Here is a 530,895-nt window from a genome sequence, read left to right as displayed (position 1 = left end):
GTTTGCCTTTTCATGTCTTTCACTTTAAAAATGCTTGGGATTCCTAGTTGAGGTGCTGAATACGCAGATTCCGAGGCAAAATTTGCTCCATATATCTATATCTATTTATCTATACATTTGTTCGAGTCTCAGATTGGAGTGTTTTGACTCCGGGGGTAATACGGTAATAGAACTAAAAAAAATATATACGAAGTTCTAATGTAAGTTATTAGTACGACTAAGTAAGATGGGAGTAACGATTATGCGTTTAAACTATAGTTGAGCAAAGAGTAATATAGGCTACATGAAGACAGGATTATCGGAGTCCGTGCGGAAGAAACGTGAAAGAATGACACGTTACACGTACAACGCGATAGGTAGACGCAGAGGGTGATGGACAGTCAACAAGGCATATGCATCACTTAACCATTAGGTTTATCAGCGGCGCAACTACAGATGGAAAAAGAAATTGCTTCCAGCTGGGACGATGTTATACTGTAGCACATTGTATACACGTGAGCTGGATGTTAAGCCCCTCCACAGCCCTGTCTTGTTCTCTTTCGGAAGACCATTGTAAGGAAAATCCATCCGATTGCGATACCAGTAAGCACTGCAACACTGAAAATTGTTCGTGCAATTTGTACACAAGAAGTCAATAGAAACCCACTGTCAGCATCAGCAAAGAATTGGACATCCCGCAGCCGATTATGTGGAAGATTCTTCACAAGCTTTTTGATTTTAACCCTATTGCAATTGGAATTGTTTAAGTCTTTAAACGGGCAGACAAAGTAAAGTGATTTTACTTCGGCGAGACCATATGAACTCTAATAGATACCGATAGTTTTATGGAATTAACGGAGTTTAGTGATGAAGTCACTATTTACCTTTCGAATAGAGTGAATCGTGGGTTAGAATCTGAGGAAAGGAAATTCCACTTACACGAGGAGCATATGCGCGACTCCCCAAGGTGAATGTATTTTGCGCTGTAACTTGTAAGAAAGTTTGTTGCAGCCTTTTCTCTTTCGATGAGAAATTAATCATGGAAATTACGTGCCTGCGCATATTGTAGATATGACTTCTTCCGCACCTATAACAAGGTATGACAGGTCTCATCTTTCTATTGGAATGAGAATCTTTCTTTCACAAAGAGGTCTTAAATGAAACCAATAAACGGTTACCATGCAGAACGGCCATTTCCATGCTGATCATATCAATAGTGACCTCCTTCCTTGATCTTTACATTCCTTGGGAATTACGCTCTATGACTTTTTCCTGGCAGTGTACTGAAGAATCCACTTTCCTTAGTCTGTATCAAGATGTACGACTGTGAGTGCGCATCACACGAGCCATTGCATCACTCAATTGTGATAAGAGTTGCTTACGAGACAATTATTTCAGTTAGCTTTACTTATTAAGTCTTGTTCCAGATTTATCAGCCTTGTCTTGGATCACCCTAGTTGAAAAACCAGCCATTGTGTACTTTGCCTTTACCTACGCAGAAACTATCTACCAAAGCTGAAATTAATTACAAACATGCGACAACTAGGAACTACATCGATAGGATTGACGTGAAGTGAAGTTCCCAACCCAGGCTAATCATGTGACTTGGAAGCCCGTTTGTTGCCATGAGTACCGCCTTCAAGATGCCATCGGCTGTCATCGTATCACCTAGTTCGAAGCTCGAGATTGTATAAGCATGATGAGGAGCAAGTTGTATCTGTTGATTTAGAAGTCATTCCAGAACCTATGAAGATACCTTGGTCTAATGGAAATGCCACCACGTATGGAAGAAACATACGATTTTATGTCACTACCCTAATTATTACAAACTCTTCACCTTTTGTTTGGATGAGCTGTAGAGAAGTGTCGGATAGTATCAGAGGAGCTATGATTGGTGAAGAGTAGTCGTTCTCTCTTTGTATTGCAATGTTAGTGCATTAAGAACCTAGGAAAATAGTGTTTAGATGCTTGGAGTTAAACACTACTGGCAACTTAGACTTTGGTGAGATAGACTCTTAATGATAGTTGCAAGTGTTCAACTGTACCTCATTCTTTTATTTTACCTTCTTTCTGTTACTATTTCTTTATATTGTTTTTATAAGGTTGTTTCGTTTAATATGAATTTCATCCCCATATATCGCTCTACCTGTATATCTGAGCATATCTTTTTCCACACGGATAACGGAAAGCCTTCAAATTCAGAATTTTTACATTGATGCATTCGTTTCACAGCAAAGTATTGTTCCACGATCTCAAAAGTAATTTTCCATTCGATCACTCCCTTATGATTGTCAGAACTCTCTTGGGCCTTATTATCGTTAGTTGTCTGAGATTGTGGCCATGAATCCTCCTTAGTAAAAGCAAACAACAAGAGCAACTGTTAGTCAACCACAATCTCCGTGTATCTTTGGTCTTTCTTTGGAACTTACTTGGAGCTCGGAGAATGGAATGAATTGGAACGGTGTGTAGAAGACGAACAGAGGATACTATTCTATGAATTATTATAAGGTCTGTGTGTCAGATTTACTCTGATTTACCTCAGTGTCTGATTTACTTACGCCATTGTTTGATTCATTTCATAGCTCATGATTTTATTCTGCGAAATCCTATGAAAAATAATTGTGTGCCTAAGACAGCAGGTAGGAGGCATCATAGTCTAGCGTTGGATTCATGTCCGCGTGGTCCCGTGTTCGATTTCCGGTCGGTGCTTCAACGAATTTTCGGCCTCAAGGCAAACTGAGAAGTCACATGAACAAAAGACGTGACGGCCACTAGGGGATACGCCGATTACTGGAAGAGCAACGCGTTTCGTTGCTAGGCTGGACATAGTTCCACCAATCGCTAACAGATGGCGTGGAGCAGCTCAGGCCTACAAATCGGGCCGTTGTGCCAAGTGGTTTGATTTAAGACAGCAGGTAAAATAAAAATTAAGCTAACAAAACATGTTAGTCAAATTCTAAAATTGAAACAAATCGTAGCATTGAAGTTCGTTAATTCTGTACACTATCATGTCATACTCACATGAAGATGAAGAATATTAATTTAGAAAACGTATTTCCATTATTATTAACTCTTCAAAACAGGTAATGACCATATCTTATATCTAGTGTAAGATTTACCTATGAAAAATGTAAGATTTCTTAAAAGCAAGACTTGCAAGCAAAACCGAGACAGAAGGTAAGACCAAATGTGCAGGAACAAGAGCAAGACCCACTCGGATCTTGGTATTGATCTTGCATTTGCTTATCACTAAAAGAAACAAGTTTCCAAATCTACCTTGCACATGCGTACTTTATGTATGTGTTGGGGATAATTCGAGAAATGTACCTTCTGAAACGGCCCCAGCTAAGACTACTACACGAACATAATATTTAGATAATGTGTGTACCAAATTTGATTGCGGTAGCCCCAATAAGTATAATACATAAAAACAGCACTCTTATTCTTCTGGTATTACCAAGCAAAGCATTCAAAACAACCCACTCAATTACCTTTCATTTATATTTACAACATGGTTCAACATCAACTTCTTGAAAACATATTCCGTCACCGAAAAGCAACTCAAGTTTGAAGCAAAACTAAACGCAGAATAAAAGCTCTCCGGATATAAGAAAAAGAGGAGGAGAAGAAGAAGAAAGCTGTACGGTTGATTTTATAATATTTGTGTATTAAGTGTACAGCTCAAATACCGACCCTTCTCCCTTCTGTCGCCAAGCAAAATAATAAAATATTGCTCTCCTCCTTACACACACTGACTATGTTTCAAGGCTCAATTTCAAGTGACGTAAGCAACCCCTGTTCTTTGCTAACCACTTGCAGCAATGCATTTTCTCTTGTTAACTGATATGCCCAACTCGAATTATTCATGTATTCTACTTCCGATGTGATATAACTTCCTAACCACGATATATTTAATCTAGTTGTTTGGAGTTCGTAATCTTGCTGAACCGATCTTATTATGATATGGGCTTACACCTTAATGTGGAATCGGAACCACCTACCAGGAATCGAACCTTGGGGGTAAAGTAAAATTTTAAACTGAACTGACGTTATCCTCACAGAGTTTAAATTCAAGATGAAAAGTTTACATGCGAGTAATGCTAAGTTGTCGGCCATACCCAGAAGGACTTTAGCTACAGGCACAAACGTTCCAGGATATTCAACATATTTTCCTCGAAAGTCAATACACTTGGCACATCGTTGATTGAACTTCTATAATACCTCCAAAAATATTATCCTGGTTTTCGAAAAGCTTTTTAGCAGCTCTATTGCTAAATTTATGTCTTTTTTAGTATAGGGAAGAGATAATAATCAGAAGACTTGATGTCTTGTGAATAAGGTGGGTGGTCAATGCACTGAAATCCTACGTCCTTCACAAAATCCATTGTTTCTCCAGCTTTCTGAACGGGAGATTGTTCTACAGAAACAACATACCTATTCTTAACTTTCCATGGCACTTTACTTCAATAACGTCCCTTAACTTAGTCAAAGATTGTAGTAATACTCTGATGTTACCGCTTGTACCTTTGCAAGATAGTTTGATAACAAAACACCATTTTTATCCCAGAATATTACCTGCGGATCTCTGTGGTTTGAATTTCTTTGACCATAGAAATCTTGAGAGACGCCACTCTTATAACTGTTGTTTAGCCTCAGGATCAAATTAGTGGAACCAATTTTTATTCTGAGTAACAAGCCGATTCAAGAAATCGTCCTTACGTTTCTTATGGCATTCAAACATTTGGTCACTTATATCGCTGAAAGCTTTTGCATGCCTAATCGATCATAGATATTGATCAGACACGTTCTTTGGGTTTCAGCTATCACTTGAAGTGAAATTCGTCCGTTACTTAAAATCAGGTCATGAGCCTGATCAACCTTTTCTAGAGTTGACATCGACACTGATCTCCCACACTTTTCGCATATTCTGTTGAAAAACCACCACCTTAAAGTTTGAGCACCATTTCTTAACAGTAGAGTATGAAAGGTAATTTACACCCAATGTCTAGTATGCAACCATGGATCTCCTTTGACGACTTCTATTGCAGGAAGAAGAACTTCATGATACCTCGCAAGTCCTTCTTGATGAATTGTACATAGTGCAATCAATGGCCTTCAAAACTATGATCGTCCCAGCTGACATATAAACTTACAAAAGACTAATGGTTTAAATGCAATGAATGATTTGAGGATGATATGTGTGGAAGAGGGTTGGGCCGAGAACTTATCAACCTTCCCTTGTGCACTAGTAAAAGTGCATGTAAGACAACCCAACAAGAATTAATGGATCTGATCCTAAGTTGGTCTTGATGTATGAAAATGTAGTGGCAGAGAACATTCATCATTTGTTAGAGTTACTTTAGCAGATTAGCAATTGTCCGTGAAATTTCAAGTTCTCTGGGTCTTCGCGGGTCACCGGGTCAGACCAAGATATCGGATCTGGAGGGTCACGACTTCCAGGACGAGTCATGACCAGTTCCATCACTGCCCGACATGTGAAACCACTTCCCGTCCAAAAATCAAGTGTTGTCCATATTGCCCGGATTTTTCTAAAGAAGTATCTCCAACCATCAATCATATTTTACTTTTTTACTTGGTCACACTATCTTAGTCGTGAACCATGGACCAGTGCTTTACTCAACAACCTTAATTCTTATCGAACTTGGCACAGTGCCTCTTGGGTAGTTGCTCCTTCACATTCTCGGTTGTTTCCTCTGATGATTTCGGTCAAACATCCTGCATGCTTGTCTAACAAATTCGCCTATTACTTCAACGTCCAAATCATTGATTCAACGGCAGATGGATGTCTCCAAAATTTTCCAAGAATAGCTGTTGGTATTATTTTGTCAATTCTGCTTTCGAAAACACCTTGACAGTTTTGATAACAGTTCAGAAAGTTGTGACTGAGCAATGGTAGAGAGATGAAATGAGAGCCCTGTCTATAATAATTGTGTCCAGATGTAATGTATCTTCGGAAAATAAATATACGATTTGTAGAGAACGCTAAAGAACACCGGATGAAAAGTTTAAGAAGTGATTCCTTACATCAAATGGAAGGGAAAAGTTCTAATAAACATTGGTCGGAAAACACCTTTCAGAGTTATAAACCGCCAAAAATTAGAAACATCCGTTTCAAACGTTCTGGGTTGAAAATTGTGCAACCTATCGTATGCAGTTCAAGGAGTTACACAAGAACATGCATGCATTATATCTAAATATCCATGTTTCACAATCCTCTGATATATACGCGACGAGTACTAACTTAATATTTATAGTGTGTTGGGATATGAAAAAGAATTTCGTGAATCATATCAAACGATTTGAAAGATGGATTTGCTCTTACCAACCGTGATGATGGAATCTGAGTAAACACATTGAATTGAATCATTGAGTTTGAAAACCAGTCATCTCCATCGAAACTAATTTTATAGGAGAGACAGAAAACTAAATTATTCAATATGCATCTGACATATAGGGATGTTTTCATTTTTGACATAAGATTATGGCTGTTTACATAATATTCCATTACTTTAATGTGATAATAACCTGTTTTGATTCATTAAAAAAAAAAAAAAAAAAATTGGAGATGATTTGTTTTCGTACAAAACAGGAAAATATATCATAATGTAAGATATATATCATAATGTACTGGAACATAATGTAAGATATGTTAAAGAAATAAAAATATTAGTCATTTTTCATTTACAGCTTGAAATAAATGTATTATATATGCTACAGATTACATGGATATGATTATCAGTGTTGAATTCAGACTTTTGTACAAGGGGGACAATAAAAATTTAAGAGAGGTTCTGTTCTATATTGCAATAGAGCTGCAGGAATCTATCGCAACAAAACTCGCGACTTATTGCCTGGTCGGTTGCAATAACCAACATGTTGCCATTTTTCCCTAACCCTAAGTAACGTTGTAAAGCGTTTGTGTGTGTGGCTGTATCTAATTTCTAAGTTTTTACTTAACTTCGACTTTATACAAGAACGCGGTTTGTTAATTAGTAAAATTAGGTTAGGCAAAAGAAGAAACTAATGTTCTTTTAGAAAACAAAAATCCTTGCTTTTATGACCTTTATTACCGAAAGCAATTAAACAGAAAAGAAGCAAATACTTCAATGCACGTGTATTGATATTCTAGGGTGGAGATTGCATAAATATTCTAGGGGGCTCAGCTCCCTTGAACATGCCTGGATTCAACACTGATGATTATGTCTCTCACTGTAGTAGTGTCGTTCAGTTAACAGAAAGCTAAACTAAGTCTATAAGGTCAGACATCCTTTTCGATCATGGTAAGAGTGTAGATTTAGAAATCATCTTCTGGATCAAGACAATCTGTTGTGGGCCACAAACATATTTCATCGATCCCAGCCAAGGCCATGCGGACTTTCTGGTAGACAGACACCGTGCTCGTGGGTTTTCTCGGGGCTCTCCCGTTTTCTCCAACTTTCTTCATTCTACCATTTCATTCATTTCTCATCATCACCGTCTCCTTTAGCCTAACCGGCATAAACATGGGACCTAAAACTTAAAGATTTCGTTTCATTTTTTCCGGCCACCAGCTTTTAAAATCGAGTATAAACATTTGTTCTCACCTCCTTTACAGTGAACTTTTGTGATGTGGTTGATGATTCTATCAATGTGGGATATTTTTGAGGAATGTATATACGATCTTCCCTCTGGATTTTTCTCTGCACAACTCCAAAATCACGGTCACGAGGGTTGAATGAATACCTATGTAGTGGAAGAATGACATCAAAACGACCAGTCAGAGACATTAAAAGTCTCATGACTATATGATTTCGATTCTGTCGAATTTGGTGCTATCTTGTGGAATATTTCCAAGTTTTGTTCGAGAACAAGTCATCTGTAGGATATGGCATGTTTTCAAACTAAATGAAGATTTCAATGTAGAATATTTTCTATAACCAGTGGGGGATATGCCTTGCTTTCAGCCTACATGCATATCTACATCAGTGGATTTAAAAAGTGTAATAATCTCAATTTGGTAAAAATATGGAGATGACTGATTTTCGAACTCATTGATTCAATTAAAAAATGTATTTAAATGCTAAATTAAGTAAAAGAGGAAGTCAAGCAGGGATGTTCTGGTCAAATTGTTTATGAGGCCTCGTGCTGAACTAGCTTTAAGGAAAGCACATGACCTTTTCATTACTAGTACCAACATTAAACCGAGATGTGCATTTTTCATCATCTTGCTGAAAACCATTTCGATTAATAATATATCCAATAACCCTGTCCATATTTTATGTGAACGAATCTGGCTACAAGTTATCAACATTGTGAATAATGTGATTACAGCAAAAGGAGCAAGAGTAGTAGAGAAAAAAAGGGTTAACTTTAATAGTGGTTGCTTGATCTTTAAAAGATTGGTAAAAGGCAGAATATGAAGGCGGCTGGTCAGCGGGTTCTAAAGTGGCAATGAATATGGACTCAGATATATCCTACTTACGTTTTGATTATGAAATCATTTTATTTTCCAGGGGAATTTTTTTTAATCTTAGGTGGACATTTCACATACCTATGATTTTGATATGATCGAGTTTCGAAGTGATAACGACATTATCCTCTTGTGCTTAACCTGATATTCAATCAAATGCCTCCAACGACGCGACAGAGCATTCTTGAAGCTATTGAAGGACTACTACAATGAAGAGTGTAATTCTAGGTTTATGATGAATAGAGGATGAAACATAACACGTTTTCAGTTTGAGACTGTCTTTGGAGAAGCATGGGAAAAGACCACACCGCATCAAATGATACATCATGATTGCAGGCCACAGGTATTTATCCCTGGAACAAGGGCATGATTCCAGATCATGCATCTGACTCTAGCATGAGTTTCTCCTTTAGTTTATCATGAATAGACACTAGCCAAGGTTCAGATTCATCTGTAGATCTTCAGTAGGGAAAAGCTTTCAATGAATGTCCGCGAAACATAGAGGGTTACCAACAGAAATCTATTTCGTTTAATTCCATTGTTCTCATAATGTGTGTACTGGATATAGACGATGATGCTACACCTTCTACAAAAGAAACACCTGGTAAGTTATTTATGAGTTTAGTTTCACCTCCAGCAATTTTAAATATCAAAATCTAAAACAGTTAATGCTAAAAAAAAAAAAAGTTATTACAAGGTTCTTAGTATCACAAGGTATGCGTCAACTATGGTAAACACAAAATAGGTGATTATATAATTGCGATTAATAAAGAACAACAAGATATAAAGGAAAAAGTGTTGCCGTAACAGGTAGGGGAACCAAACTATAATAATAATAATAATAATAATAATAATAATAATAATAATAATAATAATAATAATAATAATAATAATAATAATAATAATAATAATGTCCATAAGAACAGTAACAACTATTCTGCTAATGATATTATATCGAGTAGTAGCGAACCTACTAAACAACAAAAGAAAAAGGGTTGGATTAAGTGTATGGTGTATGTGAAGTGGTTACATGAAATGTGCACAATGTGTGCAGTCACTGTATTAACTGTGACCACAAAACTGCTAGTTTACAAAGAAAATGCCCAAATGATAATACCGTGAAACATTCAATATTATTATTATTATTATTATTATTATTATTATTATTATTATTATTATTATTATTATTATTATTTAGAAACTGTGTTAAAAACATACGTGTTGAACATTCGTTATTACATTCTTACTATTCATGTTATTAAATAGATAGCGAGTAGAATTTTAAGTTACTCTCTCTCTCTCTCTCTCTCTCTCTCTATATATATATATATATATATATATATATATATATATATATATATATATGTCCGAAACTGGGGCATTGTTGCTCAACATATATGCCAAAGACGCTCTTCTTGAAGGTTTTGTATAGATGGATTATTTCAAGTTCTTAAAATTGTTGAAATGAAATGTTTTGAGATATTACAAACAAGACATCAGTCTTCTAACTGAACCTAAATTTAACAGCCACACTGTATTTTCAGGGGTGGAAAGTGGGCAACAATGAACTCATGGAGCATACTTTAATATTCTACATACTCTACATTATGCAACATGTGACAGTAATGTCTTTGGGGGAGAGAAGTTACTGATTCCCTTAATTAATCTTAAAAAAAGAAAAAAAATTGCGATCCAATTTTCATCAATAACTTCCCTCCAAATACACCAGTGCGACATGCTGCATATTATTGTAAAGCTCATTGCATTACCATTGAATTGTGCTATGTGTCACATCTGTAGAATAACTACAAAATGAGCAATAAATACTTTTATTCTATATATGGTCAAAAATGATTAACAAGCTGTAGCTTCCAAACCGTTGAGAATAGGACACATGCGCATAGGATTGTGTGTGTGTGTGTGTGTGTGTGTGTGTGTGTGTGTGCCTAAAATGATCTCTTCTATCATTTCCGAAAGGAACGCGATTTCCTCTCGAAATACCCTAGTCTTAAATTTTAATTAAAGGAACTCTACCGGTATGGTTAATCAGTCTAAACCTTTCAATCCCAAAATCTGCTGGTTACGGCTTCAAATCCCGATCAGGGCATATAAGTGCTATGTACTGTCCTTTTAACATTAACTCCATTTCCATTTTTAATTTCTCATTGTGCTCTTTAACCTCACAGGCACAGCCGTCGAACGCACAACACACACACACACACACACAAATAAATATGTTTAAATAAAGGACAAGTAGAGAAATGAATCAAATAAGAAAGCGAAGAGTGTATGAAAAACTAATGATTTTCCTTTTGAACAGCATTAAAGGATTCTTCAGCGTATTATGAGTCCGTTTTGCAAGTGTTGAAGTATGAGAATTCCTCTCCTTTCCTCCTCTTCCCTAGACTTTTGACTCGGCACAAGACGACAGCAGGCAATTTGCTATTGCCAACGGAGTGTTAAAAAAAATGAAGAAAAGAAAGAAAGAAACTTCATGAGAATTAAAGAAACGTACATTCACATATTAAACCACTTTGTATACATGCTTCCAGCACAACAGGAAGACCCCGTAAAAGAATGAATAGTCTTGGGGGAGGACCATTCGATAACTTACGCCTCTCCCCCGTACGTGTTCACTATATAAGACACGCATGAAAGATGCCATAATAGTAATAACAATAGTAATAATAAAAAAGGAGAATTGTCTTTTTCTACCTAAAGAGTACTTGAAGTTTTCTTGAATTTCCCCCCACCACCACTAATATTTCCATCACTTGTTCTCCTCCCCGTAACATCTCCCACGTTGTAGACACAAACTGTTTTGTCATCCGTTGTTTTTCCTCCTTCTGACAGGAAGGGTGATTCAAAGGGGTCACGGTCAAACTGACAAACAAACGGCCAAACTGACAAAGAAGCACCGGAAAACCGCTGCCAAGCTCTTCCTTCGTAGCAATCATAAGCAGCGCAACGGACCGTAGCACCTTCCAGAGACTAGACACAAGCGTTTTGTTTACGAGAAGTCCACACACACACAGATTTCTGAGCATAGTTTCTTTCCGTACCTAGTACCTTTGCTATATGATGATCAGATGTGATATACTTGTACATCGAGCGTTACGTTGCGTTTATACGTATATAACTCTTTATTACTCCCTGTTGCAGTACCGTAGTACATATGGGAGTAGGGTAAAACATCACTGGGAACATGTTTTCCATACACGAAATCTGGGAAAAAACCTCGTTCCTCCCTCTTTTACAGAAAACTAACAATCTGTGAATAAAAGAAAGAATGTTTTGAATGTTCGCTGCTATTCAGGTGCACTGTCCGTTTAATTTATGTATGTTATTTATGTTATTATTTTTTTTCTTTTTAAACGTTACTTTTCTTCAGAGATCTTCCTTGCCCCTACACATATGTCCATTTTATATACACCATTTAGTGCCAAAAGAAGGAAATGAAAAAAAAAATATCGTGGGAAATTGTTTTCTTGTCATAGTAAGTTCATAAGAAAGAGACTCATTTGTCAACTGGTTGAATGATTTCGTGGTTGCTACAAGAAGTGAAGTTACCAATTAAAATGTGATGCAGAATATATATATATATATATATATATATATATATATATATATATATATATATATATATATATATATATATATATAGAGAGAGAGAGAGAGAGAGAGAGAGAGAGAGAGAGATGTAGATATAGATAGATATAGATATACGAGGTGCGGCAATTAAATAATGAGACTGGTGTCGTAAATGTGATGTATTGCAAAGAAAGTTACAATTGACTGTTATCCCCTTCAATATATTTCCCTCCCCTATCTATACACTGCTGCATACGTGCCTTCCATTGTTCAAAGCAAGGCTATAGATCATCAGATGTCACCCTGTTCAACAACTCTGCCGTTTTTCGTTTCAACTCTTCCACAGACTGAAAATGTGTTCCCTTCAATGTACTTTTCACTTTTAGGAATAGATAAAAGTCACAGGGAGCCAGGTCCGGGGAATACGGAGGATGGTCGAGCACAGGAATGCGCTTGGCTGCTAAATATTGCTTCATAGAAAGGGCATTAAGGGCAGGCGCATTGTCTTGGTGGAGAATCCATGCATCGTTCTTCCACAAATCCGGTCTCTTCTTCTTTATTCTTTCTTTCAGCTTGATTAGGACTTCTGTGTACTAGGTCTGATTCACCGTTTGACCCTGAGGCACCCATTTAGTCATGATGATACCCATGATATCGAAAAAAACTATGAGCATTGCCTTCGCTTTCCGTTTCCGTAAGACCGTTCCTCCCCGTTTTTTTGGGGTGGGGGTTAAAATATTTATGAAGTTGAAAAATTTCTGTGGAGTATCTGGAGAGCAGAGTTGTCAATATTGGGAGATGGACAGATTTGAGGCTTATTCTGGGGGAGGGGAAGATGAGACTCATATTACACTAGATGAATCTAATTTCTCAGGTTAATCTGTTGTATATTATATATCAGGCAATGTAGACGAAGTGGCAGTCTGACACACAAATCATAACATTTCTCCCCCAAAAACTCATTTCAAATCGGGTTATTGGGGGGCGGGGCAGTCCCTCTCAATTCGAAGATTGAGGGGGACATGTTCACCTCATCCCCTCAGGATTTGCGCAAGTGGAGACGAGACGAAACATATCACGTCTCGTGGGCAATAATAGCGTCGATTCATTCAACTGAATCTGCTGCTGAAATTTCAATAGTGATATTATAATACATAACGCTCATGCTCTGAGTGGGATTCGAAACCGTAACAGACGGGTCTTACTTTTAATAATCTAACATCTTACAATATTCGACAATGCAGTCTGACGTCAGCCCGACGACAAGTCAGCATAAAACGTAATATATCCTTTTTAATCTCTTTCTTGAGATTTTGTCCTTCATATAAGAAAATAATAATTGTAAATTAATATTTGTATGGCTACTGTAGTGAAGCTAGATTTTCTTAAACATCTATTTCCCACGAGTGTTAATAGGAAAAATTAAGCCATATGTTGCTTCTGTAAGCCTTGTGACAGACACTATAGCATATGCCAGCTGGGCTAAGCAGCAAAAGGGGTTTTAGGTCAATCAATCCGTTGACCATCTTCAACTTTCTAGATTGGACTCAGGGACATAAGATCAAGAGAGGATGACGTCATAGTTTTGAATCCCTGGGAAGATAGTCGTAATGTCCTTTAAACTACATGACTAACAGAATGAAAGATGATAGCCTCAAGGAAATGGCTTAGAAAGGAAACAAATCTGTTTTAAAGATTGTTTAACAGTGTATGTAAAGTTTGTAACAATGTAACATAACAGAGACATTTCAGTTACTAATAAAACCATATGCTAAGCTAGGATTGTTGGCTTACAATAATAATAATAATAATAATAATAATAATAATAATAATAATAATAATAATAATAATAATAATAATAATAATAATAATAATAATAATAATAAAGCACTTAAAAGGATAAAATAATTAATTCAATAATCTGAAAAAAATTAGAAGACTGTTGCAAGTCAAGTAAATTAATAACTGATATAAAAATATTTTTCTATGATAATTTTATGAAGCATCAATGTTAGACTTAGCACAGACTTCGTTTTTTTTCTTTTTTTTTGTAGATTTTAGCGCTTTTTTGAAGTAGGATATATATATATATATATATATATATATATATATATATATATATATATATATATATATATATATATATATATTATTCTGTATCACAAGATTACTAAAACTTACGCATGAGCAAGGGAATCTCGAATACGGATGGGCACGAGTCACAGCCTTCTATATATGTACCATATGGAACATATAGAAGGCTGTGGCACGAGTCGAACCAAAACTCGACTCGACTCGAAACTCGAAGCGAATTCGAGTCGAGTTTCAAATCGAATCAAAGGTAATTTTCTCGAGTAGAGTTCCGAGCCGAGTCACTGTTTTGAGGTCGAGTTTCGAGTCGAGTCGAGTTTGATAAATTGGTCGCTCATTCAGTTCGTTTCAGCTCATTTAGAAATCATTACCTGATTAGACTTGAAAGCAAAGCCATGAGATTTGTAAGCAGTAATGTGGAATATTTTTTAGTGTTGCTCACGAGATGGGACACTGCTCGTATCTCGTCTCGATTAACGAGACGACAATGGATTTTTATAACTAGATAGCCTCAAATGTCGTGGGCACCGATATGAGTACATACTGTAATTCTTACCATCAAGGCTGAGACTTGCACGGTCGAAGTTTCGAGCCCAAGCAGAAGCCCAACCCGGGTAGTGATGTCAACCGGCTCAGCTCGGTTCAACTGAGTGAACAGCTCGATCCGGCTCGGTTGGGATGAGTCACCGACTCAGCTCAGGTGAGCCATCAGCTCGATCCGGCTCGGTTGGGTGAGCTGTTGGCTCGGCTCGATAGTGAATGAGCTGTGAGCCGAACCACTCGAGCCATTGGCAACCCTAAAGCCGGGCCGAACAGTTTTGAACATGTTTGGCTTTCTTCCTATAGCTTTTAACAACTTTGGCTCGAGCCCGAATACTTGCTCCTCCGGAACTCAAACTCAGAACATCATGAACGATGTCCTTGCCTCCTAGACTTCACGACTACCGAGGTCAGCAGTCAACTAGTTTTTAGTATTGAGAATCAACGCCTATTTTTCATGTTTATACACGGTATTGTTGTTATTGTTGTTGTTGTTGTTGTTGTTGTTGTTAATAATAATAATAATAATAATAATAATAATAATAATAATAATAATAATAATAATAATAATAATAATAATAATAATAATAATAAGTAGTAGTAGTAGTAGTAGTAGTAAGTATCATTGATAATAATTATATTGTCTATGTAGGATCCTTGAAAAATGTACTTGAAACTACACACACCATTTGACTCGCTTTGGCTCGACTCGACTCGAAACTCGAGTCAAATTCGAGTCGAGTTAGAGGAAATTTTTCGAGCCGAGTTCTTGAGTCGAGTTCAAAGATGTCTATTTCGAGTCGAGTCAAGTTTCAATGGAAACTTGCTCGAACTCGCTCGTGTCCATCCCCAATCTCGAACCAAGCCCCTACCAGTCCCAAGTGCAAGTTTACATAACTAGAACTCCTTTAGTCCGCAAACTCTCTCTTTGTCTTCTAAAAACATAATTACGAAAATATTGGGAGAAGAGTAGCAGAAATATTAGACGTCCATTCACTCACTTCGGGGCTGGATACCTTACGGTTACATTCTGCTGGTTCTATGACTTTCTTCAATGTGCCGAGGTCTTAAAAGTATTTGCGCTTATGAGAAGACATACTGTATGACACAATTTACATTCACGAAAGGTAAAATGCAAGACTCAGTTCTTCTAAATAAAAGGAAAGTAAAAATGTACAATAACACTATTAGCATTCAACCCCCCAAAAAATGTTTAAAGATGATACATATATTAATAGATAGACCTCATTGGGCTGAATAAAATGATATGGGTAAGTGTAAATCCTCATGTGTCGTTTTCGAAAAAATGAAGAAAAGCAATTTTGAAAACCTCAAAAATGAATGCAATACGATGACTATGCAGCCTATTAAGATGAAACTAATAGTGAAGTTTACCCTCATTAAGCTCTTTATTATGCCACTTACAAGACGGCAGTACAAATTATGGTTAATGTGGCATAGCCCAAAATTATGGTTAACTCTTAAACTTTAATTATATACAGCCCAAAATTATGGTTAACTCTTTAATTAGATATAGCCCAAAATTATGGTCAACTCTTAAGCTTCATTAGATATAGCCCAAAATTATGGTTAACTCTCAAACTTTAATTATATATATCCCAAAATTATGGTCAACTCTCAAACTTTAATTAGATATATCCCAAATTATGGTTAACTCTCAAACTTCAATTATATATATCCCAAAATTATGGTCAACTCTCAAACTTTAATTAGATATATCACAAAATTATGATTAACTCTTAAACCTTATTAGATATAGCCCAAAATTATGGTTAACTCTTGAATTTTAATTAGATATAGCCCAAAGCTATGGTTAACTCTTAAACATTAATTTTTGTTTAACTATAGTATTGCCCAATATCGATCAATAGATGATATCAAACTAAACATAACGGCATATTTGAGGATAAATTCTCATGTGTAGAAGATGAAGGAAAGCGAATTCCTATTGCACTAGAAAATATATAGTTTATTGTTAATAATAACTGACAAGTTTTTGTTTTGCTATAAGAAATTATTACGTAGCTATATGTAAAAATAATAGTGTTAACCTGCGCTGTAGCTATATGTAAAAACAATTAAGACCGTGCTAACAAGCACGCTAGCTATATGTAAAAAATTAATACAGTGTTAGCCAGCACTGTAGCCATATGTAAAAGCTTAATACAGTGTTAACCAGCACTGTAGTTATATGTAAAATATACATGTTAACCAACACTGTAGCTATATGCAAAAATTAATATAATGTTAACCAGCACTGTAGCTATATGTAAAAAATAGTGATTACCAGCACTGTAGCTATATGTAAAAGAAAATTAATAGAGTGTTAACCACCACTGTTGCTATATGTAAAAGAAATGAATATAGTATTAACCAGCACTGTAGGTATATGCAAAAGAATCAATACAGTGTTAACCAGCGTTGTAGGCTATATATAAAAAATAATACAGTGTTAATTAGAACTGTAGCTATATATAAAAAGTAATACAGTGTTTACAAACACTGTAGCTATATGTAAAACATTAATACAGTGTTAACAACACTGTAGCTACATATAACACAATAATACAGTGTTAGCCAGCATATTGTATCTATTGTTGTTTGTCTCGTCACTAGCAGTGACACACATATCCTGGCAGTAACAGTGATACACATATTTCTAACGGTGACACAGACGCTCCTAATAGTGACACACAGAATTAAATTTCATAATTTTCGCACTGAAGTTGCCATGTTTTAAACTGATAATGGAACGTTGCCAAGTGATAATGGTTTTAGTACTTTTGCAATATAGTTGTTGAGAGCACTTAATTCTTTACAGTAAGAAGGAAAAGAATTGCTTAAAATAGTACGGTGCTGTCAGACAGTAGTGGACAAAGTGAAGAAGCTACAACTTGAATATAACGAAGTGGAGACAACAACGCGCAACAAAGCAATATGCCTTTGTTTTCATCTCTCCATGCTTCTTATTTCGTTGGTTGTCTATCGAGCAAAGAATCAAAAGGCTTCACGCAGAGACAGAAGAACAGAGAATCAGTCATGGTTTGATCCTTTACAAAAGACTCAGCTTCATTTTAACCTCTTTTTTTCTTTTCTTTCTTTTATACCCTCATTTTTCTTATTTAGTCTTGAAGTTTTTTTTGTTGTTTCTTTTAAATATAAATCTTATTTCTTTTTTTTTTTTATCACTTAGATATCGTTGAATGGAACGTAATGGAACACAAATTCTTTAGCATCAACTCTATATACATATATTGCATTTTCTAGCTACTGAAACACAGAAGGGGGTGAAGGATGCTTGAGGGAAAGGGATCAAAATAGCATAACCACAGTGATGCAAACTTGTGGTCTGAAAAATAATACTCAATTTTTTCGAATTAATATAAGAAGTTTACAGTCTCTGTTGGATTATCCCGTTCGTAACTCATTAGCACAAGGTACTATTTTGCCGATAGGCAGACATACGCAATAACCTTCGTATAAGCACAAGAGGACTAGGGATGCGGACGAGACGAGTCGAGACAGGATTTTCCTGACAAAATTCGAGTCGAGACAGGATTTTTTTTTTTTTACAAAATTCGAGTTGAGACACGCCTCTTCCAATAGAAAAATATACATTTTTCGAGTCGAGACATCACTTTTAGAGCACACTTTCGAGACGAGACAGCCACAAATCTTGTCTCGTGCGCATCCCTAAAGAGGACCGTGCGAAGGACTGAAAATATATGAAGTGAATTTTTTCTGTTTATGCCCTTTAGGCTAAGGAAGAAAAGATGATTAAACCAAGTAAATGATGATGGAAGAAGTGGTAGAATGAGAATGTGGGAGGAAACGGAAGTACCTCGAGAAAGCCCACGGACACTATGTTGTCCAGCAGAAATTTACTTGGCCGGGGATAGAACTAATTACCCGATGCACAGGAGGTAAGTGCTCCACCACTGAACCACCGCGCCCCTCACTATGTAGAAGACTAAAATAAAACCGAAAATATCAAGAAGTCATACATACGAAATGAAATTGTTTCGGATACACAATCAGTATCAGGAAAAGAAGCAAGAATGTTGTTTATGTAGGGCAAGGTTAGAAACTGTATTTAATTATCTGAAAACATCCGCCAACATTTGTAACATATTGTTCACTTGTGTCAATGGAAAAGATTTAGCAACTAACTTTCAGTCAATAGGAGGCGACCGGCTACAAACTAAGATATCGTTGTGTGATTCGTAATAATATTCAACAGAACCGTAAAAATTACAAGAAAACAAATGGAAAACAACTGTGATATTAATGTTTCTTTCATAAACACCAAGACAGACCGCATGCTCTGTTGAACTTTGGTGTAACATGGCCGCATATGTGAATGGGCAAGAATTCGCAAAGCAACTCGAGAAATGTGTATCGTTTGAGATGGTGGAGTGGTATAAACCTTCAAAGGCAGTGCGCCACTACTATAGCACATGCGCAGCAATAAGAAGTAATCAATCCCCAAAATTGGTTATTTAGATGGTTATTTCTTTATCAGGATTAATTATGAAGTTAAAGTCTTTGAGTTTTACGTCCCATGCTTATGCCGGCTAGGCTAAAGGAGTCGGTGATAATGAGAAATGAATGAAATGGTGGAATGAAGATAATGGGAGGAAACGGGAGATACCCGAGGAACCCCACGCACACGGTGTTTGTCTACCACAAAGTTCACTTGGTGGGACCTGGGATTGAACCGGGATCCCATGCACCAGAGGTGAACGGTCTAGCACGGAGCCACCGCGGTTCCAATTATGACGTTGAATCAGCCAACAAATAAAAAAAAAAAAGGAGAATATTCCAAAATAAACGGAAAAAGTTGAAATAGGAAGTTTCTGTATAATTAAATACCTAATCTCATTTCGTTCTCGGTATTTTGGAAAAGAAAGATCTTAACATACACTAGAAATATCCAATACACGATTCCCTTGTATCAGCTACGGTAAATCCGATATACTAAGAGCATTTACTGAAAGTATTTGAGAACAAGATCCTGAGACCAGTATTCGGACCCATGAGGAACGGGAATGGAGAATGGCGGAAACTTCACAACGAGGAACTACGTAATTTATACGATTTACCAAACTTTGTTAGGTCATCAAGTCTAGGAAGCTCACGTGGGCAGGTCATGTAGCAAGAATGGAGAAAATAGGAATGCTTTCAAAGTTTTAACTAGAAGTCCAATCGGAAAACTACCAGTAGGAAGACCTAGGTGCAGATGGGAGGACAATATTAAGATGGATCTCGTAGAAATAGGAATACAAAGTAGAAACTGGATCCAGTTGGCTACGGATATAAGTCAATGGAGAGCTTTTGTGAATGTGGCATTGAACTTCTGGGTTCCATAGACTATAGAGTTAATTTTTGTTAGTATTTATTTTTCTTTCTTTCATGTTCTTTTTCCACTCCCTGATTCACTTAGAAATCGGCTACGACCTGATGAATATATGAATCCAGCACAAGCTTCTCGTAATATAGTAACATAAAAAAAGAAACAAAATTACTGTCACTATTTACCTTTGGATCTGAAGATGGCCGAAGATAATTTACCCACGATATTTCCCCTGGATTTAAGTAGAAACAAACTCAAGAAAAGAGGTGTAAGCAATACATTTGTTGGACTGGAATTTAGCGTCTCTTCAGCAGCTATATGAGTCGTGGACCGACAGGTTAACGTAGGATACAAACCACATGAGCTCCCGTAGGGAATCAAACCGATATCTCCCGTGCCAAAGCCCCATATGCTTACCATATAGCCACGAAGGAGCTCTTTGTAACTGAAGTGACGTTCTTGGTTGCAAATGGATTATCACAGAAAGTAATACTATGAAATCTATTGACGGTTTGCGATACTCCTGTTTTCTGCTTTATCATGAATACGAGGATTAGCTAATAAGTTCTCGTCCCGACCGACAAAAACTTAAAGTACAAGCACTACAGTTTCAGATAATTTAACGTATTCTCCTTGAAAGTTAATACACTTAGTACATCGCTGCTTGAACTTCTTTAAACCTTAAAAAAAATCTGATTTGCGAGAAACAGTTTGCAGGTGGTGTAACCTCGTTATTACTGCTAAATTTCTGTCCTTTCAGGACTTTCATTTTTAGTTTAGAGAAAAGATAATCATCATAGGGTGCAAGGTCTGGTGAGCAAGATGGACCCTAACAGCACAAAATGTGCTAAGTTTGTGCCATTTAGGTGTTCCAGCTACTTTTTCGGTACCCAACGCTTGGCACATACGATATTCATGTGCTAAGTATGTACTTCAGCTACCTACAGTTTTAGGTACTTGTTACACCTAATTGATATTTGCAACTATGTACCACAAATATAGCATTTATATACCTGGTTCAGTTTCGCACTCTAATACTGTTTCAGATACCCTAACAGCACAAGATGTGCTAGGCATGCGCCATTTAGGTGTTCTAAATTCATCTCCCACATTTGATGCATTTGTTGCTTCTTTTTCTATGCGACTGTGTACTAGAAGCAACAAACGCATCAACTTTATTAGATGGCAACTGTCGCCGATCATTTGAATGTGAATATGGAAGAACCATGAAATAAAGTAAATAGACACTCGTCATTTTGTTATAAAATTTCATGGCGAACAGATTTTATCTGATCCCAAACGGTTATCGTCGAATATACGTGGTTAAAGGAACACTCTGATTAGCCAAATTCAAAAGACCTCAGCAATTTATCCCTCTACAAGCGACGTCCTCTTCATCGCCTCCGTGGCCAAGTCGGAAGAGCACGCGGCTAGTAATCCAAAGGTTGGTGGTTGGCACCCACCCTGGGGTACATTTTCTTTACTTGATTAAAGTGTTGTTTAGACTCGCCTTAATGTAAACACATTACGCATATAGGCGATTTAACATATTTTGGGGGAGTAATTTTGTGGTTCACTGCCACTTACGGCATGGGGAACATACCTAGAACATACTAGGCGCTTTCCCCAGGTACTTGTCATGCATGTGCCTAGGGGCGGACATAGACTATGACTATCACTTGTCATCCATGTGATTTCTCTCTCAGAGGTACATAAGGCACATACTGGACACATTCCCATGCACCTGAGGGAACATGATAGGTATATGACTGATATCTAATTGTACTGTTAGGGGATGGTCAATTCACTGAGACACTAGATCTTTCACAAAATTCAATATTTTTCTAGCCTTTGAACGGGGGCATTGTCCTGCAGAACAATATACTCTTCTCAACCTTTTCCGGTGCGTTTCTTTAATAGCGTCTTTTGACTTAGCCACACGACTGCAGTAATACTTTGATATCATGGATTGTCCCTTTAGAAGGTAATTTGATAATATAATACTATTCTTATCCCAGAATATTGAGGGACCTATGTGCAGAGATGGCATATGTCAATGAAAACTTGTTACAAGACCCACTGACCCACCAGCAACCGTGGCTCATGACCCACTCTGATCCACTACTTACCGAAACCCATCGTCATAGACTCTGACCCATGATCCACGATCTCTTCTCCATTAACTAAGAGTTTACACTTGTAATAAAACAAGGCTGTGAAATTATCACTAATCGGAGTTTGAATTTCTGCGGTCAAACACCGCTCTGTTACAATAACGGTGGATCTGACCTTCACGATATATAATGACAAAGTGTTTGTCATGGGCAGATCATAAGACAGAATGTCAGTAATTTATATGCCAAGCATTAACATCAAAAGTGATAAGACTTGCGAAGACACTATATTTTGTCGTATATGAGAGATTTTACTGTAATTTCGACGTCGTCTCTTATGACCTTCTTTCATAACTACTCTTTTCATAAAGCGGCGTCTTTCAGGATGGCATCTCTTCAACATCCTGGCACATGGTTTTTCAATTCCATTTTCCTTTACAGTGCTTGCTGAGGGGATGCCATCCCATTAGCTGCGCAGACCTAGATAAAGATAGAATCGCTAATCACGCTAAAGTTTCAAATCCGTAGAAGGTAACAATATTTATGAAGTGTGATATTATAGGCACTGAATAAAATCGTTCTGTCGACTTTGTAAATCATCTACCAATGGAGAACTTTTGTATTTGTTAATCAGGGAGGAAAGAAAGAATGTAAAAGGAAGCTAGTGGGAATATTATCTAAGAAGAAATTGTATTCGGAATTACAAAATACAAAGTATGTTAGAAGGAAAAGAGGATGGGAAACAAGGACTTCATTAGGGGATGGCAAGAGCAATTACTCACCCCTGAGTTGCAAAAATACATATTTCTTAATCAATTGTATACACATACCAAATGTGAAATTCAATTCATATGTCAGTGGGAGATCTTGCTCACATCTCCCTCCAAGCAAAAATTGAAATGACTCTGGCGGTGAGATAAGCAGGATTACAAATGTTCGACGATGTTACCAGAAGGTCATTCATATGTTAAGACGATAAGAAACACAACGCATGAAAGCCTTTCAATATGTAGCAAATTATAGCAGAATACGTGTGATATTGATGTACACTCATGTCCAAAATGATTGTCGCATATCTATAACTGTCTTTTTGTAAGAATATAATTTGATAATGATTTTGCAGGGTACTTTCAATACTGATACTATGTGTATAATCGGGAAATGTATATTTGTGGTAAATTTCATAGGGAAAGAATTATAAATACGAAAATTAGAATGAGTAAAACAAAATCTTGCTAAATGGACAAGAAAGTTTTATTTTAGTTTTATTGTTCTTATTTCCTGCTCCTTTGACATGAAATTTGCCACATACATGTCTTTGCCGATTATATACATACTAACATTATAAGAAATATAGGGCGAATTCGTTATCAAATTATATTCCTACAACAACATATTTATAGACATGCGACAATAATTTTGGACATGAGTGTACTAACAAGAAATTATTTGCTGATTTTGTTCCCGTTTGAAATTTCCCTTGTTTTTGATCCAACATATCTGATCATTGAAATATATACGAAAATTCCCCAAGAAAGGTGATATTTATTTAGAGTTGACAGCACTCGAATTGAATAAAGTTACGGGTATCTTATAATGTGGGAAAAATTAGAGACAAGGAAGAAGAGAGAGAGAAAGAAGAATGAGGATTTAGAAAAGACAAGAAAAAACAAAAACAAAAGAGCAACACGAAGCGAGAGAACCAGCGGGGAGTCCCCCAGGCGGTTGTCTTTGATGCCTCGATGAAGAAATCCAAACTCCTTTCAGGAGGCAAAAGTGTGAAATTAAATGTACGGAGCATGACGTAATAGGGTCGCTGTGGTGGAGGGATTTTTTGGGGAAGTATTTCCCACTGGCTACTGTGGATAAATCGCATTAGTGAAGCTTCTGAGTCTGTCTTGCTTTCTAGTGGGTGGGTGGAGCCTTCGGGCCATTGTTGTTTTGTTGCTAGATGCGATACGTAAGCCACATTTATTATGTCGTCGTGACAGTCGTAACAATTGATTGGTTAGAACCGGCCCTTTAGGAAAATTCCTCTTCACAACATGATTGATCGAGTTGGATATACAGGTGGAGGAGACATTCCTGATTTTCCCCTATTATTATTATTATTATTATTATTATTATTATTATTATTATTATTATTATTATTATTATTATTATTATTATTATATTTTCAATACTTTCTGTATATATAATTTTTAATGTTAATTTCTGGATTATTTACAACCAATACTCTCTGCCAATGATTTTCTTGAGGAATGTTGTTTCACCAATGACTCCTATGCTAAGGCAGTAATATTGAGCCTGGGATGACTTCTTAGGGGATATATAAACTTTAAAATTACATAGACTGGTTCTATTCTGTAACACAGCTCTATTTAGTTTATAGCGTGATTCTCTTGTTTATTAGTAAAAATAGGTTATTTAATTATATTAGTAAAAATTCTATAATTCTGTGGCAGTGGCGGATTCAAGGGGCGATCGGGGCGATCACCCCCTCAGAAGAGGAAACTTTCTTATTTTATATATAAATAAAACCTATCCTAGAGTTTGGAGCTCTTAAGAGTAGCTCTAAGTAGCAGTATTACAACCTACCGCTCCCTCAGAAATCCGACCTGGATCCGCCCCTGTTCTGTGGCACCGTGCATGAAACGCATAACCCACGCAAAGCTCAGAGAAAATCAAATCTAAATAAAGTAGTAACATAAGTTATCTTGTACAACTTTGTTTATTGATGCCATACATTGTCAATATTAATGTGCGTACGTGCTGAATAATAATAATAATAATAATAATAATAATAATAATAATAATAATAATAATAATAATAATAATAATAATAATAATAAGAAGAAGAAGAAGAAGAAGAAGAAGAAGAAGAAGAAGAAGAAAATTAATAATGCTCACATGTTGAAAACAAAGTATTCAGTGCATGTAACCTTAACCCCAAATTTGTACTTACACATCGTACAACTTTAGTTATTGGTGTCATACGCTAGAGATACTAATGTGATAATAATCTGCAGTAAATGAAAACTTAAATGATCAATATACAGGGTGTTTTAAAACAACACCGACAACGTTTGGGAGGTGATTCCTGACACCAAGATAAGACAAAAAGTATAGACCAACCTGGGTACACAAATGCTTTCTTTCAGAGTTATAGGCCACCGAAAAAAATGAAAAAAAAAATAAACTTTAAAGGTCCAAGCTCCAAAACCATGGGACCTACCGTAGTCGGGTCAAGACTTCACTTAGGAAATAATACGTGCCCTATCCAAATATTCATGTTTCAGAATCTTGTGGTACTTCCGCAATAATTTTTATAGAGATAGTTAGTGAGTACTTCAAATTATATGAACGTAACCGAACTCCCTCTATAAACTTTGTTGCCTGAATACCTTAGATACTCAGATTCCAGAATATGTTGACATCTCTGTTTCCCTTACATTACTGCACATATAACATTAACGATTTGAGGGGTGATGTGTTAAAAATCTAACAATGTAAGGGTACTGTTATCTCCATTTTCAAAATTTTGTGGATTATAGGTTTCATGCACAGTGCCATAGAATTCAGTTTTGGTATAGCTACCTATAGTTTGAAATAAAAATAGTTTAAATTATGGGATACACACGTGAATGGGAAAGTATCGTTAAGAGAACGAGAAAGGTTGAATACAACTAAAGTAAAGGAAGTAATCACTTAGAACGTGTATTTAAAGTACAGTCTCTTCATTCACTTGATGTAATTCATTCACCTCAAACAAGCATGATATCGGAATTGCGAACATGTATGTATACCGTTTCAGGTCAGCCTCACGATATTGTTTTAAGACACAGCAGCATGAACAGTATATATAGGATAAACTATAACATGTTAACTGAGAAGGGGTTCTCTATTTAAGACTTTACAGGGATTTAGGATTTAGATTTCTGGGTTTTCGACATCTAAGGCCATTTAGCGCTTCACGTTTTGAGGGATGACGTCCCTCGGCGAGCACACTATCCGGGGAAAGGGAAGGAAGAAAGGATTGGGGAAGGAAGGAAGCGGCCTGGGACCTATAAGTTAGATACCACTCTTGTCTGGTGTGAATGAGGAAAACCCAGGAAAACCTCATTCAGGGTGGCTAGCCTGAAAAAGCGTTTTACACTTTTTCGACCGAGTTGCCCCACCGGGAATCGAACCCTGGACCGCTCTTGAGACTTTACAGAAGAGAATACTTTAAGTCTCATCACTTCTTTGGATTTTAGTGAAAATTCAAAATTTAGTAAAAAAAAAAAAAAAAAAAAAAACGCAAACAATTTAGAAAGTAAAAATGAAATTTTTGCGTTTAACGTTCACAATTATGCCTCTTAGGCTAAGGGATACGATGATTAAAGCAAGTGAATAGTGATGGAAGAATTGGTGGAATGAGAAATTGGGAATAAACGGGAGTACACCGAGAACCCCCCCCCCCGAACACGATGTTTCCACCACAAACTTACTTGGCCGGGAATGGAGCCAGAAACTTCAAGCATCAAAGGTAAGCGCTCTGCCACTGAGCCACCGTACCCTCATTATAGAAAATAAACAGAACAGTATTTTAACAATGCTATTAAATAGAATGATTACTGCTTACATTTTTTGGGGTCATAAATGGAGAACTGCACTTTATTGCGTTATTACTTTCGAGGACTTACATTTCTTCAGCCTTTCCTGTTAGTCTTAGCGATTACCACGCACGCTTTTGGTGCGTGTAATCCCGATTTCGATTTCCGGTAGAACATTGAATCCATTACAGTAATAGAGATTGTGTCTTATTACCTGTCAATTAATCTCACTGCAGAAAATTGATGCTAAACTGCAACAAACAACAAGTTTTTATTTTATTTATTTTTTTTAAATATCTGCTATTTGAAAGGTTTAAAAGCAAATATCAAGTTGAGTAAAAAACATTAAACCTTTTTAGTCAGAATTGATGAAGAATTTTATTGTTATTTGAAAATAATTACCTTTGTAGTTTTTCCAGCATTTCCATAATCTCATCACTACGTAACCTCTGTGGTTTCTTTTCAAAAAATGGTGATATGTGGTTTTTACAGGTCTCTTTTGAAATTAACTTAATACAATTTAAGGAATTTTACAGACACTCAAACAAATTATAATCTCACGATGTCAGATCTGGGCAGTGTCGGGCTGGCCAAGTTGAGGGCCGTTGGCGTGGGTCCTAAAGACCCCCGTATATATATATATATATATATATATATATATATATATATACGGTGTATATATATGTTTGTGTGTGTGTGTGTGTGTATGTGTGTAGAGAGAGAGAGAGAGATAAACTTAACATGTCAGTTGCAAAACGTGGTAAGTGACAAAATAATAGTTTCTATATTGAATAAATATATAGCACAAAACACATCGCAAAAATAATTACAATAATACTGAGACAAACGTAATTGTGTTGCTTTGATAGTTGGTTTTTATTTTTACGCTGGTTCACGGGGTCGTACTGATATGAGCAAGGGGGGGGAGGAAGATTTCCTTCGGAAGACGAACTTAGGCTTCCGCAAACTTTTTAGTAGAAGGACTCAAGAAAGCAGTTGCGATTGCCAAAATTGGACCAAGGTCTACAGGTCCTGCGCCTCGTGAACCTTGCGGTGCCCCTCGGACCTCAGGCCCTTGGCAATTGCCAAGTAGCCAACATGGCCAGTGCGGCACTGGATCTGGGTTATACGCAGAATGTATTAAAATTTTGCAAAAGAGTTCTTTCAATTTCTGAGAGATAGTTAAAGATGTATGCGGTCTGGCGTTGTCAGTGCGATATACGACACACTACCTGTTGACCAGTTCCGCCCATTTCTTTTGAATCGTTAGGTGCACTCGCGTTAGTTGTCGATAGTAAAGGTCCGAAACTATCGTTCTGCACGGCACCAGCAGCTCGCGGTACACAATGCCGTTACAATCCCACCAAATGCACAGCATAAACGTCCTGGGCTTCTTCACGTGCTTTACCACAAACTGTGAAACCTCTCGCTTCAACCACGATCTTTTTGTCACATTGTTGTAGTAGGTAGTCCGCTTTTCATCACTTCAAAAATAGCTCGAATTCGTTACCTTCCATTCGCAGATAAAAATTCGATCGAGCAAATTTTTTTGATCATGTGGCATTCAAACGTAGAGCTTTTATTGTATTCTCCAAATGGTTTAATACTGTTTGGTTATGTATGCTTAGGGCCTTGACGATGTCATGCCTCCTTGTAAATTCCCTACAGGAAGGTCATTTATACTCCTCTTATGTTACTTTGTTTTCATGTAATGTTACTTCCCTTTATTTTGTATCCTGTGTAGTAGTCAACAGGATTTTTAAGATGTAGTGTACAATGCAACCGTACGTACTATTTTTAATGCAATTTCAGATAATTTTCTGAATTATTTGTTTTTATATTAATTTAGCTGAAATTTTTACCAACCAGAGTTGTTAATGTATATATAAGTAAGGATTTTAGTATAACTTAGTGAATTTTAGTCATTTAGGTTAGTTCATTCATATTTTAATGTTTTGTATAAGGAGAATGTCTTGAGTTTATTTGCCATTAGGTATTTATTTTATTTTCCATTGTCGTAGCAATTTAGAACAAACTTCAATTATATTTATTTTTGATTGGTCAAGTTATATCACCCCATATGTTAGTTATTGCTATGTACAATTTCCTATTCAATCAAAGGTACTTTTTCGATCACGCAAGCATTTTTTTTTCTCTCCATGCCACCCTCTCAAGATTAATTTTGCAGAACATCCTTGAGTCAAATTTCCTTGGTGCTTGGTGGTGGGTATATTGTCTGCGATGTTAGCTACTCACTTGAGATGCTGGGTGCAGTATATGTTTGTGCTATGATCGAAGGACGATTCGTTCAGTGCAAAAGCACAGAATTAATTTGCAAAATGGAGTTAGGAAATATTACCAAAGATTTTCTAGATCTTCTTCCTGGACTCTATTTGTACTATCTGCACCATTGAAAATGTTGACACGTCCGAAGACAATGGCAGAGAGGATTTTCTTGTAGTGATGATTGATCTACAATCCTCTACAGCTACTAGGCAAAATTAAAACTGTCATAACAGTAGACTGTTTGAGAATCGAACCAGCAGACTCCAGACTCGAGGAACTTCATTGGTCTCAATTCTAAAGCATTAGATTCAAGATTTATTGACAAACCACTAGTTTTGTGTTAAATGTATTAGAATCAAGGGAGAAGATGGAAATTTATTTTCCCTTTGTTAGCTATCAGGTTGTGGTTCACACAGAACTAAATTTTCGACTTGTCTTCACACTTTTTTTGATCGCCTTACTATGCAACAAGCGGTGCTGTGGTGGGGAATTTTACGAATTGTAACATGTGAAGGCAGGCGACGATGATAGTGTTTGAAACACGACAACAAAATCTATTGAAAAGATGTTTTGTCTTTTTGTTTCATCTTTCATGTTCATTATTTGATATCTGTATCGTTAATATTTTAATCTCCACTCTACACAGCAAAAAATGAGGTGTTGAAATAACACAAAATGACTACCACTTTAGCGTGTTACTTGTGTGTCAATTCAACACCAGCCACATCGCCTTCAGAGCATATCAGAAATACCTCGTTACTGGCTGTAAGTATTTGCATTGTTTTTTATTGTTTGGTATGAACAAAGTTTTGCGAAACAGTTTTCGCATTTATGGCAAGTAACTAATAACATTCTATGTTTTCTGTAATCGGTCATAATAATATTGTTGTAAACCTGTGAATTATCTGACAACAGTTACAAAGGTAGCTGTGCTTCCATCTGGTTTCTTTATCTGTTATTCTTGTGTCTTAGCATATATGAACATAAGATGGCAGAACTGTTGCCTATGTAACTGTTGTCAGACGATTCACAGGTTTACAACAATATTATTGTGACCAATTACAGAAAACATAGAACATTATTCGTTACTTGGCATAAATGACAAATATATTTCGCAGAGCTTTGCTCATATTAAATGATAAATACCAATGCAAATTCTCTCAGGTAGTAACTAGTTATTTCTGATATGCTCGGAAGGCGATGTCTTGGTGCTGAACTCATACTTTACCCCACAATCTCCTCCAGCCTCTACCAGAACATAATCTTAATACAATCTACTTTAAATCCCTAACCATAACAGTAGCTACTATCTATGTTCGTCCAGGCCATCCAATTCCCTATGACTTCTTTCATTACATCAACAATCACTTTCGCCATTATATCATTATGTCAGATATCAACTTCCATAGCCGGTCGAATCGAGAACGTACACACTTCATAACCTATGTCCACAATCACCTGACAGCTGAAATCAAAGATCTTCCTTCTGCCTCAAGACCAATCAGCGATACAACCCCTGATGTCATCATAACCTCTACTACGCTCAATATCGCAAACATCCGTGTTCTCCCGCCTTTTGGCAGGGATCACGCTCCAATTTTGATCGATATCACCTCACCTATACAACCCACACGACAGCCTGAACCTATCAAATACTATGACTATCAGCATGCTGACTGGAACGCTTACCAATCAGATATTACCAGAGTACTGCATTCCGTACCTGCTCCTACTTCTGAACAGGATCTTTACCATCTTACCGACAAAATTCAAGAGACAATCTTACAAGCAGCTCAAGATCATATACCTGTTAAGATGCGTTTCCCTCATAAACCGCCTGTACCACCTCAATATCGTCAAATCATCACTGCATCACGACAAGCCTTTAGGGACTATCAACGAAATCCTGACGCACTTCGCCTCCATCGCCAATGGAACAGAATGGTCTCTAATTATCTCTCTGCCTATAAGCGCCGACAGTGGACGCGAGCCTGTAATTCTCTTTCCATTAAATCCAATCCTACTCAATATTGGCAAAAATTCAAATTACTTACTGGAAAATTCCAACGACCTACTTACCCCATAATGCTCAATACCCATCCTCTTCACACCGATCTCGAGAAGGCAAATGCTTTCGCAACTTATTTTCAGCAAATATTCACTCCACCACCTCAACTGGTTAATAGACCAATTTATCGTCGCATAGCACGATTTTGTGACCCACAAAACCGATTTCTCCAACCTGACTGTACACATATTTTGGAACCTGATAATAACCTAACCTCTGAAATTCTTCCGGCAGATATCCAAGCTATCATCCATCGAAAACGCTCAACAGCTCCGGGCTTTGACTCTATCACGTATAAGCTAATCAAGGCGGCTCCCCCAGTACTTCTACAGCTCCTAGCATCTATCTACACCTTCATATTACGCACAGGCTACTATCCACCTGATTGGAAAGTCTCCAAGGTCCTTCTCTTCATTAAGCCCGACAAACCAATTCATGATGTTTCCTCATATAGGCCTATCCAACTGACTTCTTGCCTTAGTAAAATTTTTGAAAAAATTCTTGTTACACGTCTTCATGCTCATCTCACAGATCGTAATATCATTCCTACTCACCAAGCAGGCTTTCGCCCTGGCATTAGTCTGAATGACCAATTACTTCGCCTCAGTAACACCATCACCAATCATTATAATTCTTCTCACCCATCTTGTCTTCTACTGTTCGACCTAGAAAAAGCGTTTGATCGAGTATGGCATCAAGGGTTGCTATATAAACTTCACAAATTTCACTTACCCACTAGCTATGTCCGCCTTATACATTCCTTCCTTGCCAATAGACTCGCATATATCCTCATAAATTCTACCATATCTCATCCTATATTCCTACACACTGGAGTACCTCAAGGCTCTGTTCTCTCCCCGTTACTGTATATACTTTACGTAACAGACATGCCACCCCTACCGGCGAATATTCACTTATTTCAATATGCGGACGATACCGCTTTTTTGACTCTTGGAAAATCTATTCAACATATTAATCGCACTCTACAACCAGCCATAGATGCTTTTATCAACTGGTGTGACATATGGAAACTCTCCGTCAATGCCTCAAAAACCCAAACCCTCATTATTCAAAAACGTCCCTCCAAAATCCGTCGAAATCCTAACTTGCTACGTCTTTCAGTTCAAGGCACTCCCCTATTACCAACTTCCAATGTTAAATATCTCGGAGTGATCTTCGATAGTAAATTGACTTGGAAACCCCATTTGCAGAAGATCCAAACTCAAGCCACTAAACGATTAGCTTTACTGAAAAGCTTAGTAGGTACCTCATGGGGCCTCCATGCACAAACTGTTCTTACAACATACAAATCGTTTCTCCGACCGGCACTCATTCATGGCCATACTGCATGGATATCTGCCCCACCACAACTGCATCAGCGACTAGAAATCATTGAACGCCACGCTTTTCGACTCGCTTTTCGCATTCGCCTTCCGTCCCCTACCGCACTACTCTACGAGAGAATTACTTTTCCTACCATTCTTCAACATCTCGAACAAACCCGCTCCAAGTACATCACCAAAGGCATTCAGTCAGGTAATCCCCTTATTCTTGACGCCATTCATATAGACATCCTGCTAGACACACCTTCTCAATATTTTGATACCCCTCTTCAACATCTTCTCACAATGTACTCCAATACCCTTGATGACAACGATCCTACTAAACAAGATTTTGCCATCTACCACCCTGACCATTTATCACGGCACATCTATCCATCTTTGCACTAGTACTCATCATTGTGGTTCCAGAGGCTCATCTGTGCTCATTAGTTCTGAGTTGCCACAGAACAGAAGCTAACCCTGCATTTGTCTCTACTAACCATCTTCCCTGTGTTTTGTCTTGTCTAATTGCACTGCATTCATCTATCATCTCATTATCCCGTGGATGAACTCCTAGCTTCAATTTCTCGCCGCTTATAGATACCTCAATGATGCCTTCCATATTTGAAGAGTACGATATATAAAATGGATGTCCTGAATAAATAAAGAAATAAAGAATATAGAAACCCAACTACATTAATCAATGCAAACCCCAAAATAAAATAAAATGCACTGAAAATGAATGAATAAAAAAATAAATAAATAAAATAAAATAAAATCACTTAGCCCTCACCTTCTCTCACCTATCCTTTAGCTTTCCCTTCACGCCCATCCCGAAGAAAGGGTGTACCCCTTGACCGGTTTAACCTTGTAAAAAAAAAAAAAAAAAAAATTGGTGCTGAAATTAACACACAAGTAACACGCTAAAGTGGTAGTAATTTTGTGTTGTTTCAACACCTCATTTTTTACAGTGAACATTGTATATCTTTGTATCATTATGTGTATTTAAAGCTCAGATTTCTGATTCTGTTCGGTACGCTCGTATTTTATACTCAATTTCATATTTATTTTTGTTTTGATAGTCAATTAACTAACCAAGTTCAGAAAAACGCATATATTTTATAAGTTCAAAAAGTAACACAGAAACATTCAAAAGCCAACCGTATGTATAAAGGAATTCTGTTCGTATATCTATTAGTATGAAGCTTGTGCTCAGAATTACAAGATATCATCATTATACAAAGTGGCCCAAAAGTAGGTATACAGTACCGTACTGATCAGTTCATTTCATTTTTTTTTTTATCATTTCTTATTGTTATTCATCAGGTAGACTTAGTTTCTCTATTATTTGTTCTTAATGCCTTTTATTTTAAGCTCCGAAGCAGATAAACTCATAAACTAGAATGTTGTACTAGATCAATATAATGGTGTATACCTACTTTTGAGCCACCCTGTACAGTAGTTTATGATTCACGACTTCAAAGAGGAGTAGTATATTCGCTTACCTAATTCTTTTGATGGTCTAATCATATCATTTATCAGTGTGTAAAGTAGTTTAATGTAAGATGCGTTGACAGTCTCTTCGTCCATGGAAGTAGTTGTGTGTGTATGTGTGAATTGATTTTACCCATAATTGACACAGTGCGACGTACAATATCTACTTGATGTTGCGGGATGATCGTGAGCCGATATAATTTAGGCTGGACAAGTGTTTTATTCCAATTCCAATATTGCATGTGTCTGGAAAAGTTTTTAGAACCAACCTTCCTTTAGTTCCTAATATTTGGATTCATATATTTGTTTTGAATACACACATTCAGAGTTTATATCCGATACTTGTATAAAGATAGAGCAGTAAACCAGATTAAATTAGTTAGCTCTGGATTACACGCCGTAGAAATTAGTTGATTTCAAAGACAATACTTTGGTGGTGTAAGGGCCAATTTTGTGCCTAATGAGCAAGATACATTATATTATAAGTTAACTTCAGTATTCAAAGAATTATTCAGAGCATATTTTCGGTAAAATTCTAAATATTCTTGACTAATTGGTGGTTAAAAGTATTGTGACATTCCTGTAATATACGTACGCAAATAATTACTTTTTATTTTATTTTTATATATTTATTTATCTTTTTTAAAATTTTACTCTGTCTTAGGTAGATTTGGGTATTTTTCAATGATAGATTTGGCAATGAGATTTTAAGTTCATATTAATATCTGGTTTTAATAATTCTACGAATATTCAAGAAATTTAGTTCTAAAACCAAAAAAAGGAAAAGAGAAAATAAATAATACAGTCTTACAACGTAGGCTCCACCCTCTGGTAGAAATCAGAACAAATCCCAGAGTTGTGGTGTTAACAGATTTTCTCATGGCCAAATGATTCAGCGAAATTAAAGAGCCAATGATAATGCTTTATCATTCTAAGGTTTTCTCACGCCTGTTTAAGGATAAATAAACTGAAAGAAAAGGAAAGAAAGATTTCTTTTAGAGGCTAAGAGATGGTACTGTCCGTATTGTTCACTACTGATGTTTTATATATATCTCCTTTTTTTAACGAGTTATATGCTCATACTCATAGGTAGAATATGTTAATGTATAAACTTGAAAGAAAGGAAGATTCGAAATGAACTAATTTACGAATACTTGTCTATCAATAATGTCAAATTCTCACTACTTTTGAAGTGGTGGCTTCGATATTTCTTACCAAAAATGGAGTAGAAACGAAGTCAAATACGTGGGTCAATCAGAAAGTTAGTTGCACTCCTTCGCAATTATTTTCAGTCCAAGACTATTTAGACGAAATTGTGTGGCAAGGCACTCGACAGCTACAAGTGGCATCCAAATTGGAAATGAGAGCAGTGATTCGTTTTTTGTGAGTTTAGAGGTATAATTGCACTGAAATTTACCGGCAGTTGCATGAAGTTTATGGTAATAATTAAGTGTCACGTCAAGCTATCGCGAAGTGGTGTAACATGTTTGAGAACGGACGTACAGATATTGGCGATACTGAGCGCGAGGGAAGACCATCAACTGCGACAAATCCGGAAATCGCTGCTCCTCGCGTGAATGAATACATCGTTGCAAACAGACGCATAACAATAGACGAAATTACAAAGCGACGCGGACGATGCCACTCGGATGACGAGGTGAAAGGTGCATCCCAAGAATGGTTATCGAGCATTGGACGGGATTTCTTTGCAGAAGGCTTAGAAAAATCTGTACCATGCCTCGACAAATGCTTATAACGGAGGTAATTACAAACAAAAAAAAAAAAAAAAAAACGAAATCTTTGAGTTATACGTCTCAAGTTTATGCCGGTTAGGCTAAAGGAGACGTTGATGATGAGTAATGAATGAAATAGTGGAATGAAGAAAGTGGCAGGAAACGGGAGAACTCCGAAGAAACCCACGCACACAGCATTTGTCCACCACAAAGTTCACTTGGCAGGGGCTGGGATAGAACCCGGGACCCCACGCACCAGAGGTGAACGCTCTACTTCAGAGCCACCGCGCGGCCCCGGAGGTAATTAAGTTGAAAAGTAGATTGTGAGGGGAACTTTACGATACAAATAAACTTAATGTAAAATTGGTCGTGTTTTATTTTCTTAAGCAGTGAAACTAACTTTTTGAGTGACCCTCGTAATTACGTATTGACGATACTCATCAAAAACTGAGACCATAAATGTTACGTGTGTTTCTTGTTCGAAACTTCTTTTCGGCATATGTTTTAGCTGCAAAAAGGGGTGCACCCACTCGGTGGGTCCACCGGATCTGGAATCTCACCCCCACCCTAAAGAAAAACTTCCTAACTAAACAGACGTTTGTACACTCTCTTAAATAAAACTATAATTGTTTAACAGAGAAACGATTGATATAGCATGAAAATTTGATCTTACACTTCATATATATTCTTTCTCTTATAAAAACAATCTAGTACTATCATTTTTTCCCCTTAAAAATATAGATGAAAGTACTTTACAATTACTTATCGTCTTTTCGGGTGTAAAATAATACCCGTTCAATACTACATAGACGTATTGAACCTCCTCTACAAACCATGGATTCTTCGCAACAAAAAAATTCTGGGTACGCATCTGGCCGCAAAGAAGGATAGAGAAGTGGTTCTCTTAGATCAGTGGTGACCGATCTGACGAGGGTCATTAATACAGATTCCGAAATAATTTTATATCAGTAGCGCCACTTGGTTCATATTTTGCTTGGGACGGGAGGGAGAGAGGGAACAAATAAGCCAATATAAATACTTTAAAAAAACATTGGTATATTATTATTAACTATGGATTAATATACGAGATTTACAACGATTTTTTTTTTCTGGAGATAATGTAGACGGTATGCAGTATGAGTTTGTTAATTACACCAACTATTCTCACTACGTTTCCTCCAATATACCTTTGTCATTGCTAGATTGTTTCTTTCTTCGGATATCGACTGGAGAATGACGACATGACGACAACCTAGAATCCAATATTTGTTATAGGGTTAAGCAGTGTGAAAGGTGGTTCTACTCTCTTGAAGTACGAGGGGAGTGGGGGCACGGTGGATCAGTGGTAGAGTGCTTACCTCTAGTGCGTGGGGTTCCTGGTTCAACCGCCATCCAAGTAAGTTTGTGGTGAACAATATCGTGTCCTTAGACTGTCTTGTGGTACTCCAGTTTCCTCGCACATCATCATTCCACCAATGCTTCGATCATCATTCAGATGCTTTAATCATCCGTCTCTTTTAGCTTAATGGGCATAACCGTGGAACCTTAAACTGAAAGATTTCATTTTAATTTTTCTCTTGAAAAACAGCAGTGTAGAGGTTGGCCGTATAAATAGAGATTATGTATATGAATTTACTACTAGGATCACGTGAAAGAACTTCTTTTCACATTCCCTAGTTTGTTTGTTGAAGACACTAAAGGAAACCTCTTCCATTTAAGAGGAATTTGCATGTTAACTTTCTATTTTCGACTTCAAAAAGACCAAATATCAACCCAGTAGCGTCGTACACGAGACAAAGCGAGACAAGATATAACGTTTTTCTTCTCGTCTCGTAATTTAATTTGGTCTAATTGTCGTCTAGTCTCGATTCGCGAAGAATTCTATCTCGTCTCGTCTCAATTATCGGAAAGGTTTTCTCGTCTCGTTTTGAAAATGTATGTCCTAATATTATTCTTAATTTTATCTACAAGTTCCAGAATCTTTCTCCGTCATGGCTGGTCCAGAAGGGTGTGATATAATAACATTTAAACCATATGTATTACTCAAGTGCATTTTACAATGACTTGCGTATTTTTGAAAACGTTGATAAATACTCTTCATTGTGTTTGACACAATCTCTTTATCTATTTATAGTTGTTTTTTTAAAAAATGTTATGAATCACGTAACATAAAAACATAGTTTGAGCACGGAACTCGAGAAATTTCTCGTCTTGTCTCGTCCGGAATTTGAAAATTGAATTCCCGTATCGTTTTCAAGATGAGAATCGACACGAGTTGAGAAATTTATCATCTCATGGACAACACCATAATTCCGTGTCTTCTAGCCAATACATACTTCGAATCTTAAGATTTTAGCATTTGGAGGTAAATGAGTAGCGTGTTTTTAAAGTAAATGATTTAAATCATCTTTGTAAGTTGTGTGACAAGTTTTTTTTTTTTTTTTTTTGTTAATACAATGAAAATTGCACAACCACTTGACTAAATCCTGAATCCACCCCTAAATTTATATAATTCTAGAATTTGGAATCTTGAAAAAAATCAATTCTAAGCTAATAACTATAGAATGTATAAATGAATTATTTTGCTATCTTTATTGAGAATTTGTTTTATACAGTATTCATAAAACATCTTCATCTACTTGCATGATGTTATAACAAGAAATAACATATTTACTTTTGTAGGTGGTACCATGTAGCGGAAAGCTACAAGTTCGTAGAATAAAATAGGAAAGAGTGAAATATGTATGGTAGAATACAGCATGTCGATTTCTGAGTGTACTGTTCGAAGACATGTTCAAAGTTACTTACCCTACTGTAACAAGACAGGCCCACTAAGTCAGTTAGACAGGTTAGTTTCTTTCTCTCAAGGTTGAAAAAAATCTATTACAGAAATTAAGAATTGAAACAGAGGAGTAGCTTGAAATTATAATTAGAGATACCACGCATACAAGGACTATGTCATTATGGCTTCATTACATGTTATGGTATAGTGTGGTCACTCAATAGGAGTGCAGTTCGGCAAATGTCTTTGGAGTTTCCATGCTGAATTTTACAACAGTATTCCTTCCTCCCTCCATTCCTTTTTTGGCCCGCATTTGCGAGGTTGTAATCTCTTAATACCGACTATGTTAAACAGCAATCTTCTAATCATTAACTGAAAGAACAGCGTTTGGAACTGTAGCAACTAAAACTCCACGTGAAGTTGACAAGCGGCTGTCAATTGTTTTAAATGAGAGATCTGGTTGGCCATTTAGTTATAGGAGGTGTTTTCCACAAGTTTCCGCGGATGACTTCTTCTTTATGGCACGAGCCGCTATACGCAGAAGACGGTATTCTTCATATGGGAAACTGCATTTCGGTTGAAGAAACTAACTATACCCATCATTTCATATTCCTCCAATATAAAACGTTCTGATTTCTACTGTGTTCAGGAACCAGAACCTTTATAGAGCTAAAAATGAAATGAAATGAAATCTCTATTTTAACTCCCACAATTATGCTCTTTAGGCTAAAGGAGGTAAATGATAATTGAAAGTACATTATTTTGAAAAAAACTGTGGATTTGGAGTATGGGAGGAAATAGGACAACCTCGAGAAAAAAAAAAAAAACGGACACGGTATTGTCCACCGTCTCAAACTCACATGATCTTGGATTAAAATGGGAACCCGTAGCACCAGAGGTGAACACTCTATCATTGAGCCACCGTGGTCCACACATTGAGTACAGAAGAATAATGCTAATTAAGATTTCTTCTTATGAATATCACGCACTGAAGTTCTAAAAGTGATTCAATCAAGTAGAAATCCAAATAACTTTAGTAAACTTTAGTTATTTACACAAACTATCCACAAGACATTCCCTTAATAATAATAATAATACATTATTACTTCCATATAGTGGCAACATTGTCAAAGCAACAGTACTAACCGAATGCAACGTCAACAGGACAACAAAAAAGAAAAATAATCATGAAGAATCTGAACACTGTATTAATAACGCGGGTAGACATTTTGTCAGCCAATTCATCGACAGCGGTCCCCTGCAGAGTGTTCGCACCTTCTCAAAAGACTCCCCCGGCGTCATAATTCACCAGTAGATCTCAGCAGGAAGGCTATAAACCCTGTGGTCTTCAATTCAATGCGGGCTCTCCAATAGACGTTCAAAATGACTGTTATGACCAAATAGGGAGGATTTTCTACGGCTTCTGTCCACAAAGCATGTTCATTTTCACAATGGACTTTTTTGACACAAGTGGATTTTTCAAGCCAGAAAAGGAACAAATAAAAATAATAACAGTGATGTTACTTTGTTTAAATTCCAAGCAAATAAATCAAAGTTAAAGGGTTTGGAGTTAGTGAGGATGCATCAGTAAATTTTTTTTTTTGCTTTTGTATGGAAGTTAAGTTAGAAATATGAAACATTTCTCCGTGCTTCTTTCAGGTTTATTTGATACATAGAGCTGGAAATGGCAGAAGCAAGTAAATTTCTACTGAAGATCAAATACACAATTGCTGCATTTACGGGAAAAAAAATGATAATTTAGCCAAGTTATCCAAAGAATTTACTCATTTTCGGAAAACTTAGGCAAAATCTTTAAAAAAAAAAAAAAAAAATTGAACATACAGAGTGTTTCAAAAAAACACCGACAACGTTTGGTAGGTGATTCCTGATATCAAGATAAGACGAAAAGTATAGACCAATCTGGGTGCACAAATGCTTCATTTCGAAGTTATAAGCTGCCGAAAACAAAACAAAAAAAAAAAAAAAAACTTCAAAGGTACATAGCTCCAAAACTATGGGACCTACCGTAGTCAGTTCAAGACTTCACTTAGGAACTAATATGTGCCCTATCCAAAAATGCATGTTTCAGAATCCTGCGGTACCCACGCGACATTTTTTTATAAAGGCAGTTTGCCTAGGGGCATATAATTTGAAGTACTCGTCAACTACCTATATAAAAATTGTTGTGGAAGCACCACAGGATTCTGAGACATGGATAGAACATATACCAGTTCCTTAATAAAGACTTTACCCGACTACGGTAGGTCCCATAGTATTGGAGCTAAAGACCTCTGAATTTCATGTTTTTTTATTTATTTATTTATTTTATTTATTTATTTATTTATTTATTTATTTATTGCAGCCTATAACTCCGAAAGGAAGCATTTGTGCACCCAGATTGGTCTATACTTTTCGTCTTATCTTGGTGCAAGGAATCACCTTCCAAACACTGTCGATTTGTTTTGAAACCCCCTGTATAGCCTAATAATATTAAATTTTGTCAACTACCTTCTTATCATGGCGTTTTGTTTTCTTTCTCTATTTCTGGATTATTCATTGTACTTTGCATGTTCATATTTTAGATTTCTGAAGACTTAGTGTTTAGACTTCCAAAATATGCTATGCATAAGTGTCGGAAGTCTTATACAACGGCTTTGTCCATCTATCTGTCCATCTATCGACACATATCAGAGCAAAAACTGTAAGAGGTACGGTATCGAGATGCGGTTTTGTTGTATCTTTGAAACTATTAATTCTGTTCTTGATGTTAGTGTTTGTGAGTTTCCTTTTTTTTTTTTTTTTTTTTGTTTTGTTTTGTCAATGCTCGTTCTGCTCTTACCGTCCGTTCATAGGGTTTACGTGAGTATTAAAGAAGCAAAATACAATGATATAGGGCATTTGTTTTGTAGAGCATTGGGTGGCATTACCGAGCGAGGTGGCTCAAGTGGTAGAGCAATGGCTTCGCATTCGGGAGGTCGCGGGTTCGATTCCCGCTGCCGACCATCCTGACTGGGGTTTTCCAATGTTATCCTCAGACCTACCAGGCAAATGCCGGGATGGTACCTACTAAACAGGTCCTGGCCGATACTTTTCCAATTCGTTTACATTATTATTGTTGTTAGACATCCAGTATAAAATGGCCTCTGAGCTGTATCTGGTGACTGTTAAATAAGTAAGTAAATAGAGGCTGTTCTATAGCACTGTCTCAAATATGAAACAATCCCGTATGTACAGAATTATGGTAACTCCATTTGGGTTCCATTTTAATAGGAGGTTCTCGAACATTAAGAACATCACGCAAACAACAGAAAACCTTTCCATACACCTTTCTTTGTTCAATGTTCAGTAGGAACAGTTTGCACATAGGGAGAATATATAACAGTTGGCAAGAACATGAAATCCAAAGCGGAGACATTTATGACTCATGTAATAAAGCATATCTCTATTCATTTCTCCATCAACTCTTTAGAATAGGCTCTCAAGTAAATTCGCGAGAATTCTCTTTCTGAACGGAAGTAGACTCTTTCAAATGTATTGTTGTGTCCTTCGGATCAAAAATAAGCTACTATTTAAGACTGTAGCGATTAGGAGTAATACAGTATCTAGAGCAGAGTGATTTTGATGTTTCTTCGTCTGTCTGACATATAGGGACAAAGACACTCACAAATAATGTTTCTGTGTTCACCCCTTTTGATACTATGCTGGACAAGTGGATGACTGGTGCACTCCAACCAATCAGAACTACCACCCCTTTCCTCAAGCACCCTTCCTAAGTTTGGGAGAAGCGGAGGCAACTGTTACCAACTCTTCAGAGAATACTCAAAATCAACCGCTGTTTTCCTCTCCCACCTGCAAAATGAAAATTAAAAAAAGGTCTATTCTTATGTGGATATGCTAGAAATCTTCTCCCCTTAACCATTCAACTATACTTCCATGTTCTTACGTACATTTCATCGTCCCTTCACAGTCAATTGACCTAACTCATTGTATCATATGACAATCATACACATTTCTACTCCAATTCATACAGATCTATTACATAAGTTACATTATTGAGCTATAACTTAAAAAAAAAAAAAAACACTCAAATCTCATTTTTCCTTATGGAACAAAAAGAGCTTTAAATATCATTTTGTGAGTGATAAATGCACCAGTCTTGCAATGTTGTGTGTGCAGTATACATATATAGTCCGCCACATATGGCAATTGACGACTGCAATTTGTACTTATGTCGGCAATTAAAAACAGAAAAGTAAAAAGACTGAAAAAAGAAAGAATATTGCTGCACCTGTCCAACAACAATTCGGACCAGGAGTCCTTTTTTTTTTTTTTTTTTAATGCAGTGAAGTTGTCTTTCAAACATTATATTTGAGGTCAAGAACCCTCATACGTGTATCACCCTACAACATACACATTCACATGCATATACGCATATACAATACGTATAAAAGAAAATACCACCTGCTTCTTTTTGAAATTGTATCCAATAGAATTGCAACCAAATAAGATATAATAGCATTATATAGCGTATTTGATTCCAAGTAACTGTTGTCGTGATAGGCATGTAATTGTTACAAGAATAAAGATGAACATAACATATATACCAATGCATTTTGCATTGCTTTTTATGTTATCTACAGAGGCATAAATCCTAACTGGATTGGAATGACATAAGAGAGAATTTAATGTTGGACAACTGTTATTTTAGTCTTCAAGTTTCTTAAGGTAATGTTTCCCAACCTTTTTTGACTGACGACAGATTTTACAGAACGCCCGTGACGTCACGACACATGATAGGTTATGTTGTAATTTGCGCATTGGCGTTGCTGTAGCAAGCGTTTATTGGTACAGTCAGTCTCAAAACTGATTGTAACTATTTGTTAAAGGCTTCATGGTCAAAAAAAAAAAAAAAAAAAAAAAAAGCGTCATATAAAGTTGACTTGTAGGCCTTCAGGATAATATAAAATTGGTTTTTCAATTCTAAAGTGTGTATCGCGACTGACCGCTTAAGAACAACGATTTCGAAACTTGTAATCCCGGTTCTTCGACTCAATCGGACTCAAGCCCGTGTGGACAAGATTCCTATAATTGAGTAGCAAGTGAGGGCCTGAGTTCGAGTCCGTGAGCTCCCATTGAGGCTAGTAAGCTCGAGCCATATTGAAGATGGCGAACCAGAGCTTAAGTGAATGTGAGTCTCAGCCAAGGTTTTTTTTTTTTTTTTTTTTTTTCAGAGAAAGGTAAAGTCAGGTCATTTCAATTTCGGCTATCCTTTATGTACTACTAGCAGAATGTCCATTCTTCACACGAGGAGAATACGTTTCATTTTCGACATAAAAGGTACCAAAACTATCACCAATCAGCTTAGGTACCCCAAAAACTATGAATTCGACACTAATATCGGTCATTTTCAATCATTTATATACATTACATATATATACAGCGCCGTAACTTAGATTTTTTCTGGGGGCAAGCATCTTTTGGCCCCCTAGAATAAGTTGTTTAGGCCTAAGCAAAATTCGAAAATAGGCTGCTTCTTTCCATCTTTCTCTTTGTGGCTCCCCCGGAGCCTGTGGGCCCATCCGCACGGCAAGGTGTGCAGGGTCGTTAGTTACGCCCCTGGGCCCGTTCAATGACAATATTGACAAATCTCAAAGCCTACTAATAAATAATATTTCTAGGGCCCCTAATAGTAGACATTTTTTTACTGAAATGGGCCCACGACTTATTTTTGTTTTGTTTACCTTTTGTGTACTGTTTTGTTTATGTAAAGTAGTGAACCTGTTGGACGCTTCATTTATAATTTCATGTTCGTGTTGTATATTCAGAAAGAAAACTTTGTCTTAAAGTGGGCCCCCCTCAAACGGCGGGGAACTTTCCTGAGGGGGAAATTGCCCCTGCTCCCCACAAATTACGGCCCTATATATATATAGTGTTAATGAACTATAATGACAAATTGTAAGAGGTGATTCCTCACATCAACATAAGTAAAAAAAAAAAAAAAAAGTTCCTATGGAACTGTTACGAAAAGTGCATAGTTTCAGAGCTAGAGCTGTCCAAAATCGCAAAAAAGCTAAATTTCAACAGATTCTATTTTGAATTCCAGAAACTGTGGATGGTGGTCCTTACCAGCGTAAAGGAAGTCACGCAAACACAATCCAAAAATGGACATTACATGATTTTAAATGGGGGTGCAGGGTATTCTTTACACGGTATAATTATCAAATACGTTCTCAATAGAGTTTTCAGATAGACTTTTGGAAATTTTGGATAGACGAGGGTCAGAGGGTCCAAAGCAGGCAGGAGGTAAGCCTTGACAACAATCGATATCCATTCCTTTGGAGGGAAGTCGAAGTATTAGGATCCGGTAGCTCCATGTTTTTTTGTGTTCGGAATAACGTGTGATGCGATGTATTTCTTCACGATATATTTCACGTTTTCTTCACATACAACTGTGAAGAGAAACATTGCAGCACGCTTTTACCCGAGTCCGAGAGACCGTGCTGTTGACTACCCTTAATACTTCCGACATCGCGCCATATTATTTCGTGTTCAGTGCTGGCCAGGTTTAACATTTGCCTATGTCAAAATTCGGTTGATAGCAGGTCTGGGAATTTCACCCTGCAGGGAATACTCTGAACACCCATTGAACCTTAACGAAATATTCATTTTTGGATTGCAAATGCGTGACTTCCTATACGCTGATATGGACGACCACTCCACGATTTCTCGAATTCAAAATAGGGCCTCTTGAAGTTTGACTTTTTCGTGATTTTGGATGAAACTATGCACTTTTCCCCACAGGTCCACAGGAACCTTTTTTATTTGTTTTGATGGGTGGAATCACCTCTTACAGTTTATCGATATAGTTCATTATATATATATATATATATATATATATATATATATATATATATATATATATATATATATATATATATATATATATATATATATATATATATATATACAGGGTGGTCGTGCATGAATGTCGGAAAATTCGTGAGATGAATCTACAGGTAAAAACAAGCAAAAAATGTCATATGAACTTTGGGTGAATGCGGCTTCGTTTGGACGCTAGAGGCGTCTGAAAATGTATCTTCCGAGGCGGCAATTTGCAATATCTCAAGAACGGAGAGAAATACGAATGTCGGGTCAAAACATATCAAAGGAAACCCCATCGGAAGAATCCAATTATGCATAAGTGGTGGCGAAACAGTGGCGGCGCTAGAGGGGGACACAAAGAAAGTGAATGAAACATGGAGAAAAGTGAACAATTTACATTGAAAAATTGTAGGAGGGGATGTTACTTGGAATATGCAACAACAAATGTTAATGAACAAAGGCAACAACGGCTAGTCTGTAGGGACTTTGTGGGAGGCGGATTGTAGGAATACAGTATCTTTGTAATGGTGAGAAATAGGAATGTCGGGTCAAAAGATATCAAAGGAAATGCCATCCGAAGAATCCAATTATGTATAAGTGATGGCGAAACAGTGGCGGCGCCAGGGGAAGCACAAAGAAAGTGAATGAAACATGGAGAAAAGTTGAAATTGGTGAAAACACAACTATTTGAAAGCAATCAGGAAAAGGAATACAACTCTAGGTGTACTGTATGATACATGTCCGATGACAGAGGGCGCATAGCTACAGTAGGTGGAACAAGGGGGCTTGCAGAGCGTCGCGTAGTAGAGTTAGTTATAGGAGTAGTGAAAGCGTGGGTAACGAGAGTGTTCGCATCGAAGGTGCAGAGGACAGCGCACAGTTCATTCGTACTGAATGGGGCAATGACAGTAACAGCACAAGCGTTTTAGTGCTACACTCTACAGGCTTGGCAGTAATCCATGTGTATGTGAATGTGGTTTACTTTGTGTCGTGTGAAACAGTGTTGATGTTGACAAGCGCTATGTGTAATGCACCACAATGAATAGGGTAGTATACACTAACGCCGAAATGGCAGATATGCATTTGATGTACGGCTTAGCGGAAGGTAATGCAGAAGAAGCACGTAGGTTATATGCGGAACGCTACCCAGATCGACAAATTCCAGCACCGGGGATGTTTATTCGTATTCATCAGCGATTGCGGGACACTGGGTCATTCCTTCCCAACACAGACATTCCGAGACGACGACGCGTTCGAACACCCCCCCTGGAAGAGAGGGTCCTCCGACATGTGACCCGGAACCCGAGTATTAGTACCCGACGAATAGCAAGGCAGGAACACGTTTCGCATCAAGTCGTGGTAAGCATCTTGCATAGTAATAATCTCAGACCATACCACGTACAACGAACGCATGCGTTATACGATGGTGACTATGAAACCCGACGACGTTTTTGTCGTTGGTTATACCGCGTGTATCACCAGCCTTTCTAACACAGGTATTGTTCTCGGATGAGGCATTATTCACACGGGATGGCATCACAAATTTCCACAATGACCATCGATGGGCACTCAACAACCCGCATACCATTGTAGAGACGAAGCATCAACAGCGTTTTCAATTGCATGTGTGGGCTGGTATTATTGGCGACAACGTTGTGGGACCACATTTCTTACCACAGCGATTGAACGCAATATCGTATCTCCAGTTTCTGACTCAGAACCTACCTATTCTGCTTGAAGATGTGCCACTGAGGACACGACAGTGTATGTGGTTTATGCATGATGGCGCCCCTGCCCACTCATGTCACACCATTCGTGCATATCTGAACAAAACATTTCCACGCAGGTGGATAGGTCGTGGCGGAAGACAAGCATGGCCCCCACGTTCACCCGACCTGAATCCCCTAGATTTTTCCTGTGGGGTTACGTGAAGAGTCTCGTGTATACACGGCTCCTGCATGATGTTGAAGATCTTCGCCAGAGTGTATGTGCTGCATTTGCCACATTACGGCAAACGCCAGCGATATTGGCACTAGTCAGACAATCCTTACGCCATCGTGTAACTGTCTGTCTCGAAGAACAAGGAGGACATATTGAACAGCTGCTATAGAATGGCATTATGTTGACCATGGTAAATACAATACCTCTTGTTTTTACAGTACACTGGGTCTCATCTTCCATACGTGTTTTTTACGATCTGCACGTTTCATCACTAAGAGTGTTTAACAGTTTCTTTGCAGCTCCCATGCGCCGCCACTGTTCCGCAGTACGTGTGCATAATTGGATTCTTCGGATGGGATTTCCTTTGATATCTTTTCACCCGACATTTCTATTTCTCTCCGTTAAAATGATACTGTATTTCAACATTCCACCTCTCATAGTGTCCCTACAGCGTAGCCATTGTTGCATTTCTTCATCAACATTTGTTGCTGCATGTTCCATATAACATCCGCTCCTACAGTTTGTCAGTGTAAATTGTTCACCTTTATCCGCATTTCATTCACTTTCTTTATGCTTCCCCTGGCGCCGCCACTGTTTCGCCATCACTTATACATAATTGGATTCTTCGGATGGCATTTCCTTTGATATCTTTTGACTCGGCATTCCTATTTCTCACCATTACAAAGATACTGTATTCCTACAATCCGCCTCTCATAAAGTCCCTACAGACTAGCCGTTGTTGCCTTTGTTCATTAACATTTGTTGTTGCATATTCCAAGTAACATCCCCTCCTACAATTTTTCAGTGTAAATTGTTCACTTTTCTCCATGTTTCATTCACTTTCTTTGTGTCCCCCTCTAGCGCCGCCACTGTTTCGCCACCACTTATGCATAATTGGATTCTTCCGATGGGGTTTCCTTTGATATGTTTTGACCCGACATTCGTATTTCTCTCCGTTCTTGAGATATTGCAAATTGCCGCCTCGGAAGGTGACATTTCAGACGCCTCTAGCGTCCAAACGAAGCCGCATTCACCCAATGTTCATATGACATTTTTTGCTTGTTTTTACCTGTAGATTCATCTCACGAATTTTCCGACATTCATGCACGACCACCCTGTATATATATATATATATCCCTCCCCTTGCCCTAAGTTGCTGGGCTGAATTTGGATTTAAGGGCTAAGTCAAGTAATTTCAAACTTGATTATTATTGTATATACGATATGTAGACTATGTAGTAAGTGTATGGGCAAGTACAATCAGACTTATTTCTTACAAATTAATTTTTGTAATATTAAATAAGCATAATATACTAAATTCTTAATGGTGTTATACAACCTAAATAGGTATATTATCATGAAAGTATAAATATATTACACATAGTTGATTGGAACCAAGATTTTACATGACAGGGTGCTGAATGATCATTCTCCACGTCGTAGCAAGAAAGATTGAAGAATGCACTGCAATCAGAACTTAGAAGAATGATTCAGTAAATCAATGTGCTTTGTCTTGATAATTTATAATACGTTTGTTATTCCTCAGCTTGTACTATGTTTGATCATAATATTTATTCTTACAGTATGAAACGTCATGACAGAAAATCCGATCTTATTGTATAGAGTAAGGCAGCTTTACAATAATGGAAATAGAGAATCTAAGTAGGGAATGAATACTGAACGTCTTATTTGTTCCACCAATTCTCCAAAATACTTGTCTGACATTTTTTTTCTAAACAAGGGGTTCAATGTTTAGTTTACTCAAAATATTTCAAATAGTTTTCATTAAATTATTGAAGACCTGATGAGATCGTTAGCTGTAATGGGAATTGGCATTTCACCTAAAATGGCGGATGTTATTATTATCTGTGACTGACAGCTGATAAAGTGTTAGGCAAAGTAGGAAGAAAACTCCCTTGGAATATAGACACCAACTACATCACGTAGTCTTGGACAGAAAAAAAAAGTAACAATTTGGACACCCTGAAGAATGTTTGCCACTGGCTTCAATTCGAAACAATATTTCACTATAATCTGTAATGATGCAAAGAAACTCAAAGCTTGAAGCTATGTAAACTAACAAGTATGTACGCTGGCGTGTTACGTTGTTAACACTGAAAGCTTCTTTGGAAAGCTTCAATAATAGGAACAAAGTTCAGCTAATAATCGCACTAACATACACTTTGCAGGTCACCTCGTTCTACAAAGTAAGATCATGTTTAACACCAACTTACTTCGAAGTGGCTTTCTAAAATTAGAAATAAAAAATAAAAATAAAAAATGAATACAAGAATCCAGGGAGGGGCATTAGCTCCCCCTTGCTCCCTCTCCCGACGCCAATAGAATATCATGAGCCTCTTTGAAATTACTGAATAGGGGCTCCATTGAGGATAGTGAGTCGCCTGAGCCCTCACGAATCCAATTGAAGGGGGTGAGCGCAACAATAGTCTGACCCACATTTTTTAAAAAATGGAGAAAAATCAAGTTAAAGTTAAAGTTAAACACATGTGTTTTTTGTACAATATACCAATAGCAACCACAAGTGGTTGAATGTGTCATACATTGTACACTCATGTCCAAAATTATTGTCGCATGTCTATAAATATGTTGTTGTATGAATATAATTTGATAATGAATTCGCCCGGTATTTCTTACAATGTTAGTATGTGTATAATCAGCACAGAGATGTATGTGGCAAATTTCAAGTCAAAATAGCAGTAAATAAGAACAATAAAACGAAAATAAAACTTTCTTTGTCCATTTAGCAACATTTTGTTTTACTCATTCTAATTTTCGTATTCATAATTCTTTTCCTATGAAATTTACCACAAATATACATTTCCTGATTATATACATAGTATTAGTATTAAAAGTACCCTACAAAATCATTATCAAATTATGTTCTTACAAGAAAACAGTTATAGATATGCGACAGTCATTTTGGACATAAGTGTACATATATATATATATATATATATATTTTTAAATCCCACATGTGTTTAACTTGATTTTTCTCCATTTTTAAAAATATGGGTTAGACCACTGTTGCTCTCACCCCCTCAACTGACAACGTATTATGAAATGTCCATCTCTGGTTTGGGAAACCTGTCTTAAGGCATAGAGTATGTTGATTTTTAGATGCAGCAAAGGAACTAAAATTACTTATCAGTTTACAAGTAGTATTTGCTTCACTGTTAGAGTTATGTGCGTCTTTGTTAGATAGGGTTGCCAGAGCTTTCAGCGATATAAAAGACTATTATTTTACACTTTTAGGAAGAAAACATGTTAATATTCAGAATTTACATATAACAAACAGTGGACATAGTAGTTTTAGTGGTTAGATACGTCCGTGTGGCTCCGGGTTCGATTCCCATTGAGGACGCTAGGTCGAAAAGCTTTTTCAGGTCAGCCATCCTGAATGAGGTTTTCCTGGATTCACTCAGATCACTCAGATCAGGAAAATGCCGCTATAGTACCTAATACACAGGTCCCAGGCCTCTTCTTTCCTTCCCCAATCCTCTTGTTTCTTCCCTTTCCTCGGATAGACCCTAGTATGAGCGCCGGGAGACGTCATCCTTCATATGCGACTGGCTAACATGGCCGTGGATGCCGAAAGCCCAGAAATCTAATTCCTAGTCCTAATATATTAAGTACGTATTATAGTATTTGAGAACAAATTAGTTTCTTTTGACATGTATACTCATGTCCAAAATGATTGTCGCATATCTATAACTGTCTTCTTGTAAGAATATAATTTGATAATGATTTAGCAGGGTACTTTTAATACTGATACTATGAGTATAATCGGGAAATGTATATTTGTGGTAAATTTCATAGGAAGAGAATTATAAATACGAAAATTAGAATGAGTAAAACAAAATGTTGCTAAGATTACTAATAAAACTCCAACTGACCAAAGCAGTATATAGAAAATATATTTTAAGATTTATATATTTGTGTTACAATTTCGGCTATGTAACATAAGTTGGAGTTGGTCAGTTGGAGTTTTGTTAGTAATCTTGAATTTTCCAAACCTACAATGACTAATTTACAATGTTGCTAAATGGACAAGAGAGTTTTATTTTCGTTTTATTGTTGTTATTTATTGCTCTTTGGACATGCAATTTGCTACATTACATGTCTTTGCCTATTATACACATACTAATATTATAAGAAATGCCAGGCAAATTCGTTATCAAATTATATTCCTACAACAAGATATTTATAGACATACGACAATAATTTTGGACATGAGCGTACTTCCCAAGAATTGAAAGCCCTTCGAAGGTCCTAGCGGGGGGATTCTCCCTTACTCCCCGCTGTGGACGGCCATATCCTCAATTTTGTACAACTAGATGTGATCTATTCATTAATTCTTTGTCTTATCCTTTCACAATATGGAAGTAAAACAAACATTAAAATTATTGTCAAAATGGTAATTTTAGGGATCTTACTGGTAATGTCGTACTGAAAATCTCTTTAATTAGTGTATACTTCAACATCAGTTCTTTCTTAATGAATAAGGTGGTTATCGTATAGCAACAATTTTTTAGGTTCACGAAAAAATCCGGGATTTTCTCAAAAAACTACACATGAGAATTTACGCTCACCCATATTGTTTGTTTAGCTTAATGCGACCTATCGATTGGTATACTGCAGGGGCGGATCCAGGATGGACTTCTGGGGCGGGCGGTGGGCTGTAATACTGCTGCTTAGAGCTGCTTTTAATAGCTCCAAACTCTGGAATGAGTTCTATTTATATATAAAATAAGAAAGTTTCCTTTTCTCGGGAATAGGGGAGGCGATTGCCCCAATAGCCCCCCCCTGGATCCACCTCTGGTATACTTTATGTCTCATGTTTGGACATTACACCAGCTTCCCCCATTAGGTATAATAGAATTTACGAAAATTCAGGAAATAAAAGTGACGAAAAAGAATGAGTTTTTATTAAAAAATGTTTATCTCCAAAAAAAAAAAAAAAAATACAGCATATTTAAGACTAGTTTTATATCAAATTCTAAATTTTTCATGGATATGTGTTTTTTCTTTCTTTCTTTTTAAATTGTTGATGTCCAGAAAGGGATACCATAATAAAAATCTACATGCCATTCTTGTACTTTGGAAAACATTTTAAAAGTACTATTTCTTTTAAAATCTAACCATCATACGGATGTTTACGAATAAAAAAAAGAAAAAAAAGGGGATTCATCGGCTGTCCAACGCCGTATACAACACCAATAGAGACGGAATTTTTCTTTTTTGTTAAATTTTGAATCATTTGAATTTTTCATTTTTACTTTTTATTACATGTCTTTTATGTTGGTGTTTGCGTACGAACAAATAGTATGCATGTGTCTGACTATACACACATATATGTATATATGAATATGTGTTCCTGCTTTTACATATACATATGTGTGTGTATAAAAATGCGTCTTTCTTTCTTTTTTTTTTTAAACTCCCATCTAGTTCGTGGTGAATCCTAATATTTGATTGGCTGTTCTGTTGTGATGTTAAAATCAATAACTGCGCCCTCACCAATCAAGATGTCAGACGTCTCACACACACATATATATACACACACAGAGAGATCTGCACTCTCTCTTTTTGCACACTTCAACAAGAGAAGCAAAAATAAATGACAGTCGATGCGTTACATGTACGTACGTGGAGGCCTCTTTTCGGAACACACACAAAAGCCAACACCACTCATACATACATAACAACACACACCAGTTAGAAGCTATCTCATTTTGAGTTGAAATATTCTATTTAAAGGAAGACATATACTGACAAAAAAAAATGACGTTAGAGTGTGGCAGCAAAAACACTCTGAATTATAAAAGAAAATGGTGACATGATGAAAAAAAAAAGATTTATTTTAATAATAATAAAAAAATCTAATTCAATTCTAAATGGATGGGTTTATCAATTTATTTATTTATTAAAATTGTAGCTCTAAAAAGACACCGTCTATCCACTTCCCACTATGTGTGTGTGTGTGTGTTATGTCGTTTCACATTCATAACTGAATTGATATACGAATAAAGAAACATGACAATAAAATCTATCCTTGCCAAAGCTCTTTTACAATACATACTATAAGACAGCGATTCTCATTTTTTTTTTTTTTTTTTTTTTTTTGAAGTGGAGACCACTTCTATTAGTCAGATATTCTATAGATCATCCTACTTTTTTTTCTCATTCTGAAGCGAATATGTCGTTTTTTGAAACGTTTTGAGCATATATTATTGCCATATTCACCACTCTATTTTAAGAATAATATTAATAAAAAAAAATCCCGTAATTTTATACTGGTATTAACTCTCGCACTACCTAGGTATTTTTTGTAACGCGGAGTACCAAAGGGGGGGTGTCATTTTGTGCCCATCTGTTAAGATTAAATATATCTCACAAAAGAAACAAATTAGAAATTCTTACAAAAATCTACAAAGACTGAAGTGAAAAGCAGACAGGTTATTACACAGGTAAACAGATATTTATTATACTACCATCTAGGAGTGGCACTTCTAAAAGTAAGTCACATCTATCAAAAGGGGGAGAGAGTATTTTCTGTCCATGAACTGAAAAATAGCACAGTTATGAAACACATTAACGTGAAACTCGAACGGTACATGAGATATAACTAACCGCCAAATTCAGAAAAGGCAGGATACAGCTATTTATTATACTCAAGCCCGTATTTATATATTATGAGCCCCTGTGCTGTAAATAATCCCACCCAAAGTATAAACTTATGTCTCAAACAAGGAAATAAGCCGTGATTTTGCAAACACATCAGCTCATGCTGAGTAGCAGTTTAGGTATTACAAGTTACAACGTAATTTTAAACAAAAATACAACGTAATTTTTTCAGTGATGCATCAGGCCGCGGTGGCTCAGTGGTAGAGCGTTCACCTCTGGTGCTTGGGGTCCCGGGTTCAATCCCAGCCTCCGCCAAGTGAACTTTGTGGTGGATAAACACCCTGTGCGTGGGTTTTCTCGGGTTCTCCCGTTTCCTCCCACTTTCTTCATTCCACCATTTCTTTCATCACTCATCACCACCGTCTCCTTTAGCCTAACCGGCATAACCGTGGGACGTAAAACTCAAAGATTTCATTTCATTTTTTTTTCAATGATGATTGATGTGTACTGTCCAAAGGTAGACGTTTGACTTAAAGGTCCCTGGGGAAGGTGAACCCATGGTAGATCGCCTTTGCCTTCTATGGGATTATGATAACGTACTAAGGATGGGATCTACAGTTTAATTTGGGATCCGATACCACTTGTATCCCCACCGGGAATCGAACTTGGGACCCCTTGATTACAAGGCAACGAGCTTAACCACTTATCCATTGGAGACGCATTCTCTCAATATGGCATGTAATTTATTCATGTATAGGTTTTAATTTACTGTCCGAAGAAAATGCATTCTATTAATTCTTAATCAACCATTATTCCATTTTTATATTTCATAATTTCACTTGAGTTATGTTTGAATTTCGTAAATATTTACTCTTACCATTGTAATAGTAAAATGTGGAATTTAAAGAAATTCGAAATTTTACCGCCCCTAAATTCTGCCGCCCTCTGCTCGAGCACAGAATAGCACTTACCTAAATGCAGGCCTGATTATACTGCCGTCTAGGAGTGACACTACTATAAAATAACTGTCAGTCACATCTATTACCAACGAAGGAGGAGGGGGGTTACTTTGTGCCCGCCAACTTAAAATAGCAAATTATATGAGACACACATACGTTCAATTTGAATGACCATAAGGTATTTGCTTTAGCTAAACATGTCGAGAAATAATATATTTTCTTATAATTATAAAGAAACGATTAAAAGAGTAATTGCAAAATATATATATTGAGGTGAGCACAAAGTACCCCCTCTCTCGTTGGTAGTCTGAGGCTTAATTGAAAAGAACATCTTTTAGTTTCTTTTTTCAACAATGGAAGAATATCAAAGAATATCTTACATAAATACATCTACATATTAGCTACACAAAGAAAAATCCGTTCTCCGGACAGCGGTATATTGTACAAATATACGGTATCCTCTTGCATACTATAGAAATCAGTACGAAGCATACGTTATCCGTATGCTACATAGGCACTGCCCTTAGATGTTACATCATGCCGTTGCAGGATGTCTGACATCTAACAGTTTTCCGTATATCACATGCATATACTTACCGTATGTTACCTTCGTCAGTTATATGTTATATACGCCCATTTGTATGTGAGATCCTGACCGCCTACATTCTTTCATACACAAAGTACGTACAGATGAAACACTTATACAGAAAGTATTATAAAACATGCGTTTTCAGTTATACGTCTGCTGTACGTTAAGTCCAAAAACTACAGGAATTACGAATGCAACCTATCTTTTTAAGTACGCCACCTACATTTTTTCTCGGTGTACTAGCTGAAATATCCGTGTTTCAGACAGGGAGATTAGGTTTATGGGTATATGATCCCTTCTCATAGAATACGCGTTTTAATGGAAGCCTAATGATTTTTAAAAATCCATTAGATACTCTGTTCTCGCAGAAATTTTAAACACCTTCCTTCCTCCCTGCTCTTAGTATCCGTGTATATTTCAAAGTGATATGACAAAAATCCTTGCTTGAGCTAGATGCTAACTATGTTCCTAAATTAATTTCAAACCAATCAACGGTTTTCCCATGATGCAAACACAAACAACAGAGAAAGTCGATTTTAGTGTGAAAAAAGAAATTATAGAAAGAAATTCTTCTTCATTTCCCCACTTACAATGCAATATTTTCAAAAATGGTGAAACACATGTTCCCTTATTATTTTTTTTTTTAAATGAGAAGTTTGTATATCGAGTTTTATCTTCCTAGTTGGACAGGCTCGTGACATGTTTTTTTTTACTTAAATTTTGAACCCCTTCTACCCCCTCCCTTTGGATGCGGCCTTTAATCGACGTAACATGAGAAAAACCCAACTCAAGGTAGATATTAACTGGGCTCTAAAATTCATTTCGAAGTGCTCAATTGTTTTCCCGTGATCCTATCACAAACAACAGGTAATGTAACTTTCAATATGAAGAAAGAAATGATAGAAAATTCCTTCATCCCCCTCCATTAAAACAAAAATTCTCAAAAATGCTGGGACACGGCTATGCTTATTTTGTTAATGAGGAGCTTATATAGCAAGTTTCATTTTCCTTTACTTGAGACGATTATGAAACATTCATTCTTTTTGGCACAAAATTTGATCTACGTCTCCTTAACGCGATTAAAAAAAGTACACATTTCGATATAAGTGATTACTATATCCAAAAATTCATTTCAAACACCTCAGCCGCTTACTTGTGATCTATTAATAATACAGATAAATTAGAATTTTACATATAGTCTTATAAAACTGCACGTATAAACATATCATACTTAGGGATGCGCACGAGACAAGATTTATGGCTGTCTCGACTCGAAAATGTGCTGTAAAAGTGATGTCTCGACTCGAATATTTTTCTGTTGGAAGAGCCGTGTCTCGACCTGAATTTTGCCAGGAAAATCCTGTCTCGACTCGTCTCGTGCGCATCCCTAATCATACTCTACAAAATGATATGCTTAAAGGTAAACTATTTTATATATAATTTTCAACAAAATCGTAAAAACAATATTTTTGTATGACACTTACGTAAGAAGTATGTCATTTCCTGCTGACATTAATTGGAATTTTTTATTCTGCTGGAACGTATTGGTTGTTGTTAATTTATGTATTGTCCTTATAGGCCGTATGTAAAATACAATATATTGTCAATTAGCTGATTATATTTATTCATGGATTGTCTTCTAACGATAAGATATACGTATATATATTCCAAAAGTCATTACTTACAGTTACACACATATACAAACTACTTGTAAACTTAATGAAATTTTAAATATCTGTAGTGTTTATAGGTTTACTTAAGAAAATTTCCCTCGACTGACACAAAATTTTCCCCTTGTCTTATCAAATTTTATCTAGCTTGTTTAGTTTGAAATTCCTATGAGGGAAGTTATATGATAAGATTAATTTAGCTATATATTAAAGGATAAATGTCAACCAAATTTGTTTTATTCATTTGAGTTAATTTTTCCTTCACTTTTTTTTTTCTTTTTTTTTTACAGAAATAAAGAACATAGAAATACACCCAACCAACAATAGATGGAAATTATATTTTGAACAGACACGCATATATAGAAAGTATTGCTATTATATTAGTTTATTTCTGAAAAACAGAAAAATTTAAATACTTTTGCCCCTTTTTGCTAAACTTACCCACGAAATTTCCCTAGATTCTGGAAATTTCCCTCAAACTACAAACACACGGAATATCTGAAAGTACGTGGTTCCAGTACGAACATGACTTTTTTTTTTCTTTTTAGTGTTGATCCAACAGAGCAATTTGAATTGAGAAATAACGAACTCCAGTGAACCAATCCAGAAATAGTTTACGGTACGCGATTCTATGTCGCGGACAGAACTATAAGCTGGCTGGTCTGGTCTGCTATAGCCCGTTCTCAAACTGTAAAACGATAAAGTTAAGTTTTTTAGAATACCAAAGTTCCTAAATTAATGTGAGTAAATAGGTAGAAAAAAATGAATAAATAATATTAAGGACTCAATTACTATTATCATATTTACTCTGTCCTTGCTGACTGACCACTTGCTGAGAATTCAATAGTTTCCTCGCACTACGATCGTACGCTTATCTCTTCATTTCCTTACCTCGCTTATCTCTTCGTACCTTTTAAATGACGTTGGAACCCTTTTGCTCGCTGCGAAATGCGGTTTGGATGATAAACAAACAAACAAACAAAAAGTTTAAGAGTTTTCAAGCATCAAGTCACAGTGGCTCAGTGGTAGAACGCTTACCTCTGGTGCGTGGGGTCCCTTATTCGACATCCGACCAAGTAAGTTTGTGGTGGATAACATCATGTCCGTGGGATTTCTCGGAGTATTCAAGTTTCCTCCCACTTTTGCATTCTACGAATTCATCACCATCATTCACTTGCCTTAATCATCCGTCTACCTTAGCCTAAAGGTCATAAACGCGGGACGTTAAACTGGAAGATTTCATTTCATTTCATTTTCAAGCAGAAAATTAGCTGTTTTTTATACAAAAAAAAAGGTGTCTAGGGATCAGGACGGTAGCCAGCCCAAACATGTAGGGGAAGGGGCCGGTAGAAATTAGGGGGGGGCGATCCAACCATATTATAGTTCATTTGCAAGAATATCGTGAAAAATTTAGGCGAAGTGAAAATTTAGGGGGGGGGGGCACCTAGACCCTCTGTGGACACGGGCCTGCTAGGGATTAATAATATCTAACAATTGCAACCCTCTTCGTATTTCTAGAACATAGTAATTAAAACGATTTCACTTCAATAACTCAAAGTTGATGACAGACAAGGAAAAAATGTTTCTTATTCAATTGACAAAATGAAATTTGCCAACAAACAATTTAAGTTAAATTTGCAAAATATTGTATTACGAACATTCCAGCAAATTACTGAAACCTCCTCCCATACTTTGAAGGACGTATACTCCTGACTTTTCTGTTTCTTTGTTGATACATGACTTTCTTTCTTTTTTCCTTTCTTTTATACTGTTATATTATAGAAAAATGCATGTCATGATACGGAATCATTTGGTTGGAAACAATTTTGGTGAATTTTTACGAGCTGTCCGTAAAAAGATGATATACACAAAATATTCCCAAATGTCGTGCGTATAAGGACATTGAAGCACTTGAACAATTCTATTTATATTGTCTTCTCCCACTTAAATAGAAACAACACATGACACGGGCGATTTATTGCAGATTTTTGTTCGTGGTTTGAAAGGGCAAAAAAAATATGAAAAATTATTTCGAAGTGGTCATTGTAAAAGTTACACAAACGACAAACAACGTAATAAGTCGTTTGTATAATAGTAATGGGCCTTAAAACCGGTTCTTCGGTTTTTAGAAAAACTAAAACCTGTCATTATTATTATTATTATTATTATTATTATTATTATTATTATTATTATTATTATTATTATTATTATTATTTTAAGGTTTGATTTTCCATCAATTTGGTTTCTGTTTTAAAACAGCTTATTTTTATTTAAAAAAACGATTCATCGATAACTTGTTTGGAAAATGAGTACTTAAAAAATAAGAACATGCATAGAGTTCGTCTAAAATTACAACTGGCATCAGTAAAAATAAAAAAAAAAAAAAAACTTTTTTGGAGTAAAGGGAAAACGGTTTCGCAAAGAAACTGAAAACCGGATTTTAGAGGAAACGGAAAATAATATCAGAGGAAAACTGAATAGATCTTTTGAAATTCGGATTTTCTAGAAACCAGTTTCCAGTTTATATACCCCCCAGATATATATATATATACAGTGGCGGATCCAGGATATGATCAAGGGAGGGGCTAAACCATAATTTGCCGTTTTATCCAGTGTAAAGCAGAATTGAGCCCATTTTATCCAGTGTAAACTTGAGCGTCAAGGGGGGGCTATAGCCCCTTTGCGCCCCCTTGGATCCGCCCTTGTATATATATATATATATATATATATATATATATATATATATATATATATATATATATATATATATATATATGTGATATTTGCTCATCCGTAGCTGTTTGTGTTACTAAACATACACTATATATAAATGTTTCTTATAAGAGCAGTATGTTTCAGTTGGATCGAAAGGAAAACACATAGCGTCCCTGAAAAAAAAAAAAATAAATAAAACTCTATAGTCTACAAGTGCCACTCCTTTAAACTTGGTGTAGGAATTCGTCCATTAGATTTGAGAGATGTATCGAATTAAGTGAATCTACTAAACTATCATTACGCAGTCCTTCTCTTCCTATGTTGGAACAAGGTTAGTGCACATATCAAACAAATAATATAGTGTGCAGGCCTTTTGTTCTCTCGTTTTAACGGCCATGATAATGAACGAAGTGGTAGAATGAAAAAAGCGTGTCGAAACGGGACAACCCCGAGAAAACCCAAATAGACGGTTTTTGTCAACCACAATGACCACTTGGTACGAGATTGGATAGAACCAGGGACCACACGTACCAAGGGGTGGACGCTCTATCACTGAGCCATTATGACTCTGGTGCAGCCCTTTCGTTCCCAACTTATAGACTATCATAATTTGAGGATTTAATCAAATTTCCGCCAAAAAAAAAAAAAAAAAAATCCTTACGCGATTAATGAAATTCATCCGATATTGACCAAACTTGACAATGCTGACAGATCTTAAAGTACGCATATGAATTATTATGCTGTACAGCAGGGACGCCTGCAGGGTTTCTTCAAGAGGGGAGCAAAAGACCAACATTTACACCCAGTTGCGTGTGCACATACACTTTGACGCAAATGTGAATATACTACATCTAAAACGACAATTATTTACGCATGTATCCTTGTTAACTACAGTTGGTATTATAGTAATTACTACATAGATCTGTATATCTGTCTATATATATTAAATGTAAGTAAGCAAATTAGTAGTCTTGGCATATATTTCCAAGAACTAAACATCTTTCGAAAATCCATTGGGGGTGAACAGTCCCTCGCTGTGAGCGACCATGCTGTACAGCGCTATAGTTCCTGAGTTATGGTCATCAAAGTTAGACTTTGAAGTTAGTAAATTAAAAAAAAAAAGGATAAAGCTGTTTAAAGTAAATGATATGACGGTTTATTAACTGCTGTAAATGCAGTGTTAAGTTATAATAAAAATATGCTTAAAGAAACAATGGAGAACTATTTTTATTTCTGAGATAGGCAAACTTATTATAATCCAATTAGTATCACATCTATATTGTTTTCTTGTTATCAAGATTAATGACCCTGCGTAACGTGGATGCTAACAGCGAGCGGTCCAATGTGCCTTTGGTGCGAGAGGTCCCGGGTTCGATGCCCGGTGGGAACAATGAATCTGAAAAGTGTAAAAACTTTATCTGGTCAGTCATCCTGAATGAGATTTTCCTCACTCATGTCAGACAAATACCGGGATGGTACCTAACATCACAGTCGCAGGCCGCTTCCTCATTCCTTTCTTTTCCCCCAATTCCCCTGATAATATGATCGCCGAGAGACGTCATCGCTCATTATGTGACGGGGTAACATGGCCATAGACGCCAAAAGCGCAGAAATCTAATTCCTAATCTTAATTCTTGTTAAGTACCATTACTGAAAGAATAAAGAAGAAAGATAAATAAATTGCACCTAAACATATCTAGCCAGCTTAAATAAATAAATTAAATATTTAAACACGTTTATTAGCATGTGTTGTTTCTAGTAAATCAATGTTTCAATAAATAATAATAATAAAAAAATCCCCTTTTGTATCCCGACAGCAGATTATATGTCAGCATGAACTCAACAGAACACAAATTGCATTTTGAGTCCAAATTACTTTTGATTACACTTAATGATGTCAGAGTCTCCACAAGCAGGCTATAATAGAGTTCACATGTTTTTCACTAGAGGGTGACACTATTGAATTCGTCTTTGAGCGGCCTTTTACTTTTTTTTTAGTGGAGTTACTTCGTATTCCGACCATGTTCTACGCCCGTACGTACTGTTCGTTGAACGTTAGCGAAGCCATGGTTGGAACTTTAGTAGACAGCTCGTGGTGTTGATTGGCGAGCCATCTATCGGTGTAAATTTGAACTATTCTCCTTTTTATCTTTCGCGAACGCGAGGAAAATGGGCGCTTGGGGAAACAGGACAGCGAGCGATTAATAGAATTCTTCATCTTTTGACGTTCATAATTGGTAATATAATTTGTTCATTCAACATTTGCCATTCCTTTTATTGTTTTCTTTCTCCGTTCTTAACCGTTCTTTGATCTATATTGTCATTTTACACTCTTTATTCCGATAAATGTGTGATTATTTCAATGCCAGACAGTAGACAGTGACGGACTTCGCTTCCATTCAAACGCTTAATTCTGTTTAGATTACAGTGATAGTTTAGATTACGTAGCATATAATTATAATTTAAATCTTACAATTGATTTAAAAATACTTTTAAAAAAAATAACCATCCTTTGATAAACAACCAACGAGATTTTCATGCATTTGAATTACCATATTTACATTTTTTTTTAAACGGATGTTTTGAATAATTTTTATCATTTAGTTTCCACATATTTTTCGCTATATCTAACTCTCTTCAGATCTCTCTTAGATAAATATATTTGTACCAATTTTACAGTGATCCGGTCTTATATTTACAATGATCCGGTCATATTTATATATATTCAAATTTCCGGTCTTATATTTATTAAACTTACTCATATCTTTCAACGTGCAGGCATTTTTTTGGTAGTAGCTAAAACAAAACTTTTCGAGCAATATTTATCCATATCGAAAATTTTCAGTTATTATAGAGTTTAAAATGAGTACCTTCTTTACTATTCTTGAGTTGTAACATTGCTGCCAGAAATTCACCGTTAGGTTTCTGCATTAAAACGAGAAATACACGCCTAGTAATCAGGGCCGTATTTAGGCATGGGCTCACAGAAAGGGTTTTCTGTTAGCTCCCCGACGTACCAAGTTTTAACACGATAGATTTTTATTTTTTTAAAAAAATATATTATTCATTATTTTAATATGACCAAAAAATATTTTATGAAAACACTTGTGTATAAATTTTATTGAATTTTAGCATAGCGACGGGGTGGTGTGAGGCACTATGCGCAAAAGCACTGCGCGGGGACCACAACAGCGTTACATCACCCTTTCCTATGCAACTGTCAACTGCAAGTGTAATGTTAAAATTCCAGTCTACCTCAACCATCAATGATTGAAACCAATAGACTCATTAAAAAGGAATTGTAACTTAAAGGGTGTTTTTCTAACATGTTTATTATTATTATTATTATTATTATTATTATTATTATTATTATTATTATTATTATTATACGTATTATTCAACTTTTGCTATTTTTTTCTTACGAGAGTTAAGTTTTCGTCCTGGCATTCAAACAGCGAATTCTGGTAGTTTCAGTTTCTTCGGAGATGTGATAACACATTGTACAAGCGCATGTGATAACTGAAATTCTTGCGTCTCTAGCATAGGGTTATTTTTGACCGACCCGATTTCCCCCTATCTACTATACTATATGACATCTAATTTTGTAAGCCGAAATATCGAAGACATATCTAAAATTGAACTCTACTGCTAGGAATTATTCCCAGTAAATTCTTTTGTACACTCATGTTCGAAATGATTGTCGCATATCTTTAACTGTCTTCTTGTAAGAATATAATTTGATTATGATTTTGCAGCTTATTTTTAATACTGATACTATATGTATAATCTGGAAATGTATATTTGTGGTAAATTTCATAGGAAAAGAATTATAAATACGAAAATTAGAATGAGTAAAACAAAATGTTGCTAAATGGACAAGAAAGCTTTTCGTTTTATTGTTCTTACTTACTGCTCTTTTGACATGAAATTTGCCATATACATGTCTTTGCCGATTATACACATACCAACATTGTATGAAAGACCGGGCGAATTCTTTATCAAATTATATTTCTACAACAACATATTTATAGACATGCGACAATAATTTTGGACATGAGTGTACCTAATGATAGGTTTGTAATGTCACAAGAACAACGATCTCAGAAATAATAATAATAAAAATATATATTCGTAAACTTTATTTGTCTTTTTAATTAAGAAAACGTTCTTTAGGTCAATTTCAACAACCATAAGTACAATAGGTCTCATAAATACATCTAAAACACATTACAAGCTGAACAACCACATGATAATTTCCTACTTATTTCATTTCTCCTACTTATTAATGAAATTCCACTTTTTATTGAAAACTCTGAGATTCTCCTATTCGCTGATGATCTCAAATTATATTCTAGAATTAATTCAACTGAAGACTGCATACAACTACAACAAGACCTACAGCGAGTTCAAACATGGTGCGATGACAACAAATTAGTAATAAATGTATCCAAGTGTAAATCTCTGTCTTTTACGAGAAAAAGAAACCCCATCACTTTTGACTATACACTGAAAAACACTAAATTGTCTAATCCAAGTACTGTCAAAGATTTAGGCGTTATTTTTGATCCTGAACTAAATTTCAATCAACACATAGATATGATAACAAACAGCGCATATAGAAACTTAGGTTTAATTTACAGAATAGGGCAAGATTTCTCCAGTGAGACAACGTTTACAACACTTTATTTTACATATGTTAGATCAAAATTAGAATATTGTTCTACAATATGGACCCCCAATAATAAAAAATACTCTCAAGAAATAGAAAACATCCAAACAAAATTCTTGAAAATGCTTACATACAAAAAAACTAATTATTATCCCAAATATTATTCCTACAATGATCTAGTAAACAACTTTAATTTTCAAACTCTAGAAAAAAGAAGATGGATGTTGGACTTGTTATTCTTATACAAGTTATTAAACAATAAGATTGACTGTATGGAGTTGGTCTCGAAAATATCATTACGGATTCCCACTTGCAAAACAAGAGTAGAAAATACAGGGACATTTTACTGTGCAAAAGCCAGGAGCAATATATTATATAAATCCCCTATGTGGAGGCTGTGTAAATTATACAATGATATTGTAAATAAGCTTGATAAAGTGGATGTATTTAGTCTTTCAGAAAACAGATTCAGATCATATGTGAAACAAGAAATTTTCTGTAGTAATAATTAAGAAACTTATATATGTAACGTTTGCTGTATGTACACAACACTGTAATTGGGTATTAAGCCTGTTGTGTTGTATACTAAATAAATAAATAAATAAATAAATAATATCACAAGGAGGAACACTGTATAGAAAACAGACTTCGGTATCTACACAGCAAGAAAAAAAAGATATCTTTATCATTACATAAAAGCCTACCAGTCTGTGGGTAACGCTAACTAGTATTGCTCATTAACGTAAAAAGACTTCTCTCGTACAACGATACTCCAAGCAAGATCTGTCCAGCTAATGTAGGTATGACAAAATTCAACTCACACACTTAACAGAATACCAACGGATACATACCACTCCACTGAAGAAAGTAACACAAAGCCAGTAAAAAGAACTTAAAAGGTACGTACTAAGAAGTAGGAAGATTAAATCACTTGTGCTGTTCTCCGATCCTACGGTAGCGAGCAAAGATTTGGTCAGTCACCACCTCTAAAAGTACTTTCCACCTCTGAAGGTAGACTTGTCAAATCACAAATATATGTAGGTCTAATTATCGTATTTGCTGGTATATAGAACGCATCGGTGTATAAAACGCATTATATTTTTTTCATATTATATTTTGAGGGGAACAAGCAGTTTTACGCAATCTTAATAAAGATTTTTTTAGATATACGAAGCGACATTTTAGCCATAAACGTACGCAGAGTTGTACGTCTGCGAATGTCTAGGTATATAGAATATGGGCGTCTAGAGGAACTATAAAACGGTCAATAAAGTGATTATATCCAAATTACATCTTCCGAATCGCTGAACTGTGAATAGCTGGAATGGTGTAACACACCGGAGGAAACAAAATACACATAAAAAAATACAGAATCCAGAATAATAGTTGAATTTTAAATAATCATCTTTCTATAGGCATATAAGACATATTCCATTTTTGAACTTAAATTTCAAAGGAAAAAGACTTTCTTATATGCTGGTAAATGAGGCATATTCAACTATTAAGTATACTCGTTTAGTAAAGAAAATAACGTTTTTTTTTTTGTTTTTTTTAGAGGCGGAGAAATTTAAACTGGCAACACTGTTTTCTGTGACAGCTGATATTACAGTTCTGGGTTGTTTTGAAGTTAGTTTGGTTTGGCAATTCATCATGAATAGACTCACGCCGGAGGAGCAACGTTTGCAAATTGTGCAAGTTTATTTTGAAAGCCATGGTTCAAATTCGACAAACTCATCAGGCGTTACGTGCATTTTACGGTGCTCATAATTGTCCATCAGAGCGATTAATTCGAGAAACTATGGATCGTTTTCGCAATACGTTTACTCGAAACGATAATACGCATCCCGTAAGACGTCGTCACCAGGTCAGAACTTTACAGTCAACGGTGAGCGGTACAAAAACATGATTACTAACATTTTCGTGCCTCAATTGCAAGACATTAATGTTACAGACATGTGATTTCAGCAGGACGACGCCACATGCCACACAGTGTGCGCCACAATTAATTTACTGAAAGAAGCATTTGCGAAATGGACTTGTTAACTGGCCACCTCGTTCGTGCGATTTGGCGTGATTAGGTTATTTTCTCTGGGAATGTGTAAAGTCGCATGTCTACGCCAAGAAACCAGAAACAATTGAGCATTTGGGAGCCAACATTTGACGCGTTATTGCCGAAATACAGTCAGATTTACTGCGAAGAGTGTGTAAAAAATTGACCTCCGGATTACGGCATGTATGCGCCAGACGCAGTGGCCATATGCCCGAAATCATATGCAAACATTAATGCAATAAAATGGTCTGTCAAATAAAGCCATTTTCATGGATATTAAAAACATTTTTCTATGTTTTATTTCAGCATAAATTCTCCACCTCTTAAAAAAAACACTCAATATTAATTTATTTCACAAGTTATTAAACGAAACCAACATTAGTAATTTTGTATTTTATTAATATCTATATCATGATATCAAAATTTCAAAAGTCGCAAGCACACTATATACTATTTTATGTTGAACTCCCCCCACCACAAAGTCCACACGGCGCGAGCTGGGATCGAACCAGGGACCCCAAGCACCGGAGGTGAACGCTTTACCACCGCGCCCCCCAAAACGCAATTAGAGTAGCCTATACTTGAATGAATATCCCAACACATTTTCTCATAACGTCTGCATCTAAGGTTTCAGGATCCTTCGCATTACAAATATCCTCCAGAAATTCGGAAACTAAATCCAGGTGTACTTCTTCTAGCTGTTTGAAGTTATTTCTGATGGTGACATCGAATAAGTGACACTCCTCCCCTTCTCCATCCACTGTCGATGGGGATGAACTTGAACTTAAATAACGGGAGTGTCACTGTTCATTTCAGCAACCCCAAAACTATGGATTGCACATTAAAATTAGTCATTTTGCATTATTTTTACATGTCATTCCTTCCAACTCCTCCCTCTTTCCCTTTGGATGTCTCATTCTCAGTATTTTTTTTCTAGATTGAATATCATTTGTCTACTATGTTTGGTTAAAATTACTCTAGACATTTCGGAGTTAACTGAAATATACATTCATACACACATATATCCAAGTATATAAAAATATGCCAGCAATACCTTTGGCGTACCCCTGTTACAGCTGGCATGCTCGTTTGTGCCTAAACGTGGGACTAAATGTCGTCGTGATTATAGCCTAATAGCTTGACGAACTCAACCTATGGATTCGACACTAATCTGTCATTTGAGACATTTTATTTTTTACCCCTTCTCACTCCCATGCCAATGAGACTGAGCTTTGACTTCAACGCTATCAGGAGTGTACATGTTAATCTCAGCGACAACAAAAACTATAGATTCGACATTAATATCGGTCGATTTCGGTTATTTTTACGTTAATACCTTTCCATCACCCTAGAGGAGGTGGCAATAGGAGTTAAACTTACGTACTTAAATGCTATAACAATTGTGACCAATTAGCTTAATGACCCCAAAAACTATGGATTAGGTATTAATATCGCTCGCCTTTGACTACTTTTTTTCATGTCACCATCCCCCCCCCCCAGGGCTACTAACAAGGGCTGAACTTAGATTTAAAAGGCATCGGGTAGTCGCTATTCATCTCAGCGACACCTAAAACTAAGGACTCTATACTAATATCGGTTGTTTTCTACCATTTTATGTTACCCTCTTCCACTCTCCCTAGGTGTGCTAGGGGATCTTACCTTTACTGGAAGCTAAACTTGAACTAAAATGTCATCGGCAGGGATGGGCACGAGTCGAGCTACGTAAAACTCGACTCGACTCGAATTCGACTGGAGTTTCTAGTCGAGCCAAACGTAATTTTCTCGAGTCGAGTCACTGTTTGAGGTCGAGTTTCGAGTCGAGACGAGTTTGATAAATGCTCGTTTTAACTCGTTTTGAAATCGTGGCTTGATTAAACTGAAAAGCAAAAACCATGAGAAATGTAAGCAGTAATGTAGAATACTTTTAGTGTTGCTCAAGAGATGGGGCACTACTCGGATCTCATCTAGTCTCGATAACGAGACGACAACAAATTTTTATAACGAGGCAGCCTCAAATACGGTGAGCATTAATATAAGTGTATCCTGTAGTTTTTACTATCAAGGCTGAGACCTGCTCGTCGAATTTTTGAGCCCTGGCAGAAGCCCATTCCGGGCATGATGTAAACCGGTTCAGCTCGGTTCAACTGAGCGAAAGTTCGAACCGGCCTAGTTGAGATAAGCTATCGGCTTGACTGAATTGTTCCGATGGCTTGAGCAGATTCAATTTAGGATGAGCCATCGACTCGGCTCAAGTGAGCCATCAGCTCGAGCCGGCTCCGTTGAAATGAGTCCATCAACTCGGTTCGACTAGGCTCAACTGATCCGATGGCTCGGACCGGCTTGGTTGGTGTGAGCTATCGGCTCGAACCGGCACGGTTGGGTGAGGTCTTTACATCTCGGTTCGGCTAGATAGTGAATAAGCTCTGAGCCGTTAACAACCCTAAACCTGGGCCGAGCACTTTTGAACATGTTTAGCCGGCATCTTGTAACTTTTAACAATTTTTGACTCGAGCCCGAATACTTGCTCCTCCGGAACTCAAACCCAGAATCTCGTGAACGATATCCGAGTCTCCTGAAGACTTCTCGACGACACCGAGGTAGGCATCAGCTAGTTTTTAATATTCAAATAAAATACAAACAGCTTATCTTTCATGATTATACAAGACGTTATAATAATAATAATAATAATAATAATAATAATAATAATAATAATAATAATAATAATAATAATAATAATAATAATAATAATAATAATAATAATAGACTAATAATAATAATAATAAATTGTAATAGTACTATAATTGATAATTATAATACCATTGGTATATCATTGATAATTATATTGTCTATTGTCTATGAATGATACTTAAAGAGAGTGCTCGAAACTACACACAGGATTTAGTTCGGTTTGGCTTGTTTTGGCTTGACTCCCCTCGAAACTCGACCCGAATTCGAGTCGAGTTGGAGGAAATTTTTCGACTTGAGTTCTCGGGTCGAGCTCAAAGATGTGTGTTTCGAGTCGAGTCGAGTTTCAAAGGAAACTCGCTCGTGCCCATCCTTAGTCAGCGCAGCTGCTACCAATCAACTTAGGGACCCTGAAAACTATGGATTCGACACTAATATCGGTCGTTCTTTTTACTGTTAATACTATTCTCCCTAGGAGTAATAAGGGGTCTTGCCCCACTCGGGGTTAAACTTGGACTTAAATGACATTAGGACTGCCACCAATTAATTAGCGATGCTGAAAACTAACGATTTGACACTAATATCGGTCGTTTTCGATATTTTTAGGTCACCATTTCAAATCCTCCGTGTGGTAATGGGAATTGGACATGCACTTATATGGCATTGAAAGCATCACTATTTATCTAAGCGACCCCGAAAACTATGGACTTTATACTAATATTGGTCTTTATCGATCATTTTTGCATGTCTTCCCCACCTCTCCCCATAGGAATGCTAGTTTTTTTTTTTTTAACCTCAACTGGGAGCTAACTTTGGACATAATGGGCACCCAAACTGTCACCAATTAACTTAGTGACCCCGAAAACAATGGAGCCTTGGTCTTTTCAATTATTTTTATATCTCAGGATTACTAATGGTGACTGGATTTGGATTTAAATGGCATCAGAAGTGTCACTGTTCATCTCAGTGACTCCAAAAATTACGGATTCAACACTAATATCGACCGTTTTCGAACATTCTTATGTTTACCCTCCCCCAGCCCCTAGGATGATTTGATTTTTAGTTTAGCGTCTCATTCAACAGTTTAACGTATGAGCCAAATCACATGTCCAGTCGGAAATCGAACCCAGTTCTCACACGCCAAACTCTCGTGCGCTAACTGCTTAGCCACGATGGAGTTCCTCTCCAGTGTACAAGGGGGTCTTACCCTTACTGGGGGCTGAACTTGGACTTGAAGGACAACGAAACTGTCATCAGTTAGCTTAGGAATCCCGAAAACCATGGATGATTTGATCACTGGCTTGCACCGTTTTAGTATGAATTCACTAAGCTTTACAGTGTCTCTACTTGAATGCAATGTTGCCAGATGTCATTTATTGTTCAATTAATTGATTTCTTGTCGTAGATGTCCTTGTATAAACCATAGCCTTGAATCATGCCATAAATTTTCAAAGGGTTTAAGTCCGGCGAATTACCAGGCCAAGGAAGTGATGTAACAAGCCGTAATGACAGAATATAATTTATAATTCTGGCACGGTGGCAAAGGGAAGAATCGTCGTGAAAAATAAAAAGTTCACCGTTGAATAAATCTCATCCCGAAGATATAATTTTAGTATGAAGAATCATACTACACAAAAGAGAGCCCTGCAACCGTCTACGCCAAAGGGAGTAGAATTCCTTCAGCCAATAACAGCGCTTGGAACAGATGACTAGGTGTCAAATCAATGTGGTATACCATGTTATGCACTTTCATAATCCATGCAATTTCAGCGTTAGTTTTGCCTCACTCAATGTTCGAATTTTACTGGCTTTTGTCCGTACCTAACCTTTTCTTTATTCTATGTCCAATGCAAATAAATTGCATGACTTCTTCTAAAATGTACTTAGTACAAGCATTTGTGAAGGAAAAACTTTTTTTTTTTGGGGGGGGGTATACATTTGAATTTCAGTACTGACAACTTTCACTACGCGTTTGACAACTTGAACACTCCATCTGAATAATTCTAAACATTTTGCACAACGAGAATGGACAGAAGAATGATACTGCACTATTGAGGGGCTTATTAAATAATCGAGCGCGGACCTCACAGTAAGATAGACCGGATCAACCATGATATGAACATTCAGAAAATTTAATTTGTGTTTTATTTACGTAACATTTTGTAAAGTACCACCCATTGTTGCAGATATAGGTAATTTCTGTAACTTAACTTGCATTCTGCATAAAATTTCCTTTAAATTGATGTAGCTACATTGCATTAGGCGTAAATTTCTGCTTACTTATGTAGAAACTTCTTCTTACTAAACTTTGTAAACGCATAAAATTACATGGAGCTGCTATTAATTATTCGATTACTATACATAAGAAGTTATTTCAAAAGATGTTACTAAAACAAATAAACGCTACAGCATGCTGTTGACAAGACATTACAAATGATGTTCCGTTAGTTGTGGATTTTAAGATTCGAATTCCAGTACTCAAAATTTTGAAGGATATACAAATGTTGGGAAGATTGCTTCATAATGGTTTATTGGCTGCGCAGAAATGAGGTTGAAACAATTCTTCGAATCGTTACGTTTTCAGTTGTTGCGCTACGCATTGTTCCAGTTATCATGCTACTAAAGTAATACGAACTGGTTATATATTACTTGACTATAAACAGGTTTTATATTTCGAAATACTCTCTTCATCAAATTAATCCTGATTTTTGTATAGAATTAAAAATTTCGAATGATAATGCTACAAGATGTATGAAGATTTTCATAAAAATGTCGAGTATATTTTTTTAAAACTGCTGATTTCTTCTTCCTCTTTATTAGGTTTTATTTTTTTCTTTAATACATATTTACCCAAATCTTTCTTTTCATTTCGTGTGGTGGTGTAAAAAATTTGTTTTCTAAATGACTAGACGTTTGCTTCATCTAGCGCAAACATAGCAAGTAACAAAAACCAATTAATTATTATAGATTAAAACTATAACCTATAATGTATATTGTGTTTAGCGGAGTATTACAATATCCAATAAGCGTATCCCGCTGTAGGCTTACCAGAAGATGGTAACCCTAGGATACACTTCTTCGGTGCGTCGGTTTGAGCTAATATGTTGTAGATTTATTGTAGGGATCCATACACAAATTCATGGAATACATGCTTTCTTCACTCAATAGACTGTTTGTATCTTAAACAATTATTTTTGGGTTGTACATGTGCATCCCGTTCGTTAGGAGAGCTTGTGGAGAAAAAAAAACAACAACAACTTGTGCTAAGTGGCTATTAAAAAGCAGGAATGCTATCTAACCGAGTCAGAGCAGCAGCACAACGGGCGCGTCAGCGATGGTGGGTATACACATAAAGATAGCGCAAAACACTGTGTGTATATGGCATAAAAACTAGAGATGCAAAAAAGCCGGCTTTTTTGAATCGATAGTTTTTTTCACATAAAAAGCCGGCTTTTTTGGAAAAAAACCGAGAATTTTGGAAATTTTGGCTTTTTTCATTTTCATGATTTTTCTATCCAAATAGCTTTCTTATAGTATATTCTATAGTTAGATAAGATTTCCATGACCTGAATGCCATATTTAGCTCTGTAATTCACCATCAAGATGGATGGAGCACATATTTTACGAATTAAAGCTAACATGAAGAATGTAGTATTTGAGGGCAATTTTACAGGTTATTTAACATTATTTTAACTTTTGAGTTATAGACATTTTTTTCCTTCTCTAGATCATTTTAGTTTGTCATCCGTGTTTCATTTCTAAGAGCTTAGTACTCCAGCTTCTAGCACGAAAGTTAAACTTACGTTTTTCTATATATCCGTCAAAGCATACGTTTTTCAATATGTCCGTCAAACCGTATTTCCACATTTCTGTTATACTGTAGTTGTGCAATGATTTAGCAATAATTTTCCAGATACAACCTTGAATACCAATTTATACAAATGATCAATAGCGGATTTAGAAAAGTACTTTGGGAGGGGTTTCTCTGATTGTTTCGTATTCTAAAAAGTCCTAATTTTATTTGGGAGCAGCTTGAAGTTTATGAGTACAGGCATAACTAATATTTCGTTTCGTTTATATGTTTAGCAATAATCTTCCGGATACAACCTTGAAGATCATTTTATACTGAGAATCAGTGGCGAATTTAAAAAAGTGTTTTGGGAGGGGTTTTCTTACTATTAATGTTTAGTTTTTCTAAACATTCGTAATTTTTATTTGACGGGAGCTTAAAGTTTATGAGTAAAGGCATAACTAATAGATATTTCGTTCGTTTTAGACATTCCACAACTTTGGAGAACAGGCTTCAATCCGAAAGACCGATCCTCTAACCTTCGCAAAACCGTCACTGCTGGTAATTAGTAATAATAACGATTTAAAAACAATAAGAAAGGAAGTCGGCCAACTCCTACACTCCTAGTCGGCCAGTACACGCACTATTTCTACATTCTCAGATGGAATGAAGGAAGGCTTTATCAGAATGGTCGAATGCTGGGTTGAATCCCGGACTTCCCGATAGAAGCGCAAAAGCCAACCACTCAGTCACGTTTGTTGTGCAGTTGTATTTAGCTTAACTTAAATATATTCCGTAGTTTTTTTTTTTTTTTTCGTAATGATATGTTGAATCCCTCTTGTTAAAAATTCAGAAAACTTGAGGACTGGGTAAACCGTGATGGTGGTCAAGGGCGCCCATGTTGTGGTTACCTAGGAGGGGCAAGTATAAGCGACGTTTCAAAAATAGTTTCAAATTTTGCTGTAACTAATGTAAAAATCCTATTGGATTTTCAATATTCTGAAGTACATTTTCCCCTAGGGGAGGCAAGCGCCCCCTTAACCCCACTGATGGGCGCCCTTGATGGTGGTTATAAAAAACTTGACTGTAGAATTTCAAGAATATACAGAACCATGAGCAGCCTTTAATTGTATCATACAAATCTAAGTATTTCTCTTATGTTTTATTTTAATTTTATTTTGTTTCAAAAAGAGGGTATGGAATATTATGAAGTAAAAATACTACATACAATTTTGCTAGTTATTTGTGTATTTTTTGAAAGAAGTTTTTACTCTTAGGGTTGGCTCGTTTACACCAGCTGTTTTTTTTTTAAAAAAATAACTGGTTTAAACTAAAAAAAATTAAAAGAACAAAAATGCGAATCGTGTGAACTTCATGGTGACGTTTCACATGTCAAACCATCTGCATTAGTCTTATTTACTTTTCACCTTTTAATCAAGGTGTCCCATGTTCAATTCTCGGTCGAACCACAACCCTTCTTTCATGTGTAAACCAAGTACTCTTTCGGATGTCACTTTAAGCGAAAGTCTTCTCCTTGATAACCTCGGTATTACGTAAGGATGTTAAGCCTAAACATACAAAACGAAACCAAATTATATATTTCTGCATGCCTGTTGTTTTATAAAGAAGCGAAGGTTGCTTAAATATATTGATTAAAATTGGTAAAATTTATCGATTGCCTACTTAGCTTCCAACATTAGCTTGGATTGGACTTTCAATGATACCTACATACTAAATTTGTAATTTAATACCTCAGTTTTAGAAAAATAAACACACTGCTGAACAAGACTGCACTTATTTAATATAAAAACACATTTACACGTGACGTTTCGATCTTCTATCTAAGATCCTCATCAGACGTGCACTCACGTCTGATGAGGATCTTGGATAGAAGATCGAAACGTCACGTGTAAATGTGTTTTTATATTAAATAAGTGCAGTCTTGTTCAGCAGTGTGTTTATTTTTCTGATTTTATTCGTAAGACGTTGACTATGATTGTGTGTCACTCAGTTTTAGCGTACTGATTATAATGCGTTGACCTTTAAATTTTACATGCAAATTAAATTTTACAGGATTTTCCTGTTATTGTTTTACATTTAAAAGAATGACGGGATTTTCCCGATGGCTAGGGCGGGAGTTTCTCAATTTAAGAAATTTACTGACCGGACTTCTTTAAGCTTATGGGACCTCTTCCAGCATAACCCCGTTGTTGAATAATAACACCAAGGCGAAACAAACTTATTTCTGTGAATATGTAATATAAATACATAAAGCAAAATATCTAAATCAAAAAACCTGGTTTAAACCCCAAAAAAGCCTGGTTTAAACTGACCCCCCAAAACGGGTTTTTGGCATTTTCAGAAACAACCATGGTTCTTGCCAGCTCTGCTTACTTTTGTATATAGGAGGTTAAAATGTGTTTATTATATACATTGGTTAATCCTTTGGAATTCATAATGTAAAAATGTTGAAGTAAAATTGTTTAAAATATCTTTTCGAAATTCATGGTTTACTTTCGGGGTTTTATATTATTATCGGCATCAACCACTAATTAAATGACTTTCTGTGTTATAGAGAAACGAAACAAAGTCTGCTTTATCGATTTAAAGCAGAATTTTGAAAAAAGCCCAAAATTTCCCACGCAAAAAAGCAAAGCAGAAAAAACCGAGTTTTTTTCCAAAAAAGCCGGTTTTTTTCCGAGCCCTTGCATCTCTAATAAAAACACTTACCTTTGTGTTCGATTATGTATTCCATAACGTTAATAGTAATAGGCTGTTATGTTTTCATTGCTTGCACATTTGGGTTCCAAAAGAACGTAATGCATTATTTACATAAATTTTACAAATGTCTGAATCCTTTAACTCTTGGACTCTTCTATGATTGGTCCTCATGAGTTAGCACATTGACTTCAGATACTTCACTTCACTTTGTATACTGTGCTTAATAGCTATCTTATGGGGGGAATCCGTTCTTAACAGGTTAGACTTCCATTACTGTATTTCTACGTGGATATTCATCTCATGGGTAGAAACACAAGATACTACAATTATATGCATCCTGGTCTACTAAAATATTATCACAAATTTGTTCTGTAAATTTTACAAATATGTGAATCCGCACAGTAAATCGGGACCGCTTATATTGTTCTCATCATACGTTAAGCTGAGATCGACGCGTCATTTAGCCTTGGTACTGACAAAGCATGGTAAGTTTCAAACTACCAAATCAGATACCACTTGTACCACACTTTTTCGAGAAAACACAGAGTCGAGCTTTGTCTCCTACGCAACCGTACATAAGGGGACGCGAATTGGCCTGATCATTTGAGTCTTCGTTTCAGCATAGGCTGTACAGAACGTCAAAATATTCTTCTTTAGATAACTTTAATTTAAGAATTTACATTTAAAGATATTTTCAATTTTTTTATTATTATTGTTATAATTATTATTGTGATACCGCGCAGTGTATTCGCTACCGCGCTTGCCTTTTGTGTGAGCAGCTCCAGCTTCGATTCCTGGTGAGAACACTCGGTCGGAAAGGTGTAAAAAAAACCTTTTCATTCCAGACATCCTGAGTGAGGGTTTTCCTGGTGTTTTTTCTTATTCATACCAGGCAAATGTCGGGATAATACCTGACAGAAAAGTCTCAGGTCGCTTTCTTCCCTACCCACTTCCTCAAATAATTTAAAAGCCGAGGAACTTCATCCCTCAAAGGTGACAGCCCATAAAAACTAAAAACCCAGAAATATACTTCGTAATTTATTATTATTATTATTATTATTATTATTATTATTATTATTATTATTATTATTATTATTATTATTATTATTATTATTATTATTATTATTTTATAGATTCCTGGATAAAAGAAATTGCCTAAAAGTTTATTTTCTGGGTAAAGAACAATCCAATGCATTTAGCTCCTGCTTCGTTGAGATGTGTATTATTCCGATGTGTTCAAGATCCAAGCGTTTTTTTTTTTTGTACTTTTTTTTTTTTAATGTGCAAATATTCTAAATTCAGTTTTAGAAAGATTAGGTATTTCTGTGTAGAAAAGATGAAATAACATATAACGTTTCATTTTCGATTCCAACAAATGTTTAAAAAGTGAGGTTTTTTTCGGATTGTCTTGAATCTTCTATATTATTATTATTATTATTATTATTATTATTATTATTATTATTATTATTATTATTATTATTATTATTATTATTATTATTATTATTATTATTATTATTATTATTATTCGGTGGATCGAAATAGCTATTACTTATCTGCCTAATCATCTTTATTTATTCATAAATTAGGTCTATATGTGATTTTGTTGTTTATTATGTTGCTATGGAAACACCTATTGCAGCACGATTCAAGAATTATACTTTAAAATATTTATGGTCCTTCTTCTACGCTTCTTCCTATTCCTTTTTTTTTTTTTTTTTTTTTTGCTATTCACGTTACGCAATTCATATCGACACAATATTCTTGATGCAGCAAGAATCGTTTTTACTACAGTTGAAACAATTAAAAACCAAATAATAGTATATAATTAAGGATACTCAATATGCATAAGTATACTAATTTCGTATCAAAAGCTTATATTTCAGGACTTAAAAAATATGTTTAATAGCTTGTGGTTAAGTTGAGATAAAAATTTGTTTGGTAATGATTGTACAGGATTCGATAAAAAGAATATTTGCGCCATAAATGGATAAAATATGTTATATAGTTATGTAACCGAAAGTGCATATTTAATGTCAAAATATAGATTTCATCTTTTAATTCTAGTTGACAAATCAAGGAAACCTTTTTCTCTTTTTTTTCTGTTTCGTTGTCAGTAAAAGTACAACGAATCACTGTCAAATTCTGTAAAAGAGGCCGTTGTTCACGTTTTAAAATTTGTCCAAACCTTTGGGTAGTAATCGATACATATCATAAGACGGAACGAACCGATGTGGTGTGTGTGTGAATCATCATGCCCATTTTACGAGAAAAAAAAAAGACATTTTTTTTTGTAAACCTAAAAATTCATACAGCATAATGTAACCACGCCGTCTGAAACTGATATTGACAAGTTTTTCATTATAAAACACTTAGCGATATGACTACACAATATAGTTGATGAGATATAATCCAATCATTATGGATAACTTTATTTATTTATTTATTTATTTATTTATATATAGCTATAATATTGTTCAAATATGAGACACGTACCAACAGAAAGAACATATCGACCCGAACAAAATGATGCCATTTCTGATGTTTATGCTTTACTTCCCAAATCTGTATTTCCTGATAGCAGAGCTTTATTTCAGATTGCATTGACGCTATCGGTGTCATCATACGCATGCGAACGATCCTTAGTGTTCAAAAAAGACTTAACTCATATCTCGCAATGGATTAGGACAAAAGAGAACGCCTGCTTTGGCCGTTTTGCAAATCGAATTAGAAATAGTCGCTCCTTTGTATGCGCATCTTGCAACGAAAGCAATAAGACGATAATTTTATTTATTTATTTTTGACAAACAAGCCATCTGAAGAAGTTGGTTAGTAATGGTATATGTTGAGTTACCGCTTGTGCTACGGGCAATAATCAATAAACGATATGTAGTATGTGTACTTCTACGTAAAGTAATGGAAATCAGTATTTTGTAAAACTGAAACCCGTATTGAAATTAGAAATATTCCTAATCTGTCAAAACTGGCTTTATATATATATATATATATATATATATATATATATATATATATATATATATATATATATATATATATATATATATATATATTGAATATTGTGTCTTTTAGGCTTCTGAAGGATTCTCGAGAACTTAATTAGTAACACTATCTGTAGCTCCTACTATAAATGTTTAAGACACTAGCAAGCTTGTTTTATTACTGTATAAAACTGGCGCAAATCCCGGGGGGATGATGGACATGTCCCCTCCAATCTTGGAACTAGAGGACTGTCCCCCCAATAATTCGATTTGAATTTTTTTGGAGGGGGGGGGGTAGAAATGTGATTTGTGTCCGATTGCCACAAAAGAAAGTGAGATGAAATTGATGTCCTCTCCCAGAATAAGCTTTAAATCTGCCCGCCTCTAAATGTTGAAGACAACTTTGCTCCTTGATCCTCCATTGTTTTTCAAATTCATAAATATTTTAAATATCGGCAAAAAAAGGTAAAAAAACATATTATGGGAACGGTCTTACACCTCCCTCCATTGTTGAAGACAGATTTGGGCCGCTGCTGTATAACTATCTACTTTGATTAATAATCACGACTGAACGCAGGTGGACCAAATGACCTATATATATATGTTGTGTTACATTTCTAATGTTAGATTGTACTGTTGATATATCGGTGAAGGAAAATTCGTGAAGTTTAATAACAAGATCACATATATTTTCCATTGTCAATTTATTTCTTTAGAATGGAAAGTAGTTTTTATAGTAGTGAATAGTTATTTTATTCATAAATTATAAGAAACACTTTATTCTACTTTTATATAAATGCAATAAGACGTTTCATTGTGTAATAGGATTTGTCAGTTCTCATGTATACAGTATTTTTACAGGGTATTTTTTAGGAGAACATTTTTAAACTGACTTAAAGCCAGGTATTCCTGCAATTTTTGCAATACCAAAATCAATTTTATTTACCAAATACAATTCAATTTATACAGTATATCGCATTTTACTCATTTCTTTATAAAATTACTTTCGAATCTAAGTATATTATATTATTGCATCATGACGAAACTCCAAAGTAGGCTATGGGTTCTGATGTATACTTCTAAAGATTAGTTGTCTTGACATCCACAATGTTAATTTCGAAGATATTGTAGAGCCTCATTTATCTTAGGAGAAGGTAAGTTAAGTGCAGGCGATGAATAAAATGTAGATTTTTTTATTGTGTATTTATATCGTCTAAAGCTGTGATAATAAAGGGTGTCCTATAAAGAGGACAACTTTTGAAATGCCCGCCATCTTTGTTCTAGTAAGTTGGCAGCACTGAATGTTACACGATTTTCATTTACTGTCTCTGTGGTTATCTGTCGGGAAGCGCTCCATTCCTACCCGTACAGAAAACAAATGACGATCACACGCTATTCGCACTCCGTGACTACTAACCACAGAGACAACAGATGAAAATCGTGTAACGTTCAGTGCTGCCAACTTACTAGAACGGAAATGACGAGCAGTTGAAAAGTTGAGTTCTTTATGATACATTCTTTATAATGATCAAATTTATAATAAGAAGAAATAATTCAATTTTAATCTATATATATAAAAGAGAACGCACAAATCCTTTGTGAACTCATCACGCTAATACGGCTGAACCAATTTCTTTCATTTTTGGGGGGTTATTAGGATTTGGACCCTAGATGGTTTTTATCATATCACTTTAATTTTTAATTACCAGTGTCTTGAGATAATTGACCATTCAAGTGTCCATACGTACAAATCCTTTGTTATTAGTTCATCATAGGTAAAAATAAACGTATTTATATGCAACCCGCATGACCATGTGACTCGGCGGGTTAACATAAATGACAGGCGCTATAATTTTAACATTTACTGCAATTTGAAAGCGAAAAAGTAAAAATTATCTAAGTAACAAAGTTTATTGCGTTCCGGGGTGACCGCAGCGAAGCGGGGTGAACGCTGCTAGTGATTAATAAGAAATAAAATATCTCGCAACGCAACTTGTATTAATTAGGGAGGTCTATAATGAAAGAAAAGAAAAGAAAATTACTGTTTATCCTACGTTCAGTTATTGGCTGAAAAACGACTGGCAGGGTCCGATTTAGCGGGGTGCAAAGGTGCACGTACCACGTACACCCCCCCCATTCGATGTAACTATACACTACCTTAAATGGAAACTAGGAGTGAAAATAGCAACACTTTCCGAAAATTTCTCCTGTCATGTTTCCGTTTGGGCTTAACAGAAAGCAAAGTTTTGTAAAAATCAATAGTTTAAGTCAATATTGTGAAGGTTGAAGGAAAAGGATTCATCGTGAGCAGAAACTTAGCATTTTCAGTGCAATTCCTCATTCATACCACAGATACCTAAAGGCATTTTAAAAATTAAAATTTAATTCAAATATACTGGTGCACCCCCCGTCAGAAAATCCTGGATCCTGCCCTGACTACTGGGATTGGGAAACCAGAGGCTTAACTAGAGTCTTGTGGGCTTCTGAAAAGCTTTTATGATTGCATTTTTTTGGTTTCTCTAACGGAGAATTGAGACCTTTACATATGCTATAATAATTTAATTATTTTTCTACTCATCATATTAAAAATACTTAACTCTAAATGTAATTCATAGGTAAAATACATATAATTTATTTCTAGGTCAGTATTTTTATAGATTTATATATAAGTAGTATTCTATAACATTTTTAATACCTTAATATTTCTAACAACTTGCTTTGGCTTTGACAAAGTTTATTATTTCTTAGAAATCCAGCTTTATAGTCAAGGACTGTTAGATATAAGGAAGTTCTAACCTTTTCTGTGTTTTTTGGCTCATCGTGTTCCTCAGATAGTTTTTAAGTTTGAAAAATGAACGCTTGCACCACGGGCGTCTCTGGCGGCGGAGACGAGAGGGACGCGTCCCTCCCCAATATTTTGAAATACAAAATATTCAATATTTTATTCTATTTTAGTTTATTTACTAACGACAGAACAACTATAAATAATAATATTTATATTTATTTGGAATATAATGTTCAAACTGTAAAACGATTATAACAGAATTCTTGATATACCTCAGGGGTCCGTGAAGGTAAGCAGAGAAGTAAGAAATGGAATCGAAGATAATAAATGGCCAGAACACCAGTGGCTTGCACTAACGGTTGTAAATACACGATCGACTCACAATACTCAGCAAACACAGAAAATTCTATGAAGTCTGTTGAAAATCGAACCTAGGAAAACGCATAGTTAAAATAGGCGTGATAGTGATTGTGCTTACATAAATCACAAATCAACAACGAAATTTTAATATGTCAACTATACTATGAAAAAACAACAGAATGAATGTCATCATAAATAATTATACTTGATGGATGTTCTAAGAAGTGAAGAATGACATGGTATAGGCGTTCTTGAGGGATACATACAATTGTGTAACAAGTACGACAATAAATAAATAAATAAATAAAGGGATATAAGTGAAAAATGACGCTTAAAGTATGTGTATGCGTAGAAACTGTCGGGGAAGACACATAGTTGCAATGAGAGGGTGTGAGAAGCGACGATAAGGGAAAAGGAGAAAAAGAACAGATTGGCAGACAGACACATACAGCGAAAGAGAGAAGAGAGAGACAGAGAGAGAGAGGGAAAAATAATCGGTAATTTGGGTGACTTCACAGTTCGAACATAACTTTTTCCCCCCTCTTTCTTTAAAGCCACCCCCATCCTTTCTTGAAACGAGAATGTAAAAAAAATACACTCACTTTTTTTTTACAGTGGGGGATGGATAGATATGTAATGTGTGTGTGTGTGTGTGCGTCTGATGAACCTCTTCGCAGCCGACAAATTACTGCCCTTGTGCCGACATCAATGACAGGGCAAGAGGTCCCTAGTACAAGGTTTCGTGTACACACACACACACAGACATACACACATTCACACTCACACACGTAGACAGGAATGGAGACAAGTTTTTTACAAGAAGCAGGGACGTAAAAGTAATAATAATAATAATATTTTCTAAAAAAAAAAAAGTGCTAGCAAAGACTTGTCTGATGGGTATCCATCCAACGTTGACAATTTTGCCACTATAATTACAGTTTTACTCTTAACTTTGTATGTGGTCATGAATTTTAAAAGAATCTCTGCGTGTATGAGAGTACGAGGACACATGAAGAGGGAAAGAAAACTTAGATGATGAAGGAAGAAATGACAAGAAAAGTTTCAATGTACAGTCATGTACCAAATCAATACATCGCAATGGTTACAGGGTGTTCCAAAAACTCTGCAAACCTTTTACGAAACATTCAGTTTCTGAAAGATGAAATTACTATACATTTTATATTTCAATATCTTAATATTTAATATTTTTGAAAATTTGTTTTCTTTTATTCATGTTTCAACATTCGATATTTCAATATATATTTTTTGATACCTTAATATTCGATATTTTTCAATATTTTCGAAATTTTGTTTCTTACCCATGTATTTTAATTTCATTATTTCAATATTTAATATTTTCGATTTTTTTCAGTCATGTTTCTGTATTCGATTTTTCAATATATTCTTTAAATATTTTGATATATTTCAATACTCTGATACTCAATATTTTAATATCATTTGATATTTCAAGATTTTTCAATATTCTGGTCTTCAATATTTTTGATATTTGAAATGTTGTTCAAGATATCAATAATCGATATTTCAATATATTTTGATATTTCGATCAGCTTTCGATATCTTATTGATGTCGATTTTCGATGCTTAAATCCGAATATACCTAGTTTGAACTGGCACTCAACCGATCTCTATATAGTTAAATCTTTGACCCGGAGTTACACTCAGATTGATAAATGAAATTTCATTGGTATTAACAAAAAAGAGTTCAAATGAACTCTAGTTTATATGACTCCGAGATCTAATTGCAAGATCAGGTGAATTCAATGAAAAATGAATATTTCTGAACTGAACCTGTTATCATGAACCGAATGCTAATCAGCATGTGGAATGTCAAGAGCATAGAATGAATTAAAAGTGTTACAAATAATGAGGCCATTCTAAACATTTCCTATAAAACTTTCTACAATTACAATTTTTGAGACACCTTGCATTGAAAGTACAGTGTTAGGAAGTAGTAGTATCAGTGTACACCACGCGAAGAAGTTTGGTTTATATGTCGTGATATTTTCTCAATTAAGTTTGAAACCGAAACTGACTACCACTTCTGGTTTTAGTAGAGAGATTAGAATGGAGATGGGATGCTTTGGGACGCTTAATTGATTTCCGAAAAATTGCTTCTCGTTTTTTATTAACGTTTTGACTCTATAGTGATTAACATTAAACTCGCAGATGATTGATTTCTGCCACTGCCAGTTTGAATAGAGAATTAGAAGAGAAAATGTTAGCTATTCTTCAAACAATAAATCGATTCCAATAGAACAGCTTCTTGCTATCTCTTTTCGTCTATGTTCTATGCAAATCAATATTGCTAACGGAAGTTTGATTTATATCACTTCCGGTTTCAGCAGAGAGTTAAGGTCGAAGATTAAGTGTATTCTAGGGACGCTTAATCGATTACAGAAGAAAACAACTTCTCGCTATCTGCTATTTTGTTTGCTATATTATTTGAAAATTTTAATTTCACTATTAAACAATAAACATTTCAAACATTATAAACATTATTAAACCCCTCAAAAAATTACAATTTTGGATTTTTTACTACTTCGGGTGGATGGATCACCTCCATCAAGAAACTCTATTTTAAACTTTTGACCCTGTACACCCTGTACACCCTTGATGATGATCCACCAAGTAGTTTTTGAGATTTTGTCTCTCAATAATACAAAAATTGAGTTTTTGGTAAACCAAATTTAAAAAAAAAAAGTTTAATGTAATCTTCATAATCTGAAGCTTAAAATATATAGTAAGACTATCCATGGCTTTGGATTGAATATTTTAACAAAAGAAACACTGACCAAAGCTTAAAACACACTTTCTTTTAAATTATAATAACGGTTTCGGATATCTAACATATCCTTCTTCAGGGGACCGCGGTGGCTCAGTGGTAGAGCGTTCACCTCTGGTGTATAGGGTCCCTGGTTCAAACCTTGCTCCTGCCAAGTGAACTTTGTGGTGGACAAACACCGTGTGCGTGGTTTCTCCCGTTTCCTCCCACTTTCTTCATTCCACCATTTCATTCATTACTCATAATCACCTAACCGGCATATCCGTGGGACGTAAAACTCAAAGATTTCATTTCATATTCTTCTTCAGACAATATCGAAAATAAATGAAAATACAGACATGTATACTGTATAGTCATTGTTATGACAAAGTTTAAATTCTTTAACAGTCATATATATAGTCACTGTTATCAACTATTATAATTGAAAATAAAGTGTGTTTTAAGCTTTGGTCAATGTTTCTTTTGTTAAAATATATAAAGAGATAATCATGTCTGTTCTGATGTATGGTCACGGAACATGGTCGCTCATAACGAGGAACTACATAATTTACATCGTTTACCAAAACATTGTTAGGGTCAACTAGTCTAAGAGGCTCAGGTGGGCAGGTCATGTAGCCAGAATGGAAGGGAAAAGGAAAGCTTTCAGAGTTTTAAGTGGAAATACAATCTGGAAAACGACCATTAGGAAGACCTAGGTGCAGATGGGATGGATGTCGCAGTAATAGGAATACAAAATAGTAACTGAATCCAGTTGGTTAAGGATAGAAGTTAAGAGTCTTCATCCCGGCGAAATTAAAATACCGCTAATTTTACAGTAATTATGTGATATCTTCAAATAGATAAAAGATAATTGAAATATGGAACAAGAGCGCCCTAGACAATATTATTTTGCTTGAGGTACCGTTATCACAAGTCACCTTTCCGTTTTCAGCTGTTTAGAAACGCGAAAATAAATGCCGATTTTCAAAATGGCTCGAAATCGAAAGCAGATAAGTGAGTCGTGATAAAGGTTTTTCATGTAAAACAATATTGTCTAGGGCGCTCTTCTTCCACATTTCGATTATCTTTTATCTATTTGAAGATAAAACATAATATCACATAATTACTGTAAAATTAGCGGTATTTTAATTTCGCCGGGATGAAGACTCTTAAGGGATAGCTTTTGTGAACGCTGCATTGATCCCTCGGGTTTCATAGTCCATAGCTATAGTAAGTTAGTTAATCTTCATATATTAAACAGAATCTCCATCAAGTATTTCTTCATACTTTTCTAGCTGTGAAACTACGGTTAATTTCCAATCTATAAGAAACCAATATTCTAACCAGAGCAGGGGCGGATCCAGGACGGACTTCTGGGGGGGCGGTGGGTTGTAATACTGCTACTTAGAGTTACTTTTAAGAGCATCAAAAAATAAACTATATATTTTATTTATATATAAAATAAAAAAGTTTGCCCTGGATCCGCCCCTGAACCAGAGTTTTCAGATTTACTACTTCCGATTTTAATAAGCAGGAAATTGGAGATGTGGAAACTATTCTTGGATGATATTATTATTATTATTAATTAAATAATTAATTATTGAAGTCTCGCTATCTCTATAAAAATCCAGTGTTAAAACCGGAAACTACAGATTTCTATAACTTCCGGTTTGAATAGAGGGATTAAAGCAAGGGTTAAACTTGCCTGAGGACACTAAACTCATATCACAAAGAAAAAGTTTATCGTTAGCTATGTCAGGTTTTGTTTCATTCGTATCATTATTGAAAGCAAAATTGGTGGTAACTTCCACAATTTCCGATCTTAATAGAGATACGAGTATTATAACCAAGACCGACGTATTCTTCGGACTCTACAATTATATCAAACAAGCCCGTTCCTCGTTTCGTGTTTCAGTTTTTACTCAATGGGAAATAATATTGAAACAGGAAATCATACTAAATTTCCACCCTGCTGGTTTCAGTAGAGGGTTACGGGAGGGGGGAGACGGCAATTGTTCTTGGAATACTGAATCCACATAAAAGTAGTTTCTCGTTACCATTCTTCCTTTATATTTATCCATATTGGAACCGAAAATGGTAATTTTCTGCCACTTGCGGTTTAAATATATGGATTAGAAAGGAAAAGTGAACTTATTAGAACTATATTAAGTTGAAAAAACTGTTTCTCGCTATTTATAACCGCTTGTCCTGTATGAGGATCAATGTTGATACAGGAGATCGTAGTGGAATTCAATTCTTCCAGTTTTACGGGTAGTAGAGGAATAAAAGCAATGTAGTTGTCTCTTCTTCGGACTCTGTGAATCCACATCAAAATAAGTACCAATGTCAAGCGTATACCACGGGAAAGAGTTTGGTTTGTTTAGTGTGATATTTTTCCTCAATATTGATACCTGAACCGGTAGTAGGTTTCTACCACTTCTATTTTCAGAGATTAGAGTCGAGATGATATTTGTAGGGATGCTTCATTGTTTGGTGTAAACTGCTTCACGATATTTACGACTGTTTTTACTAAACTGAAAGTGATTGAAAATGAAATGAAATATTTGAGTTTTACGTCCCACGCTAATGCCGGTGAGGCTAAAGGAGACAGTGATGATGAATAATGAATGAAATGGTGGAATGAAGAAAATGGGAGGAAACGGAAGAACCGAGAGGAAACCTACGCACACGGTGTTTGTCCTCCACGAAGTTCACTTGGTGGGGGCTGGGATCGAACCCGGGACCGCAAGCACCAGAGGTGAACGCTCTACCACTGAGCCACAGCGGCCCCTGAAAGTGATTGAGTTCTGTCCCTTCAGATTTGAACAGCGGATTAAGAGAGAAATTGTATTCTTAGAAGAAAAAAAAAGAAAGAAAGCTCTTCGGCAGACTTTGGTGTTTTTGCTGTATGTAAACAGTGGTGTTATTCTGATTTTTTAAACAACCGACTATATTTAAAGAAAAAGAGAGAGAGAGTATTTATAGATGGATAGGTAGATATATAGATATAATCGTCTTAGAAAAAAAACTATAGAAAATAGACGATAGAAAATAGTTAATATATATATATTTTTTACTGGATACCACAAGTGACAAGAAGTGACCTACACAGATCCTAAGGTGATGTGACGAAATTAGGTAGTATTGTGAATATCTTGAAAATGAATTATCCAAGGTTAGATAGTTGTCAAAAAGTATTAGAAAGACCTTAATCCACCAATGGATCAACAAAATGTTTATAGTGGTGTGTACGTGTTTCAAATATAAATAACCCTCACCACTATACTGATGTGATCCCAGTTTTTAGTCTTGATATCTGAGCATTTGAAATTAAGAAAGGAACGCTTATACCTTGTTCTGAGAGATCATATGTTTAACCCTTTAGCGGTAAAAAGTCTAGAAACAAAGATGCTAAAATTTATCGTACCTGGGTATAACTGGGTAAAATTTACTGTTATGTCTGGGTATAACAAAAGGTTCTGAGAACTGAAATATTTTAACAGCTGGTTCTAGTGAACCGGCTGAATACCACCACTGTACGTAGATCGATATTAAAACCGGAAGTTGTAGTGAATTTATATCATTTCCGGTTGTAGTAGACAGTTAGAGATCGAGGTGAAACTTCTTGAGGTGGATATAATCGATAGCAGTAATTGCTTCTCGCTAACGATAGCAATAATCTTTAAAAGCCAGAAATGGTTGATGAATCACCGGTGGATGACTCACGGATGACTCACGGTGGATGAATCACTTCGGGTGGATGAATCACCTCTGTCAATGAACTCGACTCCTAACTATTCATCCTCTATATCATGGCCAAAATTGCTGGTGATTCATTGGGCAGTTCTCGAGAATTTTGTCTCCCGCACGAACAGACAACGTGGATATAGGCATATAAAGGACTAGCAGAATACCCATTCTTCGCACGGGGAGAATATGTTTCATTTTGGACATAAAAGGGTGATATCAATTTAAACGGCATCGGAATTGTCATTGTTCATCTCAGCGACCTCCAATATTATGGATTCCACACTAATATCGGTCATTTTCGTTCATTTTTATACAGGGTGACCCAAAAGTAGGAATGCATACCAGTATCGATCAAGTAGTATGACATTTTAATTTATTAAGATAATGCATTTATTTGTTTCGGTCTGTTCCAAGCCTCAAGTATAAGTGAAAATAAATTAAGAACAAATAATGAAGAAACTAAGTCAATACCTGTAGGATTACAATAAGTAAATGATATAAAATGTCATGACCGATCACTACTGGACTATATACCTACTTTTGGGCCACTCTGTATATATCACTCTCCCCTCCCCGAGTTGCGGGGCTGAATCTGTATTTAAACTGCATCGAAAGTGTTGCTGTCCATTTCAGCGACCCCCGAAAACTATGGATTCGACACTAATATCGATCATTTTTAAATACTTCCCCCCTCCCCTAAGTTGTGCCGTCAAAGTGAAATGATAGAAACCAAACCAGGCCCGAACCTTATCTATGTTGAAAGTTTGATCGAGATCGGTCTCGCGGTTCACGATGTATGAAGTCAAAAGCATAGTCACTTTCATTTTTATATAGCCAATATAGATTTTTGGTTAGTAGACGAAATTGCTTTTAAAAAAAGTCTTACGTCATCTTTACTGTTTTTGTTTTATTGTGTTTACAAATAATATTGAAACCGGAAAATATGGATTTCTACAACTTCCGGTTGGAATGGAGGGGAAAGAACAGATATGAAACCAGTGGCGGATCTGGAAGGTAAAAACGCGGGAGGGGGGGCAACCAGAAATCAGACTATAATAGGTATGTCATGAGTTTACTATAAAATTTCAAAAATAAATAAATAATTGTTTAAATTACTTTTGTCACTCAGAAAACTGGGGGCCTAGCACCCCCCCCCCGGCCCTGGCCTTGATCCGCCACTGTATGGAACCAATTCTTGGGACGCTGAGCGCATATGAGAAGACTTTATTGCCATCTTTTACCCATTATAACTATGATACCTCTCAAGAGAAAGATGAACGGATGGAAATAAAACTGTTGGATAAAACTTCCATATTAATACATAGGCTACACAGTGTACTTTGGAAGTCTAAAATACTCTTTAATGTCTTATTTTTTATATAAATTTATCGTTAAAAATCGTTTTTTAAAACGCCTACATAATGCGTTCCAGAACTATGAAACTCGTTTTCTGCCCCAACGCAATGTGGTTACAGTAACGTTTTATTTTATTTTATTTTATTTTTTTTAAAATTTTTTAATTTTTTTTTATCATCTCCAATTTCCCAACATCTCCAAACCAACCCTATTACGTTACGTTGACTGAAATTTGAACTTGAACGTGGAATCATATTACATAAACATCAGGTTTCATGTGTGAATCTTTGGACACTAGTTTTTCAATCTATATACACGTATTTCCGATGAAATTCTATTCGTTGCTACTTTTATAATGAAACTGTTATTAATATTATATTTTTTTAAAAAAATTATCGGAATACATTCTGCTTACATTGTATTCTTTGAATATTTAGATGAACACTATGATGCTTTTTTCTTTACACTATTACATGCAATTATAATAGATTCCTAAGACAAATATATCAAACTTTTCTACGAATGTGTGTTCTTTTTAGCTTCTATACACAAGATCTACAATATAAAAAATTTCGTAGGTAAATTTACTAAAAAATGGTGGCAATCTGTTTGTCACTCCTCTATGTAAATCAATTTACACTTAAAAAGTAAAATTACTAATATGAAATGGTGTAAAATTACATTTTTATCAATAAAAATATCATACTTTCTTATAAATTTACTGTTAATTTGTAAAATAACCCAGCAAATTTTGTAATTTAATCTAAGAAAATGTGTATCAACTTACAAAATAAAGGGTAAATTATTTTACATTGATATTTGGCAATTTAATTACAAAAAATTTTTCAGTGTAGATAATGGATTTTAAAGAAAATATTAGTGATACTTAAAAGGAAAACGACACAAATTTTTACAAATACTATTAATGTTTAATGAAAATAAAAAGTCTAAAGATGAAAAATATACTACTCAATACTTCTCATTGTGCTGAATAAACTGATATAGCCAAGTGTAAATTTTCATACGTCATTTACGAAAGAATAGAAAAAAAACTTATTTTATGCCTCTTAAAACTATGTCATTCGTTGTCATAAAAAGTGACAGCTTATTATTATTATTATTATTCTGCTAGAACGGATTGTTACTTTATTTTCTTATACACAGGGTGTCCCAGGAGGAAGAGGCAATAAATCTGAAAATGGAAGTATGGGTGATTCTAAGCAAAAAAAAAAAAGTTAATATGAACATGGGTCCTAATCTCAACAGTTTGAGATCTACAGGTTGTGAACCATTGTTAACTTTACATTGCATATTGCTCATTCTGTAGTGATTCTACAGAGGTGGGATATAGCGGATTTGAAAGGTGACGGAATGATCTTTCCAACGGTATGCAACATGTGGCACTGGTGTCTTTGGAAGAGATGTTATTGAGGGATATTTGGAAATCAGTGTTGCCATCTAATTTCTTTAAATAGCCTTAACTTTCCCAAATTTCCCTCAATAGCTTCCCTTCCCAGATACCACCGCCACGTGCTGCATACCGTTGGAAAGGCCATTCGATCGCCTTTCAAATCCGCTATATTTCACCTCTATAGAGTAACTACAGGGTGAGCAATACGCAACATAATATCAAAAATGGTTCACAACCTGTTCCTCTCAAACAACTGAGATTAGAACCAATGTTCATACGAACCTTTTTGCTTAGAATCATCTATACCATCATTTCCCAAAATATTGCCCCTTCCTACTAGGACACCCTATCTGTAAAAACCCGTAGTCAAAAAATTGAGCATATACAAAGCAAATTCATACGTTTTCTCACATAGAAAAGGACAGAATTTGATCCAAAATATGAATCATATGATACTTTACTTGGAAACTTCAGACACTTGAACAAATACGGACGTTGAACGACCTCATTTTCTTGCACAGACTTTTGCACAACAAAATAGACTGTACAGACATAATTACAAAGATAATGATACAGGTTCCAACCCTCAAAGCTCGCAAGGGAAGTAGTGGCCTGCTCTACTGCAGGAAGGCACGTACAAATGCACTGCATATGTCACCTAAATGGAGAATTTGTGCTACATACAATAAAATCAGTAAGGATTATGAAGATATAGATATATTCAATAGTTGTGAAAAGTTGTTCAAAAGAGTAACTGCGTATTTTGTAAAATAAAAAAAAATCAAGTAAACTGTATTATTTTAACTCAAGATTTTGTACTAAATTATGTAATTATGTATTAAGCAATTTTAATTGTATCAACTTTAAAATTATGTATTATATGTAGACACTGTAATTGGGCAGTAATGCCTGTTGTGTCGATAAATAAATAAATAAAATAAGAAAATAAAAAATAAAATGTAACAACATACACTAAGTAACAGATTGTTTCTATTGTCTCTCTTCTCATAAGGCTTATATGAATACTCCTACCAATGACACAATCATAACAGTGATGCTCATACTCCTAACAGTGTCGTAAATATTGTTTGTAATGTCCTCAGAAATCAATCGTTAAATTCAGTATAGAAGGTTTTTTTTTTTTTTTTGTAGAATTACAACGAACTGTGACAATTTATTTGTCACAATATCTTTGTTGAATTAATCAATCTTAACAAATACCGTTGATAATACAATTATAATTAACCATATGATAGGATCAAACAATGTGGGTACTCTGAAATATTTCTCTTTCCCTTTTTCATGAAGTATTATACACCCCCCCCCTAATTGTCATTTAATTAGGAGTGTTCCGTTACGAATGCAGCTATCTTTCTTCTTTTAATACTGAACGTTTCTGAACAAAAGACTTCTAAACAGATACATGATGAGTAAATTGTAATTTAAGGGTTCTGACAAATACTTCTTCTTTTGAGGTTTTGTGTAATTTTGCAAATTTTGTCGTATTTTCAATCCACTGGTCTTATATTTCCCAAATATTTTTATTAAGAGGACTGTTCAATTGATTTTGGGGTCTTGGAACCGAATGTAAATTGTGGACCCAATCATGTAAGTGAAAATTCTATATCCAGCACAAATAAATTATTTAGCCTAAACTTTGGCTTCTTCACACTCTAACGACAGTGATATTTTATTATGATCTTACTTTGTAACATTAAAATTATACAATCGTATAAATATAAATATGTTGTGAAGTGATGATTCATCCTCTCTAAACATTTTGGATATCAAGAATGGATTAAAAACAAAAATTGTTAGAAATAATAAATTGTAATTAGAAATAATTAGTTGCAACAGACATAGTAAAATTTTCGTGAAGGGTTGAATTCCTTCGTTCTACCGGAGAGGGATCCCAGTGCCACCAAACACAGAAAGTTACTGATGTAAACTTGTGAAACTACTGCACAGGGTGGTTCAAAAGTATGTAAAAACCCTAACAAGTTATAATAAACGCTGCAAATTATAATCAAAATAGCAATAGGTGCGGAATATGTATAGGGTAAAATGTTTGAGAACACATCACAATGGCGTCTGCCATGTTGAACTTTAAGCAATTGTGATAGGTCAATTTAATAGAAAATTTTCGTAGAAATTGAATGGTATTGTTAGTTTTGCTCTAGCACTAACCATTACGCAGTTACGACTGCATATTTTTGTGTTCCCAACCAAAGAGGTTGTTCATATGGCAAGGACCACGCACTGTTATAGGAGTTATTCAATCTGTTCCCAACTCCACTTGATTGTCAGATGCATTCTGAGTTACCTGACTTACAAAATCTTGCGCAAAGTGTAGGCTATAATGTTGGAACATGCATCCACACATTTTCCTTGAGATGCTGAATTTCCAGCACAATTTCCTAATTTTCACCGCATATATAATACACTTCATATGGCCCATAGACGGTAAGTAGTCCCGTGACATCAGAACAGGGGGACGAGGGAGCCGTTTCACAGCACCTCGCCAACCAATCCACACATTAGGAAATTGCTGACCGAGGTACTCATCTTATTCGAATCGCAGCGTTATTAAACGATATCAACTTCTTTTCTCAAAGTCTGTGACGTTAAACTACTGTATTTCCTTGCAAAACTCTAACTACATTTCCAACAGCTACTATAATATTCATCTGTGGTGCCTAAAAGGAATATTTAGTGAAGAAAGAAAAAAAACTTTTGTTAGCCTTAATTTGTATATGGCCATGGCTAGAAGTTGCTACCAGTAAAAAAAAAAAAGAAAAAGAAAAAAAAAGAAAAAAAAAGAAAAAGAAAAAAACACGCGAATATATATAGAGTCCGACGATTAGAAAAGGAGACGTTTTTATTATTTGCTACAAAGTTAGTTCTGGCACAGAAGTTTTTCATAGGTGAATTAGGCGACCTTGGGAAATTTCCAACTCGGCCAGTGGCCAGTGTGACGCTTTATAAATAGACCGGTGTTGTGATACGTTGTGGCATCGTTTCAACAATGGAACAAACAGTATTCCTTAAGTTCTGTGCGCGTGTAGGGAAAACTCCAACGAACATGTTTGAGATGTTAGGAAAGGGTTATGGAGACAAGTTGCCTTTGTCGTGGCCATGCTTTTAATGGCATAAGAGGTTCAGTGCTATGCAGAGAGTATGGAAAATGATGAACGTCAAGGTTCAAACAAGTCTGTCAGAACAACTGAGGTAGTTGGCAAAGTTCGGGATATCATTTTAAATGACTGAAATGCAAGTTTTAGGGTAATATCAAATCTCGTGAGTTGGATAAGGGGACTCTTGTCCAAACAACAACGGAGAATTGAATAAAACGCAACCTGTGTGTGCGTTACGTTCCCCATTCCTAAACATATTTGGATTAGGATCAGGAATAAGATATCTGAGCTTTTAGCATCTGTGGTCATGTTAGCCCATTACGGATATCCAAGGAATGGAAAAAGAAGAAGGGAGTGGGAAAGGAAGGAAGTGACCTGAAACCATTATGCTAAGTACCACCCTGGCATTTGCCTGGTATGTATGAGTAAAATCCAGGAAAGCATTATCCTACTCAAAATGGCTGCTCTGAAAAAGTTTTTCCCGTTTATTTCAACGAGTGTCCTAATCGGGAATTGAACCAGGGAACATTTGCACCAAAGGTGAGAGTGTTAACGACTATGCTACGCTGGACCACCATTCCTTAACGGAGGAGCAAAAACTAAGGGAAAATATATTGTGATTATTTGTGAATTTTGGGACACAAAGCATACTTCCCAAATGTGTCTTCCTGTGATTACTTTCTTTCTCCAAAACTAAAAGCACCGCTGAAGGATTGCTCTTTTGATGAGTTTCACGATCTAGAAAGCAATATCGTGAACTTTGAACACCATTACAATCCAAGACCTCCAGAAGTCAATAGAACGTAACTTGAATCTCTGTGTGGACAAAGGATGATTCTACTTAAAATAAAAAAGGGTGTTTCAATCATGTGTTATTAATAAGTAAATTGATCTTAATAGAGAAATTAAAAGAAGAAAAGGCCATTTTTAGAGGAAAAAACAACTGGGAAATGTTTCATCACTGGTTTCAGGTCTTCTGGATGAAAGGACAAAGAGCAAAATCATCTTAGCTCAATAACTTGATAATGAATATTTAACATACCATTATAAAGCGAGAACGCTTATATTCTATACTCTACTTAAAAGAAAGATTTATCCGCTGTCTAGTAGCTGGTGTTCACCCTTGGTATATGAGATCCTGGGTTCGATTCCAGATGGAAAAACATTAAAATTTAAATGCATTACAGTAGTTTGGGTTTCACCTTAAACTGTAGATCCGCACACCATATAGACTCAATTGTGAAAGGAGACCCTCAACTCGAAATAACCAATGCATTTTTTTTTTTTACAGAAAAATGTTTTTTAAAAAATATGGTGCTTGTAGGAAGGGAGTACAGCTGTACCAATGATTCACACAACACTTGCATTTTGTCAACAAGATACAAATGCGACCTTCGTAAAGGAGGGGTATGAAGTACAAAAATCCAGCAAATAAAGATATATTGCTATCATGATAGAATGATATTTACTCAATACAATATAATTGTAATAACAGTACCTGACATTTAAAGTAATATATATATATATATAAATACTACTGTCATGTTACTGATATCGTCAAACATTCATTCACATTTCTTTAGTCTGCAATATACTCCAGATACAAATGATACCATATCATTATATGCATTTTTCTTGCATGTATATTATTGACTGATTGTGTCTGTATATAAGCACTAGAAAAAAAAATGAAGTTATATTTGGACTCACATATGTGTTGTACATGTGTGGGGGGTCCATATCTAACTACTTACAGATACAATACTTCATATGCAGAACAGTTTCCATATGTATATGTACGTACATACAACAATCATAATAAGATCTTTATCTATTATAGCTTGAGCGTGACCCAAATAGAATTCTGCGATAAGTTTTCTTAACAATTGCAGACAAAATGTTTCGAGCCTATATGTAGACATATATTGACCTGTAATTACATACTACGATCACTTATGACATGCGAAATATTTTTCTCCTGCTCGTTTGCTTGAATATGTTATACACATACACACATGTATATTAAGTATGTATATATAGCCTGATATAAAATTATCAGGATATAAGTGAAGGTAAAATTATTGTGATTACGGGTAAATAGTGGGCTATTACCAAAGGTCAACATGCGTTAAAGCTGTTCATTAAAATTATATTTACCAGAATTGATTTTTCCTCGATATGTACAGAATATAATAAAAGCAGTTCCTTTATGTGTGAAAGTTGAAAATATGAAGACATATGGAATTGAATATTGTCTGTAATCTGATATACAACCTTCATATATCTATATCTATCTATTTATTTATGTATTTATCTATCTATCTATACACACATACATACATACATATGTGTGTGATAATGTGTGTGATAATGTGTGTGTGTGTGTGTGTGTGTGTGTAAACTTGAATTAGAAAGAAACAGTCAGTTTAGTTTGTATATTAAATAAAAAATGCTATCTCCATAAATAAATAAAAATGATAGTGATACGAGAAAATGTTTCAAAAGTTTAAAATGAATTTTTGAATATAATTATTACCTAGCTCGAACTGGGTTATCACTTTGACTAAAAATCATATCCTATGTAGGAAGAAGTTTTTCAAAATTTATGCCAAAAATACGATATCTAATGAGCTCATTAAGTTAAGAAAATGAAACTCGATATATTAACTTCTCATTAAAAACAAGCAGACAGAAATCCCAATGTTTTCTAAACTTCCGTTTATAAAAGGGGGAGGGGAGTGGAGCAACTTTGATAGTTCTGTTAATTCATTCAAATCAACTTTGTCATCATCACGGGAAAACTACTGAACTGTTTAAAAATACTAATTTTCTAACATAATTGAAACTTGGGCCGATCGGGGTTATTGTCATGTTACTTTTATTAAAATGCATATCCTAGATGAGGAGAAGGGGGTTTCATATACGAGAAAAGTATACGAAAAATACAGTATTTCATGAGTTCCTCGCATAATGAAGAGGAAACTTGGTATCTAAATACCTTATTAAAATAATTAGATATGTTCCCCGGTCTTTTATAAAATTCCTTTCTACTAGGGGAGATAGAGAACAATTTGTATAGTATTTTTCTCAGTATATATATACACTGCACTTCTGCATTTTTCAAAAGCTCTTCTTCCCATGTGAAGAACGGTATTTCAGTTACTGTTCTATAAGTTTAAAGAAATGGATGTTTAGACCCTAATATAAGCGAATGATGAAAGAATTAGTGGAAACTTAGAATATAGGAGGAAACGGGAACGGCGCTCCTAGAAAATACCCACTAACACGATATTATGATCTTGCTCCCATATGAGGGGGCTGCGGTGGCTCAGTGCTAGAGCGTTCATCTCTGGTGCGTGTGGTCCCTGGTTCGATCCTAGCTCGCACCAAATGAACTTTGTGGTGGACAAACACGTGTTCGTGGGTTTTGCCGCGGTTGTCCCGTTTCCTCTCACTTTCTTCACTCCACCATTCCATTCATTAATCATTATCACCGTCTCCTTAAGCCTAGCCTGTATAACCGTGGGACGTAAAACTTAAAGATTTCATTTTTCTAACTCTCATATGAGCTCTGGTAGAAGAAAGAACTAAGTAGGGTTCCTCACGAGACGAGACAGAGCTCTTCGAATAGAAGCAGATACACTTTCCGAAACGAGACATCACTTTCATTCATGACACTTTTCGAGACGAGACAGTCCTTACTTTTGTTTCGTTCACAACCCTAGCAGTGATCGTTTTCACCCGAAGTGAACACTCTACTAGTTGCTCAACTTGCACCGTTAAATCCGCTACAATATAAGAATAATAAATTATTCACAATTTATTGTTTTTATTCATTTGCATGTTTCAGCTAATGCCAGGAGCTTACATTATCTGGAAAGGTTAATATTAATAATGAAACAGTAACTGTGGAAAAAGGCGAAATGATTTAATAAAATGCACAAAAAATAGACATTTTTGTGGCGTGAACTGAAGAAATAGGATTACAAGTATAAAACCACTTTGTGAGTCTAGGTGCTTTGCTATAATCTATTTGAATGAATTGTGCTCAATATTTTACAGTCTATTCCAATTTACATATTTTCTAATTTTAATGCATTTTATAAATATGTATTATATTTTTAAGCTTTCTTAAAATACAGCTATTATTATTATTATTATTATTATTATTATTATTATTATTATTATTATTATTATTATTATTATTATTATTATTATTATTATAGTTATAAGATGTTACTACGTTCAGTTAGTTCTCGTAGTCTACTGTAATTAATTGCACAGTTCAAAACGTTGCACACGATTAACTTCTGGTTGTTATACTGTACATGCCATCTGTAGAGTATGTTTGATTGCATAACAGTAAAGGATACCCAATTTGTAGAAATTAATGAATAGCAATTAAATTTACAGTAAGCTAGAGTGAAAGTCATGTAAAAACATTTGTATTATAAAGGGGTAGGCATCTGTAAAAGATAAACTTTCTGAGTTCGAAGTTAGTACAGAAAATCATGAAATTAAGGTTGCAAAATTTAAATTTAACAAATATACAAGCAGACAAAAGTATAATTAAATATATTAATTTTGTTTGCTTGTATATTTATTAGATTTAAATTTAATAAATAACATATTTAATTGTACAGTGAAACGATAAGCTAGAGTCAAAAGTATGTGAAAACGTTACGTTGTGAACAGATTTATGTAGTCTATATCTACAAAGTATTTCAGAGCTCTATTTAGTATGTAACTGCGTGAAATTAGAGTGGCCTTGCTAACGCTCTCGTCTTCGGTACGAGCAGCTCTGAGCTCGATTTCCGGTGGGGACACTAGGTCGAAAACGTGTAAAAGCTTTTCAGGCCAGACATCTTGAGTCAGGGTTTCTTGTGTTTTTCGCTCATTCACGCCAGGCAAATGCCGGAATGGTACCTATCATACATGTCCTAGGTCGCTTCCTTCCTCCCCTGCCCTCGGATTACGTGGTTGCTGAGGAACGTCATCTCTCATATGTACTGGGCTTTACATGGCTGTTGGTGCCGAAAGCTCAGAAATCTAATTCCTAATCCTAATCCTGAGTGAAGTTAGTGTATGAAAATTTTAATTCTTACATAAAAATGAAGTTGATAGTGACGTAATAAAAAGTATTTAAAAAAAAGAGAGAGAGAGAATATTGGGTGAGAATCGACAAAAGCTTATAAATAATATATTTATAAGCTACTATCAATATTTTTTGCCTGTAAAAATCTGCGACATTAGTACACGAGTAGGCTAAAAGTTCATCTATGCAAACACAATATTTATTAGAACCACTGAGTGGAACTTATAAAATGTTAGGATGTTTGCATGTCCGTTACGCCTCAAAATAACTCTTGAACGAAAGCGAAATTTTAAATTCTGCGTTTTTTTTTTCAATAGATACTTAAAGTGGTTATTTCGGCCGAATTCGGTAATCGATGTTCACGTTTAACGACGAGTTTAACTGCGATTTTAGGACACCGTATAAATTAAAAATCCATTCCTTTCCCTACCTTTTATGCAACCTGTACAGTAACAAAGCGTTGTTGGTTGCCTATGCCAAAAGGATATGTAGCTTTTCTTGCTGCAAAATATTCATTAGCCTCTAGTTTTTCGTGACCCTTTTTTTTACTGTTCTGACATATGGATGCTGGCTGTAACGCTAGAGGCTAATTATCACAGGGTTGTCATTGGTGATATGCTCTGCTTGCCTACAACTACTCCAAAAGTAAAATGAGCTACAATTTTAAAAAAAAGAGAGAAAATATATTTAAGGACAACAGTATAGTAGTAGTTTTATGGGTTACTTACATATCCATGAAAATGGAGAAGTTTTGTTGGGGTTAGTGCGCGGGTAGCGGGAATTGAATGTAACTTACATTCAACCCCAAGACTTTTCTTCGTCTGCTCCCAGGGCGGAGACACTTGTCACATACTTTAAATTGTCAATAATGTAACACAGCTGCGTGGACGCGTATTGTCGATTTTGCTCAAACCTCTTGGTGTTTCTGCAAGAGCTTTTAGAATTAAGTTCTGCTCTAGTTTATTAGCAGTAAAGGAGCAAAATGTTTAAATATGATACATATCAAGTGATATATCTCATTGAGATAAAACCATTGGTATGAGTCCATGATAATCCTCATGCGTAGTTTATGAGCAAGTGAAAAAACATGTTTCTTGAAAACCTAAAAATTAATGCTGTAAGATAACCAAGTAGCAAAGTGTATCTACTTTTTTCTTTTCTTAAGGTCACACACCCTACTCCTAACAATGACACGACACACTCATCCTCCTAACAGTAACGCATATACTTCCAAATATTTTTCATGTCCATACTTATCAGGAATTGATGTAAACAATAGTTCTCAGATTGTTTAAATACAGTATCTGATTAAATGATACTGCTAAATAAAGTAGCTAATTAAATGATAGTGCTAAATAAAGTAGATGATTAAATGATAGTGCTAAATAAAGTAGCTGATTAAACGATAGTGCTAAATAAAGTAGATGATTAAATGATAGTGCTAAATAAAGTAGCTGATTAAACGATAGTGCTAAATAAAGTAGCTGATTAAATGATAGTGCTAAATAAAGTAGCTGATTAAACGATAGTGCTAAATAAAGTAGATGATTAAATGATAGTGCTAAATAAAGTAGCTGATTAAACGATAGTGCTAAATAAAGTAGCTGATTAAATGATAGTGCTAAATAAAGTAGCTGATTAAATGATAGTGCTAAATAAAGTAGATGATTAAATGATAGTGCTAAATAAAGTAGCTGATTAAACTATAGTGCTAAATAAAGTAGATGATTAAATGATAGTGCTAAATAAAGTAGCTGATTAAACGATAGTGCTAAATAAAGTAGATGATTAAATGATAGTGCTAAATAAAGTAGCTGATTAAATGATAGTGCTAAATAAAGTAGCTGATTAAACGATAGTGCTAAATAAAGTAGATGATTAAATGATAGTGCTAAATAAAGTAGATGATTAAATGATAGTGCTAAATAAAGTAGCTGTGTAACTGATAGTGCTAAATAAAGTAGCTGATTAAATGATAATGCTAAATAAAGTAGCTGATTGAATGATAGTGCTAAATAAAGTAGATGATTAAATGATAGTGCTAAATAAAGTAGCTGTGTAAATGATAGTGCTAAATAAAGTAGCTGTGTAACTGATAGTGCTAAATAAAGTAGCTGATTAAATGATAATGCTAAATAAAGTAGCTGATTAAATGATAATGCTAAATAAAATAGCTGATTAAATGATAGTGCTAAATAAAGTAGCTGATTAAACGATAGTGCTAAATAAAGTAGATGATTAAATGATAGTGCTAAATAAAGTAGCTGATTAAACGATAGTGCTAAATAAAGTAGATGATTAAATGATAGTGCTAAATAAAGTAGCTGTGTAAATGATAGTGCTAAATAAAGTATCTGTGTAACTGATAGTGCTAAATAAAGTAGCTGATTAAATGATAATGCTAAATAAAGTAGCTGATTGAATGATAGTGCTAAATAAAGTAGCTGTGTAACTGATAGTGCTAAATAAAGTAGCTGATTAAATGATAATGCTAAATAAAGTAGCTGATTGAATGATAGTGCTAAATAAAGTAGATGATTAAATGATAGTGCTAAATAAAGTAGCTGATGGTGAGTAAATGATAGTGCTAAATAAAGTAGCTGAGTAAATGGTAGTGCTAAATAAAGTAGAGCTGATTAAATGATAATTTTGAGTGCTTGTGAGCTAGTCTGCATATGGTCAACTGTACCATTACAAGCTAACTAGAGTATATATCATACATCACTTATCCTTTGTTTCTATTGAAGTATGAGTATTTTATATTTTACTCTTGGGTAATTCACACGATGGTAAAAGTTAAGAAATAACAATACATTAGATTTTTTATTAATTGTTACTTAGACGTCAAACGCTAATCATAAAATGTCGGAAGTGTTATTGTATGGCTTTGTCCGACTTTCTGTTGACAAAAAAGGTAAGAGATATCGAGATGCGGATTTCTTCAATTGATTCAGCTTTCCAAGTATAGGTTCCATCTCACTCATTAACTCTCTATTTGAACCGGAAGTGGTTGAAATGAGCCATTTCTGGTTTCAACATATATCGCCAGAACGGAAACAGCAACAAATAAGGAAGAGCAGTTTCCTGCAAACGATGCAGCGTCTCAAAACAACGTATCACGACTATCTAGAACACTTTTCCAAAATTAAACGTGTTCAAACGTACTGTTACTTCTGGCTTCAATACTGATTTCTGTAGACCAAAAACAATAAATGCTATCAGGAATAGGTTCCATTTGCTCTGTTAATCCTCTATTTAAACCAAAAGTGGTTAAAATTAGCCATTTTTAGTTTTAATGTTTATCACCGTAGAAAGAAAACTTTAACAGGTAGCAAAAAGCTGTTTTCGTAAACGATTCAGCGTCTCATAACAACATATTATGACTATATACAACTCTCTACCGGAACGTAAAGTGGTTCAAATTTCAATTGTTATTTCCTTAGAGCAAAAAGAGTAAATGCTATTAAGATTTCTTTTTTTTTTCAATCGATTTAGTGTCCCCTAAATAGGTTTCATCTCTTTCCTTAGCGTGTTATTCAAACCGGAAGTGGTTGAAATAAACTTTTTAAATGTCAACTTTTATCGTCAAAGAACAGAAACGGTAATACATAGCGAGTAATGGGGTTTTGATATGGATTCAGCGTCCGAGGAATAGATTCTATCTTCTATCTTATTACTCTAAGCCAACCAATACTTACAGATGCAGTACTTCAATTTTGAGTATTGAATTCTCGTAGTTTGGAAGTCTTAGTTTCACGCTGTGAAACGATACTCACTTGTTCAAATACGTATCGACCTTTCATTATCAAGTAAAGCTTTGTAATTATAAAGAACACTAATATTTTGGATTGCTTCTGCTCAGCTATTATACGTACTTAGGGAAAATTTTAATACTGTAGAGCAGACTGTATACCTACAACGAGGAGATTCGTGGTCAGTTCATCATCTGCTAAGTGTTGGATAATGGAATTGATATTTAGGCGAAATGCGTGTATCGTTGTTGCTATAAATCGAATCTAGTCCAAACTCACTCGTTGCTATATGGTTAGTTAGATTACGCGCCTTAGGGACGGGAGATCCGAGTTTGATTCCCGATGGGAACTCATGTGGTTCGGACATAACATTAAGCTGTAGGGTCCATGTCTCATGTAGCCTTGCTGCTGAACTCGAGGATAACCTCCAAATTAACCAATCATAATGGCAAAATGGAAACTATTTTTTTTATTAAAACAAGAAATTTCAAGTATGGTTATTATTCTCTTCTCTGATGTTGACTATTGATAGTTGAATCTTGTTAATCTCGTTCAAGTACATACAGAAGTGTCATGTTTGTGTATGTATATATGTATACATACATGCTACAGAAGTAATGTTTCATATCTCCAACCACTGGCGCCGACTTTCCAAAATTTATGTGCGTGCTTTTAATGGCGGGAGGTGTTATATGTTTTGGGAGAGTCTCGATATTTTTTGATTGATTTCCTTTTAGTTAAAATCTTCTACGAACAGTGTCGTTAAGGGCTTTGCTATGATAAAATATACCGATACTATAAGGATTAGTTGGGGCTGCCCTAGCTCAGACAATAACACAACTGACTTAAACGCAAGAGAAATGGGTTAAAACCTGGTCCAAAGTTAAGGATAAGTTTCTGTAATGAATATTCTTAACATATGTAATCGTAACATTAAGTGTATACTTTAAACAACTTACATGATGCACAACGATTACAAGAGGCAATGATATTACAACATGTTATTAAAAGGAAATACCACATTCATACAAATTAAAATGAAAAATTTTTCATAGAAGGAAATAATGTTAATGCTATTGCAGGAAAAACTGTGCAAGGTTTTTGTTGTGGACATGAACTGTAAAGTAACCAACTTAATGTGTGTTGCTTGGTTGTCTTTGCACAAACACATTTGAAACAATTATGTTTTAGAGGTTAAAAATTTTAACTTCCATCTCAATGTTTTAATTGCTTATTATTTTTTTTTGATAATGGCAAGTGAGAAATATTTATTTTATTTTGTTCTTATCGAACTTAAAATCTTGTGGGTGCGCCTCACCCACAAGATTATTTCCGAAGCACCCACATAGTCGGCTCGCATGTCTCCAACATTGAATAAACTGGATGGATTAATGTTTTTTAGGTGTTTATTATGAAGAGTAAATCATTTAAGTTAAGCCTTTGTGGTTGTTACATTAAAAATATTGTACTATATATATATATATATATATATATATATATATATATATATATATATATATATATATATATATATATATATATATATATATATATGTGTGTGTGTGTGTGTGTGTGTGTATACATATACCTCTAGTACTCTAGTACCACTATATACAATATTTAATTCAAGTTTCTCTTTGTTAATGTATATGTTTACGTCTTGTTTTGTTTTGTTTTTCGTCTTCTCTAATTATAACTTCTCCTTTACTTAGGTACTATATATATAGTTTTATTTATTTATTTATTTATTTATTTATTTAACAAACAACAGATACAGCTCAGAGGCATTTTATACTGGATATCTAACAACAATAACAATGGAAAGGATTTGGGGAGGTATCGTCCAGGGCTTGTTTAGTAGGTACCCTCCTGGCATTTGCCTAGTAGAACTGAGAAAAACCTTGGAAAACCCCAGTCAAGATGGTTGGCAGCGGAAATTGAAGCTACGATCTCCAGAGCAAAGCCTAAGCTTTACCACTTATTATTAAAATCCTTTTTTGTAATTATTATTTATATTTTTGTGTATTTACAATATTATTTTTAAAGAAAACAATGTATGACGTCGTTAAGTATTCGGAGAAGATGCAGAGTCTTAACATTGCCACGTAAAAGAAGTAATAAATAAATAAATAAAACCATAATTGTAATACTCCCTTCGAACGTGGTAATATCGAACTAAGAGCCAAAACCATATCAATTAAGAGTCAAAACCATATCAACTAAGAGCCACAAGCATATCAAATAAGAGCCAAAGCATGTCAATTAAGAGTCAAAATCATATCAACTAAGAGCCAAAAGCATATCAACCAAGAGTCGAAAGCATATCAACTGAGAGTCAAAAGCAAATCAACTAAGAGTCGAAAGCATATCAACTGAGAGCCAAAAGCATATCAATTAAGAGTCAAAAGTATATCAACCAAGAGTCGAAAGCATATCAACTGAGAGCCAAAAGCATATCAATTAAGAGTCAAATGTATATCAACTAAGAGCCAAAATGATATCAAGTAAGAGTCAAAAGCATATCAACCAAGAGTCGAAAGCATATCAACTGAGAGCCAAAAGCATATCAATTAAGAGTCAAAAGTATATCAACTAAGAGCCAAAAGCATATCAACTAAGAGTCAAAAGTATATCAACTAAGAGCCAAAAGCATATCAATTAAGAGTCAAAAGTATATCAACTAAGAGCCAAAAGCATATCAACTAAGAGTCGAAAGCATATCAACTGAGAGCCAAAAGCATATCAATTAAGAGTCAAATGTATATCAACTAAGAGCCAAAATGATATCAATTAAGAGTCAAAAGTATATCAACTAAGAGCCAAAAGCATATCAACCAAGAGTCGAAAGCATATCAACTGAGAGCCAAAAGCATATCAATTAAGAGTCAAAAGTATATCAACTAAGAGCCAAAAGCATATCAACTAAGAGTCAAAAGTATATCAACTAAGAGCCAAAAGCATATCAATTAAGAGTCAAAAGTATATCAACTAAGAGCCAAAGGCATATCAACTAAGAGTCAAAAGTATATCAACTAAGAGCCAAAAGCATATCAACTAAGAGTCAAAAGTATATCAACTAAGAGTCAAAAGCATATAAACCAAGAGTCGAAAGCATATCAACTGAGAGCCAAAAGCATATCAATTAAGAGTCAAAAGTATATCAACTAAGAGCCAAAATGATATCAAGTAAGAGTCAAAAGCATATCAACTAAGAGTCTAAAACATATCTATCAACTAAGAGCCGCACACTAAACTACACAAAGTGATTGATTAATTAATTAATTCTAGTATTTTATTGTAAATTGATTCGGTTTTTTAAAGTTAACATTCTGTTTTTTTAAAAAAAGAACTAATTATAATGTTCGTAAAAGCGAAGGTGGAGACTCTTTGTTTTAATTTGTCACACTTGTCTCATGACAATCAACATCTCATACATTTGTTAGGCTACACAATAACAAATCGTTTTGTTTTTAGGTATCTTTCTCTTTCTTTTTACCATTCGCCATTATTAAAATATATATACATTTACTACGGTAGGTGATAAGTGGGAAAGAGTGGGGGGACGGAAGGAAAACCCAAGCAAGACTACCATTTAAGTATAATTATGTGTGTAAAAAGAACTCTCATCCTAAGAAAAGTCACAAGAATATACATATGATATTATATGTACACACATATATAAACATTTTCAGATAGTCTATAAACATATTATGTCAAGCGACTACTGTTTTAGTCATGTGAAAAAATAAAACAAAAGTTCCACTAACACTGAAAAAGTACAGTATATTCCACAACACATTATATAGACTGTAATGAATGGAATGGTTTATTTTGTACAAGATTCTTTCATTAATGAGCAAAACGAAACAAAACGAAAGCATTTATGTGTGTGCATTTAGAGATAGAGAGAGACGGAAGGAATATGTAATGTTACGATATAATTACTGCTCTATAACATAACGACAAAAGAGAACAATAAAAACCAGTGGCAGGTAACAAATGGGAAAATGGTGTCTTTTATATATTGTTACGTATTTTGTTCTTCTTTTGTCACTTGATAATATATACTTATATATTATTCATATGGAAGCATGGGAAGCGATTCAGAATCATAAGGATCATAAGATAATTACATACATTTTGATTTGGATCTTCTTGTAATTTTTTCTTTAATTTGCATCTCTTTAGGATAGAAAAAGAGAGAAAGCGCATACGTGAACATTATTAAGCATCTGTATTAAAAGGGTAATGAATTTTAATTAACTTGTGTGCAAGCAATTAAACATTGATTGAAAGAACTGATAACTCCAGGCAAAATGGAACGATTTCTTATCTGGATTGCAAGTTTTAGATGGCATTTCATTCTGGTGATATTGTCTATGCATCTTTAAAAAGCTTCTGGGAACTGGTAGCGTTTTACTGTAAATCCAGCTTTCTTGGCAGTGACGGATTTAACCCGGGGCCGGGGGTGGTGCTAGGATCCCCAGTTTTTTGAAAGAGAAAAATAATTTAAGGTATTATTTATATATTTTTGAAAGTTTATAGTAAACTCATGATATAACAAACTCATGAAATATCTATCGTATGGTTCTGGTTTCTCCCTCCCCCCCCAAGTTTTTACATTCTACATCCGCCACTGTGTCTTGGAGGCTAGATAGTGTGGTGGGAACGGCATTTACTCTGAGGGTTGAGCTTGAATGATAAATTGCTCACCCGCTAACTGCACCGAATTTAACCCCCAGTCGCGTTTCAGAATTAACGTTAAATGTAGATTCCATCCTTAATAACCTCGATATTGTAGAAGGGAGCAAAACAAAAAATAAAAAATAAAGAAAATAAATAAATAAAACATTGAATATTTATCCAATTTACTGAAAAGTGAGTAAAGTAAGAATATTGTCAGAACTTAGTAAATTAATTCCAGTAATTCGTTAATGTAATTAATGATGAGATACTGGTTAACAGAATCTAAACTTATATAGTTTAACAATTGAGGCCTATTCCGGAAGAAGGGCACATAGACCGTTTCCGTGAATGGCGAAAATGAGCCTTAAAGATATGCTCTGATAAAATCTTTAAGGCTCATTTTCGCCATTCACGGAAACGGCCTATGTGCCCTTCTTCCGGAATAGGCCTCAATTATTGATATCCAAAAATTGGAATTTTTTGTCTCAGAACATTCCAGTGCTAAAAGATATATATATAGGGTGTTTCAGATAAAACGTCCATTGCTTATAAATCCGAAACGGCTGAGAATAAAAAGATGAAACAAAAACTGAGATAGGAAAATGTCATAGGGCGCATCACATGGTGTTGTTGTGGTGACCTCCAGGCCCTCTTTCAAAGGGGCCCAGGGGCCAACTTCAAATTTTCAAATAGGAACATGTATTGCATCATACCTCATTCAATAGTACTTGAAAAACGAAACAACTTTTGTAGGAAACAATTTTCGATTTGGGCCACCGTTTTCAAAATGGCCGCAAAAAGTGGGTCCTGTATCAGATAAAACGTCCAGTGCTTATAGGCCTAAATCAGAAACGGCTGAGAATAGAGAGATGAAACAAAAACTCAGATAGAAACGATGATAAAGCATATCAAGTGGTGTTGTTGTGGTGACCCTCAGGAAACTCCGTGAAGGGGACCCAGGTGCCAACTTCAAACTGATACAGGATTTTTTGCGGACATTTTGAAAACGGTGCCCCAAATCGAAAATTGTTTTCTACAAAAGTTGTTTCATATTTCAAGGACTATTGAATGAGGTATGATTCAATACGTGTTCCTATTTAAAAATTTGAAGTTGGCCCCTGGGCCCCCTTGAAAGAGGGCCCTGGGGGTCTCCACGACAACACCATGTGATGCGCCCTATGACATTTTCCTATCTCAGTTTTTGTTTCATCTTTTTATTCTCAGCCATTTCGGATTTATAAGCACTGGACTTTTTATCTGATATAGGACCCACTTTTTGCGGCCATTTAAAAACGGTGGCCCAAATCGAAAATTGTTTTCTACAAAAGTTGTTTCATATTTCAAGGACTATTGAATGAGGTATGATTCAATACATGTTTCTATTTGAAAATTTGAAGTTGGTTCCTGGGCCCCCCTGAAGGAGGGTCCTGGGGGTCACTACAACAACACCATGTGATGCGCCCTATAACATTTTCCTATCTCAGTTTTTGTTTCATCTTTTTATTCTCAGCCGTTTCGGATTTATAAGCACTGGACGTTTTATCTGAAACACCCTCTATATATATATATAAATATATATATATATATATATATATATATATATATATATATATATATATATATATATATATATATATATATATATATATATATATATATATATATATATATATATATATATATATATATATATATATATATATATATATATATATATATATATATATATATATATATATATATATATATATATATATATGAGAGGCGCCTAGTATCAAAATCCACCACATCCATTTATCTTAGTTTTGAGTAATCTCGCAAAACATGCAGTATAAGCTCCATATATACGCGTAAAAAGTCCCATATTTGAACTAGCCTTTTAGTATGAAATATTAAGCTTTTAAACAAAATTCTGTTTCCATGAAATTCCTTTAGATCTAACATATAGCAAGCGATATATAACTCATTTCGGTTAAAAAAAAAATGGGTTTGGTGGTTTTTAATACTAGACGCCTCATATATTGTACAGCCTTCTCTTTCCCAACAACTTCGACTGTTACGCTGTTACGAATTTACACTCTGCAGCGGACGTGCATTTTTAATGAAAAATTTCCGTTATTTGAGATAAAAATAGATCCACATTACCCCTAACAGCCAGTGTTTTATTGTATATTTACACTGTATACTTTATATTTTCAACGGTAAAATTATTTTATCTTTGCTTATATTGATATATAAATGTATCTCAAAAATTTATTTTAAAAAGTATTCATTTTTCCAAATATAGACTGATTCAGTTTAATAACGTTACAATTCTGTAACGAATTGCAATTCAGGACCGAACTAAATAATAATAATATGACAGGCTGTATGCAGTCATTTCTTTCTTTGTGTCGACTATAATTTGCAGATGTTATTGAATTGGTCTTCACCAAATTTTGGTCACTAATAACGGTCGCTGTGGGAGGAGATTTTGTCATTGAAAACTGAAGTAGGGCTACTTACGGAAAAATTATTATTATTATTAGGAAGCCTAATCATTCTATATAACGATATAAAGCTACTAATCTGGGATGGGACAACGTGATTTAACTAGGATTCTTGGATTTAATTTACATTTATAAGTAAACACACAAGAGATGTTATTGTTACACAAATTGTTACAAAGATAAGTGACAATATTTTGGGAACAGAGTTCTCACATCAAAATAAGAAAAAAAAGTCCACATGGACCTGTGCTCAAAAGTGGATAGTTTCGCAGGTATAGTGTACCGAAAACGTGAAGCAAGTGAACTTAAAAGTGCATAGTTCCACTACTATGAGACCTATCGTAGTCTGGTCAAGACATCACTGAGGAACAGGTATGTGAACTATCCAAATATCCATGCTTACGAATGCTCCAGCACTTGCACACCAATTTTTAAGAGAGGTAGGTGGAGAATGACCAAGTACTCCCAAATAACCTCTAAAAATGATTGTGTAAATACCAAAGATTCTGAAAGATGGATGTTTGAAATGTACACATAATAGTTCCTCAGTGACGTCTTGATCTGGCTGCTATAGTAGTGGAATTATGGACTTTTAAAGTTCTTTTTCTTTTCACATTTTCGGCACACTATAACTTCGAAACTATGCACTTCCACTTCCACGAAATATACGAACTTTTCTTCTTATTTTGATGTGAGGAATCTATTCCCAAAATATTGCGACAAATTTTTATAACACCATGAGTAAAGTATTTACTGATCTAGAAAAAAAATCATGAATAAAGTCTAATTTATAACACCATGAATAAAGTATTTACTGATCTAGAAAAAAATCATGAATAAAGTATAATTTATAACACCATGAATAAAGTATTTACTGATCTAGAAAAAAAATCATGAATAAAGTATAATTTATAACACCATGAATAAAGTATTTACTGATCTAGAAAAAAAATCATGAATAAAGTATAATTTATAATACCATGAATAAAGTATTTACTGATCTAGAAAAAAATCATGAATAAAGTATAATTTATAACACCATGAATAAAGTATTTACTGATCTAGAAAAAAATTTTGATCGAGTGTATTGGATGGAAGTTTAGATGGGAATGCTAAAGAAGGTTGGGTTGGAATAGGAAGATGGGAGACTCGTTAGATATGAATAAACAAGAAACAATGAGAATAGGGTAACAAATGACAGTGCAGGAAATTATAATTGGAAGGGAATTCGTAGTGAAGAAGAAATCGTTAAGAAGGATCTGTAAAGAGAATACGATATAGGTATTCTAGTGGGTTCAAGATGATATATACAGTTCTTGTTACGGAAGTCACACAAAACTTGAGGAAAAGCCACGAAGAAAAATATGGGATGAAATAAATGTTAAGAAGTTAAAAGCAACTACACATATGATTGGAATGAAACAATTTCTACCAAGTACAGAAGTAGAAGGGGAGAAACTTTAACAGTTAGCTATATATATGAGTGTGTGTGTGTATTTGAATACAGTTAAGAGATATATTAATCAAACGTTGCGTGCAGTACGTATATTGCTGTATGATGTAGAAACATAGATAGTACTTAGAAGAGATTTAAAAAAAAAAAAGACTAGAAGTTTTCAAAGAGGGTTAAGAAGAGGGATGAAGAAATACAACTAACTCTATGGCTTAGAGCGGGAGGTTCAATGCCGTGTTCACAAAAGCTCTCCATTGACTTCTGTCCTTATCCAACTGAATCCAGTTTCTACTTTGTATTCCTATTTCTGCGACATCCATCTTAATATTGTTCTCCCATCTGCGCCTAGGTCTTCCTAATAGTCGTTTTCCGATTGGACTTCCAGTTAACACTTTGAAAGCGTTCCTACTTTCTTCCATTCAGGCTACATGACCTGCCTACCTGAGTCTCCTAGATTTGTTGACCATAACAATGTTTGGTAAACCGTATAAATTATGTAGCTCCTTGTTATGAAGTTTCAGCCATTCCTCATTCCCGTTCCTCTTAGGGGTTTGGGTACAAAACCTCGCGGCGACAACCTCGCGGACCAAAACCTCGCCTGTCCAAAACCTCGCCACCCAAAATCTCGCCTGGTCAAAACCTCGCCGCCCAAAACCTCGCGTCAAATATATATACAGAGCCGTAGCTAGAGATTCGGCGCCCCTACTCTCACCACCCCAAGCTCTTCCTTCCTTTTTTTTCTTTTTACTTATAAGAAAAGCAGCAGATATTGTTATACTACACTGAATTTTTATTAAGCTGCAGGCGAGATTTCGGCCCACGAGGTTTTGGCGGCGAGGTTTTGGCCACGCGATGTTTTGGGTGGCGAGGTTTTGGCGTGGCGAGGTTTTGGCCCGGCGAGATTTTGTCCCGCGAGGTTTTGGGCGGCGAGGTTTTGGCCACGCGAGATTTTGGGTGGCGAGGTTTTGGTCACGCGAGGTTTTGGCCGACGAGATTTTGGGCGGCGATGTTTCGGCCGCGAGATTTTGTCCGTATCCCCCTCTTAGGATCGAATATTCGTCTTAGGATCTTGCTCCCAAATACTTTCAGTCTACGTTCTTCCCTCAGAAATATAAATAATTATTAAACAAATTGAGGGATCACTTGAGGGATAGTGAAGGTGAAAACAACAATATTGGATATAATTATAAACGGAAAAAGCTAGTAATAATATATTTTTTTTAATGTATTGTGTAGGATGTGGTGGAAGAGGTAGTGGAAAGAAAATGTAGAGGAGAAAAGACTTTAGTTATTGGACTTGATTTAAACAGGTAACAGCTGCTTTGCGATGAATAGATTAGCTAAGTTTTAAATTTATAGAAGCCTCTCAGTTTGCTGCAAGTGCTGTGATAATGTGATAACAGAATATACTCAATTAATAGTGATGATAATGATCACGCAACTTTGAGAGAAGTAATTCAGGGGACAATTTAATGTATAGAGTTTTATACAGTTAAACGTATTTAACAAACTTGGTTGAATTAGGGATCATATTAAGGAATGCCAGAATATCGGCAACATTTTATCTGGATTTTAATTCGTTACATAAATTTTATCTTTTGCTTTTAAAATATTATGAAAGATATACTGAAATATATGAAAAAATAATTAGACAAAAGTAGTAACAGGGCATTATGTTGAGCTTGGCTGTTCATAATTTTCATTACATCTGATCCTTCTTGACAATACTTCTTTGAGTATGAGGGTTGCACTGAAAGTTTCGGGAAAATGATAGGACGCAAGAACATCAAAGTACAACATTTTTTTTTTTAAATATTGCTTTTCAAAGTACTCTTTCTGTGCAGTTATGCATTGTTTCATGCGATAGAACCACATCTTGAAACAGTTATGACACTCCGAAGTTGGTGCCTGTGAAACATACAATTTGTTTGTCCCGATGGCTTCTTCTGGAGTGCAAAAGCGCTTCCCACACAAATGTTCTTGACTGTTGGGAATAAAAATAAATCACTGGGGGTTAAATCATGGAAATAAGAAGGATGTGTCATGACCTTCAACTTTTCCCAGGTCCAGAAAATCACTTGTGGCAGCTGCTGTGTGCGAGCTGGCATTGTCGTGATGAAGAATGATTCAACGGGTTGGACTGTCTGCTCGCATTCAGTACTTCTGGTAGACATATTGATTGCGTACCATTCTGCATTGACTGTTCTACGATTCTCCAGTAAGACACTTGCAATATGACCTGATTTACCAAAGTATGATGTAATTATTTGTTTGGAGACACTGCGTGCACAATCAACTTTGGTTGGTTTAGGTTCATCGCGGAACACCCACACAGCAGATTGTCGCTTTGTTTCCGGTTCGTATACATAAATGCACGTTTTATTACCTGTTAACGATGTTAAACATCGAATTAGATGATCCGGACTTGAAATGTTTTGATCGTAAGAACTCGTACAAACATTTAATGTGAATGGATACATGTGAAATGTCTCAAAGAATTAACAATACACCTGAGTTTTAGAAAATGCTGAGAAATCAGGAAATTTCCAGACAAAAGTATGAGGACGGAAATGTTTACTTTCAAAATGTGGGCATGTTCTCATAAATGCTGACATAATTAACCCTAGTCTGAATCTCAGTTTTAATTCTTAGTTTTTCTTTTCCTTTCTTTCTTTTAAAAGATTGTCTTCTTTTGCTAAATCTAGTGTGAAACTGCATTTGTAACTACCAACTCTTGCCTTACGTTAAAAAGAAATTGCTTTCTTCTTTGTACTCTTAACGAACAGTTTCTTGTTATGTGAAGCGTATTCGATATTTTTTTTTCTATAACAGATTACAAATAATGATTATCTTAACTATAAAAGGATATGTATCACTAATTTCAGCATGCAATCAAATGCAAATATGAAATATAAATCAAATATGTGCTCTAAACATAATTACATATATGTAGATAAGGAGACCAAGATTAAGAAGGGAGTATTAATGTTACGGAATAGATATCATGTGAACCGAAAGATTATCTTTGCATTTTATATATGAAAGTATGGACATTTATTTTATATGCGTGGTTTATGATTAAATTTATGGCTTGAGTGTGTTAAATGGCTCGTATGAGCAAATGCTATATGTTACAAGTTTATTAAATCAAATTTAGGATATGCACAGCGGTCGACCATGATCATTTCTCGTTGGTGGTAGATTATATCAACATATTTGTGATTTGGCGAGGAAGAAAAATAAAAGAACACGTGCAGGTTTATATATACATATAGTTGTATATATTCTGGAATCCTGTGTAGAATGTTCAAATTATGCTTAGCTACTCTCACAATCTCTGCTTGTTTATTACTATTATTATTATTATTATTATTATTATTATTATTATTATTATTATTATTATTATTATTATTATTATTATTATTATTATTATTATTGCAATTTATTGTACAGACCCATACATGAATTCATTACGCATACACTTCTTTTTCAGTAAATCGATTTTTCGTATCTTAAACAATCATTTCTGGGGTGTGGACTTGCATTCCTCTGTACAGATTTACTTTAGGATGACTTCAGAGTACGTACACGATTAGAACTTTGTGCAAAAGACACTAACCAACTTGTGCTACGTGGGTACTAAAACGTACGAATGCTATCTAACTGGGTCAGCAGGAGCACAGTAGGGGAACCCGAGAGGGAGCTACAGTATGAATCCAATACGGAGCAGGCGCGTCAGCGCAGATGGGTCGTATACACATATACAAGGATAGTGAAAAACACTGTATAAGGCATAAAATTACTCACCTTACGTGTTCAATTATGTATTTGTATGTTACTAAGGACGTTACAGATAATATTCCGATATGTTTTCTTGGATACTTGTGATCCAAAGTAGCAGTATATTACTAACGTTATGTGGATTCCTTAACTTTCATACATTTCTTTAGTTGAATGCCACGAGTTACCACATTGACTTCAGATACTTCACATCACTTTGTATATTATGGTTACTAGCTACCTAAGGCGCGAATTCATGCATAACAGTTAGAATTTCATTACTGTATTTTTACGTAGATATGGTCCTCACAGTTAAGAACACAACGTATTTAAATCATTTATACACTAGTCTATTAAAACATTATAACAAATTTGTTCAGTAAATTGTACAAATCTGTGGATTCGTACAGTAAATCTGCACCTTATTGTTATTATTTTCCATCAAACTTTTAAACGAATCTATTTTTCGTTTTCTTATGTTTTAACTTTTCAGTACCCTACTGCTTAGGTCTATATTCTGTTTCTTACATGCAAATCAGGCTTTAAGCCGATTAGACCGATTATTCCTATTGGTTGCCACGCCTAAGGGGTCAAATAGACACAATAACACATTGCTACATGTACGTTACAAGATACTTAATGTTTTATGGAGAGCAGCAGTGATTATTGTAATAAAGCAAAACTGTGCAAGTTGTATTGTTAGTAGGACCTAGACATGACTAGTTCTTAAGTTATTTCCTAAAGTAAACAATTCCTTAAACTAATAAGATTTGTTAATACTATAACGTTTAGTACTAAAACTGTAGGCAAATATAAACTTTAATTTAACCTGTTGCGGCTACTAGTTATGGAAACAACTGCTTTAAATTAACATGCAAACATTTAGTCTTTTTTACCTTGCTTGATAATAAACCCACGAACCTTACTAGCCGACAAAAATAATCCAAAGAGGGCGCTAGTGTAACCTAGAATGTGTGACAAGTATTATTTTTTAAAAATCAGATTGGAGTTTCCCTTATACCAAGCATAAACACAGAGGTTAACGATCTTTCTATTAGCAGGTTAATTTTGTATCACTGACTCATAAATTAGTTAAGTTTAGTGATCTTAAATCTTGAATCTCAAACATGAAGTCACCAATGTTAGGGAGATTAGTGTAAAGAGGATTGAAGGTAATGAGTACAGAACGTTCACAATATAGAAGACAACATCTAAAATGATCATGTATCGTTCGTTACCTGTGATTAATTAATTTTCTCAAACATTCGTTCAGTTACTGGAAGTATTTCATAAGAATAAACAATAGGCAGATATGATATATTTTCTGCTTTATTCAATCTTATTTGCAGAGAGTACAAGTATTATTATTTTTAGGTACTTTTAGTTGACGTAGTAACTTTGTTCTTATAATGCACATTATAGTTACACTATTCCCAACTGGGACAGCGGCTACTAAGGCCAGTCCTCCATTAAATGCTACATTTTCCAACTAAATATTCACTTTAGCTACAGCCAGATTGTATATGAAATGCCAGCCCCAGCTAGTACCTTTAGTTTTTTTTTTTTAACGATTTTCAAAAGTTTTACTATTATTTGATACTTCTATTCGTGTGTTGAAGATTCCTAGCTTGTACCTAGATATATATTCCCTAATTCTGGTAAAACCAAGGTTTATCTCTTATTATTGAACATTGAGTTTGTCTATTCAGTAAAAAAAAAAATCCAGCTAATAAATTGTGTAGAATTAGTCTAAACTCAAAATCTGGCAAAAAATAAATAAATAAAATAAAAATAAAAATCGAACTCTCATAATTATGGGCATTTTAGGGAAGTACCCCCACCTCTTTTTCTTCTATTCTAAGTTAAACATCTAAATACGCTGAAAGATAGCTATGTTCAATTATTTTAGACGAAAAGGCCAAACGTTAAATTTCATGACTCTAACCTTAAGATTCCGAGATATGGACATCTTATTCAGGGGCGCCCGAAAAAAATTTTCTAGGGAGGATCCCATCTCTATGGTTGCTATATTACGTCTGGTATTTAATATGCGTGGCTTGCTGCATTACGTATGCGTTTTCATGGGCCAAAGGGGGGCCCGGGCCCTACCCTGCCCTCCCCTTCGGACGCTCATGATCTTATTATAACTTTCCCACCGTTTTCTTCCCACCTTCTTTCCCCCCCCCCTTTTTTTCAAGATCGAATGATTAATCCAAATATTGAATTTTGTGTGTCTAAACTTAATACATTTCGAGATATGGGCAATTAATAATAATTCTAATCCCCCCCTTTTTTTGATCATTCTGTCATTTATTTCATTTTAAAGCTATACATCAAAAAACGCTGAAACACATGTCATGGGCTATTATTCTAAATGAGAAATCCATATACTGGTACCAAATTTCATATCTATAATCTTTAGAGATTCGGAGAAATGGAATGTTTAATAATAATTGTCTTTCCTATTCTCCTTCCTCGTGGAGCTTCCAAAAATCCTTCCTTTGTGGTACCCAGGGGAGTACCCACGGAGGCACCGGGTCCAGAGCCCCTAAAACTTCATAACTCAACATACATTTGTACACTTTCTCAATTAAAACCATACTTATTTAACAGGAAAGTGATTAATCGAGCACGAAAATTTGATTTTACACGTTATCTGTACTTTTTCTCTTATAAAAACAATCTAGTTCTATATTTTTTTTAAACCTGAAAATATAGGTGGAAAGAGGGTAAAGAATATTTATCGGGTACAGAATAATACCCGTTGAATACTATATAGACGTAGTGGGTTGTAGTATTGGACCCTCATCCCCAAAGCTTTAACCTCCCAACAAAAATTTCTGGGTGCCGCCTGGCGGTACCTCACCACAAATCATTTGCCCTGTCCAAATTTAAAGTTGCTAGCTTAAGAGCCTGCCTTACTAAAAATAATACAAAATTTACCATTTTTCTTTTGCTTGTTTATTCATCAGTGGCAAGAGATAATGAAATGCAAGTCAGCACAATCATAGATAATGCTATTCTACAACAGAAAATATGAACTTGAAGAATGTCCAGTGTTGCCATCCATAAAAACACAGTGTTGCCATCCATAAAAATTACAGTGTTGCCAGAAAAACAATTTCCCTAAAATCTAAGTTAAGGCAGCGAGTAGAGGAACAAACTCAACTGCATTTGGTTACGTATCATATTGTTTTGGTTTCCTGTGAACTACTTTTTAAATAATAGTTGTATTTCGTTTGTAATAAACAAAATAGTTTTAACATACAGTTATTAAAACTAAATAATAATGTTAATTAAAAAGTAGTTCACAAGAAACCAAAACAACATGATACATAATCAAATGCAGTTCAGTTCATTCCTCTACTCGCTGTCTTAACTTAGATTTTAGGAAAATTGTTTTTCTGGCAACACTGTAATTTCTATGGATTGCAACACTGAACATTCTTCAGTTTCATATTTTCTGTTGTAGAATAGCATTATCTATGATTGTGGTAACTTGAATTTCATTATCTCGTTTCACTGATGAATAATCAAGCAAAAGAAAATGGTAACTTTCGTATTATTTTTAGTAAGACAGGCTCTTAAGTGATTTGGTCTGGGCGTTGATCAGTCAGTCAGTTAATCAAACTTCTTCTTTCATATACAGGGTGTTTCAAAACAAGACCGACGTTTGTTAGATGTTTCCTGACACCAAGGTAAGACAAAAAGTATAGACCAAGCTGGGTGCACAAATGCTTTCTTTCATAGTTACACGCTGCCGAAAACATGAAAAAAAAAAAAAAAAACTTTAAAGATCCATAGCTCCAAACCTGAGACCTTCCGTTGTCGGCTCAAAACTTCACTTAGGAACTAATATATGCGCTATCCAAAAATACATGTTTTAGAAATCTGCGGTACTCACGCAACAATTTTTATAGAAAGAGTTTGGCTACGGGCATTTAATTTCAAGTACTTACCAACTACCTCTATAAAAAACTGTTGCTAAAGCACCGTAGGATTCTGAAGCTTGAATATTTGAATAGGGCACATACTAGTTCCTAAGTAAAGTCTTGGCCCGACTAGGCTAGGTCCTATACTTTTGGAGTTACGAGCCTTTAAAGTTCATAGATTCATGTTTTCGGCAGCCTATAACTCCGAAAGGAAGGTCTATAGACTACTTTTTGTCTTATCTTGGTGACAGGAATCACATCTCAAACGCTGTCGGTGTTGTTTTGAAACATTTTGTGTTAAGAAGCTTATTATCAAAGTTTCAGATAGTCAAATAATTAATTGAGATAAGAGTAATATGAAATTCATTGAATTGTTTCCTATCATTTTGTTCTAATGAGTCTGAATTCTACTTACATTTTACATTGAAAATTATAATAATGAATGGTAGAAAGACATTTTTGGAAGAAGTTTGGGAAGTTTGAAAGTGGTCTAGAAGTGTATTTAAAGTTATTACCCTAGCTGGTCTCTTAAAAAATAACGCTGTATCTTTATTTTTTAAATTTTCTTAAATATATATGTACTGTGTACTTGTTAATTCACTGCTACAATGGCAGTGTTATGCGTTTTCTTACTGCAGCGTCATCTTGTGTAGGTAGTTAGCGTTTTTGCCTTAGATACGAGAGATCTGAGTTTGATTCCGAAGTGAGCACACGGCGTTTGATTTCCATGTACAACTGCAAATTTTACGTCTGGTATACCTTTGGTGCTGACAATGAATTTTAACTTCCGTGCATAGTAACAGGAAAAAGCATTTTTCCACTCTCGCTGTCTGATAATATAGTATATACAGGGCCGGATTTAGGGGGGTGCAAAGGTGCACGTGCACCCCCACTCGTTGTAAATATACACTATCTAAAATGAGAAGCTAGAAGTGAAAATAGCAACACATTCGAAACTTTCCGCAATCATGTTTCCGTTTGGGGCTTAAAAGAAAGCAGATCTTTGCAGAAACAATAGTTTAAATTGATTTTCTGAAGATTGAAGGAAAAGGATTCGCCAAGCAAAATATTACATTTGTCAAGTAGGAAAGAAACAGAAGGAGGAGAGAAGGTCATTTTTGTCCTGCCTTCGGATAATTCTGAATCCGGCACTGAGTATATATATATTTCATCTTAATTATAAGAGTAGTGAATTGATGGGTATGTTGATTAGTGCCTTCAATATTGACCATATAGTTAATAAATCAACATCCGTAACGACGTGAATACGAAAAAAGAATGGAAGTTACCCTATCAATCTGAAATACATACGCCTTTCACACTCGAAACACTGCTAATGAGCGTCAAAGCACGCCTGCAAAGACTAAGGATTATTAGCTTATAATCAGGAGTAGTTGTTCTTTGAGTTACAAGATCAATGAGTTTCTGAATTTTCAACCTACATTATTCTCTTTGATTAGGCTTTATTACCTGATATTTTAAATAAATTACTACAGAAGACCCATTTTCTTTCACAATTTAAGGTACATTGATTCTCCCTTCTCAAATTTTGGGAAGAGTGTGTTGGTCCACCTCTTGAATTTAGGAATTATCAAAAAAAAAAAAAAAAAGTAAATGTTCTCGGGGGCGTGGATACCTATCTCTAAATTTTTGTGTCAGGTTTCAAGTCCTAAATTGTTCTACCAATGACCTTAGACAATTATAATCCCAAGGTTCTCAGAGATCAACATTTTTTCTCAAACTAAAGAAATTTACAATTAATTTTCAAAAATGATTGAAAAAGTTTAAACAGAAATTTGAAAGTGATCAGTCAGTCGATAGCACCAAGAATAAATTTGTACCATTGACCTTAGACTATAAGTTGGGAGGTGTTGTGCAACAGCCAGTCAGCCCAGAAAATTAAAGAAAAAAGAGTTAACCCTGCTGGAGGGTTCGAACATATATAAGTAACATACTAAAAAAAATCCTGGTAAAGTGTTTGCGATTTTTCTGCCATCTATGAAGGAAAAAGTCAACCCGCATGCGGTAATATCTCATGGGGTCGAGAAACCTATAACTGCGATTTCCCCAAAACTGACTCGTTGTGCATTGAATGGTTGTTGCATAATACCGCCTGGTTGTGACTGAAGTTCAAAGTATGAAATGGTTGTTGTGGCATATCAACTGACGAGTGCAAAATTTTAAACAAACAAAAAATTGAAACTAGTGATTTTAATCATAAATTTTCAGAAACTTTTCAATAAATCAAAAAAAAAAAAATAAATAAATAAATAAATAAATAAATAAAATAAACTGGAAAATTTGTAAGCAAAAATTTTCAAACTTTTTTTTTTTTTTAGTTCTAAAACTTGAAAATTTTTAAACAAAGATTTGAAAGAGATCAGTCAATCTTATTGCATCAAGGATAACTTATCTCCAGTGGCCTTGGATTATGAGTATGGACTAAAGTTCAAGGTATGAAACTGTTGATGAACAGTATTTATTAATTGTTTCAGGTTTCAAGTCGTAAAAATTTCTGCCAATTGTTTTAGACTGTGAACACAATTTATACAGTCCTAAGGCTCAAAGTGTGAAATTGTTAATGCACAGTATATCAATAGAATTTAATAGTTACTTATGGGATTCAAGCTCAAAATTTGGAGTTAATCAAAGTGTGACATTATTAATCATAGGCGGGTACCAACCCATCAGATTGCACCAGTAACCTTAGAGTAAGAATTATTCCTAAAGTTCAAAGTATTAGGATGAAAAATTTGAGCAAAATCTCCCTAATTTAAATTTTGGTCATTTTTTTTTATAAACATGTAAGGACACAGATTGTACACAATCATTTTACTAAAAGTATATACTCGATTCCTAGGAAACAACTACCAACTTTATATTTTCAGAATTCTCCAATTTAAGGGTGTGCGAATTTATCCATTCCAAAATCTAAGATTAGTGCACCAAGGAAGAACTGTCCTATGAAATGAGCCCTGTATTAAACCACATAATTATATATTGTAATAAAACCCAGTTTAGAGGATAAAATAGTTGACAAACGTCCACAACTTGAATTTTTAGCAATTTTTTCCCGACGGAAAGTAACAACATGTACCAGCCAAATTTAGTCCTTCTCTTCATCATCATAGGTATTCTGCCATTATTGGCAGGTTACTTGCAGCAGCTAAGAAGCTTCCATCCTCCGCAGTCTTCCCCTAATCTCTTTGTTTTCAAGTACCATTTCTCTGTTTTGATATCATCCATTAATTGTATTCTCCATCGCCCTCTCCCTCTCTTTCCTGCCACCATACCCTCTCCCACATCTCTTACGATACAGATCCTTATTATTGAATGCCCCAACCAATTTCTTTTCCTCTTCTTAATAATATTTGAAATTGTTCTTTTCTCCCCCACCATTTCTAAGATCCACTCATTTGTTTTCTGCTCGATTCAGCTCATTCCCTCCATTCTTTTCCACACCCACGTTTCGAAAGCATCCAGTCGTTTTTCATCACTTTTGCGTAATGTCCATGTTTCTGACCCATACAGTACAATACTCCACACGAAGCATTTTATTAGTCTTTTTCTCAATTCTTTATTTAAGGTCTCACAAAATAGTATTTTCTTCCTCTTGAAGGCTTCTTTTGTCATTTCTATTCTTGCTTTTATTTCACGTTCACATTTTTATATCATATCGAAAACTATACATATACCACATTGATTTGATCGCTAGTCTTCCTTTTCAAGCGCTGCTATCGGCTCAAGGAACTCCACTCGCTTTCTCTCGCTTAGCAACAACTGAATCCTTATTGGCTCAACTCGAGGGTGTGTGAGGGTGTGAGCTTTAGTTCGCATTTTTGCCACGGCTCAAGACATTTTGGCAGCACAATAGTCACTTGTTCTATTTTCTCCCCTTCTACTTCTATATTTGACACCGACCCCTTCGTTCCAGTTACCATTGCTTTTGACCTTTAATTTAGTCCTAGAGAACATTTAACGTAAGAATTGTTAATTTTGAGAGTTTCCAAAACCTAAAGAGAGTGCCAAATAAACACCTCCGTAAGGGTTGTATCATATCACCCATGCTCTATTCAAGAGAAGAAATCAATGAAGTCATCCAATGATCATATGTTGCAATAAAGCTTCATTTTAGTGGACCTTGGAGCACAACATTCAAAATTCCTGCTTCATTACAGGAAGCTAATTCAAATTTCCCCCTCAAAATTCAAACTTCCTCCCGAAATATATGCAATTTTTTACCCATGAAAGGATACAATGGACCTTTACAGAAAACACTTACCAATTTCTACTTCTTGACAATTCCCAAATTTAAAATGGCCCAATACACACCCTTCCCAAAATTTCAGAGGGCTGCACTATGATACGTCTTATGACAGAAGATACTCTCAATATTGGCCGAGCTCGCTAATCACAACGAACCTCACAGTATCCCAGGCTCACTACCTTAAATATTTGATTCTCACGCTCATTAATCTCAGTGAGGCTCACACGATCTTAGGCTCATTTCCCTCAAAGATGCTAGCTCTCACAACTGTAAATAACGCTCACATTACCTCAGACTCACAACTGTAAATAACGCTCGTGATCTCACTAAGGTGTCACTAATCTGGTTACCTCTGGCTCAGACTAGGTCGAGCTCGAATCCTTACCCTCAATGAAGCTTGTGGCTACGTATCTCTTTGGCCTATACCTAGCTCACTAAGGCTCAGGCTCGATACACCGAGCGGAGCTCGAAGTCAGGCTCTGGCTTGCTATCTACTTAAAGTGATCGTGTTCACAATTGCTCGTGTTCAATTGTTGAGCTAAAAGTCGATTGAGCCGAGCTCACGAGTTCAGACGTTCCACCCACTAAAAGTAGTTGAAACATTAAATATGCCTGAGAACCATACTTTATTTGTTACAAATTAGAAACAACGTTTTATGATACTCAATCCTCTAGTTGCAAATGTGAATAAGAAGAACATGTCAGTACATAAATCTTAGTCTGTACATGTATACAGAAATAAAAAGACCATGAATATGAAGTTATGTCGAGCATTAACATAAGGGACCGTAATCGTGTGACCGGAAATGACCTGTGCAAAGCTCCGACATAATGATAGATAGTACTGTTTTTCCAACCCATATATAAACCTTATATTTACATCCTCTCAGCAAAGACAGAGAAGAAAAAAACAGACGTATAAGAAACAAAGAAAAGAAAGGAGAAAATCATAATAATAATAAAAAAGAGAAACTTGTGTGCATAGATGCGCTTGATGTCTCTTCATGATCTAAGCTAATTTATTTTGCTGCTGCACGCATTTCACAAGGAAGTCTCTTGTAACGGTGGCAGCCAAACAGTTCGAAGACGTTAAGTGCCCAGCCGCATGCCAGATGGTTTTTCCCTTATGAAGTACTGTTTCTCAACCGAGTGACCACAGGTAACATTGTTATCTTCTCTTCGATTGAAATAGATGGCTGAGAAGCCGTCATTATAAAGAGATGAACTTGAGTGATTCTCGTTCTGAATGCAGCCTTCATCTAAACTTTTCTTATGTGACTTTTGTGATAGTTCTTATATCAAAATGACCAGGGCGTGCATCCAGAAATTTTTGTTGGCAGGGGTCCAAGCTTTCGGGGGGAGGGAGAGTGCAATACTACAAGCCACTATGTCTATGTAATATTGAAAGGGTATTACTCTGTACCCCCCCCCCAAAAAAAAGATAAGTAATTGTAAAATACTTCCACCTATATTTTCAGAAAAAAAATATAGAATTATATTGTTTCTATAAGAGAGACAGTACAGATGAAGTGTAATATCACATTTTCATGAGACCGAGGTGGCTCAGTGGTAGAGCGCTCACCTCAGATACGTGATGTCCCTGGTTCGACCCCAGCTCGCACCAAGTGAGCTTTGCGATAGACAAACACCGTGTGTATGGGTTTTCTCGGGGTTCTCGCACTTTCTTCATTTCACCATTTTCATCCATTTCTCATCATCACCATCTCCTTTAGCCCACACACGGCATAATCGTGGGACATAAAACACAAATATTTCATTTCATTTCATTTGAAATTTTCATGCTAGATGAATAATTTCCCTGTCAAACAAGTGTAATTTTATTGAGAAAGTGTACAGTCCGCAGCAAAAAACCTGCAACATGAGCATTTAAGTTTATTGTGAAACGATGAAGTCCTTTGCTCCAAAATAAGTGAGCAGGCGAGGACGCCGAGGTTTATCCTGGCGTGATTCGTGCCACTTAGACGTTAGGTCGATTCCCTGCGCTGTTAGGAGTAGTTTCACAAAAAAAGTTATATGCTCATGTTGCAGGTTTTTTTGCTTTTGACTGTACAAATGTATGTTGAGTTAGGAAGTATTTTGGGGGGTCTGGGCCCTTTGGTCCCTTGTGAGTGACTTCCCTGATACTGATTCCTATCTTCGTTTCAATTAGTATTGCCCACATCTCGAGAACAAAACGATAGTCGGAAACAGAAGTACATTTTCAAATTCGAGAGATGACGAGAAACGTGACACTTTTTGTCACGTTTTTCAGACTAGAATTGAGCCACAAAAAAAAGACGTTCCTCGAATCTTCTGGGTTACACTACTTCACTCAAGTCTTACGTTAGATCTCATACACTGTTTTAGTGTTACATAACGCTATAAAATAAAAGGTGAATTGTACGAACACAATGAAGAGTATTTATCAACGTTTCAAAGACATGCAAGTCATCACAATATGCTCCAACAACAAGTTTGGCTGGAACGTTTTTATATCACACCCTTCGTGGGCCTCTGGTGACGCAGAAAAAATTTGATGACTTCTAGATGAAATTTTGATGACTTCTACAGACTGGCCGAGACTTGTATAAAAATTTACGAGGTAAGGCGAGAAACTCTTAACTTCTCGTGAGCTCCCTCGTGGCTAAACAACGGTTAGCGTACGCGCCTTTGGCGTGTGAGACCCATGTTCGATTCACGGTGGGAGCTCATGTGGTTCGGATTCCACGTTAATCAGTAGGTCCACGTCTCTTATAGCCTCGCTGCTGAAATGGACGCTAAACTCAACTTAACTCTTATTTCTCGTCTCGTCTTGTCTCGCATTTAACACTAATTTCAACCTATTATTGCCGCTTATACGAAGAGAGGTTTTATTCGAAGGTATTATGCCTTTTATACGAACAAAATATAGAATTGTCACTTACAGACACACTATAGCATAGTTTGGTAAGGGGTCCTTCTACCAACCGATTTGATCCCCATTGGAGTGGAAAATTTTTCTCGTTATATAACGTTCTATAACAGCCCAGAGATTCATCATGCCTTCCTTAAATGAGTACCTAGAACAACTTTTGGGGGAAGGAAGTAAAACCACCCAGAGCGTGATGCTGAAGGTATCATTTCCTTAAATAACGAAGTAGTAAAGTCCACACTTTCATCCCATCCTTCTGGGCTTAAGTGTTTTCTACGAGACGACAACCGAAACGAAAAGTGTTTCTTCAAATGTGGGACGAGACGATAAATGTCTCGATTTTGATAACTTTTAGATACAATTAAGAAGAAAATCAGGTCAAAAATTTTTGTACATAAATTTACAAAAGCAGACGAGACTTTTGGTTTACCTGCTGTCTTAGGCACATTTCTTTTTCGTAAGACTTCACAGAATTCAATTATGGGCTATCTTAAATATATCAAATGATGTGCAAAGTAAGTTAAGTTCTTATCTCATAACAATTCATAGAATTGTGCCTTTTCTCATCTTCTACACATCGTTTCAATTCATTCCCATTCTCCGTACTCCAGGTAAATCCAAAAGAGGATCACAGATACACGGATATTGTATTCGACCAATATTTACTGTTGTTGCTTGCTTTTACTAAGAAGGACTTTTACTTACAACCCCAGACAACTAACTGTAATGAGACTAGTCATAGGTCCAGAGAGTTTTGGCAGGCAGAAGCGAGTGGTTGAAAACAAAATTCCATTCAAGGTTGTGGAGCAATACTTTGCTGTGGAACGAATATATCAATGCAAACCTTCTGAGTTTGAAACCTTCACGTGGGCAATACATTCATCTATTACATCTTACGCACTCTAAACCAACATTTGTATTTATTATAAGTTTATTGTATGAATCCCAAAGAATGAAAAAATACAGCAAAGAGCAAGCACAGCATGAATTTTCAGAGCCTTGTTGAGCGGAACAGTGTCATTTCAGGTTTTCTTTTCGTGCGGTGAGGGCAAAAGACTCTCCTATACATAAAGTTTCACGTTTTTCGTTAGTATGTTATTACTATTGATTAAAAGGTTCATTCCCGTTTCGCCTATGGACCTTCCAGCAATATATATCATTATCTCAATCCCATCTTAGATGTAGATCCCATCGTGAGATCTTAGATGTAGAACCAATCCCATCTTAGATATAGATCCAATCCCATCTTGCCTATACTCACTCGACGAGGGATATTTAGTGTCTGAGGGATTATGAATAAGTTTATTTTTCAACGTAAGCAACACCTCTGACGTGCCACTAGTAGTTTCAGGGGTTACCATTTCAAAACCGATATAGGTCTCTTCTTTTATGGGCTCACAGAACAATTTAAAAACGCGAGTGACTAAATATTCAAGATCAGTTTCTCGAACTTTAAACTCTGGAGTAAAAATCTCGAATTGGAGCTAGTTACCTTCCAAATCTGAATTTCTTTAAACTTACTTTAGCTAAATTATTAATTTTTATATCAAATTTCTCATAATGAAGGAATTAGTTTTATAGGGTTGATGGGCCGGGGTAAGTCTTCAGTCAAGACATAACGTTTAAAGCGAATAAGGTGATAGTAGACGACGACAGGATTTGACTGTTGCTGAATCACATTTAAAAACATTATGGGACCTAACACACTCAATTTACCTTAATCGTAATTTTAAAAATAAATAAATAAAGTTGAGAAATTTAAGCATAGAAGCTTAAAAACACTATAGAGGAGCAAAACTTACTACACCATTTATTAATTAGTATGATAATTTTAGACAATAAAAGAATCACTATGCAGTGTTAATTCTGGAATTTCTTTTCGGCAAAATTCAAGTCAATTGGTTTAATTTATTATTCCCTAGACTGATTAATTTCCATAGATTTTACTTTATTGAAAATGGCATGACTGCATTTAGTCGATATATTTTCATTATCTTTATACTGCCTTGCTACCTCAAACTAAATATACTCTAAATATCCCTCACCTAAGATGAGATTGAGATAATGAAAGTACCAAAACTGCAGGGCCAAGACTCTCGTGCTCATTGCTTTTCCTATCGAGAGTCAAACACGAGTCTCCCGCACTGGAAGTGCGTACGCTTACCATATAGCCACGAAGGAGCTCTCAGATAAATTGGTGAGAAATTATTGCCCAATGATCAGAGTTTCTATTTCAGTTTTTATTCTGCCTATAAACAATCTAAAATGGCGAAGCTTCGTGGCTAAGTGGTTAGCACGCATGCTTTGTTTTTTTAAGCGTGGTTCGTGCTTGATCCGAGTTGAGGATACTTCCCTTGATCACTAATCGGAGTAGTAAATAAATCATTTCTTTCTTTCACATAGTATCGTTCCTGAAAAGAGATAATAACTTCTTTGTCTAGGTGTAGAAATTAATCCACATTAGTATTGTATTAGGAAAACCCAATCCTCTCTCTTTTCTTCTTTCCTTTCTTCAGTATCTTCTTTCACAGTGACATAATAGAATGTCTTCTAAAAAAAAAAAAAAAAAAATCTAATCACTTCTTTTCCTCACATTCAATATTGGATCTTCTTTTCTCTCTCATTAAAATAACCCATTAGAAAGGTTACTTCCTTATTAGAACATCATATCAGTCATAATCATACACATTCTGCCATTACAGGCATGTAACTTGCCGCAAACTAAAGCCTTCATGCATCACGGTCTTTAGCTAAACCCCCTGTGTTGATATAGTTGCTAATAGTTTAATACCATACGGGGTACGGCGGGTCAGTGGTAGAGTGCCTACCTCTAGTACTTGGAATCCCTGGTTCGATCCCTGCAAACTAAGTTTCTGATGGATAACATCGTGTCCGTGGGTTTAATGGAGTACTCCCTTTCCTCTCACATTGGCATTTCCCTAATTTTTCCATCATTATTCATTTGCCTCTATCATCCGTCTCCCTTAGCCTAAAGGACATAATCGTGGGACGTTAAACTGAAAGATTTCATTTCGTTTAATACCACTCCAATAATTGTAGTCTCTTTGGTCCTTTCTTCTTTTTCCTTCCGTTCTATTTCCTGTAACGTAACTCAGTCAAATAAGGTTAGACCTGTACAAAAATTAAAGTGATCTTGCGTGAAATCGAATCGCAGGAAAACGACTGAACTTGTTTGAAATGGAGTTTCAATTTCACTTAAGAGTCTTCATCCCGGCGAAATTAAAATACCGCTAATTTTACAGTAATTATGTGATATCTTCAAATATATAAAAGATAATCGAAATGTGGAACAAGAGCGCCCTAGACAATATTATTTTACATGAGAAACCGTTATCACGACTCACTTATCTGCTTTCGATTTCGAGCCATTTTGAAAATCGGCATTTATTTTCGCGTTTCTAAACAGCTGAAAACGTAAAGCCGCTAGGTGACTTGTGATAACAGTACCTCACGCAAAATAATATTGTCTAGGGCGCTCTTGTTCCATATTTCAACTATCTTTTATTTATTTGAAGATATCACATAATTACTGTAAAATTAGCGGTATTTTAATTTCGCTGGGATGAAGACTCTTAACTCAAACTGGGATTTTGTCATGTTACATTGATTAAAAGTGTATTTTAAGAACACTAAAGGGGGAGGGGGAGGAGAGGGAGAGGTTCATAATTTATAATAAAATTGAATATTTTACGAACCCGTCAAGTGAAGAATATGAGACTCGATATATACTTATCATTAAAAGTAAACGGGCAGTGCTTCAGCATTTTTTTTTTTTTTAAATATCCTTTATAAGGGGAAATTTTCAATAATTTTCCTTCCATATGGAAAACAATATTATTTCTCTTCTGATCGCATCATGGAAACGGCTGAACTGTTTGAAATTAACTTTGGAGTATAGTATATACCAGTGGCGTATTTAGGGGAGGAGCTTCGGGTCTTATTCAGAAATATCTTGCTGAATTATCACATTTTCACGCAAAGCCCCCCCCCCCGAAAGTTAGCAAAGCTCCTCCCGAAACAAAATCGTATACCTAAATACGCCACTGGTATATACCTTAAGCTAAATTTTTACCATGTTACTTTGATTAAAATGTGTATATTAAGGGGGAGGGGTTCTTTATCATTGAAATGAGTTCAATACAAGGGGTTCAAACTATTTTCCATAAACTTTATTCCCTATGCAAAGAACGGGTATTTCAGCTAGTAAATAATTAAGATAGAAAACGAGAACTGAAAGATTAAATACAGTAAAGTATAGAGAAAGAGCTAATATTAGTGCTAATTATGCTAATTTAGCAAACTCGTTACACATACTTCTGTAAAATACAATATTATATTTTAAAAAATCCTTTCAAAACCCATGAGACTTTTATTTCACACTTCCTCACCGAACAAGACATTACTTTAACAAAAAGGGCTGCGGTGGCTCAGTGGAAGAGTGTTCACCTCTGGTGCATGGGGTCCCTGGTTCGATCCCAGCTCGCGCCTAGTGAACTTTGTGGTGGACAAACACTGTGTACGTGGGTTTTCTCGGGGTTCTCCCGTTTCCTCTCCCACTTTCTTCATTCCACCATTTCATTCATTTCTCATATCACCGTCTCCTTTAGCCTAGCCGGCATAAACGTGGAACGTAAAACTCAAGGATTTCATTTCATTTTTACGTTAACAAGGCTTGTCACAATGAAGTTACGTTATAGAAAGGTAAATAAAATCCTCTTGAATGGTGTAACGTAGTAACATTTACTGATAATACACACACACAGACTTATAAGAAACTGACTACAGACCTAAAAATGATCAAAGAAACACTAATAGGTATTTGGATGGCCTTCATATGACTGCATATATCTTCTACTCAAATGAGTGAGAGGAAAAAACATTAAAATAATAATAATAATAACAAAAAGATATCCAAGTGTTGTGTGATGTCAAATTTTCTATTCTTATTTGATTCTGGAGTTAGTAGCACACCCTATTTTTATATAGATGTAATGTTGATGTAAAGAGATTTTCTCATGAATTATCTTGCAAAGATGTGGGAGGAGAGTTTATAAAACCACTTAATTCACTCCTTTTCTCATGAATAGAGTGGAATGTGTGAACAAGATACAAAAATCGTCTGCTTATTCAGTGTTACACGTGTCTACATACGTATATAATGGGGAAGGAATATTCAATGGGATGTGTAACTGACCAGATTAAGACACAAATTACATTAAAGGATCATCTATGTGAAATAATCGGATCTCAATTCCGCATTGTTACGATCATAATTCATCCCCTATTTCTACGCTCTTTATCAGACGTTTATTCTTGACTCTTCTTTTTGTCACTCGAATTGTCACAGCATCCCTTCCAAGGTCACGTGACCATCACACGTCCCGCATCATTTTCTCATACACTTCTCTCTCCCTCTTGGCTCTCACGCGTTTATACAGTATAGCAACGATCACTCATTCATTTGGAAGCACAGAATTATAGAGATGTAAAACTTGGCCACGGGGTACAATGAGAACGGCCTATTCAGTCATTCGTAAGCATTCTCAGAATGGACGAGTGTTCAAGAGCTAGAGAAAGTTATACAATTGCTTTTCCCTTTTGCCTAATAGATGGCAGAATCAAAAATGTTGGGCTGACAATAAAAACCGTAAATAATGTGCAGCAGACAGATCTTAAAGTTTATCTTTAAAAAAAAGCAAAATCATTTAACTAGAAAGAAAAATACTTTTTCTTTTAATTATACTATTTTTTTTTTTTACCATATGTACTATAAATTTCATTAAGTTGAATTGTAATTAATACTACAGCTATCTCTGAAGGTTTAAATATTACTGTTCTGATTTGTGCATATCATTAAAAGAATTTGTTCATGAATATTTAAATTAAACATGTTTTGTTTTAAGCGTTCAATTTCATTCCATCATTTCATTCATTTCTCATCATCACCGTCTCCTTTGCCTTAGTCGGCATAATCGTGGGACCCAAAACTTAAGGATTTCATTTCAATTTCGTTTATCTATTATTTTTCTTAAATAGTCCAGTCATAATATGAAAATCAGTTGAAAAAATCCTTATAAGCATGGGACTTTGTAAATAGAGGTATTAAGTTGCATTGAAAAACATACTAAAAGTCCCCAAGAATCGCAAGTGTGCTATGGCCACTATATTGGAAAATGGTCGCCGCAAGATAAGAAATGGTTTTAAAGTTGCGTTCAATTAAAAAAAAAAAAAAAAAAAAAAAAAAAAACTTATAAGCATGAAACTTTATAGATGCATTTTGTTAGAGTGAAAACCATGCTAAAAGTTGGAAAAGAAAGAAAAGTTGGAATTTATTTTGTGAATAAATGCCTTTAGTTGTAGTGAAAAGCACAAACACAAAGGGCATCTCCAGTGACTTCCTACTTTCTTGACCGGTGAGTACCACAATCGATATGGGTTTGTAGAGAACCGGTAGAGAATCTCCAAAAAAAGACGCACATAGACGAATAACTTTTTTGATACAAATAAACCCACATAATTAACCATCGTTCTTACAAAGTTCTTCCACAATTAACTGAAATCAATGTAACTCACAAACATCATACGTAACCTATATCCTTACACAATAAGACGTACTCCACACGAAATAAAGAGTAACAAACAGGGCCAGCCAATTGGATCGATTGTTCCAATTGAGCTCTGCGTTAGAGTACAATATTCTGACCTTGTCAAGTACAAAGAACAACACATTGCAAGTGGCTACCAGTAATCTGAGGCTGACCACAATTGTTGCCAACTGGGGACTACACCCCCTGAGGAAGGCATTGGTAATACAACAAAAAATCACCAGTATATCTGCAACACAAGGAAGGAAGAAAAACAACTAACTGGAATATCAACGGAAAAAGTGGAATACGCACTGGGTGAAGTAGTCGATGGTTAGAAAAAAAACAGGTTGAAAAACTGAACCCTCGTACATTCATTCATTCAATATTTTTACTATTAATAATAAAATTAAAATAATGGATTTAAAAAAATAAAGTGAAACAAAACATGTATGCTGTATATTTATTTCTATTTACTATAAGCTTCACTTCATTACAAAGTCAGGGGAGCGTAGTCAGGCATTTATATACCAACCAGAAAGCTCAGGTTTTGATTCCCGATAGGAGACATGATTTGTTTCCCGATTCTGCCCTTGTTCAAAAGCGGCTCAGAAATTCACCCAACCAAGCTAGAATATGGGTACCTGAAGAAATCTCAAGGTAAAAGCAGTCAGAGCATGCCCTTGCTTATACCATCATCTCATGTACGTCCTGAAATCAAGCTGTGGTAGCCGTAGAGTAGTGCTCTCAAACGGGTCGGGTCAGTCGGGTCAGCTCGGGTCGGGTTGTTGGGTCAGGCTACTCGGGTCAAATCGGGTCGGGTTGTCGAGTCGGGTCAATCGGGTCAGCTCGGGTCGGGTAAATTGGGTCGGGTTATCGGGTCGGGTCAGTCAGGTCAGTTCACTTTGGACAAGTGAGTTTTGGTTGAGCTTAAACTCGGCTGGAGTCGAAAGCTGCTGTTTTTCACTAGCTGCCTAATTAAAAATAGCAATTTTCAATTGATTTTATAGAAGCCATAAATCTATTTTGAACACTTGCAGCTAGTGTTTTTATGGTAAATGCTTATTTTTGTACTTGTGTGTACTTTAATTTGTAAATGTGGAAGATTGATTTTACCAATCGACTGTAATATTAATATCTACGCCATTATGGAGTCTGGATTTAGAACAAAACTAGAAGTTGTTTAAGCAAGGCCAAAAGAAAGATTGGATATGGACGACCAAGCCCAAGCAGGGCTGTGGTGGCTCATTGGTAGAGAATTCATCTCTGGTGCATGGTGTCCATGGTTTGATCCCAGCTTGTGCTAAGTAGGCTTTGTGGTAGAGATACGCCGTGTAGTGGGTTTTCTCGGGGTTCTCCTGTTTCCTCCCACTTTCTTCATTCCACCATTTCATTCATTTCTCATGGTCACCGTATCCCTTAGCCTCGGTGCAGAATCGAGGGACCTTAAACTGAATATTTAATTTTATTTCACCAAGCCCAAGGACATCGATACAAGAACAAGATAAAGATTGGATATGCAAGACGAATTGCATAGTAATCATGCTCTTGGCCTTGTTTTAGTGATCACGAAGTAGCGATGAGCATATTTTCTTGCTTTCCGTATAGTATGAAAGACCATAATCAAAATCACACTTGGTCTTCATCTGTACCGATGAGGCGAGCATTCTTGGCTCTTGTATAGCATGAAAGACCACCACGACTACGAAATGCAGGACCAAGACTTGACTGCAAGACAAAGAATAAGACGCAGTATTGATGACCAAGACCCAGGGAGCGAATTGTTTGAATTTCATTTGTTGGGCTGAAAGTGATGAAATAAAATTAGTACTTCATAATTAAATATCATACTGTATTTTTAAATTTTAAATTACAAAATTCATATAATGTATCTTCTTACGTGCAACTATGTATACTGTAAAATACGTTTTAATTACCGAGAAAGAAAAATCAAAGTGGCACGGGTCCCGGAATCATAAGAACCTATTTTGGAATGAAAGTTGAAGAGTTGGAAAAAATCACAGGTGTTCGTTCTCCTGTTTCCTCAACCCTTATCATTGTAGTTAAACGATTTCCTTTTGTCTCCACCAAAAGACACTTGCTACTGCCTTCCGAGAAGACCCCCTGCCGTCCAAGCAGGTGAGAACACTGACCTTGAATAAAAATTTCGTCACATAGAACTAAAGCAAGAAAAAATAAATAAATTTCTCCCACGTCGGACATTGGTATCAGTTATAAAAAGAAATAACCAAACCTGAAAAGTGACAAATATTCATTAAGATGCATATACAAATCCCACGCTTGATCTAGCTAGTGGTTAACGTGTAAGACTTCGGTACACTTATCCGGGTTTAATTCCCAATGATAGTGCATTTTTGCGTTCACCCAGTGTCGTGAATATAGTACTCTTAAAACGGATCGGGTTGACCGACCCGACCCGTGACCCGACCGACCCGACACGGATCGGGTCAGTCGGGTCAACTCGGGTCGGGTTGTCGGGTCAGTCGGGTCGGGTTATTCGCGTCGGGTTGTCGGGTCGGGTCAACCGGGTCAGCTCGGGTCGGGTTGTCGGGTCAGGTCAATCAGGTCGGATCACGGTTCGGGTCGGGTCGGGTTGAAGACCGACCCGACCCGTTGAGAGCACTACCGTAGAGCTCTTCCTCATCGTGGTCTAACAGCCTGTTCCAAACAGGAACACCCCTCTACCTTGGCACCAGTGACGGAAAGGGTCATGGGTTATCGGGTCACTTGTGTCATAACTTTTGTTCAGGTTATCAAGGTCTGAGACTTGTTTTTCTGACCCGGTGACCTGGAAAGAATCAATTACCCAGAAACAACCGTAATATTAGCTCTATAACTTACTGGTGAGTTTTATGCGGATTAATGGTGTTTACTACTTGAGATCGAATATTGAAGTTTGAATTCTGGAGTGACATGAAATTATATTTGAACTAATCTAAACATGGTACCGTGATTAAGCAATGTTTTAACTATGTCACAGTGGCGGCTGGTGCTATAGGTTGCATGGTTGGTCAACCGCACTCTTTTAAATATTAAAGTACTGCTTCAGTAAAAATTAACCTTACATTTCCAGCGCAAAACAGTATTGATGCACTTCTAAAAAAGATTCATTTAAAAAAAATGAACGAAAGAGAGAGGTTTACCTTTCCAATTGCAATGAGTGTTGTCATCGGATTCAGTAACGTTAAGAAGGGAGGTCCCATTTCTTAACATGGGAAAGCGAATAGGGGTCTCCAATCTGATCAAAATCTCAACTGGCTGTCTAAACAGAATCATGCGAGATACAATCATCATCATAAGATAAAATGCGACCAAAAAATACGAAACAAATTTCTTTGTTTGTTACATCAACCCTCTTAATTTGGAAAGTTCCTTTAGATATAACATCATCCAATGCATTGCATGGTTGACGTTGAACTTCATGTATTCCCTTAACTTTCCTACTAAAGTTTCACAGAAATATATAAGTCGAAGTCAGCAGAAGACATATTTTTTCCTAGCCCCGGGCCTCCAATTGGATTAATCTGGTCCTGTACTTATGAATTGCTCCACTTGACACCTTGACTTAATTGATAGGGTGGTTGACTCATGGGAGCTTAGAAGAAGAACAAACTGACTCACAGAAAACAAACTTGAAAACAACAAATACGCATCTGCTGGTAGACATGTATCTTCCAGGCATGATTTCGGGGAACTTCGTTTCCCCGGAGTTAAGACAAATTAAATTGCTATAATCAATATACACAAAATAATACCCCAATGCAGCCTCCTAACATTTTGATTTTGCCTCTCATGGGACGAAGAAATCCTGGGTGGTACATAGGGTTCCCAACTTTTGAGAATAGAAATACCAGACACCCTCCTGGAGTACGTATACTCTTAAAATCGTGACAACATCGCTCGTAAAAAGTGTGAACAACACGGAAGTGGTTACTCCACATGAAATTGAGGGATTCCGAGTTGAAGTTAAAAACTTTAATTACTTTTGAAGCATTTATTTCAGTTTTGGTTGAGTCGGCATATGTAATTATTGTGGTCTACCATCAATAAGGTAAACGCGCCGGATTTCGACAGGTTAAGGACCTTTTTCAAAATTAATTGCCTATTGTGGCCATAATATTGGTCGGTGTTGGCCCATTTTTTTCCTTGAAATGTACAGTCTCTACTAATACTAAAAGTCACTTCAAGGCTCAAATGCTAATGTTAAATTTTTTTATGAAACTGGAACTCGCCAATGGAACCCGAATTCGACACACTTCACCTGGTTTCGACAGTGCGGTATCTGAATTCGACACCTTCAATTATATCCATGTAAAACATTAAGTCGGCATTATTATTAGTAGTGATCTCTTCTCAGCTTCAAATATTGTTCTATTATTATGCAGAAATTATCAGACGGGCCAAAGAACACAACTTAAATTTTCTGAACTGAGTAGTTACTTCGATGATCCTCAATTCGACATGCATGAACCTGGTTTCGACATTCCATATCGAACTGAGGTTACAACTATCGGAGAATTATGCAACAAATAGCTTTATGAAAGACTTTGAACATACTTGTACGTTAAATATTCAGTTAAAATTATATTTGCACTACTGAGTATGAATTCGAGAACCTTGTCGAAATCCGGTTCACGTTACAAATAAAGGCTCGTGTTTTCGACAACCCCCCGTTCATGTTACATCACAACCTTTGTCCTCACAGAAGAAAGCAAAACGCACTGATTGAAACTCCTTTACAACATTAAAGTACCACTATTTGCTTGAAGCAAACCTAACTTTAATAAGTCTTACGAAAATAACCTGCCGTCTTATGATTTTCTTAAGATTATGTGTTTTTTCTCGAAGAGTGTATCACACACATAACAATGTCCTTCTTTTCTCCATGCGTATGACTCATCTACTGTAACCGCACTTTTCACACGAGAAAAGACACTCCCATAATGTTGCCACTTCTATTCACGATCGCAGGGATGACATCTTACGCTTATTTCACAACATTTAAGCATAGGTATGTCGAATTCGGGTGCCTGTCGAATTCAGGCGCGTTTACCTTAATACATCGTATTTAAAACAAAAAAAAGCAAATATTATTCTGGTATGCACAAAATATACTTGCAAAATAAGTCTTACCAGCTTCGCTACGGATGGTAATTAATGCCTCATAATGCCTAAATACTTATGTTGGATTTGGATGCATTATTTAATTGACCGATACAGCTGAGGAGGATAAAGCAATGAGCTCTTGAAAATGTACTTTTGTTCAACTTTATCAATTTTGATAAGTTCAGTAAATTTTCCTGCTTTCAACTCTTCAGCGAATTCCCCGCACGACAGGTCAATATTAAAGCGAATCATAAGATCTGCTTTAACCTTGTTCATCGACAAACGATTCTTTTCGTCACTCCAAAATAATCTGAATAGAATAGAGCAGTGGTTCTCAAACTTTCCGGATCCCCTGTTCATTCGGAAAGTAATCTGCGAACCCCCTTGCAATGCTATCTGAAATTTCACATGGTATTAAAAAAATATACTAATTAGAATTATCACTGACAGGAAAAAGATCAAGATAAATAATGAAATTAGTAATTTATTCTAAAGATAAGATTGTTATGATATTGTTTCTTAGTGTACGAAATGTTAATTGAAAATACAGTAACTTTCAAGATTGACTCAAAAATCAATGTCTTTTTTTTTAAAGTAAATCCACTTGATAAACAATATTCTCAAATGTGGGGTCACTAATGTGAGGAATAAAATTATTTCTGTTTTTCCGTAATTGCACTGAAATCTGGAATAAGTTTTGTCACCATCAATCTTGGATCCGATTCCACATTAAGACTATTTCACTTTAAGGTTTTAATACTACAAAGAGCAGAAAAGGTTTGCTCACATAAGTAAGTGGTAGGCAAAGGCATCAATGTTGTAATGACTTTTTAGACAACTCTTCATACAGGGCAGAATTTTAGTAAATTAGGAAAACATTTAAATTTACAAACGTAGGTATAATTTCTAATTGCTTTCTTTTTAGTAACTGAAAAAATACTCCTTGCGTAACAGCTGTGAGTTTCCTTTTTATTACAACACATTTCAATTTTTAGACCTCATGGACCCCACTTTGAGAACTACTGGAATAGAGAGTAGGACTAGTAAGAGGTTACCGGACATTTAAGGTTCGGTTTCCAAGTCGTACCAGACGATGGACAAGGAGGTCAAAACCTAACTGTCCGGTAAAATACCGGATCGTTGGCAACCTTAAGTGCCACTGATTACAGTACTACTGATTATAATCAGTATAATCAGTAGTACTGGTAATTATTACTTTATGCTAAGTTCTGCAAGAAATTGTATTAGAGCAGCAGCGGAAGGTTATTGCTTGCAATGCAAACAGCTTCGTTACGGCTTGTTGGCCGGCAAATTATGTTCGTTTCTGATTGAGAGAGATGTCAGATTATGCATTTTACGGCGATTTTATAGACTGGTCCTAAGTATTCATTATAAGTAAAAACAGAGAAATTACGAAAATGTAAGATAATTTCATATTTCAGTTTATCCTCTGTTTAATGTAGCTTTTAAGAATGTTCTATCTCAAAATCTGTCCAATATCGGTTCTTTCTCTCTCAAGAAAAATATTTTCCTTGAAGTTATACGAGACGTACGAAACCCTCAAATCGAGAAAGATACTGCTGCTGAAAAATAATTTGTTCAATTAATATTTTGGTTTAACTTTGTCGATGGGTATTTATTTTCTTTTTTCGTAACGCCCTCATTCATGCATTACAGCACATGCTATATATTATTATTATTATTATTATTATTATTATTATTATTTAGTTTACGTCCAACAATTATGAACCGAGGCTAAGAGAAATGCTCATGATGAAATAGATGGCAATTGCATTGACGAAAGTGGGCAGAAACGGGGGGAACCGTGAGAAAATCCACGCACAAGGTGCTTGTCCACCGCAACCACACTTAGCGGAAGCTGGAATCGAACAGGGAGCCCATTAGTCTGAGGTGAGCGCTTTACTACCGAACCACCGCTGTTCCGATCTCTTGTTCTCTTGTTCGAAAACATCGGTATAGAAATTTACTGTATAAATAATGTATAAACGTACATTGACATTGGTTTTTCATTTTGTTTTTAAAGAAGGATATATATATATATATATATATATATATATATATATATATATATATATATATATATATATATATATATATATGAAATCAATATAAGTGTGATGTATTTAAATCAACAAACCTAAGTGTAGAGCTTTAAAGGACTTTCAAGTTCAAATTTCCTAAATATCGTTTGGATAAGACTCAAAAGACTACACAAAACTTCGCAAGTAGAAACATGCCTTTGATATTGCAACCGCTGCTTCTAGAGATCACGAACCACTACTGCTATTTCAAATATAACTTCACGTTTATTAGTCATCCCATATTGAAAATAGTAGAAATAATATAGTAATTTTCTACATAGATTATACAAAAAGATTTAACAAAACGCTGGCCTCAGTGGAACTTTTTTTTTTTTTTATATATCTACACAACAAGCTTCAAAGGCCCTCCGATTATGTTTTCACAATCCTTCATTTGCAAAACATGTAGTTTCACTTTTTTTGTGATTCTCACACGTTTTCGCTTAGATAGACCTTGTAGTTACCTTTCAGCGCAATGCCTTATCATATAGAGATGAACACAAGAAGAGAAATAGAAAATTATAGATCTAATAAGGAGAGAGAGAGGTAGAGGATATAAATGGGTTGGTTAGATATAGGGACCACTTGGGAGCCAAAGGATTTCTTTTTAGGACAGAACATGAATTATTCTTTGTCTTTAACAGTTGCAACCAAAAATATAAAAAATATAATTAAGATGTTTCTTTTCTAATGTTGATAATGAGTAACATTCCTTTGATGTGATTTGAACTTGATGTTGAAGTTCAAATTTCACTGTTGGAAACTTTGAAGCTCAGTGTCTCATTAACAATTCATATTTTCAATTCTGTTGGCTACAAGAAAATATAACTGTGGAGTTCAGTTTTATAATTTCCCGTTTTTAATTTTCTTTTAAAGGTGACCACCTACGGAAATGAACAAAAATACTCAATCCTTTGTTACTTGGAATTAAGAAACTTGGCACCCAAACGGTCCATATATTGATAGTCTCATGTGAATACAATTACTGTACTACCTATTAAATTAATTAATAATGTCTGCTATAATAATATTATTAATCTTATACTGAAGATATTTTTTATAAGTAATTTTGCCATCCAGTTTATTATTCATGTGTTCATTTTATAGTCTAAAAATGTGTATTGAAAACATGGATATTATTGGGCCGCCAGTGGGAGACAAAGGAGTTGTTTAGCTACAATTACCAATATCTTCAATTACTTTTCTTTTAACTTATTATATTACGTACAAACCAATGGTAACGTGGTCTAATCAGTAAAAAAATGAATTAACGAATAATTCAAGACGGTTTAATTCCTTCTCATCTCCAAATATTATTTCTAGTAAACAATTTCAAGTCCGTTCACATCTCCCTGAACCCGCAGTAGATTAATCAAAATTCTAAAAACAAAATCAAATGATTACACTTACAACAGATTTTCTTTTCAACTTTTATTTGACACCTCATATTTATTAAGCATTAATTTAAAAGGAACAAAATAGTTGGCAAATACAGTAACAGGTGACACTAGTTGCACCTTCATGCAATTTCCAAAATTAGTTGTAAAGAAGTTTATACTCGTGCAGTTGGTTAAGATGTCAGTAATTCAATTATTTCATTATAAAATTTCAAAATTACGCAGTAAGCTTATTCTCCAAAGTTACTTCCATTTTGAGATTTTTTAAAATAAATTAACGCTACTAACACTAACGCTACATGCCATTACATTCAATTAAACTCATGCAATTAAGTTATTCAATAGTACATCTGTATTGACCCATTTTTTGCTAAAACTTATTGTTATGTCCCGGGGTTTCGTTATGTCCATTTAATATTAACTATATATAAATCATTTTTTTAAATTCTACATTTAAACACTAATTACTTTCTTAAAATATAATTAATCTACATCAGCACTGGAAAATTTCAGTCAACTTCCAAATAGGACCAATATCCATGCGATACTATTACTAATGAAATCAGAAGTGGAAAATTCTCTTGTGGAAAAATATTCTGCTTGGTTTTATTATTTTTTTTTAATACTCTTTCATTGGGGTAAAATAGATAATCGGACTACAACGTTAAAACACCATGGAATTCAACCACAGTCTTTTGTTCCTATCTGAGTAATAATGCAACCAAACGGTAAATATTATATATAAGTTGACCTGAACGTAAGTTTTAAATCTATTTTGTTTATAGAGACACATTTCTTCTGCATTGCTAAGATCTGTTTGTTTTAACGCAAATAACTTAAATATGCAGAATGTCAAATATTATGAATTAGACAGCAAAATTACGTATTTTACACTGTTAAAAAATAATTTCTTAAATTTGAGACAGCGTTTCTTATCTGTGCACCGAGACAATATTTTCTTAGAAATGAGATTTGTCAATTCTCATTCATAAGGAAAGTAACAATATATTTTCTCGTTTCGCTTTATACAAGTTCCTCTACTTTTCTTAATTTCTCATTAATAAGAGTTTCAAACTCTTATATCTAAGAAAAAATATTCTCACTGCACAGATAAGAAACGGTTTCTCAGATTTAAGAAAGTGTTTTTAAGAGTGTAAGGATTGCGTAGTGCTCCCTAAGTAATAGAAAGTTGAACTCGCTCCATGACAATATCTATGTCATTGTACAAGCTATATAAACATAAACACAACATATTTAGATACTGCACTTAGTCGAACTGTTAAAATTTACTTTTACCTTGTATGTTGAAAATGAAATTAGCTCCAGCAAACAATTACTCATTTTTAATTTTGATTCTCAATGCTTCGAACAGCTACACTTTTTCTAACTTGGTTAGGATTCAACCTCCTTTTCCACTACAGGTAAAGAATAGTTAATATTATATACGGCTACGTATTTTATTCTAAACCTTACTTGAACTTAACAAAACTTGCCTATATTTTAGTTCATTTGTGAGGTAATTCCAGTAAATAAGTAATTTTACAACTAATTTTGGTTGTTTCAATCGGGAAGTTTCAAAATTTTATTTGCGCAATAAAATTTACGGCAATTCCACTTTAAAATATTCTCTCAGTATGTTAATTCTCATTCCCAGAAACTCTTATCCGTAGAATTAAATATTTAGGGTTCTCAAGTCTGTTATCATGGCAATGTGTAATCTAAACCTGTGCTATTCAACCGGGGGTACGCAAAGATGTTTCTGGGGGTACGTAATCCTAAAATAAGCACATTTCCAATATTTATTGAATGATCATAGTTGGAGAAGGTACATGTAGTAAGTTCTAAAATTACTTTTAGTTTTTGAATTTTTAACATTGTTCTCAGTGCATGAATTATCAGTGAGGATGAGGGGAAAAACCTTCTCAGTAGAACTGGATGTTTCCCATATGTTTTGAAATTTCCCATGTTAATTTTTTTCGGATGTGCACTTCATCCCCCTGTAAATAGTCTTTTGATTTGATTTGCACACTGATTGTCCTTTTGTTGGGTCAATATTTGTTCCTCTTTTTAATCAACACAACATGTGCATTAAGTTTAATAAGTTCGTTTCGATTTATTTCTTTAAACAGTTTCAGAGGTAAACAATTGGATGGCGAACTGTGTCTAGGGGTTGAATAGCACTGATCTAAACCATATGATTTGTAATAACAGACGAAATTATGAAAATGATTCTACTTTTTTAATTAATTATCGGTTCCTATAATCTACCTTTATGGAAAACATGTAATGTATGTAATGAGAAGCTGATTATTTAAGTTTTCTGAGAAAAATATAATTTCAGCAACAAACTTAAACTAGAACTTATACAATGAAATGTCAATAAATAGATCCAGTACACTTATTATGCACTCTTCATATGTACGACGATGTTTCCATTCATATTCTTCGATTTAAGTGCTTTGGACACAGTGTTGCTTGTCTGCGAAATTATAATTCTCAATATTCTCTTTCGGGTACTTCAGCTTCATTTTTCTCTTTTCACTAGATTTGAAGCTCAACAGAATTACCTTACAGAGAACTTTTTGAATGTCTTGAAACTTCATTTTTTTAAAGGCAAAAAAACTGTGCCCCAAATACACATACAGGAATTGCATTGTATCTGAAAAGTCACTCATTTCTTTAATTTCTGTTATACAGTACAAGCTTTAAATTATTGGTAGGGCAGAGTACATAAAATGAGTGTGGTTCAGTATTTCGTATTCTCTTTTGAACATCATTGTAAACACCGCTAATACTACAAACTACACCGTATCCTTGCTCACAACATTTCCTCAGAAAAATTTCTCTCTCTTCTATTGCATTAATGATCTCATTAACAAAATGTGATGCAGACTGGTTCTCCACTATGTAGAAACCAAGAAACGATTTATTTATAATTTCCAGGCTATGCCGTACTACATGGTCTCGCATATTTATGAATAGCGTTTTCTTTTTAGTCTAAAATAACAATAGCATTATCAAGAATACATGAAAGAAATAAAATAATAAATGTATGCTAAAAAAACGGAAAAAAGATAATTATACTTACATATGCTGTATATATATCTCTGGAAGGACCTACAGAATGTATGACTAGAAGGTGTGTTGCTGCAGTTTCTAAGGATGCAATAAAAAAAATAAGAGAGAGGAAGAGAGATAAGTTGGGGTTGAAAAAATGTATGGTTGGTGCATGGCTAATAATCCTCTTCTGGTGCAGGAAATATATATATATATAGACTATATAAGGTTAACGTAGTATCCATAACGGCATTAAGTCCAAACGTTTGGTGCACTTTAATTAAGAACAGACAAGTAATAAACCTTTCTTGCATGTATGCACTTTGTTAAAAAAAAAAGTTTTAATGCGAAATGCGAAACTGTAATAATAATAAAAAAAACGGAACTATTTTTACTGTAGCAGTGGGTTTGTTCATTGGGAGTTTCTTTTCTTGGAAATTCCTGTTGCTATGACTTTTGGGAAATCGGAAAATGCAATTTCATTGGTAAAGGGGCAGTTTACGTAATACGAGACATTTCATCATATTCGCTCGTCCCACAATATACGCACGTAGCACTGTGCCGTTTGTAATAAATCAGTTCATTTTTGCGTCTAGACATGAAAAAAAAAAAAGATTGTATTTCGTAAAAGGTACTTTCTTTTAGATTATAACCTTATGTGATGTATAAATACCTGATTTTTAAAAATGTTATTTCTGTTGCTCATATTCAATTGAAAATTTGACAATAAATACACTTACAATGAAATTTTGAATTCATAATTTGGCAGATAAACCACAATGATATGGGGAGGTGACGCAGTGTGTTCAGTGAAGTTTTAAAGGAAGGAAGTGACAAAATTCATTGACTTAACTAGGTAGCAATTGAAATCGTATATAAAAATGTACATAACAACTTGTACAAGAAAAACTTTTTAGTGAAATGCGTATCCTGAGGGGTGGGGGTGGGGTTCAGAATCATTGAGAAACTATAAGAGTAGACATTTTGGGCGGGAGGGACAGTTAAAAGAACTTAAGAGGAGCTCAAGATTTTTTTTTTGGGGGGGGGGCGGTAGCTCTGGATAAACTGAACTAAACTTTCTGGCGTTCGTTGTAGCCTACGAATGACCTGGGCAGCCAGACGTCTTTTTGTTAGGTGGTGTGTGATTAGCTCTCGTAACCATGATTTCTTCAGTTTTTCGGTCTTTTAATTCACACATATACACAATTGCTCTCTATGTTTGGTAAACACCAAAGTGTATGTGCTCCCATAACAAATCGAACCCACGACTGAAAAAAGATACTAAACATTTATACACACGAGAAAATAACTTATATATATATATATATATATATATATATATATATATATATATATATATATATATATATATAATAACACTTCGTTGGAACTTACAGATTACAAGCAACACAAGTGACAAATGTGTATTTTTATTTAATTACTTGTTTCGAAAGCAAATAAAACAGCGAGAGGGAGAGGGCGAAAAAGGAATGTTAGTGAAAAATGAACGTGATTCAGTGTTTAATTACTTCGTTTGAGAGGAGCGTTTATTATCTACATCGAGTTAAATCAGACTTAGTTACAGTTTAGAATAAACTGCAAACAACATTGCTCCTGATGAGATCAAATCCAGATCCTCCGTCACTACGTACAGACTTTATTTGTAGCTAATTGTAAGTCAAAAGAGTAATTTTGTATTGATTTACATTAAATATTGATTATTATTATTCACTCTTATGTTATTCTATAACTACGAAGATGTGCTGAAATTTCCTGATTTTGCCCCTCTCCACATCTATATAAAACCTTGAATGTAGGTTCATATTAAAGCGTAGTGGATTGGGTACAAAACGTCGCGGCCAGAACCTCGCGGCTACAGCCTCGCGGACCAAAATCTGGCCTGTACAAAACCTCGCCGCCCAAAACCTCGTGACCCAAAATCTCGCCTGCCAAAACCTCGCCGACCAAAACCTCGCGGGCCAAAATCTCACCGGGCCAAAACCTATCTTTGCCAAAACCTCGAGTCCCAAAATCTCGTCATACCCAAAATCTCGCCTAGCCAAAACCTCGCGGTCCTGATCTCGGGACACAGAATCTCGCCTGGACTAAACTAGGCTGGTCGTAATCTCGCCTGCGAAGAAATGTCAGTATAAAACGTCGTCACGACGATTTCTTCGATGTAGAATGCTCTATATATTGCTATATGTATATATTTGGTAATAACACATAATTGCATTAAAATAATGAGAATAACAAATTCTAACGTGTGCTTTGAAAATCTATCCTAAATAAAAGTATCTTTATGAAAATAAAAATGACTATGTCTGTGACATCATACTTCTTGAGCCACCCGACCGATCTCGATGAAATTTTCAACATAGATGAGATTCTAGCCTTGAATATATTTTATAATTTAATTTTGACGGCACAACCAAGAGGATGGAGAAATATTTAAAAATAAATGGAACTTAATAAGTCTTGAACCACGAAACCAATCTCGATATAATTTGCCACACAGATCAGGTTAGAGCCTGGCATGGTTGTTATCATTTCACTTTGACGGGAAGGGGGAAACATAGATATACATAAAAATGAAAGTGGCTGCGTTTGTGACTTAATAACTCTTGAACCAATCGACTGGTCTCGATCAAATTTTCAACATATGTGGGGTTTGAGCCTGGGATGGTTTTATTTTATTTTGACGGTGACCTTAGAAAATTCTAACAAAATCTAATAATATTTATGAAAGTATGAAATAATATCTGAATTTTTACGTCCCTCGATTATGTCTTGTAGGTTAAAGGAGACGTCGGGAATACCCGTGAAAGCCCACGCTCACGATATATGTTTCTTCTTCTTCTTCTTTTATTATTATTATTATTATTATTATTATTATTATTATTATTATATTAATATGTAATATGGAATTGCATATTAAGAAACTCATTGGGTAAATTTTAAGGAAAGGTTTCATTCCGCAAGGTTTTGGCCAAGCGAGATTTTGGACCGCGAGATTTTTGGACGGCAAGGTTTTAACCAGGCGAGATTTTGGGCGGCGAGGTTTTGGCCCGGCGAGATTTTGTTGCCCCGTGATTTTGGACGGCAAGGTTCTGAGCAGGCGAGTTTTTGGATCGGCGAGGTTTTGCCCACACGAGGTTTTTTTTTCCGCGAGATTTTGGGCAGCGAGGTTTCGACCTCGAGATTTTATCCGTATCCCAAGTAGGGATGGCCATTTCCGGAAAAAGAGTTTTCCGGTTTCCGAAAATCACATTTTCCGTTTTCCGTTTTTCCGGAAAATTTTCCGTCTTCCGATTTTCCGGAAAATTTTCCGTTTCCGTTTTTCCGGAAAATTTTCCGTTTTCCGATTTTCCGGAAAATTTTCCGTTTCCGTTTTTCCAGAAAATTTTCCGTCTTCCGATTTTCCGGAAAATTATCCGTCTTTCTAATTTTCCAGTTTCCGGAAGAATTATATTCCGTTTTCCGTTTTCCCTGAAAATGTAGTCATCCCTAGTCTGTAGGAAGTTTAACCTTTTAAAGAGTTCTGGTATATTTATATACCATGGCGTACTATCGTCTTTGACCGCTTATTTAGGTTCTATAACAGGTATTTAAGCCGGGATTTTTTTTATTTTTCAAGTCAAGGATGGACCAAAGAACACCGCAGATGCGTTTTGGAACCGGATATTCAACTTGGCGGCGCCAAGTGGTGCGAAGGGACGTGACTTTTTTCTTAAGGCAAATTTCAAAACTTTTTCACGCCTTTAGTTTTCAAGATATCAGATTGAAACATGCATAAGGATTATGTGTAGACCTACCTTTGGGTATTTATCAATTTTTTTAGATCCCTACGTGAAACCGGGGACGGGCCCGAGGGGCGCAAGTGTTACGAAGGGGTGATTTTTTCAGAAAAATTCCGTTTTTTTCGATTTTCCGGTTAAGGTTTATGATACCGACACGTGGTACCGTTGGTAAGTATGCTCTATCGTGAGAAAAACGAGGTATGAACCATGATCCTACGATAAATAGTAAGGAAGCAGTAGCTGTTTGAGTGAAAGTCTAAAATTTTGGACATCCTTAAAGGGTTAAATTTCTTGCAATCTGATGTCTTTGTTACATTTCTATCTGATAATTCATTGTTAAGAGCTCTTCTTTGTTCTATCAATCACTCAAGCATTTCATGTATGCTGTTCCACCGAGTTTTAACTTGCTGTACAAGGAAATGTACTTCCAATCCTAATAACCTTTACTGTTTTCCCAGTTCTGACGTTGCCAACGTACTATATTTAAAGTGGGAAACAATCCGACTAACAACACTTAACATTTTCTCGATTTTCTCTATTGCAAGTCCCTTAATTATAGAGAGTTTAGGGTCTGAGCAAAACAACATATGCTTGCATACGGAAGTTCTCGTACCGCACTTGTGATATTACTAGCATTGTCATAGACAATTGCATGTATTTTATCTAAAATATTCCACTACTCTGCAACATGGGCTAAGTGCTGAGTTAGGTTTACCCTTGTGTGCCTCACTTCTATTTTAATTATTTGAAGGACTGAACTTATTGAACTTAGATGGAAGCATATAGTGGGTTGTGATTGTAATATAACTTTCCGTAGCCTGCGAAGCCCAGCTATCTGTTGTCAAATCAATCGATTCCGCAGCCACACTTCTCCTTAGAAAACAAGGCCTTAATACGGCGAGTTACAGTTTGCCTGGATGGTGAGTGGTAACTTGGTTCTACTTCATTCATAAATTCAAGAAACCGAATTGCTTCAACGAAAGACAAAGGAAGAAGAATCCTTTGGTACCGTATTACTTATTTAACTATCAAACCAAGCACCTCTGCTCTTGCGGAAGAACAAGGTTTAGGGTCTCTGAGATCAGACAGAATTCTTTTCTGTTTCTTACGTACTACTATGTTCCCTTATTTGTAAAACATTTTTTCTGGGATCTTTCTGTTACTTTAGATGCATTTGAGCGTGCGCCAGGTGAAGCGATAATCTGAGATATAGAAGTAGCAGCACCTAGATTATCATCTACGTTTATGAAATAATAATAATAATAATAATAATAATAATAATAATAATAATAATAATAATAATAATAATAATAATAATAATAATAATAATAATAATAATAAAACACTTTGATTGCATTAGGAGTTCACAATTTAGTAACAAAACATGAATGTAGAATAATAAGTAGAGCAACCCACATTATGCTTTATTTTTTTCCAAATTGTGCTTTATTATGCTTTATTATTAATTTCAATCATTGTTTTACATCAATCGTGTATAACGTATAATATTTACTATACATTAAATATTCTAAATATCTTGATCTATTTAATAATATTTTATGCAACCAGTTTCTTTCATATTTAATGAACTTTCTACCTAATGCACTGTAAAGAGAGGCTTTACTCGAGTCAGTTTTGTTTTAATCACTTGTGTGCGCCTTAGAGGTGCATATATACAGAAAGGGAAAGTAAAAGATGCCACCAATAAGTACAGAAAGTGCTCAACTTCAAGAGGTACACATAACATTATAGTGTGGAGTTCTTGTGTACTATTCATTGTTGGTGGAAGTTTTCTTCTTTTTGTCCTTTATTCTTTTCTCCACGTCAAAAGATTAGACCAAAAAGTTTACAAAAATAAAAATAAGATTTCATTGTTGCATTGTTATGTTCTCATTATTTTGCACTGTAAATATTGTTTCTTAAAAATATTAATACAATATGTTAAACTTGAAGTTAAAGAGATTTTTTAAAGAATTGTGCTATATCTTTTAAATTATGTTTTATGCTTTATTTTCTAAAATTATGCTTTTAAAATTAGTTTCTTCTGGACCCTTAGATAGCCACAACCATGTTCAAGGTACCAACCATATGTGTAAATAGCTATTATGTTTTTTATGCTTTTGTATGCTTTTGGGTTGCTCTAATAATAAGTAAAACTTTCAAATGCATACAGAATCATAGATAATAAGTCAGCATTGAGAACTGAATTGATGTATCGATAACTAGGTGGAATCGTCCTTCAGTTTAAGAGAAAGTAGCGGAAAAAGTTACGAAGAGAATTATGTGGAATAGATCATTATATGAATAGCTGGCGCTAGTTTCAAGTAGTGCTACATACTATGGTATTTATCTCAATAGTACCGGTATTTGGAATTTGTGACGCTTATAGTTGCAAGATGGTAACACTAGGGTAAAGTGTAAAATTTAATTACATCAGTAAAATTGAATTTATCTTAGGGTTAAAAAGTCTATGGCACAGGTCGGATGTAACTGAGTAATAAACTTACAGAAAAAAAACAAACAAACATCGGGACGATAGGGTGCTCGAATCGAACATCGGCCTTCTGAATGTTAATCCGATGTTCTAACGCCTGAGCTCAGTTGGAATACGTAGTGTACTCCCGTCAATACTACTGCGTGTGGATTCTATAGAATCAATCTAGGGCACCAATTTCTCTGTAACTTTGGGGATTCATTCAGATGCAGAAGGTATATATGAGGGTTTTAAGACAAACTGAATTCAAATTGTGCAAAATATTGTATATTTATAAATAGAATGCGGGATCCACATGAACTTTGAGGGGGCTGCCCCCGGCCCCCCAGGATCTCTGACCTTGACAGATCACCGTGATCACGATAAGCAATGAAGAAATGGTTGGAATATAAACATACCAGTTGTATTAATAACACACTGCCAGCTCTACTGCCAGAGTTCTGCCCTCAGGCACACGCATAATCGGGGATTCCCCGAAACACACGCATGATGGGAATTTCCCGTGCAAACGAATGATCTGCAAGCCCTCACGCAAACAAAAAAAAGTACATGATTAAGCAAGTGTACAAATAGATGTAGGAGGAAGGAATGTTTCGTCGCTGATTTACTCGACCTTTTCTCTCCTGTCCAATGTTAAGTTTGAGTTGCGTTTCTTTAGCACTAGATGGTGAAGAGCATTGCCTCATTTACAGGTTGTTTTCGCGTAGCATTTTTCGTTATATTTCTTAATGTAAGACGACCAATGTCACTATTCCAAGTGAACATTTTCATTTTCCGGAAAATTTTCCGTCTTCCGTTTTCCGGAAAATTTCCGTTTCCGTTTTTCCGAAAAATTTCCGTTTCCGTTTTTCCGGAAAATTTTCCGTTTCCGTTTTTCCGGAAAATTTTCCGTTTCCGATTTTCCGGAAAATTTTCCGTTTTCCGATTTTCCGGAAAATTTTCCGTTTTCCGTTTTCAATTTTCCGGTTTCCGGAAAAAATATTTTCCGTTTTCCGTTTTCCCGGAAAATGTGGCCATCCCTAATCCCAAGCTTAGTATCTTTGTATGTAATGGTGCAAATAGAAAAACTCACTATGGTTGGCCTGAAAAAGCTGTTACATCTTTCCTATCGAGTGTCCCAACCAGCAATCAAACCCATCGCTATTTCAATGAGAAACGCGAGAGTGTAACAAAAAGAATATTTCTACTTGAAGACTAATATAGTTCTATGAAAGAACGAGGTGTATCACACTTACATAGCTCGAGTGAAACCGAACTTTTAATCAACAAGCATTTTGAAACAAGAAAAAAAAATATGTGTATCATTTGAATACGTTGAAATCTCGTTAAATCGAACTTGGATAACTCGATGTAGCGGATAAATTGGACAAAAGTTTACATTGTTGAAAACTATTTTGAAAACAATGGTATAAAATCATAGATATATCGAACTTTTGAACCTCCTGTTTGATAATTCGAAGCAATGCAGTACCAGAATACTTAGTGTTGGACAGATTTCAAACAGAAGAATGCAGTTTCAATTAGTTTTCTGTTATCCAGAAGCAGCCATAGGGGAGAGTGACACAAAGATACAATCAATAAGATGATGATAAAAAGGTGAAAGGGGATAGCAAAGATGAAGCAAGAAACAGCGTATGCCAAAACCATCTGAAGTTTCCGAAATGGTTAAAAATTTAAAATTTATTGTATGCCAATCAAAAAGTACTAATTTTCACACTGAGGCAACTACCAAAGAAAATCACAGACTACAATCAAGAAGCCCATCTGTGTTTTCTTGATCTGGAGAAAGTATTTGACAGGGTTTCCAGAAAAAAACAAACAATTAAGATTGTTACTCTTATACGTGGTTTTGTGTGTTAATTCAGTGTGTGTGTGTGTATTGATGTACTTAAATGTGTTTTCAATGATACGCGTGACTTAATTTTTTGCAGAATAAATTTCGTTTGTTTGTTTGCGGCATTGGATCACGCAAATAATATACTTCATTAAAGATAAAGTTTACTATACATTATTAGTATATTATTATGTACATAGTTTAGTACACTTAATTTTAGATATTACAACGAGATACTTTGTATCGATTGATAATTACCTGTATTTTGGGCAGAAAGTGCTTCTACATAAGCACTATACCTGATATAATGTTAATTTAAAAATAACAAAAGAAGAATGTTTTTAATATATGTAAGAAATATACATTATTGTATAATTGGTTGCTAGGTAGTTGTTTATAGATACATAATTAACATGTTTGATTGCAAAACAGTTTGTGTGAATATACGTTAAAAGAGAATCAACGAATAAATTATTTACTACTCATCATCGACTTGTAATTTCAGTATAAAAGGTGAGAATACTAGTGGATATAATTACGGAAGATATTTTAAGGTGTGAACAATTACGGCCACTAAAGATTTACTTATGTTATTAGCCGAACCAGGGTTGGCGACCACCTTTGGTGAGTCGTAAAATTTTGGTTTACCTCACCCGGGAGCTTTGTAAATTCATATCCTGAAGTACAAAGTAAGGTGTGAATTTACTTCAGTAATAAGGTTCATGTCTACGAACTTAACTATACTTAGAAGTGGTAAAATAATCACAAGAAAAATTATGCTCGGTGAGGCAATGGAGAAAGAAACTGGTGACAGTGGTAACGACGAACAAAATACAGCTCCTGTTGTACCTGAAGTGTTGACATTTGAAGACTAAATCTTAATGGCTTTACAGCGACAAGAACAAAAGTTAGCCCAGATGTCGGAAGAATTAAAGCATACGGTTCAGCAGAAATCCGAGGAATCCAGTAAACAGTACGAGGAATTAAGTAGACAATTGGAGCAGAAATCCGAGGAATCCAGTAAACAGTACGAGGAATTAAGTAGACGGTTGGAGCAAATAGACCAAAATTCAGAAGATACGAAACAATCTGTGATCCAGGCGGTGAAAGACCTTACATTACAATTTGATGAAAAGTTAAAAAGAGTATCAGAAGATTGCCAGGATAATTACAACCATGTAATCCAAGAAGTCAATTGTGTAAAAAAGGATTTGGAAGTAATAGAATCTTCTGTACGGCAACAAAAGATTCAGGTTACGGATAATTCTAACCAAATACGTGCAAATACTCAGTTGATATCTACATTACAAGAGGATATTAGGATGTTACAAATTAAGGACAACGCATACCACAACAACATGGTTAATGATCATTTGGAGTTCCCTTGTTCACAAGAGATGACCTCGCATTCACCCGTAACAGATCAACGTGGACCTCATATTATCTCATCTTCAAGTAATCCATCCGATGAGGACATTATTTTGGAAGGAATTCATTCAAGGAACAAAGATGGGCGGAAAAGAGATGGTGGAACCACGGATAATGCAGTAGGTAAAAATTGTCACTCAACACGAACACGAAATGGTGAAAGGAAGGTAAAGTTAAGTGTAAAGATGAGTGAAATACGTGCTATGAGTAAGTTTAGTGGTAAATGTAATGAAAATGCTACCTCTTTCTTAGAAAAATTTCAAGATGAGTGCAATATAATGTGTATAGATAAATCGCAATATATGAAACTAATCCCTCATTTATTACTCCCACCATGTTCTTTATGGTTTAAAGCAGTACGAGATCACATCAATACATATGAGGAATTCAAAGCAGCGCTGATTGCAAATTACGAAAACGACTTTTTGCTTGCAAACAGAGATGCCACGATTAGAAACCAACCTTTTAATCCTCGTTTGCACAAATCTGTTGTCGATTTTGTCGTAAATACATATAACGAATTAAAAGTCGTAAATCCGTTGCAATCGGAATCCAGAGTAATTGCATCAATTCGAAATTTGCTACCGTTTAAACTACAACAGATCCTGTTTTCTACCCAGTGTATGAGTCTTAATCACCTATTAACGCTTGTCCGATGTTATGAAACTCAATACCACGCTCAGAATCATCAAGCAGGATTAGGCAAAATTAAAAACAATTCAGATCACCTTGTACCTGTTCGAAATCTAAATATCCGTAATGCAGACAATACGGAATATAACCTAAGTCGAGCAAATTTCAACAATCAGAACGGACAAAATAGGCGAAGATATGTTGGGAATCCACCTAACCTAATTAATCGTGGCAATCCGTATGTTAGACCATATAACCAAAATAGATTTAAAAATAGACGAAATACATGGCGAAATTCCAGGAATACAGTAAACTATATGGATACACGTAATCGTAATTCAAGAGATGGCATTTCGCATCCAAATCAAGATAATGACACAATTCCTGTACAGAACAATAATACGGGACATAATAATGATTGTGCGGTACAGTGTACTTTATTAGAATCATATGCAGGTACGAATTTAAATTGACTGCAATTGATGAAGTAAGGGTTGAGCCCATATCAGCTATAGATTCTTATCAACATTTATCTTCAAATTTATGTGTTAATGTTAATAATGAAAACAACCCTTATGACTTTTAGATACTTTATCATGTCTGTTTCAACAAATGATAATTTTCAAATGATTTTAATTCTTTCTTGTTAATGTGAAGAATTATAACTCGATTCGTAATTGATTAAAAGCAAAGGTTATTTATATTATATTGATTTGTGTTGAAACTTTGTTGTCAAAGATTATGTTAAATATAAGATTCATTCTATTAAGCTAATTATTCGACGGCTGTCTTTATGAGCTACCTTATATGTTATTCGAATAAGATCCTTTTGTATCATGACGCCTTATTGATATAATGTATATTTTAAAATATCATCTAACATAATTACTATATAATGCGCCCTGGAAAAATCAAACATCTTTTTCTTAATATGATCGTTTTTAATAATGATTGAAACTATTGATCATTGTGATTTATGTTTTAAAATGTAATTGACTTTTACAATTTTTGACTTCGCACCCTTCAGTGATTAGATTAATAAGCGAAGACGTTTCTATAATAAAAGATAAATATTAATGAAATAAAAGATTTATTATAAATGTATTTCTATAAAGGAAGCTTAATAAAGTTATATACGAGGGTCGATCAAAATGTAAAAGGACGTAATTAATAGAATATCATTATTATAAACGGACCAGTGGTTCTTAAATATAAAAGCCAAGCTCGCTTGTAACTTTTATATTCAGTCCCGTCGTCGGGCGACATTTTATACAACGAGATACTTTGTATCGATTGATAATTACCTGTATTTTTGGGCAGAAAGTGCTTCTACATAAGCACTATACCTGATATAATGTTAATTTAAAAATAACAAAAGAAGAATGTTTTTAATATATGTAAGAAATATACATTATTGTATAATTGGTTGCTAGGTAGTTGTTTATAGATACATAATTAACATGTTTGATTGCAAAACAGTTTGTGTGAATATACGTTAAAAGAGAATCAACGAATAAATTATTTACTACTCATCATCGACTTGTAATTTCAGTATAAAAGGTGAGAATACTAGTGGATATAATTACGGAAGATATTTTAAGGTGTGAACAATTACGGCCACTAAAGATTTACTTATGTTATTAGCCGAACCAGGGTTGGCGACCACCTTTGGTGAGTCATTGTAAAAATATTTAAAAATGCATGTTTTTGAATATATCGAATTTTGGAAATTCAAACTTTTTTGTGTCCCCTTAAACTTCTAATGAAAAACAGTTTGCTGTTTTTTTTTTTAATAATATAAATCTTATTCTCCCTTCCCGTGGACAGAACCAGTGTTGTCACAGTTCTAGCTCTGAAGTGGGCTGAAAAATAGTACCAAATTGAAGCAAAAGGGGCTGAATTATACATGGCTCTTTAACACGAAACTAAAAGAGGTGAAGTTCTAGAACACCCTCCCCTCCTCTTCCAAGACTCCAAACCAAGAAAGTGCCCTTTCTAAAAATTACTTTTTAAAAACATCCAAATAGGAAGACCCCGAACAACCATAGAAGTAGATGAAACTTTTCTCGCACGTAGGAAGTATAACAGAGGCCGCAAAAATTAAATGGCAAAAGTTATCATCTTCGGTATGTATTGTAAGGAAACCAAACACGCCTTTATTACGAAGTGACCAATAAACCAAAAAGGTATTATGGCCATATATGAAAAACATATGAAACGAGGAACTAATCAATCACCTTCGAATTCATCTGTAAACAGTACGTTAAAATAAAATATTAAAATATAAATTATTGCACCATATTCTAGCTTATTTCACAACCGGAGGAGGATAATAGAACATAAGAAGAATATAAGGTAAGTAAACTGACATTTGTAAAAAATGTAAAACCGGTCCAGGGTCCTAAAACCTTCCCTGAAAAACATCACAACACATTATTAATAAATGGTGCTGAATTGGGTAGAATTGTACCAACTTTTTCACAAAAGGGGCTGAAAATGCCAGCGTGGTACCAACGGGCCGATGAATGATAAAAAGGGCTGAATTCGATACAATTGTACCAAGTGTGGCAACACTGGACAGAACGGACAACCTGCTATATAATCGAGTATTGTAAGAAAATATCTATTTTAAACATTTTGAGAGTATGCCGAAGAACGCTTTCCGATTATGCAAGTTTTTTTTTAAAAAAGCTTGTTATTACTAACGAACTGAATCTTTTGGAAATGGGAGAGATAGTGAAGAGAAAAGTTTAGATAACATAAAATAAAATAAACAAGCATTTTTGAAGTAGATAAAAAGAAGTTAATACATTTATAAAATGAGATAATTTCTTTAGTCGTTTAAAAATTTTTGGTATCTTTAGTTCTGTTTTCATTTTGCTAGTTTCACTCTGACATCCAGTGGTAGTCCCCTCCACAGAACTCTCCAGGTGACGCACAAAGACACCAGAGTGAAGTCACCATACAAACTGGCAATGCTGCTACCGAGTTGACGAGCCTACGAAGCGGCTATATTTGCGAGCACTAGGACAGACTCGAGCACTTGGAATTCGGCTCTGGACCGGACATGTAGTGGGCTCCCACAGAAGAAAGAAATAGGGGAAACATGTGTTTTACGGAGTGATAAAATTATAGTATCATTATTTTGTAAAAGCATTAGATGAACATTTATTCAATGAATTTTATACTATAATATACTTTGTATATACTAATGAGTATTGGACATCAGCCTAATAAATCTTGTGATTTTTATATCAGTGGTGTTGAATCATCCATTTTGTTTATTGTCGCATGCTATTAGTTGTTAACTTTTCTTGCACGTTGTTTCTCGGTTTCTGATTAGGTTACGAGGAAGCACATTCCTGATGTTTACTATCATGGCCGGCAACGAGTGAAATTTTCACTCGTTGTGAGGCTTGTTGGCCCCCGGATCATTTAATTTAGGATTTTACTTTATGATCATTTAATTAAATGAGCTGACGTCCACAATATTCGCACGCATGCCTGAAAGTTTGGGTGATATGATAGTTTGGATCATATGATAGTTCAAACATATGATAACTACAGGTAGAGAATTTGTGGTCTATGCTTATCTAACAGATTTTCTGTGAAATGTGTGGTTTGTATCATTTATGAGAAGTGTTCATATAATTATCATCGAAATGTGAATGAATAATTTTGATAGTGGTTCCAGATAAAAAGAATATACAAATACAGTTTTGCATCTCTGAAGAACACCTACCTATGAATATTAATTTTAATATTGAGTTAGGTCTCTGTACAGCAAGCAAGGATGGACTGAGATCATACTATTACAGTGAAGGTTTTTGAGAACATTTCCCTTCGAGGAAATTTCAGTACACTGGAGGTGGAAAGTAGTACTACGAGAATATTGAGAACAATTGGTCCCGGGAGGATTTCGTAGCTCCGCTCCCTGAAATCCCCCCAGACCACATCCTGAAATCATCACTGACCATATATACAGCTAATTCTTCAACCTCCTATCGAAATACTAACTTCCTTATGCAGGCCTTCTATATACCTTCTAAATACAATACAGTATATTGATATTATAAATTATTATTTTTTAATTGAACATATACGACAATTAAAATTTTAAAGAACAATCAATTATGTTACCATCCTCAGCCAGGGCCTATTTCCATAGTTTCATAAGTAGGTCGTACCGTTAAATAATTATCAAAGGCTTTAGAAAAGTCAACTATTTTCAAAAGCGTGAACGTTTAGTTTATTTGACATTCATAAATCAATAACATTCTTTTAAAAATATGATTCTAATCACATACAATTTCGAAAGCAAAAAGTAAACCATCAGTAAAGTCTGTTTTAAATTTTATGCCTTCCGAATGTAGCCCATGTTTTATTCCGAAAATTAAATTTTCAGATACAGAGACAATGGGCTAAAGATTGTTACATTCTCCGTACAGATTGCGAGAGAAAGAAAAGAACGGAAATATTGATTTTGGATATGACGTCACCAACGTTGAAGTTTTAAAGCTTTGTGAAGTATGCTTTAGTCGAGCGAGTTTTCTCTCCCTTTTCCTCAAATTTTCTTTCTTACTATATGAAGAGAGAACAGGGAGAAATCAAACTTGTGTATGTGTGAGTTTCCCATGTATTCAGGGTAAAGTCAGCAACAAAGGGGATGTTATGTGGGGAAACGAAAAGATGTGAAGCAAGAACATATCTTTCAAAAAATTTCACCCATCTAGCTTCTTTCTTTTTTTTCTTTCCACTTTTCCCAGGGATGAAAAAAGGAGGAGGGGGTAATACAGTGCACAATACGAATTAATCATGCTTCTCTACTTCCCCGTAGATGCTCGCAGACGAGATGATGGCAAATTGTCCAGAAACTAACTTCCCAACCTGGTTGTCAATTGCCTCCCTCCCATGCCTCGGGTGGTAGCTTCTCCATCTCGCAGGTTCACGATCCGCCCCTACAGCCACGCCGCTCCAAATTCAGCCACCCAGAAAATCGAACTCCCCCGCGCTAATTTAGCTTTCCTCTTTCTCTATCTTTCTCTCTCTTTCTCTCTGTGTCTGTCTGTTTCCTTCTGTTGTGAAGCATATTCTACGACACTTCTGTACTTCCTAAACCATGAACTAGAACCATAGTTTTTGGAAACATGTTTATAGTCTTAAAATTGAGAACTAATTTCTGACGTTACTTCCGCATTTCATGGTTCCCATAAATAAGCCTTTAGCTTATTTCTGACTACGTTATTGCTACAACTACTAAGTTTTTAAAGAGGTTTGGTTTATTCTATACTGCTTTATGTATTTTCCTTGTCTGTCAGTGTGCCTGTCTGTTCATCCAGAGGATTCAAATTTGAAGAGCTAGAGTAAAAGCACCAGTGCCCGTCACTTTAAGGTTGAAACATTACTCTTTTGTCACTTCTGTGAGCATCGTGAATCTTTCGGAGCTGTACCATAGTTGGAAACACACATTGATCCTTCCTATACATGACCATGTAGTTACAATTCAAAGTCGAGTAGCCGTTCAAGAAAGAACAATATATTTTTAAATTCCTTATTTTGCACTAGCTCAAAATTGAAATGTTCCAGTGGTCGTCAGGGTTTTGTACCAGTGTCCGTCTCTCACATAAGTTGACGTAATTTATTAAAAAACTAACTGTTAATCAGTTTAAAGTTAAGAAGAGAGTATCCTCGTATGTCACTTTTAGCACTCAAGAAAGAAAATAAAAATGTTTTTACAAATTTTAAAAGCAATTGTAGAAAGAACGAAAAATTAATTGAATTCAAAAGTTAACTCTATATCACTTTAATCTTAAGAGTACACTCAGGCTGGTAAAAAATGGTAAAATGGTAAGTAATGGTAAGTCTTTAAGTATAAACAGTTTGTTCTTGGCGTTGACACTCAGTCAGTCAGAACATGTTTTACATAGAATATAAAGATAAAAATAATAATAAGAAAAAGTCTGATGAACATGATACATCTAACCAAGTGTGTGTCAATATGACCAGCATAGAAAATAGAGAGAAAAGGTAGCTCGAAAGTTAGCAAGATTGCTGTATGCTCTTCCAACGAAGAAATTCTCCAGTGTCATCATTAAAAAGGAACGTTAAACTACAATAATCCTATTAATAGGAATCTAAACTTTTCATTTTAACCAATATCAATGAAATGTTGGAGAAAACAAAATAAATGTAACACATACAGAGTGTCCCAAAAGAAATGAAACCCAAACTTTGATCGATGATATTTTTTGAAATAAGAATGATGGAGATATATTTTTTTTGTGACAAAAGTTAGCGTTGTCTATGGAGATATTTTGAAAGCAAAACCAATGTGACAAATCGTAATGTTGAATTTTAGTAATTTTTTAAATGACCAGAAGTGTAATTTTAAAAAAAAGAAATGCAAATTGCTTATAATCAATTGCAAGGAACAGAAAGAAGGAATTAATCGGGGTAATTCTTAATGTAAATGTTTAGTATGCATCAATATTTATCGGATGGGACAAAAACTGCATGTTGTTTTGCTACTTTTTACGTATTTACAAAAAAAACATTTTTTTTTAAAAAAAAAAGTTCTAGCAACAATGTTCCAGCAAAAATATACTACATCAGGTGTAAAACTCTCCAACCTTTCTTCAGAATAACACGGTATGCTTCTGAGTCTCGCTAAATTTGGATCTCAAACGGAGAGTCGTACATTATTTCGAAAAAGAAAATATGAAATGAAAGTGATTATTTAAAAGTTAGGAATTGGCAATATTATTTTACGTCAGTGTCTGATGATCAATACGGAGAGGCAGCCCACTGATAGCGATAGCTTATATCACGCCGAAGCGTGTTTTATGGTTTTGCTTAACTTAAATCATGGATTGTAGGATGGGAAGACTCACCAGAAAATGTTACAGTAAGCACTTAACGTTTGGTGACGGAAAAGTTGCTGATTACTACATATACAGTGCTAGACATACATGCACTTGCTAGTGTACTCCAAATGATCTGTCAGATGAAAGGCTGAAGACAGAGCTGCCTAAATAATATTTGAGAAAAGGGGGTGGGAAGAATGAATTTTGTGGAATTGGATAAAACAAGTGTTTTAGTGTTTGGTTAGCCATGAACCCACTTGAAGCGTAAGTGCAAAACGATCAACTCGCTTTGTTTACCTGTCACTTTTGTCTTCTATAAACTGTACTCGTTACTCTGTGTGAGGGATTAAATGGGAGTCCAAACAGCTATCTCTGACATCACATAGCATCTAGTAAAAAGTGATTCAATGAATACAAGATAGTACAAGATACAATAATAGTACAAGAAGATAAGTTTTTTATTTTTATTTTTTATTTTGCAGCGATAAACCATAAGTTTTGTTCCTGCCTTTTTTGTTTAGTTCATAGTTATGCGTTTACTTATTATTACTAGTGGAATAAAGAAACTTCCTACATTTACCCTCTTAATTAGATATAACTGCAATTGCACGTGATTGCGTATAACGGTATGTGATTGTTTCTCTCAAATATTTTGTATTTCACTAGTCAGTGTCTTCTTCACACTTTCGTTAACCAATACGTGCCTAGAAGAAAGTAACTGTCATTTGATCGACTGGCTTTAAAAGGAAACTTTACCTCCCCTATGAGACCGGCTCTTACTGTAAGACTCTTTCTAACAATGAATTAGAGGCCACAGGAAGAGAACGTGGTTGGGGAAATTACACAGGTAGGTCCTAAACAAGACCCTAATTTTTTTTTAAAAAAAAAAAGAGCGGAAAAGCCCAGAGAAAGAGGGGTAGTAGTAGAATGTGATCAGACGATGGATTTGTACTCGGATGATTTATATCAATTTGATAATGACTTTTCTTACCGTGTGGGAGGAATTGCGAAGAATCACAGCCCAAAGAAACCATGTCATTTTCTGGCGACTCTGATTCTCGACAGCCCTGCTTCTATACTTAATTGCCTGCTCCTGAGCCTCTTCGTCTTCGCTACAAACCATCATTACCTCTCCTTTCTCTGTCCGTCTCTACGTGTGAGTGTGTGTGTGTGTGTGTGTGTGTCCTTTTTCACTCTATCTTTGTCTTATTAGAAACACGCAGTGGGACTCATAAGATTATACTTTCAGTGTGTCCTTCCATCCGACTTTACGTTACACGACAAAGGGAATTTTTGAATCCTGTTTATTGCAATTGATAGCTAGTGAGTAATGGTGATGCTAATGGTGCTATTCATAACCAATTTAAAATCTATAACATTCCCTTGCTTCTATGCAACCTGCACCAAAGCAATGGTATGTTGGTTGCCAATAATAAAAGGATACAGGATCTCGTAATTCTCTTTATTTACAAGAAGTTAGTGAATTTTAGTGCCTGTTGGTGAATGTGAATGTAATTCTAGTTCAATTATACTGTAATAGAATAGGCAATTGTTCTTCGATTCATTCTTTTATAAAAATAAAAAGTTAATTCAAATTCCATATCATGTCTTACCAGTTAAATAAGAATGCAATTACACACACTATTTCTAATGGTTTTTCTGATAGTTTGATTTATTACAAGCTCATCCTGTTTCATGGCCAACCTTTGATTTAATGATCTTTTTAATAAGTTGCGGGCACTTTCTGACCAACTTTCCGAAAGTCATTAGAATAATCTTAAATTTTAGCTTCCCGCAAGAAGAATTCGATAACCTTTCGGCATAAAGACCGTCTTGATCCTGAAGCACGAAAGGTAAAATGTAAAATCGTGAAATTTGCATGTTCTTCTGAAAGTTAATCCTCTTTATATTATACAGGGTGGCCCAAAAGTAGGTATACACCCCTGCATTGATCAAGTATAACATTCCAGTTTATGTGTTTATTTGCTTCGGTTCTTCATAGCTTAAGTTACAAGTAAAAACACATTAAGAACAAATAATAAAGAAACTAAGTCTACCTATGGATAACAATAAGAAATGATATAAAATGCAGTGAGCTGATCAGTGTGGTACTGTATACCTACTTTTGGGCCACCCTGTATAATTCTGTTTCACTAAAGACTAGAATCACATTTGTACGACAAAGATTTACAGTGCATGGAAGCGTTGTATCTCTGTTATTCATAGAATTACTTGTATCTATCACCATTATCACCAAAGTTAAGAATCGTGTTTGTTATGGAAGCGATATTCAAACTAAAAGTAGTAGACATGAACAATTTCCGGTTTACACATTAATCACTATAAAACAAGCAAGTTAATAGATAAGGAGAACCGGTTTCTCACAATTGATTAAGCATTCCCAAAAATACATCCCGTCTTCATCCTTAACTCTCTATGATTAAGGCTGGTGAAAGATGATGAAAGCTTTGGTGGAATAAGAATGTGGGAGGGAATGGGAGAACAGCGAGAAAACCCACACTCACAATACTGTACACCACAAACTTACTTGGTCGGGGATCGAACCAAGGACTCCACACACCAAAGGTAAGTACTCTACCACTGAGTCATCATGCCTCACAAAACAAGTACAAACTAATGAAGATTTTCCTTATGACATTAACAAGAAAACAGCAGTGTGTTGTCACGATGTTGATCACCACAAAGTTACATAACCGAAGATCAAATCAGGGACCCCACGCACCAGAGGTAACAGATCTACTACTGAGCCACCGTGCCCCCTTCCCATGTCTTAAGAATATATTCCATTTCCCCGCTCTAAACTCTCTACTAAAAATAGAAATAGTATAAATCTACTACCACTTCCGGTTTCAATAGTAATTAAGAAATTATTACGCCATACAAACCAAACTTCTTCACGTGGTGCACATGTGACACTGGCACTTGTTTATAGTAATATTCTGTAGAAAAATATAAAGACTACTAACACTATGTAAAAATTCGTGCCGAATAGTCAATAATATTTACAGCGGGGTTGGGAGCACTTTTTGCCTTCTATCGGAGGTAAAAGCGAAAGTCATTCAAAAAGTACCAATACGAACCCTTTGAAATAAAAATCTCTATAAGCCGCTGGAAATAAAAATTAGAATAGGCGCATTATGCGGTAGTATATCTTGCAGGATACACTACCGTTACTAGTATACCACCCGCACTTTTTGTATTTTAAAATCTTGAAGAAAGTTCTGCTATCAGTTTGTACAGAGTGATGGACCGTATTCAAGGAAGAGTCATTCTTGATTAATTTTATTGCTTCATCTCTCCCTCTTCCTCTCTCTCTGTCTCTCTATCACTGTGTGGCCATATACTTCTTACCCTGTATTTTACTTCTCCTCTATGATTCTATACCTTGACGAATAAGTGAAAAAAAGTTGTGTGGAACGAGTGGACTGTTGGGAAAGAGGTACTACGTATCAAAAAGCATTATGTTCACTATATTCACTACAGGCAAAGTGAGAGACGAGCCCAGGCCGAAAATTATAAGTTTGATGTCGACGTGCAACAAGTGTCTCTGCTAGAGAGAGAGGAAAAAATGGTCATTTCCACGGAATATACACGATTTTTTTTTCGAGTGCAGGTGGGGGGAAGAGTTCTTAAAATGAAATTAATGCTGTACTATGTCCTATCATTTGAAGTCTGGTAATTTATAGTTTTTTCATCTTTCATCTCCCTCTCTCTCTCTTACTCACTTTTACACACACGCTTGCATACATACACACTCCCAACACACGTATACCTTACTATCTATCTAAAGCGAGAGTCTTTCGTGAAAAAAAAAGTACTGAGTATCCACATTTTACTAGGGTAGTGACAATTGTGGAACTGTTTCAGGTGATACGGAACTGGAACTGTCACATGTTTTTCGAATAATGAGTTCCAATTTATGAAGAATTATTTCGGAGTAATTCTCAAGGGAACTCCTGTTAAAATTAAACGGAAGTACAGTAGATATTAAATGTTGCTTACATTTTTTCATTACGGTGATTTTCATTATTTCGGCGGTATGACATAAGGCAAAAAATCAAGTATGTGATATTTAAAATCAGTCTTATCAACTAGGTAAGTTAAATCGGAAATAGGCTCGTGGTACAACGATTAAATCACTGATTCCTTTTGTAATAAATTTGAGCCATTAAATAATACACACTCCGTCCCTTATTTTGATTCCATTTATTTATTATTATATATCTGGTTGCCCCTGATAACCTACTATCCAAAATCTTATTATTTAAAAACATTTGAATATCTTTATATATTAACATTATCGACAATCATATTATTTAAAACATTTCTTTCTCTTCTTCTGATGGTAAAAATCAGCCAGCCTAGTACATATTTAGAATAACTTATGACCCAAAATTATAAATATACAATGTACTATTGTAGTGGAACATTTTATAAAGCTAAACCCGTAATAATAATAATAGTAATAATAATAATAATAATAATAATAATAATAATAATAATAATAATAATAATAATAATAATAATAATAATAATAAAATTGAAGATAGATACGTAGTTGATAGATTGGTATGTACTAGTATTTTTTTTATAAAAACAAAGGTATAGGCTACATACAGCTTTCCAACTGTAGTTTGTAATTGCGTTTTTTACACCAAACGGAATATTTGAGGCATCTTCTCCTTCACTTAACTTCTATTTACCAACTTATGTTTCCCTTCTTCTTAACGTTCTATCTTTGATTCCTATGCACACTTTAACTCCCAATTCACATTTCATATCTTCACAAACATCACTTGATACCGTTCCATTGTTACAATGACTATTTCGACTTTTTTAACATTATTTTAATCTCAAGTTCTTCAGACATTCTCTTTAAATTTTGTAACGTTGTTAAGTTTTTTTTTTTTTTTCAGATTCAGTGACTAAGATGCCAATCATCTCCAAAGTAAATGCACTTCATCTTTTTCACTTCCAACCAAAAGACCATTTTCACGATGTGGATCTTTCTCCACTATTTTTTCTGTCTAAATATAATTATCTATTTTGGTACATACTGAATAATATTGGTTGTACAATAGTGCTATTTGTCGAATATTCTCATTCTCCTTTGCCATTTCTTCTGCTAATGAAACTGTTGTTGGTTGAGTTTATGTACACGTTACTTGGTAGACAGCCTTTCCTAAATCAATAAGCACTAAATACTCGATTTCATTACTTTGTTTTCTGTAAGCCTTTCATTAATCATCCCAGGAAAACTAATGCTATCTAATGTGTTTTTCCAGTCCTAAATCCAAACTGTTTATTCTTAATTTTCATATTGGCTTTGTCATGGCTTCTTATTCAATATTTGCTGTATAATATTTCTCCACATGTGATATATATATATATATATATATATATATATTTAAAAAAAGGCCTATAGTTCTGATATCTTTCTCCGTTTGTTTATTGTTTCAAAGGATTTGCCACGATGTGTAGAATATTCTCTTCTCATTCTCATGTTATATGAATTTGGTAATATTTCCCTTGCAGAGGGACGTGACTTCGCACCGCTTGAACAACCCGACCGATATCCGTCAAATTTTCAATGTAGACTCGGTTCGGGCTTAGAAGTGATTTTATTATATCACTTTGACGATGCAACTTTGGTGAGGTGGAGGTTATATACATATATATATATATATATATATATATATATATATATATATATATATATATATATATATCTATATATATATATATATATATATATATATATATATATATATATATACATATGTATATACATATATATACATATATATATACACAGGATAGCACCCCTTGACGCTCAGATATACACAGGATAAAATGGGCTTCAATTCTGCTTTACACTGGATAAAGCGGCAAATTATGGTTTAGCCCCTCCCTTGATCATATCCTGGATCCGCCACTGTATATATATATATATGACCGAAATTGATCGATGTTAGTGTCGAATCCATAGCTTTCGGGACCGCTGAGATAAACAATGACACTTCCGATAATCTTTAAATCCAAATTCGGACCTGCAACTAGGGGGATGGGAAGATATAAATAAATGATCGAAAATGGCCAATATTAGTGTCGACTACATAGTTTTCTCGATTGGTGAGACGAACTGTGATACTTCCAATACTGTTTAAATCCCAATTCAGACAAAATCCAATACCTTTATTACTAGATAATGTGTGAATTTAAGATTAGACATTTTCTTAACCCTTTCACTGCGCTTTCGTAACCCTTTCACCATTTTCTTAACCTTTGATTGAAAACTATTGAACGCAAAAAAATTGCATGAAACACCTTTGGCGACTCCTCTCGACAAGAAAAAGATACGGAAAAAAATGTTTTAAAACTTTGACTGTAATTGACATTTGCTGGTTAGGGAAATTTTCTTTCCCTCCACAAAAGTCGACTTACGCAGTGAAAGGGTTAAGTTCAACACTTGGATCAATTCTTGTGTAACTGGTGTTGTAAGTTCCTACATTCATTTTGTAACATTCGAGCAATGTCAGTATGTTACAAATGTTCCATTGAGTGACCATGATTATTGTGTAAAAATGATATCAAGCAGTTTGGATTACCGAAGCTCCTTTATATATATTTACCCCGTGTCGGTGTGTCTACCCTAGAAAAATACTCAAGAAGTACTTGATGAATCACCATCAATTTTAGCCATGATGTAGAGATCAATAGTTAAAAGTCGAGTTCGTTAATGGAGATCATCTTTCCACCGGAAGTGGTAGAAATAAACCATTTCCGGTTTTAACATAGAACAACAACGTTAATAGATAGCGAGGAGCAGTTTCTGCAATCGATTAAACACCCGTAGAATACATTTTATGTACATCCTTAAGTCTCTACTAAAATGACAGAAATTCTCCTCAGCTTGAATTTTCAATATTCATCTTCAAACAGCAAAAATAATAAGAGGTAAACGAGAAGCGCTTTCTTTCGAGTCTATTTAGCGTTTTAAGAATGTTATTTCCGCTCTTAATCCTTTATTTCAACTGAAAGTGGCAGAAATCAATCACTTCCGGTTTTAACATTGATCACTATAGAGTAAATGCGGTAATAGAAAATGACAAACGATTTCCTACAATCAATTAAGCATACCAAGAATATATACCATTTCCACTCTTCTATCTCTACTAAAACCGACACTGGTAGAAAATATTACCATTTCAGGTTTCAATATCAACACGTGACACATCTACTTGTTTTTATTTAAAACGTTGAGTTGATTGGATTTTGAGTTTAACGTCCTTTTCAGCAGCGAGGCTATATGAGACGTGGACCTACTGATTAACGTGGAATCCAAACCACATGAGCTCCCGCCGGGAATCGAACCCGGGTTTTATTTAAAACAGCAGTAATATGAAAGGGACACCATAGTTTAGTGGTTAGAAGGTTGGACTCACGTCCGCGTGGTGCCGGGTTATATCCCCGGCCAGTGCTTCCCAATTTTCGGCGTCCACCCAGCGTCATGAAGTAAACTAGAGAGTCAGTGAAAACGACATTAGGTCTAGAAAGCTCCTAATGAGCCTTTCAGAGACAGAGCATCGCAGCCCGCTGAGCACATGCTCGCCGCTCAGCGGGTCGCTAGGCGGATAGCTAGTGACGATTGTTGGTGATCAAACATGATGAAGTAATTTGAACTAATTTTTTTATTAATTTTGCTTCTATGGAAGGGAATGAGATAACAAGTCATCAGCCACTAACACAGAAATTGTGCGAGAAGGTATGGATTACTGTCCATATCGATCCAACTCGATAAAAATTAAAGTCTTGCCTTAAGAGTTAAGCCCATGGGTGTGTCATTTTATCCATTGAAAAATATTACAAAATATCAGTGTTCTTTTATCCAATATAAATTTGAAATCAAAAGATAAATTAAATTAAGGATATTATAGAGTTTTAGTTCAAATGAAAGAGTTTATAGACATTGCGCGAATTAGGTTAGTAGAATTGGGTGGATAAAATGATGCCCAGCAGGTCACAGAAATCCGAAGGCGCAATGATTTAAAATTATACATCTTGACTCCCTCCCCATATACGAATAATCTAAGAACAGTAATAAATAAGGAAGTAATTAACTCAATGAATTTAGCAATAATAACTAAAATAACTTTAGGCTATATTGCGTAAGATACCCGCTCCTAACTTTACGAACATGTTTGAGTGTAGAATTGTATTTTACATTGTAATAAGGCAACTTATGAAGTAGCTGTCATTTCTGTTCTAGTAAGTTGGCAGCACTGAATGTTACACGATTTTCATCTGTTGTCTCTGTGGTTAGTAGTCACGGAATGCTGAATAGCGCATGGTGGTCATCTGTTTTCTGTATGGATAGGAATGGAGCGCTTCATGACAGAACCACAGAGACAGTAGATGAAAATCGTGTAACATTCAGTGCTGCCAACTTACTAGAACAGAGATGGCGGGCATTTCAAAACTTGCGTTCTTTATGAATTTACGATGTAAGATATTTGCAAGTCAATACATAACTTCGTTAGATATAGTTACCATTACGTCATCACCTAAATTCACTTCCGGCGACGAACTGAACGGTAGGAAGATACGATTGTAAATGACAAACAGTAGGAACAGTCAAAAGTTAAACTGTTCGACGGTGAAAACAGGGTTAAAGAATGTGTATATTGTAGAAGCAGAGAGTATAATCGAGAGACTTTTACAAAATTTACGAGACAAAGAAGCCTTTTTGAGCAACACTAAAATTAACACCGGAAGCAGCAGGAATCTATCATTTCTGGTAGTCGCTATAGAGCAGATTTTCTTAACCTATTTCATATGACCCACTTTTTATCGCATCCTCCTACCAGCAACCCTCATAAATAATTTCTAGTTTGTAATAAGCTTTTCAGCTTTTCTTGCTTATCTCGTGGTGTAATGCCAAGTGAAATCACACCAGGGCGAGTTTCACTCTAGTCTTAATTTTGAATTGTATCCCAATATGCGATTTTTAAAAGTTTTCTCTCTTTTATTCCTTTCTCCTTTCAGATTCTTCATTTGTTTAATATTCTCTTCAGTATTTGACAGCAAGCATCAAAAAAAAAAAAAAAAAATGAAAGTTATTGAATATGGTATAGAGCAGTAGTTCTCTAAGTGGGGTCCATGGATCCCTGAGGATCCGTGGGACCTAGCCAGGGGTTCCGCGACGCCTAAAAATTAAAATATGTTGTAATAAAATGGAACTCACAGCTGTTATACAAGAAGTATTTTTTCAGTTTCTAAAAAGAAAGCAATTAGAAATTGTAACTACATTTGTAAATTTAAGTGATTTCCTACTTTACTAAATTTCTGCCCTGAAACTGGTCAACCGTTATATAGGACTACTTCAAGTGAGGGATATGCCTTCTTTGTTAGGGCACTTTTTCAAAAGCAGTTGTACATTAACTGTACGACGCTTAGGGATTTCATGGATTTCATCTTCAGGTGGAGAATAGGTACCACCAGTACCACCAGTACCATTGTTTTAAAAAAATATAAAGAAGTAAACATTAGTAATTCCTATACCTACAAAGGTCAAGCCTTCCCCCAATTCTGGGATTTCTAAAAAAAAAAAAAAAAAAAAAAAAAGATTAGAAATCCCTCCCAAAATATGTTTCTAGATCCGCTAACTCTTGACTCAAAATGATTGCGTGTGCGCTGTGAGTATGAAGAGTTGTCTAAAAAGGCATTGTAACCTTTGATGCCTTTCCCTACCACTTATTTATGTGAGCAGACCTTTTCTGCTCTTTGCAGTATTAAATCCTTAGAGTGAAATCGTTTTAATGTGGAGTCGGATTTAAGATTGACGTCGACAAAAATTATTCCAGATTTGAATGTGATTATAGAAAAACACAAAGGATTTCATACATCACATTAGTGACCCCACATTTGAGAACGTTGTATATCAAGTAAATTTCCTTATTTACAAAAAAAAAAAAAAAAAAAAAAAAAGTTTTAGTTTTGAAAGTTTTTGTATTTTCAATTGAAATTTCGTTCACTATGAATCAATAATGTATCTTTAGAATAAATTACTTATTGTATTACTTTCTTGATCTTTTTCTTGTCAATGGTAATTCTAATTAGTATGTTTTTTAATATCATGTGAAATTTCAAATAGCATTGCAAGGGGATTCGCAGGTCACTTCCCGAATGAACAGGGGGTTCGCGTTATCGGAAAGTTTGAGAACCACTGCTATAGAGTAGATGGTAATAGAGGTACCAAGAATCACTTTGACTTCCTCCCGCTGAGGAGGCAACAGGAAGAAAAACTTCACATGTGAAGAGAGAAGAAAACTACATATTTTTTTAATGTAAAATTTGGCACCGCACTATACTGTACACGAAAAAATATAGTACTTAATTCAAAATTATCACGTATCGTGACTCAATCATGGCTCGGAAATTTACAGATGACTCAAATCTGAATTTTTCCACTGTTTCTTCAGAATTGATCTCACAATATATCTATTGTGATGAACCAAAGAAAACTTCGGAATAAATTTGAAATTGATTTGATGGACCGAATGAGTGGTTCTACCAAATTAGATCTCACTAAAATAAAACAAGCTTTTGATTTTAGATATTACAAATTTGTGTTTCCGGTTCAGTAACCAGTTCCATGTATTCCCATTTAGTAACTTCCTGTAGACTGATTGTCAAATGGAGAAAAGAATGTCACTGTTTCCGTCACTGAACGAGATAAATTTTGCTTGAAATGTTAAGAAAAAACGAACGAATGAACCTTCTGACTTCGTCACTCCCATTTCTCCAATCAACTCCCACCTCGTTTGTGCAGGTCTTTCTATCATCATTATTATTTTTCTTTATTTCTTTTTATTACATTCGTCCTCTTTCCTTGTCCATTCTCCTCCTCCATTCTTCTTGTCCCTCGGTCTGTCTGTCTGTTTCTTTCATTGCTACATTGTGTGTGTATATATATACGTACTGTATTCTTTCTCTCTTTCTAATGTTCGCTGGCTGGTTACAATCTGAAAGCTATCATTACTTGCTCTGCGGCTGCGTCGGCAATGACAGAACGCCTCATTGGCGCCATCTTCATTTTTATATCTTACACTTGGGCGCCATCTTTTCTTTCTTTTTTGCTTGTATATATATATATAACATTGAACAAAATGATAATACAGTTGGAGAAGATATAATTTTATTTTCATTTCTTTTATTTTATTTCTCTGGTTGTAATCAGAGATAGAAATGACCATTTTGGTTCAGACTTTTTTTTTTTTTTTTTTTGTCTTTCTTACATCATTGGAGTTTTGTGGCTGGTCTTATAGAATATTATGACTTCTATGCTTTTATATATATATCATAAACTTACTACAAATATTTCCTTCAAAAATCCTTAGGAATTTCTCGTTTAATACTCACATAATTATGGAAATATTACTTCTTAATTATTTTCAGTATAATTATAATTAGGCCTGTTGGCTTGGCATGCAACGTAATCACATCGTAAATTCAGAATTAGCATTTTTTCTTTTTCCATATATTATTTAATATGTCTACGTTAAACTATATTAACGGCGATAAGCTCCTGCTACTGTTTCGTGAAGAAACTGGTATCAAAGATGTTAAAACATACATTTATATGCAAACTGAAAGAGGTGATTCATCATATGAAAAATAAGTAAAAAGTTCATCTCAACTTGTGGGGAAAAATGTATAAATTCAGAACTGGGGGCGTCCAAATGAGTGGAAAAAGTAAATTGTAATCCTTAAGACAAGAAAATCTGTGAACTCTTTTGGTAGCACGTCGAGAAATTATCATGCAGGGAGAGTATCTTTCACATCCATTGCACACTTCTGAAATATGAAATTTTGATTTCCTTTATGCAGATATGGACTGTGGAAATATGGGGAGTGGCAGTCCATATCTGCATAAAGGAAATCAAAATTTCATATTTCAGAAGTGTGCAATGGATGTGAAAGATACTCTCCCTGCATGATAATTTCTCGACGTGCTACCAAAAGAGTTCCCAGATTTTCTTGTCTTAAGGATGGATCTAAAGTAAATAATAATAATAATAATAATAATAATAATAATAATAATAAAAACAGGTAAGCATTGACAATAGTGAACAAGAAATGCGTCGGAGGAAATTCGGAAATGTAAGGAATCGCCAACTCCACGGGTTCTCTTAAGAGGCCTAATCACTGCGAAATTAAAATACCGCTAATTTTACAGTAATTATGTAATATCTTCAAATAGATAAAATATAATCGAAAAGCGAAACAAGAGCTCCGTAGACAGTATTATTTTGCGTGAGATACCGTTATCACGACTCATTTATCTGCTTTCGATTTCCAGACATTTAGAAAATCGTCATTTATTTTCGCTTTTCTAAATAACATCAAACGAAAAGCTACTAGGTGACTTGTGATAACGGTAACTCATGCAAAATAACATCGTCTAGGGAGGTCTTGATCCACTTTTCAATTATCTTTTATCTATTTGAAGATATCACATAATTACTGTAAAATTAGCGGTATTTTAATTTCGCAGTGATACAGACTCTTAACAACGCGCGCTGAAATGTACTTTTTTCACATTTTTGGATGGCTCTAGCTCCAAAACTATGCACTTTTCCCCACGTACTCAGATGAGAATTTTATCTTGCTTATTTTCATGTGAGGAATCACCTTTTACAGCTTGTCTGTAAGTATACTTCATTATAAATATTGTTTCTGCACGGGAGTACCGAGGAGGATATGCCAGTTTCCGAAATTCTCAAGGCCTCCCTACTGGTCTCGTCGTACCATTGTGCAGTGTATTTTTAAGAAAACATTTGTCGGGAGGGCACTCCAAAACTACGTATTAACAAAGCCTACAGCTACTTGTCTTACATTTTTCTAACGTTCAATTGTCACTTATTGTTCAAGGTTGGCAGTTACAGACACATGGTACCATCTAATCTCTAAATATTAAAAAAAAAAAAGAGCTTTAGAACACTTGTAAAGTAGCAATATTAAAATGTTTATTTATTTATTGTATTCTGAAACTATTTCTCTCTCACCACGGCTGGTAATATTCTAGTACGTGTTAAGAGTCTTCATCTAGGCGAAATTAAAATACCGCTAATTTTACAGTAATTATGTGATATCTTGAAATAGATAAAAGATAAGTGAAATATGGAACAAGAGCGCCCTGGACAATATTATTTTGCGTCAGGTACCGTTATCACAAGTCACCTAGTGGCTTTCCGTTTTCAGCTGTTTAGAAACGCAAAAATAAATGCCGATTTTCAAAATGTCTGGAAATCGAAAGAGATAAGTGAGTCGTGATAACGGTTTCTCATCTAAAATAATATTGTCTAGGTGCTCTTGTTCCACATTCCGATTATCTTTTATCTATTTTAAGGTATCACATAATTACTGTAAAATTAGCGGTATTTTAATTTCGCCGGGCCGGGATAGAGACTCTTAATCTTGTCTCTTCCGAGGGTACTCTCAGAGCTCCGGAAGAACATTACTTCCCTCCAAAAAAAAAAAAAAAAAAATGCCTAAAAGAAATATTCGCCCCATCAAAAAAATCAAATATTCTTCCCAATTGGTGTATATAGAGCGGTATCTCATTTCACCACTGGTTGCGAAGGATCTGATCAGTGTATCTCGAGGTTACTCGCAATTTTGTAGGTTTCAGTGTAAAAAGCGCAAACTTTAAGTTTCTTTATCTAAAAATAAAATTTTTGGAGTATCTTCAATTTTCACACCCACCTGATATGTATAGAATAGTCCTTTGTTTTTCATGGGCGTCAATTTTTAGAGCAGTCTATATATACGGACAACAGAGTGCTATTCTACAGGTCAAAGCACAACGAAAATGTTATATATTGGTATACCTTTCAGGATCTCCTTCAGCTGCTATGAAAATTAAAAAAAAAAAATCACTATGTGGCAACTAGTGTTGTAAAATAAAAATAAAAATTGACCGCCTCCCCTTACCGGATTATCGTATCATACATGCTCACAATTGAATATTTTTAAATTTTGGTGGGGTTGGTCGAAAAATTTTGAAAGTTTCACAGATTGTAGATAGTATCTAGATGTAAATGTGCAATTTTTTTCAAAACCACCGATGAGGTTTTTCTTTATTTTTTGCGTGTTGAAAATTACAAAAATTGTAGAAATTGGGGGGGGGGACACGTGGCTCGTTTTTTTGTTAAAAAAAATTGTTATACCTTTACGTAGAACATATTTATTTCGGGGCCTGAAAGTGATAGAAACATTGTCAATTTTTTTTGGAGCTAGTGGTCAATGGCGACCCAATTTGGATCAAGGGCCGATTTCACTATCTTACTAGAAAAGACCCTTTCAATATATTGCGAATATTTAAAAAAAAAAAAAAAAAAACTAAAAAATAAAACTGTTGCAATTATTCTTGAAAATTAATAGTTAGCACGTGCTTTTCAGTCGTTTATTCGTGGATGTGCATTAATTACAGAACTTTTAGAGTTACATACAAGTCTACCATCATGAAGTTTTTCTGTCGCAACAAATAGGACCACAGAATTAAACGAGTTTTTAATATGCTATTCGATCTGGTGCAGTTTGTTAATTTTAATCAAATTACTTCTTAAAAGAAAGAGCAGTAGGTAAATTTCACTAATACTCGTGCACGAAAACATATAATTACTATTATTTAATATTCTAATATAGACTTTTATATAAACTTTATGTGCAAAATTTGTATGTAAGCAAATTCTTGTTTTCTAATGAGACAAATTATTTATATATATCTATCAAGATAAAAATGCCTATGTTTGTAACTTAATAACTCTTGAACCACCCGACCGATGAACTGAAACAGTAAATACATGTTTCAGAAGCTTAAGGTACCGTACTCCGGAAGCAATTTTTACAGAAACAGTTTGGCTACCGGCATATAATTTGAAGTACTGTATACAATTTTTTTGCGGATGTACCACAGGATTCTGAAACTTGGATATTTGGATAGGGCACATACCAATTCCTAAGTGAAGTATTGACCCGACTACGGGTAGGTCTCATATTTTGGGAGACATGGATCTAATTTTTTTCATGTTTTCGGCAGCCTGTAACTCCGAAAGGAAGCATTTGTGCACTCAGGTTGGTCTATACTTTTTGTCATATCTTGGTGTCAGGAATCACCTCCCAAACGTTGTCGGTAATCTCTCTCTCTCTCTCTCTCTCTCTCCCTCTATCTATCTATCTATCTATCTATATCTATATCTATATCTATATCTATATCTATATCTATATCTATCTATCTATCTATCTATCTATATATATATATATATATATATATATATATATATATATATATATATATAAGCTCCTGCCGGGAATCGAATCTGGGTCTATACACACACACACACACACATATATATATATATATATATATATATATATATATATATATATATATATATATACAGGGTGTCCAAAATCTTTTGTGTCAAATTTATATAGGTGATTAAGAGGTCCAATATGCGCATTTTGAAATAGGAAATCGAAGGTCGAAAACGGCCATCTTGAAGTTGCAGCAATTTGTGGGAACAAGTACGATGTTTGAATAACAAATGTGTTTATCAAGTCGATGTAACTTGCTTTATTGTGTATAACACGACATCTAAGTATGTGAAGTTTAGTACAAACAATCTACTGCTGCACTGTATCTATCAAAAACTGACAGTAATTACATAAAGTGACAACCACTAACCTCGATGCACGTAGCATAACACCTAAGGAAATTTTGTCTCACTCGCTCAAACATCCTCGGTGCCCCTTGCACAATCAAACAGGCAGCTAGGGCTCTTGCAAGCAAGTTCTCCTCGGATTCTACTGGCGATTCCTACACCACGGACTTGATATATCGTCTAAGGAAAAAAGTCGAGAGGGCTGAGATTCTGGGAGTGCGCTGGCCACAGGATGGGACCTCTTTCTTCAATCCAATGATTAGGGAAGGTTGTATTTGAATAATGGCGAACATCCGGATCGAAGTGGGCAGGTGCGCCGCCATGTTGCACCCACATTCTCGCACGGATATCTGGAAGTACAGCCTCCATTAGTTCGGGCAGCACATGACGAAGGAAGAAAGGTCTTCGGTGTATGAATAGTCAGTAGAATCGGTGGGGAACTTGCTTAGAAGAGTTGCCTGCTTGATTGTGCAAGAGACACGGGATATTTGAACGAGTGAGGTAAAATTTCCTTAGGCGTGAATCAAGGTTGGTGGTCGTCACTTTGTACAGTTACTCTGAGTTTTTGGTACGTACAGTGCAGCAGTAGATTGTTTGTACTAAACCTTACATACTTAGATGTAGTGTTATACACAATAATGCAAGTTACATCGACTTGATAAACACATTTGTTATTGAAACATCGTACCTGTTCCCACAGATTGCTGCAACTTCAAGATGGCGTGATGCTTGAACTAGCCGTTTTCGACCTTCGGTTTCCTATTTCAAAATGCGCATATTGGACCTTTAAATCACCTGTATAAATTTGAGACAAAAGAAAGCTATGAAATTCTCGTGGTAGATGACTCATCTAATTGCATTTTAAAATAAGTAACACCAGGGGCGGATCCAAAGGAGGCGATCGCCTTCCCCAGAAAGGGAAACTTTCTTATTTTATATATATAAAAAAAACAAAATATCAGAGTTTGGAGCTCTTAAAAATAGCTCTAAGTAGCAGTATTACAACCCACTGCCCCCCACCCAGAAGTCCGTCCTAGATGCGCCCCTGAGTAGCACAAAAAAAGTAGTAACGGTAAACAATATGGACAAGAGAATTAAGTTCATGCTCGTAATGAATAGTCAGGAAATGAAGAAAAATGAAGAATCAGTTCACATAGGATATATAAATAAATCCAAGTAAGTTTGTGGGTTTGTTTGGACAATAAAATCGTGTTCGTGGGTTTCCTCGGTGTACTATCTTTTCTTCTTACATTCTTATTGTATTCATCTTCCGTCACCATTCACTTTGCCTTCAGTGTTTCTTCCAGACACGTTTTGGGGGGCACTGCCCCCCGGAGCTCTGAGAGTGCCCCCCGGAGGAGACCAAAAATACTTATTTAATATAATAATAAATAGAATAGTATCAGTAGTGGTCCTCCGGAACATTGTTTCTGAAAGAAACACTGCTTGCCTTTATCATTCGTCTCCCATAGCCTAAATGGAATAATCGTGGAACACGTACTGTAACTGAAAGATTTCATTTCATTTTATTTTCTTCCAAAATTTTGGAAATTTGTTTGCCTTGTGTTCAACAGTAACACCAATAAAATCAATCCCATTAATACTTTTTCCCTATCCTCTAGCAATTCAAAAACAAAGTATTTGCACAAACACTATCTTCAAAAATAAACATAGTCTGCCTGTTACATCTAATTGAGTTCTCAGTCTCATGTTACTTTACTAGCTCCTAGATGTCCGTATATAAAGACTGTCCCTTCTTAAATCTGAATTAGCGAACTTTAGCACTTACTTTGTAATCTTTTTAACTTTATTCTTTTTATAAATCCGCATGTGCTTGAACCGTTTTACTTAATACGATTACCGTTAAACAATTGCACTTCCTGTTTTTCATTTCCCATTAAGGAAATATCAAGAAATCGGTGAAAATTTTTTCCCTGAAACCGTCCTCTGTACAGTTTTCTTCATCTTATATCATCTTACACGGATTAAACTGATTTTAACACAATGATGTCATGCAGATACATTAGTACTATTTCTTTTGATTAAAAGGTGCATAATGATGCATTGAGATCTGGAAGCAGACTCCCCAGACTCCTTGATAGCGGGGCTGCATGAAATGAATCCAATTCGCTATCATTGATGCTATCCAACAGACCAGGAACGAGGAGAGTCCTCAACATTCCGGAACAGGGATTCGTGAAGGCGTCTAATGAAAGAAAGAATTCTATACTCTAGCGGATTATCATTCTTCCATGTTTTTGTTTTAGATACTCGATTTTTTTTTTTTTAAAGAGAAAAAGCGCTTTTAAATTATAAAACAGTGAAATTGTTGTTGCAGCATTAAGAATATTTGTTATGACAATCAGAAGCTTTAAACTTTGTTAAAATAATCAACATCATAACTATATAGCTTAACGATTAATTTAAATGTGATCGATCATGATCTTTGAACGCAAGTTGTGAACATAAAGTACGGCATACGTTTTCTGTATACTACATAGGCACTGCCTTTAGATGTTACATCATGCCGTTGTAGGATGTCTGATATCTAACAGCATTCCTTATATTACATACATATGTATGCTACTTTCGTCAGCTATATGTTATATATACGTATGTCTATTTGTTTGTGAGATCCTGACCGTCTATACAGTTTCATACGAAAAGTACGTGCAGATGGAATACTTATACAGAAAGTTTTATAAAACATGCGTTTTTAGTTATACGTTTGCTCTACGTTAAATCCAAAAACTACAGTGTTTTATAAAACGCGTTTTCAGTTAGGGCAAGGGGGTACAATTTCGAACAGGTACAATTCTGAACACAGTAAGCTTTTCCACCATTTTTCGAAATACACAGTTTCCATCACTGAGTGAACAATATAGCGTTGATAGTGACTCCTGTGCTTGTTTGTTTCTGATAGAGTTGTGTGTGTAATTGTTTCTTGAGTCCGTACAGAAATTATTCTTCAAGCAAAGGTGTGTATATCAACCTTAGAAAATGTCGTACTATAAAATACCTCATTGTTTGACGTTGTATTGTTGCTTTAAATTGCGAAATGTTGGTTGTTAGTTTACTGTAGTATGTTGCACGGTCCATGATGGAAACAAGCATGGTGCACCAGATGCCATCTACGAGCAGCATTTGTAACTGTTTAGTCGCAGATAAAGTATAGCGAAAGGTACAATTTCGAACACCAATAAGGGACAATTCTGAACACTAGGTTGAAGGTACATATCAGACAGTTGTGCTACCACTCTCAGTGTGCCTTTCGAGTTTTGTCATTACAGATGCCACGACGAAAAACTGAAAAGAAGAAGCGTCTTTGTGGGATCCTTCTAATATGGCAACAGCAGTGAAGAGCGTCTTATCGGGTGATATATCGCTAAGAGGGGCATCGGTATTGTATCACATTCCACTAGGCACCCTTCATGACCGTGTAGACAAGAAAAAGGAAAGGCAGATTGGACTTACTCCACCGATAACAGGCAAAATTGGACATCCCACAGTACTATCGGAAGAAACAGAAAAGGCTTTGGTGAATAGGTTAGTGTATTTCGAGAACAGAGGTTAGGACTTACACCCGTGCAAGTACGTAAAACGTACTCCTTTTGATGTGGATGTGGCCTGTGGAGTTCAGCACCCATGGAATCCAGATGGGAAGATAGCTGGTGATGACTGGTTCAAAGCCTTTATGAAAAGCCACCCAAACATAAGTTTGAGGAAACCAGAAGGACTATCGAGAGCTAGAGCTGCAGGTATGAATGAAGAAGAAGTGAGGAACTACTTTAGAATTCTGAAAGGTGTAATGAATGACTTTAATTTGTTTGATAAACCTCAATCATATACAACATGGATGAGACAGGGATTCCCTTGAATAACAGATCCATGAAAATAGTAAGGCAAAAAGGAAAGCGTGAGATCGTGTCACTAACCAACGTTGAAAAAGGGGAAAACGTGACAGTTGTTGAATGTTGCAATGCTTCTGGCTCTTACATTCCACCGATGATCATTTTCAAAGGTGTCATAATGCACCCGGAATTCAATGATGGTTTGCCACCTTGTGCAGTTGTGGAGTTGAGCGAGTCTGGTTACATCAACGAAAGGATTTTCCTTAGGTGGTTGGAACATTTTTTACATACAAAACTCCTGGTAAAGTTTTGCTTATACTGGACAATCATGGAAGCCACACCAATTTCAATGCTTTGAAATTCTACCAGGAGAATGAGATCGAGCTCGTGGGTTTACCACCTCATAGTAGGCACATTCTTCAACCTTTAGATAGAACTTTGTTCAAGTCTCTGAAGGCATACTACGACAGAAAAGCAATAAACTGGCAACATCGCCATCCCAATGAGGCTCTGTCGAAGCTCAGATTCTCTCTTTTGCGAGGTTTGGAACGAGGCAGCTTCTGTTGGCTCGGCCATAAAAGGTTTTGCGTGTACTGGAATCATGCCCTTTTCGGACGACACTGTTCCAAAGTCCAAATTTGCTCCTTCCCTCCTGTTCGTATCGTCTTCGGAAGAAAAAATCAGTCTAGGAATAACACTGAAACTAATGACATTTGTGCATCAGAAACATCGAAAATTGATGATTCACCTACATCACAAGATCAAGATAGACCCACTATTATCTCATCTACACCAAATACCTCAGGTGCCACAAGACGAAGACAAACCTACAATTCTCTTACCTACACCAAAACCCTCCGATTCTCTGGAAAATGATTTTGGTTCGTAACATCCTCAAAACACCTGAGGAGAAAAATACACGTAAAGAAAACTCCTAACCTCGCTCCATCTTACAAGCAACGCTCAAATTGTTGAAGTACAGGCTAAGACATTCTGTGTTGTTAACCGGCCTACTCCAGAAAAGATGCTTCAAGTTGCAAGACAGCCGCAAAGAAGCAGGGCATTAACTCCAACAAATGAGGACATATATTACAACGACTCACCAAAGGTAGTCGTCAACCCTGGTTCGGCTAATAATATAAGTAAATCTTTTAGTGGCAATAATTGTTTACACCTTAAAATATCTTCAGTAATTATATCCACTAGTATTATCACCTTTTCTACTGAAATTACAAGTCGATGATGAGTATTAAATAATTTATTCGTTGATTCTCTTTTAACGTATATTCACACAAACTGTCTTGCAATCATACATGTTAATTAAGTATCCATAAACAACTACATAGCAACCAACTATATAATAATGTATATTTCTTACATATATTAAAACATTCTTCTTTTGTTATTTTTAATTAACATTATATCAGGTATAGTGCTTGTGTAGAAGCACTTTCTGCCCAAGATACAGGTAATTATCAACCAATACAAAGTATCTCGTTGTATAAAATGTCGCCCGATAATGGGACTAGATATAAAAGTTACAAGGGAGCTTGACTTTTATATTTAAGAACCACTGGTCCGTTTATAATAATGATATTACATTAATTATGTCCTTTACATTTTGATCGCCCCTCGTATATAACTTCATTAAGTTTCCTTCATATAGATACATTTATAATAAGTCTTTTATTCCATTAATATTTATCTTTTATTATAAAAACGTCGTCGCTTACTAATATAATCAACGAAGGGTGCGAAGTCAAAAACGTAAGTGGTAACTACATTTTAAAACATGAATCACAATGATCAACAGTTTCAATCATCATTAAAAACGGTGATGTTAAAAAAAATATGTTTGATCTTTCCAGGGCGCATTATATAATAACTACGTTAGATGATATTTTTAATGTGTACATCGTATCAATAAGGCGTCAGAATACAGAAGAATCTTATTCGAGTAACATATAAGGTAGCGCATGAAGACAGTCGTCGGATAATTAGCTTAATAGAATGAACCTTATACTTAACATAATCTTTGACAACAAAGTTTCAACACAAATCAATATAATATAAATAACCTTTGCTTTTAATCAATTATGAATCGAATTATAATTCTTCACATTAACAAGACAGAATTAAAATCATTTGAAAATTATCATTTGTTGAAACAAACGTGATAAAGTATCTAAAAGTCATAAGGATTGTTTTCATTATTGACATTAACACATAAATTTGAAGATAAATGTTCATAAGAATCTATAACTGATATGGGTTTAACCCTTACTTCATCAACTGCAGTCAGTTTAAATTCGTACTTGCATATGATTCTAATAAAGTACATTGTACCGCACAATCATGATTATGTTCCGCATTATTTTGTGCATGAATTGCGTCATGACTTTGATTTTGATACGAAGTGCCATCTCTTGAATTACGATTACGTCTATCCATGTAGTTTACTGTATTCCTGGAATTTCGCCATGTATTTCGTCTATTTTTGAGTCTACTTCGATTAAGTGATCTGACATAATTATTGTCACGATTGGTTAGGTTAGGTGGATTCCCATCATATCTTTGCCTATTTTGATCGTTCTGATTGTTTAAATTTGATCGAATTAAGTTATGTTCCGTATTGTCTGCATTACGGATATTTAGATTCCGAACAGGTACAAGGTGATCTGAATTGTTTTTAATTTTTACTCAATTCTTCTGACTTTTGATCTAAGTGCTCCAATCGTCTACTTAATTCTTCAGATTTCTGCTGTACCGTCTGTTTTAATTCGTTGGACATCTGAGCCAAATTTTGCTTCATGGCTTCTAAATCGTCTTTTCGGCTTTGTTCCTGTCGCTGTAATGCCATTAAAATTTTGTCTTCTAATGTCAACATTTCGGGTGTAATGGGAGCTATATTTTGCTCGTTGTTAACACTGTCAACAGTTTCATTCGCTACTATCTCACCGATCATAATTTTTCTTGTGATTATTCTGCCACTTCTAAGAATAGTTGAGTTCGTATTCATGAACCTTCTTACTGAGGTAAATTCACCCTTACTTTAGACTTCGGGATATGAATTTACAAGAATCCCGGGTGAGGTAAACCAAAAATTTTACAACGACTCACCAAAGGTAGTCATCAACCCTGGTTCGGCTAATAATATAAGTAAATCTTTTAGTGGCAATAATTGTTTACACCTTAAAATATCTTCAGTAATTATATCCACTAGTATTATCACCTTTTCTACTGAAATTACAAGTCGATGATGAGTATTAAATAATTTATTCGTTGATTCTCTTTTAACGTATATTCACACAAACTGTCTTGCAATCATACATGTTAATTAAGTATCCATAAACAACTACATAGCAACCAACTATATAATAATGTATATTTCTTACATATATTAAAACATTCTTCTTTTGTTATTTTTAATTAACATTATATCAGGTATAGTGCTTGTGTAGAAGCACTTTCTGCCCAAGATACAGGTAATTATCAACCAATACAAAGTATCTCGTTGTAATATGGCTTTTGCCAGTTGAGCTATTACAGTGAAGAGGCCCTCGTGAAAGGCGACTGGATACGGTGCCAGTCTTGCCAAGTGTGGTATTATGAAGTGTGTGTGGGTGTACAAGATAAGAAACAATTTATTTGTGGAAAATGTGTGTGATCGAAATTGTACCTACCAGTGTTCGGAATTGTACCTGATGTGGTACAAATCTGAATGTTTCTGTGCTAACAAAAAATTATGTTTATGGGCATTGTAACAGAGCTTTTTTCTTAATATTTCTGTAACGCAACACATAGACTACAAACTTTGTATTTACCAAAAATTGTCCTGTTATTACGTCTAGTTTGTCCGAAAATAAAAAAAAAGTTTCTAAAGTGTTCGAAATTGTACTCTCTTACCCTATACGTTTGCTCTACGTTAAATTAAAAAACTACAGGGTTTACAAATGTAACATGATTTTACGTACGCCACATACAATTTTTTCTCAGAGTATCTTCCAGTTTTACGTCTCACGATTATGCCAGCTAGGCTAAAGGAGACGGTGATGATGAGAAATGAATGAAATGGTGGAATCAAAAAAGTGGGAGGAAATTACAGAAACCCCTAGGAAATCCACGCAAACGGTGTTGTCCACCACAAAGTTCACTTGGCTGGGATCGAACCAGGGACCCCAAGCACCAAAGGTGAATGCTCTATCACTGAGCCACCGCGACCCACCCTATTCACAAAAAATCTGTTCTATTCAGTAGCCTATTCAAAGGAAGCTATCTACTCTATTTGGTAGCCTATTCAAACATTACCACCTATTCAATAAAGATAACAAAGAAAGTTTTGTCGCTTTTTGTGGAAGTCAATTGGCCCTCACACCGTGAGTTGAATGAGAATGGAAATAAGACGAAGGTTTGTTGGTGTGAGCATATCAAACATACCATCTAGTTGTGACAGTTCAGTTACACGTGAACGTGCATAAGAACAGAGTAGGGATGGCCACAAAGTTCCGGTTCCGGCGGAACCGGTTCTCGGAGATCCGGTTTTCAGAACCGGTTCTGGAACCGGTTCCGGACCTGGATCCGAAAACCCGGTTCCAGAACCGGATCTTAGGAACCGGTTCCAGACCTGGATCCGAAAACCCGATTCCAGAACCGGATCTTAAGAACCGGTTCCAGATCTGGATCTGAAAACCCGGTTCCAGAACCGGATCTTAGGAACCGGTTCCACATCTGTTTCTGAAAACCCGGTTTCAGAACCGGATATTAAGAACCGGTTCCAGACCTGGATCCGAAAACCCCCAAAGACCCGTAAAGGAGGCATAAAGTTCACCTTCAAAACTAATGCAAAGAGGACCATGCGCTTGTGCCTTCCCCGCCCAAACCCGTTTGTGCCCCCAGAAAAACAATTTTGGTCCACCAGTGGGTGTTTAGCCAAATGAGTTGGCCAGTTTGCCTGTTTAACCAATGAGTTTGCCAGTTACCCAGTTTATTTAGCCAAATGAGACAAGCTGCCGCCGCCTGGCGGCCTGGCTGTCGCTTCCATCATTTCATCTAGCATACTGTTCACAGCTTGCCAGCAGCTCGGGTTTAGCGTAGGGATGGTCACAAAGTTTCGGTTCCAGCGGAACCGGTTCTAGACCTGGATCCGAAGAACCGGTTCCAGACCTGGATCCGAAGAACCGGTTCTAGACCTGGATCCGAAGAACCGGTTCCAGACCTGGATCCGAAAAACCGGTTCCGGAACCGGATCTTCTAGAACCGGATCCGTTCAGACCCGAAAACCGGTTCCACCAGGAACCGGTTCTGGCCATCCCTAGAACAGAGTCGACGGGACTTCCACTGAGCGTCATAAGGGCATGTATGCTGTTAGAGGTCTGCGGCGAACTTTTAAAGCACAACTGCAAAATTGAACTTCTAATTGCTGTAAATAAAAATACAATTTTGCACTAATTATTAAGTTCCTGTAATTCGGGCTTATATCGGATTAATTTGATTATCACACGAACTCGGCCCGGGCTCGGATCTAAATGCTAAAACATATTTCAGACTCGGGTAGAGCCTCACATTATAAGTTCACGAGCCGGGCTGGGCCCGGGCTAAAACTTCCGCCCTGTGCAGACTTCTATGTGCTGTACGAGTTCAAACTGGTGTCAAACGCCTCTGCAGCTAAGAGGAAGATATGCCAAGCTTTTGGTGAGAGTGTCGTGACTATATGGACAGTGTAGCGATGGTTTAATAAGATTAAGGACGGCGATGAAACACTCGATGACGCATCACGTGCCGAAAGACTAGCACATATACAAAATGAAGATCTTCAGGCAGCAATTGAGGCAAACAGTGGCCAGACATGTGAGGAACTGGGACTAAAACTTAGTGTGAGTGGAGAAACCATTCGGCAGCAGCTATACACCTTTGGAAGCACTACAAGTTGGGTTGATGGTTTCCACATGATTTGACTCCTGGCCAGAAACCTACGCGAGCAGAAATCTGTGTTTCTTTGCTGTCTCGTCTGAGGAAGAAGCCATTTTTGGACAGGGTATTGACATGTGATGAGACGTGGGTCGAAGCTTCACGGCGTTAGTTAGCATTGGTTAGCATATCATGAACCTATTCCAAAACAGCCGAAACCAGCATTGCGCCAAAAGAAGGTCCTCCTGTGTGTTTGGTGAACTACTCCAGGCATCGTGCATCTGGAACTGCTACCAGCTAGTCAGAGCATCAATAGAACTGTGTACTGTCAGCAGTTGAGCCGTGTTCAAGAAAAACTCAAAATTCTGGAGCCGGAACTTCTGAATCGGAAAGGGGGTCCTCCTGTTACAGGACATCGCTGGCTTGACGTAGCTAGGTTGACCCAGGACACAATTCTACGCCTTGGACGGGAAACACTATTGCATCCATCATACTTCCTGGACATTACACCGTCCGATTATTACCTGTTCAATTCCTTGGACAATCACTTTAGAGGACGCCAGTTCAAATCCCTAGTAGAGGTGCAAAATGCACTTGATGCCTTCTTTGCTTCACCGGTTCTTAAAATTATGTTATTGAGCCATTAAATAAAACAAAGCTACATTGCAGTGCGTGGGGTCCCTGGTTCGATCTCTGGTCAAGTGTTTGTGATGGAGAACATCACGTCCGTGTGTTCTCTCGGGGTTCTCCCGTTTCCTCCCACATTCTCATTCCACCAATTATTCTATCATCATTTAGTTGCCTTAATCATCTTCATCTCCGTTAGCCTAAAGGACATAATCGTGGGACGTTAAACTGAAAGATTTCATTTTTTTCGATGTTCTTGTACTTGTTATCCGTATTTCAACCTATATCGTCAGGTATTTGATCTAATCATTACCATTTTAACAATTTATTCCAAAATTAGATGGAGTCGGAGCAGCATCAAGTATGTCACATTTTAACATAACTAGCATGGGCGTCTGAAGAAAATTTTCTAGGGGGGGACATCTCAGTGTTTGCTATATTGCGTCTGGTACTTAATATACATGCCCTGCTATATTGTATTTATATTTGTATTTCTTAGGGAAAGAATAAAGAAAAGATAGAAAATGGCTCACATAAGCGAATGCTTGTGTGTGAGCCTGACTCTTGTGTTTTATTTATTTATTTGCTTACCGTAACATATGAGGTTTATAATTCTCACTTTTAGCTAACAATAGTTTTTTTTTTTTAAATACTTTTTGATTCTTTTAACCACCGTAAAATTAACCTTTTATATACTTTGAAATTACTTTCTTTTTTGATTCGGAGTGGGAGTTCGTTATAGATCTTCGGAGCTCTGTAATATGTTTGATATTGAGTTATAGATTTACTCGTTGCTTTAATTTCTAAATTTTTGTTTGTTACATTTCTGGTTATATACATATGTTTTATTACGTCCCATTTGTTAGTATACTTTTTAACATATATTAGTACCTTTTGCAAATATAATTTTGAAAGTGGTAATACTGAGAATTGGTCATAGAGTCTATGTAGTCTACTTTCAAGTCCCTTTTTTAAAATATTCTTACAATATTATATTGCTGAACAATCAGAGGTTTCAAATGAGTAGGGTAAGCAGCACCCCAAATTAATATGCCATATGTAAGTAAACTATTTACAAGACCATACTATGCAGTATGCAATATTTCTATGCTTACAATGTTTCGTAATTGAACAAATTTATATAATAATTTTCTTAGTATTGTGGTGATATGTGTAATGTGAGAAGACCATTTTAGATGCTTATCAATGAACATACCTAAGTATTTTACTTTATTTTCACTAATAAGAGGACTACAGTTATATTTTTCAGTATACATTTTTCAGTTTTCATATTAGGTAGGCCTATACATTTTCGTGAACCAGGGGATCCGTTCCCCGTGCGGGCGACCATGATAACTGGGAAATCAGAACCATTGTGCTAAATTAACACTTTTTTTTTTTTTTTTGTAGGCTTAGCTGAAATTGTGTTTGATATAATGGTACACAGTCGAGTGATGTTCCATTTTCATATTGTTAGCACATGTTGATAAAATAAAAAAGGTTATTTTTTTTTATTTTCACTCTTTTACTTCCTTAATATTACACTAAAAGAAATAATTTCTTACTATTGTTATTATTTCCTGTTTTTTTTCTTTTTCTTTATGTGCATATTTGTATGTGTATATGTGACTGTTACAGTTTAAAGAAAACTATATGAAAAAAAACACTCTAATAACGTACTACCAGGTAATGCAACTTGAAAAGAAAAAAAAAAAAGGTCTTTCTCAATGGCTGTAATTTTGATTTCTAACTGCCTTGGAAAATTGCTCTGTAAGCCTAGTTCTGAACGCCCGGCAGACATAGAATTTCCACGTTCTTTCACCTTGCAATCTCTCTCTTATTCTTCAAAGAACGAACGACCTTCAATTTTTAAGATTCTCAAAACGTAAATCGGAGCCAAAATACCACTTACTTATGCCCAAAGAAAGTTTTTTTTCTTTCTTTTTTTTTCATCTGTCTATAAGGACTTTCCTACTTACACAGTTTATACTTATGTCTACTATTTTTGTCTTCGTTTACCCCTCTACTTTTTCTTTTCTCCTGTCCGCACCCCTTTTGTCCTGTTTAATTTTTTCTTACCTCTATCATTTTTCTTGTTTTGGTATTACATGGCTACTGACTGAAATAATCACCTATGCAACTAATTGAATATTTTTTTTCACTATTATTATTCCTCCTTTGTTTCGGCTGTTTTTTTTTTTTTTTTGTTTCTTTTGAAGAAAAAAAAAATAAGTGTGGAGTAGTATCCTGAAAGAAGCACTGTTTTGTTTTCCGTTGCTGTTTAAAGAGTTGTATCTTCAAAAGTGGCAGTTTTAGTCAAATCATCTTAAGATGTGGACACCAAAATAGTGTTTTTAAGATTGTTTGTTAGTGATGGTTTCTTTGTCTTTTGGGTATTGTTTTGAAAGTGTTTTTTGTGCTTTTGAAATCTCAAAATTTGCTCAAAGTTCGGTCTAACATCGGTGTGAGTTTGAGTTTAGTATTAAAAGAAAACAAAAGACTGCCAAAGTGCACTTAACTTCTCTATATCTTAAGTCTGATGTCACCATATGAAACCAAGTGTAAAGAAGAGTTCAGCGTAACGGTAAGTGTATAATATTTTGGAATTATTTGTATTCTTCATAGAAAACTTAGAAAGATTGTCAAATTAGTTCTGCTGATGAAATTAGAAATGTCTCGTCTTCTCTCGAAACTGAACCGAGATTAACGACCAAAAGTACCTTTTTAAATTAGAGACGAGATGAAAAATTTCACGTGAAATGAAATGAAATATTTCAGTTTTACGTCCCACGGTTATGCCGGCTAGGCTAAAAGGGACGCTGATAATGAGAAATGGATGAATTGGTGGAATAAAGAAAGTGGGAGGAAAAGGGAGAACCGCGAGAAAAACCCGCGAATATGGCGTTTATCTACCACAAAGTTAACTTGGTGTGAGGTGGGATCAAACCAAGGACCCCGTGCACCAGAGGTGAACGCTCTACCACTGAGCCTCACCTCGGCCCCAACAAAATTTCATGTGTTCTGTGAGCAACACTAATTCACCCAAATCTTAGATCTTTTAGTGTTACATCATTCGTAGAATAAAAGCTACACACGTTGATAAAGTTATTGTACGAGCACAAAAAAAGAGTATTTACCAATGTTTAAAGATACGTAAGTCATTAAACAATGTATTCCAATAAAAGATATAATTTAAATATTGTTATGTGTTCTTTCGTGGATCTTTCGTGACGCGAAAGAATTCTGATTATTTCTATATCAAATTAAGCTGAAAATCAAGTCATATTTTTTTTTTTAGATGAATTTATGAAACGAGACGAGACTAATAAAGTTTTTTCGACAATCAAGACGAGACGCGACTCTACAAAATTTACGAGGAGACCAGACAACCTTAATTTCTCATCTCGTCTCGTGGGCAAGACTATGTCTTTCCTGCAATACTACTACTACTACTACTACTACTACTACTACTACTACTACTACTACTACTACTACTACTACTACTACTACTAATAATAATAATAATAATAATAATAATAATAATAATAATTTGAACTTTCTTTTTAGCCCTTTTAGAAAGTTGATCTATTCAAAAACAAACAAATAACGGTCTCTCTGAAATGTGTCTAAGCATTCAATCAAACTATGTACCTTTCAAAAGCATTTTTTAAAAAAATACAGAATGTGCATCAAAATGCTTCGTTTGATATACTTCATGATCTTCACAATTTTAAAATACATTTTTGTGTCTTTTGAAACATTTCGAAGGATAATTTCAGTCATGCAAATTAATGTATCACAGAACTCAGTAGATGTGTTTTGGATGTGCTTGTTCCTCCAGGGACTAATTTTGTGTATGGTCTCATCATCTTCCTCTAGGGCTGCTATTAAAATTAAATCCTGTTGGTTAGAACGAAATAAAATGAAACTGATAGCATATCATAAGATGTTTCATACTCTACTTAAAAAAGAAAAAAAAACAGTGCCTTTGAAATGCATTGAAAGTGCATTATGCTTTTGCTTTCAAAGTAAGGAAAAGTTGTTACAATATTTAGGTTGATGGAAACCAACAGATATATTTATGACGTCATGAGTTCAAAGGTAAGGGATTAGAAGGCGGTACTAAGATATTTTTCTTTACTATACCAAGAACTCTCATTTGAGGTAGATGAAAGAAGAGGTAGAGATCGTTCGGGTATTTCGGGGAAGAACACTCTACTGCATCCCTTGAACATAGCCTTGAGATACTGTGACAAGTTATTGTCCTTCCTACGGGCGGATATGCAAGAAGTTTAGAAAGAATAGTTACCCAAACAACCATTTTACATGGATTTAAAGGGATTTTGGGGGAGGCTGTGTTCATTCTAGCTGTACTCAATTCTAGTGGGGATCATGGTGGCTCAGTGGTAGAGCGTTCACATGTGGTGCGTGGGGTTCCTGCTTCGATCCTAATTCTCGCAAAGTGGACTTCGTAGTGGACAAACACCGTATACGTGGGTTTTCTCAGGGTTCTTCCCTTCCTTCCCACTTTATTCAAGTTCTACCATTGCATTCATTTCTCATCACCAGCATCTCCTTTAGCCAAGCCGGCATAATCATGGGACATAAAACCAGTGGCGTATTTAAGGGAGCTTCCGTTCTTAAGCCCCCTGAAATTTTATTTATTATATTAAAGTAAATGACATTTCTTGCAGAATTTTCACATTTCGAGGAATAAAGTTAGCAACCCCCCGAAACAAAATCGTAAATACGCCACTGTGTAAAACTGAAAGATTTTTTTTCAATCCGATGTAACTCAGCCCATGTTCTACATTAGAAAATAGATGACTGGAGTGATAATAATCTACATACAGTAGTTAGGGTAGACTGTTGAAAAATAATTAGGAAGTTTGATCTAATAATAAGCTTGAATGAATCCACAGTGTTCTCCAATCTTACCAAGAGTGTAGCCAAGAAAAGGGGGCAAATGGGGACATGACCCCCTCAAATGAGGTTCATTTGTTGTACGTTTACTGATTTTTTAGCAAACGTAGAATGTGGAAGAAAAATAATAAGTTAATTAATTAATTAACCATATCAATACGGTAAAATAATTAAAACAGCAGAATTTGATTACATTTTGTATTCTAATTTTCCTAATTCATGCACATAATTGTGAATCTATTACTATACTATTGTACAACAGCGTCTGAGTTTGATCTTTAGTTCTTATCTTTTCTCAGAATTTTTAAAAAAATATTTGTGTTCGTATACACGCGGTCAAACAAATAAAGATCCACAATTAGTTCTTGTTATGCTATGGATTGCTTATTCACAGGGTTGTTTTAATGCAAGGGGCTGGTGATCAATTGTCCAGGAACCCCATGAGCAGAATTACATATATTAATTACATGCACTGTGTATAAAATTTAATCGTAACTATCCCAGCACACTGGTTTTATCAAGGGGCTCATAATGCTGTTAATGCGGCACTGGTGATTATTTTATTTCTTTCAAACCTGTGGTACTAACTTCACGCGCTGGCCAAGAGTAGTTTTAAAAAAGATAACATATTGGAAATAATCAATAATAAATAAATAAGTAAATTCATTTAATCATTTTTGTAAATAGATATTTTGCGTAAATATTTAAATCTGTATATATAAAAATGAAAGTCACTATGTTTGTGACTTCGCACCTCTTGAAACACGAGACCGATCTCGATCAAATTTTCAACATAGATGAGGTTCAGGCCTGGGATGTTTTTTTTATCATTTCACTTTGACGGTGTAACTTAGGATGTGGGAGGAGGGGAGATATTTAAAAGTAATCGAAAATGACCGATATTAGTGTCGAATCTATAGTTTTTGGGGGTCTCTGAGATGAATAGTGACACTTCCGATGCCGTTTAAATCCAAGTTCACCCCTTTATGTCCAAAATTAAACGTATTCTTCCCGCACGAAGAATGTTTCTTCTGTTAGCATTAAATTATTTTCATTTTTTATGCTAAGTTTAAGCTTTTAGAAAATAAGCTTATCTATATAAGATTGGTTCGAAAGAGTATTGTAACCTTCTGACATTCGAACAATTAACTGGAAACTTATTCTTTTTCTCTCAAAATTAAAATTTATAGCTAAGTATAAACTGCCGTTGCATAGTTACGTTAACAAATTTTCAGATTATAACTTATTAATTGGCGGTTGGCAAGATGGCGTAGAATGTTTTACATCATAGAGCGTCATGCTCTTTAATTATTTCAATTTAATTATTAACAACAATTTCCATTCTGGACATAATATAGTGCATTCCAATTTTTATAGTGTTTTACATAATTTTTTGTATGTTCTACGCTTCTGCCTTCCTTTTTCAATAACAAACTAGTGTGGAAACAGAACTATCTGAAACAGGCCAATTCGTCCATTTTGGAACGGGCCATCTTTTTACAATTATAATAACAACAAGAAGATTTAAGACAATTTTAGTGAAACAGTCAACTTGGCCTTAGTGCTGTGACTTTAATTTTAAAATCTCCCGCAAGGGAGATGCATAGATAGATAGATAGAACTTATTAATTTTTTAAAAGATGTAAAGGAATATAATTTTATTAAGTGAAGGTATGTGTTAAATAAAATCTGAATATCGAAGGAAGTAGTATTTTATTATTTTTATGATAAAGTGAGTCAAAAGTTGATTACTACTTAAAAATATAAGATCAGGGTACAGAAATAATAGCATGGTATACTATGTTCCATGAATTCAAATTTTTATCTTACAGAAAAATATTTAGATATGAAACACGGATAGATGACACGCAATTAGTACTAGAAAGAAATTTAAAACATAACCTTATAGAAAACTAGTTGACATTATGTGTTCTAAAAAGTAATTTACCTAAATAAGTTCTTTAAATATCCAGATAAATATTTAAAAAAAAAAAACAATTGCACATTAAGTAATTATCTTATTATAATTTATTTTATATAAATCCCAAAGCTTACAAATAAAAACTGTATCTTTATTCATCTTGTAAAATAACAATTGCATTTTCATATACATTTGTATTAAACTTGAAGTGATTTAATACAAAATTATTTTTTAAAAGTCAAATTCAAATTCTTCTATTGAGGTGTGTGTATATGTATAGCATTTCATATTAAATTAGCATCAATTTATATATAACTAGATTCACTGGGTTAAATTAAGAGAAAATAGTAATATGTTTCGTTAGTCAGTCATTTTTTAACTATTACTAAAGCGCTTTCTGATATCGGTCATTTTCGATCATTTTTATATTTCTCTCCTCTTTTCCTCAGCCATGCTGCATGGCTTAATTTAGATTTAAACGGCATCGGAAGTGTCATTGTTCATCTCCTGAAAACTATGAATTCGACACTAATATTGGTGCTTGATTTGAATTTAAACGTGATTAGAAGTGTCACTGTTCATCTCAGCAACCCCAAAAAACTATAGATTCGACACTAATTTAGGTTATTTTCGATCATTTCAATCCTCCTCCCCCTAAGTTGCACCGTCAAAGAGATATGGTAGAAACCATCTCAATTTCGAACCTCATCCCTGTTGAAAATTTTATTGAGATAGGTCTGATGGTTCAAAAATGATGAAGTCACAAAGACAGTTATTTTCATTTTTACTTATATATATATATATATATATATATATATATATATATATATATATATATATATATATATATATATATATATATATATATATATATATATATATATATATATATATACGACCGGATCCAGGATTTTCTGAGGGGTACACCAATAACTATCAGTACATTTGAATCAAATTTAATTTTTTAAAATGCCTTTACGCATCTGTGATGTGTATAAGGAACCGACTTAAACTATTGTGTTTAGCAAAACCGCTTTTTTTAAAGTCCGAAACGGAAACATGACATTAAATTTTAGGAAGCAAGTTTCTCACTTTAGATAGTGTATATTCAGAACGGAGGAGGGTGCACGTGCTAAATCCTCCCCTAAATCAGACGCTGTATATATATATTTCCCATCTCCCCCTCCCCTACGTTGCACCGTCAAAGTAAAATGATAAATTAACCCCAGACCAGAACCTCATCTATGTTGAAATTTTGAGCGACATCGGTTGGGTAGTTCAAGAGTCCCAGGTCAGAACCTCATCGACGTTAAAAATTTGATCAAGATCAGTCAGGTGGTTCAAGAGATTTTTCAACATAGATTTGGTTTGTTGAGTTGATAATACTCTCAACGAGAAGATGGTTCTAAGTTACTCCAGGCAGCTCTATAACCATACTTTTAAGTGTATTTAATAACTTTTGTCTTAAAACTCCCTGTATACGAAAAAACATTTCGATATCTTGGAATTTTTCTCTACAATTTCTGTAAAATGTCAACTAATATGAGATTTCTAATTCCCGCATGAACTGTACAAACAGAAATTACACACTGTTCACCCACCCAATGTTATTTTAATAAAGCTAGTGGAATGTATAATAATAATCACAAGAGCTTACTCTGTGATATGCAATACATCGCTATTCGTTTCTTTCCTACCTAACCAAAAATAATGGATTTCATTGTATTAGTAAGCTTTACAAATCTGATTGTAATATTGCAATAATGAAGGTTTTGTTGGTAATTGGTGTAAGCATGTCGTCATTGTTTTTTTTTTTTTTTGAATAAAATTCTGACGCACAATAACAATATGAAAATTAAAAACTTTATAGGGCAAGTCAAAATAATGGACCTTATTTCAGAAATGTATTGTGTAAAACCTAATAAACATGTTATTATAACAAATATGCTTCGACATGTTAACTAACTTTCCAAGTTTAGTTTCCACGCAGTGTTTCCAATTTCTACCACTAAGAGTCAGCAGTGAGCAATTAAGGAAGATGGCGTTGACTGGAGAACAGAGATCTTTCTATTTGGCAGGAAATAGAGTATCGGCGTGATGTGTGCCGTGTTATGCGAAGTGCTCACATAGACTATCGGCGTGATGTGTGCCGTGTTATGCGAAGTGCTCACATAGACTATCGGCGTGATGTATGCCGTGTTATGCGAAGTGCTCACATAGACTATCGGCATGATGTGTGCCGTGTTATGCGAAGTGCTCACATAGACTATGGGCGTGATGTGTGCCGTGTTATGCGAAGTGCTCACATAGACTATCGGCGTGATATGTGCCGTGTTATGCGAAGTGCTCACATAGACTATCGGCGTGATGTGTGCCGTGTTATGCGAAGTGCTCACATAGACTATCGGCGTGATGTGTGCCGTGTTATGCGAAGTGCTCACATAGACTATCGGCGTGATGTGTGCCGTGTTATGCGAAGTGCTCACATAAACTATCGGCGTGATGTATGCCGTGTTATGCGAAGTGCTCACATAGACTATCGGCGTGATGTATGCCGTGTTATGCGAAGTGCTCACATAGACTATCGGCGTGATGTGTGCCGTGTTATGCGAAGTGCTCACATAGACTATCGGCGTGATGTGTGCCGTGTTATGCGAAGTGCTCACATAAACTATCGGCGTGATGTGTGCCGTGTTATGCGAAGTGCTCACATAGACTATCGGCGTGATATGTGCTGTGTTATGCGAAGTGCTCACATAGACTATCGGCGTGATGTGTGCCGTGTTATGCGAAGTGCTCACATAGACTATCGGCGTGATATGTGCTGTGTTATGCGAAGTGCTCACATAGACTATCGGCGTGATGTGTGCCGTGTTATGCGAAGTGCTCACATAGACTATCGGCGTGATGTGTGCCGTGTTATGCGAAGTGCTCACATAGAACGTTTGTCATATCTTTGAAGAACACTTTGACAGTTTATCTTTCATAGCACATGTCTCATAATAACATATTTATTACATTTTACAGAAAAATTTCACAAATCGTGTCCCTCAATTTGACTTATCCTGTATAGATAAAGAATTAGTACTGCTCGTGTACAGTGCATATTATTTTTGCCTTTAAAATGTTGGCAAGAAGGTGCTTATCATATATGACCAAATACGGTAATTATTTTTGGGATGAAAGTACTTCATGTCTTAATATTGAAGGACAAGGTAAGATAATTTTAAGGATTTCGCTTTCGTGCAATAATAGATTATTGTTATCTATTTCTAATTTAATTTTTTTGGCTAGTAATGTATTAATATATATTACACATCTAATTCTACAAAGTTCTGCCTAAGAGAAATTAATCTATTTCTTTTTTTAATGTCATTCCTCTCAAAGAAAAATGTATGGAATTTAGAAGGCTAGACCCTCTATTTATTGATTGATTTATTGAAATGTATACTACAGAAGTTACAATTACAGTAATTCATTACGTGGATTTACATAATTAATTATTTTATTTTGAACCGCTTAGCTGTGTCAAATAAGTCTACTGTCGAATTACGTTTTACAATTCTGTTGTTTGAGACACAAATTCTCCACATTGGAGAATGTTGAAGGTGATTACTTGTAGCTTTCGAACAATAGAAAAAGGTGCCTTTATTTTTTTTACAGTAATTTTACATTAATTATGTGATATCTTCAAATGGGTAAAAAAAAAAAAAAATAATAATTGAAATGTAAGACAAGAGCGCCCTAGACCATATTATTTTGCATGAGGTACTGTTATCACGAGTCACCAAAGTAGCTTTCCGCTTGCAACCATTTAGAAACGCGAAAATAAATGTCAATTTTCTAACTGGCTCGAAATCGAAAGCAGATAAGTGAGTCGTGATAACGTTATATTATGTAAAATAATATTGTCTAAGGCGCTCTTGTTCCACATTTCGATTATCTTTTATCTATTTGAAGATATCATATAATCACTATAAAATTAGTGATTTTTTAATTTCGCCTGATGGGGCCTCTTAAATAGACAGGCTAGAAAAATAGACATATTTACAAGATTAAGAAACCATTATTCAGTCATTACTATTTTTAAAATGAAATATTAAAAAGAAATCTTTTTTGTTGCTGGGAGTTTATATTAATTAGCTAGTGTATTAATCTTGTCAGTACAATACATTTCTACATAATGGGTAAACTGTCCCAATTAACCAAGGTTTTAAAATATACATAACTATAAATAATAAAGTTCCGCTGTCATACCTCTTTGTAAAATCTTTTTCAGCAGTAGAGAAAATATACTTCCATATACACAACATAAATATCGACTTAGTTTACGCTAATTGCATTAATATGCATTCATAGGCGTAGCCAGGCTTTTCCGTATGGATATGCACAAAGATAATTAAAAATAGAACTTTTCATATGAGTGTGCACAAAAAGTAATTAAAAATAGAACTTTCCATATGCGTGTACACAAAGATAATTTAAACAAACATTTGTCAGAAAATTCTGGACAAAGGTAATTACAGCCTACTAAAAATATCATTATAACATTCTTACATGTTTATTTTATTAGGTTTTAGATGTATTAAAAATCAAATAAATTGTTTTTTCTTTTAACGAATTGAAGAATTACATAGAACAAAAAATCAAACTCTTATATTAGGATGTCCGCAGGCATACCCGGCACACCGCGTAGCTACGCCTAGGTATCATTGGAAATATGCACAAAATTGTTATTTTTTTTTTTAATACGATGCTTATGTACTATATTAGTCAGAAAAAACATTTTAATTTAAAGTATTATTTTCATTTTGAACTTTCCGTTTTACTTGAAAAACAATTTATTATTTTAGAACGTAAGAAAAATATTTCTAATTTTTTCAAGAGTTTGCAGTATTATAAAGGCAAGTACGTACGAATATCAGAATCATAAAAATTAAAAATCCAACTAATGTAATAATTGCACTTAATTGTGTTTAAAGCGTTTATTGGTATGTTTTAAATAATGAATTTGAAAGCTTAACATATTTTTAACTACAATTATTATATCTAATAGATAGGTTTTATAACAAACACAATGGTTTGGGGATAATTTGGCATATATTACGAAGTTGGGCGTCCGCTTTTGTCAAGTTTTTTCACTGTTATCTCCTTTCCACACTTTCTGCAATTTGTTATTAGGTTCATTAATCCGTGCTCTTCACAAACTTTTAAAAGATTTTGCTCGTTATCAATGTATTCCTTCACAAATGTTAAAACTGTTAGTCCATTGACCTTGTACATTCGCCATGTTGGTAACATAAATGCTCGTTTCTTTCCCACAATGCAAGTGTTCAGTTACCTTGCGCCAAGTAGTTCCCTCCGCTCGCTATATAGTCCCATGTTTATAACCGCTTATATATAACAAATAAACAGATTTTTCGAGACTCTTATATATTATCAAGCACACAAACGATCAAATTATCCATATATTTCCTGTAAATTTTAAAAATTTCGCTGGAAACGGACGCCCAACTTTGGAATTTAACCCGATAATTTTGTCTATTTTGTATCCACGAACTTAATAATTATTAAAACCAATTCATAACAGCGATGATTTCAAAAGATTTTACCCGGTTGGTGGGACGATTTTAATATCCTGGACGGTGAAAAGTATTACTATGAAAATACTGAAAATCCACATTGAGGATCATAGACAATATGGCCGCAGGGGACATTTCGTAGCTTCAGCTATCCACTGAAATCGTAACTAATTTACACTAATTGTAAGCTAACATTGATGGTCGGTAGGTGACATTTATACCTACTTAAGCAGGAAAAGTATTCTACAAGATGGTGGAACAAATCTTTAATTACTTGTAGGCTTTAGTATTTTTCCATATTAAATTAAATTAAAACAACTTATTTTCTAGATACAAATAAGTGTAGCACGTTAACCATTTGTGTAAATGCCTAGATATTTATATAAGATCCGTATTTCTAATATTTCAAAACTAGTGTTTCATTGCATTTTATAGTGTGTAAAATTTCAAAAATTTGGCTATGTTTAGCACAAGGGGTCCAGCTCTTTTCTCTAAAAAAAAAGTTACAAGTTTAGAAATTTCTGTTAACATTAGGTTAGTTAGGTTAGGTTTGTTTGTTATATTAGTGTAGGGGTCCAGCATAATTTTCCAAAAAATGATAGAATTTTGCTTATTTCTACTAATATTATGTTAGTTTAGGTTAGTTCATTTTACCTTAGGTTAGTTTATGTTAGATTTGGTTACTTTATGTTACGTCTAAGTACTTGCATCATTCATTTCTCCTGTAAATTTTGTGTTTTTTATGTGCTTCTGGACCCCTTGTACTAAACATACTTCTAGGAATATTACGCAGATTTTCTACAGGTTGTTACGAACAGTATCTTAACCTAAATTATCTAAAAGGTAAATGGGGCTATATCACAAACAAATGGGAATATGTATGAAGGATTGAGTATATACTGTTGATCGGAAATTACTGAGAAAAAGGTGAGTATAATTCAGAAATAACAAGTTGAGAATGTTCCGTGAGCATTGCCAGAACGAACTTAAAAGAACTGTTTGTTGCCTACGGCCAATTGTAAATATACGGACAACATGTTGAGAGAGATGTTAGTCTTCTTTGCTGTTTACATCCACATATATGTAGGCCATAATAAATGTTACATTTGTTGTGCATGGGCGTAGTGTGGCACGTTTAACAGAGGTTGGTTCCTTGCTTTGCCCCAGGTAAGACGTGGCGTCGTGTGACACACCATTGGAGGTGCCAGTAACCAACGTTGCCAAGGAGAACAATGGGGTGTGATACGCTTTCTTTGTGCGGAAGATGTCCATCCAGCGGACATACACAGGAGAATGCAGTGTGTGTATGGTGCGAAGTGTATTTCAGACAAAACAGTACGAAAGTGGTGTCGGTGTTTTCGTGGTAGCAGGGAGACACTGCGAGACCCGAACAGGAGACGAATCCTATTCCTGATGAGACAATTGCTGCTATTGACAATTGCATTCAAACTGATAGACGGGTCTCTTTGGATGCCATTAGTGCTCAAGTACAGGTTTCCCATGGCAGTGTCCATGACATTGTGCGCAATAGATTTGGTTACCGTGGGTCCTCAAGTGTTTGTCTGAGGAACAGCAACACAACAGAATGGGAGTATCACTGAACAATTTGACACAATGTCAGAACGAGGACGATGATTTCCTTGGAAACATCATTGCTGAGGATGAATCCATATACCATCTTTTTCGACCTGAATCCAACGTGAGAGTATGCAATGGAAGCATGCAGGTCGTCTAAACCAAAGAAAATCCGTTCCATAACGTCAGCTACTAAGGTCATGGTGACTATGTTCTTCGACGAGCAGGGGCCTCTGCTAGTGGATTTCTTTCCCAAAGGAGAAACAAACGCCAACAAATCCTGCAATATTCTCCGTCGGCTGCGGCTAGCAATCAAGAATAAACGCCGTGGTAATCTCACAAAGGGCACAACAATGTCCAGCCTCATGTTGCCAAACAAATACAGGATCTTCTGGCGTCGTAGAAGTCGGAAATGCTAGATCACTCCGAGTATAGACCTGTCTTGAGTCCCTATGGTGTCCATGTTTTTGGCCATTCACGAAACACCTCCGGGAGCACCACTATGGACCGGATGAAGAAGTACAGCAAGCTGTGACAGAGTGATTCCATAACTAATCCAAGGAGTTCTTCTTCCTGGGCATTCATAATCTCGTGTCAAGGTGGAATAAGTGCCTCAACAGCAATGCCCATTATATACAGCTCTAGCCAGTAATAAAGTCTGTACATGGAAATGGACCTTTTCATTTGATTGCACCTTATATATATATATGGCAGACTATTTGTCTCTTATAACTAAAGGAAGAATAATTGCATATGGGAAGCTGGAATGCTTAAAAAGCAAGTTGCTCGAGCCATGAACCTAGATATTAAAACAGTAAGATATTGAATTGAACGATTCGAAGCAGAAGGGGAACAGGGATTAGAAAGTAAAATGAAACTGACAAGGAACGAACACGAACATGTCATCCGGGCATCCGAATCAGACCTAGCCTATTCGATAAACAGATATGTTCTTGGACAAAAAAATTAGGTGCCATTGCCCAACGGAGTAAGTCCCTGGGGTCCATTAACCTCGTTAGTGTAAAGAAAATTCTAGACTCGCAGAGAAATAGATATTACATCAACACTTTTCATTGAAAAGTCATGGTTTAAAGTTCATTCTCTTCGGCATTAAACAAGCTTTCCAGAAATTCTATGTATTGGGCCCATAACGTACTTGAACAAGGAAAATTAGGAGAATGTCGGAAAAATTCCCTCCAGAAATCTCTCCCATTAACTTTGGACCCCTCTGGAGTGCCTCCAAATAAAAGCACTCAATACAAATGTATCTCAAAAAATACTATAGGAGATAAGAAATGTGTGTATCAAGTTTTGAATTGACAGACAGAATAGGTATGAGAGGAAAGCGTGTATTGGTACACAATTTTCCCTGTTCAAGTTCATTATGGTCTCCAATACATAGCATCTCTGGATAGCTTGTTTCATGCTGAAGAGAATGAACTATAAATCATGAATTTCCAGTGAACAGCGTTGATGTAATCGCTATTTCACTGCGAGTCTCTGATTTTCTTTATAATAACAGGGATAATGGGCCCCAGCAGGCACGTAGTCAAGGGAAGGCCCGGACCCCCCTTCGAGGCCAGAAATGAAAAAAATAAGGAAGAATGAAACAAAATGAAATGAGAAAAAGAAGGATCAGAGTTAAAAATAAACTACAATAAGCTTTTGGTTACTCTTTCTTATGAGGAGATTTGTATTAATTGCAATACATGGTGGCAAGGTGAGCGAGATATCCTGGAAGAGTCAGGGAATTTGCAATTTTTAGAAATTTACGGAATTCTCAGAATTTCTGCTACTAGTCAGGGAGATTTCAAGCTTCCGAAAGCATAGTGCCGTTGTGTAACAGCATGGACATTTTTTTTTATCATAATTTTTCATCGCATCCTTGCAGTATCAAACATGTTATTTCAAAAACAATTTTCTACTGCTCTTTTGACCTGTCATTTAGAACAGACAGTAGTTGACGGAATAATAAAAACAAAAATTTATGTGGAAAGAAAGTTCTGTTAACATTTGATTCAACAGAGAAAGGAGCGCAGATATTGTAAAATTCTTTACAAGGTATTATTGAGTATGTACTGTTTATAATAGTGAATATGTACTTTTTATAATAGTTGAGATCATAATGAAAGGAAAATTGTTATATTTGAATAAACAGAGGAAGGATGTAAATAGTTTATATTTTTTTCAATACTTTTTTATTATTTTACTCAAGATTTCTTCATAGTTTATTAAAATACTTAGCAACATATCCTCATTTTATTGTCCTAACAAACCAATATATGTTGATAGTAAAGTAGTTTAGAGTGATCGAGCTCCTGGGCATTCAGAATTTCATGTCACTTCCCCCCCCCCCTTCCCGTTACGAAATTCTTGCTAAACGAAACAATATATGTTCCAGTAAAAAAGTTTAGAATGATCGAGCCGCTGGTGTGATGACCATAGTATTTTATGTCACGGACCCCCTCTTCACGAAATCCTGGCTACGTGCCTGGCCCCAGGGACTTACTCCATTGTCCATGGCACCTAATTTTTTGTGCATGAACATATCTTTGTTATGTTTATCGAATAGACTAGGTTTGATTCGGATGTTCGGATGACAGGTTCATGTCCGTTCTTTGTGAGTAGACCGCAAAATGACCACGTAAGACAAAAATGTTGCGGTTATTGAAGCTAACGCAGCAAACCCATTCGCTGCTGCAACAAACCTTAAAACAATTTTAAGTCTGTAATGCAGTGCAGAGACATGTAACTGTATTTATATTATTTGTTCTGATTTGCAGGTCAAACTAACAGATGCAAACATATATGATACTCGCTTAGAGTTCGCAAATCGCACGACAAGCCAAAAGACTTATGGAACCGTATAATCCGGAGTGATGAAAAAGTGTTTAGTTTCTACGAAGGAGGAAATCTGTTAAAACGTTCAACGATATGTTGTTTTACGAAGACACATGCTCGAAATGGAGGGCTCAAAATTTTAAAAAATCGCAAAATATCTCTCTTTGACTTACGGTTTGCGAGGTATGGCTCTTTAAATATCCCGAAATCCAAACTTTTTGGGCCACTATCTGAGAACGATCGTCAATTGGCCAGTGGCCAACGGTCACTATTTGGTATCAAAATGTTCACCATAATCGTAGATATTGATCAACATCAATATCATCTCTCAAATCTCACGAAATCGGATTTTTTTCAACTACTTGGTCACTCTTACCAATCTCAGGAACGATGAGAGTGACGCGAAAAATTCCATCACTCTCAGATAATTTTTGATGCTCTTTCGAATGGAGGGCTCAAAATTGAAAATTCGCAAATAACAGGCAAACAAACACACACATAGTCATAGAGAATTCAGTAAGGAACTTTTTAAGTTCGTTGATAAAGGTGAGTAGTAGTACAAAGTGAGACTATTTTATTCTTTTTTTATACTTTTACTTTTCTAAAATTTTAATGTTGTATATTTCAACAAGCAACATGCATATCGCTGCTATAGAAGTATGTGTATTGTTCGCAGTATTGGATCTTTGTCCCGAATATGGGTGTTACTTTTAGGAGCATACGTGTCATTATTAGAAGACACAATAATAAAGGTAATCTACTACTTAGCAGTTTTTTTTTTTCACATATGAACTATACTCAAATAAACAATCAACTATTATTAACAACGAATGACATACATTTTACCATCATAATACATACATAACACATTTTATCACCATAATACATATATTTTACCACTCTAATACATACATGTATATATGTTACCACCATTTCTCCTGATTAAAAAATAAATACTCATTAGAATTTATCTTCAAGGCATGTAATTTTATTCAGTTCGACCCGACCTATCAGTTGATTGGACAATAGGAGAGACCGGGGTAATTCGAACCACAATATGAAAAATATTCACCAAGCATTTATTATGCGCAGCAGCTTCTGTTCACTTGTCCTTCTGTTGTTCGCCTAAAAGTTTTATTATTATTATTATTATTATTATTATTATTATTATTATTATTATTATTATTATTATTATTATTATTATTATTATTATTATTATTATTATTATTATTAATTTATTCAACCGTTGCCAGGAATGTTAATATTTCCTTAGCAAAAGTAATTTTCAATACCTAGTTTCTTGGACTGTTATAATATTATAACATACCGGTTTTCAATTAAAGAAGGTGCCAAAGCTGTGTGAATGCAAATATTTACTGAAGCGTTTGTATATTTGTAAGACACAATGTTTGTGTATTTCGGACGCCATTTCGTGGACATTTTCCGTCACGTCAACGATTGGCACTTCCTTATTCGCAAAATCAAAATAACGGATGTATTGTCGCATGAGAACCAGAGAAACGTAACTCCATTTTCGTAGGTTTACAATCGAGAGAACAAAATAATAATAATAATAATTATTATTATTATTATTATTATTATTATTATTATTATTATTATTATTATTATTATTTATTTATTTATTTATTTTTGAGAAAGATGTGTTTTTAATAGCATGGTAATTGAGCTACATTACAACAGATATCGACGAGGAGAACAGATGGCGTTACGTTCCGTTTACACCAAATGGGGCTTTCAAAAATATGTTCAAACATGAAGGACACGAAACCCGCATATTTGGAGTTACGTTATTCTGGTTCTCATGCGACGATATTTGAGTTTATTGAATTTTGAGAGAAAAGCATGAGATGGAAATTTTGTGTTTAAACAGTGATGCCATGGGATTGCGAAAGAAAACTATTTGTTTCTGACAAGTGTTTGTGAAGTGAATATTTCTTCAAGAACTTATAAACTCCCTTGGTTCATAACTTTCCTAGTACGGAGATTTTGGTTTTTAACTTACTAATCAGCCAAAAAAAAAAAAACTAATTAGCAAGATGTAAGGAAAGCAAGCTACAAAGACATGAAAAGTTTGGCCCAGGATAACGAAGAGAGGAAAGCTGTATCAAACCAATAGAAAGGTTGCTGACCTGTGATGATGACTTTTCTTTAAAATAATTATTATTATTTAGTTTTTATTCAGAACCTAGTATGAAACTTACATTTTAAAAACAAATATAACAAAAGTATTGTAGCGATCCAAATAACCCCTTTAGAGACCCAACTATCCCTTTTTTTGGTTGAAATATTCGTATTCTGCGATTTCCTCTGTTATCTTTTTTTTAGGCTATCCATTTCGTAGTAGAACTTCAGTTCTTTGATATGCTGTAGTGTGATAACTTACTAACATTTTGATGATAAAAATTAAATTGTCTATGCGTTAGTTTTCAGAAAACTCAGCTGTTTTTCTTACTATACTCAAATATCCCCGATCTCCTCTATTATAGGTAGACCTCAAAAAATAACGTTTAAGAATTAATAATAGTTTTGGGCTATGTCTTATTTAACTATACTGTTTACTGTTGCTCTGCTAGTGCCATAATGAAAAGGATAATTAACGTATAGTCAAGTATTTGTTTCGTCCTAATAGTTGACGTGATAATTGTACAGCATAAATTTTTGGGGTTTACAAGGAAAAATAATATTTCTCGTCTTTGTCGGAAAGTATGAATGAGGATTAACTCTCATCCCGTATCATATTTTTCAGCTTAATGAGACATCTTTATTTATTTGATTTTATTTTTTTTAACAGTAATAATCTTGTAGAATTCTTTATTTAAATTTAGTGCTAAGGCCTAATAAAAATATTACATCCTAAAATTATAATTATTGAAAAAAAATGAAAAAATTACCTCCAGAATAAGAAACCAACATATTGATTGTATACCTCATTGTGAAATATTGGAAATAAGTTGAAATATCGTTGTTATTGAGTAATTAATGTACACAGTTTTGTGTATCAAACGACACTTCTGAATGTAAAGAAGGAAAATTGATACATAGCCTACCTAAATCATAATTTATAATAAAGGAATTATCTTCGTTTCTTTTTTTAAAGTGCAGTCTCATTCCCATCAATAGATGGACGGGCCACCAGAAGGAAACACTTTCTCTTGGGCCAGTGACATCAGTTTAAGTGTAGTAAAATGCTATTAGGAATTATTTATTTATTTATTTATTGCCATTTATTGATATTATCTGAGACGAGGGTGTTAATCTTCTGCTTTGGGGATACTCAGAGCGGGTTGAGACAATGAGACCCTTGTTAATGAGAACAAAGTAGTGCAAGAATGGAATTGTGAGCAATAGATATGCGGATGGTGATGGTAAATGCAACGATGTGTATTGTAAAGAGGGGTGGTCTGATTACGTTCCTGGAGTGCAAGATGCATTGGACTGGCGATCAGTGTTGATAGGTTTCCCTTTTCTTTTTCTTGTTAAATTTTCAATAGTTTGCTGAGAATGCAATTCCTATGACACAATTTATGGGATAAGATTAATTTAGCTATATCAAGGAAGTTCCAACCATATTTATTTTATTCATTTGCTTTTTGGTTATATTTTTATTTATTTATTTATTTATTTTACAGAAAAATACTCACAAATACACCTAGCCAGCAATGGTTGCAAATTATGCCACGCTATACACATACACACACACACACACACACACACACACACACACAATTTATTGCTATTGTATTGGTTTGTTTCTGAAGAACAAATTAAAATTTAAGCATTCATGTTGGTCAACGTGTCAGTGCGAGAATTTCCTTGGATCTTCACGTGTTTTCGAAAAAATCCTTTTTTCTCCTTTCTGCTAAAGTTAACTACAAAATTTCCCTTTAACTATGAATATGACTGGCGATCAATTTTCCTTCGATCACGTTCATATACGATTTATCTTCTCTTCGTATGTATATAACTTACCGGTAAATTCCTTCCTGAAAATACACTTTTACTGTGATTGTTCACCAAACTTAACAATCCTGGCTCCTAACAATGTATGAAGAACACATGTGCTCACTGAGAGTATTTTTTTATATATTTTTTTTAAAGAAAAGAAAACAAGCTCATTGTAAAACAATGCTTTTGCATTTAAAGCCTTCGTGATAGAACTTGAATAAAAGAAAGCATATCTTGGAATTCTAAAGAAAAAGAAATATGGCAAAAATTCCATCGGAATTTGCAGGATTTTTCCACAAGTTTCAAAATTGTAGGAAAAACAAAAAGAAATATGAAAACTTTATCTTTGCATTGATCATATTTAATGACATATCATACTTATTGTTTATCAGATCATGTTTATAATATTCAACACCTGTCGTATATTACATCATAATCAAAGGGTGTTGTATTACATAACGTAATTATTGTCTGATGGTCTTACATTGTTCACCAGAAGCAGTAGACCTACATAGACGAGAATATTTTTCATAATTAAGATATCCTTTCCAAACATTTCTTAAAAATCTTCATTTATTTCCAATAAAAGGCGTATAGATGTCCCACAGATCGAAGTAGTATAATGAAACAAACTTGAACAGTTGGAGCTAAATGTAAAGGTGTGTTATTACTTTAAATATTTTATAAATCTATAGTAAATCTCACAACCACTTGCATAATAAATAACCATTAATTAGATTTGTATGAGCTATATTTAAGCAAGTACCTCCTATAAAGTTTCTATTATATTCGTTTAATATCTAAGAGCCTTTTAAAAATAGATACAAAACTTTGTTATTGCAAACAATATAGTATGGAACTATAAACTATTTGTAAAGATTATGTTGCGAAACAAGAACGACTATTAGGAATTTGCCTTTCTATACACTATATGAATAAATTTCTTATATCTGAAGAATGTTGATTAAGATCTGTAAGTAAACATTTGTGTAGTAAATGAAGTCATAATTGCTCATTTTTTGTGTTCGTGATGTCCTAACACCTAAGCAGGATAATATAGCACTCAACTTCCTTCCTTCCCTTGATTGATTGATTGATTAAAGATAAAATAGAGTAAATTCTCAGTTATTGCAGTACTATTGAGTTCTAAAATCATTTGTTCACTGATTTGTATTTAAATAACTTGTCCTTATTCATCATCAATAAGGGTATATTGGCTGAAACCAATAGTTTAAGGTAGATTCTCAGGTACTGCATTACGTTTGTTGTTCTTCCATTAGGTATCAAATCCGGAATATCGAACACCAAAAACACTAATCATTAGAGTAATATCACTCTCGGTTTAATCATAGCAAAATTGCACTATGCACGTCGGAGTTGATTGCATTCGGAACGTCTCTGGTTCGAATCCCGTAGGCAAATATCCTGACAGAATTTTCCATAGTTTTCCTTTATTCCATCAAGCCAATAGCGGAAAAGAGTCCTTAGCCTTCACTGATTTTCTTTCCCATTAATGGTACTTGTTATTGTTAATCGAATCATTCCTTTTACATTGTTCTCGTAGGTTGTGTCGGAAGTTTGATAAACGAATAAAAACTAAGCTGGCCATTCTACACTAACTCTATTAGTTTGGACGTTCCACTCAGTAGTAATGAGGTCAGTTGAACGAATTGGTATCTGATTGGCTGATTAAGGTATCACATGACCCGATTATATGATTTGACATCATAGATTTCAATGCCCTCTTAATATTGGCAAGGGGACTTGCCCCTTATTATGTTTTGGAGGGGAACATGGCACCATTCCCCTTAAATTTCAGTCATTGCCAAATTTAAAAATTTCATGTGGTAGTATAGGGCAGGAACGAAGTCCAATGTAAGTTTAAACGATTCGTCTCTTTTCCCTTTATGTATAAAAAATTGCCACAAATTCAAAATTTGGAAGTTTCTGACCTATTCTCTTTGATGAGACTTTATTGTATTATATTTTAATATGGATGAATATAGGGGTCTATTCTCTTTCATAGGACATGATACATTGACGTACTCCTTTCAAAATTTGGAAAGGGTACATAGGACCACTTCATAAAGAATTAAGAATTAACGAAAGTATATATTGATAAATGTTCTCTCGAACTTGAATATGTACTTCTCTAAAGTTGGTTCCACTGCTTGTCTTCTTCTATAGGTACAAAATTATCAAATATAATTTCAAAAGTAACACTTTATATATAGCGGTAGTTCTAAGTTTCGGCGGGAAAATTGAATTACAATAAAGCGTGAATTTTTAATGTTGTGCTTAATGGATGAATACAAGTTCCTATTGCTTTTCATTGGACATAAGTAACTTGGGTCACTCTTCATAAATTTTGGGAGCAGTACATTTGACTCATCTTTAAATTTTGGAGTTGTCAGAAAATAAATATTTGTAATTGCTCCCTATCACTAAGATATATACTTTTTTCTTTTTGGAAATGTGGGTTGTCTAATTTGTGTCCTTTAATGGGTAAAAAATCACCAAAATTCAAATTTGAGGATTTTGACCTACAGATCAAGAAAAAACTTGTATCTCTTATTTTGATGTAAGAAATCACTTCTTACAGTTCTTCGGTATAGTTCATTAACACTCCGTATATAGGCTATAAAAAAAAAAAAAAAACCTAAACTCGCTGGTTATACGTAATCTTATTTAAAAATTCCTGACAACACACCTATCTTCGAAATTCTATATTATCGCAGTCATAAGTAGGAAATTCTAATACTTTAACTTCAAATAAAAATCTCTCTCTTAGAGTTAGCTAATTTACTTACTTTACTTAGTAAATAACTAACTTTATGGCCTATGGAACCCCAAGATTCACTGCTACATTCACCAAAGCTCTCCATTGACTTCTGTTCTTAGCTAACTGATTTCCGGTTTCTACTTTATACTCCAACTTGAGCAAGATCCATCTTAATATTATCCCTTCGTCTGCGCCCAGGCCTTCCCAATGGTCGTTTCCAAATTGGATTTCCAGTTAAAACTTTGGAAGCGTTCCTACTTTTTTTTCCGTCCTGGCTACATGACCTGCCCATCTGAACCTCCTAGACTTAATGACCTAACAATGTATTGTAAACGGTTCAAATTCTGAAGTTATGAAGTTTCCGTCATTCCCCATTCCAGTTCCTCTGGGGTCCGAATATTCGCCTCAGGATTTTATTCTCAGCTACTTTCAGTCTGCGTTTTCCCCTTCCTATGTATTTTAGTATTTATAAATAACTCTTTAATCATGCTGGGGATATGAATGCGTTAATAGAAATTCGAAGAAAAGAACATGCGTCCTATTTTATTTTTGTGCATTTTCGTAACAAAAATCATTTAAATCAGCTAAAGTTCTTCGTGGCAGAGAGTTCAGTTTATATTGTACCTACAATTCCAAATAATGAAGAAAAATGAAATGACATGCTCTAGAACATAGATTCAAAGGAAAATTCATATATGTGTACTTGTCTGTGTGCAGATTTGTTTATCCGATGATGTCACGTGTATTTATCAAAGTTCAATTACTTCCGAGTTTCATTTTGCAATGGTAAATCACGTTTAAATGTTTATCATAGGATCTAATTTTTTTTTAACTGCAATTTCATTCCCAGTCGAAACTGGGCGGGCCACAGAAGGTAACGCCTTCTCCGGGGCCAGAGAAAAACTGAAGTGTTAGAGGTGCCTGTTTATAGATGGGATACAGGAAGTTATTGACGGTGGTGATGTATGATCATGATTATATCTTTAGATGCAGTACAAGAAGTGCAGGGTAGAAGAGATTATGGACGATAGATATGCTGATGGGTTTGATAGATGCGACGACGTGGGTTATAGGTTGGCGTGGCCTGGTCAAGCTCATGCAGTGCAAGTAGATGGTCAACTGGTGGATAGGCATGTAGTGGCCGTGCAGGAGTCTGATCGAGCAGTGCACCAAGAATTGGATGGGCCTTAGCGATACGGCTCTGTATATAGCGAGTGCGGAGACGATAGAGATGTTTTAAGAGCGTGGGTATGGTGGTGTGCCGATAGACCTCCCTAGTAGGAGTATTTGCCGGTAAGAAATAAGCGGTGCGCAGAGCATGACGTTCCAGGACTTGTAATTGGTGTAGAAGTGCTGAGGAGCAGACAACCAAGCAATATGACCATGGGTAAGAGCTGGGCGGACAAATACCTTATACGTATGAAGAAGAAGCCTGGTGTTGAGACCCCAGTTGGTACCGCAGAGGCTTCGCAACAAATTTATGCGGCGTCGAATTTTAGTTTGTAACTGAGAAAGGTGGGCTCTCCAGGTGAGATGTTTATCGAAAATGACGCCTAGATATTTCACACTGTTCAATAAGGTCAACGGTGAACCGAGAAGCGTAAGATGGAGACGCTCAGGATTTACAGTAATATTATCATAAATGAATAGTCTATCTGTGCAAGCCCATATATTTTTTCTTTTTCAGAGAAACAATCTTTAAACTTAATTTAATCAGAAATCATTTACAGCATTTAGACAATTAGGTTGAAACCTTTGATCTGGAAAAGTGTTTTAAAATATCAGAATGAATTATAATTTAGATTAGAGTATATTGAAGATCTGCTTGCTGTCATCTATTGACTATTGTTTCCCAATATACAGTAGTCGTCTCTGCTTAACCATAGTTTTAATGGGCAATATTTATAATATATTTTTTAATCCGCTTTGGGCAGAGCACTTTGATAAATTGTTAAGTCCTCTTCTTCCTAATCGCATTTCTATCTTGGTCTTCCTCTTCCTGGTCTTCCTTCCGTCTTTTCCTCCAATAATACGTTGATCCAGTTTGAGAGTCGAATAAAGTGGACCAATCATATTTCATTCTTTCTCTGTTACTTGCATGACTTGCTGCTCGTCGTTAGCTCCCTCTAGGACGTCTTCATTTTTCTCTTTCGTCGGGATAACCAGTATTCTTTACCAGCACCAGATTTCGAACGCTTCCTATTTTCCGTACTTCGGCTTTCCTCAATGTCTATGTTTCTGAGTCATATGGCGCGACTCTTCTTGATAAATCTCTTCCGAACTTCCAAAGACATAATTTTTGATGTTAGTATCCCTCTCTTCTTGAAGAACCACCTGTTTTGCTTTGCTTGTGCTATCTTAGAAGCACTCTTTTTCACTTCTCTCGTCTGAGATTATACTTCTGAAGTAATGTGAAGGATCTGACTTCTTCAGTTCTTCCGACTTCTAACTAGAAGCTTGCTATTTACTGTCCGTTTCTTGCACATTTCAGTACTTTCATTTTCCTTTCTTATTTACTTTCGTCTTGCGTTTTTCTTTCAGACGTTCACTCAAATTATAGAGTGCTTCCTCCAGATCATATTCGCTATCTGCTACTAGTGCTATATCATCAACCTAATTATATTGAAAATCTGGCCGTTTATTTTGGTTATTAGCCAACAATTCTTTCACAGCTTCTGCTACATAGATGTTGAATTGCAGTGGAGACAGTCTACATCCTTGCCGTACTCCATTGCTTAATCTTATTTTTTTTCTGTTCTCTTCCTATGAAGGTTGTTTGGTTCTTGCAGAGTTAATGAATTAATAATTAACTTCTCTCCCTTTAATCCACCTTCAGATTCTTCAGTGCCCTGCACATGATATCCAATCCGCATTGTCAAATGCTTTCTCAATATCCATGAAAAAACAATCAATCACTTGCTTATTTATTCGTTCGAATCAAACATAAACTCACTATTGATTTTCTTGTTCCTAATTTCTTTTTGAACCCAAACTGATTATCTGATAGTCTTTCTTCTCCAACCTCTACGGGAAAATAGTGCACAGCAAGGTAAATGTTCTATCATCTTCATATTTTATCGCTCCGCTCTTCTTTAGTATAGAGATCATGATAGTTTTTTCGACATCTCTTGGCACTCTTCCAGCTAGATATATTTCGTTAATAAGATGAAATAATCTCTTCTTTGCCTCTTTTCCAAATTTTTAAAAGCATTTCCGACGGAATTTCATCCACTTCTGGAGCTGACCCATTTTTCATCTTTCCCAATGTATTGTAGAATTTCCATTTTAAAATCAATGGGTCTATCTCATCTTCGTATACTTCCTCATTTTTCTCTATCGTTATTTCGTTCAGTCTGTTTTCTTCATATAGCTCTTCTATATACTCCTTCCAACTTCGTGTTATCTGGTTTTATTCTATTAGTGTTATCCCGTCCTTGTCCTCTATAGTGTCTGATCGTTTCCTCTTCTCGCCGACTTATTCCCTTATCTCTGTACGTCGTTTCTGTATTATCATTAACCATAGTTTTCTTAACATGTTTACACAATTTGTTTATCGTCTTCTCTTGCTTTCTTTGCTACACTTTTAATATGATTTAGATTTCTCTTCGTTCTTTATGATTTTGTACTGCCTTTTTTCTCCATCAATTTCTACTTTTCATCGAATATTGAAGGTTTTTTCTGTACTTTAGGTTCATTTCCTGTATATCAGTCAGCTGCTTTCTTGATTCCTTTCTCCATTGCTTACCATTTTAATGGGTGTCTTGTTCCAAAATGTTAGCTTCCTCTTTGTCCGTTTCTTCTTGGAATTCGTTTTGCAGGTTAATATCTTTCCTTAATTTGTTCATGTTTCGTCTTCTATGTGCCCTTGATATTCTTTTCTGCTTCAATCTCAACTCACTCTTCATTAGCACTAAATTATGGTCCGAATCCATCTGCTGCTGGGTAGCTCTTGCTGTTTTTCATTTGAATTCTGAACGCTTGTCGAACCAACATTAGTCTTTTTGGTATCTTCCTCTATCTCCTCCTTTGATTCACGTGTACCTTCTTCGAAATGGTTGCTTGAAGAGTGTATTCATTATGGCTTTTGTAGAATTCGTGCCTCTGCCATTTCTTCTTATTAGTTCAAATTCTCCCATTAGATTTTCTTCTTTTCTTCTCGAATTGCCGCATTCCATTCTCAGATGGCGATTAGGTCGTCCTTGTCTGACACCTTCAGTATTACTTCTCTAGTTGCTCGTACGTTTCTTCTACTTCATTGTTTATGGAGCTGGAGCTTGTTATGGGCATGCATAATTGAATTATTGTCATGTTTCTTGGTTCTGCTCTTATCTTGATCGTTGCTATTCTTTCGTTAAAGTTCCAATTTCCTATTGTCTCGTGTTCCATTTTCTTGTTCATAAGAAAGCAAACTCCTGCCGTTTCGCTTATAGCTTCTGCATTGATCATTCTGAAGTCTCCCGTCCAAGGATTTCCAACATAATTCTTTCTTCAGATTCTCCAATTTTCCGCATGTCCCAAGTTCCTACCCTGTAGAGGTTAGGTTTGATAACAACCGATGAAACCCTGCTTACTTTTTCTCTTCTGCCAGGGACAACACTCTATGAAACAGGGTGTCGCACTCTCTAGATAAACATTCCTTAATGTACATTTCAATACTAGTTTCTTTGGAATTGTTAATTGTTTGGTACCCTTTATCATACATTTCGCAGTGACGCAGCAAACAGGGAGCTCTGTTGCTGCCTGCCTCTTTTCAGTCCTACCTAATCCCTGCCGATGTCAATCGTCTTCGGCTTTAAGGTGGTAATGTAGAACCACTACCTCCTACCATAGCAGATATATGTCTTAGTCTTGCTCTTGTCCTGAAGATACGGTTTGAAAGGCCCTTATCCGGAATAGCTCTCAGGATCGACAGAGCATGCAATTTCCTGACCGCGATATATATATATATATATATATATATATATATATATATATATATATATATATATATATATATATATATATATATATATATATATATATATATATATATATATATATATATATAACTGAAACACGTGATTAATTATTTTAAATGGGAAGTCTATGTAGTCTCTGCCCCTCAGATATTCTTAGATATAGACATTTAATTATAATAATTACCACCCCTTCTTACTCAATTAATTTCCAAAAAATCTTTCTTAGCGATACTTTACGTCACAGGTCCTATGCACTGTCAAACTTTCTAGCCTGGACAATGATTAGTCTCTCAGTTGCCTGAGAGTCAATCCATTCTAAGTGATCAAGCATGTGCCGCCATTGGCGTAGCCAGGATATTTTCCTAGGGCCCCTTAGTTCTGAAAATTGGAAGAATCTTTTAGAAGACGTTGCAATACTGAATTTTATATTTTCTTCTGAGTGTGTCCCCCTTTCCCCACACTCATTATCATCTCTTAAAGTTATTTAGCTCTCCTAACACGACACTGTCATGTAAAACAGTTCAGTGAAAATCTATTACATCAGAAATTTGCTTAAAATTGTATATTTCCTATATTCTGTTGCTACTAAATAACTACCTAAAGTCTACTCTATTTATGAAAAATCATAATTTTCTATTACTGTTTTATTCGTGCGATTCTAGGCGAGAGTACATTATTCGTAAACGTTAACTGTCATGTTCTCAGTCTACTCTTACATGTAATAGAAGCACAAATAAATATATAAGCAATGACATAATTTAAAATTATATCTTTTTAAAAATCAGTCATGGGCTAATATTTATTCGTTTCTGTATTTAAAGTAAAGTGTAAAATCTTTTCATTTTAAGTTTTACAATAAATGGTTGTAGTTTAATTGTACGGCGAACAAAGAAATACAATCATTTTTTATACACAAAACATTTTTTAACTAAAAAGCAAATAATGGTATGTAAAACTACCGAATCGCAGAAATACAGATAGCTAACTTCCCGTACAACTTAAATATTTAAAAAAAATGCAATTAGAAGAGAAGGGGGTCAACAATACGGAAGGAGAAGACTTGTAAACAGACTTGAGGTACTTGCTTTCCTATAAAAGATGTTTGGTTTCCAATATCTTTTCAATGAAATGTTAAATTTCATACTTTACAATTTTATATTTTCGAGAAGACATATGGTAAGTGGCCCTGATGGACAAGCAGAAGTGATTGTAAAATTTTAAACAATATTTAACGAAACCAAGATTTAACTAGCAGAATTGATTAATAATAATGTTGATCGCAATATTTTAACAGAGAAAGAAAGAGAACTAATTAAATTGTACAAAAGGACTTTTATTTTAAATCATTAAATATCATTAATATATTCAAAGTTTTGCAGCAGATATAAGACAACCCTTGTAATATTCCAAGGGTGTTGTTATAAAATAGAGGATCTGCCCATACGTATCTTCAACATATGAACTCAATGAAGCCAAAAAACAACCGAGCATCGTCTGAGCCGGCACGTCTGATTGGCTACTCTCGTTTCCGCCATGATTGTTGGCTTGAAACATTGCGATCTTAGTGGCGCGGAGTGGGTAGAGTAGGTGTGGCGAAGCTGTGACGTATGGCTTCACTATTTTGTTGTATGGGCAGATCCTTTATTTTATAACATCCTTGTAATATTCCTAAATTGCATATGAGATTCTTAGTGTACTGTTGTAGTTGCATCGTTAACATCGGGAAATATAGTTACAGCCAGGGGGCACCCACGGAGGGGTCCAACGGATCCGGACCCTAAAAACGCTTACTTTTTTTAATGATTATGTTTTGTTTGTACCAGGGCCCACTCATTGAAAGTCCATTCGATCTTGACCGAATGCAGTCTTAGTAGCCTGGCAGACATTTGTGCATTTCCTTAATAAAACTATACTCACTTAATAGAGAAATTATTAATGTGGCTTAAAGATTTGATCTTACACTATATCTGTATTCTTTCCTTTCTTATAAAAACAATCTAGTTCTTTATATTTTTTTTCCTGTGAATATAGGTAAAGTAGGAGAAGTCATGTGTTCCAGGGACATAATGTAGCAGAAGACATGATACCTACGGCCTTCCTGAATTTCGTACCAATTTTGCCTTCCTATCACTGAATTTAATTGTCTATGCTTCATTCGGGTAACATAAAGTAATTGCATATAGAGAGAAACAAGTGAACTGGAAGGCAATATATGTTTTTCGTATATCAATTTTTTTTTCTTTTTTCCTGACATTTGGAGTTCTTCTTGTTGCGTGCAGGCCCTAAGTGGAAGTAACAAGTAAATGTTCCAGCATATTTAAGATACCTATGTACTACTTCTACATTCAGGTGACTTTAATTTATTATGCACTCCTTTCGTTAAACTGGGCAATAAATATGGTGATTCAAGCACTAAGGGACACGAATTTTCATATACTAAGGGACAATACTTTGCATATGGTGATATCTATTTGGGGCGTTCAGAAATGATTGGCACTACAATTAATTTGTTTTCACATGAACCATTTACTGAACAAACGATTACAGTTTATTTTAGAGGTATTCCCCGGCAATGTCTATGCACCTTTGCCACCGTTCCGGAAGCTTACTTATTTCTGTTGTAAACCATTCTTTGGGGGGTATCTCTCTGCCACTGGCGGACAAATGCGTAGAGTTCATAATTTGTGTTGAACTTTTTACCTCTCATGCTCTCTTTCATTGTGTCGAATAAAGTATAGTCGCTAGGAGCCAGATCCGGCGAATATGGAGGATGCGGCAGTATACTAAACCTTAGTTCATGCACTGTGGCAATTATCTGGCGACTGACATGAGGCAGTACATTGTCATGTTGGAGAAGAACGCCACGGCCCCATTTTCCTTGTCGGCTTTGTTGGATGCGTCAGTGGAGTCTATGCAGTGAACTGCAGTAGCTCTCACTGTCGATGGACGTATTGGGAGGGAGCCATTCCACCAGCAGTATCCCTTCCTGATCCCAGAAAACAGTCGCCATTTGTTTCAGCACGAATAATCCCATCCGTGCCTTCTTGGGACGAGGGCTTCCAGTATGCTTCCATTCCATGGACTGGTGTTTTTTTCTGGAGTCTCGTAGAGGAACTAAGTTTCGTCGACGGTGATCAGACGCTCAAAGAACTCGGTCGGATTTTCACTGTACTGTTGCATCAACTGCTGGCAAATCTCCACACGCTTTTGTTTCTGTGCAACGGTGAGGTCATGAGGCACCCATTGTGCGCAAGCCTTGTGCAGTTTCAAATCCTCATGAATGATAGTGTAGAGGGAACTCCATGATAGACCTGTTTCTTTCTCTAGTTCATCAAACGTGATTCTCCTCTGTCCCATTATCAAGTCATTCACTCGCGCGGTATTGCTTGGTCTGTGTGCAGTTGCAGGACGCTCAGTGTTTTCGTTTTATGCAGCACTGTCTTTGCTTTCTTTGAATTCGGATACCCAACGAAACACGAAATAAGGATGGTGGTTTTTGATGCAAGCTCCTACTTGAAGCACCTTCTCAGTTCCTGAGGATCTTTAACAACAACAATTATTCTGATAAAAGGTTGTTGCGTATTGACAGGTATAAGATTTTGATTACTGCCATCCTCATTAACTCTCCTCTTAACTGGAAGAATTGTAGAAAGTGGTGCAGGAACTGGATGAACTATATACATTGTTCAAGACAATTCCAGAGTTTATAGCTGCAAGGGGGAATTACTTTATCTTTCCTGTGAATGATTACAGTCCCAAATTCTTTTCCCTCTTTTCCTGCTAAGTAAGCTATTCCCTTTCCTATGGCTTGTTCACAAGTTACTGAATCATTTGCGATCAGTACTGATGCGATGTTAATTAGTTCTCCAGATTCTTGGTGAATTATGTCCCAAGAGCAACTTGCAAAAAGTTTCAGCGTCCCGGTAATCACGAATCTGCCGAGAAGTTCGTTCCTCTTTATGCTGCTCCCAGGGTATAAATGTTTGTTAGTTTCCCTAATGCTTTGATATTTTCATACTAAGTGGTAACGAAGAAATTCATCGCAACAAAGTTTCATTTGTTATGCCTCTACAATGCGTAAGTCCACCTAGAGCTTTATCGGACGGGTCAGTGATTGCTCTATAACCATATCAGTGGCTACTCCCGACCAATATCTTTCGGAATAACAAACGGAGAAGAGTATCCTTTTCTAAACTTTTCGAAGTCTTGTATTAATATTCAATGTTCGTATTCAAGTACCAACTGAAGATACAGTTGAGAACTTTTTGCGTACAAATTGTGGCCTGCTGCATGAAAGATAGGGATCATAAGTTTAACTATCTCCACATGATTCCTACAGTTCCTAGTTCTTTCCGCTGCAATGAATTCCATGACTAGTATCAATTTGTTCATAATCTGCAGCCACAATTTTGCGATTTGACTTTTTTCCTTTGCTCTTTTAGAGATTTTAATAAAATAATCTGCCACTTTGACACATGTCTCAGACAATGTTAATTCTGCGAATGACTTTTCACTCCTAAGTACCTCTACACTCTCTCTAATTATTGTATTAAAGTGATCTCTTTTTAATTCACTATATATTTCATATAAGCAATAAAACAATGCACATAATGTTAGTAGATGTGCTCTCAAGGATCGAGAGAAAGCTAGGCCTGACATAAAGTGGGGAATTGAGTTTTCAGCATACACATTTGACCATAGTTTCTCAATTCCGCTGCCTCTCATGATGCAACCTATGAACCTAAGAAACTCATTAGCAAGTGAAAACCTACGCTGACTGTGGAAAGAGGACTGACTCCCAACATCCATGATTTGTTCTTACGTTTGCTCTCTGAAGCAGCATGCTTCAAAGCTCTATTGATATCACTCATATTACATCTAAATGTATGAAAGGAATCGGCAATGCTTTAGTAATTTGACAGGCTCTTGAAATATATATTCTCTTGAAAAACTGTTTTAGCATAACCATTCCAAAATGGTATTCGGTTCTTTGAGAACAAGTACCCACAAATCCAAGAAATATTAAGCTGGATTTCTTGCCTTCACAATTCACTGTTCATTTCGATGTTTTGTATCTTCAAATCATTTAAGGCAGATGTAACTGGTTTCTCGGAATACACAATTTTTTATATTGTTCAGTTGAGGGTTTATTTTCTTTTTCACATTTCAGATATTAGGCGATTGAATTGAAACTGCTTGAGCTGGGGTTATGCACTTTATGCTACCAAGGATGTGAACAGTCCCCTTACCATCTAGAGTATTCGTGTTTACATCTGTATTGTCAATACAAACTGTATGTCTTCTATACACTTTCACTTGCACAGTTTTATCAGAGTCTATCAAACTCTATCAGTGTCTCTTTATAATATTTTGATAATGTTTCCATGAAGTGTTTCCTCTTTATGACAGCAATAATTCAGAAAGTGGGAATTTTTAGAGTTAACTTCCCGAAAATTCCCTTAGTACTTCCTTATATTAAAAATATTAAACAACAACGGTACACCAATTCAATGCTCATTTTATTGTGATTCCAGAGATGGATAACTCATATTATAGCTGCAGGTGGAATGGTGAAAAAAAAATCTTTGCGAAATTTTAGTATAGAGTTCTTTACGCAGTTCAGACAAACACAATTATAAGATCTGCAAATTATTATTCCCTTTGGTTTCGTCGGAATAATGTGTAACTTCATAATATTTTTATCATGTATTAGTGTACTTGTACAATGTTTTGGGTATGATTTCCGTGCAGTGTTGCCATGTTACAGCCGAAAAAATCGAAAACAGGGAATTTTGGTCACTAAACCTTAAATATTTCCCGCCATTACTTCCCTTTGATAGATACTACGGACAATTGCTATATGTCATATGAAAGTTTATTTTATTATGATTCTAACGAGATATAATTTGTACCAATTGACCAATTAGTGTGCGTGTTATATTATTTTAAGCCCAAGTCTGTGACTTCCTTCTTGGATGTTCAGCCATTTTCCAAGATGGTGGCTTAAGCACAACTTTTATTTTGGGGGACTTTGTATATTTTGAGTCCTAAAGGTATATAGAATGTTCATACAAAGTCCCTTGCTTGTATGATTTTTTCTAAACCTTCATTTTTGAACCTATAATGACTGGACTAACACAACTATACACACAAGTCGCGCTCACAGCTCATACCACATTGCATCTGCGCGCACCCCTACGCGAATTTGAGTACTGTTTGTTTTGTCGCACACTGTATTTTGTAAATTAGACCACGTTAAATATGAATCTGAAGGAATTTGACAATCCGACTGTAGGAACTTGAGATATACGAACTTTGACATCCATTACGAAGCGCAAACTGAATCTGCCAAAGAGATTAGTTTTCTCTGTCATCTATAAAACAAAGTTATTACATCCCACGATGCTGTATTTGCAATGTACTATATTACATTGTTTTCGTGGTAAATAGGTTATTCATTACATTCGATACACAACTACATAAAAATTATGCTAAACAATAATAACAAATAATGATAATAACATATAAAAATAAATGAATTATGAAAATACAACCTTTATGTACACGGATATCTGGAGTTCCGAAAGTCCAATCGTCAAAATTCCTTCAGATTTATATTTCTCGTGGTCTAATCTACAAAATATATTAATATCAATATGGCCCAGTTTGCTTCCCTGGTCACCTTTACGTTCGAATATCTTGAAATCTGAAAGTAGGAATGTCACAATTCCTTCAGTTTCGTGTTCCTCGTGCTCTAATGTACAAAATATTTCAAAACCATTTGTGGTCCAGTTTGCTTCCCTGCAGCCGCGAAAGTTAGTTAATCTTGGAAATCAGATTTTTTTAGATAAAAGTAATTCTAGAACATATTTCTAAATCAAGGGGGGAGAAAATTAATTAACATATAATTGACTGGTTTGAACCCCAATCAGCAAGAATTTTCCGAAAGCCTCAAAGAGCACATGCATCAAATTATACGGTATATAACAGTAGCGTAGCGTGGTATTCCCAAATGGGGATGGCAAAGTTAGTCACTTGTCTGATATAATACAATAGAATACAATGCAATGCATGTTCAATGTATATTTTCCTTAACAAGTGAAAAGATTCACTATGCAGCAAATGTTGTTTCGATGACTCATGTTTTAGAGCTTTCTTCATGAAATTACCCAAATCTGAAATACCGTTTGAACACCACTCCGACTCCTTTGCCTCAAACATAATGCAGACGAAACATAACATTTTATTCCCTACAGAACACCCAGAAAGCCAAGAAAACCTATCATCATACCACGAAGACTGAAATATTTGCGACTGATTGCTAGTTGTCGTTTTTATGGAAAGCTTTGGGGTAGGTCGTATCCCTTTTAGAGAGCAGCGCTGCTCGTAAGTCGACCGAGATATGGTAGTTGTTAACAAAAAAAAAAAAAAAAAAAAAAAAAAAAAAAAAAAAATTTGTGTCTGTTATCGTAGTCATCATTTGCTAAAAGTTGGTAAGGTACTATACCTTGTAGCAGCCGAACACTTTCCACAGCTTTGTCTCTTAGTTATAAATGTAATTTTCTTCATACTACAGTAAAAAAAATCAAACAAATATTCATTTCAAATCACAACGCAAAAAATATATATACCGCCAATTTTTCTTGACCACCGACGATCAATGTTGCTAATCAAAAGCATAAATCTAGTACAGAACGCAAGGGCATAGCCAGGGAGAGGTGAGCCAATAATTTATCACAAGAAAGGAGTATAAAGCCATCTTCATGAAACAACTTGCAGAATTTAGTACGGCATAATTTCCAACCATCCCAAACGATCACACAACATAAATAGAAAATTAACAAGCATTATACGGCTGAATCTGCTCATTAAGGCGCGCAACCAGCTATTAAAGTTTAGGACTGCCGTGTCGTGACAAAACGCTGTAACTTTGTCGAAGAAGTTTTGCGAAAATGAGCCTTAAAGTTTTCATCCGAAAATGTGATCTGTATCGTGTAGAACCAGTGTAACTAGGCAATAATGGTCAACCAATCAATTTTCACCAAATTTAATCACACAACATGCATTTACGTAACATTACATGTAACCACGTGTTTCCAAAGTCAAGATACACTATTTCTACACGATACAGATCACATTTTCGGATGAAAACTTTAAGGCTCATTTTCGCAAAACTTCTTCGCCAAAGTTACAGCGTTTTGTCACGACACGGCAGAGGAGAGAGGCACAAATATGCTAGGGGGTTCAATCGTCACAATTCTGGATCTCTTTTATCAATAACTACTCTTAATAATTAGGAGGCCAAAACATTTAGGGGCCCAGGCTCCCCTAATTGCACGCCTGGTGGGGCATACAGTAGCAAATGCATAGATTACGTTAGACGCCAGTAAGCAATTGTCTCAGCTCCTTTTCTGCCACTAGCATTGTGACGAGAAAAACCGGCTCCACTTTTGTATAAATATTGTTTTCGAGTATAATTCCCTTTATTTCTTTCTCGTGGGCAGCTTCTTTCTCCGCATACCATACTTCATTTTTTTTTTTTTTTAATGTCACCCCTAGAAATTTGTCATCTTGGGTCCGGACCTCAGTTGCCCGTTCGTGAATATGAGCCTGAGTGTTTATGTCATTTGAAGATACTAATAGAAAGCACTTAAAGCAACTCTGGGGGCCTATTTTTGTGTATCTACTTCATTGTCAGATATCCAGATACGGAAGACCACAACTAAACTTTGTGAAGGGCAGAGGGTGGCCTACCGGATCGGTGACCGTGATTCTACAGAATGCATTATAGTTATGCTTGTGTATGTGAGTCCTCTCAAAGAATATCTGGCTACATTCTGGGACATGATATGTATTTATGATGTAGATTATTAGTTTGCCTTTAATTACTACTACAATTGCGATGGATTTAATTACGATTAAAGCATAACTATTTTTATACTATCACTTACATAAGCGACATGCTTCATAATGGCGTTGAACTAACTATTTATGTTTTGTTCTATTTCCTTGACAGCGGTCGTACGTTCTATACAGAAACCATAGTTTAGTTCAAAATATATAGAATTGGCAGTACTTGAGCATACGCCAGCTTATATCTAAAGCAAATGTTGGGTTGCAAAGGGATGGCGGGGAGTAGTTGGGCATGCGCATTCGACAGAAAGCAGATGAAAACCCCGATGCTTGCAGTAGGCCTGGATGCCCGAAGAACATAGCATACAACAAGAGGAAAGACAGAAAATGTGCATCTGAGTGATGCGCATGCGTAGGTTCCGCTTGCCAAAGTAAAGCGAGAGAGCGCATCCAGAAGATTGCAGTGGAAATAATTGTGATAATTATAAGCAAACAATTTATAAATATAATGAAATACGTACTTTTTTCTTATTAACAGGGGATGCCGGGCATACAGGCGTTCCCTTACGCTACGCCGCTGGTATATAAAGGGATATATAATGGGAAAACTTTTACGAGTTATTGTGAATTTGTTTTCAATTGAAGAAGTGAGAAATTTGAGTTAGAGTCACTCTTTCATTCTCAGCTAATTATAAACAAAGGCAGTCGGAATGATTAGGAAGCCTCAATAAAGTATGCATTATATAACATCATGATCAAATATATTCAATGATTGTTATCGTAGGACATTTCTTTTTATTCGGGGAAGTGGTTGCTTACCCTACCCCTCTTTGTAGATAAATTTAATTCTTATTCTTCACTTCCTTTAAGCCCAAGCTTTTGGAATTGTGAGACAGCTTTAAAAGACATATGCACATAAAAATAATCCCAGAGAGAAGTAAACCCATCCCGTCATTCGTGACTGACATTTGACTTCATGTCTACACAGTAAAAAAAAAAAAAAAAAAAAAAAAAAAACTGTTATTTTAACTCAATTTTAACACAAGGCAGTGGTTTCAGTGTGACTACCACTACAACACTAATGATTAATAAAAATAAAAATAAAAATAGTATAAATTAACTCAGGAAAGAAAATCAATGAAAATTATGTATTTTAACTTTAACTTTTTGATTATCAGTTGCTTCTTTACTTCCCCAAGGGCATTACACATACCCATACACGGTGGCGGATCCAAGGGAGGGCTATAGGGTCTATAGCACCCCACCAACCTTGATGCTCAGGTATACACTGGATAAAATGAGCTTCTATCCTACTTTACACTGGATAAAACGGCAAAATATGGTTTATCCCCTCCTTGATCATATCCTGGATCCGCCCCTGCACATACATATACATACGTCTTTTCTACAATATTAGGCCTACTGCTCTGGAACCATTTTTGAAGTTTCTGATAGAAGTCGCAGCAAAAAATATATCTATTTCATACGTTTCTGATTTTAAAAAGTACGAATAATTGTTAAATCATTACTATTTCTTTTTAACAAGTAACAATTAAAAATTAACTCCTGGAAATTCTGATTCGTTAAAAGGTTGATTAATTTAATCGCTATTTTTTAATGGATTAAATTACAAGTCTGGGAATACTCTATTACATAACGATGTTCCTATAAGCAGACAGACAGTATCTACAACGCCTACTTGAATAGTGAACAGCAGGAGTATAGAGTTGGAGAAAATTGTTCTAGAGATGATGTTATTAAGTAACATTACTGAAATTATTGCAACATAACAGATAACGGTGGAAAAGTAAGGCACATATCCAACATTTTTTTTTCTTCATAAGTTTTGTGCTTCTTTTACTAAATCTCTTTTCGAATGATATTTACTATTTTTAATTGATTCATTTCTTCGTAAATTTCTTTTCTAAAAACCTGTAAATACTATCTTTAACCCTGACTATCCCACTATCCTGTGAAATTTTCTCATTTCCATCAATATTGAGTACAGAGAAAACGTAAACAGAGATGGAGTGGGTCGGTGGGCTAAGTTTTCTGAGTGGGTCAGTGGAGGTGGGTCAACAGCATGTGACCCACCACCCACCATGACCTACTGCGACCCACCGACTCAGTTTGACCTACCGACTCACTCTTCTCAGTGCATTGTAGACAGTATCTTCTGAAGACTGATAAATTTGTCTTCGTTTTACTTTCAAGACCTTCATTTCCCTTCCTTTTCCATTTGTTTCTGTCTACTTACCTGAGGTAAGTATATCTAACCAAGTGAAAAAAGAACTTCAGGCATTTTTGGATACTGATATTTGTAATTGTAATAATAGCAATAGGACTTATACTACTACTTGACTTTCGAGGCCTGTGAGTTTTTAGAGGAGCTAACTACTGAAAAAAATACATTTTTGAATCACTGTAATATATAAATTATTATGTAAAAAATTGAATGTAACTATGTATGCCTGATCATCACGGCCAAATTGCAAAGTCAAATGAAATGAGTTTTCGTATATAGTTAGGCCTTAATCCGAACTGGGATGTTATAGTAAGAATCCCAATTTTTGCGGGAAAAAATTGAGTATCTCGCAAGCCGTTAAACTTACAGAGCTGAAATTCAGTATATTAACTTTTTATTGAAAACAAACAATGTATCCCAGCATTTTTAAAATTCTCCTTTATGGGGGGGGGGGAGACCTTCCTATATATGGAAAATTGGTAGTGAGTTGGTTTGTAAAAATGATCGAAAACGATCGATTTTAGCTAAGGAAAAATTCAGAAACAAAAAATACAATGCTTCGCTTGATATATCCATTGCTTTCTACAGGGTGCGGCACGTAAAACCGGCCCGTCGTAATATTCTGGTATATTGTGTTTTTGGCAACACTTAAATAATCTACCTTCCTACCAAGAGATGGCGTGTCGAGGTCGGGTCGGCTTACGTGACCTGCAGCAGTCACGTGCAGCCGCAGCCAGTGAAACTTGTCGAAACCAGTTGAGAAAAGGCCTCGTTGTGTTAAGCCGGGTGAGTGTCAGTGTGTGATAATGCCGTATTCGATACCCGAGCGTGTTGCCATTGTTGAAGGGTTCATTCTCACTGGATCTTTTGTGAAAACAAAGAATTTGTTTCGGGAGAAATTTCCAGGACGTTCTGTGCCAGCAAAAAGCACCATTCAGGACTTGATTGAAAAATGGCTGCGTACAGGATCGGTTCAAAATGCTCCCAGGAACAGACGACCATCTTTCTGCACACCTCAATTAAAGATGCAGGTGGAGGAGATAATGACAAGAAGTCCTCGAAAGTCAACCAGGAGATTGAGTCAAGAGGTTCATGCGAGTGAGAGAAGTTGCAGACGTGTTTTAAGGGGACTGAAGTTAAAACCGTACCGGATAAGTGTTGTGCAAGAACTGAAGGAGCCTGACCTGCAGAAGAGAGTGCATTTCTGTTCATGGCTGTTGAGCAATGTTGCCAGTGGTTTCTTGGATCCACTAATGCTCATCATGAGTGACGAGGCGTGGTTCCACCTGTCTGGGTACGTAAATTCCCAAAACAACCGGTATTGGTCGACAGAAAATCCACTCGCAATCCACCAGGTACCCTTGCATGATGAGAAGATTGGTGTTTGGTGTGCCATTTCCGCCACACGCGTTATTGGGCCCATATTCTTTGAGACGACAGTGAACAGTGACGTGTATATGGGAATCCTGGAGGAGTTTTATACACACTTGACCGAAGAGGAGCGTCAGTTATGTTACTTTCAGCAGGACGGTACAACATGCCACACATCAGCTGCATCATTGTCGCTTGTGCATGAGATGTTTACACCAGAGAGGACAATCAGCAAAGGTTTGTGGCCTCCTCGGTCACCAGACTTGTCCACGTGTGACTTTTACTTATGGGGACTGTTAAAGGGAAGAGTATACGAAACAAATCCACACACAATTGAAGAACTCAAGACCAGGATCCAGGATGCCACCAATAGCATTACAACACATGAACTGACAAGGGTATATATGAATCTCCTCAATCGTGCTCACATGTGTGTTGAAGTGGGCGGAGGACACTTTCAGCACCTGCTGTGAAGGCTGCTGTGAAGGTGAGTAGTCATATTCAATACATTACATTTCATTTATGTGTTGTAGTTAATCATATTCAATACATTACATTTCATTTTATGTGTTCACTTTACGGGCCAGTTTTCCGTGCCGCACCCTGTACTATAATAATTGGTGAAGCTTGTGTTTATTATACGGAGCGCTTGCAGCACACGGCAATCAACCCATAAAGTTGTGAGAAAAATAGACATAAAATTTGCAAGCTTAATTACATGAAAATTTTAAGTTTGGATTGTACGCATGATTATATGGAAAATTTTACACTTTTTCATTTACGTTGGTCTACTTATCTTGATTTGGGACTTTCAAATTTCATCCTTTTTTCCACTGAGAAGTATCGATAATTCCAAAAAATATTAATCGAAATAATAGAAATAATTATACTATTATACTTGAATTGAAATTCATCGTAATTTGGCCCATGACAAACAGCAGTGTGGTAATTGAAGGAAAAGAAGGAGGGGAATTCCCTTTCACCTCTGAACACTTCCCCGGAACCTCGTTCCCTTTTGCTTTCTAGGGGGGGGGGACTTGGTAATGACATCAAACCTTCATGTGTAATTACAAAAATTAAATTTATAAACAAATAAGAAATCATGAGTTTATCAGGTTTTAATTCATAATTTATGCCCGTTTCCCTATCGAAGGTGTGGTAGATGAAGTTTCTGTTCTCCATGAGTCGACATTGCCGTGGGTCGTGAATCAAGTTCTTCCTCGCCAACTCTGGATGTAAAGCTCTAAAGTCTCCCTATATTCGTATTTTTCAATCTTAGCAAATAAGAATGTTACATGTAAACCACATGAAGTAGTTCCGTTCGTATTGTGCGATATTTTCTCAATTAATACTAAAACCAGAAGTGATAGTAAATGTCTACCACTTCCGGTTTCAGTAGAAAGATTAGAGTGGAAAGGGAATAGACCTACATTCTTGGCACGTTTAAATGTACGCATACAACTGCTATCTACTTATTATCACTGTTACTCTATAGCGATCAACGTTAAATCCGTGAGTGGTTGATTTCCACTACTTTCGATTTGAATTCACGGTTAAAAGAGAGCCGCGAACTTGATTTTCGGTACGTAATTTCAGTCCGTAAAATGATGTCGTAAATTTCCCTCCGTAAGCTGGCCCAAAGTCAACCAAATTTTTCCAGCGTATAAAAATTCAGTACGTAAAATCACGTCGGGTTCAATACACTTACGCATTTTAACAGATGTTAACAAGACTACCTTATAAAATTTGACGGTTACGTCGGAAAAATACGGTAATGTTCAGCTTTAGAACGTTAAATCGTTTCCAAAGAGGAAAAAAAAACTTGCTATGTGCTATCGTTTAGCCGCTCTATAAAGATCAATATTGAAACTGAGAGTTGTAGTGAATTTCTATCGCTTCCGTTTTTTAGTAGAGAGTTACGGATGCAGATGAGATGTATTTGTTCGGACGCTCAATCGATTGCAGCAAACCACTTCTCGCTGTCTGTTACTGCTTTTGCTCTATAGTGATGAACGTTAAAAACTGAAAATTGTTAATTTTTTTTTTAACACTTTCGGTTTCCACCAACGAACCCGATCCCTAATTTTTGTCTCTACATCCTGGCCAAAATTAGTGGTAACCAATAAAGTGTTTCTTGAGTGTTTTTTTGTCTCCGGACGGACAGACATACGAACGGAGTAAATATATTTTTAAAAAGGTTTTGGTAAGCCAAACTCCTTTTAAAAAAAAAAGTGGAAAAAGAAAGAAAAAAGAGCATCCTTTTTCATAATTGAAGTGATGACTTTTTCTGTAGTTCTCAAGTCTAACGGAGCTAGTCTAACGGACACCTTTGAAGTACTGGGTCCCACAGTTTGAATCCCGATGGGAGCACCTTGAAATTTGAACGCATAACGTTCGTTAGAGTTGTACCTTAAATTGTAGAACTACATCTTATAGAGCCTAGGGGCTGAAAACGGACGGTAAGCTTAAAACCTATCAAATATTCAAGTAGTAAAAAGTTATCTTGAAACAAATAATTTTGTTTCATATTGATAGAATTATAAACAGGGGATAGCCACGGTAGAAGGAACAAGGTTCGTCTGAAACAAGATTTTTGGTTTGCTTTAGTATGTACAGAGTGGTCCAGAAGTAGGTATACAGCACCGTACTGATCTGCATATGCCATTTTATACAGTTTCTTATTGTTATTCATACAGATATTGACTTAATTTCTTTTATTGTTTTTTCTTAACTTCTTTTGACTTACACCTTAACCTTGGAACAGACCGAAGAAAATAAAATTCATATTTTAATAAATTAAAATGTCATTCTTGATCAATGCAGGACTGTATACACACTCTTGGGCCACCCTGTATAAAACACGGCCCCGCCTGAAAAAATTACCCCCCAGCACTACCAAGAACAACTTACCTTCTACACCGCTGATTCCAAACCATATGTGAATCCTTAAGAAACATATGAACCCAGTATTTAAACCAAAAACATTAAAGTCCACTGCTGATGATTTCAATAAGAAGATGAAACGTATTACAGGAACGCTGAAGTCATGTCTAAAACTACTTCTCGATGTCTCTCTTACCTTTTGGTTTTATGGAAACCCAATTTTGAAACCAAAAGTACAAGTAGATTCTGCTACTTACTACTTACTACTTAGTACTTACTACTTAGTACTTACTACTTAAGGTTTCAATCTAGAAACAAGACTGCAGATCGAACCCCTTCTTGGAAAATCGAATAGTGTTAAAAGACTATTTAATATATCTTTACAATTATTGCTCTGATACCTATTGAGAGACAAACCTTACTTTTCTTTAAGACTTCCCATACACTAGGATACTTGATTTAGATAACTTACTATTGTATAAGGCTTCCCATACACTAGGGTAACCAGATTTAGAATCTTTATATTCTATAAGACTCCCCATACACTAAGGTGGCCAGATTTAGAAACCTTACTATTCTATAAGATTTTCCATACACTAGCATAACTAGATTTAAAAACTTTACTATTCTATAAGACTTTCCATATACTAGGATAACTAGATTTAAAAACTTTACTATTCTGTAAGACTTTCCATATACTTAACAAGGAGAAATAAAACAAGACAAACAAATAAAACAGGGCAAACTAGCGTAAGTTGACAATTCACCTACATGTATTTCATTATTCATGCCAAAGGGAAAGATGTTAACCAGATAACCAGATAACCAGATATTTATTTAAATAAAGCTTATTCCAAGCTCAAGTTTTAATGTTTAACAGGAACCAGAGGTCAGATGCATTGATCACTTGAATTTAATATATTTCTTGATGATTAAGTTTCTTGCAGAACTGTTAATCTTTCCATCAAAATACTGCTTTCAAGTACATGTAAGAAATTACTAGTATATTATGTAACTATTAGCCAAGAACGGGATGCTTTTTTGCATTCCATTTGCATTTTTCCTGGGCGGGATACCGGTATAGTCCCGCTGAAAACGACACATTATGCACATCATCACACTAGAAACGGGATGTTACGCATAGCACTGTTTAGAAGTCGAAAACTGTTACAATTTCAGATTTTATACTAATTGTTTAATATCGTCAATACGATTCTCGTTTCAAGGGAGGGGCTGAGTATAAAAAATGACTGATTTGTCACCAGTCACTATTCCGTAGTATATATTTCACTAGCGACATCTGGACGAAAATTCTTCGAAATGTTTGAAGTCTGCACGTGCACGTATGTCATCGAGTAGGGTTGTGCTATTATTATATGTGCGGTTAGTATCAATTTTACTAGCGTCATCTGCACGGAAATTCTTCGAAATGTTTGAAGTCTGCACGTGCACGTCTGTCATCGAGTAGGGTTGTGCTATTATTATCTGTGCGGTTAGTATCTACACTGAAAAAAAAATTGTAGGTGGCGTACTTAAAAAGGTAGGTTACATGCGTAATTCCTGTAGTTTTTGGACTTAACGTACAACAGACGTATCACTGAAAACGGATATTTTATAATACTTTCTGTGTAAGTGTTCCATCTATACGTACTTTCCGTATGGAACAATATAGGCGGTCGGGACCTCACATACAAATGGACGTTTATAACATATAGCTGACGAAGGTAATATATATATAAGCAGTGGCGTATTTACGATTTTGTTTCGGGAGGGGCTTTGCTAACTTTCGGGGGGGGGGCTTTGCCTGGAAATGTGAAAATTCTGCAAGATATTTCATTTACTTTACTATACTAAATAAGATTTCGGGGGAGCTTAACCCCGGAAGCCACCCCCCTAAATACGCCACTGAATATAAGGAAGATTGTTAGATATCAGGCATCCTGCAACGGCATGATATAACATTTAAGAGCAGTGCCTATGTAGCATACGGATAACGTATGCTCCGTACTGATTTTTGTAGTAAGCAAGAGAACTCCGTATATTTGTCCGGAGAACGTATTTTCCTCAGTGTATTTTACTAGCGGAATCTACACGGGAATTCATCGAAATGTTTGAAATCTGCACGTGCACGTCTGTCATCGAATAGCGTTGTGCTATTATTATCTGTGTGGTTAGTGTCTATTTTACTAGCGACATCTGCACGGGAATTGTTCGAAGTCTGCACGTCTGACATCGAGTAGCGTTGTGGTATTATCATGTGGGGTTTCTCGCTCATAAATGACTGTATCTCCGCAGAAAAAAAAGTAAAATATACAAGTTCATTCCTACGTTGAATTTTGAATATCATGCTGCAACAATATATTTCAGTGCAAAGGTGCTTAAGATTGCTTATGGCTACGTGATTCTGCATTTCATTACATGAGAGAGCATGTCATACGAGGGAATATATGCCAAAAGAAATGCTTACCCGTGATATACACAATAAGGAAGCGAAACGAGACAAAGTGAATCATATTGTTATACTCTTTTGTTGTTATAAAATATGTTAATGTTTTCTTTTGCAAGTGCACGTTTTACGTCGGAAGTGTGCGACATCTTGATGATAAATGGTTAACTAATCTGATAAATAGCCACACTGCATATAAGTGTTTTTTTTTTCCTTCTAGTCACTTAATGCTACACATTTTAACAGACAATAGTAATTATTCCCGGATGCTCTTATCACGATAGAAAAATTAGATAAGACTAAAAAAGAAAGGACATATTTAGTGTCTAGGTGTTCATGATTGTTTTTTATTTATCTTTAGCTTTTCACATGCATAGTTACTCCTATTGTGTACCAAGGACAATGATCATGATAGTAAACAATATCTTCTTTTGTTTGCACTTAGAATAACTTAGAAAAGTATCTTGTAGAATTGTTCACCAGAAAAAGATTTTTAAAAAATTAACATAAAGGAAAATGTAAAGATATATCTATTCATTTAACCAAATGAGAGGTTCAAGCGTTGGAGTTTCTCAAGTTTCTAGAGAAAAAAAAATGTTTCAAGTGTTCAAGTGGTTCGAGGTTTCTGCATCGGTAGGAGCGTTCGGTCATCACACACAAAGAAACAATTGAGGAGCTAGTAGAATTAAGAGTAGGGGGCCAAACCCTATCCAGGCGGGGCATGGGAGTCCGGATCCCCCTACATTTTTACTGCCCCCTAAATTTTCACGGTATTTTTACAAATAAACTGTAATATGGTGATGAACTATGATATGGTTGAATTGGCCCCCTAACTTCTTCCGGCCCCCTACTTCCTTCGCCGCACTCAATATTTTTGGGCTGGTTACCTTCCTCGTAGGAAATAATAGAGTTAAATTTTGAGTCCAGTGTTCCTTTCAGCAGCGAGGATATGTGAGACGTGGACCTACTGATTAACGTGGAATCCGAACCACATGAGCTCCCGCCAGGAATTGAATCCGGGTCTCCGATGTCACAGGCGTGTACGCTAACCGTTTAGCCACGAGTTCGCTCTGAGAGCTAATACTATTATTAGAACTACATAAGTATGTATACTTGTGCTAGGCAAAGGAAAATGTGCTCCTGATAGCTAAATATTTCAGCTTCATATTATAGCCTAGAAGTTACAAGGGGATTGCACCAATGGAAAATATACTAGAGTAGTTTTTCTCTGGGGGAAGTCATTTTGTCCCTTGGTATATAGGCCTATATATATATATATATATATATATATATATATATATATATATATATATATATATATATATATATATATATATATATATATATATATATATAGGGGAAACCATATAGTCGTTGGCACTCTGACAATTATTGGCACTTTCCTTAGTTTTTTCTCTTCACTAAGGAAAAATGAATACGTGTTGGTAAAAATTTCCTGCAGCTGGCAGCACTGATCCTCTCTGCCCGCGTTCCCTTTGTTTGTTTTGCCGGGAACCTTTCAGTTGGAGGCAAACTCTAGTCGACAGTGGAAGCTATTTGGATTTTTCAATTTTGCAGGTAATTCTTATACTTTTTGTTAAGGATATCTATCAGTTAAGAGAAATGTAATTAGTTTACTATTGTTTAAAATGTTTTAATATTTTTTGCACGAGAGGAATTGGGTCTATTAATCATTCCAATGGTACATTTTCAACCGATTTGTTTGTCCTTCGAGTGAATGCATGGGGTGCCAATAACTGTACGAATGAAAATATAAAATGTCAGTTATTGGCACTAAAGTGCCAATCACTGTCTCTGATGCTGAAGAATAAAATAGCTTGAAAACTGTCCGATAATGCTTTCCATCTCCACATCTATTCTGTGTCAAAATTTTGGTTTCCTACTCTAAAAAGTAACAGTTATTGGCACAGTGCCAAGAACTGTATAAATGACCATGCCAATGACTGTAGGGATTTGCAGCAGAATAGGTTCTGGTAATGAAATATGTCTAATATGCCTATTAAAATTATTTGTTCATGTAGTCTAGTCCAGGGGCGGACTGGCAAAGTTTAGCCCACCCGGCTGAGTTACAGAGTTAGCCCACCATCAAAATTTATTATAATAGTTTGAACGTTGAGTTACAGCAAGAAAATATTTTTCAAAACTCTGCTAGTCGGCCATGAAATGCGCGTGGTCACACACAAGAATAGTTATTAACAATGGCGAGCTAGCCTAAGTCAATGTGAATAACGGTATAAAGAACTCCGGTAAAGAAAACTCTGCTGTGAGATTCAAAACGTTAGTCCCAAACGTCTGGACGGTTATGGACATTGTTGGTGTTAGCAACATGGGCATTTAGTTTCTACTTTTTTTAAATGATAGGGCCTAGATCAATGTCAAACTTAAATTATTTCATATAAAATTAATTACAAAACGTTTTCTTATTGTTGCAGAAATCGGCACACAATGCCAAAGATTGGAAGAAAAAGATATGCACTATAACAGAGAAGTGCTTCCCTTGAAGCAATATCAAAAGGTGTAGGAATAAAGAGAGCATCGAAGCAGTATGGCGTTCCTCGGTCTACATTACAAATCCATCTGAGAAATCAAAATGTGAAATCATTTTCCTGACCACGACCCATTTTAGAATAGGAAGAACCATTGTTGGTGGAATTGTTAATAAAATGTGCTGAAAAGAGTTTTCCCAGAAAGAAACAGGATATTCTTAAAAGTGTTCAGGACTTTCTCGTGAAACATCCTCGTCCTAATCCGTTTCCAAATAACATGCCGGGAGATGGATGGTATAAGTCGTTCTTTCAAAGAAATCGTAAGGTTGCGGAAAGAACGTGCGAATCTGTTACAAGTGCGAGTGCTTGTGTAACAGAAAACGACATAAGATCATGGTTTCATAATACACAGAAGTATTTTGAAGCGAATAACCTTACAGATGTTCTGCAGGATGCAACACGTGTTTACAATGGTGATGATACTAACTTTTAGCTTTGCCCGTAAACTGGAAAGGTGTTAGCGGAAAAAAGAAGTAAGTAACGTGTACGATGTAGACACGCGAAAATGCAAAGGAGTCTTTAACAGTTATGTTTACTTTCAGTGCTGCAGGTGACGTAACACCCCCAATGATAATTTTCCCTTATGTTCGTGTGCCTAATGATGTGGCTCTATCTGTGCCTACAGGATAGGGTATCGGTCCCAGTGAGAAGGGGTGGATGAAAGCCGAAGTATTTTATGGATAGATAGGTAATGTGTTGTATCCGTAATTAAAATCGAAAAATGTCAAGTTCCCGATTATATATTTTGTGGACAGAAATAAAACTCATCTTACTTACCAACTTAGCGAACTTTGCTGCAAGCTTCAAATTGAACTCATTGCTCTGTACCCCAATTCTACAAGAATATTGCAACCTGCTGACGTTGCCGTACTTACACCATTGAAGTATGGGTGGAAGCAAATGGTACGAGAGTGGCAACTTTATAATCAATTGCAGTCTCTGACGGAAGCTAAATTTGCTCCTCTGTTGAAACAAGCAGTTGACACTTACATTTCGCCATCTATTATACAAAATGGATTTAGGGCATGCGGTTTACACCCATTTGATCCTAACGACATAGATTACACTAAATGCGTTGCAAAACCAATACAAACAGTTCAAGAAATACGCGGTGGTAATGAGCAAACTAAGGATGTAGTATTAACCAGAACCGAGTTTGAAAGTATAGTAGGAACTGATGTAATGAGAAGACTTCAGGAAGTTGACAATGAACAAGTCCTTGTAAATAAGAACGAAGAATTCCATGTGCTGTATCGCTTATTTCAACATTTTATAGATAATAGTAGGCCTAAGTCTTCGGTAGAGAGATGTGTTAATCTTCAGTCGGGGCAGACGAACAATCAGCAAGGTTCACTCACCTGTATCATCTGCATGTATCCAACTCAATGATTTCAACCACTCAGATACTGCTAGTGATGCTCATACTCTTTGTGAAGTAAACCCTAGTACACCTATCAATGGCAGTACTACAGATGCAAATGCTTTACAAAAAGGTTCCGGCTCAACTCCAAAAAAGTTAAAGACCGAACACCCGTTGCTGCAAGATGTTTTAATATGGCCAGAAACTCCTAAGAGAAAGGGGAAACGAAATGTAGAAAGACTGCCGTTTATAATAACGTCTCATAAATATCAAGCTATTTTGCACGACAAAAATGAAGAAGCAATTAGAAGAAAACGATCAGAAAACAAACAAGGAAGATGTCTGAGAGAAAGGAACAAGAGTTAAAACGCAGAGGAAAAGCATCTGCAAAGAAATCAAAGCATGAGGTCTATCTCGATTGTTCAACGGAGATAAGCAGTCCTTCAACTTCTAACCTCGAAAAAGACAAAGGACTGACTGAATCATTACAAAATGGAACGCTCACAAGGATGCTGAACTTCGATTCGATATCAGCTGCGAGAAGCAACGTAATATCCTTCAAACACTGTTTTCAGCTATTCTTTTCGGGAAGGATGGATCTTGAATGCGAGTTGTGCCACAGCAAGTATCACAGTCGTTGCATTCCATAGTACCATAAGGAACACATACCAGAAGACATAGAAGATGGAGTTGTGTGTCACGGATGCTACGTTCTACTGGATGACAGTGAATGTGGTCTCAGATGAGGACGAGATTAATGAAACGGATTGACATAAATCATTGAAACATACAATTTTGTTTGTGCATTTCTCGTTTACTTAATTTTAAAAATATGTTGTGCATTCCCCGGTTTCAATTTGTTTTTACTTCATAATGTTCAAGGTCTAAAATGTCTATTTCTTGTCTATTAATACATATAATAATTGATATTACTTCCAGTCAGGCCTACAAGCCTTATTTCTGTCAATCGTATCTTCTACTGTATGCTTTATAATGGTGCCAATAACTGTCTTCATTGGGTGCCAATAACTGTTTTTTGAGTGCCAATAACTATAAGATCATTGTCACATTACAAAATATATTTTTATTGCCAAACTTTACATTTGTATTGTAATTTCTTAACATACTATTCAATTAGAGATTCCCAGAAACTATATATTAAAAAATCGCCAGTATATGTTATAAAATGAGTCTGTTATAAAGATATGAATGAAAACAAATCCTTAAAGTGCCAATAACTGTATGGTTTCCCCTATATATATATATATATATATATATATATATATATATATATATATATATATATATATATATATATATATATATATATATATATATATATATAATATATACCAAGGGACAAAGATTGTTCCACCTTTTGACAGTAGATAATCGATTGTTTCAAACAACTAATATGTTTGTTACAAAACAAACAATAAAAATATTATATTATAGTTTGTTTTATCTTTCTCATTAGAATTGGAATAGTTGCTATATAAAGTAGCTTTAATAATAAGATATATTATACGCGTTTAAAAGCAAATATTGCAGTTTTATGAGATCAGAGAAATACAGAACTTCCTTATGTCAATAATGGTTAGCACTAGGTTTGTCAACCTGCGGGGTCACAACTGGAGAATCGTGAGGTCGCGAAGGAAGCTGAAAATAAATAAATGTAATTAGGATCTAATACGGGTAAAATATATGTTTAAAGATCATTTTGGTGACATATTTTTATATATTTGCATACTAATTTGTAAAAATATTTTGAAGAACATTTAACAAGTAAAGAATTGTTTTTAAAAAATGTTTTAATATAAGAGGATTAAAACTGGTGTAAAACAACATATTGAAATACATGTAACATACAAATACAACAAAAAGTGCATATTGAAGGACACACAGATACAACTGTAATCGATAAACAGGTATAATCATAAAGCTTATTAAAACAAATACCAAACAAACCATATGGCGTGATAGTTGTTTGTGGGCCTAAACCTCTTCAACGCCATCTGTTAGAGATCGGGAACACTACGTCCAGCCTAGTAAGGAACACGCTGCGTCGCTCTGTCTCTAACAGGCGTATCAAAAGATTTCTAGACCTGGTGATGTCATGTTTTTTTTTTAATTCACGTGACTTCCCAGCTTGCCTCACGACCCTGGGTGGATGCCGAAAATTGAGAAGCATTGGCCGGTAATCGAACCTGGGACTAGACTAAGGAGTCTCCATCTTAAAGTGTATTACAAATCAGAAATTATTCATCGATGAAAAGAGGGTATGATAAAAGGAGGAGTCATAATTTAAAATAATTTGAGAAAGCCTGAGTGAGAATACGTGCCTTTAGTAGGGTTGCCATTCATCCCAGAAAATCAGCGACCGTCATGGAATCGGGATCTGCGTCCCGGCGTCCCGAAAATATTTTTCGGTACGCTTAAATGTCCCGGATTTCAGCGAAGAAGAAACGATGGAAATATTATAGTTTGCTTTTACCACAGGATTAGGTACATAATTATTTTCTTCAACTTCTGGATATGGCAAGTCAAAAGTTGAAAAAAAAAAAAAAAACTTGAATACATAGATTTAATTAAGTTCACGATTTAACTACTTTGACATTGAACGAAGCATTCGTTTTATTGGACGAAGGGCAAAAGGTGTTACTGCTCAGTTTTATTGTTATTTTTAGTAATCTGCTTCAATCTGCATCTTGCTTCTGAAATATTTTAATCAACAATCTCTGACCATATTTTTGGTACATTTCCTCTGAGCATTGAAAGAGAAAAATATATTGTTTTAATTAATAAAACTAAACAGACAACAATGGGAAAATGGAGTATATTTTTAAATAAAAGCTTACATGGTAAAAAAATCGTTGTTATTTCAAAATGCCTGTGTGTTAACACGATTGTGTTAAAATTAGGGATGGCCATTTCCAGAAAAAGAGTTTTCCGGTTTCCGGAAATCACATTTTCCGTTTTCCGAAAAATTTTTTGTTTCCGCTTTTCAGAAAATTTTACGTCTTCCGATTTTCCGGAAATTTTCCGTCTTTCCTTTCTAAGTTTCCGGAAGAATTATATTCCGTTCTCCATTTTCCCTGAAAATGTAGTCATCTGTATAGTAGGGGAGCTTAAGGCAAAAAAATGGCCAAACCCTGCACTTTGTGTTAAAAAGGTGCCACTCGGATATGTTGTTCCCCTGATTGAACTAAGCAGGAATCGAAGTGGCCCCACTCCGACAGATGGCCAGAATCCAATATGGCGGCTATCAAAGATGGCCGCCTCTGCGAATTCATAGTGTTGGTTTTAGATGCCTATATCTCCTTAACTAATAGTCCAATCTTTACGATTCAAAAACTAAATGACGTAGAAGATAACAGGGTCTAATAAATGAGCAAACGGTTTTACCTAACACTGAAATTAACACCTTCAGAAATTATTTAATTTGGAACTTTACATTTTTAATGATGGAGTTTACTCATATTTTTTAAAATAACAAGTAAATGGCTGGGATTATTGAAAAAGATGTCGTATAACGTTTTAAAGAGAGTTAAATTATCTTTCGTTTGGTGTATAGTTCGTTCAGATTCGTTAATAAACAACAAAGTTATGACAATTTAAAGATTCACGTTGAGTTGATTGATTTTCCCAAATTTTGAATGAGAGTTCATTTACCGTAATAAAACCTCACTGATGGATGCTGCATTGTACGAAACGGATCGTTCTCTTATGATGTGTTCTTCATAAGTCCCATTTTCGCCAGAGCACAAAACAGCCTGACCGAGCCCGCTTATCTGAATCCAATATGGCGGCCATTAATTACCTTCCATAAAGATAAGTCTTTTTCGAAATATTTATTGCAGTATCTAGATTTATAAACAAGTACGACATAGTAATAACAAACATTTTTCTCTCCCCTATTCTTCTGCCCCACAGAGTAAGTATGGGAAGGAATGAACTCCAAATCATATTTCGAAATACGTCAAAAGAATCGGATAGAACTGAGTGGTTAAAAGACTTGGAGTAATAACAACTGCACTATTCTCGAAGTATTTCCATTGAAAGTAACAGTGGTGTAAATTCCGTGTAATGTTTCGGCGAGAATAGTTCGGAATCACACAAAAAGGCAAAGTTTGAGGCCGCTACGCAATTCTTGTGTTACCAAGAAGTCGTCGATTCAAAATGATCGATCTTCTTAAATTGTACAAAACGGTTAGTGACGGTTATGAAGAAGTCTGAATCAGAAGAAATAGAAGTTCATAGTACAAGATTCGTGAAAGAATTTTTCGTCACAGGCCTGAGCTAACAGCTAATCTGTCTGGCAGAGAATATGTTTTACTTTCAGAAGGATCTGATAGAATAAGTGAGCTGGAGAAAGACATTGATGAAGATGCTATGGCACTAACTCGTGTTGATAAGATGCTTCGAAAGGATATGGCAAACCACAAAGGTCATTTTGCAGGAAAATTTGAGAATCACTGCCACGAAGATTCTGTTCCTCCTTCACTAATAGCTGCTGTTAATATGTTACTTTATGGTTCATTTGTCACCCCTGATAGCAACGTAAGTCAAGCAACTTTAACTATTAGTTAACATATATTTTATAATTTCCATCAGAAAGCAGGCGATATTGAAACAGAAGCAGCAAGGCATAAACGCAATCGCATGCCACCTCTTCCTCTCTATGTTGGGCTGAGTGTGTATGCTAAAACTTGTTAACAATCTCTCATAAATGAATTGCATTCACTAGGCAATTCATCTACACGTGTACAGGAAATATCTTGAAGTCTTTCTCAGTGCTTGATAAATCAAAGTGACAAAATGGGTGTGTCTTTCCACTCTTCGTCGAGGTATTTTAACCGTTGCAGCATTAGATAATATTGACTACAATTCTTCTAGTACAACATCAAAGGATTCTTTTTATGGTACGAGCATTTCTATTTTCCAGCATCCTTCTAAGGATAACCCTAGCATTCGACGTGACCATGTCTCACTGGATAAGTGAATATAAAAATGAGAACTGCTCCTGCTCTCCCCGATAATTATGCTACAGTACCTCCTGCTTATGTCACTAATAAGGAACCAGTTTTACCTCAACAGATCCGCAGTTTGTAGAGAAAGGTCTTCCACGAAGTGAATTTTTCGCAGAAGAAAAAAATTAGGAGTGTTGGCTTCAAGCATGCTTAAAAAATGACACTACTTGCACTTGGTCTGTACACCATGCCTCTAAAACTGCAACTCTGCAAATGCCAAGTATATGCTGCCTACTTTCGTTGTTTAAGGAAGACTCTAAATATGTTGCTATGATACGGCACGAAATGTTGTACGAGAACTTACAGACAAACTCAACAAAGGACAAGTTCCGGTTTTTGTAACTGATCAACCACTATTTGCCTTGGGGAAACGAATTCAAAGGAATTGGCCAGAGTTACATGGCGAAAATAATCAAATTCTGATGCTGGGAGGATTACACATCGAACAAGCCTTCCTGCATCTTATAGGAACTGGGAAATGGTTAGATGGAAGTGGTAGGGTAGAAATTTTATACAAGTTAGATGTAGCAACACCAGGAACCGCTGACAGTATATTGAAAGTAACTCACATTACAAAAGCTTGCTTTGCTCATCAGATTACTTTGACAGTTTTACATCATTTGTCGCGTGATGCATGTCAGAATTCTTCATCAGGGCAATTTTTCAATGACTGGTGCACTGAAAAGAAATCTTCGTGTCCAACGCTTAAGTTTTGGATAATATATTACCGTCTCATGATTTTACTCTTAATTTACATGAGAGCCATACGTCAAGGAAATTTTAAGCTCTACGTTGAAACACCAAAACTAATGGCAGAATTGTTTTTCGCAATGGACCACCTTAGCTATGCTCGTTGGCTTCCCGTTCGCATTTTAGATTTGAAGAAGTTGGAAGATACATATCCTGAGATTATGAATGCTTTCGAAATGGGTTACTTTGTGATAAGAAAGACATCAAAACCTTTCTTTGCAATAGCTATAGATCAAGCTCACGAACAGAATAACAAAATTATAAAAGGGGATGGCGGGGCGATTGATATTTTACACGACGACAATGCTCTTGTCAAATGGATGACAGCGGGACCAGAAATTAGTAGACTAATTAATGTATTCAAAATGTCATATAATGAATACGATCCTGATAATAAGCACTATGAAGCTTACTCGTCGATGCAAGAAAGATTTAAACCGTCTGTTGAAAAGATGAAAGAAATTTTCATCGAATTGGAGAATCCGTTTGAAGAAAATAGTAGACTTGATAATGTTCCTTCCAGAATCATCTATAACGGTGATATAATTGAATCCCTATATTTAGCAGAAGAAAAAGGGTCTAATATGTACAAGGAATTTTCGCAAGAAAGATTTGTAGAATGTGCCAAGCCATTCTTTTCGCCCATGAAAAAATCTTCTCTAGTGCTTCATTCTTTCTTTCAAAAGAATAAAACAAACAGAAATGAAATAAAAGTACTTAAGATGGACGTTGAGCTATTCTCTCGCTTACTACGCGTCAGTCAAACAAGACGACTTCACTTGGATGAATTCTTTCAGCACGAGAGTCAACCAATTCCACTGTCTCTCTGCCATAATTCACAATCCTCAAAAAAGTCCGACTTAGTTATGCTTCTTGAGAGTAAAGCCAACATCAAAGAAGAACACTTTCCTAATTCTTGTGATGTTTTATTATTTGATGGAACAGTTTTGGTTCACATTTTGCAACCAGCATCAGTAGAAACATTTTGTGATTATTTCCAGTGTAATTTCTTCGAATATGTTCAAAGAGAAGCAGACACATTCCATGCAAAGTGAGTGGATCTGATATGCGATAGATACTCTTCAAAGAGCATAAAATCTTCCACAAGAAAAAGTAGGGATGTAAGAATAAGGACGAAAGTAACACCAACAACACCAATTCCTAGGAAGTGGAACGATTTCCTTCGTAATGACGAAAATAAAGAACTGTTCCTTTTTCTTGGAAAGTCTATGTGTGAAAAGGAAGGAACTTACTTTGAGGTAGCAACGAGAAATGGATATCACATAGAAACTTCAAGAAATCTTCCAACATTTTCAAACAAATCATCAGGAAATCATTTAGAAGAAGCTGATAATAGGATCATGTTATATTGCCTTGATGCAGTTAAATGAACACAAGAAGATAGTTATCCGCACAGTAGACACAGATGTAATACTTGCTGTATCGTTTTTCTACGACTTTGAGCGACACAGTTTAGAAGAATTATGGATATCTTTCGGCACCAAGAAACATCATTGATTTCTCCCAGTTCATCATATTTCAATAGCATTAGGAAGAGAAAAATCAACTGCGTTACGAGGCCTCCACGCGTTTACAGGATGTGATACAGTGTCATACTTTCTCGGACATGGAAAATTATAAGCATGGAAAACATGGCTTTTGTATCCAGAGGTGACCACAGCTTTTCTAACAATTTCACACCCTGTAATCAACATAGGCAAAGATTGTTTTAATTCACTGCAACGATATGTTGTCCTATTATATTCAAAAACAAATGAAAAATTTAAAGTTAATGAAGCCCGGTAAGAATTCTTTTTGGAAAAGAGCAGATCTCTTACTGCGCTTCCTCCAACTTGTGATGCCTTGCTTCTTCACACCAAGTTTGCAGCATACCAAGCTGGACAAATCTGGGCCTAGGCAATAAAGAAGACAGCACATATTCCTTCATCAGTAAACTGGGGATGGACTGACAATGGAAGTGAACTTTCTCTAACATGGACTTCCATTCCAGTTGTATACGAAGCATGTAGGAAACTCTTTTTGAAATGTGCGTGCAAGACATGTACCACAAGATATCGTTGTAGAAGTGCAAGCGTCCCGTGCATCTTTTTTGTTCTATGTGTAGAGGGACATGTGGAAACGTGATGGAAACTGAAAACGAAGATCTAGACTAATAAAACTTTCATGTAAGTAGCATTCATTATTTTTGAAAATTCAGTTGATCCACAGTAAACTTACACCACGTTGGAAACATACTAATAAATAGATAAACTTAAATGTATGATTCTTTATAGAATAGCTTGTACACAAAGTAATATTAACTGTTCGTCGAAATCATAAAACTATTTGTACAAATAGAAAATCCCAAAGATAAATTGTGAATTTCAAATTATCGAACCAAGTGTTTGCATTGTGATTCTGTTCTTACAATACGAAAGAAATTATTTACATTCTAATTTATAACAATATATTGCTTTATGTAATTTCCTAAAGACCGAACTTACTTCTTAGTCTTCCTGTGCAGTTCTTCTTTCAATTCAGAAGAAACCATATAACTTTTCTATCGTGACGCTACACGCGTAATTTCTTAAGATATTCTTCAACTTGATTCATGTGTAAAAGTGAATAGTAATACAATAGGTGATATTACTTTGTCCGTATTCGTTTACAAATCTAGATACTCGGGTCAACATTTCGAAAGAATATAATTTTTATGAATCATAATTAATGGCCGCCATATTGGATTCATAACTGGGCTTGGCCATTGGCTTGGCCATATTGGATTCATATCCAGCCCAAAAATGTAGGGGGGGTGCGATCCAACCATATTATAGTTCGTCACCATATTATAGTTCATTTGCAACCCTACCGTAAAAATTTTAGGGGGCCAGCAAAAATTTAGGGGGAGCCGGCCCCCTAGACCCCCCTGAATACGGGCCTGTTGGTCAGGCTACTTTGTGCTTCTGGTAAAGTGGGACTTATGAAGAATACGTCACAAAAGAATGATTTGTTTCGTACAATGCAGCATTCATCAGTGAGGTTTTATTACTGTAAATGAACTCTCGTTCGAAATTTGGGAAAATCAATCGACTCAACGCGAATCTTGAAATTGTCATAACTTCGTTGCTTATTAACCAATCTGAATGAACTATACACCAAACAAAAGATAATTTAACACTCTTTAAAAAGCTATACGACATCTTTTTCGATAATCCCAGCCGTTTACTTGTTATTTTAAAAAATATGAGTAAACTCCATCATTAAAAATGTAAAGTTCCAAATTAAATAATTTCTGTAGGTGTTAATTTCAGTGTTAGGTAAAACCGTTTGCTCATTTATTAGACCCTGTTATCTTCTACGTCATTTAGTTTTTGAATCGTAAAGATTGGACTGTTAGTTAAGGAGATATAGGCCTCTAAAACCAACACTATGAATTCGCAGAGGCGGCCATTTCGATAGCCGACATATTGGATTCTGGTCACCTGTCGGTGTGGGGCCACTTCGATTCCTCCTTAGTTGGACAGGGAGACAACATATCCGAGTGGCACCTTTTTAACACAAAGTGCAGGATACTTCCCGTAAGCTCCCCTACTAGTAGTCTGTAGGAAGTTTAACCTTTTTAAGAATTCTGGCATACTTATATACCATGGCGTACTATAGTCTTTGACCGCCTATTTAGGTTCTATAACAGGTGTTTAAGCCGGGTTTTTTTTTTCTTTTCAAGTTAAGGATGGAACAAACAACACCGCAGATGCGTTTTGAAACCGGATGGTCAACTTGGAGGTTCCAAGTGGGACGAGGGGGCGTGACTTTTTTCTTAAGGCAAATTTCAAAACTTTTTCACGCCTTTAGTTTCCAAGATATCAGATTGAAGCTTTGTATAAGGATTGTGTGTACCTTTTCGTATTTATCATTTTTTTTTTAGATCCCTAGGTGAAACCGGGGCCGGGCCCGAGGGGCGCAAGTGTTACGAAGGGGTGATTTTTTTTTTTCAGAAAAATTCCGTTTTTCCCGATTTTTCCGGTTAAGGTTTATGATACGGACACGTGGTACCGTTGGTAAGTATGCTTTATCGTGAAAAAAACGAGGTATGAACTATGATCCTACGATAAATAGTAAGGAAGCAGTAGCTGTTTGAGTGAAAGTCTAAAATTTACCTCAGAAAGTGGGAATCCTTAAAGGGTTAAACTTCTTGCAATCTGAGGCCCTTGTTACGAGGTTACGTACATTTCTATCTGATAATTCATTGTTAAGAGCTCTTCTTTGTTCTATCAGTCTCTCAAGCATTCCATGTATGTTGTTCCACCGAGTTTTAACTTGCTGTATAAGGGAATGTATTGCCAATCCTAATAACTTTTACTGTTTTTCCAGTTCTGACGTTGCCAACGTACTATGTTTAAAGTGGGAAACAATCCGACTAGCAACACTTAACATTTTCTAGATGTTTTCTATTACAGGACCCTTATTTATAGAGAGTTGTAGAGTCTGAACAAAACAACATATGCTTACATAGGGAAGTTCTCGTACCGCACTTGTGATATTACTAGCATTGTCATAGACAATAGCATGTATTTTATCTGAAATGTTCCACCACTCTGCAACATGTGCTAAGTGCTGAGTTAGGTTTACCCTTGTGTGCCTCACTTCTATTTCAATTATTTGAAGGACTGAACTTATTGAACTTAGATGGAAGCATATAGTGGGCTGTGATTGTAATATAACTTTCCGTAGCATGCGAAGTCCAGCTATCTGTTGTCAAAGCAATCGATCTCGCAGCCACATTTCTCCTTAGAAAACAAGGCCTCAATACGGTGAGTCACAGTTTGCCTGGATGGTGACTGGTAACTTGGTCCTATTTCATTCGTAAATTCAAGAAACTGAACTGCTTCAACGAAAGGCACAGGAAGATGATCCTTTGGTACCATATTACTTATTTTACTATCAAATCAAGCATCTCTGCTCTTGCGGGAGAACAAGGTTTAGGGCCTCTGCGATAAGACAGAATTCTTTTCTGTTTCTTACGTACTACTATGTTCCCTTATTTGTAAAACATTTTTCCTGGGATCTTTCTGTTACTTTAGATGCATTTGAGCTTGCACCAGATGAAGCGATAGAAGCACCTAGATTATCATCTACGTTTCAGAAATAAAAAAGTAAACACTTTGATTGCATTGGGAGTTGACAATTTAGTAACAAAACATGAATGTAGAATAATAAGTAAAACTTTCAAATGCATACAGAAACATAGATAATAAGTCAGCATTGAGAACTGAATTGATGTATCGATGACGAGGTGGAATCGTCCTTCAGTTTAAGAGAAATTAGCGGAAAAAGTTATGAAGAAAATTATGTGGAATAAATCATTATATGAATAGCTGGCGCTAGTTCCAAGAAGTGCTACATATTATGGTAAGTATAGTCAATAGTACTGGTATTTGGAATTCGTGACGCTTATAGTTGCAAGATGGTAACACTAGGGTACAGTGTAAAATTGAATTACATCAGTAGAATTGAATTTTTCTTACGGGTTTAAAAAGTCTATGGCACAGGTCGGGTGTAACTGAGTAATAAACTTACAGAAAAAAAAAACAGTAGGGACGGTAGGGGGCTCGAATCGAACATCGGTCTTCTGAATGTTAATCCGGTGTTCTAACGTCTGAGCTCAGTTGGAATCCGTAATGTACTCCCGCCCATGAAATGATACAAGAATACTGCGTGTGAATTCTATAGAATCTAGGGCGCCGATTTCTCTGTAACTTTGGGGATCCATTCAGATGCAGAAGGCATATATGAGGGTTTTAAAATAAATTGAATTCAAATTATGCAAAATATTGTATATTTATAAATACAATGCGGGGTCCACATGAACTTTGAGGGGGCTTTCCGGAAAATTTTCCGTCTTCCGCTTTTCCGGAAAATTTTCCGTCTTCCGTTTTCAATTTTCCGGTTTCCGGAAAAAATATTTTCCTTTTCCGTTTTTCCGGAAAATGTGGCCATCCCTCGTTAAAATATAACACAAACAGATGGTTAGAACAACTCACTCTCCATTTGGAGTTGCGTGTCAAACGCCGGTAGTAGAAATGACACACAGCCTATGAGTTAAATTAACACAAGTGTAGGATCTTCGGTGTTGTTTTCTGCGTTATTGCCAAATATGTTGGACATCTAATTGTAAAGGCTTATGAATTGAAGCTACAGACAAACACAGTAGAAAGAAATACTGTACTTAAACAAATGCAGGAATACGCAAGATTTCAACATGCAAATCGCGCGATGTGTTTTCAATTGTTTTACATAATGTTTCTGAAGAAATATGTCAACAGCGAGAAACAACATCGTATTACTGTGTCACTTCTACACTGCACTAGAGTTCACCAGTCAGCACCGGGGGCATATTTGCGGATCCCAAACGTTTCAGCATATCCTCTGATCTGATTGGTCGATACAGATGCGATATCACAAGACGTGATCTATATATAGCACAAAGTAAACGAAAATTGTTGTTGGCTCTGATAGCCGAGTGGTCTAGCGTAACATGCTAGTAACGAAAATGTTTTTGGCGAGGGTTCGAATCCTGGCTACGGACAGTTGCTTTTACTACTTTTAAAAATGTTTATAACACTTCTTTCGTTAAAATAAGATTAAAAATAATATTCAAAAAGTGATTTAACGATCATTGTTTTAAAATTTTCATTAAACTTCTTTCATTAAAATAAGTTTGCCCTTGTACTATATAGATCCACAGTAAATGTAGTAGTAGTAGTAGTACGTTTGCCCTTGTACTATATAGATCCACAGCTAATGTAGTAGTAGTTGTAGTAGTAGTAGTAGGAACGGGTTAGAAGCCTCGCAGGGGTTGTTTGGATTATGTTCTCGACATCAAATTGGCAAGAATGCTGAAACGTTTGGGATCGGCAAAAATGCGCACCGGGGACTGTGCTTCAAAAATGGCGGAAAACAAGTTGAATCATGATTAAGAGGCAAACATGTTATAAGAATATAGGTAAGAGTTTCCTATCATTCTTGAACAAGATGTTGGTGAAGGTTGTGTTTCGCACCATCAAGAAATACTTCACAATAAATGTTGGAGAGGACGACAAAATTTTTTATGAAGATTTTTTATATGAAGTGTTCTGTAGTTTACTATTCTTATTTTAAAATTAGGATATTCGGTAAGCGTAAGCATGCACACCGCATGCTTTTCCAACACAGAAAAATGGTTATATCAACACCTCACACGGAGTTATTTCAACACCGAAATAGGTGTCGTAGTAACACAGAAGTGGAGTCGAACTAACATCAAAAACGGTGTGTCTAGTGGTCTGACCTTGAATTTTAATACAGGAAGTGTTGAATTAACACCAAAATGGTGTTACTTATATGGCTTTGACCTTGAATTATGACATAGAATGTGTGTTAAAATAATAAGAAAATGATGTTGAGGTAATACAAGGACTGTGTTATATTGGTACTTTACATTGTGTAATATTAACACAAAATAATTAACACACTACACACTGTGTTACTTTCTTCGTGTTGGTGCAACAGCGCCACAAGTAACATTCAACTCTTTTCTCCACACTACCAAACCTGACATGGTGTTGAATCAACACCGAAAATACTAACACAGATCCGAATTTAACACTGCTCAACATCGGTTGTGTGTTAAACACATAACACACTCACTGTGGTAAACGCCAACACCGCGGGGACTGTGTTGAACTAACACCACATAGTGGCAGTCATGCAGGAACCACTGTCCTGTGTTAAAATTGAGTTGAATTAACACAAACATTTTTTATTGTGTATGAGGTGGGGGAAAACTTTTTTTTTTAATTATTTGCTGCAGACTTCTTTTTCCTTCATTTTACGCAACAATGAGCTAAAACAGACTCTGAAAGCCCTGAAAGATAACAGACCCTGAGAAATTTTTAAAAAATGCTTATCAGGGGGAAGGGGTAGCTAAGTAACCTGCTTACGTTTGCTTAACTAGGGGGAAGAAACTCTACTAAAATGATTAAAGATGTGATTACGTAATACCTGAAAAAGTCTACTTATCTAATGAAAGAAAGTAAATTAGTATATAACACTTTATTTTAAGACCCGGATTCTTTTCTCGCTGGTAGTTCATGTGGTTCGGATCTTACCTTAAGCTGTAGATCCGTGTTTCATATAACCTCTCTGCTAAAAAGAGACGCTAAAGTCAAATCCAGCCAACCAATGAAGACGAAATAAACTTTAGAGAATGTTGTCCTTAACAGGTTCTTTTGCCAAAGAAAAAAGGGAGATAAAGTAAAACATTGAAGAAAAAGCAACTCTTTTGATGTGATCATAAACCATTCAAAACTCTTATGTGTTTTATTTTTATGTAAGTTAAAATATTCACTAATACCAAATTATTTTAAATAGTGGTAATTAAAACTGTTGGTCAATGTCCTATTCAATTTTCCATGTTTTGTTTTCAGAATTTAAAAAGAAAAGTAAACTAATGTTAAAATTGTCTATACCGACTGTCCCAAAAGTAATGGTAAATAAATGAAACCACAGACTCCTGGCAACAAAACAAGCAAAAAAAAAAGTTTACATGACATATAGTCCGGAAGTACACAGGGACGGAACTAGACAGCTCCGAAAGTGGGAGAAAGGAATTTCGCACCTACCTACCTGAATAATGAAAGGAGCTAGAAGGGTGTTCAGGAATACATAAAATCATAAAGGCTTGACCTATTAAACGCATGTTACGTAACTGCGCCAGAGATTTTCCATACGTCGTGTAAGAATTAACCGAATGTCTGTACTTCAGGGATAAAGAAAAGGTGCCGGAAAGATGGAAACCGCACAGAAAGAAGTTGTTATCTATGGCACAATTGCATGTACGTTATAATGGGAGTCAAAGCAAAGACAACTGATCTTGGTTGCATAATCTCAGGGGCAATGGTATACCAGATAGAAACTTGCAGAGAGAAGGTAAAAATACCAAGTGTAACTAATCATGTAATGTAATGAAATAACAGACAAAATACACAACGACGTACTGTACTTGTAACGTAGTATCTAACACAGAGTAGCAGTACAAACTACTAAGTCATACGGACTAACAATAAACGTACCTACAGGAGATGTTCAAAGTGCTGTTGTTCCACATCTATGCAACCTCATCACCGTCTCTTTTGGCCTACCCGGCATAACCGTAAGACGTAAAACTTAAGGATTTCATTTCATTTTTCATTTTCATGATTTTTATGTATTTCTGATCAACCTTCCTAGCTGTTATCATTATCCCGGTATGCAAATGTAAAGTTTCTTTTCCCCCGCTTTCAGAGATGTCTAGCTCCGCCCCTGTTCACTTCCGGACTATATGCCTATACACTTTTTTGCTTGTTTTTTTTTTTCAGGAATCTATGGTTTAATTTTTTACCATTACTTTTTGGAAACCCTGTAGTATTTTAAAAATATATACAGGGTGTCCATAACCTCTTAAGTCATATTTATGCAGGTGATAGACGGGTCCAATATACACCTTTTGAGATAGGAAACCGAAGGTTGAAAACGGCTAGTTCAAGCATCACACCATCTTGAATTTGCAGCAATCTATGGGAACAGTACGACGTTTCAATAACAAATACGTTGATGACTTCTAATGTAAACTGCTTTATTGCTAATCGCCAGTGGACTCCGAGGAGGACTTGCTTGCAAGAATCCTAGCTGCCTGCTTGATTGTGTAAGAGACTCCGGGGCAGGGGCGGATCCAGGACGGACTTCAGGGGGGGGGCGGTATACTGCTACTTAGCGCTATTTTTAAGAACTTCAAACTTTTTATGGATGGGTTTATATATATATAAAATAAGAAAGTTCCCTCTTCTGGGGGGCGATCGCCCGATCGCACCCCTGGATCCGCCCCTGCACTGGGGATACTTGAGCGAGTGAGAAAATTTCCTTGGGCCTTGTGCTACAGTATTCGGTAGTCACTTTGTGCAGTTACTGTGAGTTTTTGATACGTACAGTGCAGCAATAGTTTGTTTGTACTAAACCTTACATACTCAAATGTAGTGTAGTGTAGTGCACAATAAAGCAGGTTACATCGACTTGATAAACACATTTGTTATTGAGACTTAACTTGTTTCCACAAATTGCTGTAACTTCAAGATGGCGTAGCGCTTGAACTAGCCATTTTCGACCTTCGGTTTCCTATCCGCCAGTTAGGCATATTGGACCCCTCTATCACCTGTATAAATTTCACCCAAAAGGTTATGGACATTCTATATATTGCACTGTAATGAATTAATATATAGATAACCTTATTTATGACACGAGTTATTTTACACAATCGTATATTGAATAGTTAGTTCTGAATAACGAGAGATGTCACAGCCGATTTGAAGGTATATTTTTGGGCATGGTAAACAATTTTGACAATAGTAACACGTTTATCAATAGTGAGTTATACATATAAATTATGAGATTACTCCGTGATTAGTTAAAGTAATTTCAAGAACATAAAAAATACTTGGTGGGATAGCTTGTAAAAGCCTACTGCTGCAATTGTACGTTGCATATTATTAGTTGTTATTTCTCTCAGCCTGAAAGTGGTCTAAAGTTTATGTTTTTGTTTGGGAAGGTTCTATGATCCGAAATATATGTTAATTATTAGGGGAAGCTTAAGTTTTAAAAAGACATTAAATCGCTCTGCATTAATAATTACTCCGTTCATGCATATATATAGAACCATAATTCTCATTATATTCACTCTGCGTACAATAATAATAATAATAATAATAATAATAGTAATGGTGGTGGAGAATATTTGAAAGTTTTAACCCATTATACATACTGTGTAATATGCACAAAGACTTACACTCTTATTGGATGCTTCTTATAATGAATGAGTAGGTATAAATATATGTTCTAAATAGTCACCGTTTCAGCAGTGTAAGGGAACTACTAATTTTGTTGACTTGATTTTCAGTTTAACGTCCCTTTCAGCAGCGAGGCTATATGAGACGGGACCTACTGATTAACGTGGAATCCGAACCACATGAGCTTCCGCCGGGAATCGAACCCGGGTCTCTACTAATTTTGTTAATTAACATTTTGAACAATGTCATCATTTCAGACTGCTTCGGAAAGGGGATCAAGACTCTACGGTGACATAAGAGTTCCACATTTTTTTAGTATATTAGTATAGAGTTGATATACACCCATATATTTTTCTGAAACACTCAGGGGAGGGCAATTGCCCATACCTCCCCAAATGACGCCGCTACTTTTGAGATTTTCTTCTTCCATTTTTTTTTTTTTCGTAACAAATATTAAACTATTTTTTTTTCTTTAATCTTTACAAGGTGAATGTGGGAACTCTGAACAACAATTATTAAATTAGAGATTGTTAAGTGAAAAAAAGATTAGAGGATTGTTAAATGAAGAAAGTAAGCAAAATATTGTTTACCATTTGAAACTATATAAATTATCTCAAGAAATGTGCCAGGAATCTATTAAAATGCATAGGCCTTCAAGAAAAAATAAAAGTACGGACGACCACACTAACATTTCTCGTTCCCTTTTATTAAATTAAATAAAGTCATGCTGCAGTTATTATACTAATACATTTATTTATGAAACTTGAACAAAAAGGCGTTTTCCGAAAGCTTCAAAGAAATCTTAACCCCTTGTTGTTTTTTCTCTTGAAATGATATGTATGATTTGTGTTCTAGAAGTGTTATTATGTTTAATTTGACAATACTGTAAAACTTTGTCTCATATAGGTTTTGTGGGTAGAGCATTTAATAAAAAGAGCGTTCCGAATCGACTCCCACTACCAGTTTTATTATAAAAGCTTGCACTATAAAAGTATTTTCAGAAAATACTGTACAAATTAATGTCTCTAGAATCAAAGGTTAGTTATAGGTGGTCTTTGACCGTAAGGTCGCAGACAGGATCTCCAACAGAGCCCCGTAGCAGGCTAAGCCAGGAGATAGGATAGGCGTAGTCCTGTAGCAGACTAGAGGCCTGGGGTTAGATTACTCCAAAAGTCCCGTACCAGACTAGAGAAGAGTCACCAGAAAACTGGTATCGAGTTGTCTTTTTTTTTTTTGCTAGCCGGGGCCAGCCACCCGCTCGAGGGTTACGCCCTCCATGGGGAAAGGGAATAAAGTAAAGGGACAGATGGAAAGGATTGGGAGATGGGCTAAGGGATATTCAAAAATGTTATATAACTTTATTTCTTAATAAATATATATATATATATTAGGACATTACGATCTTTACGATCGTAATCATATGTAGAGGAGAGGAAATTGTACAATGAATTATATACATTAGTGAAAGTACTGTAGATAGGTTGCATGACAATGAGGGATGAGTGAGATAGTGATGAGATGAGGTGCAGTTAGACGACACAACACATAGGATAGTGTTAATGGACAGATGCTGATTATTCTTCTCGCTTGGGGGCTGCTCCAAGCATTAATGATAGACGGTGGGAAGCCCTGTTAGTGACAGAGGAGTTACTGTGCAGAAGATGAGGGTATGATATGCGATGGAGGGTGATCGAGAAGAAATGTTCTGGTGAGTGGAAGATCTGGATGATTTGGTGGTAAGGAATAATGATACATCGTGAAGAGAAGGGAGAGGGGGGAATGAGTGATGGGGTGAGTGATATCAAAATTGGTGTGAGCATTGATGGTATCTACAAGGAGTGGATGATGAGAAGAGAGGCGTTGCTGGAAGTATCGGAGGCGGAGTTTTTCTAAATGGAACCAAATGTGGGGAAAAGTCATGCGATCATAGAGCTCTGCAGTAGGACTGGGAAGTTTGATTCTGTAGGCAATTCTCAGTGCGTGACGTTCGAGGACTTTAAGTTTTCGATAATATGAGAGGGGTGCCGAGACCCAAGCAGGATGTCCATAGGTAAGCACCGGCCGAAGAAAGACTTTATAAGTGTTTAACAGTAACTCTGCAGAGAGACCCCAAGTGGTGCCAGTAAGACGTTTTAAGAGATTGAGTCTATTGTATGCCTTCTTGGTGACGTCCTGGAGATGAGCTTTCCATGTGAGGTGCCTATCTAAGATGAGTCCTAAGTATTTAACGGTGTTGGAGATTGTAAGACGGGTGTCGTGAACTGTGATCTGAAGTAAGTTTGGATTACGGTGAATTTTGGAGCGTTTCTTAGGAGGAAGAAAGACTATAGTTTGTGTTTTAGCGGCATTGATCTTTAGTCGCCATTTATCGCACCAGAGAACAAACGCGTCTATTGCTGGTTGTAAGGCTTTGTTGATTTGGTGTATAATGCTGCCAGTTGCCAGAAATGCTGTATCATCAGCGTATTGAAAGATGTGAACATGTTGAGGGAGGGGAGGCATGTCGGCTACATAAAGTAGATATAATAATGGTGATAGTGAGGAGCCTTGAGGTACACCTGAGTACAGAAAGATGGGATAAGAGGACTGTTGGTTTATGTAAACATAAGCAAGGCGGCCGAACAAGAAATTATAAATAAAACGGATATATGCGATGGGAAGGCGAAAGTTGAGCAGTTTTGAAAGCAGACCCTGATGCCACACTTTATCAAATGCCTTCTCTAAATCAAAGAGTACCAGACAAGATGGCTTAGCGGTGTTATACTGATTATGGATATAGTTGAGGAGACGCAGAAGCTGATCGTTGATGCTGAACTTTGGGCGAAAGCCTGCTTGATGGTGTGGTAAGAGATGGTAATGAGAAAGATGAACATGAAGGCGTTTGACAAGGATTTTCTCGAGGATTTTTGTAAAGACTGGAGTGAGTTGTATCGGCCGGTAGGATGATACGTTATCAGTAGGTTTATTGGGTTTAAGAAACATGAGAACTTTGGATGTTTTCCAGTGAGCGGGTACATAGCCGGTGCGGAGGATAAAGGTGTAAATGAGGGCGAGAAGAGTGAGCAGAAGTGGTGGACTTTCTTTAACATGTTGATAGGAAATGTTGTCAATTCCAGGAGCGGTATTGCGTTTATGATTGATGACATGAGTGATTTCTGTGATAGTGATGGGGGCAGTGAGTGCTTTATGAGTGGGTAGGTTGTAGCTCTCGTTGGGTTGAAGATGTGGTGAATTGAAGTTGAAATGGTCTACAGGATGATGATGAAAATGCCGGGCGGATGGTAGAGGTGTGAAGATCTCCTGTAAGTAGGAAGCAAAAGCGTTAGCCTTTTCGCGGTCTGTGTGTAATGCCTGATCGAGCCTTAGAATAGGATATGAGGTTTTAGTAAATTTACCAGCTAATGCGTTGAAACGTTTCCAATATTGCGAAGGGGTGCGATGTGGTAGAAAGGGTATTGCAGGTTTTAATCCACTGTCGTAATTTGTATGCTCGAAGGTAATTACATACTGTGCGATGCAGGGCTCTATGATGCTGAAGAGCTTCACGGTTGCCAGTGCGAATGTATTCCTTATAAAACTGACGGGAACGTTTAATCAGAGGAAGGTAGTGAGGAGGGAGTTTAGGACAATGAGGTGAATATGTGGTATGAGGGATGAACTGCTCGGATGCAAGTTGTATATGAGTGGTGATAGAGGCGAGAGTGGAATATAATTCATCTTCAGTAGAAGGGGGAGTGATTGCCGAAAGGGCATTGGTTAAGTAGGTTCGGTAGTTGGACCAGTCCGCTTTGTCATAGCGAGGGATTAGGCGTGGAGGCGGCGAGTCTGATATAGGAGGAGAGGAAACTTTTAGAGTGAGTTTAATGGGCACATGGTCACTACCGAGAGGATCGAGGATATCGATGATGATGCGGTGGGAAAGTGATGAAGATGTGATGGCTATGTCAGGGGTAGTGTTAGATTCGGGACGAGTTGCTTTTGGAAGTGGATGGATGATGCCTATGGTAGAAGTAGTAATGAAATTGTGAAAAGCTGTCTTATCTCTGTCTGAGCGGCTATGTATGTTAATATCAGCTAAGATCAGATAATGTCGGAAATGATTAGAAATATATTGAAAGAATGCTAGAGGAATTTGATGACCTGGTCGAACATAGATAGTTGCGACTGTGACACATAAGGATTTGTAATAAAGAGTTATGATTAGATGTTCAGGAATGTTGGCAAGAGATGGAGAATGGATACGGTACGGTATGTGAGAGGAAAGTTGCCATTGGCTATTGCTACGCCGCCATTGGCTCGTCTTGCAGGGAGGTTGTTATCGTGGCGAATTAGTTGGTAGCCAGGAAGTTTGCAACGGAGTTTCGGAGTGAGACGGGTTTCATTAAGGAGGAATGTGTTAACCTGTTCCTCATGTAGGAGTTGTTCAAAGATGAGTTTATGAGTTAGGAGTGAGCGGATGTTAAGAAATAGAAATACAAGTGCCATAGTTAAAGCCATGAGCAAGATGAAGTTAAACAGTTGTTGCGAGTGGAGATGCATGAAAGTGTACGTACGGGCCATTGTAGGTTGCGTGAAAATCGAGGTGAAAGATGTTGCGAGCTGCGTGCTGTACGTGTTGTAACATTAATGGGCGTGCAAAAGGATTAACGTTTTGAAGAGTGAGGGTGACAAAGGCTAATAATTGATGAATGGAAACAGAATGATCGGGCTCTGATGATGTCTCGATGGTTTGATTTTGAGCATCATGAGTTCGCAGCGGTACCACAAGTTCTGGCTTGTCTTCTTCTGGAGCAGGTCGAGATTTACACTTGTAGCTGTACGTCGGATGTGTGCGTTCATGGCAGGTGTTGCAAGTTGGAGCTTGTTGCAAATTCGGACAGCTTTTCGTAGGATGAGGTCCAGTACAATATCCACATTTGAGATGATTGGTGCAGCGGTGAGTAGGATGCACATTGTATTCCTGACAGCGTTCACATCTGAGAGGAAGTGGTCGTAGTGAGTGGGATGGTTCAACTCTATGCTTCTTTTTGAAAATGAAGACACCATTATCCAGAAGGTCGTTGATAGTATCCTGGGAGTTGGTCAGAATTCGAACCATGTAGGTAGGTCCCTGATTGTTGCGAATCCGGATGCATTTTTTAAAAGTGTAGCCTTCTTCTCGTAGTTCAGCCTCTATTTCGTCATCGGTGATGGACGGGTCGACTCCTCGTACCACTACGGACATGGTGGGTGGCTGACGTGGTGGCGGTGGTTGCTTGTAGCGGCTGTTGGTGAGAGAAGTTAAGGTTGCAGTTTTCCCAAAGATTTCAAAACTGTGCTTGTCTCTGATGGTTTTTGCGAAGTTAGCCAATTTTGATTTGATGATGAATCCATTTCGTGTTTCCACTATCTGTGAAATCTCGGAGCGTGGACGATACTTGAGAATTTGCTGGAACAAGAGCTTCGAATTCCTGTACTTTGGATCATAGTTTTGCAGTAGGAAGCTGTAGATAGGCTGCAGAGGAGGAAAATCGTCGTCGATGATAAGCCGGTCGGAATCAGCGTCGGAACTTGATATGCTATGGGCGTCGGTATGTTTCTTCTTCGATGGTGGTGAACTAGTTGATGGTGCTTGGTTCTTCCCGTTGATTGGAGAACGAGAACGCTCGGGACTTGGGTCGGTGGACGTCTTATCACGATTTCTCCGCTTCTCGATCATCTTCAGAGGTGGTGGAGGTTGTCCAGTATCCATGAAGCGATGAAGATAACCGATCTGAAGCAAGACCCACGAGTATAGGATGAAGATGAAAAAATGAAAATGAGGTTCAAAATATGCACTACTTGTGCACTTCAGCTAGCTTCCACTTGGGAGAATCCCTCAATCTCTTGCAGCCTCTCGCCCGCAACTGTGTTCGGATCACCGTGCGTCCACACGTATGCGATAAACACAGCCTGGACTTGGCAACAATGCCTCACTACAAGAGCTGTACTACGCCAGCTGGGAAAGTATGTCGAGTTGTCTTCGTCCATCCAATTTATAGGGTTCCTTGGATGGCGGTGGCGCTGCTGCTCCAATGTCGTCTTCTGCTTCGTGGGAGGGGCCAGAAGCCGTCGTCTGCATGTGACTGTAGATCCATCTGGTGGGAGATCCTCTTACCGAACCACGTGGTGGCGTTTGTAAACACTGATGCGTGGAATTGTTTGTTTACATCACATATGATATTACATCCCCTTGGCTTGTTTAAAAAAATAAGCCGAAGAGTTATTTTTCTTTATATGAGGGTTGGCAACACTGAGGTATCACACAAAAAAATCACTAAAAACATTAATAACACTTGCAAGACTGAGAAAATCACTTATCGGAGCAGTAATAAGGTAGCGGAAGAAAGCACTAAACAGTTAGTCCCTAATCACAGGCAGGATCGGTGCATTTTAATATGTCACTTCATTTCAATCGAGGTAGGGCTGTTTTAAGCTTTGGCTTTTAAGCTTTGGAATAATAATGTTTTAAAGCAAAAACTAAAGATTAAGAGTTAATCCTAACTTTGGGCTGTAATCACAAGGGGGTTCTAAATATCCTGTATATTATCTTGGTGATACCATAAGTGAATGGTTTGTTTGGGTGCAATAGGGATGGTCAATTCCGGAATTCTTACTATCTCTAATCCGGTAAATAATATCGGAAAATCCCGGAATTCGGGGAAAATTATGAATTAAAAAAATCCGATTTCGGAAAAATTCCATAATTCGAAAAAATCCGGAATTCAGAAAAATATGGAATTCGAAAAAAATTCGGAATTTTGAAAAATCTACAATTTAAAAAATCCTAAATTTTCTAAATTCCGGATTTTTTCCGAATTCTAGAATTTTTCCGACATCGGAATTTTTCCGAAACCTGAAAATTGTCCGAAATCCGGAATTTTTCTGAATTCTGGATTTTTTCCGAAATCTTGAAAGTGAAATTTCCGCGGAATCCGGATTTCGGAAAAATTTCGCTATCCCTAGTGCCTAACGTACTTAAATGCCAGTTTAATTTCACTAAATGGCGTGAGGTTCTCGCACAGCAGTCTTTGTGCTTATAAGAAAAACTTCGTTACTGTAGATTTTCTCGAAACCTACACATGAGGATTTATACTCATTCATATATTTTCGTACAGCTCAATAAGATATCAATTCGTATATATTTCATCTTTGAACAACTTTTTTTACTCGTTAAACATCAATAATAGACCTATTGTAGAACTTAGAAACTTTTGTGCGAGTTGCTAACATAACTCCAGTGAAATCGAAAATTTCTACAAGTAGCATGAAACCAAAAACAAATTTACATATACCTATCACATATTCTTCATAAATAGCATCATAAATAGTTCAAACCAAGCGCGCTTCTAGGCAAAATCAAACACTTTACTTTTCTTTTAAAGTAATTATAGTGATTAGTTGTTTTGAACATATCAATAAATAAAAAGTGTATCTGCTCTTCAAAGGGGATGCAGTTACTAGAAAATACTATATTGGTTGCTTTCTCTCAACTTGTAAAAACTGTAAAACCAATTAAAATTTTATAAATCGGTGAAACGTTTTCAGGTAATTCACTAAAATTTTGTAATTAATAGATATGCTCATTTATCAATTACCTTTTGTATATCTCTTACCCGATAATAAAAATAAGAAAAATTAATGAAACACTGATTTGGTTATTCTTCGTAATTCATTTGTGTACTACTCATCTCATAAATGATCCAATACTTATTCCCAAAGGTGCTGGTCGAGTTCAGTAAGTTTCTTCTAATCATTTAACACTAGAACGCCCGGAAATTCGTTTCACCTAGATCGCCCGTAGGGATCAATTTGATCCCTAGCTGCTTTTTGCACATACTTACCTTTCTAACAAACACTACTCGAGTTTTTTTTCTTTTTCTTCACTGTGTAGAAAAACAAAACCATGTTCCAATAAAGTTTTATTAGGAAGTTTTATATATATATATATATATATATATATATATATATATATATATATATATATATATATATATATATATATATATATATATATGTGTGTGTGTGTGTGTGTGTGTGTGTTGTGTGTGTGTGTGTGTGTGTGTATAATCTGAACATATATTTTTGGTGTACAAACATTTTTGGTGTGTTTACCACATAAGTACATAGTAGTCATTACTTACATCTTAATACAAAATTTATTTCGGAAGCCCTGTCACTACTTCTGTTTATAGTTCTGCTTACAGCTCTCCTCATCTTTGTTCACGAATATGGTACTCAATACTGCCCCGGTATCACCGTGATTACACACATTTTCTACATTTATAAGTCACTTTACGAACACATTTTCCACAAACTGCCTTTTTGCGGAAGTGCTACAGTTTGCAGACGTCTTGTGTCTCTTGCAGTTTACTGGCAGTCTCTGGCAATTACGTCGTTTACGCGGATTTCTGAATTTAAATCTATGTCGTCTTCTGTTCTTGTGGCTTCACTTGAATCCTCAGACCGAAGGTGCAGTTATTCTGTCCGGAATTCTTCTGCTAGCCTTGAATAAATTCCTTCCGTGATATCTTCATTCCAGTGACTGCTCTGTATATTACAACTGCATTAATTACTGCAAGATCAAGTATATTACAAAAAGTATGAATTGGCCATCTTCTTGATGACGCTTTCACTGTAAATTGCTTGGCCATTTTCTCTACAATGTCAACCCCGTATTTCGTTCCATTATAATAAGCAATGGTTTCAGGAACTTTCTTATTATTGTCGATTATGACCACGGTATCATGAAGACAGATCAATACCAAAACATTCTTACTTTTCTTACCTTGATAAACGGTCATTGTTACGTCCTTGCTTTTGAGAATCTTTGTGGAGTTCAAAGGTGCTTTCTCTGATTTAATTTCTGTAGGTATTTCTCTTCTACTTTTATTCACTGTCCCAAGAATGGTAGATGATTTTGCTTTCAGATTTTCAGCTTTAGTGACGTAAAATGGTTGTCTGTAGTAACATTTCGACCCTTGAAAGAAAATGGTTCTATAAGACGTATGACAACGTACTCCGGAACTCTTTGATTTGCAGGGCGTTCTTCCTCCTTACCAACGCAAAGGAAGCCGTTCAAAATATATTTTTCATCTATATCTACAGCCAGCCAGAATTTTTGCCCGTACTTATCTGGTGAATCAATCTGTCAGCGTTAATATCAAATCTTAGGAACCTCATTATTTCGCAAAATCGATTACTGCTCATAGTCTCGGGACAAAATGGCAATACCCAAGACTTCGACCACATTGAATGAACCTCAACATTTTTACTGCCACTAACGCCACGAGCATACAGAATCGCTATGAAAGCTTCGAGTTCCGATAAACTTAGTGACCAGGTATTGTTCTTCAGCACATAACACTTCTGTTTCGGTAGTTATTTTTCTGTGGGTAAGTATGCGTTTTTCTATGAATTAGCGCCATACACTTGACGCAGATTCACTACTTACATTTCTTCTGGCATGCGGTGTTGGCCCTGGAATTTCACCTAGAATGTTATGAAGACATTTCCGACCCTCGTTTCTAACATTAGCAGGTATTTCCTCCCATGCAGTATTGTTTGGAGCTGTATACTGTTTCGCCGCCGCACTGATGCCTTCACCTGAACATCCACACATGTGTCCATCTTGTTCTGATCTTACCTCATTATGTACTGGAATACCTGCAAAAAAGGCAGAGAGAAAAAATCAGTGCGACTGCTTTCGTATTTTGCAAATAGATAATGTAAATTTATTACATGATTTTTGTGAAATAAAATATTCATGCAAAGTATGTGATTGATCCATAAAATATTACTTCACAAGGGACCAAATATTTCAATCACAACGTATATTTCATCACATTTCTTCAAATTATTGGAAACAGACTGAGATAAAATGTACTCACCTTCGGTAGTTTCATTTTCATCTGCAAGACTAACGTTTTCAGAAGATTGCTCACTACATTATGTATCCAATTACAAATTGTCTTCTGAGTTCGATGACATTTCACCGCATCAGATTTGTCTTCGGATATTCTTTGAAGCTCTTCAAGAACTTCATGAGAATTTAATAGTTTACTTTGTGCCATTATCGTTAATTCTTCTTCACCATAAAATTACTTATTCATAGATTTTGTTTGTCACACCTTCGAACAAAGTGTCAACTGCTGCATTGCGCCAAACACGATGCCACGTCACTACCACGTGATGACAAATGACGGTATGACGGCACTTTCTAACTCAATAGTACTCAACAAATGTCCTTATACCGGAAAGGAACATTTCGTAACGTTTGGTTTGACAAATTAAATCATTTTAACTGAAAGCTGCTCAGGGAAAAGCAAAATAATAGTCGATACGAGAAAGTATAATAACATTTTCAACTGCAGGATCAATTTGATCCCCTGGGCGTTTAAGGTAAATCGATCGATATCAGATTATTGAATTGCACAACCACAATATCATTTTTTCCTTTATGCCACATCAACAATTTAGGAAAAGTCAGGTAATGCCACCTTCCAATTCCTTAAAATATGATAGATATGAAAAAATGAATTTCGCAAAAGGATCAAATTGATCCCTTTGGGCGTTCTAGTGTTAATAGGCCTAAGTATAGATCTGTCTATTTATCTGTCTATATAAATGAAACCATGTTGCCTGTCACCTTTTTATCACAAAGTGACTGAAATTTATGAAGTGAGATTTTTAATATACTGTTAACATTTGACTCAAGATGTGATTTTATCGTTTCACTTATGCTAATCAACCGTTCACACGTTGAGATACTTTATCATCATCAAAGTGTTATCAACTACCCACAAGTTGAAGTAATTAATAATCAAAATGTTATCAAATATCCACAAGTTGAGATAATCGATCATCCAAATATTATCAACTATCCACAAGTTGGGATAATAGCTCATCAAAACAGTAGCGTCATTACATGCTTTACCAAGGAGAGGGAGCAAGATTATTCATCAACATAAATGTTTCACGCTTTTTATTAGTATATTAGTATACAATTTATTAAAAAAGAAAAAAAACACGTGTCTAAAATTCAGAGGCAAATTCCTTCTTGCCCTCCCCAAATGACAGCCCTGCATCAAAATATAAAAATACTATAATTTATCATCAAAGTATTTTCAACTGTCCATAAGTTGAGACAATTGATCGTGAAAGTGTTTTTTCAACCATTCACAAGTTGAGATAATAGATAATGAAAGTGATTTCAAACTATCCGCAAGCTAAGACAATGGATCATGAAAGTGTTTTCTACCATTCACAAGTTGAGATAAATTCTGCCATTCACCATTGATCATTCATCAAAGTATTTTCAGCTATCCACAAGTTGAGGCAATTGATCATCAAACTGTTTTCAACTATCCACAAGTTGAGACAATTGATCATGAAAATGTTTTCAACCATTCACAAGTTGAGATAATAGATAATGAAAATGTTTTCAACTATCCACAAGCTAAGATAATTGATAATCAAAGTTCATTGTATTGCAATGGAGCCAATTTGTCATTGTAGTGATTGATTATTGTGTATGAGTGTTGATTTTAATTTTCATCGAACTTACACCTACCTTGTAAGAGACTATATCATTAGGCCATCTGTTCTGCTCATTGTTTTATTACTGCTGTTGCCTTAATGTTTACAAAACTTTATATTTCTCCTTATTTATAAAGTATTCTTTATTTACTTATTTTAAAGTTTTGTTTTACTAACAAGTAAGTTTAATTTCAAATTACTTTTTTACTGCAATGTTCAGTTACTTTGTTTCGTTTAAGTGATCCCAGCGAAGCAGATTGAATGAAGCTAGTATGGTGCGGTACACTAATTGTCTTTTGTATACATACACTTTTAAAATTCTTTTGAAAGGTTAAATTTTTCTAATAACCACTAGAGTACGTAGTATGTTTTCAAATAACATAATTCAAAGTAGAATTTAAACAGCATGTTAATTTATCAGTAAGCAAAATCTTTAAGGAGAATGTCACGTTTTCTTTTCTTAGTTGGCTATACATTTTTTCTTTTTCTTTCTGTTTTGACTCTTTTTTCGTCGTGGTTCGATTGCTTTGATGTAGTGTAACAGGCTTGGACACGACAACAACAAGAGCATAAGAAAAACGGATTTCCCTGATAGTATCCAACTTTACCTGCCACCATAAAACAATTGCCCCCAGCCCCCTCTCTCCTCATGTGAGTACAGCAGGTTATGTAGAGAAAAAACACTGACAGCGATCTCACTCTCCCGTTGTTTTTTGCATTTTCCACACACACATGTACATACATACGTAATATATATATGAAAGTTTAGATTTATATAATATATGTCAAATGTAGACGAGCTGATAACTCTGTTTTATTATCCCAGTTCCCTATAGGAAAGAAGTCTATACCTTTTAAATATACAATAAAATAAATAAATAAAATGCTTTATATGACCATTACAACCCTTAAGGAAATCCAAATGTTTTCACATTTTTTATTTATTTATTTATTTATTTTTCTCTCTTTTTTTTACTGAAAGAGACAATAAATAATATGAACAATAGCAAACTAACAGAAGTTGTATTTTCCAAAATACAAAAAAAAAAAAAAAAAAGTTGTATATTGTCATGACTATTGATTGTATAAAACTCTCTCACATATTCCTATTAGAATAGTCATTGACTTTACATACACACACGTATATATATATAATGGCATGAATGTCACGTTTTTGGAGTTTGTAAGCTTAACTGTGGGAAAACACAAGCAGTTTCGTCGTTGTCGTCACAATTTTTTTTTCTCAATAGGCGACACGACAATGCTGTATAATTATCTCATCGAATAGCTTCTGCTCCTTCGTTCACAACTATTTTTATTATTATTATTATCACTATTATGTTCTCTTACTTGAGGTTTAAAGTATTCTTTTCTCTTTTTTTTCTTTCTTGAATTTATGTATTTTTATTTATATTCAAAACACCAACTGTTGTTTTTCAGAATTTGAGGATAAATTTGCAATGACTGAGTTCGCACTATATTTTATTATTGCATGTTTCTTTATTATTATTATTATTATTATTATTATTATTATTATTATTATTATTATTATTATTATTATTATTATTATTATTATTATTATTATTATTATTATTATTATTATATTCCTTTAATATATGTGAAATATTTCTTTCTTTCTTTTTAAGTATGTATGCAGATATGTTAAAAATCTTATTGTGTCACGATTCCTTAAAAAGAAATGTACGATCTGAAAATATTTTTAGTTTTTTCCTAATTTTTGAAGACAAGGTTACTGGGTTATTCATTACCATTTTTTTTTTCTACAACAGAAAAGGAGTGAAGAAATATTAAAAGGATTCTTTTTATAATGTTCTGCTTGCTTTGCGAAGTACCTACGGAAATTTTCTAATCATGTAGATCTAATAAACTATTTCCAATATTATAATTATGAAAGCGATATACAATACTTGTATGAGAGGATGGGAAAACATGATACGTACATTTGTATAGACAAGCAAATTACAATATTATAAATTACATTTGATGTACTTTCAAAAGTAAATGAAATCTTTCAATTTAACATCCCACGATTTTGCCTTTTAGGCTACGAGAGACGACGACGACGATGATGATGATGATGGGAAGAATTGGTGGAATGCGAAAGTGGGAGGAAACGGGAGTACTCTGAGAAACCCAGATGTTGTCCACCACAAACTTACTTTGCCGGGAATCGAATTGGGGACCCCACACACAAGCTCTCTACCACTGAACCTCCGTGCCTCCTTAAAGTACTTTCAGTTCACTGGTGAAAACGAAATATGTACACTCATGTCCAAAATTATTGTCGCATGTTTATAAATATGTTGATGGAGGAATATAATTTGATAACGAATTCACCCGGTATTTCTTATAATGTTAGTATGTGTATAATTGGCAAAGACATGTATGTGGTAAATTTCATGTCAAAAGAGCATTAAATAAGAACAATAAAACGAAAATATAACTTTTTTGTCCATTTAGCAACATTTTGTTTTACTCATTCTAATTTTCGAATTTATAATTCTTTTCCTACGAAATTTACCACAAATATACATTTTCCGATTATACACATAGTATCGGCAAAATCATTATCAAATTATATTCTTACAAGAAGACAATTATAGATATGCGACAATCATTTTGGACATGAATACTACTAAATAGGAATTGTTTAATTAAGCCATTATCGGGTTTTTCCAGTATATAGATATCAGTGTGACTAACTTCCCGGAGCGAAAAGAAAAATAGCCAAAAAAGTGACACGTAATGTCTTACCATACTTGTATAGATTTATATAAACAATTCTATACTTATAATGTAATATCTTACACAAACGTTCCAGATCTTACTAACCACTATAGAACTTATGTTCATAAAAAACTTGTATTTACGAAGTATCTAGCAATTAGAGGCATTGTTACTTTAACATATCTATGTTCATAAGATTTTTTTTTAGTTTGATTTTCACAACAAAACAAAGTTAAATTACAAATGAATTACTTTATAAAATTCTCTTCTACTTGCAATGTATTTATATAAATGATCTATTATACTCGTACAAATGATCTAATATTTACAGTGTGTTTCAATATAAACACTTATAAAAGCGCTCTAGGATTTAAGTAAGCGATTCAGTGCTTAGCAATTACTGTCTTACTTATACAAATATTCAAAGTATTAGTTAGCAATATAGAATGTATATATTGGAATTAGCATTTAAACAAAGTACTTACACAAGGGATCTAGCAAGAAGAAATCTTGTTACTTTAATATATATTTGTGTCTACCTTTTCAGTTTGATTATTATAACAAGAAAGGGCAAAATATAAACGATTTACTTTATAATTCTTGACTATCTACAAAGTATTTGTACACAAACGATCTATCTATTAATTACTTTGGCAAACATCTACACGAACTAGTACTAACGAAATAGGTCTTACTTAGTGCTATGGAACTTGTCCATAGCAACTAGCACTTACAAAGCGTTTATGCAAATGGCTAACACTTACTACAAAACTTAATTATACAAATGATCTCGCATTTAGTAATTAGTATATACCGTAGTTATTTAAATCGTTTTATAATAACATTTTCTCCCTGGTTCTTAAAATGTTATTGAGCCATTGAATATAAATCAAATAATTCACTTACTTTTCATACAATATATCGTTTATTTCAAATATTTCAAATCTTTTAACGTGGAACAACTTTATATCAATATAACTTACGTTTTTGTCAGAATAATCAACAAGTAATCCGTCGTCATGGATACCAAAAACATTCCATTATCTATATAGTCCATCTATATTCCATTATCTAAATATTCCATATCTATTACTATCTATTTTTATTCTCTTCTTCTTCTATCGGAATAGTAGGCTAGTGCATATAAAAATCAAAGTATCGCCCAAGAAAATTACAAGCTTATTACAAGAATATGATACAACGAAATGCCCACATTTCGTTGTAGTTTGATACCCATATAACGAAATGACCAACCAACACACTTAATTACTAATTATCTAGTGACTGCAGTGTCATAAAACTTCATCAAAGTATGTATCACTTACCAAGTAATTATAATTTTGATACTATAGAATCATTATATATATGCTTTGTATACAGTGTTACCGAGTACGTACTTCTATAAACGAGTTCGTACTTTTTAAACAGTGTATGATGCGAATGTAATGAGAATTTTGACCCAAACCCAAATTGGAGGATATCAAAATGGCCGCCGAGGTTCTCATGTTCCTGTCATTCTTATCTCCTCTCCCATAGCGCAGTCGTAGGCTTGAATTTTATATTTTCTATAATATTGCCGTTTCAGTTGGTATTTTTTGGCACTATTGGACCACTCTCAACTTTCCAATGAATGTATTTTCTGCAGCATGACAATATTCACGACAACTAAGTCTTTTAAAGCATTCACGATAACTGAAAGATTTGCTCAGAGACAATAAATAGAATCAATAAAGTGTAAATCGTGTACTTTTCTGCTACAGTAAAACTTGTTCAAGCTGAAACATGGATACGACAGAAACTTGCCCATTGTAAACAAATTTCACGGTCGCAGAAAAAAAAAAAGTTATACCGTGTTAATTTCTTCACAGAATACGAAATTAATCCAACTCATAAACCGACAGCAGTAACTGAACAATTCACTCTAAACTGCGTGCATAATGTGGAAATATTTCAAGATCAATATAATCTGTTCCCATTTTTTTTAACAGTAAGCATCATCGTGGCTAAGTGTTATGTCTCATTGTCACTTTATGATAAATTTAAAGGTAAGCTAAAGAGAAAGAAATTTTCTGTACGGGAAATCGTAAGTTCCGAGAAAACAGAAATTTATGATGTGCTAAAGCGAAAATATAAAATAATGGATAAATGGCTGCAAGGAAACGGTGAAATGAAGAGGTAACCAAAGAAAACCGGCAACAAGGAAATTCAATACTTCAAAATAAAGCTCCCCCTGCAATCAAATTTCTCTGAATTGATCAATGTCTTGTTATACTTTTGGAAGAACACTTAATACATCTAGATCTTAGTTTTCACATGTAGAAAAACCTAAATATCTATCGTACTGTAGTTTAATGTAAGGTAGTGAAATACAGTATGAAATCTAGTGTACAATGATAATAATAATAATAATAATAATAATAATAATAATAATAATAATAATAATAATAATAATAATAATAATAATAATAATAATAATAATAATAATAATAATAATAATAATAAACTTTATTTTACGTGCTGAGAACAGCAAAAATACAGCACTTTGTCTTATTCTACATTATTTTAGCAATGAATATATAGTACTAGTGATAAAATTATGTTTACATCTATATCATAAATTATTAATAATAAAAACATTGACAGTGTAGTGTACGTCAATTATTAAAACAAAGAAGTGTCAAAAATTAAAAGTAAAAAAAAAAATAAAAATAAAAATAAAAACTATTAAGTTATATTTAAAATTCTAAAATAAAGTCATATTTTAAGATATGCATTCATTATAGCTTTCTAAAAGCCTACAGATTAAAATATGTTTTCTATTATGCGGTTGCAATAAAATTTTTGCCCTTGTAACATATGTTGGAACTTTAAAATCAACATTTTTAAAAATATAGTCTGAGGTATATTGGTTGTCAAGTAACTTTCCAATAAGTCAAGCAATAATAATAATAATAATAATAATAATAATAATAATAATAATAATAATAATAATAATAATAATAATAATAATAATAATAATAATAATATAATTGGTAAATGTTCTGTGGGATTTTACAACACGCATCAGTGTAAAAATGAGATCAGCGAGAATCTACACTTCTAAACAAACGATATTAGTGTATGAAACAGATCAGCGAGAATCTACTCCTAAACAAGAGATATTAGTGTATGAAAAAAGATCTGCGAGAATCTACACTCCGAAACAAGAAATATCAGTGTATGAAAGAGATCAGCGAGAATCTACACGCGTAAAGAAGAGATGTTAGTGTACGAATGAGATCGACAAGAATCTACACGCCTACACAAGAGATATCAGTATTCGAATGAGTTCAGCGAAAATCTAAACTCCTAAATAAGAGATATTAGCATATGAATGAGATCATCAAGAATCTATACCCCTAAACAACAGATATCAGTGTATGAATGAGATCTGCGAGAATCTACACTCCTAAACAAGATATATCAGTGTATGAAAGAGATCAGCGAGAATCTACACTCCTAAACAAGAAATATCAGTGTATGAATAAGCGAGTATGAATAAGCGAGATTCTACACTAAACAAAACATAATTCTATAAATGTGTAATCTTGTGTAATATGGAAACCTTTTCATTATTAAAAAAAAAAGTAGTCTCATCCCTTACGAGTCTGCTTTGAACAAGTTTTACTATATATTGTTGAGGGGTGTGTAAGGTTGGAAGAATTTAATAATTTCAAGACGTTGCTCACATTTAAAGTCCTCGTAACATCGAATAAAGCAATATAATTAGACCAGGGTGGGAACTCGTCCCGTTTTTAACGGGCTTGTTCTGTTCCTTTTTCAAGTCCAGTGCCCTGAAAAGATAATGCAAACATAACATAGAATGTCCCGTTTTTATGGACTTCCAAACTATGCTATGAATAAGTATCGGAAGTATTATAGAATGGTTTTGTCCGTTCGTCCATCTAGCGACAGGTGTCAGAGCAAAAACGGTAAGAGATATTCAGAAAAGTTTTTTTTTTTTTTTTTTTTTTTTTTTTTTTTTTGCAATCGATTCAGCTAGGGTTAGTAAATGTCTCTAAATGAAATCTTTGAGTTTTACGTCCCACGGTTATGCCGGTTAGGCTAAAGGAGACGGTGATGATGAGGAATGAACGAAATGGTGGAATGAAGAAAGTGGGAGGAAACGGGAGAACCCCGAGAAAACCCACGCACACGGTGTTTGTCCACCACAAAGTTCACTTGGCGGGGGCTGGGTAAATGTCTCTAAGTGCGCTATCACTTACCTGTGTAATGCTAATAGATGTCGCTACGTGCGCTATCACTTGCCTGGCTAACGCTAATATATATCGCTATGTGCGCTCTCACCTGGCTAACGCTAATAGGTGTCGCTACGTGCGCTATCACTCACTAGGCTAACGCTAATAAAGATCACTACGTACACTAACACTTGCCTAACTAACGCCAATAGACGTCGCTACATGCCCTATTACTTTGCTTGACTAACGCTGATAGATGTCGCTACCTACAGTATTGTTGTATATAACAAAGTCGTTGAATAATTGTGTAAAAAAAAACTGTGGTAAGAAATTTGAGGTAGTTGGTGAAAACTCAAATAAATAAGTAAATAAATTTATTAAGTATAACCAATTAGAGCCTTTAGTTTAATACAACTTGTAGCGTAATACAACTTAATCAGGAGTCTATAGTGTACACCAGCCCGAAGGCTTCGGAAAAACAACTAGTCTGCAACGTATCCCTGATTAAGACTTGTTTTAACCCTCATTTTTGTTTGTATTGCGTGGTTTATTTTATACATATCCCATTTTGATTCACACGGTATTACAAGGAAAGAAAAAAATCAGTTCACATTTATAACGTACAAGTTAATGAAAGCAACCACTAATTATGTAGTAACATGCCGATAAGCCGTGCATTTTTTATTAGATTTACTCCTATCTATTTATTAATAGCTTTTTTTAAAAGGACATTGCAAATGTGCTTTTGTTACTGGTCAAAACATTGTCATTAGTGATTTTGAGATAACGATGCACGAAACTTACAAATCATCCTGTAAATTCTTAACACTAATATAAGTAGACCAATAAGATTTCAGAACAACTCAATCTTTGTTCAAAGAGAGATTATTTTAGTGAACTGGTGTTAGAATCATGTACTGAATATGTTATGCGGCTACACACAAATGTCATATTAAATCTCTTTACACTGTTGTCGCGTGATTATTTTACTTATGAATTCCGAATATAGCCTGACATTGGATTATTGTCTAAAGCACGCATCACGTACAGCACGCAATATAATATGTATGCACTTCTGGTTTGGAAAAGGGGAAGCGAGAGAGAGTAAAATACGCGACAGGACCATAGCACGTAATTCATTAAACACATAAATAGCATGTTTCTCGCTGTCAGAATGCAAATGTTAAGTCAATGGTTGGAATTGTTATTTAATCTTAACACAGGTCATATCATATCTTCTGATAAGCGAATGGTTTTTTTTATACATATACAGACCTGTTATTTGGTTGTGTTATAGCCTATTATACAGAAATCATACAATTTATTTCTACTTATACTGTAGATATACATACATACTGCATTATACGAAATCAACATAACTGTGAATGGCAATTTTGGTCTTTCTTTATTCTGAATTCCCCCTGGTTTTTTTTTTTTTTTTTTTTTTTTTTTTAACATTTTCATGAATAAGTAGTAGGGATGGCCAAAACTTTCTGAATTCCGGATTCCGGAAAAGTTTTGTATTTTTCCTAAATTCAGAATTTTCTAAATTCCGGAATTCATCCGAAATCCGAAATTTTCTAAACTGCAGAATTTTTCCGAATTCCGGAATTGGCTGTTAGAACCCTATACCTATCATATGAAGATCTACCAAATGTATTGCTTAATTTCGAATGAAATACAGTATTTCATCAGTTATTTTCCTGACAGCACACAGTAATGACTGTAGAGCCCCAACTACATTTTTTTTTTTTTTAAGATTTATACTGTGAACTAAATAAGTGATAATTTTTACTAGACTTATGAACAAGATTGAATGGGAAATCAGTTCCCAAAAATATTATTTGTAATTTCTGTAGGTGCTAGTACACATTTCCAAAAATGTTGCGAGCGGAATGTTTATTATTTTCTTTTATTTACACTCTTTTGATTTGATTTTCCCGTTTAGCGTCCGTTTCAGCAGCGAGGCTATGTAGGACGCGGACCTACAATTTAACGTGGAGTCCGAACCACATGAGCTCCATCTTTCAGAACTTCCGGTACTTGCATAATCATTTTAAGAGAGGCTGTTTGGGAGTACTTGATCACTCTCCACCTATCTCTCTAAAAATTGATGTGCTGTAGCGTTCTTAAACATGGATATTTGGATAGTTCACGTGCCAATTTTTCACTGATGTCTTGACCCCACTACAATACTCGCTCCCCCCCCCCCCATAGTACTGGTTCTATGAACTTGTTAAGTTCACTTACTTCCCGTTTTCAGCACCCTTTAACTCCGAAACTATCCACTTTTTTGAGCACAGGTCCATATGAACTTCTTTTCTTATTTTGATGGAAGGGATCTGTTCCCAAACTGTTGTGACACATTTTTATAATATCTCATATATATATATACAAGGTGTTAATGAACTATACCGACAAACTTTAAGAGGTGATTCCTCACATCAAAATAAGAGAAAAAGTTCATATGGACCTATGGAGAAAAGTGCAAAGTTTCAGAGCTAGGGCTGTCCAAAATCGTGAAAAAGTCAAATTTCAAGAGGCCCTATTTCGAATTCGGGAGACTGCGGATGATGGTCGTTATCAGCGTAAAGGAAGTCACGCATACGCAATCCAAAAATGCATATTTCATTAATGTTCAATGAGTGTATGGATTACTACTTGCAGCGTGAAATTCTCAGACATGCCATCAACCGAATTTTGAGATATGCTTTGACTTTATGATTGATCCAAAGTAGGCAAATGATAAGCCTTGATAGCAATGAACACGGAATCCTTTGGCAAGATGTCGGAAGTGTTAAGGACCGTCAGCAGCACGGTCTCTCGTACTCAGGAAAACGCATGGTGCGATGTTTTCTTTCACGCTTATAAGTGAAGAAAACGTAAAATATACCGTGAAGAAATACATATCATCACGCGTTATTCCGAACACAAAGAAACATGGAGCTGTCGGTTCCTAACACTTCCGCCTTTCGTCCGAAGCATTGAATGTCCATTGTTGTCAAAGTTTACCTCCTGCTTACTTTGGACCCTTCTTAAAATCAGGGTATATCTGAAAACTCTATTGAAAATATATCTGAAAATTACAGAATAGTAGGGAATAATTTTTACACCTATTGTCAATTGATGAAATATGCACTTTTGGATTGTGTATGTCTGGCTTCCTTTATGGCGATAAGAAATATCATCCACAGTCTCTCGAATTCGAAATAGAGCTTCTTGAAATTTGGCTTTTTCTCGATTTTGTACAGCCCTAGCTCTGAAACTATGCACTTTTGGCCATAGGTCCATATGAACTTTTCCTCTTCTTTCGATGTGAGGAATCACCTCTTAAAGTTTGGTTGGTATAATTCATTAACACCCTGTATGCATATATATATATAACTGAATATCTAATGTATGTACTATTAAGTAGTGTTTGGGATAATTTGTGTATTTAACAGTGTGTGTGCCTTTAGCTGGCAACAGTGTTCAAGTTGTTCAACGCTTTTCTATTGTTTGGTGAACAGTGTAGGTGTGGAGGCAAGAACATGCAGTTTTTAGTGGACCATATATTATGGTTGAAGATCATACAATGTAGTTTGAACAATTAGCCATCGTTGTTACAAGCAGTTAGAACTAAAAAGACCTTGCATATGTTTATTCTCGTGTGTTATTCTTGTGTGCAAACTGCAGTTGTAATCATTTAAACACAGTGAATTTATATTTGGTTGCATTCATGTGGTATACGAATCAAGCCTTACTCAGAAGATTGTTTTTTAGCATTGTCATTGTATTTTAGTGAAATTACAAATATATACATTCATATTGTACAAGTAATATACTATTTCTATTCTTGTTTGATTTCTAATAACAGTGACTCTAACACACTACTTGTTAATATCTTGTTGCGAAACTTATGAGGAGCGCCTTCGTACGTACGTAATTGATTACGTACAAGGAACCTTCATAATAATAATAATAATAATAATAGCATGAAACATTACATAGAAGATATACAGGAAACATTATGCAATGTCGTTAGTGCTTAGTTTACATATACTATAAACAAGAAGTACGAAAGGAGAAACCCATAAGGACGTTTAAAAAAAGAAATTTTTCATTATGTGTTCTTAAAAAAAAAAAAAAAGACTTCTTCAATAGGGTTCTTGGGAACAATATATATATATATATATATATATATATATATATATATATATATATATATATATATATATATATATATATATATATATATATATATATGAAGGAAAGGAAAAGATAGAGATGAAGAACACAAAAAGAAATGGAAAAGGGAAAATGAACAAGACATCACTCGCTTTGCTCATCCATAATTCTTCTACAACACAATAAGACGATCTATTTTTCTTGTCAATATATTAAAAGAGGGGCGTAGGAGGTAGCTTGAGGAGGAGAGGTGTGAAGCACCTATTCACCTGTAACTCACATACTGCAAATACATACATACATATATACATACATACACACACATACACATACATATATAAATATACCGTATGTACCCCTATATATCCATGTATGTTGATCTGTGTAGAAATATGGTTCGATTGTTGTGTGGGTAAAAGAAGGTACGGGGTTCAAAGTCAATGCGCATGCTCGCGCATGTGAATTTCAATTCGAAATCTTTCACTTCCTTTCTTGCTTGCTTTCTTTCTTAGTCCTTTCACTTCCAATTCCCTTCCCTTTTTACCCTCTCTTCTCTGTATGTTTTTCCCTTTACATCCATCCATCTATCGTCAATTTCATCTTCTTTTTTTCCTTCCCATCATCCTTTGCTGTTGTTGTTCTCTGCCTCTCTCTTTCTCTCTCTCTCTCATTTTACTTGACACGCCTTCAAGATCAATAAATCTTTAGAAAGGTGAAGACGGCAATGGAAACGCCAACACTTGGCTCTGTCTGTCTGCATGATGACATTTTCTACTATTACAACATAATACTTTTATACGAGTACACGTTACGTAAATAACTATTGGAAAATGTGGAATCAAAATATTAATATCTTACTCTATGTACACGGTAAAAGAGTTGGTCGAAATTGGTTTGAAATTCCCGTAAGTGGGATTCACATGAAAATTGTAGTACAGAACAGTAGATTATATTAAAAAAGCACAAAAATCATTGACTATCTAGTTTATGTTAGCTTTGCTTTTAGTCACTTCAGAAAATAAACGAAAAACAATCTGAGTAAAGAAAGTTTTAATTGAATATAATAATTGTGTAACAGTTTCGCCAACTAACTACGTCTCTTGACTTCATCGCACAGGTACTGTGTCTCATGAAGCCAAGAGGTGTAGTTAATTGGCAAAACTGTTGTATAATTATTATTTTTAATGAAAACTTACTTTGTTCAGAGCTTTTTCGATTTCTTTTGAGAAAAAATATTGATATAAATAATGAGAGGCCTTTGAAAAAATTTAATTTTGTCCGTAATATACTACGTATAATCTTTTTATGTAAAATAATTCACTGGCAATCATCCTGTCATTATATACTTATTAAATTACAGCGGATAAGAATACGTTAAACACTAATACACATTCTAAGGTAACATCTTAAAAGTAATCGATAAAATTAACGATCAATCAATTTCAGTGTAATTAAATATAATTTTAATTTTTTATCTTAATTTAGCATTCCATACATTCCAGTCTTTACCACTACAGGTGACTTAAAATTCTCATATTCTTTCAGTCAAATTTCGTCTGGGAAAACTTCCGAAGAATGTTAAAAATGGATATTGACAAATGGTAGGTATCTTATAGACAGATTACTAAAAATTTTTATGAGCGAAATGGTGCAGGTTCAGCTTGTTGATACATGGTCAGAGCACTCACTTCAAATGTCATTATTCGTGGTTTTACTACCTTTTAATTCAACTATGTAGCTTTCTCATTGCCTCACATTATGCCGGGTCAGCCCCGAAAACTTTATACCCTAATCGGAAACCTACCCGCAATCACTTGCAGAAATGACATATGCATTAAAAATTCGTCCATACAAGAATAATAATATATCATGTACTATATCTTATTAATTTCTATTCACAATTTTCATGTAATTAGGCAGTTATGTGTTTATACTATACATTTCATAAAGCTGTTGTGACGGAAAGGAGTCTGCCTACAGTGATAGAACGGATTATGAAGTTACGTGACCCGTGATCTTGATGCAGTCAGGTTCACATCCCACCAGAATCAGTGAACCGGACATACCTGTAACCAACAGTGATCCGGTCTAACTCGAACATACCTGTGACCCGATCTGATTCAGTGATCCATTAACATCGTGTGACTCGGTGATGACGAAACTTTATATAACATGGAGCGTATGTATGAGTCTACTAATGTAGTTCCAATATTGCACTGCAAGATAACTACATGGTCTATCAGAGTATAAACGAGTGAGAATCACAGAAATGGAAAAACTGCATGTTTTTCCCCATGAGGGATTGTGAAAATTTAATCTAACATACCTGTGAAACTTGTATAGAATATGGCTAAGGGATACCGCTGAGTTTAAACATAGTATATTAAATCTTTTTGCGTATTCTGTGTTTAACACCATTGCATTAGTTTTCAGCGTGAGAAGATGAATAAACATGAAATTATGTTTGAAATAGATTTGATTAAGAAATATCACACCTGGGATATTGAAGTTCGGGTGGTGCAAATTACGATTACTGCACCATAAAGTACTGCAATAATTCTGTACAGTTGATATTTCAGTTGCTTCCTGTGATCGGATCTATTTGGGTTGCCAAGTCACTCTGGGTCATCAGGTCTCAAAACTAAGGCCCAAACTTGGATGTCCCGGACGAAAATTTAACCCTGTGACTCTTGATTGATGCCATCACTGCTACCTACTTTGGGCCAGGATTAGGGGACTGAATTATTTTCTCTCTCTACTCTCGATCCAATGCGGCAGAGAGGTTCTCTGAGGTTCTATAAAATGGGTATGTGAGGAATTAGGGGCGAAACGGTGTTAGAATTCGGTGCTGACCGAAGTGTAAAGTGTGATGTCTTCCCTGCACCCAGCTCTTGAGCCTCATATGACCTGTCCTCATAAGAACAGCCAGAATCTTTCATATAGGTTCGCACAAAGATAATTAAAGCAGAACTTTCCATATCATTGTGCTCAAAGGTAATTAATGAAGAACTTTCCATATCATTGTGCACAAAGATAATTAAAGCAGAATTTTCCATATCATTGTGCACAAAGGTAATTAATGAAGAACTTTCCATATCATTGTGCACATAGGTAATTAAAGCAGAACTTTCCATTTCGTTGTGCACAAAAGCAACTAAAACTCAACCATTTTTCATGTGCTCATTTTATTATGTTTTAAGAATATATAAAATGTTATTATGTAAATTATGTAAATGAACAGGTAAAATGTTATTTGAATCGATTGAAAAATGGCACATAACACAATTTTAGAACACACGTCAACTGAAATAAAACAAGGACCAAACCATTTTGTTAATGTATGCACAGGCCTACATGGCACACCTTGTAACTACAACTATGCCTGTTCCAAACGGAAGCATACTTTATTTTTTCTACATTATAATGATATATTCATTATAGGTGCCGACTTTAATTTTTTTCAGTGGTGTTCATGATTCAGTATTCATAATTCTATTCTTTTTATATCAAATCTAATAGACTAATCGTTTCCCACAGAGAGCTTAACCTTTGAGAAACGCAATAGACCTTGGAAGGAGCCCAGGCTAATGAAATAAAATAAACTGTGAACTATTTTGAAAATGCATAGGCACCTCTCGATCTCTTCTTGTCCCACGATTACCTAATATTTGTATTAAACAAAATCCAAACTAAACAATGAGTTTTTTTTTCCTTTTCAAATATATTTAATAATATTGGTCCAAAATATTATTAAATATTAAAACAATAATGATTACAATCAACACTGTAAACCTTTTAGAATAATTTGAGTGAAAACTGAAAATAACCCAACCCTGTAGTATTTTATATAAATGCTCTTGTTTTTTTGTTTTTGTTTTTTTAAGTTTACAGCGTCAAAGTTCAAATTGTTCTATTTAAAGAAATAAGTCTACAAAATTATACTCACTTGTAGATATGTATTATTATTATTATTATTATTATTATTATTATTATTATTATTATTATTATTATTATTATTATTATTATTATTATTATTATTATTATTATTATTATTATTATTATTCCCATATAGTGTCATATCGCTTGGTCCTTGGTTCGCCATATACCTACACGTAAAGAGACTAATAGTGATATAAAAAATAATCGAATCTAAGGCCTCATGTGTTATTATTTTTTTTTAACTGCATGAAAGTTTTAATTTCGAAATTAATTCGAATGCAAAAGTCCAATAAATACTGAGTACCCATCAAAAATCATCAATGGGTGCTTGAGCCTCGGACAAAGCCGCAACTAGGGACGAGCAAGTGCGGCAAGTGCCCTAGCCACCTAAAAGGGCAATACATATTTAAATTGGAGGCCACCGAAAATCTTTGAGTTTAACGTCCCACGGTTATGCCGGCAAGGCTAAAGGAGACAGTGGTGATGGGAAATGAATAAAATGGTGGAATTAAGAAAGTGGGAGGAAACGAGAGAACCCTAGGAAATCTACGTACACTGTGTTTGTTCATCAAGAAGTTCACTTGGCGGTGGAGGGCGCCGAATTTCTTGTTTGCTCCGTATAGCACAAACTCTAATTGCAGGCTAGAGCACGGAGCACCTATTCAGTCGACGCTTATGGTATCCATAAATTGGACGATTTCTACATAATAGTCTGCTATTCGATGTCGATTACATATGGTAAAATCCTATGATTTTAAAAGGATACTTACCTTATATGTATACAGTTCAACGATCATTCGTTAAAGATAAAGCTGGAGCCCTGTTCTTCCACAAATGTTATAGAATTGTTATTATACTAGAAGTATAATAACAAAACATGTACTTCAAATCAATACTATTAACAGATGCACTCCTAAATCTTTGAAAAGCCCTTTAAGTTTGATGGAAGTGCTTGAAGACAGGTTACAGGTAATCAATACTACACAAAATTTAGGAATAGACAAATTGTTATTAGCCTTTTCCGCTAGTCTAACTGCTAGTGCACATGCTTTGGATGCACGGGGTTCCATGTTAGATTCTCGGCGGCAGAGTATTGAAATTTGAACACAGTACGGTGGCTTGTAATTCACTTTAAACCGTAGGTGCAAGTCTCATATAGCCTCGGTGTTCGAAAGGACGTGTAACTGCAATCCAACCAAACATACAATAAATCTTTACTTTATTTAAAGACAATCCTTCATAATATCCTAATAGATGCACCCAGGGGTAAAAGTGGATCTGAAAAGGTAAGGGACGGTAGGTAGCTGCATGACGCCACGTCGTTCCCCCTGCCTATCTTTACCCATTGTATTTTTTAGGAACTGGGGAGACGTCGTTGATATTTTTTCGAGGTGGGGGGACGTCGTTCCCTCGTGTTCCCCCGCACTTTTATTCCTGGATGTACCAAGAAAACATTACGTAACTTATCTACAGGTACCAAATTGTTTTAAATTACTGACTAATCTAGTCTTGAACTAACTGATATCCTCTGAAAATCTTTCACTATTTTGAACATTAGAAAACTAATGAATTTTGAAAATAAAATGGGATCTTTCTATTTCAAATCATGCAAACCTGTGACAGGTGACCATAACTGATTTTGATCTGCAAAACATATATGAGTTCTTTCATTTATATATTAGTAATCCCAAAACATTTTGTAAAAGTGAGCATTGCAGTGAGTGGCACAAGGAGAAAAGTCAGTCCCTGACGAGTATGCAACCAGGCATACAAAAAATTTGTAGAGAGAGAAAAGTGGAAAGGCACTACAATCGTGCATATTTTTAGAAACTGGTTGATTATTTACGTTAAAAAGAAAAGTGTCTAAAGTTTTAAAATAAAAAAACAACCATTATTTTGAAAATGTATTGACTGTTTGACTTTTATGTTTCTGGATTTCTTTGAAACAGAAAAAAAATAGTTATTTTAAAACGTTTGTAACATTCAAATTTTTTCTTTTGAATATTCCATTGAAACAAATAATTTCAAAAAAATATATTTTTCAATAAATTATAAATGATTAATGTGATTACATATTTAAATCAGTGTTAATTAAAACCAGCTATAAAATTGACATATACTCTAATCTTTTATAATCTACCTTCTAGTTTAACTAAAGGTATATAATTGAGGTATTATGATTCAATATTATGCTTTATGAAAAAAGCAAGCTAACCAGTGGTGCAGGTTTCAAAGAAATTGATCTGTCAGACTTATTAGTTGGATGGTATGTGGACTTCATTACGAGTATTTCAGGATTTCTGGTTTGGTACTCCACAAATTTAGATGCTTTCCAATGATAGGTTATCACTAGAGACCGGATGTTAGGCAAAATGCCTATTCTTTAATATTAAAGATATGATCAAAAATAACATTTTAAAGTTTATATGGGGGGTTATAGTTTCGATTTAAGCCAATTTTATTTTGCCTGTTTTGCCTATTTCGACCTTTACTGCCTAAATAATTGCTTTAGTGCCTAATGTTGCCTATTCTATGCTTTTTCTTCAAATTAAGCCTTCATTGAAAAAATGTAATTTATATAACATAAATAATAAACACATATATGTGTATATTAGGTGTTTGTAAACACAAGCACGTGGTACGTTGCAATATATATACAGAGTGAACTTCAAAGATGTGCACATACTTCGGGAAGTGATTAGTGATATCAAAAGAAGACAAACAGTCCTCGTGTATTTTGTCTAATTCCGTGTCATGTACAAGTGACAGAGTGCCAACTTGGAATCGAAAATCGAATCCTGACAATTGGAACGAAACCGAAAGATGTGCGCATACTTCGAGAGGTGATTCGTGACATGAAAAGAAGACAAAACGTCCTCTTCAATGTCACCAATCACCTCCCGAAGTATGTGCACATATTTATGTCTCGTTCCAATTGTCAGGATTTGATTTTGGATTCCAAGTTCGCCCCCTTGTCACTTCTACACGAGTGGAATTCGACAACATGCAAAAGGACTTTTTGTCTTCTTTTGATGTCATGAATCACCTCTTGACGTATGTGCACATCTTTCAGGTTCTCCCAGTATATATGGAATGCATAACAAGCTTCGTTTTTATATATACAATAAAAGAAGATATTAACAAAGAAGTATGTTTCTATATTCTTTGAACATTATCTATGACTTGAATCTATTTTTTAATTATATTGAGTATTTATCTTCATTATTTCGAGTTACATTTTAGTGCCTATTTTACTGCCTATTTTTTAAATTTTTAGTGCCTATTTGCCTGCCTATTTTCCAGGTTTTTAGTGCCTAAACATCCGGTCTCTAGTTATCACTAACGTATGGATAAGAGATTACGCATCTAATTTTTATTTGATATGTGTTATTTAAATAATACTCGTATATTAAATGTAAATTGCTGCATTTTTCAATAAGAACTCAAAAGAGTTATTAACAATTTCAAAGTTTGTATTCTCGATAGTTTCTAACGTTCTATTTCCTTCGTTTTTAAAAAGCTTCTCACTCTTATTATGTTTAACTACTTTCAATAACAAATAATGTGAGTATTAAACTTGTCGAAGGTAGTATTCTTAAAATGCTTCAAAACTTTATTTTCTAAATTCAACTTTGAGTAAGATTTACCTGTCATCTCTCACTTTTAAATATCACTTTCCTCAATTATTACATTGAATTTACTATAATATAAAACAGTTATCAGTAACAATATTCAAATTATAATATAGACGATTGAGAACTTGATTTGCACCAGAAGGTATAAAACTTCAATTCAGATTAAGAAAAAATAATAAATTCAAGTTCAAAATTATAGGAACTGCATTAAAACTGTGCTTGGAGAAAATAACATAGAAGAGAAACTAGGAGCCATTTAAATTATTATAGATTTTTTGGGGTCATGTTCTCACTGTTCAGTAACCTATTAACAGAAATGACAAAATTATGATTACTCTTCCAATTTTATTCAAAAATTAAGAAAGAAAATAAATTGCAGTGTCACGTGTACACCACAGGAAGGAATTTGGTTTGTATTTTTTCAATTAAAATTGAAACCGAAAGTACCAATAGATTTCAACTACTTCTGATTTTAGTCGAGAGTTTAAAGTGGACGTATTCTTGAGACGCTTAATTGATTGCAAAAGAACCGGTTCCCGCAATTTAGAACCGTTTTTGTTCTTTAGCGATAAACGTTAAAAACGGAAGTGGTTGATTTATGCTATTTCTGGTTTGAATAGAGGGTTAAGAGAGATGATGGCATCATGGGCACCCATCAGGGGGGCAAGGTGGGGCGCTCGCCTCCCCTAGAGGAAATTGTACTTCAGAATATCGAAAACTCAATAGAATTTTATACATTAGTTACAGCAAAATTTGAAACTATATTTAAAACGTCGCTTATCCTTTCTTCCCCTTGGAAACCACAACATGGGCGCCCTTGGATGACATATATTCTTTGGATGCTAAATGGATTCTCCCCCCAAAAAAAGTCTTCTGGTTTTCTCTCTTCGTTTTGTTCGTATGTAGATCAATACTGAAACCGGAAGTTGTAATGGATTTCTACCATTTCCGGTTTTAGAAGAGTTAAGAATGAAGATGTCATGTACTCTAGGGACGCTTAATCGATTGCAAAAACCGTTTCTAGGTATCCATTTCCGTTTTTGATCTATCGTGATCAATATTAAAACCGGAAATGATTGAATTCTACCACTTTCCGGTTTCGAAAATCACCTTACACGATTCCTAACTTTCAACTCTCTATATCTTGACTAAATTTCATGGTAATCCATTAAATATTCTTGACATTTTTTGTTTCCCGAACAGACTGGGTAAATATAGGGCTAAATGAGTTTTGGTAAACCAAAGTCGTAAAATTTGTTAGTTTGCTTCCAAGCTAGAACCGAGAAAGTAAAGCCAAGAATTTAATATAATAATTTGTTTAATCGAGATCTATGGACAAACAAACAAAATTCTAAACTATATGTAGATTTAAAATAATCCTTTATGGCTAATACACGCTGCTAATTTGTCTTGCTGGGTTTAGGTTATAGATCTATTTTATCATTTTGAGAGCCTGTTCTGGTGAACCCATTACAGCATATTAAAATTTAGTTTTAGAATCTAAATTTTCTCAGTCGACTGCTTATTTACCTTGACAAGTCTTTTTAAATTTTTATAGAAATAAATTTTATCCAATGCTTAGTAAGTTTCTTGAAAGTACACTAAGTAGAATGCCTTCTCTATGGGGAAATATTAGTTGATCCTATATAGGGTATCCGAAATCCTAATTCTGAATTTACACCTTTTCCCCCCCAAAAAATGGCTATCTAGCTCCTCTCCTGCTGACTTATAGTGATCGTGTCGAGTCATGAATCTTGATCTATCTTCCTCGGACCCCGTGTCACCAATAGGCGACTATACACTGAGTCCCCATGTTCCCTATAGGTGACATGCACTCAGCGGACAACTGACAAAGATATAAAAAAGAATAACTGAAAATTGGCTAACAGGGTACAACTAAAGGTAACTACAACTAAAGGTAACTATAATATTAGGACATAAAATTTCTACCCAAAAAAATTGCTGGGCCCGAGGAGGCTATTTATTCTATTTCACCGTCCAATCGAATACGAGGTTGTGTTTCGGTTGTCAACCTCCACCCATGAAATCTTGCCAGTGTCGTTTCTCGCGCTACACGGAGAACATTTTCTGAGGGTCCAGTGTTGTCAAATTGCCGATAACCTTCGTTTTGTTGTTGTCAGTGGCGTATTTAAGGGGGGCTTCCGGGTTTAAGCCCCTCCCCCGAAATTTTCTTTACTATTTTAAAGTAAATGAAATATCTTGCAGAATTTTCACATTTCTAGGAATAAAGTTAGCAAAGCCCGTCCCCCCAATTAAAATCGTAAATACGCCACTGGTTGTTGTCGTTGTTTTATATTTTTGCAGTTATTATTGTTACAGTTTAATTTGAATAACTCTTAGTGTTCGCGTTATAGTTTCCTAAGCGTTTTTTTTTTGGTCCCGGGTTCGATTCCCGGTGGGGTCACTCGGTCGAAAAAGTGTAACAGCTTTTTCAGGCCAGCCACCCTGAATGAGGTTTTCCTGGGTTTTCCTCATTCACACCAGGCAAATGCCGGGGTGGTACCTAACTTATAGGTCCCAGGCCGCTTCCTTCCTTTCCCAATCCTTTCTTCCTTCCCTTTCCCCGGATTGTGTGCTCGCCGAGGGACGTCATCCCTCAAATCGTGAAGGGCTACATGGCCTTAGATGCCGAAAGCCCAGAAATCCAAATCCTAAAAAAAATCCAAATCCTCCTTTTTTTTTTTTTTTGCGCGCTCGTTTAAAATGTTCTCTAAGTTTGGCAACATTGTTGGTGAACTTCTGCTCTTTCAGTATTTTTTTCAATTGTTCGCTCGGAAGGCAACACTGCTCTGCGAATAGTACCGAATTCTTCCGATGTATCACACGTAAGGCGAAACAGTTCTTTGATTCGTGGAGAGCCCAGGCTTCAAGAGTCGTCACGGTCAACCATAGTAAGCCCGCCTAGTTACGCTAGTTGAATAGATTCTAACCTGCCTTTTGGAGGAGTTCTCCGAGATAGCCATTTCGCATTAGAATCGCACTTTATAATCTTAGTGGGGTTCGCTCTCACAATTCACAATAAAGGTAACAAATACTAACCTGAAAGCGGCTCGCACTTACTAACCTCGTTAAGACTCGCGGTCACTAACCTTAAGAGAGTTTGTGCTCATTAATCTAAAGTGGGATTACGGTCTCTAATCTCAATAGGGGTTGTGATCTCATTAACCTCAATTGAGGTTGTGCTTATTACACAATATGCAGTTTGACTTCTCTAATCTTACTGTAGTTCGCATTCACTAGCATCAATGGAGATTATGCTCATTACACTCATAAGGCTTGTGCTGAGTATTTTATCTATACACATTACGGGGTAAAAATTTCCCCTCCAAAGTTGTAGAAAATACCCTCTTCAGAAAATGTTGAACGTTTCGATTGCTGTCATATATCGTCGCGTGAGAACCAGATTAACCTAACTCCATTTTCGTAGGTTTACAGGCGAGAGGACAAAATATTATTTTCTTAAAAAGATGTGTTTTTAGTAAGATGGTAATTGAGCTACATTACCATAGATGATCGACAAGGAGGACAGATGGCGTTACGTTCCATTTACACCAAATGGGGCTTCAAAATTATGTCCAAACATGAAGAAAACAAAAACCACATTTTAGGAGTTACGTTCCTCTACTTCTATGCGATGATATGATAGCGATGATACGACAGAAAATTTTGATAGAAGATATGAAGAATCCGATTGGCAAAAATTCGTTTTCTCCCATATCTTCAACTGTACTGACATTATGAATATGGATAAGTTATAAAAGAACTAAAATCTTTATGTGATTTTCTTTCCCTTGAGCAATGAAGAGTGTATCAGTGAAGTTAGATTTTTTTGTGCCATTTTTAAAAAGTATGCTGAGAAGAGTATGAAGTAGAGATATTTCTTAGTAAATTTACATTGAGCACGATTCCCCCACACTACGACGCAGACCGGTAGCCAGCCCAAAAATGTAGGGGTTCCCCGGCTGAAGTTAGGGGGGCCGATCCAACCATATTATAGTTCATCACCATAGTATAGTTCATTTGGAAGCCTACCGTGAAAAATTTAAGGGGGGCAACAAAAATAAAAGGGGTCCCGGCCCCAAGACACCCCTGGATTACGTCTGGCAGCCATATTAAGTGTGTCTCCTATTGATACGTACAAGGTTAAAAGATTATTTTCAAGTATGACACAAATTTGCACAAAATTAAAACAACTTACATCTTGGGAAGGTACCTTGTATGGTCTGGTGCTCAGTAACGTATTTGGCATTCCCGCTCATTATCCTGAATGGAGGTCGCTCTCACTAACCAGCAATTGAACACCAACCCCTTTGAATGCGGATTTCAGCAGTTTCACGATTTTAGCTATCTCTGGTTTACAGAGATCATCTACATGCTAGTTAAACAACCGTTGATCATTTTTAACAAGCGCCATCAAAACGGTTCGTTATAGTTTCTTATTTCTCCACTAAATCATCTTAGGAGTAAGGCACGTGCCTCAGTACGCCGAAATATATATGAAGTCTCATTTCTCTTAGATAATTTGAAGACTTTTTTTTTTTTTTTTTTTTGGTATATTGTATTGACGATCTTTCAAAGTGATTGATATGTCAACTTGTCAAAGTGCAGATGTTAGGGAAACATAAAACAGAATGGAGAGAAAAAAACTTTTTTGTTTTCACAAACTTCTTTGTCCCTTCAGCGATAAAATGGCTTTTTTCAAACGTGTTTACAATGGTGGGGACGTAGAATAAATTTACCTTGTTAAGGTCTTCTGACTCTCTCCCTTTCTGTCAATGCAAAAGTCAACTTCTTCTAACGTTGACAACACAAATTATACAAAACATGCTTTCTCTTATGTGTTAAGATGTCTATGCAGTGGCGGCTCCTGAGGAAAGTCTCAGCTACGAAAATTAAAATTTTATCGCTACTAACTAGGAGAAGATAACATAAAACTAGTGACACAATTCTTGTATAGACCAGAAATTTCTCGTCTCGTCTCGAAAATGAGACAAGAAGTTGTAATGTAATAGAAATTGTATTTTGGCAACACTTGGCAATATTTTGTTTTTGCGTTGTTTTTTTATTATTTATGAATGTATTAGCCAAGATGTAAAATATAATATATTTTTAGCATGGGTCGCCACTTTTTATAAAAAGAAGAAAAATTTATTAAGGAATTAATTTTACTTTATGTATTTAGGTTTGTTGCTTTAAGATTTGTGTTATTATAATGTTGTTGCTATATGATACTTTATATTAAATTTGAATTATAGTTATTGAAAAAATATTATAGCGGTTATTTTTGAAGGACAATAAAATATTAGTTTATTTAACATTTACTGTACAGGTTATATTGTATGCTGAAAATTTTACCGTAGTGATTAATATACATAATATTTTGCAGCTGTGCTGTAATACTTAAAGAATGCAGATAAGTTTTTAGTATTTTTTGATCTTTTTTAAAAATAATACTATTACTTATAAGTGCAAAAACTACATTTAAGCACTATAATTATATTAATACCTGTTTGCTATTTTTACTTTGATTTGCAGTTAGTTTTTATTTATAACTTTGAAGATTAAAATTCACAAAGGAATGTTGTATTTTAAATATTTTACTTTTTTAAAAGATATACTTATTTTGCTTATGAATTTATTAATTTTAACATTAATTGTTAGATAAGTAACATGCTTTAATTTTTTTGCCGTGTAATTTTGGACGGTGAACAGTTTACTTTTTTTATGGATTTTTTTTAAAAGCACAGTATATAAATGATAAAGATTAATTTTGACAATTGTAAAGATATTAGTTAAATAATTTAAAAAAATACATCAAACCAAAAGAGTGAATCATAATTAGAATTATATACACAAATGAAAATAGACAAAAAACATTATAAATAGAATATTTAAAATATTGTAGGGGAAAAACTGAACGCTACAAAGTGCACTTCAAATTTAAGACTAAACGGGGCATTCCTCGAGTCTAGAAGACAACACTAGTTCACCCAAGTCTTACACCTCAATCAATGTTCTAATGTTACATGTTTTACAGTACAAAATATATAAATTGATGAAATGATTGTACGAACATGTTGAACAACATTTATCAACGTTTAAACATATGTAAGTCATTACATGATGTACTCCAATAAAAAATATGATTTAAATGTTGCTATGCTACACTTTTCGTGGACCTCTGTGGACGAGGAAGAATTCTGGCAACTTCTAGGTGAAAATTTAAAAAAAGGGGGGGCATAAATGTTGGTCATAGATTTCAAAACGAGACGAGACAAGCTTTCCTCTAATCGAGGCGAGACGAGAAACAATTCTTCGAAAATCAAGACGAGACGACGATATCTTATTTCTCGTTTCGTGGCTAACACAACTATTAAGCCATTAGGTTAAGTTTTCTTCCCTTAGTTTGCAACGATAACATTGTAATTATTATGTATGTGACTCCTTCATGAGCCACTACTGCGTCTGTGTTTTTTTCTGGCTACGTTCTAAAAAATAATTGAGAATAACTAAGATGAGAATAACTAAGTCAAGAATAACTAAGTTGGGAATAACTAAATTAAGAATAACAGTTGAGAATAACAAAGTTAAGAATAACTAAGTTAGGAATAACTAAGTTGAGAATCTTACTTTTAAAAGATTAAAGGAATACATGGGTTAGACAAAAAAATCTAAAAACACTCCATACAGGACACGAAAGTTTGGCCCTCCACTGTACAACACGTGTTGCGGTTGCCGATCGTTTTTTGTTTTCAATGTGTCATGTGGACCTTCCTCTTCCGTCAGCAGTTCACCTGTGAGTGTCGTGGTGTGAAAATGGTGCGGTAAAATGGGTGTCCTGACAGACTTCCAAAGAGGCATGATCGTTGGTGTCCGTCTGGTTGGAGCTTCAGTGGCAACAGTGGCGAACATTGTGGGGGTATCGAAAGGCACTGTGTCCAATTTACGAGGGCATACACAATTCATGGGAGTCAGATAGGGACCGGAGGGCATTAAAACGGATTGTAGCAGCTAAAAAGAAGACCACTGCAATGAAAATTACGTCTCAACTCAATTCCAGCCTACAGGACCCAGTTTCATCAAAAACAGTGCGATGGGAACTTCATAAAATGAAAATTCATGGCAGGGCCGCTATCGCCAAATCTCTGGTCACAGCAGTAAATGTGAAGAGGCGTATCCAGTGGTGCAAAGATCACAGGGCATGGACTCATCGGCAGTGGAAACACGTAATGTGGTCCGGTGAAACGACCTTCACCTTGTTTCCAACAACCGGTCGTGTTTACGTATGGAGAACACCGTCGCAGGCCTATGATACAGACTGTCTGCTCCCAACTATAAAGCATGCGGGTGGTTCTGTTACAGTATGTGCAGTGACATCGTAGTTTTCTGCAGGTCCCATCATAGCCCTGCATGAAATGATGAGTGCTAATGCGTATGAGGCCATTTTGGGGGACCAGGTTCTACTCATGGCCCAAATATTGTTCCCTAATGGTGATGGCATCTACCAAGATGATTTGGCACCCTGTCACGCTACAAAAACGGTGAAATCATGGTTTGAGGAGCATGACCAGGAGCTATCACACCTTCACTGGGTCTCACAATCACCAGATCTCAACATCATTGAGCCATTGTGGTCTGAGTTAGAAGGGCGTGTTCGGTCTCATTACCCTCCACCAGCATCCCTTAAGGAACTGGAGCATGTTTTAGAGGAACAATAATACAAAATTTCACAAACCACGATTCAGGAACTGTATACGTCCATTCCACGTCGGATCCAAGCTGTTTTGGACGCAAAAGGAGGCCCCACACCATACTAGGTATGATTTTCACACTTTTGCAAACGTTTTATAATTTTTTGTCCAACTCCTGTATATATATATATATATATATATATATATATATATATATATATATATATATATATATATATATATATATATATATATATATATACAAGGAGCCTGGTTTGATTCTCAGTGGGATCTCATGGGATCAGGTTCCTGTGATAAGCTGTAAGCACGAATGAGCACGAGACAGGAGTTAAGGCTGTCTGTAAGTTACATCTCGTCTCGAAAACTGTATATATTTATATTTAAAGAGCTTGGTCTCGTATGTATATGTTTATATTGAAAAAAACTTGGTTTCGTCTCGAAACTTCTGGTTATGGAAATTCTATTTTGTGCAAAAATCCAAGCTGTAAGTTTTTTCTCACGTAACATTGGTGCTGGAAAGGGACTGTAAACTCATACTGAATCAAGTACTACCATTTCTGTTTGAAGATAAGTCGCACTCGAAAGGAAACCGTATCTGTAAAAATTCAAAGGTAAAAGGCAGAATATAAGTCGCTTCCTTAAAATAAGTATTGTGTATGTATTTGACTTGAAATGATCTGATCTGATCCGGACAAACCCAAGAGTTACCCAGTCTTTCCCGCATAAACTCATGTGACTCGAACAGAGCCTGTGTGACCCGACATATTTTAGAACGATACTTACTTAATAAAACACATTTGATAAATCAGATCAAGGCTACGTTGTTCAATTTAGAATGTAATCGAACTCATTCAAACACTTTTTAGCATCTTATATATAATAATACTATTTTTTTAATAATCTTCATGGAGAGAAAATGAGAATGATCATACAATTTATGTCTTAAGTAATGTCGTTTATTTATTTGTTCGGTGTGAGCTACTTACAGCTACAATTCTAGGAATAAGTCTTCAGTTATGATTTCAAAGAACAATAATTAGACAAACTTATACATGATTAGCTAACAACTGTTACTGCCATTTATAATTCAAATAGGAATAACTTCTTCAATATAAATCGAATTTTGTTTTCTTTGTACAATATTTTGATATAAATCTAGATAACAATTATTGGCTGATCAAGTAATATCAGGTCCTCTCTTATACTAAAGTTTTATCTGGAGGAAATAAGCAGTTCCACCTTCCACGTTATTGTGCAACTCATACTTCTCTCATAAAAATATTTATCTTCCATTAACATTTCTGAAAAGAGAGAACACGAAAACAAGAGTTAATTATTTAAAGTAAAATTTTAATATTGAAGTGTGGTTAGAAACAAGGATGTTGATTACCTACCCTATCTTAATTATTTTAGCCCTTTGATTTTAATAGTAAATTATCTTTTTGGTTTATTTTGGAATGAACTGGAATTTTAATGATGTCATTTTACTGATTTCTTCTAGTTGAATGTCACTTTTGTTTTTCAGCATGAATTTATTTTACCTATCTATCTATGGCACTACTGAAGTAAAATTTAAACCTCAAAGGTCCCATTTAGACCTCACCGAGGACCCCAATAGACCAGTAAAGTCACGTATATACCTCATATATATTTTAGTGCTCTGAAAACTGATTTAAAGGAGACTTTTGGCCCGTATTAACCTCATGGATCTATCTATACTTAAATTAAGTTGATTACTGATTATTAAGAGGAGTAATCACTGCGAAATCAAAATACAGCTAATTTTACAATAATTATATGATATCTTCAAATAGATAAAAGATAATCGAAATGTGGAACAAGGTCACGCTAGACAATATTATTTTGCATGAGGTGTCGTTATCATGAATCACCTATTAGCTTTCCGTTTGCAACCATTTAAAAAATAGCAAAAATAAATGCCGATTTTCTAAATGGTTGGAAATCGAAGGCAGATAAGTGAGTCGTGATAACTGTATCACATATAAAATAATATTGTCTAGCGAGCTCTTGTTCCACTTTTCGATTATCTTTTATTTGAATGAAGATATCACATAATTACTGAAAAATTAGCTGTATTTTAATTTCGCCGTGATTGATCCTCTTAAAGATCATGTAACTAAATTATTTTCACGAAATAAAGGATAATTAAATAAATTTGAAGAAGAGATCAGAAAAATTTCATTATTAAAATTCCAGATCATTTCAAAGAAAACAGATAAATAATTCTGTACATAAATCAATAGAAAAGAAAATAAATTTTGGGCATGTATTGAACACTATGGGAAATGTACAGTCTTGTTCAAAAAATTTTGACCACCGACTTTGCTTCAAAAAGTCATATTCAGTCAACCATACATAGAAAGTTCTAATATTTTGGTTCCAAATAAAGACCTCAATTGGCCAAACAAAATCCATATATGGTTTGATTTCGACTGCACGTAAAGAGCAGGGTTTTTCAAAAGAAGAAAATAAGTTGCCAGAAGACTATATGTGAATTCATTATTCAGAAAGCGAAATATTCAGTATAATGATGTAAATTTACATCATGATTTCTATTAATGATGTAAATTTTAGCAAAGGATATGCGTATAAATATGGACTAAAATACAAATCCAGAATGCCAATCCATGAACGTTCAAGAGCCCAGCCTAAGCGGTTCATCTGCAAGATATTGGGTATTGTAGGGCTACAATGTGCGCTGTTTCAATCATTTTCAGTGATTTTTACTTTATGAACAATACTTGCACTTTCACAAGTAGAGGATAAATGAAGGACAGGATGAGAACAAGTTTGCTGCTACTCTGAAATTTTATAATGTACAAATCTCTTATACATAAAATAAATAACAGGGTAAATTTAAGCATTTACTTTTTTTTCCCTCGTGTAAGACCTCATCGATGGATGGTCTAATAGCAAGAGTGGCCTTTGGTGCATGCGATCACAACTTCGATTCCTGGTAGAAGGGAGAGCATTATACTTTGAAAGCATTACGGGGGTTCGTATTCTGGATTACAGTGGCCCACATTTCATATGCTCTAAGCACTGAGACTATACTACAACAAACAAACAAGCTGAGCGTCAACCTTCACCTTACAAATAACACTACAACCAATCTCACCACGCCAGTTTCGCAGTCTCACGATGCAAATGCTGCGACGGTGACTTGCTTCTGCATCTCCAACGTGATTTTGATTAGCGACTTCAACTAAGGTACATGATCCATATCTGAAATCAAATAAAATTTCAAGGTTAATATATTACCATCTACCATTTCCTTCTACTGTACACAGAAAAACCTGGAAATTAATTTAAACCTGCAGCCGTATTTTCCGATTCACCTTGTAAATAAACAAGGTGACAATCGGATCAATTTCTTTCTAGTGAAATTTTGGATATCTAATTTTAACATTTGCCTTGGATCAATTTTAGGATTAATTGATATTGATATTAAGGTAAATAAGATACAGGTAGAACTAATTATGAAAATATTCTACAATAATACCTAATGAAAACGTCTTCTAAGACTAGACATATACTAATCGATAGATCTTAGAGAGCTGAACAAAATGACATTCAGGAGGGTACTTTCTCATGTGTAGTTTTCGAGACAATCAACAAGAACGTATAGCCTCTGAAAACTAATGTCTCCAACGAGACAAGACTAAGATTAAACTTCTGTCTCGAGAAACGTGATGAGACAGAGCTCTACCAATAGATACATATATAGTTTTAGAGACGAAACAGTACTTTCAAGACGCCTTTTCGAGACGAGACAGCCCTTTCAAGGCACCTTTACGAGACGAAACAGCACTTTCAAGGCACCTTTTCGTGACAAGACAGCACATTCAAGGCACCTTTTCGAGATGATACATCACTTTAAAGACAACTTTACGTGCCGAGACAGCACTTTCAGGACACCTAAAAATCTCTTTAGTTCTAAAAAGAAAGGGAGCAGCTAAAAAAAAAAAAAAACATCCACCTATTAAGGTTTAACTGATACTAAAGAATGTATGTACTCATGAAGCCTTTCGTTATGTCAGTAGCAAGATGATTTTAAATTAATAACTTCAAATTATCATTAACTTATTAATTTCTTCTAGCTGACATGAGAGTACCTGCACATAAGAATTAAGTCAAACATTTTAATTCAGTTACACAAGATTCTGTACAGAAGCTGGTGTGAGGGTCAGTGGTTTGATCCCAGACCATCTGAGTTTATAGTGAGGGGCATCGTGATCGTGAGTTTTTCTGTTTCTCCCGCTTCCTTCCATATATTCTATTCATTCTACCAATTCTTTCACAATCATGTACTTTAATTAATCATCCATTGCAGTTGACTAAAGAACATAGACATGGGACATTACAATAATAATCACATTTATTTTCTTCACTAAAAGTCGTCCGAAAACATTTGAAAATCCTAACACCTATATGACATAAATTTCAAATTTAAGTTTATAAATTATTATTATTTTAGTAATTTATGAAAGTGACACCACAGCCAAAGTTTTGATTTGGTCACATAAAAGAAAAAGATACACGAGTCAACAAGTCATATTACCCAAAATTTTAAAAAATCCAAGAAACAACGTAAAATAATATTTATAAAACACAAAAGTTAGGTAAATTTTAACAATACAATATGCTGTACTTGCATACAATTGTTCAGTAACAAATAATAATATTGAGGGAAATAACATACAACTAAAGCCTTCACTTGATCACATTTAAATAAGAAAGATACATAAGTAAAAAGAAAAATAATGGAAAACATTTCCTAAAAAATTAAAAAGATGAAAAAAACTACTAAAATAATAATTAGTAAAATGCAAGACTTACGTAGAAATTGACAACACAATATACTGTCCAGAGTAAAATGGCCATTTTTCATTAGTAACAATCTTAGATATTGATTTGTTATTTAAGGAAATTGTTTTTTTTTTTTTTTTTTTAATATCAACTGTTAAAAATAAAAGTTTCTTGTTAACAGTTGGCAAACAGTTACATATTTTTAAGCATCAACCAAATGATAGTTTAACTTTAAAAAGTCGAAAATTTCAAGGGTTATAAGATGGATTTCTGATGTACACTCATATCCAAAATGATTGCCGCATATCTGTCTTCTTGTAAGAATATAATTTGATAATGATTTTGCGGTGTACTTTTAATACAGATACTATGTGTATAATTGGGAAATGTACTATGGTAAATTTCATAGGAAAAGAATTATAAATACGAAAATTAGAATGAGTAAAACAAAATGTTGCTGAGTGGACAAGAAAGTTTTATTTTCGTTTTATTGTTCTTATTTACTGTTCTTTTGACATGAAATTTACCACATACATGTCTTTCCCAATTATATACATACTAACATTATAAGAAATACCGAGCGAATTTGTTATGAAATTATATTCCTACAACAACATATTTATAGACATGCGACAATAATTTTGGACAAGAGTGTACAACAAATCGATTAGATCAATCTTACCATAAATTATACTGTGAATAAATTTTATTTGCTGTGAGTAAATTTCTTCTTTCAACGAGAGAAATTAGATTGAGTTTCAAAAGAATGTCAAGAGTTATACTACTACTACTACTACTACTACTACTACTACTACTACTACTAATAATAATAATAATAATAATAATAATAATAATAATAATAATAATAATAATAATAATAATAATAATAATAATAATAATAATAATAATAATAATATGAGAATTATCTGCTCCAGAAAGAGTTAGTTAGATACAGTAAATCATTGGTGCAAAAATAATTTATTAATGATCAACTCTGAAAAAACTAAATACATGACATTCGCTAATAAAACTCAATATTTTGTCAGCAAATATAAAATTAATGGAGTAATAATAAACAAAGTAGAACAAATTAAAGATCTTGATATTATATATGACAGACAATTGAACTTTGAAAATGTTCAAATGTTTGATACAATTATATAAATGAGATAGTGCAATCAACAACAAAAACAATGGGTTTTGATGGCCTGATTTTATAAAAACTTGAACTTGGTTCAGTTGTCTGGAATAGTTTATCTATCACATTTGTTAACCAAGTCGAAGCTGTGCAGAAATGTTTTATACGTTATCAAACGGAAAAGGATTACCATTCACATTACTGCGAATATTGGATAACTTTCTGAGGACTTAAATTCCTATCGGAAAGGGGGAAATTTATTGATACATTCTTCATTCAAATGATAATGGATAAAAAATATAGAAGCAAATATTGCATAGAAAATATAGGAATAAGAGTACTGATTTATAATGTTAGAAATCGATCGACTTTGGTAGCACTAAAGTCTAAACGTGAAATAATGAGAAAAGAGATAATGTCTTTCAACAATTTAAAATGAAAATTATGTTAAGAGCAATAACAAACAATTCTTACAGAAATTAAACTGTTTTAACTTTATGATAAGGGATCCAACTACAAATCTTAATTTTATTGTCATTAGGTATCATCGGTGTGTATCTTTACGTTATAATCTTTTACGCAAAGAACCAATCTTTTATTTTGAAATATGACAATAAGTTACCAAGATTTTTTTTTTTTTTTTGCATGTCTGATATGCAATTTAAAACTAGGTTGACTCATTCTTTTAAATAATAGTTAAACGAAACTTTAAATTTTGCGTACTTCTGTTACTGGTATATTATGAAATTGACTATTTAAAAAAATGACATTCTTTTATAGATCAGTTTGAACCCTATAATTTGAATATATTAACCTTCTGACAGGGGACTTAACCTGCCCTAATATTCATTCTATACTATAAATTTTCTGGTCTGTTTAAAATGATTATATAATGGTTTTAACATAGTGCTATTTTTGTCTATGAGCTGTTTGCAGCAATTAAAATAATAATAATAATAATAATAATAATAATAATAATAATAATAATAATAATAATAATAATTATTATTATTATTATTATTATTATTATTATTATTATTATTATTTTAAGTGCTGCAAACAGCTCATAGACAAATCTTTTAGCTCAGATAGCGACAACTATTGGCCTAATTTTGAACTATTAGGAACTACCATGACTGATTGACCTAGGCATTTTGCTATAATAATAATAATAATAATAATAATAATAATAATAATAATAATAATAATAATAATAATAATAATAATAATAATAGTTATTATTATTATTATTACAGCAAAATGCCTAGGTCAATCAGTCATGGTAGTTCCTAATAGTTCAAAATTAGGCCAATAGTTGTCGCTATCTGAGCTAAAAGATTTGTAGCTAGTGTGCAGGCAATTTGCAGATGAACTGAAGGATTGTAGGAATAAATAGGATTCTAATAATATTTATTTATTGATTGATTGATTGCCTTGATTTGGTCACATAAAAGAAAAAGATACATGAATAAACAAGTCATAAAAAGTATATTTCTATTACACATAATTTAAAAACATGTAGGCTAAGAAGCAATTTAAAGTATTATTTCACAAAACACAAAAGTTAATACATTATACTGTGCTTGCATAGAATTAACCAAGAAGAAATAACAAAAATTTATATAATACTTTGGCATACTGATTTAAATTACAAAAGTTGTTAATAATAATAATTTTTAATTCTTTACTCATCGTTAAGGAAAATAAAACAGTATTAACTTAAACCTTCAATTGATAGCATTAAAATAAGAAAAAAAAGATACACGAATAAAAAAAAAAGTAATGGAAAATAGATTCCACTAAAATTAAAAATATGAAGAAATCATAATATAATAATTAATAAAACACAAACCTTAACATAGAAACTGACAACACAATATACTATCAATACACGGAATTGCCCTAGGAAAGAAAAAAAGGTGACTTATTCATTAGTAATATTCTTGAAATATTGATATCGTTAATTTGGAAAATTGTTTATTAAAACTATCAAGTATTAAAAGTTTCTTGTTAGGGGTAGTTGTATATAAGGGTACGTATAATATATACTCTTTATATATATTTAACTACCGACCAAATTATAGTTTCAAGAAAAAATAGTTGAAAATGTTTAAGGCAGGGCGAAAAATTTCCGGTGGCCAAGTCGTCATTGGCGACCAGTGTTCAGTAGGAATGATTTCTGCCTAAACTCACCGTGCTGCGCACATTCTGTTTCGCACAAAAATAATTGTCACTGAGTGAGAGAAACAGAATGTCAAGTCTTCACAACGTTGTAATTCGTCCCTTCTTTCATTACGAGATTCCAAATTTGCTTCCAATTGACAGATTTTGTACCTACAAGTACTGCTTCATGTGAGAGAGGCTTCAGCAGTCTCAATAAAGTTAAGACTGCCTACAGGAATTCAGTGTGAAGACTGATACACTGGATAATTTGCTGACAATTTCCATCAATGGCCCTTCACTTAAGAACTTTGATCCGAAAGCTGCACTCGACAACTAGTACTTCAATGAAGAGAGAGCGTTACACAAACGTCAAATCTTAAGGTAAGATATTTTTAAACATGTATCTGCATTGTCCAATTCAAAATTGATTATCCTGAATCTAATTGTCTGGTTTTAAAATTTTATGCCTTCATGTAATCTATTCCTTTGTAAAACCAAAGGCCGTGCGGTAAAGGAAACCACTCATATTTTGTGAGAGATATTGGCGACCATCATTTTTGGATTGGCGAGTGCGTGTGACTTTGAAATTTTGCGCCCTGTTTTAGGCATATGAAATGGATTTCTGATGTACAATAAATTGATTAGATTGATTTTTACCATGAATTATACTGTGAATAAATTTGATCTATTGCAATAATAATAATAATAATAATAATAATAATAATAATAATAATAATAATAATAATTATTATTATTATTATTATTATTATTATTATTATTATTATTATTATTATTATTATTATTATTATTATTTATTAAATTGACAGAAGAAGCCTTGAATTGGTCACATAAAAGAAAAACACATGAAACAAGTCGTGAAAAATATATTACAAAAAAAATAAAATATGAACGAAGCAATATGAAACAATAATCTATAAAAAACAAAATGTATGTAAATTTTTAAAATTACAACATACTGTACTTACATAGAATTGTGCAAAAAAAGAACAAAATATATGTACAATATTTTTACATACTAATTAAAATTATAAAAAAATGTTTATAATAAAATATATATGTTATTCTATATGTTTATTATAAAAATTGTTTATAATAAAATGTTTATATAACAGTGTTTATAATAAAATAAGAAAAGGTGCACGAGTAATAATAATAATAATAATAATAATAATAATAATAATAATAATAATAATAATAATAATAATAATAATAATAATTTCCTATTTTATTCGAATTATTTTCTAAACAATTCTTTACTAATTTATTAATCAGTTTAATATATTTTGTTGTATTTAATATTAAGTGTTATAATATAATAATTAGTAAGATACAAAAATTATATAAAAATTAACGCAATATACTATGAATACACACAATTCCCTAGGCAGAAAAAAGATATCACTTATTCATTAGTAATACTCTTGAGATATTGATTTCTGATTTGAGGAAATTGTTTATTAAAAATATCAAGTATTAAAAGTTTCTTATCAATTGTTTGAGCACTTTTATGTATAATTGTCGCACCAACCGAATTATAGTTAAAAGAAAAAAGTCGAAACTTTTTAGGAAAATAAGATGAAGCTGTAATGTACAACGAATCGATAATCAATCTTACTATGAATTATAGGCGTACTATAAATAAATTTGATCTCTTGTCAATTTCTTCTTTCAACTAGGGCAATTAAGTTGAGTTTCAAAATTATAGTATGATCGGTTAATGTATTAAATTTAGATCGAAGCTAAACCACAAACTTTGAATAGCTTCTAGGAGATCGAGATCAAATTCTTATTCCATATCAAAGCAGCATATTTTAAGTGGGATCTAACATAAGCATAACATAGAACTTTTTAGGTTAAAACATCTTTAAAGTCCCTTGCAACTCATTTAATAAGACCTAAGTTTCTTCTGGCCGTTGACAAAATATTATCAACATGTCCATTAAAAATGTAATTTATCATCTATTACAATACTAAGAGCTTTTAAAGTTGAAACCATTTGTACTTTAATGATGATGAATTTTATACTCATAAACTAATACATTAGTTTTTCGAATATAATACTGTTTTAGTTTTATTCATATTTAGAAGTATTTTAGATCATTCAATATCTCCCTGTTATATTAAATGATCCTTGTAATTTTGAATAGTACAAAAGAAATCTTAAGATCCTAGTATATAAAAGAAAAGAGCAACTCAAAAAATTTGTCAACATCATTTACATACATAATAAATAACAACGGACCCAAATTAGATCCTTGTGGGACACCGGAAGAAATACTATGCATAGATGATTTACAACCCATTTACCCAACACAAATGTACGATCAAACTGATAAGAGGCAAACCAAAGTATTAAAGATTTAGGAATATCAAAGAGATAAAGCTTTTTGAAAACATATAATAGTAATAATAATAACATTTATTATTATTATTATTATTATTATTATTATTATTATTATTATTATTATTATTATTATTATTATTATTATTATTATTATACTTTTATTATTGTGTTATTATTATTATTAATTATTAGTATTATTGTGTTATCATATTAATATATCGTGTTTTGCATCTTGCCCGCGCCTGTATAATAACTTGTGTGTTTCGTAGAACATGCAAAGAGCAATAAAACAAAAATACTAAACCTCGTTTGTGACATTACTTCTAACTATGCCATATAAGGTCTGTAAATCTGAAACGAAAAATCAATCGGAAATCTGTTTCTTGTGTCCATAATGGGAACATGTTACATTATTCAGTTTTCTCCTTAATTTGACACGCAAAGACTGGGGAATTGTCTTCAGCTGACGTCATCGTAAACTGGAACTACTACCTTGTCCCTCACCCTTTCCTCTTTCTGAGCCTTCCTACACAAAACCATTTTGGGACATGCTAAACAAAATTGTTGTTATGGTAGCTACTACATTCACGTGCTTCAATTGTTTCTCACAAAGTGAAAGGGATAGTGAAACATAATGGTAATGTACATCAATGTAACAACCCTGAACTGGAAATGATAAAACGATGAAAATAAAGTGACCATATCAGAAAGCGAATAAACAAATGTGTCTAAGAACCAACCCTCCCTTATATTTTTAAAAGATGCATACATTCTTGATAATAAATATCGTAAGCTACCTTTTGAAATGAAATTAAATCAAATTTCTAGTTTTATATCCCACAGATGTCGCATTTCGGATAAAAGGAGACAGATATTTATTGAAAGTGAATAATTATTTAAAAATGTAGAATGATAATGTGGGAGGAAACTGGATAACAACGGGAAAATCCATGTGCACGATGTGGTCTACTGCAAACTTGAATACCCTGAGATCAAATCATAAAACCCTTGCAACAGAGGTGAGAGCTTTACCACTGAGCCACCGTGCCCACTCTAGCATTTTTTATAGTCGGTGGCTATATAGTAGTTGCTGGTAAAACTTTTCTAATATGATTATTACTTATTCGTATTATTGTTCAAATATTTTTTTCCTAATATTTAAATATCCCAATAATTTATTCATAGAATATTTTTGATTTAAAAATATAACAATTATATATATTTTTTTTTATTTGTCCTCACTGATTTAGTTGCTAGCTCGCGCTCCTTGGACACACACACGATATCCTGGATTCAATTCTCGTTGGGAGAGTATTCAAAGAATTATGGTAGTTCCGATTCTATCTTAAATTGTAGGATTATAGTAGTTCCGATTCTATCTTAACTTGTAGAATTATGGTAGTTCCGATTCTATCTTAAATTGTAGAATTATGGTAGTTCCGATTCTACTTCAAACAGTCTCATCATTAAGAAGGGTCACTAACCTACTACTACAACAATAACAAAAAAAAAAAGAAAAAAAGATAACGGTTTACATAATTAATCGAGCAGTTTTAGTTTATGCAAAATAAGTGGTCCACGGAGTTTGGATCCCCCCAAACTTCCTAACTCAACATACAGTACTTCTCAATAAAACTATGCTCGTTTAACAGGGAAATGATTGATGTAGCATGAAAATTTGATCTTACACTTCATCTGTACTCTTTCTCTTATAAAAATAATCTAGTTCTATCATTTCCCTCCCTGAAATATAGGTACAATTACTTATCGTCTTTTCGGGTGCAGAATAATATCCATTCAATACTACATAGTCGTAGTGGCCTATAATATTGGACCTCCCACCACCACCAAAGCTTGGACCCCTCCCAAAAAATTGTGGATGCGTACCTATACTGTATACCTTATTTTTTTTAAAAAAAAAAATAAAAAACATTGTAAAGTGGCTGATTACAGTAGAGCTCTTATTATTCGGGCTATTGTGAACTTTGGTAATCTTGGATAATCGGGACTGGGTTAATACAGACTTTCTGCAAAATGAAAGGCAGTAATAAAAGCGTGTGGTACAGTATACGGGACTGGGTTAATACAGACTTTCTGCAAAATGAAGGGCAGTAATAAAAGCGTGAGGTACAGTATACGGGGCTGGGTTAATACAGACTTTCTGCAAATTGAAAGGCAGTAATAAAAGCGTGTGGTACAGTATACGGACTGGGTTAATACAGACTTTCTGCAAAATGAAGGGCAGTAATAAAAGCGTGAGGTACAGTATACGGGACTGTGTTAATACAGACTTTCTGCAAAATGAAGGGCAGTAATAAAAGCGTGAGGTACAGTATACGGGACTGTGTTAATACAGACTTTCTGCAAAATGAAGGGCAGTAATAAAAGCGTGAGGTACAGTATACGGGACTGGGTTAATACAGACTTTCTGCAAAATGAAGGGCAGTAACAAAAGCATGAGGTACAGTATACGGGACTGGGTTAATACAGATTTTGTGCAAAATGAAGAGCAGTAATAAAAGCGTGAGGTACAGTATACAGTTAAATAAGTCTATATTAATGCTGTACAGCATGTTCAATCGTTCTGGTACAAGTTAAAAAGTAAAAATAAATAAATAAGTGAAATAAATAAAGCACAGAAAAGTAAATAAACACACAGTACAGTATTTTTCTAAAAATACGTAATAAAATAGTTCTAAAGTTTCGAAGAACTGAATAGTCGAATTGTTGACAGCAGCACACATCCAGCGGGGCGTGAAGGTTTATAAGGGAAAGAATGGCTAGATTCTTCCAAATGCAACAGAGAGAGCGGGTCGATAGCGGTAAATGTTAAAGCTTTTTGCTTAAGGATCTCGGGGTCTTGGGTTCAAATCTTGTCAATTTCTTTTGAACTTTGTTTTTTTTAATTAATGTTAATTTATACCATTAGCCGTGTCGCCTCGGCTTCTGCTCATGCACTATAGTGCGTGTCATTTGAAACGCAAACCGTTCGCTCCGGCATTTCTTCTTTTTCCTTTCTTTCTGTTTTTATTTTTGTTAGGACCACCTCGGTTAACCCATAACTCGGTTAGTCGGGAATCATATAATGGGGGCTCTACTGTATGTTTATTATTCTTATCTTCTCTTAAGGATGCTGAATATAGTACTTGTAATAATAGTAATAGATAATGCTGAAAAAAGTACTATTATTTTATCAGATCAAATATTCAAAATACAACTATATACACTTAGACTGCATATCGACCACTATGTAAATTTCCCCTCAGTATCTGTATTGAAGAACGCATTGTGTCTCTAAAATTTCACATTCGTCACCAGCTCCTTTCTTCCTTCCGTCAACGCGAATGTAAACAGGAGTCCGAAACTCCATAATTAGCTGGGTGTGTCCTGTCGTTATGGTGAGCAAAAGGGAAACACACAGAGAGAGAGAGAGAGATTAAATACAACCCGTTGTCATGGTAACTGCTGTACCACCAGTCACTCAGTCAGCTCCATGTACTACTACACACAATGTCTGTGTGAAGTACAGCGGTGCTATAGCTTTTACTCAGTGACTCTTCTCGACCCCCATCCCCCTGCGCTGCATCATCATCATCTAGGTTGCTTCCCAGCAACAGCAGAAAAAAAATAGAGATATCTAATTACATCGTACAGATAGAAAAAAGAAATACGATACAAAGATTAACTCTCTTTTACTCTGTCTTTTTATCTTTGCTCCCTCCTCTCATTAATTTAATTTTGTAGTCAAACATACTTACTTCAAAGTTTCACTAGCATATACAGAATATGTTTACATACATTGCTACCACAAATATTACCACAATATGTACCACTACCACAATATATATTTAATTGCCCGATAGAGATACAAGTTGGAAATATGCAGAAATATCCCAAAGTCTTTAAAATTAAATAATTTATTAAGCCATTATAAGAAGTATTTGAGGCACTACTAGGATTATGCGCAAGAGTACCCATGTTGTGGTTTCCAAGAAGGGAGGGGGGAGTGTTGGCGACGTTTCAAATTTTGCTGTAACTAATGTAAAAATTTTATTGAGTTTTCGATATTCCCAAGTACAATTTCCTCTAGGAGGGGGCGAGCGCCTCACCTTCCCCCCCTCCTGATGGGTGTTTTTGATTATGCGTAGCCTATACATATCACTATTAGGAGCATGTGTATGCCCGCATTAGAGAAAGACACACAACAATAAGTTTAATCCATTAATTAATAGGCTACTATTTTTTCACACCTACAAAACAAATAAATTTTCTCTTCTAACAAAAATCTACATACCATTAACGAAAAAAAAAGTTTAAAGACGAAACATACTACTAGATAGTTCTTACTAAGCTGAACAAAATTACATGTATGAATGTAATAGCTCAAGTATAGCTATCGATGAAATGAAGGATCCACTGCCAAAAAGAGGGCGTAACCCTCTATTGGCTGGGGTTAGGTGATTTTCATATGAATTCCAAGTACGATGATAAACAAAAATGATGATTAAAGAAGCTTCACTAACCTAATCCTTTATCTTTAGAAAAATGATCCAGATCCCCCACCGCCAAGAGTAGCCTACGAAATGCCGTAACCGCAGTAGTCCAATCAGAAGAAGTAAAAAGGTGCTCGCGACAGTTGCAGTCCGAAAGTAGACACACAAGTCAATGCACACCACATTTTATATGGAAGGCAAGAGCTCAGGCTTGAAACTTGGGGCACCAAAATATCAAGAACGGACTTGGACTTGACTTGCAAACCAAAAATTTACGTTGTACAGACACCTTGCCGCTAATTGAGCTAATATTACCAAGCGGCTGATATTCAAAAATACCCTTACTAAGCTCTTCATGACGATACTAGCAAAACGACTGTAACTAGTATGAGTAATGAGATATATAGCCTATACTATCATTAACTTTCGTGAACAACATAACATCTTTGGGAATAAAATTCTTATGTGTAGTTTTTGAAAAATATGATAAGACTAACTTTTTGGTGGCGTTATCAAGTACATTTCTGAAAAGAGTTGTTATTTACTTCTGCACCGTTAGACTATCTGTAGGAGAATACATTGCTAAAAAAAATAATAAGTTTGAATCTATGATTTTCCGTTAATTGTGCTCGTTGAACACAAGCTCTGTCAATTTTGCAATGGAAAAGAAAACATACATATGAACGGCTGTATTCGATTAATACATACCATAATTATGTTAAATTTGGACTACATTTCAAAATTTTTGGACCACTATCGAAATAAATTCCTGCGTACGTGCTTGGCACGAAGTACTCCATTTACTCCCTGTGGTTTCTCCCTTGTGTTTTGCTATACTGTTCAGTGGCGTAATTAAGGGCTTGGTGTCTCTCTCGCAGACAGCGTGAAGTGGGGCCCCTTCTCTACGTCTCACTTCACGATTTGGGGGCCTTCTGATGGCTTAGAGCCCCACAAGTCAGGGTCTGCGGGGCCCTTATTTACGCCCCTGATACTGTTGCAATCTTTCAAGAATATGACGGTGAAAAATTCTATTCTAACTAATATAGCAGGAATTTAGCCAATCATTTTAGGTTTGAGTGGTGGTCTTATCTGTCCATAGACCGCTAGCGAGAACTATAAAACAATAGTAATAATCGATGCAGACAGTATGACACAGACCACCGCGACCTACCTTTCACGACTTGCCCATCAACAGGTTGGTCACCACTGTAATATAGGATTGTATAATAAATAATGCAAAAACACATCTATAGAGCCAGAATATGTTCGATTGAAAAAATAAAAAAGAAAAGAAAGTATAGGCAAAAATAACTTCCTTTTATGCAATACTTTATGGTATTATAAAAGCACTTTGTGCATCGTCTTTTATTATTATTAGCAAAAAGGATTAAGTATATATGCAAGCAAATACACAATTAAAATTATGAAAAATTCTTCTGCTGAAGGAAAAAAAGTACGTGATCTTACTTCTTTTATTTTTGTATTATTATTATTATGAAGTAAAAAGAAAAGAAAGAGAAAAAAGATTTTTTTAAAAAATGAACAAGACGTGAAGGGTGGTTGTCTAACCACTATTACTATTAGTATACACTCTTACTTACGTATTCCTATTACCTTTCGGCTACTTCAATGGTTGCATTGGCGCCGCTCTGACTGCAGGAGGCTGGACTGTGCCTCTGGCTCTCAACAGACAGCCCGCGGCAACTTAAAGGGCCGCCCCACCAGAGCATAAGTACATTGCGTATGCAGTATATATACACCATTACTATCTATCCCGTGCAGACATCAACAGAAGTATATATAAACTTATGTATAGGAAGGTTAAAAAAACGAAACTTTTTTTAAAAGAGTACAATCCAGAGGGGAAAAACACTTGGTCAAATAGAACATATTACTTTTAAAGGAGACAAGAATATAGCCCACAGCAAGGAAATTGAAGAAAAAAAAATAATAAAAACCAGATTGCCGAACTAGACGACGGATATATGTGTTGTGTTGCCAAGTTTGTTTTATGCAAAACATGTAAAAAGTGTCATGTTGATTGCATAGTAAACAAAATACAACAAAAAGCTATGCCGCTTTTCATAACCGTACTGTAAAAAAAAGGGAGAAACAAAGTACAGTATTAGAATCACGACAATTTTTTCCCTCGCTTATTTAAGTTTTCAGTTTTGTTTTGGTTCGAATCTCGAATAGGCAGTTTTCTCTGTGTATTGACTCTTTCTTTTTATTGTAATGAATGTAATTCCTTGTCGTACGTATTTACCTGTATCAATACTATACATTACATCCAGGGGTAAAAGTGAGGGGGAATGTGGGGGATGCCGTCCCCACCTCGAAAAAATGTGTACGGCGTCCTCCCAGTTCCTAAAAAAAAATTGCAATCGGCAAGGATGGACAGGGGGAACGGCGCTACCTACCGTCCCCCCAATTCCTAAAAAAAATACAATGGGCAAGGATGGACAGGGGGGACGGCGTGACGTCATGCTGCTACCTACCATCTTCCTAACTTTTCAGATCCACTTTTACCCCTGATTAGACCCTACATCTACATTGTTCATAGTATCTTATTACAAGTAATATGCACGTGTCACTGTTAGGAGTGTATATATATTTTTCTACTGAAAACATCAGCCAAACATCAATGTTTGCGTAACTTTATGTAATTGTATAATCTAACATCTTTACAGGATATTAGGAATAACCTAGAAAAAATTGTCAACTTAGTCCTTGCAAATTTAGACAAAATAATCGTCAATAAGGATACTTTTATTTTAGTTAAGAAGGATGTATGCCATCCAGTATTATCCATAACAGTGAAATCAAGCAGATTATTAGGTTCAAACAAACAAACAAACAAACAAACAAGAAAGTAATATCACTACTTATGATTTTAGAAAAAACAAACTTTAGGAAATTTTATTTTGAATGTGAAAAGATTGACTAGACATTCCTTGCCTGTTATTCTGAAATTAATACGCCAGGAGAGAAGTTTTATAATATAATATTTGATATTTTCTATAAGTGTATTCCTTCCAAGAAAGAGATGAATAGGAAGTATCCATTTTTGTTTACCACGGGTATAATTAGGAAAATAAAAGCAAAAAGCTCTTCATCACAGACCAATTAAACACAAAAGAGGGATACATAAACTACGAAAGAAAATTTAAATAAACAAATTAGAACAACATATAATAATTTCATATAACGTATACAGATTATAACGTACAAAAAATTATGTTACAAACTGGTCCTTCTCAACAGTAACTTTTGTTCTTAAAAAAAAAAATATACCAAACATTTTAATTATAACACGCAGACATACAATACCCAAGAACTAATTAGTAACGAGAAGATTGCAAATTCATTTGCTACATATTGTCAGACAGTTTATGATAACGGAGGTGGTGTAAATAATAGTAGTAGTAATAAAAATTAATTATATGAGAAACTGGGCAAATTTAGGATTCTAGAAATTGAAATGACAGAAGTTAATCATTATAGAAGAATAAGCTATATGAAGATTGAAAGGAAAAGGAACGATAGGACCTGGTTGTATTCGCCCAGATTACATAATAAAGAGACATGGAGAAGTGTTTTTACTTCCATTCTATATTTCATCTTGTTTTTTCAACTTTTTTCAACTTTTCTCAGTAAATGGAAAATAACAAAAGTTTGGCCTATTCATCTACCTAACAACGGTATAAAGATATCCAAAATTATAGACCTATGTCGAAATTGAGTACGTTTTGCAAAACGTTTTGAATCTATTCCGCATAAACGGATTGAAAGTCATATAAAATTATTATTTATTTATTTATGTACAAATGTTTCAGATACAAATCAATGTCTATTTTACCATATTTTACTGAAACAATGTAACAACGTATATAAGAAATAACAAAAAACAAAGAAATTTTTTTTAAAAAAATAAAATATTACAAAAATATATTTATATATACATAGAATATGTACCATATTTACAGTGTATTTAACTTGTTTTTAAAATGATTTTCAGAGTAAAAAATATCAACATCTGACAATAAACTATTATACAATGATGCCAGCCTGAAGTATAAAGAACGTTGTATAACTGATAATTTGGATTTAAGTAACGTATGATTGCGAGTAAGACGAGAAGGTATGCGAAAATTGAGAACGGAGACCAACAATTCGGAGTTAATTTTCCCATTGATAATTTTACGGAGAAACAGCAAGTCCGCCACCATACGTCGAGTAAGTGGAGTCCGAATATTGAGTTTGTTTAGGAGCTCTGAATGTTGTTTAGGAATTACCTTCAGAATGCCACCATGGTTTTGTTCAGGGTACATTGTCAGTGACTTACCTCAGTATTACTAACAATTTCATAGTAAACAGGCTAGATCAAGTTGGTCAAGTCGTGTTATTTACACAGACTTTGCGGAAGCATTTGATAAAATAAATCACAAAGTATATTTGTAGATAAACTGGAGCCGAAATGACTCAGTGGTAGAGCATTCTCTCTAGTGCGTGGGTTCTTGGTTCGATCCCAGTTCTCGCTAATTCATCTATATGGCGGACAAACACCACGTGCGTGGGTTTTCTCTGGGTTTTCCCGTTTCTTCCCACTGCCTTGATTCCACTATTTCACTCATTTCTCATTATCACCGTATTCTTTAACGTGGGACGTAAAACTGAAATATTTTAGATTTTGCAGATATATCAAACCAATAAAATAATTTGAACAAAATATGAATTCCGTAATTAAGTTAGTACCAAGGTAACTTTCTAGATGTAAATATTAATTAATGTAGAATTGTGAGTTTTACAAAATGTAAGAAGTCGGTACGGTTTCGATATACAATAAATGAAACTGAACTAACCGTTGTAAGTACCATAAATGATTGAGGTTGTAAGTAAATGACCGTTGTAAGTACTATAAATATATGATACAAAATTTTCACTTGAAACTCACATTGACCATAAATAAATGAAACGAACAGAAATCTTGGGTTCATTCTAACATTTAGTAAGAGAGTTTAACAAATCTGCCACTAGTTAAAAATTATATCAAACTTATGTTCGCTCCAAGCTCGAATACGCGACACATGGGTGAAATCCAGACACGAAAAAATCTTTAATAAAAATAGAAAAAAATCCAACCCAAATCTCAAGGCATCTTGTTTATAAACAAACAAAAAAAATAGAAAGAACTGAAAATTGTTATCCACTAAATAGACTTTTGAAACTTTAAAACCCTTATAGATACCAGAAGAACGTTATATAACATGTTACTCTTGTTCAAAAAAAAAAAATAAAAATAAATAATAAATAATAAATGAGAATACAATGAACTGCTTTCGAGTTTTCAAATAAACCAAATAGAAAAAAACACACATAGAAAACTTTATTTCGACATATTTTTTATTTCTGTCAGTACAGCACAGTGTTTCTGTTTGTAATTTGATACTGTACTTTCACACAATTATCATTATTATGACGTTAATTATATACAGTTTAGATTGGACATATATTATTATTTTTTAAATGCAAATACTGTATATTTGGGTAAGCTAGACATTATTACTGTTCTTGCAGACATGATGCCTCGACTAGTAATCTATAGCTTCATCATAGTTTTAAAATTTTCCAAGTTTCTTTTTTTTAATTTAGATTTGCTATTATTAAAAACAAAGAGAAAAAAATAGATATATTAAGCTTACGTTCAAATGAGTTAATAGTCACACTTACCGATCAAGAGTCAGGGTCGTAGGTAGGTGATGGATCCTTGGGATCTGGACAAGCCCCAAATCCCGGTTTTTCTGTACATTTAGTCTAGGTTTCGGAATGATTTTACAAATTTTATAACTTATTATATTTATCTAATATAATTTATAAAATAAGTTATCATCATATTCAATTTGTGCTCTCCTAAAATAATTCCTGGCTACATTCCTGCCCGGAATCTTCTGGGAGAATACTTATTCATTCATACATACTGGTAGAAGTAGACCTTTTCTCTAGTCAAGTTCGTTTACAGAAAAAAAAGAGTACGATATGATTTTTAAATTTTCGTATTGCAATTTTTTTTAAAAGTCTTAAGCACAATGTATAGCTACTATATCACAAGCTTTATGAGTGTTCACGATTAGAAGTATATGTGCCATTGTAAGGGAAACTATATATATATATATATATATATATATATATATATATATATATATATATATATATATATATAGATAGATAGATAGATAGATAGATAGATAGATAGATAGATATAAATATAGATATAGATATATATAGATATATATGAAAGTGACTACCTTTGTGACTTTGCACCGTGAGCCATCCGACCGATCTCGATCAAATTTTCAACATAGATGAGGTTAGGGTCAGGGAGGTTTTTGTCATTTCACTTTGACTGTGCAATGAGAGGAGGGTGAGATATTTAAAAAAAAGGTTCCGAAATTGACCGATATTAGTGTCAAATCCATAGTTTTTATTGTCGCTGAAATGAAGAATGACATTTCTGAACTAGTTTAAATACAAAATAGCCCACAATAGTAATATTTAATTTTTACTATCATTTTTACCAAATGCATGATATAAGAAGTTGTGTATTTCAAGTTTTTATTTCAACCTAGCGAAACGAGTAACTAACGCTAGTAACAGATAAAAATCTCTTATTTTACAAGTATAATTTTTCGTACAAAACGTAAATAAATAAATAAATAACCTTTTCCAGCAGATTATGACAATCAAGATCCTGAGACGAATATTCGGACCCAAGAAGAACGGGAATGGGGAATGCGGAAACTTCATAACGAGGAACTACATAATTTATACAGTTTACCCAACATTGTTAGGGTCGTCAAGTCTAGGAGGCTTAGATGGGCGGGTCATGTAGCTAGAATGGAAGAAAGTAGAAACGCTTTCAAAGTCTTGACTGGAAGACCAATCGGAAAACGGCCATTAGGAAGACCTAGGCGCAGATGGAAGGACAATATTAAGATGGATCTCGCAGAGATTGAAATACAAAGTAGAAACTGGATGCAGTTAGCTAAGGATAGAAGTCAGTGGAGAGCTTTTGTGAACTCGGCATTGAACCTACGGGTTCCATAGGCCATAGAGTTAGTTAGTTAGTTAGTTAGTATGACAATCAATCGCAACAAATTAGCAATAAACGACATACTTTGAACAGTATAAATATTAGTTTTTTCTCAATTTTCTGGACAACTAAGCATGCCAATTTAGCATTAGGCATGTCGTTTGAACAGCTCGATGCCATCTATCATATATATATATTCGCTAATGTAATTGTTAATAAAAAATAATTTAAGAGTTGATCATAAGTTTTGTCTATATGCATATATCGTTATTCATACGGTATACTGCTATCTTGCTGGTTTCATAATGAAAAACTGGATTAGTGTACACTTCAGTATTCAGTTTCATCTTGATAGATGGCGTAGTTATCGCACATCATCACTTTTCAGGTTTACAACATTCTTGATTTTTCAAATACTACGCATGAGGATTTATACTTTGTTCAGGTCAGTAAGACCTGTAGATTGGTAATTTATCTTATTTGTGATTTTTTTCCTTAAATGCTAGAATATTTCTGTTGGGAATTTCATTCGTATAGTCTATGTGATTCAGTACAAATCGGTATGTAGGAGAAAACTACATTGTTCTTGTATTCTGCAGTTGTCAGTTACGCACACATACACACTCATACACAAATGTAAACTAATTAAACTTTAAAAGGAACAGAAAATCTTTATAAAAAAAAAAACAGATCCTAATACAGAGGAACTGGGACATAAAATAAATTATAATGAGGAAATTCAGGTGCTCTAGGCTAGTCGTCAAGGCTACTCAAGACTGTAATTATTGTAAACTTTTGTTGATGTTGTTTTGCTTGATTTATATTCTTTAGTTTTTTTTTCATTAAAAAAGACTTATTTCCTTGAAATTAAGTTGATAAAGACACAATTTTCAAACGATATTAATATGATTATCTTATAGTCAGAGCTTCCGTAAGCTGCTTTTAGAAGATTTATTATCTGTTTATCTTCGGTCCGATTTTAAGTTCCGGTGTTACATATATATATTAGATGATGCAATTGGGACTATAGAAAGTATTGAAAATCAGATATATCCGTTCTCTCTATAGCCAACGATGCACTCCTAATTTGAAGGAGCAAATTATAAGAATGTGTTTGTCATTCGTCTGTCTGTGATACGAAATTCGAATTGGTTGAAAGGTTTTAAGTTCAGCTCTGATTACTTATTGACAATTCACAGGATTCAAGTGTTATCTGCAGTATTGTACAATACATAGGAGATTTTGGCAGTTTGATTTTTCTTTTTTTTTTTAACCATGGGAACTAGAATTGGTCATTTATCAACAATTCTCTGAATGAAAATTCCTCAAATGCAAGTAATTTGCTTCTTTGATAGTGGCGTACCTTGCTGTTTTTACTGACTCCGCAAATGCTATCATTCTGACTTTAATCTTTCCTGTATTCTTACCCCCTTTACCATAAAAAAAAATATTAATTTCTGTAGAAAACCAATAAACGAATTGTCATTGAGAATAAGGAGTCTTCGGTTTACGACCGCTTCTAAATTATCTGTCAGTTATCATTTTTTTACGAAATCAAACAATCTTATAAATACATAATAGTCCTGAATTATACTGATATTGATGGGCCGCCACCATCTTCATCAAATAAAGAGGTAGATAGATGATAGTGGGCGAGGAAAGAACCAATAACTATAAAATTTTGACTTTTTGCCATTTTCTTTAAAAATTTGGGGATCCTATGCGCTCTATATTTCAACTTTCGGTTCGACAGCACTTTTTCATAAAGACTTAATTCGCTACTCCTATCCTTGCTTTTGATTCCCATTTACATGTGAAATCTTCACTACTACTGAAAATTGTTGACCTACTCTAATACCTCTTCAACTTTGACAGTTAATATATAAAACTTCAACTCTATCACGTTTCTGTTGTCTTTTAGAAATAATTTTCATATTATTATTTTGGCTTTTTCTGAAGTATTTTTTAAATGAAGTACTTTGTTAGTTTTCGTCCCAGATTCCAGCATTAGAGCATATAGCGTATTATTTCCAGTACGCTATTTTTTTTAAATTCCTACAAAATTACCGTCTTCCCTATGTGTAAACTCCTCTTGACTTATTCCTCTAAACATGAATAAAAATGGTGAAAGGCAACACCCTTGTCGAACACTGCTTCAAAGTACACTTTCTTTTGTTCTTTCCTTTTCTCTAATTTTTCATTTCTGTACAAGATTATTGTGAGTCATCTATTCTTCAATTCTATCCTCAGCTTCTTTGATTTTCTCATAAATACATGTATTTTCCATTTTACTTGGACAAATGTCTTCTCTATATCAAAAATAGGGTATACTGCCGAAATACTTTCCTTTTCTTTCTCTACAAACCTCTACTCCTAACTTCGCTACCCCTTTCCTTTTATTTCCTGACATATAATACATCATAAAACGCATTATTTTCTTGAAGAAACTTCTGTTCAAATACATACGCTACAAAACTATGTGCCAACCAAATATTATTCAGTGTTATTACAACGGTATGTTGTATATTTCTAACTTGTAACGAACTTGTAACGATTATTAACTTGTAATTTTGGGCCTAAGGTATTTTAAATATGTGCTTAGCTGGATTCTACTATTAGAAAAAGAGAAAGAAAAAGAAATAAGTTAGATATAATGTCTATAAAAAGATACTTAGATGTTTTTAAATTTGGAATGTCGTTGTCAGGACAACCAAAAAATAAATAGTTTTTATGGAGTGAGTTGAGTTGACATATTGAAGAAAAAGTGTGTAAAAGGTATATGTACATTTCTCCATTTTATTTATTAAAGATAAGTAAATAAAGGATACATTAATGTATTTTAATGGGCTCAACAATTAATAATTTGATAAAACGAACCGTTCTATTATATATATTATCCAAGTATACTGTGATATGATTGTTGTGTTCATTATGTGTTATGATTGTTGTGTTATTATCTATATTACGATTGTTGGATTCATTATCTGTGTTATAATTTTATATGCATTATCTGTGTTGTGATTATGTTCATTATCTACGTTATAAATGTTGTGTTCATTATCGGTGTTATGCTTTTTGTGTTATGATTGTTGTGTTCGTTATCTGTTATGATTGCTGTGTTCATTATGTGTGTTAGTATTGTTGTGTCTTATGTGTTCATTATCTTTGAATAGGTTACTTAAAGTATAATACTGCGACAAGCAAAGTATTTTGCCGACAGCAGACATATGAAACATATTACGAAAATACAATACATTTAATAACAAACAATAGTTTCCTGTGCTAATTTTTTTCACAATAATACGGGTATATTAAAACTAGTAATTTCGATTACCTTCTAAGTGTTTTTTCTTCTTGCAACGACATCTAAGATACACTTCTATTATTTTGCTGTATTCAAATAGGATCTTAAATAGGCCTTAGATAATGATGAATTCAAATACTTGTCATTGTTTCGACACAATCTTCTATTTTGCAGTTTCGTTATGTTTCACACAGTTTTATATACTTAATTACTTAATACAGATGAATGAAATCTACCACTAAATAAAAGAAATTGTTCAACAATTGTGAAACATAAGGGATCACTTTTGTTTCGTCTCCTGACAAAATTGAAAAATATATTTAGCAGATTTTGCTTCTATACCCCTGATATATTAGCAAGGAACAAATTTACTTTAAAGTGTCTAATCATGATAAATGGAATTTTAATGATCTAATAATTATACAAAAGTATCTACAAGCTGTCGATAATAATAATAATAATAATAATAATAATAATAATAATAATAATAATAATAATAATAATAATAATAATAATAATAATAATAATTTCATTAGAATCAGGAAATAACAGACAATATGTACAATTACAATTTCCAAGGCACGAAAAAATATAAAATTACAAACAAACTTATCATAACAATGTAAAACAAATCATACATTAAATGACAAGTCAAAGAACATAGTATATAAATTAGAGATTATTACAAACCATATAAAAGAAAAGAAAGCAACACCCTTAATCTGCCATAAAGTATAGACAGAATTACTTTTGAACTAAATCAAAAACTTCAAGAAATACATCAACTGTAGCCAAATCATTGCCAGTTGATAAACATATACTGTAAAAGACAAATTATGACCATAGCATATAGGTCTACTATTTAATAAATAATGTCGTTACGGTTTCGGCAAAGTATTTTTGCATTCATCAGACACATTATAAAATATAATTTCTAGAGGTCATATCTAGAAACGTCCTTTCATTTTTAACAATTTTTAATTGATTACATATTTGCAACTTGACTTTTATTTTATACAAATGTTCCAAATCTGAAATGAGTGGTGTTCAAACATATACTATATATAGAAACACCTTTTACGCAAGTGGCAGTGAGAAATTTCCTCAAATTCCTTGTATAATACCTAGGAACATATAAAGTCACTATAGATAACAAATTCAGTTTCCCATGTAAGATAGAACGTAATAATTTAAGATCCGTTGTGGTTCTTCTTTGTGACAACTTCAGAATGCCCAATGACAATCTTACATTTTCCACAGTTTTATCCTAAAACACTTCAATTTTCATAAGGTAACCACAACAAAAACAAGCTTTGTATCACGTAATTAGTATTTCAATCCAGATACTTAAAAAGAAATACTCCTTACATTGGCGTAACAAAGAGTTTGACCAGTTTTGTCATAATTAAATTATTTTGACGTACATTTCAAAATAGCAAGATTCTTGCGAGCTGTTGAGACAACATTATCTATATGTTTAAGTTTATTCTAAAAGACAACATCCAATTCTATTGAAATTTACAATTTAACCAATGTTTTTTTTTCTTTCAACAACACAAGTAAAGTTAACTGAATTAGTTTGTTCATAACAATCATACTAAATGTTTTATTACAATTTAATGGTAACACATTGGTTTCGGCCCTATACAATACGTTGTCAATATTACCTTGAATTACAAAACAGTCAACGAAGTTCTTAACAGATTTATATTCTTTTAAATAATCAGCATACACTAAAAATGTGCAATGCAAATTGTCGCTAATGTCATTTATAAACATAAGGAATAAAAGCGGACTCAAATTAGTGCCCTGAGGAACAATGAGTTAATAATAATAATAATAATAATAATAATAATAATAATAATAATAATAATAATAATAATAATAATAATAATAATAAATGTTTATCTGTTTGTAATACTAGGATCAGTCTTCAAACTTTTCTCAAATTCATAATTTTACATTCAGAAGCAGAAATGTTTAAAACAAATTAATAAATAAGTAAATATATTGTTGTCTTACCTTATATCAGCCTTAATTCACAATTTAATCCACAACTTTGAATCAATAATAATTCACACAGATTGTTCTACAGCTTTGAATCAGTTTTAATTCACAATTTAATCTAGAACTTTGAGTCAATATTAATTTACACAGATTGTTCTACAGCTTTGAATCAGTTTTAATTCATAATTTAATCTATAACTTTGAATCAATATTAATTTACACAGTTCTACAGTTTTGAATCAGTCTTAATTCACAATTTAATCTACAACTTTGAATCAATATTAATTTGCCCATATTATTCTACAGCGTTGAATCAGTCTTAATTCACAATTTAATCTAGAACTTTGAGTCAATATTAATTTACACAGATTGTTCTACAGCTTTGAATCAGTTTTAATTCATAATTTAATCTATAACTTTGAATCAATATTAATTTACACAGTTCTACAGTTTTGAATCAGTCTTTAATTCACAGTTTAATCTAGAACTTTGAGTCAATATTACCCACATTATTCTACAGCTTTGAATCAGTTTTAATTCACAATTTAATCTACAACTTTGAATCAATATTAATTAGCCCATATTATTCTACAGCGTTGAATCAGTCTTAATTCACAATTTAATCTAGAACTTTGAGTCAATATTAATTTACACAGATTGTTCTACAGCTTTGAATCAGTTTTAATTCATAATTTAATCTATAACTTTGAATCAATATTAATTTACACAGTTCTACTGTTTTGAATCAGTCTTAATTCACAATTTAATCTACAACTTTGAATCAATATTAATTAGCCCATATTATTCTACAGCTTTGAATCAGTCTTAATTCACAATTTAATCTAGAACTTTGAGTCAATATTAATTTACACAGATTGTTCTACAGCTTTGAATCAGTTTTAATTCATAATTTAATCTATAACTTTGAATCAATATTAATTTACACAGTTCTACAGTTTTGAATCAGTCTTAATTCACAATTTAATCTACAACTTTGAATCAATATTAATTTGCCCATATTATTCTACAGCTTTGAATCAGTCTTAATTCACAATTTAATCTAGAACTTTGAGTCAATATTAATTTACACAGATTGTTCTACAGCTTTGAATCAGTTTAAATTCATAATTTAATCTATAACTTTGAATCAATATTAATTTACACAGTTCTACAGTTTTGAATCAGTCTTTAATTCACAGTTTAATCTAGAACTTTGAGTCAATATTACCCACATTATTCTACAGCTTTGAATCAGTTTTAATTCACAATTTAATCTACAACTTTGAATCAATATTAATATACACAGCTTTGCTACAGCTTTGAATCAATGCTAATTTACAGCTTGACTTCTCATACTAAATTACATACAGTGTTGTTTTATTTAAATACCTACAAAATACAATTGTTGTAACCTTTTTGTTAAGTTTTTTGATTTATAATAATAATAATAAAACCGTAAATTGCCTGCCTAAAAGATAAATCCGTAACCTTATTCATATTTTTAAAGATTTACGAGTTATATTATGAACACTTTCATTTTATAATATACTGTACAATATTCCCATGGACTCTGGTAAATGGAAATTTTGCTTTGAGTGTTCCCTAATGTCATTGTACAGTAATATTCTGATTGGTCTTCCGTTCATAAATATAGAATCACACCGCAACTCTATCAACGTTCGTGTGTACGAGAACATTTGTGTTTAAATGTATGTGAGTGTGTGTGTAAGCTAGCAACCGAGAAATGGAAGAAGGATAAAAAGCTATTTCAATGTTGGAAGGGCGAATGTGAGGGTTGTGAAATAGCGAGGGAGGATTTTTTCTTTTATTTTGTGTGTGTGTGTGTGTGTGTGCTTGTATGTTTGAATGGCTTTTGTGTTGTGGAACAATTTCATGCCAATTTCAAGTCCCTCCTTCCCTTTGCCACCCTTCATCCAATGACTGATCGCTGTCGATATATGCACTGGGCCGAGAGGAAATTCGAAAGGGGAAATTTCAGATGGGAAAGTGTTGCCAACCAATCAATTTTATAATTCTAGATTTAAATGAAATATTTTGTTTTTGAGAGTTCTTTGAGAAGACAAGTTATTGCCCCATTTACCCAACGTAGTTAAGTGATACTAACCAAACCAAGTAGGCCTATAACGGGGAAAAGTTGGACAGTATATTTCCTTTGTAGCTGAAAAATACTGGTATGTGTAGGGATGCGCACAAGACAAAATTTGAGTATGTGTCGTCTCGAAAATGTGCTGTAAAAGTGATGTCTCGACTCGAAAAATGTATATTTCTCTATTGGAAGAGCTTTGTCTCGACTCGAATTTTGTGAGAAAAATTCTGCCTCGACTCGTCTCGCGCGCAAACCTAGGTATGTGCATAAGGTAAACTGAAACTGTGGATCTGAAGTAACGAAAGGATACACATGACTCCACGAGAGAAGATGAAACAGAGCTATTCCACCAATAGACACAGATACAATTTCCGTGACCGGACATTACTTTCACATCTTTTAGGGATAAGACACCCTCAACTCTTTTGTCTTAGATAATTCTACAATAAATAGATTGAAAATTAAGTATAGGGATACCACAAACATATAAAAGAATATAGTTAAATTACTTTAAGTTCCAGTTACTAGTATAAAACACGAAAACTAGATACTGTGAAGGTTAGCATTAGGACTATACAAAATTGATAATGATAGAGCTCAATTTTGTTACTGCAAATAGAAGAGGAATATATAAAAAGAACAACTTTTACGATTTGCGGGACCACATGAACGTGAAAATGAAAAATGAAATCTTTGAGTTTTACGTCCCGCGGTTATGCCGGTTAGGCTAAAGGAGACGGTGAAGATGAGTAATGAATGAAATGGTGGAATGAAGAAAGTGGGAGGAAACGGGAGAACCCCGAGAAAACCCACGCACACGGTGTTTGTCCACCACAAAGTTCACTTGGCGGGGGCTGGGATCGAACCCGGGACCCCAAGCACCAGAGGTGAACGCTCTACCACTGAGCCACCGCGGCCCCCCACATGAACGTGAGTCCAACGCTATAACCATTAGATTATTGTGCCCTCCATATGTTTCATCTATAGACCAAAAATGTGTGTGTTGTTCTGACTTAAAAGAAGTGTATAGAACTCCGGTTTAGAAAGCCCACATTAACATCGAGGGAAGTCGATGTACTGACCATATATTGTACGAAAGGCATGACTGTCACAAGGCGGCTGGTAGCCTCTGGCCCCTAAAGACTGTGTTGCGCCAGGAGTTTAGTGTTAGTTTCAATATCTAGCAACACCTTCGAACTGTACCAATCTATAACTCATAGGCTGTCGTCATTTACTCTTCACTATAATTCTTTATATCAGGATAATTCTGTGTTAATCGCACATTCACAGAACACTGATAAGTACGACTACCGTTAACATAGAAGACATATGAATAGGCCTATATGTATAATCCAAAACGATTCAAACATTTCACAGAATTGTCGCCCAGATCACTCTAGTATACCAACAACTCCAGAACAGTGACTTCTGCAGTCAGACATTTTGGTTGTTCAGATAAAAAATCTATTTATTTTGAAAAACTTCTTTGTTTAAATATTTATGAAAAACATTTATAAAATCTAAAATATTTTTCTTTTCTTTTCTTTTTTCTTTCTTTTTTCTTTTTACAATAATGCATTTCTGAACTACTGTACAAGAATGCTTTCACTTCCCTCTGTGATTTGTATTATATTGTATTGTTCTGTAATTTTGTATTTTGTAATTTTGTATTGTAAACAGCCAAAATCAATCGATAAATGAATTCTGTTTCCCATCTCCCAATGAAAACTACAAATAAATAAATACTCATGACCCAAGAGAAAGCGTTACTTTCTATGGCCATCCCTTCTTCAGATGGGAATGAAGTTGCACTTAAAAACGCTATCTGATTGATATTCTGAAACATCTGGAATTTGAGTTAGGGGGAATTTCCGTAGTGATAATCTAGAACAGTGGTTCTTAACCTTTCTTTGATTGACGACACACGTTATTGATCACTCACGACACACTGACACACCTATTGTATATTTTATTAATAATAATATACATTATACGAGTAGTGTAAGACTAATTAAGTTTCTACGAAGTAGTGCTTGTATGTAGTACTAAGCATTGTTTTGCCATTGCAGGCGTTGACTGGGAGCATATGTATCTCAAAATTGATATTATTTAATTACATTTTATAATATTCTAAAATTTTGCGATACATTCTATGGGGCTGCGTGACACATCAGTTTCTCGCGACACAACAGTTGAGAACCACTGATTTAGAATACCTACGAGTAGCAGTGACACGTGCGAACCACATGATGACGTTTGATTTATGTAGCCTTGTCATTTTCTGAATTAATATAGGTATTTCTATCACTTCTGGTTTTAGTAGAGAAATTAGAATGGATACAGAACATAAGCTATTCTTGGGACACTTAATACAAAAAAAGGAAAAAAGTCGCTGCTTGCTATCTAGGAAGGTTGCCGTTTCTCACTGTCTATTATCGTTTGTACTCAATAGTGATAACCGGAAATTATTTATTTCTATCCGTTTCGGTATGAGTATCACCTCCATCAACGAACTCGGTTTCCAATTTTTGACCCTCTATGGCGAGGAATTGCCAAAATTTTCCGGAATCCGGATTCCGGAAAATTTATTTTCCAGAATCGCAAATTTCACTTCCCGGAATTCGAAAAAGAAATCTTGAATTTTTCCGAAATCCGGAATTTTTCTGAATTTCGAAATTTTCTAAAGTCCGAAATTTTTCGGAAATCCGGAATTTTTTCTGAATTTTACTTTCAGGCTTCTGGAAAGTAAAAATCCTGGAATTGACTATCCTTAACCCTAGCCAATGTTAATAATGATCCATCGATTAGTTCTCAAGTTTTTTTTTTTCTTTGTCTTTCAGGTGGACTGACGCACGGAAGTTGTAGGGGTATTCTGTCATTCCCGATTTTAATTCAGAGTTAAGGAAGCAGATGAAATGTATTCTTGTGGTTCTTAATAGACTGCAAAAAACAGATTTTAGGCTCTATATGACCGTTTCTGCTCTATAGTGATCAATGTTAACACCGGAGATATTTGATTTCTACCATTTCGGTATGAATTTCACCTACATCAGCGAAATCGATACATAACGTTTCATCCTCTACACTCTGGTCAAAATTAGTGGTGAGCCATCAAGCAATTGTGGCGGAAAACAGAAAGATAGGGAATCTGGAACTTAAAATATTCATATTGAATTAATCCGGATACGTCTAGATAAAGCAGTGAAATATTCAGACCTTATTCTTGACATCTACGTAAATCTGGCATAAAGAGTTCACTGATACAAAGTTCAGCAGCGACTATATCTCTTATAAAGTTAACTGGCACAATTTTTGGGGTCTCCATATGACCCCAACGGGCAACACACGTGTAGACTAGGGATGGCCACAAAGTTCCGGTTCCTGGAGATCCGGTTTTCAGAACCGGTTCCAGACCTGGGTCCGAAAACCCGGTTCCAGAACCGGATCTTGGAAACCGGTTCCAGACCTGGATCCGAAGAACCGGTTCCAGACCTGGATCCGAAAAACCGGTTCCGGAACCGGATCTTCTAGAACCGGATCAGTTCAGACCCGAAAACCGGTTCCGCCAGGAACCGGTTCTGGCCATCCCTAGTGTAGACATTTGTACAGATGATTTTCTCATATGAATATATAGTCTACAATACAGTACCTGACAAAATTTATAAGGAATTAATTAAATTATATACTCTCCGAATAGCCTACTGTTTTCTACCACCATAAATTCCTATAGGATCTGGTGTGTTCTCGTAGCATATCGCCTAGAATAAATTTCGAAGCACGGCATAAATGCTTACTTACTAGCTCAGCGTCCTATAATTATTGATATTATTCTTTTTGATGCAAGTATAATAATCTATTATAATACATCTCTGAAATATTTGTTTATATACTCCTCTCAGTATATTCATGATCTTGTAGGTTGTGTTCTTTTGCGTATAGAGTGGATCAACAAAATATTTATTTGTGAGTAACTTTCAAATGAGTTGACGAAAAAGCTTCAGCTTTGATAGTATTCTAATTTTCATGTTCTGGTATTACGTTGGATCGCGATAATAGTTTTATTTTCTTATTTTGTGTAGGTGGCATGAGTAAAGTAAGGCTACATAGCTGATATTTGAATAAAGGAAAGTGGTCTTGAGGTAGTATACATGAAGAAGGAAACCGTCAGTGTGGTACAAACAACAATGGCGAAATGAATTTGGAACACAACCACCTACTTCGTGATAAATTTGAAGCCGATGGTTGTGTTACAGCCATCTAAGCTTATCCGGATGTGCACAAAAGTCATTCTGGACGACCTGTCACAGCAATAAGTCCAGCTAATTCTCGTATTAATGTTAACGGCGAACATTTTGAACATATAAACTAAAATCAGCTATTTATCACGCATTGCAATGTAATAACACCGTTTCCGTCAATTCATTTTAGAGTTACTCACAATTAAACACTGTATACATTTTTGAGCTACTATTTATCACTCTGAACAGTTTTCACCGTGCATGCCATAGGACATACCTAGTGTCTTTTGTAAGCTTCTAATCTGCCAAAAGTAGAATATATAACTCCTACATTTCTCACTACTTTGTCGTTATCATGATATACAAGCAATATAACAGTAATAAAACGTTGATATAAGTTATTCTTTACTTCGTTACACAACCCTGTGAAGAAAGGATGTAATCCTTTAGGCCCCTACTTGCTGGGATGGAATATTATTCAATTACAAAAATATTAGTAGACTATGAATAAACCAGTTAAAGACTACCAATTCTCTAAAGAAGTAAAGAATCGCAGTTCAAAATACATTATTTCCTAACTTAATTACAACATGAGACTTTTGAACTAATTGGGTTAAAATTACTTTATTATCTAAATAACTATCCATTTTTCTTAGGACATAGGTTTACAGTAGTACGCATCATAGAATAAAATGAAATAAAACTCAGGATTTGTTTACATTTGTTACCAACTGTAGCGACACCATGCGGCGCAGTTTTAAAGTGTTTGCTTCCACTGAAATCGATGGCGGCATAGTATTAGATACAGAAGCACTAGAAATTTCGACTATTATTTCTAAAAAGAAATCTGAAGTCCATACTGCAAAAAATAAATCAAGGTTGAGACATTTTTTAGAAGAGACATTTGAAATGTTCCTCATGTACTAAATCAGTGAACAAAAGGGTCTAAAAAAAGCATTCTAACAGTAGTTAATAGGATGAGTTATAAGCATGCTCAAACTATACCTCAACTCCTGATGTGTCCAATGAGTATGCGGATAGAAATGAGTCATAAATGTGTAAAGTCTCCTGACACTGTTTAGAACTCTTCCTGTAATAAACATTCAGGTACATTTTGAACACATAAGGGCAATTCCCATTAGCCATTGCTAGGATGTATTTTAGACATTTTCGGTTCACTGATGGAAACTTCAGGACATTTTTGGGCATCTTGAACGATGATCAAAAGTTGTTTCTAAAACATGTCCAAACACTGATTTATTTATTTATTATTTTTATTTATTTATTTATTTTTGCGGTATATAATGATAAGGTTTACCTTAACAAAAATTTAAAATTATACAATAATATCATATTTGTCATTACCTGATCAGAACTCTTGTGGCTCTATCCGTGGATGGAATTTTCAAAATATAATCAATCAATCATCATCCTGCTGTGAGCAACACTGAAAATCTGAAATAAAGAGAATAATTCATCATTATCTTTATTTAAAGTATTCAACAAATTATTTCAAGTATAGACATGTTTTAACTTATATACGTATGTATTGAGTGCCAGCAACAGCCTTCTGTATAATAATGAAACCACTTGGTCTTTTGTTTCTGTTTAGAAATATCACAACAACAAGTTTATTAATAATAATATGAGCAGCGATAATGTAGTCACTAAGGCATCTAGCTACCAGCATGACAGCCTTGATTCGATCCCCGGTAAGTCCGTTATTAATTTTTCTTTCTATATTCGTACCAAAGCGGATTTTCAAGGTTTATTCGACCTGGTGGAGAAGGATATCAGAGCTTGACACTGATCACAACTTAATACTTTAAAATCATAAACTTCACTTTCAGTCCAACCTCACGATCAACTACCGATGTGATCGATAGGATTTAGATCTGGAGACCCAACAGGCTAGAAATAAAATACGCATGCCGAGTAAAGGACATTTGGTCGCACTGACAATATCAGGATGTTTTATTATCCTATTGAAAAATAAGATTCAGATGAGGTCGAAGGACGGAATTGGCAGCTAGTTATACTCCCATCAATAAAACCCACAGGCAAGCGAGATGTTTACTGCTTCTCATACCAGTACGCCAGGTGTAAGTTAAATATGGTGAGTATGAACAAGCGATGGAATTCTCCACCTACCTACACATCTACGGACGTGAACACGACTATTACTGTAACTAAGACAGAAACGAATCCCATCATGGCCCGTCTCAAACGATGCTGAAAACTCTGGCGGACTGTAGTCATATCGTGAGATTCATTACCTTGGTTTTTCGGTACCAAGAGAAAAATAAACTTGCCTAGACACTCGGATAACAACTCTGCAGATGCTGGAAGACTGTTCACAACTGAGTACTTTTCTCTGTACAAGCATGAGATTCCAACAATGTACGGAAATGACGCCAATCTGGTGCGCATTCACATGGACAAGGCCTCATCACATACCTCACGATCGTCCCTCGCATTCTACAGGGAGATGGAGAAGGCAAGTGGTATACAGGTGATACCTTTCAATGAGGTACCTGTTAAATCTCCAGATGCAAGTCCTATGGACTATTGTGGATTTAGATTGCTGAAGCGGGCTTTGGGAAAACGGCGTGTGACAACTGTGAAAGAACTTTGGAAAGGTGTGCAAAGGGAAAGGGACAAGATTCCTCTCCCAGATCTTCAGAGAAGCCTGTTACAGTGGTAATTACGCTGTCGGGCTATTGTTAGGAACCAAGGGAAACACATCGAGCACTTACGGACCTGGCGCCATGGATTCTTCTAAATTTTTAGGTAAGTCGAAATTGGCCAAATGTAGACTGAACAACCTCTGTATATTAATATGTTCGCCCTTTACTGCATACTATAATTCTAAAATGACGGTTTTAGAATGCTGTTTTTCTTAATTGGTAGCTAGAGAGAATATTATATCTCGGCCGAGTTTGTTAAGAGAAACAATCCGTTTACATTTACACAGTTAACGGTGAATTTAACTGATTTTAAACTATCAGCATAGAATTATTCATAAATGTAAGTTACATTCCTTCATAGCTAACGGTGATTTTAATGGAGGTTAAACCATCGGCATAGAATTATTCATAAATGTAGCTCCATTTCTTCACAGTTAACTGTGAATTTAACGAAGGTTAAACTATCAGCATAGAATTATTCATAAATGTAAGTTTCATTTCTTCATAGCTAACGGTGAATTTAATGGAGGTTAAACCACCGGCATAGAATTATTCATAAATGTAAGCTTCGTTTCTTCACAGTTAACGGTGAATTTAACGGATTTTGAACTATCAGCATAGAATTATTCATAAATGTAAGTCTCGTTTCGTGTGATCCTCTTTACTGTATTTACCACAGTTTATTATTTAATTAAGAGAAGTTCCCAAAATAAATCCAGGGGCAAAAGTGAGTGGGAACGCGGAGGACGCCTTTCCCACACTTCCCAGAAAGTATCTATGATATCTCTCAACTTCCTAAAAGAATACAATGGGCAAAGATAGGAACGGGGAACGCCGTGACGTCATCCGTCCCGTTACCTTTTCAGATCCACTATTACCCCTGATGGTATAGTGCAGTGGCGTATTTAGAGGGGTTCAGGGCTTAAGCCCTCCCCGAAATCTTACTTACTATAGTAAAGTATATGAAATATCTTGCAGAATTTTCACATTTACAGGCAAATCCCCCCCCTCCCCGTGCAGCCATAACTGATTAGGGAAGTTCAGAGGTGTGGTTTAAATACCAGGGGAAAATGTCCAAAAGTGAGACTTATACTAATCTATAGATCTCATTTTGTTGAACAAAATCGTTACGTGGAATTTTCCCGAAAATCGCTATATATATATATATAGTAAACTTTAAAAAATTATGCTGTAGGCTAAACACGCTTCATTTTCAAATGAAACTGATATTGAAGTATACACTAATGATATTTTCCATTATGACACTAACAAGATAACAATACAGAGTATGTTTATACCGTGGAACTCTTGTTTTCAATTTTTGTTTAAGGACAAAATTGTTCAAAGATATAACAAATAATAATCAATATATATTACATCGTGCTGAACACAGAAATATGTGTAAGGATAAGTTTACATGCTTACTTTTCGAGAAAATCTATTTTATTTCTGGTGTTAATAAGTAAATCATTCGTTGTTAACAGTAATTAATAGTTTCTGTTCTCTTTTGCTGTTGTAACAGATTGGTAATTTATTTTTATACTGTATATGAAGAAAATCCACTAATAAATACCAGCGTTGTATTTATTGTTGTCTGACTTCTCCTAAATGCGACACACACACACACACACACACACACTCACACACACACACACATATATATATATATATATATATATATACTATGAAGACCATCCAGAAATTGCATGCGCGGCAGTTAGCTCCTTCCATCACCTTAGTGTGAGCTGAGTCTCAATGCTGTGCAGTCACGCTATAGCGATTCAAAATGGCGGCGCCAATCAAAAATCTCTCCAAATGTGAAGTACGGAGTTCATGCCAAGAAAACCAACAATAAACTCAGAAGCTTATTGTGAAACTCTCCAAGGACTTCGACGCGCCTTCCAAAACAAGAGTCAGAGGCCGCGGTGGCTCAGTGATAAAGCGTTCACCTCTGGTGCATGGGGTCCCGGGTTCAAACCCTGCTCCCGCCAAGTGAACTTTGTGATGGACAAACACCGTCTGCGTGGCTTTCCTCGGGGTTCTCCCTTTCCTGCCACTTTCTTCATTCCACCATTTCATTCATTGCTCATCATCACATTCTCCTTTAGCCTAACCGGCATTACCGTGGGACGTAAAACGCAAAAAATTCATTTTTTTTCAAAACAAGAGACATAGAATGCTGTCGGCAAAAGTGTTCTTGATCCATGACAATGTCCAACCTCATGCATTGTATGCTGAACACAGTAGGAACTTCAACATCTAAAGGGAAAATGTTTGATCATTCTGCTTACATCCTCGACTTGGCACCAGGTGATTTTCACTTATTCCCGAAATTTAAGTAATTCTTGGGTGGAAAACAGTTCGCAAAGGAAACATATATATATATGGTTTTCTTAAATACCGGTATATACAATGAAATAGCCTATTTGTATTTACTTCCATGTAAGTACAGAGCTCCCTACATCCCTTTGAAATAAGTACATATTTATGACGAACCATGAGTATGTTCTTAATGATATAAACTTTTTAAAATAATCGAAATCAGGTACAAGATAAAATAATATTTCTAAATATATTTATATAAAATAGTTCTTTACACATGTGTTTGAGCACAACATTTTATTTTTTACGCAATCATATTATATATGTGTTATCCTCATATATTACGTGTACTACAAGTAAGATTATTTCGACAGGCAAAGAAAAAGTAAATAGTTTGTAACAAAATGCTCTTACTTTAAGGTAGAGTAGAATGTTGACTTACTAAATCACACATTTAATCGAATTAACTTAGGAAATAGTCTGGAAACTTCAGTACACACAATGGAATGTACTGTTTTAGAAAGATTGTCTGGAAAACTATTCTCATTTTTTAAAATCATAACAAGGGTAGTAATAATATGATTTCTTCAGTCAGTAAATATATTTTAAACTGCTTTGAAGTTTCATGTTACTGTAAAGTGCTTATTTGAGACAATTCTAAAACAGCTAAATCGAATATGTTGAGTTAGATTAATTAGTTCGTAGGTCTATTATCTTTGTACAATTTTCTTCTATTTACTGTGATTTTATCGTTTCGTGTTTCTACAAGTTACAAAAATTATGTTTACAGTAAAATTTATCATACCTGTATTTCTGGGCACATTATTACTATAATTGTACATTTTACTTTCGTGGGATTTTGTTGAATGTATTTTGAAGTAAAAATACATTTAAGTAAGAATTTTATAAGAACTCATATTTATTGTGTCAGGGGAGGGTGTAGTGGGTTTGGACTTATGACAAGAGGAAAACCTATAAATTTTATTTCAACGAGAAATACATTTCGTTTTTATGCTTTGTGTTGGATGGAATTCATTGTATTCATTATATATATATATATATATATATATATATATATATATATATATATATATATATATATATATATATATATATATATATATATATATGCCAATTCTTCCAACTTAAATAAAAAGTAAAGTTCTGTTTTCCTATGTTATATGTTATGATATGAACATTATACACAAATAGGTACACACCCATATATATATGACGAATATATATGAAAAAGAGTTTTAAGAGCACGTGAAATATTTACACTAGTTACAATTCCAATTTGCCCTGCAATAGTTGATAGCAGAAAGGATGATAATGTACATTATAATTTATATACTATAACATTAGTCTTTTGTGATCTTATCAACTATTGCTAGACAAATTGGAATTTTTAACTACCGTACTATAAACGTTTGACATACTTTTCAAATTTTGTTCCTTGTTCTGTCTTTCTCTCTCTTCCTCTCTTTTATTCCATAAAATAACATGTAAAGGAAAATCTGAGTATTGTTGTCATACAATAAGTCACACAAAAAAAGATAAATAAAGGAAAGATAATATTTTTTGAGTAAATAACGTATATATGTGTATATATGTATATAATACCTCACCAGCCATTTTTTTCCCAAATATGTCTATTTTTTAAAGACTTTTTCCTCCTTCTTAACATTAAAAATACAAAGTTGTGAGGTGAAAGTTTTGAATTCATAGCTTTATACAGCAAACATTTCATATACTTCTTTTTATTCATCATACAGTTACACATATACCAAACAATATATATATATATATATATATATATATATATATATATATATATATATATATATATATATATATATATATGTTTTCTTCTTATGAGTTTCCTTTTTTGCTTTTCTGTCACATTTAAGCCTTAGAGGAGGTGTACGTTATGTTTCCATAGGATATGCATTACTGTCAAACAACAACTGGATTAATGGATTATTTTTCAAAGTTCTGCGCAGTTCTACATATAACTCATACATACATATATATATATATATATATATATATATATATATATATATATATATATATATATATATATATATATATAAGAACACAATAACCTATCGTCTTTTGTAAGTTTGTGTATGTAGGCATGTACGTATGTGATACTGGGTGTGATATGTGAGTTTTTTCAATAATACTTGAGAAGTTGTACATTATTGAACACAAACACACGACCAATAAGTATACAAACACCTGTTGTTGTGACTTGAAAAGAATATTCTAACTTTATTTGATAAATCGGTCTGTTTTTCCCCAGCAGTGTTGGACGACGGAACAAGTCTGCTCTCCGTAATTTAAAGTAATTTATTGTCATTCTACTTTCCTTTGGGATATGTATATCTTTAAATATAGATTGAGAACATTTTAAAAAGAAAAATTATTTTTGTGTTTTGCTTTGTCCACTACTTAAAAAAAAAAAACTTTCTTGTATCGTAATACAGACTTTCTTTATTATTTGTATTATTCACATTTATATTTTTTTGGTTAACAAATTATAAATTGATTGGACACTATAAAAAAAAAGTCAAGATTTACCAGTGTGCATTTATACTGGTGATTTATGAACGGGGCAACATGCTGTAAAGAGTTATCGTCCTTCGAAATTCCACAGTTTTCATTCTTTCGAAATAGCCACAACAGAAAATATTATTTAATATTATTTTCCAAGCGCGTTCCGCTGTACAACGTATGAACTAACAGTTTTTAGCTATGTATGTATAATCTACATATCAAGTGCTTATTTTCCTAATGATACGTAACAGTACGCACTACCGACATATTTTCCTAAAGTTAAAAAAAAAAATCCTATTTTAGTTGCTATAAAACTAAATATGACTAGAGAAATCGCGTTTCGTTAAATTTTAGAAAAAAAAATGTGTCGCTACTGTATACTGTTGCGTACCGCAAAAAATCGCGATAAATATTTACCTGTGTATACATAGTGAAAGAATATTCCAAATAAGTCGCCTTAAAGAAAGAAGTCTCATTATGAACTATTGATCTATGAGCCCTTTGCCTGTAGGCCTCATTTAATAACCATCAAGTTTCAGTATTAAAAATTTAGTCTCTATATAAAGCTATTTTTCAGTTCCTTGTTCACTCTTGTGCTAATTCATTTTATAGACGAATAGTTACAGGAGAGCAAATGCTCTAAGGTTTGATTCTCAGATTTTTGTTATTTACCTAGCATCGTCAGGCAGTTTGAGTTGAGTTGTTTTTGAGTTTAACGCCCCTTTTAACACCCAGGCTATATGAGACGGGATCTATTGATTAACGTGGAATCCGAACCACATGAGCTCTCGCCGGGAACCGAACCCGGGGTGAAGCAGTTTGAGTGCCACTTGGATGAAGAGATAGCTAACTAACTAACTCTATGGCCTATGGAACCCGGAGGTTGAATGCCGCGTTCACAAAAGCTCTCCATTGACTTCTATCCTTAGCCAACTGGATTCAGTTCCTACTTTGTATTCCTATTTCTGCGAAATCCATCTTAATATTGTTCTCCTATTTGCGCCTAGGTCTTCCTAATGGTCATTTTCGGGTTGGTCTTCCAGTTAAGACTTTGAAAGCGTTCCTGCTTTCTTCCATCCTGGCTACATGACCTGCAAACCTGATCCTCCTAGAATTAATGGCCATACCAATGTTTGGTAAACCGTATAAATTATGTAGTTCCTTGTTATGAAGTTTCCGCCATTCCCCATTCCCGTTTCGCTTGGGTCCGAATATTCGTCCCAGGATCTTGTTCTCAAATACTTTCAATCTATGTTCTTCCTCCCGAGTAAGCGACCATGTTTCGCAACCATACAGAACAATAGGCATGATTATCGTTTATATATTTTAAGCTTCAAATTCCTCGACAGAATTCGCGACGACAAAATATTTTGAACTGAATAATAACACGAATTCCCTGCTGTTAGTCGATATTTAATTTCCTAGATATTTGAAAGTGTCCACTTTATCAAAAGTATTATTCGATGTTTTAACGTATCCATAATTTGCCATATTACGATCCCGACAAACTTCCACGTATTTAGTTTTCTCTGCATTTACTTCCAAACCCATGTCCCTGCAAGCGTTTAATAAGATCTCTGCATTTCTTTCTATTGTTCTCCTATCATCCCCTATTAGATTTACATCATCAGCATACTCCATAACCTGGTGAGCACCATTCAAGTCTAGACTCTGGTAGCTATTTTTGATTTTCCTTATAGCGTATTCCAGAATAAAGTTGAATAATAATGGTAACAATGCATCTCCTTGTTTCAGGCCATTTTCGACGTGAAAGCTCGTAGCCAAAAATTTCCCTAGCCGGACTTTACTTTGGGATTCATTTAAACATATCTTAATTAATCTAATTAGCTTTTTCGGTATTCCAAATTCTCTAAGAATATTGAACATTGTTTCTCTCCTGACTGAGGCGTAAGCCTTCCTAAAATCAATAAATAGTTGATGTGCCGGGGTATTGTATTCCCATTTATTTTCAAGTACTTGTCGAATGGTAAATATTTGGTCGATAGTTGATCGATTTCGTCTAAAGCCGCACTGATAATCTCCAATAATTTCATCTGCGTATGGGGTCAATCTTCCTAATAGAATGTTTGAGAGGATTTTATATGACGTTCACAGAAGAGAAGTGCCTCGATAATTATTACAGTCAGTTTTATCGCCTTTCTTGTGAATTGGAACAATGGTCGATTCTTTCCACTCTTGTGGCAATTCTTCCTTTTTCCAGATAAGGAGAATGAGTTTGTGTATCTTGTTCCACAATTTTTGACCTCCAGCTAAAATTAACTCAACCCAAATTTCGTCTACACACGAGATTTGTGTTTCTTTAATTTATTTATAGGGATTTCTACTTCTATTCGGTTAGGTTCTGGAATATACTGTTCTGCGGTGTGTATTGCCCATTCTCCACACACATTAGGTTTTGGCTGCGTGTTAAGCAATTAGTCAAACAAAATATTTCCATCTATTTAAGATGCTATCTCTATCAATAAGAATTGTTCCGTCAGGTTTCTTTAATATATAATCACGAGGTTGATAGCCTTTCTTAAATTCGTTGATCCTCTTTTACATGTCCCGAATGTTTTTTATTTTTACGATTATTTTCAAATTCCTTATTTTTAGCTTTCAAAATATCGCGTTTCTTTGTTGTACAAGTTTTGAAAGTTTCCCGCCTGATGTCTACCAAATTTTGTGTAGTTATTTCATTCGAATTTTGTAGCCAACGTAATTTTGCCTCTTTTCTATTCTCCGCTAGTTGAATGCATTCCTGGTTGAACCATGGTTTGTTTCTACGTATTTCCGCATGTCCTAATTTTTCTTTTGCTGAAATTTTAATACTATCTCTAATTTCAATCCAAGTATCCTCAACACTAGTACACTCCGAATCTTCTAAAACCGAGAATCTATTCGAAACTTCTATTTGGTATTCCTCTCTTACCTGACTCCCTTCTAATTTCTTTAAATTAAATCTCTCCGTTTTGAGACATTGAATATTTCCTTGATTCAACGATAATCTCTCTCTTATTATCGTTGCTACCAGGTAGTGATCAGTGTCACAATCAGCTCCTCTAAACGACCGAACATCAATTATACTGGATTGTCTTCTTGTATCTACTAACAGTAAGACGTGATCGATTTGATTATACCTATGTGTTTTTCCGTCTAAAGATCATTCAACGAACCTTCTGATCCTGATGTAAACATTACAGAATGGTATTACTCCGCCAGTCATCGGACGATTGGCTATCGGTCAGCGTTTCTTTCGAGAAGCACGTGCTTGTACCCTGTCGGTGTTTTACATATTCCTAGCACGCAGCCATACTGTAAACCGTGATTCGCGCGTAAGGTGGGTCAAAGCCAGTTTCTGCGCATGCGTATTCTCTTTTATTGCATTAATTCTATTTAGTTCTTAGACACCGTGTTGTTTCTGTTATATAACTGTAAGTAAATTGCATTTCTGGTAATGAACCTTACAAGCAACAAAAACATTGAAAAACATCTTATTTGACAATGGACTATTTTCTTCTGCCACATGGATGTTCCAAGGCTCTTTAACCAATCAAGTGAAACAATTACCACGTGTATCTATTTACATGAGGTACTGAACGTTCCTTGAATAAACTATAGTGAGGTTCAAGTATATTTATGAATGTCGCAATGTGGAAATTTTGTACTCCTCACGGTAAGCTTTTCGGATGTTGCAAAGTTCACGAGTCTAACACCATTGTTATTACTTTCCTTGTGCAGACTTTCGTTCCTTATAATCGGTTTGAAAATATCCTCTCGTCCTACCTTCGCACTGAAATCCCCTAATAGAATTTTCATATGGTATCACGGGAGTTGGTCAAATATCCGTTTCACTTCTTCCTAAAAACTGTCTTTTATATCGCCTCATCCGAACCCAAAAGCTGTAGGACTACTCATTGTCGTCTGTCCGTGACTGCTTATTCAGTATATTTGCATCTAATCTCCATATCTGAAGGCCTTCTCCTCGATTCGCAACCTGAGGACGCGCCATGCTGTGGTGACAGGAACCCACATTGCATGGGTTGAGATAGTGAGTGGAAAAATAGCGGTATTGGTACCCTAACAGCACAGAGTATCCTGGAAACGTCCTATGGATATCCCATTGACGTCTTGACGTAAATAGGATGTCCATGGAACATCCCAGGCATCCCTTTGCTATTAAGGTAGCTGGTATGCTAACCCTTACAAAACGTCTGGCCTAAGCTGTATCCTTCTTTGGCCATAGTCTTTCCTAAGCAATAAAGCTAATAAAAAAGAATATTAATAGATATAGTTTAAGTTAGCGTAAATCAAAGGTTGCTAACGGTTCAAATCAGAAAAGAAGTGTACACCAAAATTATTCTAAGAAGTAATATTCTGAACTTCAAACTAAGGTCTGCATCACACATAACCCAGGTGCTCAGAAGGACGCTAAACTTCACCAAACAACAATTTTCTATTTACATCTATAAAGAATATAAAACCTTTCCCTAGTACATTATCTTAACTACTTCGGCACGCTCGATTAAATTTAAATCTGAGTAAAATGTCAAATAAAACATAATAGTATCCGTTTCTTCTTTCTTCCTTAAATGAAATAGAAACGTCCTAAATATTTGTAAATATAGATCAAGAAATACATTTTTTATGAAATAAGAAAAATAGTATTTTCGATGATTTGTTTGCCCTTTGTACAAATAATCTGCGATTTCTTGAATTAATCACAAATAAAAACCCAAATATTATCAAAAAAAGTGCAATAATAGTGGCCAACCGTGAAACGAAAGAAACTACACTTATAGAGGTACATAATATCTATATGCCAAAATATGTAAAGAATAAGAGTTGTGGAATAACATATGAAACTGTTATCTCTCTTCTTCGATACCTAAAACATCATAATCTATTCATTATGAGAGATATTTTGGTTTTCAGAATCCTTTATGCAGTATGTTGTCTATATTAGAAATGTTATGCAGCCAGTTTTTTTTTTAACCAATTATTAAACGAATTGGTTATTAAAACTTTTCAGTTTCTTAACAAATATGAAATAATAGTTTAATGTATTCTCTGAATTAGTTTATTTTATTATCAATGCGAGAGAATATTTTATTTTCAGTGTTATTATTATTATTATTATTATTATTATTATTATTATTATTATTATTATTATTATTATTATTATTATTATTATTATTATTATTATTATTATTATTATTATTATAAAAGACTTACCTACATCTAGAATTTTCAGAACAAGGTGCAAATAATGTACATTCTAAATGAACCTATTCGAACGTATCTCCAGTTAAAATTTTGAAAGCGTTTCCACTTTTTTCCATTGTGGTTTTACGTAAACTTGCACAAAACAATAATAAAATAAATGCAGTAATTATACTTTATTTTAAGTTTATCTATGTTCGAAAAAATATCACTACTTATTTGGTAAATAAAGTAATATTTATAATTTTATCACTGTCGTTAATAATAATAATAATCAGGAATCTAAAAAATCCCAGACGCAAGGTCGCCGTAACCGTGGAAAATGTACGGTCGTTTTCTTTTAAAAACCTGCTAGTAGTCTAATTGACTTGTTCAAATTGTTGAAGTTGTTCATATTCTTTTAGTCATAAATTATGTAATCTCCCTACATTTTGTTCAATAAATTTTACTACAATTTATGCATCATGTAGGGTGTATTTCCTTGTCTAATATAAATGATAGAAATAAGTAAACATTTGAGAGACTATGATCAGTAATACATGAAATTTAATAGAAAGACTCAAATAAATACAAGACATTCAGTTTTCTTAAATGGATAACACTCACATAAATATCAAATTTGATTTTCTTTTTTATGTAACAATGCAAGAAATATAGAAAATCTTACGGAAAAAGATAATCATAAAAATTGCAGTTATGATTATTCTTACGTGTTATTTCTTCTGTTTCCTCTTCTTTGAGAAAGAAAAGAATATAACAAAATTGTGAAGCACTGATCTTTCCTGTAATTTGTTCCCTCTCTATATTTTGTATCAGTCTTTTATTTACGAATTATTTTTGTTTAGAACAAAACAATACAAAAATTCATTCTACTTATTATTTAGTTTACGATAGAATATGTAAAATCATACAGGTTCGATATGTTGTTATTTCACTTATAAATTCAATTTGTTCTAAATTGATCGATCGTATATGCTTGACTTGGTTCTCTATTATTATGTTTCGTGAATCTATTATACGCTAACGACAAACAATAAGGAATAATGTAAGCGTATAAATGATTATTTTTCCCTTTCAAATCGTACATGTAGAATGAAATTACATCGTATGTATTTTAATCATTTTCTTGGACGATTCTCTTAGTTGCGAGACATAAATTTCAATTCGAAACAATGTGTTTTTGTAATATTGTATCTAATGTTGGAACTTGTAACACTACGCAAGTTAGCGATATAAACCTATAATACAGAAAGAAATGTGAAATTAGAAAAAAAACAGTAAGTTAAAGTTTATAGATTTCTACTTGAAATTGTTCGTCTAGGAAATAAGCTATACAATATCCTATTCATGATTTATGCTGTGTTTATTACACTTTTTAAATATAAGACATAATGTAAATTAGATTGTACTAGAGCAATAATTAAGACAACGATGGCAAATAAATGTTTTTAAAATGGAAAATAGTTTATATATATATATATATATATATATATATATATATATATATATATATATATATATATATCGGGATATACAGTTTTACTATAACAGAAATATTTGTCACAGTCACAAGTTACTATATATTGCGTCCGTACACAAAATATGCATATAAGCTTATGTTATTATTATTATAATATATTGGCCTATGTACGAAATTGTACGTTCAATTTACTATATTACATAGCATATAGAATAGAAGGCAGATTGATTATTATACACCATCAGTTTTATAGTCAGTCAGTATGTAAGTTCAAATGTTGAACCTTTAACACCTGCGAAAGTAACAAAAAAAAAAAATACAATCTTCCTTAGCAAATTTTCATCTTTTGTAATAATAATAATAATAATAATAATAATAATAATAATAATAATAATAATAATAATAATAATAATAATAATAATAATAATAATAATAATAATAATAGTGCAAACTCATGTTTAAAACTTTGCTGGCAGTGAGACAAAAGAGAACTTCCGCATACTTGCGGAAATAGAAGTGTGCAAATTCTGGAAACAATAGTATATACAATTTACCTCCTTAATTATCTTGTTTTAAAAAAATCAATCACAAGAATAGTAGAATATACTGTATATCGTGCAAGATAGATAAAATTCAATTAATCTTGACAAAACTTGGTAGTTAGTAGACCACGAAAACTTTATCCCTGCATGAAGTACCATGGTGCCTTGCAAGCCTTTGATTCCCGAGTTACGGATCATCAAATTTATGATTTGGACTTAGTCAATATTTTTGCTGAGAATTTCTCTATTCTGTTTTTTTTTTAATAATCATAAATTGGAATAAACCTATTATTAAAGGTTAATCTGAGACATAAGAAAATAATTTATGATATGGTTGATTAGCTATGATCTAAATGCTGTGGGTTTTTTTAAATAAAGATTTGCGATTTGCTTTAAAGTATCTGTGAGGGGCTATTTTTTAAAAGTCATTATTACATGAAATATCAATGTTGTAACAATCTACAGTACTAATAATCTTAACAACAGTTATAAATTTCCTTTGTAAAATGTAATATTATGCGAGAATTCTTGTATAAATAAATTATCATTACCCAATTAAAAACGCTTAGAGAGGGAAACGAATATATATGTTAAAAATAAAAAGAATGTGTTAAAAATGTATGCTTAATTGAGTTGTAATTTACATGAACCTTCACTTAATGCAGTTCAAACGCAGTCTCAAGGTCAGAAGCTTGTACTCTCAAAAGTTACTAAGTATATTCTTGATGTTTTGCAGTAATTACGAAATTGATTTTTCTGAAATAACAATAATAAAAAATAAAACATTACTATAACGAAAGTGTTAAAATTATGCTAGATGATACTTAGAAGATAACAAACAAGGTCTGGAATGGGTTACAGCAAATGATTGGTTTTTATTACACTGCAGGGGGGGAAAATCATTGTTCAAACATATTTTAGAAACTCTATCTGATCATTGTTTAACATATCCAAAATATCATAAAGTGATCTGTCAGCCAAAAAAAAAAAAAAAAAAAGTCTAGGTTGCATTCTAACACTGGTTAACAGTAACTGATCTAAGACAGCTCAAAACATATCTGAACTTCTAATGTGTTCAATGAGTATACAGATAAAAACCTCTTGTAAATATGTAGTTCATAATATATCTGAACTTCTGATGTGTCCAATGAGTATACACATACAAACTTCTTGTAAAGATGTAGTTCAAAATATATCTGAGCTTCTGTTGAGTCCAGTAAGTATACAGATAGAAACGTTGTAAATGTTTAAATAGTAATCGACAAGGTGTCACTGTCGACACTGTTTAAAAGTCATTTCTGTGCCCGTATACACTGCAAAAAATACAGAAACTACTTTTAGATACAGTAGGACACTGTGTACACATTAACGACACTCTTTGAACACCTCCAGATGACACATATTCACCCCTTGTAGATACTATGTTGTCCAAGTATGTCTCAGATGTATGTGCATAATGTGTAAAATGTATACCCTATGTCACCACTTTGTTTTCGAACAGTTTGCCTAGAAGAAGTGTTTTAAATATGTTATACATATATATACTGTTTTTAGAGAAGTAACGCTTTTGGATATGCGAAGCACACTTTATAAACACACAGAAAAGAATATATATGCAGTGACGGATCCAGGATATGATCAAGGGAGGCGCTAAACCATAGTTTGCTGCTTTATCCAGTGTAAAGCTGGATTGAAGCCCATTTTATCAGTGTAAACCTGAGCGTCAAACCCTATAGACCCCCTTGGATCCGCGTATATGAAGGTCTTGATATATAACTTGCATATTTTTTAAACTTTTACTCTTTATATCCGAGTGAATACTGATGCATTATGTTTTGCTTACAAAGTAATACTGTGTATATAGTAGTTATATCCAGTGATGATTTCAGGAGTTGACTCGGACTGGAAGTTTTCCCCTGAGGATAAGAAATACTCCTATCGTGCTCAATATAGATTCCCAATATTTTTGTAATATTACTTTTCACCTCTAATCTATTGAAATTCACTTCAGAACTCATCACTGGCTACACTTATGCATGTACACTCATGTCCAAAATTATTGTCGCGTGTCTATAAATATGTTGTTGTAGGAATATAATTTGATAACGAATTCATCCGGTATTTCTTGCAATGTTAGTATGTGTATAATCGGCAAAGACATGTACCGGTATGTGGAAAATTTCATCTCAAAAGAACGGTAAATAAGAACAATAAAACGAAAATAAAACTTTCTTGTCCATTTAGCAACATTTTGTTTTACTCATTCTAATTTTTGTATTTTTATTTTCCTTTGAAATTTACCACAAATATACATTTCCCGATTATACACATAGTATCAGTACTAAAAGTACCCTGCAAAATCATTATCAAATTATATTCTTACAAGAAGACAGTTATAGATATGCGACAATCATTTTGGACATGAGTGTACATACATTCATACAAGCAATTTACAAATTCGACGTTCGGAAAATCCAAATTGTATGAAGATTTATGAAACGCATTACTTATGTAAGTCGTGACGTTATTGTAATTCTATTTGTTTTAGAAGGATCATTTCATCATGTTTTGCCACGAAATTATCATGAATGGACGTGGTAAATTAGCTCTTTATATATAGTACACACATCCAAAATATTGAAGATTCAAGGTACTGTACAATAAACACATTGTATGAGTCGTGAGTTATACATGGGCCTACAATAGTGACCCTTGGAATGTTTCTAAAAGAACTGAAGCAATTAAAAAATATAGGAAACACGACCATCTCAATGTTTTTCCTTTTTCCCACTCCAATGACAGCCCACCAATATGGGGTATGGTTTCAGAATTATCAATTTTGTGGTCAACAAAGAAAGAAATAATAATTTAAGAAAAAGGATTCTGAAACCAACCACCGCTGCATTGAATAGGAAGCTACAGAAGAAACAATTGAAAAAAAAATATCTGGAAATAAAGAAGAAAAAATGACCGTTAAAAATACTCATATATTATTTGGTCTTTTTATGTGTCTGAAAAACGATAAAAACAGAGAAGGGACCAAGGAATGGTTTCCCAGGACAAATAATAAAACGATGTCTTTACAAATGGGAGAATCGGAGGAAGAAATAACATTTCGACCTGTCAGCCAACTAAACCAGGAATGGACAAAGAAGAACTTTGATATCCACACATATACTAATATACTTCTTCACATACACACACTTATACATACACACATACACACACACACACATACACAAACACTTATTCACATACACACAAAAAGGGGAAACTATCCTCTTTGTGTGAATATATAGATATATGTATATGTGTATGTGTGTATATGTATGTAAAGAGTTGAGAAGAAGGTGGGTGTCTGTTTTGACTTTTCATAGGCAGTTGGCCAGCAGCCAATAAGAGCTGAGGATGACGTGATATCCGAGAGTCTTTGGGATTGGTACATGAAACATTACGTTAAACTTGTTTTTTTTTATTTTCTTTTTTCTTTCTTTATTCATCTTCTTTCAGTATCCCAGCCTCGTCTTTTATATCTTTCCTGCCTGCCTACATCTTCTCCCTCTGGCCTTGTATTGTGTTCCATCCTCCTAACTCTTGTGGATCTTTTTATTTTTTTTATTTTTATTTTTTTTTTTTTTTTGGCTTACATCCATCCCATCTCCCTTACTTCGATTCTGTTGCTCTTAATGTGTGTTTTATTTTCTTTGTATTACCATTATTCGTATATACTTTCTTAGTAGTTTCCACCCATTTGAACCCTATTTCCATGCAGTCCATCCCTTCAACCAAGAAGAAACCAAAAGAAAAGAAGACAAAAAGCCGAACCACCCAAACTCAACCCTATCTTACCTCTTATTTTTTATTTTCTCTCTCTCTTTTTTACTTTTAATCTCAGAAAACTTGAGTTTTTTTCCTTTACTGTCTGTGTTTCCCTGTGTCTCGTCTTCCTTTTGAAAAAAAAAAAAAAAAAAAAAGAACTTCTCCCAGTCATTATTATGTACTGTAGTGGGAAGGTACTTAATTTTAATGCGCGTGTTCGATTTTCTTTTGTTATCTACTCCCTCTCGTTTCCTTTTTTATTTCTTTCTGTTGCGATGATGTGTGACGAGTAGATGGGTGGATAGTTCTTTCCTTCTCTTCTCTCTCTCTCTTTCTTCTGTCTCCTTATCTTTCCTTGTCACTTCATTTTATCTTCTCATACATATAATGATTTTCGTTTAGTCTTGGGTTCCTCGTTCTCTGGTTGAGGCAGATATTTTTTTTTCTTACATGATTATATTCGTTTTTGAGGCAGTAATTAGAATAACAAACACTTCATGTGTTAGAATGTATGTGTTTGAGTCTTTTTTGCATTTTGGTTTACTCTCTGTGTGAATTTACGTATTTACGTAATTTACGTATTTTATATTCGCCCTAAAATGATTCTTGTTTGTTGATGATTTTAATTCAGATTTGATTATATTTTTAAAAGGGATAAAGGATGTGGAACCAGAATAACTGCAAATTAATAGGGTTGATTTGCATAATGAAATGAGACTCAAGGAACAAGGAAGCCAGGAGGAACAAGGTCAGTGTTCTCGAATGACTGTATTGGGTCTCTCTGAGCAATGACAATTGCCCGCCTGCGTTCGAATTAAATACACATTTTAATCAATAACATGATATACTAGCAGAATATCCGTTCTTCGCACGGGGAGAATACGTATCATCTTGAACGTAAAGGAGTGAATTTTTGATTTAAACGGTATCGGAAGTGTCATTGTTTATCTCAGCGACTCGGAAAACTGTGGTTTCGACACTAATATTGGTCATTTTCGATCATTTTTAAATATCTTCCCCTCCCCCTCCACTAAGTTTGAAATGATAGAAAACGTTCCAGGGCCGAACCTCATTTATGTTAAAAATTTGATTGAGATCGGTCAGGTGGTTCAAGACGTATGAAGTCGCAAACATAGCGACATTCATTTATATATTTATAGGTTAATGAAAAACATTCGAGCCTGTTCTTATTAGGAGAGCCTCTTCTCCCAGCAAAATCTAAAGTAACGCTTCTGAGCCTGAAGTGTTAAGCTGATGACTATGGGGCAAAACCGTTGGGGGTTCGAATCCCTCTGAAAAGCAGGGGCGTTTCTTTAAGTATCTTTGAAGTTTTCGTGTAGAATAAATTCCTGTTGTGTTGAATTAAGTAGAGAAGTTATTTAGATTAATTCCTGGGACCAGGGGTAAAAGTGGATCTGAAAAAAATAGGGGGACGCATGACGTCACGCTGGCCCCCGTGTCTATCTTTGCTCATTTAATTTTTAGAAAGTGGGGGCACGCCACAGATATTTAAGGGGAAGTGAGGGGACGGCATCGTCCCGCGTTTCCCCGCACTTTTACCCCCTGCCTGGGAGCATGGTAATAAATGTTCCGGTTGGGACGAATTATTATTAAATAATAGAGTGATGATCTCTGGTACAAGTGGTTTCTGGTTCAATTCCAGGACCAGGTGAACATCATCTTATCCATGGATTTTCTCGATATTCTTCCGTTCCCTTCAGTATCATTTAATATCATCATCATCATCTTATTTAGTCTCGGTGCATAATTGTAGGACGTTAAACTAAAATTTCATATGAATATACTGGGTTATTCATAAAGAAGAAGGAAATTTAAAATATTTATTTGTAATGAAAGACTCTATATGTATATACAATACATCATTGGATATAGGAAAGTTTAACGTTTAAAGCCTTCACCTTATAGTTCCATTCAACGTCTACAGCAAAGAGTCAGTCCATTGTTGCATTGCAACGTGCACTTCATTTTAAGTTCAACAAAGTGGCGTTTCGTCATAAACATATATATAATTGATACAAGAAACTCGTAGATGATGATTGCATATGTAATGTGAAAAGCAGTGATTGTCCTCGCACGTAAGATGAAAATGCTGAGCGTATCCGAACTGATTTCGAACGTAGCCCTAGGAAATCCGCAAGCAGAGAAACCAAGAAAACTTGGAATTTTACTAACCAAACGGTATGGCGTGTGCTTTAAAAAGTCTGGATCTGAAGTTGTATAAGTACAGTTAGTCCAGGCATTGCATCCTGGTGATCATAAAAAAAAAAAAAAAGTTAGAATTTTGCACTACAATTCTGGGAAGACGACACTCTTCTGAAAAGCTAATTTTTTCTTCTTCTATGAATCAACATTTCATATCTCTGGTAAAATGAATCGTCACATTGTCAGAATTTAGGGGACTGAAAATCCCGGCGTAGTCATCGAACGTAAAAGAGAACCTACAAAGGTGAATATATTTTGCGCAATTTCCATCAACAAAGTTCATAACACTTCTTTTTTAAGGAGGAAACTGTGACTGGAATTACAATCTGGACATATTTCAAGACTGCTTGTTGCCACAAATTCAAACTATCGGGATGGTTTTATCTTTATGCAAGATGGCGCTCTACTCACTTCCACCACGAGGTACGGCAAGATCTGAATGGCGTATACTAATTCCATGACGATGGATTGGAAGAAGTGAGCAACATAATCTTGTGCATCTTAAGTGGCCACCAGCTCATACCCCTTGCGAGCCTGTGGTGATGCCTGCTACCCTTCAAGATTTGCAAAGATCAAATTGTTATAGCAGTGAGTTCAATTACCAGGGAGCAGTTAATTGGTGTGTGGCAAGAAATGAACTATCGATTTGACGTTTAATTGGTGCTCATGTTGAATGTATAAAATGAAACTTTAAACTTTTCTACATCAGTGCTGTATCCTATAGTCTCTATCAGTGGCGTATTTAAAGGGGGGCTTTCGGGCTTAAGCCCCAACCCCCGAAATCTTACTTACTATAGTAAAGTAAATGAAATATCTTGCAGAATTTTTACATTTCCACGCAAGGCCCCCCGAAACAAAATCGTAAATACGCCACTGTTCTCCATCTATTATCGTTCATTAGAAATAATTATTTTAAAACTAACTCATTGTTTAAAACCAACTCAAGCAGTTGTTTCCATTGAAGTTCCAAATGACACCACTACCGGTAGCCTCTAAAGAGATGTGGGTGGCTGCAGGAGTAAAAGTTTGAAAAGGTATGGGTACGCATGACGTAACGCCATTCCATACGCATATCTTTGTCCATTGTATTTTTTTCGGAACGGAGGGACTCCATAGATATCTTCTGGAAGTGGGGTAACGGCGTTCCCCTGAATTCCCCTTCAGTTTCACCCCTGGGTGGCTGTTCTTTAATAAAGCTGTCCAAATTTCATATTTCTGTTTCTCCTGGATGCAGGATAAATACAGATTTAAATATAGAAACTGCATGTCAGAATACAGAAATAACTTTCACAATTTGAACCGGAAGAATTTTGCTTACTGAGAAAGGCTAATTTTCTTAAAATTTCAGAAATTAGTAGCAAAGTGTGTTAATTTCACTAAATCTTAGTGACAGTAAATAAATTACATCAAAGCAATTTATTTCTATACCCATACGAGCTTATAAGAAGTGTAAACAAATCTACAAAACTAGCAATTCTCGTATACTTATGAATGATTATTATGTTTCATAATTTACTTTGCTAATGACAGAAACAGAACTTTCTTCGGTAGTTAACCCAAAATGTTTATAATTTACCACCACCCACATAAATAGCCACCTTCACACACACACACACACACACACACACACACACACACACACACACACACACACACACACATAAATACATATTTTAAAAAGAAAGCACCAGTAGAAGAGTTTTAAAAAAGCACCATTAAGCAATCAATGTTAACAGAATGCTAAAGAAAAAGAAAACAAAAAATGAAACACTTAATGAAGACCTGTCGTAAATAATGAAAAGAGAAATTAACCAGGGAGTGAAGTTCAGAGTACAATTAGCAGGTAATGACCAGCTTCCGAGTCGAGATAAGGCAGTTAATTACAACAAATGAATGATTCTGACTTATATTTTTTTCTTTCAAAGTCAAAATACTGATTGTTTTGTTTGTTCAAAGAGAGAGAGGGAGATTTTTAGCGGGAAACAATGAATGAAGATGGGAGGCGGGAGGGGAGAATTGAATAGTTATACGACTCACTGTAAAGCAATATGACTTATGTGATGTACTCTTAATTGGCTCATTAACTTAAAATTCACGGCATATAGGTATGTATCTATATACAGGGTGTAACAAAAAGGTAGGACAAACTTTCAGGGGTGGATTCCTTATGGGTAGACAAGTAAAAAAAGTTCATTTGACCATATGTCGGAAAATGCATCGTTACAGAGTTACGGCCATTGAGTCGCCTGACGGTGTGAAATAGTCACATTCCGGTCGTCCCTCAATGTGGCTCAATTTAAACCTCAATAGCTCAGCTCCTAAGTAAGTTAGGAAGATAATTTTGGTAGCAATGTGTTCCTGAAGGATCAAGCTTTTTGCCGATATGCATTTTATGAGTGTACCTCTAAGGGAGCAGGAATGCCAGCCCCAAAATTCTGATGCAAAAAACGAAAATAATTACCCTTCCCGTCCGCCGTAGTATCCCCCACATACATAAATTACATATCGGCGGAAAGCGTCGTCCTCCAGGAATACATAGACACCAAAATTGTCTTCTTAGCTTAATTATAGGCTGAGTTACTGAGGTTTAAATTGAGTCATATTAAGGAGCGACCAGAATGTGATTATTTTACATCGTCACTCGGCTGAATGGCCGTAACTGTAACGATGCATTTCCCGACGTATGGTTATATGAACTATTTTGCTTGTCTACCCATAAGGAATCCACCCCTGCAATGTTGCCATACCTTTTGTCACACTCTCTCTATATATATAAAAGTAATTAAGTCTTATTGCACGAATGAGGACACATTATTTTACATCTGTGTTAATATATATTTTACTTATTTAGGCTTACCTATCTATATAAGCATAGAAGGGTCGTAAGATAGCGATCACTGAACACCAAAGACTACTCCTTCAACTTATATTGCAATTCGCTTTTGGTTTGCTTGGCTATCTAATCTCCATTCAACTATACATGTACACTGACTACAAGAAATAAATCAGTATTTGAACATACTTTAGATATTTTTAGAAACTTTTTTTGATAATTGTTTACGTATCAAAGAGTGATCTGAAGTATTCGATCAGAGTTCATCCTAACAGTGATTAATAGAGACTGTCCAAAGTGTCCAAAACGTTCTTGAAGCTCTGATGTATGTATGTATGGGCAGAAACGACTTTTAAACATAGCTAGAACACTTGTGCATTGCCGACACTCTTTGAACAGTCCCGAATGACACTTATTCACCCTTTTTTATATATAGATATTTTTGAGCCCCTGACCAGACATGCACAAAAATAACTTTTTTTTTTTTTGTTTTCGAGAGGGCCAGTTCTTTTTCAAACATTAATGTTTACGTAATGCAATTACATATTTAAAGCCAGCTGAAAATGCTCCAAGAGCATTGCCAGAACGAACTTAATAGGAATTAAACTTTTCTTATTAATTTCTACAGGCTTTATGCCAATTGTTCTATGTACTTTATTATTATATTCATTAAACAGTTCTTGTAATATATCTATTCATTTCTAATTTCCTTGACTACTAAATTTTTTTCACATGTTTTGTTTAAACCTTTAATCGGCAAACATTGATAGCATTACCATTACAATATTTAGTTTGCTCATATATATATACCATCTCTTCCTTATCATAATTTCGTAATTTTAAAAGTATTTTTGTACTTTGGTTAGAAAATATAGGATGTTTATTTCAAAGCAACATTGCCATAAAATAGCTCGTATTTGTAGCTACTGACCATCCAAAATGCCCTATTATGGTAAAATGTCATAAGAATACTCCCAGTAATTAGCAGCATTTTGTTGAAATATTTTCCTATAGAGCAAGAAACCACAAAGAAATAAATAAAAAAGAGCTTTCGCAGAACGTAGGAGATAAAGCTTCTACAATACTAAAGAAGTATCTAAAGAAGCGACCCGCAAATCATGTATATAAATATTGTATGAAAGCAATAATGCCAATTAAATGATCACTGAAGTTATAATTCGTGCTGATAATGCAATAGAATGCAATGTTCCTCGAGAGCAACAGTGCCAAATAAAGGGTTAAGACTTCTGTTAAACCGTCCTACGATATGTTGTTTTACGAAATTATCTCTCTCTGAGTCATAGAGAGAAAAAACATTATCTCTCTATGACTTACGATTCCCGAGATATGGCTCCTTATTAAATCTCCCGAAATTCGAACTTTTTTGGTCAATATCTGGGAAACGGTGGCCAGCTGATCAGTGGTCACCGGTTACTATAAAATATTTGGTAGCAAAATGTTCACCATCCTCTTAGATATTGATCAACACCAATAATAATCTCTCTATGACTTACAGTTCAGAGGATATGACTCTTTAAATCTCACGAATAAGTAAAAACGAAAGTATTGACGGTAAATGCATAATCCTCATTGTTGCACTTTATTGTTATTGTTAATAACAAGAAATATAGGCTATCTAGTTTAGGATTTCAATAAATTTTTAATCTCATTAGTATTTTCGACTATCTTCTATGAAGAAAGACAAGACGACGAAAATTGAACGGAGCTGATTAGAGTGTAAAAAGAGGGCAAAATAATGTAATGTATGTCATGTACTTATAGGCGGTATTCCAATGAATAGTTTCACACATTCAATCAATCACTCAGCTATGGCAGAGGCACAGATCGGTATTACAATCTTATATGTACGGCAAAAGTTAATCACTGTGTGCTTAAGCAATATTCAAGGTGCGTCAGTTAACAGCAGTCGATGTAAAGCAATGCTTAAATATGTATTGCCAGGACTCATTTTCGAGGTAATACATGTTTCGGGACACATTTAATAATACAAGCTAGTAACACAATTTTACCAATTTTCTGTAGAAAAACCGTCTTAAGAAAAAAAAATCCGTGAAAGAAACCTTTTAAACATTAAATTCAGATTAAATGTTAATTAGATAACTACAGGGTGGAGCAGAGGAAACGCATGTTTTTTAAACCACTAGTACTTGGCGACGAGTAGGATTATTGATTTCGAGCGACCGTTGGCAAACAACTCAGACAATGTAGTTTCAGTCGCTATGAAGCGTTAGAGCGTAGAGCATCGTGTGTTTGCTGTTGAGCAGTTCTTTAGAAACAGTGATTCTGTGATTACAGTTCAACGTCTTTTCCGTCGAAAGTTTAATGTCAAACGTCGAAGTAGAGTTCCAGATCGAAACACTAGGTCTATATACTTCGATGGGTTGCATCGTTCAAAATCATTCATCGTTCGATGGGTTGAGTACTAGATCTGTGACGAAAAAGAAACCACCTGGTCTTAACCGTTCACTTCGAACTCTGGAAAACGTAGAGAGAGTGAAAAGGACAGTTCTTGCTTGTCCGAGAGATCCGCTAGGCGACAGGCTGTATCGCTGGGTATGTCACGTCGTTCGCTTCATGCATGTTACATGATGATCTCAAATTCCACCCATACAAAGTAATGAGCAAAGTGAAACGGATTTTGTGTAGCGCAGAGAATTTTGTGGTATAATAGATGCTGTTCTTGCGGAAGATGCAGATGTCCCAGTATTCATGAGTGATTGAGATCATTTTCATCTGGATGGTTATGTTAATGTACAGAACTGCTCTACGCTCCAACACTCCATAGCGACTCAAACTACATTGTCTGAGCTGTCTGCCATCTGTCGCTCAAAATCAATACCCTACTCATCACCGAGTATTAGCGGTTTAAATAAACATGTATTTCCTTTGCTCTACCCTGTATAATATATATTTTTTTTTAATCTATAAGGAACTGATTTGTTCTGCAATCGGGAAATTCATCATTAGTAATTACCGAGACATCTTTCTTTGTATTAATTTCAGATACAAAACTTTTTTGGTCATTTTTTAAAAGCACTAATGTATAATTGCCCTATATTTTTGCACGTTTCAATATGAAATCTATAAACGCATGCAAAACTGCAACATGAACTGTTTCCAAAGACTATATTATTTTCAAATGCAAAATAGTTGTATATATATATGTGTGCATTTATCAATATGGATAATGTGGTTACAGTTGAGACATGAGAGTTAAGACACAAATTCCAACACGAAATCTGGCAACAAAGGCCAAGAGAGACAGACGAAGACAACAAGAATGTCAACCGAAAAAAGATAAGTTTCGTGCAACAGCAAACGACATTCGTGTGACACGCAGGCTGTCCAAAAAATAATAGGGGAGAGATGGAAGAAAGAATAAAAAAGATATATATGACGTCAAAAGATGGTCAGATGTTTTTTTATTATTATTATTACTATTTTCAACATTATTATCGTCTTTTGAAGCAAAACACTGGCACATAACGTTGCAGTAATTGAATTTCTTGAATAACATAGGCCTAATTATGCGTTAAAATGACACATTGTCTTTTTTCTCAGTAATTAGATCTTTTCGTAAAAGTGCAATTTTTTCCTACCTAATTAGTTGAAAGTTTAGTCACTTTATTTTAGCATCCTTCAAGACTATTCAGTACCCACATAGTACAGGGTTACTCCTTCGACTTCCAAGGACGTCAGTCCCAGGCAAAGGCGCCGATTTTAGTAATCACAAAAGTTTTCCACGGGATGAGGGTATTCTTTTGTCAGATATCAAGGAGGGTTTCAATACTTTAAAAAAAAAAAAAAAAAAATCAGAGGCATAAGCAAATTTGCGGGGTGGCAGAGGATCGGCACCCTGGTACCAAAGTATTGGGAAGTTCATTTGATTTCCCAGTGGACGTACAGAGAAAAAAAAACATGTTTTACTCATGTTCTGGAAATGGGAGTTCCTGTGAAACATTGAGATGATCATATTGCGACTTTTGGATAATACGCTCTGAACAACCTTTAGTAAAACCAATACGTGTTTAGTAAAGTGAAAATTTTAAAATTAATAATAATAATAATAATAATAATAATAATAATAATAATAATAATAATAATAATAATAATAATAATAATAAAGTATGTACTCAAATACGATCTAAAACTGAATACTTTCTTGATTTTTTAAGGGAATGAGAATGGTAGCTTAGTGGTAGCGTGCTTACCTCTGGTGCATGGGGTCCGTGGTTATTCCCCGGCCAAATAAATTAGTGGTGGATAACCTCGTGTCCGTGAATTTTCTCAGGGTACTCTTGTCTTTTTACTAAATTCTCATTCTACCAAATTTTCCATCACCATTCATTTGCCTTATTCATCCATCTCACTCAGTCTACAGGGTATAATCGTGGGACGTTAAATAGAAAGATTTCGTTTCATTCCATTGTTTCAGTTGTTGAGAATTTCGATTTATCATTTGTGTGTACGTTCGTCCGTCCGGAAGACAAATAAATAAATAAATAAATAAATAAATAAATAAATACATAAATAAATAAATAAAGTGTCGACTCGTCTGGCATACAAAATAAAATTCAAGAATTACTTGATGGGTCGCCATCAATTTGGGCCAGGATGTACAGGTTGGAAAATTAGGAATTGTGCGTTGATGGCGGTGATACATACATCGGAAGTATGGCAGAAATCAACTATTTCCGGTTTTAATATTGATCTCTGTAGAGCCCAAACGGTCATTGATAACGAGATTACAATCGTTTAAGCTCTCCAAGAATACATTGTGTGCCCATCTTTAACTCAGTACTAAAACCGGAAGTGGTAGAAATCCAATACAACTTCCGGTTTCAATATTGATCTACATAGAGCAAAAACCATAAGAGATAGCCAGAAGCGTTTTCCTAAATCGATTTTAATCGATACTAAGAATAAGTACCATCTACTGTCTTAGCTCACTATTCAAACCGGAAGTGGAAGAAATCAACCACCCCTAATTTGAACTATGGTCATTATACAGTGAAAAAGTGTAACAGATTGCGAGATGAGGTTTTTTTATTTTTTGCAATCAATTAGCATTGTAAGAATATATATATACTCCATATCCAATCTATTATCTCTTCTACAACTTCCAGTTTCAATATTAATTGAGAAATAACACAACATATAAAGCAAATACCTTCATGTTGAGTACCCGTGACACTGTTACTTTTTCTAAAATGCGACCCAGTTTGCTTTTGCTTCCGGAAGATTTCATTTTAAATGCGTTTGTATCTGTAAGAGTAATTGATAAATCTATATTTAAAGAGAAACCAAACAGTTTAATGGTTAAAAAAATAATCTTATAAAGTAATTGAAAATTATGTTATAAAAGAATAAAGTACTACATTTTGTTTTATTTCTGTTCATTATGTTGTCCATTTGTGTCCAACAAGTTTATTGAAATGATTTATAAATAATACTCGAAGCAATAAGTAGTCTACTTTTAGACTTAATGTAGATTACTAATCACACTGAGATTTATTTTTACATGTTTTGTGCATCCCAGTTGTTGTCAACACAAAGTATAACTCTTGCTATTATTATTATTATTATTATTATTATTATTATTATTATTATTATTATTATTATTATTATTATTATTATTATTATTATTATTATTATTATTATTATTATTATTACTTGGAGAAATTTGGAACTGTCTCACTGAAAAGCTTATGCCAACTGTATTTTTTACCATCCCCAGCGTATCACTACCAATAGGTATAAATTTCGTATTTACGGTATCTTTTAGGAAGTTTCTGCGTGTCTTAGGTTGACCATTCTTGGTATAGTCACTGTAAATATAAAGAGATTTGATGCAATTTTTATATCTTCTGTAGCATTATATTATTTGAAGGTATATTCTTAATAATTTAGAAGCTCATTTAAATAATAAAAAAAAAAATAACAGCTATACAAGTCACGTTTCCAGCGAATAATTCGTATTGCAAAAAAAAAAAAAAAAAGATTTAGTATTATTTTGTAGTTTTTATTCTATCGTATTTCTTAAGAAATTAAGTAAACCAGGGGTTTCCAAACTGTGCTCTTCGGCACCGTAGTACGCTTTAACCTACTTAAATAGGGATGCTACGAAATATTCTTGGAAACATTTCACTGAAATGATAATTACTGTAGAGGTTGACGATATCATACTTTTACTAACAAACAGTGTTTTTTTTTTTTTTTTTTTTAAATATTATCTCTTAGGTTTGTCAATGTTTTGCTTTGAGGCGCAGTCGAAAATTCGCTAAAACTCTTAAGTACGGTACGCCCTGAACCGAAAATGTGTGAGAACCACTGACGTAAAAATTGAGTTTTCATATATTATGCTAGTTTTACGTTTACAGTATTTCATTCTTCTTCAGAATTTAAGTGGATAGTTTAGATATTTTAATCGAGCAACCACGAAATGTTAAGAAGATACACTACGATGCGAGAAAGACACAACATTATGGACAATTTAAACACTTTTTTTTTTGACAAGAAAGTTTACGAGAAGTGTGTGCGTCACTGCTGAAGGAATGAGTATCACTATTAGAAGGAATACGTGTCATTGTTAGGAGGAATGTTTGTCACTGCTAGAAGAAATGTGTATCACTGTTGGAAGGAATGTGTGTCACTATTAGAAGGAATGTGTCACTATTAGGAGGAACGTGTGTCACTGTAACTGTTAGAAAAACAGTGTGTGTAACTGTTAGAAAAATGTGTGTCACTGTTAGAAGGAATGTGTATCACTCTTAGAAGGAGTGTGTGTCACTATTAGGAGAAATGTGTGTCACTATTAGAAGGAATGTGTGTCACTGTTAGAAGGGATTTGTGTCACTCTTAGGAGAAGATAGTCTACAATAGAAAACAATCTATTACTTAAATGTACAAATTTTTCACATACAGTAAACAAATAATTAAATAACAAACAGTCTGATGCAGTAGAACAAAAAATTAGTATTTATTAGATATTGGGAACGAACAATAAAATTTTTAACGCCACAATATTTTTAACACCTTGAATTTCTCGAAAACTGCACATAAGAATTTATCTTCAGGCATGTAATTTTGTTCAGCTCGATGTAATCTATCAATGTGATCTATCAATTAATTTAAAAAAAAAAAGACTTGGAGTTACAGCCCTTTTTTGGGCCTGAGCCGTTCCAACGCCATCTGTTATCGACCGGATGAACTACGTCCAATCTAGCGACGAACACGTGTTCGATGATGGTCTCTAACAGGCATTTCAGGATCTTTCTAGAACTAGCAGCCAGCCGCGACGTCTTTTTATTCACGTAACTCCCCAATTTGCTTCACGACGCTGAGTGGACAGCAACAATTGGGAAGCATCGGTCTTGAATCGAACCTGGGACCATGCGGGCGTGGGTCCAAAGCTCTAACGCTACACTACAGAGTGCCCTTGTCTCATTTTTGAGACAATATTTATAGTTTTAAAAATTCAGGTTCAAGAGTAATGATCTCATAAACCATTCTGTGTATACTATTACGAAAAGCTTCACAAGAGTATGCTTACGTCACGGGTATGTACGTTACAGTATGATTTTTAGGTTTACGAAAGAAGTTTTTTTGCCGAATTTCTCGTAAACTATGCATTAGAATTTAAACACACACAGTTTGGTTAGCTTAATTAAAGTTATCGATTGGTATATTTTTTCTTTATTTTTTTTTTAAATATATGTTTCCAATATACAGTAGTAGTATCAAACAAAAATTTTTGTTTGTATAATTTATTTATAAGATACCATTCCGTCAGGAGAAAATATTCAATAAATTTTGATCATAAGACGTTAAATTAAATTTGAAGCACGGGTTGTTCTTAACATATTATGTAAAGTAATTTCAAGCGAAAATGATAATGTTTGCAGAAGTACCGTACATACCTAACATATTAAAACAAAGTTCCAGCAAAAACCCATAAAAATACAATTCAATTTGATGTATTTGTATGTAATTTTTTTTAAAAAAAATGTTAAATTACTTATAATTACTGAGTAAGAAACCAACTACAGTGGACAAAATAAGGAAAAAATCATGTGTAATATATATGTACTTTAGATATATCTGTAGCTACATATACGTTTTGGTAATTATACTCAATTACAAGTAATTAAGATAATTGTGGCTGGATTTGTTGTATCTTACACACTACATATATATATATGCTACCACAGTTACTTGTTTTATTACTTTATGTTGGGTTGTACTTTTAAATAAATGTTGTTACAACATAGTTCTATAAAGATTACATTTTGGATTTTCATACTTTTTCACTAACGGAGTGATATTACAATTCCGCTATAGATTTTTTTTTTATTTTGCACTTCTACCGTCAAAATAATTAACTCTAATAAAACTTTTAATTTCTGTATACGGTAATTATAATATTGTCCAAAAGATAACGGTTAGAGGGTGTTTTCAGAAAGCTTAGCAATCAAATGGGAATATATTTCTTATCATTATTTCGTTACATTTTCTGCATTAAGTTGCTGGAAGTTATTACCATTTTATTCTTTACTTACGCAGATACGATAAAAACGTGTTATTTCAAAACCATTTTAATGTTGCTTGTGAGATCTAACATATAACATCTCAAATTTTTCATTGTTGCTCTATTATTTTATTGAAGCACGACCCTGCCTATAGTTCAAAAATGTTATATTAAAATCCGTATTGCATGAGGGATATCGGATTACAGATCACGCTCACTTATACGTACTTGAATTACTAAAAATAATAGGATAATGTGTATTGAATTCCAAATATGGGAAAATAGAATTAGAATATTAGATTTAGCTAACATTCCAACCTGATCCTGAGGTTTCTTAGTATTCTTAATATAACATATCCAAGCGAATAGAGGTGTTGTTTGAAGTGACTGGGAATAGGACTTATAAACGTCTAGCGCATTATTACTAGACAATAGAAAAATCTTATTGACTCAGGTATGACTATTGTCGAAGATAGTGATGTTTCTAGCATCACTGCTTAACCAAGACTGAATTTTCTCAGTCGTCGGTCCTTCAATCACTTATTCCTGAATCAATGCCCTGATTTTAGACTTCAGCCTAATTGCAGAAAGGTTTCTTATTTTCGTTATTTTCAGGGAGATAGCTTTATAACTTATGCATCGAAATTTATTTCTAGTAAAAAGAATGTATTGTGTGTGTGTGAAGAGTTCATGTGTATGTGTTTTTAGTTTCCTTCGTATATTTATCAAGAGTTTATGTGATTAATCTGCATCATCAGTGAACGATCGCAATTTTTAAATTTAAAATGAGAAGTTTCGTCTTAACTGGCAGCGTCATTGTTGTACAACATACATTTTTAGGTTATTTTTTTTTTTTAAATCGGTTTTCTCGAAAAGTAGACACGAGGATTTACAATCATCCATATCAATTTTGGTCAGCTGAATGAGAAGTGTCAATTAGCATGTCTCGTCTTTCGATAAATTTATGCCATTAAACACTGCTAATCTTGTAGAATTTTCTTATCATTTTAGAACTTTTTTTTTTTTTTAAATTATTACCTTTCATCTTAAGATTTTTGTGTTTCCTCTAACTCAGGGATGAGGGACATACAGCCTTCTGCACCAATTGTGGAAAAATGGTGAATTATTTAAGAAATAAGAAGTATACGACAAATCAAGAATACTCTTTTGAGAATTCATATCAGAGATGAAGACCCATTGAAGCTCAAAACATCCATGTTGGAATCTGATATCTCGACGAAAGAAATCTCAGGTAAGTCGTCATTAGGTGTACAAAAAGAAAATGAATGATAAATTTTCTTATTCCATCTTGGTAATATGAGATAGTATTACATATTAACAAGTACAGTCAGCGACAAAAGTACTTTCCGTTTGGTAAAATTTGTTGTGGAAATAACGGTGGTATTGCTGGAACGTACAGAAAATTAATTGCATTTTGTTTTAATTTACTGGAAACTGTACTCAAATTGTCCTTCTATTCTTTAGATATTTACGTAACTAATTTCACAAAACGGAAAAGAACTTTTGTCGCTGATTGCACATTATAAATGCAACTATGTAACTAGTAACTGTAAAATAACTACAAAAATTAAGCCTATTCTAAACTATCATAGGTCTATGAGGCACTTTTGGATAATGAACATTGTCAATGTGACCTTTAAAAGAAAAGAAAAAAAAAAGGTATCCCGCCCCTGTTCTAGCTAATTCCAGCGAAGTAGGTTGAACGAAGTTTTTTCACAAAAGAGACTGAAAACACGTCACAAAAATTTATATGATACCGCAACGATATTTATTTGCTTGGCCATAAAAGAGAGAGAGAGCTATGCTGGACTTTAGCCATGCAAAGAATATTTATTGTAAGCATCCCCATCACATTTACATGCATACATCAAGTTTACGCAACTACTCCCATCTTCTCCAAACAACAAGGATATTACAACGTTGCTAGTCAACATATTGATCGTTCTGCCATGAAGCGTCGGCTGTCTCTTGACAAGACAGGTGTAACAAGGTTACATATGCTGGAATACCAACAGGAATACAGTACATAGGCATGTCACACGGCCTAATGTAAATATATATATATATATATATATATATATATATATATATATATATATATATATATATATATATATATATATATATATATATATATATATAAAGATAAACAAATTCTTTTATTAAGTCAGTCTCCAAACTGATAGACAGTTATCTACTGTAAAATAGCGTTAGGGGGGGAAAAACTGTTTATTGAACATCCGAGATCTTGAAAATAAATATCCGATCAATATTTCTTTATTGGATTTACTGTCAAAAATGCCGATTATTTATTATTATTATTATTATTATTATTATTATTATTATTATTATTATTATTATTATTATTATTATTATTAGTATAGTAGTAGTAGTAGTAGTAGTAGTAGTAGTAGTAGTAGTAGTATTACAAATCGAATAGATTTATTGTTTACATCTTGACAATATATACAAGGTGGACCAGTTATTTTTTGAGTTTTACGTCTCACGATTATGCCGGTTAGGCTAAAGGAGACGGTGATGATGAGAAATGAATGAAACAGTGGAATGAAGAAAGTGGGAGGAAACGGGAGAACCCCGAGGAAACTCACGCACACGATGTTTGTCCACTACAAAGTTCACTACTAATAGGCACAGTCAGCAACAAAAGATCTTTCCATTGGAAAAAAATATTCTGAGAATAACAGTGGTATGACTGGAACGTGAAGAAAATCACATTGATATTATGATAAAAAGGCCTTATGTCCATCTTAAACACAAACTAAATACAGCTTTCTTACAAGGCTGTCTATAATCTTTATTATAAATTAATTAGAAATGTTAAAGTTTCGGAAGAAATTCTTCAGACTACTATTCCAACTGTTTTTTATTGTTTTGCACTCTACAGTAGGGCTATCACTGGCATGTACATTTTTCATAGTGAGGTTGTTCGGACGCTAATAACGCCAGAGGCAAACATATTTTACGAGAGGGAATCATATCATCTCCCATCATCTCAATGTAAATGAATCGGTCGCTCATAGGACAGATAAAGGTTCCTGTCGCTAATAGAACTGTCGCATTTAGGACTAATTCGGGTGAACTAGTGTCCCACTCGAGCAGAGTCGCACCCGTGGAACCGGACCCAAAACAAAACTTTCTAACTCTACATACATTTGTACAATTTCTCATTAAAACTATGCTTGTTTAAGAAGGAAATTATTGATGTAACATGAAAATTTGATGTTATGCTTCATCTGTACTAATTTTCTTATAAAAAACAATCTAGTTCTATCATTTTTTTTTTTAACGGAATATAATTATAGGTGGAATATTTTACAATTACTTATCGTCTTTCCGGGTGCCTGTTCAATACTTTGAACCCCTCTAAACTTGAAACTCTCCCAATGAAGCTTTCTGGGTACACGCCTGCAATCGAAAGTAGTTTGTCAAGTTTCCCGCGTCGTCCCTTGTTTTGGTGGACAATACTAATTCCTTCAAGAGCCGCCTTAGTATAGAGCTACAGCTATGTTTAATACTGATTGCAATTCGTGTTTTGAGCTTTCACTTTACAGATTAATAATAATCGTATCTATGTGGGCATGTATACCACAGATGACATATGTTAAGATATACTGCTAAAAAATACTTTCTTAAATCTGAGAAACTGTTCCTTATCTGTGCACCGAGAATATCTTTTCTTAGAAATAAGGGTTTGAAACTCTTATTAATGAGAAATAAAGAAAAGCAGATGAGGTTGTATAAAGCGAAACGAGAAAATATATTGTTAATTTCTTTATGAATGAGAATTGCCAAATCTCATTTCTAAGAAAATGTTGTCTCTGTGCACAGATAAGAAATGGTTTCTCAAATTTAAGAAATTTACAGTGAATATATAGAAAAAATGGATTAGGCGTTTCTAAACTTATTAATAATAATTAGCATTATTTAGCTCCTGATTAAATGAATTACTACCTGAAGTCACATGAAAATGTGACATGCGAGAGCGAGACATCTACCAGTAAGCATTATCGTAACGAGCATGCAATTTGTATAGGCCTCTCCCGTACTTTTTAGATAGGTAAGTAGGAATACCCAATTGCCCTTTTTGCTGCGTTTATGTGTTTCTAAATTGCAAAACATTATTATGAAAACAAAATTGTATCCTAGTGCGCTTATAATTCGTATATTTATTCAATCATCAGAAGGATATTGCCATCCTTAAGAAAATATATGACATTTTACTATTAGTAAGCTACACTGTTATTTCTTGCGGCTTGGCCTCCTGTTTGTATCGCCCCTGTTGCTTTGTTCTCGTTGGTTATAACGATTTTCAGCCACCAGATGTCAGCCTTTGAAAGCCACGCCCGTTCCAAGTTTCTGGGTCGATTCTCTTTTCTACTCTCTTCCTTCACTGGTTCGGTGAAATTTACCCTCCCTTCTGTGTTTCTATACCCCCTCTGTTCCCCTCGCAAAACCTACTCTTCACACTGAATATGTAACAACACAAAATGTACGGTACATCACGGGAACTTTTAAAATGTAATTTATTCACAAAAAATACATATATATTTTTAAAATGAAGACATATCACCAAATTGACTCCTTTAATATGCAGTGGCATCTTTCTGCATATGGAAAAGTGCCGATATAATAACTGTACCGACTATGGGCAGTCACAGAGGAAGGACAGTGAGGTCCATGACTCTTCTCACATTACTGGTGTAATTATTTTCCCTTTCCTACAGTGGCGTATTTAGGAGGGGCTTCTGGGCTTAAGCCCTCCCCCCCAAAATCTTACTTACTATAGTAAAGTAATGAAATATCTTGCAGAATTTTCACATTTTTAGACAAAGCCCCCCCGAAACAAAATCGTAAATACGCCTCTGCTTACCTATTTTATTTCTTACATTATAATATTTAGACGTAAGTTAAGGCAAACAATAAAGAAAAAATCATAGAACAAACTTATCGGTGAATGTGGAATGGATTCTTAAAAAGTTTGTATTCAAAATAGGGCTTTCGTATTCATAGACTAAAAAAACCGGAACACTCTATATTCATAGTTACACTATAGTCATAGTTACGCACTAGTGTTGCTCACGAACGAAAAAAATTTAAATCAAAGCGAGAGGATAAACATGCAACGGTGGATCTATCTTAAGGCCCGGGGGGCTAGCCCCCCAGTTTTTTGAGTAACAAAAATAAGTTATTATTTATAGAATATGTGTTTGAAAGTTTATAGTAAGGTAGTAGTTAATTTTGCTAGTACCTGTAGGTAGTTTTGATATACCTATCAGAGTGTGGGTTCTGGCTTGGCTCCACAGATTTTGCCTTCTAGAGCCGATACTGGAAACATGATAATTCTTATCTCATTTTCGCGAGGCACGGTAGCACCTTCGCACTGAGAAAAATCCGTTCTCCGGACAGTGGTATATTGTACAAATATAGTCTACGGAATATTCTTGCTTACTACAGAAATCAGTACGGACCATACGTTATCCATATGCTACATAGGCACTACCCTTAGATGTTATACCATGCCGTTGAAGGATGTCTGATATCTAACAGTCTTCCTTATATTATATACATATATGTACGTTACCTTCGTCAGCTATATGTTCCATAGTATACGTCCATTTGTATGTGAGATCCTGACCGTCTATATTATTTCATACGGAAAGTACGTATAGTTAGAACACTTATACAGAAAGTCATATTATAAAACATGTGCTTTGAGTTATACGTTTGCTGTACGTTAAGTTCAAAAACTACAGGATTTACAAATGTAACATAGGATTTTACGTACGCCGCACACAACTTTTTTCTCAGTGTGGTAAGAGGAATCCCTGGTTCGATTCCTTGCTAAATAAGTTTGTAGTGGACAACATCGTGTTTGTGTGTTTTCTCGGAGTACTCTCCTTTCCTCCCATATTCTCATTCCACTGATTTTCTTTTTTACATCATCATTCAGTTGTTTTAATCACCCGTCTTTCCTTAGCCTAAAGAGCATAAACGGAGAACGTTAAACTGAAAGATTTTTTTTCATTTCAATTCATTTCTTATCTCGTTTTCAAGACAGGACGACAAATTTCTCGAATCTAGAGGGCAACACTAGTTCACCCAAGTCTTAAACCTCAAACAATGTTTTAGTGTTATTTGATTCATTATATAAAACCACAAATGAATAAAGTGATTATACGAATACAATGAAGAGTACTTATCAACTTTTAATGATACGCAAGTCGTTAACCCAATATACTCCAATAATAAATATTGTTATATCACATCTTTCCTGCACCTCTGTGACGCGGAAGAATTCTGCTTACTTGTAGATGACATTTTAAAAAATCAGGCCATAAATTTCATACATAAATTTACAAAAAAACGAGACGAGACGGGAAGATTTTATTTCTTATTACCTCGTCTCGTTTTTGACATTATTATGCATTTTTTTCCTTGCTGAAATCAACATTTAAAATAGGGTTGCTCAGTGCTAGCCGGTGGATGTAGCCGAACAGTCTGAGGCGTTAGGCTGATGATCGTGAGGTGAAGCCCATTGGGGGTTCGAGTCCCTCTGTAGTAGCAAGGGTGGAATTTTAACTGTCCTCGATGTTTCTGTGTTCGTGTCCTTGTCGTGTCTAGTAATCCTGAAAAGTGGTTGCAGTAGAAAATAAGTCAAAAAGTTTTAAAAAAAGAAAAAAAGTGGTAGAGCGTTCACCTCTGGTGCTTGGGGTCCCGGGTTCGATCCCAGTCCCCGCCAAGTGAACCTTATGGTGGACAAACACCATGTGTAAGGGTTTCTTCGGGGTTCTCCCGTTTCCTCCCACTTTCTTCATTCCATCATTTTCATTCATTACTTATTATCACCGTCTCCTTTAGCCTAACCGGCATAACCGTGCGACGTAAAACTTAAAGATTTCATTTCATTTTTCAATGTTTAAAGTAATTGTTATATTTATTAGGACTATGAGTTTGATATTTGTTTGTTTACATGTTATTGGTTGGTTAAATTATAGTTCAGCGTTCCTTCCAGCATGTACCGAGACTGTATGAAACGTGGACCTACAATTTAATATCATATGTTATCCGAACGATATGAGCTACCGCCGGAGATCGAACTGGGTCTGCCGAGTCGAAAACGCATTCGCTCACCTTATACCTACATAGAGCATTATTTAGCTTATATGGTACTATTTGGCATATTATAATTGTCGATGAGAAGTAATGAACTGGATGTTCCAGGAACGTCTTATACACATTGCAGAGAGTACGCGGACAACCTCGTTGAGTGACAGAGAGTGTATTAATATTATTCTTGTAGCTGAATATGGAGATTAAATTGTAGCGTTTTTTTTTTTTTTTTTTCAAAACTCGATAGAGCACAAAACATCTTTTATACAAGAACTGCATTTTTGTTCTTTTTGTACATAACCTGTATCGAGTTCTGACACAACGTTCATTATTTCGTATTCTATACACGTCGGCACATTTCGAGATTTGTCAATTCTGATTTCACAGCTCGATTGGTAGCGTAAAAAGCATACTTATATCCGTTTCTCAAATTTTGCTCTATCGAGTTTTGAAAAAAACGGACCTCATATTAAAATATATATATAAGGACCGTTTCTAATTTTATATATTTTAATAGTGAAATATCTGTCAATTTCAGTTTCTCTGATTCTTTTTAAGAAAATATCTGGAAAAATATCTAAATGTACAAGATACTACGTTATGTTTATTTGATAAAGTGATCAGACTACCACAAAATCCAAGTACCGGTATTTCTACGTAAGACACAAGTTCTGATGATAACTTAGAAAATATTTAGTGCTTGATAATGCAATAAAATTAAATAGCATGATTTCTTAAAATTATTATAATTCTTAGAGTATACGTGAGAAATTTCAGAGAGGACACTTTGAAAGAGATTACATTTTACCAAGACTTTTTACTACTTAACTTATTTAAACTATTGATTTGTTTGTGTACTTTATCCATAAAATAACTAAAATTTAGGTTTCATTATTCATCAAAAGATTATATTTTACAAGCATTTAATTATAAATATTAACATCTTCTTTAATTATTTGTTTACTTCTTTCTTTTTTAGTCTAATCTCATCCGCCACTTGCTTGTATATACATTCATTGCTTAATTCTTCCATAATAAAATAATAAAATCGATATATTCTAATTATAAAATTATAATAGTAGGTACGATGACCGCTAAACAACGTTTATATTTATTTCGAGATTGAAATAGGCTATGCAGTTCTATGTCCCAAGGTTTTGTGTGTAGGCTAAGAAAGAGAGAGATGATAAGTGAAAGTTAATATGAAAATTGGTGGAATGAGAATGTGGAAGATAATGGGAGAATCTTAAGAAAAACCCTCGTTCATCCAGAAGACCCCGAATCGTCAGTCATACCCATGACCCAGTAAATGCCCCGGACAAAAGTTGTGACCCGTTCTATCATTAATACATAGGGGAAGTGCTGTGCTCTGTGATATGGCACTCAATTCCCACATAGCACACTACGTCCCTGGGATGTCCCATTTTGATCCCAATCATCCCATTCGGTTCCCGGGATTATCGGAACAATGAGAAGACATCCCATGGACGTCTTGCATGGGACGTTTTGAAGCATTCCCATGTAGGATGTCCACGGGACGTCCCAGATGGGACAGGAGGTCCGAGGGAAAACCAATAGACATCCCTTCGTGGTCCCGTTGAATATCCCGTATCCCGGGATATTAGCGGACATCTGGATCTCCCGCGGAAATCCTGTGGATGTCCCGGAAGCGCATTCAGATAATCCCGGGATGTCCCGTCGTCCGTTGCGGGCCCAGTCTCGGACATCCTGTGGACGTACTTGTGCTATGTGGGTCTGATGCAAGGGATCCCTGGTTCGATCCTCGAGTTTTTGGTGGACAACATTGTGTTCCTGGGTTTTCTCGAAGATTCTCTCGTTTCCTTCCATATTCTCGTTTTATAAACTCTTCCATAAATTTTCATCAATCATCAGTCTCCTTTATTCTGCATTTCATTTTGTCCTATATAGCCTCAAAGATCGTAAATACAAATTAATGAGTCAATATGTTAATTAAAGGGATGGTAAGTGATTTAAGATTTTAAGCAGTTTACATATTAACGACTCTTAATGAAAAACTGTCGATAGCAGAAAGGTTATAAAAGGGAATGCACAAATCTGTAGTCTATGTAGTGATGAATGTATAAACAGTGGGATGGGAGCAGTGTCAATGGCACAACATATTCCTGAGTAATTTGAGTCTTTTCAACTTTCAAACTTTACGCAGTTCGAAATACTATTTTGTCTGTTGCAGTAGTAGTGAAACTCAAATTAAAAAGGAACTAAAGTGTGGGACACAATTGTTGGCGTATGGGCTATGCGAATTAAACGCAACGTTACCATACGTTAAAAGGTTGTGACTAACGAAATGCACTACAGCGCGAGCAGATGAGCAAGTGGCAAATACATCTCGTTTTCAAGTATAACAAGGTAGACAAAGAATTGCAACACCGCATCCTCTCATTTGCTAATAGCCTTTAAGAGGAAACTCAAAGCACCGGCTAAAAAATGCGCCATAAACGCTGTCTCTTAGCATAATTCAACTGATGTGGTACTAATATTATGAGAAAGATCTTGTACGTTGGAACTACGGCCAACGATAATTCGTGTACAGGAGGGTCTGATTTCCGTAGTGGAAGGGATTTTAGCTTGGAAAAAATATAGTCATGTTTATCCTCTGATTAAAGGCTACATCTTGAGCAAATTCTCAGGTTCCTCGATTGTTTACTGGTTTTGTTGACATTAGTCACCAAGCATTGTAATTTTTCCTTTAATAACGTAAAAATGATAGAAATTGCTTTTTCGATCCTTACAAAATTTATGATTTTGTCTGGTAACGTAGTCTTGAGTTCGATTTCAGTGGAAGCACAGATTTTTTTTTTTCGATGTTGATTCATCGCTCGAGGGGACTTTTTGAGTTCAAAGGTAGCCAACTCTCCTCTAGAAAGTGGAAATAATGCCAATATGAGTTAATTGTCTTACTGACTCACATACTATCCATACAGAACAGGCAGTTCGGTCTGTTGTATTACTTCCTAAAATTTAAAACCAGGAAGTAGGCTCTATAGTTTATATAGAATATAGGCACACACATGGTGGTTCGGTTCTCCGAAATATATGTCAAACTATATTAAATTTGTGTACTCATTCTCTACAATCTTTAATTTATTTTTCGTACTTAATAAAAGATACGTAATGTGCGTAAATAATTGTCGTTTCACATAACTACATAAACCACTATATGCATCAAGGTGTTGTTCGCTCTCTAGATCACCTCTTTTACTTAAAAAAAAAAAAAAAAAACGTATGTGGGGTTTCTTATAAGGTAATATATTGTACAGTTGCATTCAAGTCTGAACTCTGAAAACGATGAAACCACAATTCTTTCCAAAATGTTGTAATATTCGGTACGGTAACGATACACGGGATTTCTTCACTTTTTTTTATTATTATTATACCTAGGTAATAGATGTTTATACAGTTTGTGCACAAGATTAGAAGTAAGTAAGTCAATAAAAGTTTTTTCCTCTATTTTTTGTAGAGGAAATCCTGTGTATCGTTACCGTACCGGATATTACAATATTTTGAAAAGAATTGTGGTTCTGAAAAAAAGAATGTTGATCTCCTGCCCATTAAAGCACGGAAGTTTTAAGTTTGCCAGTTAAGAATGACTCTTCCCGTTGCAGCGGGGTCTAGAGGAACGTCTCTTGCCCGTTGCAACTCGGAGGTTGAGTTGGTATATCCTATCCATTGCAGCTTAGAGATGGATGAAGATACCTCTTACGCGTTGTAGCTCAGAGGTAGGGTTAGAAGAGACTCTTCCGTCCGTTTCAGTTTGGAGAGATAGGTAGGATATGGCCAGTTAATAACTGATTACTTCTGCCTCGAGGTGTTCGTTTATATAGCCAGTCTTTGGAGCCGGAGCCTATGGAGGGGTTGAAGGGGTTCTCTTCGTATCTCTTCGTGTTCCATCGGTAGTGAAGGCATCTGGCTGCTGCTTGCTGGTGCTTGTGCCGAAGCTGGTGGTTTTGTTTACTAATACAGGATGCTTTCAGTGCGATGGGATATTGCAATATATTCCGAATTAACCAAAATTAATGTAAATCAGAACTCCTTGCGCAACAACTTTTGAGAAAGACAGGGCTTATCAGCTAGCTTGTGACATTCATGCCTTACAGATGTTATGCAATCAGCACATAGCTCCCCTTGAAGTCAATACTGGTTTTCTAGACTGGAGTCAGCTACTTCTTTCTTCCAAGTAGCTCCCTAGTTGTTCTCATGATGCTGTGTGGATGTCAACACCGTCCGGTGGGTACGAACGATCACCCACCTTCCCTCTGATCATATCCGGCACTGAGCTCATGAGAAGCAGTACTTAATGTGGCTAACGCTTTGACATGTATAGTTTATATGCTAGTAAACAAAGAAAAGTTAAAAAGAAATTTAACTGGCTTAAGATAACTAGTAGACATTTTCCCTGTTGATTCTTCATCCCAAGAATATTTCACAGAGAAATGCACTCTCCAATAGGATCTGTACCAACTCCGACCATCAGTAAGCCTATTTATACTTGACATTTCCGAGATGCGCACACAATGGTGAAATTACTCAATAATGGATTCCAACTCATAACTATAGGTTATACGTAACTAGAACGTAATATGTATGGCACTGTTGGGATTGGATGGTGGCAGGCACTGTTGGGATTGGATGGTGGCTCAGTGGTAGGGCACTTTCCTCTGGTGCTTGGGGTATATGGTTCGATCCCCGGCCAAGTAAGTTTGTGGTGGACAACAATCTTGTCCGTGAATTTTCTCGGGGTACTTCCGTTTCCCATTCCACTAATTCTTCCATTATCATTCACTTGCTTTAATCATCCGTCTCCCTTAACCTAAAGAGGGCATAATCGTGGGACTTTAAACTGAAAAATAGAAAGATTTGTACGTCACCGGCTTACAGTTATCAGTATCACTCGTAGGTGTATGTTTGTACTATTAGGAGAAATTAAACAAGGAACTGTAAGATTTACCATTTAATACTTTATATTTTTCATACAGAGTACTTCTAAATAAATTATAATCAATTCCAGAAGAATAAAAAGTATCAACTGCATCAGATCAGCAACGAGCGATGTATACTGTTTAACGTCACAAAAATTTGCTTTTCTGGATTCTTCTCGAAAACTACGGATGAAAATATACTTTCAAACATCTAATTTTTTCTCTTCAATTTCATGTGATCTATCGATTGAAATGTGTCTTAAAATGAACAACATTATAGTTAAGGAAAAATTAAAGTTCAAGAGCTAATCATAATTTTCAGTCATGGTCTTATTAACCATACTGTGTAAAGATCTATATCTTATTAATAATACTGTGTACTGATCTATAACTCATTAACTATACTATGTACTGATCTATATCTCATTAATCATACTGTGTACTGATCTATATCTCATTAACCATATTGTGTACTGATCTATATCTTGTTAGTCATACTGTATAATGAACTATATCTCATTAGTCATACTGTGTACTGATCTATATCTCATTAACCGTACTGTGTGCTGATATATATATCTCATTAATCATATTGTGTACTGATCTATGTCCCATTAATCATACTGGGGCAGCGGTGGCTCAGTGGTATAGCATTCACCTCCGGTACCTGGGGTCCCGGGTTCGATCCCATTCCCCGCCAAGTGAACTATGTGGTGAACAAACACCGTGTGCGTGAGTTTTCTCGAGGTTCTCATGTTTCCTCCCACTTTCTTCATTCCACCATTTCATTCATTTCTCATCATCACCGTCTCCTTTAGCCTAACCGGTATAACCATTGGACGTAAAACTCAAAGATTTCATTTCATATTCATTCATTAATCATACTGTGTACTCACCTACATCTCATTAGCCATACTGTGCACTGATCTATATCTCATTAACCATACTGTGTTCTGATCTTTATCTCATTAATCATACTGTGTACTGATCTATATTTCATTAACCATACTGTGTACTGGTCTATATCTCATTAATCGTACTGTGTGCTGATCTATATCTCATTAACCATACTGTATATTGATCTATATCTCATTATCCCTACTATGTGCTCATATATATATCTCATTAACCATACTGTGTACTGATCTATATCTCATTAACCTTACTGTGTGCTGATCTACATCTCATTAACCATACTGTGCACTGATTTATATCTCATTAACCATACCGTGTACTATCTATATCTAATTAACCGTACTGTCTATTGATCTATATCTCATTTACCATAGTGTTTACTGTCTTCTTACTAGTGTCAGATTAAAAAGCTTGTAATAAATACTTGAATATTAGTTTCATCTTAATAAGTGGCCTGTTTATCACGGAGCATCAATTTTTAGGTTTACAGAAAGATTCGTTTCTCGCGATTTTCTCAAATACTACGCATGAGAGTTTGGATTAACCCATATAATTATCTTCAGCTTAATGAATTCTCATTTTTGGACATATTTTCTTTTTAGATAACCACTATGGCATTCATTTTTACTTATTTTAAGTATCAAAAATTAAAACAAATTTACCTTATGTGAAGAGCAGGTCTTTTTAAAATAGGGTACATCCACTGTTCTCAATAAGGACGGCAGAAAGATAATATAATGAAACTTTCGTTTCGGAATTTAAGATAGAAGATTCGTAATGTATGGCATCTCTGCCATTATTTTCCTTCAAGTCTCCCTTCCATTATTTATCTCTCTCTCTCTTCTCTTCCCTTCTAAAGAAGAAAGGAACAGGAGGAAAGAGGGGGGCAGACACGTCGATTGGATCAATAAGAGATCCTAACTTCACCTTACTTTGTGGAGAGAAAGAGGCAAAACATGGCCGACATTATCAGCACTAGAAGAAGACAGCTTTAAAGTAAAACGATTATATTTTTAAAGAAACATGTACAGAAAGGAATTTTTCTCCTATTTTCCCTACCTTTTATCTTTCTTTATTTTTTATTTATTTTCTTTTTTGTGAAATTGTTCTCATTTCGCTTACCCTTTGCTTTTTGAAAATCTTGCATGGTCGTACATAATGACGTACCAACACAATACACGGTACTAATGTAAACCTGAATGCTTAAGCTACATAGTAAATATTCTTACACTGTTTCTTGCATTGATAAAACTTTCATTCAAACCAAAAGTGTACTGAACTAAATTCTCTTACACTACGGCCTACCAGTGGCGGTCTATGGTCATCAGTGTATAAAAAAAAAAAATACATATTTTAAGTTTTGTTCGCTTAATGTGTAGCGATAGAATTTTAATATTTACCGATCTGACTCCCCCCAAGAACCGCCACTTCAACCCACGAGGTCTATGGCTGACCAGGCGCATCCTACAATTGTAATGTATGGCTTTCAAAACCGGAATTCACTATTTCTTTTTTCTTTTTTAAATACTTCTCCGAAATTTGACTCACTGATTTCGTAATTCAAGACTCGATAGTAGAGATAGAGAACTTCCTCAGATGTTGTATCAATACATAATATACTTTACTTCCCCCACCGGTAATCGAAGTTGGAGTTCTAAATTCGGTTTCTGAAAAGGGGAACAGAACTGTCAATTTTGATCATATACTCGTATTATGAAACAACTGGGAAGAGGTTCTTGCAGTAAGTTAGATTGAATTCAAAATGTCTTTATTTATTAAACGATGTTAAACCGTAGGCTCTCTACCACTTATTCTAACAAATCTATATATTACTATTAAAATGCTAGGTTTATATGTTTGTCTCCAATACTTTCGACAATGAGATCTCGAAAACCACAAGTGCTAGAAAGTTTTCACTGGTCGATTCTAAATTTTGTGTAGATTGTTCAGTTCTAATTGAGTATTTTTAAAAAAAACATGACCGTTATTTCTTTATTACATTATTTAGGGATACACTGGAATTATTGATTTAAAAAAAAAAAACATCATATCCTACAAGTTATACATTCCAACACAACATAATTGTATACAGGAGTAGTATATCTCACAGGCGTTTATTTCATGCCCAAATAATAATGAAAAACGAATGATAACCACTTCTCCAGTCTAAGATGAATCTTTATTGTTTGGAGTGTTTTGTCCAATGAACACCATATATCACTGGCATTATAATTAATTGTGTGTGTAATGTATTTGCTTATTACATACTGCATACAACCAGAAAGAAAACACTGATCATACATGAATTAGAAACTCCAACCAGAAGTAGGCTCAAATCTTGCAAAGGGTGCGAGATATTGAAAAAATCTCCTCTTTATGGTACCCCTTGCCGATTTTTATAAAAACTTCTTTCACTTGTGTCTGTAAAGAGACATGTACAGATGTTGTGAGGAATGACAAGGAGATTCACGCTCATATGTAGAGAGTTCAGGTTCAGCTAGTCTATATATTAAAATGCTAGGTTTATATGTTTGTCCCCAATCCTTTCGACAATGAGATCTCGAAAACCACACGTGCTAGAAACGTGTCCTTTTCGCTGGTCGACTCCAAATTTTATGTAGATTGTCCAGTTTTCATTCAAATTTTCAAAAACTGTGTCATTTTTATTATATTCAACATTTTAGGAGCCGTTTTGTGCACATAAGATTAACATTGTTGCAGGAAGAAACTACGGTGTTAAGCAACCAGTAGAGAAGTTACGTATGGCGGGTTGACGGACATTGCAGGCGCTTTGCTTAATATGAGTGGCAAAAGGCACTTACGCAACAACGGTTATAGAGGGAGTTTGACTACGGGCATTACTCACCAACTGTCTCTATAAAAATTGTTGCGGAAGTACTGCAGGATTCTGAAACATGGATATTTGGATAGGGTATATACTTGTTCCTAAATAAAGTCTCGACCCGACTACGGTATTGAAGCTATGGACCTTTACAGTTCATTTTTTCATATTTTCGGCAGCCTATAGAATAACTCCGAAAGGAAGCATTTGTGCACCCAGGTTGGTCTATACTTTTCGTCTTATCTTGGTATCAGGAATCACCTCCCAAACGTTGTTGGTATTGTTTTGAAACACCGTAATAATTATACAGAAGAGCGAATCCAAGGGGGGCTATAGGGGCCATAGCTCGCCCTTGACGCTCAGATATACGCTGGATAAAATGTACTTCAATCCTGTTTTACACTGGATAAAGCTGCAAACTACGGTTTAGCCCCTCCCTTGACCATATCCTGGATCCGCCACTATATATATATATATATATATATATATATATATATATATATATATATATATATATATATATATATATATATATATATATATATATATATATATATATATACGATAAACTATTACGGTATAACCGAAATTTTGTTCAACCAGAGCACGATCCGTCCCATCAAATTTAGTTAAACGGGACTCTAATGTATTACACATATTACAAGATGTATGGCTTTCAGGCAACTTAATGAGAGGGTTAGGCAACCAAATTGTCACTCGTGATATGATGGGTTACATAACCTATACTTGCTGGCAACTTAAGAAACGTCAATTTGAAAACCAATCAAGATAACCAGCCCCGGACTGAACGTAGGACAACCCTCCCAAACGAGATTTTTTTCCTTTTCCCCCAAAAGCCAGCTTTTTATATACAAAAACTTCCATCCCAACAAAGCCTACTTTTTTCTTCCATCTCCAGTTAATGTCAATGTGAGCCACAGGTGGATAAGTTTAACAAATCGTTAAACTATGTGAAAACTGTGCTTGTTTCTCTGTCTGGCCTGCCTATAGGCATCAGACCAAACACAATCGAAAATAGCGTGATATTTTAAATATGGATTTATCATCTCAAGAATAATGTGCTTTGTCTTCTCTCTATTCAATGAAATTTGAAGGTTATTTCTCATTTTGGGCAATAGTTTGGAAAACATGAAGAAAAAAAATGGGGACAAGAACAATCTATTACCAAAGAAAACAAATGCTCAGGTCAATGTGAATATCGATTGTATGTACCAATACTCAGCAGGATAAACCATTATTGCTTTGTGTGCAAGAATATTTCCTCACCTTTTTATACGTAATAACTAACATATCATTTTCTCTCCTCGTTGATATCTTTAAATTCTCCCCAGAGAATTACGGGTAATCAAGTAATCATGTCAAGAACCAAACGACAAAATTATGGCTTTCCTTAAGAGCGTGCATGATATAAAATGGACCCATGAGATTTTCATTATATCAATGATTGCTTTGTTTTATCTAGCTTTGCCATCTCAAGGGAGGAAGCTATTGAAAGCAATATTTTAAAGATTGAAACTTTTCTTTACTAATATTATTTGTAGTATTTCTAACTTTATAATTTTGACTGTTACTGTTTAACAAGTTTTTATATACTTACTTACTCTTGAGTCTATTCCTTATTGGAACATTGAAACCCTAATATGAAGGCTGTTCAATTAATTCCCAGATTCTTTTCCGAAAGGTATTAACTGTAATTCAGAATCTTTGCTGTTGGTATATAAGACAATATTACATAATGATGTCACAGCGTTATATCTGCCCCAGTAGTACCAGTGTTGCTTGAGACGCGATTGTGTGCGCTACGTTGAATAATGTTGAATTTTGAAAGCGAATTTTATTTTAGACTAGAAAAAAATGACTAAAGAGACATGTGAAATATAGCAAATAACATTTGGTGATGCATCAATGAATCGCACAATCACCTTCCATTAGTTTGCACGTTTCCAAGTCGGAAAAATGTCCGTGGAAGATGGTCCACTTTTTCGTGACACGTCCGTGATTTGAAATGAAGGGGAAAATGTTCAAGTTAACGCACTTGTGTGATTCTATCGTCAACTTACCATCCATGAAACTTTTCCATTGGCTCATGTCACAAAATCTTCCATGAAGACCTCGGGAGGCGACGTTTATCGACGATATTCGCAACGAGTATTCTCACAAAGGACCAGAAGAACAAAGAGAACAGCAGCATGGAACTGGAGGAAAAAACCGCCAACTATTCGAAATTCCTTGTTGGTATCATCAGAGAAGATGAATCACGAGTTTATGGGCATAACTCCAAAACTTAATTTAACGTTATCCCAATTGAAACCACCTGGATCTCCGAAATCTATACATATTGAATTTGTTCCACGCGTCCAAATTATCAATACCTAGGTAAAAAAGTCTCCATATCCGTGTTATAATAGTTACGTGATTCCGCTCGCCGTATACGACCCAACAATTGGACATTTGGACCATGATAATGCTCCTTGTCACATTTCAGAAATGGTGTACGTCTTCGAGTATTTGCTGGATTTAACTCCGTGTTACTTTTTCCTATTCCCTACACTGAAATTCACCTTAAAAGGAAGACGATTTGATACTACTGAGGACATCTAAGATAACGAGACAAATAAAGTCCCGGCGAATCCCACGACAGGTAAATCCAGAAATTGCTTCCAGCGATGGTGTGTGGAATCATTGTGTGGATTCAGCAGAGTACTTTAAGGTTGGTTTAAAGGAACAAGTTTTGTCGATAGATGTCATTATAGTCTTCGTATCTCTCTCATGAATTTTTTACCTTTCACGAAAATTCACGATTTCTCTTTACAAATTTCAACCTACAGACTTCAAATTTTTAGAGAAGGAACTTCATAACCTATTGAAGGCAACAATCGGTGCCGGTTTTTTATTTAGAATTTTCTTCATTGTTGAAAATTGTTGAACTGCCTTCATTGTTGAGATGGATATCCAACCCTTTAACAATGGAACTGTTTCAACAATTAAGAAAATTCTAAATGAAAAATCGTCACGGATTGTTGCCTTTCATAGGTTATGAAATTTCCTCTCTAAAAATTTGAAGTCTCCAGGTTGAAATTTGTAAGAGAAATTATAAATTTTCATAAAAGATAGAAAAATACACGAGAGAGATACGAAGACCGTAGTGACATCTATCGGCAAAACTTGTCCCTTTACACCAACCTTAAAGGGGAAAAGCACGTATAGGAGGTAAAGTGTTCCTATGTTTTTTTTTTTTTTTTTTAATGTAGCAATAGTCCGGGAATGAAATGAAGTAACCATTTTTATTCATAAAACAAATTAAAATCGTAGTGGTATAAGTTAAACATTAAAAGTAGGGCGAAGGATTATCATGCAATTCTTGAGTCTCTTTGGGAACTTATTATATTTGCAAAGGTTATTTTCTTTTCTTTTTTGGTATCAAAATATTATTATTATTATTATTATTATTATTATTATTATTATTATTATTATTATTATTATTATTATTATTATTATTATTATTATTATTATTATTATTATTATTATTTTGTTACCAGTATACACAGAGTTAATATATTATTAGGAGAAAGAAGTTCAATGCTATCATATAACTTCATAACGCAAGTAAATTGATACAGAGGTAAATGAGAAGTAACCCACTTTAAAAAAGAAAGTCACAATAGCTTTACTATTGTCATACTAAAAGTGAGGGCATGGTGCCTCAGTGGCAAGTGCTCGTCTCTTGTATGTGACATCCCTGGTTTGATCTCAGCTTACGTCAAGTGGATTTTTAATGGACAAAAACCATATTTGTGGATTTTCTAGGGTTATCCCGTTTTCTCCCACTTTCTTTATTCCACTATTGCATTCGTTTCTCATCATGACAATCTTCTTTCGCCTAGCCGGTATAATCATGGGACATAAAACTGAAATATTTAATTTTTTATCATACTGAATTATATATAACAAAGAAACCTGACCTGAAATTTTTCATTTATGGAAGTTTAATTCCACTTTTCTGTACCATTAACGAAAACCAGTGGTGTGTTTAGGGGGAGGGCTATCGGGCTCAAGCCTCCCCACCCACCCCGAAATAAATTTTTTATATGCACAACTTCGTTAAAATTTGTCGGCACCTAGAAAGAAAATATATAAATGCTTATTCACGTGTTGTGCATAGAACTCCCCGAAATAAAATCCTAAATTCGCCACTGATTAAAACTAAATCCAAAACCACATACACATACACACACAAAAAAAACTGCATTTAGGCCTAATTCTTGAATACGGTTCAACTTCCTCTTGTGTTAAAATCATGTTTAATTAAAAGCTCTAATAATTAACATTCAACTCTTTTTCATTTAAAGGGCACCTGACAGACGGACGACCAGGTAGAGAAGGTCTGTGGTTGTACCCACGGGGGAAGGAGACCCGGATTTGATTCCCGGCGAGAGCTCATGAATTTCGGATTCCACGTTAATCAGTAGGTCCACGTCTCATATAGCCTCGCTGCTGAACGGGACGTTAAACTCAAAATCAACTCAACCACGGGGCGAAGGGGCAAATGGGGTCCGTCCCCCTCAAACAACTTCCAGTTCCCCTCTCCCCAAATGGACTTCGACTGTTAGGTGTTTATTTAAACATGTTTACTAAAGCTTATAATAGAACAAATAGAAATGCCCATTCTTGACACGGGAAGACTAAGGTTTAATGAGTATAAAACCGGAAATTTGAATATTGTAAAAATTGTCCACCTTTTCTTTTTAGAAGCGGAATTGTCAAGAACGCTTCAATACATGTTTTATTCATTTCTGATTTTGAGTTTATATATCGAATTTCACGCCTCCAACTTAAGCAAATACTCGCATTGAGCATTTTCTGAATAAAGAATCGAAAATTTTAATACTGGAAATTCTCTCTTTTAGTAGTCAAAATTTTGAAAAGGCTGAAGCACACTTTCTATTAACTTCAAATAAGAGTTAATGTAGGGGGCACGGTCGTTCAGTAAGAGCGTTCACCTCTGGCAGGTGGAGTCCTAGGTTCGATCCCAGCTCGCGCGAAGTGAGTTTTGTACTGGACAAACACCGTGTTCGTGGGTTTTCTCGTTCCCTCCCACTCTATTAATTCCACTATTGCGTTCATTTTTCATCATCACCATCTCCTTCAGCATAGCCGGGACGTAAAATTAAAAGATTTCATTTCATTTTTAGGAGTTAATGTACCAGACTTCTTACATCCAACTAAAACGAATACTCTCATAAAGTTTTCCTGTGTAAAGAATAGGAAATTTGAATATTTTAGAAATTATGGTGAACGTGAAAAAAAAATAGAATTCAAGATTTCAGTCGATTTACACATTTATTGACCTCTACATGTCGAAGAAAGGACTTTCTGGATGTCTGTCCTCCTGTCTGTTTGTCACGATGTAAAAATATTCACTCGCCTAGGTGGTATACCGTCAACGTAACCAAATTTAAAACAAAGTTTTTATAAGATACCCTGTGTTTTTTAAATTTTCTTGCTACCTCTAAAAATAAGGGTAAAATGAATATTAAAATTTGCGATCTTTTCAAAAACGGATTCAACAATTTCGCTCATATTTCATAAATCAATGATCCACTTACAATCCTATAATATGTCCTAAATCGTTTTCCTAGGGAAAATCCAGAAAGGGTAATATACTATTCTTGGGGATGAGCATAGGCGGAGTTATGGGGGGCATGGGGGACATTGCCTCCCAACTTTTTGACAAAAAATAAAAACTCCACCTATAAGATGATAAAAATAAAAAATGCCACGGTTGTTTAGAGGGTTTGCCCCCTCTAGATCTACCCCCCAGGAGAAAATTTCTAACTCCGCTTATGGGGTAAGTTTTCCCTGTACTGTTTTCTCAAAAACTACATAGGCGATTTAGTTCATATTTTATTAATATATATTTATTAATAATCTAACAATATGGCATAACTCATTTTCCCTGAATAATTCATAAAAGGTAGTTTATTTTTTGAGGTGATTTTTTTTAAAAAAAAAGACTCAGATGATTATGTCCATATGTAATTAATAACTCTATAGCGTTGCGCAAATCACGAAAATATTTACAAGGGTAGTTTCCTTTTTATTAGTTCCTCAAACATGACTCATGCGATTTTTTTGATATATCATAAACAAATGTTTCATAAAACCCTAATATTTTGCTTTTATGTTAAGTTTCCTATCTACGTTTTCCTAAAACACAATTTTCTTCGTATTTCACAAATAAATGTTTCAGTAATTACTGCAAGATAACATGATTTAGTTTATGAAATTACGGAGCAAGAAAGTTCACTGCGAGGGACGTTCCTTGTATTTCCACACATAAAGCGAAGCCAAACAAATGGACTTCATAAAGTATTTTTTTTTCTTTTTCTATGAATAATTTATTGGCACATTTTCAACAATCTATGTGATTCTCATTTGCAGTGTCGGAACTCATGTTTCCAGGAGCGTCATTTCAGATTTTGCTTGGGGGGGCAAGACCCCTTGATATAAGTAAAATTTCGCATTTTTCTCTGATTTACTACTATTCTATTGATAAAATCTATATACATCTCAAACTCAGGGTGGGCAAATGCCCCTCCCTGCCCCCTAAATGGCGCCCCTGCATGTTTCAACTGTAAATAACAATAATAATAATAATAATAATAATAATAATAATAATAATAATAATAATAATAATAATATGTATATTTTGTATAATACAGGGTGACCCAAAAGTACGTATACACCCTTGCATTGATCTAGTATAATATACTAGTTTATGGGTTTATTTGCTTCGGCTGGTCCGAGCTTAAGGTATAAGTTAAAGAATAATAGCAACAAATAATAAAGAAACTAAGTCTTCCTGATGGATAATAATAAGAAATGATATAAAATGCAATGAGCTGAACAGTACGGTACTGTATACCTACTTTTAGGTCATCCTGTATATATCAAGGGCTTGGGGCAACAAGTGGACATGGCACATTTTTGTGAAAATCCTTTTATTAGTTTAAATGGTGTGTTGTAAGTATATCTACATTTTTTTAAAATATATTTCGTCAGATTCCGACACGATAGTGCTGCCATCGTGTCGGAATCTGACGAAAGTGTGGCTTGTCCACTTGTTGCCCCGAGCCCTTTATATGTAGTATATGCACATACACATGGTGAGTTGTTAATGCTTTCACACTCTGAAACAGGACTTCTGGTTTTCTTTTAGTATGTAAAAGTCCTCTGTGTTTATCTTTGTTTAATAAGAAATTGTGTGGTTCATATTTTAAAATTCATTTCGAACTATTTTAAGATGATGATAGAAACCGTGGTTTCAGAAAGCGCTACTTAAAAGAATGCTTTGATTTGCAGTGAGCACTAGCTTTTTTCTTATGTTTTTTCTAAATATAATCTCCGCTCGCAATACACAGTGATACGTTTATTACGTATTAAATTGCAAGATTACACTTAAACTGTGTTTATTTGGAGTATATTGTGTAATGATTTGTGTATCTTTAAACGTTAATAAATACTGTTTTCATTGCATCTCCAATTACTATCATTTTTTATAGTTCTTATATTATGAATCACGTAACACTTGCGCATAAGAGTCAGAAATTTTTCGTCTCGTTTAGAATTTAAAGTACTTCTCGTCTCGTTTAGAATTTAAAGTATTGCTCGTCTCGTTTAGAATTTAAAGTACTTCTCGTCTCGTTTAGAATTTAAAGTATTGCTCGTATCGTTTAGAATTTAAAGTGCTTCTAGTCTCGTTTAGAATTTAAAGTACTTCTCCTCTTGTTTAGAATTTAAAATATTTCTCCTCTTGTTTAGAATTTAAAGTGTTTCTCGTCTCGTTTAGAATTTAAAGTACTTCTCCTCTTGTTTAGAATTTAAAATATTGCTCGTCTCGTTTAGAATTTAAAGCACTTCTAGTCTCGTTTAGAATTTAAAGTACTTCTCCTCTTGTTTAGAATTTAAAATATTTCTCCTCTTGTTTAGAATTTAAAGTATTGCTCGTCTCGTTTAGAATTTAAAGTACTTCTCGTCTCGTTTAGAATTTAAAGTATTGCTTGGCTAGTTTAGAATTTAAAGCACTTCTAGTCTCGTTTAGAATTTAAAGTACTTCTCCTCTTGTTTAGAATTTAAAATATTTCTCCTCTTGTTTAGAATTTAAAGTATTGCTCGTCTCGTTTAGAATTTAAAGTGCTTCTAGTCTCGTTTAGAATTTAAAGTACTTCTCCTTTTGTTTAGAATTTAAAATATTTCTCCTCTTGTTTAGAATTTAAAGTGTTTCTCGTCTCGTTTAGAATTTAAAGTACTTCTCCTCTTGTTTAGAATTTAAAATATTGCTCGTCTCGTTTAGAATTTAAAGCACTTCTAGTCTCGTTTAGAATTTAAAGTACTTCTCCTCTTGTTTATAATTTAAAATATTTCTCCTCTTGTTTAGAATTTAAAGTGTTTCTCGTCTCGTTTTCAAGACAATAAATTTCCCGTCTCGTGAGGAATACTAGTACATAATGCATAGCATAACTTCGAAGTCTAATAAATAACGTCACATTGTTATATCATGCATCCTTTGTTTGTTTATTTATTTATTACTCTAAATGCAAATTATTCCATCTTCTAATTAACACTATTTACAGTGTATAATATTAAAAATTCCATAAAATAAAAAAAGTGTCCAAATTAAAATAGTGTAAACCAACCTATCGAAGTGTTAATAAATAAATTCTCATTAAGGCGCTCCGTGTTAAGGAAGAAAGCAATTTATATACTGTAGTGACATAACAAGGCAGCAAAATATTATAATAATGAACAATGTAACCATCTGATTTCGCTGTTATGCATCAGAGCTTTTTTTTTTTTAGCATTTTTTTCTCTCAGTTATATCATGTAGAAGGCAACTTAATGTGTTCATATCAACAGGTTATGAAGTACGTGCCTATATTTTATACGCACACACACACACACACACACATGCTACGACATACATCATACATTCACATATTTATTATACATAAGAATAAACGATAGCGCTGCTCTCCTGCGGGCTATCGTATTTTGTCATGCAATGTAGACATCAATAACCCTTCACACTGTCTGCATATGACCATACATCATCATACTCGAGAAATTTTTATGGTTTCTGAGAAGTCAAAACGTCTTGGTTTTTTTCTGTTCTCTATCCTATCAAGCAGGAAAAAAAGAACAGAAAAAAATCTATATTCTCTAGAACATTCTTAGTATACGGATGTGTTGATAAATTAAGCTATTATCTCTCTGTCAGCTTGTTTTAAAAAATTCACATTTTGTTTCGAAAGAAAGGAACCCGGTAAATGATAAGAAGTATAACGTAAAACACATGTATACTAATGGAGTCAACTGACTGCAGCTTAGAGTGTGAACAGAATTGATATTTAGGGGATCAGGGGGCAATTGCTTCCATAAGTTTGTGATTATAATGTACAGAATAATATAATATACCAATGAAAAACTGTGAAACTGTTTATATCGGCACAAAATCTTGCTTTCACCACAAAAACCTGAACTGTCGCACCTGAATATGCAATGTTAAATTGGTAATTTTATTGTTCTTGTAGGATCATTGATCCATTAAAGTCCATTAAATACAGTAAAACATATATATATATATATATATATATATATATATATATATATATATATATATATATATGCTTTACTATATTTAATGGACGTTTAATGGATCAATATATATATATTGCATATTCAGATGCTTTTTTTTTCAGTTGTAATGCACAGTCCTGTTCAAGAAATCTTGGCCCCCTACTTTGCTTTGTAAAGCTTGGTAACCGTTTATGGTAAATTCTTATACTTTGCCTCTAAATAAATATCTCAATTAACAGAAGAAAACCCACATATCTTTGTTTTAATTCTGGCTGTAAGTAAGAATATAGGACTCTTCAAAGAAAAACGGGTAGCCGGGATATTTTGAACAAGACTGTGCATTTTTTATCTATATGTTGTTTGGTTAATTAGTTTGGAGCTTAACGTTTCTTTTTTTGGGATCGAGATTGAGTGAAACGTGCATCAACAGTTTAATCTGGAATCAGAACCACGTGAAATTCAACCGGAAATCAAACTCAGGTCTCCCGCGCTAAATAGCTCTTGTGTTAACTATATAACCAAGAGGAAGTTCCCAATAGCCTACGCTATATATGAAGGCAATATAGCCTATATCGCATATTGTAATAAGTGAAATTTCTAGTTTTACGCCCTGTAGTTATGCCCTTTAGGCTAAAGGAGACAGATGATTAGTGACAACGGCGCTGACTTTTCAAAAATTATGTGGGGGTATATCAATGGCAGGACGTGTTATATGTTTTCAATAGAGTCTCGATATTTTTTGATTGATTTTCTTTTAGTTAAAATCTTTTATGAACACTGTCATAAAAGGCTGTGCTGCGATAAAGTAAAATATACCGGTACTATAAGGATAAGTTGGGGGCTGCCTTAGCTCAGTCACGCTCACGGCTGACTTAAACGCAAGAGAAACGGGTTCAAACTCCGGTCCAAGGTTAAGGATAAGTACTGTAATGAATGTTCTCAACATATGTAATCGTTACGTTAAATGTATACTTTAAACAACTTACATGATGTAAAAATCATGTGGGTGCGGGCTACCCACAAGATTATTTGTGTGGATGCTGGAGCCCCGAAGCACCCATGTAGTTGACGCGCATGATTTAATAAGAACCTCGAGAAAACTCATAGATATAATGTTGTCCATCAGAAACTCACTTGGATGGGGATCGAACTAAGGACCCGTTCTCTAGGCGCCCTACCACTGTGCCACCATACTCGTCATGTATCTCTTTCAGTACAGAATTTAAACTCTGGCGTACTCAAGGAAATGAGAACTTAAAAGTTTGCAGATATTTAGAAACAGTGTGTAGTTTTCGTGATAGTCTGCGTGCCGATATTTAGAAACAGTGTGAAGTTTTCGTGATAGTCTGCGTGCCGATATTTAGAAATAGTGTCTAGTTTTCGTGATAGTCTGCCTGCCGATATTTAGAAACAGTGTGTAGTTTTCGTGATAGTCTGCGTGCCGATATTTAGAAACAGTGTATAGTTTTCGTGATAGTCTGCGTGCCGATATTTAGAAATAGTGTCTAGTTTTCGTGATAGTCTGCCTGCCGATATTTAGAAACAGTGTATAGTTTTCGTGATAGTCTGCGTGGCGATATTTAGAAACAGTACACAAGTGTCATGATAGTCTGCAACAGTGATAGCATGGTTTGAAGAATGGCTGACAGATGGAAGAACCAAAACTGGAAGACTACCGAAGTAGTAGTGTGAAAATAATGCCAGATTGGCGCCACGTTGTCCGCGGGACGAGAGGAGACAAGAAAACAGTTTTACTCGTCCCGTTCTCGTAAATATTGTAAAAGTCTCGCCTCGTTTTGTCTCGTTTTATAAATTTGTGTGCAAAATTTAAGACCTCATTTTTTTTCTTCATGTCATTTGGAAATTACAAGAATCATTCCATGTCACGGGAGATCCATGAATGGTGTGATACGAACACCTATATCAAATTTATCATTGGAGTATATTGTGTAATGACTTGTGAATCTTTAAAAATTGATAAATGTCCTTCATTGTCTTTTTTTTACAACCATTTTATCAATTTATAGCTTTTATACTATGAATCATAATATTCGAGATATTTGACATTAAACCAATATTTGAGATGTTAATACTCGCATAAACTTGAGTTTCCCATGAGAGTTAAATGTATCGTCCCGTCTCGAAATCGAGGCGAGAATTATCATGTTTCTCATCTCGTCTCTAGTATAGCAAGGTACTCCTCGTCTCGTCTCTTGAGGAACGCTGGTAGAGCCAACATGACCCAAAGTATGGTTATGTCAGTCTCTTGTATAAAAATATTTCCATTTTTATACAACTGAAGTAAAAATATAGTTTAAAGCTTTGTTTTCTATGCTTATTATTACTATTAGACCTACAAAGAACTTAATAATTATGTTTAAAAATGTCACTCACCATGTTTTCATCCTCAGCTTTTGAATCTAGGGACAATCCTATCATGCTTGAGACCAAGAATTTTCTCATAGTTGGTGATGTCAAGAGACCGTTGTCTTTTCTTCTTCGCAATTTTTGGCAGGCATTATCATCAGTTCTGAAATGGGAAAGCAATCATTTTCAGAGACCATCAAAATGAAAACTTTTGCATACTTTCTAAGCAAAATTAATTAATATTCTTACAAGTCAGTGATAAACATGATCTGTTCAGAAAATAATCGACCATAGTTTTCCTTGTGGAGACAAATGACGAAAGGGAGATGTCTTCTAGCGTACTGTAGAAGCTTGGTCAACTTGAAGCGTATTAGGTTTCTTTTCTCTCTCTCTTTTTTTTTTTTTTTTTTTTTTTTTTTTTTTTTTTTACGCTCTGAGAGATCGTGACGAAAATAAGATTGAAGGCTACTTTTAAGTGGATGGACGTAGTGAAGTGAACGATTATGGAACATCTACTCGCCGCAAAATGAGCTTGAGATACTTGAACAGCGATTTTGCATTAAGATTGTCCGAGAGTTTAATGATGCATAAGTTGGAATCAAAGTGTAGCTGCCACAATTAAAATAATCAATATGAAGTCCAAGACAAAAGAAGAACAATATACGTGGAACAAAACCAAATATAGGCCTATATTGACTGGGAAATGATATGCATTAAAAAGACAGGACATTACCAAACAATACTACAATCAGGAGTTCGTATGTTGTCTTTGTGATACTGTGCGATGCAAACGTCCAGACATGCCGGCCAACTTGACTGCACCAAGACGGTGCATCTGCTCTTTCTTCGCATCTAATTCAATTTTTTTCTCTATTTTTTGGAGGGGAGAGGTATTCTTCTGGCCGATTTAAATCTCCCGATTTAAATCTTTCTCTTTTTAGCTGTATTCTAAGCTGAAAAAGACCGAACTTGAATCATTAGAAACTATTAGAAAATGAAACTTAACTAATATCCTGGCTGATTTTCATTGTTCAGAGAGGCAGTTGAGATATGCAGGATCACAAAAACAAAGTATCATTCAAGAGCATTGCATGTAAAGAGATTAGAGTTTCAGAGCATCAGGTTAGTAACATTGTTTCTTCAGACCAAAAGTTGAAAACTTTTTAAATAGACAACTCTTTAAATAGACACTTATTATTGTCAACACCTATTAAAATAAATTCCATGTGAATGGCGGAAAATTTATTAAACCATTAGACTCTACGTCCCATGTATTATCTTGACTCCTTTGTAGATCCTTCTGAGTACCCATTTTATCGCTATAAACTAAGGAATGAAAACTTAGCTAATATCCTAATATGTATTAAAACTTTATCGCTACAAACAAAGGGGAGAAAACAGCTAATATCCTAATTGTTGTATGTATTAAAACTTTTATCGCTACAAGCTAAGGGAAGAAACTTACCTAATGCCATAATTGTTGTATGTATTAAAATTAAAATTTTATCACTACAAACTAAGGAATGAAAACTTAGCTAATATCCTAATATGTATTAAAACTTTATCGCTACAAACCAAGGGAAGAAAACAGCTAATATCCTAATTGCTGTAGTATTAAAACTTTTATCGCTACAAACTAAGAGAAGAAACTTACCTAATACCATAATTGTTGCATGTATTAAAATTAAAATTTTATCACTACAAACTAAGGAATGAAAACTTAGCTAATATCCTAATATGTATTAAAACTTTATCGCTACAAACCAAGGGAAGAAAACAGCTAATATCCTAATTGCTGTAGTATTAAAACTTTTATCGCTACAAACTAAGAGAAGAAACTTACCTAATACCATAATTGTTGTATGTGTTAAAATTTTTATCACTACAAGCTAAGGGAAGAAACCAATACTTACCGATTGCTGATATGATTGGTCATGCAGTTATTTTCTATAAACTGGTATGCTGTAGCTGTTTTCTTTAGCATAGTTTGGTGTATAACTACCGTTCTTGTCTTGTCATGTCTATGTACGTTTTTTATATTCGAGAAGTGATACTCGTAGAACAAACCGAAATATTTTTAGTGTTCAGAACCCTTAACATGTAATAGTATATTAATCGATTTTGATTCCCTCAAAAGCCGCCACTGTTAAAGATCTTTCTTCAGTACATTATATATATGTGTATCTGGTGTACTGCAATTGTAATTCTGTTGTAATTCTGTAAAGTTAATAGTAAAGAGGACATTTCAAGAGTTTAGCAGGACTACTAGCGAATTGGTTGTCCAAGAAAGAAAAAAAAAAAAAAAAGAGTACGTTTAAATCTAGTATTGTAGTTCGCAGTGTGTGGGAAATCATATATGTTGAAACCCACATAGTCTCAAAAATGTATTCACTGTAGTCTCAAAAATGTATTCACTGTCCTTCTACATTCCTTCATTTTTAATAATAATAAGAAAGGTTGTGTAATGGAGACTATGGGTTAGAATGAAAAGGTGCGACTACAAGCCACTTAAGTCTAACCTCCCCCCTCCTAAATTTAGTCGTTTTTGTTTCCTAAAAGGAATTACGACAATTTTTCCTCGGCTTCCTCTCTTTCTCTGTCTCTACTAAATTGCTTCGACAGAAAGGGTCTCTAAATTAAAAAAAAAAAAAGAAAAAAAGAAAAGAAAACGAAAGGATCCATAGTGCTATCGTAAATGACGTATAATCAGGCATCGTATTAAAATGGTCTGATACAGTCCCCGGTCCCTCATTTTCTTATCCATCTTTTCGTACACATACTGTGTAATTATCAGAGGTATATAACGACTAGTTATATACACTTATATCATCTACCCTCTCCTTCCATCACTATTACATACTTCGTTGTTTTTTCCTATATTTTCTATCCACTGTTACAATATGCGGCAAGTTGTCTCTTTAGCATAGTTTGATGTTTTCGCCATATGTACGTACGCATATAATAGAAGAAAACCTTTCTTGTGTTATCTCCAGGTTATTTGTTATTCGAGATATGGTGCACTTATAGAAAATAGTGATAGTATTTTAATGTTCAGAAGCCTTAGTACGGAATCAAAATAATTACAAATCAGATTGCTTAATTCTACAAAATTGTTTGCAATTAACGAACAGAAATGTCCAAAGATGAGATATGCAAACCAGTAATTCTCTTTGAACAGAGAATTTCTCTGCTTAATTACTCTGTTCTTTAAAATTCTGTGTCTAATTATATAATTTAACATGTCAATGTAAGTACATTTTAATTTCTTTATCACCCAAACACGTCAATGCTGAGTTTTGGTTCTGGCATATCTCATCGAGTTCCTGGAAGTTACACATCTTGATATACTGTGTGTGTTCTACTGGTTGCCTACATTCGAACTGGCTGGCGAGGAAAAAATTCCATAAACCAAGAAACAAGCACAAAGATATACAGGGTGTCCATAGAATACTAACACACTTTAAAGTGATATTACGTCGCTCTGGATAGTTGTATTTAAATGAAATTGGTCACATTTGAAAGAAAAACTCCAACAATAGACAATAATGTCAATAATGCACGGCATCAAACACAGAAAAAGTAACTTCACTCATGTTTACTCTGTGCTCACTAATTGGTAAGCACACTTGTGTTTACATGCACACTAATTGATTACTTTCACAATTGGAAGAAGAAGGTAATGACTTTATTTTCCAACAACATGGAGCATCTTCTCACTGTCATTTACGTGTTCGGGAACATCTTAATGAGCAGCTTCCAGGAAGATGGATTGGACGTGCCGGAAATGATGATAATGTCTTCTACAAATGGCCGCCAAGGTCGCCTGACTTGCCGGTCTGTAATTTCTTTTTATGTGGTTACGTAAAGGATTGTGTCTATGTACTCCCATTGTCTCAAAACCGGCAAGAAGTGCAAGTTCGTTATCAGTGCTGCCATCCAGTCCATTTCAACAGATAATATTGGAGTGTGTGTGGCGTGAATGTCTTGATGTCTGCATCGCCACTCGTGGGGTCTACATTCAATTCTATGAGGTATAGTTAAAAAAAAGTGTTTTTTTTCCCGTCAAATGTGACCAATTTCGTTTAAATACTATTATCCAAAGTGACGCAATACTACTGTAAAGTATGATAGTATATTTTCTGGACACACTGTATAACTATAAAATCTCGTCTTGCTTATATCTCGTTCTGCGTTCTGGAATATATTATTCCGAGCTTAAGATAATTCAGTTTACAGAATTCATGATATAACGACTATTTTGTGTAAAGTGTTAGTTTAACACTTTTTAAGCGTCATGTGGATATATTTTATCCATACTTGGCGTTTTACTGGAGGCCATGCGCATATATGGTATGCACACTTCACGTGTTATTTAATAGGCCAGTGAACACTATTGATCCCGGAGTAAACATCTGATTTTGGGACTTGGAGCTTAAAGTGTTAATATCATTATTCACAGATTTCCTTTCTTTTTAACTATTATTTATTTATTTAACAATCATCAGACACAGTTCAGAGGCCATTTTATACTGGATATCTAACAGCAACAACAACAATGGAAAGGATTTGGGAAGATATCGACCAGAGTCTGTTTAGTAGGTACCATCCCGGCATTTGCCTAGTAGGACTGAGGGAAACCCTGAGAAACCTCAGTCAAGATAGTCGGCATCGGGAATTGAATCCATAGCCTCCCGAATGCGAAGCGAACGCTCTACCACTTGAGTTACTTCGCTCGGTAATTATAGTATTTAAAAGTTTTCAAGGAGACATTTGTGAACAGTGTTCTCTCTCCAGAGTTAAGCGGACTGAATACAGTTATTAGCAGGGTAGAATAAGTTTTGTTTTTGACATAAAAGGGTGAATTTGTATTTAAACGATATCAGAAGTGTCACTATTCACCTCAGCGACCTCGAAAACTATGGATTCAGCACTAATATCGGTCATTTTAAAACATTTTTAAATATCACAAACGTATTCATATACTGTACATATATATATACAGGGGATAGACAAAAAAAAAATCTAAAACGTTTGCAAAAGTGCGAAAATCATACCTAGTATGGTGTGGGGCCTCCTTTTGCGTCCAAAACAGCTTGGGTCCGAGGACGTGTACAACTCCTGAATCGTGGTGTGTGGAATTTTGTACCATTGTTCCTCCAAAACATGCTCCAGTTCCTTAAGGGATGCTGGTGGAGGGTAATGAGACCAAACACGCCTTTCTAACTCAGACCACAATGGCTCAATGATGTTCAGATCTGGTGATTGTGGGTCCCAGGGAGGTGTGATAGCTCCTGGTCATGCTCCCCAAACCCTGATTTCACCGTTTTTGCTGCGTGACAGGGTGCCAAATCATCTTGGTAGATGCCATCACAATCAGGAAACAATATTTGGGCCATGGGTAGAACCTGGTCCCTCAAAATGGCCTCATACGCCTTAGCATTCATCATTCTATGCAGGGCTATGATGGGACCTGCAGAAAACTACGATATCACAGCCCATACTGTAACAGAACCACCCCCATGCTTTACAGTTGGGAGCAGACAGTCTGTATCATAGGCCTGCGACGGTGTTCATACGTAAACACGACCGGTTGTTGGAAACAAGGTGAAGGTCGATTCATCGGACCACATTACGTGTTTCCACTGTTCATGGGTCCACGCCTTGTGGTCCTTGCACCACTGGATACGCCTCTTCGCATTTACTGCTGTGACCAGGGGTTTGGCGATAGCGGCCCTGCCATGAATTTTCATTTTATGAAGTTCCCGTCGTACTGTTTTCAACGAAACCGAGTTATGTAGGCCGGAATTGAATTGAGACGTAATTTTCATTGCAGTGGTCTTCTTTTTAGCTGCTACAATCCGTTTTATGCCCTCCGGTCCCTATCTGACAGGATTGTCTTTTGACGACTGTTGTGCTTTGCAGACGTCGTTTGCCCATGAATTCTGTATGTCCTCGTGACATTGGACATAGTGCCTTTCGATACCCCCACAATGTTCGCCACTGTTGCACTGAAGCTCCAAGCAGACGGGCACCAACGATCATGCCTCTTTGGAAGTCTGTCATTTTACCGCGCCACTTTCACACCACAACACTCACAGATGAACTGGTTACTGCTGTGCTGGCGGAAGAGGAAGGTCCACATGAAACATTGAAAACAATAAACGATCGGCAACCACACGTGTTGTACAGTGAAGGGCCAAACTTACGTGTTCTGTATGAAGTGTTATTAGAATTTTGTATACCCCTATATATAGGCGTGTGTGTTGAAGTTTCTTCATAAATTTTAAATGTGTTTCACGAAATCTGCTACATTTTTAGAACAGTTATTGCTAATAGTATCAAACTTTCTAGTAAAACATTTTTGCCATTAAACGTTAACCTAATAGGTCTAAAGACAATTCGTTGGAACTTGTGTGCTTCCACTGATTTACGCTTTTTCTGTTCTATCGAATAACCGTTTTTTTTTTTTTTATTCTTTGGTGGTTATTATTTTCTTTTATTTAGGGTTTCCTCTTCAGAATGCAGTATAGAAATGGTTTTCTCTCGTTATAATGGGAAAATCTCGATGGAACGTACTGTTCTCTCTCCACTAAAGTTGAAATATTTTTGAAAAAGCCCAAAACTTCCTAGGCAGAAAGCCAAGGACAACTTTCTTTTTAACTTTTTTTTAAGACCTGGAACTCCAGAGAATCTGATAGTGAGTGTCGTACTGATCTAATGACAAATTCATAAATCAAATTTTGGTTTTATTAACGAAACACATCTTAATCTACAGACTCTTTTGTACTTTGCAACAAACTCTATTACATTGCACGCATTTCTTCCATGCTTCTAGAAGTTTGAAAATGTCCCTCTGTAGGAAAAATGAGAAAATATTTCCCACTCCATTTTCCTAATTTTTTGCCTGGTGGTATGTTATCGTTTTGAAAGACGGTTTTCTTCTCAGAATATTTATCTCGCAATGCACGATGGAATTTATGAAAGCTTTGTACATAACGGCGAGCATTTATGGTTTCCATAGATTCGAGATATACTACAACTGGAGTGCATTCTTCTTTGCATCCTAGATGAGGGTACCCATAATGTCATTGGTTTCATTTTCGCCGACCGAATAGTGACAGTCTATTCTTTGCCACTTTATTTCTTGTTCACAATGATGGAACCAGCTTTGACCATCGGTCACAACTCTACTACAATCACTTCTCTACTTTCGATATCTCTGAAGAACTTCATAATCAGTATCTTTTCGCACACTTAGTGTCCAGCCGTCAATAAACATGAAACTCAGCAACAATTTTTTGATAGACTTACCTTGCAATAATTTTCTGCACTGCATTGTATCCCATAGCACGTATTGTATCCACAGTCGTGCGTCTATCTTCTTTAATGATGTTGTAACCTCTTACCATGTTGCGTTCGGCGAAGGTACTTCAGTCTGTGAGCGACCGCCACGAGGCTTACCTTCGATGTTTGTGTTTTGATCTTTAAAAAGTTTTACGTATCTTCTAACGCTGCTGGTACCCATGCACACATCTTCATATATACACTGAACTCTATTGTGAATTTCAGCAGCAGTATTCCACTCTTTAATAGGAAATTCAATCACTGACAATCAGTTCCACATAACTCTCTGCCCGCACGCAACCAAAAATAATGATTTAATACTACTTCGACACGTTTAGTCGTCTGTAGATTGCGATTATTTACTTTGTTTGCGTATATTGATGAATTCAGATTTTTTTTTTTAATATGAATGATTATGTTCAGTACTTCCCTCGTAGAATTTGGTCCGAAACAACACCAATGATAGTTAACATTCAATTATTCTAAGAGTCTTTCTGAGGAAATCATAGAGCAGAATTTGTATAGGCAGCAACAAGAATGAGAATGATGACTGCTGATTCAGTTATTTAAGAGTTTTTCTATGGAAATTGAGTGCAGAATTTGTATGGACAGAAACAAGAATGAGAATGATGACAGCTGATTCAGTTATTTAAGAGTTTTTCTATGGAAATCGAGTGCAGAATTTGTATGGACAGCAACAAGAATGAGAATGATGACTGCTGATTCAGTTATTCTAAGAGTCTTTCTATGGAAATCGAGAGTAACATTTGTATGGACAGCAACAAGAATGAGAATGATGACAGCTGATTCAGTTATTTAAGAGTTTTTCTATGGAAATCGAGTGCAGAATTTGTATGGACAGCAACAAGAATGAGAATGATGACTGCTGATTCAGTTATTCTAAGAGTCTTTCTATGGAAATCGAGAGCAAAATTTGTATGGACAGCAATAAGAATGAGAATGATAACAGCTGATTCAGTCATTCTAATAGCCTCTCTGCGGAAATTTAAAATTCAAGTTGTTCGTACAACTAGCAGCAAGAATGATAATTGCTATTCAGTAAGTATAAGAACCTTTTTGCATAAATTGAAAATATAATTTTGTAGTGCATAAACAAAATGATGGCTATCATGCCATTTTGTTGAAATTGAAAACAGAATTTGCTTGGACACCAACAAGAATGAGAATAACGTTGCTAATTCAGTTACTATAAGAAATTGCAGAAAATGAACATTGCATTTTGTCATACATCAAGAAGAATGATAGTGTCTACTCAGTAACCCTAAAAATGTTTCTGCAGAAATTGAAAATAGAATTTATTAAGACATCAATGAGAGTAATAGTTACTGTAACATCTTTTCTTCAAAATTGAAACTTGGAATTGATCGGACATTAATAAGAATAATGGTTATTATTCAGTCACTTTATGAGCCTTCCTGCAGAAACTGAAAATGGAACTTCGTCGGACATCAACAAGAACTTATGTATTGTGCTTGCCATATACTGTAATTTAGTTAGATATCTATAGGAGTGACGCTTGATTAATTTCAAAAACAACGAAAATTGCTTTCACAGCAGGAAACAATAAAGTTTACTAAAGTTATCCATTGGCATATTTCTTTGTTGATTCTTCGTGTTCTTTTGCACTTTCACTATTAAAAAGAAAGTCCATTCTTTCATTTCTCTTTAAAGTTTTCGATTAAGAAAAAATAAACTTTGAATGTACTTCATTGTATTGTATAATCAAAGAGGATAATTTCATACTATTTTGTCTCTCTTCCGATGTGTGTGTGTTTGTGTGTGATCACAGGAAAACTTAAAAGAAAGAGAAAAAAACCTTTTACTCGGAGTACCAAAAAAGAAAAAAAAATCGTGCATCTAAGGTCTATAGAGAATAATGAATATGTACGTAGATAGTTGAAGACAAGTTAAGTGAAATTACGAAAATCACCCTCTTTATTCAAGTTGAGTACAGTTGTTGTGTTTAACAAATTATACCCATTTTTCGTAGCTAGGTTTTAAAATTGGGACATTACATAAATCGGTGATCATTTGTTTAGGACAGTGTGTGTGTGTGGGGGGGGAGGTCTGATGATAGTAGCAGTACCATTAGATAAGTACTGTTCTTTCCCAAATCATTCTTTTTTCCTTCAAGATGATGTTTTTTTTTTCGGGGTCCTGAATTATATGCAATAATAAGAGATATTTTGCACCTCTTTAAAGATCATTTTCAAGCCACATGAACATATAATAAAGTTATTTACTGACTAAAATGCATCTTTACACTACCACACACATGGATAAGCACAGGCACAAGCATATACTTATCATTATTATTCTCTTTAAAAAAGGAGAGGAACTGTACATTATAAATGATATCTAAAGTAGCTATACTTAGGAAAGAAAATGAATCACATACAACACAACTTTTATTAATAACGTGTGTTATAAGTTTGTGGCGTAATGTTTACGTTACTTTTGGGATCAAAATATCCATTATATTTCAATCAAACATTTTCTTGTAGACCTTAGACCATATATCTGGAGAACCATATATAATGTAGCCAAACCCAAACTATCACTTACCTCAGTGTGATGTACCTATTCCGTAAAAAATACGAAAACTCGATTTAGAGATTATCCAAAAATTTTGTGGCCCCTGATCCAAAAACTAATTATTCGATATTTTGATCCTTTTTTTATCATTTCTAAAATTCTTATTTAGTTTTTTAAACAACTAAGTTATTTACAATATTTGTTTTATACGAAATTATTGAATTTTGGGTACTTTACATTATTACCTTGATTACAGTAATATTTCTCAATTTGTGGCCCCTCTCAGACTTTCGATGATCCGCAAATAGGACATTAAAAAATTCAGTATATTATATCTTAAACGAAATTGATCAATAGAAACATTTTATTTTCGTTCTGTGATATTGGGCGTTCAGAACATAAGGGATTTGAAGTTCAATTTAAAAATTTTGTCAGACACAAAGGCAAAGTTTGTACTCTCCTTTTAAATACAAGTAAAAATGAAACTTTTTTTATTATTATTATAAGAGGTATTTACAATACTCGGACATGAGTTTTTTATGCATTGAAAGGAACTTCATGTAGAGATTTTAAATATGAAATATGTCCGAAATTTACCCTTGTGCACCGAACGTTCCATATAATATATAGATTTCCACTGAATGTAGGTTAAACTGTATTTTCTAACTACCGGTGACTTCCTGAATGCGGAAAATGTTCGTTCTTCATTGAGTTTTAGCAAATTTTCATTTCAGACAGGCTTGAAAGAAAAACATTTTGTTTGTTTCCCAGCAGAAAGAGAAATTTTGGTGTATTGCGGTGAAGAAAACGTAATTTTCCGCCTCGGTATTTGTTTTCTTTAGTAACACCTTACATTTAGCGACAATGTTAATCTTATGGATCCAAAAACCCCCATCAGGATCTTGCCGCCTATAGTCGGACAATTTGTGCATGCCGACCAGATGCCGCGGTCGGATTGCCGGCGCCGGACACCGGCGTCTTTCCGCTCGATTTTCGACCGCGACGAGCAAAAAGAGATTCGTTCACCAATAGAAAACAAAGAGAGTTAGAAGGTAATTTGTTGCTTTAAAATACGAATTAGGGCTTATATTTCCCTCGTATAAAGCTTTCTCGAAACAGTCGGCAGACAGTCGGACGACGACTGCAAAAAGAGACTGCCGGCAATTTCTTGAAAAGCGACGTCGGCACGACGTCGGCGAAAGTTGCAATAACGCGTACCAGCGGCAAAGAGTCGAATTTTGGAAAATGAATAGAGCCTGTATCTTCTTTAATGATGAAGTAAAAATTGAAACTGTCCGAAGGTTTTTCTTGTGGGTGGGCACTAATTCCATAAAATATGTCTTGTGAAAACGGAGTCGGCAGAAAGTCGGCATACAGCGGACGGAACGACATCGTCAAAGGATGGTTGTAAAGACGTCGAAACGTTGACGGCGTGCCGACCACGAAAAAGGTAAATGCATGAAAAGAAATGTAGTAAAGGGACTGCACGTAAAGGGTATATGAGAAGTAAATACTTAAAATAAATGACAAGTACGAGAGGATTCTTGACAAACATTTTGCAAGGAGACGGCAAACAGCGGACGGCGACCGCGGCAAATATTGTCGGAAAGACGCCGAAACGTTGGCGGCGTGCCGACAAGTAAAGGAGCCGAAAGAAGGTCGGCAAACAGCGGATGGACCGACCTTGAAAAGATGTTCGGACAGGCGCCGAGCCGCCTTTGCCGCTGAAGAGCCTGATTGCAGAAATCGTAGTCTGGTTGCGCTGCCTGTATGTTCGGTTCGCGTTCTTCATTTGTCACATTGTGATGCAGTGTGGGTAAAGTCCTTCAAAAAAAATTCGTTGAGATAAGTTTACAAATGGGAAAAATAATGTTTATCATAAAAATATTCATTCATTGGAACTGTACGCAGTTGCTGGTTAAGCAAATACCACGAAAACATGAAGTGAGAGAGTGGTGAGTTAATTTAATATTATTCATATACATTTGCATATATTATTGCACTTATTATGCATATACATGGGGTGAGTTAATTTAATATTATGTATATACATTTCAAATTGTCATGAATTTTATATGTTGTGTTACATATGTTAATTGTTGCTGCGCATGAAAAAGATTCGGTTATAGTATGTTCCAGCGCACTGGCGTTTCTGGCATATAAAATTTTGGGGGGGGGGTATCAAAGAAAGTAATTTAAATGGTACTACCTAGCCCAACCTGTGTATTAACTTCGATTCTATTTGTTGCCTTGCTGCTTACCTTCACGAACCCCCTAAGGAATATCGGCAAGTGATTACTTTAGGCAAGGCAGTGACAATAATCAAGTCATCTGAACTGGTTCCCGCAATTATAGTTACAGTTCCCAAGAAGGAAAGACAGAAAACAAAGTGCCCTGCGGGGCTCTAACCCGCCTTCACTCGCTAACGCTCGTTCGGCAATACTATGTACTGACAGGATATCATTGCCTTGCCCAAAGTAAAGAGTTACCGGTATATCAAGAACTCGCTTACAATTGTAGGGTCCGCGCTGGCTCAGTGGTAGAACGTTCACCTCTGGTACTTGGGGTCCCGGGTTCGATCCCAGCCATCACCATGTGAACTTTGTGATGGACAAACACTGTCTGCGTGGGTTTCCTCGGGGTTCTCCCGTTTATTTACACTTTCTCCATTCCACCATTTCATTCATTACTCATCATCACCGTCTTCTTTAGCCTAACCGGCATAACCGTTGGACAAAAAACTTAAAGGTTTCATTTAATTTTTATTTACAAAACGAGGGACAGTTAAGAAACTGTAGTACATTATTTTCTTCTTGAAATTGCAAAAGTTTACATGTCTTAGTTTTTAAGATAAGTGTCTTCTAACTCAACGCCAATGTATTTCTGCACAGTGTACGAAAGCTGTATTTTATGTTTACAACTGAAGCGTTACTAGTATGAAACCATAAAAAGTGATATTGAAAAATGTATGATTACCAAAGCCCATATGTTTTCACTACCCTCGCTTACGCGTATACCCACCGTCGCTGACGCACTTGTTCCCTTCGGACACACCTCCGCGTTGCCCTGCTCTGACTCAGTTATATAGAATTCGTGCTCTTTAGTGGCCAACTAGCACCTGGTGCTAAATTATCTTAGAGAAACGTGGACAATTTCTCATAATGCTTGTGCCATGACAAGGTTTGTGTTCCTTTAGTATTTAGTGTATCTTTAGTAACCTAATAAGATCCACTAGATTATATACTGCAGGACTTGTTTCACATGTGAGCGAAAACTTCCAATTTAGAAAAAAAAAACAGGAGAAATGAGGTAGTGGTTAAACGCTCTTGTGTACAGGTTTACTTGTGGCGCAATACTAAAAAAAAAAAAAAATGAAAAATTATAATTCTTTCACCAGTTTCTTTTTTATTGTCCCCTAGTCGGTTTCAAATGGGCGGAATATATTTTACTTGGCATAAATAAAATTCAAGGGGACCTCTAGAAGTAATTGTTGAAAAATTATAATTCTTTTACGATTTGCGTATAAATAAGGCTTCCAGATGTCTAGCATAAAAACAGCGCAAAAAAGCACAAAACAATCTGTGCTGGGTGGCCACTAAATAGCACGAATGCTATCGAACCGAGTCAGATAGGGCGAAGCTGGTGGGCCCGCGCTGGAATACGTCCGAAGGGAGCAGGCACGTCTGCGATAGTGTGTATGCGGAGAAGTGAGGGTAATGGAAGGAAGTGCGTTTTGAGAATAATACAAGTTTCAACAACACTTGTTGTTGTTTCATACTAGTAACTCTCCACTTGTAAACAAAATACAGGTTCTGCACGCTGTGCAGAAATATGATGCCGGTGTACACGGTGCAGAAATAAGCCGCCCGTGGAAAATAACATCTAATAGAGCCATTTTTCATATGCACTCATTTGTTTTATTCGTCGTAAAGCACTTGTAATGGTTTAACATTAGTAAACGTAAGATACAGTTGTATTACATTGTATGTAATTAAGTTACCTGTAGAAATTCGTTCCTTATAAACATGTCTTTTCATGGAAAGTATTGAATTTTACCTGTAAATCTTCCAAAATGTAGTGCACCAAAACTACACCTGCACCAGACTGTCTTATTTTGATTTTTTGCTGGCCGCGGTGGCTCAGTGGTAGAGCGTTCATCTCTGGTGCATGGGATTCCTGGTTCAAACCCTGCTCCTGTCAAGTGAACTTTGTGGTGGACGAACACCGTGTGCGTGGGTTTTCTCGGGATTCTCCCGTTTCCTCCCACTTTCTTCATTCCACCATTTTCATTCATCTCTCATCATCACCGTCTCCTTTAGCCTAACCGGCATAACCGTGGGACGTAAAACTCAAATATTTCATTTTCATTTTCCGAGTGTTAACCCTTTCTCCTGACACTGTTTCACGATGTGTAGGTACAAAAACTTGGACATCGGAAGTTTGAAAAAATTTAACAATTTAACATTAACATCTGTAGAAAACCATTAGCGACTACTATTAAAACATTTTTGAGGAGAAAAGCTCATCATGAACGAGAGTTTGAAAAAACCCGGGCTTTTTTGAAAAAGCCAAACCCACCTGGGCCCATTTTTTCGGGTGTTTTTCGAGTTTAATTGGGTTTTTTCGGGTTTAATCGTTTTTTTTTCGAAATATTTCAATGTCTTTGGGGTAAAAGTGTTAAAATGTGATTTATATTTCAATATTGTCATTGTCACAACTTGCAACAATTTTCTACTCACTGCCGTTTTGAAAAAATGGCCGCCATTTTGATTATTTTTTTTTTTTACATTGGACCGCCGAGAAAATCTACACAGCAAATTTAGCATATCTTGTGCTTCTACCGTCAAAATTTCAACTTAAAAGACTGAAAATTGCGCTTCGTAGCGTAGATACTCGTTCATTTGACAAAATGGCCGCCATTTTGATATATTACGTTGGTATGCCGCCAAAATCTAAACAGGGAATTTAGAGTGTCTTGTGCTTGTACTCTGAAAATTTTAACTTAAAAGGCCGAAAGTTGAGTTGATTTTGTGTTTAACGTCCCTTTCAGCAGCGAGGCTATATAAGATGGGACCTACTGATTAAGGTGGAATCCGAACCACGTGAGCTCTCTCCGGGAAGCAAACCCGGGTCACCCACGCCTAAGACGCGTACACTAACCGCTCAGCCATAAAGGAGCTCGGCAGACAAACGAACAAATGTAAAGTTATAGTTTTGTGATTTTTTTTTTTTATAGCGTTTCTCAAAGTTATGTTCATTCGATTGAATTCTCATTACAGATGGTTTGTGTTTTAGATATGTTACTCAAATTGACTCCTAGGAGAACATAAAATGTATTTGTTTTGAAACTTTTATCATTTTTGCCCACCTGATCGATTTTACCTGTAGTTTATTTAAGTATATGTGCATTTTATTTGTTCCATTAACAAGGTTTTATTTTAAGATGTAATATTTTGTATTCAGCCGAATACAAAATTCTCAATTGCCAATACAATAGTGTCGCAAAACCCTGACGCGTATCGAAGTTCTATTTCAAAGTAATATAATGCTATCTTCACTAAATAAAATATTCTATTTTAATACATCTTTTTGTCTGGTGAGGGACTTAGGGATTTATTGTTTAACTTGCAGCTTCAAGGTAATGTTTCAAAGATTTCTCAAGAAACTCAAATTCCTACCATTGGATATACGGCAGGATTTCTTTTCTTTTCTGATTCTCGTTTGGGGTGGCGACCGTACTGTTGTAATAAAGATTAAGTAAAAGTTAACTGTTTCGACGTAATTGAATTCTTCATCAGTGACTATAGTTTTCATTACTCTTACAGGTTTTCTTGTAACATATAGCGTCTAACATATAGCGTTGAAGCCGGTTCATTGCAACAAGGTCTATTACACTGTGTAGTTTGGTTTGGTTTTGGTGTGATGAAGTATATTTTCTATTGTAATAAATATACGTGATGTGCCAACGCCGTACACATTGAAGAGTATATTTTACAAAGCATTGTATTTGTTCTATTTTAGATAGTTCATTTATTTCTGGAAGCAAGGGGATATGTTGCTCAAGAAATACAGAAGTGTTGCAATGGAAGAAGACCCACAGAGAGCAGTACCGTAGCCAGGATGTGTGTTTGGTGGGGCAAGTGCTGTTATAGGTACATATGGAACAATTCCAAACAAAAAATATATAAACATAAAAATATATAAAAAATTACAAACATCAAACTACATTGTCGGACCTCTTTGGGGGCCCGGCCTCTCTGGGCCCCCCTTCCCTACGCCACTAACGGAGAGTATTGACAAAAATCATATGTACTAACATCCTTAAAGATATTTGTGAAGAGTGATAGGATATATGTGGGACTACAGTTTTTTTTTTCCTTTTAGAACGGGTGAATTTCATTCAATCATAACATTTGTAAAACATTTCCCATTTTAATGCGGTTTATTTCAAATCACACGGGAATTATGGTCATCACTTACCTTTGAAGCGAATATTGAGAATTACGGCTTTGAAATTGATTTTTGTTTTGCCAATATTACCTTAGTCTCCCTATCCCAGTTTTTGTCGTTAAATTCTTTTTTTATTATTACTTCATCTTTTCTATGCAGTGTTGTAAAATTTTCTGTATCTCTCTATATTCTCACAATCCTGATTCTGAGCTATTTAAATTCTACATTACTATTTCATAGGTTTGAAGTTTTCTTCAATTATAAAGACAACTGTTGTTTGATATTGTTCTTCACTTTTTTTTTTTTTTTTTTGCGTGGAATCAGTTAAGAGAGAAAGTGTAATTATATTTCTTAGAGTACAAGCTCCTTAACGGTGAGGTTCAGTACCATCGCCTCCTTTCTTTTCTATCCCATTGATTTGTAGGGGAAGTATTCTTCCTTTTCTTTGAAATGAATAAAATTTTTGATGTTCTGATTTTACTGATTTCTTCTGAATATCTATTTAAATGTCCCTTGCTTTGTCAAAATGATCTTTTAGTATATATAAGTATATTATTATTTAAATTAGATGTCATTTATGAATATTAAAAACATACAACACAGAATTTTATTTCCACAAAGTAAGAGACATTTAAATAGACCTGAAGAAAAATAATAAAAAGTAAAACCCTTAAAATCTCAAAGAAACAGAGGAAGATTTCCTCGTATATATCAATGGGCTAAAAAAGAAAAATGGCTGAGTTATTCAAGACAAAATATGGATAGCAGGAATTCTTTAGAATAATATAGTGCTTTTTTGAACATTGTAATCACTTCATATATATTTGCTTTTCTGATTGTACATACTGTATGAAGGCTATCTGTGTTAAAACTCAATGTTATGGAATGCTACAAATTTCTGTTTTTAAAAAAAAAAAAGTAGTAATACATCCGAAGGTATATTACATATAACTTCTAAATGATGATAAGGTGCATTACATAGGCTAATGTATATAAGTTAATACGATGTGCATTGTATTTTGTTAATATAGACCAGGTGTGTTTTTAGTGCTAATATAGACCAGAAAAAATTGTGATCTTCCCTTCATTTATTCTCTTAAAGAATTCCTTTAAAACAAAGGATCTTTGCAAAGTATTATGTTAAAACACTTCATTTTTTATGTAAATGACTTCATTAACCTTTTTTCTCTATATAATGGGTATGCACTATGAGTATACTGTACATGTGGCTGTTTCATTTACGATATAAATTATTTTCTCACATTTTTCTGTTTCATTGTATACAATTAATGTATAAATCATATAGGAACGCATTAAATGAACAAATAGTTACCTACTTAATTGTTATTTTATCTTAATATGATTTCCACTTTTAAAGTGTATTTAAATAAATATTTAAGGCATAGAGTTAGAACTGACAGCTTAGTCGTTAGAACTTGTGTTTAGTGCATTTCAGTGTTTGGTTTCTACGAATATAGTCATGGGTGTAAGCAGACAAGTGATCGCTCCGGCCACTTTTTTTTTTTTTTTTTTTTTAATACCAAAGTTACAACAAATGCAGAGACATTTTGGCTTGGCTGCTTGGATACACGTCTCTGTTTTCCATATATTGACAAACTAACATGGTTACTGTCCACCTTTTTCTTGTTTAACCTTTTTTTTTTTGTTTGTTTTTTTTGCGTGTAGGCTCGGTTTGAATCTCTCCGCCACCACATACCTTTTATTACAGTATTTTTATTTATAAGTTTTACTTCATTAATTTTTCTTTAAATCTCATTTTCCATTGGGAGTGTGACCCCTGTACTTTAAAAAAATTTAGAAAATCATTGACGTTTAAAATCCTTTTCCAATAGTTGATGGGAAAACGACAACCTAAAAAGACCGTATTTCCGACGGATTGCTGCGGCTTTTTTTTTTTTTTTTTTCCGAAGAAAGCGTTTGCAACTAGCAAATTTTGATTGCATAGAACAGTGTTGTTCCTAGTGGTCGTGATAGTGAAAGATGTGCTTTCAGGGGGAAAATGTACTGACTGTTATAAGTTTTTCACATTAGGCGCACAGACATGTTAATTGAATTATTCTTAACGTTCATTATTAGCTGCTCAGTTGTTATTTTTAGTTCGCTTTTAAGCATTTGTAAGTCATTCCCAGATACTTTTCCTCTATATAGCACTTAAATCGTACTGAGAATTGTAGAAATGTACTGCGTATGTACCGAGTGCAATATTACTGGTGGGGGGGGCGCGGTGGCTCAGTGGTAGAGCGTTCACCTCTGGTGTTAGGGGTCTCGGGTTCAAACCCTACTCCCGCCAAGTGAACCTTGTGGTGGACAAACACCGTATGCGTGGGTTTTCTCGGGGTACTCCCGTTTCCTCCCACTTTCTTCATTCCACCATTTCATTCATTATTCATCATCACCGTCTCCTTTTGCCTAACCGCCATAACCGTGGGACGTAAAATTAAAGATTTCATTTCATTTTTATTACTGGTGGGAATCCGCCATGATTTTCATTGCAGTGCTACGCATCTTTTCTGCTGTCTGTCGACTGGTCGGAAAGGCAACTTTCCACCGGCGGCGCTGGCGCATTTTATGCGCCTTTCCGGTTGTTTGCCGACTGCTCGAAAGGACCTCTTTTCGATGTCAGCTTCTCAATTCTCCCACAGGCGGCATTCGACCTCTTGCCGCAATCGAAAAGTAGCCCTTTGCCGACTGGATATCAACCCTTCAGGAAGGCAAAATTTTCACCACTTTTTAGAGTAGCTTTGCCTAAGTTTGCCTCCGTGCTATGATTTCTCATGAAGGGCACAATTGCTAGTTCTGAAAGTATATAATACTTCCATGTCCCATTCAATTTCTTGTTTTTTGGCTGAAAGTGCTGCAAAAAAGAAAAAAGAACAAATTTTGTACTGGGACACACAAAAAAATGCAAGTATTATACTTCAAGAACTTCCAAGGGTGCTCCTTGTCGAGAAATCATAGCATGGAGGAAGACTTAGGCAAGACTAATGTAAAAGCTGATGAAAATTTTGCCTTCCTGAAGCGTTGATTTCCAGTCGGCAAAGGGCCACTTTTCGACGGCGGCAAGAAGTCGGATGCCGCCAGTGGGAGAATCGGGAAGCCGACATCGAAAAGAGGTCCTTTCGAGCAGTCGGCAAACAGCCGGAAAGGCGCATAAAATGCGCCGGCGCCGCCGTCGAACAGTTGACTTGCCGAGCAGTCGGCAAACAGCCGGAAATGAGCATTAAATGCGCCGGCGCCGCCGTCGGAAAGTTGCCTTGCCGAGCAGTCGGCAAACAGCCGGTAATTAGCATTAAATGCGCCGGCGCCGCCGTCGAGAAGTTGACTTGCCGAGCAGTCGGCAAACAGCCGGAAATGAGCATTAAATGCGCCGGCGCCGCCGTCGGAAAGTTGCCTTGCCGAGCAGTCGGCAAACAGCCGTAAAGGTGCAGTAAATGCGCCGGCGCCGCCGTCGAAAAGAGGCCGGCATAAGGAGTCGGCAGAGGGTCGGAAAGAGGTCTTTCCGACTGTTTTGCCGACTCTGGCGGTCGGCAACAGTCGGCAAAGAGTCGGCAAAGGGCATTATTTTTTACGATTTTCAACCTCTTGCCGCCTCGGCAAAAGGTCGGCAATTTTGAACAAGTAGATCGTCGTGCCGCCGCGGACGGGTGCCGGCTGCCTACCGGCGGCCTGCCACCGTCGACGGCGGCAATCCCTCTTGCCGACCGCGGCATCCTGATGGGGACAACTCCTAAAGCACTGAATAGAAATATAATGGCACTTTTTAAAAAAGCAAATTCAAGGGGAACTGACGAATTACACAAAATTTCGAATCGACTAGCGAGAAAAACACGTTTCTAGAGCTTGTGGTTTCCGAGATCACATTTGTTAAAGGAATTGGTCACTAACATATAAACGTAAACATAGCTTGAGGGAAACGTATAGTATATTTTCCATATGGTACGTTCAGTGCACATAGGAATCAAGTCCATGTTTTCTCATATTGGAAATATTTCATTTCTAAGACCGCTATCCAGATATTGTAAACATTACTTGTAGAAATCAGTGTTAAGTGTTTCCATGTATTAAGAGTATCGTACAAACCATATGTCTCTTTTTTTTCTCCACCTCGGTAATTAAACTTTATTCGCTTGTGTTCTGAACGCCCCACATTGAAATTTTCTAGCTTTCTTACAGTTGTTTTCAATCGCGGGACGTTAATTTTTAATTTCATTAAGAAGTTTCAGGCTATCAAGTTTTGCTATACGTAAACATTTATAACTACATAGAGCGTTGTTGACTGTTCTGTTGTGACAATTACGCTCACACTCAATTAATTGTTCATATATTCAAATAAAAAAAACATATTTATATAGAAATTCAACTTATTTTAAAGTCAAGGAAAATTTTATTTTGTTTCATTTAGCAGCCAAGCGAACCTCTTTCATTTGTCCCAGGTAAAGAAGTTTCTCTGCTTTTCAGAAAGAAAAAAAAACATAAGACGGTAACCGCACTAATTGACCACCCACTTTTCTACCTCGCCAGTAAACGGTAATGGAATTTGCTATTGTTACTCCAGCCATACTGTCGCACTACCTAAGTACCTCGATATCGCAAATATCACGTCACAGACACACAGGAACCAAAATTTTTTTATCTACAATCTTCGCAAGTGCTTATGAAACTCTTTAACATCACGTACGAGCCCAGAACAGACGCTAGAAACCCAAGCCAAATTATCAACCGATTTTTGGGGAAATGGTGTCACGAACTTAAAGCGGCGAATCAGAATCCGAAATTCAAAATTCACAAAGAGAAGAATGAAGCGTCTATTTTTTTAAAAAAATAAGGAAAGCTGGGAGAACGCCTACACGGAAGAGAGGTTACTCTAAGTCGACACTTCATCGTGAAAACATCACCAACACGCGATTCATAAGCATACGTCAACTCATATATACATATATATATATATATATATATATATATATATATATATATATATATATATATATATATATATATATATATATATATTTAAGTGTTTAAATTTCAGAAAAATGGCTAGCTAAAGACCCGTTAGCAGCCAGCTACTTAAATCACGCGTTATCCACAGCAACTTCGTCGTTACAAGATTATTTATACAAATATTTAAAACATCGACACCTAGACATAATTTTTATCATCTTATGGTGACGCTACGTAATTTGTGATTTTGAACTGAGTCTGTGATTGATCTATATACGTGGACTTCCTGTATTCAGAGAGGAAAAGTAGTGCGATGGATGGCGGATATATATAAACTGTGCGAGCGAAATTTAAGTGCAGATGGAGGTGATAAGTGACGCATCGTTGCATTTCAACAACATGGAGATGAAGGACGGAGACACGGGTTCGATCCCCGATACTTGTAACAGATGCCTTGCCACACGAAGACCCAGACGCTTCAGACAAACGTGGACCTCTTCTCCGGGAGTTGAATCCAGAGGACAGCGGGGTCTGAGAAGGGACATTAGGAAGCATTGTGACGGTCAGTTAAGTACAGTGCAGTTTTCTTCTGAAGTGTGGAAATATAAGCGGAAGGACTTATTAAGGTAGGACAAAGTATTCTGTTATTTTCTTTATTGAAGAAGGACTATGGCCAATATTTCCGTGATTCGTGATCTCCATACTCACCTTTTCCTAGAAACTTCGGGACATTGTTTATTCATACGGAACTGTCCGTAAACATTTAGAGCATTTTTTTTATTCTTTTTAAAAGAAGTAAACATATAGCCTAATGCCTTGGTTGCATTTCCAAAATTAATTCACTGATATAGGAACTGTTAATTTCATTCTTGAATAAGTACCATAAAATTTTTGATTATTTTACTAGTGAAATTTGTATACATTGATTTGATCTTCAATCATGCATTTATTTGTAATCGTAATGTGTCAATATTTAGATCCTTGAAGCCGTCATTATAATCATTTATATGCAATCCAGTATTTATTTATATCAAGTATGGATTATTTCTCTTTTAAACATAAATCGCGTTTAAGATGTGTGAATGTAATGTAATTTCTGTTTTGAGTAAACTATGATTTAGCGTCAAAGTCTAGTTTTTCAAATTTTAACATTTGTATAGGTTGTGTTAGGGAAATATGTGTCAGAGCGGTAAACAGGCTTAATATGATTTTATTGTAACTTGTCAATTTTTATCATACTCATTCTTAAAAGAAACAATCAATATAAAGCTTCCAAAGACGTGCTATGTTGAGTAAGTTTCAGACAAATAAGTGTAAACATTCTTATCCCGTAATATCGTTAGAGTCTCATAAATAAGATAAACAACTTAAGATACTCGAGTAAATCCCTTCGGAGGTACCTATCTGAGCAACGAACGCAGATAGGGTCCATAGCTATGGAGAAACGTGTATTCGCAAAATAAGGAATCAGTGAGAAAATCAGCAAGCGTCGACAATGTAATTATTTTGATCAATTGGCCAAATTATAATAATAGTAGTACTATATATATATATTTCTGTGTAGTGCATTTGAATATGAAATATTTGTGTAGTTAGTGTTGTGTAACGATTTTTATTGTGAATTGTATTATTTTCCAACTGATATAGTATGTGTACAAAGCTATGTTTTGTTTATGCAAATCTTTTAAAATTGAAAATTCATTAGAGTTCATTAGAAACAGTGCACTAAATTTTCTCAAAAGCATACTATCGCTTCTAAACTATCTCTCCAGTGAGTCTTGCAAGCAACCTAAACCATTAATTCTTTCATTCCGCAATCCGATTCTTAAACTTATTTCCATTTCTTTTATTAATAAAAAAAAGGTAGTAACTGTGGGCGAATTACTTAATAATCGTTTATGCCTAGGGGAAAAACAATAAATCATTTTATTAATTAATATTCAGTTTAATAGAAATTTTAGTTTGTATAACTACGTCATGGTAATTATAAAGAATCGAATATTGTCAGTTTAGTTGAGTAGAAATAGATTGTTGCTAAATTTTACAGTCAAGATTAAATAACTTGAATATTACGTTGTACAGTGAAGAATGTGTTAAGAGAAATCATATTATTTGGTCAAAACAGTCAAAAGTCTGATTCATTTTCAGTAAAGTCAATTAATTCATTTTTTTGTAAATCCAAATTAACTTTCTTGTTGATTTTTGTAGATATCACCTTATTTCTCGTTAAATTTATTAAAAGTCTATTTGACGTTAGAACCAAAGCATTTATGTGGTTATCATTTCAAAGATATGCCTATTTCTTTAACTGATATTAGCATACCTAGAAGTTATTTCAAATTACCCTGAACAGAAAAAGTTGAAGCACGGTTACATTGACCATCAGAAATTTTTATCTAAATTAACTCATTTTTTTTAAACTTTAAATTAAACTTTCCTTGTTTGTTGCTTTTTAACTATTTTTGCTATCTCCACACACTTCGGTGACAGAGTGATAGTCAGTGTAGCCAACTGAACAAGCCATTAGCGAAAAATCTTTCTTTCAGCTTTGCAGCTTGTGAGATTTTTGCTCCGCATGTTTAAATCACTTAACTATTAACTACGCACCTGTTTTCCTAGCGCCTTGGAGACACCGTTATGGGGAAAACAGGATCGATTAGACATTAGGTCATCTTTCGTTATATATATATCAATTTTTTTTATTCCAAACCATCTTAGCAAAACTGTATTTTTACCTTGGAGAACTGAAGTTCGAGCCCCGTGGAGTCAACTTCAATTCTCCAAACTCTCATTCATTTTTTTTATTTGTGTAATAGGCAGATGAGTTGTCGCTCATCAATACCATTCACTTTTCAAGTACAAGGTCAGGTATTCATTTCTCTGATGCATATTAGGCTCATCCGTGAGTGCCTTAATTATTCATTCTAGTTCAGATTAAATATGCAAATTAGAGATAAGGAATCGAATTCCGAAAACAATACGTTTCATATTCATCGTCGCCCGAATACGTGAGATCTGCTTATTCGTAATATCACGCAGTAATTCTATTTGGCAGCCCGAGCAGAAATTTTCCTTTAATTATTAGTTATTTTCAATCGTTGCAAAACTTAGCGCCCGAGACAATAACATTATCATTACAAAACTTGGCTTCCAATACCGGAACCCACAGTGTTACACTGTGTGTGTTCTTTTTAAATCTGTTTCTATATAACATTTTATATAGTGATTAGCTAATAGATTGGAATTGGGTTTACATTTTGAATAGAAAATGTGCTTGTCTCAACCAAAGAAGTCTGAGAAATTTGATTTTTGAATTGTTTGAACAGTAAATAAAACTGGATTTTTTAAAAAAATATTAACAAATAATAATAATAATAATAATAATAATAATAATAATAATAATAATAATAATAATAATAATAATAATAATAATAATAATAATAATAATACGTGTTAATAAAAATAACTACTTTTAGAACCCATGATAAATATACTAAGCTGTGATCATATTATAAAATAACACCAAACAGATACAAAAATATTGTATTAGCAACGGTAATAACACGAGACGCCTTCATTATACATAGCTTCCAACAACGAGCTGAACGACAAAGCGTATTAGAAGTCCAAGCACAAGAGAAACGTTCGGACAAACACAACGAAAAACGTGCCAAGCGTTTGAATTACGAAGAACCTTTCGTATTCCGAGAAAAAAATTGCTCGAATTTGTCGTTCGTTTTTCAAGTTGTTCGTGCTCTGACGCATTCGGATTTTGGTGTCAATTGGCAAAACAAGGAATCTAGGAACGTTTAACGAGACATTAAGAATAAAAATCAGTAAGATCAAATTGTTAGCACCGCAGTATATATCAAAGAAAGGAGAATAATACTTCCCCACTCCGCAAAGGGGATTTCCGTATTTTGACTTCTTCTGTGGAAGAAGATATAGAAAAAGAAACTTAGCAGATTAAAATATGTTTACAAAAATCCTGAAACGATATGAGTTTGAGATATCATAAGATCCCACTTTTGATGAAATTCTGCATAGAGCAACTGCTTCTGCATGTTTTTTCCAACATCCTTAAACTATAATTCCAAGTATCATATAGCCTTAATCCTAAAAGGAATGTTAAACTTCCATCTAAGAAATTAGCAACACGAGAAGGTTTTGTTCGATTACTAATTTTTAATGAATTTTCGAAATGTCATAGAAACAAAGAAACAAAAGGAAGATTGCAACGGGTTTCTGGCTCGATCCAGGTCATTTGCGTTTGTGGTAGAGAACATTCCTATCCTTGGATTTTTGTCTTGAGGATCCTCCCACATCCTCATTTCACCACAACTCTATTATAATCATTCACTTTCATTAACCACCTATCTTCTGTTAGTCCAAAAGACATAATCATTGGACGTTAAAGTAAAAGTTTTATTGCACTTCGTGTCGAAACTGAACACTAAAAAGTTATTGTCGAACGAACGACTTCGGCGCATGAGAAAAGAAATTAAAGGCGAATAAACGTTATTGCGATTACTGAAATATATCTGCCAAGCTGTAGCAAATTCACTTGATCATTAAGACACAAGAGGCGATCAATAAAAACAAACAGTCTCAATTTCTGTAATCATGCTAAAATCAATCTCATAACTTACGAGGAGTTAATAAAAAGTTCGTGGAATCGTCCACAAGGAGATGAAGTACGAACCGTTCGGACACATGTATTATACCTTATTTTTATAAGTTAAGCATATAAAATGTTTATTTGTATTTTTATTTATTTTCTTATTATTTCTTTATTTTGTTTTTTACAGATAAATAAGTCAAGATGCAATGATTGATAAACTTAAGGCCAGGCATGTTATCAAGTTCCTGTATCTTCACTGAAAATCAGAAAAGCAAAATGGCGAGATGAAAACAATCTATAGGATGAAACCCATCCTATGAGATTGTATCCAAGTAGGAACAGCAATTTCAAGCTGGACATACGACCATTTCGGTTGCCCCTAGATTTGACAGACAATCTTACACAGATGATACCGGCATGACGCCAAAAGTGGAGAGCATATTGAAAGACAGAAGGATAGCCATTGAAAGTATTAGGCTAAAATAGGTGTTAGTTATGGATTCATGTGGAATATAATTCATAACCAACTGCATTTTCAGAAAATATCAACACGATGGGTGCCACGACTGCTAACTCCTTTTCAGAAGAGAATTCGAAAGGGTGTGTAAAGGGAAATGTTGGATTGCATTGAGCATAATGAAGAGAACTCTTTCAACCGACTACTCACAACGGATGAAGGTTAGGTGTATCTTTATAACTCAAAAATAATGGAAATAAGCCAGCATTGCAAACGCCCCTCCTCCCTAACCTCTAAAACGGCAAATACGCAGAAGTCTGCCGTCAAGTGATGCTGTACATGTTCTGAAACTATGGGGATCATCATGACTGAGTACCGGCAGTTGTTCAAACTACATATATCTAGTCAATGTTATTCTCATCGGTTACGATGGAAACTGAAGCCCGAGCGTCGAGGAATGCTGAGCAAAGGGATGCTGCTGTTGGTAGAAAATGAACCAGCTCATTCAGCCAATGCACCCATAAGAAGGAAGTGCAGTTAGGATAAGAAATTTTGTCCCAACCTCCATACTCACCGAATCTAGCACCATGTTCTTTTTTAATAAAGCGTCCACTCAAAGACTGCATTTTGGCAACAGGGACTATGATAATTTTGAAATAATAATGTAGTTTCAAGCCTAAAGTGTAGATTCCTACACAAGGTGACCTACTACTAGTAAAGATGTGTCACAAAACACACGCATAAAGAAGGACTAATGTCATCATAGTTTCAAAGGTATGTACAGTCGTTTTCCTTCAGATGATTGCACGAAAATTTTTGATACTCCCTCGTATAGTACTATTATCACTTATGTCAAGATATTCTGAAGTATAGAAAGAACATATGGTTTTAAGAATCAGTTATACGTATCTTTTCTAATATAGCACGTAAAGAAGTAATGCAATTATGTTGTCAGCTCTGTCAAGTCAGTAATATAACACAATAACTCATTTTTGTTCTTATTAAATCAGTGTAATTTGTCGTGGTCGATAGCCTAATGTCATCTCTGGCATTATTGATTTATGTACAATCCAATTATTTGTTTTGTTCTTATATGCTTCGATCAAGCAAACACATATTTCATTCTTTCTTTTATGCCCAGTACTTGCTTTTATTATTTATTATTATATCATATTATTAGAGTCGTGCAGGAGACAAGGTTAGACAATTTTTTGTGATACGATTCGAGACGAGAGAGGACTCCCACAATATAAAGAGATTTTTTCGAGACGAGAAAGGACTCTTACAATATAAGGAGATAATTTTCGAAACGAGGGAGGACTCTTACAATATAGAGATTTTGTCGAAACGGGAGAAGACTCTTACAATATATACCTAAAGACATATTTTTCGAGACGAGAGGAAACTTACAATATAAAGAGATATATTTTGGAGACAAGTCATCACTCAGATTTTCGAGACGAAAAAATCTCAATTCTTCATCTCGTGCGCTTTTCTGATTATTATTACTATTATTATTATTATTATTATTATTATTATTATTATTATTATTATTATTATTATTAGTAGTAGTAGTAGTAGTAGTAGTAGTAGTAGTAGTAGTAGTAGAAGTAGTAGTAATAGTAGTAGGAGTAGGGTTACGCTCGAAAGGAGACGAGAGAGAGTTTTCTTAACGAAATTGGAAAAGAGATAGAGCAATTGGAATAGAAACTGATAGAGTTTTTTCAAGACGAGGCACCACTTTTACGACACATTTTCGATACGAGAAAAGATCAACTCTTCTCTTGTGCGCATCCCTTTATTATTATTATTATTATTATTATTATTATTATTATTATTATTATTATTATTATTATTATTATTATTATTATTATTATTATTATTATTATTATTCATGGCTGTATGCAAATTATTAGTATATGTGATCGCGGGTTCGATCCGCCAGTGAGGGTGCATAATTTTTCGGTGTTGACCTAGCAGAAGTGTCCGGTGTTAAGAAAGTGGCAGAACTCTCTATTCTTAAAATACAGCGAATTTCATCTAGGAAATTAGAACGACAATGAAAGATGTGTTGACAACACATCATTCAACTCTACTTTAACAGTGGGACGTAACACAAGAGCTAATAATAATAATAATAATAATAATAATAATAATAATAATAATAATAATAATAATAATAATAATAATAATAATAATAATAATAATAATAATAATAATAATAATTTTATTCAGTAGTTTGCAGAAAGTTACGCCGTTCGTTTTATTAAAGATAACTTATATTCAAAAGTACTGGATTTGTAATGAACTTTGCTTGGTCTGGTTTGTTTATGCATTAGTTTTATCGGGAAAATCGAATACATCAAGTTACCAGAATATAAATTATTTGGAGTACATAATATAATTTGTATGCATATACTTATAAGGTAAAATGTGGATGAACAAAGTTATGGTGTATATGATACTAATATTATTATTATTTGGTAAATAATAAAATTCACAGATTTGAAATTCTTTTTCTCTTTAAATTTCTTTGTTATTTAACAATTTTTTAAATATTGTTTTATAGCTTTAATTTTAAAATTTTATGCATGTATTTTGCAATTCTTTTTAAGTTTATTATTAAATTTATTTTAGGATCACAACGTTAAAAAATTGTATTGGTTTTTATCCTATAAAAAGATGGGTTCTTTTCCAATTTTCTACTTCATTTGTGATTATCTAAGGCACATATTGAGACGCCAGTTAGTAGATCAATGATTTTGGTTGTTTTCTGCCATTTCTGATTTGAACACTGGGTTATGATAGAAGATGATATCCATTCTTAGAACACAAAATCAATTTTGAAAAAAACCTCCTTGATATCGCTTGTCCTTTTTCGCCCTGTGTACAACAATAATGAAACTGGGATTTGTACTCTATTTATTATAGCTATCACTTCCAATTTTAGTAGATAGGTAAGGATGAAAGTTAAGGTATTTCTGGAACACTTAACCTATTACTATCTATTATTATTTATTTTTCCTCTACAATGATCAAACGTTAGAAACTGGTAATAGTTGATTCCTACCACTTCTTGCCTGAAAATCAAATCCATTAACGGCTCGATTTTTAACTTTGGGCCTTTTACATTCGAAATCAAAATCGATAGAGTACCATTAAGTAATTTTTTAGATTTTTTTTTTCTTCCCGGACTGGCGGACACACGATCAGCCAGGACAAACACATGTACTGTATATTTTGTAAAAGGAGTTTGGTAAAGTCGAACTTCTTAGAACAACTAAAAAGAAAAAAAGGAATCACTTTTGGTGAAATACACACATTTTCAACGAACTTACAAAGTTTGTTACAGAAATCTCTTTATGTATTTGTGTGTATGTGTGTCACTTGTGGTTTTTTTTTTTTTTTTTTTTTCAATTTTGAGCCCTGCATTGGATAGAACATCAAAAACTATCTGGAAGAAATGATAAAATTTTTTGCGTCACTCTTACCGTTCCCGACATATTGGCCAAAAAAAGTTCCGATTTCGGGAGATTTAAGGAGCTATATCTCGGGAATCGTAAGTCATACAGAGGTGATATTGGTATTCATCAATACTTAAGAGGATGATGAATATTTTGGTATCAAATAGTAACCGATGGCCACTGTTTGTTCTGATAATTCCCAATCGTCTCTACTGCTTGAAGTCGAAATGAGTCAATAATGTAAGAGTAAACTCTACTCGATTAAAAAAAAAAATTGTTAAAACCTATTTTAAAAATCACTCTGATGTTTATAAAACACAGTGCATGTTTTATTGGAGATTAGAGACTTTCAAACTTAGTCGTATAGTATAGGATTGAAATTACTGAGAGAGAAGGAGTGTGTTTGCTCAACAATATGCAGCATCACTAGTATTATACCCTATACATAGTATTAGAGACCGTCAAACTGCTCATAAACCTGTACAAAAAGTGGTTATTTCATATTTTAAAAAAATACTAAGTTACTTGAAAAAATATGATGTCCTATAATGCTTTCAGTTTCTCTTTAATTATGTATAGAGACGCGGATCCAAGTTATATTATAAGAGCTATAATCCTCCTCTTGTAATCATTGTATAATTACCTATTGGAAAATTAACGTGTTTAGCTAGTTACTCAGGTTCCAGTGGCGGATTTTAAGGAAAGTCACATCTGCAAAAATTAAAGTTTTACTACTACAAACTACATAAGGAAAGAAAACGTACCTAACACTGAGATCCTTGTATGCAATAATTAGTATATTCTGCTGTAATTGTAAATGTTATTCCTTAATTTATATCGATATAATTTTAATGTTTATCGATGTGACTTCCTTCAACAGCCGTCACTGTCTTGATAAAACCCTAGATTCACGTCTGTGTCTATGTTTGTCTTGGAAAATCAAACTTTTGAGATAAATACTTTCTAAATATATTCATTTTCTGGGTATTAATTATTATTATTATTATTATTATTATTATTATTATTATTATTATTATTATTATTATTATTATTATTATTATTATTATTATTATTATTATTATTGTAATGTAGTAAGAAAGGGAATATAGTATTGCTACTCCATATATGCTGCTAAAGTAAAAATGTATGTAGATTAAATATCAGAAACAACCAATTCCGAATATAAGCACATAGTACATAGTTTGTCCAAATATGAAATAGGGTGGAACAAAAAAAAAAGAATGAAAAAACAATAACAACAGATGGTAACTTGGCTAATTTATACTAACTTGAAAATAAAAAAATGAAAAAAAAATGTTAAAAAGGCAGGACACAATGGAAGAATAATGAGCAATAAATATGCCCATGGGTAATTTACTCATCTTGACAGATAAGTTCTTCTTTCTGAGCATGTCACGTCTTGTGTGATGGATATCGAATCAAGTACACAACACTATTTTTCAAACGATGTAATATATATATATATATATATATATATATATATATATATATATATATATATATATATGTGTGTGTGTGTGTGTGTGTGTGTCCCTCTTATGACTTCCCTACCCTCTCACACTACTCAGCCCAGCCAGCCTCAATGGAGTGAGTATAATCAATTTTTCTTTGCAATGCTATCAAAGAATCCTGTTTATTGGGCGTCTTGCATATATATATATATATATATATATATATATATATATATATATATATATATATATATATATATATATATATATATATATATATATATATATATATATAAGAAAGTCATAAATAAAAAACAAAATACCTCTCTGTATATTCTCTGCATGAGAGGAGGATTGTGGGTGAAGGAGGGCCTGGAAAATATCAGGCGACCACATCATTGATAATGAAACTTGACTAACCAGTCAGAAAACTCGTTTGGATTCTTCATACACTTACAGGAATAAACTAAAGAAAAAAGCCTTTCGTTACATGATTTTTTTTTTAATTTTTTGTGTTTAGTTTGGTGGTACCAATCATGATGAGAGACGTTCGTCCGACAAGCTGGGAGTATCGTTTAAGATTCTCTTTTTTTTTTTCTTTATTTTTATGTTTCTTTTTAGGAACAAAAGACCCACACGTTTTGTAAAGCCTCTCTTTTTTTCATAATCCCAGCGTAACGATTGGAGGTTTGGTGAAAACGTGACAGTCGATCTAAAATGCTTTGCCTGTCCTGTAACAGGCTGAGACAGAGAAGAGAAGGCTAAGGCCCCCAATTCTTTACCTTCTTCTTCTTACTTAGAAGATTTTTTAGCTTGATAAACTTGTGCATCGATGGAGGAGGAGGCAGGACCAAACAAAAGAATAAGAAAAGGGTTGTTTTTCTTCTTTCATTTTTTTATTATTATTATTTTCCAGTTATCAAGAGAGAGAGAGAGAGAGTAAGGGAAGGGAAGAAAGAGTTTTTCTTTTTTTAATCTTCAAAGCGATGTTTGGTTGGCTTTCGTTTCTGGCTATTGAATCAACGGAGAACGCATGCAAAAGGGGTTATTGACGGTGGGAACCAATCAGAGACTTCAGTCACGAAACTTTTATGATCTTCGTCGGGTCTTCTCTTTGGCTTGCAGGAAATTTCACCCTCGCCGGCCACGTTTCATGTCTTCTTGACCCCTCCCTTGCTTTGCTTATTAGGATACTAAAGGCTTTTTTTAAAAATATGTCTATGTAACAATGGTTCCCTCAATAGATAGTATTTTGAAATCATCTATTTCATTCCGCCTATCGTTATTTGAATAACTAGGAATATTTTTAAATAATATTTTAAAAATTAGACTTACCAATATGAATATATCAAGTGCTGAATACAGATTATTATCTTTAGAAACAAATGTTTATACTTGTCTATTAAACTTCAAATCAAATATTTTGATTTGTTTAAAAAAAAAAAAACTTTTCTAGTAATTCTTGAATACAACAACGGGGTCATTTCTATCTATTAATGATGTGAACGTAGACTTGCCTATCATGCTTTGAGCAATACTGGATTTAAATTGTTTGCAGTTATTAAGTACAAAGTTAGAGTAAAAGAAAGCGCAGGAAATCATTAGTTTTTTGTCATCATCTTTCTTCAAGTTTTTTAAAAAAGGTATTGCTTAAACTAGCACTCATGCTAATGATAAAAACTACATACGCTTAGATAAATTTCTAATTATGCTTTTTTGTGCTAATTTGAGGGCGCTCAACTTAATGAAACTACATAATACAACCGTCTATGGGATCACGAAAAAAATAATCAACTCAAATTTGGGATACAATATAAATATCCTAATCTTGACGTTATACTTTTTGTGATTTTATAGATGGATATGTTTCAATTTAGTTCCATTTATCTCAGGGTCCTTAAATTAGTAGGAAAGAACGAAATTGGACATTTATCCAACATTGGACACTTTCATATAATTGGCATGGGCATTAGTTTTATAAAAGAGTAATTATAATCTTTCAGCATAATTTTCTAATACTTAAAATGACATTAAAAAAATAGTTAAGTGTTGTTTAGAGATTGTCCATAAAAAAATACACAAGTCTTTAAATTCACTATTAGAACAGTGTATAAAAGTCAGTTGAATTACTAATGTTTCAAAAATGTATTGAGAATAAAAATTTATTTGAAAATAAAATCCTGAAGTGAATATTCGAACCCAGGAGGAAAGGGAATGAAGAATGGCTAGGGATGCGCACGAGACAAGATTTGAGACTGTCTCGTCTCGAAAATATGCTGTGAAATTGATGTCTCGACTCGAAAATTGTATATTTCTCTATTGAAAGAGCTGTGTCTCGACTCGAATTTTGTCAGGAAAATTCTGTCTCGACTCGTCTCGTGCGCATCCCTAAGAATGGCAGGAACTTCATAACGAGGAACTACATAATTTATATACCCTACCGTTTACCAAACATTGTTAGGGTCATCAAATCTAGGAGGTTCAGGTGAGCAGGTCATGTTGCCAGAATGGAAGAAAATAGGAACGCTTTCAAAGTTTTGACTGGAAATCCAATCGGAAAACGTCCATTAGAAAGATCTAGGCGCAGACTGGAGGACAATATTAAGATGGATCTCGCAGAAATAGCAAAACAAAGTAGAAACTAGATCCAATTGGCTAAGGATAGAAGTCAGTGGAGAGCTTTTGTGAATGCGGCATTGAGCCTCCATACAGTTAGTAAGTCAATACTGTAAAAATATTGTATGCTCCAAAGGTCGAATTAATTGAGAAAGATCTTTGTAATGTACTTTTCAAATTTTGTCATTTTCTTGGATATAAACACAATACATTAATAGAAAAGATTAGCTTAACGTATTTGCTTGTGTAATTTGAGCATTTTTGAAATCTGTTCTTGGACTCTAAAATATCGGGATGCGTAAAATACGTGTTTATATTAATGGAAATCTTGATCTGGGTTTTATTCTATAATAGAAGGTATACGGGATTACAGAATAATTTTGTCATTATTTTATTGTAATTTTGAAACGAAGAACTAATCTTTAATTTCGCAATAATTGCATTTATATCAACCATAATGAATTCATGGTATACACATAAGTAAACCTAACGTTCTCCATCAGTATGTAGTTTTTAATATTAATAAGAATTTTTTATGAGTAATTGATAGTTGGTCGAATTCATACCGTACTGGAAAACAATGTGCATAAGGTATAAGGAGAAGAAAAAAGTGGAACCTCAAATGACACCCCTAAATGAAGTGTGTACTTATAATTAAGATTTGTCTTTAAATTAAGTTAAAGTCCATTAAGGATGATGCGTTTTTTCGGCAATCGGGAAATACACCACTAGTTTCATAAATGAATTACTTTACTTGCAGATGTAGCTACATTTCTAGAATTCAACGCAATTGTGTTAAAGTTTAAGATCATTAGAAGTATGACAGATAAGGATCCAACTTCAAGCCTGATTTCAGTAAAGATCTACTGTTTTGATTAAAAAAAAAAAAAAAGAATCAGAGTACCCTTATATCAATTGACGCGTGCTAGTAACTATGATGTAAAATGAAGACATAGCTGCTAAGTTTATATGTATATATATATATATATATATATATATATATATATATATATATATATATATATATATATATATATATATATATGTATATATATATATGGTAACCTTAATTTTAATTCTCATCTATTCCTACAATTTAGTTTCTTAATTTACAGATTTCGATGTACTCTTTTGAACTATAAGTGTAACCAACAGCACACACATACTGGCTTAATGGTCGTGTCCAGCTACTATGTTAATTTACATGGGATAACACATTTTAGGGAGCAGAAAACTGAGATAAAATAATATCTGCTGCACCATGCTGCTAAACATAGAGCTGTGAGATACCGCTATATCAAATGAATAAACATTTTTAAATATCGATATCCAAGTTATATCAATCTATTCGTTGATCGTTCGATATTTCAATGTGTTTCAATATTTAGGTACTTGGATAGTTTCGATGTTTTTAATATTTCGATTTCGATATTTTGGTTCTTTGATAATTTAGTTATTTTTTTCATTTCGATTTTTCAATATTTAATTACTTCGATAGTTTTGGATGTTATCTCAGTGAGGTTCAGTGGTAGAACACTGACCTCTGGTGCGTGTGGTCCATAGTTCGATCCACGGAAAATTAAGTTTGTGGTGGATAACATAAACGGTAAGTGGATTTTCTTAGGATACTCCCATTTCCTCCCTCATTCTGATTCCACTAATTCTTCCATCATCATTCACTTGCCTTAACCCTTTATTTGGCACTGTTGCTGTCACGCAACATTTCATTCTATTGCGTTATCCGCGCGAATTATAACTTCAGTGATCATTTTATTGTCATTATTGCTTTCATACAATATTCATTTACATGATTTGCGGGTCGCTTCTTTAGATACTTCTAATCTTCGTCAACAGGGGACAGTCAAATTTAGTATTGTAGAAGCTTTATCTCCTGTTTTCGCGAAAGTTCTTTATTTATTTATTTATTTATTTGTGACTTCTTGCTCTGTTGGAAAATAGTTCAAGGAAACTGTTGCTAATTACTGAGAGTATTCTAATGACATTTGATCATAATAGGGTAATGTTGTTCAGTAGCTACACATAAGACCTATTTTATGTTCCTTTAAAATAAACATCCTGTATCTTGTAACCAAAGTACAAAAATACTTTAAAAATTACGAAATTATGACCAGGAAGAAAGACATGGTTCAACCATAAAAGCAAACTAAATATTTTGAATGCAATGCTATCAATGCTTGCCAATTAAAGGGTTAATCGTCCTGTCCGTTAGCATAAAGGACATAGTAGTGGGACGTTAAACGGAAAGATTTCATGTTTGATATCTCGATTTTTCAATATGTCGATATTTTGATGCTTCAATTTCTGTATTTTTCCACATACACACACACACACACACACACACACACACACACACACATATATATATATATATATGCGACATTTTGTCGTTTATAGGGTGGCCCAAAAGTATTTATACAATCCTGTCCTGATAAACTCATTGCTATTTACATTATTTCTTATTGTTAGCCATCAGGTAGACTTAATTTCTTTATTCTTTGGTCTTACATATATTTTAAGCTTGGAACAGCCGAAGCAAATAAACTCATAAACTAGAATTTTAAACCTCATCAATGGAACGGTGTATACCTACTTTTGGGCCACTTCCAATCCACTTGTCACACAACATGAGCTAAATATTGAATGGTTGAGAATGTTAACTTAAATATGTCTTCATGAAGATGATTTAATTTCATGCATTTATTTATCTCACCCACAACCATTATTAATTATTTTAAGTATATTTATTTCATAATATTAAAATCCTAGGTAAACTTTGCATTCAGACAATGAATTTCCAGAACAAATTTCAGATGTTTTGGACATACGAAAATTTAAATATAAGTTGATAACGATATACGATGAAAATAATTGTCAGAAAGATGAAAGAATAGACGAATGAAACAAAGAGATTGTACGCTATTACTATTTTTTTCCTTTTCCTTTTTGTTTATCAGTTTCCTTTGGACATGATCAGATTTGCCATTTCTCTTTCTCCCTCTTACGTTTGATCAGTTATTGACATCTATCCTTGTTTATGTTTACAATTGATATGCATTTAATGTTTTCATTACCGATACAGTATATCTACTTATATATTTATTTGCTCCATTCTCATCTCTACAGCTTTCATAATTGTGCAGCTTTCTTTGTTCCAATCAGTATTATTGATCCATTTTTATGGTTATTTCCACCCCACATTTTTCCACAGCCTTACCTAAGTCAAACTGTTCTCGCTATATCTTCAAATTAGGGTTATCTATGAGTAATATTGACAACAAAACGAAAATTTATTGTCTCGTCATGAAAACAAACTAGATTTGACACTAGAAATATATTTTTTAAAATATGAGATGAAAGAGAAATTCCAAGAGTCTAGTGAGCAACACTAATCCGCACGCAAGTCTTAGATCTCAGTCATTCTTTAAGTGTTACATGATTCATGATATAGAACTATATACATTAATAAATTGATTGTAAATATAGCAAAATATCTTTTATCAATGTTTAAAGTTATGCAAGTCATTACACAACACACTCCAATTATAAATATTGCAATGTTCTACGTGCTCCCAACACCACGGGCTGGCTGTAAACAACTTCAGACGACATGCAACGAAGAAGACGTCGTCAATCATCGTCCATAATCTTGAAATAACGAAGATCAACGAAGCCGACCGACATTTCAGGATAAAAGAAGCCACAACACCACAGAAGGTATCAATCTTCACGGATTGATCGATACCTGTACTCTATAGAACACCAGATCATTGAGAGTTTCCCTTTGCTTGGACGCCTGGGTTCTTGCAATAACCTCACCGCCTTCTAGTTTTATCCTCCTCTCTAGTGCGCTTGGTCTCTGGAAAGTACTGTACAACTATATTCCTTGGCCACAAGAACCTTGGATCCTATCACCCTAGGACGCTCCGTCTTTGGTTCCCTATAATCTCACCTAGAAAATCACCAAACATCTAAAGAAACATCTAAAGAACGTATTTGAAACTGTAATTATTATTACTGTACATGGGAGGAATTTTATAATAAAAAATGATTGGAAAAGTCCAAAATTCTCGTGTACCATTTTTTGAGTTCTACCCTGAAAGAGAACTTTACATTATGGAATTACGGGTAATTCTCCAAAGGTTAGTAGATCAACTTGCTATTCGTACGTGTTCGTTAAAGTTCCTTCTTTGACCTAATCATCCAAATCGTCTTTTTTTTTTTTTTTTTTTTTTGCCAATTTTGTCTTAATGATCTTGTCCACCCCTGCCAATTGACACTCAAACGACACTTGCTGAGCTACGTCACCGAGCAGCCATGATGATTGAGATGTTGGAGATGGCACAACTAGAGGGTCGGACTTCCTCCTTCCATAACCATGGAACATAAAATCTCCATTGTTTACGGTCTTTGCTTCGTTTACAGTACCAAGGAAACCAATGCATTAGTCGTATTTGTTGTAAACTACTCAAGAATAACTTTGTGTTGACAAGGTGACAGAAAGGGTTAAAAACGATGCCTCATAGTGCAAAATTTCAATGTGGTTCAAATACAGAACTTGTAATTTAATACGTAAGTTAATAGTGTACTCTATTTCCTATGTTATACAATCTGAATACATAGTTTATATTGGATATTTAATTTCTTATTGTTTATAGATTAGATACGAAATAGTGAAGGTCCGAAGTTAATTCCTCGCCTACGTCATTACATGATCTAATGATTTAGGGTTAACCTATTTATGCAATAAGTACTATTTAACTATTAAACTATTTACATGATATTCCATTATTTCTGAGAAAGTTATCTACATATTGAAACGTAAGACAGTCTACTTTCTACACGAATTAATGTTCATACTCTTGTCCATTATTTTAGTAATTTTGTGCTATAATTTCAGTTACATCACTTATACCTGTAAGGAGTCGCAAGTTTAGTTATTGACTTCACATTTCACATATACTGATAAATATGCCCTGTTAAATAAGTTACCAGTAGTTCTGATGTAAGGAGGCAAGCTGGCTCAGTGGTAGAGTGCTAACCTCTGATGGGTAGAGTCCCTGGTTCGATCCCGACCAAGTAAGTTTGTGATGGACAAAATCGTGTTCTCCGGGTACTCTCGTTTCCTCCCACAGTTTCATTCCACCAATTTTTTCCATCAATCTTTGCTTATCTTAATAAGTTGTCTTCCTTAGTCACACGGGCATAATTATGGAGTGTTAAATTGAAGGTTAGTTCTGACATACTGTGACAATTTTGATGTTCGTTTGGGTATGAATATTGATTAAGTAACCTGGGTGTTATGTATCTTTACTAACTAATGTTAATTATTCAACAGTTTTTCCTATATAGTATTTGAATTTTCTATTAGTAAGTGTAAAATTCTACCAAAACTACTTCCAGAAGTCAAGTATATAAATTTACAAAGCGAGATGAGAACAAGGTTTTTTCGAAAATCTAGCTGAGACAGGAAAATATCCTTCGACAATCAAGACGGAAGGAGAATCTCATTTCTCGTCTCTTCTAGCCCCGTGGGCAACACTAGCTAAGAGCAGAAACCCCCGCAGATTTTTTCCGGGGCGGGGGAGCTTAAGACCGACACACAAATGAAGACGTGAATATACATGCCTTGATTCATGTTATACTCCATGTAAAACTATTATTATTGATTCACATTGCATAACTCTCATAAATACAGTAATACATTCAATACTGTGGTGGGCGAGTAAGCAAATCGAATGTGTTTTGATACGTCTTTCGAAGAACTGAATCCCTTTTGGAAATCCAAGGAGAGAAATTGTCCGCGTCTTTATCCACCACTACGGGCACCCACGCCTACTTGACAAAGGTTGACAATGCTTCGTCTTGAAAAGATGACGTAAAAGTGACGTCCTATCTCAGAGAAAGTGTATTTGTTTCTATTGGAAGAGTTCTGTCTCGTCTCGAATTTCATCTCTTGGGTAACCTTACTTTTAAGTTGTTTATTGAATTAGCAGCTTCGCACAAGAAGAAAATGTGCAAAATATCTGAGACCAAAAAACTGAATGAAACAGTAAAGACAAGTAACGTCTTTTGCGTTGCCCAAGTCAATTCTCTGGCCATGTGACATACATAACGCTCCTGTCAGAAAATAAAGAAATTAGTAGAAAAATAACGACAAATAACACCTTCGGCGTCGTCCCACTCAGTTCCCTGGTCAGCTTTACTAAACTTGGGCTTAAACGTCATTTGCACTGTCACTAATCATCCTAGAGACCCCGAAAATACTAATCTCGGTCATTTTTGACATTTTATTTTTCGCTCCTTCTTGCTTCTTATTCAAATGGTACATGGACATAGACACCATTGACAGTGTAAATATTCGTCTCAACGAAAACGATGAATTTGACACTAATATTGGTGTTTTTTTTTTACACCTCACACCTTGTCCACTCCCTCAGGGGTTCTCAGGAAGTCTTTCCTCCACAGTATTTTTCTCTAGATTGTAAGTCATATGTGTATGACCACTTGTTTTTAAAAACGAGTTTAAATGCCGAGTATCATTTTCCTAACATGAGGAACTCGTGAGATTTTTTTTTTTTTTTGCATAAATTTCAAACTGTCCCTTCCCTTTGACTAGGGAGTCCAATTCAGTAATTTTTACCTTCCGGAATACGGAAAATAAAATCAAAAAAATATCCGGATTTCGGAGTTGTTCTGAATTCCTGGAAGTGAAATCCGGGTTCCGAAACAATTTGACTATCCCTAGTTTGAAACCTCTTTTTCCCCGTTACGCATGAAAATAGCCTATGGTTGATCCCTTCCTATCCAGACGTTGATTTCTTCCATACAGTTACTTAGAAGCACGCAGGCCAAAATGTAGATTTGTATACCAGACAATGAAACAAATAGACTACTAGGATAATGTTATATACATATGTTTATATAGTATTATATGAGAATATTTCTAATAAGCATACTTTTAAATTGCAGTTCCTCTTGTTATTCCTTCTCCTATTCTCATATGTATTGAATTTTTTATATACAAAATTCTCATTTGTTTTCTATCGGGCCATTCCATTCCAAATTTGGCTAGAACTCCCTTCAAAATTTACCACTTCATTGGTAAATTCGCAAGGAAACACTTCAGCACTTTGAAAATAAATCAATAATATTGTCTAATGGACTTTCCTCTCTTAAATTCAAATGTTTACCCCTCCATGTCCTCTGGTGGACAAACACCGTGCTTGTGGGTTTTCTCAGGGTTCTCCCGTTTCCTCCCACTTTCTTCATTCCACCATTTCACTCATTTCTCATTATCACCGCCTCCTTTAGCCTAACCGGCATAATCGTCGGACGTTAAACTTAAAGATTTCATTTCATTTCATTTCCCTCCATGTCCTCCTTTGACTACATACATTAGTCTTCTAATCAATGTTGAAAGCTGTTTTTGTTTTGTTTTCTTCTTTTTTGGTACAAAGTGGGACTGTTCATTCTGTAGTTTTTGCACAGGTTTGCATTCAATTTCATAGCAAATGCAGTAGTCATTATTGCATGTGATAAATACTGTGATCAATCTCCAGATTTATAGATGGCAGTTCTTTGTTTCTTTTTGTCTTATATTCTTAATTAAACTGTGTGTAACTCAGTTCTTTATTGGTATATAACTTATACTGGTTGTCTTTCCTTTTTTTTAAATTTTTTAAAGAACTTTCTCAAACTCTCAAAATCTTTGCTCCCTTCGTTTTCCTCTTCAGTATCTGCAATACGCAGTTGATTCCTACTTTCATACAATTTTTCAATGTACCCTTTGCATCTGCCTAAAACTTCACTTCGCTCCCTAACCCTTTCAGACCTGGTGGCAAGGACGCCCATCAGAAAGGGGACGAGGTGGGGCGATCGCGCCCCCTAGAGGAAATTATACCTCGGAATATCGAAAATCCAATAGCATTTTTAGAATAGTTACAGCAAAATTTGAAACTATATTTGAAATGTCATTTTTCTTGCCCTCCTTCCTTGGAAACCACAACATGGGCGCCCTTGCCTGGTGATAACATTTGTGTACATCATATTCTAAAATTAATAAAATTCTCTGGAGCATTTTCGTGTCAGTATTTTTTGAACTTGTCTAAATCACTTTCCGCTATTTCTCTGGTGCTTTCACCTGTTTTCGTTAAGCTACGCACATCTCTTGTAGAGTACTTGCAGGGGCTATCACGAAGGACGAAGTTCAGCCACGTAGGCTGTCTTACTCTTGCCGAAACAAACTATTTGCAATAAATCCTCCTTCTGCTTTAGTGATGTGTTTTGAGTTTCTTAACTATTTAGATCACTATGATCTTTTGCCATAAATGCCATTTTGTATTTTACATACATATTTCAACCCTAGTGCACACAAAATGTTTGATCCATAATTCGCTAAATATGACATCCGCAAACAAATTAACAATTGTATTTCATTGGTAAGTCAAAAAGAATACAAAGACAAAATAAAAATAAAATCGGCAAATAAACAAAAAAAAAAATCAGGGCTGAAAGGGCTAATGATATCTTCATTTTCAATTTTTGCACTGATACTAGCCTTCCATTTTCTTATCTTCGTATTTTCATTGATTTAATTTCTGATACTTCTTTTTGTAAGTTGCTATTCAACGAAAAGTTTCATTCTTTTCTCATCCTTGGTGCAACCATATTTTCAGCTTTTCAAAGGTACAGGCAACTCAAAAATCTACACTGATAATGTGGAACACAAACGTGATTCTCCGAAGTATTTTGTGTCTTGTCTGTCTGTCTCTTTCTCTTTCTTAGTCTGTCTGTCTGGGAAATACACGAATTGCTTTCTGACACGTTACGACGATGACTTGAGTTACAAAGTTCTGTGTAATTTTTCAAAAAAGACAGTTGTCCCTATTACCTCTATCATGTGATTCATCACTAACTAAAAACGATGTTGTCAAAATTTAGGATTTAGAATATTCGTTTAAAAATGACAAGGAAGTGAGACCGTGACCGCCAAGATCACCTGTCCTCACACCTTATGAATTCATTTTGTTGATTTACATCGAAGATAGGATATTCATCTTGTGATATCGTATTCCTACAGGAGCATATCATTATAGCAGTGAATATAATCGACAAACCCATGCTTGAATGTATGAGACAATAAAAAAAAAACTATTATATCGATGCGTGTTTCGTAGTGTAGCATTTAACATCCATAGGTGTAAGAAAAAACTGTTTTAGTTAAATTTACCAACACTGATTTGACTAAGTATGTAGATTTAAGAAATGATGTAGTTTCTCGTAACAATTTTTTTAATATGCAAATATAATTTTCAAAAGATTTCTAATATTGATTTTGAACCAAGGAGAAATCTACATAGTTCGAGGAACGAGTGACTGGAACGTGTTTCGTCGGTTAAGATTCGACTGTATTTTCATGACACAGGTCGTTACTCATAACGCACTGATTCAATTAGTTTATAACCTTAATGGCAGGAAAATGGGATGTAAACTTAAAAAAAAAAAAAAAAAAAAGACTGGGAACTATTTGGCGTATAAAAATTTATTATAGTAGATTTTCAAGAAGTTATGTAAAGATTCTAAAATAGATTCTGATACATAAAATTATTATTATTATTATTATTATTATTATTATTATTATTATTATTATTATTATTATTATTATTATTATTATTATTATTATTATTATTATTACCAGCATAATGCCCGTTCTTCTCATGGGAAAAAATATTGTATTACCTGTATGAAACCAATAAATCGTTGATATTGTAATTTTCTGTGATTAAAATGAATCCTATGGAAAACGTACATTCAATTTTTCGAATATATTTTTTTCTTTCAGAAATGAAATATTTTTACATTTTTCACTTTATGTGGTCATTTTTTCATGAAACTCCTATTACAAATAAAATTTACGGTACAACAAGGATGTAGGAAAAAGTTAAACAATTTTTCATGAAAAGGAAATATTTAAATATTTTCTGTTTTAAAATTTTTAATTTTCATCACTACTTGTAAATAATATTTCAGTCGCAATAATATTATATCTAGTGTTGTAGTATTCAAATCCGATAATATCTATATCTATATCTCTCATACAAGTAACATAAGTAATAATATTCCGACTCCGAGAATACCGGTATTCAACACTAAATGTCTTGTAAGTAGTTCTAATCCATGTAATATTTCAATTAAAATGTCTTTCAATATTCCAATGTCAATAATATTCTAACCTAAATATCTCATAAGTACTATTCTAATCTCAATAGTTTATCAATTTAAATTTTTTTTCAGCAGCCCAGATACTGTTCCAACCCAGATAATATTGTACTATAAATGTCTTTTAAGTAGTATTCCAATTTAAGTGTGTTGTATAGGTAACGCAGCGTATTCTCATTAATTCGAAGTATTGGATAATTTGAACAGAATTTTCTTCCCCTGAAAACTATAATGAAAATAAATGGTTTAAAAAAATTCTAGACAAATCGAACTTTTGAACCTCCTGTTTGGATAATTCGAAGTAATACAGTAAAATAATTTTTCGTATTGGACAGATTGCTGGACAAGAATGCAGTTTAAGCTGGTTTTCAGTTAAGCAGAGGCACCCATAGAGAGAAGTGATACAAAAACATGATCCATTTGATCATAAAGGAGATGTAGATGAAACAGGAAGTGAAGTAAGGAAAACCGCGTGTTCCAACCTCATCTGAACCCTCTGAAATGATTAAAAGTTTAAGATGATTTATTGAATGACAACCAAATGTTACTAATAACATGCATCACACAATATATGAAATTGAAGATTTTGTTGACGTTGCAAAAAAATCAAACCGGACGAAGATAACGAACGTCTTTAAGCGAGAGCAGATATCTAATTAAGATTATTACTGGTGCATGTGGTTTCCTGTGTTAATTGAGTTTGTGTCTGGTACCGTACTTAAATGTGCTATCCGTGGTACGTGTGATTTAAGTCCGAATACATTTGTTTGTGGTATTGTATCACGAAATAATATGCTCACTTAAAGGTAAAGTGAAGTTTTCCGCTTATTATATATTACTATCATTTTCACATAAGCAGAGAAGTCTTGTTTGCTTGATTTTAGATATTTAATAGTTGATATTTTCGGATAAATCGAACTTCTTTTACTGTCCCCCTGGACTTCAAATTAAAAAGACTCCGCTGTATTTCAATCGTAATATCTTGTTCTTTGCTTTTTTTTATTTTTCTTTTCTGTTTCTATTTTTGGCGTAAATACTTGTAAATTCTTGTATTCTTTTGATTTTAGAAATTGAAAGCACATATTTGTTTATCTTCTACCATTTTAAGTTTTCCTTCCTTTGGTTAGGATGGGTCTTGGGTTTCCTTTATAAAAACAAAAATGGTCATCACTAGCAAAATCTCAATTTGGTTAATTTTCTCAGGAATTGTAATACTTCTTATAAGAGAAACCCTTATTGTGTTAAAAATTATAGTAATAGGTACTTATATTTTCTGCCTTTTACGTTATACATATATATATATATATATATATATATATATATATATATATATATATATATATATATATATATATATATATATATATATATATATAAAGTATATTCAAAAGGGTAGAATTTTATACGAATTAAATCTAAGTTGCTTTTTTGTTTTTTAAACGTATCATTATCATGATTAGATATTCTATATGCTTATAATCAGAGCACATCACTAACCTGAAGCAAAAAACTAAAATGTAAATAGGTTAGTGTATGACAATTACGATGGACTATATAGAAACACCAAACAGGGTAGAGAATAAGTGTTTTTTTTTTTGGGGGGGGATGAGAGACGGTTTGGAAGCTATATATATAAAAGGATATGAATATGAAAGGAAGGGGATTGTAGAAAAATTGTGCGGTAATAATGAAAATTTCCGACCACCTCATGACGAAAAATCAAAGTAAATGACATAGGGCGGAAGATGATTGTAAGGGTAGTACTACAACTACCAGGTACCGACATAGGGCTGTGGTCGTTATGTATGGTCAACCCACTTCCTTCTTCTGCAACTTTTTCTATTTTTTTTTCAAGTTTCTAGGGAACATATTGAAGAAGGACGAGATGAAGAGGGGAAAAAAGGAATTTTATATAAAAGCTAAATTATAATGAGCAGCTTTTTTTCTTATTAAAAAAAATAATCCGTCCCAATTTTTTTCTACATAATGTTTTATTCTTTGAAGAAAGAAGAAAATAAGGAAAGATCTTATTAATAATCATTATCGTCGCCACCAAGTCACCAAGCGCCGTCTGTCTGTCCGTCTGTTGATGAAATATTCATTAAGGCTGCAGCTATTACGTTCATTGCTTGTCTGTCAGCACCCATACAAAACTAATTTTATTCCCAGCCGCACTACCTTCTCTTTTTCTTCTTCTTCAATGTTTTTTTTTTTTTTGTAAAAGAAAAGAAAAGAGAAATTTCCTTTTGAAAATAAAAATATTCTAACTAAGAGATTGTCCTATTAATTTTTACCCAGAATTACTACATAAGCTCAGCCATACACACAGATATATCCAAATTACAAAACTATATGAATGGTTCTTTTTTTTTTTTTTTTTTTTTTTGAAAGAGAACAACAGTTGTTCTCCGTATTGCAGATACGAATAGTAAGATGGATTGAGTAATGTGCTGAGAATATGTTGGTAAAATTTTATTCTAACTTCCTTATGTTCCTAAGTCTATTTTATTAAAAAAAAAAAAAAAAAAAACGGAAGAAAGAAAGAAAAGCTATGCTCGATTTCCGTATGTTACGAAGTACGATTTTTGTTCAGAGCTCCCAACTATTTTATACGTAAGTGTCGAAAGTATTGTATAAAGGTAACCAAGAAAGTTTTGTTGCATTTTCACCCATCACCTTCGAATACCGATATGTCACCTAAGACTTACCTGGAAGATCAAAAATAGTCCCCATCAGCATTGACGACCTTCTGCCAACGTTCTGAAAGGCCATGAATTCCATCGCGGTAGAACTTGGTGGGCCCTGAAGCGAACAAGGTATCATGTGCATTTTGCACCTCTACTAGGGATTTGAACTTACGTCTCTAAGGTGATTGTGCAAGGAATTCAACAGATGATAATCGGATGGTGCAATATCCGGGGAGTTAGGCGGATACAATACTGATTTCCGTAGAGTAAAAACTGTAAGATATATCGATATGCGGTTTTTCAAAATATTCAGCGTCAAAAGAATAAGTTCCATCTTAACCTTTTAATCAAACCGGAAGGGGTTAAAATTGATGATACCGAGTTTCAACATTTACCGTCATAGAACGAAAATGGTAATAGATAGTGACGGATGGTTTTCTGCAATTGATTCAAGGTCTTAAGGGAACATATCATCACAACCCGCAACACTTTACCGAAACAGGAAGTGGTTGAGCGGTTAAGAGATATCGAGAAGCAGTTTTTTTGTTATCGGTTTAGCGTCCCCAAAATAGATTCTATCTCTTCCACTAACCTTCTATTGAAATCGGCAGTGGGGGACAAGGTGGCTCAGTGGTAGAGTAATGATCTCTGATGCGTGGGGTCTCTGGTTCGATCCCGCGGGTTTTCTCGGGTTACTCCCTTTCCCTCCCATATTCTCATTCCACCAATTCTTCTATCATCAAATTAATTTCTTTTTAGCCATTGTATCGTACCGAGTGCCTCACCTTCGAATACTTCCAAAAAGTGACGTTTTAAAAATTCCTCAATATCAAATGTCCCCTAAGAAATAAAATTTCTGACCTAATATTTCTGCATAAAATTGTAAATAGCCATATATCATGTGAACAGATCAATTTTCGCGTACCCGTTAGAACAACAAGGTCTAGTGATCTGTTTTACACTAGAGCGGCGAGCGAGGGTAAATACTATCCAAATGTTCCTTGTAAACCAAATTGTCAGTACTTATAATCAGTTACCAGAAACTGTAGATGCTTTTCTAAATGAGTATACTTTCAGATCCTTTATAAATAAGTAATTTTTGCAATGTCGCTGTTATGCCGTACCATCTTGAGCTCAAATTGTTATTCATTTGTTATGTTATCAAAATGTTAAAAGTTTTCAATGTAAAACGGCCTAGTGTTGTATCCGAAACCTATTATAAATAAATTAATAAATCATTCACTTGCCTTAATCATTGTCTTCCATAGTTTAAAGGGCATAAGCGTGGGGCATTAAACTTAAAAAAAGAAAAAGAAAAAACTTCACTTTAAATCAGAAATGATTCCAATTAACTATTTCCAATTTTAACGTTTATTGCCACAGAACGATAACGGTAACAGATAGCAAGAAGTTGCTTTCTGCAAACGATTCATCACCTTAAACCAATATGCCATGACTATTCGCAACACTCTACCAAAGCAGGAAGTAATTTAAATTTACTATTACTCCTGGTTTCAATCCTGATTTCCATAGAACATAAACGGTACGAGATATCGAGATGAGGCTTCCTACAATCGATTCAGCTTCCCAAGAAGAAAGCAGATTCAGCTTTCTTGGAAGCGAGATAGTGTGGTGGAACAAGGTAATATTGCTCTGCGCAAAGTAATATTGCATACTGGACTGTATACTAACCAACTTCAAGTATCGACGTAGTTCGAAATTCACGTAAGTGGTAGGTCCAGTTCTCTTCGTAGCCTCAGAGTTACATAATAATGTAAAGTAAAATTCTGATACTAATCAATAAAGAATTCATCCAAATACCTTCTAGATATCAGTCAAATTCGGAACTATAGCAAAGGTCGAGTCTCATAAAAGGTATGATGGATATTCGCAGCCACATGGCAAAGGAGGAAGTCTATATCCTTTTAAAGTTCCGACTCTACCAAACACAAGTAAGGTATTTTACTAATGTTACCTGAAGGAAAAATTAAGCTGAAATATCATCATCATCATAGGTATTCTGCCTTTATTGGCAGGTCACTTGCCGCAGCTGAGAAGCTTCCATGCTCCACGGTCCTCCGCTAACCTCTTCGTCTTCGCGTATGATCTTTCTGTTTTAATATAATTCATTAATTGTAGTCTCCTTCGCCCCCTCCCTCTCTTTCCCGCCACCATACCCTCTAGGACGTCCCTCATGATACAATCTCTTCTTAGGCAATGTCCCAACCAGTTTCTCTTCCTCTTCCTAATACTATCTAAAAGTGTTCTTTTCTCACCGACCATAGTCGCAACAATTCTTTCTTTCCCTTGTCTCCTATATTTTTAATGAATTCGATTGGTATGTTCTCTATTCCGGTTGCCTTTCCATTTCTAATCTCGGATATAGCCTTTTCAAACTCATCCCTAAGAATACTAAATCCTTTATCATCCTCTTCTACTTCATTTTCTACTTCAACATTTAGGCTACATGGTCTATCCCTACTCTCATATAAGTCTTCAACGTATTCTTTCCACCTTCCTATGACCTCATTTCTCTCGCTGACTACCTTCCCATGCTTATTTTCTACAAGCTGAAATAATCAAATTAATATATATCTAAACTAAATCTAACTAAATCAACTTTGTAGTTCTTCGGTGTATGAGCATTTGGAACACTCCTGATTCAATCTGTCGCAAGGAAAATCTTTCAGTTTTACGTCCCACGGTTTTGTCGTCTAGACTAAAGGAGATGGTGATGACGAGTATGAATAAAGAAAGCGGGAAGGAACGGGAGAACCTCTCATACAAGTACAATGTTTGTCCGGCACAATGCCCATATGAAGCAAACGAGAATTCAACCAGGGATACTACGCACAAGAGATCGGTATTTGTTTGTACAGTAGAAGTTAACGGAGAGAACTCCACAGATCCAAAGTATCTCAAATATTATCATGTTACATATTTTAACTGGCGTTATTGAAATCAAAATATTCTTACACGAAAGTCAATGTTGTGGCTCGTATTTGTACCACTTCCATTATTATTCCTTCTACAAGACAATTTGATAACACAATATGTCCAATTCAGTGGGTTAATTAACAATCATACTGTAGTCTATCCGATTTACGAAAAGTGATGTTTCTCTTCGAGGAGCAAGGGTTGGGAGGGGAGTTCACTTTTGGGTGGAAGTATGAGTCGTTTCTCGTAGTAAGAGCGAACTCAGCGAAGGCTTGTTTCCTGAAAATCCTTCTTATTAGTACATTCTCAGCGGCCGAAATAATCATTCACCTATTCTGAAACTATATTTTCTAGCGTAAAAAAGAGACAAATGACATTTGCAATTATAAATATAGGTATGAGAACTGGAACTAGAACACCTCCAATGTAATTTCTGACCGTTCTGATTGCAAGTAAATTTGCTAACTTTGCTGAGTTCGCCCTTACAACCCGGAATGCCTCAAATGCAATTTCTGACCGTTCTGATTGCAAGTAACTTTGCTGAGTTCGCCCTTAGCGTTCGCGTTAGCGACTACTCTACTCGGGGCTAGATCGATTCCTTTAGAATATGTTCTTTCATTTTCACATTAAGAAAAAAATATGTAGGTGGCGTACTTCAAAAGATAGATTACATGCGTAATTCCTGTAGTTTTTGGACTTAACGTACAGCAGACGTATAACTGAAAACGCATGTTTTATAATACTTTCTGTATAAGTGTTCCATCTATACGTACTTTCTGTATGAAACAACGTAGGCGGTCAGGATCTCACATACAAATGGACGTATTTCTATATAACATATAGCTGACGAAGGTAACATAAGTATATGCATGTGATATACGGGAAACTGTTAGATGTCAGACATCCTGCAACGGCATGATGTAACGTCTAAGGGCAGTACATATGTGGCATACGGATAACGTATGCTCAGTACTGATTTCTATAGTAAGCAAGAGGATACCGTATATTTGTACAATATACTGCTGTCCGGAGAACGGATTTTTCTCTGTGCAGATTGAATGTAACTTTGCAGAGTTCGTCCTTACTACCCGGAATGCCTCAAATGTAATTTCTGACTTTTCTGACTGCAAGTACCTGTGCTCAGTTCGCCCTTACAACCCGAAATGCCTCAAATGTAATTTCTGACCGTTCTGATTGCAAGTAACTTTTGTAGAGTTCATCCTTACTACCCGGAATGCCTCAAATGTAATTTCTGACCGTTAGGATAGCACATAATAACTTTACATACCTTCCGAATAGGGTTTAATACACCTACAACAATTCGAAAAAATTAGAACCATGAAATATTTATATCATATTTTTAGAGAGAAGAAGATGTAAAAACTTCTACATCATAACATACAACTGTACTTTGTAGTTAACTTCAGTTACTTTTTATTTTTTTAAAAAAGTTTTATTTTGGGTGGCTCAGTAGTAGAAAGTTCACTTCTGATATGTGGCGTCTAGTTCGATTCTTGCTCTCACCAAGTGAACTTTGTCGTCGACTGATAAACCAAAACCTCACTCAGGATGGGTGGGCTGAAAAAACCGTTACACTTTTCGGGAATCGAACCCAAGATCGCTCGTATCAGAGGCGAGAGCGTTAGCAATTACTCTACTCGAGGCTACATCGATTCCTTTAGAATATGTTCTTCCTTCATTTGCTAATAATGAACTAGAATATCCATAGTGTCTTTAGTGAACTTTCGCAACAAATTGATTTCGTTGAAATGCTAGTAGCCAAGTAATGCTTTTCATAAGAGCTCCACTCAAAACAAAACGAAAAAATTCAGATGCTGAATTGCGATACCAATGATCATACTGAAAAACATTTATTTCAAACTATTTTGACGACAAAGAGAAATACTACTTGCTCCCTCACTGAAAGTTTAACCAAATAGTAAGGTTGGTTTGGAACAGTAAAATTAAACTTTTCAACAACCCAGATAGTTTTTTTAGGTAAAGTTAACATTTTGTTGTTGTTATTTTGGAAGTAACTAATGATAGCAAGATATAAGAAATTATTTGTCTTCATGAAGTACATTCTTACTGACCCTTTTATGTATTATACATATAATTTCCTCATTTTAGAACAATGTCAATTTAGTGTATGTCATAGAAATATGAAGTGTCCAACTTGATTTCAATTTGTATCTAGAGCCTAACTCAGTTGGTCAACTGCTCTACTGCTTAATGTGTGACTCGAACCCTAATGCATTCCCTGGAATTCGAATGCGAAAACACTCCAACAAAGGAGAGATACCTAGATATTTTCTTATAGCCCTCAAAAAATGTTAAGGGTGGAACCTGTGGCTTAATATGTGTCTCGAAGCCCAATGCATTCTCCGGAATTCGAATGCGGAAACATTTGCGATAAAGGAGAGATCAGTAGATATTCAGTTAATTCAAGTATAATATTAGGCCTAATACAGATCAATCAAGTACAGGGGTAAAAGTGGATCTGAAAAGGTAGGGTGACGTGTGGTGCCCCTGTGCCTATCTTCGCCCATAGTTCTTTTTTTTTTTTTTTTTTTTTAGAAAGGGGGAACGTTACAGATATTTTCTGGAAGTGGGAGGATGGCGTCGCCCGCGTTCCCTTTCACTTTTACCCCTGATCAATTATAGAAAAGTTAAATAAGATCTTGTTTTATCTTTAAATTGTAAAATATAATAATAATAAAATATTAAGAGATAATCATTAAGAGATAAATAAATAAATCAAGAACCCACTTGTAAATATTTTTATGAGAACTGATTTTCACAACATCATAGGGTTATTAATTAAATATTAGTTAATTGAATATGAACAGCATCCCTTGAATTGTTTTCAGAAAATCGTTCAATAATGAAATCGTCCTAACCATAAACAATGGAATTTTATCTCTTGTGGATTTATGAGAAATCACTTATTCCGTATTGCAGGGTTATTAGTGAAACTATTGTTTATGAAATATTAGTAGAATTGCCTGAGTCGTTTTCGAGAAAATAGTCTGAAAAATTACTAAGAGTAAACTACCCCTTACCCCATAGTGTAGTGATATACGGTACATATGGAATTTTCCTTGAAAACGACTTATACCATGTTATAGGCTTTATCATGAAACAATGATTCATCAAATATAAACAAAATCGTTAGAGCCGTTTTCTAGAAAGTTGCAACTTTTGATTTTCACCTTTGACTAAACTACCCTTAATTTGGGGAATAAGAAGAAAATTCGGATAATAGCCCTAGATAATCTTATAAAAACCTTAAGTTTAAAATTTGGTCTTGATACGTTAAATGGTATGGCCTCTAGGCAACTAAATATATTTACATCAGGAAGAACAGATGGGTAGATATATTCAAAAATCCATATTTCGGCATGCAGAGACCATGAAACATGTACATTTATTGAAATCTCGAATTCGATTTCTTTTTTCATGGTCAGTATACTTCCTTGTCTCCTATTGATGCTTGAAAGTATTAAAAAAAAAAAAAAAAAAAGATTTGTGTGAAAATGCAAGAAATAGGATAATAAGATGAATAGACAGTATTTTCTTTAATCTTTTGATTTAAAAAAAGAAATCAATTCAAATATTTTACACAGCCTAGCACTAGATGATATGCTGAAAATATTTATCTTAAGGTAAAATTTTCGAATATTTTTCCCCTTAGAAGTAGCCACTTTTGACTTTATCATATTGGCTCACCCGGTAATTGCCGGATAGCCAAATGGACCATTCTGCCCCAGATTTACAGAGGAGAGAGAAAGGGAGAAAAAGAGAGAGAATTCTACCTTACGTTAGCAGATTTTTCGTGTGTATCACGAAATTTTGTGGTCACTGTGGGTCATGGATCTGTCCGGGTCACATCGATTCACGGGTCTATCGGGATCACTGGATCTTTCAGATCACAAATATGTTTTCCATCACTTCTAGAGACACTCTGTGTATAACTAAATTGAAGGACAGCCCGGAACAAAATTCAATTTGCATATTACATTTTAAATACGGTATATAATGTTGGCTAAAACATATCGTCCCTTTCCGGCATTAACGCAGTAAGCGACATTTTTTTCGAAATTGACTTTTTTGCAGTTTTTGGCTCAGAATTTTAAGGCGCATCGAATGGTCTAATCGCCATGTTTCTATCTTTAACCGTTGCCGAGATAGCTATGTCGCTTACACGGGTGTAATTAGACTTGCTGAAGGCAAAATTGTCGTAAGTAACACTCAGTCGTTTGTATTTACTGCATAAATGTTTCCGATGAAACGAAGAAACTGACTTGTATTCTAGATTGTTTCAAACACCAAATTATTTTCGTGCTTGGAGCAAATAAATGTGGTATGAACATGGTTATTATAATATTTCATGGCAAAAGTGTAGTAAGCGACAGATTAAAGTTGGTTCTGAGTCGCTTGAAACAATTTTGATGTAATGATATCAATGATTTCCAGTATTTGTTGCAGTTCTATTTACCTGCTAAGAACAAATACTTTTCCTTACAGCAATTTTGCTATCTTAAAAATATACGTAAGAGGCTCTCAGCCTCACTTCTGAAGTAAACGATAATATTGTTATAGCTACTTACTGCCATTTTACTTGCAATAACAGTGTGTAACGTCGTATAATTTATTTTAAGGTTTTATATTTCGGTGCAGAAGTTCTTCGGCGAGAACTTCCGAAGCTGCACAAGCGTCCAATTTACACGACTTAAGAGCGCGTATTGGGAAAAAATAGTGTGTTGCGAGCAAGTAAGGGGGAAGGAGCTAATAAGAGGTTCTACGCTTGGCGTTTAATACATTTTTCCCAGTAGAAAGCGCACAAGCGACCATGCAAGAGGAAAACAATGGTAAGGTTTGAAGCAACTTTTAGCAAGTTTTCACAATGATTGTTTCCGTTCCCTTTACTGTATGGTTTCAGATATCAATTTTTTAACATCATTTCACTAAATAGTAGGCTAAAATCAATAATTTCGTTTTCATTTATAATAAATATAATAATTTCAAAACTTGTCAACAAAATAGGAACAGAAATTCCATAGTGGGCCTGGTGTGTATTAAATAGTCGGTGTTATTTTAATGGTTTCAGGGAGAATGGTAAAATTATTGTACATATGCGTCCTTTTCAACAATAGGTGGGGGAAAGCAAATTTATGTTTACTTAACCTTAGCACAACAACGCTACTGCGAGTTGAATTAAAATCCTAAACAACAAACTATTCCCAGACAGTACATGCAACGGCATTGTGTGAATATAAGCCTAACGATGGTAATTGTTGTCGGGCAGAAAAGAAAACTTAGGTATAAATAGGTGTAGCTTAGGTGTAAATAGCAAGCCTAGGGGGCATAATCCTTACCTAAACCAAAGTCTAGAAAATTCCTAGAAAATTCAAAATTCATGAAAGTAATTATGATTTTTTGACATTAATTTCTACCAGTTGCATCCACTTCCACAAATATTTTCATTGAAGTCAGAAATATACATTTAAACTGAGATTTTGTTTTTCCTATTGAGTAAGTTTATATTAAGAACTATTAGAAATTATTCTTTGTTTTACAGTTAACTTTAGTATGTCAATTATACAAGGACTCCTTTGATGGAGCATTCCATAACCCCGCATGACCGCATCCACTTCCACAAATATTTTCATTGCAGTCAGTACATTTAAACTGAGATTTTGTTTTTCCTATTGAGTAAGTTTATATTAAGAACTATTAGAAATTATTCTTTGTTTTACAGTTAACTTTAGTATGTCAATTATACAAGGACTCCTTTGATGGAGCATTTCATAACCCCGCATGACCGCATCCACTTCCACAAATATTTTCATTGCAGTCAGTACATTTAAACTGAGATTTTGTTTTTCCTATTGAGTAAGTTTATATTAAGAACTATTAGAAATTATTTATTCATTGCTTTACAGTTAACTTTAGTATGTCAATTATACAAGGACCCCTTTGATGGAGCATTCCATAACCCCATATGACTGTATTCATCCTAAATTTTCCTGCTAGGATCGATACGCCTATGATTTCGGGGAACTACTATCAACATACATGGGTTGATATTCACCGTAATGGACTGAAGATTTTTTAAAGAATATCAATGGGTCTTAGAACTTTAAACTTTGCCTTTAAAACGTTTAAAATATCATTGAAAAGACGGATATTTTTCTGCTTAATGAACGATCATTAAAGTTTCGTGAACATGTTTTTCAGTGTTTAATAAACTTCCTGTGTACAACTGGATAAAAGTCAAGGTAAAATATGAACAATCACAAAACGTGTGTTCTAAACATCCTATCACTTAAATGGGAATGTGCAGAACAATATCCCGGTTTCACACAATGAAAATAACGTAGGACTTCAATAATTCATTTTTTTTAGGATGCCGCTATGTGTGCATGTATTTTATTTTTGTCCACTAATATCTTCGAAAATTGTTATTTCAGCGCAGCTTTTGCATTAGGTAACACTGTTCAGCTTACGGAATGGTGAAAGAGTCGTTAAAATTCAGTAAACATGTTATCAGGGGCGGATCCAGGATATGGTCAAGGGAGGGGCTAAACCATATTTTACCGTTTTATCTAGTGTAAAGCAGGATTGAAGCTCATTTTATCCAGTGTATACCTGAGCGTCAAGGGGGGGCTATAGCCCCGATAGCCCTCCCCTTGGATCCGGCACTGCATGTTATATAAAATATTCCTGTTGTTGACAAGTTATTAGGGATGATTATTTTATACACTAAGACTAAACGATCACTACATTAGGGACACTTATCTAATAGCGTGTTCATTCTGGGTAATCAAAGCATTCAAACGCTAATGAATAGATTCCTCATGGTATACTCCTTATATTCTGCAGGTTCAGTCCAAGCCATCTATGCAGTAGCAGTTCCTGCAAGTGGTGCACATTTGGACGATGTGCAGCACATTGCACAGAACATCACAGCATGTTCCATACATGCTTAATAGGGTTAAGTCTGGCAATTTTGGATACCAGGGTAGTATTGAAAACTCATTTTCATGTTCCTCCAACCATTATGTAAAAACCGCAGCCCGATGACATCTTCCGTTCTTCTGCTAGAATATGGCGCTGTTCTCTTGGACTTGGAGGTATGGGCCATGAAAAGTTTAATCGAGTAAGAAATACTTGTGCGTCACTTCCCAGACCCAGACAATAAACAGCACCGCCACCGTCCTATTGAATTACCATGCTGCAACCCGGAGACGTATACTCATGCTGTTTCGAACAATATCATCGACATGGTTCAGTGAGAAGCGGGACTTACCACTGCAGATAACCTTCTTTCATTGATCCATAGTCCAATGATCCCTTTGCTTTTGTTCATGTCAGACGTATGTTATTTCTGTGTTATTGTAATAGTGTTGGTCTACGGCTATGTTACCCTAACCGATGTAAGGTACGTCACATGGTCATGGTTGAAATTTGTTGTAGGATTTATTGGCCCACATTGTACTGGTGCGTCAATTCCTCCATTGACATACGCCTGTGGTGAGATACCATTGTGCTATTCGTTGTTTATTTTCTGCCCACCGCACGTACCTGATCCAAGTGTGATCGCTTGGCGGATGACTGACGGTCATGAGCACTGTTAGAAAAATCTTGACACTGTAGCGCTTGCACATCTCACAAGTACGACTGTCTCAGGTGTACTGGCAGCAGTCATTTATGCTCCAACCGTTTGCACTAGTCAAAATTTACTCACATAATTTTGTTTGCCCATAACGGGCATTAGCTGCATTCCATTATGTTCGGTAGCCGTGCGCGTGTTCTATGTTACCTGCTCATGACGTGGATGTTACGTGTTATCGATATTTGATGGCGGTTATTCCTATTGTAATGATCGTTCTGTGCATATAAAATCTAGCTGTTAAGAAAGGTTGCTTTTAGTAACTAATTAGCAATGTCAATTAGTTGTGGCCTTTAGAAAACTAAGGGTCAGGCCGGAGAAGAATAGAGGGCAAGGATGTGGAAAGCCAGCGGCTCTGGCCTTACAGAAGTGCCGTCCCGGCATTCGCCTGTTAAGACTGAAAAATACCAAGGAGATCTTCAGTTTGGATGACTGGCTAGAACAAGGTTCGTGCTCACGTTCAACCTATCCAATGCTGTTTGGCAGGCAGGCAAGTTGCCCTTACCTGTCCGGCCAGGTAACAAATTGCCAATGTTAGTTATATAAAAAATAAACCGATTTCAAAGAGCGTGATAAAAATAGCAGAGTAATATTTTCCTAAAGCTTCGACTTACACTATCACGTGCTAATACTTATAGCTGACCTTTTAGGTCAATGGAAATCAAAGCTACCTAATTTATTTAATGGCTGTAAGATTTCTGCCAACTTCAAAAGTCAGATTTATTTAGTAGACAGGAGGTACTATTAGTCAAAGCTTTTAAAACTATTACTTTGCACCCCACTTACAAAAAATATTACTTTTATCACATTTTAGGTCGGTTCATTTTTTTGCTATTTTCTGCTCTTAGTTTTCCCGTGGGAGGAAGATTTTAAATCTAACCAAACAGCAAGTTGAAAAACAAGTCATGAAGCCGAGGGTACCAAACGGGACATATTCCAATATAGTTAACTGTTTGAAGAGTGAGATCATGAAAATTGGGGCTGAAGAAAAGAAGGAAAACCCAAACAAGTATCAGAAGAGAGCAGCAGTGGAAGATACTCTAAACCCGGATGAGAAGAAGGCTGAAGAACGGAAGGAAAACCCAAACAAGCATAAGAAGAAAGTAGCTGTAGAAGATACCCTAGAAACCGGATGTTAACAAGGCTGAAGAAGGGAAGAAAAACCCAAACAAGTATCAGGAGACAGTAGCAGTGGAGAAGACTATAAACCACAATGAAGAAAAGAATGAAGAAGGGAAGAAAAACCCAAACAAGCTTCAGGAGACAGTAGCAGTGGAAGAGACACTAAACCAGGATGAGGAGAAGACTGAAGAAGGGAAGAAAAACCCAAACAAACGTCAGGAGACAGCAGTAGAGGAAGAGACCCTAAACCCGAATGAAGAGGGAACTTTAGGAAAGAATCGAGAAAGAGATGAACATTATTTCGCTGAGAAACGGAACTTGAGAAAAAGAACAAATTTGGGACTGAGCTATTTAGACTATTTATCTGACGATGATATCATATTTAACCAAGCTTATCCTTCCGAAAACTCAATAGATTGGTTGGGCAAAACACCAACCTCATCAATAAATATACCTAGGTATATTATATGTTAAGAGAAAAAGGGTTTCAGGAAATTCAGCTGTATAGTCGAATTCAGGTGATGGTTGCAATGAGGAAAGCGGTGCTAGGAAACGGAGGAAGATTGTAAGTAGAAAGATTACTTTTACACCAGAAAGGAACATCGTAGGGGAAAAGGGATTGAGAATTAAAAAGACAATTATTCAAAAAGAGAGCAAAAAGATTAAAGCAAAGTGGCCAAGGTTACAAAAGAAACAGGCAAGAAAGAATGGAAAGGAAAAAAACTGTAAACCAAACAAATGCAAGTCTTGCCCAAATAAATGTTCTGAAATTACGGAAGAGAGGCGCCAATCCTTATTTAGACACTTTTGGTCTTTAAAACCAAATGATCAAAGGAATTGGATCTTAAGAGCAACCAAGCAAGTTCCAGTGAAAAGAAGGAGGATTCATGGTGAGAGCCCACGGACATCATCTTTTCAGTATTTTATTAACGAAGGTGAAGGCTATAGAAGAGTTTGTCTTCAGTTCTTGCTCTCAACATTAGATACCTCACAAAGGTTTGTGAATTACACTGTTACACAATCCACTGAAGGCTCAGCAAAACCTGATGGTCGAGGACGCCACTCAGTTTGCCCCAATGCGGCATCCGAGCGAGATGTGAAGCTCGTTGTTGAATTCATTCAAAGATTTCCTGCAGTGCCTTCCCACTACTGTAGAAATAAAACAACACGACTATATCTTCCCGAGGATCTCAAAAACGTCACTTATCTCTATACGATTTACTCACGTGGAATGAACGAAGAAGGAAATATTCCTGTGAGTGAAAGAGTTTCTCGTTATATATTTAACTCAAAATTCAACCTTGGGTTTCATAGACACAAAAAGGACAAGTGCCAGAAATGTATCGCCTTTACCAACAAGACAGACGTAACCCAAGAAGAGAAGGCTGATTACAGAAGAGAAGGATGAAGATGAAGAAGCAACTAAGGCTCGTTTCAAAAAACAGCAGAGTGAGTGGTAGTCAGGAAGGAACACTTGTCGCGAGTTTCGATTTGCAGAAAGTTTTGAGCGTACCTCAGGGCGATTCCATGCTTTTGTACTACACACGAAAGTATTCCGTATACAATCTCTCGATATATGAATCAAAAAGCAGAACAATTATGTATGGGGTGAGAGCGAAGGTAAACGAGGTTAGGATGAAATAGCATCTATCCTTTCGAGATTTATAGATGTAGTGGACGAACGAGGTAATGTTTCAACTGTAATCCTGTATTGCGATAACTGTGCCGGTCAAAACAAAAATATAAATATTTTGGCCATTTTGAAATATGTGATCTTGAAAAATCCAAAACGAATCCATATCAATTAGTTGGTACCAGGTCACACATATATGCCTGTGGACAGTGTGCATAGTCAAATTCAGAAAGCATCTCATCATCAAAAAATTGAAAGTCCATCCGAGTGGATTACCGTCATGAGAATGCCAAGAACAAAGCAACATCCATGAATTATGGAAGCATGGCTGTTTTAGAAATTGGTCAACTTTGGCAGCCCAAATCTTCAGTGCTAAGAAACATGAGTCAGGGGAACCTTTCTTGCTGTCAAAAATGAGAGTTGTCATTTTTTCAAAAAATAGTGAATTTGCCAAAGTAAGTATTCAATTACTAAGGACGCAGTGTATCTTACACTGAAACTTCGCCCACAAGGACAAAAGCAGCCAAGCAGACTTTATGCAGCAGCCATCACTATCAGTAAGGCCAAGTACCAGGATCTTGTCAAATTGCGTAATCAGAATATTCTACCAATGCATCTACACGGGTTCTACCAGCAGTTGCCACACACGGGAGAAGCACAAGATACCCTCCCTGAGACAGATGAAGATGAAGAAGCAATTCAAGATTGAAACACGTTGTCATCATTTTTTATTTTTTCTTACAATAGTTAAAAATTGATAAAATTATAGTTTTGTGAAGTTTCGACAATTTGCATTTATTTAGTAAATGAATGATGAAAATTTCCATTGTATCAGTAAGCTTAACAAATCAGTAATAGTTTTCAAGATTCTAAGCTTTAATAATTTTCAAAAAAAAAAAAAAAAAAAAAAAAAACTAAAAATAAATGAAAAACTAAATAATGGTGTCAGTTATTATTAACTTAACTATTCAGAAGATTAGATTAATTTTTACATATAAAGGAGAGGTAAGCCAAAGCATATTTCTTGCCAAATTTATTTTAAGCAGCATTATTTCAAGAAGCGCTCAGTATTTTACCGATCAGTATACAACTAACATTCTTCAATAAACGAATCAGCAATTTATTACCATTTATTGTTCCCTCTAAATGTCGCTTAACTCAATCTCACTATGACACCGTGTGTCTTAATGCATTAGTACATTTGAATGAATGTCGTTTGAAGCATTGATTTGTTAAAAATTTTGTAAGCAAAAATGAATTAAGCGCCAAAATAAGTCAATATTTTTAAGCTATTATATACGTCACTGTCCTATTTGACGGAGCTTGTTTAATTATATTACCTGCATTTTTCTTACGAAAATAGTCCAGAAAACAAAAAAGTTATTCAAGAAAAACTATCAAAATTTCAGTTTTTCGGCTCTGCTGTAAAATTTTCAAAATGTCGCTTACTGCATTAATGCCGGAAAGGGACGATATATCAAAATTGTTTTTATATCATGAAGAGTTCTTTTCTTTTTATTTGGTCTTCTATTAATATACTATAGTAAGCATATACAAGTTACTACTACAGGCTTTTAAAGATCTATTTGCAGATAAAAGACATGCTAAGTGTAATTATTCCAAAGTCTTAAAGGCATCTGTTGTATGTTAAGAGGTGCTAATCTTGTACACATTAACAAGAGAGGGCTTCTAGCTATCATATATATATAAAGAAATGTGTCATTAGACTTTATGTATATTTATGTCGGTAACTTGTTAATCATTATAAGGGTAAAGTGGGGCAAAGTTTTGCGTAAAGGACGATGAAGCATCAATTTTTGTTTAAAAAAGAAGGAGTTTGATAACTTACGATGTCATTACAAGAACTACCGTCATTATTCTCATAATCATGAACACGGGTAGCTCTTTTGATATATTTTTTTCTATTACTACTACTAGTACTACTCCGAAAACAATGCCATGAGGCTTAATCCTAAAGAAACTCACTGTTTCCTTCGTTCTTTGAACACAAAATGGTTGAAGGCTTTTCCAAAATGTCTATATTTAACGTGAAGAAAAATTGTCTCCCCTCTTTTTATGCTTTCTTCAATGTTGATGCTTGTGTTTAGTAGGGACCATTTTCTTTGTCTGTGGCCTTATTATTATTAATCAAAGACAGAGCGAGAGAGAGAGAGAGAGAGAGAGAGAGAGAGAGAGACTTCATATTCAACAGAGAAAGGGAAAAATCAGAGGGTTTAAATGAGCGGTTTGTGTCGTTCTTGAGTAGAATATGTAAAATGCATCATGGTATTCCGGAATTAAGAGGAAAGGAGGGGACTTTTTTTTTTCAAGCAAGGAAAGATTATGAGACCACACCGCTGGGAGGCGAAATTTAAGGGAGAAAATATCATAGTTATGCAGAAGTGCGGGAAGAAGGGAAAAGAGGGGGATTAAAAGAGACAGGGAGAGAACACAGAGTGCGCGCAATTGTGTGTAATTACAACTAGACACAACAGTCTTTGAAAATTGGTCATGTACAAATCACCAGGTTTGCAAAAGAAAACAACAACTGGGCTGAGAGAAAAGAGGATGTTAGTTACAATATGTTGGCCGAGTAAAAATGCCTAGGTGCAAGGAAAAATAACGGAAGATAACATACTTTTAGAGTTTTTCCCACTCATTGTGATTATCTCTCATCATCACAGAACAGCAGACTGTCTTTGTTTTTTGTTTTTTTTTTGTTTTCTTTCTTATTCCGTCGTTGGTTGGTAAATTGTAGCAATGCCACTACCATAATCATCATTATCATTATTACTATGATCGTGGTGATGATCATGAGAAAAGAGATGCGATTTCCTTTTTTTTTCTTTTAAAGGAAAAAAAATATCTTCTTTATACTCACATCGAAACTTGTTCATTCAGTCACTAACTGTGTCCGTGTCTGCATGTCGAGGTATCTTTTTGACGACAGATTTTTCTGGTGTGGTGACATTTGTTACTGAGTGATCTATTTTCTTTTTTTCGTTTTCGTTTCTTTTGTCAATTTCAAGTTTCACGCGTAAACACACAAGTTCTCTCTGTTCGTGGTGTTGTTGTCTTTATATATATATTTACTGGAAACACAGACTGTGAACGATTGTGAGTAAATGTAAACTATTAATAATTAGTGTTCTTGTGGGAGAAAGAAAGATGAAAAGAAAAGAAAGAAAAGAAAAGAAAAGTACACCATTGATTTTGTTCGACTTATGACAATTAACAAATCCAGTCTTTATAGAAATCATATATTGTATATATTGACTGTTTGAAAAAAAAAAAAGAACCAATTAACATTTTGTTTGTTGATGGAAATCAGCGAAAAAGAAAATCAGATTTTTGTTAGTAATTCATCATGGATCAACAATTCCTTGTGAATATCATCATTGGTTGGCTACAAAAAAAAAAAAAAGAAAGAAAGAAAAAAGAAAAGATAAAGAAAAGAACGAAAAGAAAAAAGAAAAATCATACAGGTATAACTCATACTTTACTTGTTGACTGTTCTTGCTTTTAAAAAAATCATTACTCTTAAAGAAAAGAAAATTTACTGAAGGCTTTATCAATACATGAAAGCATATTAGAACATTGATATGCTCAAGTCAACAGCACTATCGAATATATGAATTACATATGCCTTATAGGAAGACAAGAATACACTATGATCGTTTTATTCTATAATAGATGTAAATAGTGAATTAATAAACATATATGGAATGTTTGTGCCATATGAACAATGGAGAAGACAAAAGTATTTTCTCATAAACATGGATTGCTTGTGACAGTGTTAAGAATATTTCTAACTTAAATGAAACATAATCTACCTGCTACACTTCTAAGTATGAACGTAACAGTTATATATGGGATACAAGCCATTGTCACTTCAATTTCAACAACATCTATGTATATGTCTGTGTATGTGTTTTGGTGCTAGTGCAAAAGTGATCCCGTCGAATTACGCCAAAATCTGAATTTAGTGTTGTTAATTTTGTTCATAACCTCCAATCTTTTTCTTTAGTTACTTTACTGATGCAAGTTTTATATGGTTACTTACAACAGCAAAATCCACAATCCTGAATATTAGTGTCCATTTTTTTTTATTTCATGGTATGGAGAAATTGTACAACCTAACTCAAACGATCATTTCCTCCCCCACTTCTCTTGTGTTATATGTTTATATAAACATGATTCTTCGTGCGTGTGTTTTGTTGACGTGGCAAGAATATTTTTTTTTTTTTACTAAATACAAAAGTTTTGTCAAGGACAAGTCAAGTTATGTTTTTTTTATTACGTCTGCGATTTTTCGACCAACCAGAATGAAGGAAAAGGCAGGTAGGCCATTGTTTTGTCTTTACTTTCTTCTTTTAGTTTTATTCTCTCATGAAACATGATTGTACATGTGAATCATCTGTCTTTTTTCGAAATTTACAATAAACTTTTTTTTTGTTATGCATTTACGATGAGGTTTTGCTTTTGTTATGGAACATTAAAACTATTGTTTTAAGTTAGTTAGCATATCTGCATTCAGTTATAATTCTTTTCAACAAATCGTTACGTCACAGTACATAAAACAAATGAAATGAAATGAAATCAATATTCAGTAATAATTCTTGTTTAAAAAATTGAAAATTGTTACAATATACAAAACAAATGAAATGAAATGAAATCAATTTTCAGTTATAATTCTTGTTCAGTAAATCGTTAATGAAGTGAAATCAACATTCATTTACGAGTCTTCTTCAATAAATCGTTACATCATAATATAAAACACAAATAAAATAAAATAAAATAAATATTAAGTTATAATTCTTGTTCAATAAATCTTTAATGAAATGAAATCAACATTCAACTATGCCTCTTGTTCAGTAGTCGTTATATCACAATATACAAAACAAATGAAATGAAATGAAATCAATATTCAGTTATAATTCTTGTTCAATAAATCTTTAATGAAATGAAATCAACATTCAACTATGCCTCTTGTTCAGTAGTCGTTATATCACAATATACAAAACAAATGAAATGAAATGAAATCAATATTCAGTTATAATTTTTGTTCAATAAATCTTTAATGAAATGAAATCAACATTCAACTATGCCTCTTGTTCAGTAGTCGTTACATCACAATATAAAACACAAATAAAATAAAAATAAAATCAATATTCAGTTATAATTTTTGTTCAATAAATTGTTAATAAAATGAAATCAATATTCATTTACGAGTCTTGTTCAAAAAATCGTTACACCATATTATGTAATAAATGAAAAGGTGAAAAAACAGTTTGGTTTTTAGACTTTACATTAATGGTATGATGAATGAAGAATTCATGAAATAGGGGTCGTGGAAATACATGGGAGTTCTATAAAGGTCCGCGGACCTAGTATTGTCTACTATATATTCATAAGGCTAGAACCAAATCAGAGATATTTTACTTCAGAGTTGAGTCATATATCACTGAGCTAACATGCTCTTCATTACAAAATAGATGGACAGTGTACAGTTATTTATAATAGTCGTTGACTATTGTGAATGATTATACACTATGCATTTATATTGTAGATAGGGGACTCAGCGCTTATCTTTGGTCCGAGAGGTCCCTCTCTGATTCGATCCCAGGTCATGCGAATTTGTGGTGGATAACATCGTATCTGAGAATTTTCTCGGGCATATGCCGTTTCCTTTTATATTCTCATTCTACCAATTTTAAAAAGGAATCATTCACTTTCATTAATCATCCGTCTTTAGTTTAAAGGTCATAAATGTGAGACTTAAAATCAAATACTTAATTGATATTTTCAATAGTTATAGATCAGCTGTTTTTCTGTCGAATATGTTCAATATAAATATGTCACCGATCATGTGAATTTGTCCGATTTCAATAAGACGAAAATATTGAAATATTGAATCAGATATTAAATATATGTGTATATTACATTGTTTGTAGGATTGGGTTATCGTTTCTATGATTCATTACTTTACAGAGATTGCACTAAACCTGTAGATTTTTTTTTTTTAAAAATTAACTCCATTGATGTTATGAAAAAAAGTATGAAGTTTCAGATCCTGTACATCAGGAGGCAAAATTTCCGGTCGCCATTGGCGACTAGAAATTTAGAGCTGGTGACGAGTCTTCAATAGGAATAGTTTCTGTCTAAATTCACAGGGCTACACAGTTTCTGTTTTGCACAAAAATAATCCTTCAATTTGGTGTGCAAGAAATAAAACTGATTTTTAAGTACTTGCAACCAGATTTATGCAATGAGAAAGTGGATCTTGTTTTAGCAGAGTGGACAGAATATAAACGTTTGTTTTCGTAATTGACGTTGAATCAGACACTCAGAAAGATTTACAATGAAAACTTCATTACGAGATTGCCAAATTAGCTTCCAACTGTCACATTTTGTGCAGTTTTACCTGAGTACTGCCTCATGTAAGGGAGGCCTCTCATAATTTGCACACGAGAGATACTGGCAACCATCATTTTTGGATTTATGAGTGCGTGTGATTTTGAAATTTTGCCCCTGCTGTACATTGCCTTAAATTAACTACTTAAAAAAAAAGAATATTAAACATTAAGAAATCTCAAAGTAATTTCATAAAGGAAATATTACAAGCAATATGGACGTAAAGGAGTATAAGTATGACCGTTAAAAAAACAAGAATAAATAGTATATTCATTACTTAACAGTGTAATTTCCTTCATATACAGTGCATAAATAATTATTTCAGGGCTGCGGTGGGTCAGTGATAGAGCGTTCACCCCGGTGCATGGGATCCTTGGTTCGATCTCAGCTCGCGTCAAGTTAATTTTGTGGTGGACAAACACCGTATGCGTGGTTCTTCCGTTTCTTCCCATGAGCTCCTTCGTGGCTAAGCGGTTAGCGTACGCGCCTTTGGCGTGGAAAACCCGGGTTCGATTCCCGGCAAGAGCTCATGTGGTTCAGATTAATCAGTATGTCCCGTCTCATATAGCCTCGCTGCTGAAAAGGACGTTAAACTCAAAATCACCTCACCTCACAGTTTCCTCCCACATTTTTCCATTCTATCATTTCATTCATTTCTCATTATCACAGTCTCCTTTAGTCTAACCGGCATAGCATAACCATGGAACTTAAAAATTTTACTTTTTTAAAAAATAATAATTTCTTCCTGTAAAACATGCCACAAAAACTTGTTCTTGTCAATTTTTTTTCGAAAACTACGCATGTGAACTTACTCCTAAAAATGTCACTTTCTTTATCTCAATGTGAGCTATCAATTGATACATGTGTGATATTCGGACTATATTTTAGTTAAACAATAATTAAAATTTCATAAATGAATGATAAATTTAGGGCATATCTCATTAACAATACTATATTATATTTATTTATTTATATATTCTTCGTGCTAGCATCATAAAGAAAAACTTAATGAAAGCATATTTCAATATATGTTTTACTTCGATGAGCGATATGGTTCTTGGTCAGCATCACTTTTTTTTTAAAGGATTATAAATTAATTAGTTTTCCTTAAGTTTCTCGAAAATTAAGCATGAACTTCTACACTCACCTATCGTTTCGTTCAATAAATTTTATCGATTGGTGGTAAATGTCTCAAATTTGGACACTTTTTTTTATTTTATCAAATGTAAATAATATTGTAGAATTTTTTCCCGTTATTCGTTATTTGTTTCATTTAAACTATAAACATCTTTCGGTAAAACTGCAACAAATTACTGCTGCAATTCCATTGCTGTTAAATTGTAAAGATGTATAACACAAGGAATTAGTTGTGTGTTTTTTTTTTTAAGTGATTGACCCTTTTTACCATTGATTATTACTTTAATATAAACTTACCCAATTTAAAATTTTTCAAAGGTAGTATGTCCGTTGTAAGTACCCAATGAGCTATGGCTATAGGCAACAGAGTTTAGTTATACTATGTTTGTATTCAGAACATCTATCACGGTTCTTTCTGGTTTTCTAGACGGGAACTTCATTGCCTCTTAATTGCAATAACTCTACGTTGAATCATAACCGAAAACTCTATATGTTAATAATGAGAATCGAACCCAGGAAAGTATACACAAGACATGTGCACTAACCATATGGTTAATGCAAACATAAAATAATTTATATATAATTTAATATGGATTTCGAAGCTCACTTAACAACATAATAATTCGTCTTTAATAACATATATCATAGTACTGTAGTAGTTAAGTTTATAGTACATATAAATTATGGCAAAAAGGAAAAACAACTTGATTCCAGAACAATGTTACTGTTTCTCAGCAAAAATGTATTTAAAACCCTTTCAGTTACACACTATTGTTTGTTTAGTTTCGAAAATATCCATTCCGGAAATATTGTGTAAGTAAGGAAGCATTAATATTTACTAATATGTATAATACTTAAAATATAAATGAAAATACATGTTCTACTTGTGCATAAAGGTAACCTTAAAGACAAACTTCCTCACTCCACTAAGAAATTCAAAAATAAGAATATAACTGTTAAGTATCTTAAAATGTTTAATAATGTTTGTTATGTTCTCTTAAGATCTTCAAAGTATTTCAAAATAAAGATAATAAAAAATTACAACGTAGCTTTTTAGTATTTATAAAATTTCACAATAAAACATATTGATACTATAACATTTTACAAGGTCCTATCTAGCACTCATACTTAAATAGAGATAGAAAAATACAATTTTACAACGTGACTTTCTAGTATCTACAAAATTTTACTAGTTGTAAAATTTTACAAAGTAATATTTTAGTACTTACAGAACTTTTATTTGAAAGATTTCAAGCATTCATAAATAAAAATAAATAATAATACAATTTCACAACGTAACTTTTAAGTATTTGTATAGTTTTACAACGTAACTTTTTAGTATTTATAAAGTTTTACAGTGTAACATTTTAATATTTAAATTATATTTTACAAAGAAACGTCCTTTCACTTATGAACAAATGATATACCTGGTAAAATTATTTTACAACGTAACTACGTACTACGTACTACGTTTTATACATTTTTACAACGTGGCTTTTAACTACGTATATATGAATAATTTCAAATCGTAAATTTTGGGAACTTACACGTGTTAGACTATATTGCAACGTAACTTCTAAAAACCTACAGTAAATTTTATAAACTAACATAGCACGTTTCCACTAGTTTTTTTATTGATGAGAAATATAGCTGAAAGTTAGACTGTGGTGGCATCTATTCGGTGATTTGCTAGTTACTAACGAGGGATTTTTAAATGAAATATTTTAAGGTAATTTTTGCATACGACATTTTATAAGCATAAAAATGTTACATTATAAAAAAAATTAATATTTTGTTTTCGCCGTATTTAGCAAAATACACTAAGAAAATAAGTTCCTTTCAATCGAATCCCGATTAACCGAATTTCTGGGTTAACTGTGTCTCTCTAAGAAGAAAAAATCTTTACCTGGTGCGCAACTTTTGTTTTGATTGGAACACGAGCAATGAGTAAAATATTTGTTTTGTGTATCTTTTTTAAAAAAATCAAAGAGTAAGTCCGTTGTTACGATGTGTTGGCTGCACTTGCCTATTCTTTCCTCCACGTCTATGCAGATATTATATCGAAGATACAGTTCTCTATATTAGAAAGAAAACTTTATTATGATTTAACTGAATTTTCGTTCAATCGGTCCCACCAAATTCAGTTAAACAAATCTCTAGTGTATGTAAAAATGCGCTGTAAAATTAAAGAAATATCCTCAGGTTGTTTAATAAAGAAAATAAATAAGTTTTTCAGTTTTACATTCGACAGGTACCGGTATGCCCTGTAGGTTAAAGGAGTAGGGTGATTAGGAAAAGTGTATAGGGTCTAATTGTAAAAAAACTGGTTGCATGATATTGTGAGAGGAAACGGGAGAATCTGGAGAAAACCCATTGGCACAATGTTGATCACAACAAAAACAAATGTCTTGGAATAGAATTAGAGATTCCTCACACCAGAGGAGAGCGTTCTACCATTTAGTCCTTTTAGCCCACTTTAATAAAGCAAACATTGATTATACCTTGTCTATATTGTAGGGAAATGATACACAATTTGTTGCTTGAACTGAGTTTATAATATTTTAAACACAAAATGGAACAAAATTACTCACACAAAACACCAGAGTGTTGAACGTTACGAGGAGAACATTAATTATCCGTGAAAATACTATAAATATAAAAGTGTATGTGTAATTTGTGAATAAGAGAGCGGAGAAGTTTCAAATACTGTTTTATTGTCTGTTTGTCAAACCGAGAAGGGCATTATATCGCAAAGACATTTCGGTGTTCACACGATATATGTTGGGGAAAATTGTATGCAAATTATAAGAATTTTCGCAAAAACCTCTGAGCAGCATAATGATACTAAAAATTTCACTGAAAGAGAGAATAGAAGCTATGAACAGAAAAGTACCATAATTCGAGATTGTTCGATAGAATTTGATCGTCTAAAGAGAACTAACATTGAATATATACTACAATAGGTGTCTATAATTTTACATTGCCAATGAACAATAGAATATAAGTGCTATTCAAGAGAGTGGGGACATGGTAACTCAATGGTAGAGTGCTAACTTCTAGTACGTGAAGTCCCTGGCCTGATTCCCCGTCTACTAAGTTTTTGGTGAACAACATCGTGTCCGTGGATTTTCTCAGAATACTCACTATACCTCCAACGTTCTCATTTCATCATTTACTTGCCTTAAGAGTCTTCATCCCGGCGAAATTAAAATACCGCTAATTTTACAGTAATTATGTGATATCTTCAAATAGATAAAAGATAATTGAAATATGGAACAAGAGCGCCCTAGACAATATTATTTTGCGTGAGGTGCCGTTATCACAAGTCACCTAGTAGCTTTCCGTTTTCAGCTGTTTAGAAACGCGAAAATAAATGCCGATTTTCAAAATGTCTCGAAATCGAAAGCAGATAAGTGAGTCGTGATAACGGTATCTCATGTAAAATACTATTGTCTAGGGCGCTCTTGTTCCACATTTCGATTATCTTTTATCTATTTGAAGGTATCACATAATTACCGTAAAATTAACGGTATTTTAATTTCGCCGGGATGAAGACTCTTAATCATCAGTCTCCCTTATTCTAAAGGGCAGGACGTTAAACTGAAATATTTCATTTTCATTTCGTTTTTGCTATTCAAGAAAGGAAAGAATTTGTTTCATGCGCTATCTACTCAACTCAAAATAGTGTATGTCAAACCAAGATTTCAAAGAATGATATGAATCCTATTACACATTTGTGATGATTAATATTATTATTAATAAAATAAAATAAAGTAAAAAATAATAAAATACTACAACCAATGGCGTAATGAAAAGGGGGCAGGGGTCCGGGAATGTACCCTTTCTCCCCTTTGTACAAGTTTTTATGAGAAATAAATATTAACTAATTAACTCTATGGCCATTTTGCAGTTAGAACTTTGAAAATGTAATACTTTCTTCAATTCTGACTACGTGATCTGCCCACTTGAGCCTCCTATATTTGATGACCTTAACTATGTTTAGTAAACGGTGTAAGTTATGCAGTTTCTCGTCATGAAGTTTCCGCCATTTCCCATTCCCATTCCTCTTGGGTCTCAATATTTGTCTTCATTCTCAAACAGTTCGATTTCATTCTCAAATAGTTTCAATTTGCGTTCTTCCCTCAGATGAGCGACAATGTTTCGCAAATATACAAGTAAAACAGGCATGATTATCGTTTGATATAAATTCGTAAAATTCAATACTTTTTTCTAATATATTGAATTTTCTTTTAGGTTTTTCGTCAATTTTGTTTAAGTGTACTCTACTTCATAAAATTTAAATTATGTTATTAATATATATAAAACTTTAAAATTTAATAATCACATTTAATTTGAGTAATTGAATTTATATTTATTGTAAATTCATTCTTGAAAGAAGCAAGAGGCACAAATAGATTTTTAAACAACAAATATTAGTAAAGTCACATAATCAAAATTACAGTTCGTTTTAAAGATAATAGAAATACAATTCCGCATGTAAATCAATGTGGTAAGAAATAAAGGTTGCCTACTTAATCAACATCGTTAAATACACAGCTGCATTAGATAACCAAATAAAACATTTCTATAGTGGATGAACTAGTATTTACTAGCAACCAACATTATTATTATTATTATTATTATTATTATTATTATTATTATTATTATTATTATTACGAAATTAGACACTTACATGGCTTACTCAAATTATCGGAACGAAGAACTTGATTTGATATGAAAATTCTTCGTAATGTTTGGATGGGCAACATACCATAACATAGGCTGTACATTTTTATGTTCCTAACATGTCAATAATAATTACAAAATTTTTAAATGTAATCCTGTTCTTATATATGTCCCAGTATATAAATGTTTGACAAGTGCTAACAATTACTCACATATTATTGATATTATTACTGCTGATTTTCTTTCTATTCAGAGGCAATTCATTACTTATCACTTGTTATAATTTTATTCCCTTTTGCATGTATTGTTTCGTATTGGTTCATTTTCATTTTTATTTTTTTTATTGTCTTCTGTGTATGATTTTTTATTATTATGGCTGTATTTTTATTCTATTTTTTTATCAACAAATAAAATTTATTTTACACTTAAAATTTAACAATGAAATATTGTTATAACCCACAGCCTCATTAGAATTTATAACATTCAAATTTACATTTATTAACAATCTTCTTCATTATCATCTTTGTATTATTATTATTATTATTAATGTTAATTAAAAATTTTATCCCGAATAGTTCATAAATTGCCTACAAGAGGAAGATTTCTTCTAATTCTTTTCCGTTGGCAAAGTTCCCAAGATAGCTGATACATTTCTTCGTTGAATTCATTTTCTTTATTCTAAATACCTCTATTCTGTATGTTTTACTAAATGTATTTTTGCATCATCATATTTTTACTTTACGACCTTTTTTTAAATTGGTAACTTATATATTATTACCTTTTGAAAATTGTAATTGGACTCTGAGCCTGTAATTTCCTGATTCCAATTATATTATTATTATTATTATTATTATTATTATTATTGTTGTTGTTGTTGTTATTATTATTATTGAATACGTATATACATGTGGTTATGATCTGAAGGCGAAACAGAAGCCTAACCGTCTAAGATTTAGAAGTAAGATTAAATTCAAAAAGTATGTATAAAACTGTAATTTAATAAGATTTCTAGAATTAAAATACAACTTAGAAGGTGCTATCAATCGTAGAAAAACTAAGAGAGTCAAATAATATAATTTAAATAACTTGATTTAAAAAATCTTCTTCATTATCATCTTTGTATTATTATTATTATTAATGTTAATTAAAAATTTTATCCCGAATAGTTCATAAATTGCCTACAAAAGGAAGATTTCTTCTAATTCTTTTCCGTTGGCAAAGTTCCCAAGATAGCTGATACATTTCTTCGTTGAATTCATTTTCTTTATTCTAAATACCTCTATTCTGTATGTTTTACTAAATGTATTTTTGCATCATCATATTTTTACTTTACGACCTTTTTTTAAATTGGTAACTTATATATTATTACCTTTTGAAAATTGTAATTGGACTCTGAGCCTGTAATTTCCTGATTCCAATGATATTATTATTATTATTATTATTATTATTATTATTATTATTATTATTATTATTATTATTATTACTATTGTTGTTATTATTATTATTGAATACGTATATACATGTGGTTATGATCTGAAGGCGAAACAGAAGCCTAACCGTCTAAGATTTAGAAGTAAGATTAAATTCAAAAAGTATGTATAAAACTGTAATTTAATAAGATTTCTAGAATTAAAATACAACTTAGAAGGTGCTATCAATCGTAGAAAAACTAAGAGAGTCAAATAATATAATTTAAATAACTTGATTTAAAAAATAAAAGTTTAAAAAGAACTAAAGATTTAGAGGAATATCTCGTAAAAAACAAATAGGCCTAATAGAATTAGTGCTTTGCCATTGTTGGTTTGAAAAAGTCAACCATATTCAAACATTGGTGGGAGAGAAATTATCCATATTTTCATTCTTGTGTCAATACCTGTAAGCAGTGGCGGCGATTAGACGTTAAAGTGAGGGGCAAGACATGATCTAAATATTTGTACATCAATGTTAGTAAAATGCAACACTTTGTTTGACGAAAGGTTGTATAACTAATAAGATACTATCTTTTTCAGTGTATCGTATTTCATATTTTATTAAATAAATTGACAAGAGCAATAAATTGACAAGAGCAACACAAATAGGTACTTTCTTAAACAACGAAAGTGTAAGAAGAAATTTGATTCCTTGCTCATGAATATTTTCAAATTGTCTGGAGAATTATATGATCAGAGTATTTAATAAATTTGCAAAAAATAAATAAATAAATAGAAAGGCTAATATTAATCATAGTAATGAATAATGACGTTTGTTTTGTAGAAATTATATTGAAACTGAGGATTAAGAAATGACTTATATTTTTAATTCCACACATACCATTAAATGTATGTTATTACTTTTAGAAAATGAAAGACAGTAAATACTACAAGCATACGCTACGACACTTAAAGAAGTACACAATTGCAATATTAATTGCTTTGAATTGCAATTAAAACGCAATTTTTGTAGCTTTCTTAACTCCACAGCAAGACAAATAATCAATACGTACTAACATAAAGGCAAATATTATTTGGCGCCATTTTTCCTATGAATCAGTAACACATACAAAAACTTTGCATTTCCAAATGAAACTATATACATTATAAGGGGTTACTTCAAAAAAGTAAGAGGGCAACTGCCCGCTCTTGCCCACATAATCGCCGCCCTTACCTGTGAGAATAAAATATTGTTCCCTTTTCTATAAAGTAGCTCCAACTTAATAATTGTATATCTTGTATGATTTAAGTATTAAATAGTTTAGTTATGAAATATTAGTTTCTTTTTCTTTTAAATATTTTATCATGAACACTAAGATCTTTTTACGAATATAGTTTAGGGCATCATATTGCGAATTCGTAATATGAGAAGACTCTGCGTGTACAAGTAAACGTAGCTAAGTACATATAAGGTTTATTTGTATGAAAAAAAAAGAGAATTTTGAATTTTTTAAAAAAGAAAGTAGAAAAAAGTACATACAAGAAAGAGTACTGTTACTTGCGGAATATGAGCCGAGTCGCTTCTCCCAAGATTGCAGAAAATGTGAGTAAAACATTTCAGCCCCAACTACATTGTTTGCGATCATCTTTCATCAGCTATCTCTCTTTAAATGAGGGTAGTCTTGAAATTTGAATCCATAATTGCCTTTACTCTTACCCTGAAATCTCAGAGCATAGATACACCTCTTCGATTTACTCAAGCCAACGTCTCTGCTACAGAAAATCAGAAACATATCATAGCCCTTTGTATGCTTATCCTATGTTTGAGAGTAAAACAAGCTTCTGACAAGACGTAAAAGCAGTGGCGTACGAGTATTTAGGGGTGGAGCTACCGAGCTCAAGTCCAACAACGAAATAAATTTGTTTGTTTTTCGCATTCCACGTACAACAATAATCCTTTTTACCATTTCTAAAAATTTCATTAACTTTGCATTTTCTTATGCTCTTTGCTCAGAAATAATACTGTATTTATCAAATTTCATTGCATGTAAGAACTGCGTTCCTTTTTTTCTTTCTTTCGTAAATTCTACTCTGCTGTTCCTTTTTCTTAGTTGTTACTTTCTTTCGTTTCTTCTATCATATTTTCGATTGTTGTTAGTTGTGATTCATGTCGGCCGTCGTCAGCAACACCAGAACTAAGAGGAGCTAAGTGAAACTGGTGTTCCACACCAACTTGCACGAGTATCAACATAACGGAACTTCAGTTATTATAGCAAAGGAATATTTACATCGATTAGTTGGAAAATGTTTGGGTTAAAGAAAATCAAGAGCGGGAAAATAAGTAGCCCGGGAAATTAGGTAGGCCAATGGATTGCTTCCTTTTTCATCTATAAATAGAATAAAATATTAGAAAGGTTAGATTCAGTGCTAAATTTTTGTGTGTATCATATCACATAAGATTTATCAGTCTGCAATTGTTGCCATTAAAACTGCAATCAGTATATTTCAGCTTCAACTTGTTTGAACATTTTCTTTCAGGTAAAAACGTACACAGATAAAAGTGAATATTTCCATTTTTTTTTTAAATGAAATCAATTAAGTTGAAATGAGATAGCAAATATTCAAGGTGTGTTTTCATGAAGCGTCATTTTAGATTTGCCTGGGGAGAGGGGGCTAAGTTCCTCCACCAACATACGAGTTTCACGTTTTTTCCTAGTACATTAGTAGACAATCGATTAAAATATATTTAATTCTCAAACTCAGGTGGGCAATTGCCCCCCTGCTACTCCGTATTGTGCATAGTCCCCAAGAAACTAAATCTTAGATACGCCACTGTATAAAAGTATAGGTGTGGCAGAATACTCATTAAGAAAATATTTTTTAAAAAAGATTAGTTCTAATTAAACTTTAAGCTTGTTTTGTGTGTTATGAGTGTTAAAATATAATTGTTATATAGTATGCACTCATCCAGATTTTTTTTTTCTTTTTTGAGAGGTTCAATCACATGTTTATGCAGTATCGAACGGATGCTGTTCTACAGCCAAAAAGAAAAAGATAAGTGATTTTTAAGTACTGACACCTATATTCTCACGAAAAATGATAAAATTATATTTTTATCAGAAAAGAAATAGTACAGTTGATGTATAAGATCAAATCTTTAGTCAAGTTTTTTTTTTCCTTAACCATTGTTTATTACTAAATAAGTATATTTTTATTGAGAAAATGTAGAAATGTATGTAGAAGTACGAGATTTTTTTTTTTTTTTTTTTTTTTTAGGAGTGGAGGACGATCTGGATCTGATGGCCCCCCATGAGTGCGGCCCTGATATATAGTAAAACCCTCTAAAGTTACTCAATTTTTCTATAGCCTGGTCTTTGGTAAATTGTGTTGGGTACTCGTGCCATCTTTTATTTGAGCCAATTGATTTATATATGGGCATTAATTTTTCAGTTTGCTTTGAAAGTGAACTATAATTTTATTGCTTTTAATTTTACTGAATCATTCTTCAAATCTTTTTAACTGTCCCTTTTACTCACTTGTCAGTAAAAAATTTAAATTTTGCTACGAATTATTTTCATATCTAATAGTTTTAATTTAAGTAATCTAACGTTAAATTTATATAGGGCCTATGTTTACACTAATGTAAATTCGTTGTAAGTAAACAAAGGGTATTTTTAAAAAATTGAAGTAAAATCAGTAAAAAAAAAAGTAAAGTATGAATCACTAAAGTTCCAGTTTATTTCAAACAAACCTGAAAAATTAATCCCTATACAATCCAATGGTCTAAAAATAAATCCTCATACAATTCAATGGGCTGAAGATAAATCCTCATACAATTAAATAGGCTGAAAATAAATCCCCCATACAATCCAATAGGCTGAAAATAAATCTCCATTCAATCCAATGAGCAGAAAATAAATCTCCATACAATGAGCTGAAAATAAAAAATGGCGTAGGACACAACGCCGTTAATTTTAACATATGTCTCCTAAACTATACGCATTTATACATCCAGTAGTTATGCTGTAGAATATCATTGCTCAGTAAAGCTAACCGACCACTTGTATAAAGTTGGCGATTTACTTTCAAATAAAGGGGCCAGTTTCATACTTTGATCCTTTTCTTAATTTCAAAAGTAGTACAAAAAGAAAAAGAATATAGAAAAGTTAAATATTTTCTAATTTTAAAAAAAATCCTTTCATGATTTGCTGATACGAAGAAATTTGGGTGTCATTTTGAATTACATAAATAACAATAATTTCAAAGGAATCCGAAAAATTAAAGCATTTCATACACAAACAACGACGTATGAACTTGACTTTTAATTCGGAATCTATATGATTAATTTTCAGTGTAGTAAAGCTAAATAGACGTACCTTTTGCATTATTTGAATTTAATACGCGGAGGATACCAAATTACGTGTCCAAATCATACATCTATCTTTCCGGTAATGGAAAAAAAAAATGACAGATTATGTGGTGTAAAGTAATGGTACCCAAACTTGTTTACCTGGCGCTCCCCTTCGTAAAATCTGCATATTTCACGCCCCCTCCTTCCTGCTTATTGGTTATACGAACCGTTCTAGATTTCAGATGCAGTATTGAATTCTCAAATCTGAATAATAATAATAATAATAATAATAATAATAATAGTAATAATAATAATAATAATAATAATAATAATAATAATAATAATAATAATAATAATAATAATAATAATAATAATGTTTTCACCGATTTACATTTATTTCTAGGGAAATTTCTACATAATATTGTAGTACATTATTATTATTATTATTATTATTATTATTATTATTATTATTATTATTATTATTATTATTATTATTATTTATCAGTTTTATTCTTAATAGAAGCACAGTTCTTACTCAATAGTTATTTTACGTTTGTACGCATTTGATTTAATTTATTATAACATTCATCATATTTGTTATTAAAAAATGAAATGAAATGTTTAAGTTTTACGTCGCATGATTATGCCGGCTAGGCTAAAGAAGACGGTTGTAATGAGAAGTGAATGGAATGGTAGAATGAATAAAGTAGAAGGAAAGGAGAGAACCCTACATACACGGTGTTTGTTCACCACATAGTGCGAGCTAGGATCGAACCAGGGACCCCACCCACGAGAGTTGAACGCTCTATCACTGAGCTACCGCGGCCCAATATCGTAGCTTGCACCACTTGTTCGCTCCTTAAACTCCCAAAAACGCCGAGCCCCATAGTGCTGGTATAAAGGATGTTCCATTAAGAGCAATAGGTTTCATACTGTATATTAAGAGTATTTCGCATATTTTACAAAATGGTAATTTTTTACATCATTACGAAAAGTAAATTTTTCGCTTTTAAGGAAGAAGTATGGTATTTGGCATATCTATCTTTTTAATTGCTCTACAGGACTTCATTCTCTCCAGTAAATATACCATCACTTATTCACATACTTGCACAAGCTACAAGAAAAATGAAATAATGGAACAACTTTCATATATTTCTTTTGATAATATAAAACTTATTATAGTGTATTTTGAACAGATTTACAAGACAAGTGAGTTTCATTTCACAGTTGTGAAACTACAGTAGAGTTCGAAACTACACGAATTCAATATTAAAACATCTATAACTTCCGGCTCCAGTAGAAGGATAGTGTGAGATAAGAGCTCTTAAGTAGTAAATGTCTGCCATTTCCGGTCTAAGTGGAAGGATATAGGAAAAAATTGAATCTTTTTCTTAAGACAATGAATTAATCCAAAAACTATACTTGTCTGCATCTATTACTGATTTTGTTCTATGCGATCAATGTTAAAACCGAAAAGGGTTGATTTATAGCACTTCCGGTTTGAATAGAGGATTAACGGAGATAGAATCTATTCTCGGGATGCTGAATCAATTGCAAAAAAAAAAAAAAGCCAATTTCAATAGAGTATATCTTACCGTTTTTGCTTGAAATCGGAAGTACTGGTAAATTTAAATCATTTCTTGTTTTGGCAACGTGGTACGGGTAGTTCGCTACACGTAGTATAGTGCATAGAGCGTCCTGGGTTTGATTCCAGTCCGGTGTTTCATAATTTTCGGCGTCCACCCAGCGTCGTGAGCAGAGCTGGATTTAAGTTTGGTGGGACCCTAAGCTATTGAGAGTGATGGGGCCCTTTATGTGTCCTGACGAGCGTAGACGTCCTATATACAGAAATGAAGAAACTAATGATATTTATAAAATTAGGCTAGGAGAAGGGGGCCTATTACTTAAATCATAGGACTTACACAACACAAAGCATTGTTGCTATATGTAGATTTTATCTGATTTACTGTTTCTCTTATATTTTAGAAATGTAAATCCAGTTTTTTCTTTATTTTTGGGGGACCCGCAAGAGAGTGGGACCCTAAGCTATAGCTTGTTTAGCTTATACATAAATCCGGCACTGGTCGTGAGGCAAACTGAGGAGTCACGTCAATTAAAAAAGACGTGACGGCCATAGGTCTAGAAAGCCCCTGATACGCCTGTTATAGGGAGGACGACGCCGCGCACTGACCGCGTGTTCGTCGCTAAGTTAGAAGTAGTACAACAGGCCACTAACAGGTGGCGTTAGAGCAGTTCAGACAAACTAAGACTCGTTACACATTTGCGATAAAAGTCGTTGAGGTCGTAAACGATATTTTATCGTACGAGTAGGCAAAGCATTACTTTATACGGAGCAATACACACTCGTCGGAAATCGTCCCGAACTCGCAGCGAGCCCGCGACGACAAGAAAGTAAACGGCGATTTCTGCCCACTCGCTGCGATATCGTTCCACAGTCTGATACCCTTCCATTGTCTTCAGAAGCTCAGCACCGATTGCGCGTCATGTTTCCGCCAAGTGTGTATTGGAATGAAACTCAACGCGACGAAATCGCGCGATATCGCCACGTCGAAAAATCGCAAATGTGTACCGAGCCTAAAAGGGATGTTACGCTAAATGATTTGGTTTTGGTAAGGATGGTTTTAGTATGATTCCTGGAGACGATGAATCGCTTTAATAAAATGGTTGTCGCTTCCGTTTTTGTTCTATGGTGATCCATGTTGGAAACTGGAAAGGTTGGTTTATATACCACTTTCGGTTTCAATTGAGTGTTAACGGAGAAAATGGGAATCTATTTTTGGGGGACACTGAATCGATTGCTTAGAAACGCTTCTTGACCTTTTTGCTCTTATATCAGTCAATAGATAGACAGATGGTCATAGCCGTTATAACGATAGTCCTGCGGCGAGGACCACCAAAATTTTATAAGACGACACTTATATAAAGGTCCTCAGTTATATTTATATCTAAACTAGGCTACTAAAACCACCGTAACAGATTTTATATTACATTTAATATTTTCCTTTTTATTATGGCGCATAATTACTAAAATAAATACATACCTCAATGATTATGCTTGCAGCTTTTTATACGATGGTTCCGGAATTATATATATTGCTACTTTGTTGCTATGACAAGGAATCTCTATTTTAACACAAAAACAGCAACGTATATCAACAGCATTGTAATTACAATTTTTATACGAGATATCGTTTTTATATATTTCTTCTTCCTTTTCTTAAATAGCTTGTGTATCAGTTGAAAGTACATTCTGCCCCAAGATGTTGAAATACAAGTATAAAATACAAGTAAAAATACACGTATCATTGTACTGTTCCACAAGACTTTCAACACTTATGCAAAGCATAGTTAAAAGTTTATTTTAAAAGAGATAACAAAAATCTCAGTTATATATATATATATATATATATATATATATATATATATATATATATATATATATATATATATATATATATATATTACTAGGATTAACCTTTAGAAAGCGGCAAGGGATATCAAAAAATTGTAGACCTTCACGTTGGCGGTCTTATTAGCTCTGCTAATTGTCACAGGGGCATGAACTATTCCTTGTTCGAAACCATATGAAACACAGATTCCAACGAGATAACTTTTGTGTCCCAGCGTTTCAAACCCCAAGAAGAAGAAGAAGAAGAAGATTTTTTTAAATTGCTTTTTTGGGACTCTAGCAACCCTGTTCACCGTCGTACACCGTAAAAAAAATCTGACATGTGGACCAAATATTGGGTGCAATCATATAAAAAAGAAATGGAGTATGTCCAATAGAAAGGGAGATAAAAATTCGGAACTTTTTACCTCCGATAGTCACCCTGTATATTTTTTGCTATTGGACTGTCTTCTAGCCTCATGTTGGGAACCCTAGTGACGCCCCTAATTGTCATAGAGGTATAAGCCATATCTCGTTAGAAATCTTATTGAACTCAAATTTCAACAAGGTGACTTTTGTGCCCCCGTGTATCCATGTCGTGCCCAACCCGTAAAAGAAGAAGAAGAAGAATATCAAAAAAATTAAAAAATACATTTTTTTCGAAGTTTAAAGGACTACGGCAACACTGTTATTTGTTGCAGGCAAGAAGAAAAGTTCTCACATATACGCCAGACATTTGTGGCCATTGTACAAAAGAATGAAGGACGTATAACGACGGAGCAAAAAAATTCGAAACATTCTATATATTTTTTTATGGACTGTAGTCTACCCTGACGTTGACAGCCCTTGCGACGCCCCTAATTGTCACAGAGATATGAGACATACCTCATTGAAAAATTCAAGGGACATATATTCCAACAAGGTAACCTTTGTGCCCCCCCCCCTTACGTACAACAAATAACAGTGTTGCCATATCCCATAAACTTGGAAAAAGAATATTTTTCCGGACTTTCTGAATTTCTTCCTCTTCTTCTTTTAGGGGTTGGGTACTGGTGGCACAAACGTTATCTCGTTGGAATCTATGTCCCGTAAGCTTTCCAACGAGGTATGGCTTATATCTCTGTGATAATTAGGAACACCCCCCTTAATTGCTAACGGGTACTAAAGACATCCAAATTTTCACCCCTATCCATCCACTGCAGGACCTCCGATGTGGATTAAATGCACACAGTTGGAAAATTTCGTCCATCCTGAAGAGATTGACACATAAATCATCTCTCTAGATTAGTTAGGAGCTGAGCTACAGAGGTTTAAACTGCTGTCTCTGTATTAGAGACAGGACAGCTGTTCTCTAAAGGTTAAAATAAAGAGTATTATTAATTTTTTGAACATTATATATTAAATATGGCTTTTAGATGGCAATATAATTAACTTATTCAACAATATGATTTCTTCAAATTTTGGAGACTTTTTCTTTAAATATTTAGAGGCATGAATATAGCAATTAAGTTTCTTCCGTGTAGTTGGTACAAGGTAGCAAGATATAGTATTGAAAAGGGAAGAAAAAAATCGTTATGTTCCAAATTTCACAGAATAAAAATTAAGTTATTGCCATGAATAAACTTTTGACATTTCTAATTATTTTTGATAAAGACCAAATAAAGAATACTAGAATACTAAGTTCTCTGCGAATACATAATAAAGTAACAATGCCATTAAGCTAAATTTTCAAAATATTAGACCTGATCTACGCACTTGGGTATATTTTAGGATAAAGTTAAGTCTGAAATGGTCTTAATCTTCCCTTTTCCACCTCAAATAAACAGGAGATAAAACAGTCACAGTGCATACCTATGCAAGCGAGTACAATGTACTCTACATATTTTCTTATATTTATAAAAAGAAAGGCTTTTCATTTCATCTCTCTCTGATTAATGCAACTTCAATCATATACAGGGTGAACCTAAAAGATGTGCACAAACTCCGGGAGGACATTCGTGACATCACAAGAAGATTAAAAAGTAATATTGCATATTGTCGAATTTCGCGTCGTGTCAGAGTGACAGGGTTACCAACTTGGAATCTAAAATCGAATCATGACAATTGGAACGGAACAGAAAGATGTGCACATACTTCAGGAAGTGATTCGTAATATCGAAAGAAGACTAAAAACCCTCTTGCATCTTGTCGAATTCCGGGTCCTGTACGAGTGACAGGGGTGCCAACTTGGAATCGAAACTCGAATCCTAGCAATTGGAATGGAATTGAAAGATGTGCACATCAATGTATAATGCAAGAATACTATTTGTCTTCTTTTGATGTTACGAATCATCTTCTGAAGTATGTGTACAACTTTCTGTTTCGTTCCAATTGTCATGATTGAAATTTCGATTCCAAGTTGGCACCTTTGTCACTCGTAAACAACACGGAATTCAACAAAATGCAAGAGGACTATTTGTCTTCTTTTGATGTTACGAATCACCTCCCGAAGTATGTGCACATCTTTCTATTCCGTTTCAACTGCCATTATTCGAGTTTCGATTCCAAGTTGGTACCCTTGTCACTGGTAAACGATGCGGAATTCGACAATATGCAAGAGGACTTTTTGTCTTCTTTTAAGGTTACGAATCACCTCCAAGGAGCTTGTGCACATTTTTAAGGTTCACCCTGTATATCACCCAAGACAGGAATGTCCACTGAGGGTACGGAGTCATGATTCGACAAATACTATTGAGATTTTAGAGAGGCTCGAGGGAAAACAATTTCGAACATTTAAGCTAGTTACAACTAAAGCTGTGTATATGATACAAGTGTGTAATTTCGAGAAGACCATCAAGTTGGAATGAAAATTGTATCCAACAAAAGGGGAGCTTTAGGGCAGAACCATGGTTCAGTTTGAAAGCATGTATTTTGTTTGAACATGTCAACAATATTTGAAATGGACTGTATCAACAGCACCGAGGTTATGCGATACAGAATCCTCTGTTTAAAGTGCGATCTAAACTAATACTTAGGTTTATATCTGAGACAAGCATTTCCTGCGGGAACCGAACCCAGAACCACACACACACACACACACAGAGAAAATACTCATTCACATAGAGGCACTAAGCAAAAATTTAATTATGCATCTTTTAGACTGCGGTAGAATAAGTAAACTTCATTGAAGGATTCATAAAGTTGTTCCATTAAATCAGTGGTTCTTTAACGATAAGACGTGACACACTGGTGTGTCGTGCATTGTCATAGAGTGTCTCAAAATTTTACTAATTAAAGATCATGAAGTATTTAGTAATATAGTTTAAATCAATTTTGAGATAGACTGTACTAGACAACGTCTCAAGCAACTCCAACATTGTTCAGTACTGCATAGTTATACTGTATAGCAGCACACAGTTTAATACTATTAATTTATATAATTATTAATGAAATGTCGAACAAGTGTGTCGTAGGCATTCAGCTAAGTGTGTCGTCAGTCAAAAAAGGTTGGGAACCACTGCATTAAATACTAATTTCTACCGACAAGAGATAAGTTGTATTCTAGTAAAAATATTCTTAGTTGTTAACAGTTGTAACGATTTATTTGATTGCTTACAGTTAGAACTGTGTGATATTCTGATTTGAATATTGAAAATAGAAATCGATAAATTATCGAATCTTGATGGATATATAAAAAATATCGATATATCCATCAGTAATATTTTTCAATATCGATATTTCGATATTTGAAAATCCCGATCAATCTTTTGATGTATCGAAATATCGTTATATTAATTAGTAATAATTTTCAATATCGATATTTCAAGACTTGAAACTATTGATCAATCTTTCGATATATCGAAATTATCGATATATTGATCAGCAATATATTTTAATATCAATTTTTCGATCTTTGAAAATATCGATCAATCTTTTGATATATCAAAATATCGCAGGGTTCTACTTACAACTTTACAGAATTTTTAAATAGTCAGGAGTTTTGCATCTGAATTTAAAATCTGTTAAGAAACAGTAACATTTAAGGTTTTGCTAGGCTGGAGGAGGGGAGGGAGGGCAAGATTCTCCGAAATAAGTACATTTTCACGTTTTTTTCATTAATGTATTATTATATTTTAATTGAAATGTATATATATCTCAAAGTCATGGGAAGGGGGAGAGGTAACTACTCCCCTTGAAGGCCTAATTGACGCCACTGACGCAAAATATTGTAAACTTAAAGTGGGCATTGCATTACTTTTATTGTTAAGTCAATTCTCAGAAAGAAGTCAGGAAACCTATGTGTAATGTTAACCATATGGCCATTACAAAGAAGCAGAAACAGAATCATCATTATTTTACGTTTGAGATCATAGTTTTCCGAGAAGCAAAGCAGTTCTTCTGCCTCTTTTATAAGATATAAAACATTGCAAATTACAAATACACAAGTTAGTATTTACTTTTATTTTTTTTTTATTCACTATTTTCAACTGTAAAGATCCCGCAACGCCAGTGGAAAAGTTTAAAAGCACCTTATTAGGCCCTATTCTTAAAGATGTATTACTGCCACAACATTTATAACCATTTTTGTACAGTTGTGATTCAATATTTTAAAATAAAAGCACAGACATCTGTTGATTGCAAAAGTAAACGTTTTTCTTAGAATTTAGTTGCATGTAAGTACTAATGCTTTAAAAATTACAGATGTAATTGCACTGAGAAACATCTTTTAGTTATTCAATTTCACTTTTACTTTATTAAAGATCATTGGTGTAAGTTTTTTAAAATGAAAATTAGATGTCGCATATTTTTCATAATATTGTTATACGTATATTATTATAAGGGAACGCAATATGTTAACTTCCTTACTATGAATTATCACAATTACAAACAGTGCCTTATGTTCGTGCACAGGGAACTTAACGAAGAGACAACGTTAAATCGTACATTATTTGCAATCATTATTCCAAGACGATAATTTATAAAGTATTACCGGTATCTACTAGTAGAGGACGTGAATTTTTAAAAGTAGGATTTTGTTTTCTCTTTCACTATCTCCCTTCTATAACAGAGTTTTCTAATTGCTTCAAATGCTAGACCAACTCCGAAAATCGTGTACCCACTGGTTCATATCCCGGGGGGATAAGGAGATATGTCCCCCCCATAATCCGATTTCAAATGTGATTTTAGGGGATAAGGGTTATGATTTGTGTCCGACTGCCACAAAAGAAAGTAAGATGGAATTGATTTCTCTTGGCTTTTCCATTTTGAAAAAAAATCGTATTCTGTAGGATTTCTTCGTGCTGTGACGCGTTTAGTAGCCGCATTAATCTGTATTAATTCCACCTGGGCACAAATTGCCATAAGTGGCAGAGGAGGTTATGTCCTCCTCATCTGTCTCAGCTTTAGACAAGGGCGCCGATCGTGGGGAGCCCGGACCCCCAAAGCTCATGTGGGCCCAAATGTATTTTTATGAATATATATTTTTATGTATTTTTTATTGTTATATGTATTTTTATGAATAACCCCCCCCCCCAAAGTTGCAGGTAAATCGGCGACCTTGCCTTTAGATAGGGCACAAATCCCGGGTAAATAGGCAGGACAGTCCCTCCAATATTAGAACTGGGAGGATTTTCCCCAATAATCCGATTTGGAAAGTGCTTTTTGGGAATAATTGTGATGATTTTTATCCAACTGTCCGTTCCCCCGTCCTCTCCAATGTTGAAGACAGATTTGAGCCGATGCGTATGCCCATTGTTAATGGAACACAGGACTGTTCACACCAAATACATGTAAGGAGAGTAACTTCAAATATAACCAAGGTTTGGTAAAAATTCTAGGTATTGAAGTCGTTATTACTTAATTGTAAGTTATAACGGTTTTTCAGTAAACAGAAAAAAATATTGACTATTTAGGTCTAGGGATGCGCACGAGACAAGATTTATGGCTGTCTCGACTCGAAGATGTGCTGTAAAAGTGATATCTCGATTCGAAAAATATATATTTTTCTATTGGAAGAGCCGTGTCTCGACTCAAATTTTGTCAGGAAAATCCTGTCTCGACTCGTCTCGTGCGCATCCCTAATTAGGTGTAAGCGAAGTTTAACGCTCTCTTTTGAACACCAAAGTCTATTTGCTGATAGTGGAAATCAAAACCACAATACGGGCTTCGTACGTGATTTGTTATTTCTGGCAGAGATCTATAACGACTCTATAGAAAAGCGTCGTCAACCTGGTCCGTCTGGTAAAATATAAGTTACGAAGCGATAATAACTTTTCTTTATGCAAGAATCAACTCAGATATTCAAAGATCATTAGCCTCACCTTTATTGCTTGATATGTCTTAAATATTCCTTTTTAAAACCGTGAAATACATAAATTCACTTGACTAGGTCAACACATAACATGTACATAGCCACAACTATCCCATAATAATCTCTTACATATATTAAAAACATTCTTCTTTTCTGTTAATTTAAAATGAACATTCTACTAAGTATATTACATATTTATGAGCACTTTTTGCCCACGGTACAGGTAAATATTATACAAACTAAAGTATTTCGTTATAGAAAATGTCGCCCGCCAAAGGGACTGAATATAAAAGTCATGAGTAGGCTTGGCTTTTATATTCAAGAACCACTGGTCTGATTAGATTAATGTTCGTACATTACATATGTTCTTTATATTTTGATCACACCTCGTATATATCTTCATTATTTTTTGGTTAACCCTCATATATATATAAAATATTAGTTATTATCATTCACATAAATACATTTACAATAAATCTTTGATTTCATTAATATTTCTCTTTTATTACATTATTATTTATTCTTTATCATTAAAAACATCGTCGCTTAGAAATATAATTAACGAGGGTGAAACACAAATTATCAAGATTACTAGTTTCGATCATTATTACAAACGATGATGTGACAAATAATATTTATTCTTTTCGGGCGCATTGTATAACAAATAAGTTAGATGTTGCAATTGTAATGTATACATAGTAGCACTAAGATGTCATAAATAAAGAAGAATTTCATTCAAGGTAGTTATTGAATAATTGATTTTATAGAATAGATCTTCCTTTTAACATAATCTTTGACAATTAAATTTTCAACACAAATCAATCTAATATAAATAATCTTTGCTTTTAATTAATTATAAATCGAATTATGATTCTTCACATTAACAAGAAAGAATAAAAATCATTTGAAAATCAATTTTCCAGTTTACTTAAAACTCTATTTAAGCATTTCAAGTATTTATAAGAATCGTTTTCATTATTGGTATTAACACACAAACTTAAAAATGAAAATTTACAAGAATCTACAACTAACATGAATTTAACCTAATTTCGTTAACGGTAATCATGTTACATTCGCACTGGCATATGAATCTAATAAAGTGCATTGTACCGCACAATCGTGGTTAGGTTCTACATTAGGTTGTACATGTCTTTCATCGTGATTTGAATTTGGATACGAAGTACCATCTCGTGAACAATGATTATGTCTATACATAGGATTGATAGCATCTCTAGGATTTCGACATGTATTTCTATTATTTTTGTGTCTACTTCGGTTGATTAGGTTAGGCGGATTCCTTACATAGCCTTGTCTATTTTGTTCATTTTGATTGCTAGAGTATACTCGTCTTAGGTTCGGTTCATTATTATTCAAACTTCGGATATTCAAATTCCGAACAGGGACCAAATGATCAGAATTATTCTTATTTTTACCCATTCCTGATTGTGTTAGATTCATAGCATGGTATTGAGTTTCGTAGCATTGTACAAGCATTAATAAATGACTGAAACTCATACACTGTGTGGAAAATAAGATCTGCTGTAATTTAAATGGAAGCAAATTGCGAATTGATGCAATTATTCTTGATTCCGATTGCAAGGGATTAACAACCTTTAATTCATTATAGACATTTATAACAAACTCTACAATAGATTTGTGCAATCGAGGATTGAAATGTTGATTTCTAAGAGTGGCATCTCTGTTTGCCAGCAAAAAGTCATTTTCGTAATTCGCGATCAATGCCGCTTTAAATTCCTCATATGTACTAATGTGATCACGTATTGCCTTAAACCATAAGGAACAAGGTGGGAGTAATACATGGGGTATTAATTTCATGTATTGTGATCGGTCGATAGACATTATATTACATTCGTCTTGGAATTTCTCTAAGAAAGAACTAGCATTTTCATTGCACTTACCACTAAATTTACTCATGGCTTTGATTTCGCTCATCTTGACACTTAGCTTTACCTTTCTTTTCTCACTCCTTGTTCTTGTGGTGTGATTGTTCCGGTCCGTAGCGTGCTGTGTCATGATACCATTTATATTTCGTTCATCAGTGATCTTCGGACAATTTTCCTCTAATATAATATCCTCCTCAGATTCCGGCGAAGGCGTATTTATATCCGGTGATTGGGGAAACTCGAAGCGATCACTGCCCAGATTATTGCGATAAATGGCGTCTCTAGCCTGTAACGTTTTAATTTCTTCCTGCATAGTAGCCAACTGGATCTTTTGATGTTTAACGGAAGATTCTATTAACGTTAAATCCTTTTTTACAGCACAGATTTCATGATTTTGATGATCGTGCTTTTCTTGACACTCATCGGCTAACCTTTTTAACTTCTCTTCAAACTGCGAGGATATGTCGTTCATCACCTGGACGATTGTTTGTTTCGTATCGTCTGATTTCAGTTCTATCCGTTCTATTCGTTTACTTAATTCTTCATACTGCTTGCTAGCTTCATTAAATTTCAGTTCTATCTTCTTTTCCATGGTCTGGTTAGCTTCATAGAACTTCTGTTCCATGGTCTTGTTAGCTTCGTTGAATTTCAATTCTATCTTCTGTTCCATGGTCTGGTTAGCTTCATAGAACTTCTGTTCCATGTTTGTGTTAGATTCATTGAGCTTCTGTTCCATGGTTTGTTTTATCTCAGTCGTCATTTGCATAATTTGTCGCTGCACAGCTAACAAAAGTCGATCCTCAGATGACAAACTTGGTGTTGCACTAATTTCACCTGGATTACTGGTATTAGATTCCTGTTGCACTATTTCACTATCCATTTTTCTTTTGATGACCTTACCGCTTCGTAATACGGTTAAGTTCGTATTCATAAATGGTAATATCCAAGTAAATTCAGCCCTACTTTCCTTCTTCGGGAACTGAATTTTCAAAAGATCCCGGGTTTGGTAAACCAAATTTTTATAACGACTCTATAGAAAAGCGTCGTCAACCTGGTCCGTCTGGTAAAATATAAGTTACGAAGCGATAATAACTTTTCTTTATGCAAGAATCAACTCAGATATTCAAAGATCATTAGCCTCACCTTTATTGCTTGATATGTCTTAAATATTCCTTTTTAAAACCGTGAAATACATAAATTCACTTGACTAGGTCAACACATAACATGTACATAGCCACAACTATCCCATAATAATCTCTTACATATATTAAAAACATTCTTCTTTTCTGTTAATTTAAAATGAACATTCTACTAAGTATATTACATATTTATGAGCACTTTTTGCCCACGGTACAGGTAAATATTATACAAACTAAAGTATTTCGTTATAGATCGTATCCAGTGGCGGCTCTAGCCTAGGGTCGGGGGAGCCTAGGCCATTCAGTTTTTTCAGCAACAAAAATAACTGAAAGTATTATTTATATATTTTTGAAAGTTTATAGTAAGCAGTGGCGTATTTAGGGGGGTGGCTTCCGGGCTTAAGCCCCCCCCCGAAATTTTACTTAGTATAGTAAAGTAAATGAAATATCTTGCAGAATTTTCACATTTCCAGGCAAAGCCCCCCCGAAAGTTAGCAAAGCTCCTCCCGAAACAAAATCGTAAATACGCCACTGATAGTAAGCGTTGCCTTTTATTCTTTATTGGAAAAATTTTTGAAACATTACCCATAGTTTTAGTTGGGGTTTCTCTGTTATGCAATGTGTAAAACGATACTTGAGGTCCATTCTGTCAAAGTCCAATCTAGCAATTATATCCAACGGGAGAGAGTTAAGTTGGGAATTTCTGCAAATACCCATGAAAAATTGTAAACTCATGATATTCTATACCTATCATAGTCTGGGTTCTGGATGCCAGTGCCCCCGTTTCTACCATCTACATTAACTACAGATAGTACCTGGAACTACGTGCACAATATTTATGTGCATTAGTCACGAAGGGACACTATTGAGTGTGTTTTTTTTAAAAAATAATAAATGATTGATATAGAATCTTTTAATTAAAAACTAAAGGATATCACTAACTTATAGATAAGATACTGCTCTTGATTAATTTCTTACAAGTAGTATTGACGTTACTATCAGACGAGTACCCAAAATTTTTTGTTGGGGGGGGGGGTGTCCAAGGTTAAGGGGGCAATACTGAAAGACAGTGCCGTTTATGTAGTATTAAATCGGTGTCATTCTACACTTGAAAATATGATAACCTATATTCTCAGAAAAAAGCATAGAATTTCATTGTTCTTAAACAAAAGAAAGAGTGCAGATGAAGTGTAAGATCAAATATTGAGGCTACACCAATCATTTTTTTTTTCTGCTAAAGAAGTTTAGTTTTATTATGGAAGTGAACAAATGCATGTCGACTTACGAAGTTTTGGTCGGAAAGAAGTCCGGACCCGGTGGTCAGCCTATCCCGTGTGTGTGCGCCCTTGGTAATTATAAAAAATTCGAGGATTACAGTTAGGCATCATTGTTAGATCTAAATGTTTGTGACACTGCTTGGAATATGTGTAACATTTTAAGGAGAAATCAAACAACAGGAGACGCAAATGCACTACTTAACTGTGAATATTTTTCATATGCAATAGCTACATAAGTAGGCCTAAGTAAATATTCTATTCAAGTAGAATTAAAAGTTTCAACTACATGGAATTGGCAACGACAGTCATACCTTCTTCTTTTTTGAGCAACAAAAATTCTCTCTCTTGATTTTCTCTAAATCCAAGCATGAAAATTTACCCTGAAATATCTTATTTTGTTCAGTCGATCTGATCTATCAATTGATATTTGTCTTCTCTTTTCTTTTGGCCAATATTATAGTTATACAAAAATTTAAGTTTAGTAAGAGTTAAGCGTAATTTTTCCATGCATAGGTATATCATTAAGCATATTGTGTACGGTTTTCTTGTTAATAACATATGGAAAAGCTTCATTAGTTTCTACTTCAGAATCAGTTCTGTGGGGCACGGTGACCCAGCGGTACAGTGCTTATCTCGGGTGTTCGAGTCCCTGGTTCGATTCCCGACCAAGTAAGTTTGTGATGGACAACGTTGTGTCCGCGTGTCTTCTCGGGGTGATCCCGTTTCCTTCCACATTTTCATTCCATCAATTCTTCCATAACCATTCACTTGCTTCAATTACCATTCTGTCTTGGGCTAACAGGCGGAACGTTAAACTGAGACATTTCATTTTCATTTTTTAGAATGAGTTTCGCCTTCATAAATGGCCTGATTATCGTTCAGCATCATTTTTTTAGGTTTACAAAAGAAAAACAGTTTTCCTCTCCATTTTCTGAGAAACCACGCACGACAATTTAAATTCATTCATTTTGTTGAGCTGAATGAGCTCTGTCGATTGGTATACGTCTCATCATTGGGATGTTTCTGCCCCTGTTGAATGGTAACAATACTTAAGTTTACATTTTAGAATTTAGGCCTACGTTTTAACCCTTATATACTGGTAATTCTTTAGTATTATTCTCATTGGGTGTAAACTTTAGATTTCTATTGGGTACATGATAATGTGAGTGACAACAATAAATGGATACAGTACGCATGGCATACTGTCCATTTAAGGCTCTTTTTAAATAGTGAAATCCATCGTAAAATAATAATAATAATAATAATAATAATAATAATAATAATAATAATAATAATAATAATAATAATAATAATAATAATAATAATAATAATAATAATAATGAACAAAAACCAAACAAATATTTGCTACCAAACGCGATAGTTGGTCTTTGACGCGAAAGGCTTTGGTTCGATTCTGGACCATGCTAGTTTGTGGTGAATAAAATTGAGGCTGCCCTCTGTCTTCATTCCACTAAACCTTTCTTCTAATTCACTCGCTTGCTAGATCTATTCGTTTCCTTTGACTTATTACATGTATTCATGGTAAGTTAAAGTAGTAAGTTTTCACTTATTTTTTTTTTCTTTTTTGGCAGAAACTGAAAACAGAGTACTTCAAGAGGAAATGCTTAAAATATGGTATCTTGTAAGAAAAATGGAAATTTAAAGAAATATTTACTTGAAATAATAATAAACTGATACAAAGATAATAAATGTTAATCAATTATTTGAAATTTTCTTCTGTAAAAGTAGGAAAACGTTTACTAACTTGTAACGTAACGTTCTTCCCCTCGATTCTTTAAATTAAACAGAATTATAATTTAAATGATCCCAGGGGAAGAACGTTACATTCCAAGTTTTGTTTCCTCTACTTTTAAAGCAGTGAATTTCAGGTAAATTATTTAATATGCATTTCCTCTGTGTCAGTTTCTGCATTCAAAAAAAAAAAAAAAAAAATATTTATTTTTCTCTATGTAATGAAAGGAGCATCTAAAATTATGTTCTAAGATCAACAGTGTGACAAGACTTCCTTAAATCCAAATGCGAAAAACACAGACTTATATGTTGATTACAGTGGATTCTGAAGAAATTGCTTGCATTTACTACAACCGTTTGTAATAAACTACAAGTATGATTGTCGGACATTTATTATTGCACCTTACACTTTTATTGAAGAACTGTAGTTTTTTTTTTTTGTTTTTTTTTTAAGTAAAGAGATTAGATGTCGCGAAATCTTTTATGATATTTATTTCTTACATTATTGTAATAGTGCTCAATAATACAACTTTGTTACATAAAATAATTATAACGATAAACAACAACTTAAGTTGATTTTGTATTACCAAGAAAACTCAAGAAAAGGACCTGAAAGGCAAGGGCGCCGATTTCTCTGTAAATTTGGGGAACCCATTCACATGGAGAAGGTATATATATGAGGATTTTAAGACAAATTGCATTCAAATTATGCCAAATATTGTATATTCATAAATAAAATAGAGGGCCCATATGAGCTTTGGGGGTCCCGATCCCCCAGGATCGGCGCCTTTGCTGAAAGGACAATTTTATTCTTCGCAGTTCTCGTCTCTCTCTCTCTCCTGTAGGATTGTAATAAAAATATATTCTTTCAAGAGAGTTGTATATCCTGTAGACATAATTTAGTTTAACAAAATATAACTTTTAAAATTACCTAAATATGCGTAAACCAAATCTTAATTAGTCTTATTATATTCTTGGATTTAATGGACATACAAACTATACTTTCATCAATTTGATTGTTAGTAATTGAATACTATGAAAATATTTTATATTTTATATTTACTTTGAAATAAAATCTATGATCCTCATAAAAGTCTTTTTTCTCTATTTTATAATTATCATTAACCACTTAGAAACTTATGTGTAGGTACTTTGAAAAACCTAAATGTATTTTTTTTTACATTATAGAAACATAAGGCTAAGACATTGGTTTCTCTATTAACTAATGTAGCAAATGAATGTTTAAGTAAAAAACATTAAGTACAAGTAATTATAAATGTCTCACTGGGAAACTTATCTACTTTCTTTCAAAGTGAAACCCGGTTTATTCAGAGGGTTCCCTGAGACTCGTAATTCTCATTCCTAAATTTGGCCTATTTTCTGTTGACATTTAACGGGCAATAACTAAATTGAACCTTGGTTATCAGCATCGAGCTCAGTACTATCTATAGTCCTCATCACTATCAAAGATCAAGTGGCAATATGTGTGCGGCTATTATACCTAAAATTCATCTATGTGAGAGTTGATAATTACACTTGTTAGATGCCTCTGAAACAGTTGTATAATTTTGTGTCCATTGAAGAGCTAAATCAACTTAGAAATACTGAATTTATTGACAATAGTATTATTTTATTAGTTAACATTAAGAGTCAATCACATTATTTGAATGAAGTGTAAAATGTTTTATGTTCCTAAACAAATATTTACAGTTCCGTACTTTGAATAATGTTAACAGAATACAGAAAACAATCAAGTAATAATAAAAACTAAATTAGTTAATTGATTTATGTCGTTCACATTTTATCTATCATCTATGTGGTTGAAATGTTATGAATTATTTTATTTAATTTTCACTTTGTTCATCGGAAGGTGACTAATTCATTTTTCAACTTTGCTAGTCAAAAAAACATCTCACATTTGTTATGCAATTGGCTCCGTGGTGATTCCCCTTTCGTGAATTTCGTACTTTTCCTCCTCAAAAAGAGTGTTGTGGCTTTCCCCCAAGAAAAGGAACTAATCTTACTCAAATGCACCAAATCAATTACTGTCTGAATGAAAAAAGATTCTTTTCCTACTACACAGTAGGCCTATTAATCATTACTGGCATTTTAGTATTGTACTATTAATAATGATCCAGAATTACTGTTTCAAGTTAAAATATCATAATAAATAAGTAAATTATACACATAATAAATAAGTAAATTATAAATTTAAACCATTATCCCACAATTATGAAAATATAGAATTACTACTAAGATATTGCACGATCGTATTCAATAATGGTATACAATGTAATTTAAAAAATTTATATTAAACTCAATTTTCACTCTGACACTTTACCAGGTTTGGAATTGGTAGTGTGTGTGTTTGTGTATTTATAAACAAACAATTTTAGAAAGCTAAAAATAAAGCTTGTTGCTATAGGAGTTAGCTCATACTTAGTACTTTTATTTTATTATTTATTATTTTTTTTTTAAAAAAAACTTGTTTTTCTTCCAATAACTAATCGCCAGTGGTTACTCAAAGTTGGAATATAACATTCTTCTTTCTTTACTAATGACGTATTAAAATTCTTGTAATTAAGGATTATGGAATTAGAAAAATTCGAGTAACTGGCCAATGTGACGATTTGACACAAAATAATTCTTCTCGGTCACAGTTGTATACGGTTATGAGTTCGGCCTGGTTCGGAATGTGCACAAATTTCACATGAGTTAAAATTATATATATATATATAAAATACTATACTATATAAAATACCAGTTGAAGTACTGACTATACATAAACACTCTTAGAGATTATAAGTCGACGGACTAACGAAACACGAACGAAAGATTTAAAAATAAAATGAAATTTCCTTTCATATTCCACACAAACCAGGGGTAACAATGGATCTGAAAAAGTAGGGGGACAGTAGGTAGCGACACGACGTCCCGCCGTCCCCCTGCTATCTTTGCCCATTACATTTTTTAGGAACTGAGGGAAAGCCGTACATATTTTTTGGACGTAGTGGGACGGCATTCCCCCGCGTTACCCCGGACTTTTACCCCTGAAACAAACTATAGATAAGTTTAAAATACCGACCACGGGTATTAGTGGGCAAATTTCAGCTACCTGGATACAATTTACAAATTAAAATTATTTTTTTAAAAAAAGTACTTAAAAGGAATTAACAATACCGGTACAACCAACAACAGTAATGAGGATTATTATTTTTATCTCTCCCAGCTAATTACAACTAACAACAGTAATCAGTGGCGTTTTTAAGGGGGTGCTTCCGGGCTTAAGCCCTCCAAAAATCTTACTTACTACAGTAAAGTAAATGAAATATCTTGCAGAATTTTCACATTTCCAGGCAAAGCTCCCCTCCCAAAACAAATTCGTAAATACGCCACTGACAAGTAATAATGATTATGAAGTTTCGGTTTGTTTCAGTTGAAGATTAAGAAAAATACAATTTCCAAAACATTCACGAGTTTGTTCATTCTCTACTCAGATAAACCCAAGAAGTGTTTTACGTTTAGACTTTTGGCTCACGAGTTAGTAAAGGAATAACCAGGAGAAGAAAATGTTCAGGAGAGAAAGCCATTGGGTTGGAAGCTCCACGACGGGCAAAGCCCACATAACGATAATTTGAATACGACAATAATGACTTATCTCAATATTCTACTTGTGTCTTCTCTAATGCTCCTAATGATTCTACCAAAAAAAAAAAAAAAAAAAAAACTTCTGGTTTCTATACATCACTAGTTATATAGAAATGAAATCATTAAATTTAACGTCCAACATTTATTCCCTTTAGGCCAATGGAGACGATGATTAAATTAAGTGAATGATGATGGGAAAATTGGTGTGATGAAAATGTGGGAGGAAACGGAAGTACCCCGAGAAAATTCTCACACACGATGTTGTCCACCACAAACTTATTTGACAAGGAATCGAACCAGGAACCCTACATACTAAAGATAAACTCCCTTCCACTGAGCCACCATGCTATCCCCACTAGTTATATAAAGAAAGTGCAGAGTGACAATATGTCCCGAGTAATCGGGCATATCCCATTATGAGAATACAAAATATTGTTCTCGATTTTTTTCTTTGAATAACACATTTTGTCTTGGCACTGATTTCTGCCACTACAATAGATTTTAATAAGATTTTATATGTAACTTATGTAACACTGCTTTATTATGTTACCTTGCCAAACCTTCATCCTGCTATAAAATATAGGTTAAAATCGAGCTTAACAAAAATTTCTAATTCTTTTTATGTAACAAATATATTTATGTATTTATTTATTCGTTTATTCAGCTTGCCTACCAACCAACATCAGGTTTACAATATTATTGCTCAAGTTTAAATATGGTTACTCTTCTTGTCTTATATTGAAATAATAAAATTGAAACACTACAGTTATTTTTTAAAGTTACAATTAAGTCCTCACAATAGTTTAAATTGGCAAAATTGCCTGACAATCTATTAGCAGGATGCGACATCTATTAGCATGAGGGAAGCCAGCGATAGAGCAGGATGCGACATTATTAATATAAATCTTCATTATTAGGAATTAGCGTTACGTACTCAGATGTTTTCCTTTTAGAAATAGGATTTATTTGTTTGCTATTTAAAACAAAAGGTAATAAACACTTATTAGTAAGTAATAATATTACTCACCTGCTGCAGCACCGTAAGTACAATTTTCATCCACTAATAAGAATTTTTCTACTTAGTGTATAACTTAAAAGTAGATTTTTATAATACAACAAGTATTAATTAAGGTTGTATAGCAGTTGAAACACTAGAAAATTTTGACGACTGCACAAAATTTTACAGAATATAGTACAATATTGTTGATACTATTTCTTCAAATACGCTTACGTAGGTACGCTCAATACACAATAAGAACACACACTACAATACATGTTGTGAAGCTGATGATTAACCCCGTTACTGTTATAATGCACATAATATATAATAATAACAGCCATGACCTCTCTATCATTATGTTAAGGAGAGACGATATAATCACACCTTATACGTTGCTCTGTTTCTAACGAACTAATCAAAATGAATTGTGAAACTAATTACGGAGAGATGGTAATTATGTAAATAGAGAAATATTAATGAAACAACTTATGTTCCGTATGGTTTAAATGTTTTAAATGCAACTTCTCCCTCGCTGTCTTTCTTTATTTCTTTGTCTTCAACGAATATATTTTGTTATTGCTGGTTCGGGAGGAAGTGATTTCATTATTAATTCAAACACATGGATCCCTTTAAGGAATTTGGTTTATACCTAGTGTATTTCTTTTGCATATTTATTTACCTTGTCTGCCATTTCGTGTGTGTTCGTTCGATGGATCACAATCACTTTTAGCCAGGATGTTAAAGGTCAAAAGTTAGGACAAGAAATCGTAGATAGAGAGGTTATATTAAAACCGGAAGTAGTAGGAATCAACCATTTCCGATTTTAACTTTGATTACTATAGAATAAAAAAATGGTAATAGATAGGTAATAGATGGTAATGGTAAAGCAGTTTCCTGCAATCGATTACGCGTCCAAAAAATACGTTTCATCTCTATTATTATCTAGGAGGACATGATGACTCAGTGGTAGAGTGCTTATCTCTATTTTGTAGGGTCTCTGGTTCGATCCCCAGTCAAGCAAGTTTGTGATGGACAATATCATGTTCGTGGGTTTTCTCGGTGTACTCCCGTTTCCTCCAACACACTCATTCCACCAATTCTTAGGTTATCATTCACTTGCCAAATTAACCATTCGTCTGTCTTAGCCTTAAGAACATAATCGTGGGAAGTTAAAATGAAATATCTATTTCATTTTCTATCCTTAACTCTCTATTAAAACCGAAAACAATAGAAATTCAAGACAAACTTCCGGTTTTAGCTGAATCAAATTTGGCAACGAATCACATGCGGATTTTTTTGGGGGCCATAATAATTAATTTTTCTTGGTTTTGTCGAAAACTACGCATCATGAAAATTTACGCCCAAGTATCTATTTTTTTTTTTTTTTTTCAGCAAGCACGACATAGTCCATCGATTAATATATGTTCATTCTTTGAAAATATTAAAAGTTTAAGAATTGATAATGCCATGGTTATTGCTTTAGCCTTGTTGTACGGTATACTGTCTAGTTAGTGTTATAATGAAAAGCTTGATCAGTTAATACTTTAATATCAGAGCTTCATCTTAATGGTGGTGTGGTAATTGCACAGAATCAATTATTAGGTTTACAGAAAAAAAATCGAGTTTCTCAAAAACTTCGCTCGAGGATTTTTCACACTCACTCAACTTATCGATTCATTTAATAAACTTCCATGCACAGTGCGTTTAATAAGTTTCAAGACTGTCTTGAAATAAAATATTTAACAATGCCAGAAAAAATTCTCACCACGCTTTTTTTTATATATACATACATCCTTTTTCAGGCCATATACTCGCGGGACCGGTCCGTAGAGGGTCTAGAACATCCAAGGAAAGTCCGCTCCGTAAAGGATCTAGAACACTCTTAGAAAGTCCGGACCGTAGATGGTCTAGAACGCTTTAAGAAAGTCCGGACCGTAGAAGGTCTAGAACATTCTTGGAAAGTCCTGTCCGTAGAGGGCCTAGAACGCTCTACGAAAGTCCGGTACGTAGAGGGTTTAGTATGCCCTATGAAAATTCAGCCTATAGAGGGTCTAGAACACTCTTAGAAAGTCCGGACCGTAGATGGTCTAGAACGCCTTAGGAAAGTCCGGTCTGTAAAGGGTCTAGAACGCCCTAGAAATGTCGTCCACTGAAAAAGCGGTTTGAACAAACATTACATTTGATTGAACCGATGCAACATGCTCAAAACGCTTTCCTTTCAGGGCAAATTTTGGCTTTGTTGGAAGAAAATGAACTCTTCTCGAAGTCAAATCAGGCGAATATGGAATGTTCATCAACTGTGACCCTAATTTGGCATGTCACTTGAAGGGCCATGTCACTTGTAAGATATGTTATTCCACTGCAGACGAATTAAAAACTAACTATATGGCTGTTTCTAGTTTACCTTATTCGCGGCAATCACTGAGAAAAACATAAGTCAGCTTAAATCATGATCCAATATTCCTTTGATCAGTCCGCAGCAAATGTATATGTGTGTAACTTACTATTTCCAGACAAATTTTCACTTAAATACAATCCAGTTCAAACTTAAATCACTTTCTTTATTCTTTTAAGCAATTATTGATTCCGAAGTCATCCTAAAACTAGAAAATTAGGTAAATTTGGTGCGAGCTAAATCGTATAGGTCCGATCTTTATAAAACTTCCCTTTTGTAGAAAACTCTCGAACCCAACTAACCTCACTATTGCTTTTTCCTATATATCAGGGTTTGGGGTTTACACAGCAGTAAGCATGGAAACGTGTATATTAAACATAAGAGTTTGTAATCACAGTCGAGTCTAGGTAACTTGTTTAAATTATTAATATAACTGTCAGCTTCCATTGATTGAAATATGTTAGAAATAGAATGAATTATCCGACTTTAGAAATATTTCTGAACATAAGGATTAACATAGGCAATTAAACTCTGCCTCTTTATATTTATATGAGAAATAGAATGAATTATCTGACTTTAGAAATATTTCTGAACATAAGGACTAACATAGATAACTAACTCTGCCTCTTTATATTTATATGCTCAGACATACACTACTTGATGACGTAAACTAGTCATATAGCACCATTGCGAAACATTTTAAAATAACAACATACAACAAAACAAGAAATAAACCACAAATAAACGAAAAAAAAATATTGTGATGAGTAAATTCAAAATTTGGTTAGCCACAACCGTTGCAAATGAACAATACTCAAGAATATGATATGAAAAAGGTTATTATTACTTGCTATCTCCCTCCATTAAGCCACTCAATAGCTATTTCTACTTAAAATGACCTTAAAGGACCCTATTCCGAATTTTGTTTATGGAATATATTTGATTAACAATGATTGAAGAACCGTGCATTTCAGTTGTAAATTACCAGTATATGTAGGATTAATAGCCTATGTTCTTACAATAAGAATAAGAATAATAAAGATTTTTCTAGTGTTGTTGAATAATTTCCTAAGCAGAATTTTTGCATCATTTAAAAATAATGTTAAAAAGTGTCACAATAATTTATTATTATTTTAACTAAATTTAGTTTCAAGATCCGATTGTATTACCATAGGCACCAACATTTATTATTATTATTATTATTATTATTATTATTATTATTATTATTATTATTACCTAAATTTTGTATTGAATAGAATTCAAAGTAGATATTGTGATCTTGTTTTTCCGTTTCAACTGTGTTTAGAAATATTGGCCCAAAGAGAGAAGCAAATAATAAATAAATAAATAAATAATGATTACAATCAATTTTCTGAAACAGAATAATTTGAGTCAAGTCAGAAAATACCTCAACTGTCTCGTACTTTGTACAAAACCTATATATATCAACTTTTTACATTAAAACACACCGAAATAGCATCAACCTTCCAAGAATTTAAAGAAGATATTCTACATAATTACATTCGCCTCTTAATATGCATTATTATTGTTCTTATATAATGTAATATCATCCGATCCTCAATGTATCACATGCCTTAAAAGACGACGATAGATACTGATAAATAATTAAATGAATACATATACACTGCGCATGCCTGTCTGAAATTGAACCTGCGGCTACACGCACTATTTTTTTTAAAAAAAAAAAGGATGTGAGTGTAATTTCAAAATGAATTCCTTTGCTAAAATCAATAGGTGCTGAACACCCGTTAAAAATCTGATATATGTGCTAGAGCCCTAGAGCATTCATATAGTCATCGCTTATGCATACAATCTCTACGAATTACTAGCGAAAATGCTTTATAACATCGTACTGAACTCTGAATTCATTGTAGTCAAAGAAAATAATAAAGATTCATGTTATAATTACGACCAATACTAACGAATTCATTAATTGTGATTTAATACTAATTTCTTGTGAAATGCTAGATAGTAATACAATTTTGAAACAATATCATAACAACACTTTTGGCGGTATTTTTATCACTAAGCGTTACAGCGTACCTTATACTTGTACGAACGTTGTCGTTCTGATAGAACTCACTAACTACCTGGATTTTATGTTTTTCAAGTTACTACAGCAAATTGAACTGCACGAAAACAGTGAAATTATATGTAGGCGTAAGAACATTACTTAATACTAGTACATAAGAACATAAGACGTCTGTTAGCGTTAATTGATATTGCTAAACGATTTTTACCAATGGTTTTAAACTTAAAAATAGTTAGTAATTTCTCAAATTAATATTTTGGACTCATGTTACGTGTATTGATATACATTATTTTTTATGAAGTTTATGAAGTACTGCAAGCAAATTTTATGAAGCAAATTTTTAAGTACTGCAAATGCTTGTCAATTATTTATCTAAATAACAGGGCTGCTCGTTTTCTTGATCCACAGTTCTGTAAGTATAAAACTAGGTTTTGCAATACATGTGTCCTTTTCGCAATATGAAGACAATTCACAAAATTCTCAAACACAGAAAAATGTAAATTAATTGAAGTTTAACCAAATGAAAGAAATATGTGAAAAGTTTAACAAAAAAAATAAATTTCCAGTTAAAATTTATGAGTAAATGCAACTAAAAAAAAAGAATTAAATTTTCAGTTGTCTTGTTATCATCTATCAGCGCTAACAAGTATATAATGTACTGGTGAAATAATAAAAAAAAATGCAAATGCTTATTGAAAAAAAAGGAAAGGTAGATTATATAGAAACATGTAGGTTTTTGATTGGGTGTGGTCACAAAAAAGAATTTGCAGTTACTCAGTATAGTTTTTTTTTCAATTCTTCTATTCCTTTTGTGTTCTCGTTTGTATTACTGATGGGAGTGTACCGACCTCTTTCTTGCCAGAGCAACCAACACCTTCCAAATGTCATTCACCTGAAAACAGCCCTGTCTCACTCTTTCAATCAGAGTTGCTGATCTTCACGGTTAAGTGAAATGAAAATAATACTACTACTAAAAAAAAAGCAGATATACAATAATAATAATTACAACAATAACAATAATAGCAACATTGAAAAGACCAACAACTTACAATATATTTGGGTCGATTGTGGATAAGAGAGCATTTTTGTATACTAATCGACAGTTTTGATCGGTATCCAAAAAGCTTAAAGAAAATAGCACGCTGGCTTTCTTGACTAAATATTAAAAAAAAAGATTTCCTTTTTTTCTTTTTGTTATTTCTCATCATACTATATCGTGCTTTTTTTAAAAAAGAGAATTTCCTTAAGCGATAGTATGTACTGAATATAAAATACCTATTTTAGTATCTGTCTATATCTTGGTGACGGCATTCCTTTTTTTTTTTAAAGTATCGTATGTAAAAGCGATTGCAATATTCACGCCGAGGAAATTATTTTATCGGTTAAACATAGTCGGCATATTTTTTTTTTCATTGGTATTATTTTGCATATTCAATATACCTGAAGGAAGAAAAAGAAACGTAGAAAGCAGTGTTTTCCTGCTGTTAAATTACGAATCAACACTTATATACATATTTATTTAGTGTTTGAGATGTAAATGAAGGACTGCGTTATAAACACTTGGAAGTGCCAGGAATATAGATGCCTAAACTTATAAGGTGGATGTTCATGAGCACAGGACTCACTTATTAGACCTCAACCTCACAACGTAAGTGGGTTGAGTGCATAAGTGAGAGTTTGAGCTGCTGTGAGGCTGTACCAAGTGAGGGTGATGTCGAAATGATTATGTGAGTTTGAGGTTGAATGAATGTGAGGTTAAAATGATATGAGTATGTATTCTAGCGTGCATGATTGATAAAGTGATCGTAAGGTTAAGTGGGGTTAGGTCAAAGTGGGCCCCTTAACTCGAAATATTTTAGTAAAAAATACAGCAGCTGAAAGTATGTTTCAACATGCAGTGCATCTTGGTAGAGAATACTATTGCAGCTGAAGAAGAACTATTTTTTAACATGTAGCAAACCTTGGTAGTGAATACTGCAGATGAAAAAAGATTTTTTTTTTTAACATGAAGTGGATTTTGGTAACGGATACTGCACCTGAAAATGCAGCTGAAAAGAGAATTTTGTAACATGCAGTGAACTTTGTTAATAGATACTGTAGATGAAAAGTGAATTTTTTTTTTTTTAATATGGAGTGAACTTTGGTAGAGAATACTGCAGTTGAAAAGTGATTTTTTTTTAACATGCAGTGAACTTTTGTAGAAAATACTGCAACTAGAACCAGGATATTTTAAACATGCAGTGGACTTTGGTAGAGAATATTGCAGCTCATGCTTACGCCATCAAACTCGACATCACACTCGACATCACTCGACAATAACTTTTCACTCACATCATCATTTCAATATCACGCTCACTCACCATTGTACTCACAGCATCATTTCTTAATTAGACACACTCAGCCTCACATTAAGTTCATCTTTCGACATCACGCTCACTTGACTCATGCTCACAATATAATATGGAACTCACACTCATTTAAGATCACAATCACTTCTTGAAGTTAAGGTTGTGTGAATGTTAATTTCCGTGCTAGTCATGAGCATCGACTACATGAATTTAGGCATCTATGATAAGAACATACATATTCGATATACCTATCAGACGATGACATAATTACTCGAGAAACACACATATTTTTTTAAAAAAAGTTGTAAATAGTTTCCATAAATTTTATAGAGATTTTAACAAAATTTATTTCAAAATTAGAAGAAAACACTGTAAGCTGATGGATTAATTATACCACCTCTGCAAGTAATGTTGAATATGCATGTCTCTAATGCAATATTTAAGATAAATTATTTTTTGTTTTAGTGCAATTAGTAAAAAAAATTCTCTCCACACTACATATTCATCTTTCTTTGTTGCAGGTCTCTCAGAAGCATTGGAAATTCTTAATAATGGAGGAGCAGAAAGAATTTTCCCAAGAAACTCGGCTAAAGTCTGTACATTCACAGAAGAATCCAAATATTGGTCTGGATGGTATTAGGAAAATCATGAAAAACCTTAAATGAGAATGATCCGCTGCACAATTTGAACCTGAGTCCTTCTACTTACGAGGTAAGAACAACAGACATTTATATCATTAGAGTTGTCCAAGAATTGAGACCGTCTCGTCTCGTAAAAGTAATGTCTCATCCCGGAAAATGTATCTGTTTCTATTAGAAACCCCGGTCTATATCATCTCACATATTGTTACAAAAATACTGTTTAGTTTCTTTTCGTCGGTAACCCTGTATATCATAAACGAACTCTAAATGATATTAGTTTAGGGAAGTGATGCTTTTGGTGCTTTTAATCACGAGTTCAGGAAGCCTTCCAAAATAATCTATGCTAGCGAAGCCATGAGGGTATATGGGGAATGTATTTCACTTAAGAGGTAACGAACATGTCATTCGTTCGTTTACTTTGGCTTCTCTGGAATGATTTTGAATCAAGATTAAACTGAAGCGATTCTGTCTGCCTTCTTACGTTAGTAGATGTAAGATTGGGTTATTTGCTGGACAGCCGGACTTGGATAAAAAGAAACAAGGACTAAAGTTGAAACTATTATTATCATTTTAAGTATTCTGTTATCAGTAAAAGGTCACTCAGTGCAAATTAGCATATTCTATTCACTGTGGTCCCTCCATGTTCTTTTTTTTTTTTTTTGTTTATTATCATCCATGAATTGTGGTCTTCTTCTTTTCCACCCTGTTTCATCTTCTAGTATACCTTCTATCATACTCCTAATAAGATAATTTGTCCTTGAAGAATACCTTAGCCAGTTTCTTTTCCTCTTTGTAACTATGGCAAGTATTGCTATTCCTTCGCTAACACTTAGTTATTAGATTTTTTGTCATTTGGCTACATTTCTCCAGTCTTCTCCAAACCCACATTTCAAGCCTTCCAGTCGTGTTTAGTCGTTCTCTATATGTAATGGAAAAGTCAATAAATGATTGAAAGAAATGAAATTTGTTTTAAAAATCATAATTCTCTTACTTCTATTGACCTATCTCCTTTATTCTTTAAGATATCAACGTGACACGTTGAAGAACTTAATATTTAGTGTTTTACTAGATATATATTTGAGCAAAAAAAGATTTTTTGTCATATTTTATTGCATAAACCATAGTAGTTATCCTGATACTTATGCAACCAAACACACAATAAGGCTTGTGGGTTGCTAACATTTCAGGCAGGAAATAGTTTGCGTGGTAAGTAAATTTTAAATTTAGTGTCATAACAGATATCAGGCATGCTTAAAAGGCTGGTGGAGTCATGACCCAAATTGACTCACTGACGAAGTAGTGGAAGAAAATTAAAACCTTTACATTACTTAGCAACTTTAAACATTATGTAAAAATTAGGTAACTTATACAAGGAAAATACGTTTAAGGTCAAGGTCGTAACCAAGAAGAAAACTAGATGTCAGAACCATTACGTTTAAATGTGGTATTTTGATTTTGGGGAGTATGAGATATCAATACGAGAATTTCTGGAGATGTGTAATGGATTTCTGAGGAATGGCCACCCCTGTAGATGATATAATGTAAGTTACGCAGAAAATAATTTAATATACCAGAATCAATTTGCTTTTAAAAAGATCTGATTGTAAATTAATTTAGTTAAGTTTAGGCTACTTTTAAAGTTGTATTTACTATCATTTTTCGGGACACAATAATTGCTGATAAAGCAATGTGTATTAATTATTTATCAAACTTCTTGGTAGACTCAGCAAGGTCAATTTACACTTAAAAGTGGAAGAAAGTTGGGCAGAGAGACTATATTTCAAGGCATCATCCCAGTTTTCAGCTGGTGAAACTGTGGAAGATTCTCAGACAGGGGAAATAGCTACCGGATTCGAACCTAGGACCTCCTTCTTGAGAAATAAGCATACTTACTACTAACCCAGACCGCTTGGAAAATATTTGCTATTGTGATGTATTGATATTAAAATTAAAATCTTAATGAATAAGAAAAATACTCATACATTTTATTTAACTCGAGTTGGCATGTTCTCTAAGTAATAATAAGTAAAATATCGTATCAAACTTTGCAATATAACGAGAGAATTAGAGAAAATGTGAGTTCAAAATAATTTTATGTCTCTTTATGCACTTCTTGGAGGTCTCAAGAATATTTTTAAATACAGATAACTAGTCATAATCAAATATCTTTATTTTTTGTCTAAAATTTAATAGAATTTGTGTAGCTTTCACTGCTTTCATTATTTACTTGGGAATTTTAAATAAATTATATAATACTTTCAGTAATATTATAACCTGTACCATTAGTACTTCTATTATTATTATTATTATTATTATTAATGTAGTAGTAGTAGTAGTAGTAGTAGCTATATATATATATATATATATACTCTTATAGCTTCGTGACGGCTGTAAGTTATAAAGATACAGGATTTACTTAAATTTAGGCTATACAAGTCCATATTATGCTTTCCGTTGTAAAGTACGTTTAGGTGTCATTTTACCCAATTAAATTTTCAGCTCAAGAAGAGCTAAAGCCCTCTATAACTCTTCTTGTATCTGAGACAAAATACGTAATAGCTTTATCATTTAAAAAAAATAAAAAAAAAGTATTCAACCTAGGAACTTTGTCATACTGAAACTATAAAGAATCAACTCACCTGATAAAAGGATATGCACAAGTCTCCTTGACCAACAGGGTTCGAACTTGGAGCCAAAAGTATAAAGAATTGAAGGAACCATCTTCCATTCAAACTCAGTATCTATTATAATAGAAATATTTAAAGATATGCACTGCCACAAAAGAAATACTTCTTTTTCATTTTATGGATTTAACCCAGTTATGTAACGTTACACTACTTATTCGCACTGTGAGTTCACTAAATATTTAAATAAACATAATAACATTGTTTAATAAATAACAAATATTTTCCGAATATAACTTGAACTGTAACTTGTTTATATGTAAAATTACCCATAGCTAAGCAAAGTGCACTATTTATGAATGGAATGTTAGCACCGTTATACAGAAAACAAATATTTTCAAAATCACTGTATAGTACATTTCGAACAGAATACTTGCACAATGACGTTATACACTTGTTGTTTTTAACCTATTTCAAGAAGCAGATAGCATGGCGACAAAACCGACACACTATATACATACTGTCAACCAGTGTGAAAGAGGGAAAGACAATGCAGTGCTACAGAAAACTTTTGCCCGAGACATAGAGAAAACGAATAGTTATTTTTTTCTTTTTCCTGTCGCGTCTCTGTGGTGCAGTCGTCATCAGGGAGGTAGCTTGACCATTACCGTCACGGGCGCCATATGTAATTAGACTTGATTGCTATCATTAGTTCTTAAATTTGCAAGATTTTTCCCTCGATATTAAAAAAAGAGAGAGTGAAAGAAAGAAAGAGAGGTACGGAAAAACTTCAACAGCAGATGTGACTTTGTAGGGGAAAGTGGGGTAATTGTAGTGGTGGGGTTAAAATAGGAGACACAAATTACCCCTTCTCTACAAAAGTTCTCTTTTTTTCTTTTAATAGAAGTAAATGACAGATTGAAGAACAGTACAAGTTAACCCCCTCTTTTTCTTTTACAGATAATTTCTTGTAGACTATTTGACTGTTTTTCATATAGGGAAATAAAAATGGACAAAGTAGGGTACCAATGTAACACAAAAATTGTTACTATTATTGGAACAGACAAGGACAAAAAAAATACACGCGCTGAACAAAGGAAGACATAAAAACTTACACAAAAAAGAATATATTTTCTTTTTTGAAAAACGTACTCAACAAAAAGAGAACTGCTTAAAAGAATAAAACAAAGCATATACAAGTCTACTAAGACTTGCACAAATACAAACACATATCTTGCTCATGGCTATACATTCATGTGTGCCTTTGGTGCGAGACTTTGGTTTGACTCAACGACATTACAGAACTGTAATTGTCAATAATTAACTATATATACTGTAGAGACCTGCGCGGGCTGGGCTTAGCCCGAGGCCCGGAGCCCGGCCCGGCCCGCGGGCCGACACTGATTTCTCTTCAAGTCGGGCCAGGCTAGGGCTGATTAATTGCAATTCTTTAATAATTATTGACTTTCGTTAAACAATAATGAGAATGAAGGCAAACGTTAAAGAAGTGTGCCCGTGCAAAATGTTACAAAATGAAACTTTAAAATTTTCGGGCCCGAGCCGGGCTTGGGCCAAGAATTTTAAAAAACTTATCGGGCCGGGCCGGGCCTAGGTACATCTTACTGGATTGGGCTGGGACCGAAAAATTCGGCCCGTGCAGGTCTCTAATATACTGTATATAATATTGTTAAACCGAAAGTTAAGATGATTTCTCATCGCATCTTAGTTTACAAATAAGTTCGGAATTAATCGATCAATGTAAACAGTTTTTTTTTTAAATAAATTTATCTGTAAGCTACTGAAACTCATATTCAAATAATTAGTTTATTCCTTGATTATTTGCAGTAGTAAAAGGAGAGCGCTTTTATGCTTTGGACCATTATATTGTATACAGCAATGCTTATCAACCTAATTCGTATCACGACCCCCATTTTATCACATCCTCTTGTCAGCGACCACTTTATAATCTCTGGTGTGTAGTAAACTTGTGTGGGATTTTCGTACATATTTGCGGAGATCTCACGATATCAATCTATTTCTATAATAGTAGAATCTATTTCTTGTATATAGTAGATACAGTACCTTCCCTAAAAGCGAATGGATTAAAACCAAATTTGGTCAGTTCATTCATATTACAAATAACGAATCCGATCCATCATACTGTTTCAAAACGGAAGCCATTTGAAAATTTTAAAACTTCATAACTCCCTTAATTTTGGGTCATATGATAAACAATTAAAATTATTTCTATTTTTTTTTTTAACTTCGACAGTTGTTAAAAAAGTTACTGAGTATTACTTAGTATTTTAAATGACTTGTTAATGTGCGTCACGAAGAGTGAACCGCATATTCCCGTACTAGTGAAATTACTCCATGATCAGGTGTTTCATTAGGTGTCAATTTTAGTTAATTGTATTTCAACATGCAGATTTTGTTGTATTTGTATTTTTCTCGTATTTCAATATGAAATTTTCATTAGTTTCATATCGTACCTCTTTCATTTAAATTGATTTTTAAACAACTCTGCACCTGTTGAAAATATTTAGTAGATTAATTTTTTGTTGTTCTTAACTGTATGAATAAAAATAAAAATATACCCATCAGAACAAAATTCAAAATAATATTCAAAAATATTTTCCGATATTAGATTCTAATTATATTTTATCTCTTCCTCTTATCTTCGCGACTTCCATGAAACACTTTCGCGACTTTCCCTAGGAGTCGCAACCACCAGGCTGAGAAACCCTGGTATATAGTATTAGATGCATGCATTAAATACAAAGTTGCAGTGCAAATATAAAATAGTGTTCGATAACGATTTGTGTTGAAGAATCTTGTACAGAAAGCTAGAATCGGTGGTGTCCGTACTCCTATAATCAAACTCTCTTGAAGACGAGATATTGTGGTGGGGAATGGTCTGTTTCTCTTGCATGACAGTTTGTGAACCACGAACTACACCGAATTCAAGTCTTCTTATAGTTCGGAGCCCCCGTTATTATAGTGCTGCCGAAATGTCTTGAGCCGCGGCAAAAATGCTCACGCCCCTCACCCCAAAGTAAAGCTCATACTTTCGACACACCCAAGCGTTGAGCCAATAAGGATTTAGCTGTTTTTAAGTGAGAGAGCCTTAGCAAAACGGATAGGAATTACTTCAGCCGATAGCAGAGTTTGGAACGGAAGACTGTGTCAAGTGAATGTGGTATATCTATAGTAGGGCAGTGTAGCGTTAAAAAAAAAAATCTTTTACTAGTCACATTGTCACAAGAGAATGTGAAGTCAATTTAATGTTTTGGCTTGAAATATTGCTGATAAACAATGAAAAATAATTGCTTTGAATAAATTATTTATTTTCTTCCTGTAATGATACGAGTTGGAGATGCTTTAAAAGGTAGTCGATGGGCAAGATTTTTGGAAAAGGCTTTACAATTAAAAAAAAAAAATACACGCAAGCGCAAAATGTCTAACCTTGATACCTCAGTACAAATCTATCAGCTCAGTCAAGTTCGAAAAATCACGGCTATTCAACTCTCTGTCTGTGATCCAATACTCTTGTTTAAAAAAATAAATAAATAAATAAATAAAAATGAACAGAAGTCTATAATCTATTTTAAATCAATTTAACAGGCGGCTTAAGAAGTAAAATATCTCATTTACCAGTATTCTTAGAAACAAAAAGGATTAAAAAAAAAAGTTTGATATCCTACGATTATGCTCTTTAGGCCAAGTGAGACGAATGATGAAGGCAAGCGAATGATGGTGGAAGAGTCGGTGGAATGAAAATGTGGAAGGAAATGGGAGTACCCTCGAGAAAATCTACGGACACGATGTTCTCCACCACAAGCTTACTTGGCCGGTGATCAACGCAGGGACTCAACGCACCAGAGGTTAGCGCTCTACCACTGAGCCATGGTATCTAAATGATAATTTAAAATCCACCGAATTGAATATCTTCTCTTTCTGGAAGAATCAGTTTTTCATACCTTACGCATAATTTGTAAGAATAGACATGTTAAGATTTAAAAAAAGAAAGAAAGGAAGAAAGAAAGAAAGAGAGAGAGAGAGAAAAAAATAAGCCCCTTAAGTCAGTCAACGAACAGATGGTCAGAAAAATTTATTTTTATCTTTAATAATGCTAAAAGCAAAAAAAAAAAAAAAAAAAAAGCACATTTCTTGTGATGTTTCGTTCAACTTTTTTAAAAAATCTACGAAGTAAAGTTACTAAGGTTCATTCAACGAACCTTCTGATCCTGATGTAAACATTGCAGAATTGTATTACTCCGCCAGTCATCGGTTGATTGGCTATCGGTCAAGCTTGTTTCGAGAAGCACGTGCTTGTACCCTGTCGATGTTTTACTTATTCCTCGCATGTGGCCATATTGTTAACTGTGATTCGCGCTAAAGTTGGGTCAAAACCATTTTCAATGCATGTGTATTCTCTTTTATTGCATTAATTCAATTTAGTTCTTAGATAAAGTGTTGTTTTTGTTGTCTCATTCTAAGGAATTCTAGTAATGAGCCTTATAAGCAAGGACTATTTTCTTCTGCCGCATGAGTGTTCTAAGGCTCTCTAACCAATAAAATCAAACAATCACCACGTGTATTTGTTTACATGAGGTACTGAACGTTCCTTGAATAAATGTTAGGTAACTATACTTTTTTTTAAAAGAGAATGTACAAAAGCATCTACTGAATCCAAGAGAGAGAGAATTTTCATATACTGAGGATTCATTTTTTTCATCTCCTATGTCTTGTACTTCGTTGCCAGTTGTGTCATGATGCCTCAAGGATGGTTGGTTCGGAAGCTCATCAAAAAAAGACTAGAATATCACTCTTCAAATAATATAGTTGTATTAGTAAACAAAACAAAATTAGTCACATTTCTTCTATAAAAGTAAGGAATTAAAAGTTTGATACCGGTATATATTTACTTTTACGAGAATAGAACACAAATGGAATTAAAGTTTCCAAATAATGGTTTTTACACTGAAAACATATTTTATACATGTTTCTTGTCTAGTAAAAAACTATAAATAAATAAATAAATAAATAAAAAGTTACTCAGTGATGCCTCAGATTGATGACAGAATTCTCAATGATATGTACAATTAAAATACTATATTCAGAGCAATGAAACACATTTCAGGTTCTATGTTGATTATAACGAACTCTATTGCAGCTACTCCTAAACTGGAGGTAAAACATAAAAGTGCGACTTATACAGAGATAATACAGTAGAAGTGATTTCAATAGTTTCTTAAACATAACAAGAAATATCAAGCTTCTTATATTTTCTTACCCCTTCTTTCCCTAACTTGCAGTATTGATTATATTAATAGGTTATTCATAAAAGTATTCGTTTGTTTTAGTATAGTGGATAATAAATGAAATATAAGGGTGCATCCACAAAAAGGTGATAATGACAAGAAGCGCGCCATTGGAACTTTTAAAAAGAAATCGGGTAAAAAAAAGTTGTGAATTTAATGAGAAATTTAAAAAGATTGCATTAGAAGTACAGGGCAAGTCAAAATGATGGTTCCAATTTCAGAAATTAATTCTGTGAAATTGTTATTGTGAGACATGCGTTTCCAAAAGCTAACATTTTTAGAATTTAGTTTTCATGCTGTGTTTTCTCTTTCTACCGCTAAGAGTCAGCAGCGAGCAGTTAAGGAAAATGGTGTTGAGTGGAGAACAGAGATCTTTCTCTGTGATTGATTATCATGTAAACAAGTCTGTCATTAGTTTGGAATGATATTTCCGTACCACACATCGAAGGAACTCACCTACAGAGAAGGCCTTCGTACCACCACTTCTAACAACAGACGTGCCCGCATCACAGTAACCATTGCTGATATTGTCCGTAACATCAAAGATTTGGCAGACTATCGGCTTGTGTGCCGTATTACGCGAGGAGCGTTTGATGTGTTTGAAGAAAACTTTCACTAACAGTTTACCTTTCTTAAAACATGTCTCATAATAACATAAATGTTTATTTGATTTCACAGAATAAATTTCTGAAGGCAGGTCCATTATTTTGAGTTGTTCTGTATATAGTTTACACCAGGGGTAAAAGTGGATAGGCACTACCCCGTGCCTATTTTTGCCCATTGAAATTATTTTAGAAAGTGGGGCGACGCCACAGATATTTTCGAGAAGTGAGGGGATGGCATCCATCCGCGTTTCCCCGCACTTTTACCTTGGGTTTACACAGAAGAAACGACTGTATCCAAGGTTGGGGAGGGGGTATAGGATGTCAAAACCACTAGTAAGGCAAAGAATTCTATCTCAGGTAAACATGTCAGGTGAATTTAGGGGAGGAGTGTCATTTGTTAAGGAGAAAGGGACATTCCTGATCGATACCGTATCTGAAATTTAGTAGAGTTCCATAATTAAGTAGATTATATATATACAGCATGAGCACAGAAACAGTACCTGATTTTAAAGTGCCATATAATTAACATTTAATTGAATATTTACATGAAATTTTGTACAGAGCTCACTAATTTTAAGTATTTCCCCAACTATCTTTTCAGAATCCTAGTTCTGACCAGGGAAGCTAGAGGGCAGTAACATCGAAAATGACGTTCACCCCACAGCAACGAAGCTGGCGCGGTTTACAATTTGCATAAACAAGCAGTTTTGTGAGAGTGCAGCGTGATTTCAAACGACAATTTAATGCTGATCCACCCACACACAAATCCGTTGTGAAGTGGCATAGAACGTTTATTGAGACGGGGTGCATTTGTGATCAAAGAAAATGACATTCAGGGCGACGTCCAGTCTCCGAGGAAACTGTGGAGCATGTAAGAGCAGCCTTCGTACACAGCCCACAGAAGTCTACACGTAAAGCTAGCAGAGAGTTGCAGATGCCACAAACAACAGTAAGCAAGATCTTACGCAAGCGTTTGCGGTGTTACCCGTACCGACTGCAGTTGGTTCAGAAGTTATACCCACAAGACAAGGTAAAGCGCCGTGAGTTCTGTGAGACTATGCAAAATTTCATGGAGGACGACGAAAACTTTCTGACGAAGATCATTTTCAGCGATGAGGCGACATTTCACTTAAGTGGAAAGGTGAATAGACACAATGTAAGGATATGGGGAACCCAGAATCCTCATGCAAATGTAAATGTGGAACGTGACTCACCGAAAATCAATGTTTTTTGTGCAGTATCAGAGCGTCGGGTGCACGGTCTGTTCTTCTTTCAGGAACAAACAATTACAGGTGAAAGTTACTTAGCGTTGCTACGTAACTGGTTGATTCTGCAACTTAGTAATGCAGAGATAGACGACTTCGTTCTACAACAAGATGGAGCGCCGCCACACTGGCATCGTGCAGTACGCATGTTTCTAAACGAAAACCTCCCAAACCGATGGATAGGGCGCTCTGGAGTCAATGATCAAGTTCTTTGCAAGTGGCCTCCAAGATCACCTGACCTCACTGTTTGTGACTTCTTTCTGTGGGGATTTGTGAAGGACAAAGTGTATGCACCTCCACTACCCACAACTCTGAACGATCTCCAAGAACGCATCAGTGATGCTATCAACTCCATCACACCAGATATGCTTCACAACGTGTGGTTGGAGCTAGATTACCGCCTCGATATTTCCCGCGTTACAGGTGGCACGCACATCGAGTGTTTGTGATTTCAATTATTGCTACAAAAACTTTTTGAGATTATGTGTCACTGTTCAAAATTTCAGCAAAATATTCCTTCGCATATTAAATTTACACTAATTTGAAACCTGGGACTGTTTCTGTGCTCACCCTGTGTATATATATTAAACTCAAAGAATGAACATTTTGAATTTAACACAATGTATATTGTTGACAACTAATTTACAGCAGAGTAATGCTTTAATTTTGAACCATCTCAATTCTTGATTTCGCTTGATCATAATAAAAGTGATAAATCAAAATGATATATATATTTTTTAATATTTGCATAACCATTGTTCCTATCATTTGCGGCAAATAACTTGAGAGTTTAACATTTTACGATCTCGAGGCTAAGGAAGACGGTGATAATGATAGAGAACGAATGATGAAATGAAGAAAGTGGTAGAAAACTTGAGAACCCCGATAGAGCTCATGTGCATAGTGTTTGTCTACCACAAATCCCATTAACAAGAGCTGGAAACAATCCAGGGACTCAATAACATTCATTTAAACATAAATACTACTACTACTACTACTACTATTACTACTACTACTACTACTATTACTACTACTACTACTACTACTACTACTACTACTACTACTACTACTACTACTACATACGTAGTGATATTATGTACAGGCAGATTTTGAAATAAATACTTTATCTTTAGAAAAATTAAGAAGACTTTTACTTGATCTTTGATTAAATAAATAATTTCATATATTTTCCACTAGCAGCGTTCACCCCGCTTCGCTGCGGTCACCCCGGAACGCAATAAACTTTGTTACTTAGATAATTTTTACTTTTTCGCTTTCAAGTGATATGATAAAAACCATAGAAGATTGCAGTAAATGTTAACATTATATCGCCTGTCATTTATGTTAACCCGCCCCGCTTCGCTGCGGTCACCCCGGAACGCAATAAACTTTGTTACTTAGATAATTTTTACTTTTTCGCTTTCAAGTGATATGATAAAAACCATAGTAGATTGCAGTAAATGTTAACATTATATCGCCTGTCATTTATGTTAACCCGCCGAGTGACACGGTCATGCGGGTTGCATATAAATACGTTTATTTTTACCTATGATGAACTAACAAAGGATTTGTACGTTATGGACACTTGAATGGTCAATTATCTCAAGACACTGGTAATTAAAAATTAAAGTGATATGATAAAAACCATCTAGGGTCCAAATCCTAATAACCCCCCAAAAATGAAAGAAATTGGTTCAGCCGTATTAGCGTGATGAGGGAACAAAGGATTTGTGCGTTCTCTTTTATATATAAGATTGATTTTTTAATGTTTATATTTGTTAATGTTTGTTAATGTTGTAACTCATTTAATAAATAATAGCTGCAACGCCCATTCTTCGTATTAAATAATGGAGTTTAAGGAAAATATTGGAAAGGTATGTTTGAACTCCCTTTCCTCTTTTCAGGATACGCATTTTAACCAAAGAGACATACCGGTAATGTAGAAAATCGGAAATTCAAATTTTACAGAGATAGCCAGTTGTCCCTTCAGAAGTGAAATTATCGAAAACGCTGAGACGCATGTTTACTTATTTTTAATAAAGATTTTACATGCCGACAATAGAAAAAATATAAAAGAAATGTTTATTTACAACATAGTAAGTAATACAGTTAGGCAATAAATAAATAAATAAATAAATATGATTGGAAGTTAAATACGAGGGGAAACCCAGAACTCAGAAAAAACCGGAATGTACTTCTGCAAATCGTGTACTTGTAGTACGAGGTTGTGCCACTAAAGTACTATGGGAGGAACTCTCCTGAGTCAGTGGCGTTAACAAGCCTCATCCCGGCGAAATTAAAATACCGTTAATTTTACAGTAATTATGTGAAATCTTCAAATAGATGAAAGATAATTGAAATGTGGTACAAGAGCCCCGTAGACAATATTATTTTGCGTGAGGTACCGTTATCACAAGCACCTAGTGACTTTCCGTTTTTAGCCTTTTAGAAACGCGAAAATAAATGCCGATTTTCAAAATGGCTCGAAATCGAAAGCAAGATAAGTGTGTCGTGATGTAAATTGATATTGTCTAGGGCGCTCTTGTTCCACGTTTCGATTATCTTTTATCTATTTGAAGATATCACATAATTACTGAAAACATTAGCGGTATTTTACTTTCGCATGCATGAGGCCTCTTAACCGACAGCGATGGGTATTGTTTCTCTGACAGTTCTGCTGTGTTCTTGCCGAGAGAGAGAGACAAAAAAAAAAAAAAAAAAAACTTCACAGTTGCACGTTGTTCGTAAGAATCTGCCATTTCTTCGTGTCACGACTGCACTTAGAACTGCCAGAGAAACCACACGCGTTGTTGGTCGATGTTACTTGGCATCCTGATTCAGAAGTTCTCCCATAGCGAGAGGTTCTCCCCAAAATCTCGTACTATAATTACACGATGCGCTGGAGTATGATTCCGGTTATTTTTGAGTTCTTCCTCGTATATTTAATTTTTGAATCACCCAGACTTAAGAAAACGGAAAATATGCTTTATTTACGACTCACGAAAGAATATAAAAAACATCTAAACGATGATTACCATATTCCTGTTTTTCTTTCTATACGCAACGGATTTCGGAGATTGATTTATTGAAATTATAAAATAAAAAAATAAAGAAAATTAATAAAATGATTGAAATAAAGAAATAAATACAACAATTTCTAGGAACTTATTAAAACATGCCTTGGTGATCTTTTTTGCAATTAAATGGAAAATAATTACCAACTTATGGAAGTATCAAATCAGCATTTATAAAATTAAACTCAAACCATAACAGACAATGGTTCTATTTTACTGCAATGTACTAATAAAAATAATGTCAACAAAATTAATTACGATATGATTCTATTTATTAATATGACGGAACTGGTTTAATTTACACAGGTTATAAATCTGATAGCAAATCAATAAATTCTATTATTTGTCACGGTAGGTGGAAATGCAGAAATTTTATTTTCTTGATATAGAAAAATGTCATAATTTTTAATTGTACGTATATTTCGTTGTTCCAATTAAATCTCGTAAAATTTTTGAATTTATATAAATTTACTTAACAAACAATTTTGCTATATAATATTTGACTAACGAAGACACTGAAAACACTGTCACAATCAGTGAAGCCATATCTAGCATCTTGGTGCTAGATCTAGCATAATTCACATGCATTTAGCATCTAGCATCTTGACTTTAGCATCTTGACCAAATCTAGCATAATTTCATTTTCCCCTCTGAAGAACAGGAAAAAAAAACGAAAATTTAGATAGTTCAACGACCGTCGGGAATTATCCCTTTTAGTTGGACGATAGTAGAAGTAATAAAACCAGTCAGTATTTCCGCTGTTGTACTGTTGAATTCACAGAAATGTTCAAAAATAAGCAAAACGTGATTCTACAAAAGTCTTGTTTACTACTTACCCATAGTTTTATTACTGTCAACTGAAATCTGAGTGTGTGGTTAACTGGTATGTTTCTGTCCCTTTTCAATTTACAACTTGAGAGCGGAGGGGATATGAGCATCAGGGGACAACTAGTAATACACTGCTAAAAGAAATGCTTCAGGGCTATGTCGGAAGCGGCATGTTGTGTATATGTTTCTTAAAATGTTATCCATTCATAAAATATAAATTCGACCATCCTCCCTATAACGTGCCATTTACCATCATTCCTGACAGCGTCATATTAGCTTTGTACATGAATACAGTTGAAACACTTTATTAAAATAATGAAGAAAAGTAGAGGCGGGTCTTTAAAATTAGTTAGGAAAGATAATTTGAAAATCTGGCATAATTTACAAAAATCTAGCATAATTCAGATCCGTGTTTGGCATCATCGCGAGTGTCGAATGTGGCAACCCTGGTCACAATTGTTCTTAGAGCACAACTGCATTGTATGTTCCAAACTATATCGGACACGAAATGCATTTTGATATCTTCTTTAAGTATTTTCACGTACAGCTAGAAACGTTTCTTAGATATAAAAGTATGCATCGATAACGGATAATTGTGCAAATATAAGTACGAGCTTGCATACAGACATAGATCAACATTCATTTCAATGCATAATATTACTTTGGGCTCTTCTTAAGGCATATACAAGGTAAAATATCAATCTAATTATTAATCACTATTCAACGACATAGCAAAAATCATTGATGAACATGTTAGTTCAGTTACATATATTTAACACGTAACATATCCGCGGTCATTGATAAAAGATCATCAATATTACATACTCAGCCCTCAGAAAATTCACTAAATTTAAATAAATATAACAAATCACTCATTCATATAGTATTTCATAATGTCAGTATTTGTACATTTTTGATTGTTGGTTAATAAACTGTAAACGTTGTAAAATAAATATGTACGGTAACTAACTTGAGGAGAATTAAAATAAAATAAACTGTAAGATGTACACTCATGTCCCAAATTATTGTCGCATGTCTATAAATATGTTGTTGTAGGAATATAATTTGATAATGAATTTGCTCAGTATTTCTTATAATGTTAGTATGTGTATAATCGGCAAAGGCATGTATGTGGCAAGTTTAATGTCAAAAGAGCAGTAAATAAGAACAATGAAACGAAAACAAAACTTTCTCGTCCATTTAGCAACATTTTATTTTACTCATTTTAATTTTCGTATTTATAATTCTTTTCCTATGAAATTTGCCACAAATATACATTTCCAGATTATACATATAGTATCCGTATTAAACGTACCTTACAAAACCATTAGCACATTATATTCTTACTAGAAGAAAGTTATAGATATGCGACAATAATTTTGGCCCTGAGTGTACATTCGTTCGGTCAGGCTAAGTAACGAAGTAATTACAAATGATTGGGACAAATAGCAGAGTACACGAAAACTAAATAGAAAAGACACGGAGCAACATTTTGTTTAATTAGTTTAGCTTATCTTGTTCAAATTTCAAACATAATAAAACGTCATAAATCGTCGGTGAAGTGGCGAAACTTGAAAACGTGATTTTGAGTTACGACTATCATCCATCCTAAGTTAACTCTTATCCGGGCAAGCGGGGCCTCCCAGGCCCAGTAACTTCATTTTTTTTTCTAATTTCTCAATAACCATAAATATTTCGTTGACATAAAGTTCTGAATTCTTCTATCGTTAGTTGAAGTTAAAGTCATAGACATATCGAGTTGGTAAGGCTAATAGAGTTGGTAAGGCCCAGTTGCCCGTCTACGTTTCAAAAATATCTTGCCCGGACAAGGGTTAATCTGCTATTTCAACTACAAATAATTTCCTACCAGGATTTCTCATATTAACGGAGGTATATACATTCTGAAAATGACATATCTTGAAGTATGTAGTACGGAGAACGTTGAGAGAGACATTTTAAATTGCTCTCCAATAAAACTGAAGACCTGAATTGCATAACATCCCAAGTCTACTCTGTTTTTTCGTATTTTGCGTTTTTTTTTGTTTTTTTATATATATATATATTAGCATCTATGTTTTAAAGGCTATTCACATGCATAATACGTAAATCCAAATTAAAACCTTTAAAAAAAATACAAAAAAAATCAGCTAAACAGAATAGCATGCCAAGTATAGAAATATTCTTCTTGCCTTCCTTCTCAAATCACAAAAGTATTCCGGTGGACTTCGAATGTTCTGCAATCGGGCATGTAGCCAAGAGGTGGGTCCAGGGGTCCGGACCCCCTCCCATTCGAAACCAGAAATGGAAAAATTAAGGAAGAATGAAACAAAAAAAAAAAACGAGAAAAAGAAGAACCAGTGTTAAAAACATAAAGCTACACGGGAAGGCGGGGTCAAGTTAAAAATTGATATTATTGTAACAGAGCAATCCGAATTCCATCTACTTCCATGCTAATCCTATTGACTACAAATGACGATCGATAAACCGGTTTGATCAGATAGACTCTCATGTAGAACTTCAGAAATGCCCACAATCACCAATAGTATAAGCCTGGCAACATAGTTTTCAGTAACACTTGTTAAAGAAATTTTCAATTTCGCGGCAACACTAATCAATTTTATAGGATATCTTTACTGTCAAAAGAGATCTCGTTGCTAGACAAGACGAACAGAGTTCGAATGACCTCGAAAGACTATCTTTTTCGATATTTTAAAATATTCTTTTACGGGAGATTTCTTTACAATTTGTTATTAAAATACTAACACATCCTCATTTTATTTCCTAGCAAAGCATTATAGGTATGTTACCAGTTAAATAGTTTAGATTGATCGAGACCCTGGTGTGTAACCACACTATTTCATGTCGCCCCCGCATTACGAAATCCTGGTTAAACGAACCAATAAAATACTTTAACTTTACGAAATCCTGGTTGCCAGTAAAATACTTTAGAATGATCGAACACCTGGTGTGAGAAACACAGTACCGGTATTCGTCACAGAGTCCCCCCCCCCCAATTACGAAATCCTGGCTACATGCCTGCTGCAATTCAATTCTTCAATTATAAAAATCAACATACGCCACTTCGCCCCTTCAGAGACGAAATGTAAACGATAGTTCATATTTGTAAATATGAGTTGTGAAACCAAAGGTTAGGTCATAAGGCGATTAACGTATGATCATAACATTGCAATGCAAACTAAGCACCTGGAAGCTTCATATGATCAGGGGAGCCATACACAAAAAATAACGAATTTTTAAGTGACGAAGAAACCTAACCTAACCTAAAAGTTTTAACATCTTCGACCTACTCTGTGACACAAGGACCTTAACGAATCAGGAAGCAAGTAATTTGCATTTCATTAAAACCGTAACTACACGACATTTCAAAGTTAATGTACTGAAATACAGGAACGAAATAGATAGATTGTGTATTACCATTTAAGTTTCCAGCAAAAATCAAGTATTATTTCCAATTAATGGGTATAAATTTTACTGCATTCCAGCATTTTCCAAAACTAATGATGAGACATCTTAAATATTTCCGATTAGTTCATTGAAGAAAGATGGCAATGTATTTCAGTTTTTCAGTAACTCTAGAAAAAATAATATATTTTAATAGCTTTTACAATAATATAACTTTTACATTTAATTGCTTTTTAAAGTAATCACAGAACTTAGCTATAATATGTCTTCGAGGTCTGAAAAAGAATTTTAATTGGCCCTACAATGTTCTTTACACCTCCAAAAATTATGGAGGTCTTTTTAAGTTTTTAACACCAAACGTGCAGAATGAGGAGTTTGACTGCACTTACTTGTTGACAAGTTTAAAATATTTAGTTTAGTTATCAGGAGTGACTTTTTTTTTTAAGGAGATTAAGGTCCTTCGTGGCTAGGTGGTTGGCGTACGCGCCTTTGGCGTGGGAGACCCGGATTCGATTCCCGGCGGGAGCTCATGTGGTTCGGATTCCTTATTAATCAGTAGGTCTACGTCTCATATAGCCTCGCTGCTGAAAGGGACGTTAAATTCAAAAATCAATTTTTATAGATATTATTTTTAATAATAATAATATTGAAAACATAAAATGCATACATTTATTTTTGTAAATGTACATTACTGTGATAAATAAACAGGATTACCATATGAGTTCTACCTTTCAAACTTCAGGGACATATGATATATTCCATTTTTAATTTAAAAAAAAAATAAACTCCATTGTTTCTTCTTCCTTAGTACGGTTTAGTCAAAAGAGATGAAAACCCAGCTCGAACGAAATTCTAAGTTCAACCGTTTCAACCGTGACGTTATAACAGATAACATTATTTTTAACACATTGTTATTTTTATAAATTGCAAAATGTGGCATTTAAATGACTTTTATTAGGACATGAAAGAAAGTCTACTGTCATTTACACACGTTTATATAGTTTGAACAACGTAAAACTGAGGAAATCTATTAAATTGAGCTTTATATGAAAAAATCCAGAGATGGGAACAGAAAAAAAAGACACAATGGCGTCTGTTAAGGGGGGGGGGACACAGAGAATAGCCAGTTCATAAAAGTAATGACTTTCATTCCTTGTTACTGATTATATTGCACATTCTGTTTACCAAGTAAGGACGCAGAAGGTCTTAACTAAAAAAAAAAAAAAAAAAAAAAGGAAGCACTTGAATTTGTATTTCAAAATGATTTCTAGATACTTTAAAACAAATATGTCTCTTAATTCCGTACTTATGATGTTTCAAAATTATATTTATCCTACTGTAGTTTCCTTGTTTCAATAAATAACAACGGAAATAGATAATGAGTGAGGCATGAAATTACTTCACAATTACTGAATATGGGACTATTATTGTAGAGAAATGTTTTATTTTTTAAAAGAAATCACTTATGGGTAGATACACAACAAGTAAAATCATTCGCCGCTTAACAGCGATTTCAATACGTTATTTGCATTGTTAAATTGTGTATAAAAAGTCACATTTTAGCACTAAAACTATCCACGTAGAACTGAAATAAATTGCAAAATAATTTTGTCAATTTGCGTGATTTATTTGCTTAGGTTTATATCTAGAAAATGTTGCATCTGCACAAGTCCGAAAATTGGTTCTTGCAGATAAAATGTCTGTTTTTAGTAACTTCTTAGTTATCTGTATCTACCGTTTATAACTAAACTTAATAGGCTCTTTATTACGGCTTCATTTATATTTATTTATCTACAGTACTTACGGGTTAGACCGTGAAACACTCGATTAAATCTTCAGTGTCGAAACTCCTGAGCCATTGAGTGGGTGTAACCCTCTACTGACTAGGGTTAGGAGCCTTTATACTTACTCAACGATAGAACCAAATTCATGAATAAAATATTTCGTTTCAATCTATACAGTTTGTGAATAAATAGTACAGTATATTATCTAATTCGCTAAATGGTAATCGTTTTGTATGAGATACTCAAGTTTAGTTACAGTAGAATCTCATTTTTTTAATTTAACGTCCTACGATTACACTCCGAGGCTAAGGGAGATAATGATGGTGACAACAAATGAAATGGTGAAATGGAGACTGTAGGAGGAAACAGGGTCGAATCACGAACATGGTGTTCGTTCACCATAAAGCCCACTTAGAGTGACCCGGGATCGAAGCAGAAACCCCACATACAAAAAATGAGCGCTCTACCACTGAGCCACGGCGGCTTTTTGCACAAGTTCAAGTGGTTCGTATTCTACTTTTAGCTGTAGGTCCGCGTTTTATAGCCTCGTTGCTGAAAGAGGCGTTAACCTCCAAGTAACTAATTAATTAATGATGTCCAAAACTGACAAACATCATATATACTCTACCATTTGTAGACTTCCAAACTATATTATGATTAATAGATGAGCACTGAACTAAATGGAAGATATCAAAACAGAAAATCGAACGTGAAGACGAAAAGGTTAGCGGGAGATCATGGGGCATGGAAACTTCTCAGTTGCAGGAAGTAGCCTGCTAATAATGGCATAACACCTATGATGATGATGATGATGATGATTAACTAAATAGAAAGATTGGAAAAAATATAAGGAAATAGATATGGCTGAGAGTACAGCAGGGAACAATATTCATGTACCATTTCGTTTCGTTAATTCTGTCTCGTCTCGTCTCGTCTAGTGGGTAACCCTAAGAATCATTTCTCGTGCCAAATTCCTAATATAATAGATTGCAGTACACGGTAATGCGCCATATCCTTTCTTGTTCTTTTCAGAAAATATTCTCCGTTTCTTCCACAGAGTTTAGTTTCTATTTTCTAACCAACTTCAAAAGAGGAAGGTTCTCAATTCAAGTTATTTTAAGTCTTGGATTTGTTCACGCATAACTTTGAAACATGTGCACCGATTTGGATGGTTTCTCTTTGTTTGAAAGAGTATTTCTTTCTGGAGCTCCCATAGAATTTCTTTAGGATCAGACGATAATCTTTGGAGCTAGACTATGAAATACCTCAATGGATGCTAAGTTAATTACGCCAAAGTAACATGCTTATAGGCAACCAAACATACTTTACCGTGGCTAAGGTTGCATAACAGCACAGGGGCTGTACTGCAAAGTTTCATAACACTTTCATAATACATTATACTGTCTCTTTTGTTCGTAACATTTTTAACAAGTATGTTGTTTGTAAACTTGATTGAGATATTTTTTTTTAAAGTTTTATAATTATTGTCATCCTCATTCATTTCCGTTCCATTAGTTATATCAAGTAAAGGATGTAATGTTGCCTTGAAAAATGAAATGAAATCTTTGAGTTTTACGTCCCACGGTTATGCCGGTTAGGCTAAAGGAGACGGTGATGATGAGTAATGAATGAAATGGTGGAATGAAGAAAGTGGGAGGAAACGGGAGAACCCCGAGAAAACCAACGAGCACGGTGTTTGTCCACCACAAAGTTCACTTGGCGGGGGCTGGGATCGAACCCGGGACCCCAAGCACCAGAGGTGAGTAATGTTGCCTTGAGTTAGTTAAATAATCGCTTCTTTACCTATTCTTTTTTCGCGGTATAAAACAGTAAGTTAGTTGACGTATTTGGAACATAAGGCCTCTTTTCAGTCCAATATTATATAAGACATGGATATAAATTTTAACGAGAGGATCGACTAACATATACCATCAACTTGAATCTAGGGTAAGATTAGAATTAGGAACTAGATTTTTGGACTTTCGGCAACTATTCGGGGTTACGGAAACCTAGATCTTCTGCAGCGAATTTAAGAACGTTATTTAACCCCGGAGATAAAGTGGTGAAGTATAGAGGCAATACAAGCATGTTTGTCAATAAAACCAGGAAATTCTCGACGTAATTCATGGATATCTAACTACATATTTTCTCCAGTATGTAGCTACGTCCAAGTATTTTGGCCTGCCAAACGTCTCCGTAATAGTGTGTAAGCTCATAGGGCTATCATATCGATTACCCTACCATTTTTGTTATTTACCATTTTTTTTTTTTTTTACACAGATTAGATATTTCAGGCCACGATTGCTTCTAGAATCTAGGTCAACATTAATAATTATGCACTTTCATTAATGCAAAGAAATCTGCATTGATAGTAACATTTTGATTGGCAACGATAACTATGTGGATTACCTTTCATCATGTTCCTAATGTCAGCAATGGAAAACCTGAGATTCGTCGTATGCCAATATTCTCTGAAAGTTGAAAGTGATACTATTATCAAGTCAGCCTTACCTTTATAAATGGAGATAAACAATGATGTGCGTATCCTTCCGCTGTTCAAAAAATATGATTGACTTAACTAATTATGCTCATTGTTTTATCTTACTCTTGCATGAGGTAAAGCAAATTATATACATGGATATTTAAAAAATCCTTGTCATGCGAAATAATTGCAGCAGAAAAAGTAGAACTTTCACACAATTGAATTGGTCCCATAATTACTGCGTATGCGTAAGTATAACATTTTATTATTTTATTAAGCTTACTCGATTATAATGTTATTATATTATTTGAATTATATTTGTGTCGTTCACAATAATGTCATAGTTTCGTAAAAGTAATAATTAAAAGCGGTGGACTATTTTGCGGAGGAATACAAGCAACGATGGCTCAACAGCAAATCAGAGTGCTTTAGCTACACGTGGCTATGTTTATCGCAGTTTAGAGATAAGACGGAACAGATGATAGCGTAACTTTTAATACGAATGAAATAGATATTGTGTCTTGTGTTAGAACTATTTTTGCTTGAATTCAAAGTATCGGATTAAGAAGCGTCATTTCAGATTTGGCTTGTTCGGATCAAAATTCTTCACCGATACAAGTGCAGTTTAATGCTCTTCAGTATATACATATAAAAAATATCTATCTCAAACTCGAACGGGGAGAAATTGCTACCAAATGACTTCCCTGATCCGGATTTTGGAGACAATGCGCCGCATCCCGACGTGGTTATGCCGGGACTTTAAAATGTCCTTAATTCCATGTTTATGAATGAATTTGGTAACTATTATTATTTTTAATGGAATTAGCTTCCATATTATTATGCAAAGCTCTGAAAACAAGAGGAAACCTCATGACAGTGGCAGCCAGGCACTTAGACACGTAACATAAATTTTGGTCTATACATAGACTACATACACCATTCAAAAATTGATCATATTTTGTAGACTTATCATAACTTCTGAACATCAATCCCGGACATTTTTTTAGAGTGAGGTGGGGGTGAGGATTTCAGAGGTTAAAAAAGATAACTTTAAATTTTTTAAAAAATGTTTTTACTCATTTTCTTTACTTAAAATACATTTTTTACAATTGCCTTATTTGCTTTCTAAATTATTTTCTGCTTTAAAATTTCTGATGAAAGTTTTTTTTTTTTCGTTGAACACTCCATCACTCTTGATTTTTTTAAACTAAGAGTCTACGCAGGACAACTTTGCAAATCAATTGCTTGACCAAACAGATCAAAATTTCCCTGCCTTCCGTTGACTAACCCGAAAATCCCGGACATCAGTTACTTCCGGACAATTTTCCGAACACAGGCTTGATCCTGACGTATAGTAAACCTACATATAGGAGTTAAGTTGTCTCACTTCCATTTTATAATCAGTCAAATACGATTCGTTCTTTTTTTATTAGAGAGACTTACGTTATTGCGTAAAAAGAACCTCTGGTAATTTCTCTTCGCATTTGCAGCATGAAATGTGCCTATATTTTGCTTTGGAAACATGGTAATCCGATTGCCTCCGGCAGGGAAGTTATAATTTACATAGTTTGTGCCAAAGGTCTAAATTAGGAAGCTCTAAATTAGGGAAAAAGCTATTCAATTTTCAGATGCAAAGAGTGTCAAATTGGAATCTTGACTTTGTTGTGCATGTGATAAACAGCTAAATCAAATGTCAAATTTTAGCCAAATAGCTAAAGCAAATAATAACTCCTATTCCAATATTATTAATGCAATCGTTAAATATTAAAAATGTCTAAATGGGTGCCCTTAGCACCTCTGTCCTTCGATAGGTATCCTTAACATGTAGCTAAATTTGTTCTAGGTAATCACAATGACAATCAAAAGATCTGATTTCCAGGGGAAAAAGCGGGCTATAAAAGGTTACGCCCTATGTGTTAGACTGTGAGGTGAAGTACCTTGAGACCTGAAATGTTCATTAGCAGAGAAATGTGAACTTAACTTCCGTAGAAGTGAATACTTCGGTTACACTTAAAAATAAATATAAAAAGAGTTTGCAACATTGCACGTCATTTAAAACTAAAAATATGAGACTTTTCTAAGTGAGACGTATGTGGAAAGAGAGTGGGACTCTATACAAAAGTGACATCTGCCGTGAATCGAAAGAACTGAAAATTGGCACAAATGCATATTTCAGATGGCATATTTTCAGAAGTGACATGTTGTTAAGAACGAAGAGGCTTTCGTACGTGAAGAAGACATATGATAAATGTGACACACATAACGTCTCCTACATATATATATATTTTTTGCATATACATTTATGTTGCATATATATAAAAGAAAAAAATCGCCTTCGTAGAGACATTGCTTCGTCACACAGTGAAAAGTTAAAATTGCTCTCTGCCTGTAATTTTCATGTCACTTCAAGGAAAAAGAAAAGGTAGAAATATTACAAATAAAATGTAAAAAAGAAATTTAACAATGCTCTAATTTTCTTCCTTTTTTAAAACTATTTTTCTTCTTTTCCTTTCTGGTATTACTGCATATTATATGTCTTAAATTTTACGTTCAAATTCATACATAGCGACATTTCTATATTCACTAAATTTGTTTTGTAACAAACAAATAACATATTAACTTATACAGTATATACCAGTAGCTACCTACAGCAAATATAAAATACATAGTATATAGTACACGTATGTGTACTATCAAAAATATATGTTTGTTAACACTTTTCTTTTAAAAAATCCAACATGTTGTATACAAAAGATAATAGGTATTTTTGAAATTGGTACCTTTTTATCCCGTTATTATTAGCGTAATCTTAACATACATTTTTTTTACGAGAAGATTTCTGTAGGAATATTTGCAATTTTATACCCTATAACTAAATGTTCGTTGAAAATTTCCCTCGACTGGCATAAAATTTTCCCTTTTCTTATCAAATTTTCCCCAGTTTATTGAGTGTCAAATTTCTATGACAGAAATTATGTGATAAGATTAATAATTTAGCTGTATTAAACGAAATGCCAACCTTATTTATTTTATTCATTAGCTTTTTTGTTTCTTTTTTTAAATTTTTCCTTCCCTTTTTTGACAAAAAAAAAAAAAATATACACAAATACATTCAGCCAAAAATGGTGCAAATTATGCTACTTTGAACAGATACACACGCACATAGACAAACTATTGCTACTAAATTGGTTTATTTCTGAAGAAAAAGAAAGATTTATGCATTTATATTGGTCAGTCCGCCCGAGAATTCCCCTCCATTTTCACGTTTTATCGATAAATTTCCTTTTTCCCTTTTTGCTAAATTTACCTACGAAATTTCTCTAGATTAGGGAAATTTCCTCAAACTAAGAATATTGTTAAGTACTATGATGGAAAGATAGAAATTAGGTTTTGCCACAACAATCTAATGTTTACAAGAATGGGAAAAACTTTAATGAAAGATCATTAGACAAAAGCTACAACAATGAAAAAAGATCATTCTACAGATAATGGTCTTATACCATATCAGTCTGTCAATAAGGATAATATGCAAACCTCAAAACATTTAAGAGTTACAGGTTGCATAAATATCTAGGAGAAAATATTTAGATAATCTTAATTCTTATTATGATCGAAAGTCACGTCATTTTGTTAGTCACCTTAATTCTCAACAGTTCACAGTCAGACTGTTAGTTCTCAGTCAAACTACCTGCTGACGCCAAGAGATGTCGCCTGCACGCCTTTACAGACTAATCGAAAGTTTGAAGGAAACAAATAGTTATATCAATTGCAGTGGCGGATCAAGAAGATAAAAACTAGGAGGCCAGCCAGAACACAGACTATGATAAGTACATACAGTGACAAAAAAAATGTAGGTAGCGTACTTAAAAAGATAGGTTACATGCGTAATTCCTGTGGTTTTTGGACTTAACGTACAACAGACGTATAACTGAAAACGCATGTTTTATAAAACTTTCTGTATGTGTTCCATCTATACGTACTTTCCGTATGAAACAATGTAGGCGGTCAGGATCTCACATACAAATGAACGTATATAACATATAGCTGACGAAGGTAACATAAGTATATGCATGTGATACACGGAAAACTGTTAGATGTCAGACATCCTGCAACGGCATGATGTAACACCTAAGGGCAGTGCCTATGTAGCATACGGATAACGTATGCTCCGTACCGATTTCTATTGTAAGCAAGAGGATACTGTATATTTTTACAATATACCGCTATCCGGAGAACGGATTTTTCTCTGTGTATATCATCAGTTTAATATAAACTTTCAAAAATATACAAATAACTTCAATTATTTTTGTCACTAAAAAAAACTCGGCGGGCTTCTGCTCCCTTGAGCTAGATCCGCCACTGGTTAAATTGTCATATCTGTAATGAAAACTGTTCTAAAAGTTAAGTTGTTTAATCTACCTAGATGGTTATGCCATTTCTTCGGGTGTTGAGATATGTGATAGATATTAGATTTTGATAGAAGTGCGGATCCATTGGCCCGCGGGCTGTACTTTGTTCATATGAAGACTCTTTACATTGATTTAATATCGTTTTATAGATACAAGGAGTGATCAAAAAGTAAGGTTACAAAACCTGAAGTTAAACGTTATTTCACACAATCAATACAGCTAACAGATAGTACATACATTACATTAGTTTTCGACATAGGCTTCGTATCGGTTGAGGCACCTGTCGCATCGTGGGATCAGTTTGAAGATTCCCTCCTGCTAAAAATCATGTCCTTGTATGTTCAGTCATGTTGTCACGAAGTATTTCACCTCCTCGTCTGGAGCGAAGCGATGGCCTTTTAGGTGCTCCTTCAAGTGTATGGGAAAAGATGAAAGTAGCTTGGAGTGAGATCCGGGTTGTAGAGAGTGTGGTCGATTATGTCCCAGGAAACTGCCTCAACAGCGTGGTGGTTTTCTGGGCTGTTTTCTCTACCAGCAGCAAAGTTTCGAAATCATTATGGGACATACTGACGAGACATTACAGTTTCTCCGTAAACCTCTACCCGCAGCTGGTGAATTTCAGTCGCGGCTACATGTTTCGCCCACAGAAATCGAATAACTGAGTGGACTTCTTCGCAAGACAGTTCTACAAACGAGTCGCCATTTGTGTTTATCTATAACTAGAGCCGTAGCCTGGAGGGTGGCTGAAACTTTGCGCAGTTGCTAACTCCATGTTTTAAAATTACCGCCACATTCCTAATCCCTCTATAACAGACGAAACTCCAGATATGTCGAGCTTGTAACTTCAGTTTCTGATCCTTCCTCGTACTATCTGGCTTACTTTTCACATTTTTGATACTGAAATAAAAAAAAAATGCTGACCTTAGCAAAGAGTAATAACAAGACTTACTTTATCTCGTTTCTATAGTGAAATAAAATGAAATAGTCGAATGAACTAAATATAAACCTATAGCCATTATTAAATGAATAATAACAAAAAGCAATGTAATTTTGATTCGAGAAATCAAAATATTTAGTTGTACACACAAGACCATAATTTAATTAATACAACTATGTATTTCGTATCTTCAGCGAGCACTAATACAAGAATAATATTCTTGGTGCAAAATAAAAATATAATGTATGTATCTAAATAGTACCTTGAGGTAATATAAATGAATATTTGTTATAATTATTCAAATATTTATTTTTATTCGAGTAATGAAATGAACAATTATTATTATTATTATTATTATTATTATTATTATTATTATTATTATTATTATTATTATTATTATTATTATTATTATTATTATTATATTTTACCAATTTGTTATTCAAATATTGATTCGAAAAATTATTGGGTTTTTCGAGTTACTCAGACATTTAATCGTTATTTTAATAATGATTGGATCAGTTATTTGTTATTCGAGTATGATTTTTGAACACCAGCTTGTCTATTTACTTATTTATTTTTCATTAATAGAAACAGAACCCAACAGGTGATGTACCCAATTACAGCGTGTAATACCGGTACAGTCGATATAAATAGTGGTTGGTCGACATTTTTTGAGTCTGTTGCAAGTTGCACTTATCCTGCATGTTGGTGACTTATTTAACATATTAATCAGTGAAAGAGTTTTATTCAAATTTCAGATTAGTTTTGTCAGTATAGTTTTACTGAGATTAGTTTAATTCAAATAACTTGTTATTTTAAATAATTTTTCGAGTAGTTATTTATTTATCATAACGAATATGCGTAGTTTGACTAATGATTCGAATATCTTTTCGTTTATTTCAACAATCAATTCTATTAATTATTCAATTAATGTCTAAATGATCATGCTTTTAATTAATAATTATTGTTTATTTAAATGCTGATTCGAATATTTATTCGTGATTCGAACAACTAATTAAAATAATTATTCGTTTATTAAATATGATTCGAAAAGTTGTTTATGTGTTAAGTTGAATTTTTCGGAAAACAATTTTATTCTAATATTTGAATAAAGTATTATAAAAGAATATATTATTCTCATATTTCAATATGGGATTGAGTCCGTTTTATGAATACTGTAATGAGTAAAAATTTAAACAATAATGTAAAAACATTACAATTACAAAAGGAATTCATTCTAGAACTTAGTTAAAAATAATAACAAACATTATTTTTGTAATGAACAAATAAATGACAGTGAATGTACTGTACGTAAATTATTTTGCACCAATTTACTAATATTTTTTTAAAATAAGTTACTAAACCATGGGAAAAGTTTTTGGAATATAGTCCATTGTAATCATTTTCAATGTTTGTCTCGTAATTGTCCCAACAGAAAATTGTAGGATGTTTATGGGAATCTTATTTTAATAATAATGATAATCATAACTATGTATTGTTTTCTTTTTTGTAATATCCATCCAATGTTAGGAAGAAAGCAAAATTTTTGGGTACAAAGTGGGAAAATGTAATTCAGAAAATTACAAACAGGATCTAATCTTTTTTGGAGAAAGAAGTATATATAATATTATATTCCCCAAAAATGTCTACCCTTTAATTATGAAAAAAGTGGTATTCTTTGTATATTATTTTAATAAAAAAATATACTTAAGTAGGGTAGGCACATTAAAACATTTTCACCAAGTTTTTCCATAGAAAACTGAAAAAATCGTCTCAAACGGCGCCTATTCTTTCCTTTTTTATTATAATCACGTGTGATTATCGTAGATTTTTGTTTTGTTTTAGTAGAAAACAGTTTGGGGATGAAGATACGCGCGGTAAGCTTTCTTAAAATAATAGTAATAGCATAATTCATATCTACCAACATAGTCGTCTGTAATGTGTCTGGCCTACAAGTGTTTCTAAGCATATGTTTATGCAGAAGAACTTCATCGTCGCGGAAAAAGTTTTTTTTTATATGTAAGTTGTTGGATTATTATTTTTTTAGGTAATTCAAGGGACTCCAAAAAATTATTCCCTGAAGTTATAAGTTTTTTCTACTGACTTATTTTGTATATATTTAAAAAAAGTTATATATGTTGTCTTGTTTTGCAGGGCGTATAATCAAGCAGAGGACCCTAAAAGAAGATGAAGAAGGGGAGACTATAGAGAAAATGGGCTGAAAATGGCGCTGTGTTTCTGTCCTGTTGCAGATGTTTGTGTGTTGAAGGGGCAAGGGAGAGAAGTGAAAGAAAGGATGTATGCTTACCACGTTTCGTTTTTTTGATATTGCTATCATTTTGCTGCAGGGTAATCATTCAGGCTTTCACACACACACACACACACACACATCGTGCATATATGAACATAAGCACCTTCTTGTTGCGCGGATTATGCGTCTTCATCTGTTATTTGGTGGACAAATGCCGCATGCACCTCGAGGCATTTTATACAGGTAGGTAGGTAGATGCATCCTTATTCCCCTTTTCTTCCCATTCCCTTAAATTCGTTATTGTCGTCCTTTATACCCAGGAGCATGAATTGTCAAGTCAGAAGATTGAGAGAGCTAAACAGTTGATTGGAATAATAAAAAAAAAATAATAAAATTTGACTTCCGGAATTTTCATTTATTATTATTATTTTTCCCCCTCATAACCTTAATATAAGAAGTAACATGTTCTACTAATATATGTATCGCGACAGCTTGCAGCATTTTGTACAACAGTTTACGTATTAGCGGTAGCTGACTGACATAATTTTACCTAAAACATGAATATATATGTATATAAAATATTTAATCCACTTTTTAATAGAAGTGTCTACAAATACCATAAAATGATTTTTTATCAGATAAGAACTTCCTCGCGGAGAGAAAAATGTGCCTGAAGTTATATTTAGTCGCTGTCGATTAACACGTCATACATTTATATTGAGTAACACAGAAGATAATTTGTTAAATTATTTTTTTAAAAAATAATAAGAAAGTACGTAGAGGCATGTGTATTTATGGAGAAACAGAATAATAAGGAGAAGTGATGAAAGCAAAAGAAAAAAATGTAAGAGCTATTATTTGTTTATTGCTTCAAGCGAATTGAGAAGGTCAGTGTAATTCTAATGTGGCCTTGATATTATTGTAAACAGAAATGGAAGTAATATACTAGGTATAACAATAGACGAATGAGAAAAAAATCTAACATTGCTCTGGAGTTTCCAAATAGGAGACCTGAGGCGTTGCCTATCTTAGACCACTGTGTCACGGATAGATGGCAAAACTGTAAAAATTAATATTGCGTGGTGAAACTTGAATATATGTTAAAAAATGAAAAAAACTGAAAAAAATGTTTATTGGAAATGCACAAAACTCTAAAAATATCAATTGAATGATACTTTTAAAAAAAGAGTTAATGATAATTTTCTGTTATTATATCTCAATAATCATAGTTTACACACTTGTCTTGCTAGTGACATAATCAAAGGCTTGATAAGTATGTGTTAGTACCAGTTTCAACCCTTATATATAGCGTTCCAATGAGCCTGTTATTGTTGGTCACAAACGAAATATTTTAGCACTATTAAAATTCGCGTTTGTAGATTTTTCGAAATACAGGGTGGCCCAAAAGTAGATACCGTACTGATCAGCACACTGCATTGAATTAAAGAATCTATTTTAGGACCTAAATAATCAGCAAAAGGATCGTATTTTGAATAAGTCCTCTTCGTCGATAATATTATAAAATTAAAATGAAATTGATTATTAAATGAATGTAAGATTATTGTTAAAACAAAATGAAATTAATATATATATATGTATTAAAATTTATATTTATGAGGGCTATTCGGAAACTAAGGTAACCACGTATGTAAGATATGTAACGGTCCAGGATTCTTTCTTCAATTGTAATCAATTTAAGAAGTCTTCGTCGGGAGCCATATATACAAGAATATTGCATATTTGATCTATAAATTACTTCCATTTTTAATTGTAGCTATTTTAGGCAACGGTGCTTAAAATTGCACAATATGTTATGAAGAAGAAGAAGAAAAAATGTAGAAAATATGTTGAGATAGATTGCTGTTCATGTAATGGTAGTTATTATAACTAGAGATAGTTGAGCTGTTTCGTGTTGCTATGACAACAAAAAGATTATTATTCATGGAGTTTTGAGAATAAAAGTTAGTTGTTCTATATATTTGACGAACCTAATTTCCAAGATGTGCAATTTTAATTTTTGCAATTAAGTGTATAAATTAAAGTACCGAATCGTGTTGACTTACTCGAATGGTGGGCAAATATATGTAACAAAAAGGAATCTTAAATAACGTTACACCCTCTTTCTCGAAAACTATCAGGGTACAAACAAAACTTTTTTTCGGTACGAACGGTACAAACGGTTTGCTTACAAATTTTTGTGCTGTGATACGGGGGAGGCTATTTTGGCGCCAAGATAGCCCCCCCAAATGTCATCCCCTCTTTCTCGAAAACTATCAGGGTACAAACAACTTTTTTCGGTACAAACGATTTGCTTTCGAATGGTGTATTTCAATTTTTGAGCTGTGATACGGGGGGCTATCTTGGCGCGAAGATAGCCCCCCAGTTGACCTTACAAGTAACCCTATAAGGAAAATAGTACAAACGAATTCCCTAGTAATTGATTCAATTTTCTAAAGTAGGAGGGCTATCTTGCCAGACGTTAAAATACAAAAATCAGTACAGACCAATCAGTACGTAATTGACGGAGGATTCCTCAAACAGTAAGATAAATATAGAGTACCATAAATATTCTACGGTAAGATAGTGTTTAACTGAAAAAAAAATCTCCAGAGATGAGAGAGAAGTTAATCTGAGTTATCTTACTGACCTAAACAAAATGCCATATTTAAGAATACGTAGTTTTAGATAAAATGGACATATTATATCCATTTACATGAGAATTGATAATATATGAGAATGGCCCCATCTATTAGGATGAAATTGATATTAAAACATACCCTTGCCCTTATCAAGCTCTTCATTACGACACTAACCAGACAACAGTGCACTCTATCGCTACTGATATAGACGGGGTGCAAAGGTAGGTACCGTATTTTACAGACTACAAGACGCACTTTTTCTCTTCGAAAAATTGCCTCCAAAATTCGGCTGCGTCTTATGCTCGAAATTAATAATCTTTCAAGTAGTGCGGCATAAGTAACGCTCTCGATGGTAGTGAAGACCATCTTAGGGGCCGTCCACATATTACGTAACGAAGCAAAGGGGAAGGGGTTCGCCTTACCTTACGAAGAATGACAAGGAGGAGAAGGGGGTTTACGTCTTCGTTACGTAACGTACTTTTTGATACAATTTTTATTTTTATTCTCAGGTTTATATGCAATCTTTTAAACAAATAATTTTATTCAGTTATTTTCTTTTTTTATAAATAAATATTTCTATTGTTTTGGGAAACTATGAACATATAACCTATATAAATTGAATCATGCAGAAAGGATTCGAAGACTCTACTAGACACCAGCATGACTGGTGACGAACCCTGCGTGTATTACAATACAATGAAACTCCCGTTTTGTGGCTATCGCACTATTGCAATTACGGCACACGCTTTTCTGGAGTTAGTTGTTAGAGATCGTAACCACCGCTCGAAAATGCCCTCGCCTTCTCACTCGTATCGCTAATTCTGAGAATATTATTTAAAACATTTGATTTGAATCATTACCCACTCTATTCTTTTAAGGGGTTTCGCATGTGAAACAGAAAAAAAACTCTTTTTCGTGAAGTAATATTTCCCGCGACGAAACGATCCACGATTTGCAAAGTAAAATAAGATATTAAAAACCTAATTCATCTCCGTACTAATTTTCTTTTATTTAAGGATTTGAATATTTCTGGAGAAATCGAGTTTATTCGAATTCTGGGACTGATTTAGACCAAGAAGTATTTGTAAAAGGGTAAACTGAAGTCCAAAGAAGATGCTCCAAAACTTATTCACAAACGAGATGTCCCTGCTTCTTCACGTGTGCTGCGGCTTTGAATCTGTGGTCGGCGAGGAAGAGAACTGCAACGTCGACACTGGCGAATTTCAAATACACGAAGCATTCTGGATCCCGGGGAAAGAAAGTCGATGTCAGTTCTTTAGATTCTATTTCACTTGCATCTTCCCACAAGATTTCCACCTTGCCAATCGTCGGTGACCTAAAAAATGGATGCGATCTTCTTGGGAAAACGACAGTATGCAACTTCGAAGAATTAAAACTGGTTAATTAAACAGCCTTATACGATTAAAATATTATTACGGTACTACATTTTTTTTAATTCTTTGATTTGTTAGGAAAAGAACACTAGACATATATATTGAGAATACAAGCATTACGTAATAAAACCTATAAAAAATAACTCCCAAAATAAGCAAAATTGGCGAAAAAACAAAAAATAAAAAAGTTACGTAACAAAGGGGGAGGGGTTCGGCCTTGCGTTACAAAGTGTGACAAAAGGGAGGGAGGGGTAAAAATTGATCAAATAATATGTCGACAGACCATAATATTATATATGAAGAAGACAAGATGACGACGAGGAAGAAGAAGAAGAAGAAGAAAGTTCAGATGACGATTTTCAGGGATTTTAGTGGTCAGTTCGGTTTTATAAACTAAGATTTCTTTTTAGTCTGGCTTTGCAACCTAATAATAAAAATGGTAAAATGTTATTTTTAAAAAATGCTTAAAACTTAAGGTGTATCTTATAGTCCTTAGCGCCTTATAATCCGTAAAATACGGTATACAGTTTATTATTTATTAGTTTTTAGATAATCGTGGCTGGTTTAACCATCGACCAACAGAAGTGGATAATCAAAGACTATTGGAAGAAGATGTTCGATGAAAATAGGATACACAATTTAATACACCTCCTCCAAGTAGTCCAACAATTTACTTGGAAATTGAATAAATTTGATGAAAATTCGCTCGATCTACAACAAGCCATAGAGTGCTCGACCGGTCAGTATTACTACCCAGGACAACGAAATGTTAGTTGCGTAGAGATCTATCCAAAGCCCAGAAAGGTCAAAGAGGAAAGCTTCTCGAGGGTTAGACATTTCCTCAGATCTTTGAGACATCTGATGCAATGTTTGTTTAGGTTTGAAAATGTAATGGCCAAGATAACTTTATGGATTATTAAAAGATTATCCAGATCCTCGATTATATATCTGCGAGGTAATATTGAATGCAGAAAAGACTATTTTATGTCATCACTCGACCAGCTTATTGGTCAGACACAGTGAATTTTAAATTTTCAGGCGCCATTAATAGACAGAAGTGTGTCTATTACGCAATAGAAAAGCCCTATGTAACACTTGAACAACAGTTGAATTAACCGCAGTTACACTTTGGATAAGCCTTTCATGTAAAGGGATCTTGAGCCTATCTTTGAAAATACAACTGTTTCCCACAACCTCTATCTTAACATACTACGGGGCACTGTTATGTATTCCACAATTACGGTGACAATAAGATACTGACGACTTCTATTTATAGCAAGATGGAATTCCTCCCCACTATGCTGTAACAATGTGCGAGAATCTTGACAACAAATTACCCAATCTTTGGATAGGTCGAAAAGGATCAGATGAATGGCCACCATGATCACCAGGCCTAATTCCAACGGAGATTTTCTTTTCGAGTGTTGTCAAAGACAAAGTATTTTCGAGGAAACCTCATACTATTGACGACATGACTAATTTCATAAGAAAAAAAAACTGAAATGAAATGAAATCTTTCAGTTTAACGTCCCACAATCATGCCCTTTAGGCTAAGGTAGACGGATGATTAAGGCAAGTGAATGATGATAGAAGAATTGGTGGAATGAGAATATCAGAGGAAACGGGAGTACCCCGAGAAAACCCTGGAACACGATATTGTCCACCACAAAATTACTTGGTCGGGGATCGAACCAGGAAGCCCATACACCAGAGATAAGCGCTCTAACATTGAAGCACCGTGCCCTCCTCTAATTTCATAAGAGAAGCGTGCCAATAAATTAATAACAAGAACTAGATTGCAGAACTGGCGTCTGCTATTCTTAATTCGGAGTGTAATGTTTGACCCGGTATCAGCACATTGACTTCCGACACCAATCAGTACACTTCATTGAACTGAACTAAATGATAAGGGTGCGTAAGGATGCGTACGAGACGAGTCGAGACAGAATTTTCCTGACAAAATTCGTGTCGAGACACGGCTCTTCCAATAGAAAAATATACATTTTTCGAGTCGAGACATCACTTTTACAGCACATTTTCGAGACGAGACTGCCACAAATCTTGTTTCGTACGCATCCCTAAGAGCATTTGCACACGTCCCCGGCAATGCCGGATCCGGTTCCGACAATGCCGGCGATGGAGTCGGCGGCAATGTAATCAAATGGTAGCTGGCACACGCTTTCCGACCCGGCAAAAAAGCCGGTGGAACTCCCGGCTCCGGCAAATGCAGCCGGACTAGCCGCCGACATGTCGGTGCCGGCTCCGGCTCCGGTTTTGTCGGCGGCAATGTTTTATTATGCGTAGATGCACACGCAGCCGGCAAAGACGGAGCCGGCTTGTTGATAGGTTTCTTCAATCTAGCTACAGTGAGTGAGTGGCAAGGCGTTGTGTATTCTTGTTTCTTTTCCTGTATTTGGATTTTTTGTTTACTTCAGTTTTTTATTATTATTTTCTTTTTTTCACATCATATGAATATATAATGAAGAATGAAATAATCAAAATGGCTGTGAGGTAGCACAAATATAGTGGCTTGCTATTTACATAAATTCTCAGCAAGGGAAATTCGGATCTTGTTTGAATTATCCAACTACGGCAACGCGTAAAGTGAGTTTCACACATGTATGTATGTACATTAATTTGTTATCTTCTACAGCTGAAACTTACTTAAACGATTTAAACAAAGGGGTCGTTGGATTCGTTTAGATAGAGAATATGTCTTAGCATATATGAAGTCATAATTTTTAAAAAATCAACTTGGCGGAAATGAACAAAATGGAGATACGAAGAAATTATGAATCTAGGATAGTTGTCCAGTGCTTATCCTGTTAATTATGCAACCCAGTATATACGGTATAAATATCCATCATAATCGTAGAAGTAGGCATTTTCAAGCATAACAAAGGTTGTAAATAAAATTAAAGTAAATAAAAACTACAACACAGCAACAGAAAGAACTGAAAATGCACAAACAGAACAAGAAAATTTCTATTCTTGTGGTTGCATACTGTTTTACCTTATAGATCGTAATAAAAATATGTACTCTGTCTTGTCTGGTATTTGTTCCATAGAACGATTGTATACTGAGTGAATAGGCAGCGCAATGTTGCCTTTGTAGAGCTTATTATTATTATTATTATTATTATTATTATTATTATTATTATTATTATTATTATTATTATTATTATTATTATTATTATTATTTTAAATAGCTTGATCTCAGCATGTTTCAGTTTTGAGAAATTTAAATAGATGTTAAAATTATGGCAACAAAAGTGAAAAAAAGAGAAAGAAACCAAAAGAAGGCCATATACCTCGTGCGCACACATCCACACACACAAAGAGCAAATATACCTTTGTGTACTAAAGAAAAGATATTTGGGGATTTAGACGTTAGTGCTCCTACGTCACTTGATTGACGTAATACAATTAACCTTGTTCTTTGCATTGAGCTATTTCTCAGATATTGAACGACCCTTCCATTTATTCAAGTCAGTCTGTAATATTACACGTCTCTTGCAAAGAAAAAAAAAATCTGAACAGCGCTGAATATGATTATTAATTCGTTGTATTAAGAAATCGAACGTTTGTTTAGACATGCGAAAGTAATTAATAAAAAAATTTCGAATCATATGTACGCAGCTTTTCATATAATGTATAAAACGGACTCATGTTCTCTCCTTCACGTTCAAACTCAAACTACCTTTCGGCACCGGCATTACCGGGATGTGTGTGCAAAGCAGCGCCGGCACCGACATTGCCGGATCCGGCTCCGGTTTTGCCGGCTGCGTGTGCAAAGCAGCCCCGGTTCCGGTTCCGGCATTGTCGGTGCCGGATCCGGCATTGCCGGGGACGTGTGCAAATACTCTAAGGGTGCGCGGAAATTTTAATGCATAGTTTCAAAGAAAATAAAGGAAAATGGATTTTTTAAAAACAATCAAAAACTGTTTGTACAACAACCTTACTCTCTTCGTGACCGGTGACCTACTTGACCCTGTGGCATGGGTAGACCTTTTGTGACTCGGAGACGTAGAAATTGCGTCATATAGGTTGTGAGTGTGTATGGGGTTGCTAATGTAATTATAACAAACACAATTCTCTCCTATGTCTCGCTGCTGAAAGGGAAGCTAAATCTTAACCTAACCAACCAACGATTCTCTTCTCACTAAATCTAGGATTTTCTTTATCTTTCGTGTGCGACTGTGTGTGTGTGTGTCTGCCTGTCAAAACATTGCACTGAAAGACAACTACAAGGTGTATTCTAGCATAAACGCACAGGAATAACATAAATTAAAAGCTTCATGTTTTTTTCTTATGACGGATCGTTAATGTTTAATCGACTAAGCCTGTAAACTTATTGTTTAGAATATAAAAGGTGTCTGAGATAAAACTTTTTAAATTTTTTTTTTAGTCTATGTTCAAATATCAAAATTAGTCTTTTCAGCATTGGAAGACGAATGAACATACAATTATATTTGAAGTAATTAGGATAAGGTATTTTAATTAAGAAAGATCACACCACGAATCAAATACATGAATATCCGACCTCGAGTGGTGAATTCGTTAATCCACTATGGAATTCTGCTGGTGTTTCAGTTACTTTAGGGTTACCGGTCTGTCCAGGTCACTGCAGGTCATCAGGTCAGAAGCAAGAACGAGACCCAGTTGATCCAGAAAAACTGTGGTGTAACTAACGGGACAGCAATGCTGGAGGGGGCAGAGCAAAAAAAGCCCCATTTAAGTTTCGAAAAATAACTTTCTGATGTTAAGATTATGTAATGCTAAATATTAGGGATGCCCAGAACCGGTTCCAC

At 34.5% G+C, this 530,895-nt stretch overlaps 3 long non-coding RNA genes across 5 annotated transcripts; 2 read left to right on the top strand and 1 right to left on the bottom strand.

Moving 5' to 3' along the window:
* Positions 1-190,398: 190,398 nt before the first annotated feature.
* LOC145668207 (uncharacterized) lies at positions 190,399-403,513 on the top strand. The gene is made up of 3 exons (XR_014127992.1): positions 190,399-190,752; positions 360,143-360,319; positions 402,880-403,513. It is a non-coding gene; the product is annotated as an uncharacterized LOC145668207 (long non-coding RNA).
* Positions 294,039-496,723, bottom strand: LOC145668205 (uncharacterized). Of its 3 annotated transcripts, none has more exons than XR_014127988.1 (5): positions 495,685-496,723; positions 386,986-387,121; positions 328,194-328,283; positions 296,204-296,339; positions 294,039-294,394 (listed from the first exon to the last, which is right to left on the bottom strand). It is a non-coding gene; the product is annotated as an uncharacterized LOC145668205 (long non-coding RNA). The 3 variants fall into 3 exon arrangements; XR_014127987.1 differs by having other exon boundaries at positions 296,233-296,339; XR_014127990.1 differs by lacking the exon at positions 495,685-496,723 and adding an exon at positions 485,636-485,998 and having other exon boundaries at positions 296,233-296,339.
* On the top strand, positions 450,065-522,450 carry LOC145668206 (uncharacterized). Its single transcript, XR_014127991.1, has 3 exons — positions 450,065-451,534; positions 492,926-493,115; positions 521,955-522,450. It is a non-coding gene; the product is annotated as an uncharacterized LOC145668206 (long non-coding RNA).
* Positions 522,451-530,895: the final 8,445 nt, after the last annotated feature.

Source organism: Thermobia domestica, chromosome 13 (assembly GCF_964235325.1).
Source record: "Thermobia domestica chromosome 13, izTheDome1.hap1.1, whole genome shotgun sequence".
NCBI classification, from domain to species: domain Eukaryota; kingdom Metazoa; phylum Arthropoda; class Insecta; order Zygentoma; family Lepismatidae; genus Thermobia; species Thermobia domestica.
This window is presented reverse-complemented; position numbering and strand designations above follow the sequence as displayed.